Source organism: Homo sapiens, chromosome 5, assembly GCF_000001405.40.
Source record: "Homo sapiens chromosome 5, GRCh38.p14 Primary Assembly".
Classification (NCBI taxonomy): Eukaryota; Metazoa; Chordata; class Mammalia; order Primates; family Hominidae; genus Homo; species Homo sapiens.
The window spans coordinates 20,579,147-21,137,457 of record NC_000005.10 but is presented as its reverse complement, the minus strand read 5'-3'; the positions used below and the strand labels follow the sequence as shown (position 1 = coordinate 21,137,457).

The window sequence follows — 558,311 nt, the reverse complement described above, 5'->3', positions numbered from 1 at the left end:
AGGTATACAGCCTTTCCTGTCCAATGTTGCATAACCTGAACATATCTGTGCCTGCTCATTTCAAGTAGCTACCTCCAGGGCCTAAGCAAGGGCATCAGTCTTCACATTCCTGCCACTTTCTGAGCAGTAACTATTCATTATCCACATAACTTACTTTAATTCTTCCTTGAAATTTCCACTTGGAATTTTACAATTGTATTAACAATATAAGGATACCCTTGGAATCCAATCATCCAAGACAGGGCTGGCAAACTCTATAATAAATAATTATTTTATTTTGTAAGATTTTCTTGACGCATTAAAATCCAAGAGTATTAAAATACTTTTGATAACTCCATCAAGAAATGGTCTTCTTTTAAAGTACAGTGAAGACTGGAGTCATTTTTAGCCCCATATATAGCAGCTATGGATCATCTACTGACCTTGTAAAGGAGATGGTATCAGCATCTGTCCTTATGCCTTAATATAGAACAAAGCTATTGATGATGGTCCAAGAGTTCATGTATATCCAAATATTATCCATCTCTTTACCCAAATGAACTTCTTCAACTGATGTTTTATCATCTGCAGAAAGAATGGCTGCATTATTACATACTGCTTTCTTCCCTTAATTTGAGACGCTCATTCATGAATTGGGTTGTGTAGGGGAGGAAAAAATAATTTCCCCTTTATTTTTCTGAATTTATAGTTGAGACCCCTATAACAAAAGGCTGATTAACAAGAGAAAAAAAAATGACAGAAGTTAACATGTTATAACCCATGTATACATGGAACATACCCAGGCAAACATGAGTAAATATTAAAGAGGTGGCTTAAAATGCTGACTTATGTAGCATCATTAACAAAAAACAACATATTGTTATAGAAGCAGCAAGACACAGAAAAAGGACCTTGAATATCTAGTGAGAAGGCAAATAAATGGCAAACTGAAGGTACGTAAAAGCTAGTAAGTAAAGTTTGTGAAATAGATTCATCTGGTGGTGTCTCCAGGCTGATAAAAGTTGAAAGCTTTCTATGATGATCAACTTTTGTCCTTTCTCATTAAAAGGAGGAGTAAATTTGTATCCTGTGTAAATTTATGTCCTGCTTTTAGGCAAGTGGGTGAGGGCACAGAGCTTTTCTTCTATCTGTTTCTTATCAGTTGCCTTCAGCTCAAAAGAATTCTTACGCCAAAGTGGCATATTTTGGATGGCATTATGTGACCCTTTGGGCACCTGCTCTGCTTTAACTCTGAGGCTCAGACTATTCCTTATTAAAAGCTACTAGTTTTTCCAGAAGTTTTATCATTTTTCCCAGAAACAGGATGGCAAATTTTTCATGAGTACACTATAGTCTTCCAGAACTACAGCCTGTCGCCTGTTTTGGCATATGCCATTTCCACTTCATGAATGAATTCTGACCAGCTACTTAACATATCAAAATAAATATTTCTAATGTTACTACAATACTTAATAATACTTACTTAAGGTATACTAGGTACCTTAAGTCTAAAAATTATTTGATATTTCTCAATATTTGCAGCTGTCTCCTCTAAAACCTCATGAAAAGCCACTAAATTTTTTTGAGAAAAGTGTATCTTGCTCCAGTGTTAGGTAGCTTGTTCAAAATCCTAGTATTTGCTGCTACTTGGAGAGACTCAAGATTGCACATATCTATATGCCCGACCTTTCCCCTGTATTGTGTGCTTTAATATGCATTCATATGGCCCCAAACAGTACTACATGTGATATACTATGCTGTAAGATTCCAAAGATAGTTTTAATTCCATATTCTATTTAAATTCATTTCAGGGAATTGGGTTACAAGAGGGTTATCTTATGAATTGGGCCTAGCAGAAAGTACAGATATAGATATTATAGTAGAATTATAGTATATTATACATTTTTATTATTAGTTTGGTTTATTTCTGTATGTGATATGACTTTCATGGCCCCAAGATATATTATATTAGTGAATTATCCGGTGGATACCAATATTGTAGCCAATTTAATTAATCTAGGCTATGATATGTACTATTACACTTCTCCAACATTTCTTAGCCTTTCTCTCTCAAATGGAAATTTTCATAATCTCTTCATTATAATAAATTAATTCCTTTTTGTGGTGGAGAACTCAGGTATCTTTAGGAAAGGAAATATGATTATATCATCACCTACCATTCTATTTATCTAACTTTACTGTCATGAGCATTAGTTATGTTTAGACAGATTGCCTGTTAGGCTTCCTGAAGAGTATTCACCATCTTTGGCATGAACTGCTTTACAATAAACTTTCAGTTTCTACAGGCAAGTCACTGTTTTCACATCTAAGAGAAGAATGTTATAAAATTAGTGAGACTTCTGATTATATCAATTATAGTTAAATATAAACTTTCAAGTTTTTCTTTTTTATAAGATGAATACACGGGCAGGATTTGTCAATTACAAAGATTTCCATTTAGCATGAGTAATTAAGAAGCAAAAGGTAGACTTGCCTGACATTCAGCTATGTACTTACAATCTATTCACACATCAAATACATCTAATTAAGAAATCAGATACAAATTATGCCACCAGAGGGTTGTTCCTTCTTTCTTTCTCTTTCCTTCCTTCCTTTCTTTTCTTTTTCTTTCTTTTCTCTTTCTTTCTTTTTCTTTCTTTCTTTTCTTCTCCTTCCTTCCTTCCTCTCTTTCTCTCTTTTTTTGTCTTGCTTGCTTGCTTGCTTTCCAATCTAAATTATCACCTTAACTCTAATTATTTTTTATCAGGGCATCACTGGTCACTCCAGGTTTTACATTTAGTCTTCTAAAATTTTCTCTTGTTCGCAGACATATCACAGTATATGATCATCACATACAAACATTCCAAAATTTAAATTTGAATATGTATTTTGTAGTCTGTTCTCATGTGCTGATAAAGACGTACCCAATTTACACAAGAAAGAGGTATAATGGACTTACAATTACACATGGCTGGGGAGGCCTCACAATCATTTCAGAAGCAAGGAGGAGCAAGTCACGTCTTACATGGATGGCGGCAGGCAAAGAAAGATAACTTGTGCAGGGGAACTCCTTTTTTTTAAAACCATCAGATCTTGTGAGACTTATTCACTATCACTAGACCAGCATGGGAAAGACCTGCCCCCATGATTCAATTACGTCCCACCAGGTCTCTCCCACAACACTTGGGAATTCAAGATGAGATTTGGGTGGGGACACAGCCAAACCATATCATTCCACTCCAAATATCATGTCCTCACATTTCAAAACAAATCATGCCTTCCAACAGTCCCCCAAAGTCTTAACTCATTTCAGCATTAACTCTAAAGTCAACAGTCCAACATCTCATCTGAGACAAGGCAAGTCCCTTCAGCCTATCAGACTGTAAAATCAAAATCAAGTTAGTTACTTCCTAGATACAATGGGGGTATAGGCATTGGGTAAATAGAGCCATTCCAAATGGGAGAAATTGGCCAAAACAAAGGGACTACAAACCTCATGTAAGTCCAAAATCTAGAAGGACAGTCAAATCTTAAAGCTCCAAAATGATCTTCTTTGACTCCAATTCTCACATCTGGGTCATGCTGATGCAACAGTTGGGTTCCCATGGTCTTGGGCAGCTCTGCCCCTGTAGCTGTGCAGGGTACAGCCTCCCTTCTGGCTGCTTTCATGGGCTGGTGTTGAGTGTCTGTGTCTTTTCCAAGTGCATAGTGCAAGCTGTCAGTGGGTCTACCATTCTGGGGTCTGGAGAATGGTGGCCCTCTTCTCAAAGCTCCACTAGGCAGTGTCCCCAGTGGGGCTCTGTGTTGGGGCTCCAACCCACATTTCCCTTCTGTACTGCCCTAGTAGAGGGCCCTCTATGAGGGCCCCGCCCCTGCAGCAAACTTCTGCCAGGGCACCCAGGTGTTTCCATACATCATTTGAAACATAGGTGGAGGTTCCCAAACCTCAATTCTTGACTTCCTTGCACTCACAGGCTTAACACCTTGTGAAAGCTGCCGAGACTTGGGGCTTGCACCCTTTGAAGCCATGGCCTGAACTGTACCTTGGACCCTTTCAGCCACAGCTGGAGTGGCTGGGACACAGGATGCCAAGTCCCTAGACTGCACACAGTAGAGGGAACCTGGGCCAGCCCCACAAAACCATTTTTTCCTCCTAGGTCTCTGGGCCTTTCATGGGAGGGGGCTGCCACAAAGGTCTCTGATGTCCTGGAGATATTTTTCTCATGGTCTTGGTGATTAACATTCAGCTTCTCATTACTTATGCAAATATCTGCAGGCAGCTTGAATTTTTCCTCAGAAAATGGGTTTCTATTTCCTATTGCATTGTCAGGCTGCAAATTTTCTGAATTTTGATGCTGTTTCCCTTCTAAAACTGAATGCCTTTAACAGCACCCATCACTTCTTGAATGCTTTGCTGCTTAGAAATTTCTTCCTCCAGATACCCTAAATCGTCTCACTCAATTTCAAAGTTCCACGAATCTCTAGGGCAGGGGAAAATGCCACCAGTCTCTTTGCTAAAAACATAGCAAGAGTCACCTTTGCTCCAGTTCCCAACAAGTTCTTCATCTCCATCTGAGACTATCTCAGCCTGGATTTCATTGTCCATATCATTATCAGCATTTTTGTCAAAGCCATTCAGCAAGTCTCTAGGGAGTTCCAAAATTTTTCACACTTTCCTGTCTTCTTTTGAACCCTCCAAACTGTTCCAACCTCTGCCTGTTACCCCATTCCAAAGTTGCTACCACTTTTTCAGGTATCTTTTCAGTAGCACCCTACTCTACTGGTACCAGTTTACTGTATTAGTCCATTCTCATGCTGCTGATAAAGACATACCCGAGACTGGGCAATTTACAAAAGAAAGAGGTTTAATGGACTTACAGTTCCACGTGGCTGGGGAAGCCTCACAATCATCATGGAAGGAAAGGAGGAGCAAGTCACATTGTACGTTGATGGTGGTAGGCAAAGAGAGCTTGTGCTGGAGAACTCTTCTTTTTAAAAACATCAGATCTCATGAGACTTATTTACTATCATGAGAACAGCATGGGAAAACCTGACTCCATGATTCAGTTACCTCCCTCCAGGTCCCTCCCACAACACATGGGAATTCAAGATGAGATTTGAGTGGGGACACAGAAAAACGATATCATGTATGGTTTAAAAATTTAAAGGAAATTTAGTATAATTTAGGCAGTTATCAGGGAAAATACATCAAAAAGTATTGTTCAAAAAATAAAGTTAAGAAGATAAGCAGTTTTGTCATACACTAACTGAAATTCTCTTAATATATTTAAATGTCATTATTGTGAAAGAACATATGTATATTTTATGTTTCAAAGTTTAGGAAGCTGTAGTCAAACTGTTAGTTACTTTCATTTAGAATTACAATTTTTAAGTTGTTTCTCATTGAGTCTCATTGTCATCTAGATCTTCTGTTAAATACTTTATTTCCTAAATGCTGCACCATAACAAAGCATCAAAAGTCTTCTTATGCTGTTGGATTTCAATGGATCAGGAAAATTTTTGCTAAATAAATGCATTATTATATGGTTAAATTGTGTGGATTAACTTTATATACTTAAAAAGAGACATACAGACCATTTAAAACTTTTTTTAAATTTCCTTTCTCTCAGGCTTGAAGGTTATTTACAAAGAGTGAAATTGCATTAAATTGATTGACTTTACCTACTTTATGGCAGTACTCCACAGAATAATTAAGATATCTTTCTAAAAAATCATTACAAACAACGCTAGCCTCTGATCAATTCAGTCCAATTAAGACGAACAAGGATTTCTGATCACATGCTTTAGTGGGTAAAGTGTAATTTAGTTCAATTTTAACATCCCTTCCACGCTGTAATATTTTTTCAATTTTCATCACTTTAACTTTTTAACTTCTTAATCTATTGTCTAGCATGCATTTTCCTGTACGTAGATTTATCTATATCTAAAGTTGCTACTAAGATTTTAGAATTTCATATGTATTATTATTTATACACACCATAAACAAAAAAGAGTTGAAAATTAACATCTACGCCAAGGTTATTTAGGAAATTAGATTATATGTTCCATTTTATAATTAAATAAAAATTTTGAGGGAAATTAGAAAAATAAAACTATTTGTGATTAAATTTTCTTGTTATAAAATGTTCTTAATATTTAGATAAATGCAAATTTGGAATGTAGATTTCCATTTATTTATACACATATATATTAGATAGGTATAGATATAAACACATATATATATATACACACACACAAAACCATATAATGGCTTCTACATGTACACTGAAAGAATTGTTTCTATCAACTAATATGACAATTTCCCTAGGAGACTATAATATTAACATATCTACCATAGCTGTATCTGTATTTGTATTTATAGCTCCTTACTAATCGTTGGCATTGTTCATGGTTCTAATATTTGACTCTTTTTAATCTTCTTTCAGCTGAAGTTTGAGATAAATACCTAGGACATGTATTTTACCATGGGGAGTAGTAAGTAGAAATATTTCTTTGAACAGACTGTAAGGGAAACTGATGGAGAAAGGAGCACATTGACATGTTAGTATACTACACATATTGACAGAGATACTGACCCAGTTCAGGTAAATCTTTCAAGATTAAGAGAAAACCAAAGTTTTAAAGTTATTTAAATTTTCAAAAAACAAACCCCTCAGCAAGTCTAAGTAACCAGATACCCATAGGAATACTTGTGGGAACACCTGTAAATTCAGATTTATGACAAGAGTGCTATAAACCAGAAATAAAATTCTAAGCCCCCTGACAAACTGAATGGATCCCCTCTCAGCCAAGGGCATTCAAAAGTTAAACTCAAAAAAATAGTTCAGGCCATGCATGACAGGAAGGGAGTTGGGACATGCCTCATTATACTCTCTTCCGTTTGGAATTCAGGCACAAGGGACCAGCATAAACATTTAAAGAGACATCTTAAGAGTGAGGAAATAAACTCATCATAGCAATAAGATACTAAATTCCAACCTGACTCTAGTATAGTCTCACATGACAGATAGCAGGCCCTGAAAGAAATCAAAATAATTTACCTCAAAATATATATTTGAAATGGCCCCGAAAAGCCATTCCTTGTGGGGAAATCTACGTTCTATAGAAAATCCCCTTCCCTTTCCAGGTCTTTTCCTAATCCAGGAGAGATTAACTAACAGTCTGGCACCTTTTTGGTCTGATAATAGACAGTCTATGATTTCTGAAACTTGCTACCTGGAGGCTTTATCTGCATAATAAGAACCTTGGTTTCCACAACCACTTATCTTAGCTGATACTCCTTTCTATTGATTCCAGGTCTTTAGATAATAACAATTCTTTCAGCCAATTGCCAATCAGAAAATCTTTAAATCTTTTGGGAAGCCGAGGCAGGCAGATCACCTGTGGTCAGGAGTTCAAGACCAGCTTGGTCATCATGGTGAAACCCTGTCTCTACTAAAAATACAAAAATTAGCCGGGTGTGGTGGCACATGCCTGCAATCCTAGCTACTCAGAGGTTGAGACAGGAGAATCTGTTGTACCAGGGATGCGGAGGTTGTAGTGAGCCAAGATCACGCCACTGCACTCCAGCCTGGGCGACACAGCGAGACTCTTTGTCTCAACAACAACAACAAAAAAAAAAAAAAAAAAAAGGAAGAAAATCTTTAAATCTACCTATGACCTGGAAGCTCCTGCTTTCAGTTATCCTGCCTTTCCAGACAAAACCAATGTATACCTTACATATATGAATTGATATCTGCCTGTAACTTTTGTCCCCTAAAATGTATAAAATCAAGCTGTAACCACCTTGAGCACATGTTCTCAGGAACTCTTGAGACTGTGCCTTTCGCCTTGTTCACTCATATTTGGCTCATAATAAATTCCTTGAAATAGTTTACAGAATTTGACTCTTTTTCATCAACACTTCCAAGGTTATTCAATAGGGAAAGGGCACCCTTTTCAAAAAATAATGTTCAGAAACCTGTACATTCATATTCAAAGAATGAAGTTGGACCCTTACCTAACAACATACACAAAACTTACGTCAATTAGGGTCAAAACTTAAATGCAAGACCAAAAACTATAACACCTTTGGAAGAAAGCATAAGGCAAAACCTTTATGACATTTAATTTAGCTGTAATTTCTTAGATATGACACCCAAGACATAGATAACAAAAGAAAAAAATAGATAAACTGGACTTTATAAATATGGAAAAACTGTACATTAAAAGACACTGTCAAGAGAGTAAAAACACAACCCACAGAACAGAAAGAAAAACATTTGCAATTATATATCTGAAAATTAATAGATATTCAGAATATTTAGGGAACTTACAACATTCAACAATAAAAAAAAGACAACTGAATTCAAAATGATCAAAGGCTTTGAATAAACATTTCTTTAACAAAAACATACCATTTGCCAATAAGCACATAAAAGATTCCCTAATAAATCAAAACTACAGTGATATATTGTCTTACACCTATTTGGATGGCTACCTTCAAAAACACAGAAAATGCCAAGTGTTGACAAGAATGTGGAAAAATTGAAACCCTTATGGCCTGTTAGTGGGAATGTAAAATGATACCACTGATCTGAAAAACAGTATGGTTGTTCCTCAAAAATTAAAAATAGATTTTCCAAATGATCCAGCTTTAAACTTCTGGGTAATTACCCCCAAAATTTCTGGGGGCCAAAGCCCTTGACCCCTAAAGCTTTGCTGAAAAGTCACTTATATGAGGCAAATTAATAGCGGAAAAGTCAGGCAAACTTATTTAATGTGTATACATGGGAGCTTTTCAGAATATAGATTCTATCAACCCCTTAATAACGTACATAATTTTATATACCATCTTGAGATTACAGAAAGAATGCAGGCCCAAAGTATGGCCAAATACAGGTATTAGTGGCAACATGGGCTATGAGAGGGAGAAACGAAGAGGCTTGGCTAGCAAGCCTTGTTGCGTAGATGAAGCCTCACAAGTAGTTGCCTTCAGAGGGAATAGATGGTAAAAGTTTCTTTTCAGACTTTGAAAGATTTCAGACTTTCAGTTAATCTCTCCGATATCCGGGAAAGAGCTAGAAAAGGAAGACTTGACTGAATTAATGGAAATTCTCAAAAGTTGCAAATTTCCTCTGCCTCAGTATTCTGGCCTTGCAGCAGCCATTTCAAAATATGATAAAGAAATACATATGGGGGTAAAATGTTTTGATTTCCTTCTATTGAAAGCAGGTTTTTGAAGAAGTATTTGTACACTTATTATATTCATAGATGCATTATTCACAGTAGGTAAAATGTGAAAGCAACTCATGTCCACCAGCAGATAAATGAGTAAGTAAAATTTGATATATACATCCAATAGAAATGTATTCAGTGTTAAAAATGAATGAAATTCTGACATATGCTACAATATGCATAAACCCTGAGGACATTATTCTAAGTGACTACTACTCCTATGCGAGTAGTTAAAATCCTAAAGACAGAAAGTAGAACCATGGTTGTCAGGATTTCCTTTGGAAAGGGAAAATGGGGAGTTTGTTTTTTAATGGGTATAGTTTCAGTTTTATAAGATGAGAGAGAGAGATGGATGGTGGTGATGGTTGAACATTTTGACTGTATTTAATAACATTGAACCATACACATAAGATTGGCTAAGATAAATTTTGTTTGTTTATTTTTCCTCTATTAAAACAAATTCTAGCAGGAAAAAAAAGCCTAAAAGAAGTTGTATAAATAAACTTCTTTTTAGACTTAGAAATAGAGTAAGAAAATAGTGTATAGTTATTTCATTCTTGATTTTCTAAATTTTATTTAGTAAAACATCAACTTGATTTATTAGCATAGTAACATGGGAGTAACAACAAAATAATAATAAAACAGACAAAAAACACAATATTTAATTAATAGTAAATGTATAAAACATCTTCCATTCTTTTAATTTGCTTTGTATTAACCATTTTAGGGTATATATTTTTGAAAAAGCAGTGAGATGTTTAGATTTCAATATCCATATTTCAATCTTTTAAGTAGAAGGATAAATGGCACTGGTAAAATAAATCCCTGTTGCCCTAAAAATGTCCTGGCAGTTAATATAATTTAACACTTGTATACACTGTATGGTATATTTTTGCCACTTTAAGAACTATAACATTTTATTTTCATATGAATTTTGAAGTGTTAATTATATGAAACCAGTTTTAATAAGAGCTTGATTAGGTAACACTGCCTAAATGCCTCTTGGTTCAAAGGGGCCTGAAACAAATGATTTTTCATCCTGATGCTAGTTTTTTCTAATGATCCTCTAGGAAAATCTATGTCAAGTTTTTATTTTGAGAAATCATTTTTGAACAAAGAAAACCGTATTTACCCAAAAACTTCTGTGATTTTTAAAACTAGCATCTATTGTCACAAAAACAAAATGTACTTGGTACTTAAGTGACGTATTTTTACCATCAGAGTTAAATGAATTTTACATACATTTATGCATCTGAATTCACATAATATTTACTTGCCAGTAAAATATATATTTTATTTGAAGTAACATAAAAACAACAATTAGTTTATTATTGCTTATATTTTAAACTGCTAATGTTATGTTAAAGTTATTTAAATAATTTATAGTCTTTATAGTCAGCTTAATGGTCTCAGCATAGTTTTGCTGCATTTGTGTTAAATTTTCCCAAATATTATTTGAACTCTTGACCACTCTGATCATAAGGTTAACATTCAAATCAACTTAAAAAATTATGTTTTACATGAACTTCATTAAAATTTAATATTAATGAGAATGAATAATGTGCTTAACTTACTTTAAGGCAAATATCCATTGTTACCTTTACTTAATATAAGTGAAGCAAAATATGTAGATTTGCTTTCAAATATTATGTCTCTTCTATCTGGTTCCTTACTATTTTGAAAAGTTCACTCTTTTATTGGTGAGACACATAAGATTTTAAATGATTAAGATCTCTTTGTCATGCTTATTGTTTGCTTACATTTTATATCCTTATCTGTCATTATGGAGTCAAATGTATCAGCCCTGAAGGAGGAATGTAGCTTATCTTAAATATGTTTTCAAAGTTGCATAAGGGTAAGAAATATTTTTAGGTCATGGATCTTCTGCTGAAGAGTTGAACAGGTATTTAAAATCCTTCACATTTGAAAATTTTGTAAGATAAAAAAAGTTTCTTTAAAAAAAAATAAATAAAATTATCTTTGTCATAAAAAATTGTCTTAAATATGGAACTTTTTATGTGTTTAAGTATTTTTTAACATTTTTCTAGCTTTGTTTCATAAACAGACATTAGACTGCTACCATGAAAATTAAATTTACTTAGATCATAAAAATAGTAAAATTGTAACAATATTAATAATATTAATGATGATAAAAAATAAAAAATTCCATAGTAATAATTGCAATTTTAAAGCATTTTATGTCTTAAGCTCTCTGCTATGCACTGTATATGAATTAACTTAATAAATCATTCTACTAAAATTGTGGGTACATACTGCACTAAATATAATGCTTTTTGCCTGAAAAAAACCCACAGAATCTCAACTCTGTAAGGGAAGTTTATTATCTCATATTGCAAAGATCTAAGAGGTCAGGAACTCCCAGAGTTGTTTAATTCAGTGATTGAATGATGTCAAGAGCCCTCCTTCGTTCCTTATGACTTTCCCTGCTCAGCATGGTGGCTTTGTTCCCAAGCTCCCTCCCTTCATGAGAGTAAAATGGCTATGACTCTGTATGCAAACAGAAGAACATCTGGTGGAAAATGGAGATAATTCTACTTGTGTGATTTTTTTTAAATGAGGGAAATTTCCCCATTTTCTTTCCAGCAGCCTTCTCCAAATATAAATATGACTATAGATACAAATATAAACGTGAATAAAATATATTATTATCTTTTAGTGGTAGAATCATGTAGTAGGATTCTCTAGAGGGACAGAACTAATAGAATATGCATATAGAGAGAGAGAGAGAAAGAGAGGAGTTTTTTAAGTAGTATTAGCTCACAAAATCAAAAGGTTCCACAATAAACCATCTGCAAGCTGAGGAGCAATGAGGCCAGTCTGAGGCCCAAAGCTGAAGAACTCGGAGTCTGAACTTGGGCAGGAAGCATCCAGCACAGGAGAAAGATGCAGGCTGAGAGACTAAGCCAGTCAAGCCTTTTCATGTTTTTCTGCCTGCTTTATATCCTGGCCATGCTGGCAGCTGATTAGATGGTGCCCACCCAGATTAAGGGTGGGTCTGCCTTTCTCAGGTCACTGACTCAAATGTTAATCTCCTTTGGCAACACCCTCACAGACACACCCAGTATCAGTAATTTGCATCCTTCAATCTAATGAAATTGACACTCAGCATTAACCATCACAAGTCTACCCCTTGTCAACTTGAACCCATACAAATCTCCTGAGATCATACATAATCTTCAAGTAAAGACAATAATAAGGTCATTTTCTTGGCCTGATGTTAAAGAGAAGGACTTTGCTAATTTTTTAAATGTCTTTTTTTTCTGTCATTTTTTTTTCTATTTAAGGTTAGTGATTTTAGAGCATATTTGAATGTGAAAGTAATGATCTAATATGTATACTGGATGAGACTAATAAAGTAGAGAAAACACAGGTGGTCGGGTGCGGTGGCTCACGCCTGTAATCCCAGGACTTTGGGAGGCCAAGGCAGGCAGATCACAAGGTCAGGAGATCGAGACCATCTTTGCTAACATGGTGAAACACCATCTCTACTACAAATACAAAAAATTAGCCAGGTGTGGTGGTGGGCACCTGTAGTCCCAGCTACTCGGGAGGCAGAGGCAGGAGAATGGCGTGAACCCCGGAGGCAGAAGTTACAGTGAGCTGAGATCGCGCCACTGCACTCCAGCCTGGGCAACAGAGTGAAACTCTGTCTCAAAAAAAAAAAAAAAAGAAAAAGAAAGAGAAAAAAGAAAAAAAAAAAAAAAGAAAACACAGATAACCAAGGACCAAGGGAGCAGCTTTAATAAGTCACTAATGGAGGACAACAAGAACAATTAGATGGATATTTTTCTTTGACAGAAAAAAAAAATCCCTTAAAATGAAACGAATGCAAAAACATACTCAGTAAAGTTTGGAACATTATTCCTGGAAACTGATGCAGCTTTTTAATTCTTTCTCACAAGGGCTGATGGTTTAGGTTAATAGATTAACCTGTGAATTAGGTTAATAGGTTATTATTTGAAAGTGAGGAGGAAGAGAAAAAAATGAGTGGATAATTCAAAGATTAGTGAAATAGTATGTATGTATAATAAGTAGAAAAATGTGTTGTTCTCAGATATTAACAGGAGAGAATTCAGTATTGGTATCTGATATCCAATGTTATAAAAGCAATTATTATCCTAACTATGTAATGACAAGCTATTATTTTTCCTAGATTAGCACTTACATACATGAATCACAAAATACAACTTTGGAAAAGCTCCTATAGCCTTCTATACCAATTTTTTTCCAAACATATCATACCTAAATTAGATATATTCTGGCAAGCTTGCATATTTTCAAATATGTCTTAATCTGTAATGCTTTTGAATTACTTTTTCTTTTTAATAATAACTGCAAAGAATTTAGTATTAGCTTATTCTGGATCCAAGTATTTCTACCTTGGCCCTATTATGGATTAGATAATATTTTGTCGCTGTTGCAGAGTCTGTTCTGTTCATTTTTGGATGTTCAGGATTATACTCAGCCTAACTTGCTAGATATAATAGCACTCCTTACTTCTGACTCTGAAAACTGGAAAAAATAATCTTCTGCCATTGCCAGTGTCCTCTGGAGAGCCAAACTGGCCCACGTTGAGAGCCACAGTTGTGGTTTACAGAAACAACTACTTTTAAGAGACCCACATTCTATGCTTTTGATGCTTGTTTTTATTTGTAGTGACAATTATCCAGGCCCCAATGACATAAGGTTAACTGTTGTAGGCTACTGAGAAAATAACAATGATTGGATTAATAAGTAAATTATGTGTTGCTACCAATTTAGGGCCACGTGCCATGCTGTACTGAAATGTTTCTCAGTCTCTAAAATCAAAAACCAAATCACCTGTCCAGACAGACTTTGCCAAAAACAAAACAAAACACAATTTGTAGAACTGTCATAAAGCTCTTAATGGACTCACATTTTATCTTTAAAATGTTATAGTCTGCCCAATATATTAATCTGTTTGTAGTCGCATAGATGATTACTTAAGTTCTTGTTTCCCAACATTTTTGTTCACACCTTTATTATTATCCTCAATGTTAATTTTCCATTGTTTTATTCACCCTTTTATTTTTCACATGTTTCTTCTCACAGACTAATCATCTTCAAGTTGACTGTAATAATTAAAATATTGTTCTGTGGAAAATGTTACTATAAATCATCATACACTTACATACCTTGAATACACTTACATTACCTTGAAACATGAGTGTGTCATAATGAAAATGTGACTAAAACAAACATTTAGTGCTTAAGTGGCATCCAAATTTCAGTCTGTTTAGTGGCATAAGGAAATTACATGCTCCTATCAAAAAATATAAAAGTTTATATTAAGAAGCCAGAGTGCCATTGTGCTTTAATCAGGCTTTCATCTAAATGGAAATGAGCAGGACTAATTACTTAGAATTCAAATGCTGAGCTGAACCAGGCCTTTTATAAAATAACTGGTTATTTTTACAGTGCCAAGGTAAGGAACTATCCTGTAAAATAAATCCATCTACAACATAAGTAGATTTAGTAGTTACAAAGATGATAAGTTCGTTGCTGTTCTTAGATATACATTAAAATATTTATCCCAAAATGCTCAAAATAATACTTTTTAATATTTGTAACTATGACACATTAAGAAAACGTTAAAAGGGACCAATATTTTGGTACTATCATTCATAGTATTTGCTTCTACTTTATTTCTGTAATGTGAATGGAGGCATCAGACAAGGATATTGATCCTCTAAAAAAGCTTGTGTAATACACAGAAACACTGCACACAAATATTTGGAAAACATAAACATACAGATCTATTCATGTATAATTAATTTTCGGGAATGACACTTTCTACATTCAGACTTAATAAAAATATTTATACGGCCTTTCTTTTATTTAAAAAAATCTGAATTACAATTACAATCACAATCACATTGCTTAGCAAATTAGTTTAAAACACTTGATCCAGTGTTTGGAGGCTACTATGACAAAAATCAAATCTCCCCCAAATGCACATATATATGCATCAAACCAGATAGGGACACAAACAAGCATAACTTTCCACTCTTAGTTCTCACCAGGGGACTTTATGACTGTAAAGATCAGGCCTTCAGCAGCTCAAAATGACCATCTTAACACCATCTTGCAGGCACTCGGGATAAGAACTTGGCTTTTACTCCCGAAGACTCTGCCACATCAAAGGCCCTTCCTTGTAAGACCTATAGACCCTCCGGCCCAGACCATCACTCCTTTTATCTTCTTTGCTCCTCCAGAGCTGGTTTATTAATCTTTTCTCCTATCTCTTTTTCCCTTTGATATTAAATGTTACCTTGTTTGTAGTGGAATGTTTGCTTTATAACATGTATGTATTAAGTATACTATTATGTATGGTTTGCCATACGGACTGACTTGTGGCGTGGCTTGACCCTGTGTGAATGCAGCTCTGCCTACTGAGTGAATGGGAAGTACTAAGAAGAACTGCCTCCTTGGGAACCTCATGTGGCTCGTGGCTTTCGTGATTGAAATTGCATCAATCAAAGCCTGGCATTGTGGAAAGACACAAACACGCATGGACCCGGTGATCTCTGATTTTGCACAGCTCATGACAGCATTGTTTTTCCTCCAAAGAACCCACCAGTTCTTTATAGACCAGAATAATGGTGTCTTTTCCATCTATGGCTCTGTCATCATCCAGGACCTCACTGTCTAGAGATGGATAGTTGAAGTAAAAAGGCTTTGAAGAAAAACATGGGACGGTTTTACATGCCCAAAGTGGAAGTGAAAGAGGTGTTAGTTGCACACATTGTATTTGAGAGAACTTGGCCACAGGGCCACACTGAATGTCAAGGTGGCTGGCAAATATGGTCTAGCTACATGATAAAAATGAGAAGAAAGAATTTGGTGGTTTTGTGGTTTCTGCCCTAAACCTCTGAACAGATTTCCAGCAACTGGACTGTAAGGCTGAAGGAACTAGTCCTGCTTGAAAATTCCTGACAGAAAAATATCTGGTAAATTAGATTTATTTTCTATTAGTAGTACTTAGCTCTATTGTGGGGCAACATACCACTATTGAAAAAAGCTCCAACACACTCTAATGAATCTTGTTCTCTATTTAGATGATTCTTCCCATGAGCCACATACCTAGAGAGAAGCTCTAGAGTCTCATAATTGAACACACTTGTGTTCAGAGATTAGAACTCTTGTACACATCCACATTCAGCCACTATTCAGGAGTATTATCACTATGCCTGGGTAGCTGGTGCTGCAAGGACTCCAAAGCTTAACCATTTACTGATATTCTAGATAAAACTACAGACTGTAGAGATATTTCTGGATCTCACAAAAAGATGTTCCCTTTCTTCCTTTTGAGAACCTCTCTCAGGTCCTTGGAGCCTTTAATGCAAGTGGATATCGTTCTGAACAATCTACGTTCATTTGAGATATTTTAATAAAGTTTCCACTAAAAATAGAAGATGTGAGGGTCATGATTTATAAAAACACCAGCTCCCACCCCCTGACCCCAGCCTCTTTAACACTATGCAATACTATGCATTCTTGCCATTGCAACCACTTTATAAAGCAAAGGGTCTCTGAAGCAGCAGCCTTATCAGACTGCGAGTCTTTTGTATCTTTCCCTCAGGCAAAAAGACTCCTAATTGCATTGACACTGAGAAGAAACCGTGACGTAAAAGGAAGTCTGAAGAAGAAAAATTATTGAAGGACACTTTGCATTTTCCACTATGCACAAAAACTTTAGTGATTTTTCTAGCAATAAATAAAAGAACAAATTGCTTATCTTGCCAGGCATCCTATTATACTTGAATACATTAAATTCGCTGGTTCTTATCCTCAATTAGGTGCCCAAGACATAACTCTCTATACTTTCCATTCTATAATAACTGGCTTGGTATTTTTATGTCTATTTCCTTTTCATAATCTACAAGCTCCAAGAGGAAGCTGCACAATGCATTGTATTTATCACATTTTCATTGTCTAGCACAGTGCCTGGCATAATGTAGATACATAACGTAGAACTCTAACATAGCTGACTTCATCTTGCTTCTGATGTCACAAGATAACTGCCTTTGCTCCTTCCTGCATGGTGAACAAACTAAATTCCTATGGGAGGAGTTTAGTTTATAGTTTAACTATAGTTTTAGTTTATAGTCTAACTATAGTTTTACTTTATAGTTTAACTTTAAAACAAATGATAATAGTCCCTTCCCTAAACTAACTGCTGAGGAAATAAGGAGATGGTACACAAAAGTAACAATATAATGTTACAGATTTATAGAAGCATCGTGACCTGACCAAGGCCAAAGAAATTATGCGACCCCCCTCAGACACCTGCTGATGCACAAATATCTGGTCACCTGTTCCCTCTTCAACTCATCCTCCTCATTGTTCTCCCTTCCCAATATAAAAAGAAGCATGAGATTTAGGCCTTTTAAGATGACTCTTCAGGACACTAGTCTTCCATTTCTTGGCTTGCTCCTCTTCAACACAAAGTTGCTTTCCTTGGTCTAACACCTTATTGGCTATTGTGTGGCAAGTAGTACGAGCTTTGGACTCGGCTAGAGATACACAATCAATATGCCTTAACTAGATGAATGTATCAAAATCTCACCATTAGTGAACTGAGGCAATTCTTAAAGGTTTAGTGCTTTATCACTTCATACTGTCTTTTTTTCAAGGTGCATGAAGTAGAAATTAGCCCTTTCTGAACATTGTTATATGTTTGCATAATGAGAAAAAATAACAAATAATAAGAATGATAGATTGAATTTGTCTTCATATGAAACAGCTCTCAATGCATGAAACAAGAAATAAAAATACAGCTTGGTTCAGTGACTGCCTGAATCTCCCTTAGCTCATCTTTAAAAATGAAACTGTGAGTTTTATCTTATCACATTAATTTACTAGTAATTTTAGTTTGAGTAAATGGTCAAACACAGTTGGCATTTAACATAAAGCACAGAAGTAAAGATTGCAATCTTTTAAATACGTTTTAGACTTATCAGGCAAAGCATTTTTCTTGCATATTGCTGTCAGGAATATTTGTTAGGGGTAATTTTATATTGTTGTTGCTGGTAAAAATTGAAAAACTCCGTAAGTTAATTGGGAAGTAAATTAAGAATCTGCAAGTGAGAAATACAGAATCAAATGTTCACTTCACAAAAAAAACCTTTGCATTGTGATTAATGACATTGGTTTACAGTAATCATTATTTCTCACAAATTAGTTCTTCATTGATTACCATAAAAATGCATTTGATTGGTGTTTGCATGAGTTTACTCAGTTTTACCTCTCAATTTCCATCTCACACAAACAAAGCCATAAAAGATATTAAGAAGGAGAGAAGGAAGAGAAAGAACTGTAAAAGAGGAAGGAGGTAAGGGATGAACAGTTACATAAAGGGGGGAATGTACATTATTTGCGTGATGGTACACTGAAATCCCAGACTCCACCAAGACACAATATATTTGTGTAACAAAACTGCACTTGTACCCCTTAAATTTATGCAAATTTTTTAAAAAGAGGGAAGAGAAGAAAAAAACGGAGGGGAAAAAAGTTACATGAATTGTAAAAAATCTGTATGAAGAGCCATAGAAAGTTTGTCTTTGGGAATTCAGAGAAGCAGAGATTAAGCCAGGATTAGACCTGCAAGAGATTTATTGAGTAAAACAAGCACCGGGAATAATGCATAAGATGCAAAAGTAGACACAATATTCAGACCATTATGCAGGTGTGACTCCTGTGTAGGCAAGAGGGAAGTAATGACACTGGGGTGAAAGGTTCTTAACCTGCAAAGCAGTTCTGAGGGTGTTTTGGGCCAGTCCACTGGGAGTCCTCAAGCCAGTATTGCCATTTGAGGAGTGCCGCATGCTACATGAAGTTATCAGGCCTCTTAGCCCAAGCCTGCACATATACATCCTGATGGCCTGAGGCAACCGAAAAGTATAAAAGAAGTGGAAGTGCCAGCTCCTGTCTCAACTGATTGACCAACCTTAAGACATTCCATTATGACTTGTTCCTGCCCTGCCCCAACTGATCGATCGATTGACCTCGTGACATTCCTCTTTTGGACAATGAGTCTTATGATCTCCTCACCATTCACCTTGTGATCCCTCCTCAGCTGACAATAGATAACCACCTTTAACTGTAACTTTCCACTGCCTGCCCCAGTCCTATAAAACTGCCCCATCCCTATCTCCCTTTGCTGACTCCTGTCTCAGACTCAGCCCATTTGCACCCAAGTGAATAAACAGTCTTGTTGTTCACACAAAGCCTGTTGGTGGTCTCTTCACACGGACGCGCATGACAGAAGTACCTTGCCTTGATATCCTCTCTGTTTTCAGTCACTGAATGGAAGCAACCCACGAGCGTTGTGGACTAAGTGAATTCAGAGAGGTGGCAGCAGTTGATGTCAGACTATTCAGTAGGAAATCTGAGCAGTACATTTTATGGCCACCACAGGTCCATCCCTCATAGCTGAGAAATCTGCTTCTCCATGCAGGTTTGTGGATAAACTCCACATAATCCCTATTAAACTGTCTACTTGTGGGGAATCTTAGAAGAGAGGGAGTAGTAAGGAACCACACCCTGGATGCAGCAGTTCATTTTAAAGCTACAACTTGGCCTTCTCCTTTTTCACATTTACCAAACACTATTCTAATACCCTCCTCAACACTGGTCATCACTTTGTCGCAGTGCATTCTCTGGTGATGCAACTCCAAACTTCATTCCTGATATTTCTGAGCCCTTGGTAATGAGAAAGGAAAATGTCTTGGGTCCTTTCAAGCTGGGAACCACTCAGGCCAAATCTGCATCCCATTCTATTCAAGCCATCCCTTTGCTCACAGAGGTGGATGCATATTCTGATTGCCTTCTTTGGAAAGACTTATCAGAAACTCAAAAGAATACAACCATCTGTCTCTCACCTATATATGACCTGGAAGCCCCTGTGTCGGGACCTTGCTTTGAGCTGTCTCTGCCTTTCTGGACAGAGGTAATGTACTCCTTACATATTGATTGATGTTTCATACCTCCCTAAAATGTGTAAAACCAAGCATGTGGTCAGGACTTTCTGAGGCTGTGTCAAGGGTGTGTCCTCAACCTTGGCAAAATAAACTTTCTAAATTAACTGAGACCTGTCTCAAATTTTGGGGGTTCACGTTTTGGTAACCACGGGGGGGATTCTGAGCGGAGATGCCTCTGACCTTTGACAAATCTCTTTTCAGTGCTTGGTACCAGCATGAGCTAACTTCATGGCTCAAACAAATAGGACAATTTGCTGAGGAATGAGGGCATCCCCTCCAGAGAATGCCTGATCTCCCAAAATTTGGTCGAGATCTAAAGTTTATTTTGCTATAGAACTTTTTTTTGTTTTTGTTTTTGTTTTTGTTTTTGTTTTGGAGCTTTACTTGCTTCTGACGGGAAGGCAAGTTTTCCTGCTTCCATGATGATGGAAGGCAGGTAACTTTTTTTTTTTTTTTTGAGACGGAGTCTCGCTCTGTCGCCATCTGGGCTCACTGCAAGCTCCGCCCCCCGTTCACGCCATTTTCCTGCCTCAGCCTCCAGAGTAGCTGGGACTACAGGCGCCCGCCACCGCGCCCAGCTAATTTTTTGTATTTTTAGTAGAGACGGGATTTCACCGTGTTAGCCAGGATGGTCTCGACCTACTGACCTCGTAATCCGCCCGCCTCAGCATCCCAAAGTGCTGGGATTACAGGCATGAGCCACCGCTCCCGGCCCGGCAGGTAACTCGATGGAGTTTGAGCTCGCTTCCAACAGGGAAGATGAGTTTTCTGTTTTGTTTGTTTTTTCCTGCTTATAGGATGGTAGAGAGCAGTATACAGCCTGAGACCCATTACTAGGCAAGAAACTAGTTTGGGATTCTGTCTTGCAAATTATTTCTAAACGACTCAAGTTAGCATGAACAACCAGCTGGTGTAATTTCTGCTTACACTTAGAGTGTACAAAAATCGTATAATTTGTGTGATTATTGTTAGTTTAGCAGCATTTCGTCCTAGCTGAAATATGATAGCAAGTTTAAAAAACTAATTTTTTTTTGTTAAAGGAGCTCAATAGTTAAAAGTCAGCTTAATGAAAAGGCTAACATCCAAGATGTGTGTGTGCATGTGTGCATCTTTGTATTTTAAAAGCCTTCATGTTTTTGTTTTTTGTTTGTTTTTCTCTCCTAAGACCTTGTTTTTTGAGCCAAGGTTTTTTTTTCTCTCTCAGTTGACTGAATTCTGTTTCCACCTGATTTTTGACTAAAATAGTATTGCAATGGAGGCTATTCTTGGCTTTTTTTTTTTTTTTTTTTTTTTGAGACGGAGTCTTGCTCTGTCGCCCAGGCTGGAGTGTAGTGGCGCGATCTCAGCTCACTGCAAGCTCCGCCTCCCGGGTTCACGCCATTCTCCTGCCTCAGTCTCCCTAGTAGCTGGGACTACAGGCGCCCGCCACCATACCCGGGTAATTTTTAGTATATTTAGTAGAGATGGGGTTTCACCGTGTTAGCCAGGATGGTCTCGATCTCCTGACCTTGTGATCTGTCTGCCTCAGCCTCCCAAAGTGCTGGGATTACAGGTGTGAGCCACTGCACCTGGCCTATTCTTGGATTTTTAAGGAAGAATATAGTTTATACACTCAGAATCTATGTCCTTAAGAAAAAAAAAAGTCAGTGCACTGTAAAAATGTCTCCCTCTAGCACCACCAAACTTTTTCTCTCTATACCTTTATGACGTAAATTTTGCTATTTGATTTTCATCGGAGTGTTTCTTTTAATATGCAAATTTAAGGCTATTTAGCTGACAACTGCCTAGAGTTGTAAAACAGGCTATCAAGTATCTGAAAGTCTAAGATAGAAGAAAAAAAGTGGGAGGGGTTCTTTATGAATCTATAAAATGTACTTCCATTGGCAGGCCTAATAAATTTGTGTATGTATTTATGTGTTGTGTACAGAATGTTTCACTACTAAAAATATGTAAAAGAGTTCTAATTAATTGGCTTAAAGAAAAATAAAATCAGTAAATTAGATACTAAAAAAGACTAGTCAAAGGCATCGTCAAGTTTATGTAACTTAAGTAAAATCTTTAATAAGTAAGCTAGCTTTAAAATTATTGCTAAAGTAATATTACAAATGTTTTAAGAATTTCCAGCATACATTTCTGTTTGCATTTATTAATCAAGCAATTTCATACTCATCCCTGCCAAATACTATAAAGTCTCAAAATTTGGCACAGGGGTTAGAAAACTATGAACCCAGCCCAAATCAAAATGATCTTTGCTTATGTCATTTTTAATAAATAAAACATTGATATGGCTTTAATGAAAATAGCTGCATCTTGAATTTAGTAAGATTACCATAACTTCTAATCCATAACGTCTAATAGACTGCTTTAGGCAGTCTAGTCCACAGACAATAATGAAATTTGTTTTGGGAAAGGAATGTTGTCACCTTTTGTTCAAAGCTAAATAATAAACTAAGTTCCTCCCAAAGTTAGTTCCGTCTATGCCCAGGCGTGAACAAGGATGGCTTGGAGGTTATGAGCACGATGGAGCCAGTTATGTCAAATCTTTTTTTCATTGTCTTTGTTATAATTTTGCAATGGTGATTTCAGAACTTCAAATTATAACTATCACAGTTTTCATAAATAATCTAGGTAAATAATTAAAATAAAATAATTAGGCAAATATAATGGGATAAATACTTGTAGACAAACTGGTTATAATTTAGAATATAAAGTTACATTAAATTAAATAATAATATTCCATTATTTGGGTGTTTGGGTGTTTTCTAATAAATATATATTGTAGGAAAACATTCTTGCTAAATAAAAGAAAATGAAAATGTATGTTTTTTTTTCCAAAAAAAAAAAAAAAAAGGTGAACAAATTTTGTCTGATTAAAAGCTCATTTAAGGGTTATGTATAAAACAAGGTAAAAGGAACCAGGAAAAAAAATGCGAAGAAAGTTATAAAAATAAAGAGGTATTTTTTTGAGGTATAAAAGCTTAAAGAAAAAATAATTTTGTATAAGAAAGAATCTTGTATGGTAAATTTAGTCCTAAAATAAAATAATGGTTGTTTAAAAAGGATGGATATTCAGAACAAATCAGAAAGCCCCACCGTGTCATGAACAGTCAGTGTAAGTCACAATAAGAGGATTTATACATATGTGAAAAAAACTTTTATAATTGTCCTATTATTATTAAGTTTTGTTTTGCTTAGGAAAAAAAACTGAGATTTTTTTTAAAGTTAAGGTTATTACATTTATGCATCTTCCTGTATACGTTTTTAGAGTCTTTGTAACATTGAGTTCCAGGGCTTTTGATTCTTGGGTCTAAAAAGGACACCAAGTTCTGCTAAATCTTAAACACTGATAGCAATTAAATTCTCATCTTCAGGCCCCCTAGAAGATGCCAATCAAAATAAACTGCATTCTTGAGACACAGGGCAAGAAATTAAAGCTATCCACCTCCTCAAGGCCCAGGGACTACGTGGAAGAGGTAGGCATGTAAGATTTTAAGGGTGGATTTTAAAAGATAAAATAAGTTCAATTCCTCCATAAATTAATTATTAATGTCAAAGGCACACTGATGCAAAACCAGTATATGGACCCGTGTATCATACTAACAAGGTTTTCATGAAGCATTAACCAACTCCTTAATAAAGGTTATAAAGGTTATAAAAGGCTTATGGAAGTTATATTTTGTAATCAAGATTAATAGATTGTTTATAAAAGTTTGAAAAACAAATGTAATTGGCTTCATGCTGTTTTTGTTTTTGTTTTTGTTTTTGTTTTTTGTTTTTGTTTTTTTTTATTATACTTTAAGTTTTAGGGTACATGTGCACATTGTGCAGGTTAGTTACATATGTATACATGTGCCATGCTGGTGCGCTGCACCCACTAACTCGTCATCTAGCATTAGGTATATCTCCCAATGCTATCCCTCCCCCCTCCCCCCACCCCACCACAGTCCCCAGAGTGTGATATTCCCCTTCCTGTGTCCATGTGATCTCATTGTTCAATTCCCACCTATGAGTGAGAATATGTGGTGTTTGGTTTTTTGTTCTTGTGATAGTTTACTGAGAATGATGATTTCCAATTTCATCCATGTCCCTACAAAGGACACGAACTCATCATTTTTTATGGCTGCATAGTATTCCATGGTGTATCTGTGCCACATTTTCTTAATCCAGTCTATCATTGTTGGACATTTGGGTTGGTTCCAAGTCTTTGCTATTGTGAATAATGCTGCAATAAACATACATGTGCATGTGTCTTTATAGCAGCATGATTTATAGTCATTTGGGTATATACCCAGTAATGGGATGGCTGGGTCAAATGGTATTTCTAGTTCTAGATCCCTGAGGAATCGCCACACTGACTTCCACAATGGTTGAACTAGTTTACAGTCCCACCAACAGTGTAAAAGTGTTCCTATTTCTCCACATCCTCTCCAGCACCTGTTGTTTCCTGACTTTTTAATGATTGCCATTCTAACTGGTGTGAGATGGTATCTCATTGTGGTTTTGATTTTCATTTCTCTGATGGCCAGTGATGATGAGCATTTTTTCATGTGTTTCTTGGCTGCATAAATGTCTTCTTTTGAGAAGTGTCTGTTCATGTCCTTCACCCACTTTTTGATGGGGTTGTTTGTTTTTTTCTTGTAAATTTGTTTGAGTTCATTGTAGATTCTGGATATTAGCCCTTTGTCAGATGAGTAGGTTGCGAAAATTTTCTCCCATTTTGTAGGTTGCCTGTTCACTCTGATGGTAGTTTCTTTTGCTGTGCAGAAGCTCTTTAGTTTAATGAGATCCCATTTGTCAATTTTGGCTTTTGTTGCCATTGCTTTTGGTGTTTTGGACATGAAGTCCTTGCCCATGCCTATGTCCTGAATGGTAATGCCTAGGTTTTCTTCTAGGGTTTTTATGGTTTTAGGTCTAACGTTTAAATCTTTAATCCATCTTGAATTGATTTTTGTATAAGGTGTAAGGAAGGGATCCAGTTTCAGCTCTCTCCATATGGCTAGCCAGTTTTCCCAGCACCATTTATTAAATAGGGAATCCTTTCCCCATTGCTTGTTTTTGTCAGGTTTGTCAAAGATCAGATAGTTGTAGATATGCGGCGTTATTTCTGAGGGCTCTGTTCTGTTCCATTGATCTATATCTCTGTTTTGGTACCAGTACCATGCTGTTTTGGTTACTGTAGCCTTGTAGTATAGTTTGAAGTCAGGTAGCGTGATGCCTCCAGCTTTGTTCTTTTGGCTTAGGATTGACTTGGCGATGCAGGCTCTTTTTTGGTTCCATATGAACTTTAAAGTAGTTTTTTCCAATTCTGTGAGGAAAGTCATTGGTAGCTTTATGGGGATGGCATTGAATCTGTAAATTACCTTGGGCAGTATGGCCATTTTCACGATATTGATTCTTCCTACCCATGAGCATGGAATGTTCTTCCATTTGTTTGTATCCTCTTTTATTTCCTTGAGCAGTGGTTTGTAGTTCTCCTTGAAGAGGTCCTTCACATCCCTTGTAAGTTGGATTCCTAGGTATTTTATTCTCTTTGAAGCAATTGTGAATGGGAGTTCACTCATGATTTGGCTCTCTGTTTGTCTGTTGTTGGTGTATAAGAATGCTTGTGATTTTTGTACATTGATTTTGTATCCTGAGACTTTGCTGAAGTTGCTTATCAGCTTAAGGAGATTTTGGGCTGAAACAATGGGGTTTTCTAGATATACAATCATGTCGTCTGCAAACAGGGACAATTTGACTTCCTCTTTTCCTAATTGAATACCCTTTATTTCCTTCTCCTGCCTAATTGTCCTGGCCAGAACTTCCAACACTATGTTGAATAGGAGTGGTGAGAGAGGGCATCCCTGTCTTGTGCCAGTTTTCAAAGGGAATGCTTCCAGTTTTTGCCCATTTAGTATGATATTGGCTGTGGGTTTGTCATAGATAGCTCTTATTATTTTGAAATACGTCCCATCAATACCTAATTCATTGAGAGTTTTTAGCATGAAGGTTTGTTGAATTTTGTCAAAGGCTTTTTCTGCATCTATTGAGATAATCATGTGGTTTTTGTCTTTGGCTCTGTTTATATGCTGGATTACATTTATTGATTTGTGTATATTGAACCAGCCTTGCATCCCAGGGATGAAGCCCACTTGATCAAGGTGGATAAGCTTTTTGATGTGCTGCTGGATTCGTTTTGCCAGTATTTTATTGAGGATTTTTGCATCAATGTTCATCAAGGATATTGGTCTAAAATTCTCTTTTTTGGTTGTGTCTCTGCCCGGCTTTGGTATCAGAATGATGCTGGCCTCATAAAATGAGTTAGGGAGGATTCCCTCTTTTTCTATTGATTGGAATAGTTTCAGAAGGAATGGTACCAGTTCCTCCTTGTACCTCTGGTAGAATTCAGCTGTGAATCCATCTGGTCCTGGACTCTTTTTGGTTGGTAAACTATCAATTATTGCCACAATTTCAGCTCCTGTTATTGGTCTATTCAGAGATTCAACTTCTTCCTGGTTTAGTCTTGGGAGAGTGTATGTGTTGAGGAATTTATCCATTTCTTCTAGATTTTCTAGTTTATTTGCGTAGAGGTGTTTGTAGTATTCTCTGATGGTAGTTTGTATTTCTGTGGGATCAGTGGTGATATCCCCTTTATCATTTTTTATTGTGTCTATTTGATTCTTCTCTCTTTTTTTCTTTATTAGTCTTGCTAGTGGTCTATCAATTTTGTTGATCCTTTCAAAAAACCAGCTCCTGGATTCATTGATTTTTTGAAGGGTTTTTTGTGTCTCTATTTCCTTCAGTTCTGCTCTGATTTTAGTTATTTCTTGCCTTCTGCTAGCTTTTGAATGTGTTTGCTCTTGCTTTTCTAGTTCTTTTAATTGTGATGTTAGGGTGTCAATTTTGGATCTTTCCTGCTTTCTCTTGTGGGCATTTAGTGCTATAAATTTCCCTCTACACACTGCTTTGAATGCGTCCCAGAGATTCTGGTATGTTGTGTCTTTGTTCTCGTTGGTTTCAAAGAACATCTTTATTTCTGCCTTCATTTCGTTATGTACCCAGTAGTCATTCAGGAGCAGGTTGTTCAGTTTCCATGTAGTTGAGCGGCTTTGAGTGAGATTCTTAATCCTGAGTTCTAGTTTGATTGCATTGTGGTCTGAGAGATAGTTTGTTATAATTTCTGTTCTTTTACATTTGCTGAGGAGAGCTTTACTTCCAACTATGCGGTCAATTTTGGAATAGGTATGGTGTGGTGCTGAAAAAAATGTATATTCTGTTGATTTGGGGTGGAGAGTTCTGTAGATGTCTATTAGGTCCACTTGGTGCAGAGCTGAGTTCAATTCCTGGGTATCCTTGTTGACTTTCTGTCTCGTTGATCTGTCTAATGTTGACAGTGGGGTGTTAAAGTCTCCCATTATTAATGTGTGGGAGTCTAAGTCTCTTTGTAGGTCACTCAGGACTTGCTTTATGAATCTGGGTGCTCCTGTATTGGGTGCATATATATTTAGGATAGTTAGCTCTTCTTGTTGAATTGATCCCTTTACCATTATGTAATGGCCTTCTTTGTCTCTTTTGATCTTTGTTGGTTTAAAGTCTGTTTTATCAGAGACTAGGATTGCAACCCCTTCCTTTTTTTGTTTTCCATTTGCTTGGTAGATCTTCCTCCATCCTTTTATTTTGAGCCTATGTGTGTCTCTGCACGTGAGATGGGTTTCCTGGATACAGCACACTGATGGGTCTTGACTCTTTATCCAATTTGCCAGTCTGTGTCTTTTAATTGGAGCATTTAGTCCATTTACATTTAAAGTTAATATTGTTATGTGTGAATTTGATCCTGTCATTATGATGTTAGCTGGTGATTTTGCTCGTTAGTTGATGCAGTTTCTTCCTAGTCTCGATGGTCTTTACATTTTGGCATGATTTTGCAGTGGCTGGTACCGGTTGTTCCTTTCCATGTTTAGCACTTCCTTCAGGAGCTCTTTTAGGGCAGGCCTAGTGGTGACAAAATCTCTCAGCATTTGCTTGTCTGTGAAGTATTTTATTTCTCCTTCACTTATGAAGCTTAGTTTGGCTGGATATGAAATTCTGGGTTGAAAATTCTTTTCTTTAAGAATGTTGAATATTGGCCCCCACTCTCTTCTGGCTTGTAGGGTTTCTGCCGAGAGATCCGCTGTTAGTCTGATGGGCTTCCCTTTGAGGGTAACCCGACCTTTCTCTCTGGCTGCCCTTAACATTTTTTCCTTCATTTCAACTTTGGTGAATCTGACAATTATGTGTCTTGGAGTTGCTCTTCTTGAGGAGTATCTTTGTGGCGTTCTCTGTATTTCCTGAATCTGAACGTTGGCCTGCCTTGCTAGATTGGGGAAGTTCTCCTGGATAATATCCTGCAGAGTGTTTTCCAACTTGGTTCCATTCTCCCCATCACTTTCAGGTACACCAATCAGACGTAGATTTGTTCTTTTCACATAGTCCCATATTTCTTGGAGGCTTTGCTCATTTCTTTTTATTCTTTTTTCTCTAACCTTCCCTTCTCACTTCATTGCATTCATTTCATCTTCCATTGCTGATACCCTTTCTTCCAGTTGATCGCATCGGCTCCTGAGGCTTCTGCATTCTTCACGTAGTTCTCGAGCCTTGGTTTTCAGCTCCATCAGCTCCTTTAAGCACTTCTCTGTATTGGTTATTCTAGTTATACATTCTTCTAAATTTTTTTCAAAGTTTTCAACTTCTTTGCCTTTGGTTTGAATGTCCTCCCGTAGCTCAGAGTAATTTGATCGTCTGAAGCCTTCTTCTCTCAGCTCGTCAAAGTCATTCTCCATCCAGCTTTGATCCGTTGCTGGTGAGGAACTGCATTCCTTTGGAGGAGGAGAGGCGCTCTGCATTTTAGAGTTTCCAGTTTTTCTGTTCTGTTTTTTCCCCATCTTTGTGGTTTTATCTACTTTTGGTCTTTGATGATGGTGATGTACAGATGGGTTTTCGGTGTGGATGTCCTTTCTGTTTGTTAGTTTTCCTTCTAACAGACAGGACCCTCAGCTGCAGGTCTGTTGGAATACCCTGCAGTGTGAGGTGTCAGTGTGCCCCTGCTGGGGGGTGCCTCCCAGTTAGGCTGCTCGGGGGTCAGGGGTCAGGGACCCACTTGAGGAGGCAGTCTGCCCGTTCTCAGATCTCCAGCTGCGTGCTGGGAGAACCACTGCTCTCTTCAAAGCTGTCAGACAGGGACACTTAAGTCTGCAGAGGTTACTGCTGTCTTTTTGTTTGTCTGTGCCCTGCCCCCAGAGGTGGAGCCTACAGAGGCAGGCAGGCCTCCTTGAGCTGTTGTAGGCTCCACCCAGTTCAAGCTTCCTGGCTGCTTTGTTTACCTAAGCAAGCCTGGGCAATGGCGGACGCCCCTCCCCCAGCCTCGCTGCCACCTTGCAGTTTGATCTCAGACTGCTGTGCTAGCAATCAGCGAGATTCCGTGGGCGTAGGACCCTCCGAGACAGGTGTGGGATATAATCTCATGGTTCGCCACTTTTTAAGCCGGTCTGAAAAGCGCAATATTTGGGTGGGAGTGACCCGATTTTCCAGGTGCGTCGGTCACCCCTTTCTTTGACTCGGAAAGGGAACTCCCTGACCCCTCGCGCTTCCCAGGTGAGGCAATGCCTCGCCCTGCTTCGGCTCGCGCACGGTGCGCGCACCCACTGACCTGCGCCCACTGTCTGGCACTCCCTAGTGAGAGAAACCCAGTACCTCAGATGGAAATGCAGAAATCACCCGTCTTCTGCGTCGCTCACGCTGGGAGCTGTAGACCGGAGCTGTTCCTATTCGGCCATCTTGGCTCCTCCCCTCTCATGCTGTTTTTATTAGGGCTTCTTGTTTAGAAAATTTAAGTCTCCTCTCTCAAAGAATGAAAGTTTTCACTTTTTTTGAAATCCTTGAATTATCGTTTTGGATAAATAAATGACTTTACAATGACCTTTAATCGTATTTTGTAATATCAAGCATTTTAAAACTTTTATATTTGACAAACTTACCAAAATCAAATTATGAATTGTGTCTTTTTCCAACTTAATCTTTTAAGACACTAGGTTCCCTGAAATCCAAAAATCACAGAATTTTTCTTACTTGGTATAAAAGTTATACAGAAAGCATTGTCAAATATGAAATGGTGTTTGGTTTTCTCTGGGCTGTATTTGTATAAATATGTTATTGATATGTGTAGCAAGATTATGGGAAACACCTGTAATTCTGATATAACTTAGTGTACATTATCAGTAGTAATCATAATTGTTATGTTAAAATTATTGTGTGCCACAGAAGTAACAAATTTTCCTTGTCAATTGTGTCTTTTAACTATAGCTGCCTTAAAGTTTTTTCATCCATGGACAATTGTTGCCTTGTTTTGGTTCTCTTTAGAAAGTGATTTTATAATCAGCTATGAATCTCCAACAGGTGTTCCTGAATGCAGGTTTCTGATAGCTTTGGAGACTGTGACATCAAAATAGAGAACAAACTTTCAGGACTTGTAGAAAGTGAAAATGTTCATGAGTATCAAGCAGAACAGGAATTAACTGCATGGACTGAACCAATCTTTTTGACGTTTTGCTTAATATGTTTGCTGATCCTTTGCTTTGTTTTTCAGAGTCTTAAAACTTTTCTTCTGAGCTATTGACAGCTTTTAACAATTTAGTATATTTCTATGAACAAAATTTGGAGCACATTTGTTTCTCTCTACCTGATTTCTCCAGAATTGGAAACTGCTTGTTAGTATTCTTAACTTATGGCAATACAGTTATTTGCATAAGTGCAATAAGGATCTGTTTTCATTTGTAACAGGTCACAATTGGAGAAACTGGTTATTTTACCAAGACTTTTACTGGAATGCTGTGCTTTCCCTTAAGGAATCAAACTTGACTTATGGAGCCAATAAAGCCCTTGGATAAACTGGCCTCATATTTTGTGTACACAGTTCCTGTACAAGGTTTCTGACCTGTGGCAAGTAAATAATGTCACTTTCTAACAGGTGCAGAAGCCCCAGGTTTGTCTTGAAACCTAAAGAGGAGAGGAAATTTCACCCAACTCATGGGTATTTGAAGGCACAATCCATGGCTGGGCTGGGCTTTAAAATGTCTTATCTGAGATTTCTCTTATTGAACAAAGTTCCATCAGAGCCAATTTAAAAGCCTATGTAAAAAAAATAATTATTCTTGCTGCAATGTATACAAATATTTAGGCCAAGTATAATAAGCAAACCAGTTCTACCATTATTTGTCTTTAGTAAAATGGAAAATGGAGAGAGAAAAAAAATTTCAAAATGATTGTATACCTGCTGTTAGATTCTAGTCTTTCCTAATGTTTTTTTTACAATTTTTATTATTTTCTACAGTTTGGACTGAATTCTAATTTTTCTTGGCTACAAGCCTTAAAATAATGCTTTCAATTTTTTTCCTTCTCCTTTTCATTTTTCCTAATTTGGAGTCACCAAAAACTAAGTTGTGCTTTTTTAAAACCCTGCAAACTGAAGATAGACAACTTAAACTTCAGAAGAAAATAACAGTAACCTATTTATATACATAAGCCACTTTCATACCTGCCTACTAATGTACGGATGTCAGAGTAATAAATGCCTTTCTCAAGCCAGCATTGCTATACCTGACCATTTATAGTTAAAAGGTGCAAGGATGTACAACGAAATGTTTAAATAACATAGGCATGAGGCCATCTTAATGATTCTGGAAATGACACCACATCTGAAACATAGACTCTGATCAGATTACAATTTAGTTGAGCTTGTGGCATTCTATATGCATGCTACAGGAACGTGCCAGTTTTAAAGGGGCCAGATTGACCAATGAAATGAAAATATGAGAGGCACAAAAATTTCCAAATTATTTAGGCCTTTAATGGCACCACTAATCTTTGCTATATCCTCTGAGATGAAATAAAATTTTGATACTCTATCTTGGCTAGGTAAGGGAAGACTTTGAGAAGTTTCCATTTGGCATTCCCCACTATAATAGCTCTTAACCTACAGGTCAAGGATTCTATCCAAGAGTTACTTCAACTCACAATATATAAATTCCAATTATACACTGGAGAACTGGGGAATTGACCTCTGGGGATCCAAAGGCCCAATGTGCATATTGTAAGTAAGGCTTAAGCCAGGGTTCCATTTATTACCTGGCCCCATAAGCTATGAAAGCACATTGGGCTTCTGGGAATATCTGTTTCCAAAAATGATGAAAATGTTTGCTTATGCCTCTTTGTTCAATTTGCAGTTGCCTGAATAAATGACCATAGGTCCCATAGGAGAAGAACTGAAGGAAAATATACTTATTGTGGTCTTGTGAAAACCCTTCTTCCTAGCTATCTGGCTGTCACCAGTAAATAGGCTTTATTTCTGATAATTGACACAATTCTGGGAACTGAGCAAGGAATCATGAATTTTTATTGAAGTGACCACCTTCATCTTCCTGCTCCTCTATTTCTGCCATTTTCTTATCGTAGATAGTAATTGGTACTTTGTTGCCTATATCTTTTGCCCCTAGGAACAGCATACTCAATTAACCATTTCTACCACTATCTGTGACAGGGTCATGCACCTTAGCTATCTTTCTGACCTTGGCATTTGTTACATAGTTGTGCCCTCAGGACTTCTACTGTGTGATAATTTCCCCCTCACTTCTATTATTTTGGAGCCCAAAATCCCTACAGATATTAATAATTTCAGCATTGTTACTGCCTTTCCTACCGTTGACTCCAGTCATACATAGAAGAGTCACCACTGAACTTTTAGTGATGCTGGTGTCCTCCTTGATACCCTAGGTGAAGAGTGTATACACTCTGAGTTTTCCTTTGAAACATTATCTACACTCTCCTAATTCTCCCACACTCATGTAATTATTTCAACCCGCATTTCCTCTTCCTTCAGCCTCTGTATTCTGCCATGACAATTCGGCCACGTGCGTGTTGCTCAGCATGTAGCTTTATTTTCGTCACTCTTTTAGAGCAGTGAGCTTGTCCTATTCCCTGGAGTCCCTTCCTGAACATTAAATCCTCATGTCCTGAGACACGTTTTTACTTATTAAATATTACATTTTAAGCTATATAAATCAAGTACTCTTAAAATGCCATCCCTGGGCTTCTCTCCTTACTCTTGCCGGGACTGCTAGCTAATCATTATAGTTTCTTTACTGAGTGGTCTCTCTCCTTTCTAATCAGGCCTAGCACATTCCCACCTGGATTGTGTTGAAATCTAATGCTAGTTATCAAGGTCTTGAGGCAGGGAAGTGATCACATTTGCCCTGATGAGAGAGGCCTCTACACTAAGAGCCTGACAAAGCCCTAGCTCTCACTAGGGTTGGGTGGAAAATCATGATCCCCACAAACTCTTAAGGTTCAAGATATTCAGCAGAGACAGGTGCTTTCATCGCATCTATCTAGATATCCAGTCTAGATGTCCCTTCCCATATCCGAGGTTCTCAGAAGTTATAACAATGGCCCTACTTTCTCATTATCTCTCTGCAGAGCATCAATACATCTAACAAAAAATTCAGCTCATCATTCCTTGAAGGCATTGATCTCCCAAATCTTTAAAAATCCTGAATCATTGCAACCTCAATGGCAGACCCTTACTGGAGCATTTTCTCTGGTCACTACAGGTGAAAGCATAAGCAATTGGACCCCCCCATCTTGCTCTGGGGACAATCTATGTCCCACCTACCACACAAGATAGCATATACCTGCCAGGTGATAAGTAATCCAATCCCTAAGTCCTGTCCTATTGTCTTTTTCTTGAGCCTCTACTGGTACTTGAGCCAGCTGAGGTCCTCTGAAGGGGATTTGGTGTGAAAGGATTTTACTGAGGAAATGTATTAGTAAAGGTTCTCCAGAGAAACAGATACACACACACACACACACACACAGAGAGAGAGAGAGAGAGAGAAAGAGAAAGAGAAATGTATTACGAGGGATTGGCTCACATGATTATGGAGGCTGAGAAGTCTTACGATCTACCATTGTCAAGCCAGAAGCCCAGAAGGGCTGATGCTGTGGTTCCAGTAGAAACCCCAAAGCTTCAGAATCAGGGGAGCCAATGGAGAAAGTCCCAGTCCAAGTCTGAAGGCCTAAGAACCAAGAGAGGCAACGTCAAAGTTGCCTCTGTAGAGGGGAATATAGATGTCCAAGTTTAAGCACAGAGAACAAATTATTTGTCCTTCCTCAGCCTGTTAGTTCTACTTAGTCTTTCAATGGATTGGATGATTACTACCCACATTGGAGAGAGTCATTTTCTTAACTTAGTCCACCAATTCAAATGCTAATCTCTTCCAACAATGCCCTCATAGACATACCCAGAATACTGTTTTACCACTATCTGGGCATCTCTTAGACCAATTACGTTCACATATAAAATTCATCATCACAGGAAGATACCTGCAAAAGATTAAGGAGAAGTACACAAGGAGAGGCATCAGAGATTAATGAAGAGAAGAAACGTGCAAAATGAAGCATAGAAAGAAAAAAATTGGAAAGGAAGTATCTTAGACTGTAATTTAGATCTGAGGAAGTTTTATCGAAGTCCATGGGAAGTCCCAAGCTGTGCTTTTTAGAGTCAGGGGTGCATGTACCATGTCAGGCTCAACTGTACAATGACTACCACACTTAGTACCAAGACTACAGGCTCGGTCTGGAAATCATGTTCTTAATGCAAATATGGTGACAGTTCCAGAAGTGTGGCCTCACAGCAAGAGATATGAGTGGAGCATTTTCATGGGCCACCACGTTGTTGAATCACTAATATATATTCTTAAAGAAGGTGATTTAAAATACCTAGTGTGTGATTTTTTAAAATTTATACACTTCTTTCTTTCTTTACTTTCTTTTTTCTTCTTTTTCTCCTTTCTCTTTTTCTCTCATATATATATATATATAGAATTACATATATATTACATACATATATATTGTTACATACACATATATGTAATTCTTCCCATAAAATTGTGAGCAAGTTCAAAAACATTATTTTGAAGATTAAAATTTGGTTGCTTACAAATTAGTATTTTATTTTTAAATTTTCTGCTGAACTTAACAAAAATTGTTTAAAAGCCAATGTTTTCTAAGAAGAATAATTGTAGATCTTTTTTTATAAAACATAAGCCTTCCTATTAAAAATTAATTTCTAACTGTGTGATCTCTGACATTAATTTAATAATTGATCACAGAAGCATCATATAGACATTGTATCTATATAGAAATTTCTATATAGATACAATGTCTACCCCTTTGATATATTAGGTTAATAAGGTGGTACTAACAGCAGTATAGAGTTATTGTTTCTGGGTTTATATGAGAGGAAAACAAAGAATGGGAAAAAAAAGAAAGGAAAGACAAAAAGAAGTGAAGAAAGGAAAGAAAAAGAAAGAGAAAGAAAGAAAGAAAGAAAGAAGGAGTTGTCCAACTCCTCATATGACAATAGATCAATGTGTATAATCATGCTTCCCAAAAGGAAGAAGCAAATAATTGGGGAAAATAAATACAATCTGTAATAAGCGAAGAAGTTGAAAAACAAAGAGAAAGATTAATTAGTACTTATTTTAAAGAATAGGCACAGTCCTACAGTTGACCAGAAATATAACTTGTTGTTTTATAAACTGCATTTATTTAATTTAAGGAATATTTATATATGTCTCTAGCCTCTACCATTTCCCAGCAAAAAATAAACAAATAAAAATAAAATAAAAAGGAGATTTTTGTTAAGGTCTTGTATTATTATTTCAATGTTTTTATCTAGAGTATGTTGAGAAGTATACCATTCGAAGTGTTGCAGAATGTGCATTTTATAGCAGTGATTTTTTTAAATTAACATAGGTGACTGGTACACAAAAATTAAATGAAAAAAATTTATTTAACTTTTGTTTTATATCTTAAGGTTAGGAATGTTAGGATTCCACAGATTTCTTATGAAGACAGTTGATAACTCTCATCCCCAAATATTGACATTTGTAACTCATGTTTCATGTCTTTTTCTTCCAACATTTTGTCATGGATGATCAGCAAATGTACCAGCTTTTGGCTGTGCAAGAATTTATAAACATAACAGTGGGATATTTAATAGTAAATTCTTTCTTTCTTTCTTCCTCCCTCTCTCTTTTTCTTTCTTTCTTCCTTCTTTCTTATAAATATATAACTTCTTTCTTATAAATATATAAACTTTATCACCAGCCTTATATTTTTTATAATTAAATGAAGAAAATGACAATTGTATATAAGTCCATAATATTAATATTTTCTAGTATTCTAAGATTCACTTTTCCACAAACATGTCTTAATCTTATTTTGTTTTCATTCTTGATACATCTCCTGTGTTCATACCACACTAATATATTTAGTTTATGAATAACAAAATGCACTTCAATTCCATGAATAGAGGTTTTCATTTATAACTGAATTGAATTCAGGCAATAATTTGTATTGCTTATCTATTTAAAACCACAACTCTATATATTTTAATTATCTATATGTCTACTGAAAAAAGATGTATCTGGAATCAACTAAATTGAATAAAATAAGTTGGACATATATTTTAATATGTAAAACACTTAAATATTTGTTATGGAAAATCAATTGTTTAAACAAAAGTTGTCAATATTAGTTGAAATCATTTCCAGTTAATTTATGTGTTTATTCGTCTTCATTAAATGAGACCTTACATATATATTATACAGACACACTTCCTATGTTCTCCAAACATAAGGAAATATTTCCTAAATTTTTATTTTTCAGTTTCCACTTGGATAGCTATTATTAAAATGTCTCCAGTAGCATTCTTAAAAACATTTAAAGTAATTTTCTCTCTTATTCCAGCATTTTCCTTTATTACTTGTAAAAGTTTAAACTACTAATATATCTGCGTTAATAAAAAATAGAAAAAAAGCTATAAATCACCAAGATTTGTTTCTAAAATGTACATCTCGTACTTGACATTTAAGACAAATGTCTTCTACCTTTTTAATATTTCATAGAAGCTGTTACTGAAAGGTCTAGTTCTTAACCTAAATATCTGGCTTTTATTCAAAGCTAAGGTTATCATTTTCCTTGAAATATGATTCCATCTGGGAATACTTACCGTAAATCTAATTGATTGATTAAACAACTCCTTAACGGTATAGTCTTGATGATACAAACATAAATGACTTCAAATAAAATTATAAATAACTAATGTAAAAAACTATATTGTATTAAAAGATCATTTATATATATTTTAAATGTATCTATACCAACAATTTTGTTTGCTTTTTTTATTCAGCTTCCAGAAAATATGGGAAAATCTGCAAATATCTATAATACTTAGTAAAATTAGTAATATTTTTCCTTGGGAAGGGAAGAAGCACTTGCTGAAAATCACTGTTAGGCAGACAGCTAGATAAGCTCTCTAGTTTTTATCATTTTATCACAACAATTCTCTAAAATAATTAGAACTATTCAATTTTTCTTAAGATGTAAGAAAGGAAAAGGAAAACAAATTTTTGAGAGCCAACTTTTCCAGCAAATATCTCTTTGTAAGAAAGTGGCAAAGTGACAATTCAAAACAGCGCTTCCTGGACTCACTTTTTTTTTTTTTTTTAATTTTTGTTTTTTGAGACAGAGCCTCCCTCTGTTGCCCAGGCTGGAGTGCAGTGGCGCGATCTCGGCTCACTGCAAGCTCCGCCTCCTGGGTTCACGCCATTCTCCTGCCTCAGCCTTCTGAGTAGCTGGGACTACAGGCCCCCGCCACCACGCCAGGCTAATTTTTTTGTATTTTTAGTAGAGAGGGGGTTTCACCATGTTAGCCAAGAAGGTCTCGATCTCCTGACCTCGTGATCCGCCCATCTCGGCCTCCCAAAGTGCTGGGATTACAGGCGTGAGCCACCGCGCCCGGCGCTGGACTCACTTAAAAAGAAAAAGACAAATTATACTGGTTCTATCTTCACTACTTTAAACTACTTAAATACAGTAAACATTTTTAATATTTTTGTCCTTATTTATATTCCTGCAAGATCCTTATTACTCCATTCAACAAATATGGATTAAACTTTATATATAAATGAACACTGATTTTTGACTGACAAAGGTGGCAATTTTATATGGTTATCCTAATATTTACTGAGTGTTTCTTGTATGAAGAGGATATAATACTCTAATTTCTTTTCTGTGTAATGAATACTGCAAAATTTTGTGGATTAAGACAACATTTAGTACCTAAATGTTTTTGAGAGTGAAGAATCCCATCATGGATTAACTGGTTCCTTCCTTTCAGGGTCTTTCATAGGCTACAATCCAAATGTCAGTGAGAAAGCAGGAAAAATCTGAAATCAACACCCTAACATCGCAATTAAAAGAACTAGAGAAGCAAGAGCAGGGCTTTAGTCTCTTCTGAAGACTTAACTAAGGAAGGATCCACCTTTTATTTTATTTTTTTTGAGACAGAGTTTCTCTTTTGTTGCCCAGTCTGGAGTGCAATGGCACGATCTTGGCTCACTGCAACCTCTGCCTCCTGGGTTCAAGTAATTCTCCTGCCTCAGCCTCCCGAGTAGCTGGAATTACAGGAATGCACCACCACGCCCGGTTAATTTTGTATTTTTAGTGGAAACAGAGTTTCTCCATGTTGGTCAGGCTGGTCTCGAACTCCCAACCTCAGTCAATCCACCTGCCTTGGCCTCCCAAAGTGCTGAGATGACAGGCGTGAGCCACCGCACCCAGCCAGGAAGTATCCACTTCTAAGCTCATTCTTGTAATTCAGCATTCAGTTCCTCAAGACATTTGGACTAAGGGGCTCTGTTCCTTACTGTTAGCCAGAGTCCACCTTCACTTCCTGATCACATGGACCTCCCTAGCTTGTTTCATCAGAGCAAATACTCAAGGAGAGCCAGAGAGAGAATTCTCGCATGAGAGAGAGTGCCAGCAATATGGAAGTCACATTTTTAATAAACTAACCTTATAAATAATATCTCATCACTTTTGCCATATTCTAATCATTTGAAGATAGTCACTAGGTCTTGCCCATACTCAAGGAGAGAGGATTTCACAAGGGCATGAACATTCCTTTTGTGTTCCACTACTGACCACACTTCTGTAAGTAATCCATTAAAGGTTGATAATTTGAAACATATGGGGGTGAATTTTCTTTCTGGACAGCCCCATAGTCGATACAGGGAACCGTGCATCCTTCATTGGAACTATTGCCTGCCAGGTAGCTGGTATTCAAGGATCAAGAAGCCACCACCAATGTTGCATTCATTACTTGCCAGCAATGAAGTCAGCTTCAGCCTCAGGAAAGTGGTATTCAGCCACTGTCATCACCTCTCCATTGAATCGTTACACTCACTGAGCTAATGACATATATGAAACTCTGCTGTCAAAATCTGCAATTACTCTATGACTTTGCTTGCCTGGCAGCAACAGCTGAAACAGCAAGAAGACATCACTAGAGCTGTTTCCAAATCTCACAAGATGCAGCTAATTGGTAGGAGCTACCTGACTTAGTTCTGCAATTTATGCCAGAAGAAGATAAAACTTGATTCTAAGTGCTGGGCTACCAGTTTTACCCATTCACCTCAATAGTCTATATTGTTTCTATGATAATGATTTTGTGGAAAGGGAAATAATAAAGAGGCAGCAGAGAGAAAGGGCAAATACAGGAAAAAGCTCCTGGAAAGGGATGGGATATTAACAATTATATTACATATTAGCAATTTATACATTCAGTTGTTAAGCTCATTTATTAGGAGTCTGATATGTCACAAGCCTTGAGCCCAGGAATCAAACCCACATTATCCAGCCTCTAGGTACTGGCAGAGGAAACAAGTGAATACCAGTTACAATACAGTGAGATAGACATTATAATTTATATATACATATATGTATATATATGTGTGTGTGTATATGTGTGTGTAAATATGTATGTGTATATAAAATTAGAGTAGGCATTAAAATAGCCGTAGGAAAGAGAGCATTTAGAAACTACTTCCCAGAGGGGAGTTTTATTTTGGATAAGGATAAAGCAATGACAGAAAGTAGGTGTGCTATTTTCAGAGATTAAGAGGCATAAGAAAATATGGCACTAGGAGAACATTTATTAACTGCATTTCATGTGGTGGGAACACTTGATGAAATTATATAGTTGTGTAGAATTTTGAGACCGATTACCTAAATGAGAGAGGGAGCCTTCTAGAGTGAATCCAGGAAAATCAAACCTACCCTAGAAAATTGAATTTTCTTTAGGAAAGCATGTTAAACCCAGGAAGTTTTTGTGACCTAGAAAAACTAGTTTTTAGAATTTTGAAAATAGATTGGACATTCAAAAAAATTCAAGGCTATGTCAGGAATTTGTGGTCGTTCTTGTTTACAAAGTGAAAACTGCTTAGCCAGTTCACATCTGGAAGAAACGAAAAGTAACAGATTGATAAATACTAAGTTCACACAGGCATTGAAAGTGGAAAGAAGTTCATATTTACATGAAAAATGATGAGTTAACTTTTAGACATGCTGATATTTTTATGTACACAAGACATCCAAATTGAGATTAATTAGGCAATTGTATGTGGTCCTAGAATTCAGAAAAAACTAAAAGGAATTGGAAAGAAATGCAGTGCATTTTATCAACCTATAGGAAGTGGCAAAACAAAAATGATTTGGATAAGAACGCCTGGGATGACATACAACTTGAAAAGATATAGGGAAAAACGACCAAAATCTGAAGAACCCTAACATTTATGATGAATGTGGAGTCATTGGCCTGAGATGGGCATATTTATCTTCATTTAGTAACAAAATATGATTTTTTTAAAGCTGAAATTCATCCAAGTATACAGCGAGGAGAGCTAGGAATGTAATGTAAATTTTATCTGAAATGTTTAATAAGAAAAACGTTTCTTCTTACTGTAAGTAAGAAAGAAGGGGAAGTATGTGAATTATGTCTGGAAGTTAAGAAAATAGTTTGAAATGCTTATGCCTGGGTTTAAAAAAAAAAGAATGCTAAACATATAAACACCACGTGAATAAATTGAACATTGCAAATGATAGCTTATGTTATGTCAGAGAGTTGCAAAAAGTAAATATTTTTAAAATGACCTACTGAAGTTTCCAAGAGAAAAGATGACAAATATTATATGTCATCATCAATATTAAGGGAAGTTTAGAATAGAGAAGTAATAAACAAATAAATAATTGATTATATATATGGTGACAGAAAATTCAAAATTCAATAGGAAGTCTTTAAGTAGGGAAAACATTCTGTTAATGGAATATTTTGAAAGCCCACATCTAAATTAGATAAAAGTGAAGATGGGGCCAGGTGCAGTGGCTTATGCCTTTTTTCCCAGCACTTTGGGAGGCTGAGGTGGAAGGATCAATTGAGTCCAGGAGTTTAAGACCGTTCTGAGCCACGTCTGATCCTGTCTCTACAAAATATAGAATAAAATTAGCCAGTCTTGCTGGCATGCACCTATGGTCCCAGCTACTCTGGAGGCTAAGGTAGGACAATCTCTTGGGCCCAGGAGTTTGAGGAGGCGGTGAGCTGTGACCACAACAGTACTCCAGCCTGGGTGATACAACAAGACTTTGTCAATAAAAGAAGGAAGGAAGGAGGGAAGGAAGGAAGGAAGGAAGGAAGGAGGGAGGGAGGGAGGGAGGAAGGGAGGGAGGGAGGATGGATGAAAAAGAAAAAAGAAAAAAAGTAAAGATTCTCTGATTATAAAAGGGATGAGGGTACCTGAGTGTCTTCTTTATTCTGGAGGATCCCTGAGGAACTCATGTAAAAAGGTAGTTTTAAAAGTAGGGAAAATGGAAACAAAACTGATAATTATGTATGTTATTTGAAGTTTCTGAATAACATGTGATTTAAAAAATTAGATCTGAAAAATTCTCTGCAAAATATTTTCTGCTTTTATATATTAATTTATTAAGTTATTGATTCAAGCATTTATTCAACAAATGTGCAGATGGTATGCAGTTCTCTTCTCAGGGCAACACTGTTTCAGACTCACAATCCCTGGGCACCCAAACTCATCACAAAACATCTTACAGAGTCATATGTGAATAAATAGATAAGTTATTCACAGATTGCATACACATACATTTAGAAATTCTGATGCAAAAATTTTGTAAATAATTAACATCTTAGTGTCAACATTTACATATTCTGTAAAGATAAATAATTATTTCCATATATAACTTTGGCTCTAAAATTTTCAAAAGGAAATCTCAGTACCATGGGTTTTAATCTTTTTCAACATGTTTCTTGTAAGAATTTAAGCTTGATCACATTTACCAATGTGTCTATCTCTGCTGCTGCTGACAGGGTAGATCGTGTTGAGACTGTGATTTACAGGATTTTATTAAGCTGTTCAAGGTTCTCCTTATAATATATTTATTCCTGATGACCTGGTTTCTGCACTGTCAGCTAGATATATTATAATCTATCATTTTGGATCAGCAGTATTTCTAGGTTCATTATGATTTTGTGCAGTCGCTCTTTTGAGATGCCATAAATTAATATCAATTTTATTTCCTTAGAAAGACTTATGCACATTTCTATACTGATTGAACTCAAGTCACTCAACTTTCTGAGGTACTATGACAGAAAAATAGATGCATAACCAAAAAATGTTAATTTTAACCCATCAGAGATTTTAGTTTTAGCATTTATGTAATAACTCTGAATTATAGAATTATTTAAAATGAATATAAATGTTCTTGTGGATTTTGAAATTACATTAATTTACTTTTCTTTAAAGTTACTTTTTATCAAAGTTACATTACTTGTTTCTTACTTCTTTGGTATCATCTTATCTATAAGAAAGATACTTATACATTTTATCTATGTGAAATAAATAAACTTAGTAAGCTAAAGGTAGTTCTGTATGTGCTAAAGTTTATGTTGTAATGAATTTTTATGTTCATAATGTTATTAATTAGATAATATTTTTATACTTTGATGAATATAAAAATATAGAATATATATGTGATAGTCCTTTTTCACACTGCTATAAAGATACTACCTAAGACTTGGTAATTTACAAAGGAAAGAGGTTTAATTGACTCACAGATCCACATGGCTGTGGATGCCTCAGGAAACTTACAATCATGCCAGAAGTCGAGGGGGAAGCAAAGCATGTCTTCACAAGGCAGCAGGAGAGAGTGAGAGTGAAGGAGAAACTGCCAGAAACTTTTAAAACCATCAGCTCTCATGAGAACTCACTCACTATCACAAGAACAGCACGGGGGGAAGACCATCCCCATGATCCAATCGCCTCCCACCAAGGTCCCTCCCTTGAACCTGGGGATTACAATTTGAGATGAGATTTGGGTGGGGACACAGAGACAAACCGTATCTATCTATATCTGTATCTATATAGATATACACATACTACAGTACATTTTATTACTCAAAACGTCTTATAAGTATCAGTTCAAAATACAAATTAGGTGGCTTTATCTTTATTGATCCTATGTATGGATTTATATAGGCCCTTCTTTCCCCACTCTTTGTTATAAACTGCCAATATTGTCTAATGATTGTGAGTTTATGCTGCAGACATAGCATATTATTTGTGGTTGAGTTGAAGGCTAAGATCCATTCCATAAACCTATTAAAATTCATGGATTACATTTTAGTCAATTACATCTTTCCCAAAAAGACGTTTTTTAAGAAACCATTGAACTCACATGTCTGTTTTTTTTTTGTTTTTCATTTAAAAAATATGTATAAAAATGGTGTTTGGAAATAATCTACATTTTGAGGGCTAGGAATTAAGTTCTGCTCAGCATGAAGCCATAATTAAAGCATAATATTACTCCAGTGGATTGAAGAAACTAGAAAAAATTTTACCTACTATATATGGTGACATTATAATCAAAATTAAATGTCAACAATTCCTTTACTGATTGTAAAAATGTAAACATTTTCTTTACTAATTAGTGACTAAAAGCCAGAAAGAAATTAGTTGAGAGTATGTTAAGTATTCAAACATGTTCAACAAGCCTCAAACATAGAATTAGGTTTTAGTGATTCAAAACTTATAAAGTTAATTCAACTTGAACCTGTATATCAACATGGTGTTAAAGTTTATTTTAATTGAGACTTTAGGATTTTTGGGGGCAGTGCAAAATTACAAGAAAACTGTCTGTGCTGAGAATTAGTTGAGTTGTGATGATGTACATGATGTTGGGCTTTTTGGTAGCTCATTTCATGACCTTAAATGAGATAATTTTCAAATGTTAATTTTATTGCACATAGTTTGTTATAGAATATATTATGTATCCTCAAATCACCCAAATGTCCCTGGTTTATGACATGACAGAAGTGCATTTGTGATTGCCATCTAGTGACAAACCCAAAAACAAACAAACAAAAACCCCCAAAATATTACTTCTGAAAATTCCAAGAGGCCAAAAGATAGAGTGAGTAAGCTACGTAGGACTCCCTCATCAAGACTGATTAGCTAAGCCAGGAGTTCTCGGGAAAAGTTATATAAATAGAGCTGTTGAAGTATACATAAGTAACGATCTTTATGGCTTCAACCAATGCCCATCAGGAAGTATTCAGTGAGGAGTTCACACTCAACAAGCAGGAAGTACCAGCCAGCCAGCCTATACCTGTGCCTGTGCAATGAGCTGATGATAAAGTAGCTCTGCACCTATTGCTACTGCTCAGTGACCAACCAAACTGAAACTGAGACAAATATCGAGGCTTTAGTTTGGCACCTCTGTGAATATGATAGTATTTCTTCCTAACTGGAATCAATATACGGTATACTGATGTCTTACAAAATGCCTTACCTATCAACAGAATATGCCACAGCATTTTCTCAGAAAGAAAGAGACACTTTATGTCAAAGGAGAAGTAATAATAGACTCCTGATGGTAGAATTCATTTTCTATATATTATAATTTGGAAACATCTAGCCAGAGAGATGAAGCCTTAGGGAGGAAGAAGAGTTTGAGCTTTGTGCTGTCTTCTAGAATGAGATAGATGTATTGAACTTAAAACCACTATATTGCATTGTGTCTCCAATAGCTATTCTAGATGGCTCTATACACCAAAGAGAGTAGGTAGGAATTATTAGCTTAGCTCACTGTTGAACTCAGTTATCCATTTATAGAATTTTGACTTCCCATTTTTAAGAACTTGGGATCTGCAGGTTTATCGATACTGGTTCATGGCAGGGAAGGACAGCTACATAAGAGGACAGAGTAAGCGATTTATTGATCTTGAAGAAGTACAACACTTGGATACTTTGGCTTTTCATGATGGTGGACAAGCAGGCAAAGAAAAGAAAGTCATTTTCTAGTTAAAATAATCAATCCTCATTACCAAGAATAACTAAGGTTTTTACCACACAATGAAAACAAGAAGTATTCTGAAGTTGAGGACATTTACTTAGGTGTGTTTAGTGTTCCCTATCAAATAATTAATGTCACTGGGCACTTAGAAGAATTAAAATACCAAAAATGGAAGGAATATTAGGAGTTCAGACTATTTAGTCATTGAAGACTTTGGTCTCCCCACTAGGCAAAGTAAACCAGCCAAAGTATTGACAAAAGGTAAGGGACATTTGAATGGTTTTGGTGGATGAGAGAGATGAATATTTAATACAGCCTTGGAAAGGCTGAGGCAGCAGAGACTGTACTTTTGTTTTCCTATAATCTTAGGGTTTCCAGGGAATTGTGACTTAACAGCTACCTGGAAAGGCACTCTTTATTGATTGGATGTATATGTGTTCTCTTAGGAAAGAGTGGGTATATCCAGTAGTGACCCTATGTTGTTCCATGGAGGATGGTTATAATGTGAATAAACAATTGGATCTGTGTTGTGAATGTACATCTGATTGTATATTTTCACAATTTTGATGTGCCCCTTCAGATTCCCACAGTTCACTTAAACCCTCTGCTGCTTACCGTGTCTCAGCTTACAGGACAATGTGGTCCAAACAAGTAGCTTTCCATGGGTGCCGAACCCTGTTTATTAGCTGCAGGTAGGATGGTCAGCCAATGCCAGGAATCTTTGTTGCCTGAAGGGAAGGAATCCTAAAGGACATGGGAACTGACTTCCTGACTGGTGATCAAAGGGACCCACTAATACAACTTCAAATTGCAGAAGAGTTATCACTCCACAGGATGCATCTTGACCATGGAAATTAGAAGACAGGAAAGAGTTAAACTTATAAATTTCTTTCTTTTCTACCTCCCATGTACTGATTTCAGGCATAGCTTCTGAGTAGAAGTTACTTGAAGACATCCTACATGGCTGAAAAACCTAGTATGTGTGGCTCTTTCTGACTTTTCTCAGGAAGTCAATTCTAGTATTTTAATGATCATCTGAATTCTCTATCCTTCTTTTGTCTTAATCCTGAGTGCCCTGGGTTTCAAGTAACCAAATAAGAATTTGCTTCAGGAGCAAAATTACTAGGATTTTCTGAAAATTCCAGGCTAAGTCAGTAATTTTACATTACCTTTCTTTTACCTCTTCCATAGAAATCATACTATTTTATATTTTAAACAATTGGCTGTTTCTTCAGTCTCATCAAATTAGAAGAGTTTCAAACACAACTTTTTGCCAATCTGGAAGATGTGAATATGTATCTCCTTGTAATTTTGACTTACAGTTATAGTTTTATAAGAAATCTGGGCACATATTCACATATTTAAGAGGCAATTGCATATATTTGTATGTGAGCTATTGTGCATATATTGAGCCCATTTTGGGGGATGTTGGTCTTGTATTAATTTTAAATTTAGATTAGAATGTATAAAATAGTATCACATGAGTGAAATTTGATCTGCATTGTATATGGTAAAATTATAGTCTAAAAAATTGAGTTTCAAACTTTTTTTTTTTTTTTTTGAGACAGAGTCTTGCTCTGTCGCCCAAGCTGGAGTGCAGTGGCGTGATCTCGGCTCACTGCAAGCTCCATCTCCCGGGTTCATGCCATTCTCCTGCCTCAGCCTCCCGAGTTGCTGGGACTACAGGTGCCTGCCACCATGCCTGGCTAATTTTTTTGTATTTTTAGTAGAGACGGGGTTTCACCTTGTTAGCCAGGATGGTTTCAATCTCCTGACATCGTGATCCGCCTGTCTCGGCCTCCCAAAGTGCTGGGATTACAGGCATGAGCCACCGCACCTGGCCAATTGAGTTTCAACTTTTTAGGCACATTTTATTGAAGAGGTACAAATTCTATAGAGTACTACAATTTCTTAATTCCTTATTGTCACCAATAGTCCCTACTTCTGTATTCTAAATTTCTTGACTTGGTGATTTTTATTTTTTCAAATTTTTGATATCATGTAAGTTGATAGTGATAATATCTTGCACTTAAAAATGACATTTACTTTAGCATTTGTAAAAATATTGTTTGACATCAAAGCATCAAATTTTACTATTCATACACTGCTCCAACGACCAATGGAATTATCCTTTTCCAAATTTTTGCCATTTCAAAGCATTGTCACTTTTTATTATCTTGACCTTTAAAATTATTTTTCTAGGCCGGGTGCAGTGGCTCATGCCTGTAATCCCAGCACTTTGGGAGGCTGAGGCGGGTGGATCACCTGAGGTCCTGAGTTCAAGACCTGCCTGGCCAACATGGCAAAGCCCTGTCTCTAATTTAAAAAATTACAAAAATTATCTGGGTGTGGTGGTGGATGCCTGTAGTCCCAGCTACTCAGGAGGCTGAGGCAGGAAAATCACTTGAACCCAGGAGGCAGAGGTTGAAGTGAGCCTAGATGGCGCCACTGTGCTCCAGCCAGGGCAACAGAGCGAGACTGTCTCAAAAACAAAAAAAAAAAGAAAGAAAGACAAATAAAAAAAAATGTTTGGTCCAAATTTAGGACTTTATACTATGATATGGTTTGGTGCTGTGTCCCCACTCCAATTTCATCTTGAATTGTAACCCCCATTATCCTCACATGTTGAGGGCTGAATGTAGAGGGAGATGATTGGATCATAGGGGTGGTTACCCACATGCTGTTCTCATGATAATGAGTGAGTTCTCATGAGATCTGATGGTTTTCTAAGGGGCTCTTCCCGCTTTGTTCATTCACGCTCTGTTACCTGCCACCATGTAGGATGTGCCTTTGCTTCTGTCTCACCTTCTGCCATGATTATAAGTTTCCTGAGGCCTCCTCAGCCATGCATAACAGTGAGTCAATTAAACTTCTTTTCTTTATAAATTACCTGATCTTGGGTATGTCTTTATAGCAATGTGAAAACAGACTAATACATACTGTAAAGGAAAATTTAAAATCTCAGTGATCTCCAAAGTTCTTATGGAAAAGGGAAGGTTAAGCCTGAAAGTGAAGTCATTGCAACACCCTCTTCCAAAAGCAAATCTGTTGCTATCATTAGGCATCAGCCAGATCTCCATGGAAAGGTAAAAGGTCTCTGGTATCTGCCAAGCACTGCCTCCACAGATTATTTCTAAGCAAAGTATTTGCTGGCCTCCCATAAAAAAGGGCATACTAATTATAAATTTAGGTCTACCATCTAAGTCTAGCTCCTAAAAGTAATGTCTATTCGATTATCTTACCAGGTGCAAAACAAAGACAAGACTCATTCCTCTATCCACTCAGAGATATCTGTATAATTGACTCTTCCTTTACTCTCTTCTCTGCAGACATTCACTTAACTTATGTAAAATGTACATTTACTGGGTATTAACTAAAGTCTCACAGGAATGTAACTATTCACCTTATCACCTACCTGCCCCTTCTGCTACATACCTTTGGTCCCTGTAGGAAATTTATAAATACTAAACCTTTCCCAGATGTACCGTAAAGCTGACTTAATAAAACTCAGTGATTGAGATATATGCCTCAGTTACTCATTTTAGTTGTCAATACTAACTTTTCTAAGTGCTATCCATAAAGGCAAATCAATTTTTAACATATGTTTTTTGTATGATTTATTTAATTAAATTAATACTTCAGCTATGATAGCATCTGCACTGTGTCTAATTTTTAAGTCTCTCAAGTCAAAAGTCAATAATCTCTTCTGAAATATATATTATAGCATTTACTTTGGTTTACTACTTTGTAATTTTTTTTTTCTTTTCCAGAACCGGTAACTAGAAACTAGAAACAATTTATTTTATTCAATCAGTGCTTTCCTCCCTTAATATAAATATGTTTACATCTTGACAATTGTGTATGTTTGTATGTGAGGGTATATGGTATAATTTATTAAATATTTGTTTCTTAATGTCAATGAAAAAGAATTTTCATTGACATTAAATATAATGTCATTAAATTATATATATTTAATATAATGACATTAAATATAATTTAAATATAAATGATATATTTAAAGAGGTTTATTTTGAGCCAAATGTGAGTGATCAAGGTCCGAGGCACAGTCTCAAGTGCTCTTGATTTTGTACATTGTAGAAGTTACAGGCAGACACAGACAGACATTAGTCAATACATGTAAAATACATGTTGGCTCAGGCCAGAAATGTGGGATAACTCAAAACAGGAGCTTCCAGGTCATAGGGGTATTTAAAGATTTTCTGATTGGCAAATGGTTAAAAGAGTTAAATTATTATCGGGGCTGGGCGCAGTGGCTCACACCTGTAATCCCGGCACTTTGGGAGGCCGAGGAGGGTGGATCACGAGGCCAGGAGATCAAGACCATCCTGGCTAACACAGTGAAACCCCATCTCTACTAAAAATACAAAAGAAAAAAAAAATTAGCCGGGCGTGGTGGCGGGCATCCTGGCTAACACAGTGAAACCCCGTCTCTACTAAAAATACAAAAAAAAAAATTAGCCGGGCGTGGTGGTGGGCGCCTGTAGTCCCAGCTACTCAGGACACTGAGGCAGGAGAATGGTGTGAACCCGGGAGGCGGAGCTTGCTGTGAGCCGAGATCGCGCCACTGCACTTCAGCCTGGGCAACAGAGCGAGACTCCGTCTCAAAAAAAAAAAAAAAAAAAAAAAAAAAAGTTAAATTGTTATCTAAAGACCTGAAATCAATAGAAAGAAATTAAGTCTGGGTTAAGATAAAGGGTATGGACACCAATATTCTCATTATGTAGATAAAGTCTCACAGGTGGCCAGCCTTAGAGACAATAGATGGCAAATATTTCCAGTTCAGATCTTTAAAAGGTGCTAGACTGTCAGCTAAACTATTCAGGATCAGAAAAAGACCCAGAAAGGGAAGGGGATTCTCTCCAAAATATAAATTTCCCCTACAAAAGACAGCTTTGCAGGATCATTTCAAAATACGTCAAATAAATATACGTTGGGGTAAAATACTTTAATTTCTTTGAGGGCCTGCTATCTGTCATGTGATGCTACACTAGAGTCAGGCTGGAATTTGATATATTATTGTTTCAAAGCATATGTTTTGTTAGTCTTAAGACTAGTGTGTTAACGTTCGTGCTGGTCAGTTGTGCCTGAATTTCAGAAAGAAGGGTATAATGAGGAGTGTCTGACCCACTCCCTTCCCATTATGGGCTTAACTAGCTTTTCAGGTTTACTTGAGAATCCCCTTGGTTGTCCATTTAGTCAACTGGGGGGGCTTAGAATTTTATTTTTGGTTGACATTCATTTAAAATGTTTTATACACTAGCATGCATTAAATTAAAGTTCTGTGAACGCTGTTTTGGTATTGGAAATTTATTTTTTTGCTCTCTACATAGTTTATTCAGATAAACTTTATCTAATTTTGTATCACTATAATAAAATATTTTATGTTAAAGTTTTATTTTTCCTTTGTTCAAAGTTGCAAGGCAGTCACATCATTCCCATTAAAAATATATTAAAATTATATTACTAATTCCTATTTGAAAATATATTGCAATGAATTTTATTTCCATAAAATACAAAAATTTTAGAATAAAAATAGACATTACAAAATGGACAAAAATAGATATATTTATAATTTTGGAATGAACTTGTTTATGTAAATTTGCATTTCTATGTTTAGGAAAAATCTCCTTTATTATTTTATTTATATTAATAAATAACACATAAAATAATAACAGAAATTTGTGACCTGAGAAAAATAGTTTGGTACCTAAACCCAGTAGGCAATAAATACTTATGAGGTGTTTTTAGCACAGAATAATAAATTATTTGAGTGAAATACTATTAACTCAAGTTTACACATAGCAATTAAATATCACGAAGCTCCTTCTAGTGTTTCCCCTGTGTTGAAAAGCAATTGCTATTTCTTTACTTAGTCTCAGTTTAGTTCTGATTTTTAATTAACATGAACCCAAGAATCTTCCTTTAAAACACTCTATTCCCAGGAGTGTGCTCTTCTAATTTCTAATGAAAAGTAAACACTGGATCTACGAAGCCTGCTGCTAGGTTTAATTGGAACTTATTTAATTTTACTTTTCACAAACTCTTGAATCAAATATGTGGTTTTTACTGCTACCATAGATGGTTTTCTGTCTTATTTTTATGCACATATAAACTGAATATTATATTTCTTATAGCAATTCTTTCTGATTTTTTTCAAATTAATTCAAAATGTAAGTGAGGAAGGAAGACTAAAAAGAGGTTACAAATTAAAGAGATAAATCCACCAACAGATTAACTATATAATTTTGCATTCATGATTAAAAAAGAGAAAACATGTTAATCATATTCTCTGATGTGTAGAGTTAAAAAACAAAACAAACAAAAAACACGGGAAAAGAAGAGGTCTGCAAGTTTTTCATTTATGAGGTGAGGTAATATTAAAGGGTTTCAAAGTTGAATTATTTTGAGAAAACAAGAGGTCTCTTGACTAACAAAATGGGAGATAAATTTTTATTTAAAGGAAATTATTTGCAAAAATCACAGACATAAACTTTTTATTAAGTACATTAACATATATAAAATTAATGTGGCTGTTCATTACATGTAGGAATATGAGTGGGACATCTGACTTCAAAATTATTTAGACATCATACTGCCAGAGTTCTTAAGTATCTCAGTAAAGAATTTAAAGTTCTTTTGAATGAGATAAAGTCCCATTGATATGCCCTAATGAGAAATGACACAATGAGATTTTTGTTTTAATAACTTATTCTGGAAACACATCATAAGTAAACTAGAAAAGTAAATAGAGTCAAAGTTAAAGAGATTGCATATGAGTAAACAAGGGAAAATTAGTTAGCTAGTGAAGGAGCGTATTAGGGTTCTCCAGAGGAGAATATGTATATATGAAAGGAAGTTTATTAGGGAGAATTGGCTCACATGATCACTAGGCAAAGTCCCCAAATAGGTCGTCTGCAGGCAGGGAAAGAAAGAAGCCAGTAGTGGCTCAGTCTGAGTCCAAAAGCCTCCAAAGCAGGGAAGCCAACAGTGCAGCCTTCAGTCTATAGCCAAAGACCCGAGATCCCCTGACAAACCACTCGTGTAAGTCCAAGAGTCCAAAGGCAGAAAAACCTGGAGTCTGATGTCCAAGGACATGAGGAGCGGAAAGAGGCACCCAGCATGGGAGAAAGATGAAAACCAGAAGACTCAGAAAGCGAGGTTATCCCACCGTCCTCCATGCCTGTTTTATTCTAGCCACTCTGGCATCCGATTGGATGGTGCCTGCCCAGATTGAGGGTGAACCTTCCTCCCCCAGTCCACTTACTCAAATATCAATCTTCTCTGGCAACACCCTCATAGACAAACCCAGAAACAATACCAGCCATCTAGGCATCCTTCAAACCAATCAAGTTGACACCTAACATTAACCATCACAAGTGGCTAAGAAATTACTACCATATTAATTGATTATGGAGAAATGTAGAGAAATTCAAACATAAATTATGCATATGTCATTACGATAGAATAGAAACATCATTACCATAATGGCAAGTCATCGAAGAGTAGATTTTCTGTTTCAGTGCGTAAAGTGGAAGATGGATAATAACAATTATACTCTGTTGAAATAAGGCTATCTATGGTATACTTACATGAAAAATTCAATTAGGCAAAAAAAGTGTGGATCAGAGTGTTAAAAATTTGTAAGATTATGGAAGAATGTATTTCATGAGAAGAGGGGCTCAAGAATAAACCTTTGAAAACACAAATTTTAATTATCAAAGTAAAAAGACAAATGTGGAGGGAAATTAGGAATAGCAAATGGAAAGATGGGAGTCAAGGAAGTAGAGAACATAGAGAAGGAGACAATAGTCAACAATGTCCTATGTCATCAGGAGGTACGATGAGAAAACACAGAGCTGTTCATTGCATATTTCAATTAAGAGTTCTTTGAGGACTTAGTAAAAGCAGTTTTGTTAGAACTGGGAAAATAAAATACATCGTATTGCATGTTGAACACTTACTTGGGTAACTTGTTTGTAACACAAAATATGAACATAGTAATATAGGCTATAATTTGACAAGGACTTAAGGAGGCTTTTTGTTATTGTCTTTTTTTCTCTTTTTTTTAAAGACTTTTTTAAACTCGTTTGTCTAGAGTCAAATTACAAGAAAGGTACAAAGATACCCCATATACTCCCTACCCCTACACATGAATAGCCTCTCCTGTTATCATCTCCCAGTGTGTCCAGAGTTGGTTCCTTCCAGTGGGTTCTTGGTCTCACTGACTTCAAGAATGAAGCCGCAGACCTTCCCAGTGAGTGTTACAGCTCATAAAGGTGGCACAGACCCAAAGAGTGAACAGCAGCAAGATTTATTGTGAAGAGCAAAAGAACAAAGCTTCCACAGGGTGGAAGGAGACCCGAACATGTTGCTGCTGCTGGCTGGGGTGGCCAGCTTTTATTCCCTTATTTGTCCCTGCCTATGTCCTGCTGATTGGTCCATTTTACAGAGTGTTGATTGGTTCATTTTACAGAGTGCTGATTGGTGCATTTACAATCCTCTAGCTAGACACAGATTGCTGATTGGTGCTTTTTTACAGAGTGCTGATTGGTGCATTTACAATCCTTTAGCTAGATACAGAGTGCTGACTGGTGCGTTTACAATCCTCTAGCTACAGAGTGCTGATTTGTGCCTTTTACAATCCTCTTGTAAGACAGAAAAGTTCTCCAGGTCCCCACCTGACCCAGAAGTCCAGCTGGCTTCACCTCTCACCAACAGAGTTACAAATGATCATTTGTTACAAATGATGAACCTATATGGACACATTATCACCCAAAGTCCATAGTTTACATTGGGTTCACTTTTAGTGTTGTGTATTCTATGGGTTTGAACAAATGTGTAATGAAATGTATGTACCATTATAGTATAATACAAAGTAGTTTCATTGCCCTAAAAATCCTCTGTGCTTTGCTTATTTATCTTCTCCCCATCCCCTGGAAACCATTGATCTTTTTGCTGTCTCCATAGTTTTCTCTTTTCCAGAATGCATAGTTGTAATCATACAGTATGCAGCTTTTAGACAGGCTTCTTCACTCAGTAAGTTTCCTCTGTGTCTTTTCATGGCTTGATAACTCATGTTTTAAATTTTTAATAATATTCTATTGTCTGGATATACCACAGTGTATTTATCCATTCCCCTACTGAAGGACATCTTAGTTGCTTTTAAGTTTTGGCAATTATGAATAAAGCTGCTATAAACATCCACATGAAGATCTGAACTCATTGGCTAAATACCAAGGAGAGTAGTTGCTGAATTGCATGGAAAGAAAATGTTTAGTTGTGTAAGAAATTGCTAAACTGTCTTCCAGTGTAGTTGTATTATTTTGCACTCCTCTCAGGATTGAATGAGAGTTTCTGTTTCTCCATATCCTCACCAACATTTGGCATTGTAAGTGTCCTGGATGTTGGCCATTCTCAGGTTTATAGGTATATGATTAATTTAATTGAATTTCCTTAATGATATATGATGTGGAGCATCTTTTAATATGCTATGTGCCATTTATATATCTTTTTTGGTGAGGTGTCTGTAGATGTCTTTGGGCTATTTTTAAATCTGAATAAAATGGTATTTAAGGAATCATTTGATTTTGAAATCATTCAATTTACTGATTATTTGTAGTCTTATTACTGAGTTTTAAGATTTTTTACAGAGTGTTGATTGGTGCATTTACAATCCTTTAGCTAGACACAGAGTGCTGACTGGTGCGTTTACAATCCTCTAGCTACAGAGCGCTGATGTGTGCATTTTACAATCCTCTTGTAAGACGGAAAAGTCTTGCAAGACTTTTTGCAAAGAGTTCTTTGCCTACTTTGGATAACAGTTCTTTATCAGCTATGTCTTTATTTATTTATTTATTTTTGAGCTCAGAATAGTTACATTTTTGGACAATTAAGAATTGTATACATTTAAATTATGCAACTCAATTATTATCTGTATACACAGTGAAATATTCACCACAATCATGCAAATTAACATCTCCACCACTGGTTTTACAAGGGTATTTTCTAACTTTGGGACTTGTCTTCTCGTTCTCTTGGCAGCTTCTTTCACAGAGTAGGAATTTTTAGTTTTAATGAAGTCCAGCATATCAATTTAGATCATGCCTCTGTTGCTATATCTAAAAAGTCTTCACCAAACCCAGAGTCATCCAGATTTCCACCTATGTTATTTTCTAAGAGTTTTATAGTTTTATTTAAGTCTGTGATACAATTTAAGTTTTGTAAAGCGTATAAGGTGTGTGTCTAAGTTTATGTATTTTTTGCATGTGAAGGTTCAGCTGTTTCATCGCCATTTGTTGAAAGAAACATCTTTTCTCCTGTGTATTGTGCTTGCTCCTTTCCAAAGATCAGTTGACTATAATTATGTGGGTCTATTTCTGAACTCTCTATTCTGTTCTACTGATCTATTTATTTATTATTTCACTGATATCACACCATCAAGACAACTGTAGCTTTATAGTAAATCTTGAAGTCATGTATTATTAGCTCTTCAACTTCGTGCTTCTTCTTCAATATTGTATTGACAATTCTGGATCTTTTTCCTCTCTAATAAATTTTTGCCAATATCTACAAAATAACTTTCTGGAATTTTAACTGGGTTGTATAGAATCTATAGATCAATTTGTGAAGAAGCAACATCTTGTCACCTCTTCCTATTTATGAGGATGAAATATCTCTGCATTTTTAAGTCTTATTTGATTTTTTTCATCAGAATTTTTTAGTTTTTCTAGTATAGATTTTGTATGCATTTTGCTTAATTTATGCCTAATTATTTCATTTTGGGTGATGCTAAAGTAAATGTATTGTGTTCCTAATTCATTATTCCACTTGTTTAGTGATGCTATAAAGAAAAGTAAAATAAACTTGTATATTAACCTGTATCCTACAACCTAGCTATAGTCTCTTATTAGTTCCTGAAGCTATTTTTGTCAGTTCTTTCAGATTTTCTACTTAGACAATTATATCATCCGTGAACAAAGAAAATTTATTTATTTCCTCCCAACCAGGATATCTTTGTTTCCTTTATATCACTTATTGCATTAGCTAGGACTTCTGTTATGATGTTGAAAAGAAGTGATGAGATGTGGCATCTTTGCCTTGCTTCTAATATTAATGACAAAGCTTCTAGTTTCTTACAATTAAATGACATATTAGCTATAAGATTTTTATTAACGTTATCTATTAGGTTGAGGAAGAACTCTCTATTCCTTTCTTAGTGAGATTTTTTAAAACAAATCATAAATGAGTGTTAAAATTTATCAGATGCTTTTTCTGTATGTATTGATATGTTCAGTTAATTTTTATTTTACACCTTATCATGGGATGAATTGCATCAGTAGTATTTTGAATGTTGAATCAACTTTACACACCTGACATGAATCTCATTTTGTTATAGTGCAGAATTATTTTATACATTGTTATATTCAACTTGATAAAAATTTTGTTGAGGAGTGTCGTATCTACGTTCATGAGAGAGCATGCAGTTTTCTTTTCTTGTAATGTTTTCATCTGATTTTGACATTTAGGTGATGCTGGCCTCATAGAATAAGTTAGGAAGCATTCCCTCAGTTTCTACCTTCTGAAGGAGATTGTAGAGCATTGGTATAATTTCTTTGTGAAGTATTTGAGGGAATTAACCAGTGAACCTATCAAAGACTGGTGTTTTTTCTGTTTTGAAACTTTATTAAATGTGTCTTTCAGTAAATTTGTCTATTTCATCTAGGTTATTAAATTTATGGGCATAGAGTTGGTTATAGTATTATAGTATTATTCTTTTAAAGGCCATTGGATTTATAGTGATCTTCCCTCTTTAATTTTTTATATTAGCAATTTGTATCATCTCTTTTTTCCTTGTTAGCCTGGATAAAGGCTTATGATGTCTTTTAGCCTTTACAAAGCAGCAGCTACGGTTTCATTAATTTTTTTATTGTTTTCAATTTAATTGATATCTGCTCTAATTTTTATTATTTTTTTGCCTCTGCTTACTCGCATATAATTTGCTCTTCCTTTTCAAGTTTTGTAAGGTTAAAATTTAGATCATTGACTTTTTAAATCTTTCCTGTTTTATACTATATGCACTCAATTATATAAAATTTCCTCTTAACTCTGCTTTCACTGTATCCCCAAATTCTAATGAAATAAGCAAATTTCATTTAGTTCAAAATATATTTTATTTATCTTAAAATTTATCCCTTGTACATGTGTTATTGAGAAGTGTGTTGTTTAATCTCCACATATTTAGGAATTTTCAAGTTATCTTTGTGTTGCTGATGTCTTGCTTAATCCCATTGTATTATAGAAGCAGACATTGTATTGTTTTCATTTGTTCAAAAATTTTTAAGTTGTATTTTGTGGTTGATTTTGATAAATGTCCCATATGAGCTTAAGAAAATGTGTATTCCATTGTTGTTCGATGAAATACTTTATAGGTATAAAGTATAGTCATTAGTCTGGTCTTTTGTGTGGGTGGGTATATATGTATTTTTTCTTTTTTTTTTTTTGGTAAGCAAATCTTGACCATATTCATATAGTTAGAGGTTAATGATATGATATATGTATAATGTTCAGCTAAGGCATGGGGGCTTCATAGATCTTTCTGTAGAATCAACTCAGATCCATGAAAGTCAAATGTGTAACAGAAATTTGGAGAAATTTATGCTTTCAGAATGTTTTCAGTTTCCGTTTTGTACCTGGTGCCATACTCATAAAAACTCAGAATACAAATAATGACTTAGCCACTTGCCTGCAGTCAGTAGGATTTGGCAAATATTAAGCAAATTAAATTGGTTAAAAGAAGATATGCATTCATGCTGTGGAAAAGAATTTGCTTATTAAGTTTACACGTGATAGGCTCAATTTTCTCTGTGAGTTGGGAAAATAGAGTAATGTGCTAAAAGGAAAATAATTTTAGGAAGAGTCAGAATGAGTAAAGTAATTTGAGAGCAATGTAGGAGACACAGTTGATGTATAAAACTGCACTTCTGTATTCTAGAGGAACAAATTCACTCAGGTCCCCACTTTTTCACAGAAGAATTTGGAGATTAGGGAAACGAAAAAAGAATTTGGTTAGACTACTACTCTTTTCTTGGAAAAGGCACAAACAGAAGAGGACTTGATGCTGCTGCCCAGCATGACCCAGGTTACCCACATTGGGTTGAAAATGAAATTATGAAGCTGATGAGCAAAACAGTGACTTGCCATTCTTGAGTCAGTCAAAATACAAATTAGTAGCACTCCACTAAGTGTGGAAAGAAAGAGGAAGAGGGATATACTTGTTAGATAACATATAAAAAAATTTATTATGTAGAAGATGAAGAGGGTATATATTAAAACTGTAAGTATAGTGCATTCTTCAGTTGGTTGATTCATTCTAGCAAATTATCAAACATGTTGGGGTAGTGAGAACCACTGAATTTGCTGTTAATTTGTCAGATATGAGGATTTTGGGGGAATCCGTTTAAATCATAGCATCAATTAATTGAACACCATTTATTAAATACAATTTATATGAAATTATGTAAATAAATATATATATAGTTATATAAATTCAAGCTTAATAAATAGCATTGCTCGTATGGCAAAGATTTGGATGAATCTTTTTGGAAGCTTTCTCTTCTATTCCCTTGAACTCCTGATATATTCTTGCACCAGTATCACACTGCCTTTAATGCAGTAACCTAAAAATGTCTGGACGCCTATTAGGATATATTCTACTTTGATCTTTGAAGCTTTCTTGGACTTTCTTGCACTTTTGCTATTAAAGTTTAGATTCAAGGTATCATGTTCCCTGAAAAAAAATATTTTGAGATTTTCTTTTAAATTACATGTATTTTGTAAAAATAAATTAGAGCTTTATAATATTGCATCAAAATTGTTGAGCTATGTCTCCATTTTTATATGTTAATAATATCTTTCAATAAGGATTAATACTATGTTCCATAAAATCTTGCACATTTTAATATCAATTGACATATATCTTACATCTTATTTTAATTATAAATGGTACTACTAAATACATATATAATATTTCTGTTGGTGGTACATAAAGTTAATATTTGCTTTTGCTCCTTTATAACCTGTCCTTCCATATGATGCTTGAAGGAACAATAAATATTTAATGACTACCTGGAAGGCATATCTTACTGCAGACCTCAATGTTAAGCTCTGCAAAAATTTTATCCAAGACCTTGTCATTTTCTTGAAAGTTCAAGACTCTCCAATTTTAAGCTGCTTGCTAAACACAAAATGAAAACTATATCCAAAATGTTATTACATAACTTTTTGTATAAGAGAACAATAAAGAAGTAAGCAACAATATCAATTTGCCCTAAGGACATAAGATTTTCTATCTAGTTGCTTGAAAAGTGTAAAATAGAAAAGAAAGACAAAATAAAGCCTTTGGTCTTTTAACACAGAAAACTCCAGCTTTAATAAGTAAGATCCAATAAAGGAAAGGGAACTGGTCATATAGGTGGGCATTGAAAATAAGAATGGAGATATTTTGGGTGCTGCTGTACACTGAACCATAAAACACCACTCAACCTCCTTTGTCCAAAGAAGCAGCCTCTTCTTTGTGTCTTATTAGGTTGTCTTCAAAATATGGTGATGACATATCTTTAGGAAATATTTTTGTGAAAGTTTGTGGTTCTATTTATGCTCCACAATGCCACTTCTTCTCTCCTGACCCGTACACAGACTCATAAGTCAGCATACCACACCAGTGAAGTATAAAATCATATCTTGTAAATAAAGCTTAAGTATCATAATTTGCAAGGTTGTAAGGCTTTGACCAATTAATATCAGCTGAAACCCAGGGAATTTGAATAGGAGTAGATTCTCAGGATCCTCGTAAGAAAGGAAGCCACCACCTAATTTTACATTAGGTCAACAATATTAATTTTCATATATTTATCAATTTTAATTAAATCAGTTGATTATAATTGATAAATGTATAACATTTGATACATTTAATAATTAGCTCAAATAGATAAATTTAATTATAACTGTCCTTTATGTTGACTTACACTAACAAAAGTTGAATTTCTAGAACAGCCTTGATACAATGTAAATATAATACTTAAATTAGAGTAGATTGACCCTGTGTTAAGTCAAAGATAAAACTATTTGCCCTTAGTGGGCCCAGAGGATTCTCCCAAAAGAAAATGGAGAACATAAGATGTTCATGGATCAAATATCTCAATACTGTTTTGTAGTTTTTGTGTCAATTCTGCCCAATCAATCTACACATTTATTTTGGACTAATGTAAATGTTGATTGAAAAATTTACATCAAATGCAAAAGGGTCAAAAAAAAAAATGGTAATCTCAGGGGATAAACAGTTATGGCATATTTATCACATTAAATATCAAGCATTTTATAAAGTTATAGTAATAAAAACAGTCTGAAATTGGTGCAATGATGGACAATAAACCAATGGAACAGAATAGACAATACAGAAAAAGAATCTCACACATATGGTCATTTTTATAACAGATTTGCAAATAAGTACAGTTAGGGAGAAGCTGGCTTTTAAAAATAATTAGTGAGCATTCATATACAAAAAATATGTATATTCTTACCTCACGCTATAAACCAAAATGGACGAACGATACATGTAAGTCTGGACCTGGCACAGTGGCTCACGCCTGTAATCCCAGCACTTTGGGAGGCTGAGATGGGTGGATCACCTGAGGTCAAGAGTTCAAGACTAGTCCGGCCAACATGGCGAAACCCGGTCTCTACTAAAAATACAAAAATTAGCCGGGCTTGGTAGTGCCTGCCTGTAATCCCAGCTACATAGGAGGCCGATGAACGAGAATCGTTTGAACCCGGGAGGTGGAGATTGCACTGCGCAGAGATTGCATCACTGCACTCCAGCCTAGCAACAAAGCAAGGCTCTGTCAAAACAAACAAACAAAAAAAACCATGTAAGTCTGAATGCAAAATCTAAAACCATTAAATAAAAAAAAAAATCTTTTTTTCCCTTTTCTTTTATTTTTTTGAGACAGTCTTGCTCTGTTGCCCAGGCTGGAGTGCAGTGGTGCAATCTCTGCTCACTGCAAACTCCATCTCCTGGGTTCAAACGATTCTTGCTCCTCAGCTTCCCAAGTAGCTGGGATTACAGGCAGGTGCCACTATGCCTGGCTAATTTTTGTATTTTTAGTAGAGACCAGGTTTCGCCATGTTGGCCAGGCTAGTCTTGAACTCCTGACCTAATGTGATCCGCCCACCTCAGCCTCCCAAAGTGTTAGGATTACAGACGTGAGCCACAGGGCCCTTCTGAAAAAAAGATTTCTTAAACAGGACACTGAAATCACAGTATAAATTATTAATCCTCTAAGGCAAAAGTTTCCATTGAATCATTAGGTAAGTTGCCACAGGCTACTTACTATCACTGAGAAAAGCAAAACTAATGAAGTGAGCCCCATGACAGCCATGGCTTTTGATCTGTGACAACTTTCTGACTAATGAACTGGGACCTGGAGATCAAGTAGACCAAAGCAGCCCAACAGAAATGACACCTTTTTATTCTATTTTGTTCTAATCATTGGTTTTATATAAAATAATTGTTTTAGCTGTTGGAGAATTGTTTATTTGTTCTTTTATAACACTACTCACAATTATTAATCCCTCTGTGACAACGGATTTTAATTCTGGTCTATAAATTCCTTAAGATCAAGAACCATACTAGGGAGATGGGCATGCCAAGGGCTCCTTTTGAAATACCATGACTACTGAATAGTGCCTGCAGCAACTGATTTCATGCCATGGGAATGATCATATAGTCTTTCCCTGCAACATTAGTTTGTTCCAACCCCATAATCCCTCCATATTACAAAATAACTTGTCTAGGTCATCTAAATGATCTCTTTTGATGAGAGAGGGAAAAGGAAATTAAAATACGTAGGGCATGTTTTAATCGTTTTAATTGAGAAAGGTTAATGCATCTACTCTGGCTCAAAAAATGTTGCTTAAACAAAAAGTGTGAGACAATTCAAATTTTTTAATCAATCTTGGAATGACAACCAAAAATCCCTACAAAACCCTATTAAGAGTCTTTCTCTAAGTAGACAAACATTCATGGTTTCTCAATTGTTTTAAAAGACACATATACTAATACTTTAAAGAGATAAACCTAGTTTTTACACTTCTCAATGTTTAACATTTTTAAAATATATACAGTAAAATATTTAATTTATTTAAAGAATCAATTTTTATGAATCCCGAAGTGCTGAGATTGCAGGTGTAAGACATCTGTAATTGTTGCCTGATTCACAAAGAGTAGCACATGTTTTGAGTTTATTTATTCATGCTATAAATACTTATTTGAAACCATATCACATCAGCTTTCATCATGATTTTATATTCCAAAAATGATCAAACAATCTTCAACTTCTGGGAGATGTTAAGTATTCTCAAAAATCTGATTTAATTTATCCTGTATGTGTAGCTACAACTTAAATATTTTGAAGTTGTGTAAAGAGTACTAATAGGTAAAACCTACACCTGTAGGACATATTTTATCTGTTTTCCATATGGTTGAAATAGCTGGCATAAATATATATTCTGGTTTTGAAGAAATAATAAAATGAGCAATTCGTTCTAGAAATAATCCCAACTTACTATTGCTGAGCAAACACCACGAATTACCTAAGACTTGATTAATTTTTAAAAGTTCACCTTAAAAAATAAAGTTGGTTTGAGTACTTTCTCTATGGCAATTCTGGTGATTTTCACCTGTCCTCATTATTTCACCGCAAAGTCCAAGTCAGAAAATTAAGGACTGCACCACTGAAAATACCCAAGTCAGATACTTTTGAATAAGAAGATGAATGGAAAACTGTCAAGACTCAAAGGGCCATCACAGAGAGGTTGCTGGTTTCTCTTTTAAGTTTTGTGGGCATTTTACATAATAAGTGTACTAAGAATTTCTATGTGGTGCTTAAACATCAATTAGTTAATGATAAATTAGCTCATTTTTTTGTCCTTGCACTTAGTTTAATACAACTAAATTTAAACTTTTTTTTTCATTCTCAACTAAATGCCAGGCTATTAGCTACAGACAGATGGAAAGGGAAATGGGAATTATCCATGTCCAAAATAACTCAATCTCAAGGAAGGTTTTTGAGAAAAAAACATGCCACTGTGTGAGGCACTATCTGTATTTGGTTTCATTTTCCAGACGTTATGGACAGAATGTGCATCCCCTTCAGATTGATATGCTGAAGCCCTAACACTCAGTATCCCAGAACGCAATTCTATTTGCACACATGGCCTTCAAAGGGGGAATTTAGTTAAAATGAGGCTGGTAGAGAAAACCATAAACAAATCTGACTTCAGTCTAAAAGAAAAATAAAAAAAGAAGAAGAAGGAATTTGGCCCAGATGCAGTGACTTACAGTGGTAAACCCAGCTCTTTGTGAGGCTGAGGTGGGAGGATTGCTGGTGGCCAGGAGTTGAAGACTGGGCAACACAGTGAGACTACAGCTCTACAAAAAATTTTAAAAATTAGCGGGTATGGTCGCCTGTGCCTGTAGCCGTAGCTACTCTGGAGGTTGAGGCAGGTGAATCATTCAAGCCCAGGAGTTTAAGGTTGCAGAGAGCTGTGATAATGCCACTCAGCTACAGCCTGGGTGACACAGTGAGACCCTTTTTTTCTTTTTTTTTTGAGACAGAGTCCCGCTCTGTCGCCCAGGTTGCACTGCAGTGGCTCGATCTCAGCTCACTGCAAGCTCTTCCTCTCGGGTTCACACCATTCTCCTGCCTCAGCCTCCCGAGTAGCTGGGACTACAGGTGCCCTCCACCATGCCCGGCTAATTTTTTTGTATTTTTATTAGAGACGGGGTTTCACCGTGTTAGCCAGGATGGCCTCGATCTCCTGACCTCGTGATCCGCCCACCTCAGCCTCCCAAAGTGCTGGGATTACAGGCGTGAGCCACTGCGCCCGGCCATGAGACCCTTTCTTGAAGAGGAAGAAGAAAGAAGACGAAGGAAGAAGAGGAAGAAGAAGGAGAAGGAGAAATGTATACACAAAAAAAACACCTGTAGACATCACATGTAGACATCATATGATTTTACTCAATCATATGTGTACACTGAAGGAAAACCCATGTGAAGAAGCAGGCCAAGGGTGCTTATTTGCAAGCTCAGTAGAATGCCTTAAAAGAAACAAACCTGCTGGCATCTTGATCTTGAACTTCTAGCCCTCAGAACTCAGAAAATAAATTTCTCTTGTTTAAGTCCCCCAGTCTGTGGTATCTTACTATGGCAGACCTACCAAATAGGATTCCAATTGCAACTTATTTATCTAATAAAGAAATTTACTTAACATACATTTCAGAACTTACTTTTCACTGGGGTCTCTACTGCATAAGACCATGAACAAAAAAGACATTGTCTCTGAATGATAAATGCTAACATCTAACCAGAGTGGGAAAAATATTGAATAAATACAGCCATTAGAATGAGTGTGAAAACTTTTTGGTACAATGTATTTTGAGAACAGATTATCAGAAGCCTAAATCAATTTGATCATGGGAGTTTTCCCTTACAGAGTTATTTCAAATTTATTCAATACCTAAAGGTTGCATATCAGCTAGCTAAGCAAAGTGGCAGAGAAGGAGCAACATGTTCCTGGTGGAAGAAAACTAAGAGACGAGAAACCACTGAATCTTTATTAAGGTGGGAGAAGCTGATGCAGCAGACGGAGCAGGAAACTAACTCATGGGTGACACACTCAGAGGAGAGCAGGGGTCAAAACACGAAGGGCCGTGCCAGCCAAGTCACTCCAAAAGACATTCAAAAGTCAGAAAAATGCTTTTCAGCAGAGCAGAGTCCATTTTAGTTTAGTTTTGTTTTGTTTGCCAGTTTTGTAGAGGTAGAATTTACATACCAAGAAATCTCTCTTTAAGGTATTCAGATTGATAAGTTTTCGTGATTTTATTCAATCATGAAACTATCACCAGAATGGAGATACTGAACATAAACGATGCTCCAAGAAATTTCCTCCAGTCCCTTTGTGTTTGAATTTTTCCCCTGTTCCTGCCCGACACAACCACTGATTTTTTTTTTAATTGCTATAGGTTTTTTCCCCTAGAATTTAATATACAGTAATCCCCTCTTATCTGCAGTTTCCGTTTCTGGGGATTCAGTTATCATCAGCCAACTTTGGCCTTAAAATATTAAATGGGAAATGCTAGAAATAAATAATTTATGTATTTTAATTGTGCATTGTTCTGAGTAGACTCATGAAATCTCTCGCCATCCTGCCCTGTTTCTCTCAGGACATGAATTATCCCTTTGTCCAGCATATGTGGTTTATAGATGCTACCGGCCAGTTAGTCACAAAGGAGACTTCTTGGTTATCAGATTGACCATTGCAGTATTTTAGTGTCTGCTTTGAAGGTTCTTTTCAATTATATTTAATAAAGGCCCTAAAGCCCAAGAGGAGTGACGCTGACAATTTGAACCAATATTCTAAAGAGATGCAGTAAAATGTGTCCTTTAAGTGAAACAGTGGAAGTTCTCCATTTAAGGAAAGGAGAAACATCTTGTGCTGAGGTTGCTAAGATCAAAACTACAATGAGATATTTTGGGTGAGAGAGATCACATTCCCCTAACCTCTATTACAATATAATGTTTCAACTGTTCTATTATATTGTTAGTTATTATTGTTAATCTCTTACTATGCCAAATGTATAAATTAAACTTTATCATAGGTATGTATTGTCAACTGAAGAATTGTTCACAAATTTGGAAAGAAGAGTTTTATTTCTCTTAAACATTGCACCCTGCAGGGTAGCCATTCTGACAGACTGGGAAGCATAGCCTCCAGGCAGAAGCTGGAAAAAAGACACTATGAGGGAGGAGCAAAGGGGAAAGGAATTTATGCTGAGCAGGGTGGCTGAATATACATATTTAATAGGCTATAGGAGGAGTCATGAATATTTATGAAAGAGGAAACATGTGCAGGAGCAATGAAGCTTCATGCCTCTTCATAAGCCCCAGGTTCAAAAAATGATTTGAGGATGGAGTTTTTGGCCCTGTAACATTAAAAGGTGAAGCATTAAAAACCCTCACTGTAGCCGGACGCAGTGGCTCATGCCTGTAATTCCAGCACTTTGGGAGGCCCAGGTGGGTGGATCACGAGGTCAAGAGATCGAGACCATCCTGACCAACATGGTGAAACCCCGTCTCTACCAAAAATACAAAAATCATCTGGGTGTGGTGGTGCATACCTGTAGTCCCAGCTACTAGAGAGGCTGAGGCAGGAGAAACGCTTGAACCCGGAAGGCAGAGATTGCAGTGAGCCGAGATTGCACTACTGCACTCCAGCCTGGCAACAGAGCGAGACTCCGTCTCAAAAAAGCAAAACAAAAGAAAACCCTCACTGTGCATCCTCTGCAGACTGGCCAGAACCACTTGAAAGTCAGTGGTCTCTTATCAGAAAGGAATGCTTGTTGATTGTTGTGCAAAAACTACAAAAGGGAGAGACTGTGTCAGGCAGGCAGTTGATATCAATAGTGGATATAGCCTTTCCAAAGGGCTAGTTGGTTTAACTCTTGGGAAAGAAAGCAAAGGAGGAGGTAGAGTGAGGCTCGTCTAACCTCTCCTCCTGTCATGGCAGGGAACTCAGTTTTCAAGGTTTCTTGAGGTGGTCCTCTTGGACAAGAGGGGATCTGTTCACTTGGGGGGCTTAGGATTTCATTTTTAGGTCTCAGTATGTATTAAAAAACCCACAGAGTATATAGAGTTTAGTACTATCTGTGGTTTCAGGCATCCACTGAGAGTCTAGGAATGTATCCCCCTCAGATAAGGAGATACTACTGTAAATATAATCATATAATTTAAGTATATTCTGTTCAATTTCTTTCATATACCATAATGTTTTAAAATATTTAGTTGTTTTTTTGTTAGCCTTATATAGTATATGTATGCTACAATTTGTTCATTTACTAGTTGATAGTTCAAATGTTCTGTATTTTAGTATCAAGAATGATGCTGCTATGAACATTTATGTACAACTCTTTGGATGAATATATGCTATCTTTTCTCTTTGCAAGAGTAGCTCAGAGAACTCAAGAAAACTGTTTACTCACATTAACCCTGTACTGCAAAAGTTACAGATGAAGAGCCAGATGAAAGAGATCCATGAGGCAAGGTATGGAAAAAAGGAAGAAGAGCTTCTATGCCCTCTCTGGGTAGCTGTGCCACTCTCAAGGAACCTCCAATTATTTAGCTATGTAGAAGCTCTCAACTCAGTCCTTCTGGGTTTCTATGGAGGTATTATTATATGAGTTTGATTAATTACATTATGAACCATTGGTGATTAATTCAACCTTCAGCCCCTCTCCCCTCCAAGGAGGCGGGCAGTGGGACTGAAAGTTCCAAACCTCTAATCACAGGGATGGTACTCCCGACAACAAGCTCCTATCCTGAGGCCATGTAGGGACCCTCAGCTACCAGCCATCTCATTAGCATATAAAATACATTAATCTCCACCAAAATGGTTTACTTCAGTTCTATCAGCTCTGTGAAAAACCTAAATGGCTCATAGACACTAACTGTTAACTATTGTGGCTATAATAATTTCAGGCATTTTACCCTCCACATTGTTGGACATGATGAAAGTTGTAGAAAGTTCCAAAGCCTGAAGCGATTACTATTTCCCTGTAGACTTAGTTAATTCTTTCTATATTATTGACCTTGAAAGTAAAGAAAAAGAAAATAATCACTTTTACATAGACAGTGCTGTGATAATCATAACAACCCTCTTATTCAGGGTATCTATATTCTCAAATGTATTGAACTAATATTCTGTAACTAGATTTAAATTTGATTACTGTCAAAATAAAATGGATTAATTATAGTGATGACTTGATGTATTTTTTCTTAGAGAAATAAGCCAAAGAGGAGTTTAAAATGGGGCTGGGTGCAGTGGTAGCTCACGCCTGTAATCCCAGCACTTTGGGAGGCCAAGGTGGGCAGATCATTTGAGGCCAGAAGTTCAAGACCAGCCTGGCCAACATGGCGAAACCCTGTCTCTACTAAAATTATAAAAATTAGTTGGGTGTGGTGGCACGTGCCTGTAATCCCAGCTGGAAGCTGAGGCAGAATGCTTGAACCTGGGAGGTGGAAGCTGAGCCAAGATGGCGCCACTGCACTCCAGCCTGGGCAACAGAGCTAGACTCCATCTCAATAATAATAATCATCATCATAATCATAATCATAATCATATAATAGATAAATAAATAAAATGGGAAAGGCACATATTACTGGCTGAGCATGGTTAACTAATGGGGCTGAAAAAGAGGGCCCTGCCCAACAGTTAAATTTACCAACTGCCTGCTTCTGTATCAGATTCTGCTTTGTTCTCTTGATTAGATCAGATAGAAGTGTACATGAAAAATTATAGAAATTGCTATTCAATACATTAGAATAATGTCTAAAAGAACTAATATTAGTGTGATATAGTAGCTAAAGATCAGTGATTATTTGCCCCTAGAACTCCAGAAAGGACAATTATGGGAAACAATTTTTGCATGTTGAACAAAATGCATCTTGAAACCTCTGAACATGATCCTTTAACAATTGCCTTTGTGCCACATTACTTGAAGTTGCTTATAATTTACTTGAATTTCACCATTACAACAAGTACTCAGCACTTTTGATGACTCAACCAATGCTGGCCTCAATGCAGTAAGGTGTTCTTGTGACCATGGAAAGCAGATTTGATGTAAACTAGAAATGGAAAGGACTTTTCTGGCAACTCACTTTGGGTATAAGAGGGACACTAGAAGTAACTATTTCCAAGGAAACTGGACATACACAGTTGAAAGAGAAAGAAAATCTGATCAAATTAAAGGACAGTAATCAGGTGACCTGGAGGCTCACACTACAAGCACATACAGGCAGGGACATTCTAACTGTAACTGAGTACCCTATTTTAAAGTGTTTTCTTTTTTCCCCTTCCTCCTTTCATGCTTTGTGCTAAATGAGGCAGTAACCTTTACTTTCATTTCCACCAGATACTCTCTTATATTGCTACTTTATGTAATCATATGCTTGCTTAGAGTTCCAGAGCCCTAATCTTGAGATAATACAGGTGCCTATGGAAATCCCCCCCGCCCCAAGAGATTATTTCAAGGCTATGATGAATTTACAACCTGCTCAGGTCCAAGATGGCATTAGCCCATTCATCAGATGGGGCAATAATTCAAGATAAGTAATTGGAATAAGTCACATAGACCTAAACTGCCTTGTCTCTCCTACATGCCCTTCATTTCAAACTCTTTTTTTTTTTTTTGTTCTTGAGACAAGGTCTTGCTCTGTTCCCCAGGCTGCAGTGCAGTGGCAAAATCATAGCTGATTACAGCCTCAAACTCCTGGTGTCCAGTGATTCTCCCGCTCTGTCTCCCAAAGCACTAAGATTAGAGGCGTGAGCCACCATGCCTGGCCCAAACTTGCCTTTTTAAACCCTTGCATTCTGCCCCAAAATTTGAAATTGTTTCTTTAGACAGTAGCCTGGAACACTTCCCCACTGCTAAATTTCGTAAATAAAGTCACTTTTATTCCACCATACTTCATCCTTGTTAGTTATTTTTGCAAATGTTGAGTGGCCAAATCTGAGTTGACTTACATAGCCAGTCTAAAATATCTCCAATATGTGTGGACAAATACTCACCTTATTTACCATGACCGCATGTCAAATTATCAAGTTAGGACATTGGGATTTGCACTACAGAATCTCAAATATCCTGCTATACTATGGCTTTGAATGCTGCATCATTGCCTGTCTTAAATTATTTCTTAAAACTAAGTCAACTTAAAAAACCCTGTGTTATGAGTTTAATTGATCTGAACCCAAACCACTGCTGCAGGTTGAGCAGAGTAGACAGTGGAACTCCAAAGACAGAAACATATTCATCTTCAGTGGATTTAGTGGTACCATATGAAAGAAGATCACTTAGACCACAACTTATGTTTAAGACTTTTTTTTTAATTTAAGCAGAAGCTTTAGAGAAGAGTAATATGTAGACTGACATGTAAAGATCATAAAGATCCATGTGAATGGATTTTAATAAATTAAATTTTCCTGTGTAATCAGCATCCAAATCAATAAATGTAATATTTTCAGCAGATCAGCAGTTGCTTTTGTGCTTCCCAGTCATTACCACCCTTCAATACAACCCTTCTTCTGACAATGAACAAATTGTTTTGCCATAACTCAAACTTCAAAACACTAAATAATGTAAAGCACAACCTTTTGTGGTGGTATTCTTTTTTTTAAGATTATTTTCACCATATTCGGCTATGCTGTCATGTGGAGCAACAATTTTTTAAAGCTGATGGCTATATAATAGTCCATCATATGATGATACCATTATTTATGTTTTTGAAGTATTGTTTTAATGTCTCATCTTAGATTTTCTCAGGAAAAATAATTATTGTGTTTTCATCTCAGTTTTCTAAAGTCCAGAGAATAGAGGTTTTATTGTTGAAGACATTTTCCGAAAGGTTGATGTTTTTGCAACTCTCCTGTGTTAGTTTATTTGCGCATTGCTATAAAGAAATACGTGAGACTGCATAATTATAAAGAAAATTTGTTTAATTGGCACACAGTTCTGCATAGTGTATGGAAAGCACAGCAGCACCTGCTTCTGGGAAGGCCTCAGGAAGCTTCCAATCATGGCAAAAGACAAAATGGGAACAAAATGTCACATTGTAAAAGCAGGAGGAAGAGGGAGAAGCGAGAAGTGTCACACACTTGTAAACGACCAGACCTTCTGAGGACTCATCACCATTGTGAAGACAGTATCAAGAGGATGGTGCTAAATCATTCCTGAGAAATCTACCCCATGATCAGTCACTTCCCACCAGGCCCTACCTCCAATATTGAGCATTACAATACAGCATGAGATTTGCGCAGGAACACATATGCAAACTATATCATCTCCTTGTTATTAGGTTGTTCCTCATACAATGACCCAACTTTTATCTAGGTTATCTTGATTTTAATTGTTCACCTCACAGTGATTTAAAGCCTAACTCCCCATTCTTCACATAACTATAAACGTGTATCATGTGCCCAGTACTGGCATTTGGTCTTCTGGTTCCACCCATCTGTTTTTAGCTCATAGTTGTTTCTGTTGTTGTTTGTAAGCCTTTGGGGAACTCTCTTGCTTTCTGTGAGTTTGCCAAATATTTTAAAATAAAGAGGTTAATATTTTATATAATATCTACTAATTTTGCAACATGAAGATTTTTCATTCTATCTTGACAACAAATTAGAAGCAGAAATCACATCAGCTAGTTAGAGTTGACCATTTCACTTTTATTAACATAAAACTTTATGGAAAGATGCATGGCTATCCTATTTCAGGCATAGAGAATCATAAATAAGTTCTTTAAAAAAATACATCATACACACACACACACACACACACAAATATATACTTATACAGACTCCAGTAATTTATCTTTTTAAGATTTATTTTTATAATAACATAATTACTTTCATAATTATTTTAATAATACTCTCATTTTTATTAAAAAATCTGAAATCCAATCCACTGCCATAATCACTCTACATATTTTTCATGTGGATATCAATGTATATTTTCTTGTTCCGGAAATATTTTGAGAATCCTATGAGTTCTTGCTACATATGGCACATAATATGCAATCATATTACTTTATTCCCATTTCAAACTGAAAGCATAGATAAAACAAACACAATTTTCCAATACAATGAAAATGTTTAATATTCCTTAAGTAAAACCTATTTGCATTTCTTATATGTAAAAAGATACCCCCTTGTTGGGCAGGACAGTCCAACTAGGACCTCCAGACACACCTGCTGGTGTTCTCCTGCCAACAGAGATTTGAAACCCCCTTGAGATGGAGCTCCCAGAGAGATGGGCAGGCTGCCATCTTTGCTGCTTGGGCAACTTAGCTGTTTCAGCGTTCAGGCTTTGGAGGGTTTAAGCCAACCAGAGGTAGAAATGGTACCCCAGCACAGCACACTGCTCTACAAAAATGTGACCAAACTGCTTTTTAAAGTGGGTCTCCAATCTCATTTCTCATCATTGGGTGGGGCCTCACAACTAGGGTCTCCAGCTACCCCCACCAGTGTTCTCCAGCTGACAGAGGTTCAAATCTCCCTGAGATAGAGCTTCCAGAAGAAAGGGTGGGCCACTATCTTTGCTATTTCGGTGACTTCACCTTTCTAGCCTTTGGGGATTGGAGTGTCCAAGATGACTAAGGGCTGAACTGGACCCCCAGCACAGCATAGCTACACTGTGAAACCATGGCCAGTACATTAGTCTGTTTTTACACTGCTATAAAGATACCATCTGAGACTGGGCAATTTATAAACAAATGAGGTTTGATCAACTCACAGTTCCACCTGGCTGGGGAGGCCTCAGGAAACTTATAATCGTGACAGAAAGGGGAGCAGGTACCTTCTTCACAAGGTGGCAGGAGAGAATTCAGGAGGGCAGGGGCAACTGCCATTTATAAAATCATCAGATCTCATGAGAACTCACTCACTGTTATGAGAACAGCATGGGGGAACTGACCCCATGATCCAATTATTTCCCTCCCTCGACATATGGGGATTACCATTTAAGACGAGATTTGGGTGGGGACACAGAACCAAGCCATTTTATATCCCCTCGCCCCTCCCAAATTTCGTATACTTTATACATTTCAAAATCAATCATTCTTTCCCAACAGTACCCGAAAGTCTTAACTTATTCCAGCATTAACTCAAAAGTCCGAGTCCAAAGTCTCATCTGAGACAAGGCAAGTCCCTTCCACCTATGATCCTGTAAAATCAAAGCAAGCTAGTTACTTCCTAGATACAATGGGGGTAAAGGCATTGGGTAAATACACCCATTTCAAGTTGGAGAAGTTGGCCAAAATGAAGAGGCTACAGGCCCCATGCAATCTGAAATCCAATAGGGCAGTCATTAAACCTTAAAGTTTCAAAATGATCTTCTTTGACTCAATATCTCACATACAGGTCATGATGATGTAAGAGGTGGGCTCCCATGGCCTTGGGCAGCTCTATCCCTGTGGATGTGCAAGGTATATTTCCTCTCTGATCTGCTTACACAGGCTGGTGTTGAGTGTCTGTGGCTTTTCCAGGTACATGGTGCAAAGAGTCAGTGGATCTACCATTCTGGTGTCTAGAGGATGATGAAAATCTTCTCATGGCTCCACTAGGCCATGCCCCGGTAGGAATTATGTAGGGGCTCTGATCCCATGTTTCTCTTCCGCATCACCCTAGCAGAGGTTCTCCATGAGGGCTCTGCCCCTGTTGCAGATTTCTGTCTGGACATCCAGGCATTTCCATACATTCTCTGAAATCCAGGCAGAGTTTCCCAAACCTCAGTTTTTGACTCCTGCACAACTGGAGTCCCCACCCCAGGTGGAAGCCATCAAAGCCTGGGGCTTGTACCCTCTGAAGCAATGGCCTGAGCTGTACTTTGGTCCCTTTTAGCCATAGCCGGAGCTGGGGCAGCTGGGATGCAGAGCACCAAGTCCAGACACTGTACACAGCAGTGGGGCCTGAGCCCAGCCCGTTAAACCAGTTTTTCCTCCTAGGCCTCCAGGCCTGTGATAGGAGTGGCTGCGACCAAGGTCTCTGACATGCCATGGAGACATTTTCCTCATTGTCTTGGTGATTAACATTGTCTTGGTTACTTATGCAAATTTCTGTAGCTGGCTTAAATTTCTCCCCAGAAAATTGGTTTTTCTTCTCTACCACATGGTCAGGCTGCAAATTTTCCACTATTTTATGCTTGTCACCTCTTGAACACTTTACTGCTTAGAAATTTATTCTGCTAGATACCCTAAATTATCTCTCTCAAGTTCAAAGTTCCACAGATCTCTAGGGCAGGGGCAAAATGCTGCCAGTCTCTATGCCAAAGCATAGCAACAGTGACCTTTGCTCCAGTTCCTAATAAGTTTCTTATCTTCATCTGAAACCACCTCAACTTAGACATCATTGTCCATGTCACTATCAGCATTTTGGTCGAAACCATTGAGCAAGTCTCTAGGAAGTTTCAAACTTTCCCACATCTTCTTGTCTCCTTCTGAGCCCTCCAAACTTCTCCAACCTCTGCCTTTACCCAGTTCTAAAGTTGCTTCCACATTTTCAGGTTATCTTTATAGCAGTACCCTACTCTACTTGTTCCAATTTACTGTATTAGTCCATTTCACACTGCTATAAAGATACCATCTGAGACTGAGTAACTTATAAACAAAGGAGGTTTGATGGACTCACAGTTCCGCCTGGCTGGGGAGGACTCAGGGAACTTATAATCATGGCAAAAGGGGAAGCAGGCACCTTCTTCACAAGGTAGCAGGAGAGAATTGAGGAAGGCAGGGAAAACTGCCATTTATAAAACCATCAAATCTCGTGAGAACTCACTATGAAAATAACAGCAAAGGGGAAAGTGCCCCTATGCTCCAATCACTTTCCTTACTTAACATGTAGTGATTATAGGACCCTCCCTCAATATGTGGGGATTACAATTTAAAATGAGATTTGGGTGGGGACACAGAGTCAAACTATATCACTGCTTTTGTCAGTGGGTCTGATCCCGTTCCTTCTCACTGGGCAGGACCTCCCAGCTGGGTTCTCCAGCCACCTCCTACAGGTGGGGTTGGGCCAGCAACAATTCTCTATATCCCTTGGATGGAGCTCCCAGAGGGAGTGACGAGCTGCCATATTTGCTGTTTCTTAACCTTCACTGGTGATACCTCCAGGTACTAGAAAATCCGAGGTGACTAGGGACCGCAGTGGGCCGCCAGCAAACTACAGCAGCCCTATGGAAAAGTGGTTAGGCTGTTACATTGGTGCTCATTTCCCTATCTCCTCACTTGACAGGTCCTCTAGGCCTGGGCCTTCTGCCACCCTTCACCAGAGATATCAAACTAGTAGCAACTTGTCAACTCCTTGGGCAGAGCCTCCAAGGGCAACTGAAAGCCTCTTTGCTACTGTCTCTGCAGTGGAACTGCCCTGGTTACACTTGGACTAATAAGGGATCAGAGATCCTAAGTGCCTTATCCACACTTCCAACAACCTGCAGTCAACCTAGGGAGAGGAGGCCAGTCCATCTCACATGTTTCCAACACCCCCAACTGCTCATCATCAGACATGAAACTTCTGGCTTGTGTCCACAGTACAAATCCTCCATGCTTTGCTGATTGCATTGAACAATTGCTGACCTGCACCTCTCTGGGGTGGAGTTCTCAGGAGAAAAGCAAAAGACTCTGGGCCACAATCACTACTAAGTTCCTTTCCTCTGCTGCCTCCAAACTGGGGAAGAAACATAAACACTGAGATTACCCCAGAGCTGCAGTGGGCAGCCCAGAAATACCAGGCTGTGATCTACAGCCAGCACTCAAGGGGTAGAGAAACTCACACATTCAGAGCATTGGGAGGGAACATGGCTGCAACTGTGAGGAAAAATAGGGGAGCCACATAACTGAGTATGAGTCCACCAATTGACCACTAAACCTAAATGACACCTACTGGATCACACACCAGAGCTTCAACATCAAAATACTTTACCAATATGTTCCCCCTTTGAAACCATAGATAAGAAGTCAGTTTCAAATAAAGACCCTGCACAAAGCTTCAGGCCAGTGAAAATACGCAGAGGAAAAGTCCATAGACTGTACTCAATCTACAGTGCAGTTAATGGAAAACACACACACAGATACAAGAAAGAATCAATGCACAAACTCTGGTAACGCAAATGGCCAGAATATCGTATGTCCTTCAAATGACTGCACCAGTTCTCCAACAAGAGTTCTTCACCAGGTTGAGCTGGCTGAAATGACAGAAATAGATTTCAGAATATTAGTAGGAAAAAGATCATTGAGATTCAGGAGAAGAGCAAAACCCAACCCAAGGAAATGAGGATCACAATAAAGCAGTACAGGAGCTGAAGGAGGAAATAGCTGGTATAAAACAAAAACAAAAACCTAACAGGTCTGACAGAGCTGAATAACACAATACAAGAATTTCACAATGCAATCACAAATATTAACAACAGAATAAACCAAGCTGAGGAAAGAATCTCAGAACTTGAAATTGGCTTTCTGAAATAAGACAGTAAGAAAAAAATAAAGAAAAAGGAATGAACACAACCTCTGAGAAATATGGGATTATGTAAACAGGCCAAATCTGTGTATCATTGGCATCTGTGAAAGAGAAGGGGAGAAAGCAAACAAGTTGAAAAACATCTCAGGAGATCATCCATGAAAACTTCCCCATTCTTGCTAGAGAGGCTAACGTCAAATTCTAGAAATATAGAGAGCTCTTGCAAGATTCTACACAGCAAGAACATCCCCAAGACACACAATCATCTGAATTTCCAAGTTCAAAATGAAAAAAGAAATGTTAAAGGCAGCTAGAGAGAAAGGGCAGGTCACCTACAAAGGGAACAGCAGAACTTTCAGCTGAAATCCTAGAAGCCAGAAGAGATTTAGGGCCTATGTTAAACATTCTTAAAGAAAAAACATCCTCAATCACCAATTTCATAACCAGCTAATCTAAGTGAGAAGAAATATTTTTTTTTCAGGTAAGCAAATGTTGAGGGAATTTGTTAACCACCAGACCGGCCTTACGAGAGATCTTGAAAAGGGCGCTAAATGTAGAAAGACTGCTACCAGCTAATACAAAAACACAGTTAAAAATACAGACCAATGTCGCTACAAAGCAACCACACAAACAAGCCAACAAGATAACTAGCTAACAATACAATACAGGAACAAATCCACTCAAATAAACATTAACTTAATGTAATTGGGCTAAATGCCCCACTTAAAAGGCACAGAGTGGCAAGCTGAATAAAAAAGCAATACCCAATGATACGCTGTCTTTAAGAGATCCATCCCACATAGAGTGACACCCATGCACTCAAGATAAAGGGATGGAAGCAAATGGAAAACAGAAAAAAAGCAGGGACTGCAATCCTAATTTCAGACAAGACAGGCTTCAAACCAACAAAGATAAAAAAAAAAAAAGACAAATAAGGGGATTACATAATGGTAAAGGGTTCAAATAATCAGGAAGATCCAACTGTCCTAAATATATATGCACCCAACACAGAACACCCAGCTTCATAAAGCAAGTTCTTAGAGACTTACAAAGAGACTTAGACTCCCACACAATAATAGTGGGAGACTGCAACAGTCCACTAACAGTAGCAGACAGATAATCAAGGCAGAAAATTAGTAAAGATATTCAGGACCTGAATTCAACATTGAACCAAGTGGATCTGGTGGACCTCTATAAAACTTACCACCCCAAAACAAGAGAGTATACTTTTTTCTCATTGCCACATGGCATATACTCTAAAATTAACCACGTAATTTGACATAAAACAATTCTCAGCTAATGCAAAATAATCAAAATCATACCAAACACACTTTTGGAACATGGCACAATAAAAATGGAAGTCAAGACTATGAAAATTGCTCAAAATCATGCAATTACATGGACATTAAAAACCTGCTCCTGAGTGACATTTGGGTAAATAATGAAATTAAGGCAGAAATAAAGAAGTTCTTTGAAACTAATGAGAACAAACATACAACATACCAGAATTTCTGGGACACAGTTAAGCAGTGCTAAGAGGGAAATTCATAGCACTAAATGCACACAACAAAAAGTTAGAAAGATCTCAAATTAACAACCTAATATCACAACTGAAAGAATTAATGAAGCACGAACAAATCAACCCCAAAGCTAGCAGAAGTCAAGAAATAACCAAAATCAGAGCTGAACTTCAGGAAATTAAGACATGAAAAACCATTCAAATGATCAACAAATCCAGGAGTTGTTTTTTGAAAAAATTAATAAGATATATAGCCCCCTTGGTACATTAAAAAAAAGAAAAGAGAGAAGAACCAAATAAATAAAACCAGAAATGATGAAGGGAATGTTACCACTGATCACACAGAAATAAATTTAACCATCAGAGACTACTATGAACATGTCTATGCACTTAAACTAGAAAACCTAGAAAAGATGGATAAATCCCTGGACACATACGCCCTCCCAAAACTGAAGCAGGAAGAAACTGATTTCCTGAACAGACCAATAATGAACTCCAAAGCTGAATCAGTAATAAGTAGCCTACCAACCAAAAAAAGCCCGGGACTTGATGGATTCACAGCCAAATTCTACCAGATGTACAAATAGCTGGTTCCATTCCTACAGAAACTATTCCAAAGAATCGGCATCATCCTGATACCAAAATCTGGCAGAGACACAACAAATAGAACTTCAGGACAATATCCTTGCTGAACATAGATGCATATATCCTCAACAGAATACTTGCAAACTGAACCCTGTAGCATATCAAAAAGCTAGTCCACCACGATTAAGTAGGCTCCATCCTCAGGATGCAAGGTTGATTGAACACATGCAAATCAATACGTGTGATTCATCGCATAAGCAGAACTAAAGACAAAAACCACATAGATTGTCTCAATAGATGCAGAAAAAGTTTTGGATAAAATGCAACACCCTTTCATGTTAAAAACTCTCAATAAACTAGGTATTGAAGGAATATTCTTCAAAATAATAAGAGCATTATACGGAATGGGCAAAAGCTGGAAGCATTCCCCTTGAAAACCATCACAAATAAGAACGTCCTCTCTCACCCCTCCTATTCAACATAGTATCAGAAGTCTTGGCCAGAGCAATCAGGCAAGGGAAATAAATAAAAGACATCCAAATAGGAAAAGAGGAAGTCAAACTATCTTTGTTGGCAGACAATAACTATTGGGTACTTGGCTTAATTCCTGAGTAATAAAATAATATGGAAAACAAACCCTTGTGACATGAATTTACCTATATAACAAACCTTCACATATACCCTCAAACCTAAAATAAAAGTTAAAAAACTAAGCTGTAATTATGCTTTTTATTTCTAATTTAAGAGTTTCAGTACTCTAAATATAAAAATGTAAATAAAAATGACCCAAATTATGTACATTAAACTATTTACTGCTTCCAAATCTTATGCTTCTATTTCTCCAATATCTCTGATTATTCTATTATGATGTGAACACTGTTATTGAATCATTAACTGCATTTCAGAATGACTCTCATAGAGTAATCAATACTGTGTGAATGTGTCACAGGTACTATATTTATAATTATATGAGTAGAATTGCTAGTGACAGGAATAATTGGCTAACTACCACTTTTTGACCTCTGGCTGTAATCAATCAAAATCTTGATAAAGATAATAGTGCTATTTCTCAGGAAAGGCCATGTAAAATTTCCATCTGTTTTCCAGCTTCATAAAACACCAAATTCTAAAAGAATTTTTAAAAATTATTCACAAATGTGTACATTCTTTGCAGTTTCTAGTTTTGTCTTTATTTGAAGGAGACTACAGAATATAGAAAGGTATAAAATAAGAAACTCTGAATATATGATGACAAATTTCTCAAATACGTTTGAATAGATTATTTATAACACATCTTTGGTATTATAAGCAGCAAATGAAAATACCTTGCTAAGGCAATACATGATTCTTGAAAGAAATATTTTATCAAATTATTTGCTTGGTATTGGTACACTCAATGCAAATGTTGAATGAAAAACCACATAATATTTTTATGGATCTAGAGTTTTTTAACTGTTAAGACCAATACACATTAAAGAAACATTTTTTTTCTGTTTTGAAAAGTTAAAACTTCAACTTTTAATTCTAGTTAATGCAAATGGCAAACAGTTACTATACTATTATTTTGAATATAAGACAGATGGTGACTTGAATTTGTAACATCTCTGAACTTTTTTGGGTGAAAGGATTTGGAGAAATGATATAATTAAAGCAAATATTAATTACTTGAAGGAGACAAATAATTAAAATAGATATGCATGTGTGTTAGTGTATGGTCACAAATATTTAGGTAACATTAAGGCAATGAATGAAGCTATCTTTGATAAAATTTGAGGCAGATAGTTTTAGATAATAAATTTGTTTTAAGCTATCAGATACACACACTATGGAGGTACTGACAAATGAAAACATATTCACACAATCATCTAAATATACAAGCTACAAAACCTGGTTTAAGTGAACTTTTGTGTACTAATGAAATACCAGCTTCCTTGTTAGAGTAATATAAAGTGAAATATAAGTAACTAATTAAAATTATATTTATTGATATTTTATATATAATTTTTATATAAGTAAATAATTTATACATAATATACTAATGCAAATATACATTTAAATCTTGCATAATTACCCAGACTGATTTTATCATATATATAACATATATAAATGTCATGTATATATAAAATTTCTGAATTTATGTTTCTTAATTTGTATTTTACAAATTCTTACTGCCTTCACAAAGACATTAAACAAAGAAATATGTAAATATATATAAACTTTCACCTAAACTATAGGGCCCAGTTTTTTGTTTTCATAGCACTACCCTTTTAATAGGGAAATATAATGAAGTTAGTCCTGAAGATTCATTTAAACATGGCAGGAAAAAAAGAGTTAAATCTTATAGTTTTCTATTGTAAGAGAAGTGGGGATTGAACAAATATTAGAGCTGATGTAATTGATTTTGAATTTATGATATAAACAGAAAAGTAATTCCTTTGAGGATGTATGAATGTATATATGTCTGTAAAGTGTAGCTCTCAGTAAGTGCATTCCCGTGATTTTTTTTCAGGTGTAATGTTACATGGTTCACACATGTAGGATTAAAACATAAAAGAATATTAAATATAAAATCACTGAGCTGTTAGTAATGCAAAGTGGGTGTCTTTTAAGACTGAATTCCCAATGCTTTCAATTTAAAATGAAAATAGCATCTCAGAAGCCTTATTTCTGAACTGGAATAGAGATTAATGCAATTAAAATAAATTGGCTGGCATGGGTTAATTAATTTTTTTCTTACATTTCTGGATGAACCTTTTCTCAAGCACAGGTTATAATTTAAGCCAATATAACTCCTGATAAAAACATCCATATGCGAACCAAATTTTGACTACATAGTATTTACTCCTGTCATTTGCAGACCATTGGATCACTTTTCATATATCATTAATATAGTTCTCCATTACACTTTTCAAAATCCTTATTTAAATAATCCTATTTCTGTTTGGTAGACATCGAGTCATGAATATGGAATGACTTCACCTGACTTCACTTGAAATTCACTTAATTTTCAACTCTGTTGGCTATGAGGTGAGTAGGAAATAATTTTATACAAAATTGCTGTTCAGAGTATACTTCTGTACTGAGAGAAGCTCCCTAAATTATATCTTAAAAGATTTGTGATTTATTTTATAGTTTTATACAGAAGAGTGATTACTCCTTAAATTTCTCTTTTTTTGTATCTGTGTTATTGTGTATTAATTTTTTTTTTTTTTTTTTTTTTTGAGATGGAGTCTCACTCTTTCACCCAGGCTAGGGTGCAGTGGCGTGATCTCGGCTCACTGCAACCTCCACCTGCCAGGTTTAAACAATTCTCCTGCCTCAGCCTCCTGAGTAGCTGGGACTACAGGCACGCGCCACTACGCTTGATTAATTTTTGTATTTTTGTAGAGACAGGGTTTCACCTTGTTGGCCAGGCCGGTTTTGAGCTCCTGATCTTGTGGTCCACCAGCCTCAGTCTCCCAAAGGTTGTGTATTAATTTTACAGTTATCTGTGTGATCACCAATTGGTCAAGTTCCTTTATAAAAATATACATATGTATGTATCTATTTTATATATATATAATATGCCATTAATATAGCTATCAACATAACTGTAGTATATCCAAATTCATATAAACTCTCAAGTCATGTACCAATTAATACAGCTACCAACATAGCGGTAGTATATCCAGATGCATATAAACCCTCCAAAATATTGTTAAAATGAAAAACCTAATGAGTTTATATGCATCTGAATATCCTACTGCTATGTTGATAGTTATATTAATTGGTACATGATTTTCTTACATATAATTTAATTATGCAATACTACTATCAGAAATTTACCGTGTAGCAATGTCTATACATATGTGCCAAAATATACACATATATTATATATAACATACACATATAAATAATAAATTTAATTTTATTTATAATAGTAAAATTTGTATATCTCAGCAATAGGAAAATGTTTGATCACATTATTTAATATCCCTATTGTGGCTGATTTAAACAAGCTATAAATACAGATAGAAATATGGATATTAATTAATATATCTATAATCTCTTCTTTATTGAGTAAAGGCAATTTTCCAAAACTCTTTTGTAGTCAGATTTCAATAATATAAATACAACAAGAAAAAGGAAAAGTATGAGTTTTTGTATGAATATGATGTATGAATATCTTTTGTTTAAATTATACAGAATCTGAAATTGCCTTTTTAAATCACAAAAGAAATAACTCTTCCTCTCTGCTTATGTTCTATATTACATTCTTATGCTATCTATATTCTTAATCTAGATATGCAAAATCACGATAGGTGATTTTTCAAAGAGTGTTTTATGAAGCATATAGTATTTTTCCAAGATTGGTATTAAAATAATAGCTACCTCTCCCACTGACACACTTGCGTTATCTAAAACAAGATATTTCTTCTGCTCTCCAAGGGTTTAACTTTTAATACAAATTCATCCAAATATAAAATTGTCCTCGTTTCTCTTACCAATTTTCCCATTAGTATTTAAATATGCTAAGTATCTCCCAGTTCAAAAATAAAAATAAAATTAATTTTTTCCTTGATTTTCACAATCCTATATATCTCTCTTTTTCATTCTGCCTTTCAACACTCTTCTTACTGTCCTTCTTGGGTATAGCCTGTCCCCAGATATGAGGGTTCAGGGCCTTAGAATATCTTTCTCCTCTTCTCTGACTTCCTTTGGCATGCATTCCCATCCACTTCTTGACCTTCAGTCACTATCTCTTTGCAGATAGCTCCTCCATATTTGCCACCCAAATGTGTTCTTTATATTCTAAATACTGCATATAATTTCTTACTAGATATTATATCAACACCTCAACACTGATCATTACAAACCTAATTTAATATCATGAAACATTTGGCCTCAAATATCAGAATGAATGAACCTTCATAAAACAACACAGAATCCAAGCCAAAAATGTGAAAATAACTTAATCACACCTAATCTACACGAAGCCCTCTGAACATGTCAAACCTACCTTCTTAATATCTGTCTTACATGTTCAAGTCTCTGTCTCTGAAGAAACATCTACTTAATTCAGGTAACCATTGTTTTTTTTATCAGAGTTACCCAAAAAATTGTCTCCAAAATTCCCTCCCCCCAACTCATAGTTTACCTCAGTTCCCATCTCTGATTTATCCATTCTCCAAGCAGAAGCCTGAGGGATATTTGCATACCTTTGATAAAGCCACTTCTTTGCATGTGTCTGCTTCTAGGAGTCCTTGTTGACTCAGAGCTATGTCAAATCCTTTAATATGACAAGTTGTGCCTTCATGGTGTGCCACCATTTACTTTTCCAATCTCAGACAGATATTTACGTTCAACCAGGTTTCACTCTACTTTTGTCTTAACCAATGCTGAATCAAGTATGTATTATATTATTGCCTGCACTTATATTCTAATCCTCTCAGTCCTTTTAAATTAGAAAATTTAATTGAGCCAATCTCCACTGAAAAGGCTTTTCCAAACAAGCTAGGTTTGGTATCACTCCTGTGTACTTAAAATTCTGTTTCTCCCTATTATAATATCTGTCATACAGTATTGCAAGCACGTCTTCAGTTTTTAGTTTTCCTATTACAGGCCAGCAGACACCAAGTACAAAGTCTTGTTCATTTTAGAATAGATTTTATTGCCCAGCACAATTTCTGTTACAAAGTATGTGTTTATGAAATACTATTTCATTAAATGAATAAGTAAACGGAATAATGCATAAAAATAATGTTTGCCCTTTTCTGGATGTAAATCTAAAAGTTATAATGTCATAAAAACATTTTTCTGTAGGAAATATCACATCTTAATCTAATATGAGCATGTAAAGTAAACACTTAGCAGGATTTAGTTTAGCGAAAGTCATCCATATGATGTTATTTAAACATTTAATTTCATCTCATTTTAATTATGCATGTGGTGAGTGAAAAAAGCCCCTCACTGACACTTCTTTCATTCATTTATATAGTCCGTCTTCCCTTACCTTGAATCTGGGCTGGCCAGTGACTATCCTGACCAATAGAATATAAAAGAAGTGACATACTACCCATTCTAGTTGTAACATCCCCTGAATTAAGAAGAAAGCTTTAGGGCTGGTGCAATGGCTCACACTTGTAATCCCAGCACTTTGGGAGGCCTAGGCAGGTGGATGACTTGAGGTCAGGAGTTCGAGACCCGCCTAGCCAAAATACAAAAATTAGCCGGGTATGGTGGCGGGCAACTGTAATCCCAGCTACTAGGGAGGCTGAGGAAAGAGAATCGCTTGAACCTGGGAGGTGGAGGTTGCAGTGAGCCAAGATTGTGCCACTGCACTCTAGTCTGGGTGACAGAGCAAGACCCCTCTCAAAAAGAAAAGAAGAAGAAGAAAGCTTTAAAGCAGTTGGTATGTGATCCATATTTTCCCAGTGCTGGGGGCACAACTCAAAAGTTGAAATGAAAAGAAAGTATTTGATAAGATGGAGCCATACTACATTTAGAAAACTCTTATGTGGATAATGCTGGCTAAGGGTTATTTATAGCAAATAATGATCTTTGGGTTTATGAGACAGATCCCTAGAGAATGTCAAGTAAGACAAATAATCTCACCAAGTATGAACTGGAGATGTGTCATTACTCAAATGCTTGTTCTGTTGGTAGATATCCACAGTGAAGCAGTTGGAAACCAAATCTATTATTCTGACACAAGAGCACATGTCCGTTTGGGGAATATCAACCTGGGAAATAGTTCTTGATGTCCCAGACTTGTCTCTGCTTTGTCTGAGTGTCTTCGTTGCCTGAATTATTAATAACCATAATAATCTCAAGTTAAATTAACACCTAGAATTGTACAATTTTTTTTTTTTTTTTTTTTTTTTTTTTTTTTTTTTTTTTTTTTTTTTTTTTTTTTGAGACGGAGTCTCGCTCTGTCGCCCAGGCTGGAGTGCAGTGGCGCGATCTCCGCTCACTACAAGCTCCGCCTCCCGGGTTCACGCCATTCTCCTGCCTCAGCCTCCCGAGTAGCTGGGACTACAGGCGCCCGCTACCACGCCCGGCTAATTTTTTGTATTTTTAGTAGAGACGGGGTTTCACCGTGTTAGCCAGGATGGTCTCGGTCTCCTGACCTCGTGATCCACCCGCCTCGGCCTCCCAAAGTGCTGGGATTACAGGCGTGAGCCACCGCGCCCGGCCAGAATTGTACAATTTGACAATCGGATTTTTTGTTTGTTTGTTTGTTAGACATCATTGTATTAATCTGGTTTCTCCAGAGAAACAAAACCAGTTTACACACAGGCACGCACGCACACACACACACAGAGACAGAGAGAGAGAGAGACAGCAAAAGGGATTAACCATAAAAATTGGTTGATATGGCTGGGCACAGTGGCTCATGCCTGTAATTCCAGCACTTTGGGAGGCTGAGGCAGGAGGATCACTTGAGGTCAGGAGTTCGGAGACCAGCCTGGCCAACATGGTGAAACAATGTCTCTACTAAAAATACAAAAATTAGCTGAGCCGGGTGGCCATGCTTGTAGTCACACCCACCTAGGAGGCTGAGGCAGGAGAATTGCTTGAGTCCAGGAGGTCGAGGTTGTGGTGAATAGAGATCACGCCCCTGCACTCCAGCCTGGGCAACAGAGTGAGACTCTGTCTCAAAAAAAAAAGAAAAAGAAAAAGAAAAAGATAAAATAAATTTGCTGATACAATTATGGAGGCTGAGAAATCCAAGATCTACAGTTAGCAAGCTGTAGACCAAAACGAGCCTACGGAATAATTTCCATCTAAGTTTGAAGGCCTGAGAGCCAGGAGAGCCAATGGTGTAAGTTGTGATCTTAGTCTACGTTCAAAGGCAGGAGAAGACTAATGTCCTACTGTGAAGACCATCAGGCAGAAGGAAATAATTCTTTCTTAGGCAGCCTTTTATTTTATTCAGTCCTTCCATGGACCTTCCATGATTGAGGCACGTTCACATTAGGGAAGGCAATGACTTGACTCAGTCTACCATTCAAATGTTAATCTCATTCAGAAATACCCTCATACCCAGAAAAATGCTTAACCAAATATCTCATCATGCTGCAGCTCAGTCAAGTTGATACATAAAATTAACTGTCACAGTTACTGTTCCACAAAACTGTAGAATATTTTTTAAAATGGTTGTGATTTTAAGTATGTTTTGCATTGCATTTTTTTTAACATACTAATAGATAACCAGAAAAACAAAGAGAATAGTTTTCATTTTAATTGGGAAATACAGGAAGTAAAAGCAGCAGCCACTAGGTTAAGTATGAAAGTGGGGGATTCGGTGTTATGTAAGCAACGAAATCCCTTAACAAATGAAAATGATTTCATATTAAAACTTCAAATGTTTGAGTAATTTTTGAAAAACTGAGAACTGAGGCATGTATTCTGCTAAGTATATTTCCTGAAATAATGCAGTCAGCATTTATTAGGACATGCAGTTATTGATGGTAGCATTAAAAACAGGGCAAATTAAGGTGTATGGCCGGTTTTGTGCCACTGGTGTTTTCAAATAGAGGACAAATACAACATTTTAACAGAGTTCTACCAGCTGTGCTCACAAGATGAGTGCTCTGGCAATGTTCTCAGCACAGCACACACTCCAACGTGCTTATCTCCTCTCCTGCTGAAAGTAATGCTGCCTTTGCATACATACTTGAAATGTTACATAAGTGATATCTTATTTTTGAAAAAACAAATAGCAAACAATAGACTTCCTGCTATTTCCTGTGCAAATTAATATCTAGCTTAAAAAATCCACATCAAAAAGTCTATTTTTTTTTTTTGAGATGGACTCTTGCTCTGTCACCCAGGCTGGAGTGCAGTGGCACGATATCGGCTCACTGCAACCTCCGCCTCCTGGGTTCAAGTGATTCTCCTGCCTCAGCCTCTCAATTAGCTGGGATTACAGTCATGCACCACCACACCTGGGTGATTTTCGTATTTTTAGTAGAGACGAGGTTTCACCATGTTGGCCAGGCTGGTCTCGAACTCCTGACCTCAGGTGATCTGCTCGCCTTGGACTCCTAAAGTGCTAGAATTACAGACGTGAGCCACCGTGCCTGGCCAAAAAAATCTTATTTTAATAGGAAACTCTAATCTTTGGCCACAATCCAATATCTCATGAAAATTACCAATATATACTGATAAAGGAAAAGTTATTTTAGGAATACCTTCTACTATCTTATCAAAAACTCATGCAGGGTTGGATGCAGGGGACCATGAAGATTTTTCTTCAGGACTGAGCTCTTCATTGCCCCAGCTGCTGGGAGTATTGCCTGCTGACAGCTCACGATAGTGTCACTTTCCAGGAATTGGTTTTAGCTAAGGGAAATGTGAAGAAAAAAGCATGCTCCTTACCTCAGAGGTAGCCTATGTCCAATGGCTGGTCATGGTTGAAATAAAAGGCATGGTCCCTCTGCCTCGATTTGTAACATCTCCAAGAGGTAATTGGCCTTGGAATTCTCAGTAGGATTGGCTCAGGTCTTTGTGGCGACTTCATTGAAGCCTAACTTCTTTCTTTACCCAATCCTAACTCACTTTCCCCAAAAGCCACATGCAATCTTACTACCTGGTTTCCAGCTCCTCGGGAAACTTGAGCTACAGCAGCATTTATTTTAATTTCACAGGGAAAAACATCTGCATAGGGAAATCCTGGTGGAAGGCCACATATTTGTTCATTAACAGGCAGCATTTAACATGGTGAATTTTCTGTTTAGTACCATGTGATCCTTAACACTGAGGACTTAGAAATCTGATTTCTGTGTACACAGAGGAGATTCTTGTCTTTTTCTCTCAGAAGGAGATTCTTCTCAGATCATGGGGACCAAGGTCTTTGAGTTATTTTTTTCAGCAGAAGGTTTAATGATTATTCATTTGTTTGTCAATGGCCTTAGTCATATAACCTGTGGGAAGGGTTTATTTAAGAAAGGAATTAAATGATCTTAAGAGGATTATAAAATGCAGAAATATATCAAAAACGTATTCCAAAAACAATATATGTGAGGAAAGCACAAGTAATTTTGGTAGAGAAATGAAATAGAATCTGAAATAATACTGAAAATGTATATATCTTGGAAAAAACCTGTTCACTTATGTGCTTACAATGTATACGCATGCATTTAAATCAAAGTTTCCTTCCACTAATGAGAAATGGTAAGCAGTCTTTTACACTGTTTACACATGCGATAGTCTTCCTTTCTTCGATAACAAACAAATAGGACTAGGTGAAACATAGGTTAATAATATTTATCTCAATGAAGTATAGTGATAATGAAATAAGGAAACACATGCAAGGCACATAAAATGCAATAAAAATACTAGCTCTTGATACTTTTGCTGTTGTTATAGACATCATTATTACATTACTGTAGCATATTATATATATAGCATAGTAAAGCATTATTATTATAAAGCTGGTGCATTTTGTATTTTTAAAAAACAGATTTCAAGAAGACTGGATATTGGAGAGAATCATAATAAATGCAAGTATTGGACATTCAACTGTCTAGTTCCAACGTGCCACTATGGAATATGAAATAGCACCAAGATTCTCTTTAGAAAATTATTTTTAATTATTTATCAATCTTGAAAATAAACAATTTGGGCTTCAGAGTTCAATTTTTTTAATTTATTTATTTTTTTGCCTAGAACTTTCCCAAGTAGATGTAGCTAGGTATTATTTTTTGGTTTCTAACATTTTAAATAAAACAACTACACAATATCTAATGATGACCTCCTGAACCTTCCAAATACATATGAGACTTACTTATGTATTTCAACTTTTTTCTATGTCTTCTGACTTAGGAATACACACCCTAGGATCTTCAGTGTGTTCAGTTAGGTCACAGTCACGTCTTATTGATTTGGAAGTCAAACTGTTCATTTAATTTGACTGTGCAGCACCACATTTCTTTACACATCCAGACACAGCCTCCAAATATTTCTTACCTTGCTCTCTTTCCCAGACACTGACATATATGAACTATATTAACATTTTCTGTGCTCTATAGTCTCTGGTTAACCCATTCTGGCTTGCTCTACACAACACTCATTATTCTGGGTTCTGGTAACAGTTTCTTTCTTTCATCTTTTTGGGGCTATTTTTATGTTGGTAGTACCACATATGTTACAAGCTATAGATGTCTTTACATGTGGTGCTCTTATGCACAACTAACATTTTTAAAATAGACAATTAAAAAACTAATAACTCCAAACATTTTTTAAAGCACAAAACCTAGACATATCTTATTCAAACTGCTTAAAATTACAGTTGAAAAAAAAATCTGAAAAGCAGCCAGAGAAAAAATATGCATTACTAAAAGAGGAACATAAGAAAAAATTTTAGTAGACTGCTCATAGAAAATTAGTAAAGCCAGAAGACAAGTGAGTGTCATCTCTAAAATGCTAAAAGAACATAATAAGTAATGTTAGAATTGTATACCCCCGAAAAAATGTTTTTCAAAATCGAAGTCAAGATAAATACTTCTTTTCTTTTTTTTTTTTTAATTATACTTTAAGTTTTAGGGTACATGTGCACAATGTGCAGGTTTGTTACATATGTATACATGTGCCATGTTGGTGTGCTGCACCCATTAACTCCTCATTTACATTAGGCATATCTCCTAATGCTATCCCTCCCCGCTTCCCCCACCCCACAACAGGTCCCGGTGTGTGATGTTCCCCTTCCTGTGTCCATGTGTTCTCATTGTTCAATTCCCACCTATGAGTGAGAACATGCGGTGTTTGGCTTTTTGTCCTTGCAATAGTTTGCTGAGAATGATGGTTTCCAGCTTCATCCATGTCCCTACAAAGGACATTAACTCATCCTTTTTTATGGCTGCATAGTATTCCATGGTGTATTATGTGCCACATTTTCTTAATCCAGTCTATCATTGTTGGACATTTGGGTTGGTTCCAAGTCCTTGCTATTGTGAATAGTGCCACAATAAACATACTTGTGCATGTGTCTTTATAGCACCATGATTTATAATCCTTTGGGTATATACCCAGTAATGGGATGGCTGGGTTAAATGGTATTTCTAGTTCTAGATCCCTGAGGAATCACCACACTGACTTCCACAATGGTTGAACTAGTTTACAGTCCCACCAACAGTGTAAAAGTGTTGCTATTTCTCCACATCCTCTCCAGCACCTGTTGTTTCCTGACTTTTTAATGTTTGCCATTCTACCTTGTGTGAGATGGTATCTTATTGTGGTTTTGATTTGCATTTCTCTGATGGCCAGTGATGATGAGCATTTTTTCATGTGTCTTTTGGCTGCATAAATGTCTTCTTTTGAGAAGTGTCTGTTCATATCCTTCGCCCACTTGTTGATGGGGTTGTTTGCTTTTTTCTTGTAAATGTGTTTGAGTTCATTGTAGATTCTGGATATTAGCCCTTTGTCAGATGAGTAGATTGCAAAAATTTTCTCCCATTCTGTAGGTTGCCTGTTCACTCTGATGGTAGTTTCCTTTGCCATGCAGAAGCTCTTTAGTTTAATTAGATCCCATTTGTCAATTTTGGCTTTTGTTGCCATTGCTTTTGGTGTTTTAGACATGAAGTCCTTGCCCAAAATGTTTTTCAAAATGGAAGTCAAGATAAAGGCTTCTTAACACAAAACAAATCTGAGATAATTTATTATAGCACAAGTTATCTATAAAAAAGTTACAGAAAGTTTGATACACAACAGCAGACAGACACTTGGATCTACACACAAAAATATGGAGAGTTCCAGAAACGATAAATGAGGTAAAAATTAAATATGTATAATTTAAATTTTTAATTGCTCTGTAAATAATAACCATCCAGTTTAAAAAAATACAGCAATCCATGGTCGTTTAAGAGAATATGTAAAAGTAAAATGTATGCTGACTATAACAAAGATATTAAAACAGAATTTAGAAGTATATTGAAGAAATATTTTTACAAAGTATGCAAAGCAGTATAATATTATTTAAAATTTGATTGTAATGAATTAAAGTGGTACAATTTACACCCTAAGGCAATTATTAAAAAATTGCCAGGCTTAGAGTCTCATGCCTGTAATTCCAGCAGTTTGGGAGGCCACGGCAGGTGAATCACGAGGTCGGGAGTTCGAAACCAGCCTGGCCAAGATGGCGAAGCCCCATATCTACTAAAAATACAAAAAAATTAATTGAGCGTTGTGGTGGGCACCTGTATTCCCAGCTACTAGGGAGACTGAGGCAGGAGAATTGCTTGAATCTGGGAGGCAAAGCTTTCAGTGAGCCAAGATCACGCCACTGCACCCCAGCCCGGGTGACAAAGTGAGACTCCGTCTCCAAAAATAAATAAATAAATAAAAAGGAATATGAGTAGTGTTATTTTTAAAAAAATTTAGAAACTAGCATAAAAAGAGGAACAAAAAAAGGGGAGGTTCACCAAGTAGGAAAATAGCAAGTAGGAAAATAGGTTCACCAATTAGCAAAATAATAGATTTAAATTCAATGATACTGATATGGAAGGGAAGTGCTGAGAAGCAAAGGGCGTGGTCCCTTTAAATGATAAGGAAGGGGAAAAAGGCATGGTCCCTGGCTAGGGCTCCACCACCAGGCCTGTGCCCATAAGAGGTGAAGCCAGCTGGACTTCCTGGGTCAAGTGGGGACTTGGAGAACTTTTGTGTCCAGCTAAAGGTTTGTAAACACACCAATCAGCACTCTGTAAAAACGGACCAATCAGCACTCTATAAAATGGACCAATCAGCACTCTATAAAATGGACCAATCAGCAGTATGTGGGCGGGGTCAAATAAGGGAATAAAAGCAGTCCACCTGAGCCAGCAGCAGCAACCTGCTCAGCTCCCGTTCTACGATGTGGAAGCTTTGTTTTTTCGCTCTTCACAATAAATCTTGCCGCTGCTCACTCTTTGGGTCCACACTACTTTTAAGAGCTGTAACACTCACTGCGAGGGTCTGCAGCTTCACTCCTGAAGTCAGCAAGACCATGAACCCAGCAGGAGGAAGAAACTCTGGACACATCTGAGGGAACAAACTACGGACACACCATCTTTAAGAGCTGTAACACTCACTGTGAAGGTCCACGGCTTCATTCTTGAAGTCAGCAAGACCAAGAACCCACCGAAAGGAACCAGTTCCGGACACATCCATGGACCTAGGTGAGAAGAGGCATTTTTGTTTTTCTGCCCAAATGTTGCATTTCCCACGACCACCCTAGCCTGCCACGCCCCCATCCTGTGCCTGTAAAATCCCTGAGACCCTAGCAGGCAGACACATAGGCAGTTGGATATCTGAGAGAAGAACATTAGTGGAAGACTCTGGACACAAGTGGCTTGACATCTGGAGGAATGCACTGACAAGCACCAGCATGCAGGCCACTGCCTGGCAGAACCACGTGGAATTTGGCTGGGGCAGTCAAGAGGAGAACCCGGCCTGCTCAGCGCCTGACTCCAGGGAAAAACCTGCCCACTCCATCACTTTCTGGCTTCCCCCATCTGCTGAGAGCTACCCACACTCAATAAAACCTTGCAACTCATTCTCCAAGCCCACGTGTGATCAAATTCTTCTGGTACACCAAAGCAAGAACCCGGGATCCAGAAAGCCCTCTGTCTTTGAGACAAAGCAGAGGGTCTAATTGAGCTGGTTAACACAAGCCGCCTATGGACAGCAAAACTAAAAGAGCACAGGGTAGCACACGCCCACTGTGGCTTCAGAAGCTGTAAACATTCAGCCTTAGACACTGCCATGGGGTAGGAGCCCCACAACCTGTCCATCTGTATGCTCCCCTAGAGATTTGAGCAGGGAGGCACTGAAGAACCACTCTCTGTGTTGCAGGCTCCGCAAGGGGTACAAGGAAACTTTTCTCATTTCAGTACCAATAATTAAATTAACTATAAGTGATATAGACACCCCCACTTTGAAAAGTTTGTCAGATTAGATAACAAAGCAACACTTAACTAGTTTTCTTCTGTGAATATTAAATTCACTTACATATAAAGATGCAGATAAATTAATATCAAGCAGACAGAAATATATACCAAACAAATAATTAACAAACATATAGAAAACTGGGGTGACTATATTATTATCTAAAGTAGTTTTTAGATTATAATATATTAATAAGAATAAAAGTCATTACATAATAATAAAAGGATCAAGTCAAGAAGAAAACACAATATTTCTATTATTAGCTCTGAATCTCACAGAGCTTCAAAATGCATGAAATTTGACAGACTAACACTATTATGGTTGAAGCCTTCAATATACCTCTGTCAGTAATAAATCAAATAAGTAAACAGAATCTCATTGAGGATATATAAGATCTAAACTCTACAAAGAGAACTAAGTTACACTTATAGCGTGTTCTGCCCAACAAAAAGCAGAACACACATTTTTTTTTAATACACACTGGAACACCCATCATGATAGATCATTATTATTGTTATATATTTATGATAAGCCTAATTTCACATAAAATCACTGAAATTATATAAAAATATTCTCTGCCTATAATGAAAAGTAAACTAAAAATAAAAAACAAAATGCTACTTGGGAAATATCCACATATCTAAATTTAATGAAAAAACCCACACATCACAAATAACATAAGAGGTCAAAGAAGTCATAATGGAAATTATATTATATTTATAAGTGAATAAAAACAAAAGCATGAGATATTTTTAAAAATGTAGTTAGCATTTTACTTAATGATTTTAGACTTAATGGTTTTCCCATAGTATGAAAAACATTAGTGATGTCGATTCAATATCACACTGAATTAATATTATATTGTAGATCCTAGCCAATAAAATGAAGAATGTTAAATCAAAGGCATACTCATTGGACACACTAGGAAGAAAGGACAAAATTCAATTTGAAAATTGCGTGATTTTTTATGTAGACTCTAAAAGAATCTACAAAAACAACTGCCAGAACTAAGTAAATTTCACAAGGTTGTCAGACACATGATGAATATACAAAAGGTACGTTGGCCTATTACCTCTTTTTGTATGGCCTGAAAGCTGAGTGGTTTTCATTTCAAAAAATAGTTAAAAACAAAACCAAAAGAAGAATTATATTTTGACACCTGAAAATTGCATGAAAACCAATTTTTTTTCTTCATAAATGAAGTTTCAGAGGAACGCATCTATTCTCATATATTCATATATTGTTTATGGGTGCTTTCTTGCTACAATGGCACAATTGACTAATTGCAACAGAGACAACATGGCCTGCAACGTCCAAAATATTTATTATATGTTACTTTCCAGGAAAAATTGTCCAACCCCCTATTGTATACTATATATGAAAAATTGGAAATTGAAAGATTTGAAAACTGTATTTTTTGCAATAGATACAAAGATATAAGACCCAATCTTGCTGAGATGTCAAATCTCTCCAAATCGCCCTATAGATTCCATAACATTTCAATGAAATCCTTGGCAGAATATTTTTTAGAAACAGGCAGGCAGATCCAAAAATGTATAAAGGAGAACAAATAATTTAAACAATAAAATAAGTTGAAAAAGAGTGTAACTGGAGAGTTCACATTGCATGGATTAAAGCCTCAACTTAGAGCTGTAATAAGATTATGTAGATTCGTCCAAATGATAGAATCACAGATCAATAGAACAGAATAGAATCCTTTTCTATTATAAATAAATGAATAATTAAACTGGTACAAAGGTAAACAGAAAGTTTAATAGGGAAAGTACAGTAGTTTCAACAAATTTTTCTAGAACAATTTAAATTATAGATATAAAGAAAATCTAACCCAATACCTAAAAATTATATTACTCAAAATGAACAACAGACCTAAATCAGCTATAAAGTTTTAGAAGAAAACATAAGAGAAATGACTGTGAACTTGGATTAGATACAAATTTTTTAGAATTGACACAAAAATCACTGTTCATTAAAGAAAAAGCCATTATATAAGTTTCATCAATATGACAATATTCTACTCTTTTAAAGCAACCTATTTGTTTGTATCGTCTCTGATTTCTTAGAGCAATGTTTTTTAATTCTCATTGTAGAGATCTTTCACCTCCCTGGTTAGCTGTATTCCTAGGTATTTTATTCATTTGGTGGTAACTGCGAATGGGATTGCTTTCCTGATTTGGCTCTCCCCTTGGCTGTTGTTGGTGTATAAAATAATAGTGATTTTTGTATGTTGATTTTATATACTGAAACCTTGCTGAAAATGTTTATCAGCTGAAGGAGCTTTCGGGCCAACATTATGGGGTTTTCTAGATATTGAATCATGTCATCTGCAAACGGGGATAGTTCTGCTTCCTTTTTTCCTATTTAGATAACTTTTATTTCTTTCTCTTGATTGATTTTCTGTCCAGGACAACCAATATTATGTTGAGTAGGAGTGGTGAAAGAGGACATCCTTGATTTGCGCCAGTTTTCAAGGGGGATGCTTCCAGCTTTTGCCCATTCAGTGAACAGAAAAATAAACCACAGACTGGGAGAAAATATTTGAGAAACCCATGTCCGATTATCTGATGAAATATATTTTTAGATATAGTTCAAAAATTTAAACATTTAAAACTCAATAAAGATTATATAAACATCCCATAAAAAATGAGCAAAACTTTTAACCAATGCTTCACAAAAGAATGTATATGGATGCAAATAAACACATAGAAATATGCTCAACATTATTTGTCATTTGGAAAATATAAATTCAATTTACAATGAGATACTACTCTCTTTTTATTAGAACAACAATAAATTAATAAAAATAAACAAATAATGATATCAAGTGTTGGCAAGAAAAGAGAGTGACTGAACTCTCATACCTTGCTGCGTGAAATGTAAAATGGTAAAGCCCTTTTGGAGAACATTTTGACTAGTTCTTAAAAGGGTACACACTTACCAGATGATGCTCCTACAATTACATTCCAAAGTGTTTACCCAGGAGAACCGAATGCTTATCTTCACAAAAAATCTATAAGTAAATGGTTTTGGTGGCTTTACTTATAATCACAAAAAAACTTGAAATAACAGAAATATCTCAGAAAAATATTACATTATAAATTAGAAGTATGATAAATCAATTTCATTTAGGGTGACTTTATATTTTTGTCTGTGATCTAATATTGATTTGTAATTTCTGTGATTTATTGTACTTCAACACACCTCTCACTGGTTACATTAAAAGCTACTTTTCTAACGCAAATTTTTGCTTACTGAAGATCAGCAATGCCACCAATCTCTTCTAATTAATTTTATTTTCATTTTTAAATGTTTTGCTGTTTAAATATTTATAAAATTTCAAATGCATGTAATACTAGATGGCATATATAATAACTCAGTATACCTATCACCCAGTCGCAACAATTATCAGGGGATATCCAGTATGTATCACCTGTACTCCACCTACCTATCCCCAGACTATTTTGAAACAAATCTCAGTTATCACATTAATTCATTATAAATATTTCAGTGAGTCTCTGTAAAAGATCACGACTTTTATTAAAAAATCACTATAATACCATAATCACACCTAAAATATTAACAATAATACCTTAATATCATCATATATCAGTGTTGACATTTCCTTAATTGGCTTATAATTTATTTTCCAATTTGTTTGAATTGGGATTCAAATAAGATTCTTAAATTGTGATTGGCTCTCACTTATCTATAGATTTCTATAGCCTTTCACCCATCTGTCTTTTTGTTTTCTCTGTCATCTTTTGCTGAAGAAAATAAGTCATTCTTTCTCTAGTTCCCCAAAGACTGTATTTTAATTATGATATTCTTGAAGTGTCATTTAGTATATTTCTCTGTGCCTTGTATTTCCTGTATATTGGTTGTTTGATGTGGAGCCTTCTTTTTAATTGTAGTAAAATATAAATAACATAATATATACTATTCTATTTATTTTTAAATTTAAAATGCAGTGGCATTAAAAATATTTGCAACTTTGTGTAACCATCATGCTGTGTATTTCCAGAACTTTCCCATCATTCCAAACAGAAACTTATCAATCAATAGCCCCTCTTTTTCTAACTCTCTCCCTCCCCACAGGCATTGGTAGCCTCTGTTTTGCTTTTTGTCTCTATTATATTGTCTATTTTAGGTGCTTATAAATAAAATCATACCATGTTCATTCTCTTGTGTCTTTTTATTTCACTTAGCATAATGTTCTGATTACCTTTGATTGTCAAACTGGAGTCATCACCTGTCCCAGGTACTGTAGGAAGCCGTGGATCATTTCTCATGTGTCTGAGGTTTCCTGTGGGCTGGGTCATCTCATGCTTTGAATTTCCACTTTCTCTGTTTGATGTGTGCCCCTTATTTTGTATCCTGAAGTTCCTGTGTTTTCCCCATTTAGTTCAGACAAGAATATGACCCTTGCTGCTTTCCCTTAAGTCCACAAATCATCCCTAAGCTAAGGCTTACACAATTGACATACTTCAGTAAAGACTTAAAGATAATTGGAATGGTTCAAAGAACAGGAAGCAAAAATCTTTCAATACTAAGCCATGCTGTACTAAGTTTCCTTGGTTATTTCTGATTTTTCTTTCTCATATCTAGCTGTCTGCATTTTCTCTTATGCTAACTTTCAGGAGCTCCAAGAAAAGCGATATCTCTCTTATCATTGAGGAAAAGGCTAATTTTTCTGGGTTAAAATCAGTATAAAACTAACATAATTATCACTATTTATTTACAAAATCATTCCTAACATAGCAAAAATTGATGATAGTTATGAACAGTTCATTTAATTATAAGTTACATGTTCTTTTCTAGGTATTTACAAATTTAAGAAGTACTATTTTATGTGAAGTCACTCTTCAGTGAAAAAATACATAAAAATAAGTCAACTTCTGTCAAGGCACAGCAAATATTTGACGACTTTCTTAAGTTAGAGATTAAAGGACCCAATTATATTTGATGTCAGTCTTCAGTTGAATCCTAAAGCAATTTCATTTTCTGAGATGCTGCAATTGTAGCTCATTCTGAGTCTTGTGAAAGGATAACTTTCAAGTCCCACAACTATTTGAATAAATAGACGACTGGAAGACCATTCTTTATTTAAATGCATTTTAAATGATACAAAACTCCAACATATGACAAGCAATGTGACTCGTAATGTTTATATTCTTTGTTTCTCTTCCTCTTCTCTAAATTTCTTATTCATTTTCTTGTTACCCCTAATAAAATTCTGATATTTTAGTTTTTTAAATCATTTAATCATTAAAAAACTTAAATATCAGAATGCTGTTATATCATGTACCATGTATCAATACTGTATCATTATCAGAATACTATACAATAGTATAAACAATTGTATGTTAACATACTGTTGTGTTAATTTTCAGCCTAACAGATCAATATGTATCTTCTTTACATTGACTGTTTCAACTGTGATATAATTATGCATTTACACAAATGTGGGCAATATGTTTTCCTTAAAACACTTTATTGCAGTATGTATTAAACTATGCTAGTAAAAGTAATTTTTTGAAATAAAAGTAAGCTGTTTTTATGAATAATCAATGGCAATTTGAATTAATGATATGTTTTAATATTTTCTTTCAAAAGTTTGAATAACACACATATGTATTATTCATTAAATTTAGAAAAATAAATGAAAATTTATGTTTTACTATTAATAATTGAATTATTAATTGAATTTAGAAAAATAAATGAAAAACTAATAAGGATGTGCTAAATTTTCAACAATTATTATTTGAATTTTCCGTTGTTCATGAGGTTTATTTGTTATGCCTCAATACCAAAGATAACTTGTGAGGGAAATGTTATCTTCTGGGTGTTTTGCGTAACATCTGATCCCAGATGAGTTCCTCTTTATACTTTGCAAATCTAAGCAAACTTTCTTCCCTCCATCTCTTTTACCAATTTTCTGCATTTAAAAATTTAAAAAACTAATAAAACCTTATAAAGGCAAACATCATTAACTTTAATAAACTACTACAAATTTGTGGAGCCACATAACATACTGTGTAATGTCTGCCATGCTCTTGGGTTCTTTCTCTTCTCTTCTGTATTCCACCCCACATTCACTTAAGAATTCAATTTCTTGTTTGACTTTTGTTCTGTTTACTTATACCTGGAAAAATCTCCTGCCCAAATAAATCTAGGTTCTAAGAAGAATGAAATTCCTTAAATTTATGTGGTAGATACACTCATTTTAAGCTAGTTCTGGTTAGGTACTTTTTTTCCCATCATACCTTTGCCAGAGATTAAATATTGGACACTGCTGGAAAGTTCCTTCATTAGGTAAGGACAATAAAATGTATTTAATTATTCAACTGGAGACTCTTCTTGGGCATCTTTTGATTTATTGGGTAACTCTCTTCTCTAATTGTTTTCAGTTCCATTACCTTCAGGCCTAAATTGAGTCATTGATCCTTAATTCTCTCCTCTTGATTAGATATTGTATGAGTTTTTTGCACCAAATCTTGATTTCTTTTACATAAGGAGTCTATTTCATGCAAGGCTAGCCATGTCAGGACTAGCGTCTAGTTTTTCAGAAGTGGCTGGATGAGGTCACTTTTTAAAGAATTTTATAATTCTTTAAAAAGGAGCAGCATCAGCGTTCCTTCACGGCTTGTAAAGAAGAATAAATACCTACTGTATGTCTCTCCATGCATTTCCCGAATTCAGAATGAGGGTCTATCCTTATTGCTCTGATGCCCACATTCAGGGAACAAATAACTAAAGGCTTCATTCAATTAATCCATATTTCCAGGCTCTGCCTTCTCCCAGTGGAAATTTTTTTAAAATCAAGTTTATTTATTTATAAAGTCAGATGTTTTACACCTCTGGCACTATTACCATTTTCAACCTCTTGACTAGAGTTGAGTTTTTGTATTAGTTCATTCTCACAGTTAATAAACACATATCCGAGACTGTTTAATTTATAAAGGAAAGAGGTTCAATTGACTCACAGTTCAACATGGCTGGGGAAACCTCAGGAAACTTGAGGAATCATGACAGAAGAGGGCAGCAAGGAGAAGTGCCAAGCAAAAGGGAGAAAAGCCCCTTATAAAACCATCAGATCTCGTGAGATCTCATTCACTATCACAAGAACAGCACAGAAGTAACAGCCCCATGATTCAATTACCTCCCACTGGGTCCCCTCCCACAACACATGGGGATTATGGGAACTACAATTTAAGATGCGATTTGGGTGGGGACACAGCCAAACCATACCAGTTTTCTTCTATAGTTTGTCAAATACTTGGCATGTCTTCCGTTATAGAAATACAAATGTGAGTATAGTGCAATAGTCCTAATTCTTTTCTAATCTCGTGAGTACTGCTCTCAGCTGGATGATAATCATTGAGTTATTGGTTGGTCACATAAGACCTATGTGTCAAAATTGTCTCCAAACTAGTAGCAAATTAGTAGTTTTTTCTAATAAAGGCTATTAATCTCTTTTGAGAGAACTATACTATGAAATGGTGATCAAACCATGCCTTCACTATTCTGACCCTTTTTGGAAAAAGTTAATGTAGAAAATAAAATATTTGTTTTCTTTAATATTTGGTAGATTATGCGAGTGAATCTACCTGTGGCTGCAGTTTTACTTGTGGGAATTTTTGTAAGTACAAAATCATTTTTTAAAAAAGCATGTATAGGGCTATTCAGGTTATGTATTTCTTTCTTTCTTTTTTTTTTTTTTTTTTGAGACAGAGTCTTGCTCTGTTGCCCAGGCTGGAGTGCAGTGGCACTATCTCAGCTCACTGCAACCTTTGCCTCTCGGGTTCAAGCAATTCTCCTTCCTCAGCCTCCTGAGTAGCTGGGATTACAGGCACCCATCACCATGCCCAGCTAATTTTGTATTTTTAGTAGAGACTGGGTTTCACCATATTGGTCAGGCTGGTCTCGAAACCCTGACCTCGTGATCTACCTGCCTTGGCCTGCCTCCCAAAGTGCTGGGATTACAGGCGTGAGCCACCGCACCCGGCCAGGTTATGTATTTCTTATGGAAGGAGTTTTCCAGTTTGTGTCTTATAAGAAATTTGTTCCTTTTATCTAAGTTATTGAATTTAGTGACATAAATCATTCATAATATTTTATTATTCTTTTAATATTTGTAGAATTAGTCATATTGTAACTTCTCTGTTAAATTATCACTTTCTTTTTTCTAATTAATCTTCACAGAGGTTTATCCATTTTATTAACTTACTTTAAAGGTGAGCTTTTTGTTTTATTATTTTCTTTTTAATTTTTATTACTTTCTGATTCATTATTTCTTTTTTTTTTCTTTTTCTTATTTTTAGGTCAGTATCTTCCCCACTTCCTTGTCTCTAAGGGTTGAAGCTGAATTTATGACTTTAATTTTTTCTCTGTATTATTATGGACATGTAGTGCTACAAGTTTTCTTCTAAGTATTGTTTAGTTGCATCTAACGTAGTTGATAAACTGTATTTTCATTTTAATTAAGCAGGAAATACATTCTATTTGCTGCAACTTTAGGTCATTTTGAAATCTGAGCCATACCTGCTAGCTTGATCTTTTTCAAGAGTGTCTCTAATAGTCTCAACAATTTAAATTTCTATATATATTTTAGGTAGAAGTTTTCAAGTTCCACTTAAAAAATTATCTTAGTAACTTGATTGACATTGCATTATATCTTAACATCAAATTGGGAGATAAGTGAAACCTTTAAATATTTATGACTTCAATATGTATCCTTCATTGACTTGTTTCCTACATTTACAACCAAGATTGTTATTTTCTGCATACCATACTGAAATATCTTGACCTTTATAAGTGATATTTTTAATACATTCTTTCACTCTTTGTTCTGTAAAGTTCAGTGGATTTTTTAAAACACAGCATTATTTTCAGACAATTACAGAATCCTATAAGTAGTTTCATTGCCATAAAAACTCCCTATGCTTTACCTACTGAATTATACCTACCCTTCTCCAAAGTCTTGGCAACCACTCAACATTTTGCCTTTTTCAGAATATGATGTAATTGGAATCATACAGTATGTAACCCTTTTGGGATGGCTTTATTAACCTAGTAATGTGCATTTAAGGCTCATCCATGTCTCTTAGGCTTAATATTGCATTGTTTGTTTTGTGTACTATAGTGTGAGTATCCATTCACGTATTGAACATTTTGGTTACTTCAAGTTTGGGGCAATTATGAATAAAACTATTAAATATATTTATGTGCAATTTTTTGTTTGGATATACGTTTTCATATTAGTTGGATAAATAAAAGAAAAGAAATTGATGGATTGTATGCTAAGACTATATTTAATTTGTAAGAATGGTCTTTCAAACTGGTGGTACTATTTTGCATCTCCACAAGCTATGAATGAAGAGTTCCTATTTCTTGGCATCTTCAGTTTCTGGTATTGTCCTTTTCCTGTTTTATATTTGTTTGTTTTTTATTTTAAATATTCTAATATGTGTATTGTATTTTGCATTGTTGTTTAAACTTTCAATTATATGATGATAAATGATAGCATCTTTCCTATAGTAATTTGCTATTTGTGTATCTACTTTGGTAAGGGGTTGGTTTAGATATATTTCCATTTTTAGTTATTTGCTATTTTCTTCTTACTTCATTTTAAGAATTCTTTTTATATTTTGTATACAAGTCCTTTAACAGGTACATGTTTTGTAAATATTTTCTCCCTGACTGTGGTGTGTCTTTTAATTTTTTACCAGTGTGTTTTCAAGAGTTATAGTTTTTAATTTTATTAAAGCCATATTTAACATTTTACTTTCTTTTATGAACACATTTTTGGTGTTGTAGCTAAAAACTCATTGCCAAACCTGAAGTCATCTAGATTTTTGTCTTATACATTCTTATAGATGTTTTGCAATTTTTTAAGTCTATGACTTCTTTTTCTTTTCTTCCTTTTTATCTTTTTTGTGACAGGGTCTCACTCTATTTCCCAGGCCTGAGTGCAGTGGTACGATCATAGCTCGCTAGAGAGTCAAACTGCTGTACTCAAATCATCCTCCATTCTCAGCATCCTGAGTGGCTAGGACCACAGACATAGATTATCATGCCCCATTGTTTATTTTTTTTATTTTTTGTAGATACAGAGTCTCACTATGTTGCCCAGGCTGATCTCAAACTCCTAGCCTCAAGCAATCCTCTTACATCACTCTCCAAAGTACTGAGATTACAGGCATGCGCCACTTGTGCTTAGCTGATTTTTTTTTTTAGTTAATTTTTGTGAAAGGTGTTAGGATATCTTATTAGACTCATTGTCAAGCATATGGATTTAAATTGATCCAGTAACATTTGTTGAAAGAGCGTTCTTTCTCAATTGATTTGCCTTTACTCATTTGTTAAAGATTAGTATGTATATATCTTGGACTCTTTAATCTGCCTATTGATCTATGTGTCTGTTCTTTCTCCAATACCATGCTGACTTGAATGCTGTAGCATTAGTGTAAGCCTTCAAAATGGGTACTGTAAGGCCTAAAACTTTGTTCTTCTTTAGTATCGTTTTGGCTTTTTAAACACATATTTTGCTTTTTCATATAAACTCTACACTCAGTTTTTTGATGTCTACAAAATAGCTTGTTTGAGTTGATTTTACCAGGTCAAGTTGGAAAGAACTGACATCTCAACAGAATTGGATCTTTCATCCCATGAACACACAATATCTCTCCATTTATTACAATCTTTGATTTCTCTCATCATAGCTTTTCTGCTTTCTGAATAGAAACTATATATATTTATAAATCCTTTATTCAACTTTATACCTAAATATTTCAACTTTAGTCCCACAGATAGTTTTCTGGTGAATATAGAAATGGACACTTCTAGTCTTAAAGCTGGAAACTTAGCATCTGTTTTATCTGATTCCCTTCCTCAGAAAAGGACATCCAGGCCTCACACAAAAATGGATCAATGAATTGAAACTCACCAAATCACCACCACCAGACAACGGGATGCTGAGTCTCATTCATCATGATTGCTTCCTGAAGCCTTCTGAGTTCCTGTTTCCCTACACATTGTTACATTTCTTCCCTGCAACATAAACCCCCAATTTTAGTCCATCAAGGTTATAGATTTGAGACTGATCTCCCATTTCCTTGGCTGCAACACCCAATTATAGCCTTCTTGGCAATAATTGTTGTCTCAGTGATTGGCTTTCTTTGTGGCCAGCAGCAGGACCTAGACTGAACACCTGATTTTCTGGTAACAGTATAATTTTTCTTCTTTTGTCTATTGTGGTAGGTTACATTGTTTGATTTTTAAATTAAACTGGCACTGCATAGCTAGAGTAAATGTGACTTTGTTGTGTTAATTTTTATATGTTGTTGAATTTGATTTTCTTGTGTTATGTTGAGAATTTTACATATATCTTTATAAGAGATATTTGCTCGTAATTATCTTTTTGTAAAATATCTCTGTTTTTGCTATGAAGGTTATAAAAGTAATTTTGGGAGTGCTCCCTATTTTCTATTAGAGAATGAGGGAACTGGTACCAATACTACCTTAAATGTTCAATAGAATTCACATTCGAAATTATCTAGGACTGGTTATCTTTTGAGAAAAGTTGTTAAACATTATTCAGTGTCTTTAATAGATATAGGCCTGTTCAGTTTATCTATTTCTCCCCATGTGATCAATGGAAATTTGTGTCTTTCACGTGATTTTTCTATTTCTTCTAAGTCATCAACTTGTTGATATAAAGTTATTCACAATATTCTTATCCCTTCAATGTTCAAAGATTGTTATTAATATTCATGAAACTGGTAGTACTGATCTTGCTTTCTTTTTTGATATTGTATTGCACATCTTTTCTCTTTTCATGTTCATTAATTTGTGTGGAGGTTTATCAATTGTATTCATTTTATTAAAGGACAAGTTTCTGGTTTTATTAATTTTCTCTATTGTTTTTCTATTTTCAATTTCATTGGTTCTGCTCTAATCGTGTTGCTTTTTGGTTCTGCTCTAATTGTGTTGCTTTTCTCTTTCTTGCTTTTGGTTTTAATTGAACTTCTTTCTCTCATTTCCTAATGTGGAAGCCTAGATTATTAAATTTTAGATATTTTTTCTAACAGACACATGGGATACTATATATTTCCCTCTAGGTACTGTTTTCATCCCATTCCACACTTTTAGATAAATAGTGTTTTCAATTCTATTTAGTTCAATTTTATTTTTTTAGTTTCTCTTCATGTTTTTTCTTTGACACAGATGTTATTTGGAAGTATATTTATTGTTTAGTCTCCAAATATTTGAGTATTTTCAACTATCTTCCTGTTATTGATTTCCGTGAATTCTATTACAGTATGAGAATATATTTTGAATGATTTTACTTCTTATATTTCTCCTGCCCATGCTGGAATAAAGAACACATCTTTATCAGCTCTTTACTTGCAGATTCTGGTGGAGTGCCTGAGATAAGACCCATAAAAATATGAGGCACTCCCTAAGATTCAGACCCCTGGAAGTTACTCACTCTCAGCTAGTCTACCCTCAGCTTCCAGCAACTGCTCAAAGTAACCATTTAAGTGTTTCTATAAGTTTATAGCTCTTGTTCTTTTGCTCCAAGTAAGCTTTCCTTGGCAGAGATGCCCGGATTTACTTGTTTTTAGATATCATGGTGACTGCTTTCCTGGTGACCTCAATTTTCTGACGGATCCTAGAAAAGTTGCTGATTTTCATTGTTCAGCTTTCTTTTAAGTTTGTTCAGCCCGATTTTCATCAGAGTGATGGCTTCAAAGCTTTTAAAATATCAGAGCTGGAGGCCAGAAGTCTGTTCGATTTTTAAAATTCTGTCTGATACTCATTTTTAAAAACCTGTATATTTCAATATATTTCTGTGAACACATTTAATGATATTTTGTAATTTTCAAACTACTGACTTTTTTTGCTTTGCCTTGCCTGATATTTTTATTTTTTCTGCTTTCTTTTAAATTAACTATTTTTTTTAATTTTTGGAGTTTCCTCTTCTTCAGTTTTGTACTTACCACACATATTATTTCCGTTTTCCTAGGGCATGCATCATTAAGCCACCAAATTGAAAACTAATTGGTATCTTTACTTTCCTGCATAAGCTGGGGTTTTACAACTACAGACTCTGCTGTATGAGTCAAACTTTTATATTTATTTATATAAATACGATGCCATAGATTTAAGTTCTGTCATTTTAAAACCCAACAGATACTTTATTACTGTTTTTCATCGTCACTGTAATTTAGAATTTCCAAATATTTGGTCCTTTCTATCTTCTTCATTTTTGTTTGTGTCAGAGAAAATACCCCTCAATTCTTTTTTCTATTGCCTATATAAATCCTTTTAATTTTTCTTTTGTGTAATGTGCTATTATACTTCCAAGACTTCTGGTGGTTAGTTTCTTTGGGAAGAGGTTTTCAATTAAAAACATACAACTTATTTAGACACCCAGTTTTCATTTTTGTCTCTTTTTATCCCACAGGTCTCTCAAAACAGAATTTTGGCTTTTCCAGATTGGCAAATAGCTCTTAGTTAAATGTGGCTTTCAAGTATGTGTTTACTCCTTTATGTTTCAATTTTCCTTCAATTTTGGCCTGGTAAGTCTTTACCTTCTTTCAAATACCATATATTTCAAAAAGTAGTATTTATTCTATTAAGCATGGTGATTGTACGAATAACTTAACCTGCTCTTAGTGTGTTTGGGCCACTGCAACACAACATTATAAACTGGGCAGCTTACAGAAAACAGAAATTTATTCCTCACAGTTATGGAGGCTGGAAGGTTGAGATCAAGGTGCTGACAGATTCAATGTCTGCTGAGAGCCCGTGTTTCAGTTAAGACATTGCGCTTTTTAGTCGTGTCCTCACATAGTGCAAAGGACAAGGTAGCTCTCTGTGGCCTCTTTCATAAGAACACTAATCCCATCTTTAAAGCCTCCGCTCTTATGATCTAATTTCCCCAAGGATCCCACCCCCATGCTATCACATTGGTGATTAAGTTTCCAGATGTGAATTCTGAGAGGATACATTCAGATCATAGCACCCACCATTACTGAAAATACAAATTAACTTTTCTTATCTGTGTATAAGAAATCAAGAAACTATCAATACAGATGTGTTTATGTGTGTGTATGTATGCCAGTATGTATATGTATTTGTAGATTCAACATTACATAGGACACTTCCCTTAAATCATTAAAAATAAAGGAAATGGTAATGATGCTATCAGTTGTAGTATGAGTAGCAGTAGTGAAAAAGCAAAGCAGAGAAATAGTTTGGTGCATCACTCTTAGCACTTAGTAACTCCAAAAGCTTTAAACACATATAGAAGGAGTAAGTTTATGAAGACAATTTGATAGAAATAAAATAGCAAGTACTTTTACATTTTGATAAATACTTCATTGATGATAAACACAATTCATTTTATCCTCAGAAGAATACCGTTATGTAGGTACTAAAATTATCTCCATTACATACATGAGAGAAATAAATTTCAAAAATTAATGTGATTTGTTCAATATTACACAGCTAATTAATGGTGGAGCTGTTTTAAGAATCCAGAAAATAAATTACTATTGTATGTGGCTAATGTATCTTATAAAGGCAGAGCAAATAATTTTAATGAATCTATAAAATATGCAATTCAAAATTGCAACTCAATACTTAAACACTTTTCCAAAAACAAAACAAGTTTGTCCATGCTGTATCTTCTGGCCAAAGTTCAATAAAACTTAAGTTCATTATGACCATATTCCTAAAAACAAAATATATTATATAAAACGTGAAACAATTTGGGCCAATGGGAATATTAAACTTAGAATGAGAAAAGCACTTAAAATATTAGAATAATTAAAACACCTATGAGAAATAGTCAAAGCTAGTAGTAATAGAATGCATTTGCATAAATGTTGTTTTATTAAATCAATAAACAGAAAAAATCTGGTTATTTCATTGGAGATAATGTTATATATTCTTTAATAATATTAGACAAATTTCAAAAACATTTTACAATGTTTAAAGCATTATCCATTTTCTTTTGTGGCTTCCAAATCAAAATATAAACCTATCCTAATTTATTTCTATATTTTGAATAAAATTATCTATGTAGGCTTCAAATTTGAGGCATAATGACAGTTTCTTCCGGGACTAATAATGGCGACACCACTTCTCTCATTCAGCATTGGTGACAGAGCTTGACATTGTATTACTGCACACCATTATATGCCAAAAGACTTTAGGTGCACACAGCCAATTCATTTGTCATAAGCTTTTGGTCATCCAAGGGTTACTCTGAATTTTATAACCCTAGTAATTGTAATTTAATAGTATTGCCAAACAACTATTTGTAATTGTATAATTGTAGTGCTACAAAAGAATGAGTATATGTTTTAACACAGTTGTAAGCATTTTAAACTACAGAATATTAATAAAGAAATTTTTACTCTGAGCATCATTTTTAAGTTTTAAATGTTAACTAGAAAATAATCAATCAGAATAATGTCAATCATTAAAATATTATGACTTTCATGTCACATGCATGAAAATATTTTGACCATGAATTTTTCTGTAGATGGAAGCATTAGCTCTGTCCTGGAAAATAGTGAATGAAGCTGATCAGTGTGAGGGTAGGAGTATATTTTAAAATACAACAGAACTACTTTACTGAGTAATACAGAGTTTGAAATGGAAGTGATCATTGTTTCTGAGAACTAAAATTCAGATGATTTACAATATCCCATAAATGTATGATGCTGCTGGTTCTATTTATAAAATATACTGTTTGCCTCACTTTATGGTATTTATATCTCCTGTGGTCACACTATTATAAAGCAATTTTTATGAAAGCTATGAAAAAATCTTTAACTTTTTTTCTAACATAAACTTTTTAGAGCACACACAGCATTGAGACTTATAAAAGATTCCACAAAGAAAATTGCATTTTTCCCATTTGATATGTTATCATTAATTCCAAGGAAAGTAAGCACTCATTTATATTTTTGAAAACTGATTCCTTCTTACATTTAAGAACATTTAATGTTGCATATACACATTGAGTTTAGAAATGAAATAGTGACCAAAATGGTTTTTCATAGCAAGTGAATGTTATATTTTATATATATATATGTGTGTGTGTGTTTGTGTATATATAAATTGTGTATTTTCTTGATGCTCTTGAAATTCTGCACTGAATCTAAATGAGATTAAAGTCAAAAAATTATAATCAGTATTGTACAATTTTTCTACTCTCATATGTTTATAGACTGTGTAATTCTTTGTTTTCTTTGGATACAGAGGAGGAAATCCTTCCTTCAAGTCTTTTTACCAACATTTCAGTTATAATTAAAACTTCAGAAATAGAAATTATCTTTATAACAACTCCTTTGCCTTATATAAAACAACAATAACAACAGGTGACAAGTTTGGCTGAGTGCCTAAGAGAATTTAAGTGCCCTGCTTGTGTAGGACCCTTTTTTGTAATGAATGCCTACAATTGAAAGTCAATTTCCCTGAAGAAAGAAAGCCTGATCCCCCCCAAAAAAATTAACAGAAAAACAAAACAAAAACTGAAACAATCTGAAAAAAAATACATTGAAAGTTTTCTTCTAATGCATTCTCAGTGGATAGCATGTAGCACACCTCTTTGGGGAAAAGGAAGATCGAAGTTGAACTATGCAATTTTCTAATTATCCTCACTCTACAAGGAAAAACAAAGGAAGCATCATCCTATGAACAAATTAGGATTACACAAAGATTTTCAGAATAATAAAAACTATTTATCTTTAAATAGCAAAGAGCTTCATTGAAAATATTTTGTCATTTTCAAACTATTAACTGCAATTATTTTCACTCAAATAAGTATGGGCCATATGTAGCTATTGTCCTTAGACACCTTAAAGCTATAATGTCTATTTAAAGGATTTTTAAGTTATGAAGAGAAGAAAATTAAAATTATTGGAGAATATGATAATAGATTTTGGAAGAATGCAGCTATCAAAGCATTTTCCTAAGTTAAAATATCTGATACAGCAGTTACGAAGATAGTTATTAATCTGAGAAGTTTTTTTTACTTTTTAAATTAAGATGTTATTAGCTATTCAAAACTGCTTGTTATTTATTAATAAATAGCAACTATAGGACTTATATATAAAAGATCAAGAAAAAAGCCACGTTATTTTCTGAGAAGAGCAACAAAATCCAAAGATCTATTCTATGGTCCACTTTACAATAACTACGTATGATGCATAGCTTCTGCTGAGAATGGATATTTTCTTTCTAATTTTTACAGATACTAAGTGCTAAATAATTTGAGGTTTCTATTTTGGGTTCAAACAATGTAATCAGGATTTCAAAAAATATATACTCACAAGAAAACTGGCACATAAAAATTGATTTTTTTTTTTTTTTTTTTTTGAGATGGAGTCTCGCTCTGTCGCCTGGGCTGGAGTGCAGTGGTGCAATCTCGGCTCACTGCAAGCTCCGCCTCCTGGGTTCAGGCCATTCTCCCGCCTCAGCCTCCCAAGTAGCTGGGACTACAGGCGCCTGCCACCACACCTGGCTATTTTTTTTTTGTATTTTTAGTAGAGACGGGGTTTCACCATGTTAGCCAGGATGGTCTCCATCTCCTGACCTCGTGATCTGCCCGTCTCGGCCTCCAAAAGTGCTGGGATTACAGGCGTGAGCCACCTTGCCTGGCCTAAAATTGATAATATTTTTAAAACAATAAATCTGCAATATCAGACAAGACATGGTACCATATTGCCCAAGTTAGTTTTAATGTCTCATTTTTATAAGTTAAATGTATATGTCCTTATATGATGTTCTTAAATATGTGTTTCAGAAGATTTTTCAAATTGACTAGAGAAATCACTTAATAATCTCAGTGGGAAATGTAATTATTTGCATATAAGTTTCCGAATATTTCTTTGTTGTTTGCTACATGTTACATTTCTAATTAAAATCACTTGGAGCTTTAGTTAATGCTGCTCCTGTTTCAAACAAAACAAAAGAAACAAAAATTTTGGATAATTATAGAAAAGAGCAAGTTTCATTCAAACATGTTGCCAAAAAGAGGATTCTATAGGCCAATTATAAGAGTTCTTCTTCATCAGAATTATACAAAAGAGAAACTTTAGATAACTATTAGGTTGGAAACATGGGAATATGTGTTTGAATAAAATAATAAGATATGTGATTGACATAATATGGGTTTGTGGATCACCACTTCTCCAGAAGTGTTCTTTATCCTATTAAATTTATCAGAAAGTTTCTTATGCACTTTATCAGGAATGCAAACTTTTCCCAAAAAGGAGGCTGTGAATATTATTATGCAGCATGTTTCAGATCAGAATCAGAACAATTTTTGTTTGTTTTTTTGTTTGCAACTCTGTGAAATGAGATCTACAAAACAACAGAAATCATTTAAAAACCATAGACATCTAAACTCTGATTAAAATTGACTGTGAATAGTCCATCATCCCCTACTTTCTAATTAACGGCCCTGATACACTATAAATCTTGGCATTCTGGTTAGTAGCTACAAATACAAAATGTTCTACAGTAGAAGAACTGTATGTTTCCATTGCACAACAGTCTTCAAATATTTCTGATAAACTATAAGCAAGACATTTTCTTTGCAATTTTTTAGGAACTAGGCCTCTAGGAATGTTGAAATCAAATAATACAAACAAGTTTATTGTGGTTTGGGAATATGATTTATTGTGCCCTTTAAAAATAGTCCAATTGGAAGTTATAAGGAATAAGGGTTATTCTTGAAATGAGTACAGAAAAGGCTTCTATTTAATTATTTGCTTACATGTTAAAATATTTATTTAATTTAATAATTTAGACGTATTTGGTTGGTCTTCCAATCCAGAGGATTAATCAGAGTTACAGCATTCTACCTGATCACATTTAGAGGTCAATTTCCTCTTTTAGAATTGCACAAGAAAATTCCAGAAATGAGAACTATATTTTTTCTTCCACTGTGATGATGACTGAGATTTCCATGCTGACATTTGAGGGATATGCTGGAAGATGAGTGGCTGAGTCTATTCAATGCTAGGTATTTTTTTTTTCTTGGCCATAGCAAATAGTGCAGTCTAGCAGTATAACCAATCTCTTCTTTCTTTCTGTGCTTTGTGTGTTTACCATAATTTATTTGCATGAGGCTTGCATTGAACCCCTTAGAGTTATAACAATCTATTTTAAGCAGTTGATAACTTAACTTCAATTGCACATGAAAGCTCTATGTTTTTTACTCTCCCCCTTGTTACTCTTTGTGCTATTGATGTCAGAGTTTACTGCGTTTTATATTGTGTATCCATTAGCTAATTCTTGTGGTTATAGTAATTTATAATAATTTCATCTTTCAAATTTCATGCTAATGTTAAAAGTAATTTTTGTGGCATCATAACAGTATTGGAATACTCTGTTGGTTCATATAGTTACTGATGAGATTTGTATTTTTTTGTTTTTTGAGACGGAGTCTCGCTCTGTCACCCAGGCTGGAGTGCAGTGGCATGATCTCGGCTCACTGCAAGCTCCGCCTCCTGGGTTTACGCCATTCTCCTGCCTCAGCCTCCCGAGTAGCTGGGACTACAGGCACTCGCCACCACGCCCAGCTAATTTTTTGTATTTTTAATAGAGACGGGGTTTCACTGTGTTAGGCAGGATGGTCTCGATCTCCTGACCTCGTGATCCACCTACCTCAGCCTCCCAAAGTGCTGGGATTACAGGCGTGAGCCGCCGTGCCCGGCTGAGATTTGTATTTTTGTATGCTTTTATTTTGCTGTTTAACATCTATTCATTTTAACTTGAAGAATTCCCTGTAGCACTTCTTGTAGGGTAAGTCTAGTGGTAAGAAACTTCCTGTTTTTGTTCATCTGGCAGTCTTTATCTCTTTCAATGATAAAGGATTGTTGTGGTATATATAGTATTCTTGGGACCATTTTTTAATTTTAATATTTGAATATGTCATCTAAGTTTCTCCTGGATTACAAACATTCTGCAAAGAAATTCACTGATAGTTTTATACAGATCCTCTGTGAGTTAATGAGCCACTTTCCTTTTGCTGCTTTCAAAACTTTTCACAACTGAATTACGATGTGTCTGTGCAGACGTAACCTCTGGGCTCCTTGAATCTAGATGCCCATTTTCCTCCTCAGATTTGGAAAGTTTTCAATTATTGTTCAGTTAAGTATGCTTTCTTCCCATTTCTCATTCTCTTATCCTTCTGAGAATTTCATAATGCATATATCATTTCACTTAATGGTGTCCCATAAATATTTACTTTTTTCATTAGTTTTTAAATTTTTGTTCCTCTAACTGGAAAATTTCAGATGACTTCTCTTCAGGTTCACTAATTATTTATTTTGTCTGATTAACTCTGTTCTTAAAGCTCTCTATTAAATTTTTAATTCAGTCATTGTATTCTTTAGCTGTAATTTTTTATGGTTTTCAATATCTTTGTTGAAATTCTCATTTTCTTCATGTATTGCTTTCCTGATTTGGGTTTAGTTGTCTATCTGTGTTCTCTTCTAGTTCACTGAACTTCTTTAAGATGGTTTAAAAACTGCTTTTCAGACAATATGTAGATTTCCATTTCTTTAGGGTTAGTATTGGAGCTTTATTACTTTCCTTAGGTAGTGTCATATATTCTTGACGTTATAGTCCTTGTACTTTTTCATATGTGTCGGCATATTTGAGAAACTGTCCACTTTTTCCAGTTTTTACAGGCTGGCTCCAGCAGGGAAAAACCGTCATCACTTAGCCCTGTCTGGGATTCTGAGAGGGCCAGTTGGCAGAGTCCCTGAGTGGGCGAGGCTTGCTGCTGAAGTCAGCAGGATTGGTCAGGCAGGGTCCAATGCCAGTGCTTTGTAGGTTCCTGAGGCTTCTGGCTAAGGCTAAAGTTGGGAGAGACCGCTGTTGTGAGAGGTTTATGGTCTGGCAGGGTCACTTGGCTTGGTTCTGTGTAGGACATGACTTGCTGGTAGGGACATAGTCAGACGGCAGCTGGTGAGAGCTGTGGCTGGGCAAGGTTCCTGGTGGGGTCTGGAGTTACCATCAAGGTCCATGCATATTGACTGCTAAAAAACCCCACCCCTTTTTATGGACCTAGCTGTCCCACCCCCGCCCCCCAACAACTCTGCCCCAGTATAAGGAATGAGGCAAGACCAAAGCAGTCCTCTAGGACAAAGACCCAAATCACTGGGGAAGGTGGAGGTTTATGTCAGTCTTTCCCCCTGTGTTAGTCTGTTTTCACAACACTGATAAAGACATACCCGAGACTGGGAAGAAAAAGAGGTTTAATGGACTTGTAGTTCCACATGGCTTGGGAGGCCTCACAATCATGGTGGAAGACAAGGGGGAGCAAGTTATGTCTTAAATGGATGGTGGCAGGCAAAAAGAGAGCTTGTGCAGGGAAACTCCCATTTTTTAAATCATCAGATCACATGAGACTCATTCACTATCACAAGAACAGTGCAGGAAAGACCTGCCCCAATAATTCAATCACCTCTTACTGGGTTCCTCCCACAACACATGGGAATTGTGGGAGTTGCAATTCAAGATGAGATTTGGGTGGGGATACAGCCAAACCATATTCCCCCACTGGAGAAACTGCAGACTGAGGGTATTCTTCTCAACATTGCACTGTGCAGGCTTAGGAGAGAGGTGATGTGGACAAAGTGGAATTTTATTTTTGCTCTTTTTAATATTTGTGTGTGTTTATACTCTGTTAGGGTGCTGTAACTCCCCCTTAGAGTTCAGAATTATCACAAAGTCATTATTGTCTGTGAATAATTATTAAATTTGTATTTCTGTGGCACACCTAGAGCTGGGGACCCCTTATTCCACAGTCTTGCTGATGACTCTCTCCTTAAACTCTCAAAACAGATTGCAATCTCTTACTATTGTCCTTCCACCAAACCCTTCGTATTTTTAATTTACTCAACTTCAATGGTTCTTTCTTGGATTGTGCAACCGTATCTCCTCCAAACCCTTGAAAAATCTTTGCCTTGATTCAACATTAGGCAACAGTGCTTCTTCTTCAGGTTGTCACTAAAACCCAGCTACCTCTTAATCCTCATTTCAATACCTTCCCTTTACAGTAATCCTTATCTCAGAACTCAAAAGCTTGACCGCATTTTTGAGAGGGGAAGTTAATACATCTCACACTCTTTGTTCATAGTAAATAAACAGAGAACAAAAAAGGTTAATATTTTATGAAATTATCTCAACAAATTTTTTTGGCGTTATGGCATTAACTCTCTTTTCTAGGAACTGGAGAAAGTCATTACATACTTATGCCACACAAAATCTAATTTTCTAGTAAATCATAGTGCATGGATTTATTTTTGTACATATGCAAATATAAGTTTATCATACAAAAAGATTATCAACACAAATAAATCATCACATTACTTCAAAAACTCTATTCCTCTCTGTCTCTCTGTGGGCATATATATATATATATATATATATAATATATGTATGCCACAATAAAAGCAGAATAGCTATAGTCATATTTCATATTTTTATTATTTTCACCTCAATTTTGACTTAATGTGCTGTTTGAAATATATTCCTCTTAAGTACACAGACTTCTAATATAAATATGACCTTTAAAATGGTGGAATTTGAATCATGGTGTAAAACAATCATAGTATTATAGTTAACAGTGCCTTATGACTTTTATTAACTGATATTTTCCTAGCTTCCTCAATAAAATAAAAATCAGCAGTGGTATTGATGCCACTGATTACCTAATGTAAATCATTTCACATGTTATTTAATGATGACATTTCTTAAAAAGGAAAAAAATAAACCACTTAATTAAATACCAATTTGTATCACTTAAAGTTAAGCTTTAAGCTATTAGAATAAATCATAGTTAAAACACACATAAGTCTTTTATCATAGTTATCTGACTTCCAAATAATCTTTTCAACATTGTTCTTTTTCATTTAAACTAAGTAGAAAGTTAAAGATAGATCAGTACTTCAACATTTATAAAATGTTAAATATTAAAATATACCTGTTTTTTTCTGATTCTTTAGAAATAAAATGAGCAGGAGAGACAAAATAAATTTGGCAAAATTAATTGTAGTGTTACAGAGGTTTCCTGTTCTAGTTGAATGAAATATGAAAAGATCTCTCAGGCTTGGTCTATTTTCTTCATACTAAAAATGAGACAAAACAAAATGTATTTTTCCAAGTTTATTTGAATCTTATCCTTCGTTCACAATTTTAAGCAAATATCATTACATAAATATGCCATACAAAATTTAAGTTTCAAATTAAAATTTTAAACAAATTCTAAATTAAATTCTATATTAATGGCAATATCTATATACTGTTTCTTAAAAATTAATTTCTGGTACATCTAGAATGAAAAAGTATTCACCTCTAAGAAGTAGAGAATGGAGAAAATTTAAATGAATATTACTAAGTAAAAAATAGCCAATCAAAAAAGCTGCATACTGCATTCCAACTATGGGACATTGTGGAAAAGGCAGAACTAGGGAGAGAGTGAAAAGATCAGTAATTGCCAGGGCTTGGAGTAAGGGAGGTATGAATTGTCAGAGCACAGAGGATTTTGTACAGTAAAATCTCTCTATATGATACTATAACTGTGGATACATGTAGTTACATATTTCTCAAAACTCACAGAATATATACTGAGTGAACCCTAATGTAAATAAAGATCTAAAAATTGCTTTTGCCCAGCTTAGTTTCTAAGTTGGCCTAAGAAATACGGAATATAAATAAAATCAGCATATACAAATAAATAACATATTAGTAGTTCTGTTATTGACACACCTTATTATTGTTAAAATATAATTTATTATATCCACATCAATAATCATTTGTTGTATTACTAGACTGGATTAAGTATTGTATTTAAAGTCAATTGTTGAATTTCCCATAATAAATTTTTAGAAACTTATTAAATCACACAGAAGTTATACATTTATTTTATTAAAAATAGTTAAGCTCCTTCAGTGAACACTGCATTCGAGAAGTTCTGTGTAAGAGAAACATATCAGATGAGTTCTCAATGACTGCTTTAATAATAGGGGGAGTAGACAGATGTGCAAATGTTTAATAAGGCAAAGTCATACAAATAAGGGGATAAAATGATGAGTGGAAGGAGAAGAAGGAAAATTCAACAGAGTTGAAGTGATTGGGCAAAAACTCTTCTAAGAGAAATTGGCATTAATCTATGCTTTGAAGTGTTGCAGTATGTTTAGTCCCTTGTTCAGCTAAGTCCAAGTTCTTGTCCCATGACCAAGAAGAATAAGGCATGCAGCCACAAGAAAGTGAGTAGAGTAGGATTTATTAAGCAAAAGGAAAGCTCTCAACAAAGAGAGGGGACCTGGAAGCAGGTTGCCATAAATGGTGCTGAGTTCTGGGTCTTTTATATGGCAAGAGCAAGGAAGTCTTCTGTGGGTTCTGCACAATATGGGAGAGGTAAATTTCCCAACTAAGAGTGTTGCATCTGCGCATGTCTGGGGTTGGCCAGTGACTCCATCTTGGTTATCACCCATGAGTGCCTAACTGAAACCTGAAGGGGGCTAAAACCACAATGCCAATGTCATTTTAATGACATTATAATGAATTGCATCAAGTTAAGAACATTCAGGTTGATTTATTGTGTCTGCACCTAAGTTCAGACAGTCTTTTCTGAGCAACTTCCTGGCATAAGGGGAAGTTCTGGACCACACTTCTTTCCATTAGCTACAGGAGTGGTGCAGGTGTGGTCTCACACATATTTGTCACCTCCAGAGATGCTCCCTCTCTATCTGCCTAACAATCCTCTAACTGCTTCCTCTCTCAAGAGGAGTGTTTCTTGAATTGTTACAGCTATTCAATGCTTCTTAGATGTTCCCAGTAACTTTTCTTAATAGGTATGTGGCTTTATATTGGTCATTTGCTACTCTTCTAATCTACAAATGCAAACAGTCATATATATAAAACATATTTTTACGTTATCTCTCAAATGTAGTTGAAGATTAATTCAATAATTACAGGAATGTGGAATTAAAAGTAATGATTTGGCAATATAAAGTTCACGGGAATTAGTGGATAGTGTTCAATCAAGGGCCATCCTATAAACAGAAAATTCCAGAAGAATACCTTAAAAAGCATGTGCACTGATTTGTCTAATATAACCTTTGGACAAATAAGTAAAAATGTTTGTAAATAAAATTATTTAATTATATGGGTTAAAAGATATTTTTTAATCCTCTGATTGCCATTCTGCATTTTATTTTGTTACAAAGTCAATGAGAAAGCACTGAAGGGTTTGGACAAGAAAGTAGTATGTTAATCCTTGGCTTCAAGAATGTGGATCTTGGATGGGCATGTGGCTAATGCCCATAATCCCAGCACTTTGGGAGGCTGAGGCAGTGGACTACTTGAGTCTAGGAGTTCAAGACTAGCCTGGACAACATGCCAAAACCTTGTCTCTCCAAAAAAAAAAAAATACAAAAATAAAATCAGCTGAGAGTCGTGATAGGTACCTGTAGTCTCTGCTACTTGGGAGGCTGAGGTGGGAGGATCACTTGAGCCCAGGATGTGAAGGTTGCAGTGATACACAATTATGTCTCTGCACTTTAGCCTGGGTAACAGAGGGAGATCTTGTCTCAAAAAAAAAAGTATATGATCTTACAACAGTATTTTATCTGAAATGCATCAAATATTAGAATTTCATGATAGTACATTAACAAGAAGCTGCAGATTCATTTGAATGAGAGAATAGCCTTAAGCAATCTAGTGGTGTTAATGAACACTCAATTTTCTCTTTGTGCCCCTTCTTTGTCATTTATTGTCTAGATTTGCATGTCAGCACGAAGCTGAGTAGTATATTTTTATTTGGTCAGGAATCTTAAATAATTTTTCTTCCTTTTGTTTCTCAACCCACAATAATTTGACATTCAACCTTACTTCCCCATTGAAATCACCCTCTTAAGTCATCAATAATCTCTATTGTGCTGACTTCAGAAAACCCTTAGATGGTACATTGACTATTAAGCAGCATTTGAAATTATAGGCTACATTATCCTTCCTGAAGCATTTATTTTATTTTACTTTATTCTGATTTTCCTTTTACTTAGTGGATGCTCTTACTCAGAATTTTTTGTCATCTCTTTTTCATTTATGTGAACCACAAATACTGATATTCTTTCTTTTCTGAATTTGCTGTCTATTCACTTTTCATGTTATCATTGTGCTGTGTGGTCTTATTTGCTTTCAGGATTTCAATTATAATTAACATTTCATAATATGCAAATGTTCAATATAGACACTGTAGACACTACATTTGTATTTCCATGGCATTTTTGGATTACTCAGATTTCCCACAGACCTTACAATCTTAATGTTTTTCCCTTACAAACTAGCTTATCTTCCACCATTCCTTTTTTAAGTGAATTATAGCTGCACCACTTATTTACATAAGCTTTAAAGCTGTGTTGCCTGCATTAGCAAACTAACTTCCTTAGAGGGTATCCTACTTAATTGGTCTCCACTCGCATCCAGAAAGACCTTGTAAGAGAGGAGTCTAATATTGTTACCACTCTCATAATCATTTTTATAATTTTGCCAATTCTAGCCCAAGGCTTATAAGAACTACTTTTAATATTTTTTATATTCTATAATACTACATTAAATAGATTCAGAAACAAACAACAAAGACTAATTGGCAAACAAGGAAATGCTGGTTAAAGTAAGACAGGAATATAGTTCATTTGGCTCTGTTTCAGTCCCTTTCAAAGGGAACTTGCTTCCTTTCATCACTTTTCCTGAATGTTTTTCAAAGGATTTTCTGTATCTGCAGCATTTAAGCAAGTTTCAGAGATATGTTCCTATTCTAGACTGTAAAATGTGAAGAAAAGGAATGCTAGGTTCAACAACTTTGTGTTTAGGGAAATAATCGGGAAATTTCTCATCACATCCTCTCACATCCTGTTTTCTGACACTTGGTCTTGAATCTATAGTTAAATACTATAAAAACAAGGAAATAAAGTGTGTAAATGAACAGGCTAGCTAAAAATTGGGAAACTATATATTTGGGAAAAACAGGCAATGGATATTGCTGGATAGTTAGACATCACTCTGAGGTAGGAGGCCTGACCCAACTCAGGAAGGGAGACTCAACTCCAGAGGTGGGGGCATGAACACCCGACCAAATTCAGGACTAGTTAAAACAGGTCTGGGACAGAAGCAGCTTTCCCTCAGACATGCCCAACAGTGTGACATGTCAGTTTACTATTGCCATGGCAACATCCGGAAGTTATAGACCCTTTCCATGGCAGCAGCCCTATGACCTGGAGGTTCCCATCCTCATACTAGAAATTTCTGTGTACATTGCCCCTTAATTCGCATATAGTTAAAAGTGAGTGTAGGCTGGGCACGGTGGATCACACCTGTAATCCCAGCGGTTTGGGAGGCCGAGGCGGGTGCATCATCTGAGGTCAGGAGTTCAAGACCAGCCTGGCAACATGGCGAAACCCTGTTTCTATTAAAAATAAAAAATTAGCCGAGCGTAGTGGCAGGCACCTGTAATCCCAGCTACTCGGGAGGCCGAGGCAGGAGAATCACTTGAACCCGGGAGGCGAAGGTTGCAATGAGCCCAGATGTGCCACTGCACTCCAGCCTGGTCGACAGAGCTAGACTCTGTCTCAAAAAAAAAAAAGTGAGTGTAAATATGAGTGCAGAACTGCCTCTGGGCTGCTATTCTGGGCACACTGCCTATGGAGTAGCCCTGCTCTGCAAGGGGCAGTACCTCCATGGTTGCTGTAACCCTGCTGCTTCAATAAAAATTACTGTTTAACATCTGCTATGTATAGCCACCCTTTCTACCAATCTTATGTTATCCCCTACGATCTAGTTACATCACAGAAAGAAGAAATGGACTGCCTAAAACATCAAAACCTATGATCTTCACTTCTAGACAATTTCCTTCTATCTCTCTGCATTTTAATTCAATTCCTTTTTTGTGAGGAATAAACTTTCCTATGTACAATGTGCCACTGCTGATATCTACTCTCCTCTGTTCTCTAATCTACTCCTCCTAACACATGTGCACACACACAACCCAACACACACAGAAACACACACAGACATAATTCACCTGCACACAATCTCATATACATGCACATGCACTTACACATACATCACCTTTCACTGCGTGTCAGATACTCTCCTTGGATGTTTGAGAAAACATTCATACATTGCAATAAGTATTATTGTCTACTGTGTGCTAGGCACTCTTCAATATAATTTAAATACAGCAGTGAAGACAACAGTCCAAAAGCTTGTACCTACACCCGGTAGATGTCTCATGCAAATATACAAAGAAAATTATATAGTACAGTAAGTCTTCAGTAAATATCATGAATAGGTTCTTGGAGACCACAACTTTAACAGAAACAATGTATGATGAAAGCAATTGTACCCTAGTCTAATTTATGTAAATAAGATTTGATTTCCTATGGCATATTTTTGGTCACAAATACTTCACAAAGCATTGTAAATAAACACCAAAAAGCTTCTAAAATTAAACATTGAAATAAGTGTGAGCTATACATACACTTAAGAAAGATTAATAAAACAAATAGAATAATTATTTACCCACTTATTCTAGTTCAGAGTCGTGGGTGGCTGGAGTCTGTCTCAGCAGCTCAGGTTGCAAGGCGGGAACCAGCATTGGACAGGACACCGTCCCATTGCGGCAAGCAGTCTCCACATCCACACTCACAATGGGGATCACCCAGACAGCCAATCAACCTAAGATGGACGACATAGGTGGGAGGAAACTGGAGTACCCAGAGAAAACCCGTGCAAATGTGAAGAGAACAACAAACTCCTCACAGTGGCTCTGGCTGGGAATCAATTTTTTTTGTCATCAATCTTATAATAAAAGGATGTTTAACAAAACGACCTTCCTTATTTGAGGAACTGGCAGGTAATACATACTACAGAAACTGTAGAATGGGGAAAAGTGTATAAGAATTCTGAGTTTTAGTAATTATAGAGAGGCTTGTCTAGTGTATCTTGAGAAAGCCTAAATACAAACTGGAAGAAATTGACAGAGATACACATTCAGATATGGGGTGGGAAACTTTCCAGATAGAGGGGAAAGCTCGTGTAATGATATGGTGTTCATGGAAACAGAAAGGAGGTCAGTGAAGCGTTAGAGAACAGAAGCAAAGAATACAAGAGGTGAGGTCAGAAAGGGAAAGAAAGGTCTAGAGCCTTGCAGTTTACTTGGATTTTAGGTTTAAGCTTTGTGCAGGGAAGGGACATAATCTGACCTGTCGGTACCCAGGACTCCTCTAGCTACCTTACTGAGCATAGACAAGAAGGAGCGAGATCAGAGCAGTGGAATTATTTAGAAGTCTTCTGCAGTCACCTATGCCAGAGATGATAGATGCTCAAAGTTCACGCAAGGATGGAGAAAAATAAATGAGAAGTAGTTTGATTATTAATATATTCTGAAGGTAGAGAGAACATCATCTCTTCAAATGTTGGATGAGATGTCATGAGAGAAGGAGGAGCAGTTACGCATGTCTCTAAGATTTTCAAGTCAAATGACAGCAAGATTGAAGGACTGCTCTCAACTGAAATGGAAAATGTGTGGGCAGATACTGATTTGGGCAAAATATCAGGAACTCAAATTTGAATATCCTGAGCTTAAAATACTTAGAAGATGACCATTGTAAGTACATAGCTGCATATGGGAGTGAAGAGTTTGTGAGTAAGGAAGGGGGATCAGATTTTAATTTTTGGTAGCTAATCCTCCAACATACCCTCGTCAAATGAACCACAACTTCCTATATGGGCTTGGGTAATCTTTTCCTGTTGAAGCTATGCTGGTTTTGTGACTTACGTGTAATAAATAAAATGTGACCAAACTGATGTTGCATGACTTTAAAGCTTAAATGACAAGAAGGCTTGATTGGTTGTTCCACTTACCTTGGAGGAAGCCAGTTGTTATGTAAGAAGCATACATACTTTCAGTTTGCACATGTGAGTTTGGCTAACTTTAGTTTGTTATGTTGTGAAGAAACCCAAGGTAGCCACATGGAAAGGACACTTGGAGAGAAGAACATGTCTGCAAAGCCTCTGGTTGTAATAAAACTAGTCATACCAGTCCAGATTCCAAATAGATAAGTGTAAAAGACATTTTGGATGACCAGTCTAATTAAGTCTTCAGATGGCAGTAGCCAGTTCCGCTGACAGCTAACTGCAACTGTATGATAGGCTCCAAGTGACAACTGTTTAGCTGAGTTTATTCAGCCAGTCTGAACCCTACGAAATAATAATAAATTATTTTCTACTGCAATGTTTTGAAGTGATTTGTGGTATCCCAGAGTCATCAGCATATAGATGATACATAAATCCATGTGTTGAGATGCTATCTTCAAGACAGTGAATACAGGAAGAGACAAAAAGTAAATCAGGTACAGAGCCTCAAGCAATCCATCTTTAAGTTATCAGGAGAAGACAGCAAATGGCAATAAATTAGGAAGCCAGGTTAAAAAAAATGTTGAATCAAAACAGAGAATCATCAACTGCATTTTATTCTGCTAAAATAGACTTCGAATGAACTGTTGAAGTATTATTTGGGGATTGAAGAACTGATGTATTTAAAGAGAATGGCAAAAACCTAATTGGATAGGTTTAAGAGAACATGTTTTGGAGGCAAAAACTAAAGAAAAATTTTAAGAGTTTTATGGTAAGGGGACAAAAAGTCAAGAGACATTAATGAGGGTTCTACTAATAATGTTTTGATCATAGAGTAAGCAAACAAGGAAAGCTGAACTATTCAGATATTAGCAATCATGAGAAGTTATTAGTACCTTTATGGCTGATGGATTTTGAGGAAACTAGAATTAGGTGGAATCGTTGAGGAGGGATCAGAAAAACAGCTCCGACATGGAGAAAGGCAGAAGAGAAAGGCACTAGCTTTCTCTCCTTTATCCTGTAATATTTCCTTTTGCTATTGGATCCCACTAGCCTTACCAAATGAAAAATCAGAAAGACAAGTAGCCTGGGAGATGTAGGTGCTAGGGGCCAGCCTCAGGATACAGAGCATGCAAGGAAGGCTGGAGCATGGAGTGGTAAAAGATCCAGACAGCAAAAGCCAAGCACAATAATACACAAAGAAAAAACAGTTTATTTAAGGAGAATAAGGCCTGAGAATGACAAAAAACAAGATCAAGATTTGTATACTTTTCAAGAAGAGTAAATGATGTTTACTCTAAGTTACGTCTGACATATTGCCAAAACTCTGACTGTTTAATGTCTATTTAACAAGTGTAGTGAGATACTATTTTAAATACTACTTTTTGAAAGTCTTTTCTCTAATTTCTTACAATGAGCTTACATCAAATAGCAACATTTCTAAGAAGAGCAGAAAATTGTTCATTTGCTATCATATGTTAGATTCAGAATAGAAGGTAAAACAAAACAAAAAATCTAACCAGGAAATTGAGTATTTGGGTTGAGGCCCAAGCAGAGGGCAAGGTGGAGAAGAAATATAAACTGCTAAGTATTATCCAATTTCTTATGCATGTGATGAGGACATTCCCAACTGTTGCCTTTCTTATGGACAGAGCATTTAACTATATAGAAGATGCATGGTTACGAAGGATCTTTTCATTAAGAAATTCAAATCATATTTTGGACTACCAAAAGAACAATGCAAGATGCTCAAGAATTTAAAGAATTTAATTGATTAGCCCTACTAACACCAACTTCTTCAATGAGCCTGTCCATTTGTAAACACTCTTAGTGAAACAAAGAATTCGATTCTTAATAATTATAATGAATTCTATCACTGCTAGTTATCCTTGTGTTTAACTCATGTTTAAAGTGTTTTTCGTTTGTCTATTTGTTAACAAAGAAGCAGATTAACAATTTAAAATGATGTATATGTATTTACTTCACAGGAATATTTCCTTAATTGGAATTAGCTCATATGTGCATATTGATTGCTCCACCTCCACCAAAGAAAATAAAACGTTACGGAACTTTAACAAAGTAGGAAGTTCTGTGTGTGTGTATATGTATGTGTACATATGTGTGTGTGTGTGTGTATATATATATGTACACACACATACTTTTGTATAGTTTTAAAAATTTTAAGGAATTGGGTAAGTCTGAATAAAGAAAGATGAGATTAAAAATAAATGGAATTTTTGCATGGTATATTTATATATTATTTTAATTTTAGATTGATTTCCTCTCTTTCACAGTTCACATGAGGCAAAGATTTAAAGAAAATAGGAAAATGGGCTTATCTTAAAAAGATTATCATAAAAAGCTTTTCTGAAACTTTTGAATTCTACAGTGTAAGATGTGATGGTACACAACACCTCTTTCCCATGTGTCCCCCCATAATGGTTTCCTAAACTTCAAAGAGATAAGCTATTATAAACCTTAAGTCACCTTGCTTGAGCTCAGGCCTTTGAGAGTGAGGTATTTAAACATATTGGTATTAAGTATGAGAATAGCTGTTTTTATTTATACTTGAGAGTGAATATCTTATATTTTGTCAAAGCAAAATATTTCATATAAAAATGAAAGTACTGCAAACAGCAGAAAAACAATATGCAGCTCCTTCAGCTCCTTAATGTCACATTTGCTAACAAATCAAAATGCTTTTATTTCTCTTATATTAAAATGCAAAATAGGTTTCCAGAGGTCATTTATGCAAACTTTTAAAATTTGAAATATTCTTAGATATAGTTATATTTAGAATTGTTATATGCTAATAACTAACTTCAAAAATTGTTTCCAAAAGGCTTAGTAGTGAAAGCATGTATCTATTATATACAACAGTGAGAAAAATAGTAATAAAGTAAAAAAAATTTTCTTATCTAAAAATAACATTTTTATTGATAAAGAGTATATTACATTTAAAGGAAGCAGTTCTTAAACAAACTCCCAGTAAAGGTGAGGAAGATATTAAAATTATAATTTTGCCTTTTTATAAGTGAAAAAGGAAAATACCAGGGTATCGAGAAATGTTATTGTGCCAGACAGAATGATAAAGGTCGAGTTCATGACTAGGGGTTTGGGTGTACCAGTAATGACCCAGAAATGAATTATTCCAGCTGAAAAATATTTTAGCCAAAATCAAATATTATTTAATAGAAGTAAAATTTTCAACTACACATTTTTAGTTCAAAATTGATTTAATACCTAAACTAAACTTGGCAGTATTAACAAACAGAAAGGAAGAGAGAAAAAAAAATTGAGGCATAAGAAAAGTCACAGATAATCATTGTTTTCAAAAAAGGAAAGTTTCGTTAACATATTCAGACACTATTTATTTTTTCCTTTTCCCAAAGCTCGTTATTTCTGGTGTGTTAGCAATCTTCCAAAAGCCACTTAAACAAGTAAAATTGGTCAAAAACAATGCAATACATTTTATTTGACAGACCCAAATTTATTTGTAGGCCTTAAAAGAATCTCAACTATTTACCTTTATATTCCACACACAAGTGAGTTTGAACACAATATGGCCTAAAAGTATAGTATTCCAAAAGCTTAAGTGATTATATTGTTTGAGTGTCTAGAGATTTGGTACCAACTGTGATGAAAATATGCAAATAACCTAATTAAAATTTCCTAAGGGGTACACCTTATTTATGCCTGTTTGTTCTTACTATATTCTTGGAGGAAGTATCTGTTTTGTTTCGTATTGCACCTACTTTGAACACAGATTGTAGTTCTTTAACATAAGTGCATAAATTACAGTGGGTGAAATTATTTAGATCATTACCTTCTCCAATGTAAGGTTGATCATTTCTTGAAAATTGCTACATATCATATTTGACTTGATTTCATGTAATTGCTTAATCAGTAATACATTCTTTTAATTGTTCTCTCAATGTTGTTAATTCATGGTTTTTGCATTTCCCACTTCCTCGTTTTTAAAATTTTCTAACATGAATATCAACATAGTAATTCTCAGTTACAAGTATAACAAAAAGAATATCTTGATATACCTAGACCAAAAATATATATTCACTAGCTGAATTATTAATCTATTGAAAGTGATTTTAAACAAATATTTGGAATAGAAGGGGGAAAATTTAGAAAAGGAGAAAGTATCTATCTCAAAATTCATATAAACTAAAGTATATCAATGATACGTAATGTATAATAATGATGAAAATATCCAATAACTCAATGATGATGATGATGGTGATTATGATAATTCAAAAAGAGTATGCATTGCTTTAATTATCCTGTTCATTCTCTCTGAACACAAACTGGCAAATCTCATTCCTGTCCGTTGACACTGAGGGCTTCCTCCCTGGGCCAATCATTAAAATGTGTTTCTATGAACTGCAAAGATACAATACCATGCACTAGATTGAGCCTCAAGACATACTGTTCTGTTTTCCAAAATATTTAATGGAGAAGTTCCTGAAGTATAACTTCTGGGTTACCTACCATGAAATGTGCTGTAAATGATGCTGCTTTAGGCAATGCATGTCATAGCCCAGTATAGAAATATTTGCATGAAAGTGGAAATATGAAAAGTGGGCTCAATGCTCATGAGATTTCTATTTCAGCCTGAAATTTGTATGTGAACATAGAAATAATAGGATAATATAAATCAGTAAATAAATGCTGAATGCAAAGCATCTGCCTAATGCAGATTTCTTTTTTATTTATTTATTTATTTTATTTAATTTTATTATTATTATACAGGATTTCTTTACATAATAATCTTGCTATAAATATAGTCTTACATTAATTGTATTGCTATTCATTTTAAAATAATAAAATTTTTTTTTCTATAAATTTGGGGACATATTTTATAAGAAAATCCATTATGACATTCTTTAATATATCATTAATAAAAAAAGGAAATTATTAAAATAACTCGGTCCCCCCAGAGTATTTGGGGGAAAGGACCTTGAGTCAACTCATCACAATTTTCAGTGCTAGGAAGAAAAGGAATATATGTTACCAGTGTGATAGAAAGAGTCAACATCCACTGGGCCATGTGAGCCAGAGGGTAGAACCACTGAATTATCATGGGAAACTAGGCAGATCTATTATTTTTCTTGGATGCTTTTCTTTCTGTTGACACTCAGGTTTATGAATCAATCCCCAATTGCTTTGTGATAGTTGTTTCAATGACTTTTTCCTCAGTTGTCTCCCAATGTCTAGACTTAAGGCTGGAAAGCAAAGAAAATAGTTAATAATTTTTGTTTGACATTACGTAAATGAAAATAATTCTCCCCAAAATATTAAGAAATTGTTAAGTTAAAGACACTAAAAATGCAGGGAAACACTCTTCCTCAGCCTCTGTTTGCCTGGTGGTAAGCAATACATATTTTCTTACTGGAGACAACACTTTCTCATTGGCCCGGGGAAGGCACCCTCAGACACACCAGAGACATCTGGGAAGCGGTTTTACTATTCTCCCATATTTTCCCATCTTTTAAAAGATGAAAACTTCTCTCTCCTTTGTCTTTTCACTATATAGGATTTATGGTTCTTTATTAAAATACGATTTAAGTAAAGCCCCTAAGCCTCTGCTTTGTGAGAAATAATTTTGAACTAAAGCCTCTCCGATGTGATAAGAATGGGTTAATGAACTTTTGCTTGTGATGGGAATGGGTTAATGAACTTCTGCTTGCTTTAATTTTGTTAACTTGGCTGTTATTTTCAGGAGAGTGTCTCAACTAAGAAGCTAAAAAGGGAAAGAAAAGAAAAGCAGTTATGTTTTTTTCCCCTCCGGCCTATACAAACACATACACACCAAGGTGAGAAATGCCTTTCTTCATCAGTACCATCTGGGTCAATATGTAATGTTTTGTGTGGCTGAGACCTAGGGCAAACATGAGTAAGTTAGGAAAAATGCTATAGAAAGAAGAAGAAAATAAGAGAATGAAGTAAAAGAGAACAGGAGAGAAATAGCAAATTGAGTAAAAAGGGAACAGTAGAGCATCGTCAATTACAGTAGGATTTGTAATCCAGTATCAAATACCTAGTTTGCTTATCTCATGAAAAATACAATTCAGATTAAGTAGAATGTAGTTCACTTGATATATGATTATTTAAATAAATGTAATTTCAAGGAGCTATGACAAATAGTCATCCTTTTGAGAGATTCAGTTCTTTCTAACGTGTCTCATGAGACTATTTAAACATAAAGATATTTATGCCTGTTAAAAGAGATTCACTGGACCTATCTTCTAAAGCCACAGGGCTAAAGTATATAGCTGTATTTTGGATTTCCTTCCTTCTAGGAGTAGCCAGAGTCAAAAAAAATCTTTTTAAACTTTGTTAAAAAGTGTGAACGATACAACAAGTTTATTTTAGTATAATCCCTTTACTTCTTTTTCACTGAATCTAAAGTGTGTTTAATTTGCAACAATATTGAACATGTGAGGGAAAAGTTGAGAAAAGACCACTAGCATTATGTGTGAAATGCTCACCCTTAGTCGCCAGAGGAAAGAAGAAGTTAACATGGTCACAGAGGAACACATGGTATGGATGAATTTCTAAAAACTCAGTTTCTGGAAAAGAGCTATTATGGGGAGGTGGAGCAGGAGATTTTCTTCATTTAGAGGAAAAACTGACACTTGCCCCAGTAATTCAGTGTTGTGTCAATTTCCCTAAGATGATACAATTGTGTTATGAGTCTCTTCTGCCTTAGGATTGTGGGGCTAAATGAAAACAGAAGAAAAGGGAATTCTTTGTTGTTCCTTTGTTTGCTTTGTTTTGTTTACAGAATGGTCTTAGGCCAATTTTTACCTTAGGGGTCTTTCCATATTCAGGAAAATAGCCAAATTATAATAATTCTGCTGATTATTTTGACAAAGTTGGACTTGATTCAGTATTTTTAACAATAATTTAAGATATTCATCGGTGTCCTATCTGCAGCCACCTTTTTGTCAGTAATTGCTCAAATCATGACCATTAGCCAATTCACTAAATAAATCACCATTTACAATTCTATGAATAAATGGAATGTGTACATAAAAATGACCATTCGAGAGCTAAGGATTATTATCTGTCAATTAGGATTACTGACTTGATACACAAATAAATAAAACAACCTCAGCTATAAAAGAAACATAATAAATAAAAGGGAATAAAATAAACATGTAATAAATGTAAAAGGTAATAAATATATAATAAAATATTTACATAAAAGGAATAAATAGAAAAGGGCATCATGTACGTATATAATATGAATAATAAATATAAAAACAAAATAAATATGTATTAAATTCTTAATTATAAAAGGGAATAACATAGTCTCAGGTAGCTACAAAAGAGAAAATCTCTTTTCCAAAGACTTTTATATCCAATTAGAAAACTAGAGAGGAACAATCATATGTAGGGTTTTAAAAATCATATCAATATAATTATATGATTCTGATTTAATCACACAATAAATATTTTTTTCTAGGAAAACAATTACAAAAATGTTTATTTCTGAAATGCAATAGACAACTTTTCAATATGTAGGTATCCATTATCAAACACCCTTCACAACACACAGAAAATAGAATAATTAGCTGCCTTTCATATTAACATAGGAGATGATTGGCCAGATTTTCACTATCATCCCATCTCTGATGATACCATTAATCAAACATTGTCATCATCAGCTCCAAGTGGTGTTGCTTAAGGCTCACGTGCCAAGTGCCTGTAACACTAACTTGTGATAATTCAACTTTTGTAAATTGCTAATATAGCAATTTACAATTAGTTCAGAATAATTTTTAAAGTTCTGAATTAAATGAATCAAGTTTTACATTTCTATATAAGTTCACCTAATATAGGTGCCTTTCATTAACACACTATGTTAGATTGTATTATTACTAAAAACTATTCAGTGTTCCTCTCTGGGGAAGATTTATGCTTCCCCACTACGGTGATTTTAGGATTGCATATAACTTACTTTGGCCGATTACAAGTGAGCAGAAATGTGGCACTCCAGAGCAGAAACTTTTAAGAGCCAGGGAACAGTTTGCATGAACGCTTCTTCTTTCTATTTGATCTTGGTAAATGATCTAAATAGATGCTATCCCATCAGCATGGGTTTATGAGTGAAGACGACATGCAATTGAGTTGTAATAAACATGTAGTGTAGGTGAAAAATACATCCTACTTCTTGTAAACCCCTAAGATTTGGAAGTTGTTTGTTATGCAGTTATAACCTAGCCAAATCTGATTAGTACACCACATAAACTAATGGATTAGGATAACATGTATATCTTTGCCTGGGCACAGGCAGTACCACCAGCAGAAAATGAACATTTATATTACAGGCGAGCTCTGAGAGTGTTACAAGAAAATGAAATTGTTATTAGATGCGTTAGTTAAATCAATAAAACAAAAGATGCATACATTAAATATTTCTTCCTATTTCTCAATTTATCTTACTGTATTGCATTTTTGTTCTTGTTTAAATTTATTCAACATATGTTTAAATACCTTCTACTTATCCTATTTACAACAAATTCTACCATGTTCATTGTACTACCATATCGTATTCCAAACTTCAATTTATTTTATTGTTCACATATTGATGCTTATCTATTTGTTTCTAATTATTCACTATTATAATCAAAATTATAATAAGCTTTCTTGTACTTTCTCCCTATTCTTTATGCATGTGTAGAGAATATGAGCAGGTAATGAAATTGCCTATTAAAAGGAAATTTAAATTAAATATTACAAAATGCTTCCACTATTTTCCTCTAAAATGAATATAGAAATTTACACTTCTGAGAACAGAGAGGATCCTTTATTTACCATACACTTTTCCAAACATGCAGTACTTCCCAATCTTTATTTTACAAATATATGGGTAAGAATTAATACCTTATTGCTTTTATTTGCATTGCTGCAATTAGTAGTGATTTTGATAAATTCTTGAAGTATTTATTGGCACTGTGTTTTCCTTTATGTATCAACTGAGCATTTTGTAGTGGGTATTTGCCATTTCCTTCTGCTGTTTACAGTTTATTTTGTGGGAAATACGTAGTGATGATCATTGATCATTCATCTGATTCATGGCATATAATTACCACAAATCATTACCAAATTTCTTTCCTGTTTTTTTTTCTTTTTGCTTGTGCCCTTAGGCTTTCACACTACTATGTTTGACATATGCTTGCATATGTATGTGTCCTCATAAAATAATGTTGTCCATTTCATGTTGAGTGTTTATGTGTTCTAATAAACATAAAATACATGGTTCTATAGATTTTGTAGCTTTCACAGTTCATCAAACACTGTCTTTTTGTTACTGTACATCTTTCTGATTTATCGTTTCTAGCTACTGTGTCATTCCAGGATATAAATCCACATCTTATGTTTGCAAGTCAGTTTTATCTGCCGTTCCTGTGCATGACACATTTGGCCAGGGGTGTGTGTTTCTCTACAGCAAATACTCAACATCTAACTGCTGCATTGTAAGGTAGACACAGACTTAATATTATTAAATACTGTCACACTGTTTTCTAGATAGGCTATTACCATTTATGTGTCAACCAGCAGTACCTACTTGGATCTGTTTTCCCATATTCTTAATGATAATTTATATTATTTGACTGCTTTTTTGGCCAAAATTTAATATTTTATGAAATATACTTGTGTTATTAGTCAATGGTATTATACTATTAACTTGTCTCTTTATCATTTAGTTTGCATTTACGTGGTAGTTTTTTGCCTGTCTTTTATTTATATTCCTGATTTCCCTGAAAAAGAGATTTCTTCCTCATATACATTCAAGGTCTCCATCCTCCTCATTTGTTAACCTAAGAAAGTAGAGTAATAAATTTAGTTACTAAGTTTGGGAAAAATAGCAGGGAAAAGGGGCTACTCTACTTTTTTAAGACACTTGAACCCATGAGGGCCAAGCAGAAGGGGAGAAGAATGGTGAAGGAGAATTCTTGCCCTAATCCCACATTGGACTCTCAGTCTTCAATCTATATTTGTAATCTTATCTATCTCTCCACTGTTTGAGATCACAGATTGGGTAGGGAAGATGAGCATTAATAGCTCTAAGTCTTTAGATACTTTAATAATGGGGTTAAAAATATTAAGAAACAAAATTAAAAAGAGTGGAATTCAGGAGTGCACAGTATTTACACAGAGAAACTTCCATGGAGACTGGAGCATGATGCTGGGGCTTGGACTTTATTTTTTGATAGATGATTTAATTTCTTACATGGTTTGAGAAGGTTACATTGGGCTAAAGGGAGGAGGTTCTTATGTTTGTAAGACTTTTCAGTGCTAGAGTGAGATTTTAACCTAGCCATAGGGTATTTCGATCTTGGTGGCTTAATACAGATCAAAGAAGCTTCATCCATAAATGATTCTCTTTATAGTGAGGTAGAAATACAAGTTAAGGCATAATGACCATAGAAACCTAAACAAAATGAGGGTTCATAAAGGCAGGATTTCAGGAAGCCCACATACCACAGCTTATTTTTCAGGCACAGATTTTCCTACACATGCTTGGCTAAGGCAAAGCATTAGTGTACAAAGAAGAAAAGTGTTTACATGCCCTGTAAGCATCAGGGGGCACAATGATATTTGATTCCGTTAAATTTTGAAACACCTGAATTTCTTCTGTTGCAGAGCAAAACTGAGTTTTATTTTTAATACGTACATGACAGGCCAAGAAAATGAAAGGAGGAAAATGGGCCATGCAAACTGCTGTTAAAGAGAACATCAGATAAAGGGCAGATGATTTCATTATTATATGGAAAACACCCTTAAAGACAGCGAAAAGCTGTACCCTGTGGTTATAGAATATATGTATACATATGCAATTTTAAGATGGAAGATAGTATACAATAATTAAAGTAATATTAAGTGTGGTCAAGGTGTTAGAGTTACTGAAGATGTAGATACATATACCTTGTTTGGGCTCTGTGAGATGCTGGAAAAATTATAGAATTAAGCCTCTTAAGCAGATACAGATGAAAATTATGAATGGGATCTCAGGCAAGATAATTATCTATTAAGTGTATGCCTGGTTGGACAAATGGAAAAAAGTATTTCATTGGTGGTATTACCAACTGAGTGAGAAAAAGGTAGATAGAATTGATTTGAATAATAGATGATTCTAGGAGAAATATAAGGAATTGATTTCATATTACTTATAATGAGAGGCACCAACATATCAAACCTGGAAGAGAATGTTAGAAACACAAATGTCTGAATCAGATAGAAAAGAAAAGTAAAAGAAAGAAGTTATTCAATTCCAGCAACCAATTGGAATTCCTGGGACTCAAACTTCAGAAACATTTGACTAAACTTCAGCTCAATAATCTATTAAGGACAATCTTACAGTAGAAATAAATGTGAGGATAAGGAAGACACCGTCCTTGGTTTCACAGATACAGCAATTCTGTAGCAAAAAGGCAGAGAAAACATCATTGTGGACGCAGGACTCAAATGTGTTATCTCAAGAGATGATGGAGAAACATCACCAGATGGGGCCACCAGATGAGGCAGATCGAGTCCCAGAAACAAATAACATAAGAGGAAATGGATATGATGAGGTTCTGATACGAAACGACAGAAAATCCCCTCAACAAGGAACTGGTGATACTAATTTTTAAATTTTCCTTGATGTCAGCATGTCTCTAAACACAACTCTTTGGGAAAGAACATAATTTGTTTAGACAGATTTTTTTTCCCATACAGGTAGTAAATGCATAGTGAAAAAAAAAGGTCAGAGGGCCGGGCGCAGTGGCTCACGCCTGTAATCCCAGCGCTTTGGGAGGCCGAAGCGGGCAGATCACGAGGTCAGGAGATCGAGACCATCCCAGCTAACACGGTGAAACCCCCGTCTCCACTAAAAACACAAAAAATTAGCTGGGCGAGATGGCGGGCGCCTGTATTCCCAGCTACTGGGGAGGCTGAGGCAGGAGAATGGCGTAAACCCGGGAGGCGGAGCTTGCAGTGAGCCGGGATGCGGCCACTGCACTCCAGCCTGGGTGACAGAGCGAGACTCCGTCTCAAAAAAAAAAAAAAGAAAAATAAAAAAATGGTTAGAGATATCTTGTCAGAGGTTTTATTTCCTTTTCTATTTGGGCTTAATTTCACAGGTCATGAATAATGGACTATTGATCTACTATGATGCTCCCTTAACTCTAACCCACTGGGTTCTTTCTGCTGTCTTTGGCAACAACACTTTTGCCTAGGAGAGCTATTGTGGAGTTGGGGATTGGTTCTGTCTTTCTCATGACTGCCTTCATGCATTTAATCTTAATGGTGTCCTTCCTGGTATTCAGAACTTTTGATTTTTTAATTTGGCAATAGATGGCAAATGACATGGAATGAAAAGCAGAGACAGAACTTTCAGTCTTGAATTCAGTATAGTTTCTATATGGTTTCACTAATATGCTGTCAATTTCAGGCACTTCTGGTAGTAAAATAGAAATTGTCTTCCATGGTCACTGGGGTATTGTGGAAGACATAGCTGTTGGTATTTGAAGAGCAGTCGCAGGAAGGTGGAGTCCAAGTCAGGTTCTAACAGCCTGTCCTGGGGAAAATAGCCTAGTCTTTTAAAATTTAATGGTTAAGAGCAAGACTAAAAAAAAAGTAAGTGTAGATAAATAGCTTTTGCTCACTACTACTTCTAATTCAAATGGCTTTTTCCAGGAATCCATTCAACTCCCAGATCTGTTGTTTTTCACAATATATTAAGTTTGTCATTTCTACAGCCCCAAATAAAATAAATAACAATTACTCTTTTGTGTCAGGTTTTTCTGAGTCAGAATCCAGGGTTTGAAATCCATTTATATTTTTTTTCTGGTATTAGTAGATTTTCTTTTGAATTATGAGATCTCATCCCATAGTATGGATATACCTCCATTTATCTGTTCCTGCTGATATGTGTTTCCTGTTTCAGGCAGTAAAACACATAAATAAACAAACAAAATAAAATAAACTGCTTATAAACACTTCTGTGTAAGATATTTTGTGGACATTTGTTTTTATACCCTTTGGGTAAATTTCTAGGAGTAAAATTCCTGAGTCACAGCAGAGATGGATGTTTAATTTCATAAATGCTATAAATAATTGCAGTTGCTCTATAAATAATTGATACAGTGGTTGTAAGCTCTTGTAATATTTCTGGAAACATATGAGAGTTTCAATTGCTCCATATCCTTTGCAACATTTGGTATTATAATTTCTTTTATTTTTAGCTATTCTAGTGCATATGAAATAGTATCCCATTGTGATTTTAACTTGCATATTTCTGCTGACTAATAATGTAGCTCATCTTTTATGTACTTAATAGTCACACATATATACACATACCTGCACACCCATACATACATATTAATGAAAGATCTAATAAAATATTTTATCAATTTCTACATGGGTTGCATAAGTTTTTACATGTATAAAATACTTTGTAAATAGTATGTTAAAAATATATTTTCCTAGCCTTTGGCTAGAATACACACACACACACAACACACACATATATATGTAGACAAGTGGTAGTTTTTAATTTTGCAAAAGACTGACTTAGCCGTAATTTTCTCTATATTTTATTTTTACCTACCCAAATTTGCAAAGGCTTTTCTTTGTTTTTTTGTTTGTTTATTTCTTTAAGTTTATAGCTCTAGATTTTGTGTATGCTTCTATAATCTATTTTTAGGTAATTTTTGTGTATGATATGTATAAATCAAGATATATTGTTTTAAGGTGAATATTCAATTCGTAAAGCCCTATTTTTAGAAATACTTGCTTTTCTTCAATTCATTTACTCTGGCATTGTTTTCCATAAAGTTATTGTGGTGCTTTTGTCATAAAATATATTGTGGGATCTATTTCTGAATTCTCTATTACTTCATCATTATATATCATTGTATATATAGTGTATATTATATAATATTGTATATATAGTGTATATTATATATGTAGTGTATATATAATGTACAAAATTTTTACACTATGTATATAGTATATATTCTATATACAATATAATTATGTAATGAAGTTATATAATTATCATTATATAGTATAAAAATAGATACATTATGTGTATAATATATACTGTATATACAATATAATTACATAATGCAATTATATACTTATATCTTATATTATATATTACACAATATAATTATATAATATAACATATAACATAATATATAACATATAAATATATTTACAATAAAACCATACAATCTCCTTTATGGGCACGGTGGCTCATGCCTGTAATCCCAGCACTTTGGGAGGCTGAGGTGGGCGGATCACGAGGTCAGGAGATTGAGACCATCCTAGCTAACACAGTGAAACCCCGTCTCTACTAAAAAATAGAAAAAATTAGCTGGGCGTGGTGGCAGGCGCCTGTAGTCCCAGCTACTTGGGAGGCTGAGGCAGGAAAATGGCGTGACCCCGGGAGGTGGAGCTTTCAGTGAGCCGACATCGTGCCACTGCACTCCAGCCTGGGTGACAGAGCGAGACTCCATCTCAAAAAAGAAAAAGAAAAAAAGAATTAAAATCAGGCTGAGTAATTTTAATTTGTTAATATTTATCAAAAGTTTTTAGTTCTTTGAATTTCCAAATATATTTTAGATTTAGCTTGTCAATTTCTACCAAATTTATTGCTAATGTATAGATTAGGATGACATTTAATCTACATGTCAATGTGGAGAGAATTTGCCTTTGAAAAAATATGAGCCTTCTTACACACGAGCATAAGTTTTTTCTACTTATTTAGTTATTAAGTTGCTCTTTCTTTATGTTAAGATGTCCTTTTGTACCAGTTTAAAATGCATATAAATCAGTGATAATATGATTTTTTTAATGCTTTAGAGACTGAGCAATATCTTTTAATGAGAGAGGAGGACTACCTTTTTCAGTCTGTTACCTGGGTATGTTGCATGATGCTGAAGTTTGGTATATGAATGATCCCATAACCCAGGTACTGAGCACAAATCTTTATATGTTGAAAAGCATTTAATAACTTTAAACACATATGAATCATAAAATATGCCCATGGAGACAGCCTCAGCTGTGGCACCTAGGTCATTTTCTAGTGACAACAAAGCAAGTAGCCATATCTATGACAGCAGGTGCAGTGGCTGTGGCCCTGAGAGGACTCCATGGCTGTCCTGGGTATCTCTCCTGGCCCTGCCCTTCCCTTCTCAGGTCCTGAGCCAAGCAGTATCACTGAGACACAGCAGAAGTGGCCTGGAGCCATGCAGCTGCTCATCACATCTATCCTGAAGAGCAAGGAGGAACCTAGGACATTGTGGTGGCATCAGCCTGCCCTTCATGCATGTCAGTGAAGATCTGAGAATAAAACCCAGAAGTGGAGTGAAATGAGTACTGTGGCAACATAGAGCCCACAATGGCTATTGTTTAGTGAAAAGTGGTGAGTACAGTGTGATAGGTAATGAGGAAAATGCCTTGAGTGGCTCAGAAGCCACTGAAGCCATGACATGAAATATATTAGCTTACAAATTAGGTGCTGGTGAAGGCTGGAGGCCAAGTATAGAAGAGTTCAACAACAAGAAAGAATCACAGAGGAGGATAGTCATGTTGTACTTGAGGAACTGAAGTAGAAAAATTAAAAAATTGATTATCCTTTTAAAATAAAAAATAGTAATAATAAAAGGTTTAACTGTAATAGGCATTAGTAACCCACTTAAAGTAAAAGTTAAGAAGAAATACTAACTACCTTTCTGTAAAAACCGTAAAACATTAACCTTATCTCTTTCCCACATATTTTATAAAATCTGTAAATTTCTTTTTCTTCTTGCTATAAGACTGCAAAGTCATAAAATAAATAAGTATAATTTAAAAGACATGTTTTTCCCAAAATGTAAACTAAATCTCAAAAATGTCACATAATAATTAACTGCTTTTGTTCTCACTTCTATAAACTTGCTTCCTGCATCACATAATATCCGCCATCAACTGCTTAAAAGGCAACTGCTTTCTTTGTCTTGTGCTCAGACTTTTAGGATGCATGTCCACCGAGCCGGTGTATACCTTAAAATAAACTCTCCTGCACCCCATTCTGTCTCTCCAGCCTCTTGATTTCCCGCAACAGAACAAGAACAAAAGCAACAGTTTGATATGAAAAAGAAGCATCACAACAGTAAAGAAAATAATATTAAATTAGCTAGATAATAAATTTCAAAAGACTTACCTGATAATGAGAAAGGTGAATATGAAGAAATGTTAGAGGCTTCAGAGGAAGAAAGCATGAATAAGGAAGCACTAAATCAATGAACTGCTCTAAGTGCCCAAGTGCAATAGAGATGATGCAGTTCGCAGAAGAGATGTGTTCAACACTCCAGTTATTAGCATAAACACTCTTACTACAATACCATTTTTCTTATTCTTTACAATGACTTAAATGCTGAAATATAAACAAATTATAATTCACTGCCAAGAATTAAATGTAACCTTAGCGATTGATTAGACTGAAAATGTCTAAATGATACATAAGGTCTTGTGCCTTGTATTTCACAAAAAGTACAACACAGTGTCATCAGTCCAAAATTGCATTACTTTTATAAGGACACCAGCTAATTTGTAGAATATATTATGTAACTTCTTAGGCTTTAGAGAGTGAACGATAGCTTTTCAAGATAAAGAAGGACTATTTTTTTTTCAGTTTTTTTCTTTTCTACTTTTATTTTAGATTCAAGGGTACATGTGCAAGTTTGTTACCTGGGTATATTGCACGATGCTGAAATTTGGGGTATGAATGATCCCATCACCCAAGTATTGAGCACAGTACCCACTAGTTAGTTTTTCAACCCTGGCCCCATTCCCCCCAAGTAGTCCCAGGGTCTATTGTTACCCTTACCATCTTCATGCCCATGAGTACTCAATGTTTAGCTCCCAATTATAAGTGAGAACGTGTGGTATTTGGTTTTCTGTTCCTGTATTAATTTTCTTAGGTTAATGGCATGCAGCTGTATTCATATTGCTGCAAAGGACAAGATTTCATTCTTTTTGACGCCTTTGTAGCATTCCATAATATGTATGTATCACATTTTCTTTATCCAAACCACTGTTGATGGGCATATAAGTTGATTATGTCTTTGTTATTGTAAATAGTGCTGCAGTGAACATGTGTCTTTTTGATAGCACCATATGTTTTCTCTTGAATATATACCTAGTAATGGAATTTCTGGGTCAAAAAGTGGTTGTGTTTTAAGTTTTCTGACATTTTCTACATTGTCATCCACAGTTGATGAACTAATTTACATTCCCACCAACAGTGTACATGTGTTCCCTTTTCTCCACAGCCTACCCAACATCTGTGGGTTTTTTTTTAATTTTTTAATAATAGCCATTCTGACTAGTATGAGATGATGTCTTATTTGGTTTTGATTTGCATTTCTTGGATGATTAGTGATGCCGAGCATTTTTACACCTTTGTTGGACATTTCTTTGCCTTCTTTTGAGAAATTTCTGTTATGCTTTTTGTTCATTTCTTAGTGAAGTTGTTTTTTGCTTGTTTAATTAATGAAGTTCCTTATAGATTCTGAATATTAGACAATTGTCCAAGGCATAGTTATTGAATGTTTTTTATGTTTCTCTAGGTAATCTGTTTACTCTGTTGATAGTTTCTTTTGGTATGCAGAAGATCTTTAGTTTAATTAGGTACCACTTGTCAATTTTTGTTTTTGTTGCAATTGCTTTTGAGGACTTAATCATTAATTACTTCCCAAGGTCCATGTCCAGAATGGTGTTTCCAAGGTTTTCTTCTAGGTTTCCTATAGTTTGAAGTCTTACATTTAAATCTTAATTCACCTTGAGTTAATTTTTGTATATGGTGAAATGTAGGGGTCCAGTGTCATTCTTCTGCACATAGCTAGTCAGCTATTTCAGAACCATTTATTAATAGGCACTCCTTTCCTTGTTGCTCATTTTTGTCAACTATGTTGAAGATTAGATGACTGTAGTAGATATGTGACTCTATTTCTGGGTTTTCTATTCTGTTGCATTGGTCTAGGTGTCTGTTTTGTACCAACAAGTACCATGCTGTTTTTGCTATTGTAGCCTTAAAATATAGTCTGAAGTTGAGTAATTTGATGCCTCCAGCTTTGTTCTCTCTGCTAAGGATTGCTTTGGCTATTCAGGCTCTTTATGGTTCCATATACATTTTAGAAGTTTTAGTACTAATTCTGTGAATAATGGCATTGATAGTTTGATAGGAATAGTATTGAATCTGTAAATTGCTTTGGGCTTTGGGTAATATGGTCATTTTAACAATATTGATTCTTCCAATCCATGAGCATGAAATCTTTTTTTTCATTTTTTTGTATCATCTCTCTGCTTCCTTTAGCAATACTTTTTAGTTTTCCTTGTAGATATCCTTCACCTCCTGGGTTAGATGTATTCTTAGGTATTTGTGTGATTGTGTGTGTGTGTGGCAATTGTAAATGGGATTGAATTATTGATTTGTCTCTCAGCTTGAATATTGTTTGTGTATAGAAGTGCTACTGAATTTTGTACATATATTTTGTATCCAGAAACTTAGCTAAAGTCATTTATCAGTTCCAGGAATCTTTTGGCAATCTTTAGGGTTTCTAGGTATAGAATCCTATCATTAGTGAAGATAGTTTGACTTTCTCTTTTTATATTTGGATCCCTTTTCTCCTTATTTCTTTCTCTTGCCTGATTGCTTTGGCTAGGACTTTCAGGTTTATGTTGAATAGGAGTGTGGGAGTAGGTATCCTTGTCTTTTTCCAGTTCTCAAGGGGAATGCTTCCAATTTTTGCTTCTTCAGTGTGATCTTGGCTATGAGTTTTTCATATATGGCTCTTATTTCTTTGAGTTATGTTTCTATGATGCTGTATTAGTCCATTTTCATGATGCTAGTAAAGACACAACCAAGACTGGGCAATTTACCAAAGAAAGAGGTTTAATGGGCTTACAGTTCCACATGGCTGGAGAAGCCTCACAATCATGGTAGAAGTGAAAGGCACATCTCACATAGCAGCAGACAAGAGAAGAGGGCTTGTGCAGGAAACTCCCATTTTTAAAACCATCAGATCTTGTGAGAGCCACTCACTATCATGAGAACAACAGGGGAAAGACCCACCCCCATGATTAAATCACTTATACAAGGGAACTCCCACAACACATGGGAATTGTGGGACTTATAATGCAAGATAAGATTTAGGTTGGGACACAGCCAAACCACATCAGATGCCTAATTTTTGAGGGATTTCCATGTTGAAGGGATGTTGGATTTTATCTAAAGCTTTTTTCCATATCTATTGGGATGATCACATTGCTTTTGTTTTAAATTCTGTTTTAGTGGTGAATTATGGTTATTGATTTACATATGTTGAAACAATCTTACATCCTAGGAATGAAGTCTGCTTTATTACGGTAAATTAACTTTTGAATGTTCTGTTAAATTCTGTTTGCTAGTATTTTGTTGAGGATTTTTGTTGGCCTGAGTTTTCTTTTCTTTTTTTATTTTGTCTTTACCTGGTTTTGGTATCAGGGTGATTCTGGCTTTGTAGAATGAATTAGGGTAGAGTTCCTTCTTGATTTTTTAAAATAGTTTTGGTAGAGTTGATGCCAGCTCTTCTTTGTACATCTTGTAGTACTAGGCTGTGAATACATCTGGTCCAGGGCTTTTTGTCACTGGCAAGGATTTTTCAGTGATTTGATTTTGGAACTCGATATTTGTCTATTCAGTATTTTAATTTTTTTCTTATTCAATCTTGAGATATTTTTTCCAAGAATATATCTATTTCCTCTAGGTTTTTTTTTTTTTTTAATGTGCATGGAGGTGTTTACAATAGTCTTTGATAATCTTTGTATTTCTGGAGGATCCATTGTAAAGTCACCTTTGTCATTTCTGATTGTGCTTCTTTGCATTATCTTTCTTTTATTTTTTGTTAATCTAGTTAGTAGTTTATCTTTTCTTATTATTCTTTCAAATAACCAACTTTTGGTTTTGTTGATTCTTTTATGTATTTTTGGGACTTGATTTCATTCAGTTCCACTCTTATTTTAGTTTATTTCTTCCCTTCTGCCAGCTTTGGGGTTACCTGTACTTGGTTTTCTAGTTCTTCTAGGTGTGATTTAGATTACTAATTTGAAATCTTTAATTTTGAGGTAGGCATTTAGTGAAATAAACTTTCTCTTAACACTGCTTTTGGTGCATCTCAGAGATTTTGGGTTGTAGTGTCTCTGATTTTATTTATTGTAAAGAATTTATTTTATTTCTGCCTTGATTTTATTGTTTGCCCAAAACTCTTTGAGGAGTAAGTTGTTTAATTTCCATGTAATTGTGTGATTTTGAGAGATCTTCCTCCCATTTTTTTCTATTTTTATTTCACACTGGTCTATGAGTATGGTTGGTATAATTTACGTATATTGGAATGTATTGAGACTTGCTTTATGGCCAAGAATGTGGTCAATCTTGGTGTATGTTTCATGTACTGATGAGAAAAACGTGTATTCTGTAGTTAATGGGTCAAATAGTCTGTTGATGTCTATTAGGTCTAATTAGTCAAGTGTTAAATTTAAGTCCAAAAATTCTTTATTAATTTTCTGCATTGATGATCTGTATCTAATGCTGTCAGTGTGGTGTTGAAGTCTACCACTATTATAGGACTGTCTAAGTCTTTTCATAGCTCTAGAAGTACTTGTTTTATGAATCTAGATACTCTAATGTTGGGTGCATATATATTTCAAAAAGTTATGTCTTCTTGTTAAATTTAACACTTTATCATTATAAAATGCCCTCTTTTGTTAGTTTTTACTGTTGGTGGTTTAGTTTCTGTTATATGATATAAGAATAGTGACTCTTGCTCTTTTTTGATTTCTATTTGTGTAGTAGATCATTATCCGACCCTTTGCTGTGAACTTACGGTGTCATTATGTATGAGAAGAGTCTCCTAAAGACAGCAAACAGATGAATCTTGTTTTCTTTTTATCTAACTTGCCATCAGGGCTTTGTAATAGTGGTGCTTAGAACATTTACATTCAAGGTTAATGTTGACATGTGAGGTTTTGATCCTAATGTGAAGTTGTTATCTGGATGCTTTGCAGTTTCTATTGGGATTTTGCTTCACAGGGTCTGTGGGCTATGTACTTAACTGTGTTTTTGTAGTAGCAGGTATCATTCTTTTGTTTCCATATTTAGAACTCCCTTAAGTATTCTGTGTAAGGCTGGTAACAAATTCCCTTAGCACTTGCTCATCTGGAAAAGGTTTTATTTTTCCTTCACTTATAAAGCTTAGTTTGGAGTGATATAAAATTCTTGGTTGGAATTTCTTCCTTTCTTTTTTTTTTTTTTTTTAAGAATGATTAAAATAGGCCCCTAATCTCTTCTGATTTGTCAGGTTCCTGCTGAGAAGACCATTGTTAGCCTAATGGAACTCCTTTTGTATGCAATCTGCCCTTTTTTGCTATCTGCCTTTAAGATTTTTCCTTTAGTGTTGACCTTGGACAGTCTGGTGACTATATGCCCTGGTGATGTTCAGCTTATATGTTATTTTTCAGTTGTTCTCTGTATTCTTATATCTGGATTTCTACCTCTCTAGTGAGAATAGGAAAGTTTACTTGAATTATTTTCTTAAATATACTTTCCAGGTTTTTTTCTTTCTCTTGCTTTCTCAGGAATGCCAATAATTCATAGGATTAGTTGCTTAACATAATCCATCTTTCTTGAACACTTTGCTCATTTAAAAAAATATATTTTCTCTTTATTTTGTCAGACTGAGTTAGTTCAAAAGATCAGTCTTCAAGTTCTGAAACTTTTTCTTCTGCTTGTTACAGCCTATTTATAATGTTTTTAATTGTACTTTGAAATTCCTTAAGTGTGTTTTGCAATTTCAGAAGCTCTGATTAATTTTTTTAAGATATTTATCTCTTTTTTCATTTCCTAGGTTGCTTTAGAAGTTTCTTCATGTAGCTTTTCAACTTTATCTTGGATTTCATTGAGGTTCTTTGCAATCCATGCTTTTAATTATCTGATCTTTCTGAGTTTCCATTTTAGTTAGAGATGATAAGAAAATACAATCCTTTTGGTGGTGTCACTACAGTCAGATTTTTCATGGTGCCAAAATTCTTGCACTGGGTTTTTCCCATCTGGAGATGTTAGTACTTCTAAATTTTGATATTATTTTTATGAGGGTAGAATTTTTGTTCTTTTTGTTTCATTACCTATAATGTTATCTCTTAAAATAATTTTTCTTTCCCTTTCCCTTTTTTTTTCATCTTTCAAGAATGTTACAGCAGAGAATGCATGGTAGGGTCTTTTGGCTTTCCTTCTAAAGCCCTATACACTTCTTTTGGCAGTATGTGTATATATATGTACACATACTGTGGGATGTGTATTGGGATGGACTGGGATGGTCTGGGTATGTCCACCTGCATGTTCCCTGAAGGCAGGCACAAGCACCAATGCCAACAGAGAATCCAGTGCATGGCCACTAGGCACCCAGAGATGTTCCTAGGTGTAAATCTGGGAGAAATCCTTAGCTCCAAGTTCTCCTCATGGGGATAAAGGGGACCTAAGCTCCTAATCCATTAGTCTGGATGCTCCTGATTCCTGGAGATCTGCTGCCTGGGTGTGGAGCAGAGAGGGCCACCCTTCACCAAGATCTCTGTGCAGTAGGGTAAAGGCAACTCAGGCTGATGGACCAAGCAAGCAGGTTACGTGAATGCCTGGAGATATGCCTGGGCATGGAGCAGAGGGGGTCTCGCTGAACCACAGTCTATGTCCAGGAAAGGTGAGGCATGTCAGACTGCTGATCCAGGTGAGTGGATACTCCAAATGGCTGGGGATCTTCCAGGGAATGGAGTGGAGAGAGCTCTGCTGCAACATTATCTATAACCAAGAAGGGTGGGGAGGTTCAGGCTGCCAAACCAGGCAATTGAGTGCTCTGAACCAGGTGAATGGGTGCTCCAAAGGCCTGGAGAAGTGCCTGGGTATGGAGTACAGAGAGCCTCACGGCACCACAATCTATATCTAGGAAAAGTGGAGTGTCTCAGGTGGCCAAACCAGGCAATTGAGTGCTCTGAATGACTGGAGATCTCCCTGGGCAAGAAGCAAAGAGGCACACTGTGCCATGATCTATGTCCAGGAAGGGTGTGGTGGCTCGGCTCAGGCTGCCGAAGCAGGTGAATTGGTGCTCTGAATGACTGGAGGTCTTTCTGGGTGTAGAGCAGAGAGGGCCTTGCCACATCACGATCTATGTCAAGGTAGGGTGAGGTTGTTTGGGCTGTTGAACCAGCTGAATGGGTGTTCCAAATGCCTGGAGATCTGCCTGGGCATGGAGCAAAGAGATCCCTGCTGTACCAAGATCTATATCCAGGAAGGGTGGGACAGCTCAGGCTGCTAATCCAGGCAAGCATATGTTCTAAATGCCTGGATTTCTGCCTGGAGGTAGAGTAGGGAGGGCTCTGCTGTGCTGCCATCTCAGGGGAGCAGAATGGGGCAACTAGCAATGGCACACATAAATCAGTTCCAGGTTTTCAAGCCGACCCTGGCTGCAAGTCTCACCACCCAGGAGAAACTACAACTGTAGCAGCTCTCCTCCTGTCCCAGAAGTGTGATGGGGGAGAGCCCAATTCCAGTGCCTACTGCTGCAGTACTTTCCACAGTTCTGGCTGTGGAGAACTCTACCTCATTCCAGAGCAGGTGCTCCAATCTCTGGCCTGAGACTAAAATGCTTGTGCAGCTATGCTACTGAGTCATCGAGGGATGGCTGACTTTGTATGCAACCAGATTAAAAATGACCTGCTCTCAGTCCAGTGTCTGGAAAAATGTCTTCAGATTTTCCTGGTGTCTTTCCTTCAAAGCATCTCTAAGTCTTTCCTCCAGTTAACTCTAGGACTTGGATGAAACAAAGTGCCTCCCTCAGACTGGGTTTCTCAGAACCCCAGTGAAAAGGTGAATCACAGAGGGAGGTTTTCTGCCTTTCTCGTGTATTGATATTAAGCCTTCAATCAGTTTTATCAGTTGGATGCCATCAAGAGGCCTGTTTGCTAACATTCTCCTCTCTGAGATCTGGGGTGCCCTTCATAATTCTGTTGAATTATCATTTCCTTTCTTGCATTAAACTCAGAGTTGGTCTTTATTTACTCTCTTGCTATTTCCAAATGGCTGAGGCATGCTAAAAGTCTCTAATTTACTATATTTTGGAAATAAAAATATACTATTTTCCTCCCTTCAAGATGAAGTAAAGAAATTTCTTATGAAAAGTTTTATCAGCTTAAGGAGTTTTTGGACTGAGACTATGGGGTTTTGTAAATATACAATCATGTTATCTGCAAGCAGAGACAATCTGACTTCTTTTGTTCCTGTTTGAATGCCTTTATTTCTTTCTTTTGCCTAATTGTCCTGGCCAGAACTTCCAGTGCTATGCTGAATAGGAGTAGTGAGAGAGGGCAACCTTGTCTTGTGCCGGTTTTCAATGGGAATGGATTCAGTTTTGCCCATTCAATATGATATTGGCTATGGGTTTGTCATAAATAGCTCTTATTATTTTAAGATATGCTCCATTAATACCTAGTTTATTGTTTTTCACATGAAGGGGTGTTGAAGTTTATGGAAGGCCTTTTCTGCATCTACTGAGATAATTATGTGGTTTTTGTCATTGGTTCTGTTTCTGTGATGGATTACGTTTATTGATTTGCACATGTTGAACCAGCCTTGCATTCCATGGATGAAGCCAACTTGATGGTGGTGGATAAGCTTTTTGATGTGCTGCTGGATGCGGTTTGCTAGTATTTTATTGAGGATTTTTGCATCAATGTCCATCAGGGACATTGACTTGAAATTTTCTTTTTTGTTGGATCTCTGCCAGGTTGTGGTATCAGGTTGCTGCTGGCCTCATAAAATGAGTTAGGGAGGAGTCCCTTTATTTCTATTGTTTGGCATAGTTTCAGAAGGAATGGCACCAGCTCCTCTTTTTACTTCTGGTAGAATTCGGCTGCAAATCAATGTGGTCCTGGGCTTTTTTTGGTTGGTAGGCCATTAATTATTGCCTCAATTTCAGAACTTGTTATTAGTCTATTCAGAGACTAGACTTCTTCCCCATTTAGTCTTGGGAGGGTGTATATGTCCAGGAATTTATCCATTTCTTCTAGATTTTCTAGTTTATTTGCCTATAGGTGTTTATAGTATTCTCTGATGGTAGTTTGTATTTCTGTGGGATCAGTGGTTATATCCCCTTTATCATTTTTTATTGTGTCTATTTGATTCTTCTCTCTTTTCTTCTTAGTCTGGCTAGCAGTCTATCTATTTTGTTAATGTTTTCAAAAAACCAGCTCCTGGATTCATTGATTTGAAGGGTCTTTTTTGTCTCTATCTACTTCAGTTCTGCTCTAAACTTAGTTATTTCTTGTCTTCTGCTAGGTTTTGAATTTGTTTGATCTTGTTTCTCTAGTTCTTTTAATTTTGATGTTAGGGTGTCAATTTTAGAGCTTTCCTGCTTTCTGATGTGGACACTTAGTGCAATACATTTCCTTCTAAACACTGCTTTAGCTATGACTCAGAGATTCTGGTACGTTGTGTCTTTGTTCTAATTGGTGTCAAAGAACTTATTTATTTCTGCCTTAATTTCATTATTTACCCAATAGTAATTCAGGAGGAGTTTGTTCAGTTTTCATGTTGTTGTGCAGTTTTGAGTGAGTTTCTTAATCCTGAGTTCTAATTGGATTGCCCTGTGGTCTGACAGATGGTTTGTTATGATTTTCATTCTTTTGCATTTGATGAGGAGTGTTTTACTTCCAATTATGTGGTCAATTTTAGAATGGATACAAAATCAATGTGCAAAAATCACAAGCATTCCTATACACCAATAATAGACAAACAGCCAAATCATGAGTGAACTCCCATTCACAATTGCTACAAAGAAAATAAAATACCTAGGAGTACAACTTACAAGGGATGTGAAGGACCTCTTCAAGGAGAACTACAAACCATTGCTCAAGGAAATAAGAGAGGATACAAACAAATGGAAAAACATTCCAAGCTCACGGATAGAAAGAATCAATATTGTGAATGTGCCCAAAGTAATTTATAGATTTCATTGCTATCCCCATCAAGCTACCATTGACATTCTTCACAGAATTAGAAAAAAAAACTATTTTAGATTTCATATGGAACCAAAACAGATCCCATATAGCCAAGACAATCCTAAGCAAAAAGAACAAAGCTGAAGGCAGCATGCCAGCTGACTTCAAACTATACTACAAGGCTACAGTAACCAAAGCAGCATGGTACTGGTACCAAAACAGATATATAGACCAATGGAACACAACAGAGGCCTCAGAAAAGACACCACACGTCTACAACCATCTGATCTTTGACAAACCTGACAAAAAAAAGCAAAGGAGAAAGGATTCCCTATTTAATATATGGTGATGGGAAAACTGGCTAGCCCTATGCAGAAAACTGAAACTGGACCACTTCCTTACACCTTATAAAATAATTAACTCAAGATGGATTAAAAGACCTAAAACCATAAAAACCCTAGAAGAAAACCTAGGCAATACCATTCAGGACATAGGCGTGGGCAAAGACTTCATGACTAAAACACCAAAAGCAATTGCAACAAAAGCAAAAATTGACAAATGGGATGTTATTAAACTAAAGAGCTTCTGCACAGCAAAAGAAACTATCATCAGAATGAACAGGCAACCTACAGAATGGGAGAAAATTTTTTGCAATCTATTCCTCTGACAAAGGGCTAATATCCAGAATCTACAAGGAACTTAAACAAATTTACAAGAAAGAAAAAAAATCAAAAAGTGGGCAAAGGATATGAATAGACACCTCTTAAAAGAAGACATTTATGTGGCCAAAATCATATGAAAAAAAGCTCATCATCACTGGTCATTAGAGAAATGCAAGTCAAAACCACAATGAGATACCATCTCACTCCAGTTAGAATGGTGATCATTAAAAAGTCAGGAAACAATAGATGCTGGAGAGGATGTGGAGAAATAGGAACGCTTTTACACTGTTAGTGGAAGTGTAAATTAGTTCAACCATTGTGGAAGACAGTGTGATGATTCCTCAAGGATGTAGAACCAGAAATACCATTTGACGTAAGAATCCCCTTACTGGGTATATACCCAAAGTATTATAAATCATTCTGTTATAAAGACACATGCACACGTATGTTTATTGCAGCACTATTCACAATAGCAAAGACTTGGAACCCACCCAAATGCCCATCAAGGATAGATTGGATAAAGAAAATGTGGCACATATACACCATGGAATACTATGTGGCCATAAAAACAATGAGCTCATGTCCTTTGAAGGGACATGGATGAAGCTGGAAACCATCATTCTCAGCAAACTAATTCAGAAACAGAAAACCAAATGCTGCATGTTCTCACTCATAAGTGGGAGTTGAACAATGGGAACACATGGACACAGGGAGGGGAACATCACACACTGGGGTCTGTCAGGAGCTGGGGGACAAAAGGAGAGATAGCATTGGGAGAAACATCTCATGTATGCAGGACTTTAAATCTAGATAATGGGTTCATGGGTGCAGCAAACCTCCATGGCACATGTTTACCCATGTAACAAACCTGCAAGTTCTGCACATATATCCCAGAACTTAAAGTATAATTATAATAATAAAATAATAATAAGCAGATAGTAAATATTTTAGGCTTTGCAAGCCATGTAGCCTCTGTTGCAACTACTCAGCTCTGCCTTTGTAGCATGAAGCAACCAAAGACCATCTATAAAAAGTTTATTGTCCTCCAATAAAAGTTTATTAACAAAAACAGACAAAAGGCCAAATTTGGTCTTCAAACTGTGGCTTGCCAACCCCAGCTCTAGGACAAGCCCAAGAGGATGAAGCCTTTTCCAAGTGCCGTATTTTACAGGACAGGCACCTCCTCCAACCCAGCTTTCTATTACCAATGAGGATGAGAAAGGGAAATGTACTTAGCCTGTGGCAGAAGACAGTTGGGGCATTATCTTTAAAACTGATTATGAAATATGCGAAATATTGGTATGTGCTCCTGCTATGAACAGCAGGATTGTGCTCTCTGTTGGTATTTAAGAGTTAGGTTACCATCTTTCAGGTGGTTTTGAGAATGAAAAGTTGATGAGTACCTTAACCAATCTCTCAGTGTCCTTTCTAACATTCACCTTTTCTGAGATTTATCAGGGAAGAAAGGGTTACTCAGGCTCAAAAACTCATTCACCCAACAAGTATTTATTGAGCTCTTACTGTATGCAGGCACTATGCTAAATCTTGCATATTTAAAATGATGCATTCCAAGAGGTTTTCTTGGGCAAGTTGGCTTGGATACCTCTAGTATTGAGGAGCTCACTGTCTACACAGGGCATCCTACCTCATGGCTGCACAGTGCTTTGCTCCTCAGAAGTACCTCAACCTCACAAGTATAATTACACACCTCCCTCCAATCAGTGAGATATCAACAGGCACCCCTGCCAAACACAGGTACACAGATAACAGGTGAGAAAATGAGGAAATAGTGAGCAAACAAAGAAACACTGACTGCAGCTCTTTCTCACTCCTGGTATTTCTAAAAAGCAAATCAAAATCAATTTCACATCCAAGACATCTTGACATTCCCAAACTTGGGCAAAGTTGACAACAGAATTGTAAGGAGCTGCTTCCCATTAAGAAGAGGATATTAGGAAAGAAAATGATCAGAATTCTTGGGTTAAACCTTGGTCTCAGCCAGCATGGTGACTCAGGCCCATAATCGTAGTACTTTGGGGTGATGAAGTGGGCAGATCACTTGAGCCCAGGAGTTAAAGACCAACCTGAACGATGTAGCAATATCCCATCTCTACAAAAACTTAAAGACTTAGCTGGAGGCCAGGCGCAGTGGCTCATGCCTGTAATCCCAGCACTTTGGGAGGCCAAGGCGGGCGGATCACCTGAGGTCGAGAGTTCGAGACCAGCCTGACCAACATGGAGAAACCCCGTCTCTACTAAAAATACAAAATTAGCTAGGTGTGGTGGCACATGCCTGTAATTCCAGATACTTGGGAGGCTGAGGCAGGAGAATTAAAACAAAAAAAAAAAAAAAGAGGCTTGGCTGAGCATGATGGCGTGAACCTGTGGTTCCAGCAACTTGGGAGGCTAAGGAGGGAGGATCCCTTGAGCCCAAGAGGTCAAGCCTGCAGTGAGTCATGACTGCACTACTGCACACCAGCCTTGATGACACAAGAAAGTGAGACCCTGTCTCAAAAAACAAAAAACAAAAGACAATCAAATAACTTCGTCTCTAGAAAAGGCAAAAGAGAGTCTGGACAGCCCAGAGATGAAAAACGCAGGCCTTGGGGCCTGGCAGGTCTGGATTTGAAGGCTGCTCTTTCCCCCATTAGCCGGGGAACCTGGAGCACGTAATTTCTTAGAGGAGGCAGTTTCCTCAACTGTAAAACCAGGTTACGATAGTACCAATTTCATAGGATGGCTGTAGGATGGAATAAGACACACCATCTGTAGTGGCCACGTGGAGACACGAGCTAGTAGTAAATCAGTGGGCCTTCCCACCTGTCTACTCTCTTACAGCTAAAGGGAAGAAGGTACAGAAACCCACAGAAATGGCTCCTAAGTGCCATGTGGGGCTACGGGTTTGAATAAAAGAAAAAATAAATAAAGTCTGGAGGAATTGGAGGCAGGCAGAGGTCAGGGCCAGGAGGAAAGGGGAAGAAACACAACCGAGGCACCCAAATGCAGAAGCCACTAGAAGCGGCACCTCCACCCCACCCCTGCAAGAGCCTCCAATAAATACTTGGCTGCATCACAGGCTTCACTTCTTCCTGCCCACACGACTGCAAGATCCTGTTTTCAAGCTGCAGTATGCAGGGAGTTGCAACCCACGAATAAGTTACAAAAGCCATTCCAATGGCCACAGCCAACAATGGATAAAAATGAAACTAGAATAGAACAGGTCAGAGTGCATAGCACATCTAGGGGAAGTACTGTATTGTGTCAAATTTTGTCAGTAATACGCACATGTGTATACCTGCTTATGCCATCTACATCTGGATACAGGCACACTCACATAGACTAGAATCCACAATGTCAGCGTGCAGTGTGCAGAGTGTAAGGTAAGTGTAAGTACTGGTCGGGCGCAGTGGCTCATGACTGTAATCCAAGCACTTTGGGAGGCCAAGGTGGGAGGATTTCATGAGAACAGGAGTTCAAGACCAGCCTGGGAAATATAAGGAGACTCTGTCTCAAAAAAAAAAAAAGAAAAAGAAAAAAGGTTAAAAAAAGAGTAAGCAATATTCAGATATACCTTTCCTATTATTATATATGCATACACAATGCATATATCCATACATTCGCAAATACACACATATGTACGTATGTACGTATGTACATATTTTGTTAAATTGGTTTTTGGTTTTACACATATGTATATGCCCACAGGCAGTGGAACATGGGCTTCTTGCTGTTACAGTCAGGAAGATTGAAGCCGCTGTCTAACACACCCTTCAGAAGGGACTCTCAGGGCTCCTGGAGTCCCTGACGGGAAAGCTGGCAGTTCCACTGTGGCCCCACCATGCTGCCAGGGAGAGTGGACGGGGCAGGAGAAGCCAGTCAGCAAGGGCTTTCCCTATGGAGAGCAATGGGATATTCATTTATTTCCTGAAGAGGCAAGGGCATAAAATTAATTCTAAATGTAACAATTAAATCCCAATTAAAAAATCAATTTTAAAATGTGAAAAAATGTTTTAGATTTTTAATCAAAATTCAATTGGAACAACAGTTTACACAGGCTGATAAATATTCAGCCTAAAATATATTTTACCACTTTTCCTTAACTGAATTTGTCTGTCTAATTGAAGATGATTATATTATAGGCATATTTCACTTCAGTTCATTATGCTTCACAGATATTGTGCTTTTTACAAATTGAAGGGTTGTGGCAACTCTGAGTTGAGCAAGTCTATCAGTGCCATTTTTCCAACAGCATATGCTATCTTCATGTCTCTGGGTCACATTTTGGTAATTCTTGAAATATTTCAAATTTTTTCATTATTATGATATCTGTTATGGAGATCTGTGATCAGTGATATTTGATTAATCCTGTAATTGTTTTGGGGCATCACAACCTGTACCCATATAAGATGGCAATTTTAATTGATAAATATTGTGTGTTTTCTGACTGGTCATTCCCCAACCTCTCTCCCTCTCCTTGGGCCGCCATACTCCCTGAGATACAACAATAATAAAATTAGGCCAATTAATAACCATGCAATGGCCCCTAAGTGTTGAAATGAAGAGTTGCATATCTCTTACTTTAAATCAAAAACTAGAAATGATTAAGCTTAGTGAGGAAGGCATGTTGAGAATTGAGATAGGCGAAAAGTTAGGCCTCTTCACCATATCTAAACAGCTAGCCAAATCGTGAATGCAAAGAAAAATTTTTGAAGAAAATTTAAAGTGCCACTCTAGTGAACACATGAATGATAAGAAAACAAAATGCATTATTGCTGATATGGAGACAGCTTTAGTGTTCTGAATAAAAAAATAAAACCGTCACAACATTCCTTTAAACCAAAGCCTAATTCCAAGCAAGGCTCTAACTCTTTTCAGTTCTATGATGGCTCCAAGAGGCGAAGAGGCTGCAGAAAAAAAAGTGTGAGGGTAGCAAAGGTTGATTCATGAGTTCTATGGAAAGACACCATCTCCATAATATAAAAGTGCAAAGTATAGCAGCAAATACTATATAGAAAGTTATCCAGAAGATATAGCTAAGATAATTAATGAAGGTGGCTACACTAAGTAAGATATATTTAGTGTAGATTAAACAACTTTCTGTTGGAAGAAGGTGTCATCTAGGACTTTCATAGCTAGAGAGGAGAAGCCAATGGCTGGCTCAAAGCTCCAAAGATTAAGCTGACTTGCTTCTTAGGGGATAATGTAGCTGGTGAACTGAAATTGATGCCAAGGCTCATATAGTATTCTGAAAATCCTGAGGTCCTAAAAAATTTACTAAGTTTTTAGTAAATTTAATAGAGGTTAAATCTACTCTGCTTATGGTCTATAAATAAAACAATAAAGCCTGGTGATAGCAAATCTGTTTATAGCATGGTTCACTGAATATTTTAAGCTCACCATTGACCCTTCCTGCTCAAAAATAAAGATTTCTTTAAAAAATATTACTGCTCATTGACAATGCACCTGGTCACCCAAGAGCTTTGAAGATGTACAAGCACTTAAATATTGTATGCTTACTAACAAAACATCTGTCCTGAAGCTCATAGATCTAGGAGTATTTTTGATATTGAAGTCTTTTTGTTTAATACATACATTTGGTAAGGCTATATCTGCCATAGATAACTATTCCTCTGATAGATCTGGGTAAAGTTAATTGAAAACCTTCTGTGATATGGTTTGGCTGTGTCCCCACCCAAATCTCTATTGAATTGTAGTTTCCATAATCCTCACATGTCATGGGAGGGACCTGGTGGGAGGTAATTTAATCATGGGCGTGGTTACCTTCATCTTATTAATGTGATAGTTAGTGAGTTCTCCTGAGATCTGATGGTTTTATAAGGGGCTTTTCCCCCTTTTGCTTGGCACTTCTCCATCCTGCCACCCAGTAAAGGACGTTTTTGCATCCCCTTCCACCATGATTGTAAGTTACCTGAGGCTTCCTCAGTCCTGCAGAACTGTCAATTAAACCTCTTTCCTTTATAAATTACACAGTCTTGGGTATGTCTTTATTAGCAGTGTGATAATAGACTAATACATTCTGTAAGTAACTCACCATTGTATGTGTCATTAAGAATATTCATAATTCATGGAAGGAGATCAAAATATAACATTAATAAGAGTATGGAAAAGTTAATTCAAATCCTTGTGGATGAGTTTGAGGGCTTCAAGATGAGTGTAGGAAGTCACTGCAGAAGGGGTGTGTGATGGTTAATACTGAGTGTCAACTTGATTGCATTGAAGGATAAAAAAGCAATAACCCTGGGTGTTTCTGTGTGTGTGTCTTGCCAGAAGAGATTAACATTTGTGTCAGTGGACTGGGGAAGGCAGATCCACCCTTAATCTGGTGGGCACAATCTCGTCAGCTTCCAGCAAATATAAAGCAGGCAGAAAAACATGAAAAAACACGCCTATTCTCCCAGCCTACATCTTTCTCCCGAGCTGGATGCTTCCTGCCCTCGAACATCGGACTCCAAGTTCTTCAAGTTTTGGGACTCAGTCTGGCTCTCTTTGCTCCTCAGCTTGCAGACGCCTATTGTGGGACCTTGTGATTGTGTAAGTGAATATTAATAAACTCCCATATATAAATATGTATATATATGTGTATATATATATATAAAGGGGACAGAACTAATAGGATACTAGTTAGTATAGATAGATAGATAGAGATATCTATATATCTATCTAAATAGATAAGATATATCTAACTAATATAGATATTAGTTTATATATAGATAATATATAATTAGATTATATATGTAAAATATATATTATTATTTTTATATATGTGTGTGATAACCCTGACAAGTACAGGGTGGAAATAGAAAGAGAACTAGAATTAGAAGTGGATTCCCAAGATGTGACTGAATTACTGTAATCTCATAATAAAATTTTGATGGTTGAAGAAATACCTTTACGGATGAGCAAAGAAAAGTGGTTTCTTATGATACAATATACTCCTGGCAAAGATGCTGTGAACATTATTGACATGAGAAGAAAGGATTTAGAATATTATATAAAACTTAGTTGATAAAGCAGCAGTATGTTTTGAGAGAATTAACACCAATTTTGAAAGAATTTCTACTGTGAGTAAAGTATTAACTGATGCAGCAAACTTTATTGTTGTCTTATTTTAAGCAGTTGCCACAGCCGCTTCAACCTTCTGCAACCAGCAAGTCAATAGTCATCAACATGGTGGCCAGACCATCTACCAACAAAAAGATCACAATTTGCTGAAGGCTCCAGTAAGTGTTAGAATTGCTTGGCAATAACGTGTTTTTAAATTCAGTTTTGATCATTGCTTTTTAAGACACAATGCTATTGCACACAATAGATTACATTATTGTGTAAACACAACTTTTATATGCACTTGGACACCAACAAATTCATTTTATTGCAGTGGTCTGAAATCAAGCTCACAATGTATCCCAGGTATGCTTATACAAGATTTACTATTGCATTTTCTGGCCTATCACCCATACAATTCCTGTTGAGTTTCTTTGTGTTTATAAAGTATTGGACTTGTTCACATAAAAACTAGTTTTCTTTTTTACAAGTACATTATCTGTTCAAACTTGCAACAAAAATACTTATAGGGATACCAACCTTAAATTGAAAACAAAGACCTTTTTTTTATATTAATAAAACAACATAGCAACATTCTTATTAGAGAGAAATGAAGGAAATGCTTTTAATACTCATCACTAATTTTTAACAGTCATAACCATCTCAACACAAAATGAAACATATGTATGAGTTATAAAACTATAAAGGAGGCACATCATTTTTCTTTCTATACAATAAAATCATCTTTGATAATCCAGTATAGTTAATTGGAAAAATATATAGAAGAAATCATTTAGTAAAATGATCAAATCCAATCTTTGTTACTGAGCATATATTGCTAGATTTGCTATATCAAAATAGCACAAGTTGGGTGGCCTTATCATCTCATAGTTCTGTACCTTTTGATCAGCATCTCCCGAGCCCTCCTTCCAAACCTAGCCACCATTGGACTCTCCTCTGGTAGCAACCATTGGACTCTCCTCTGGTAGCAACCATTGGACTCACTACTTCTAAGGGATCAATATTTTTAGAGTCAACAAATGAGTGAGATCCTGCAATTGACTTTCTGTGCCTGATTTATTTCACCAGAAGTTATTAATTTTGATGAATGTGTGTTTTCACTTTCATCTTTAATGATTTTTATGTCCACACTTTGTCTTCTCACTTTCAAACCCCAAAGACTGTGAGTATGTTGTTTGCTACATGATTTTAGAAGCTTTATTGCTTTAATTTTCACTTTTAGTCTATGATTATTCTTTATGTTTTTGTGACATGAAATAGGAGAGGTTCATATTTTTCTATGTCTACTTGTTTCAAAACTGTTTGATTAGGAGGGTTTCCTGTCACCATTGAATGGCCTGGTTGCCTTTGCAAAAAATTCATTGACCATATAGGCATGTGGTTATTTCTGAAATTCCTGTTTTGCCAATTATCTTTTCTACACCAATACATAACTATCTAAATTAGTGTATATTTATAATGGACTTATAAATTAAGTAATATTGATTTTCCAATCATGTTTTTCAAAATTATTTTGGCTTCTCTACATATTTTGTTTTCCTATAAAACTTCTAGAATAAACTTACAAATTCCTACAAAAGAGACTTTTGTAATGTTGACCAATATTGTAGTGACCATTTTATTTCAAATTTTTCAGAATTTTATTATTAACATTATTGAGTATTACAATCTATATACATAGCATATTTCTATAATAATTTAGGTCTTTCTTAATTTCTATTAGCAATCTTTGTGAACTTAAATATTTCTCTTACACTCATTCTTATTTTATAGTAATTAAAATATTTTAACAGAACCATTTTATTGTATTTTTTTTCTAATGGTTTGCTACTTGCATATCAAAACACAATTGGCTTTTTTCTATGTTATCTGGTACCCTGCAAGCTTGGTCCACGTATATATATATTTTTTTCATACTAGTAGCTATTTTATATATTCTTTAGTATTATTTATGTAAACAGACATATTCTGAGTATAAGCAGTTTTGCTTCTTTTCTGATCTTTTTAAATTTATCTCTCTTTCTTATTTTATTATACTCTATGCTTTATACTTTTATTTCTTCTAATTAACTTAATGGTTAATATATCCTGGACAATAATGGAAAGAAGTAATGAGAATTGGGGAGTAGATATTATTGTTTTATTAGTTTTTTTGGTGGGGGAAATATTTCAATATTTCACCATTGAACACAAGGTTATTTTTAGGATTTTTATATTGTTGAACATTATTTATTTAAGGATACTCCCTTTAATTCCCAGTTTCCTGAGAGTTCCTGTAATTTTGCACTTTAAAAAAATTTTAAATATCTCATTTTAGGATCACCTCTTTATCATGTTAATATGAAAATTCATTTGATCTTTTCCAAAGATCAACTTAAACTTCTATTCCTGCAGTGAACTTGTCTTGATCATGATGAATTAAAATATTCGTGTATTCCATATATTCAGTTGTGAAAACTATTTATATTTATAAGGAATATGGATCAGTAATATATATATAGTAGAAACATGCACATATATGGTTGATATAGCATATCTGTATGTATATGATATACGTCATGTATACACATATACATACACTTTTTGTGAGTAAATGTTTTGAATATTAAATTTGGTAAATACTGAGTTATTAAAATTTTATATTTTTTCTTCAGTCGGTTTTGATAAGTGGTGTTTTAAAAAAAATTCATGTATTTTATCTAAGTCGTTTAAATAATTAGGAAACTATTGTACATGACATTCCTTTAGAATGTGTTTAATCTCTGAAGGATCCATAGTAATATATTCTTTTATTCCCGATAACAGTGATTTACGTATTTTTTATTTTTCTTTAATTATTTCTGCTAGGATTTACAAATTTTGTCATCTATTTCTGTTTAATATCAGGGTAATCTACAGTCTTAGAATGTAGTTATTATTCAAAAGACATTTCTTCTGGGGTTTTAATAGAAATCCTGGGTATTTACCAAGCCTTTATAACTTGGCATAATTCAACCTCCAAACTTTTGTTTCCATGGTGACAAACAGTAGCTGTGATGTCTGTTCACCTTTTTGCAGCCATTGTTTTCTACCTGGAGCGGTGAAGTCGTCCCTGAGAATGTTGATTTCTACCTGATTTCTTTCAATGCTACAACACACCTACTGGTTGTTCTTGAGAGCCAAAAACCTGTACAGATTTCACCCAATGATGTTTCCTTAGTTTGAGGATCAAATTTTTTCCAGTTTTTGCCTACTTTTGGAGCATTTAGTGCTTCTGATTTACTTTTTTGGTGATATTGTTTCTAACATATTGATATTTTTAAAACTACAGGCAAATGTGCTATTACCAGAACCAGAATTCATTGGATATAAACTTTCACACTGCCAGTTATCTGACCTGGGTGGAAACAAGAATATTAAATTTTTGAAGTTTCAGTAGCTTCTAATTTAATTTCTAGGGAGGATGTATTTTACTGGCAAAAATCAGCAGCAATAACCCTGGAAAATTGAAAAGTGACATTTTAATATTTAAGATGTAATATTTAAGATTTATTAGCTATAAGATTATAAGAGACATTCCTTCTAAAATGTTTGGAATTTGTTCAAATATTGAGATAACAAAAAAATAGTAAAAAACAATAACAACAACAAAAGCCCAGATATCTGGTCAGATATTAAATTGAATTAAAGCTGTAATGTGAAAACTCACATATTTAAACTTTCCATTTAGTTTTTCATCTGTTCCAGTCCAGTTGTAACAAAGAATAAATGTTTCTTTTCTACAGTCATAAAATGCCCCTCAGCTTCAGTCAATGCCTTGAGGAAGATACTTAGAAACTGCACCTTTCAGTTTTTGCAAGCAATTGAACACTACTAAAATTCCGTTACTCCATAGTCTTTAAATACTTTAATGTACAGTACAGTGATCAATAAGTGTGGTAATTCAATCTCTTCACTTTCAGTGTACTTTTGTTTATTAAGGTGATCACAAATTTCGATTTAATTATTATGTTTTTCATTTCAGCTAAGATGCCTAAGTACCACCCACTAAGAATAGAAGAATTTAAAACAATTTCAGGTTTAACATGGACAGACAATCAATAATGAATTGCTTCCATTTCCCTGAAAAATTACCTGCAACCTCTTCTGTGGACAATTACTTAAACAATTGGCATTGGAAAGAAACAGAAATGACTTGGTGATTTGAACACAAATGTTGTTTGGTAATACAGGAGTTATTCAGAAATAATTTTTTGTCAGATAGAGAGGGTAAAAGGAGTTCTTGTTTAGGCTTTTTTCTTTTAATAAAAACAACCCCCAAAACCATCTCTTTTCTAACAGAAAAGGCGGCTTGAAGGGCTGGGCTGGCAAGCTTTGATATGCAAATACAGGCCAATAGAAGCTAGGTTCACTCAATGTGGCGATTCCACCATCTTCTCCTTGTCACCACTTGTGCCAAGTGTAATGGCCACCTCCAGATAACACCATGTGTTCAAAACATCATGGTGATCTGCACTTGCTTATTAAAGGGCTAAGGTGGGAGGGCCAGGTTTTTTGTGGGCTACTTAAATAACACACCTGGTCAAAACAATCCCCTGGGCCCTATGCAAACCGGACATGTCCTCCTCCGGCATCCCAACAGAAGCAACCACTTTTCTGCCACGCACAGGGATCCTCTCTGTTTCAAGCCCCTCTCCCACTCTCTCTGTACAGGGGGAAGCCATTTTCTTCTTTCTTCTTTCTTGCCTGTTAAACTTTTTGCCCCTTAAAACCACTCCAAGTGTGTCTGTGTCATTAATCCTGTCGGTGCGAGACCAAGGACCCTGGTGCTCTTCCAGTCATCAGAGCCATATCTTTATTTCACAGAAATGTCTGGGATGCTAGAGCTAAAAGATACTGGAACTGCAGCCAAAACCATACCACAGAAACTGCAGAAACCCTGCATCTAGTTATTTATTTACAGGACAGCTTGCGCTATTGCTTCGTTGCCAGCATCAATCAACAGATACTTTTTCTCCTGGAGAATGCACATGACTAACCTAGCTGCCACTGATAACAGAACGTATTCTCTGCTTTGTATCTTTATCACTAGCTTCTAGCTCATAATATGGAATCAGTGCATCTGATGGGTTGAAGTCATGAAACATGTCCATGCCTTAGGTGGGACAGTAAGTGTATTAGATAGCTTCTTTCAGATTATGCTGCAGCAACTATAGCTCCTTCACTTTGAAAAATAATATATTCTTACATACTTTATATGTCAATTTTGTGTTAACTGAGGTTTCCTTTCTTATCTGTTCACAATTCAAGGCCTAGGGTGAAAGAATAGAATGATGTGTTATCTGTGAAATCTTTGGCTCTGGCCTTGCATGCAGTCACTTCTGCTCACATTTCATTGATGATATCAAGTTACAAAGCCAAGCATGATGTTAATGGGGCAGGAAATTAAACTCATTCAACAGAGAGACACTTAAAACAGCTTGACAATAGAAAGAGATGCAAATCTTTTCATAGTGAAGGCAGTGGATAATTGAAAACATTAATAAAATCTACTAAATTATCGTATTTTCTTCTGTGGTCTGAGATGAGCCACATCAATCCTTTTATGGTAGAAATTCAGCAATATAAAGGAGTGTTTCAGATGCTGGGCAGCTATGTTATGATAATTGTTCACAATACATTTTGAGACTCATTTCTTTTGAAAGATGTACAGTGTTTTAACTTGTTTGGCCTCCTTTGAGTACAAGAATTGTTAGTTGCAAAGTTTGCATCCATAGAGGACAACAGACTCAAACCGTCTCTAATTGCTCAAATAATGCATTAGTACCCATAAAAACGGTTACCTACTAAGGAACGTATTCTGTTCCCCTTCGAAATATTTCAGTTTTATGAAACTACCTTCATGGGTTTAGGAAGTAGATCTATAATACTAACAAATGTGTCCAGCTGGAAGTAAATGAGAAATGATCTGATTAAGAAATATAATCTAAATAAAGCCTTAAATTAGGCTAATACACCATTTGAAAAAATGCCACAATTTCTTAAAAAGACTTTCAAAATAACTGTGATCAGACTACTATTGTTCATTATTTTGAGAATAACTAAATATTTTGTTGAAATTTACCAATGCACTCCAAGAGGAAATGCCCAATAAACTAAAGAAGTGCCTTTTAGAGGAAACTCAGTAAGATTCCATTGTACTGAGCTCTACTGAGGAGAGGGTGTTATGCCTGTGTGGATGATGCAGACTAACTTTCACAATCCCCCCTTGAGGTGATAGAGAAAGAATAACTACAGACAAATCAGTAGCCAGAATATCTCTTTTCTGGAATGGGAAACTGGGAAATGAATAATATAGGCAATTTTTAAGAATAAAATGAAGATCTTCTAAAAAGTTTTGTTGATGCAGTACTGTTTTCCCAGTTTGTCTTTGCAATTCAATAATGAACATGAAAACATAAAATACTTAGTATACTGGAAAAATAGAGATTGAAAACATTTGTTTAACAAGAAGTTAAAAAGAATGGAATTACTTTATAAAAATTAAAAGACAGTGAAATAATTTCCCTGGAAAACTCAAGGTCAACTTTCTTCTAATGGAGGAAAAGGTATTACGCATTAATTTGCTTCAAAATGCATTGACATGTAAAGTTAAAAGAAGGTAATTGAAGCAGCATTGAAGTGAAACCAATTTAGCAGAATAAAAATCAAGTATTGAGATATTTAACTGAAAACAGTGTCCTTTCAAATCAATGAGAAAAGATTTGGCCACTCAATAATCGCTGCTGGATAAATGTTTTTCACTACTTTGAGGAAAAACATCTTCAAACCAGGGAAAAATATGAAGAAATAAGGAAAACAACACAATACAAAATGAAACTTAAACTAAAACAAAAACTAAATTTATCACCCGAGGTAATGCCAGGACACCAAAACCATGAGTAAACAGAAAATCTTTATTTTCAATAAATTGCATCTAGAGAAATGTTAACAAAGAGCTTAAAGGAGAAGAAAGATCTCTTTCAGAAGATAGCTGCTACTTCTAAGGCTGAAGGAGCATGAACAAGGATAGAATCAGAAATTCGAAGGAAGGGCACAAACTCTAAACGAAACTTCAAACCTCGGAGAAGAATGGTGGCCAAAGACACAAGCAGCCTGCTTGGGATGATGAAACATGCTGGCAAGTGCAAGCCACAGCTGGTCTGTAGGAAATGTCTCTACTGAGACAAGCCACAGCTGGTCTGTAGGAAACGTCCCCACTGAGACAAGCCACGCAGGTTTGCAGGAGCTGCCCACTGTTGACTGATGGAGAACCCTGTTAGTGCCATTCACAGTGCATCTGCCAGGGCAACTGCAGAGAATGCCACCAGTGCTCTCACCCCTCCCAGCTGAGCCGCTGGCCACTGGGCAGACAAATAGCCTACCGGAAGAAGGAAGGAAAAAAAGAAAATGCTTTTCTCTTGCTCTGGTTTGCAATGTCTTTCCAGCACCCTCTATTGGCAAAGGCTAACCTCAATTCATACAGCTAAGAAAAAAGTGTCTACTGTAGAGTTCGTTTTTAATGTTTCTGAACTATCCTTACAGGTTAGTGTATGTTTGAAATTATTTCGCATGTAAAAATTTGGAATTCTTTTTCAAAAGTTGGTGATGAGCAACAGTTAATAAAGCAATATGTAAATATAGAAGCAATCAAAGAAAAGTCATAGATTTTTATTCTTATACAACTAAAGTCCAGGGGCAGTGGCTCATGCCTGTAATCCAAGCACTTTGAGAAGCTGAGGCGGATAGATCACCTAAGGTCAGGAGTTCGAGACCAGCCCGGCCAACATGGCAAAACCCTGTCTCTACTGAAAATACAAAAATTAGCCGAGTGTGGTGGCGCACACCCGTAATCTCACCTATTCAGGAGACTCACTTGAACCTGGGAGGCGGAGGTTGCAGTGGGCCAAGATCGTGCCACTGCACTCCAGCCTGGGTGACAGAGTGAGACTCCATTTCAAAAAAAAAAGAAAAAAGAACTCTGTTTTCTAAAAGTCTTCATAAAAATAAATACAAAGGGAAAGACTGGGTCATAATAGTGTGCTGTGTGTGTGTGCGCATGTGTGTACATATTTCTGTGATAGGTGAATAGTTGTAACTTTAGGCAAAGAATCCTGAGTCCTTGGCCATAAGAAAAGAGAAAGCCTAGCTGGTTGATGAAGATATACAGATGTTCAATTACTTTGATAATAAGAGAAAAAAATCAACAACATTTTAAGATATCATTTTTGATGCTCAGTTTTTTATATATAATATAGAGTTTGCTGACAGCTTATGGAGAAATGAGATTGAACATATACCTATTTAGAATTAGAATAGTACAGAAATTTGAGAGCAAAATTTGAAGAATGACTATTATTTGATTCAGCCATTCTACTTTTTAAAATATTTTCCAAATAATCATTCACAAATGTGAACAAGAATATAGGCACAACATTCATGCTTTGAAATATCTAAAAATAAAAGAGAATCTAAAGATGTATCAAGCAGGTATTTGTTAAATCAAATTACATAACATGCTCTGAAATACTATGAATATAGTCATTTAGGCCAATGTATTAACAAACAAGGAAAGAAGTCAATGAAGAAGAGAATGAAAATGGCACATTGAGTAAGACAAAGTGTGTTGGTGTAATAAAAAGTATGCATATGTAAGTTTATTGAATAAGGTTTGAAATAATTCATATTGACCTATTAAAATGGTTGGCTATTTAAAGAGCAACTGAAATCATAACTTTTTACTATATAACTGCTTATTATTTTATTTTTAATTACAATTTATAATTTTTGAAACAGTATAAAACTATTACAGCAATAAAAAAATAAATACCAATATATGTATATAGATCTCCAAGATTCACATAGATTCAGTCTATATATCAAAAATCATAGTCACTGGTTTAATATTAAGCAAAACGTTTGACATTCAGTGTGACAGATTGTGTGTATAGATCTGATTATCACAAAATGTGTGGAAAAACACTAAGAAAATTAAATAAGTTGTTGAGATTATATATGTTTTCTTTCTTTGATTAGTTCATGCTATTTCACACTTTTCAAATATTTCCATGAGGAACATGTGTTTCTTTTATATTAAAACCCCAAACAAACCAAAGCCAAAGGCTCGTTGGCTATTAGATAGATTAAGTGTAAGAAGCAAAGTATTATAAAATTTACACTCAGAATTTTCGGTGATAATAAACCTGTATGTAGTGACATAAACTTGCCTTCCATTGATTGCAAAGTCCTGTCTCTAAGGCCTTGATCAATCCCTTTTGACCCTTTTATAATTAAGAAATTGTCCTGGTATGTACCTTACTGAGTCATAGTGTTGGTTAAATGCACCAAACATTCTACTTAGATCAAAATAACAATTTACAGATATTAGCTAACAGCTATATTGCAGTCTGTTTTATGTGACTTCATAATCAAATGGTTATTATTTATAAGTTTAGCTTTCCTATAATATTTTGTTTATCATTGGTACCCAACACATATTAATAGTAGATATAAATGTTTTAAAAGCACGATTGACCTGAGAAAAGTTCAGCTGATTTATAGTCATAATTTCAAAATGGGCATAAGGTCAAGTCACAAATTTCAGCTGGCATTTGACATTATTGGATCAATAGTATCTCTAAAGTTACTTTTACATTAATTATAACCATTTAAATCAGTTTCCCATTATAAATCATTTATTTGACTTATTGAATTTTAGATTTAATAAACATAATAGAAAAACAATGTTGCCAAAGCAAATTCCTGCATTTAGGATCTAGAAATCCTTTCTACCTAAGGAGACCATGAAGGGATATACGTTGGGTGATACATATCAGAGTTCAGTGGAAACATCATGATTGTGAGAATGAGCAAATATAACAATGTTCTTTTTAGTTGTCCCATAGTAACATTCCATGTCCAGTAATTTGTTAATGTGTAGGACAAACTGGAATCAAGTACTTAATTTGATCACATCTAAAACTAAATTGTACAGCAATAGATGAAATGACACCTGGAGCTATCAACTGTACCTAAATAAGAGGCTCTCGTAATTCAGGGGACAAGTGAAACCACTTCAGTTTTAAATAGATGAGAGGCTGTGAAGAGATAGGATTGGAATTTAGTGGTAGAAAAGGGCTAGGAAAATGTCATTATTGTAACTTTCTAGAACAATTTTTAAAATCTTTTTGTTTTCCTGCATGCTATGTGAGTAATGTAGTTTAAGCCCCCGTAAAAATAGCTTTAACTGTTCAAAAACCATTATTGAAAACTATTTTTATTATATGTTAAATGGAAATGTTTTTGTATATTTTGGGGAGTACAAAGAATGAACGCAGCCCTTGAAATACTGTATTTACCACTTTTCTTGTTTTTTATTGTTTGAAGAGAGAATAGCAGGTATAGGAGACAGCATCAGAGTTGAAAGAAGTAAACCGATTTGGAAGATTATATGATTTTCTTAAATGAATAAATTTCAGGAGAATTTAGCAACCCACACCTTCAAAGCCAGTCTCTATTGTTGACACCCATTGAAATTTTGGAAAATATGCCTATCTCTCCTGGTTCCAGCATAGTGTACTGCAATCTATGAAACAGGCTTTTTTTTTTTTTCTTTTTTTTTAATGGAGCTGGAATGCAGTGGCACCATCTTGGCTCACTGCAAACCTCTGCCTCCTGGGTTCAAGCGATTCTCATGCCTAAGCCTCCCGAGTAGCTGGGATTGGAGGCGCACTGCAACGCCCAGCTAATTTTTGTATTGTTTGTAGAGACGGGGTTTCACTATATTGGCCAGGATGGTCTCGATCTCTTAACCTCGTGATGCACCCGCCTCAGCCTCCCAAAGTGCTGAGATTACAGGTGTGAACCACCGCGCCCAGCCTAAACCAGATCTTTAAAAACAACTTTAAAATCTAAAGTGTGATCATCTCTTACATTATCACTCTTTGGTTTTTCAAAATAATAACTAATAATAACATACATTATTTGAACACTTCTAATACCTGGCATGTTACTAACTGCTTTCCCTGGATTTTACTCAAAATAATTATATAAAGTAACTACTACTATTATGGAGCTTTTGCTAGGTCATATGCAAATTTAACACTACCCCTAATACCACAGAGGCTTACAAAAGAGTAAGTTTTATATTTTGTTCATGCCATGTGCTGCCTGTGAATTGGCTGTGGCTGTATTTATCACAGCGTCTTAATTCTGGGATCTAGGCTTAAGGGTGAGCATTTCTCTGAGATAGGCTGTTCCTGGATAAGTGTGAGGTATGTGAAGGTGGGACCTCATGATATTTCATACGGCTTCTGCTGTAATAGAGTTGTGCGTAACACTTCCATTCACAGTTCATTGGCCAAAAGCAAGTTGCTTTGCCGGTTGTGGTGTCAATGGGGGCAGTGCTGTGTATTCCTTCCACACAAAGGGGCAATGCAGGTACTATGGTGCAGGAAGTATTGCATAGGCCTCTTGTGAAAAGGAGAAAACAACTGGAAACAAGAAAATTGACAGCAGGAATTTTTACCATTTTACTAAAAACAGGATAAATGACATGATTGATGTCACGGCTAATCAGGGACAGAGCTGAAGTTTACCCCAAGCAGTGCAGGTCCAAACCTACTTTATTCTGCCCTATATCATATTGTATTATGACACTTTTTATTCAAATATATATTATCTTATATCCCAGAGACAAGACCCTAATTATTCTCTTCATTTGCATATAACTAATGAGCAAGGAGAAAGGATCTTGCTTTCTGCTGGTATAAATTTACTAAGTGATTAATACTAAATGCTTCATTAGGATAATCAGCAGTTGGCCAGGCAGGTCTATGAGAGAGTAAGTATTTGCATTTCAAAATATAAGTATTTTATACTTTTGGAAGTATAATTCCAAAAATCAAATTGCAACAGTTTCACTCCCCAGGAACCAGTGATGGGGACAGATTGTTTCTTTGAAGAAACTTGTAGTATAATGAGGTGAAATACAAGGGACTAGCAATTCCTACAGCATAGTACATCTATAATTGCTACATTTTTTTTGTGTTGGTCTTTTGCTTCAAATCAGCAGGTTGTCTTGCAAGAAACTGCTACTTAATAGGGAATATTAAATATATGCATTAATGTTCTAACGGTAGATTTTGCCAGAAGGCAATGAAGTGCCATGTGTGTTAAAATATAAATAGAATGTTGTTCCATTTTGTAAGATAATAATCTAAGTTTTTAATGATAATAACATGATAAACCATTTACTGAATGTCTGAAAATAAAATGTTGTTCAATAGTTAGCCCAGCGAGAAAGCATCATTATTCTAAAGAAAGCCTACATGTTATGCACCAATAAAAAATCAGACTTAACAAAATAGTATGTGCTCTAATATCTTTAATTGATATTTAACTTGAGCATTCTGAAAAACTGATTATGCTTTAGTGAATTCAATGTTTTTAAAAAACCCTTACTTTAATAGAAAGGGTAGACTTTTAAAATCTGCAGGGTAATAGCAAAATGTTCATAAAATTAAGTACAATGAAACTAATTTTAAAAAAGCTAAGGTATGTAAATATGTGGAGTAGACTGAATAATGTTCATCAAATATTTCAGGTAATAATACCTGAAATTTATAAATGTCAGCTTATTCAGATAAATGTCTTTTTTGCACATATAAGGGACTTGAGTGGATGAGTCCTAAATACAATCATATTTATCATTATAAGAAGAAGGCAACTGAAGATTTTAAACACACAGGGAAGAAGGCAATGTGAAGTTGGAGGCAGAGAATGGAGTGGCGCAACACAAGCCAAAGATTGCTGGCAGCCACTAAAACCTGAAAGAGACAAGCAAATCTTCCCCTAGATCATCTGGAGGGAGTGTGGCCTCCCCACCGCTTTGATTTTGGCCTAGTAATACCGATTCTGGACTTCTAGTATCTAAAACTGTGACACAATAAATTTATGTTGAAGCTGCCATGTTCGTAGTGGTTGATTACACAAGCCATAGGAAATGAACACAAATATTGGTCCACGGACATTGGATGTTGCTATTATAAATACCTGAAAATGTGAAGGGGCTTTCGAGTTGGATAATGGGTGGAAGCTAAAAACATTTTGAGGCAAATGATAGAAAATACCTAAATCTGCATAAACAGACTGTTAGTAGAAATGCGGATGCTCAAAAGCACTTCTGGCAAGGACTTAGAAGAAATAAAGGAACCTATTATTGGAAACTGGTGGGAAGGCAATCTTTATTATGTAGTGACAAGTATATCACAATTTAGTTAGCTAAATTGTGTTCTACGGTTATTTCAGAAGCAGGAATTATAAGCAATGAATTTAGATGTTTACCTGAGGAGATTTCCAACCAAACTACTAAAGGTGTAGCCTGCTTATATCAAAATGTAAGAGGACAGTAGTTTATTAAGGAAAAAATAGTTATGCAAAAAGAAATTAACACGATGATTTGGGAAATTCTCAGCTTATCCACATTACAAAAAAAAAATGATAACATTAAAAGAGTTAACTGTGAGGAAACCACATTGAGGTGATGGACCATGGTGCAGCTGGGCACCTGTTACTAGCACCGAGGAGACTACATGCATGGGCTCATTGATTCACTCAACCATCTTATAGAAGGCAGGAATAGAGATTGGATTATTCAAGAAAGATCTGTGGAGGATGCTCTTGTCTAAAGGTGTGAATTCCTGTAAAATACATGGGAGACCCACAAGTTTTTTAGAATGTTGTATCAGCATAAATACTGCCGGCTTGAACTAAAATAGTCAGAGATTAAATAAGCAAAGGTAGTTTAACAACCAAAACTCTACAGGCAATAAACAGGCTGATGAAAGTACTGTGAAGTACGTATGTGTCATCCTTCAAGAAAAAGAAAGGACGACTCTCAGGGCAGACACTTGGGCCCAGGATCTACAGTATGAACAAAGAAGAGGCCCAATCTGCAGGCAAAGAGGCAGAATCCCGAGCCACGCTGCAGGAGGCAGAGTCCTGAGCTACAATGAATTACTTTCAGGCCACGAAACCTAGGTAAATTTTCCCTGCTTGATTTCAAAATTGTTTGGAAATTCTGACTCCTTTCTTTCGTTTTCTCCCTTTTGGAATGACAGTGTTTTAAAAAGTTAGACTATGCCTCACCCACCATTGCATTTTGGCAACAGATAAATTTTCTAGTTTTACAGGTATATAAATTGAGAAAAAATTTTCCTCAGGATGGATCATACCCAGAGTATCATATATATGTGATTTACATTATTCAGATGATCAACTTTGAATTTTTGGGACTGATGATATTTAGATGGCATTTAGAACTTGGGCTGATGCCTTAATATGTTGAGATTTGGAAAATGTTGGGATAGAGTGAATATATTTTAAATCTGGGATGGACATGAATCTATAAATGTCAGAGGAAAGACTATAATAGGCTGAAAAGTGTTTCCCCTAAATATAAGTCCTAATTTCTTGAACTTGTACATATTACAATGGGGAAAAAATGTGCCTCTGCAATTCAGATTAGGTAAGAATGTAAAGATGAGCGGATTATCCAGGATATTCTTAGTGGTCTTTAAATGCAATCGCAAGTATCCATATATGAGAAGGCAGAGAGAGACTTGACATACATACAGAGAAGAAAGCAATGTTATCACATAGGTAGAGATCTGAGAAATGTGGCACAAGGCAAGGAATGATGGCAGCCATCAGAGGCTGTAAGAGACAAGGAAGATTTTATTTTTATTTTTATTTTTGAGAGGAAGTTTCGCTCTTGTTGCCCAGGCTGGAGTGCAATGGCGCAATCTCCGCTCACTGCAACCTCCGCTCACTGCAACCTCCGCCTCCCCGGTTCAGGTTCAAGCAATTCTCTTGCCTCAGCCTCCCGAGTAGCTGGGATTACAGGTGCCTGCCACTACACCCAGCTAATTTTTGTATTTTTAGTAGAGACAGGGTTTCACCATGTTGAAGGCTGGTCTTGAACTCCTGACCTCAGATGATCTGCCCGTCTCGGCCTCCCAAAGTGCTGGGATTACAGGCATGCGCCACTGCGCCTGGCCAGAGTTTCTCTTTTCAGAGTCCCCCGATGGAGCTGGTCCTGTTAACACACCTTAATTTCAGCCCAGTGATACTGATATTTCACTTTTGTCCTTCTAAACTGTGAGAGAATGAATATCTGTTGTTTAAGTCACCAACTCTGTGTAGCTTGTTATACACTCATAAGGAAACTCATATGGTAGGTAAGACACTGTCTGCTCTCTGAATCATATCAATATTTTCTTAATAATTTTAAGACTTTCTATAAAATGTTCAAATTTAATACTAATGGTGTTAATATCTGTTTATTTTTATGACAGCTTGTACCTATTTTAATAGTAAAATCCAGTGTCACCTGAACACAATGCTTCATTTTACTGGGTAGACTTTAATATTAATTTTAAAGAAGCAATGAAAGAAGATAGAGTAGGTAAAGGATAGAAATGTCAGTTATTTTATAATTTATACATAACACATCTACTTACATGATCTCTGCATAATTTCAAGTCTATTTTTTTCCTGTCTACCTCAAGACAGTTGTGAGGATCAAATAACCTTTGAATTATTATTGAAGTGATTTCAGTTGTAAGAAGACCTGTTAATACAGTGGGAGCATTCTTTCTTTCTGCACTAGTGTTATCTCTTTAGGAGACTTTAATATGGGCTACGCTAGGGCCCAGGTAACTACATTTCTCACCATGTCTTCCTTAATTTTCTAGTCCTGGAGACTGCACTGAGAAGTGTCCACACTCTATTTTCACCAGTGTATCAAGTGGACAAATATTTACAGTATGAAAGTTATTTTTTTTTCTTATGGGGTAGATCAAGAGCCTTGCTGCCGGAACTTACCTTTAATTTCATCTCTGATAATTATATTTGATGACAATTAAGTGGCTGATAATGATCATGGTATACGTATGTGTGTGTGTGTATGTGTGGAGTGTAGCCTAGTGTAACTTACAGCCCTAGGATAGGATGATTTGAGACAAAGACTTGGAAATATCATACTCACATGTTAGCTGTAAGCTAATATCCAAACCAAGATATATCCATTCAATTTAGGCATTACACTGGTGTAACTTAAATAATGTAAAACATTTTGTTTGCCTTGCCCCCTATTTATTTAAAGCCCAGTCCATATGCAGTGATTTTACTCTTTGTATAAATAAGTAAATACCTCCCATTGTAAACCTCTTTAGCACGGCATCCAAATCTCGCAGCATCATATTGTCTTTCTTGATCCATTTGCCTCTCAAGTGACATAGAATATTGTGCCATTTCCTAAAGAAAGAGGTATTTCATAGCTCTGTGCTTTAGACCATTTGCTGCCTCTTCCTGAAATGAGCTTACTCCCTTATCTTTGTATGACCTTCACATACTTCAAGTTGGAAAATTAATATTCTGCATATCATAATTTCCTATTCCCACCAAGAAAATTTAGGTGAACTGAATGCTGTTTGTACACTGAAGTTTATATAGCTTCATTATTGGGTTATTCCCAATAACATGGTAGTGATAGATATTTCAGGGCCTGTTTCAGTAGACGGAAGTCGCTCGAGCAAAAATATCTTTGATAAAATAATTGTGTTGCTAAAGTTTTATAATCAAAAAATTTTTAGAATAAAAAATATGTTATGTATATATGCCAGAAAGACAATACAAGGTGAAAGATAGTATTTTGCACAGAAAAGAAAATTAGTCGAAACAAAGACACTAATAAACATAGACCTATAAACTATAAATTAAAATATGATTTTTAATTTTTTTGCCACTAGTTTTTTTAACTTAAAAACATCCAATAAGCACCAATCTATTATTTATCTATACAAATACTTTTAAGTTGAATAACACCAAGTAAAGTTTACAAATTCAATGGCAACACCAAATTTTGAAATACAATTAAACTATATTCTCTAGATAAGACACATTTTACCTACATTTACACAAAAAAATTAGAAAATGAAGTACCTTATTTTTATAGAGAGAAAAGCTGAGATATAGTGAAATTGTTGACAAATACATGACAGATCACTGCAGATAAAAAATAAGTATACCCTCTATAATCTACCTCAAGTGTGTTTTACCATTTAGTGTAATTTGTGTTGTTATTGAACTTTCTTTCCAAGCTGCTTGACAGGCTTTGCACACACTTGTAAAAATTTGGCTTAAACCATTTCTACTAGATTTTGGCTGAGAAGTGTTACATTATACAATATTGGCATGTGATATTCCTCTATCAATATAGCTTTATAATGATGACCTCCTAAAGATTATCAAAACAGTTGTGAGAAAGAATTATTAGGGTTAAATAATAAGTACATGTAAAGTCAATTTGGGTTTGTTGTGTGAAATATAAAAGTGATTGTCCATTTTTTTGACAGATGGCAAGATTTTAAATATTATTTTCAATACAAAATGAAGGACATATTTTGATACCAACATGACATCAGAACTATCACAGGAACCACAGAGTTCAGTGAGAAGAAAATGATTCTAGTTACTTCCAGTAATATAGAGCATTCTGCAACATGTTGGAAATCCTGCATGTTTCTTAATAGGTAAAGCAACTCTAGGCTTGGAAGTTCTAGTAAACTTTTTTTAACTACATCTCAAGGGAAATATCAGTAAGGTCACAGCAGAAGAAAACATTCCTCAATAGTCATTCCATTCGACACCCTGCTTGATCTAGAAATTGGAGAAGATATAGAGATAAGGGTCTCAGGACATGTACAGTATCATCCTCTAAATGCTAATCAAAAAGAAAAATATCAGGAAACTGAGAAGTCAAAAAGTGTGTTGGAGTATCAAAATAGGATATATTCACTTTGCTGTCATCTCTCAGAGTACTGACTCACATTTTAAATGAAAGCAAGCACAAAGATTGCACAACATATAGAATTCTACTTTGCAGGCAAATATAGCCTAAAAGCATTCACAGGAACAGATTACCTTTTCTTTGTCCAATTCACAATATAATGTATAGTAAAGTCATAGAAATGGTGTTAACAATCTGAACTGTGAATTCTTTCAAAGCATGGTGAGGTGGACCATGTTTCAAGTCCAATTCAAATATTTACTACATATGTGAGTTTTCTACCAGATGAAGGTTATTAAATTCTTACTTAACTAAATTTTGTTTATTTGAACTAAAACCCTGAACATAATTGGCAACAGAGAAACCTCTTCATCTCAATCAGCTTTCTAGAGGAATATTAGGTAAGAAATGTTTCACCTGATCTAATTTCAGGTCTAGGTGTAAATATCTTATATCTTAAGTTTACTATCTACACAACATCCAGCAAATTTTTATATGTAGACTCATTTTGACAGAATATTTACAATCGAATTATTTTTTGTTTATAATATGTACTTATAAGCTAGCAATAAATAGGACAGTATAAAGTTTACTATAAATGAAATATCAAAGCTAGAAAAGTTGTAATCCTAATAATATGATGGTTTTAAAGACTCAGAGCAAAGTACATTCTAAGTTTTAAAAAATATGCTTAGCAACAATAAGAATGCTTCACAATTCATTGATTATTGAAAATAAGCAGGCTTTAAAATTGTATGTACGCGATGTTCCCAAATTTGTTTTAGAAGACACAGGTATTTGTCTATATACTTTGTTGAATGAGCGTACAGATAAAATAATCGTTAACTAAGTCAATATATTTTGGATATCTTCTTAAGAGCTGGCGTAATGTTTTCACTACTTGCACCTTAATACTACCCACCATGTTTGTTTTCATTCTCATCCTTCTTTTTTTTTTATTTTTTAATCGCAGGAAATTTTCACATTGCTTTTGAGAAGCTTGACTCCTCTCATTAGATTGCTAGGGCCAGGTGTGGATTTTCTATTGTAGACACACTTCTGACCCTAAAAATCATTGTTCCATTAAAATTATTTCCTACACATTTTTCCAAGTTTTGCCTGCCGCTGTCCTCATTATAATGACAAACAGCTCTCAGCTTTCGACAACATTAATCCACAGATGTTTCTGCTGCCCTTAGTCCTGGCCCAGCTGCAAGGAAAATGTTGACTATAGAAAAAGTTAACATTGCTTTACAATGAGAGACAGCAATAAATAAGGTAAATGACAAAGAAAAGAGGTGAGAAAATATATATAACCAATATTAATAATATCACTAAAGAGTTATGATAAGCAACACTAGCAGATATAAACAGGAAATCTACAGGTAAAGAAATACCCAAAGTTTTGGAAAATAAAAATTAGTTTAACTTCAACCCCATTAATATGTAGGGAATTATACATTGAGAGAAAATCCCATGAAATACATTTTCTCATGGTCATGTGTATAGGAAATAATAATTTCATTAAGTTTGATGTTTTAGAGAATGAGGAAAGTGGTTTCTCCTTTCATGTGAGTAATAGGGGCAATTTAATTTGTTCTAAAATAAAAATGTTTATGTCTTGCCTGTATCAATCCTATATCAATATTGTATTAAGAAATTTGTAACAAGAGATTTTCTTACAAGGGTACAAAGACATACATAAATGTCTAATGTAGCATTAGTATTTATACAAGGAAAAGACTAGAAACAGCTTTGATTAGTGCAGGCATCATTACATACATTATAATGTTTGTAATGTGTAGCAGTATACTGACATTTCTGAGAAGGAGGCATATTTCCATATACTGAGAGATTTTAATAATTTTTGAGGTAGGTACCTGTGTTGTCTTTTCTCTGACATGATCACTATCTGAGAAAAAGAAGTATGTTTAATACTATGGTAATGCTAATATTTGGATAATTATGAGATCATAAAGACAAAGGAGTTGTACAAAGGAGATATATCAGAAAATATTTTGATGTACATCAAATTTGTGGATGTAGTCAGCCCTAGATCAAAAATTTGTTAAAACTATTGATACATTTTCTTGAGAGCTAGTGCAATGTACTGGCAACAAAAAACAATTATCAAATACTAAAAAGAGTTTTCAGTATTTTATTTGTTTATGTAATATTTATATTTATCTTGGAATATATTCCTTTCAAAGCATGTAATCTCTAACATTTTAAATAATGATAAGCTATTTACTTTTTTCTCTAGAATATAATTTATTCTTTGCACCATATTATTTAGTATACGGTTTTAAAATGTGTCCCATGCCAATTTACTACTTTATCCTTTCGTTTGTAAAAGTTGATAGGAAAAATTGGGTCATTCTTGTCATACTCACCTAAAACAGAGTTGAGAAGCCATGGTGAAAAAGCACTCAAGGCAAACAACCTTTCCCCAGGAATGTGATTCTCTACAAGTTTGGCTGCTGAAACTGCCTGTTCTAACCTGAAACCAGTTCTAACTATTAGCTGCTGAAACAACCTGCTGGACTCCAGGGGTGGTTTTATCTACCTCTGCTGTTAGGTAGTTAGACAGACATTAGCAGCTGGGAGGGGTCAAAAGAGGAGAGCAAAAAGGCTGTCACTAAAGTCACCTCTGGCCTGCCTGAGTTCATCTTCAAGACCACCCTAACTCCACCGTAAGGGATGGAGTTTGTGGTAAAGTTTGTGGCCAGAACACCCTGAAGAAAGAGAAACTGGGGCACAGGTGGAAATTCCCTAAAGTGGAGCATGCCCAGTAATATAAAACCGTGTCCTCAAGGTCACCCCAAGTTCATCATACCATCAATATAATAAAGTTTACCACCTGGTGTGGTGGCTCATGCCTGTAATCCCAAAACTTTGGGAGGCCGAGGCGGGTGGATCACGAGGTCAGGAGATCAAGACCATCCTGGCCAACATGGGGAAAGCCTGTCTCTACTAAACATACAAAAATTATCTGGGTGTGGTGGCGCACACCTGTAATCTCAGCTACTCCAGAGGCTGAGGCACGAGAATCGCTTGAACCCAGGGGCAGAGGTTACAGTGAGCCAAGATCGTGCCACTGCACTCCAGCCTGGCAACAGAACAAGACTCTGTCTCAAATAAATAAATAAATAAATAAAATTTACATGTGGTTTTACCCTCCACCCCACCAAGTGGGCTTTTCTGTATGAATTATGGGTAAGAAGAACATGCACAATTTAACTTCAGTTACAGGGCCAATCAAATGACATCATCCTGTCACTCAAACGCAGCCCAACCCCCAACTCCTTCCCACAAACACAGTAAAAGCACCTTAAGCTTTGTAAAGAAGTTCTGATTTCACTTTGCAGAAATCAGCCCACTCTCACTCAGAGCGTCTTATGGTGCTTCAGTAAACTTCGCTTGGAGCTTGCATTTTGGTGCTAGTTCGCAATTCTTTGCTTACTATCACAAGAACTGTGATTGCCGGTCCAGAGCTCTGGCTCTTTTGATCTCCTCAGTTAAAGGATTCATCCCAACACAGAATTTCTGGTAACACTGTCACTTACCAATCAGAACTTGCCAGTTCAAAACTTTACTAGTTATCAATCAACTTGCTTAAAGGGCCATATATAACACTTCTCTTCTCAGAACATTTCTTTTTTTATAATACTGCTAATTTTCACTTCATTCTTCACACATGCTGAAGTCCACCCAGTCTGTGAGTGTATGCTTTGAATTACAATTCTTGCTTCCCAAATTTAAACATTTTAAATGTAGAGATTCATCTCTGCATTTCTATTTTGACTTTGATACATTAATAGTATTTTTTTCATTTTTAATGGCATTGGTGTGTCTCCTTTGTCATGAAAAATTTGCCTTATTAATTAGCTTTCAAATGCTGTTTTCAATAAATATTGTACACTATATCTTAAGCTAGACAAGTTTTTCTTGTTTAAAATCTAATGAAATTTTTATCCATCATGAATACTAATAATAATTGTGATAGTATTGTTTGTATTATTATACCCTATAAAAATAAACCTTAACTTTTATTGCAAATATGAAAAAATAAACAAATCTATTAAAAAGCTTAAAGGTAAAAGTGGTCAATTAGTTAAAATCAGCATATACTTTCAATAATTATTGATAATTGACATAAGAAATTGCTTTTCCGAATATTATGTAGACATTTTAGGTAATATAAGCAACATTGTCTTTATAAAATCAGTACATTTATATTTAAATATACTGTCATAGAGCATAGCTATAATCAAAATTTTGTCATAAAGCATAGCTATAATTAAAATTTTGAACTTTTGGCATTCTTTTTTTTGAGACAGGGTTTTGCTCTTGTTGCTAGGCTGGAGTGCAATGGCGTGATCTCCACTCACTGCAACCTCCGCCTCCCAGGTTCAAGCGATTCTCCTGCCTCAGCCTCCTGAGTAGCAGGGATTCCAGGTGCCTGCCACCATGCCCAGCTAATTTTTATATTTTCAGTAGAGACGGGGTTTCACCATGTTGGCCAGGCTGGTCTCAAACTCCTGACCTAGTGATCCACCCGCCTCGGCCTCCCAAAGTGCTGGGTTTACAGGCCTGAGCCACTGTGCCTGGCCAAACTTCTGGCTTTCACTGATGACCGTCTGACTTGGAAAGACTATAACTTCCACATATTACCCCTATAAAATCTGGACTAATTAAAAACAAGGAAACATATACACAACAAAATAATATGAAGGTACTGCAGAGTAATTAAGCATACAGAGAACAGAGGGGATCCTACCCTGGAAAGACAAATGAGAATTGCCATTTGCCACGTATTGCCTGAGCTCACTACCCTATAATGTGTAAAACTGCAACCTTCAATAAATTGAGATGTCAGATCACATAGTATGAGACTGGCAAATCTGTAGGAATGTTGGGAAGGTTCTAGAAAGAAAGAAGACACAGAAGACTTTTGCATTGAATAGGCATTCAAATACTTATCTGATTATAATTTACCTGTTTGAAAGAGGAACCAGAGTTGTCATGAAACAGCAGCTGAAAACTTAAGAAACTGAGGGAAGATTTCAAGTGTTTCCTAACACAGAGGAGGAAGAGTTGTGTCCATCTAAGCTATTGGCCTGTTTAACAAAAATCCTTCTTGAAAAGAACACAAAAACTCCATATCTTTATAAAGTGTTATTTATAATGTCCAAACCTGATTACAAATCTTCAAATATGAGAAAAAAATGATAAAATGTATCAATAGCCAACAAAAATATTTATAAGTAGAAGCCAATTAACACAGATTAACCCAGATGTTGCAACTGACTGAAAAGAACTTTAGTGTAACTTACATAAATATGCTCATGACACTAAAAATATACACAATGAAAAAACATTTCAAATATCTAGGAAGAGATGTAGAAACTACAAAAACATTCAAATGAAAATCTGCAAGCTGAAAGTAACATAAATGGAATAAAATGAAAAATAATGAAATTAAAGCAGAGTGCCAAAAACAAATAAATCACCCATAAACTTAAGGATAGATTAGTAGATACACAATCCAAAAAACAAAAATACAATATTGAGTCTCAGGGGTCTTTGGAAAAAACATCAAATTGTCTATCATACACGCAGGGAGATCATCAGAAAGGAAGGAAAGAGACAATGTGGCCAAAACAAAATTTGAAGAAATAAAGGTCAAAACCTTCCAAAATTTGATGAATATTATTACACACAATTCTAAGAAATACAAAAAACTCTATGCAGAATAAATGCAAGTAAAACCACGCTGAGTGTATCATAATGAAACTGCTAAAATCAGAAGCAAAAGAGAAAATGATTAATGCATCAGATTGAAAACCTCTTTTTGTACAGAAAAAGAAGAAAAAGAATAGCTGCTAGTTTTCATCAGAATTGGAGGGGGAAGTTGATGGAACAACTCTTTAGAGGTTGGAATAAATCTAAGTTAGAGCATATATCTATAACATAATTTAAAAGAAAGACAAAATCTCTCTGAGGTAAGCAAAAACAGATAACTCATCACTGGCAAATTATCACTACAAGAAATACTAATAGAAGGTCTTTAGGTTAAATATGTGTGGCACTTGCAGATAAATTAGATCCATAGGAAGAAATAAAGCAGACCAAATGAGATATTAGACAATTTAAATGACCAACTATAATACTATAGATGTATTAAAGATTTAGGATCTCTTCATGTGTAATGCATATGACAGCAATAGCATCAAGCAGGTGGTAAATGTAACTAAAACATTGTTAGGTATATTTATTTTATTGGAGGTAGTAAAATATAGCCTCTAGTCAACTTGTGATAGGTTAAAATGTATAGAAATAATGCCTAGAGTACCCAATAAAATAATAATTACATAAATAAATACAGAAACACATACATTCAAAGCATCATAACAGGAAATATAGTAAAACAGTAAAAATGGAGTTCTAAGTATGTATTTTTTCGAGACAGAGTCTCACTCTAGCACCCAGGCTGAAGTAACACGGCATGATCTTGGCTCACTGCAACCTCTACCTTCTGGGATCAAACGATCTTCCTTCCTCAGCCTCTTGAGAAGCTGGGACTACAGGCATGTGTCACTATGCTTGCCTAATTTTTGTATATTCTGTAGAGCTGGGATCTCACTATGTTGCCCAGGCTGGTCTCAAACTCCTGAGCTCAAGCGATCTGCCTACCTCAGCCTCCCAAAGTGCTGGGATTACAGGATGAGTCATCCTGCGTCATCCTGCCTGGCCTTGAATTTTATAATTTTTAAATTAACAAGGCAGAAAATTAGAAGCAGAAAGATACAAGAAGAATGCAGACTTATGGAAAAAAATAGAAAAATTACAGACAGTAACCAAATACTTAAATAATCATGTGAAAATTAGTGATTGTCCAAATTTGCAAGATCAATTACCTGATGCTAACAGAAGGAAACAGTTTCAATCAATGCAACAAATAAGTTAAAAAGATAAAAAGGAAATATTGTAGAACAAAAACCAAAAAATCTTGTACGATTATGTCCTAGTTTAATAAAATTGGCTTCAAGAAAAGGATATAGCAATGCTTTAATGAAAGGGTAAATGTATTAGGAAAACATAACTCGTATATATGTATGCACTCAAATGGAGATTTTCAAAAATTTTAAAGGAAACTGAGAGAAAGAAAGGAAAAAAACATAAGTCTCAGATGGAGATTTAAATATTTCTCAAAATTTGATAAATCAACTAGACTGTAATAATGCAGATATGTTTGACAAAGACAAATATTGTTACCAGAACCCTAAGAGTTTGGCCTAGGTCCCACTGCTCAGCACACAGAAAGCCAATCACTGAAACAATAGGTATTGCCAGGGAAGTTGCTTTAATTAGGTGCTGCAGTTGAGATCAATCTGTCATCCATCTACCCGAATGACTAAAATTAGGGGTTTATAGAGCAGGGAATAAATGTAACCATGTATGGGAAAACAGGAATTGGGAAAGGATAAGGAAAATAAGTTGTTCAACAGGAAGCAGATGGTCAGTTAGGGAATCATGATGGGTGAAGGGTCTAGCATCTGATTATCCAGATGTGGGTGGTGATCTGGTAAGTTTCAGCTCCTTGATGCTATCTGGGAGGCCCGATGGTTGGTTTCCTGAGAAAGGAACTCAGGTAAGGCAAATGTAACTTTCTCAAGTTTTAATACTGGAAGGATCAATTTCTATGTTTATTTGAAGAAACCATAAACATCAGTACTATGGGACAATTGGGCCAGTTTCACCACAATAGGCTAATGACATTTAAAGAACATATAATATCAAACTGCTGAATATACATTTATTTCACACATGCAATACTGTAGTTGAGTAAATTTCAAATGGTTGAAATTTATATGGTATGTTCTTTGACTAAAATTAAGTATTAGGTTTTTTTTTTTGACAGAGTCTCACTCTGTTGCCCAGGCTGGAGTGCAGTGGCATGATCTCGGCTCACCACCTTACCACAACCTCCACCTCCCAGGTTCAAGTGATTCTCCTGCCTCAGCCTCCCGAGTAGCTGGGATTATAGGTGCACACCACGACGTCCAGCTAATTTTTGTATTTTTTTAGTAGAGACGGAGTTTCACTATGTTGGCCAGTCTGGTCTCAAACTCCTGACCTCATGATTTGCCCACCGCGGCCTCCCAAAGTGCTCGGATTACAGGCGTGAGTCACCGCACCCAGCCAAGTATTAGTTTTCTGAATAGATGAATAAAATTTATAGCCCTCTGGAAAGACTGGATACTTCATTTCATGAAATCATGCAAAAATTAGATAAGGTCACACTGAAGTAACCTTGGGTTTTCTCAAGACTAAGCATTGATTAAAAGTTCAGGATTAAATGTAGAACTGGAGTTAAAAATCTAGAATAATCAATTTCTATTATTTTTCTATTGGAATACAGTAGTCATCAATGCAATGAAAATGTAGATAATACATTATGGAATGATTATTTGATTAATGGCCATGAAATGACTTTAATACAAATGGTTCATCTTATTTTCTATGTATCTTTAGCTCCAATTCAACAACAAAAAGGCCAAAAAATTATTGGAAGCCAACTACTATAGCATAAGGACAAATAATTGAAATTCAATGAAGCCAAATATCTCTGCATATAAAGATATGCTTTACATGTAAATTAAACTAATTAGCCTGAAAGAGTTAATGCAACCTTCCCAAAGGCACTGTTCTTAATAGTGAAGAACAGTTTACGGACTGGGTGAATCTGGTTCATAAAGCCTGAGAGACTTAAGACTGTCTAGTTCACACTTTTTTTTTTCAATGTAGGATACTGAGACATGGAACATTTGTAAGAGTTTTCAAAGTTTACACTAGTAGTAGAATAATCTACTTAATTAAGTGTTCATTCTACTACAGTCAAACATATTAAAGGCAATTTAATAAAATTTACTTAATATATATCCAACATAAACTTTCCAAATATATAATTTAATGTGTGTGATTTTTAAGGTTAAAAATTGATTGTCCCACTTATCCAGGTTTGCTCATTACACAGTGTATCTTGTATCAAAATATCACGTGTACCCTATTTATATATAGTATTATGTATTCATAAAATTAAAAATAAATTTTTGAAAATTTATTGCCTTTTGCATAGTTACTTGTGTTCTACTTTTTTCTACCATGTTGATTTTTCATCTTGGATATCTGGGAGAAAATACATGTTTTCATTGGCATCTGTAATATTTACCTTTTTATGCAGAAATAGAAATAATATGGAAATCTGATTTTTTCCTAAACTCGATGTGAAAATTATAATTAAATAATATGATATTTTTTCTATCCTATGGGTATAATTTATTAATATGTTTTTAAAGAGAAGTTAATGGAATAGAATTATAATATAAACTCTGCTATTATGGAAGTATGACTAAATTTGAACCTTAAGTATAAATTAGATGACCGCCATAATATAGACCGTCTCTACTTATATTCACCATGTATTTCTGAAAGTTGTTTTCTGAATGTGAATTTGTATAAAGCAAAATTATGATTGTATAACTGCTGCTGCTGTATGTACTTGCTAGCCTTTCTTAATGCAGAAAACAAGGCCAATTGTCTCACTATTATTTCACTAATTTTATTATGTATTTATCATATGCCTATGTATGCTTGATAATATGGTAAGACCTAAGGGTATAACGAGGGCAAGTATAGCCTCATTCCTCAAATAACTTACATCTTATAGATTTTCAAAAATTTTTTGCATTTCTATGTAAACCATGTATTTGAATATCACTGAATATATCCTATTGCATTTGTTATACATTTACCAATATCTTGCGAGCTTTCTCAACAGAGTATTGCTATTGCCAAATTCTCATCACTTGGGAAAAAACCTAGAGCATTACTGTGAATAATATAGTTGGGATAGAAATAGTCAATACATATGTTTGGACAAGATCCTTGTTCTTAATTAATCCAATAAGAATATTTAAAGCTTTGGCATAAATAGTTCAAACATTTTATGCAAAAGGATGAGCCATATAAATATTTTAAAGCACACATACAAACTTTTATTGATTAAATGTACTACCAATGTTCTTCCTTAAGTTATAAGAACTTTACATTCTGCTATAATTCTATTAAAAACCTAATTTAACCAATCTTTTAGTGTATCCAAAGCATTTGTCTTATTGTATTTTTATTTTTAATGAAAATATTACACACCAGAAAATGAAAGTTTAAATTAAAAAACTATAATAATGCTTTGTTAAAGCAATAAATATCATACACACACATATACACAGTAATGTTTTGCTTAATGATGAGAATGCATTCTGAGAAATGCATCTTATAGGGTACTTATATAAACCTAGATGGTATAACCTACTACATACCTAGGTTATGTGGTACACCCTATTACTCCTAGGCTGTGCATCTGTACAGCATGTTACTGTACCATACCGTAGACAACTGTAACACAATAATATCTACTTATGTATCTAGACATGTCTAAACACAGGAAGTATATAGTAAAACCATGGTATTATAATCTTATGGGACTATTGTCATATATACAATCTGTTGTTGACTAAAACATCATCATGTGGTAGATGACTGTATATATAATATCTGTATCTTTGTAAAAGTTTGAACATTCACTGTAATTTGCCTTTTTTGACAACTGTATAAAAGAAGCTCATATATCTATGGCAAAAAAATATTGATTTTCTTTCTCTGTTGCAGAAAAAAATTAGGAATACCTGTTTCTAAAAGAGCAATTTGCTAAAAATACATTATATTTTATGGCTTAGACTTGATTATTAAAATCAGGCTGAAACCAAGATACACTGACTTTACTATATTATTACAAATTGATAATTTTTATTCATACATTACCATCATATATTATGAAAAATATATTTTGTAATATATCATGGAAAGTCTTGACATATTCCCCTGGAAATTTTTTTTTTATTAAAAGCCTAAAATTTCCTGGCGTGTTTGCTCATGCCTGAAATCCCAGCACTATGGAAGGCCGAGGTGAGAGGGTTGCTTGAGCCCAGGCATTTTGAGACCAGCGTGAGCAACATAGTGGAGCCCCTTCTCTACAAAATACAATTAAAAAATTAGGTGGGTGTGGTGGCATGTGCCTGTAGTTACAGCTCATTGGGAGGATGTTGCGGGAGAATGGCTTGAGCCCGAGAGGTATGGATTACATGAGACATGATTGCACCACTATGCTCCAGCCTAGGTGACAAAGTGAGACCCTGTCTCAATTTTTTTAAATTAAAAAAAAAAATTTTTAAGGTCAAAATGCTATTTTTCAAAAAAGTGTATAATACTTTCTATGTATGTACAATTTCAACTTATGTATGAATATTTTTGATATAAATAATAATGGATTATCTCAATTAAAAGCAAATGAAATGTATTAAAATGGTTGGAAATCTAAATGAATTATTCCCATATTATTTTTCACAAAAAATGGGATTTTTGGTACTGATGAAAGATGTACAGATCACCGCCAACCCAAAGTAAATTGCCTCCCCTCACAAATGATTTCTCTGGCATAGTTTCCATGATTTTCATAGGCAGCTTTCAGACCAGATGGCTTAATTCAGAATTACATAGTGTGTTCAAACTTATCATTCCACCTTCACTATTTTCAGTAGGTGACTTTGTTTACTAATTCATAAAGAAAGGGAAGTTTTCAATTTATTGAAAACTCATTTTTAAACACATACATGTATAAGAAACTATTTTATGTGTGTGTTTGTATACATACATATTACATACGAAGTATTCAATAAATGAGCTGTTGTTTTATATTACATATTTACTCATGGAATATAAAATAGTGAGCACATTTTATGTATATATATGTAATATATATACACATACATAAAATGGAATGCATTATATTTCTATCTAGAAAAACATTGGTTTATAAATACTTTTTGAGGACTTCTGGTTTCCTGTACAGCATATAAGAAGCTTGAAAGTTGTTATTCTATCCTAACAAATAAAAACATGAACAAACTGAAAAATCAATAACTCTTCTTAGATCCCTCAGAGAAATAAGGTCACAAGGCGAACCACTGCCTCCCAAATTAGGAAGATAAGCAGAAGAATATGAAGAATCACAGCTTACTAGAACAGAAACAGAAAGACAAAACTCAACGGGAACCAGGTGCCTGGGTAGGAAAACCTGAAGTGTAATTGACAAACTGTTGGAGGCTAAGCATGAACAAGTCTGAGAGATTAAAAACTCCAGACTCAGACATGGCAGGGAAGCACATTGCTGTGAGTTTAGTCTTCTGGAATTTGATCAGGCACTTACAGTGAATTTCAAAGGAAAAATCCCCTTGTGCATTCTTCAGGGGGAGAGGAAATAAACAATTTTGAAATACACCAAAGCTTTCCATTTTCTTAAGAAGGTCTGTAGTCAGAAAAAAACTATTTAACAACAGGTTAACCTGCTGGGATTTTATCAGAGCTAACTGACTTAAGAGCAGAGAAATCCCCAACTCCAGCCCCCTCTAGCTATGCTGTCTCAACTAAAAAGAAAAATGGGAATGCCCATAAAGTTCACAGTTGAGACGTACAAGCTAACTAAAAGATGGGGACCTAATGATAGGATTATTGAATGCTTCACATTCCCCAACTCCTTAACCACCACATTACTGCAGGCTTATCTACAGCAGTTCCTTTCATACAGTACATCCTGTCAAACTATGCAGAGAAAATTGCAAGACATACCAATAAGAAAAACAATAACAACAACAACAAAAACAGTTTGAAAAGACAGCAAACATCAGAACCAAACTTACATATAGCAGGGGTATTTAAATTAACATATCAGGATTTGTTTTTAAACTTTTAAGTTCAGGAGTACATGTAAAGGTTTGTTATAAAGGTAAGTTTGTGTCTTGGGGGTTTGTTGTACTCAGACCAGGAATTTAAAACAATTATGATTAATATGCTTAGGGTTGTAATGGATAAAGTAGACAATATGAAAAAATACATGGGCAATGTAAGCATAGAGATGGGGAATCTAAGATAGAACCAAAGAGAAATGGCAGTGATCAAAAACAGTCACAGAAAAGAAGAGTGACTTTGATGGGCATAATGGCAGACTGGATATAGTCAAGAAAAACCTTCTGAACTTTAGAATATCTCAATAGAAACTTCCTAAATTGAAAAGCAAAGTGAAAAATATACTAAAATAAAAAAGAATGGAATATCTAAGAACTACAGGATAACTAAAAATGGTGTGACATCATGTAATGGAAATACCGGAAGAAGAAGAAAGAGAAAAGGTAACAGAAAAATATTTGAGACAGTAATAAAGGAGGGTTTTCTTAAGTTAATATCATACACTATACCACAGGTTTAGAAAGTTTAGAAAGCACCAAGCAGGATAAAATTCAAAAACAAACAAACTACACCTAGTCATATCATTTTCAAACTACACAAAATCAATAAGAAAGAAAAAGTCCTAAAAGAAAAAAAACCGTTTACCTGTAGAGGAGCAAAGACCAAAATTACATCTGACTTACTTTTTTTCAGAAACCATGTAAGTAAAAAGGGAGTGGAGTGAAATACTTAAAGTATTGAAAGAAAATAATCATCAGACTAGAATTCTGTACCCTGCAAAACTATCTTTCAAAACTGAAGGAAAACTGAAGACCTTCTCAGATATAAACTGATGGAGTTTGTTGCTAGTAGGCAGGTCTTGCAACAAATGTTAAAGTTCTTTAGAGACAAGGAAAATGACACAGGTCAGAAACTTGGATCTACATAAAGAAAGGAAGATCAACAAAGAAAGAATAAGTGATTAATTTTTTGTTCTATTTTTAATTGATGCAGCAGATAACAAATTGTACAAATAATAAAAGCAATGATGCATTCAACTAGGTATATATGTATGTATATATGTGTACATAAATATACATGTGTATGCTTATGTATAAGTGAAATAAATGACACAAATGATGCAAATGACAGGAGGTGGGAGGAATAAGGATGATTTTGTAATTATTAAGTATTCACATTTCCTGTGAAGCAGGAGAGTGATACTCAAAGTGGACTTGAATTAATGTAAATGTTTATTGCAAACTATAGTGCAATCACTAAAAATCGTGAAAAAATACAACTGACATGCTAAAAAAAGGGAGAAATTAAAATTATATAAAATGCTCAAATCAAATCCAAAATGTAGAAAAAAAGAGGTAGAAGGTAAATGTGGGAGTTAAGAACATGGGCAACAAACATAAAATAGTAACAAATACAGTAGATACTAATCAAAATGTATAAATAATCACTTTAATTTTCAGTAGTCGAAATACATCAATTAATTATTAGACATTGCCAGAATGGATCAAAAACAATATACAGTTCTATGTTGTTTAGAAGAAGCTTACTTTATATATAAAGATACATATAGAATAAAAAGTATATGGGGAAGTAAAGATGTATGATGCTAAAACCAATAAAAATAAATTGAGCGTAGTTATATTAATTTCAGATAGAAGAAGAAAAGTTTTCAGGGATAAAAATGGTGTTACATATGACAAAATATTCAATTATCCAAAAAATAACAGTTTAACACGTATAAGCCTAGCAATAAAGCATCAAAATATGAGGCAAAATCCTATAGAACTATCTTCCACTGGGTCCCTCCACAACACGTGGGAAATAGATGAATCTACTAGTTTACTTGGAGATTTCAATACTCTCTGTCAATTACATTCTATATTTATGAATGTAAAGAATCACTAGTGTCAAGGTATCCAGATGTCAGGTCTTTCCATCTTAATCTATAGCTATAATAGAATGCAATACCCATTGCAACACCAGAAAGTTTTTTTTGTGGATATTGGCAAATTGATTCTGAAGTTTCTATGGAGAGACATAAGACCCAAGATATGCAACATAATAATAAAAGAGAAGAACAAAGTTGAAGACTGATGCTACCTGACTTCAAGACTTACTATAGAGATACAGTAGCAAGACAATGCGGTACTGGCAAAAACAGACAAATGGATCAATAGAACAGACTAGAAATCCTAGAATTACACCTACACGAATACAGTCAACTAATCTTTGACAAGTGTTGCAATCTCTGCATTGCTCTAAAGGAATTCCTGAGACTAACTTATCTTAAAAAAGAGATTTATTTGTGTATTAGTCTATTTTCATGCTGCTGATAAAAACATACCCAAGAATTGGCAATTTACTAAAGAAAGAGGTTTAATTGGACTTTCAGTTCCACGTGGCTCAGGAGGCCTCACAATCACAGTGGAAGGTGAAAGGCACATCTTACATGGCAGCGGGCAAGAGAGGGGATGAGAGCCAAGTGAAACGGGTTTCCCCTTATCAAACCATCAGATCTTGTGAGACTTATCCACTACCAGGAGAACAGTGTGAGAGAAACTGCCCCCGTGATTTAGTTATCTTCCACTGGGTCCCTCCACAACACGTGGGAATTATGGGAGTATAATTCAAGATAAGATTTGGGTGGGGATACAGGGCCAAACCATGTCAATGGAATTCACAGTTCTGCAGGCTGTACAAGAAGCATGGAACCAGCATCTGCTTCTGATGAGAGCTTCAGGAAGCTTCTGCTTGTGGTGGAAGCCGAAGGAGAGCAGGCATCATATGGCAAGGGGGTAATGAAGAGAGAGGGGAGGGAGATGCTAGGCTCTTTTTAAAAATCTGCTCTTGTGGGAACTAATAGTACAACAAGAAATTCATTATCACAATGATGGAACCAAGCCGTGTATGAGGGATCTGCTTCCATTGCCCAAACACTTCCCTTCAGTCACCACCTCTGAAATTGGTGATCAAATTTCAATGTGAGATTTGAAAGGAATAAAAATCTCAACTGTATCAACAATCAAACCAATGCATTTCAATGGAGAAAAGATAGTCTTTTCAACAAGTGGTGCTGAAACAACAGTAGATTCACATGCAAAAAATTAATAAATAAATAAATCTAGATGCAGTCCTTTTGCTGTTTAGAAAAGTAAACTTATGAATCACAGATACATGTAGAATATAAAGCTATAGAAATGTCTAGAAAATCACATAGAATAAAATCTAAATGACCTTCGGTTTGCTGATGACATTTTAGATATAATACCAAGGATATTATTCATAAAAAAACAAGAACTGGTAAGCTAGACTTGAATAAAATTAAAATCCTGCATTGCAAAAGATACTTTCAATATAATGAAAAGAAAAGTCACCGACTGGGAGAAAATATTTGCAAAAGACACATCTGATAAAGCACTGTTATCCAAGTAAGATGAGTAACACTTCAAAACTCAACCATAAAAAAAGCAAACAATTTGATGCAAAAGTGGGCCAAAGACCTTAACAGACACTTCACCAAAGAAGATATGCAGATGGAAAATAACATATGAAAAGATGTTTTATATCTTATGTCATCAGGGAAATGCAAATTAAAACAATGTGAGACTACTACACACATATTAGAACTGTCCAATTTCAGAACACTGACGATACCAAAAGCTGTTAAGGATGTGGAAATACCAAATGCTGTCAAGTATGTGGAAATACAGGAAACTATGTTCATTACTGGTGGGAATGAAAAATGGTACAGCAATTTAGGAAGACATTTTGTTTGGCAATTTCTTACAAAACTAAACATCCTTTGTCTTAGTCTGTTTTGTGTTGCTATAAAGAAATACCGAAGGCTAGGTAATTTACCAAGATCAAGTTTATTTGCATTATGTTTCTGATGTCTGAAAAAGTTCAAGATTAGGTATCTTGTAAGAGCCTCCAGCTGTTTCCACTCATGGTAGAAGGCAAAGAGGAACTGGAATGTGCAGAGATTACACGGTGAGAAAGGAAGCAAGAGAGAGAAAGAGGATAAGGTGCCAGTTTCTTGTTTAACAATCAGCTGTCCTGGGAACTAAGAGTAAGAACTCACGCCTGAAGGAGGGCATTAATCTATTCATGAGGAATCTGCCACTGTCACTCAAATGCCGCCCATTTAGCCGACCTCTAACATTGGAATCAAATTTTAGCATGAGATTTGGTGGGTACAAACAGTATATTCAAACTATAGCACTTACCATATGGTTCTGCAATCGTGCTACTTGGTATTTACCCAAAGGAGCTAAAAACTTATGTCCACATAAAAAGCTGCAGAAGGATGTTTATAGCAGTTTTATTCATAATGACCAAAACTTGGAAGCAACCAAGATGTTCTTCAGTAGGTGAACGGATACATAAACTGAGGAACATCCAAACAATGGAATATTATATAGATCTAAAAAGAAATGAGCTATAAAGACATGGCAGAAACTTAAATGCTTGTTACTAAGTGAACAGAAAATCCACTGTATGATTCCAACCATATGACATTCTCAAAAAGGCCATATGATGGGGCAGTAAAAAGATGAATGGTTGCCAAATGTTAGAGAGAGGGAGGGATAAATAGGCAGAGCACAGAGGATTTTTAGCGCAGTGAATCTACTCCGCATGAAACTAAAATGAGAGCTACATTTGTTTAAATGCAGTTTGGAAACGTGAAATTTGTCTGATAATGATGAGTAAATGCAAGTTCAAAAATTGTAACAAAATGTACCACTCTAGTGGGAGATAGAAAAGGCTATGTATTTGTCTAGGCAGGGTAATTTATGGGTATTTTACACAGCTTTGGGTAAATTTTGTTGTGAACTACAACCAGTCTAAAAAAAATCTATTAATAAAAAAAGCCAAGCCTGCACTATGTCATGAGGCAAAACACTGGATATTATGATGGTAAATAAAAATTATTACATATACATACAACGAATTACTATTGCAGATATTTTTATTGTCTCTATAACAAAATTATAATGTCTTGAATCATTTCTTATATTTAAGCCAGGGATATTAGAATTTAAATTACAATGAGTTTAAGAATGAATATCAACATATGGTTCTATCCAAAAAATTAGAGTGAGGAAAAGTTAAATGTTAAAATACACTGCCTTCTATTTAATTACAGAGTAAGCTTCATCAGCTGTCTTCAAGAAAAAATTAGTGATAGATTCCATTTCTCTAAAGTAGGTACATTTCTATGGTCAAGTCTCTTTATTCACAATAACACTGATAAAAGAGAATGTCTATTGAGCCTTTTCTCATCATTAAAGACATAAGTAAATTTGGAGACTATTTCTCAGCCAATATCATGTGATTGATAATAAGTTGTATGGCTGAAGTTTGAACATGGGTCTATCTAAATTTAATTAACACTCTGAAGCACTATATCACCCTAAACAAAGTGGAGTATTTTACATATGTCCTGACTGCATGACGAAATAATGCCCGGAAAACAAGAAATATGCATACACACACACCCACATTCAGAAGATAGCATTAATAAAATGTTAACTAGAATTTTTTTTCTCATTCCTTTGTTCATGCATTCAACTACTTATTCATTCATTTATGCTATTATGCATCTACTTTACAATAGTAGCTGCTATATAAATTCTGGGGATAGAAAGGCAAACAAAACAAGTTTCCTGCCTTTGTGGATTATTAATCTAATGATTAATAAAAAACAAATAATAAAATAGTGTATAATGTCTGATCTTAAAAATGTCATCAAGAAAAATAAACTCAGGTAAGTAGATAGAGAATAACAAGAGAATATTTTAAATAGGTGCAGTAAAGGCAGTAATTCAGGCCTACAATGAAGGGAAAGATGAGGCATGTGACTATGGCTGGGCTATTCCAGGAAAAGACTTATAAAGCCTTGAGTCAGGAGTAGTGCATTTGGCATGCGGCAGAATAGAAAAAACCAAGGTAAGGAAGGACAGGACACAGCTTCTCCTGACCATGCAGAGGAATTTGAATTATGTGATCCATAAATTCCCAATGGTTTAATTATTAAACAAAATATATAATTATATAAGTTGTGACTTGCATTTATTTACATGAAAACATCTCTATATTTTCTGTAAAATAATGCTTTATTTGGGGCAATGTATTTAAGATATATATTGATGATCTCAGTGAAAACACATCTATCACCATTAGCTAAATGTTTGAAAAACACATGTAAATATAACTTCATTCTTTAAAATTAATATTGTAACAGCAAATATGTGGAGGGACTTCACTAAATGAATACAGGTGGACCTTGTCCCAGAACTGAATGATTGTTTTAATACGTGAGTTTGTAGAGATGAACTGAGAATGTAGGAATCCTATTCTCTTTTGCTAAACCTGCTCGATTGCTGGAGTCACACTTTCTGTGCCTCAAAAGCTATTACAGTCTCTGCCTCAGGGAAGGTGGCCTGCTGTGGGGTTGGTAAGTGATGCCAATGGCTGTGGTTGGATTTATATTCAATATTGACGTGCTGTCATGGGAATCTCATTATTGCCGTATTACACACTATCTCCTTTATCAACATTAGAATGTTAATTTAATCTTCCTTTTGCTTAACTCCTGTTTTATTCTTGTGATGTTCTGAATCAGGCAGTGAAAGGCATGCTATTGATTGGATTCCAGCCTAGAAATAAAATATAATCAGTAGTAAAAACATCAGTAATTCCATAACAAATTCTAGCATATTCATTCTTTCAAAAATGAACATCCATTTGAATTATTTTGCACAATAATCAGTCAGGCATCTACACAGGTTAATGAATTCACACTGTATTTATTTATATTAATTTATTTGATCTTGTGCTTGAACACAAATGTTGGAATATGGAGCTTACTAACCACACATATATCAAACTTTCATGTGAACCAAGCAAAACATTTTTGGTTACTTGCAAAAATGTTAAAAATAATAAAATCTCACATTAGAAGCTCAGTCACTCAGTAGTGGTGTATTCAGTTTACTCCTCTGGTCTACAAATGTATTTAAGAAGTCTGCACTATTAGCCCTCCTTTCCCCATTAGTAGACATTTCTTCTATTCGCTTCATCCAAGTCTCATATTATACATATGTATGATAACACTAGGGGATCTTGTTTTAAACGTGTTCATCTTTTTATAATTTCATTGCACTCATTTTTTTTCTCCTTATTTACCTCCTTATTCATGACAATCTGCTGTTTTACTTAGACTTTTTCTTTCTGTAATAGTTTTATGGATATCTTCTATTTCTTCCTTGATGTTGCCATTTCACATTTTTAATGCCATTTTCACATCATTTTTTATTCTATGTTTAAAAAGCCAAAATGTTCCTTTATTTCTTTGATAGCTTGCAGAAATGTATGTTAATATTTATATAGTTTGTGGTATAATTAACCTCTTTTGAACACTTTCATCTTTGTTATCCAAATTTTTCTTCATATCATTTTCAAGCTATGAATTCACCTAGGTTCTCTGCAGATAATTTTCTAGTGATCACACTGAGAATTAATTATGGACCAAAGCTTCTCCACCAACACCCTACCTCAGCCTATATAATCTGGTTTTGCTCTGGATAAGAAGTCTTTTTTCTTCCAGCAAATACATATTTCAGCATTACTTTTGTGAATTAACAGTAAATTTAGTTCAGTTGACTAAGTTTAGTTGGTGCAGCACTGTTGACCATAATCTCTGTGTCCTCTCTTTATCATAGCTGTAGCTATAAAGAATGTTTGTTTGCCTGTTGCTCTCATTCAGTGCTGCTTATGTTAGCAAAAGTCTTTAATAGACATCTACCTGGCATAGGAAGGAAGAGACTTTTTAAATTTGACTCCTCATAATGCATAGCCTACCTTTGGAGAACACTTGCACTGCTGTAGGTCTGTACAAGTATGAGACCATGCTTTACTTCAACACTTAATTTTCACTGCACTAGTGAGTCTTTCTTCATAGTTTGTGGCTAGTGGTCATGGTTGACTTCTCATTTTATTGATGATTGAGATGTATTTGCTTGTTTGATTGTTTTTCTTCTTACTCAAAAAAGGAGGCTGATGCAAAATCTTTACTCTGGTATGTTTAGCTATGAGCATTGATAGAAGCACTCTAATTTGTGTTAGTGTTTTGAAGATTTTATGTTTATATATGAAGTTAAAATACTGACATTTGCAAAAATATTTGTAGTCATCATGCATATGAGAATCAAACCTAAGACATATTTTGTCATACCTGGCTGACAAGCCTGAGACACGCCTGTTTCACCCACAGAAACCCTTCCACTGCTGTCTCAAGCTTAGAGTTGGCCTGTGTCAGAATCAGTAAAAGCCACTGGGGGAAACCCTGCCTCTACTAAAAATACAAAAATTAGCTGGGCGTGGTGACGCATGCCTGTAATCCCAGGTACCTGGGAGGCTGAGGCAGGAGAATCACTTGGACCCAGGAGGCAGAGGTTTCAGGGTGCTGAGATAGCGCCATTGCACTCCAGCATGGACAAAAAGAGCGAAACTCCATCTCAGAAAAAAAAAGAAAAAAAAAAAAGAAGAATGCATAATGACTAAATGAGGTTCATTGAGGGATACAAGAATAATTAAAAATTAAAAAGTGAAAAACAGATATAATCAGAGGAGAATTATAGTCATATACAAACTTCAAATAACAGTGGTTTCACTATAAATATAAGGGGAAATTATAAATTATTCAATAAAGTATTTTTAGAGAAATAAAAAAATAGTTATTTTATACATTAACTTCATAGGGGCTAATGAATTTAAATACATAAAATGAGGTGATGCAAAAAGTAACATGTAGCAATGAAAGGAATACAGTACATGTATATATTTATCCTTATGGATTGATCTCAAGCATGCTGTGTATGGCCAGTGTGGTACTCTATTTTTATGTCCATACTTATTTATGTAAGCTTAAATTGTTAAGGCAAATAAATCAACATTTATTTTTTTCTGAATATTTCTTCTCACAATTTTCAACTCTTCCTCTAGAAAACTGAAGGTTTTTTTATCTGGCACACACATATTCGAGATAATTAGAGCATTATTTGAAATTACTATGAAAGTAACACTTTGGAATTGTTCAATTATTTATTGTGTCCTTGATAACTCATGCAAAGACTTAATTTGATTGAAATTGTGTTCTAATTAAATTCACTTTTTCTCTTTACCATCTATACCCAGACTAAATTCATTCTGAATTGTTCCATGTAGAATTAATATGGTTCAACTTTATTTTGACTAATTATGAAACTCTTCATTATATTGAGTGACTAGGTATATAGTTATGTATAATGGAACAGTCAGTGTCTCTAATTTTTCCCTTTGGACTAATTGTCCCTGTCCATGCTCACATTTCATGATCAGTGACTTTCTTTCAGGCTCAACATGAGAAAAATAAAAATTGCCAGGGATGTAAACACCCTAGAGCAGTTCCCAGCCAATGACAGAATAGAGATTCCCTTTATGTTCCATGGGACAAGTCTTGAGACATGGTTTCAAAAACTATCAGAATTTCCACCAGTATTGGGTGGCTGGGAAATCTAAACCTCAGAATATGGGTTTAACAAAGATCACACAGAGATATAGGCAGATAGAACATATGAAAGAGATTAAAGAGCTATTGATAGCAAAATAAAAATTCTAATCTTTAGAATAACATGAAAATATTTGTCTAGCATATCTTGGGTAAAAATGGAAACTAAAGGCAAATGTGTAGACCAGCATATTAACAATTTGATTACATTAAAATATGTATATTTATAAAATCATTACAAATCAAACCTTTGCTATTTACATAAGATGGTCTTAAAACAATGATCTATAATTTTAATCATAAAATATTTGAAAACTGGAAGAAGTAAATGATAAACATCAATACGGAAATTAATAAAATATCAAATATAATACCTAAACAAATTTAAACAGAAAAAATCTAGTGAATAAAAGCATAACTCACTATTTTAGAAAATGGATATATAAGAAGAAATATAAAGAAAATTAAAAGAATATTATGCGTACAGTCTATATAAATTATTTGAACATATACATTCACAGGGTAAATACATTGCTTTATTAGTCTTCTTTTGATGCAGTAAAAAACAGCCACAAAATATCAGTTGTTTTATAGATTTCATTGCATTATGTTCAGAAAAGTAGTTGGTATGATTGGTACTTATTTTATGACATTTAGGTATAAGAATTTCGGGGAGTTTATGCTTAATTTTTCAATGTGTTGTATGAACACTTGAAAATCATACATTCTCTTTTAATCATGTCACAATTCAAAATACGTATATTTGCTTACAGGCATTAAACATAGTACTTACCTCAGTTTTTCTCCAGTCATTATTTTATTTTAATTGTTCTGATTCTAGATAAAGATCACCTACTGAGTCTTGTTTTTATTCTGTGTTGCTTTCCTTTTTCTTACAGTTCTAATTTGCTTAATGTATTTTACTGTTACTTAGTGTGTCAACATTCATGGGAGTTATATCTGCACTTTAGAATTTATTATAGAACATTAGAAAGTGTAAGTTTTTAATATTCAGATATCAAATTACAAAATAAATAATGTGACTCTATTTTCTTACGTTAGCATTTGCCTGACTTATTTTATCTGTCTCTTTACTTTCATTGGTATATACATAAGGAATATCTGCACATTGAATTTATTTTTCTTCCTACCTATGTGAATGTATCTCATTAAAATTAGTCCTTTAACATATATATTTAGTATTACTATCATCTTATTTTCCTCAAGGTGTTTTCTTGGATTTTCATCTTTGATATTGTTCTTATTCTATCTGAGGGCATATGTTCCGGGCCCTGCTTCTCTTATCTCGCATCTGACTCATTATGGTCTATTCTGTTTCTTTCCCTCAGTCCTTCACATTTTTTTTTTTTTTTGAGACAGTCTCGCTCTGTCACCCAGGCTGGAGTGCAGTGGCACCATCTCGGCTCACTGCAACCTCTGCCTCCTGGGTTCAAGTGATTCTGCTGCCTCAGCCTCCTGAGTCCTTCACTTTTTAGGACAGTTACTGATGCCTGTTTTTCTGCTTTTCTGCTTTTCTGTTTTCCTATGGATTTAGGAAGTTGGACTCAGCTGGCTGTTGGTAATACAAATTGTTGAATTTGCTCTCTGCATTTTTTCAGTTATTGAGTTGAAAGTACTGTGCAAGGATTTATTTCCATTCTAAACAGGGTACTGGATAATCCCTCAATTTAGGATGGACTCTTAAGCCTTTGCCAGTGCTTAAGGCAATTTGATATTTATATGCTCCTGTTGCCAACATGTAACCATGAACTGCTCTTCTATTCTCACTCATCAAAGCAGGGACAACAGATGGGGGTGAAATACCACTTTGATTATAGTGACAGACAAGAACAATTACCTGGAGATTTTTGCATTTTTCTTTTAGTGACATATTCTCACTAAAACTTTCTGTCCTTTTGCTTTCTTTCTTTTTTCTTTTTATCGATATTCCAGATCATTAGTTTCTTAGAAAAGTTAAGCATAGACTATGTTATTATAATAAACATGCTTCCCAGTATCAGTTGATTAGCACAGCAAGTTTTATTTCCTCATCATATCACAGTCTGATTAAGGTTGGCTTCTTTCTCTGAAAACTTGCGAATCAGACCCATTCCATTTTGTAGATGTAGGTTGGGAAAACCTGGGTTCCAAATTTCCTGTTGAAAGGCAAAATAAGGCTGTGAGATGGTGTGTAATGAGTCAAGACTCAGAGGGCCAAACCTGGAAGTCTTTTTTATATTACGTAGGCTTATATTCTGCCAATCAGAATTCATTCCTTTGGTCTACAATCTGTGAGAAAGATTTAGAAGTTCAACTTTTGTTCCCAAGAAAATAGCCAGTGTTTTGAACATCTCATATTATCTTTAATAGAGCCTTTTGGTCACCAGACCATTTTATTCTATGTTCACACATTGAAAACTCTCACCCTTCCCTGACAGAGATAATATAAAGTCACACCTGGTCACTGATTGTCGCTCAGAGTCCAAGTTCTGTAGGTGCCATCAGATCCAGATGTGACCCTCTGTAGTTAGGAGACCTATCAATTTAAAAGGTAGATTATCTGCCTCTCTCTAGCACGAGGACTGAATATGCAATGATGGAGAAGGCATAGAATACACATAATGAATGCCCCCATTCATTATATTGTATAATTCTGGACAGCAATTTAAATCTCAATAGGAAGGAATTTTAATAAAGTTCCCAAGCACATGCTGGGAGTGCAGTAAGCACCTTCGCTGGATGAATTCTGCCCACTAGACAGAACCCTTTGTCCACGGTTCTTTAGGAACTCTGGCTTTTAACTCTGAGAAGTTTTTGTTGCATTACTCTCCTTGGCCATTTATAAACTGAGGGATGAAGACGACCCCATGCTCCTTGAGGGTTCCACAATGAGCCTCTGCTTTCCTGAAAGAAAGATAAGAACCAAGGCTTTTTTTTTTTTTTTTTTTTTTTTTTTTGGTCTTGAATATTTAAAGGCTTGTATAGATAAGCCTTGGACTTACCCAGTTCTCCCTGCTTATTTGATTATAGTTCTCAAGAATAACTGTAGAATGTTATCCTGAGATAGAAAGGGACTGGCTAGAACAGACCAGGCTCTGTTCCAGTGCCCCCCGGAAACAGGATGCACTTCAATGCTTTAGTCCAGCGAATCACGTTCCTCTGGAGTATAAAACCAAGGGCAGGCTGCTTTACCGGATCCTTCAACTGCAGGACCAGTGGGGCACACACAGAGAAGACTCCATCTACTTTAGGCAGCTTTCCGGAGCCTTGGGAAAAAGTTCACCATAGATCATCAGCTTCTGTTGGTCCTTGCTGCTTATCTGTAAGTATCAAACCCACTTCATGAAACTTGTGTGTGAGCGTTCAATCTTACTAGACTCAGACAAGTTGGTCACAGAACTTTCTCCACCAATGGTTTCTTTGGTAATCTTGCAAAAATATAAGCAGCTTCTGATCCATTTGCTTCTGCCTCCTAAAATTTCTTTCCGAACGTAGATGTCAAGTGTATTTTACTTCCCTGATTTCTGGCTCTGTGTCTCTTACTAGCTGTTCCTTTGATGCTATCTGAAAAAAAAAAAAAAAAAAAGATAGGAGGGCCATCATTAACTTGATCTTTCACTGGGGTTCACTTTACTAGACCAAGATTCTTTTACTGGCCTATTTTGTATAAAATCTTATGTCAGACATATTCTCTCTTACTCTTGGAAGGCCTTGAATTTCTTGAGTCTCTCTAATATTTCTTCTCATATATTTAAAAATTCACCAATGGCTACAAATACATACTATCATTTTTCTTAATTCTCTGTTTTGTAAGTATGTCATCTGCCTCCCAATTTACAGTAGGTTGTCTTTATATTTGTCAGTCTCTTATATGTCTTGACTTGCAGTCCCTTTTATAATTGCTGCCTTCCTATATGAGACATGAAAATAATGTTTTGCAATGTAAGTTAGATTTTTAATGATGTAGCACCTCACTCCTATATAAAGTTATTTCATGATCAGAATATTCTAAACTATCCTGTGGCAATAAACTGCTAAATCCCTGTGTCTTTGCTCATTAATGTTTTATTTGTTGATCACTTCACAGCTTTCCACAGCTTTCTCCATTAAATGATGATTCTGTGACTTCTTCCTTCTTGTAACTTTACCATCTAACTCAGTGCTTCCAAGGAAGCTTTGAAGGGGGAAAGGGAACGGAGGTAGCACACAGAATTTTCTAAAGGCCCAACTGGAAGTGACTTGCTTCACTTTTCTTTATATTCCATTGTCCAGAACTTGGTTGCATGGCCTGCAAACTGACTTCAAAGAAGTGTTGGGAATGTGGTTTTCCTGTGTTTCTAAGCACAAAAAGAGTGGAATGAATTTCCTGATATACAAGCTTATCATTAACAGTCAATTAGCATCAGGAGGTTATCATAATTTTTGTTTTCTTTTCTTCTGTATATCAAGCCAAGAAAAAAAAATCCTGCACATTTTAAAAAACTCATATGGTGGTCACTATACATCATGCATGGGAAAGTGAATTTTTTAATATTGAAATAAATTACATGTCTGTGTCCCTAGACCAAATACCCATATCCCTTTACTTAGTATTTTTCCTAAATGTGTTTGAGGTTTTATAATTTCCATACTTTTCACTTTCCATTTATTTTCCATCCACACTCCTGTTCTTTACCTCACAGTGCCTTTGGGTGAGTAGGCAAGATCAGGGCACAGGTTTCTTCTTAAGGAGAATTCATAAAGCTACCACTTTTCAAGTTCCGAATCATTGGATCATTTATCTCTGTTAGAAAAGACATATGAAATACAAATTAAAACAAAAAGTGAAGATGATAATTAAATCGTTTATTTCTGTATATATTCAACAATTTTACATTTGCCCTCTTGTAACAAATTCACATTATAACTGCATTATCCTGCTATCCCTCAGTAATAAAACCTACAAAATTTATGCAATTTTACTTTTACTAGATGCTTTGTTTAACTGTTGTAAAAAATATTCTTATGTGCCACAGGGTCCTAACTGAATGATATTTTTTCTGTAAAAGTTAACATAGCGGGTTGAAAAATATGCTTTCCATAACTAATTAAGCGTGGTCAGTTTAGAAGTGTGGTCACTTTGATTAGCTATCTGAGATAATGACTTCCTCTTCTCATTGTTAGTTTCAAGATATTCCACTACTTGCACAGCTTGTTAGCTAGTTAAAAAAATCTACTATATCTTCAATAATTGCTTCTTTTCTTCTTATCTTTGAGATTCTATATGAAGATACTCATACAATAGAAGACAGCCAGGAAAAGTCTTTGAAAGTCAATAACTGTTTTTCTTAAAACTTTACTCTGCCAGAAAATCTTATCACTGGTCAACAACCTTATCACATAAGAAAACACATTAAACTTTAAAACAAAATTGATTTCAATAGACTTAATGGAAACATCTTTATGCAGACTTTTACTGTCTATTTGGTACCAAGGTGAGAAGAAAAGATTGTCTTCCTCTGTAAATCTCGAATAGGTCTCTTACTTTGATTTTTCTTTATCTAGGACATGAGAAAATTGTATATGTGTTGGGTAAAATTCAAAAACAATATCAAGGTATCTTATTTCCTTACCTTGGCAATGAAGTCTTAGTATGCGAACAATACTCTATGTTACTATCTTAATTGAAGTGATATGAACCACATCTATTACTTTGATTTGATTGTTACAACTGGGATACTAATATAAGATTGCTTATTCATTTTATTACCAATTGTTGACAAAAACATAAATATATGAACAAATTTATATGAATAATATTCAAATAATCCTCTAGATTCCATGTATAACATTCTGCTAAAGCAATTGATGTATTTCAAGTTCTTTTTAGAAAGAGATTAATGAAATATAATGTAAAGTGGGGATTGCTGCTTGAAAGAATGGCAATTTTTAAAAGTACAGGTAAATATACCACTGCAATTTTATTACCTCTGTGTTTTCTAGGTAATTCTTACAAAAGTTCTATCCTAAGCCATTATATTATAATTTCATAGGAAAATCAATTCCCTTGGTTTTGCTGAAATATGGTTTCTCTGTTTGCTGAAATAAAGTTTTTGTTAATTAGAAATATATATTTCATATTTGGACTATATTAGTCAGGGTTTTCCAGAGAAACCAAACCAAAAATCTGTATTGTCACTGTCCATTAGAAAAACAGAACACACACACACACACACAAATAGTTTATCATATATAACATTATATATAATACCTATACATATACATTATTGATGTACAGTTGGCCCTTGAATAACACGAGTTTAACAGCATGGGTCCACCTATATGCAATTTTTTTTCTACCTCTGCCACCCCTAGTACAGCAAGAGAAATCCTTCCTCTTTATCCTCGTCCTCGGCCTACTCAATGTGAAAAATATGAGGATGAAGGCCTTTGTGATGATCCACTTCCACTTAATAAATAGTAAATATGTTTTCTCTTTTTCATACTTTTTAATAACATTTCCTTTTCTCTAGCTCACTTCATTGTAAGAATATGGTATATAATAGATATATAACATGCAAAATATGAGCTGGTTGTTTATGTTATCAGTAAGGCTCCTGGTAATCAGTAGGATATTAGTAGTTAAGTTTTGGGGGAGTCAAAATTATTATGCAGATTTTTTACTGTGCTGGGGGTCACTGCTCCTAACTCCTGAATGGCTCAAAGGTCAACTGTATTATGAAGAATTGACTCACATGATTGATTATGGTGCCTGAGAAGTCCCAAGATCTGCTGTCTGTAAGCTTCAAGACCTAGGAAAGCTGGTGGTATAATTCAGTATAAGCTCAAAGGCCTGAGAAACAAAGGAACAAATGATGTAAATCTTAGGTGAGATAACTCAGTTCAAGCAATTACGCAGGAGAAAAGTGCAAAGTTTTCCTTCCTCTGTCTTTTGTTATATTCAGATCCTTAAAAATAACCACTGACTGGGCATGGTGGCTCATGCCTGTAATCCCAGCACTTTGGGAGGTCGAGGCGGGAGGATCACTTGAGGTCAGGAGGTCAAGACAAGCCTGGCCAACATGGTGAAACCCTGTCTCTATTAAAAATACAAAAATTAGCCAGGCATGGTGGCGAGTGCCTGTAATCATGGCTACTTGGGAGGCTGAGGCAGGAGAATTGCTTGAACCTGGGAGGCGGAAGTTGCAGTGAGCCAAGACTGCGCCATTGCACTCCAGCCTGGGCAACAAAAGCTAAACTCCGTCTCAAAAAAAAAAAAAATACCCACCAACAACAGGGAGGCTACCTTTATTTAGTCCACTGATTCAAATGCTAATCTCACTGGGAAACTCCCTTATGGACACATCCGGAAATAATGTTTACTCTGAAGTTACTTGACTCAATCCAGTTGGCACATAAAATTAAAGATCAAAAAGACAAATATTTTTCTCATCTTTTGAAATACATATTCATGTGACACTAAGTTCATTATACAATTTGGAGGGACCAAAGCTAACTAAAAATTGAGATCTCTTTAAAAAGCCAGAAAAGCAGAAAAAGTACATTAAATATACTAAAATATAGAACCTTTAAATGTATATCCTGGTCTCTCTTTCTTAACCTTATAATGGTAATTTTTTTAGCTATTTAATATAATTGTAAGTAAAGAAAATTTAAATTAGAATTATTACCAAGGATTTTATCATTCATTTGTATCATGCAATATCAGATCCAATGAGCTAACTACAAGAACAGTGGGGATGCTGCAACTATCTCAACTGTTTTTATTTCATTTCTTGACATATGCACATTCTACCAGTATCTTCTACATTTGATTTACTGATGAACAAGGAAAGATTAAAATAAACAAAAACTTTTAATTCCCCATCTGCCTTTTTTTCTATGTCATCCTCTTCAGCATAAGTGGTTGGCTGTATCTGTATTTTGTAGAAGTTTATTATCTTCTTTCTCTGTCTGGAGTAGGTTGTAGTTCCAATGAAAAGCATGGCTTCTCAAAGATTTTATCACCCAACTTACTAAACTATAGACCACAGTTAGCTGGTACAGCCATACCTTGTTTTATTGTGCTTCATTTATTGCACCATGGAGTTATTTAATTTTTTCCAAAGTGAATGTTTATGGCAACCCCACATTGAGTGAGTTTATCATTGCCACTTTTCCAACTGTATGTGCTCACTTGGTTTCCCAGTGCCACAGTTTAGTAATTCTCACATTATTTCAAACTTCTGTATTATTATTATATATTTTGTGGGAATCTATGATTAGTGTCTTTGATGTTACTATTGTTATTGTTTGGGGGCAGTATGAATCATACTCATATAAGGTGGTGAACTTAATTGAAAAAAGAGTGTGTGTATTCTGACTGCTCCACTGACTAGCAATTCCCCTATATCTTCCTCTCTTCAAAACTTCCTATTCGCTGAGACACAAAAAAATTAAAATTATGCCGAATAATAACCCTGCGATGGCCTCTAAGTGTTCAAGTGAAACAAAGAACATCTCTCATTTTTAAATTAAAACATCTCTCATTTTAAAATCAAAAGGTAGAAATAATTAAGCTCAGTGAGGAAGGCATGTAGAAGGCTAAAACAGATTCTCTTGGATTCTCCGAATGCTGAGGGAGGTGATGAATCTGCAAACACAAAGTTGAAGCTAGCAAAGATTGGTAAATAAAATTCAAGGAAAAAAACATTTCATAATATAAAAGTTCAAGGTAAAGTAGCAGATGCTGATGTAGAAGCTACAACAAGTTATCCTGAAAGTCTATCTGGCTAAGATAAGTGATGAAAGTAGTTACACTAGCAACAGATTTTCAATGTAGACAAAACAGCCTTTTATTGGAAGAAGATGCCATCTAGAACTTTCATAGCTTGAGAAGTGAATACCTAACTTCAAACTTCAAAGGATAAGCTAACTCTCTTGTTAGGGGCTAATGCAGCTTTTGACTAATACGGATGAAAGACTTACAAATGGATTTAACTCAAAAAGTTCCTCTGTGAGGCACATTATAATCAATCTTTCAAAGTCAAAAAGAATTCTAAAGACAGCAAAGAACAAAGTATCAAATCACATATAAGGGAATCTCCATTGGACTAACTGCCTTTATCAGCAAAATCCTTGCAGGCCAGGCAAGAATGGCATAATGTATTTGTGGAAAAAAGAAAAAAAACCCCCCTCTGTCAACTAAAAATACTATACACAGCAAAGATTAACTTCAGAAATAAAGAAGAAATAAAGTTTTTCTCAGACTAACAAGAACAAATAATTCATCACCATTATCATGACCTACAAAACAGTGCTTATGGGAATCCTACATCTCAAAGCAAAAGGACAATATCTATCACTATGTAAACATGACAGTATAAAACTTAGAGCAGATACACAAATAAAAAACAGGAAGGAATCATATGTTATCACTACAAATACCACCAAATTACAACACTAAACAATAAGAGAGGAAGAAAAAATAAAGGATATAAAAGAAAATCAGAAACCAACTAACACAATGATGAAAGTAAGTCTTCACCTACAAATAACAATTAAAAATTTAAATGATTGACATTCCCAATTAAAATATATAGATCAGCTCAGTGGATGAAAAACACCTAACCAACTATAAGCTGCTTACAGGAAACTTATTTCTCTCTATGTCAGGACAGACAGAGCAACAGTAAAGAGTGGAAAAAGATACTCCACACAAACAGAAAACAGCAGCATAAAGTAGGAGCTCTACTTATATTGGACAAAATAGACTTTAAGGCAAAAACCACAATAAAGAGACAAAGAAGGTTATTATGCAATGATAAAGGGCATGACTCAGGAAGAAGATATAACAACTGTAATTTATGCACCCAAGACTGGAGCATCCAGATATATGAAGTAAATATTTTTAGAGCAAACGAGAGAGATAGACCAAACTACAAAATAGTAGGGAACTGCAACACCCCGTTTTCAGCATTGGACAGATCATGTTTACAGAAAATCAATGAAGAAACATTGGATTTCAACTGCACTACAGGCCAAATTAACCTAACAAGTACAGAACATTTCATCCAATAGCTGCAGAACACACATTCTTCTCATAAACACACATAGACCATATGTTAGACCACAAAAGAAATCTCAGTTACATTAAAAACTTAAATTAATAAAATGTATATTCTCAAACCACAATTTTAAAAAACTAGAAATTAATAATATAACAAGAACAACTCTGGAAACTGTATAAACACATGAAAGTTTCAATAATATGTCCCTAAATGTTCAGTGTTTCAATGATGAAATCAAAAAAGAATAAAAAAATTGATTGAAATCAATGAAAGTAGAAACAAAACATTTCAAAACTTATGGGATACAGCAAAAGCAGTGCTAAGGGGGAAATTTATAGCAATAATAATGTACATCAAAAAAGCAGAAATAATTCAAATAAATGAACAATGCACCTTAAGAAGCTAGAAAAGGAAGAATAAACCAAACTCAAAATTAGTACAAGGAAAGAAACAATAAAGATTAGAGCAGAACTAAACAAAATGTAGACTAACATATAATGTGAACAAATCAATGTAACAAAAAGTTGGTTTTTGAAATATATAAAAAAAATAGACCAACCGCTATTTTGCCTAAGTAAGAAAAAAGGAGAGAAGACCCAAATAAATAAAATCAGAAGTGAAAAAAGGGACATTACAATTGACACTTCAGAAATTCAAAGGATCATTAGACACTAGTGAGAACAACTATATGCCAAAAAATTAAAAACCCAAGGGAAAATTATTTTCTGTACACGTGAAACCTATCACGATTAAGTCAGAAAGAAATAGAAAACATGAACAGAACAATAACCAGTAACTAGATTGAATTCATAATAAAAAGTTTCCCCAAAAGGAAAATGCCAGGACCACAGGGGTTTACTGCTAAATTAAACCCAACTTTTAAAGTAGAACTTGCACCAATTCTTCTGAAACTATTTTAAAAAAATTATCCATATCTCATTTTATGAGGCTGCCATTGCTAAGATCAGACAAAGACAGAACAACAACAAAAACTGAAGGTTAATATCCCTGAAGAACATAACTGCAAAATCCTCAACAAAATATTAACAAACTAAGTCCAATAACACATCAAAAAGATAATACACCATGATCAAGTAGGATTTATTTCAAGAATGGAAGAATGGTTTAACATATAAATATCAGATGTAATTCATCACAATACAATAAAGGACACAAAGCATATGATCATCTCAATAGATGCAAAAAATCATTTGATTAAATTCAATACCACTTCATGATAAAAACTCTCAATATATTTGGTATAGAAGGAATATACCTCAACATAATAAAGGCTACATATAACCAACTTAAGCTAACATCATACTGAATGGGGAAAAACTGAAAGCCTTTTCTTCAAGAGCTGCAACAAAACAAAGATGTTCAATTTTACCACTGTTATTCAAAATAGTACTGGAAGTGCCAGCCAGAGCAACTAGGCAAAAGTAAGAAATAAAAAAGCATCCAAATTAGAAAAGAAGAATTCAAATTTTCCCTCTTCATACATCATAATCTTTTACATAGAAGAACCTAAAGACCACCAAAAAACTCTTAGAACTGATAAACAAATTCAGTAAATTTGCCTGAAACAGAATCACACACAAAATTTATTTGCATTTTTGTAAACCGATAATGAAAATCATCAAGAAAGCAATCACATTTACATATCTACAAAACAAAATAAAATACTGGAAATAAATTTAACCAAGGAGATGAAAGATCTCTACAACAGAAACTACAAAACACTGATGAAAAGGAACTGAAGCGAATACACACAAAAAATGGAAAAACATCCCATACTCATGCACTGGAAGAATTAATATTGATAAATTGAACACACTATCCAAAGCAGCTACAGATTACATGAAAGACCTATGAAATATCTATTTTTTTCCACAGAAATAAACAATACTAAATTCCTATGAGAATATAAAAGATTCTGAATAGTCAAAGCAATACTGAGCAAAAAGAAGAAAGATGGAGGCATCATACTACTTGACTTCAAAATATGCTACAAATTTATTTTTACCAAAGAAGCATGGTTTTTGTAGAAAAACAAACACACGGGCCAATAAAACGTAAGGAGCACCCAGAAATAAATCTATGCTTTTTAACCAACTGATTTTTGACAAAGGTACCAAGAACATGATTTGGGGAAGGAACATTGTTTTCAATAAATGGTGATACAGAAACTAAATATTCCTATGCTGAAGAGTGAAACTATTATAGATCTCCATCTTGACACAAAAATCAACTCAAAATGGATTAAAGAGTTAAGCATAAGACCTGAAATTATCTGCTATCAGAAAACAAAGAGGAAATGCTTCAGAAAATTGGTCTGAGCAAAGATTTTGTGGGTAAGACTTCAAAAGCTCAGGCAACAAAACTTAAAATAGATAAATGAGACCACATCAAACTAAAAAGCTCTGAACAGCAAAGAAAACAACAGAGTGAAGAGACAACCTGTAAAATGGGAGAAAATACAAGCAATCTATTCATTGACAAGGGACTAATATCCAGAATATACATGTAAGTCAAACAACTTAGCAGCCAAAAAGAGAGAGAAAAAAATAGATTTTTTTAATTGGCTAAGGATCTAATAAACATTTATCAAAAGAAGGCATATAGGCTGGGCGCGGTGGCTCACGCCTGTAATCCCAGCACTTTGGGAGGCCAAGGCGGGCAGATCACGAGGTCAGGAGATCGAGACCATACTGGCTAACACGGTGAAAGCCCGTCTCTACTAAAAATACAAAAAGTAGCCAGGCGTGGTGGTGGGTGCCTGCAGTCCCAGCTACTCGGGAGGCTGAGGAGGGAGAATAGTGTGAACCCGGGAGGCGGGGCTTGCAGTGAGCCGAGATCGCACCACTGCACTCCAGCCTAGGGGACAGAGCAAGACCTCGTTTCAAAAAAATAAAAGGTATATAAATGACCAAGAAGTAAATTAAAAAATGCTCAACATCACTAATCATCAGAGAAATGCAATAAAAACCACAATGAGAAATCATCACACCCCAGTTAAAAGGACTAATACACTGCATGTTTTCACTTGGATATGGGAGTTTTTTGTTGTTGTTGTTGTTGTTGTTGTTGTTTTTTTTTTTTTTTGTTTAAAGAGCTCATAGAAATAGAGAATAGAATTGTGGTCATTAGAAGTTGGGCAAGTTAGTGGGAGGGGATTATAAAACGAATTTGGTTAATGAACACAAAGTTACAGCTAGATGGAAGAAAAAACTTCCAGTGTTTTGTAGCAGTGTAAGGTAAACATTGTTAACAATCATTTAGTGTATATTTTCCAAAAGCTAGAAGAGAAGAATTTGAATGTTAACAACATGAAGAAATGATAAGTACTTGGGTTGACAGATATGCTAATTACCCTGATTTGATCATTACATATTGTATATTTGTTTCAAAATATCACTCTGTAACCCACAATTATGTACAATTATTGCATGTCAGCTCAATATAAAAAATAAATAAATTGTCACCAATTTTTTACATGGTGGTATGAGTGAATTTGCTTTTTCAATTCTAATTTTGAGCAACTCACAGTCTGCTCTCAGATCCCCACCTATCTAGGTTGTATTGTAAGGTACATCTAATTGATCCACCAATAGTAATGGTTCTAACCTCTTCCCTAGTACATTTTTTTTTCTATTTGTATCCAGACATGAGCAGAAATCAACTAAAATAACCATGATTCTTCTACATCTTTTACCTCAAGACAAAATTTAGAATTATAAAAACCACAAAGCCAGAATTATTTCTGTGGAATTTTATGTGTTATATCATACTTCTTCATTCCTAAGTCTATGAATTTGGTATATATTATATACATGCATTAGGAGGAAAAATGCAAAAATTAAAAGCACAGTGTATAGGGTGAGAGAAAACAACTATCTGAAAAAATTTACATACACAATAATTGCTTTGGGGAACAACTCTCTGAAATCAATAAAATGGAAAAAAATCCTTTTTTATTAAAAACCTTTTTTTTAAAGAATCAGATGGAAGAGGAATTCAGCCATGGCTGAAAAGCCAAATGCTTGTCTTTATTTTAAGAAAAATAATTTATAAATGATCTTCCAGAGACATTTTTCATTTCACTAAATTCAAAAAAAATGTAATGTAGTTCGTTATCTGATACAAATATTGAAGAACATAACAGACACATTTTCTAATACACAGATTTCAAGTTTGAATGTCTTTCATTATATCTCTGCTAGAAATAAAGACTTTATATTAAAGTATAACCATTCATAAATGGGAGGGTAGGTGGTGTGCAGGCTAATCTATTTGTAGTTTTATATCATAGTGTAGGGAATGAAGTTAAAATTCATTACTGTGTCATATAAGTAAACAATTCTGAATCTAACCTACCTTCCTTTAGAGCTTTCCACTATTTTCCCTCAGAGACATTCTTTAAATCTGACCTATGTAATGTTCCTCCTTATGCCCCATGGTTGGTTTCGATTTTCCATTACACATATCTAAAGTCAAAACACAGTTCAGATGCCACTCCCAATAAATTCTTCCTTTTTCCCCAATCCTAAATATTCCTGACCACCCCCAAACTCCAGTTCTTTATTCCATTATCTGCAGACCTTTGTGATTCTCTTAATACTTCAAATAAAATTTTAATATATGTGAACTAATTGTCATAGAACCCACTTCCAAAATTGCACTAACATTCTATATTGCTTATCATATTTATAATATCAATACCCTAACACTCACCTAACTAGAGTTGTATTTTTAAAATTCATTTATTCATTAGAAGTAGTCAACGTAATGCAAACTTTCCAATAAAAAGTTACCTTTAAGGCCGGGCGAGGTGGCTCATGCCTGTAATCCTGGCACTTTGGGAGGCCGAGGCAGATCACGAGCACAGGAGTTCGAGACCAGCCTGGGCAACATGGTGAAACCCCATCTCTACTAAAATACAAAAAATTAGCCGGACGTGGTGGCATGTGCCTGTAGTCCCAGCTACTTGGGAGGCTGAGGCAGGCGAAATGTTGAACCTAGGAGGCAGAGCTTGCAGTCAGCAGAGATTGCGCCACTGCACTCCAGCCTGGGTGACAGCGTGAGACTCTGTCTCAAAAAAAAAAAAAAAAAGTGACCTATAATAACTTTTGCATTAATACACACATATTTTGTGCTCATGCTCCCATGTCTTTCTGTTTCTTTTACTCTCCCTAGTAGCTTCTCTGGCTACCACTGTGCATTAGATAAAGTAAGACCCTCCATCAGAGACTCAGATTTAAACTGTGAAAGGAATTAAGGGATATCATCCATCTCAGCAACAAACCATTGTAGTTATTTTAACTGTTTCCAGGTCGTCATTCTATATTTTCTCCCATTTACTTCTTTAAACATGTTGGGCTAAATTAGAATCAATTTATTCTTTAATTCACAAAAAGTTCTTAGAGTGGTTTCTTCTCTTCATGTTATTGAGCTACAGACGTCAAATTTAACTGCTGTCTTTGCTGTTCTTTTCTCTCTTCAATCTGTTTCTATTGATGTAACCACTGAGCTATCTTCTTTGACCTGCTTATTTCTCAAGATTTCTCACACAACTGTGGAAACTCCCTGTTTCTTACTGAATGAACTTCATAGAACAATGAACCTCATACCACAGAACTACTCAGGAAGACTTGATATTGAGCCCGTAAAAATGTTAGGGTTTATTTATTAGTTGTTTCATCACAGTAATCTCAAGAGGAATAGGAAAAACATGAAAGAAAAAAGGAATAAGCCACTGACACAGTGGGCTTAAGCTTTGATGTGCAATGTGGAATGCTCACTATGATATTTATTCTCTGTCCCAATGAACTGGGAAATGGGGATGGAGTCCATAAATCTACGTGGTTTTAAACCACCTCAAAGGTGAGAGATCATTTAAGGTGAGATTACTGGATTGCCTTGTGGTTACTTTTGTGCTGCCTCATGTAAGCAAAATACTAAAGAGAGCTATGGGCAAATGTGGAAAGTTATTCCAGAGAAGTATTTGAAGCTGTTATAACATAAATTTACTTGGGAAAAAAATTGTGTGGAAGAGTTAAGCAAAGCATATTTGAAGGAATTAATGTCATCTTGTTACCGGTGTAGGAGATCTGAGTTACCCTGAGTTACTGACTCCAAATTCCTATGGGTCTGCAGCAATTTCAGTTCTCGTCTCCTCAGAAGAAAGAATTCGACTGAGGGGCATAAAGCAGAGAGACCAAAGCAAGTTTCAGAGCAGAAGTGGAAGGTTATGTAAAAAGCTTTAGAATAGGAAAGAAAGGAAGATTTACTTGGAAGAGATCCAAGAGGGCACCTGAAGGTCAAAGAAAGAAAAGGGGCATTTAACCTTGATCCTAGGGCTTTTATAGGCTTGCCTCTTTACCATGATTCTTCCCTTAAGGTGGGCTTCCCTCATGCGCAGTGTCCTTCCTACCTTTGGGAATTGAACACACACAGTATGTTTAGAAATTTGTATGCATGCCTATCTGAGGCTTTCTTCATTTTTTTTTTCTAGTGGAGTGTCCCTGGAAGGTCATATGTCACCATCTTCTCTCCTAGTGCACATACCCAGGAAGTTTCTTCTCCCTGGAATCTGCATTCAATCAATAATTTAGTGTTAACAGCTGTGGAGCATCAGGAGATTGTCTCTCCCTGGCTTTGAAAAAGTAGTGTACCTAGTGGGTGGGGTCAGAGCCCTTTCCTGCCATGCTCATGCCATCTAACTACCTGTAATAATCTGTGTCCACTCTACAACTTGATTGGAAACATTACTTTTCTATCAAATGAAGGCTCCCAATATTCTCTTTCTACCTTTCTAGCATAATTTTTTTATTTGGATGTACAAAATCATTTAGTTGTATAAGAAATATATTATTCCTTTGGAAGATTAAGTGTAATTGGTTTATAATATAAATAGGTTCCACCTATAACTTACCATGCTATCCCCACTGTTAACTTTATTCAATTGTAAATACAACCAAAGTATTATTTTTACCTAGAGTATCGTAAGTGCCAGCTACTTAGCTGAATCCTAGAATTTTCTGAAGGTTCATCTTATTTTCATGTAGTTTACCTAATTTTAAACTACACATTCTACCCTGTGTCGTCTTGATTTCACCGAAGAAGGCCTATAACTTCCCACGGTTTATCACTTGCGTTTTCAAAATGATACTATTTCAGCCTTCTCTAGAAATGTCTTATGTCCTTTTAAGGATAAAATAACATATTTTTTTCCCAGGTTAAAACGCTTTTGATTTCTGATAAATTTTGGCTCTGCAAATCTCATCTCGAATTGTAATTCCAACGTGTTCCTATTGTGGGAGGGACTTGTAATCTTCACGTGTCAAGGGAGAGAGGTGATTAGATCATGGGGCTGCTTATCCCCGAGCTGTTCTTGTGATAGTGAATGAGTTATCACTAGATCCGGTGCTTTTATAACCCTGTGGAAATTCCTCTTTTGTCCTTCTCTCTCTCCTGCTACCTTGTGAAGAAGGTGCCTGCTTCCCCTTCCACCATGATTGTAAGTTTCCTGAGGCCTCCCCAGCCATGCAGAACTGTGAGTCAATTAAACTTGTTTCCTTTATAAATTACCCAGTCTCAACGAAGTTCTTTATAGCAGTGTGAAAACAACTAATACAATCTCCTTGTTATTTCATCCCCAACTCTCTTCCTTCTTTTTCACTATAAATACTTCAACAGTACCATAAATTTTCAATGTCAAAAAAAAAAATGAGATAACCCTACAATTAGGTGACTAATCTTAATTATTTTTCACCCAAGTGATTTTCACCTCCATTCCCTTTTAGTTATTTTTACAATGTTTCTCACTATAAATCTTATAACCACCCAAGGGTTTTCTACTTCAGTATGTTAAATTTAAAACCCTCTCTCTCTGTCATCTCAGCTATTATCTTTCAAAGTGTCTCACATTTTCTATAACAACATTTCCTGCCCCTTTAGGTTCAGAACCACAGGTTCTAATTTGAACTTCTCTGTCACCAGTTTTTGTCTAATCTCTTATACTCTAATCTACCCTCACAGAAAGCCTCTTCAGATTGATATTTAAATTCAGAATCCCTGTTTATATACCTAGAAACTGGAAGAATTGGATAGAAAAGGCCACTCCAGGTCTATAACATGGGAAACTACAAAGTCATGATCTCCAAAATAACTTGAACCATTGACATTCCCCTTTTAGACTTTGCTTACCATTTTGTTCAAATGTCTGAAGAAAAACAAATGCAAAATGTCACCCCTGACTTCAAGATTCCTCTATATCTCTACAACTTCACCCTCAATAAGTGCTCCTGATTCCAACCTGATCAAGAAAATTAAACAGGCATCTCTTCCCTAAATTCTCATAGGACTCCATAGGCACAAAATGTTATCTTGAAGAAGTTTTCCCTAATTTTCTTCTAAAGCTTGACTTAAATATGGATTGTTCTGGGATATAAAACCTGGACAAACTACATCTCAATCCACATTATCCAAAAAATTAAAAAGCTATATCTTTGTCAAATGTTTATGAATGTTTGAGATTATTAATTTAACTTCAAGGGTATTCTTATATAAGGACATAATAATCACAGAAAAGTTTTAGGAAGTTATCTTGAACTAATTTGATGACTGAATTTATTGGTAACTTTAAGAATAAATCACCTAGAAGTTTCCTTGATTTAGCAAGTGTAATAATTTTATGTAATAATCTGAAAATGAAAGTTTTCTTGTAGATTATAAAATGATTTATATAAAATAATGAAGTTTATGCAGATCATCATGGCTTCTGATGTTACATTATCTGAATACATCATCCAAAGAGTGTTGTTTTCCTGTTTCTAAACTGAAAAAATAAAATAAGCAGTAAAAAGTGAATAAATACAAATAGTAAAATACATAACTGAATCAATGGACACTGAGAAAAAATGATTATCTTATCTGCTTTATATATATTCTTATTAAAATTATTTCAATTATAAAAATGGGAAGATAAAGTTAAAACCTGTAAAATTGTCTAAATACCACCCAAAAATATGTAAACAGGTTATCTGGACAAATAAGTGGCAGAGGGACATTTTTTTTACCATAGACACTTTTCTACATGATATGGGATTTTAGCTAAGGTTCATGGATTTAGCACAAAAAAGAGCATTTGGTCTTTGCATTTATCTGCTTTTCTAAGATTATAATTTAGGTTAACTATTCATTAAAAGTATAGCCAAGCAAAAAGATGAAATTAGCGAAGATTGGATTGGCAGAATTATTTTCCTCTTCCACATTTAAATCATAGGCATCAATTATGCAGCACTCTGCCCAGGTTTACTAAATAATAAGCAGCATTTTTTTGGTCATCATTGTTTTCCTTCTAATTTCTCATTCCCATGCTGTCAAAAGCTATAAAGAATCTTTTCTTGCCAATTTTTCCTATGACTATGAATTCCATCTATTCTATGTCCCGGAATTCCTCCTCTAAAGAAAATATTATTAAAATGTTTGCAACATTAAAACAAATTTTTTTCTATTCACAAAGCAACAGCAAGAGAAAGCGGAACAGTGCAGAAGGCAATAAATATTCTGAGTCTTTCCTGAAAATAGCTCTTTGTGCTTTCAGCCTTCAGTTGGTGCACCTATGTTAAAGTTATGTTCTAATTAATTACTGAAATTTAAAAGTGAGAATATGAGACAAGAGATCAAGTATTTGGAAAGGTGTTGTATTTATGGACCTGCCTTCATGATGTCCTCTAGGTTTCATTGTATGCATCTGTGAAGTAAGGGGTCCTGTGTACCACAAAACCTTCAAATACCATTGTTGCAAAAACCTGATTAATAACTAGACCAAAAAGCTTCTCCAAAATTTGTGAATTTCTGTCTCTGTAAAATTGACTGAATCATCTTTTACTTTCTCAGATTTTGCTTTACAAAAGTTTGACTTACCTGATGATCTACGTGGTTTGTTTGTTTGTTTGAGATGGAGTCTCACTCTGTCGCCCAGGCTGGAGTACAGTGGCGTGACCTCGGCTCACTGCAACCTCTGCCTCCTGGGTTCACGCCATTCTCCCGCCTCAGCCTCCCAAGTAGCTGGGACTACAGGTGCCCACCACCACACCCGGCTAATTTTGTTTTTGTATTTTTAGTAGAGACGGGGTTTCACCGTGTTACCCAGGATGGTCTCGATCTCCTGACCTCATGAGCCGCCCACCTCCGCCTCCCAAAGTGCTGGGATTACAGGTGTGAGCCACCACCCGGCCAATCTATGTCTTTTTAAAAATTATCATCAGTAAAACAGTACATTTAAACTCTGTACAACATGAGTTTGAACTGCAAGTGTCCACTTAAATGCAAATTTTCTTCTGCCTCTGCCATCCCTGAGTCAGCAAAACCAATCCTTCCTCTTCTTCCTCCTCAGCCTACTCATTATGAAAGCTGAAGGATAAAGACCTTTATGATGATCCACTTCTATTTAATGAATACTACATGTATTTTCTCTTCCTTATTATTTTTTCATAACATTTTCTTTTCTCTGGCCTACTTTATTGTGAGAATACAGTAGAATTTTTATATATCATACAAAATATATGCTAATTAACTATGTATGTCATTGATAAGGCTTATGATTAACTGTAAGCTATTAGTAATTTAATCTTTGGGGAGTCAAATGTTATACATGGATTTTTGACTGTGCTGGGGTCAGTGTTCCCAACCCCTACACTGTTCAAAGGTAAAATGTATTTTAAAAGATTTTGTAAATACGGTTGTTGGAAAAGTTTTCCACTATTTGTAATTTCTTTAAAAAGAACACATGTAAAAAATGATCTGCAGCTTGTTTTTATTTTATTTTATAACTTTTCATTTTGAAATAGAGACTATCAAACATTTTCAGAAATAACAGAACACGTTTTTATATACCTTCATTCACCTTCCCCAATTGTTTTAACATCCTGCATAAGCATAGAATTATTAGCCAATAAAAAAAATAATATTGTATCAAGTTAAAGTAATTGATTAGTAACAGATATTATTAACTATTAACTAATCAACACATTTCAGCCATACTGTACTAGTTGTTTGCTAGTCTACTTTTCTTACTTTTACTAACATTTACATGCAAGATTTCACATTGCATTCAATCGTTATGTGTTCTTAATCTGCTCCCATGGGGAACAATTTTTTGTCATGTGAAAAAATGTTCAGTTTCTCTTTATCTTTCATGATGACACTTGAGAAGTACTGGTCAGCAATTTCTCCCCCGTCTTAAAACTGGCTTATAGTCATTGAGAGTAAAAAGATTGAAAAAAATAAGAAACATTATGAAAATCTGTCACATTAAGATTAAGAATCTTCTTCAGGTAAAATGTGCATTATCTTGTTCTTATGCTGACTATGGGTTACCTGTGAACTCCTCTTTTATTCTCCCATTTATGTTATGTGAGTAAAGCAAATTTGACAGATAGAGACTTTTCCCTTAGTTTTTTGTTTTGTTTTTACTTTTAAAAATATCTACTTGTTCTCATGCTCTTTTTCTAAACAAAAGAAAAAGTAATGAAAGTTGTAGCAAAAGATGGAGAATTGTATATCCCTAAAGAATTGTATATATCTACATTATTTCATTTTGTTATTGCAAACATAATATTTTGATAGTTTAGTTGTTAATATATATAAACATGAAATTTGATTGTCGGGTTGCTTCATTTAATATTTGTTAACTTTGAAATACAGGGTTTGGGTTTCATGAACACTAAAGACACTTTCCTTTCTAACTCTACTAAGCCTTTGTCTACTTAGAAATAATTCCTATGATGTTAGAGTTAATCCTCTATCCCAAAATGGAAAGTCATCAATATACTATCCAAATATATAACCAACAAATTTAATGATAACATTGATTATCCTATTCCTTCACTTTAGCATTTTAATATTTTTCTTCTGAACAATAAAAATAGTCAATAAATTGGACACTTTAGAAAATAGAAATGGTGTCAACCAAAATAAAGTCAGAATAGGTAAGACAGATAAGTGTTTTGATAAATAGGAAATTAGAAAGAACTTTACACAGTCTCCATATAACTGAGAATTTATTTTGGGCTCAGAAACCTGTGACTGGCATAGGCACTTTATGAAGCAATATTACATCTGCAACTCATTAAAATAACTTGTGTTTGTGGCTGGGCACAGTGGCTCACGCCTGTAATCTCAATACTTTGGGAGGTCGAGGCAGATGGATCACAAGGTCAGGAGGTTGAGACCATCCTGGCCAACATGGTGAAACCTGTCTCTACTGAAAATACAAAAATAAGCCAAACGTGGTAGCACACGCCTGTAGTCCCAGCTACTCAGGAGGCTGAGGAAGGAGAATCACTTGAACCTGGGAGACAGAGGCTGCAGTGAGCCGAGATCACACCACTGCACTCCAGGCTGGGCAACAGAGCAAGACTCCATCTCAAAATAAATAAATAAATAAATATCTTGTGTTTGAATCTAGAAGCAGCATAGGGCAAATGGTGTTTAGATCTCATAATGCTGTTTAATCTTAGTATAAAAGACAAGTTACAATAAATTATAGGCAAAATAATATTAATATTATAATAGAGATTATTCAATTCTACACTGCAAACCATTCTTTTTAAGTGTCTTAATTTTTTTCTTAAATACTTCTGTTCAAAGTTTTAAGCAACTATGTTAATTAAAATTCTACTTCAATGATTGTACTTTACCACATTTTCCCAAAACTATCCTTTTGTCTGGAACATATGAAGCAAGTTTTATATAAATCACATTTATTTGTTTATATTTTATATGCAAGAAGCTGTATCAGTTTAAAGAATGATGGGTTAGTTTTGACTGTTTATATGCCTATGAACACATTGCCACAATAAAGATACAAAATTTTGCTATCACCCACAAAGTTCTCTTTGTCCCCCATGCAGTTTATATTCTCCCCTGTCCCCAAGGTCAAGGAGTCACCAAAATGTTATTTCATTATAAAGTGTGTTTGCTATAGTCTGCATGTTTATGTATTTCTAAAATGTATATATTGAAACCCATTCCCCATTGTGAGGTTATTTGGAGGTAGAGCCTCTGGGAGGTAATTAGGTCATTGGAGTGAAATGCTCACAAATGAGATTAGGGCCTTTAAAAAAGAGCTCCCAGAGAGCTGCTGTGACAGTTAATATTAAGTGTCAACTTACTTGGATTGAAGGGTGCAAAATATTCTTTCTGGATATATCTGGGTGTTTCTGGGTGTTGCCAGAAGAGATTAACTTTTGAGTCAGTGGACTGTGAGAGGAAGAATCTTTAGGAAGACTTATTCACAATGTGTGAGGCATCATAAAATTGGCTACCAGCACAGCTAGAAAAAACAGGCAGAAGAAGGTGGAAAGAGCTGTTGACTTGCTGAGTATTCCAGCCTTCATTTTTCTCCCTTTCTCCCATGCTGGATACTTCCTGCCCTTGAACATCAGACTCCATGTTCTCCAGCTTTTGGACCCTTGGAGTTACACCCATGGTATGCCAGGGGCTCTTGGGCCTTTGGCCACAGACTGAAGGCTGCACTGTGAGCTTCCCTGCCTTTGAGGTTTTGGGACTCAGACTGGCTTGCTTGCTACTCGGCTTGAAGATGGCTTACCGTGGGACCTCACTTTGTGAGTCAATTCTCCTAATAAACTCCCCTTCTATGTACATCTATCCTATTAGTTCTGTCCTTCTAGAGGCTCATGACTAATACAGCTGCCTTGCCCTTTCCTCTAGGTAATGACACAGTGAAAAGGCACCATTAAGGAACCAGAAAGCAGGCCTTCACCAGACCTACAGTCTGTCAGCACCTTGATTTTGGACTTCCCAGCCTCCAAAACTATGAGAAATAAATTTATGTTGTTTATAATCTACCTAGTTTATGATATTTTGTTACAGAGCCAAAGCAGGCTAAGATTGCAGTTTCTAGAATTTTATAAAAATGGAATATTATAGTATATATTCCTTTGTGTCTGATTTTTCTAACTTAGCATAATAATTTTTAAAATCTTTCATGCTTTTTTATGTGTCATTGGTGTATTACTTGTATTACTGAGTACACTTCTATTCACCCGTTGGTTGGATTTAATTCAAATTCCCGTCTACTGTAAATCAAGTTCTGATGAATAACTGGCTCCAAATCTATGTGGGAATATATGATTTCCTCTGTCTTGGTGGAATACTTAGGCATGGAATGTCAAAGTTAGAGTGTATATTTATATTTGAATCTTTAATGAACTGCTGCATACTTTTCCAGAGTGGTGTAGTTCCATTTTACAATCTCTCCTCAGCTGTGTAGGAATTACTATTGTTCTTCATTGTTGTTAACATTTGATATTGTCATGTTTTTGTTGTTCTTTCTGGCACTTTTGAAGGGCATAAAAATGGCATCCTATTGTTTTCTCTTAAATTTTAATAATTAATGATGTTTTCACATAGGCTTAGTTATCCATTAGTCTTATTTTATAAAATACTATTTTGTGAATTTGTTGGGGTAGTAGAGTATTATATATAAGATTTTTAAACGTATTCTGAATACAATAACTTATTCAGATGTAAGTGGTGCTACATGTTTGCTAATTCTGTGGTTTGCCTTATTTTCTTAACTATGTATTTTTTAGAGTTTTAATTAGAAAAAGCATATTTTTTTAATTTTTATTTTATTGTTTATTTTTTGTTTTCATGAAATTGTCTGATAATGAAAACTGTGAAAAAAAAATTTGTTTTTTAAGCTATCCAGTGAGTGGTATTTTACGATGGCAGCTTCTAGTAAGAGTAATTCAATATATTTTAAAGTTATTTGTGTATATCTTGTATTTTTAATTGATCAAAATAATCAGTGCTTCTTTAGTACTGTTTGTTTTGTTTTGTTAATCATAGAGTTTACTATTAGTGTCAATGAATGTTAGCAGGAAAAGAAATTAGGATTATTATTTTATGTTTAAATTAAAATTAATATGTTTAATATGTTTAAATGCCTAACATTTAAGAAATAGATACTAATCAATTTAAAATTTAACAAGGCACATTAATTTCCCTTGACTGGTGAAAGGCTCATTTAATGTGTTAGGGGACAATCATAATGAGTCATAAGTTATCTTCAGTAATTAAGATCATAGGTAACAACAAAGATAATAACCTTATAATATTTAATAGAAAGTATGCAAGCATTGGCTTATTATTCTCTATCATGTCATTCATTAACAGGAACCACTTACTTATTTTTTCTTAGTGGTATATCCTAGATGTTTGCATTTTGTATTGCATATTCAAGTAAATGATATTATTTATAGTGTAGACTTTTGTTTATGATTGCCCCATTTGAGAACACACATTTTTAGTAAAATATGAAACAAATTTGTTTAAACCACTTGAAGCCTGGGAATTTCTTCAGCTCTGGAATCAGAAAACCAAATGTAACATTCTAGAGAGACTTTAGTGTATTTATTTATAAGTTATATAGCCAATTGATATGGTTTAGCTCTATGTCCCCACCCAAATCTTATCTCAAATTGTAATCCCCATGATCCCCACATGTGAAGGGAGGGACTAGGTGAGAAGTGGTTGGATCATGGGGGCAGATTCCCCCATGTTGTTCTTATGATAGTGAGTTCTTATAAGATTTGATGGTTATTTAAGGCAGTTTTCCCTGCTCTTGCTTGCTGTCTTTCGTCTGCCACCATGTAAGATGTGCCTCTTTAGCCTTCGGCCATGATTGTAAGTTTCCTGAGGTCTCCTCAGCCATGCGGAACTATAAGATAATTAAACCTCCTTTGTTTATAATCTTTATAGCAGTGTGAGAATGGACTAATACATCAATTAAACGATATTACAAACAATAGTCCAAGTTATATAATATTGTGTTGTTTGTGACAAAACAGTTTTTGGGGATCGATATTTCATGTCCTTTATAAAATGATTTTATAAGTTATCATTCTTTTTCTATGCCTGGAAATAGTTAATAGCACTGGGATTATCATATTTTAAAAGATTTAATAGAATTTCCATGTGAGACAACCTTGATGAAAGTAATATTTGTGGGAGATTTTTCATTGTGTTCTCTATTTAATGTATTATGTATAGTTGGCTTAAGTTATTTCTCTTCTAAAGTTAGCTTAGTGTTTTGAAATTTTAAAATTTGTTAAAACATACAATTCTCTTACTTGAGCTTTACAAATGTATTTACAAAGAGGTGTGTAAAATTCATTCCTATTTTGTGCAATTTTGTGTTCTTTGTTCTGGATTAATTATCTAGTATATGTCACTATGTTTGATTTTTCAAATAACTAGTTTTTTACAAGTATTTCCTAGTTATGCTCTTTTTTATTCCCTGAATTCACTAGTGGGCACTGGTATAAGTCCCAAAGTCCAAACACCTGAGACCCAGGAGCTCCTATGTCTTTGTGTAGGAGAAGGTGGATTTCCCAGCTCAAGAAGAGTGAGAGAACTTGCCTTTCCTTCACCTTTTTGTTCTATTAGAGGCCCCAAAAGTCTAGATGATGACCACCCATATTGGTGACAACAGATCTCCTTTACTCGTTCTATTGATACACATGCTAATCTCTTCTGGAAACACCCTGATGGACACACCTAAAAATAATGCTTTACCAGGCATCTGAGCATCCCTTAACCCACTCAGATTGATGCATAAAATTAACTATTGCAAGTATGCTCAAGAATCAAAAGATTAAACAAAATAAGGTATAAACATCTAATGAAAGATTGCCAATAAAAAAGAATGAACTACTCATGCATATGGCAACATGAATGAATCTCAAAATTATTACACTTAATGAAATAGTCAGAAAAATAAAGTACTTTCTGTTTCAAAAAATATAAAGTAATATAAGTGGAAGCCAATTTATTGTGACATCAGTGGTTCCTAGGTCAAGAATTGGAGAGAGGGAGGGATGCGCTACAGAGGACATCAGGAATTTTGGGAGGTGTTGAAAATGTTCTGTATCTTGACTGGATAACTAGCTACAACATGTGAATCTCAATTCTCTACTGCATACCTAATTTAATGTGACTTTTGAAATTATAATGAGCCATTACTATTAGGAAGGATCCTTGTTTCTGTTGAATAGGTATTGCACGTGCTTTACATGCCACACATGCAAGAGTCCGAGTAAGCTGTTCTCATTGCCCTGAAATGGAGGCATACTGCTCCTTTCTTCCTATAATTTTGCTAAACAGGTGACACTTTTATGTATACACATTCACTTCAGAAATATTCCTAGCATTCTGGTATAATAGATTTCAACTTAATTTTATCAGATCCTATTGGAATCAGCTCTAGATGATGAGATAATATGAGTGATAATTGGAATCTTTCTAGTTTTACTACTTCCAAGAGTTAACACGAACATATTAATTTTATAGTTACAGAAAAATAATATATAATGGCTGATCACAGTTAGGAATGTGAACTACTTTTGGATCCTTTCAATGTGAGCAGCGGAGGAGGTTTCTTTTTAGGCACAGATTACTCTTAATGTGTCATTGATGAGACTCTGGTTTCTGAGTCTAAGGTGATGGCATCATAATAAGGTCTCTGGTTATTTCATGATGTAGTATACATAATGTTCATATTGATTTGGTAGCTCAGTGAGTATGAGTTTTCAGGTGGATTGATTAGTGATCTCAGTTACAGAGAACTTGAGAAAGTTGAGTCACATATAATAAAGCAGGGTTCTAGAGGGAAAATCCCAGGATAGCCATAGCAATATTTGGTATTAGATGAAGGTGAATGTATCATGTGTGTTTCTGCCTTATTCCACCATCTCAGACTCAAATACCTACTGGTACCTACAGGGATCAAGCAGTAAAAATAAATATATGAATGAACTAGCTGTAACATAATAGAGAGCTGTATGGCCTGTGGTGAACCAGAGAAATGATACTTTTTAAATGACATTCAAATTTATTGTTTCTATCAAGACTGTGTAGATAGAATTTAATCCACGGTATGTCAATTTGCAAGCCCCTGTTACACTGCCATAAAAAGGAGTCAAACAATGTAATTCTGTCACACATGTACAATTCATTGACTACTCAGTGCCTTCTCCTACATGCCCATAAGTACTTATAGTAAAGAACTGTCTCTCTTTGAGCTCATTGTGTCCTCATTATAAAAGTTAGCATAATTATTTATTATTATTAGTTTTAATTTTCATCAATCAACTTTATCTATATAGTTATTTACTTATTACAAAATAACTGATCTGATAGGAGATCAAAGGAAGAAAAATTGAGAGTAGATTTTATGCCTAGCAGTCATTTCCTCAACTCCTATTTTATAACCAATTGCAATACATGTAGCTCTGAGCTCTCTGTTCCATTGAAACTGCTCTTTCTAAAAGAATGTATCACTTTTGAATGGAAACATAATGTCTCCATGAATACACTGATCTTCTAGACTTCTCTGATGCAAGTGAAAATAATGATCACTTTCACTTTTGAATTCCCAACTTCTTGTCATTTGGATTTTGGTTCAGCCTCCAACATCTAAGCATTACGTATCCCAGGTTCCCTACTGAGACACTTCTGGTTCTCCATATTTAAAATTTGGAGGTTTGATTTCTTCTGAGATCCCAACTACTATTAATACCCACACTCATGACTCTTAGACACTTGCATCTTAATATGTCAAAAATGTAATGGCTTCACTTCTGCACATCTGTTTACATTTATATCACCTGTCTCTATGCAAAGTGGTAAAACCCCATATAATTTAACTGAAGTCATAAGTAACAGGGTAAACTATGATCTCACCTGCTTGAACTGATTTCACATTTTAATTTCATGTATATTTTTGTTGGTTAGCTATTCATATAAGTATATATTTCGCATCTTATCTTGAAAAACTACATCTATAGAACTATATTTGATATCTCTGATTTTAAAAATAGTCAATATTTTTTATTATCCCATATGCATTTTAAAATCTCACATATTTGTTTATTACTAGCCTTAATGCAATACTTTCAAAATATTCAGGGCTTTGCATATCCAACATATTTTTAAAACCTTATTTGTTTTTTTCATTTTATAGATTATATTACATCTTTTAACGAGAATAGTTATAATAATTTAAAACCTACTGATGAACTACATCACCTTTAATTCTCTAAACTTTTAAGCTAAAGTGTAAGAGTTTTAATATCAGTTAAATTCTTTTTCCTGACTTTGGAATAACTAGCTTTCATAGGTATGGAAAAAGCAAAGAAAACTAGGTTAATGAAAATACTACAGGACTGTTTCTATCTTAAACCACTTGTGATATTCATCATCCTTTTGTCCTAAGAAATGGAGTAACCGCTCAAACTTCAAAGTACATGTGTCAATAAAGAAGACATTTCCAAGTAAAATAGAAACTGCTCCTTACCTACGTTTGATCTCACCCACTCACACACAGGTCTTAGAAGCCAGATGTGAATGTTAAAAATCACCCATCACAGATTTATGCATGAAAATGAATTTGAAATCAGACAGCCTTGCCCACTGCTTATATGTGGATGTCTGACTTTGATATACAATACACTCCTTACAATATTTCCATACATTTTCTATTGTAAACCAATTCTATACAGCAGAAAAATAACTTTTAAAGCTCCACAGCTTATGGGGCATTTCTAAAATAGAAAATGAAGATCTAGAAATGTTTCAAAACACTACACTGAAAACAATGAACCCTAGGTATCAAATTTACATAGTTGATGTCAAGGTGTATAGACCTTGGAAGATATTTTTGCATGAGGTCAGAGATAAGATCAATCAGGGAATGTAGAGTTAAGCAAAAATGTGCTTCTGAGAAAAGAACCATAAAGCTAGTTAAGAAGCCTGAGTAGAAAATTATTCCTACAGTTATTTGAACCATGTTATGACACCAGTGCAACTAAAGACTACAAGGAGATCTGCTCTTTTGGGCACCTCGAAGTTTTTAATGCTTGGAAACATGATGAAACAACAGCCCACTTCAGATGTGTTCTGGGTGTGATCTGAATGAGCAGAGACGGCTGGTGGAAAACATTAGAAAACCAATGGTCATGTCGCTGTGGAAATGTCTTGTGGGTAAACATGGAAAGAATGAGTAATCACCAGTCCTTGTAAATTATGGACTTATTAGCAAGAACACAAAATAATATGCTAATATCTGTCAAAAATAAGTGGATACAAAGTCTTTGAAATAAAGGGAATAGATTAAGTATGTTTTTCAGAGATATTCATTGCTTTCTTGGTAACAGCAAAATCTTGGAAACCAAAATCTTCATTAAAAGAAGAGTGGTTAGGTTAATCATGAGTTAATAAAGAGGCTATTCTCCACTGCCAGTTTAAAAAAAATGTACCCTGGTATGAAACACTCTTTAATATATGTTTTAAGTAAAAAATTAATTTATAAAGCTTTACAAAAATCACATTTATATATATGTGGGTGTGTGTATGTGTGTGTATCTATCTCTCTATCTATCTATCTATCTATCTATCTATCTGGCATATGTATTGATATAGATTGGATATTTGTCCCTTACCAAATCTCATGTTGAATTGTAATCCCCAGTCCTGGAGGTGGGGTCTGGTGGGAGGTGTTTGGGTAACAGGGTGTGTGTATTAGTTTGTTTTCTTTTTTTTTTTTTTTTTTTGAGACGGAGTCTTGCTTTGTCGCCCAGGCTGGAGAGCAGTGGTGTGATCTTGGCTCACTGCAAGCTCCACCTCCCAGGTTCACGCCATTCTCCTGCCTCAGCCTCCCAAGCAGCTGGGACTACAGGCGCCCGCCACCACGCCAGGCTAATTTTTTGTATTTTTAGTAGAGACAGGGTTTCACTGTGGTCTCGATCTCCTGATCTTGTGATCCGCTCACCTCAGCCTCCCAAAGTGCTGGGATTACAGGCGCGAGCCACCACACCACCGGGTCTAGTTTGTTTTCATACTGCTGATAAAGACAAACCCCAGACTGGGCAATTTACCAAAGAAAGAGGTTTAATGGACTTACGGTTCCACATGGCTGGGGAGGCCTCACAATCAAGACAGAAGGCAAGGAGGAGAAAGTCACATCTTACATGGATGTCAGGCAAAGAGAAAGCTTGTGAGGGGGAATTCCTCTTTTTAAAAACATCAGCTCTCATGAGGTTTATTCACTACCATGAAAACAGCATAGGAAAGACCCGCCCCCATGATTCAATTATCTCCCCCTGGATCCTTCCCACAACACTTGGGAATTATGGGAGCTACAAGATGAGATTTGTGGAGAGAAACAGAGCCAAACTACATCATTCCACCCCTAGCCCCTTCTAAATCTCAGGTCTTCACACATCAAAACCAATCGTGCCTTCCCAACAGTTCCCCAAAGTCTTAAGTCATTTCAGCATTAACTCAAAAGTCCGCAATCCAATGTCTCATCTGAGACAAGGCAAGTTTCTTACACCTGTGAGCCTGTAAAATCAAAAGCAAGTTAGTTACTTCCTAGATACAATGGAGGCATAAGCATTGGGTAAATACAGCCATTCCAAATGGGAGAAATTGGCCAAAACAAAGGGGCTACAGGCTCCATAAAAATCCAATACCCAGAGGTACAGTAAAATCTTAAAGCTCCAAAATGATCTCCTTTGACTCCATGTGTGGCATCCAGGTTACACTGATGCAAGAGGTGGGTTCCATGGTCTTGAGCATCTTTGCCCCTGTGGCTTTGCAAAATACAGCCTTCCCCCACACTGGCTGCTTTCACAAGCTAGGGTTGAGTATCTGCAGCTTTTCCAGGTGCACGGTGCAAGCTGTCAGTGGATCTACCATTCTGGTGTCTGAAGGACCATGGCCCTCTTCTCACAGCTCCACTAGGCAGTGCCCCAGTGGGGACTCTGTGTGGGGGCTCCAACCTCACATTTCCCTTCTGCATTGCCCTAGCAGAGGTTCCTCATGAGTGCCTGACTCCTGCAGCAAACTTCTGCCTGGACATCCAGGCATTTCCATACATGCTCTGAAGCCTAGGTGGAGATTCCCAAACCTCAATTCTGCCCACAAAACCACTTTTACCTCCTAGGCCCTGGGCCTATGGTTCTGGGTAGGGGCTGCTGTGAAGTCCTCTGACATTCCCTGGAGATATTTTCCCCATTGTCTTGGGAATCAAAATTCAGCTCCTCCTTACTTATGCAAATTTCTGCAGTTGACTTGAATTTCTCCTCAGAAAATGGGAATTTTTTTTTCTACCATATTGTCAGGCTGCAAATTTTCCAAACTTTTACACTCTGCTTCCCTTATAAAACTCAATGCCTTTAACAGCACCCAAGTCACCGTTTGAATGCTTTGCTGCTTAGAAATTCCTTTCACCAAATACCCTACATCATCTCTCTCAAGTTCAAAGTTCCACAGATCTCTAGGGCAGGGGCAAAATGCCATCAGTCTTTTTGCTAAAACATAACAAGAGTCACCTTTGCTCCAGTTTCCAACAAGTCCCTTATCTCCATCTGAGACCACCTCAGCCTGGATTTCATTGTTCATATCATTGTCAACATTTTGGCCAAAACCCTTCAACAGCAGTTTCTCAATTGTTCCAAAATTGGAACTCTAGGGAGTTCCAAACTTTCCCACATTTTCCTGTCTTCTTCTGAGCCCTCCGAACTGTTCAAACCTCTGCCTGTTATCCAATTCCAAAGTTGCTTCCACATTTTTGGGTATCTTTTCAGCAATGCTCCATTCTACTGGTACCAATTTCCTGTATTAGTTTGTTTTCACACTGCTAATAAAGACATACCTGAGACTGGGTAATTTATACAGGAAAAAAGGTTTAATGGGCTATCATTCCATACGGCTGGGGTGGTCTCAAAATCATGGCAGAAGACGAGTAGAAAGTCACATGTTACATCAATGGCAGCAGGCAAAGAGAGAGCTTGTGCAGCAGAACTCCTCTTTTTAAAACTATCAGATCTTGTGAGACTCACTCACTATCATGAGAAAGCCCAGGAAAGACCAGCTCCCACAATTCAATTATCTCTCACTGGGTCCCTCCCACAGCACATGAGAATTACTGGAGCTACAAGATTTGATTTGAGTGGCGACACAGAGCCAAACCACATCAGGGTGGATCTCTAATGGCTCAGTGCTGTCTTTGCAATAGAGTGTTCTTGTGAAATCTGGTCGTTTAACAGTGTGTGGCACCCCCTCCCATTCTCTCTCTCACTTGTCCCTGTTTTCACCATATGGCATGCCTGCACCCTCTTCACCTTTTGCCATGATTATAAGCTTCCCGAGGCCTCTCTAGAGGAGGAGCAGATGCCAGCACTATGCTTTCTGTAAAGTCTGTGGAACTGTCAACCAGTTAAAACTTTTTTTCTTTTTAAATTGCCCAATCTTGGATATTTCTTTATAGCAATGCAGGAATGTCCTAATACAGAAAATCTTATCAAGGATTGGGGCATTGCAATAATGGTATTTGACAATGTGGAAGCAACTTTGGAACGGGTTGAAAGAGTTTTGAGAACTCAGAAGAAGATAGGAAGATGAGGGAAAGTTAAATGGTTGTAACCAAAATGTTAATTATGATATGGACAGTAAAGTCCCAGTTGATGAGGTCTCACATGGAAATGAGGAACTTTTTGGGAACTGGAGCCAACATCACACGTATTATGCCTTAGTAAAAAATGTGGCTGTATTGTGTCAATGCCCTAGAGATCTGTGACAGTTTGAACTTGGGAGTGCTGGCCTAGGGTATCTGGTGAAATAAATTTCTTTTATTATTTTAAATTTAAATTTTAATTTTTTTTTTGAGATGGAGTCTCGCTCTGTTGCCCAGGCTAGAGTGCAATGGTGTGATCTCGGCTCACTGCAAGCTCCGCCTCCCGAGTTCATGCCATTCTCCTGCCTCAGCCTCCCAAGTAAGTGGGACTACAGGGCCTGCCACCATGCCCAGCTAATTTTTTTGTATTTTTAGTAGAGACAGGGTTTCACTGTGTTAGCCAGGATGGTCTCAATCTCCTGATCTCGTGATCCGCCCATCTCAGCCTCCCAAAGTACTGGGATTACAGGCATGAGCCACTGCACCTGGCCAGAAACTTCTAAGCAGCAAAGTGTTAGTGTTCAAGATGTGTCATGGCTGCTTCTAACAACCTAAATCCAGATGCTGGAGCAAAGAAACAACTTAAAATTAAAATTTATACTTAACATATAAAGAGTATAAAAGTTTGGAATATTCATAGCCTAGCCATGTAGCAGAAGAAAAAAAAAATCTTTTTTGCAAGAAGAATTCAAGCAGGCTATGGAGCAACCACTTGCTAGAGACTATTTGTACAACTAAAAGAGAGCCAAGTGCTAATATACAAGACAATGGGGAAAAGGCCTCAAAAGCATTGCAGAGACCTTCACAGCAGCCCTTCCTATCACAAGCTCAGAAGCCAAGGTGGAAAGAATGGGTTTGTAAGTCAGGTTCAGTGCTATGCTGCCCTGGCAACCTTGCAACACTGCTCCCCCATCCCAGCTGCTGTAGCTCCAACTCCAGCCAGGCTTCAAAGGGGCCCAGGTACAAGTCAAGCTGCCACTTTGGAGAATGCAAGCCTTATGCCTTGGTGGCTTCAACGTGGCATTAAGCCTGCAGGTGCACAGAGTGCAAGAGTGGTGGATTCTGGGCAGCCTTCACCTAGATTTCAGAGGATATATATAAGAAGACCTGGGTGTCCATGCACAAGCTAGCTACAAGGACAGAGACCCCAGAGAGAAGCTCTACTAGGGTAGTGACAAGGGGAAATGTGGGGTTGAAGCTCCCACACACGATCCCTATCAGGGCACTTCCTAGTGGAGCTGTGAGAAGGGGGCCACTGTCATCTGGATCTGAAAAATATAGAGCCACTGGCAGCCAGCATCTTGCATCTGGAAAAGCTGAAGGCACTCAGCCACCTGTGAGAGAAGCTACAGGGGCTATACCCTGTGAAGTCACAAGGATAGAATTGCCCAAGGCCTTGGGAGCCCACCCCTAGCACCAGAGTGCCCTGAATATGAACATGGAGTCAAAAGAGATTATTTTGGAGCTTTAAGATTTAATGACTGCCCTTCTGGGTTTTGAACTTGCATGGAACCCATAGCCCCTTTCTTTTGGATGATTTTTCCATTTTATAATGGGAATGTTTACCCAATACCTGTACCCCCATTGTATCTTGGAAATAAATAACGTATTTTTGATGTTACAGGCTCATAGGTAGAAGGGACTTGCCTTGTCTCAGATGAGACTTTGGAATTTTGAGTTAATGCTGGAATGAGTAGAGATCTTGAGAGACTGTTGGGAAAGCATGATGGTGTTTTGCAGTTTGACAAGGGCAGGAGATCTGGGAGATATCATTGGCCAGAATGATAGAGTTTGAATGTTTGTCTTTGCCCAAATCTCATGTTGAATTGTAATCCCCATTACTGCAGGTGGGACCTGGTGGGAGGTGTTTGGGTCATGGGAGCAGATCCCTCATTGCTTGATGGTGTCTTTGTGATAGTGAGTTCTCAAAGATCTGGTCATTTAAAAGTGTGTGGCTCCTCCCCCGCCCTTCTCTCTCTCACTTGTTTTTGCTTTTACCAAGTGATGTGCCTGTTCCCCCTTTGCCTTCTGCCATGATTATAAGCAAACTGAGGCCTCCCTATAACCTGAACAGACGTCAGCACCATGCTTTCTATAAAGGCTGCAGAACCATGAACCCATTAAACCTCTTTCCTTATAAATTGCCAAGTCTCTGGTATTTATTTACAGCAATGCAAGAATGGCCTAATACATGCATATAACATTTTGTAAGGTTGAAAATGAATATTGTATGCACACACACAGACACACAAACACCCATATATACACACACATACTTGCCTGTGTGTGTGCATGCATGTATAATTTTTAAAGATAAACCACCCAATTAAAAATGGACAAAAACTTGAAAGATATTTTTCAAAAGAATCTATACATATTGCCAACAAGTATATAAAAGATAATAACATAATTATCACAGTAAATGTGTATTAAAGCCACAATAGAGCAAGATTACTTACCCAATGACATGGCAAAAATGCAAAAGTAAGACAATCCTAAATGTTAGCAAGAATGTGGAGGAAATCTGTACTATAATATAGACTATGGGAGTGTAAAATTGTTTAGTAACTTTGCACAATAGTTAGCTATTAATTAGAAAGTTAAAATTATACCTGCTGCCATAATTTGGATGTTTGTTCCCTTCAAACCTCATGTTGAAATTTTATCCCCAATGTTGGAGATAGGACCTAATGAGAAGTCTTAGAAGTGGATCCCTGAAGGACAGATTAATGTCCTCCCTTGAGGGGAGGGTGTCGGGTGAGTTCTTGTTCTATTAGTTCCTACAAGAACTGGTTGTTAAAAATAAACTGGCATGTAACCTCTCACTCTTTGTAGCTTCTTTCATCTTGGGATCTCTGCATACACCAGGTTCTTTTCACTTTCTTTATAAGTGAAAGCAGTGTGAGGCCCTCACCAAAAGCATATGCTAGCAACATATGTTTCTTGTACACCTTATATAACTATGCACCAAATAAACCCATTTTCTTTATAAATTACACAGCTTCATGTATTTGTATAGCAGCACAAATGAACTAATACGCCTACTTTATTATTTATGATAATTTCACTCTTATTTACATAAAAATATGAAAAACTATGCCATACATACACAAAAATTTATATAAGAATGTTCAAATAATTCTTACTAAAAATTCAAATATCTGAAATATTCCAGATGTCCATCAAATACCCCATAACGATGGTGATATTTCCATAAAAGGGAATGTTATTCAGCAACAAAACAAAACAAATTTCTGGTACATGCACAAATGTGAGTAGATCTCAAAAAATATGTAATGAAAGGCATTGTACACAAAAATGTATGTATTCTATTTATATGAAGTTTTATTATAGGTGAAACTTTTTTTTGGAAAAAAGAGAAAACTAGTTTACTGGTCTGGGGGAGGACATTCAAGGGATTGAGTGAAAAAGAAAAATAATTTTCTGGGGTGATGGAAATGGTGAATTGTCTAATAGTTGTTTTGGATTATAATGGTTATTCATTTGTCAAAATGATCAAGTCATACACTTAAGATAGTATGTTTTATATAGTAAATCATACCTCAGATACATTTGTGTCTATATCTGTGTTTGTGTATATGTTAAAAAGGGGTAAACAGACATGGCAGGTTCCTCTCAAAATATTCAAATGACTACCAAACAGCAAATGGTATACCTACCATTTTCACATTTCATTCTATGTTCAGATTAAACAATTACTAAAAAAAAAGTTGAATCCTAATTAGTACTATGTATGCTGAATTATTGGAGAGAAGTGTATTCATGTCTCTAACTGCCTTACAAAAATATAAGATGGATAGATAGAGTGATACATGATAAGTTGTATGTTATTGGTAGAATCTAAGTGGTGAGTGTACTGGTGTTCACTGTACAAATATTGCAACTTTTCTGCTTGCTTCAGTAACTTCATAATAATACACTTGGGTAATCAAAGCTTACCATGAGCAGAACTTGGAGGGTTTGTTTCAGTGGTCCTCCCTGGCCCTTTGTCTTCCCTCCCTCCCTCAGAGTAGACTGCCACTTCTTAGGCCTACGGTGCCTAAAGACTGTCTTTCAGTGTTTCCTCCCTCTTCAGAAGGAAGCAGGACCTACCCACCACCTTTCCTTCATAGAGTGTCACTCTGAGCTCCCCTTGCTTCCCCAGCCAATAGTTGCCACTGACTTGTACTTAATGAGAAAATAGTGTTCCTGGAGGATTTCTTTTAGTGCTCACCAACAGAAAAGTAGAAATGAAAAGCATTGTAAATGTAAGCATTTATATTGTGCATCAAGCATCATCAAGGTGAACACGTGGGTAAGAGAGTAGCACATAATATGCTATTTTGAGGCCAGAAGGAAATAACTGATGGTGTTTGTTAGGTATATCTTTTGTCTGTTCATTTTTTTCCTTTGTGTAACCTATTAAATATTTCTCTTTTGTCCTCCTTTTTCAGACATATGATGTTTGCACATAGAGAGTACTTGAACAAGGAAAGCTTGCTGGGTTTGGAACAGATTCTAGATTGTGAATGTGAGACCAAAACCTACTCTGAAATACCAACATAGTGAATTTCACTTCATGTTTTTCTCTCTAAACATATAATCTAAAGATATGTTGTTTATGTTAGTTTTTGATAGTTCAGGTGTAGATAAAAGGGCTGGTCACAGTCTAGAATATAATACATTTAATCTCTATAAAATGCTGTGGTTTTTTTTCTTTGCAAATATATGATACATTTGAAAACAGGAAATTTGAATTATAATTAATCACCAGACTCCATTTATATTCAACTCCTACCATCTAAAAACAACTAAACTTTCCTTCAGGACCAATATATCTCTACTTCTCAGAAGTATGGGGTTATCTCATTCTTAGCTGTGATAAAATGGCTTTGTTTAATTGCCTCGAGCTTTATAAATTTCAAGAAAAATATTGTCATTCATGCTGTGCTCTTTCTCTTAAAATAATTCAAAATTGACAGAGTATTTTGGCAATCTATTCATTATATTGGACAATAAAGCACAAATTTAACATTTTAAAATGTCAAACGCTTTTGCTTAATTGAACTGGTTTTTTCTAAGATGTTAGTATGCAATATCAATAAATGAAAAATACAATTTTGACCTTCCAAATGGTCAAATTAACATTTAAAATAAATCTATACATATTGAGACATGACTTATTTTTCTTTGAAATATTATATTACTTTTCAATTCATGGAGGATTAAATAATGATATTGAAAGGACAAAATGAAAATAAAAGAGATAATTCTATTTGTACCTCGATATTGAAATTGCAATTCCTGGTTTACTTTTCAACATACAATCATATTCCTCGGACGCAAAAAAAAAGTTTGACAATATGTCATTAAAAAGTCACTGATTTGTTGATACTACGCAGTCCCATGACTTTTTATTTTGCCAGTGAGTAGCACGTTAGAAATATGAATTATTTTTGTCCTCACAACTCTGTGAGTGAGTTCTTCCAGAAATTGAGGCACACAAAGTTTAAGAAACTCTTTCAAGATTCACAGCTAGAGAGTGGTAGGATGGAGTCTTACTCTTAAGTATTGTCAATATAGAATTTTCACATATGTATATGTTTTAAAATAATTTTAAGGCTTTCTGCTCTTTAACAGCTCTACACATACACACACAGCATACATAGAATTGAATAAGTATATACGTAAGTGTATGGCACACATATTTTGTGATTCCACAGCTCTTTGGTTGATGCAATTACTCAATACAAGCAATTTTCCCTTTTGCTACCCTTGATCCTCCTAACTCCTAAGGAGAATTAATGCATCTTATGAGTATTTATTTATTGTCCGCAACTACATATGGAATATATGTTAACTACATAACTGCTCACTGTGTTGCCTTCTGAGCCTCTCTCTCCTCTCTCCTCCCCTCCCCGAAAAAAATCTCAGATTCTGAAGTGAGAAATTAAGAATACTGCGGTTGTCATTCTGTTTGGGTCAATATATTGGGCCTTCTTTGAAGCCAAAACTACTTCTGGACTTCTCAACCATGTAAAGATATAGATTTATTTTTTAACACGGTTATAACATAATTTTATATTATTTGTAGCATACATTTGCTAACTGAAGCATTGTTTATTTTCTTTATTAATGTGAGGTATCTATTATACTGAATCATATTATTATGTTTCTGTCACCATTGCTTATGATAATTCCTGACCATTGTAGTCTTTAGATACTTAAAATACTTGAAAAACAGGATTAGATATAATTTATCAATAAGGTTTTAAAAATCTCACTTTATAAAATATACATTGATAACCCACAGTAATTAACAATCTAAGAAGAGCGCAATCTCAGTGCCCAAACCTCTGAAATTAAGCTCACTGATCTCAGTCAATATAACATACTTTGTAACTTGACATCAATAAACTAATGCTGAATAGAAATAAGGTATACATGTATACATGTTTCTTTTGCTTTTTTTAAATTTATTTTATTTTATTTTATTTTATTTATTTATTTTTTGAGACGGAGTCTTCCTCTGACGCCAGGCTGGAGTGCAGTGGCACGATCTTGACTCACTGCAACCTCCGCCTCCTGGGTTCAAGCGATTCCACTGCCTCAGCCTCTCGAGTAGCTGGGACTACAGGCACCCGCCACCACTCCTGTCTAATTTTTTTGTATTTTAGTAGAGACAGGATTTCACCATGTTGGCCAGGATGATCTTGATCTGCTGACCTCGTGATCCCCTCGCCTTGGCCTCCCAAAGTGCTGTAATTACAGGCGTGAGCCACCTGCGCGAACCAAACTAAAGTCAACATAGTTTTAGTTTCCAAAATGACAAACTTATTTCTGATCCTGGGGACTTGAATGTAGCTTTTGGGATGGGGACAGTATAGAGAAATGTTAGAATGTTCACTGTTGGATCACAGAGGCCAAATGAATATATCCCCACTGTCCAAACGTTCCCTATAGTCCCAAGAGACAGGCTTCCTCCTTTTTCCTTTGAGATGCAGTCTTCATTTGCAGAAAGTGTATTACTTCCCTACCCTTTTTTCAATGCACATTTGTCTCAAGCAGATGTGCACATATTGGATCCAAGCATAGGAGTTTCCAAAGAGCTACAAATAGCTTAGATGTCTCAGTGATCTAAACAGCACACAATCACGGCCTTGAGTAATACAGATTTATTGCAATTAAGGAAAGAAAAAAAAAAAACCCAGAAAACAACTTATATGTATCAGCCTGATGGTGAGCTTTCTGGTATCAGAAACCTCGTATCTTTTTTTTTTCTCTGCCTCCCGTGTTGAAGTGATTCTCCTGCCTCAGCCTCCCGAGTTGCTGGGAGTACAGGTGCCCATCACTTTGCCCGGCTAATTTTTGTATTTTTAGTAGAGACAGGGTTTCACCATATTGGCCAGGCTGGTCTCCAACTCCTGACCTTAAATGATCTGCCCGACTCGGGCTCCCAAAGTGCTGGGATTACAGGCGTGAGCCACCGTGTCCAGCCAGAAATATTGAATCTTATTATTCTATAATATTTCAAGTGTCCAGTTCTGCCCTTTTTGGGGAAAAAAATGCATTGACTCTTATGGGACCAGCATTTGCTTTTTTCCTTTGGAATCAAATTATCCTTTACTACATGCAGACATGTTAGGACAATTAATTCAATTTCTGCACTTCTTAGGCCAAGTGAGGTAGAAAAGGATTTATTTTTAAGTTTTTGTTGTGATAGAATGTACATAATATGAAAAGTATCATCTTAACCATTTTAAGTTGCAGTTCAGTAACATTAGTACGTTCACATTATTTTGTGTAATCCTCACTAACTGTGTGTCTTCAGAACATTTTTTGTCATCCCAAGCTGGAACTCTGTAGCCAGAGTTCTGTAAACAATAACTTCCCATTTCTGCTTCCTGCCACCCCGGTAACCAATATTCTACTTTCTTTCTCTATGAATTAAACTATTCTAGGTACTACACATAAGTGGAATCCTACAATATTTGAGCTTTTGTGTCTGGTAATTTCACTTAACATAATGTCTTCATGGTTCATCCATGTTGTAGCATGTGTGTGAATTTCACTCCTTTTTAAGGCTGAATGATTTTCAATTGTACGCATATATCACATTTTGTTTATTCATCCATTCAAGGACATTTGGGTTCTTTCTGCCTTTTGCCTATTGCGATGAATGGTGCTGTGAACATGGATGTACAATGTTCTATGAACATTATTGTAGAACTATCTATACTGTTTTAAAATAAATATTTCTGTTTTAAATTCACTTGGGTATATTCCTCAAATTCATTTTATAGTAAATTATCTTTTTTTTACTTCTATCATCTTCACTCTAAGCCACAAAATGAAATAAATAGATAATGACAACTAATTTATCTTGAGTTATCTTTTGCTTTTCTTCGCTGTTATTGTTATATGTGTGTTTTAGAAATGCTAATCATATAACAGTATTTCTGAAGCATGTGTTACTATTAGGTACAAAACACTTTCAAAAAAAAGATTGCTATTATATATTTTTTCTCTTTAAAATGTATGGAAAATTCAGATGGACAGATTTAATTACTAAAGCTCTTAGTTTTTTTCAAGACATTTTTTTCAAGTCTTTTATTTACACAAATAACATACTTTATGAAAGAGAATGGACTCTAATTGTGGGTGTAAATTAACATTATAAAAAAATTAAAAAACTAGTTAGGCGTAAAATTTCAGCTTTGCATTTGTCTATGTAATGTGTCTACTGTATATAAAACATTGTATTGGCCATTGTGCAGGAAATTATAATGACCCTAAAAATAAATTGTAACCAAGCTCTTGAGAGGAACAGTTAGAAAAACAAAGTGTTCCTGTCAAGTTATTTTTATCAAAATTATTTTATTTTCTTTGCCCTATCAATGATTAAATGTAGTCAAATAACATTTTAAGAAATCTTATGAAGAATACGTAAGACATTTATGTCTAGAAATGGTGGATCAAGTAACAGAGGCCAACTCTCCTATTGAAGGTAATAATGGAGCTTTTAAAATCTGCTCCTAGGTATCAAAGGGCTCATAAAATTGCCAAGAATTTCTGGGCCACCTTTTCAGGGAAGAAGGTAAAACACATTCTGAGATCTGAAGCTAGTATCTGGAACTACTTTTCCTCAGTATGTATTTGTCTCTAATGAAAGATGTAGCAGAAAGCCTGAGATGAGTTTTGAGAGCCCAGTGGGGTTATGTAGACAAAATTTGGAGACCAGACTTGGCCTGCAAGGCAGCCCTGCTAACCTACCCTCACCAAATTTTATTTTGTCACCCTGAGTCAGGTGTAATATTCTGGCACTTAACCAAAAACTAGCTTGAATCATTTTAATCCTCAAATTAAAATATCATGACTTTAGTTTGTTAATGGCCTAAGATGTCTGAAACAAGTAATCAAGTTATAGCATAAGGAAAAACATCCTCTTAGTATACACTATTTTAAAATATTGTTTAAATGCACTTTTTACACTCAATCAAAAATGACCAGACCTACGAGGAGGAAAGACAATGTTAAATGACATGTAGCAAGATCAACCGACACTAGAAACAGACCCATGGGAGTTTCAAATACTGCAGCTACTAAGGAGATAAAATATGAGGTGAAGATTTTGTTAGATCAATAAAACATACATAAAACAACATAACAATATTTTAAAAGAAGTATTCTTTTATTTTACTAATAAAATAAAAATGCTTATCTTGAAATAAAAATATTTTATAGAAAGAAAACATGAGAGAAAGATTGAAAGCAAACCAGCATCAACGGAAATACTAAAGGCAGAAATAATATAAGCAAAGTTAAGTCATAGACACGGGGATGGCAGGGACCAGAGAGAAATAATGAGCCATGGAGATGCTAACTATGCCAGTAAACTAAAAATTATGACTATTTAATATATTCTTTGGAAATTAAATCAAATATTTACTATTGAAATACAGAATGACAATCACATTAAGTTGAATAGTACGGACTACACATAAATATTTTGAAGGTTCTTGCATTGACCGAGAAAAAAGTGAATACACTAACATTAGACTTGACAAACTTGAAATGCATGTTTAATAAATATAATCATAAAAATAAGATAATTATAAAAAGGTATGCAACTTCCAAGCCAAATGAAGGAATGGGATATAAAAAGACTTATAAGTTATAAAACTCATAACTTATGAAATATAGTCAGCATGAACTACATAAGCATGAGAAATGTTCATTCTATTAATTTGTACATAAGCTTATGCATTACATGATTCAAATAAATACAAATTTAGAGCTGTATCTGCTTTTCTACAGCAAGCTAATCAAATAACCAGACAATACAAAAAAGATTTTTTTTAATCCATTTTAAACTGTTTAAGGAATAACGGAGTTCCCCTCTTAATTAGTTAAGTATTACATAATCAAAATCAGGTGATTATATTCTATACTTTTTAACATATTGCATTAGTCTGTTCTCATGCTCCTGATAAAGTCATACCCAAGACAGGGTAATTTATAAAGAAAAGAAGGTTTAATAGACTCACAGTTTCACATGGCTGGGGAGGCCTCACAGTCACGGTGGAAGGCGGAAGAGTAAAAGCATATCTTACATGGTGGCAGGCAAGAGAACTGTGGAGCACAAGGGGGAAAAGGGTTATAAGATCCTGTGAGAACTCACTGACTATGACAAGAACAGCATGAGGGTAACTGCCCCCATGATTAAATTACCTCCCACCATTCCCTCCCTTGACATGTGGTGATTATGGGATCTACAATTTAAGATGAGATTTTGGTGGGGACACAGACAAACCATATCATTCCACACCTGGCCGCTCCAAAATCTCATGTCCTCACATTTGAAAACACAACCATGCCCTTCCAACAGTCCCTCAAAGTCTTAACTCATTCCAGCATTAACTCAAAAGTCCAAGTCCAAAGTCTTATCTGAGACAAGACAAGTTTCTTCTGCCTATGTGCCTGCAAAACCAAAAGTAAGTTAGTTACTTCCTAGATACAATGAGGGTACAGGCATTGTGTAAATACATCCATTCCAAATGTGAGAAATTGGTCAAACCAAAGTGGCTACAGGCCCCATGAACGTCTGAAATCCAATAGGGCACTCATTAAAACTTAAAGTTCCAAAATGATCTCCTTTGACTCCATGTCTCACATCCAGGTCACTCTGATGCAAGAGCTGGACTGCCACGACCTTGGGCAGGCTGGCCCCTGTGACTTTGTAGGGTACAACTGCCTCTCTCCTGGCTTCTTTCACAGGCTGGCGTTGAGTGTTTGTGGTTTTTCCAGGCACACTGCAGGCTGTCAGTGGATCTAACATTTTTGGGTCTGGTGGACAGTGGCCCTCTTCTCACAGCTTCACAAGGCAGAGGCCCATTAGGGACTCAGTGTGGGGGTCCCAACCCCACATTTTCCTTCCTAACTGCCCTAGCAGAGGTTCTCCATGAGGGCCTCTCCCCTGCAGCATACCTCTGCCTAGACATCTAAGCATTTTCATACATACTCTGAAATCTAGGCAGAGATTCCTAAACCTCAACTCTTGATTTCTGTGAACCTGCAGGCTCAACACCACATGGAAGCTTCCAAGGCTTGGGGCTTGCACCCTCTGGAGCCACGGCATGAGTTATACCTTGCCCTCTTTTAGTCATGGCTGAAACAGCTTGGACACAGGGCACCATGTCCCTAGGCTGCACACAGCAGAGGGGCCCTGAGCCCAGCCCACAATACCATTTTTTCCTCCTCAGCCTCTGTGCCTGTGATAGGAGGGACTGCCATGAAGGTCTCTGACATACCCTGGAGATATTTTCCCCATTGTCTTAGTGATTAACATTTGGCTCCTCGTTCCTTATGCAGATTTCTGCAGCTGGCTTGAATTTCACCCCAGAAGATGGGTTTTTCTTTTCTATTGCATCATCTGGCTGGAAATTTTCCAAACTTTTATGCTCTGCTTCCTCTTGAACACTTTGCCACTTAGAAATTTCTTCTGCCAGATATCCAAATCATCTCTCTCTAGTTCAAAGTTCCAAAGATCTCTAGGGCAGGGGCAAAATGCCACTAGTCTCTTTGCTAAAGCATAGTAAGAGTCACCTTTTCTCTAGTTCCCAACAAGTTTCTCATCTCCATCTAAGGGCACCTCATCCTGGACTTCATTGTCCATATCACTATCACAGTTTTGGGCAAAGCCATTCAACAAGTCTCTAGGAAGTTCCAAACTTTCCCACATTTTCCTATCTTCTGAGCTTTGCAAACTGTTCCAACCTCCGCCTGTTACCCAGTTCCAAAGTCGCTTCCACACTTTCAGATATCCTTATAGAAGCACCCTACTCCTGATATCAAGGTACTGTATTAGTCTGTTCTCACACTGCTAATAAAGACATATATGAGACTGGGTAATTTATATAGAAAAATAGGATTAATGGACTCATAGCTTCACCTGGCTGAGGAGGCCTCACAATCATGGTGGAAAGCTGAGGAGAAGCAAAGACACCTCTTACATGGCAGCAGGTAAGAGAAGTGCCTAGCAAGCGGGGGAAAAGCACCTTAAAAAAACATCAGCTCTCATGAGAACTCACTCACTATCACAAGAACAGCATGAGGGTGACTACCGTATGATTAAATTACCTCTCACTGGGTCCCTCCCTCGACACATGGGGATTATGGGAACTACAATGCAACATGAAATTTGAGTGGGGACATAGCCAAATCATATCACATATGTATGCATATAGTTTACAAAATAGCTAATATATTAGGCACATGTTCATATAAAATAAAGTTTGTTTACATGTCATATAGTATATGTTTACATGTCATATAGTAATATAATTTGCGTAATCAATATATAATATTGATTTTACCTATAAAAATCAATTCATTATATTCTCTACTTTTTGAGAAAATACGGCTCAACAAAACAACTCCAGAACCCACAGAAATCCAATATAAATTTCTATTTCTTTTACTGTTCCCAGGAAAAGTAATAGAAAATACTAAGGAACTGATATGATGTTTGATATAATAAAGCTTGCATTTGCTCTATCTCTACAAAATAAATGGTGGCTAATTTAGTAATATCATAAACTCTTTCATCAATTATTATGAAGAGGAGATGAAACTGAAGCACTAGAGTAATAAAGCAATTGCTAAAAAGCATTTTCAGAGTGTACTAAAGAATTTTCTATTTCAGAATACTTTGTCTCAAACTGGGCCAGTGCCATTTTAATCTACATTTTAGTGAACAGCATCTTTGATCTTTAAACTGTGCATATGGTTGTATTATTTTGCTTAATTTTCACACCAAAATTAAATATTCCATATATCCAAATATACTTAACAAGAAGTTGAAGGAGACAATAGTACACCATCACCATGTCTCACTGCATGCCTTCTACCTCTGCTCCTTGCCTAAATAAATATTCTAATTTTCAGTGGTGTGATTTACCAGAACAAACTATGAGTTACAGCAGTCAGTATGAAACCCTTGCAAATTGGAAAATCAGAATCTAGCCTCTACTTCCATCTCTTTATGTATATTGCTCTGGCCAAAGCCAATAGTGACCTGTGTGCAGCTAAGTTCAAGGGTATTTTTGAGTTTCTAAATTGTCTGTGAATAAACAATATTGACAACTCTTTCCATTTCAAAAAATTATCTTTCCTGTTTCTTTGGCAATCTCAATATTATTTTTTCTATCTGGAAAGCAAGAATGTTTCTCTCTGGATTAATTCTTTCTCTAACACTTAGGACAGTTTCCAACAAACTATGCTATTAAAAAAGTAGTTTCTGAATGCGTGAATGAATATAAGTAACTCTTGTACATCTACATTTGGATAAGTAGTAAATATCCTCAATGTCAGCCCCAAAGTATCCTCTGATTATCCTTTGTAAACCATGACTTCTAGGATCACACCACTTGCCACAGTGCAGCCAGCTTCCTAACAAAGGAATCAAGGAGGCATCTTTTATTTTTGTCTGTTCTATATGTCCCCACACTTTCTTATCATACAAATAAAGTGTAATGCATACTATTTTTTTGGAATTTTTATATTATCATATTTCCATAAATATTATTACTTAAGGTGTTTTTAACATTTACATGTTTTCTGTGTGTTTTAACTACATATGTACTTAACTGTATTATTTAGATAAAACATTTTGGCTTCTGTTTTACGTTAGAAGGAGAAAACCTGTCTGGACAATTCCATAATGAGTAAAAGCTACATCAGAACAGATCTATAGAGAGTAGTGCTTTTAATATGTTCTTTGTTTAATAACTAATTGTCTATATCTCAAATAAATACCTGCTTCATTATTTATACGGACATACCAACTACATTTTTTTTGAATAGAGAATGCTGTATTAACTTAGTGATTCCGTCAACAATAGTTATCACGTATCAGATACTCTTGCTAAACGCTAGGAACACCACAGTAAACAAAAGAGATAACGGTCTTTGCCATCAAAGTCCTTGTATTCTAGATATGTTGAGTGATCAAGATATATAATGGATGCTACTATCCAATTTTCATCAAAAACTCCCCTTGGATAATCTTCGCTGTCATGTTAGCCTTAAAAAATACTTGAAATGATGTGGTGCGATAGTGACAGCTCAGATATGGTTCCAATTCACAAATTTATTGTGTGAAATGGAACTATTATTGCTGCCAAAGGGCTTTATATAGAACAACAGAAGTTGCTCTGTGAAGGACTAAATTATCTCTGCATGATGTGGTCCCAAATAATTAATATTCCCTCTAACCAAAGATTGTTGATCATGTCCCATGACAAAAATTAGATGTTTTTGGCAAGGAATGCTGCCTGCAGTGGGCTTTATATTTTATTTTGTTGATGGCTAACTTCCATATTAAAGGCTAAATACCTAGCCAATATTTTCAAGTGAAAAATTCCCTAATAGACTTCATGTAGTGAAGCCAAAAATTTCCATAACTTTGCTGGCATTAAAATGCGTTTGCTCCACAAAAACAACCCCATCTAGCTAAACTCTGACTGCTGATGATACGTGGCTAGCTTAACTACATTAGGCAGGTTCTCTTCTGACCTTAGCCCCAAATGTCCAGTTTGAGACCAAGTGCTCAGCCTTATTATCTTTTTTTTTTTTTTTTTTTTTTTTTGAAACGAGTCTCGCTCTGTCGCCCAGGCTGCAGTGAAGTGGCGCTATCTCGGCTCACTGCAAGCTCCCCCTTCCGGGTTCACGCCATTCTCCTGCCTCAGCCTCCTGAGTAGCTGGGACTACAGACGCCCGCCACCACGCCCAGCTATTTTTTTTGTATTTTTAGTAGAGACGGGGTTTCACCGTGTTAGCCAGAATGGTCTCGATCTCCTGACATCGTGATCCACCCACCTCGGCCTCCCAAAGTGCTGGGATTACAGGCGTGAGCCACCGCGCCGGGCCAGCCCTACTATCTTTACATAGTCATGGAGTTTTAAGATTCTGAACAACAGATCAGATAATCTTTGAATTAACATTGTTAGTATATTAGTACTAGTATAAAATTTCATAAACCTTTTCACAAAAAAGCCAACACTGTCACAAACCATAAGAAAATGTATTATTCCCTTCACACAAAGTCTGGAAGTTGGTGACATTTTTGGTTTCAATGGCAAGGGACAATCACATCTCTGTAATTTTTTGACCCGTTACTCAAAATGCATAGGTTATAAACCCTCACTTTAGTGCCTGTGGTAGTAAGGAAGGGCAGGGCATAAAGACGGGCACCTCGGAAGTGCTGCTGTGCAAAGTATTTTTTCAGTAGGTGTAATATTATGATAAAGAAATATTTGTTTCATCCACAGTTCCTGGCTCATAACTCCCGTAGCCTCTATTATTTCCTAAGTGACTAAAACAATAAGAAGATCTTTTGCTAAACTATTTGGCCTTTTGTTTTTCAGTCCTGAAGCAGCTTTGGGACAGCTTCAGAACAATAAAGGTGAAAGATGATCTTTGCTTATAACCTTAGGATGCGTTAGGCCCCGGAAGCAATCTCAGAAAACAGAACCTCTCTCTGACCTCCTCCTGCTCCTCTTTTACCTGTTCCTTTTTCTCCTCAAGGCAGGCCATAGAATCTAAAAATACACCCTAATCTCCTGAATTTGTGTCTTAGAGCTGCTCATAAAGAAATTCTTCTAGTGTGATGGTTAATATTAGTTGTCAACTTGATTGGATTGAAGGATGCCTAGATAGCTGGTAAAGTATTGTGTCTGTGAGGGTGTTGCCAGAGGAGATTAACATTTGAGTCAGTGGACTGTGAGGGGAAGACCCACTCTTAATGTGGGTGGGCAGCATCCAGTTGGCTACCAGCACGGCTAGAACAAAGCAGGCAGAAGGTGAGATAAGTTGGCTTGCTGAGTCTTCTGGCTTTCACCTTTCTCCCATGCTGTATGCGTTTTTCGTTTGTTTGTTTGTTTGTCACCCAGGCTGGAGTGCAGTGGTGCAATCGTGGCTCACTGCAACCTCTGCCTCCCAGGTTGAAGTGATCCTCCTGCTTCAGCCTCCCTAGTAGCTGGGACAATAGACATGCACCACCACACCGGGCTAATTTTTGTATTTTATTAGTAATGGGGTTTCACCATGTTGGCCAGGTTGGTCTCAAACTCCTGATCTCAGGTGATCCGCTCGCCTCAGCCTCCCAAAGCGCTGGGATTGCAGGCATGAGCCACCACACCACGCCCTGTGCTGTATGCTTCTGTCCATTCTTCCTGCCCTTGGATGTCAGACGGTTATTTGACCTTGGAATCTTGGACTCACACCAGCAGTTTTCTGCGGGCTCTCAGGCCCGCAGCCACAGACTGAAGGCTGCACTATCCGCCTCCCTACTTCTGAAGTTTTGGGACTTGTGCTGGCTTCTTAGCTCTTTAGCTTGCAGACAGCCTACCGTGGGACTTCACCTTGTGATTGAGTAAATTCTCCTTTATAAACTCCCTTTCATATATAGGATATATATAGGATATATAGATACATATCTCACTAATAGGATACATACATATATCCTATTAGTTCTGTCCCTCTGGAGAACCCTAATACACTGAACTACTTTGTCCTATTTTGGGTCATAAGATCCCCATTTCAGGAGGGGTCCTGCTCCAAGTCCTATAGAAAAGAATGCTGCACAGAAGGGCCAAGAAGAATCTGGGCAGACAGGCCTTGCTGGGTTTTCCACTCAGTATTAGATCACACTCATTTCATCCAATCACATTTTGACATGGTGGTCCATAATTTAGTCATACCTCTCCCTGGAAGTCTTCTTAAAAGGCCCAAGAGAATGGGGGATGGAGAGCTTCTGGACAGCTGAACTTGTGAAGGCTTACAGAAAGGTGAACAAGAGCTCACATATGTGCCAGGAGGGTGGCACGCCCCCAATCCGTGAGAAAGAAGCTCCTGTGCGCAGGACCCTTCCAGACCTCTCCCTATATATTTATCCATATGGCTGTTTATTTGTATCCTTTAAAATGTTATTGATAATAAAAGGGTAAATGTAAACAGATGTTTTTCTGGGTTTTCTGAGACACTTTAACAAATTAATAGAGCCTAAAGAGAAGGTCATGGGAACTCCAACTTGAAGCAATAGATCAGAAGTTCCAAGGGTCTGGACTTGTGACTGGTGAAGGAACTGGGGGCAGTCTTGTGGGACTGAGCTCTCAAGCTGCGGAGATCTGACATAATCTTCAGGTAGGCAGCATCAGAATTGAACTGGATCAGGAGCTGCCAGCTGATAACTGCTGTAAAATTGCTTGCTTGCTTGTGAATAGGGAGAAATCTCCACACATTTAGTCACAGAAACTTCTTGTGTTGATAACTGTGGCATGAGAACAGAAGAAAAACCTATGTTTTGTCTACATAGTAGGTGATAAAAGTCTAATATGGTTTGGATTTGTGTCCCAGCCCAAATTTCATGTTGAATTGTAATTCCCACTGTTGGAGGTTGGTCCTGGTGGGAGGTGATTGGATCATGGAGTCGAGTTCTCATGAATAGTTTAGCCCCATTCCCCCTTGGTGCTGTTCTCATAATAGTGAGTGAGTTCTTATGAGATCTGGTTGCTTAAAACTGTATGGCACCTCCCCCAGCCCTTGCTGCTCCAGCCCTGTGAAGTGCCAGCTCTGCCTTTGCCTTCTGCCATGATTGTAAGTTTCCTGAGGCCTCCCCAGAAGCTAAGCAGATGCCAGCATCATGCTTCCTGGACAGCCTGCAGAGCCAATTAAACCTCTTTTATTTATAAGTAACCCAGTCTCACGTATTTCTTTATAGCAGTGGGAGAATGGACTGATACTAGATTCTTCAGCTGATTTTTTCTCATGACTAGCACTGAATTATAAGAACATCCTTAGACTAAGCACCGATGAAATTGAGTCGGATTATTACTGCTTTGACAAAGTATGATTCATCACCTGGGACCCTGGTGGGGTTTTACCTTCTCTGAGATCGAGGTCTCTCCAGCATTTCTTGAATGCAATGGAATTGCATTGCCTGGTACTAAAGCAGGGCGAGTGAGGACACTAGACATTCAACAGTAATTTCCACAAGCATAAGATACAAGGCCCACTACAACTTTGTGCATTTCTCTTCCAGATTTAGGAAAAGTAAAGGTGATCATATTAAAAACAAACAGACAACAACAACAACAACAAAATAAACTAAACTCCAAGACTGCTTAGATAGCCTGGAACTGCATACAACTTTTGTACTATAAAGTAATCTGGAATTAATATAATTGTTAAAGTTAAAACAAAGATAGCTGGGGACTTATTCTAATTCTTAATATTAGTGAATGAGACCATTTTTCAATTCTGTGAAGTTTTGTTTTATAGACTGTACAGTATTAAAGGAGTAAACTACTGTCTTCTGTCAATATGCATTTGTACCTCAGAAAGGATACAATAACATATGGCAAGTTATTCCTTGTAAAGATACAGTCGTATGTTTATTTTTATCTACTTATGGTTTTTGTGCCTTATTTTCTCTACCTGTCCAACAGTGGTCAATTTGAAATATTACTGAGCTTTATTTTTTTTTCTATTTTTTGTTACATAAACTGTAAATTTCCATAATCTCAAAAAATGTACAAAAGGTGAGAATGCTTACAATCTCTATGACCTGCGTATTGATGAGACTGATACCGCCCTCAAATATTTTCACCTAATAGATAATAAACATGAGTCTACTTTGAAGCAGTGCTAAGTGAGAAATTAGTTATTCTTTGAAATCTTGATATAATTGCTTGTTTCAAAATAAGTATGCATTCTTTTTATTTGAATCTGTACCACTTCCCTGTGACTTAGCCTACTTCATCTAATATTTTAAGGCACACAAGTATATGGGGAGATTGTTAGAAATGCAATATCTTAGCCTGTACTACCAGACATTATAATTCAGTAGAACAAGACTGGGGCTGTGGAATTTTGCCTCTTTCGTGTACTCTAGATTGTTCTGATGCATGCCCTCTATGAATCTTTGAATCCTTCTAGGGAAAACAATTGCAGTACATTTGATGTTTTTGTAATATTTATTTTAAGTTCAGGGGTACATATGCAAACTCTTCAGGTTTGTTACATAGGTAAATGTGTGTCATGAGGGTTTGTTGTACACATTATTTCATCACCCAGATATTAAGCCTGGTATCCATTAGTTATTTTTCTTGATCCTCTCCTTCCTCCCATCCTTCACCCTCTTATAGACCCCAGTGTGTGTTGTCCCCTCTATGTGTCCGTGTGTTCTCATCATTTAGCTCCCACTTATAAGTGAGAACATGCAGTACTTGCTTTTCTGTTCTTGTGTTAGTTTGCTCAAGATAATGGCATGCAGCTCCATCCCTGTCCCTGCAAAGAACATGGTTCCCTCCTTTTTTATGGCTGCATAGTATTCCATGGTGTATATGTGCCACATTTTCTTTATACAGTCTATCACTGATGGGCATTTGGTTTGGTTCCATGTCTTTGTTATTGTGAATAGTACTACAATGAACATATGCGTGCATATGTCTTTATAGTATGAATAGAATAAATAATTTATATCCCCTGGGTATACACTTAGTAATGGGATTGCTGAGAAAAATGGTATTTCTGTCTTTAGGTCTTTGAGGAACCACCTCACTGTCTTCCACAATGACTGAGCTAATTTATAGTCCCATCAACAGTGTATGGCCAGGTGCAGTGGCTCATGCCTGTAATCCCAGCAGTTTGGGAGGCCAAGGCAGGCAGATCACATGAGGTCAGGAGTTTGAGACCAGCCTGGCCAACATGGTGAAACCCCATTTTTACTAAAAATACACACACACACACACACACACACACACACACACACACATTAGCCAGGCATGGTGGCATGGGCCTATAGTCCCAGCTGCTTGGGAGGCTGAGGCAGGATAATTGCTTGATCCCAAGAGACGGAACTTGCAGGGATCCGAGATCGTGCCACTGCACTCCAGCTTGGGTAACAGAGTGAGGTTTCATCTCGGAAAACAAAACAAAACAAAAAACAAACAACAACAACAACAAAAACAAAAACAAAACAGTGTATAAGCGTTCATTTTTCTCCACAACCTTGCCAGCATCTGTTATTTTTTGATATTTTAATAATAGTCATTTCAACTGGTGTGAGATGGTGTCTCATTGTGGTTTTGATTTGCATTTCTTTAATGATCAGTGATACTATGCTTTTTTTTTCAAATGCTTGTTGGCTGCATGTAGGTACAAACCACTGCTCAAAGAAATCAGAGATGACACAAACAAGTGAAAAAACATTCCATGCTCATGGATAGAAAAAGTCAATATAATTAAAATGATCATACTGCTCAAAGCAATTTATAGATTCAATGCTATTCCCATTAAACTACCATTGATATTTTTCACAGAACTAGAAAAAACGATTTAAAAATTCATATGGAACAAAAAAAGAGTCCAAATTGCCAACACAATCCTAAGCGAAAAGAACAAAGCTGGAGGCATCACGCTATCCAACTTCAAACTATACTACAGGGTTACAGTAACCAAAATAGCATGGTGCTGGTACAAGAATAGATGCATAGACCAATGAAACAGAATAGAGAATGCAGTAATACGACGACACGCCTGCAATTATCTGATCTTCAACAAACCTGACAAAAAAAAAAAAGAAATGCAAATTCTTCATTGCCAATCAAATCTACTAGAAATAAAAACAAAACAAACAAACTAGCAAAGAAAACTCTCTGTGGATGGGGCCTCAAGCTTCAGAAGTGGTGACTTCTTTGTGAACTACATTAGGGAATTATATTGCACACAATAAAAAAAAATCTGGATTCTGAATCAACACTAGTAGGAAAACTGTGAACCAGGAACAACCACATTAAATGGTTATTTTAGAAACAAATTTGTTTTTGTGTTTATTCACAGATAGTTTTAATTAATACCTGGAGTATCAATCAGAGTTCCTCACAAAAACAGAACCAATAGGAGGGGTGTTTGTGTATGTGTGATTTGTTTTAAGGAATTGTCTCAGATAATCATGGGAACTGGCAAGTTCAAAATCTGTACAGCAGGCAGGCAGGCTGGAAACTTGGGAAAGATTTTACAATGCAGTCATGAGGCTAATTTCTTCCTTTCTAGGAAACCTCAGCTGTTGCTTTTAAGACCTTCAAATAATTGGATGAGGTCCAACACATTAATGAGAGTAATCTCCTCTACTTAAAGTTAACTAATTGTAGCTGTTAACCACATCTATGTAATACCATTTCAACAACACACAACTTTGTTTTTGTTGTTGTTGTTGCTTATTTGTTTGTTTGAGACAAAGTCTTGCTCTCATTGCACAGGCTGGAGCACAACAGCATGATCTTGGCTCACTGCAACTGCCACCTCCCTGGTTCAAGTGATTCTCCTGCCTCAGCCTCCCAAGTAGCTGGGACTACAGGCGCCTGCCACCATGCCTGAATAATTTTTGTATTATTAGTAGATACGGGGTTTCACCAAGTTGGCCGGTCTGGTCTCAAACTCCTGACCTCAGGTGATCCGCACCGCCTTGGCCTCCCAAAGTGCTGGGATTATAGGTGTGAGCGACCGCACACAGCTGTAAATTTGTTTTTTATTAAATAACTGGATACTATATGGCCTAGCCAAGTTGGCATGCAAAATAGTCATTACAACCAGCTAGCATTATCTTAACTAATAGAATCGTTTTACTGTCTTCCTTAACAAATTCCATTTTCCCACATGATAGCCAGAGTGATATGTGGCCTACACTTTCTTCCCTCAGCTTAAAAATCCTCAGTGGCTTTTCTTGCATTATTTAATTATTAAAACTCCATTATTCAAACTGAATCTCAGGGTCCAGCAATATTTGGCCCTTGTCTACTTCTCCAACATCATCCCAAAGTATTCTTCTCTCTTTCTTTGCTAGCTTCCATATATATACATGCATACAAATATAACAGTTTCTAGAATGTGATAAAGTGTTTTCTGTAATAAGATCTTCCTTTATGTGGCTCACTTTACTAATAATGTTTTCCTTCTTAACTCTTTACCTAATTCCCATTCAACTCCTATTTCATCTTAAGTGTTATTGACTGAGTGTTCCCTAACTCTCCATTTAATTAGGCACTTCATTTTATTTTTATTAAGAACACTTTGTGTAGTTATATATATGTTTATGTGTTTAATGTTTAATTTTACAATTACTCAGAAGGCTGAATGAGAGCAGGAAACATGTCCTTATGTGGCCTATATTCATTATCATTTTATACTATTATTAGCAGGGAGACATCACTTATTTTTCTGAGAGAACTGAGAAATAGCTTATCTAGCATTACGTTATACAATCAGCTGAGGGGTTTGCTGAGGGGAAAAGGAATACAGAATGGAAGAAGGAATACAGTAGTGGAAGAATGTATTTAGAAATATCAGCTACACCAAGTAACCAGTTACAATTGTTTGTGTACGTATATTAAGCAAACATTGCTTTACTTCCGCTATTCTTCCCTTATTATGTAACACAATGTGTATTGATTTAAATCATAGTATTTAGGTATTGCTAGTGCATTTTCAGTTGTATGCAGGCCGGTTGTCTCATGTTAAGTGGAAGTATGACCTTGTTATTGTCCTTTTTTAGAGATTAAATATGGTTTAAGGAGATGCATATGGATGCCAGAAGGACAAGGGGTGGACTTGTGATGGTTAATTTTATGTGTCAGTGCATTGGGACCACAATGCTCAAATATTTGGACAAACATTCTGTAGGCTTCTGTAAGGGCATTTTTAAGTGAGATTAACATTTAAATCAGTAGATTTAAGTGAAGCAGATTGCGCTCCATAATGTGGGTAAGCCTCATGCAATCATCTGAAAGCCTGAATAGAACAAAAAGACTGACGTCCCATGAGCAAGAAGGAATTCTGCAAGCAGATGGACTTCAGACTTCTACTGCAACATCATTTCTACTGGGGTGGCCTGACAGTGTCTGCCCACCTTGCAGATTTTGGACTTGCCAGCCTCTATAATCACGTAAACCAATTACTTAAAATAAATCAATGTCTATGTATATCAATGTCTACATCTATGCACATCCTATTCGTTCTGTTACTCCTGGAGAACTCTGGCTATTAAATGCAGAGTTTGTAAAACACCTGAGCTTATATATATGCTCAGATGTGTAAATGAATGCTGTTTATTGGGAAGAAGTCTCAATGGCCTGTTTAGATACTCAAAGTAGTCTGATCTGAATTATGTCTAAGAATCTTGCCTAAATTGTCTCTCTATTTAGCAACATATTAATTATATCAATAAACCTGGAAGGCAAATTTTTACGTTCTGAATTGATCTAGAAAGTACGATCCCCAGTGTATCACTTATTTAACTGAAGCAGCGGCAATGCCTCGGTAGTACTTTTCCAAGATAAATGTATAGCATTTCTTCAGTGTGATTTCAAAAGAGCATGAGACCTGTACATCCTTCAGCCTCAGTCCACTCTTTAGTCTCGATTTCCTGACAGGAAATGCTTATGGAAGAACTATTTACCTACTCATACAGTTCAATTTACTTCTGAAGTATGAAAAATAAATTTTCATGCATAGGGTGTGTGAAAGCTAGGATTATGAAAAACAGTCTCTAAAACTTTTTAATTAGTGTGTGGGTGAACAGAATACACCTTACAGACAAATTACAGTATTTATCCATGAAAGTTAAGCATGCTGGTGAATCACCAATTTCTTTTAATTCCAAAAATTTAAAATACAAACTCCATATGCCTTTCATTACAGGTATGAAGAAAGAGAGAAATAAGAAAAACAAATTTTACTGCCGTATAACTATTTTACATATCTAGTATCTAAAATACCTACAAAAATGTAACTGCAGAATCCAGAAAGTCTTAACCTCTATCAAGCTGAGAGCGTGAAACTGGTTCTCCTATCAAGTTCACACAACTCTTTCAGAGTACTTCCCATGACACTGTCTCAAGTGTGCTGCAGACTAAGCCTCCTCGGTTAGGTTCTTTCAGCCCGACATCATCGTGCTCCCTCTTATATTAAACCACTTCATCCCCATCATATGCTGACAAAAATTGTAATCCGTGATCTAGTAGAAACAAGTGTGTGTGATTTCATCATTCCTTTGAGATACTTTAGATTTGTCAGAAAAAAATGCTATTACCATAGCTCACAATGAGATTTCCCTAAGTTTTGCCCTCAAATTTTATTTCCTTACAGGATTTCTAAATTGCAAGTGTGTTCTTGTTCTTTTCCTACTGGAAATAGTGCACAAATGCAGGCAATAATGGGCTCTACTTGTTTATATAAAGTGTAAATTATAGAATTTTCACTTCATGTGTTAAAAATAAACCATTTGTAAGAAATTCATCTTTCGTTTTTATATACATAATTCAAATAAAAGCACAACTTTACAAGTATCTTCATTTCCCATGTTCATTTTGACAAGGTTATTATTCACCTCCCCTAGTAATTTATTTTCCTTTATCTTTATCTTTCTGTCACAAAGAATCCAGAAAAAAAAAAAAAACGACTATAGTATTACATTTCTCAGTGTTTCCTTGAATATAGTGTTTCAAATTATCAATCAAACTAAGGTTAATATTTCTTCCAAAGTCAAAATTTGTATTGAATTAAAAGAATAGAAGAGAAAGAAGCCAACTATGGAATTACAAAATGAAGCTGATAATTTATTGAACAGTTTTAGGTTTTCGCATTCATAGACTTTCCTCTTGCCCAATATAAAGGCCATTTCAAACAAATTATTCTGTGAATAAATGCATTAGTCGTGGTTCAATTCAAAGCGTCTATTACGCATTTCTTCAATGAGTCATTTTTTGTTATATATTTATTTAAGTTGCCTATAGCCCCAATAAATTTGTTCTCTTACAGTTCATGAAATATATGGCAATGAGGTTGAAAGTATGTCTTTTACCTTATTTTTATTTCTAACCATTTCTCAAAGATTCAAAATATGAATCATATCTATTGGAACCAATTTGACAATTCTTCTTTAAAGGCAATCTTTATGACTCTTAATTTATTTGAATGACAAAGTGATCACTATGTAAATGATAATTATAGAAAGCATTCAAAAGGGAAGGCTTTTAAAATAATTTATATTTAATGTTCTCTAATGTAACATTAACAAAAATAAATTTTTATAGGACCTATTGGTTGCATAGAAAAAATTATAAATTAATAGATGTATCTAAAACTAATGAAAGGAAATGAATATGAATTGTTAGCTTTCAATCAAAGCAAGTGAACACCAGAAAATATAGAAAAAAGCTTAATTACTTCCTGATTCAACAGAGTTCCTCTAAAATGGTAGTAATATTTTTGATAAAATCTATAATACACTTATGATACATTTCTATTTTATAGTAAATTTTTACATTTGTCATATTTTAATCTGACTACCTCATAAATAAAAAATCAGATACTTAAATATATCTGTTTTCAGAACATATTCTATATAAATATAATCTTATCAATTTTGAATGTTAGGTTCAGGGATGAAAGTTTTTAAAAGGCTTTCTATTTCCTTTCTTACTTTATCCTTTTTGGGGGAAAGTGTTAAGTTGGATAAAAGGTCTATTTTCTCATACAGAGTAATTTTCTTAAACCTATACATAGTCTTTTAACACATAGTTTTTTTACTTGTTTTGTTATTGTTATTGAATAAGACATATTCTTGAGCTTGATGATATATTACAATTCTATACACCAAGGAAATTACTATGTTTCTCAAGACACCTAGCATTGCCCTGACCCAAGATACTTTCATGCTCTTTTTCAGTTACTGACTTCCAGATCTATCACCATAGATTCATTTGCTTGTCTTTGAATTTCATATAAATTGTATCATGCAGTATGTACTTTTCTGTATCTCATTTCTTTAACTCAATATATTTTAAAATGTTGTCTGCAGTTTGCCTATTTTTTTTGAGTAGTATTCCTTCCTATTAATATATAGCATAATTTGTTTATCTATTCATTTGTTGAACATTTGATGCAATTCAGGTCTGTTATGAATAAAGTTGTTATAATCATGCCTGTCTGTGCATGTCTTCTGGTGCACACAGGCATTCATCTCTTAAGTATACACTTCTCGTTGGAGCATCTGGGCCATAATTATCTAATGCTCAATTTTATAAGGCACTAAAATAGGGTTTTCCAAAATAAATGTACAAAGTTTTATTGTCACCAGAAAGGTATGAGTGTTTCTGTTGGTCTACATCTTTCATAACACCCAGATTGCCTGCAAAAAAAAAAAAAATTTAGGCATTTTGATGGGAGGGGAATACAGTAGAATAATATTTTGGTTGTAATTTGACTATCTCTGATCACAGATAATGTCAAGTATATTTCACTGACAGAACATTTGTAAATTCTTTTTTAACAAATGCCCCCTAAAATATTTATTAGACTGACTGTTTTTTTCTTATTGATTTGTATGAATGATTTACCTATTATGGATACAATGTTGATTTCATATATGGCTATTGAGAAACCTACCAGTCTGTGACTTGTCTTACATACTCACTTTATTAATGTTGTCTTTTACTTAATTCTTAAATTTTGTGTAGTTCAACATATCCTTTTTAAAATCTAGTGATTTTAACATATTTATTTGGACAAAATTTACATAAAATTAAATCACTTAAAATTTACATCTTAAGTCTTGGTCAGTTAATAAAATCATGTAATCAAAATCACACTTAAGGTATATCAATTGTATCACCCCGTCGAGTTTCCTCATTCTCCATTGCAGTCAGCTCAATCCAAATATCTACAGTCCAGGCAAACACTAATCTGCTTTCTATCACTGTAGGTTTATTTTGTTTGGAAATTTATATTCACAGAGTCAAGAGGTATGTCATCTTTTGTATTTTTTTTCAATTACCATGACATTTTTGAGGTTCATCCATGTTTCTGTGTGTATTAGTAGTTTTCCCTTGCTGTGGCTGAATAGTAATCCACTGTACAGATATACTGCATTTTAATTGCCCATTCACCTGTTAATTTTTGGATTGTTTCTAGTTTTAGACTATATGAATAATGCTATTAAAATACATTAATCAAAAGTCATTTTGTGGTCAGATGCCTTCATTTATAATGAAGAGATGTCAAAAAGCGTGATGGTTTGTAACCGTATTGTAAGTGTATATTAGCTTTATAAGAAACTCCCCAACTCATCTGCAGTGTGGTTATCCCATTTTGCATTCTCAGTAACAATGCCTGAGTCATTAATATTTTCAGCTGTTTTAATTTTTATCACTCCTATACTGTGAAGTTGTAGTTTGTTGAAGTTCTAACTTCTATTTCTTGAAGACTAGTGACATCGAGCAGTGTTTTACAAGCTTTTGAATATTAACATATTGTCTCTGTGAAGAGTTTTATTAAGCATCTGATATTTTTAATTGTTTTTTTCTTTTATAATCAAATTAAAAGCATTGTTACATTACTTTTTAAATATTTTTGGATTTGTTATTTCCAACTGGTAACCAGCCTTTCATTTCTGGGATAAAATTCAATTAGCTATGATGCATAATTCTTTTTACATACTGCTAGACTTGATGTGTCTATATAATGGTAAGAATTGCTTTTTCCTTTCCAACATTTATTATAGAATCGAGGTACATGGCAGCTTTGATACATGGGTAAACTGCATGTTAACAGGGGTTTGATGTACAGATTATTTCATCACACAGTTAACAAGTGTAGTACACATTAGATCGTTTTTCAAACTTCACTCTTCTCCCACCCTCCAACCTCAAGTAGGCCTTTGTGTTTATGTTTCCCTTCTTCATGTCCATGTGTACTCACTGTTTAGCTCCCACTTAAAAGTAAGAACATGCGGTGTTTGGTTTTCTGTTCCTGCATTAGTTCACATAGGAGAGTAGCCTTCAGCTCTATCCATGTTGCTGCAAAGGACATGATCTTGCTCTTTTTATGGCTGCATAGTATTCCATGGTGCATATGTACCACATTTTCTTTATTCAGTCTACAATTAATGGGCATTTAGGTAGATTCCTTGTCTTTGCTAGTGTGAATAGTGCTGCAATGAACATGTGCATGTATGTGTCTTTACGGTAAAATGATTCATATTCCCTTGGGTATATAGCCAGTAATGGAATTTCTGGGTCGAATGGTAGTTCTGTGTTAAGTTCTTTGAGAAATCTCCAAACTGCTTTCCCACACACTGTGGCTGAACTAACTTAGAATCCCACTAGCAGTGTAAAAGCATTTCCCTTTCTCCACAACCTCACCAGTATCTGTTACTGTTTTTTTTTGTTTTGTTTTGTTTTTTTAATAATAGCCATTCTGTTTGGTGTGAGATGGTAGCTCATTGTGATTTTGATTTGTGTTTCTCTAATAATCAGTGATGTTGAGCACTTTTTTGTATGCTTCTTGGCCACATGCATGTCTTCTTTTGAGAATTTTCTGCTCATATACTCAGCTCACTTTTTAATGGGGTTATTTGCTTTTTGCTTGTTCAATCATTTAAATTCCTTTATAGTCTCTGGATATTAGGCCTTTGTCAGATCCATAGTTTGCAAATATTTTCAACCATTCTGTAGGCTTTCTATGTATTTTGTTGATAGTTTCTTTTGCTGTGCAGAGCTCTTTAGTTTATTTAGATCACATTTGTCACTTTTTGATTTTGTTGCAATTGCTTTTGGGGTCTTTGTTATGAAATCCTTATCAGAGCCTATGTCCAGAATGGTATCTCCTAGGTTTCCTTCTGGGGTTTTTATGGTTTTACGTAAACTATAAAACTATATAAACTCTATACCTATAGTTTGAGGTTTTACATGTCAGATTTTTTTTTAATCCATCATGAATTGGTATTTATATATGTTGAAAGGTAGGGATCCGGTTTCAGTCTTCTGCATATGGCTAGCCAGAACCGTTTATTGAATAGGGAGTCCTTTCTCCATTACTTGTTTTTCTCAACTTTGTCAAAGTTCAGATGGTTGTAGATGTGAGGCTCTATCTCTGTGTTCTCTATCCTATTCCATTGATCTGCATGGCTGTTTTTATACCACTACCATGATTTTTTTTTTTTTTCTGTAACCTTGCAGTATAATTTGAAGTCAGACAGTGTGCTACCTCTGGCTTTGTTCTTTTTGCTTAGGACTGCTTGGGCTATTCAAGTTTTTTTTTTTGGTTCCTTGCGAACTTTAGAGTAGTTTTTTCTAATTCTGTGAAAAATGACATTGGTAGTTTTACAGGAATAGCACTGAATTGCAAATTTCTTTGGGCAATATGACCATTGTAACAATGTTGATTCTTCTTGTCCACGATCATGGACTGCTTTCTCATTTGATTGTGTCATGTCTGAGTTCTTTCAGCAATATTTTGTAAGTCTTATAGAGATCTTTAACTTCCCTGACTAGCTGCATTCCCAGGTATTTAATTTTTTTCTATGGCTATTGTAAATGGGATTGTATTGTTGATTAGGCTTTCAGCTTGGATGTTGTTGGTATATTGTAATAATACTGTTTTTTGAGTAATTATTTTGTATCCTGAAATTTTTCTGAAGTTGTTTATCAGATCTAAGAGCTTTTGGGCAGAGACTATGGGGTTTTCTAGGCATAACATCATATCATCTGTGAAGAGAGATAGTTTGAATTCCTTTCTTCCTATTTGGATATCTTCTATTTCTTTCTCTTGTCTGATTGGTCTGCCTAGAACTTCCAGTACTATGTTGCATAGGAGTGGTTACAGTGGGCATTCTTGTCATGTTTTAGTTCTCAAGGGGAGTGGTTTCAGTTCATTTTATTGGATTCCTTATTCAGTATGATATTGGTTGTGGATTTGTCACAGGTGGTTCTTATTTTTTAGAGGTATGTCCCTTCAATGTCTTGTTTGCTGAGGGTTTTAACATGAAGAAATGTTTGAATTTCTCTAAAATCTTTTTCTCATCTATTAAGATATATTATGGTTTTTGCTTTTAGTTCTCTTTATGTGATATATTACATTTATTGATTTGCATATATTAAACAAAACTTGCATCCCAGGAATAAAGCCTATTTGATCATGATAGATTAGTTTTTAGTAGTGCTGCTGCATTTGGTTTGCAAGTATTTTGTTCAGGCTTTTTGCATCTGTGTTCATCAGAGATATTGGCCTGAAGTTTTCCTTTTTTGTTGTGTCTCTGCCAGATTTTGGTACAAGAATAATGCTGGCCTCAGAATAAGTTAGGAAGAAGTCCCTATTCCTCTTCATTTGTTTTTGGAATTGTTTCAGTAGGATTGTTCCAGCCCTTCTTTATACAATGGGTAGAATTTAGCTGTGAATCGTCTAGTCCAGGAATTTTTTTCAGGTTGGTAGGCTTTTTATTACTGATTCAATTTTCATACTCATTACTGATGAGCATGGGGTTTCAATTTCTTCCTGGCTCACACTTGGGATATCGTATGTTTGAAGGAATTTATCCCCTTCTAAGTTTTCTAGTTTGTGTGTATAGAAGTGTTCATAATAGTCTCTGAGGGTTGTTTTATATTACTGTGGGGTTGGTGGTAATGTCTCCTTTGTCATTTCTGATTGTGATTATTTGGATCTTTCCTCTTTTTTCTTCTTCTTATTATTCTAGCTAGCAGTCTATCAGTCTTATTTATTCTTTCAAATAACAAATTTTCGTTTCACTGAATTTCATTCAGTTCAGCTATGTTTTGGGTTATTTTCTTCTGTTTTGCTAGCTTTGGAGTTGGCTTGCTCCTGTATTTCTAGTTTCTCTAGGTGTGATGTGAGGTTGTTGTATGTATGTATGTATACACATGTTAGAAATATATATATATATTTAATATATATTATAGAAATATATAAAAAGAAATGTATAGTTAGAAAATGTGTGTGTTTAGCACTATAAGCTTTTCTCTTAACTTTCACAAAACAGAAATCATACCAGCCACAATCTTGGACTACAGAGCAATATAAATAGAAAGTATTACTAACATGGCCTCTCAAAACTATGCAATTACATGGAAATTAAAAAACCTTCACCTAAATGAGTTTTGGGTAAACAATGAAATTGTATCTGCTTTAGCTATGTCCCAGAGATTCTGGTATGTTGTATCTTTATTTTCATTAGTTTCAAAAATTTCATTATTTTTGCCTTAATTGCATTGTTTACCCAAAACTCATTTAGAAGAAGGTTGTTTAATTTCTATGTAATTGCATAGTTTTGAGAGATCATGTTAGCAATGCTTTCTATTTATATCGCTCTTTAATCCAAGATTGTGGCTGGTATGATTTTGCTTCTTTGAAAGTTGTTGAGAATTGTTTTATGGTCAACTTGTGGTCAATTTTAGAGTATGTGCCATGTGCAGATGAGAAAAATGTATATTTTGTTGTTTGGTGCATTCTCTAGATGTCTTTTAGGTCCACTGGGTCAAGTGTTGAGTTTAGGTCCCAAATATATCTGCTAGTTTTCTGCCTCAATGATCTATCTAATATTATCAGTGGCATGTTGAAGTCTCCCACTCTTACTGTGTGATTATCTAAGTGTTTTTGTAGGTCTCTAAGACCTCGTTTTATGAATCTGGGTGCTCCAGTATTGGGTGCATATATATTTAAGATAGTTAAGTCCTTCCTTTGAATTGAACACTTTAACATTATGTAATGCCCTTCTTTGTCTTTTTTAATCATTGTTGGTTTAAAGTCTATTTTGTCTTAAATTAGAATAGTAACCTCTGCTCTTTTCCATTTTCTGTTTGCTTGATAGATTTTTTTCCATCACTTTACTTTGAGCCTATCAGTGTCATTGAATGGGAGATCGTTCTCTTGAAGACAGCATACAATTGGGTCTTGCTTATTTATTCAATTTTCTACTCTGTGCCTTTTAGGTGGGGTAAGTAGCCTGTTTACATTCAAACTTAATATTGATATGCATGGATTTAATCCTGCCAGCATGTTTTTAGCTGGTTGTTGTGCAACCTTGATTGTGTAGTTGCTTTAAGTGTCTATGTACTTAAGTGTGTTCTTGTGGTGGCCAGTAATGCTCTTTTGTTTCCAGTTTAGCACTCACTTAAGGGTTTCTTGTAAGGCAGGTCTGGTGGTAACAAATTCCCTTAGAATTTGCTTGTCTGAAAAGAATTGTATTCCTCCTTCACTTATGAAGCTTACTTTGGCTGGATATGAAATTCCTTGTTGGAAATTCTCTCTTTAAGAGTGCTCAATATTGGCACCCAATGTCTTATGGCATGTAAGATTTCTTCTGATAGGTTCACTGTAGCCTTATGGGTTTCCTCTGTGCATGATCTGCCCCTTCTCTCAAGCTGCCTTTAGTATTTTTTGTTTCAAAATGATCAAGAAAAATCTGATGACTACATCTTGGGGATGGTTGTCTTGTACAGTATTTCACAAGAGTTTTCTGAATTTGAATGATGAACACTCTAGCAAGGTTGGGGAAATTTTCATGAACAGTATCTGCAAGCAAGTTTTCCTATTTGCTTGCTCTCCCTCTCAGAGACACCAGTGATTCATAGGTTTGGTCTCTTTACACAATCCCATGTTTTTCAGAGTTTCTGTTCATTGTTTTTTATTCTTTTCTCCTTATTCTTGTCTGACTTAGTAGATTTGAAGAATCAGCCTTGAGCTCAGAGATACTTTCCCCAGCTTGATCTATTGTGCTGTTAATATTTTTGATTGCATTATAAAATAGTTGCAGTGAGTTTTTCAGCTCTATTGGATCAATTGGTTCTTTCTTAAAATGGTTACTTCGTTTTTGAGCTCTTCTATCATTGTATTGGATTCCTTAGATTTCTTGGATTAGTTTTTTACTTTCTCCTGAATCTCAATGATCTTTATTGCTATCTAGATTCTGAATTCCATGTCCATCATTTCAGCCATTTCAGCCTGGCTGAAAACCATGGCTGGGGATCTAGTGTAGTCATTTGGAGTTAAGAATGCACTCTGGCTTTTTGAGTTGCCATAGTTCTTGCACTGGTTCTTTCTCATCTGTGTGGGCTGATGTTTCCTTAATCTTGAAATTTCTGGGCTTTCGATTGAGTTTTAATATTTTTATTCTTTGATGTCCTCGAGGGTTTCACTGTAATGTAACACAGCTGAGTCAAAAGAGTTGACAGTTCAGTCAACCCCCTTTATTTCTGGATGATTTCAGAAGGCCAAGTTTCAGCTCAGCGCTCCCGAGCTGCATGCTCAATCCCTGGGGGGCTAGTACCGGGCCTACAACTTTGTTCTCTGACCATTTCAGGTTAAGCACCTGGTTTGCTGGAGGGGCTGAGGTGTTCCAAGTGTGTTGGCAACAACACTCCAATGTGGACATTCTAACACAAGTGTTTAATCAGGGAAGGGGCAACATGGTTCATGCTGTGTACATGCTCTGGTGGCAGTGGGGGGACAATGTGGAGGGGTGCATGAGCACTGAAATGGGGCAAGGCAGGTATTTGTTACATATGTTTATAAGTGGTATTACATAGCAGTCTTCATTTCCTGTAATATATTTGTCTAGTCTTGCTACTAAAATAATAATTCCTTTATAATAATAATTCCTTTAGCGAGTACTTCTCTTTTCTCTACTGGCTTATATAGTTTGTACGGATGTGGTATCATTTCTATCTTAATGTTTGATAAAATTCACCAGTGAAGACCTCTGGACTCAGATATTTTATCATATAAGGACATCTAAGTATGAACTCAATTTATTTAATTAATCTAGGTTAATTCAAATTTTCTATTCCTTTTTAAATCCTTGTTGACACATTGTCACTGTCATTGCTTTTTGTGACTTTATGTAAGGTTGCATCCAGTATAGCCACTTGCTTCATCCACAGCATGAGATTTAAGAGGAGAGAGAGAAAGACAGACATGTCAAAACTACAGTCTTTTATAATTATACACTAGTTGAATAACATTTGGCAGCTTGCTTCACTCAGAGGAAGATTTAAGAGGAGAGGGAAAGACACAGATGTCAAAACTACAGTCTTTCATAATTATACACTAGTTGAATAACATTTGGGTTGATTCCAGTTTGAAGTAACATACTATCATTTGTACATATGCTACTTGTCAGACAGACAAATTCTAGTAAAATAGTTAAAGTGATTAAAAGAGGTTTCAAATACAAGGAGGCAGAGGTCATTGGGCATAATCATGTAGGATGGCTAATAAAACATCTTTACTGATTTTGTTTCAAACTTCTCTCATTTTTTCCTGATGGAAGTGAATAAAGCTCTCCAAATAAAAATTAAAAACTTCTATTTCTATATTCAATTCTGTCAAGTTTTTCTGCATATATTTCAAGCTCTCTTTTAAGGCTATACAATCTTTCACATATTTTCCCTGTGTTTTTCATTTTTAATATAATATACCCCTACTTATTTTTTATTAATAATACTTTGGCTTAAAGTGCAGTTTATTTGATATTAATATAATCATTCTGACTTTTGTTTTTGTTCACTATTTTCATAATATATCTTCCCCCCCATTGATATCTTGCCTGAGATCATTTTGTATAGCTATTTATTTTTGGTTTATTGATGTATTATTTACAAACAGTAAAGTTCATTGTTTTATCTGCAATCCTAGAAATTTTGATAAATGTATACATTTATAAAGCCTCCAACATAATCATGCTATATAGTTCTTTCGTCAAACTCAAACCTTTAGGCAATTTTATATATCTCGCCCAGTGATTGCCAATGAACATTCTATTTACTGCAGTGATAAATTTGCCTTTTCTAGAATATCATATTAATTGATCATACATTATGTAGTCTTTACATCTACTCTCTTCTTATTTTATAAGATTCATCCATGCTGTTGTGTGAATCAATTCTTTCTTTCCAAAATACTATATTATTGCAGAAGAGTGAACTATTTTGTTGTAGATACTATACTGTCTGTTTATTCAAACACCCATTAAAGCAATTTTCATTGATTCCAGTTTTGAGTGTTTATAAATAAAGTCATCACAAACAATCATATGCAAGTTTTTTTGAACAAAGCTTTTTGTTTCTGTGTGTATATATGTCATGTGGATTATTGGATTATATGGTAAGATTTTATTTATATAGGAAGCTGCTAAACTGTATTTTTTTCAAACTAGTTGTACCATTTTCACTTCCATTAATAATATATGAGATTTTCAGTTGCTCCACATACACCAGCACACGATGCTATATTTTTAAAGTAACTCTAATAGGTGTTTAATGCTATCTCATTGTGGTTTTAATTTCCACTAATGTCTAATTATCTTGCATATGACAAAGTGCCTATTCAAATGTTTGGCATTTTTATAGTGTTTTAAAAATGTTAATGAGTTTGAGAGTTCTCGATACATTATAGATACAAATCCTTTTATATCTATTTATTTTTGAATATTATCTCCCTATCTGTGGATTAAAATTTATATTTTCTGTGAATTATACTTTATATTTTTAGCCCTATATTTTGAAGAGAAGTTTTTCATTTTTAAAGGCACAATACATCATCGTGTGCAGGTTTTCTATGTTTATTTCCTAGAATTTTAAAGTTTAACATTTAACAGATAGATCTATTTTGATTCATTTTCCTTTACATTTTTGATGTATTATTAATGGTATATGTCAAGGTTTTTTTGCAGATATGCATAACTATTTGTTTCAGTATGATTTGTTAAAAGTAATTATCCTCATTTTATGAATTGCTTTTGCACCTTGTAAAAATTCTTTTGACTACATATGTTTGGAGCTATTTCTGAATTCTCTATTCTGTTCAAGTCATATATTGAAACAACTTTTGCCAACATCACACTCTTATGACTACTGTCACTTTATGATAAGGCTTAAAATTAGGTGAAGTGTGTAATCCAACTTTGTTCTTTTTCAAAATTGTTTCAACAAGTCTAGTTGCTCTCCTTTTGCATACGCATTTTGGAATTAGCTGGCATATTTGAACAAAAACTCCGAACAGAAATCTGATAAAAATAAATTGAATCTATGTCAAATTTGGAAATAATTCACATCTTTAGAATTATAAACACAGTATAACTCTTGATTTCAAGTGTACCTTAATTTGTTTCATCAATATTTTTTACTCTTTAATATGTATATTTGCAGAAATGTTTAAGATTTATACTGAAATACTTCATGTGTTTTGATTATAAAAACCAAAAATAATAGCTTCCTAAGATTTAAAAAATAAAAACTTGGCCGTAATCAAAAGTATTTTTACATTTGCCAGATTCCATTTGATATTTTGTGAAACAGTTAATATTTAATATTTATCATTAATATTTAATAACATTTAATAATTTTAATAGTTAATTTTATTAATTTAAATTTATTTAAATTAATAAGTGTATTTAATATTTAATTTATTAATTTAAATTTATTAATATTAATTTTAATATTAATAATATTTAATAATTAATATTTAAATAAGGAGAAATAATGATCTTCAGTTTTCATTTGTCTTTCTGATTTTGTATCAGGTGGTCAAAGTATATTCTCTTACCATTAATACATGTAACTAGTTCTTAATATCAGAAAAATTCATGAAAATTTCTCAAGTAAATAAAAATCAGACAACTTACTTATAAGTCTCAGTCATCAAAAAGAATGTTAAATGGAAAACTAGAATGTATCACGAACTGAATGGCAATTAAAACACAGTGTACATAATCTTGTTGCTAAACCAGCTAATTTAATATCACTCAATGCTTGCATTAAAAAAAAAACTGTCTCAAAAATGTAAGTTAACACCATAGAAAAGGTAAAAAAAAAAAAGAATAAGCCCCAAACAAAGAAAATGATAGAAACAATAAAGTTAAGAGACTAAATTAATTTAAAAAATTAAAGAGAACAAGAAAAAAAATCAGTGCAACCAATGCTGCTTCTTTGAAAATATCAATAAAAATGACAAATTTCTATCATGCTGCCCCCAAAAGGATGTGTAATAAAGGGACACATTACTACATATCCTACAGACCTTGAAGGAGAGAAAAATAGAATGTCACGAAGAATGTCATTTATGCCCATAAGTATAATATAGAAACTATTTGAAAGGGATACCTTAAGTTAAAGACATAAATGACCAAAATTCATTCAATATACAGTATATAACGTGACTAATCCTTTGTTAACTAAAGAAAGAAATCAATACTTAAAAGCTTTCAGCAAAGGACAAGGTAACAAGCTCCTTTAAAAAAATTTGCCTGTAAGTCATTTATATTTAATGTCATTATTTATATGATTTGATTAAGTAGTCCATCTTGATAGTTATTTTCTTTTTGTTATTCTCACTTTGTTTCTTGTACTTTTTTTTGTTTTCTTTCTTCAGTTGGGTCAACTGAGTAATTTTTCTGATTTATCTTCTCTGCATTCTTTTAACTTATTTAAAAAAATTATTAGCATATACTTTTGGGATTACAATATATGTATTTTTGGCTAATAAATCTAGCTTCCATTTTTATTATACTACTTCACTCATACTGTCAGAATCTTAGGAAATTATATATTCAATTACTGCTATACATCTTTTATTCTATCTGTGCCACACATTGTTACGTATGTTGTAAAACTATCCTGCATTACGATTGTTGCTTTACACAGGTGTAAATAAACTATGCAATCTATCATCAATGGGACAAATTCAACAGTATCTAATTTTCTTTGTATGCTCAATGTGCTAAGTACATTTTTTACATATCTAAAGAATTGAAAAAAGAGGATGAAGAAGAATAGAAAAAAGAAGGAGCCACCCCGGAAAAGGAAGAAGAGAAAGAGGAACGAGAAGGGGAGAAATGAATATAAATATATGTGAGGCATATACGAGGCACATACATACACATATATATTTCTCCGTATGTGGACACTAAAACCTAACATATTTATCTCATCCTTTAATAAAAAGGTTTGCAAAGCCTCACCTTAGATGTAATTTATTTTTAGTGATTAACATTAAAAAAATAAAGATATTTGCTATGGTCTGTATGATTCTGTTCCTCCAAAATTCATATGTTGAATCCTAAGCACTAAAGTAATAGTGCTACAAAAGGGGTACTTTGAAAAGCTATTAGGTAATGACGGCTAAGCCATCATAAATGGAATTAATGTTTTTATAAAAGGGGCTCCTGAGAGATACCCTGCCCCCTTCAACCTTGTGATGAAACAGCAAGAAGTACCACAGTCTACAACTTGGAATGTGACTCTCATCAGAACCAGAAAATGCTGGCATCTTAATCTTGGACCACCCAGGCTCCAGAACTGTGTGAATTAAATTTCTGTTGCTTATAAGCTACCCAGATAATTGCATTTTATTATAGCAGCCACAAAAGACTAAGATAGTTGTTTAACATTTATAATTATTCTAACAATTTTGAGACATTCATTATTTATATAGATTCAAATTTTGTTCAATAGCATATTGCTCCAGCTTAAATAATGACTAAATACTTTTTGTATCACATTTTTACTCATCATTAATTCATTAAAATTGTTGCTTGTCTGAGTATTTTTTTGTCCTTTATCATATGTATTTTTAGTGAGTATAGAATATGGGACTGACAGGACTGACATTTTTTTCTTGTATTGCTTTAAATATGTCACTCTATTGTCTTCCGACGTATATATTGCTTCGGATTTGCAAAAACAGAAAATTTACTGGAGCTTATCTTTTTTTCTCATTATGACATTTTTCTTTTCCTTCAAGAAATTGTGTTCATCTCTGATTTTAGAGGGTCCTTGTATTTATTATATTTATGGCTCTCTAAGCTGCTTGGATCTGTGGTTTGACATATTTCATTATTTGCAGAAAATTCTCACCATTAGATATTTCTCTTTCCCTTCTGGATTTCCAATTACATGTATGTTTTGCCATTTGATAGTTTGCCATATCCCTGGATGCTTTCTTCTTGTTCATTTGCTTATCCTGCCTGTATTTCACTTGGGTAAATTATAATAATCTGTCTTCAGGTACACTGAATCACTTGTTGGCTGTCTTCAGCCCATTGAATACATTATTCACCTCTCTTAGTGTATTTTTGATTTCTACTGTCTATATTTAGTTCTTTTTCAATTTCCATCTCTCTGTTGAAATTCTCCTTTTTTATTCCTGCTGTCAATTTTTCACTTGAGTTTTAAACATACTATTCACTTTATTTTTATTTTTAAATTACTGTCTAATATTTCCAACATCCAACCAACTTTGTAATGTTGATTTTTGTCTTTTGACATTGTTTTTTATTGTTTCTCTTAATTCTTGTTAGATACTGGACATTGTGTACAGGATGATAATAACAGTAGTAAATAATATATGTACTTTGAAATACGCATGCTTTTTCTTCTGCTATGCTGTTACTGTGGGAGACACAGTTAGTTGAGTCAGCAGTTGATCTAGGTCCTCAGCTTGTTGTTGCTATTGTCAATTAAGGAATGACAAGGTTCATAAATTTAGAAAAAAGAGTTTTATTTCTCATAAATGGCTGCAGCCTGCCACATGGCCCTTCTAACAGACTGGGAAGCATAGCTTCCAGCCAGAAACCAAAAACAGATGATTCAACGGTGGGAGGAGTAAGACAGGAACATATATTCAATCAGCTATAAGAGGAGTCGCGAATATTTGAAAGGAGAAGCATGTGCATATGCAATTGAGCTTCATGCCTCCCCCATGGGACCCATGTGAAAAAAAAATGATGGTGTTAGCATAATCCAAGGGTGTGGATTTTGCCCTGTGACATCAAAAGGTGAAACAGGGATATGAAAACCATCTCTGCATCTCTGCATCTCCATAGACTGGCCAGAACTACTCTGTGGTCAGTGATCTCTTGTCAAGAAGAAATGCTGATCAGTTGTTTTGTTGAAACCCTAAAAGTCAGGGGCAGCTGCCAGTCAGTTGGTTGATATTATCAGTAAAGTCTTTTGAAAGGGCTAGTTTCTGTTAGAAAGCCTAGTGGCTATCAGTGTGGAAGGGGTTATAAGGAGGTATGTTTTACCTCCCATCCAGTTATGTCTGAGAAATCAGTTTTCAAGGTTTCTCTGGGGTTCCTTTGCCCAAAAGGGAGTCTGTTCAGTGAGTTGTGAGGCTTAGAATTTTATTTTTATTTCTCACTATTATTAATTTCAGTACAAAACTACCCTCAAATTCTTCTAACATTACCTTGTACATAGAGTGAGGACTAGTTTGTCCGTGGGTGTTTCCTCAATATTCTTGCTCTACTATTACCTTTATACCTTCCCTGTATTCCCGTATCTTAGAGTCTCTCTCTAAATTTTTGTGTTTCCTCTGTCATATAATGCAATTTCTTATTACTTAAGGTTTGCTAATCTGGTAATGATAGGAATTACATATGTTCTCTGTTGTGCTGGTCAGCCTCTCTTAGTTTCTCTTTGCTCTGTGTTTCAAAGGAGGAATTTCTTGGTGATTTTTGCCTATCCTCAAATAATAAGAGATCTCTAAATGATCTGGGCTCAAATTATTTTTCTTCCTTCCTTTAGGAAATAGTTGGATTCCCACCCCACCTCCCCCCATCTCTGTAGTAGCAAATCTTCATCGCTACCCTGGGAGAAATAGTATTCGCTGTTTTTGTCTTTAGATTATTATTATTTTTTAAATGGCCATTTCTCTCTCATGTACCCTGTAACAGATGGGTATATTCTTGTGTCCCACCTCTCTTACAAAGTTTTTGGTGTATCCTGGGACTCTGGGCTTGATCTTTTCCCTTTAAACTCAATTCTAATAGTCTAAAGGAAAACCATTATCTTGCAAATCACTTCCAAATGTTATGGGTGGCAAGATGAGTGTGAGCCTCTTTCCAGCTTCCTACCTCATAGAGGGAAGCTAGAGGATCCATGTCTTTATATTTTAAGTGCATATCCTGATAGGGTATACAGAAGAATCTTGATTTTTGCTGTTTTATATTTGTTTCACCTCATACTTTTATTTCTTCATTTCTCCTTCTCTGCCTTATTTTTATTTTGCCAACATTTTAGTATACCATTTAGATTACATTGACATTTAACATTTAGCATTATTATTTGTATTAATTTTTAGTTATTGATCTAGTATTGATTGCAACATGCATCTTTATATTATCAGAATACAGTTGTATTTAATGTAGAATTACACCTAGTAAAAATTACTTAGCAGTCATATATTGCAATTACCACCATTTCTTTAAGCTATTTATATCACGTATTTCATCAATGCATGTTACAACAAGATGGTGTTATAATTTTAGCCTTATATTATCCTATACTTTACACAATTTAATATATGTATGTAACAGGGTTACATATCTATAATATAGAAGCTCTTTATATAACATATAACTAATAAATTATTTTTTGAAATGCGATATTTAAAAATAAATAGAAATGTTATTTGGATTATCTAGTTAATTGGAATATTAAAGACACAATATAATAAAATATTTTAAGAATGACAAATATTAAATGTATTTTATGCACAACAGAAACTTTTTTGTTTTTGAGACAGGCTTTTGCTTTGTCACCCAGGCTGGAGTGCAGTGGCACAATCATAGCTCACTATAACCTCAAAATCCTGGACTAAAGATATCTTCCCACCTCAGCTTCCCTAGTAGCTGGGACCACAGACATATACTTTCACGCCCAGCTAATTTTTTAAAAGTTTTTGTTCAGAATGGGTCTTGCTATATTGCTCAGGGTAGTCTCGAACTCTTGGCTTCAAGCAATCTACCAGTCTCAGCCTCTTGAATTGCTGGGATTACAGACCTGAGCCACTGTGCCCAGCAGGAACTTGTAATTTACAGGACAGAAGGTATGTTGACAGAAAGTTTATTTTCACTAGTATTAGCTAATGCTAATTAACTTTTGATAAGATATTAGTAAATTACAGTAAACCCTTGAAAACTGAAATATCTAGTGTCATGAGATAATTTATTTTAAAATGATTGAAGTCAAGTCTCAAATTCAAATGTTTCTTCTAAGTTTGTTGATACTATATTAGATTATTAAATACATTTCAGTGCAGCAAATTTTATTCATTAAAAATTTATAATATTTGACATAATAAATGTCACTAATTGAACTACAATGATTTAGAATGAATATAGTGGTAAACTACCAATTTTAATGCTCTATAAGATATATATTCAATTTATACAAATTAAAACCATTATATATTAGGTATATTGCTTGGCAAAATAGTGAATAGTATATTTAAGAATTAATTAAATGAATATATATGTGCTCACACACACACACTCACACATCTATCATGCCATGCCAAGATCACTAGAAATGACTTATCTCTTCTAACACAAATAATTGATTCATTTTGAACAATGGAATTGGAGCTCTCAAAAATAAGTTTAATAATGTTATGTTTTTCAAGAATCTCAATATTTTACACTCAATGTTAATCATGTATCACTATGTATTACTTTTCTGCTGCTGAAGTTAGTTGATCTAAGTGTCTATGGAGGTTAAATCACTTGATCTTCAGCAATTCTTCCATGGTTCTGGTCAGTCTACTTAACCTAGAAATTACTTCAAGGGAAGAGATTGTGAATCCTATCCTTTATGCCATTATTGGAATAGAGAAAATTGACAGCGATTTTATACAGTCATGATTCTGACACCTTTAAAGGTTAATTGAATGCAACCAACAAGAAATGGTAAATTAGCCAGAACTAGTAACGGTGAAGTTGTGGAGAGGAAACCCTTACAATATCAATTCTAAAGGGATGGGGAAAGAGCTGTTAATGCAGCTGGAAAAATAAAGGCAGCCGAGGGAGGGGGCTTCTGAAAGGAGTTGGGGAAATTCTCCCGCTACCAGACCTTCACTCCTCAGGTGAGAGCAAGAAGAACATGGACCTGAACTACCTTTCTCCACTGAAAGCCAGAAGGCAAGGGATTTGGATAATGCTGTGCATTGATGACAGACTTCAGGCACAACTGCAGGGCAGAGAGAAGAAATCGAGTGGTACATAGAAAATTACCAGAGCAGATTTTCTGGACAGTCATTTAGAAATGTAAGATTTAGCAAGGCATTTTATGATACAATTTAAGTAGCTTGTTGCAAATATATAATTTATCTCTTGCAATGCAAACAGCAAAATGTTTCAGTAGCACGCTAGCAAATCATTAAAGTTCACTAATTCTACTTTTTGAAGATGAAAAGGAAAGGAAAATTGCTAATATGGCCAAGTTCCAAAATATGCTTAACCTGTAAGCAAAGCTATAAAATAGATTTTTGTAATAAAAATAATTACTATTCCAGAAACGTTCTGAGACTCTAGAAAGCAAAAACTCATATAATTATATTATTTCTAATTTCAAAATATTTTATGACTGTGTATGTTTAATTTGGGCGCTATAGTAAATAACATATATATACTCTCCCACAGTTGCATAGTTCTTTTTCATGGATATATGGCAAAGGAATAAAATATTAATCACAAACCAGAATACAGTTTCAGAGTCGGTGACTTTCCCTCTGGAACATAAAAAATGATATTATTGAGAGACAATTATAATATAAAGGATGAGAACATTTCAAGGTAGACCCACGGGATATAGCAAAGAAAGGTCTCATTTGCATAAACAGAGTTGTATTAGGGAACGGATATAACAGGAAGAGTTGCAATAAACACAATTCATAAGCACTACGACAAAATGACTAATCAAACAAGTATACTAAAATACAGCAATAAAAGAGATTGCATATAGTCTAGTAAGAGAAAAGATAGATATTCAAAATTTATGGCTCTCATATTCCTTTATTCAAACTTTTTTGACTTCCAAAATGGTTTGAAAGATTCTAAAACCAAAAGTATATATAAAATTAAAATCCCTTTCTCCCTTTTTCTCTCACTCTTGCTGTGTATATGTATATGGTTATAAATAGAGATATAGATATATTTGTGTGCTGCATATGTATATAAATATATGTGTATCAGATTCTTTTTACCTGCCTATAATTGACTGATTAATTTTTAAAAGTTAGTTAGCAAAAGTGATAGTGTCAGCCAGGCACGGTGGATTACGCCTGTAATCCCAGCACTTTGGGAGGCCGAGGTGGGCGGATCACGAGGTCAGGAGTTCGAGGCCAGCTTGACCAACATGGTGAAACCCCATGTCTATTAAAAATACAAAAATTAGCCGGGTGTGGTGGCACACGCCTGCAATCCCAGCTACCGAGGAGGCTGAGGCAGGAGAATCGCTTGAACCCGGGAATCGGAGTTTGCGGTGAGCCGAGATCACGCCACTGCACTCTAGTCTGGGTGACAGAGTGAGATTGTCTCAAAAAAAAAAAAAAAGAAAAAAAAAGAAAAGAAAAAAATGGCAGTGTCGTTAGACAAATTGCCCAAGAAATTAGTTTAAATTAACTATAGAAACATGATGGTTTATTAGCTAATGAAGGAAGCATCCTTCAAGGAGAAATTGAGTATATTTCAGAAATATACCTATGAGCAACAACATTTAAGTAATAAGCTCTTTTAAGTTTAAATAAGATTGTGAAAGCTTAAAAAAACAGACAGTTGAAAATAAAGCCAATCAGAAAGCAATAAAGCGGCCGGGCGCAGGGGCTCACGCCTGTAATCCCAGCACTTTGGGAGGCCGAGGCGGGCAGATCATGAGGTCAGGAGATCAAGACCATCCTGGCTAACACAGTGAAACCCCGTCTCTACTAAAAATACAAAAAAATTAGCTTGGCGTGGTGGCGGGCGCCTATAGTCCCAGCTACTCGGAAAGCTGAGGCAGGAGAATGGCGTGAACCCGAGAGGCGGAGCTTGCAGTGAGCTGAGATTGCGCCACTGCACTCCAGCCTGGGAGACAGAGCAAGACTCCGTCTCAAAAAAAAAAAAAAAAAAAAAAAAAAAAAGCAATAAAGCAGGGGAAGTAAAAATCTAAAAATCGGCATCTTTAACATTAAGTATTACGTGAGTATTTTCAAAGGCAAATTAAACATTTTAAAGTACACGTCTGCATCTACCAAGTCACAAATCGAATATGAAGGTACAATAAAGTAATTTTCATATACCCACAATTAAAAAATATGCATCTAGGACTTTGCCTTTTGCAAGTTAATTGATATGGCTAGCAGCAAAATGTAATTAGTAAACCACGAAGCATTGAGACCCAGGTAGAAAACATTCGAACTAGCCTAAGAATTTTATGCCGGGGAGTCTAAATCATCAATATATTTAGGGAAGGGTTAATGCACAGCCTTGAATGCCTGATTAGAAAGCTTTGATTTGTCATTTGGTATGCAGAGAGACACTCAGAGAGAGAGAGAGAGTACACCAGACAGATAGAGGCTATGGTGCCAATCTTGGTACTACCATAGGCTACCTGAGTGAACTTTTTAAGTTATACTTATCCTTAAGTGTCTCGTGGGGAGGCTGGGATATATTTTCTGCAAACTTTTCATCATGCAGAAAGTCACAATGGACAGTAATGTTCTAGCCAAAGATTACAGATAATAAGCTAGTAAAAATATTAATATACCACATATTGCATTGTGCACAACCATGGGGAAAATTAAAAAGCACGATAGAGTTACAGGAGATGTGGGAGTGGTGCATAAATCATTTTATAATAATATTTAGTTAGAGTTTTGCTTCAAATATGATATTTGTGTATAGAGTTAAAGAAGAGAGATCAAGGTACACAGATATAACAGAGAAGAGTATTCCAGGCACAGAGATTGGCAGGTGCAAAGGTTCTAAGGTCAGAGCATGTTCAGTATATACCAAGAAAAGCATGAAGACCTTCCTGTCTGAAGAAGATCAAGTGTAGGAGAAATAAGAAGGGGATTTTGTAGTGTAGCAACAGTGAGAATTGATCAAATATACAATATATTCTGAAGAGACAAGAACACAGGCTGATGAAATAGATGTGATGTGTAATAGAAAAAGGAAGAGCAACTAAGGATTTCCAGATCATGGCTTGAAGAACAAGAAGGGTGGATAACTCATTAGCTTAAGGGAGAAAGTAAGATTAGCAGGTTCTTATTAGATGACTCCAATGAAACAATAGGTATGGGTCATGTTAATTCCAAGAATCCTATTTGATACCCAAGTAGAGAAGTTAAATCATGTTAAAGATCTATTTTAGGAGTTCAGAATTGAGATAAAAATGTAGGGCTTGCTAGCCTATAGAAATTACATCAATCATTTTAACAGCAAATATTACACAGGAAATCAGCAAAATTTAGATGATCAAGAAATGAGCCTTGGACTTCACCATCTTTTTGTCAAGAAATCAGTAAAGGCTTTTAATATATTGGACAAAATCAGGAGTGTGTGTCTTTCTAAAGACAGACAGAGAAACGATTTCAAGAGGGGACTGATCACTTGTACCAAACTCTGCTAACAGGTCAAGCAAAGTGGAGTTGAGGACCTGATCATTGGATTCAATAATGTGGAGATTATTGATGAGCTTCATAAGAACGGGTTTGTTGAAGTGAGGGTGAGGATGAAATCCTAACTGCAGTTACTGACCAAATCTGTGAAGAAAAAAAATAACCTATTCTCTCAGTAGATTGTTTCTTCATCTACATTCAGACACTAAAGATTATGTACTTTTCTGTATAAATAAAAGGGGCACAAATGCCATTTTTTACATGGATATATTGAGTAGGGGTGAAGTCTGGACTTTTAGTGTAACTAACTGTCATTCAAATAATGTAAATTTCCTCTATTAAGTAATTACCTTTTGCTTTACCATAAGCCTCTCCATTTTTTAGGTAAAATTATTTACTAGTTGCAATATATTCTCTCTTTTTTTCCAAAAATTATCACACCAGTTTCCTTATTTTCCTGTTTCCACTCTCTGCCATCAATGCACATGCATTCCAAAATTATCACATATACATGATTGCATCAGCCTGTGCATTTGTTCTTGATTTTTTCACTAACGGTTTAGCCCGTCACATTTTTCTACTGCTGTATTAATTTACAAAATGAAATTTTCTAGTTTGTCTTTTTTTTGTCAAAAAATAGCTTATGTTATGTCACCATCTGAAAATAATCTCACTTCTTTTTAACTGTATTTTTCCATTGAATATATTCAAAATTCTAATTTTAAAAATCCTCCATTGCAATTACATGTTTCTGCAATTGTAGTCCTGTCTCCTACCTATTCAAACCACATCTCAGAATAGTTTCCTAAAAATGCTGGCTTCATTTCCTCACCTATCTCTCTCTCCTTAACCCCGGACAATCTGTTTTGTATCCTATCACTTCTCTTAAATAGCACTTCTAAGATCTTCATTGATTTCTCCATCTCAAAAGCCAGTGGTCAATATCCTCTTACTTGACGTCTCAGCATTTATTGACCTTGTTGACTCTTCCTTGAAACGTTTGTGTGACATCACACTCTTGGCTTTCTCTTAACTTTCCGATTTATTCTTTCTTGAATTCCTCTTGACCTTATCTATACTACGTAGTCAAAATTTTGGTGATCCCTTTTCTTTTGTATTGCTTCCTAGCAAAGCTCATTGACTGCTCCAACTCCCATGACTATTGGTGAACAGATTGTGCATACCTTTCTATATATTCAGTCCAGGCTTACTGTTTTAACTTTGAAAATCCACATATTTCTTGAATGTCTATTTCAAAGGAACATCAGAGGTACATTAAGCTGAGTTTATGGTCCTCTTGCCTTAAAGGATTTTATTTTCTGGTCTTGTCCAGATTCCCTATCACAATGAAAAGAACCATCATGCCCCCAAATATCACAACTAGGGAACAAAGGAACCCTGGAATACTCTGTCTCTCTAATTTCTAGTTATCCAATATGTACTTTCAATTTTTAATTTTAAGTACTTCTTAAATTACTACATAGCTATCTATCTCCAAAGCACTTATTTGAAGCAACCATTAGTTCTCAACTAGTCTAGTGGTAAAGCATTTTAATTTGCTGACCTCCAATTCTCTTGTCCAAACCAACTCTTTACTGGAGAGTGAGTGCTTTATAATTAAAATGAACCTCTGATAATAATACATTTTCTCCTATTATTCATTTAAGTAATACCTCATTATATTTAGAATAAAAAACAAAGTTAAAAGCTCCTATAATATCTGAGACTGGCTTATTTTCCCTGTCTCCCGTGCAACAGGACAACACTTTCACCTAATTCTAATATTCTTGTGTCCTACTCTCACTTCTATCCATCTCAAATCTTTTTTCTTTAGGAAGTTCTTTGATCCTACTGATGAAGTTAGAATTCCTATTACACGTTCTCTAGCACTGTGCCTTCGGAGAATCATCTAACTGTAGTTTTAGCTATATTTGTGGGATTATATCATGCATTTCTACCTTCTTTCTAGATTATATATTCCCCAAAGATGGTGTTTCTTGTAATGTGAAGTATGTGTTACTAGTATTTGATATGGTATCTGGAATTCTAGTTTATAATAAATTATTGGCTTAATTAGTTAACCTCTAGCAATTAAATTATTTTACAATATGATGCTAAACTGCTTTTCTTCCTTTGTATACTATTATTCCTCTACATTTGCTCACTGAATAATAGAGATTATTTATTTTTCTGAACATGTTTCTTACTTTTCCACATTTTCCCATATATTTTATGCCGACTACAGAGCTGTCCAATTCCACTCTCTTTTTTCATCCTTTGACTTTTTCCTCAATCAAATTTCAAGGTCCACATCAAATACTACGTCATTATTATAATATTCATTCCTTTTAGTTTCTTATTTTTAAAAAATCTTTACAAAGGCATATATTAGTTCTCTAATTTTTAAAAATCTCTTCAGAGCCACAGTCTATCTTATGTTATAACAACTTCTATGCTTTTCTTATTTTCTTGTTTACCCCAAGGGAATTGTAAACTCCTTGAATGCAAAGACTGTTTCTTCTTTTGCTTTGTATTTCTGCAATATAAGTTTCAGTTTTTTGATGGTATAAATTAATCATTTTTTGTTATTGTTGAGTTTATACGTTCAAGGTCACAGAAGAAAGACAAGTATCAGAGTCCAGGTCACCTCACATCATTATACAAAGTAGTAAAATATTTCATGAAAATGTGTTACCAATATAATAAGAAGGCCATTATTTTAAAAAAACAGCCTCAAATAAAATGAAAATTAGGGGTATATTCTGAGTATGAATGTTTGTGTCCTTCCAAAATCTCTATGTTGAATCCTAACCCCTAAGGTGATGGTAGCTGGACGTGGGGCCTTTGGTAAGACAGCCCTCATGATTGGAATTAGTACTCTTATAAAAGATACCGCATCAGATCTCATGAGACTTATTCACTATCACAAGAAAAGCACGGGAAAGACCCAGCCCCATGATTCAATTACCTCCCACCAGGTACCCCCCACAACACATGGGAATTGTGGGAAGTAGCTTTCTTTCACTATGTGAGGACACAGGAAGAACTATGAAGCAGAAAGCGTGTCCTCACCAAATGCCACATCTGAAGCATATGATCTAGACTTTCCAGGCTGCAGAATTGTGAGAAATATTTTGTTGTTGTTTATAAGCTACCCAGTTTATGGTATCTTGTTAGAGCAGCCTGAATGGACTAAGACAATGTGCATGACAATTGTAATTTGTTTGTTATTAAATGATATGTATTAGTTCACTCTCATGCTGCTAATAAAGACATACCTGAGACTGGATAATTTATAAAGAAAAGAGGTTTAATTGATCAACAGTTCTGAATGGCTGGGGAGGCCTCAAGATCATTGTGGAAGGTGAAAGGGAAGTAAGACACATCTTATGTGGCAGCAGGCAAAAGAGAGCTTGCGCAGGGGAACTCCCCTTATAAAACCATCAGATCTCGTGAGACTTATTCACTATCATGAGAACAGCACGGGAAAGACCCAGCTGCACGATTAAATTACCTCCCACCAGATCCCTCCCATGACACATGTGAACTGTGGGAGCTACAATTCAAGATGAGATTTGGATGGGGACACAGCCAAAACATATCATTCCACCCCAGTTCCTCCCAAATCTCATGTCCTCACATTTCAAAACAAATCATGCCTTCCCAACAGTCCCCAAAAGTCTTAACTAATTTCAGTATTAACTCAAAAGTTCACAGTCCAAAGTCTCATTCGAGACTGGGCAAGTACCTTCCACCTATGAGCCCATGAAATCAAAAGCAAGTTAGTTACTTCCTAGATACAATGGGGTTACAGACATTGGATAAATACAGCCATTCCAAATAGGAGAAATTGATGAAAACAAAGGGGCTATAGGCCCCATGCAAGTCCAAAATCCAGCGGGGCAGTCAAATCTTAAAGCTCCAAATTGACCTCCTTTGACTCCATGTCTCACATCCAGGTCATGCTCATGCAAGAGGTGGGTTCCCATGGTCTTGGGTAGCTTTGCCTTTGTGACTTTGCAGGGTACAGCCTCCTTTCTGGTTCCCTTCATGGGCTGGCATTGAGTGTCTGCAGCATTTTCAGGTACATGGTGCAAGCTGTTGGTGGATCTACTATTCTGGGTTCTGGAGGATGATGGCTTTCTTGTCACACCTCCACTAGGCAGTGCCCCAATGGGGACCCTTTGTGGGGGCTTCAATCCCATATTTCCCTCCTGCACTGCCCTAATAGAAGCTCTCCATGAGGGCCCTGCCCCTGCAGCAAATTTCTGCCTGGAGATCCAGGTGTTTCCATACATCCTCTGAAATCTAGGAGGAAGTTCCCAAACCCCAGTTCTTGACTACTGTGCACCAGCAGACTCAACACGACATAGAAGCTGCCAAGGCTTGGGGCTTGCACCCTCTGAAATAACAGCCTAAGCTGAATGTTGGCCCCTTTTAGTCATGACTAGAGTGGCTGGGATGCAGGGCAAGTTCCTAGGCTGCACACAGCAGGGGGTCCCAGGGCCCCGCCCACAAAACAATTTTTGTATTCTAGGTCTCAGGTCCTATGATGGGATGGGCTGCAGCAAAGATCTCTGACAAGCCCTGGGGATATTTTCCCCATTTTCTTGGTGATTAACATTTGGTTCCTCATTACTTATGCAAATTCTTATAGCTGGCTTGAATTTCTCCTCAGAAAACGGGCTCTTCTTTTCTATTGCATCACCAGGCTGCCAATTTTCCAAACATTTATGCTCTGTTTCCTTTTTTAAAACGCAATGCTGTTAATAGAACCTAAGTCACATCTTGAATGCTTTCCTGTTTAAAAATTTATTCAGCCAAATACCCTACATCATCTCTCTCAAGTTCAAAGTTCCAGTTCCACAAATCTCTAGGGCAAGGGCAAAATGCCTCTAGTCTGTTTGCTAAAATACAGCAAGAGTCACTTTTTTTTCCAGTACCCAACAAGTTCCTCATCTTCGTCTGAGACCACCTCAGCCTGGATTTCATTTTCCATATCATTATCAGCATTTTGGTCAAAGCCAGTCAACAAGTCTTTAGGAAGTTCCAAACTTTCCCACATTTTCCTTTCTTCTTCTGAGCCCTACAAACTGCTCCATCCTCTGCTTGTTACCCAGTTCCAAAGTCACTTCCACATTTTCCAGTATCTTTACAGCAGCACCCCACCCAACTGGTACCAGTTTACTGTATTAGTTCATTTTCACGCTGCTAATAAAGACATACCCAAGGCTGGGTAATTTATAAAGTAAAGAGGTTTAATTAATTCACAGTTCCACATGGCTGGTGAGGCCTCACAAACATGGCGGAAGGTGAAGGGGAAGCAAGACATGTCTTACATGGCAGCAGGCGAGAGAGAGTTTGTGCAGAGAACACCCCTTTTTAAAACCATCAGATCTCATGAGGATTATTCACCATCATGAGAACAGCACAGGAAAGACCCACCCCCATGATTCAATTACCTCCTGCTGGGTCCATCCCATGACACATGGGAATTGTGAGAGCTACAATTCAAGATGAGATTTGGGTGGGGACACAATCCAATCATATCATGATACTTTTCAGTTAAGTGAAGATTGGGCTTTGGTTTGTCCCATTGCCTACTACTGTTTATTATGACTGTAATATGAGAGATTGCATAATGCATACATAGGCCAAATAACTTTAAGTGGTGCTACTCTTTACAATCAAAGACTCAAAGCAAAGCCTTGAAACATCAAGGCAATTTATAAAATGGCAGTATTAATGCTTCTTGCATTTTAATGCTTAGAGTTCCTAGCAATACACAATCGTGCATTTATTGATTTTAATTTTCTATGAGTATCAGGGTTAATTATTTCTCAAGATGCCTAGATAAAGATATACACTGTAGTCAATAATTTTTGATATTCATTTTGAAAAGTCAATATCTACTTATAAATTATGTAATTGTCAAGATATTTATAAAGAAGAAAGTAATTCCTTTCTTCAAATGAAGTATACTTTTAACTATTTTCTTAGAAAAAGACAGCTTGGAGAAGATACCTGTAAATTACTAAAATAAACTGCTTTTAATTAACATTATTGACTCTTTGATGCTAAAACTTTTTTTGAGTCAGTTAAATTTTTACTATTGGAGAAATATCTGCGTATGGATAGAAGCGATTCAGTTTTTATACAGAATAACCAAATCATGTATCTAGCATTTATATATATATATATAAGGCAACATATCATCCTCCCATTGAAAGAGTAAAGAAGAAGCTGCAAAGTGACAATGCAAAATACACAAAAAATGTGTTCTCCTTGTAACATTTTACTCTTCAGTAGGTGGAGAAATACCCTCATTCATTCATACAGATATATTTCTAGAGAGAGAAGGAAGATTCTCTGAGGCAAAATAAGTAAATAAATAAAAAGGAAGTGTATGAAATGTGAACCTAAAATAATAGAAACTCTACTGCTTTGGACTAAATTGAATCCTCCCAAATTCATATGGAGATATCCTAGTCCCAAATGTTATGGCATTTAGAGATAGAGTGTTTGAGAGATAATTAGGTTTACATAAGGTCATGATAGTGGGACCCTGATGATGGGATTATTGACTTCCTAAGAGACAGAAGAGAGCTTCCTCACTCTTTCTGCCTGGAGGGCACAGAGAGAAAGCAGCTATCTGTAAGCCAGGAAGAGAGTCTTCACAGGAAACTGATCCTGCTGTCACCTTGACCTTGAACTTCTAGTATGCAGAATTGTAAGAAAACAAATTTCTGTTAACTCACTCAGTCTGGCATCCTGTTATGGAAGCCTGAGTGGACTTATATAATTACCAAGAGTCACACACAAAAAGTAGATATGATTTTATTTTTATACTACCAAAATAGTTTCAGAGCCTGGGTACTACTAGAATTTGATATGAAGGGCATTTATCCATAGATAAATAATTAAAACTGCATAATTAATATTATCAGTTAATTTATTGTCTTAAAAATAATAAGAATGAGTAACATGCGAACTAGTATTCACAATGCAAACAAAAAGTCTTAAGAAGATTGGGAAGAACTTCAGAGGAATAACAAAAACAATGGTAACAGTGACATTAATGGTGGTTATGCTGATGAAGATTGTGATGATGAACTATGAATCAGTTATTTTAAAAGAACCATCAGTAGTTTTAGAATGAAAATACATGATTTTGAAAAATTTTTAAAAAATGACTGAAGAGCTGACCAGCTGATTAAACATACCTTTACAGTGAATTATTGAGCTGGAAGTCCATACCACCAGGTTTTTCTAAGAACATAGCACAATAAAACAAAGATTTTTAGAGTATAAAATAACAGTTTAAAATCATTTAATGGAGTTTAGCTTCTCCAGAAGAAGTTTAATTAATATCAATAAAATATTATTTCACATTTATTTTTTATCACATTAAAGACATATTTTTGGACACAGAATGCTTTGTTTATTGATTTTTAAAATATTATTAAATTAATGTGTAAATCAGTAGTGAGGTAAAGAATAATTTGGAAAACTTGGAAAGTAGCCCAAAACACATTTGATATATTTTCTTACACAGAATTTTTAAAAATAAAAATGCTATAGAATAGTTTGAAATATTCTATATTTAAAATATGCAGTATTCAAAGCTAACCAGGAAACTTAAAAAAGTAAACACACGCAAAACTACACATACACAAACAAACACACGTTTCTTTTTCCTTTCAGGTGGAAAGGCATCTGGAAACAGAGGAAAACATTCCATTTAGAAGAAAATCTCAATGTTGTCCTTGGGTTTGTGAGTTTTCAGATCTCTCTTGTTTGAAAATGAGAAGACCAAATCTGGATTTTTCTATGTTCTCCTGGCTCCAGAGAAATAGCCATTGTTTTCCCGGAAATGATGAGGCAATAGAAATCTATAGGCCCATTCCTATAAGTGCCACCTCAGCCATTGCTAATCCACCTGGTAGGCCCTGGGTTCTTCAGGACATTGAGAAATATGAAACTTTTCTAAAACAGAGGGAGCCTTCTTGGATTACATCTCATCCATCAGGGAGCAAGGCTCATGCTCTAAGCTCCAGTACACTGCTAAGAATTCTAGGTAAATCTCTACTGATAAACCCTTCATATCTCTCTGTCTACCTACTGACTCCTTCTCTGGGGTCCTGAATATATCTATTATAAAACTTTCTTGAGAAACTTCACCTATATCTTATCCTGTATCCTATTTACTTAAAAAAAGTATTTACTTTTTACAAATGTCAACAGCTTTAGGGTAAAAGTGGGTTTTGATTAACATGGATGAATTGTACGGTGGTTAAGTCTATATTTTTAGTGTACCCATCACCCGAATAACACACATTGTACCTAATAGGTAATTTTTCCTCCTTCATCCCTTTCCCAACCTCCTCGCTTCTGAGTCTCTAGTTTCATTATACCATCCTGTATGACCCTGCATACTCATGGCTTAGCTCTTTGCAATTGTGACTTGTGCTGCAATAAATATCTCATGAGGAAAACACATTTTCTAATAATACTTTAGCTACTATTATTACATCAGCCTTCTTGCATAGGAAAACTTTCACACATCCAGAAAACATGTATTGCAAATGACAATTGAATCAAATCCTCCTATAAGTGTTTAAGTGGTCCATCAAATAGCAGATACATACCAGAAATTTTTATTGTCTTTATTCTCTTCCCAGGATTATGGGTTTGACAAACCAAACCTTGGTCATAAACCATTTTAACAATTTAGAACAGTCACCACATATATGTATATATCTAAATGTATTTGATTTTTTCCTCACAAAAGCCCTTTTGGAATTAATAAAAAGATAAAACATTATTCTTATATGAAGCTCCACTTAAAACTCTCTATGTATCTTCTAGTGTCTTCAAATATCCCACCTCCTACCCATAACATACTAAGAAAGTTTAAGGCAATAAAAATCTTAAAAATTACTCTTATAACATATTCTCACCCTCCCTAGAGCCAGAGATCTCCTAAAAAAACTTAAATTCAAAACAAAATTAATTTTCTTTAACCTTAGTAGTCAAACCTCTTTTACTCTAATGCTATTATTTTTTTGTGAGTTTCTTAAAAGGCTGTACAACAAAGGTTAAATTGTGTAATGTCATTTTAATCATGACAGTATTTATATTCTTTGGAGCAATGAGATTCATCTTAATGACCTACTGTACTGGTATAATTTTTTTTATAGTAAAAATGACCAAACAAGGAAGGCGAAATACATTGAATATATTTCAAAATGTCAAGTTCTTAGATTGGAGCTCATATGGTTGTCTAGTTGGGGGAGATAACTCCATTCTCTTCTTTAATATTTTATAAATGAGAGAAGAGTTCAAAATTATTTAGAAATTGATTTGTAAATCCAAGACAAATAACCAAGTATTCTGACATCTCATTAAATGTCCCTGTAATATGTATTCAGTGTATTATTTATACCCTTTTTAAAACTAAATCACTGCTACCTGAAAATTAAGTCCGGATATCAAACAGCTATATAGTCTTTTTCATATAAAAACAAAAGTTTATTCTATTCATATAAACATTAAAATGTGGGCTTGTTTTTAAACAAACAAAAGTAAGAGTGCTAGTATAGTTTTACCAATATTCTGTCATTTGAACTAGGCACTGTGCTGATTATAGGACTGGAAATTGACTAAATATTTTAATCCAATATAATAATATTCACAAATTCAATCAAAGCTATGTAAATATAATCTACAACTATTAACTTCCCAATTAATAGAATTATATATAGTACAATGTATAGTAGGGCATTTAATAATACAATCACCACTACTGAAAAGCTTTACTCATAACATTTTAGTGCCTGGAATATAAAAGGGATTGCATGTGTCTTGAATAAGTAAATAAAATATTAAAATATATTCTTCTTTGTTAAAATCATTTTGTGTTCAGGTATAAAATTATATATTAATAAAAGAGATTTTTACTATTTAAATGTAAGTATATATTATCCATTTGAAGTTTATTAATGATGAATGTAAGTATACAAAATACTGTATATTATTTGATACCAACATTTATTCACTAGTGTCTTTACTTTTCCATAAACAATACATAATGAATGCAGCTCTTTACAAGTAAATTTTGGTAGAAACAAAATCTTATAGAATAATTATGAGAGAAAAAATGTAAGAAAATCTAAGGCCATAGAAATTTAAATTAAAATTGAAAACATTGGATGCTTAAGTCAATACTTATAACTATTTCCTATTCAGACAGCTTGTTCAGATATACCATTTCTTGAATTTTTAATTCACAAAAATATTATTTTTATATGTATCATACTTGACAAAAAGGACCAAAAAACCCTATTCTTGAATTTAAGTTTAATATTCTGCAGTTATTACATAAACGTAAGGTTTAGCAAACAGTTCTAGCAAATAAATACAATTCCCCAAATTTTTCAGCACTTACACAGTCATAAAAATTCTCTGTTTGAAAATAAAATATGTTTATTTTCCCACAACCTGGTATATGAGAGGACCTCCCCTCTCTCTGCATCCTTGACAGCATTTTTTTTTCTTTTTTTCTTTTTTTTTTTACTTTTTGATAATAGCCATTCTAACTGGGGTAAGGTGATATCCCATCCCAGCTTTAATTTTCATTTGCCTGATACTTAGCAATGTTGACTGAGCATTTTAAAAATATACATCTGTTGACTATTTGTATGTCTTCTTTTGAGAAATGTCTATTCAGGTCTTTTGCCCATTTTTAATAAGATTATTTGTGTGTTTTGCTACTGAGTTAAATTCCTTATATATTCTGGATATTAAGAAGTTGTCAGATACATAGTTTAAATTATTTTTTAAGTTTTTATTTATTATTATTTTTATTTTTTGAGATGGAGTCTTGCTCTGTCAACCCAGGCTGGAGTGCAGTGGCACTAGCTTTGCTCACTCCAACCTCAACCTCCTGGGTTCAATAGATTCTCCTGTCTCAGCCTCCCAAGTTGCTTGGACTACAGGCACGTGCCACCACAGCAGGTTAATTTTGTGTATTTTTAGTAGGAACGGGGTTTCGCCATGTTGGCCAGCCTGGTCTTGACCTTCTGATATCAGGTGATCCACCTGCCTTGGACTCCCAAAGTTCTGGGATTACAGACACATAGCTTAAATTAATAGAGTCATTATGGAAAACAGTACAGAGGGTTCCTCAAAAAATTAAAAATAGAACTACCATTTGATTCAGCAATCCTAGTACTAGGTATATATCCAAAAGAAATGAAACCAGTATATCAGAGAGATATCTGCACTCCAATGATTATGCAGCATTATTCACATGGCCAAACCATGGAATCAAACTAAATGCCTTTCTACAGATGAATGGGTACAGAAAATATGGTGTGTGTGTGTGTGTGTGTGTGTGTGTGTGTGTGTGTGTGTGTGTGTGTATGTATGTATTTTAAAAAGTTGATCTCACAGAAATGAGAATAGAATAGTGGTTACCAGAAGCTGGGTCAGTACAAGGGAGGATGGATGAAGAGTGGTTGGACAAGGACTAAAAAGTTATGGTTAGACAAGAAGAATAAGTTCTGGTGTTTTAATACACAGTAGGATCACCATAACTAATAAAATGTTCATTTCTTTTTTTAATTTTTTTTTGAAATGGAGTCTTGCCCTGTCACCCAGGTGGGAGTGCAGTGGTGCAGTCTTGGCTCACTGCAACCTCCACCTCCCAGGTTCAAGTGATTCTCCTGCCTCAGCCTCCCGAGTAGCTGGGACTACCGCACCCACCATACCCAGCTAATTTTTGTATTTTCAGTAGAGACAGGGTTTCACCATATTGACCAGGCTAGTCTCAATCTCCTGACCTCAAGTGATCCACCTGCCTCAGCCTCCCAAAATGCTGGGATTACAGGCATGAGCCACCATGCCCAGCCTAAAATGTTCATTTCAAGATAGTCAGAAGAGAGGATTTTGAATGTTATCACCACAAAGAAATGACAAATGCTTAAGGCAATGAATATAATAATCACCCTGATTTAATCATTACACATTGTATATATGCATTGAAACATCACACTGTATCCCACAAATATGTACAGTAATCATGTGTCAACTATAAATTTTTAAAACTTTTAAATTAAAAAACTAAATGGTAGATATTTAATTGCCACTGATAAGTGCAGAGATTTAAAGAGACAATAAGGAAAGATGCATAGAATCATGAATTTTGGAAAATAATTTCCTGGGTTTAAATCCTAGATCAACTATTAATTAGCTTTTTAACACTAAGGCACTTACTAATTATTTCCATTTCTTATTATACTCATTTCAAAATTAGGGATAAATTAAATGCATAGTATTAGCCAAGATTGAATGATGGATATAAAACTGCAATGAATCGTGGAAAAGATAATTTATTGTGGGAATTAGACCTTGTAAAATTGTGAAATGAGAGGGAGACATGAATATAAGACAGGGAACAGGAGAGATTTAATTGAGTCACCACTCTATCAAAGTGAGAAGCCAAACACATATTAAGGAGTTGAAGAGGAAATACAAAGAGGAAGACACTAACAGAGGGAATGTGAACATGTTTCCTCTGTGGGTCTATATCACCTGTGGTGAACGAACCATGACACATAGTTAGAGAGAAAAGCCCACAGTTCAGAAGGAGACCTGGATGACTGGCACGGGGGCTCACGCCTGTAATCTCAGCATTTTGGGAAGCCGAGGCAGGCGCATCACCTAAGGTTGGAAGTTCGAGACCAGCCTGACCAACATGGAGAAACCCTGTCTCTACTAAAAATACAAAAATTTAGCTGGGCGTGGTGGTGCATGCCTATAATCCCAGCTACACGGGAGGCAGAGGCAAGAGAATCGCTTGAACCAGCGAGGTGGAGGTTGTGGTGAGCCGAGATCACCCCATTGCACTCCAGCCTGGGTAACAAGAGCGAAACTCCCTCTCAAAAAAAAAAAAAAGGAGACCTGGACGATGTATGGGGGAGCAGGAGGACAAGCTGGAAATTTCTGAGTGTCTCTGTGTCTGTCATCACCTCTAACCACAGCAACCTTCAAAGAGTGGTGGCCAATTCCACACTTCTCCATCCCACATCTTGTGAAAGGTTCTGTTCTTTGTTTGTTTGTTTTTTTTCCAACCCAGAAATATACAGGGAGGTAGAATCTGGAGAAGTTAATTCACAGTTTAGTCAAGTTAAAAATAGGATGATCTGCCACAACTTCGTTATTGGAAGTCTGTGAGAATTACATGGGTTAATGCATGTAAACAAGTCGTACAAACTCCCACTTGTAGAAACAGTAACCACAGCCCCCCTCCACAACTATCACATACAACTGGGATTTTGACACCAACGTAAGAGATGCTATCAGACATAAGAGCAGCAAAGTGATGTGACAATTGAGGTAAATAAAACAAGTGGAATCCGATGATCTTGCTTATTCTCCAAAGGCATTTTCCAGGACTCAAGGAAGGAAGATGAAAATCAAAGAGACTCAGCATCTTTGCTGATTTAAAGATACAAAGATCAGATTTTGAGGATGTTGAAATGGCTAGAATTTTCAGGGCATAATATAAGATAAAAGGGAGCTGTATAGAGAAAAAGCTTTTCAGATTTCCTTGAATCTTTGAATGCTGATCTGTGCATTCACAGAAGGAATTGCTAAGAGGTGCAGGAAAACAGTAAACTGAGGTTTTTGGACTTGACAGAGAACTAGGAGTTGTGTGTGTTCTCAGCAGCCAGATTAGAAAGACCTCATAACGTCCAGGCCATCTGAGAGAATCCTCAGAAGTGTATCACCATATTAATGGGATTACATTAGTGTTAGGCAAGAGATAGTCTAGAGTCATTTTCATAGGGGTAACAAACCTTAAATTGATTAAATGGTTTCTAAGCAAATTTATACCAAGAAAAAAGTTCAGCTTTCTTTAAAGATATAATTCAGAATCCAAGAACTTAATTGACAACTGGCATTCAATTAAAAAAAGTAAGAGATACAGAAATGACAGTTACTGGAATTAGAAGATAAGGGCATTTAAATGGCTATTATAAACATATTCAATATGCTTAACGTTATAGAAGAAAATATGTCCATAGTGAGAACAGAAATAGAAGATATAAAAGTGACCTAACTGCAACCACCAGAGATGAAAATTACAACATGAGAAATAAAAAAAAATACTGTCTGAGATTATCAACAAATGAGACACAGCAGAATGAAATGCCATTGAACATGAAAGCATAGCAATATACACTATTCAAAGGCAGGCAGAGAGGGAGGAAATAGAGAAAGAATAAATACACCATCAATGAATTAGAGGACAATAATAAGTGACCTAAATATATGCTAAAATTCTTATAATTAAATAGTTGTAGTAATGGCTAAAAGATTTCAAAATTTGAATAAACCCATATACCCATAGGTGCAAGAAATTAAATCAACCACAATAACAATAAATATAAACCCACAAAAAGGCACATTGTAATCAAACTACAAACATCTAGTGGCAAAGATACAATCTTAAGAACACCTAGAGCAAAATACAGAAGACTAATAGAAGAAGAAAATTAGGTTAAACAATAAGTTTATCATCACAAATCCATACATGCCAGAAAAAATGAAATAATAAATTAGTATGCTTTAAGAAAAATAAAGTGAACCAAGGGTTTTAAATACTGAGAAAATGTATTTCTAAAATAAAGAGAAATAAAGAGTTTTTCAGGAAACAAAATAAAAATTTATCATTCATGAACCTGCCTAAAAAAAGTAAAAGTAACTTCCGATGGTGGAATGAAATGATACCTGATGAAAATGAATAAAAAGGCATCAGAAAAATAAATGTATGTGTAGGCATAAAAATAATACTTTTAACCTTGTTTCAGTTATTTTCAAAAGATACTTGATTTTATGAAAAATAATAGCAACAATACCCTTTGAGATTTATGTACAAGTAAAATATTTGACAACAATAATACAAATGGGGAAATTAAAGTGCACTATTGTGCTGCTCATCGATTATAAGTGAAGTAGTATAATAGCATATGAAGGTAGACTGTGATAAATCAAAGATGTATATTTTAAACTACAGGACAATCACTTAAAAGAAGAGTTGAATGAAAATATGTAGATAATAGACCAGGCGTGGTGGCTCACTCCTGTAATCCCAGCACTTTTTGGATCTCCTGAGGTCAGGAGTTTGAGACCAGCATGGTCAACATAATGAAACCCCATCTCTACTAAAAATACAAAAATTAGCCTAGCATGGTGGCGCATGCCTGTAATTCCAGCTACTTGGGAGGCTGAGGCAGGAGAATTGCTTGAACCCGGGAGGCGGAGGTTGCAGTGAGCTTAGATCACACCACTGCACTCCAGCCTGGGCAACAGAGGGAGACTCCATCTCAAGAAAAAAAATATATATATATACAGATACACACACACACACACACACACACACACACACACACACACACACGTACGTAGATAATGAGACAATAGAATACAAAATGGAAAGATACTTTTTTAAATATAGAAGGCATGAAATAAAAAAGAATAAATAAGAAAAGAGAAAACAAACAGCAAGATGGGTAGATTTAAAACCTTATCAAAATTACAAGAAAATGGGAATGATCTAATCACACTAATTAAGATGCATAGAGTATAACATTGGATTATAGAGGAAGACCAAAAATATTAACTTTAGAAAAATTTACATTAAATACAAGACACATAAATTAAAAGTTAAAGGATGTTAAAAAAAAAAAAAGACATACCATGAAAACACTTCTTAAAAAGAAGCCAGAGTGACTATATCAATATCAGAAAAAGGGCAAAAATGTCAACTTTCTTTCATTTTTATTCATCATTTTACATGAGATGCTAGATAGTGCAAGAAAGCTACAGAATTAAAAACAGAGACATTTTAACATCTTTGTTTTGCAAAATTGTGTACCAATAAATAATGAAGAACTATGCAAAAATGCACTACAGTTCATGTCTTTTCCTAGTGTGGTTGTAGGCTAAATGGGAAACATATTTCTATATACCAGTCATAAAGAATTGGAAAATGGAATTTTATAACAGCAAAACAGATGGTAAAAGAACTCAGAATAGTAAAAAAAAATTATAAAAGATGCACATAGTTTGAAGGCCTCAATGAACTGCCTTTAAAAACAATTATAAAGCCATAGTAAACAGTATGGGTTATTGTGAGCATAAGAACAAATATAGTTTCATTGAGCCAGAGGGAAGAGAAGTAGATGCACACATATGAGATCAACTGGGTTTGGACAAAATACACAGCATTTCAAAGGGGGAAAAGAGAATCTCTTTAGCAAATGTCCCTGATATACCTGGAAATCCATTACAATAGAAATCTCTATGCCTTTTGTTCAATTTTGCTGTGAATATAGAAGTTTTCTAAAAAATAAAGTATTGAAAGGGAAAAAAGAGAGAATGTACATTACATGACAGATGATAGATCTAAATATAAAATTAAATACCTAAATTTGCTTTTAAGTTTAATTTGATATTTAGATAGAAATATCAAATTAAACCTAAAAGTAAACTTCTAGAAATAAGCGTTAGTAAAAAATATTTGTGATCATTAGTTAAGCAATAATTTACTGGATAAGGTATACAAGCACAATTCATAAAATAATTTAGAAAGATGGCTGTACATCAAAAATATCATAAAACAATTCAAACATTTTATAAACAAAATGTTTAACATGGAAATAAATATTTGCAAAACTTATACTTTAATAAAGTAATTTAATCCAGACTATATTGTTTGTACAGATCAAAAATAAGCCCACAATCCGATAAACTTAATGTACAACAGTTGTAAACAAGCATTCCACTGAAGAAGACATACACATTGCAAAGAAACACATGAAATGATAGCCAACATAATTTTCATCAGGGAAATGAAAATCAAAAGTATAATGAAAAATTACTACAAATTCTGCCTAATGATTACCATTAAAAAGACTGACAGTACCAAGATTTGGAGAATAAATAGAATAGCTGGAAGTCCCATTGTTGCTAATGGGAATATGACATGATGCAGCTATTTTTGAAAACCAGTTGGAAGTTTCTTACATAGTTGAAAATCCACTTACTATGTTATTCACCAATTCCACTCCTAGGTATTTACTCAAGAGAAATAAAAACATGGGTCTACACCAAGACTTATTGACAGAGTGATTCATAATATTTTCTGTTTCCAAACATGATACAATCCATATCTTCATCAATAGGAGAATGCATAAGACCAATTGTGTTGTAACCTTAAAATCAAAGATTATTTAGCAATAAAAAATAAAGTAATGATGGATGCAATAAATCATGACTCTCAAAATCACCTCAAAATCATCATGAAAAGGGAAAAGACCAGGAACCAAAGGCTATATGACATATTACAATTCTTATGTCAAATTTTAGAAGTGGAAAATAATGGAGACAGAAATCACACCAGTGGTTGCCATGGGAAGGCACTGGGGAGAAAAATGACACAAAGTGGCCATTGTGACTTTGAAGTTTGGTGGAAACACTCTGCACCATGAATTTGGTGCTAGTTACATGAATGTGTACATTCGTCAAAACTTGTCATAATGTGCAACTAAAATTGGTAAAGTTTATTGTTATGTTAACTATACTATAATAAAGCTATTTTTAAATATTTTAACTTTTCTTTAGGTGCAGGGATACATGTGCAGGTTTCTTATGTAAATAAACTCATGACTTGGGGCTTTGCTGCACAGATTATTTTATCCCTCAGGTACTAAACACAGTATCAAGTTGTTTTTTTCCTGAACCTGTAGCTCCTCCCAACCTCCTCCTGCAACTAGGCCCGAGCGTCTGTTGTTTCCTACTTTCTGATCATGGGGTTTCATTATTTAGCTCCCACTTATAAGTGAGAACATGCAGTATTTATTTTTCTGTTCCTGCATTAGTTTGCTAAGGATAATAGCCTACAGTTCCATCCATGTTCCTGCAACAGATATGATCTCATTCTTTTTCATAACTGCATAGTATATAATGGTGTATATCTATCACATTTTCTTTATCCGGTCAACTGTTGATGGGCATTTTGGTTGATTCTATGTTTTTGCTTTTGTGAATACTGCTGCAGTGAACGTATGTGTACATATGACTTTATGGTAGAATGATTTAAATTTCTTTAAGCATATACTTAGTAGTGGGACTACCGGGTCAAAAGGTGTATAGAAACTGCACACAATATATGTTAGCTACTGTAAAATACTCTATGCTTGCATTGTCACACTATTTTTAATTCCAGAGGGGAAAAATATTCTAGGTTTTAATGGAGTAAAATATTATTATTAACTATTGGCAAAATATTTAGAAATAACTATCCATTTTACATGAGTATCCATTGTACATAACTATCCATTGTACATGAGTAGAGTATGAATTAATGAATGCATTTTAAAAACCTGCACATTTGAAGAGGAAATGGGAAGAGTTATTTTTCGAACCAAAGCAATAATACACAAGTCACCCTAAATTCAAGTTAAAAAATCAAATATTTACAAATATGAGATAAAAAAGTACTAAATTATACTATGCAAAATAAATTATGAATCTAAAATAGAAAAATATGAAATTTCATCTAGTTGCAGATATTATAGAACTTTAAGAAATTTAGAGAAAAATTTTCTGAGATTGAAAAGAATTATAAATATGTAATAGAAAATAAAATGACTAAGGAATTATACGAAAAAAAGGAAAAAGAAAAGAAAAACCTGTGAAAGACATGTTAGGAGTTCAAGATATTAAAGTGAGTCCAGTGAGGTGGGTGAGACTTGGGAGCAAGATAGTAGACTTATAAATAAAAGCCTTTGGTATTTGGTGTAAGATAAAAATATATACATAAAATGTGTGTGTGTGTGTGTGTGTGTGTGTGTGTGTGTGTCTGTGTGAGAGAGAGAGGGAGAAAGAGAGAGAGATGGATTTTTAACCTAAAGTGTTTTTCAATAAACTAAGTATTTCTTATTTTATAATACATTTGGTAGATAATTACAACACATGTAATTATATTTTTATTTTCTTTCTCATATCCATCAGAGTGACCAGCATAGCTTGAATGAATGAAAATTTATATCTTGTCTCATTCACTGTAATCATTTAGTCCAATGCTAACTTCTGCCTGTTTCTACATACATATGTATCCTCAAAGCTGAATTCTTAAAATTATATTCTTATATAGACACCAGGTCCCACTACTAAACCAAGGAAATTTACTTCAATTTACAGCAAATCATCTTATTCCCATGAAGTTTTAATGTATGTGCATATTTTTGCTATGTTTTTTTATTGTGTTTTAACTGGAAGTCTCTAAATGAGTTGATAATTGCTTTCCGAACATTTATAAAGCTCATTTGAAATATGTATACTACACTGAAGAGATACACTAAGTAAGGTGCTACAGGCCCCATGCAAGTCCAAAACCCAGCAGGGCAGTTGTTAAATCTTAAAGCTCTGAAATTATCTTCTTTGACTCCATCTCTCACATTCAGGTCCCACTGATGGAAGGAGTGGGCTCCCAAGGCCTTAGGCAGCTCTGCCTCGGTGGCTCTGCAGGGCTTAGCCCCCACGGCTGCTCTCAAGGGCTGGTGTTGATGGCCTGCAGCTTTTACAGGCACATTGTGTAAACTGTTCGTGTATCTACCATTCTGGGGTCAGGAGGACAGTAGCCCTCTTCTCACAGTGCCCCAGTGTGGACTCTGTGTGGGGGCTCCAACCCCACATTTCCCCTCCACACTGACAATTTATTATTGCATTGGCTTAAAAATCAATTTGTTAGAAATAACAATATAAAGTTATTTCAAGATATATCTTCTCAAGAAACTAACATAACTTTGAAATGTTAACTGAGTTCTATATCTAAAAAAGGATGTTACACATTGTTGTGAATTAAATTTTCTCTTCAAAATTATAAATTTAAGTCCTACCCCTGAAATTTGAATAAACATCTATCTTTTATTAGAGCTGAGTTTTTAAAATGAAACAAAACCATTGCATGTTCCACAGTAGAGAATGCAAAAGAAATCATAAAGAAATGACTCCAAAATTTTCTTAAATCCTCTGGGGTCTTATTAAGACTTATATTGGGTACACATCTTTGGAACACTAGCACAGCAGTGTAGTATAATCCCATGGGCATTTGAACAGAAATTTTCTGGATATCAATACATCCTATGAACGTAACCTTATTTGGAAATAATATTTTTTAGATGTAATTGAGTTCAGATGAGGTCATACTGAATTTATGTGGGCCATATCCAATGGCTACTGTCCTCAAAAATGGTAATTTGGACACAGACTCACACAGGAAGAAGGACATGAGATGAGGGAGACAGAGTTCAAGTGACGCAGCTGCAAGCCAAAGAATGCCAATGATTATAGATGACTATCAGAGGCTAGGAGAGACACATGGGACAGATTCTCTTACAGAGCCTCCAGAAGGAAAGAGTCCTACCTTAATTTTGGCTTTTAGCCTCCAGAACTGTAAAAGAATAATTTTTTTGTGTTAAACCACCCAGTTTCTGGTAATTTTTAAAGGTATCTCTAGGAAACTATTACATACACTTATTACAATACTGTTGCCATTATTCAAAACACTTTCGGAGCTTCCCATGGAAACTGCCTCAGGCAGCATTAGGTTCCCAGTCATGTTATGTTAGCAAAGCCTTTATATTTTCATAGTGGAATTGATTTAGTAAATAGCCAAAACTGATATAGTAACTGTATTAGTCTGTTTTCATGCTGCTGATAAAGACATCCTGAAACTGGGAAGAAAAACAGGTTTATTTGGACTTACAGTTCCACATGGCTGAGGAGGCCTCAGAATCATGGCAGGAGGTGAAAGGCACTTCTTACATGGTGGTGGCAAGAGAAAATGAGGAAGAAGCAAAAGTGGAAACCTTGATAAACCAATCAGATCTCATGATATTCATTCACTATCACAAGAACAGCCCAGGAAAGACCCACCCACATAATTCAATCACCTCCCACCGGTTTCCTCACACAACACTTGGGAATTGTGGGAGTTACAATTCAAGGTGAGATTTGGGTGGGGACACAGCTGAACCATATCAGTAACATATACTACTTAAGATACTTCTTTTTTTTCTTTTTCTTTTCTTTTTTTTTTTTTTTTTTTTTGAGACAAAGTTTTGCTCTTGTCGTCCAGGCTGGAGTGCAATGGTGCAATTTTGGCTCACTGCAACCTCTGACTCCTGGGTTCAAGTGATTCTCCTGCCTCAGCCTCCCGAGTTGTTGGGATTACAGGCACCTGCCCCCACGCCCACCTAATTTTTATTATTTTTAGTAGAGATGGGGTTTCACCATGTTTGCCAGGCTGGTCTCAAACTCCCCACCTCAGGTGATCCAGCCACCTCAGTCTCCCAAATTGCTAGGATTACAGGTGTGAACCACTGCACCCAGCCAAGATTCTTCTTTTAAAAAACGTACTGAAAAAAATTTTAATAAGAAAATAAGGAAAGCTAAGACTTATTAGTAGTTTATAATGTGTTCAGCACTTTATATTGCTTTATGTTTGATATTTTATTTAATCTTAATAACCCAGTGCAGTATATACTTCTTTATTGACATTTTACAGACAAGGGCCAGGGAATTGAGAGGTTGAGTATTGTGATGAATAATATACAGCTATACAGAGAGGACATGCTAGTCTCTTTAAAGCAATATTTTTTAAGCATCTACTTTATTCTAGGTAATCTTTTTGGAACCAAAATAGTAGATAACATGAACAAAAATGGGATATAAAAATAAATATGATGTGTATAGTGTTCTTTGCAATGAAAACGAGTGACTTAAAATAGACTCTGATTCACATGAAAAACTTCATTAGAGAAAAAAAAAATCTTAAAATAGTCTTAGCTGAAATTTGGTATAAAAAGCTTTTCCTTGGACAAAAAAATAACTATCTTTTCTTTAGATTTGAATTTTTTTGATGAAACCATTACATGTTCCACTGTAGATAATTCAAGAGAAATTGGACATAAATGACTCCAAGATTTTCTTAAATCTTCTGAGGTCTTATCATGACTTATATTTAATACAAACCTTCAAGGCTCCGACAAAAATGTAGTATAATCACATGGGAATTTTAAAATATTATTTTTCTGCATAAAAATATTGAAATAAATTCCCTGTTGCCATTCTATGTTTTACCCTAAGATAACTCAAATAATTTCAGGAAAATGTACAAATATGTATTATTTCTGAAGTAATAAGACATATATTAGAGCACAGACAATGATTGAATGAAGAATACAATATTTTGAGATTAGACATTATAATACTTTAATCACTCTCTATTCAAGCTTTCAAAAGCCTTGCAAGTAAGAATGTAAAACTAACAAGTTGTAATTACGGAAAAATAAGTGTAAACATTTACAGAGATGAGGGTGCTTACTTATTTAACAAAATGTAACTATAGACCAAGTCTTTAAATACAATTTTTCTTTGCTACCATAAATATTGTATGTAATTGGATGCCATGTTCTAACTATACCAAATGATTAAGGAGTAGTTAAGTCCCAGTCAGATTTTGTACGGCTTTCTCTGCATATAAAGACTTTACTATTGAAGAAGTTTAAGTTGATTGCTCACATGAAGCGATACTCCTTTTTAAGAGCTTTATCTGTTAGTCTTGTATGGTATGATTTGGAGAAAGGGAGACAGACTAAAGTCACGTGGATCAGTTAACAGACAACTAAAATCGAACGGGTGTGAGGTGATGGATGAAGTAGAAAAAAGAAAGGTAAAAGAAGAAATGGTTAGTATATAAATGGAGACTATATCAGAGGTAGAATTTGATATATATGGGTGGTGGCGGGGAGAGGGAGGTGTTCAGAATATATGAAGAACTTTCACAAAGTGATAAATCGCCAACAGAAAAATTTGCAAATGATTCAAATAAGCTCTTCATAAAATATCCAATGGTCACCAAATATATGAAAAGGTGCCTTTATGTCATTTGTCATAAAGTAGAAAATGCAAATTAAAACAGAAATGTGATCTCACCAGAAGAGTAAGTGCAAGTGACAGAGAATTGCATGTGTGTGGAGAACATGGAGCAACTGAAATTCTCATATACTGTTACAGAAAATGCAAACTGGTAAAGTCACCTTAAAAAGATAGTAGTATCTATTAAAGCCAACCTACTTACACCTGTAACCAAGTAGCTTTTCTTCTGTGTATATACTTACCATATATGTTCAACAAAATACAAGAAAAGACCATTCATAGCAATGAACTAATAATAGCTAAAATCTGGAAAGAAGACAAATGTCCATCCACAGTAGCACCAATTAATAAATTGTGATATCTTTATGCAATTGAGCCCTGGGCATCATTGAGAATGAAGAAACTACAACCACATGCAACACTGTAGATATATGCCACATGCAAAATATTGAGCAAATTAAGCGAGACATAAATAGTACCTATTGATGATCTTTTTAACATCAAGTGTAAAAACAGACAAAAATGACTATGATCTTAGATGTGAGGATTGTGATTACTCTTTTATTGGGAGTGGTGGGGGCACCATTGTTATTACCAACAACAAAAGTATATGAGGGAGGCTTTGTGACATCAGGTTGTGTTCTGTTTCTTCTTGTGTGTGCCAGTCACAGGTGTGTTTATATAAGTGTATCACTGGTGTGATTATGAATATGCACTGTTCTGGATTTAGGTTATAAATTTAATAAAAAGTTTGGTATGAAAAATAACCTGATAAATATGTCGAGGAGCTCTGAGAAGCTATAAAGCATATAGTGGGGTGTCTAGAATTGCTAAGCATGGCTTGAAAATATGCATGTCACATTAAAATCCATGAGTAACTTACTGTTACTTCAGCATGTCTAAGAAATAAAAATATAATTATTAGTTTTCCTTGAAAAAGCATTTACAGATTACTATTATTTGAAATAAGCCTCTAGCTGAAAAGATTGTCATTTTTATTATTACAGATAGAACGACTACTTTAGAGATTTGCAAAAGTATTATCAATATTCAAAGTCATCTGTTTATAATTCATTTAGTTAAGCTTTACCTCTGAAAAGTCAATAAAAGGACTTTCTCTTCTTTAGTGTCTTAGTACTCTTTCTTTCTTAATACCTATTTATTGTCCTTTAGTTTGAATGCAAAGTTTAATGATCCATACATTTTAGGCATTTAATTTAATAAAAAAAGAAACGCAGGATCTTAAAAAATGACTAATGACATCTTAAAAATACTCTTAATAAACTAGATTGCCTCATGATGCCATATAACAAATATTAGTGACTCAACAGACACTTCATCCACCAATTCACTTGAAAAAAAATTCATATTAACTGGCTACTCCAGGAGAGAAATGCATGTATCCAAAAGTGTCTTTTTGTGAAGAGGTGATGGTACTAAAGGTGGAGAAGTGAAGAATCTAGGGAGAATATTGTCTTTCACGGTTTTTCAAGTGTACTATGATGATATTTGGATTATCCTGATGCATATGTAACATGAAACACTGTCTCATTTGTAGATTGATTTATTTCACTAATAGTAGTAGTAGTCGTAAAAATTTTCATAGTTTGAAAGGCCTTTGCATGAAAATGAGAAGTATCATAAGTACAATTTTCAACTATCAACCTTGAAAAACTCCATGGTTCTTCAAATTCATGCATTTGAAGAACCCACTTAGAAGATAAGGGGGAAGAAAAGGAATAGAACCCTTTATACATGGTTTTAAGTTGGTCTCATAACATAGACTTTCTTAACAAGCAAAACATGAGTCAAAATATTACACGAATTTGTCAAAGTTATAAATTAAAATCTTTATATTTTCATGGTATACCCATTTCCATCATGTTTTCAAGATGCAACCTCATCTGTGATGGAAGAAACTTTACATTTTTACAACTACACTTTAATAATTGTATTTTTAATTAGCTGTCTGGTTCTTCACATCATTTCATTGATATTAATAACTAAATTACCCATACAAGTATCATAGATGCCCAATAAATAGATATAATAGATATAGGCATACTTGTATGACTATTTGTACAGTATAAAAATGCTTTATCAGAATTATTATAAATAATTCAGTTCTTTCTCTCTACTTTGTAGCTTTTTGGAAATACGTAAGCTGATAAACTTAATTAAAAGTCACATAACTAAGTAAAGGGGTTCCTAACTTACCAAATTCTAAGCTTTTTAGCATGGAACTAAGTCAAACATCCAAATTTTCATGCTTATGAGAGGTAGAATGAGAAAAAATGTGGCTAGAGAAAATATTCATTAGTAAAGTTGCAAAGCAGGAAAATTTTATACATTAACACCTTATATCTTTCGTTCATTAAATTTTAAAAATTTAAAGTGAGATTTCTTTTTTTTGCATTAAATAAAGTAACAAGAAAACTTTGTTACTACCTTAAAAAAATAAGAACAAGCCTAATTATCAACAAAAGAGTAAGATCATAAGAATACATGGTGAAAAAAAAAATCCAACAGATGACAAGTATTTCCAAGAAGAGATGCAATTCATAAAGCATTTTACCTAAGACATAATAATGGGAAATAGATTTTGATAATATAAAATTAATTTGGGCAAAACAGGCTAAATTTTAATGGGCTACTGATCTATTGTGGGAGTAGCATGAGAGTTTAGGATCTCTGAAAGCTCCAGACAAAAGAGAAGATTTCTATCCGGTTGTTATCCCTTTTCCCAGATCAAGTGTTTATGAGTAGGATTGAAAACAGGATAGAAATATCAACTGTAAGGATGCATGACTTGCCAGTATTTGAGGGTGAAGAAGGAAAATCTAACACAGCTTGCCTGTTTACCAAAACCAACATTACTACAAGGCAATAGTTGGCTTCCCATAGTGGTGGGCCTGAAAACTGGCCCCATACTCTTGTCCTGGATGCGATGAGAGGCAGAAGTTCTCTGCTACTGGAGGGGAAAATGGAACCTCATCTGCTCCAGATGCTTCATTTCCATAAGAAAGAATTTATACGTCACTGGGGGAGAGACAAAAATGATCAGTATCCTCAACTGTGCAAACTAATGAAAGGCCAAGGTTGGCTACCACTGGGAAAGAGACAGAAAACCTGCCTGCCCGAGACTCTGCATTGACCCAAGGTGAAAGCTCTCTGCTGCTATGGAAAGTACAGAAAATATACCCATTATAGATTCTTTGAATCTATGGTATTCAGTTGTCTGTTATTAAAGACTGAAAGGAAATCACACTCATTTCTGACATTGCACTGAAATGAGGCAAAGACCTGCCACCCTGGGGCAGTGGTAGGAACACTCTTTGTTCTCAGGACCTTGAACTGAATGGGAAGAAGAAGTTGTTTGCCATGAAAGAGTAGGAGTGCTGAGAGAGGCTAAGGCTTGGCTCAAAGAAACAGGATCTGCACCTGGCTGACTTGGAAGCAGGGAAACTGAAAACCTTTCTTCTCAATGTTAGTCTTACGTTGAGGAAGCAGAAATGCCCTACTGCTGAGAGAGGAGCAAAAGCTCAGAAAGAACTCCTTTTTAGCAAAGTCTTCCTAGGCCTGCTAAAAACTGAAGGCCAGACAGGAAAACACAGAAAGAAATCCTCCAGCATTCCACACCCCATACTAAGCTAAGACAGCTGCAGTCGATCACGAGAGGATTATCAAATCTATGGTGTACTGAATATATAAATAGGATTGAAAACAGAGTAGAAATAGCAATAGCAAGGATGCATGACTTGCCAATATTTGAGGATAAAGAAGGAAAACCTAACACAACTTGCCTATTTACCAAACCCAACATTACTACAAGGCAGTAGTAGTTGGCTGACCATAGTGGAGGGCAGGAAAACCAGCCCCATACTCTAGTCCTGGATGTGATGAGAGACAGAAGTAATTGCAAAGCCTAAACCACGTTCAACCACAAATTAGAATGACTCAACACCTCCACAGTAACAGAAGCAATGTACCTATATCTGGGCATAAATTGTATTTACCTCAGGTTTTCTCTACCTTTACACACAAAGTATATACGACACATTAAAAAACAAGGATACATGACCCATCATCATGAAGGGATAAACAATAGAACCAAGCTAGAAGTTAGAATTATCAGGAACCCAAAAAATAATCAGAGATGAAATTACATACGCTATATCAAAAAGAGTAGAAAGGTGAGCAACATACATGAATTGTTAGGGGATTTTAGAAAATATAAAAATAAACACTGTGAGAGGAGCCCAATAAAGAGAACATAAATTGAGAGAGAGGGAGAGTGAAAAATAGATGAGGAATCACTAAGATTGGCTTACAGCCAGAATAGATACAGCAGTGGAAAGAATTAGTAAACCTGAAGAATCAGTGAACTATATCTATGGCCAAAATAGTTACAGCAGTGGAAATAATTAGTGAACTTGAACTAGTTAACTTGAAGAATTAGTCAACTTGTACTATTAAGTATCTTACCTGGAGCACAAGAGTGGAAATAAAGGAAATGGATTATTTTAAATTCATGGAACTATATTAAAACATTCAAATATACAAGTATTGGAGACCCAGGAAGAGAGGAAAGAAACAGAAAATGGGTCACAATAAATATTTGAAGAGATAAGGGTCAAAAAGTTTACAAATATTTGAAAATGAACAAGCAAATAGATATAAATTCAAAAAAATTTGGAGTACTTGAAGTGTGATAAAAAAAAAAAAAAAGAAAAACACAGCCAGGTATAGCGTAATCAAACCAATGAAAACTAAAAAATAGAAAAATTTGAAGCCAGCTAGAGAAAATTAAGATATGGTATAGATTGATGGTAAGAATAATTGCTGAATTCTCACAGAAACAATGGAAACCAGAAGAAAATAAAATTGTCTTTAGAAACCTAAAGAAAAAGTAAAACTAGAAATATATTTTCTGTGTAAATATATTTCAAAAATAAGAATAAAAATTTTATATCGATCTATATAAAAAGATACAAAATATAGATATGACAGAAAAAATCTGAAATCATCTCTAACAAAATTGTATTATACTACAGTCTTGTAGTAAATGCTAAAGTAAAGCAAATGCTAAAGAAAGTTTTATATTTTTAAACAGAAAAATAAAAATAGAATATATTATTTACTAAATACAAAGAACTTCTAAAAATTCCTGTGTTTAATGCAAACATATCACTACATGTTCTAAATTGAAAACAAAGGGGCTGGTTTCAGGACAGTAGTGCTCCATGTCTAAGGGATCCTGTGAATTGGCCTTGGATCAATGCCAAGCCCATTGAAAGCTGTGGCAGGGCTCCACGGCCCCTGAAGAAATTAATGAGACCATGATATCCAGCGTGAGGCAAACAAGAATGAAAGAAGTAGATGCTTTTGAAAGAATCAAAAAAGAATGGGCTTGGAAAACAGGATCTGACAGCCAACCTATAAGTGATAATCAAAAAATGAGTTGTGAATATTTTATAAATGGCCTTTAGAGGAAGCTCAGAAGATGGGTGCTAGCTGCTTGTCACTCACATAACATGATTGGTAAATGTCAGTATAAAATTATAAGAAGATGAATTATCAATCACTAATGACTTCAGACATTATTCTGATGTTGCAAGTTAGAAATTTCTGAAATCTATTATAATAGAGATTTACTTTTTAAAACTACGGGAGAATTTTTGATAAAGAGAATGTGGATGCTAAAGTTGAAGATAAAAAAATAATGAAGTGTGTTTGTCTATGAAGCCTGTATTCCAGTCCTTCTTAGGAAGAAATCACAGACTGGGAAGTGCCACGTGGAAAATATCTTTAAAGCAAAGAGTAGTGAAGATGAGAATAAAAATGATCTGTCTGTTGTCCCACTAAGCAATCTGGAACCCATCACTGCATTACAGATCTGGCTAGCCAACTGGAAAGGGATCATCCAGAAAGCAAATACTTCTCATAGGCACTTATAGGTATACATTTCTCTAAGCCTTGCTTGGGCTGCATCCCACAAGTTTTGGGTAAAGAACATCAAAAACTTCATTGGAAATTGCCAAGGGTCTCAAAAAACTCTTCCTTTTCCCTGGCACCAGGTCTTATTTTACTTGAATTGCAAGAGGAAACATTCACCCTGGAAGAAGCAGGTTTACACAATACTGTGATCAGAGACTCTAAAGACACAAATATTTTATGTAACTCCCATAGCATTCATTTTAACAAAAGAAGTGAAAAAATTTTAGAGTAAAATGCTTATAAGTAGGTATGCACATCAAAATAGAGTAATAAAATCTCAATTTCACTAGATATTGGTTCAAGTCTTGTTTTACTTTCTCCTTATTGGAGAATTTTAAAAAATTAATACAAATTACAAAAGTAAAATATAACTGGAGATGTATTTCTGAAACTCAATTTACTTATTTCCAAAAGGCTGCTCAGTGAGAAAAAATATATATTTTCAAATACGAATTAGTCAATACAAGTCATGTTATAAAAACTCTATAACTATGCTTTTTGTTCCTTTGCATTTGCTGAGGAGTGTTTTAATTCCAATTATGTGGTCAATTTTAGAATAATGTGATGTGGTGCTGAGAAGAATGTATATTCTGTTGATTTGGGGTGGAGAGTTCTGTAGATGTCTGTTAGGTCCGCTTGGTCCAGAGCTGAGTTCAAGTCCTGGATATCCTTGTTAATTTTCTGTCTTGTTGATCTGTCTAATATCAATTTAGATATGGTGCAAATTAGCATCGTTCATTGAAAAAAGTATCCATTGCCTTTCCAGACACTAGTGGTTTATTAAAAAGTCAGCTGTCTCATGTTTAAAAGATGGCAATAAATTTTAAAAATTCGACATTGCAAGTTAGGCTAAAACATAATTATGTTTTTACCTGAGATACAAGTAAAAGTCTGCAATGGAATCTTTTCCCCATATCGATGTCTTAATGTCACAATGTACTCAATTTTGTTCTGCAATGTCAAGATATACTCAAATATTTATCTGACAGCTGCATCTAAGAGGTATTTTTATTTAAGAATAACATTTTGTAGCTTATTAGAAGGCTAAGATCAAGATGTTGGCAGATTTAACTTCTGAGGATTTTCTCCTTGGCCTGCAAGATGGTTGTCTTCTGAGTGCCCTCACGTGGTCATTTCTCTGGAAGTGACCATTCTAGGTGTTTCTTCACCTTCTTATAAGGACACAATCACATTGAATTAAGGACCAATTCTTATAGCTTCATTTAACCTAATTATCTCTTTAATGGCCTTATCATTTGCAAATACAGTCACATTTAGGCTAGCGTTTCAGCATATAAATTGTGTGTTTGGGGGCAGTTCATAATAAGAGGTTTTATAGCACATGTGGAAGTAAAAATATTCCAAAGGAAAAAAAAAAAAGAAATTGGAAGGTATTTCTCTGAAAGCAAATAATAACAGAACACTTAAATTTTTGTGGAACAGCACACTATTTTAAACACAGAATATTCAAAGGTAAACAACAATATTACCTAACTTAAAGGAAACACAAAGCACAAATACACAAATACACGTGCATGAAATACAAATACAAAGACATGAGGAGATAAAATAAAATAAAAATTTTTGGATCCATCTAAATTAATAAGGGGGAGAACAGTAGATGTACAAACATGACACAAGTCAAAATTAAATAGCAATATATTAGACTTGAAGTCATGCATATCAATAATTTGTATTACATGTAGCTAAACTAAACACTCATTAAAAAGCAGACATTTTCAGTCTGGATAGAAAAGCAATATGTAATCATATGTCATTTACATGAAACACTGTAAATATAAAGATACAAAGAGGTTGAAAGTAATATGATGAACATGTATTTATCATGCCAACACTAACCTGTTGTTAAGGAAAGCTGTTGTTGCTATCCTTAAATAGAAAAAGTTTTATTCAAGAATATAAGAAGGGGCATTTCATAAAGTTAAAGGGGTTGGTTAATCAATAATCCATAGTACTAAATGTGGATTCATCTTAGAGCAAAGCTCCTAAGTACATGATGGAAAAAAAAAAAAGCTAGAAAAAGAATAGGTCAACTGGCAATAAGAGGAACACAGAAAATAAAAATACAATATAAATCAATTAAATAAAAGACAGAAAGAAAATAAGAGAATCAATAAAGTGAAAAGTTTTTTTCAAAAATATTAAAATTTTATGAACTGCTAATTGAATGCTGAAGAAAACAGAAGAAAATACAAATTAGCGATATCAGAAATGAAGAGGGGTCTCCACTACACGTCTCACAAATGTTAACATGATAACTAGTGGATATTTTTAGAACTCAATACCAATAAATTTGAAAAACAAAATGGAATGCAAGAATGACTTAAAAGATGCATAAAACCAATATCCTTCCAATAAGAATGAACAATCTAAATATTCCTATATCTACTTCAAATTTAATTCATAAAGAACTTTTCACAAAATAATCAGTTCTAGAATGCTTTAGTAATGACTGTAGTCAAATACTTAAGAGAGAAAGAATATCAACATTAAATAAGCTTTTTCAGAAAATAGAGGGGCAAGGGCTTCTCAATTCATCGTATGAGACAAATACAAGCCTAATAGCAAAATCAGACGCTGATATTACCCGTCCTAAAAATGAAAATTATGAAATAGTATTTCTTGTGAAAACAGATGCAAAAGTCATTAAAATATTAGCAAATCAAATCTATCAATATGGGAAAATAAAAACACATTAACATACGATGGTTTTACCAGGGACATAAGAATAATGTATCATTCAAAAATGACTGTTTTTATAACATTGATATATTGAGATCTTATTTGATAATTTCAACAGAGTCAGGAGATGCATTTGTCAAAGTATAATATCCATTTACTATTAAATATATTAGCAAAGTATAAATAGAAGGAGACTTCCTCAACCTGATAAAGCACATCTATGAAAAGTCCACAGATCACATCATACTTAAAAATAAAATACTTAATGCTTCTTCCACTTGGATCAAAACAAGATGAGAATACTATTCACATCACTTTTATTCAATTTTATACTGGTGCATTAGTCAGTCCAATAAGATAAGAAAATTAAAGGAATAGTGATTAAAAAGAAAGAAGTAAAACTCCTTCAATTCTGAGAAGGGAAGATTGCATGCATGAAAAAATGAAGGAACTTAACAAGAGTGGTATAACATACAATAAACAAATTTAGAATATTTCAAGATAAAGCCAAATTCAAAAGTAAAAATTAAAAACTGAAATTTAAAATTACTAATTAAAATAGTATCAAAAATCATTATGTATGGAAGTATAAAATTAATTTAAAAGTTAAATACTTTTTACAGTCCAAGCTATAAATTATTGATGACAAAAACCGCAGATTTGCTGTAGACAATGGTTTTGGCTCCCCATATTTCTTATATTGAAATTTTGACATCCAATGTGATAATATTAGGAGGCTGGGTCTTTGGTGCTTAATCAGGTCATGAGGATGGAGCCCTTTGCTACTTCTGCTGTGTGAAGACACAGCAAGAAGTCAGCAGTCTGCAACCTGGAAGAGGGACCTCACCAGAATGCGACCATGCTGGCTTCCTGGTCTCAGACTTATAGCTTCCAGAGCTGTGAAAAATAAATGTCTGTTGTACATAAGCCCCTCAGTCTACGGCACTTCATTATAGCAACCACGATAGAATAAGCCAAGATTTAAATAAATGTAGAACTATACCATATCTATGGATTAAAAGATTTAATGTTACTAATATATCAATTCTGAAATTGATCTATGAATTCAGTGAAATCTCAATTAAAATTTTAGCAAACTTTTGTGTATTAATTGACAAAATTAATTTTAAAATTTATCTGTAAAGGTAGAGATCAATAAAATCAAAATAATCTTGAAAAAATCCACTTGAAAAATGTTACTTTATGATAAAATTACAATCATCATGAAAGTACGGTATTGTCTTAGTAAAGCATAACAGAGAATTGAGTAACAGACGTAATTGAACAAGTTTTAAGAAAGCCTGCAAGGAAATTTGATAAAGAAATAAAAACATCTTCATTAAATTGTGCTGGAAAAAGTAGATATTTGTGTTGAGAAGATGAGAAGAGTGAACAAAAGAAACATAATGACTATCTCACAAAATACACAAACATTAATTTGAAATGAATCAGAGACCTAAATTTAAAACTAAAATAATAAATGTGTCACACAAAAAGATATGGTAATGTATTTCAATCTGTAATAGGCAAAGACTTCTTTGTGCATATGCAGAAAGCATGAATCATAAATAAAAAACTGATACATTGGAATGCTAAAAATGGAAAATGTTTACCTAAAAAGGAAAAGAAACAGGAAAAAAAATATGCAATCCAAAGTCTGGAGAATATTTTCAACACAAACATCTGACAAAGGACTCTATTCGGAGTATATATATATATATATTCTTAAATTCAGTAATATAAGATCAACATTTATATAAAAGAAAAAATATTATAAGGCATGGACATAGAATTCATTAAAGAAGATAATCAAATATATAATAAAGTACATGGAACAATGGTCAACAGTGCTACTTACAAGAGAAATATGAATTAAAACTACAATAAAATATTATCCCACATCCATTAGAATCAGTAAATAAAAATAAGTGTATCAAATTTTGGACAGCAGGTGAAACAGCTTGAATTTTATACATTGCTGGTTTAAAATGGCACAGCCACTTTTGATAATGACAGTAATTTCAGAGAGTTAAACATATGTTATCTTCTGAAATGGTGATACTATGAGTATATATTCAAAATAGAGAAAATATATGTCCACAAAAGACCTGTATAACCCTTGTTCATAGCTTATCAATAATAGCCCTAAAATAGAAACAACTCACCAAGTTGGTATCCACAAAAGAAGCTGTGATGGTTAATATTGAGTGTCAACTTGATTGGATTGAGGGATACAAAGTATTAATCTTGGGTATGTCTGTGTGGGTGCCGTCAAAAGAGATTAACATTTGAGTCAATTAACTGGAGAAGGCAGATCCACCTTTAACCCAGTGGGCACAATCTAATCAGCTGGCAGCAAATATAAAGCAGGCAGGGAAACGCAAAGAGATGAGATGAACCTAGCCTCTCAGCCTACATCTTTCTCCTGTGCTGAATGCTTCCTGCTCTTGAACATTGGATCCAAGTTCTTCAGTTTTGGGACTCAAACTGGCTCTCCTTGCTCCTCAGCTTGCAGATAGCCTATTGTGGGATGTTGTGATCATGTAAGTTAATAGTTAATAAACTCCCATTTATATACATTTATACACACACACACACACACACACACACACACACACACACACACACACAATTAGTCTGTCCCTCTAAGAGAACCCTGACTAATACAGATTTTGGTACTCTTTTGATACTGGGAGTGGTTCTAGAGGAACAGAATATTAAGGATCTACTTTCTTTGCTGGTTTTGAGGTTTCTGGAGTTGGCTGCTTAATATGATTAGTCCCCAAAATGCTAAGGACTCTACCTCTAATAGTATGCAAAACACTGATAGTCCTTGGCAGAAACTGTTTAGAGAGTTATGCAAAATAAATGCATTTGACACTCCTGATTCACTGCTTGTGAGAGGCAAGGAGTTTAGTGACTTTATACATTAATATCTTTGACCATATGTGGAGAACCAAGGAACATAATGAAGGTGGTTGGTTGCTACTACAGTGGACAAAGTGATGAAAGAAAATGGTGAACTCACGGATTCTATCTCCTGGCTTCAGAAGCAGATACTGAGCCCCAAATCTGCTAAGATTGTCCTGAATGAGAGTCTTATCCCCTGTAGAGAAAGAGCTGAAATTGTGAATAAACAGACACAAGCTCTTATCGTGTGAGTAGCTGACCTGCAACGAAAGATTCAGGCACAACTTTGCCAGGTGTCTACTGTTAAAGTGAGGGCATTGATTGGAAAAGAAGGCGACCTTGAAACTTGGAATGGGGACATGTGGGAGGAACATGATGAAACTGGGGACACTGAGTTTGTAAACTCTGTTGAAACTTTTTTGCCAGAAGGAACAGAACAGCTTCCCCATCCCCAGTAGTGGCAACATCTCCTCCCTGACCCATGCTGCCATCAGCATTTTTCACCTTTGTCTGAAGAGATAAACCCTGCACTCCTGAGGCAACAGTGATGGTCTCTCCTGATGGAGTTGCTAGGCAAGATAATGTTGATTCTCCTCAGAAACCACCCACAACACCTCTGTTTGCTTTTAGACCTATAACTAGACTAAAGTCCTGGTGGGCCCCTAGAAGTGAGGTTGAGAGTGTGACCCATGAGGAGGTGTGCTACACTCAGAAAGAACTGTTTGAGTTATCTGTATAAATAGCAATCTGAAGAACAGGCATGGGAATGGATATTGAGGGTATGGGATAGTGATGGAAGAAACATAGAGCTGGATCAGGCTGAGTTTATTGATTTGGGCCGGCTGAGTAGTGACTCTGCATTTAATGTTGCAGCTCAGGGAGTTAAAAAAGGTTCTAATAGTTCATTTGCTTGGTTAGCTGAAATATAAAGATGGCCTACTGTGAGCAAGCTGGAAATGCCTGATCTCCCTTGGTTTAATACAGAGGAAGGGATCCAAAGGCTTAGGGAGACTGGGATGATGGAGTGGATTAGTCAATTTAGACCTACTTATCCCAGCTGGGAGGGTCCAGAAGATATATCCTTGAGCAATGACTTGCAAAATACATTTGTGAGAGCAGCACCTGCATCTTTGAAGCACCCTGTAATTGCTCTTCTCTTATGTCAGAGCTAACATTGGAAACCACCATCACTCAACTACAAAATTTAAATAAAATGGGAATAATTCGATCCCGAGGTGGGGGGGGCCAAGTGGCAGCACTCAACCATCAAAGGCAAGATGGGCATAGCTACGGTAATATACAGCAGAAGCAAAGCAGCTATCAGAATAGTTTGACCCATGTAGAGCTCTGGCATTGGCTACTTAATCATGGTGTTCGTAGAAGTGAAACTGACAAGAAGCCTACTGCATTCCTACTTAATTTATATAAGAAGAAAACTTCTAGGTTGAATGGACAAAAGACTAATCTGAATTATAAAAACAGAGAGTCATGGCCCCTCAATCAATTTCCAGACTGGAGCTAGTTTACAGACCCAGTACCCCTTGAATGAAGGAGAGGCCAAGTTTCCCTTAAGAAGGATCCCACCACACTCCAGACAATTTTTGCAGTGAATCTTTCCCCCATCCTTCCCCAAGGAGACATCCAGCCTTTTACCAGGGTAACTGTGCTTTGGAGAAGGGGAAGTGATCAGACATTTCAGTGACTACTGGACACTGGCTCTGAGCTGACACTGATTCCAGGGCAACCAAAACATCACTGTGGTCTTCCAGTTTAAGTATGGACATATGGAGGTCAGGTAATTAACGGAGTTTTAGCTCAGGTCTGACTTACAGAGGGTCCCTGGATTCATCCTATGGTCATTTCCTTAGTGTCAGAATGCATAATTGGCGTAAGTATACTTAGCAGCTTGCAGAACCCACACATTGGCTCCCTGACTGATAGGATGAGGGCTATTATGGTGGGAAAGGCAAAATGGAAGCCATTATAGCTGCCTCTACCTGGAAAAATAGTAAATCAAAACAATATCATATCCCTCGAGGGATTGCAGAGATTAGTGCCACTTGTCTTGAAAGACACAGGGGTGGTGATTCACACCATAACACAGTTCAACTCTCCTATTTGGCCTGTGCAGAAGACAGAAGGATCTTGGAGAATGACAGTGGATTATCATAAGCTTAAACAAGTGGTAACTCAAATTGCAGCTGCTGTACCAGATGTGGTTTAATTGCTTGAGCAAATTAACATATTTGGTACCTGGTATGCAGCCATTGACTTGGCAAATGCCTTTTTCTCCATTCCTTTTCATAAGGCCTACCAGAAGCAATTTGCCTTCAGCTGGCAAGGCCAGCAATATACCTTTACTGTCCTACCACAGGGATATATCAACTCTCCGGCTTTGTGTCATAATCTTATTCAGAGGAAATCTTGATCACTTTTCGCTTCTGTAAGATATCACACTGGTCCATTACATTTATGACATTATGCTGATTGGATCCAGTGAGCAAGAAGTAGCAAACACACTGGACTTATTGATGAGACATTTGCATGCCAGAGGATGGGAAATAAATCTGGCTTAAATTCAGGGATCTTCTACCTCAGTAGAATTTCTAGGGGTCCAGTGGTGTGGGGCCTGTTGAGATATTCCTTCAAAGATAAAGGATAAGTTACCACATTTGGTCGCTCCTACAACCAAGAAAGAGGCACAATGCCTAGTGGGCCTATTTGGATTTTGGAGGAAACACATTCCTCATTTGGGTGTGTTACTCTGGCCCATTTATCAAGTGACATGAAAAGCTGCCAGTTTTGGGTGGGTTCCAGGACAGGAGAAGGCTTTGCTAAGGTCCAGGCTGCTGTTTAAGCTGCTGTGCCACTTGGGCCATATGACCCAGCAGATCCAATGGTGTTTCAGGTGTCAGCAGCAGATAAGGATGCTGTTTGGAACCTTTGGCAGGTTCGCATAGGTGAATCACAGCGGAGGCCTCTAGGATTTTGGAGCAAGTCCCTGCCATCTTTTGCAAATAACTACTCTCTTTTTGAGAGACAGGTCTTGGCCTATTACTGGGCTTTGGTGGAAACTGAACATTTAACTGTGGGTCATCAAGTCATCATGTGGCCTGAACTGCCTATCATGAACTGGGTGCTTTCTGACCCATCTAGTCATAAAGTGGGTTGTGCATAGCAGCATTCCATCATCAAATGACAGTGGTATACATGTGATGGATCTTGACCAGGTCCTGAAGGCACAAGTAAGTTATATGAGGAAGTGCCTCAAATTCTCATGGTCTCCACTACTGCCACCCTGCCTTCTCTCCTCCAGCCTGCACTGATGGCCTCATGGGGAGTTGACAATATAATAGTTGACAGAGGAAGAGAAAAATAGGGCCTGGTTCACAGATGGTTCTACATGATATGCAGACACTACTTGAACGTGGACAGCAGCAGCACTACAGCCTCTTTCTAGGACATTCTTGAAGGACAGCGGTGAAAGGAAATCTTCCCAGTGGGCAGAACTTCGAGGAGTGTACCTGGTTGTGCACTTTGCATGGAAGGAGAAATGGCCAGATGTGCGATTACATACTGATTCATGGACTGTAGCCAATGGTTTGGCTGGATGGTCAGGGACTTGGAAGAAGCATGATTGGAATATTGTTGACAAAGAAATTTGGGGAAGAGGTATGTGGCTGGACCTCTCTGAGTGGTCAAAAACTGTGAAGATATTTGTATCCCATGGGAGTGCTCATCAATGTGTGACCTCAGAAGAAGAGGAGTTTAATAATCAAGTGGGTACAGTACCTAGAGGATTCAGAGATTTTTATAAAGTTATTTTTAAGATACAAGACAATACCTAGAGAATTCAGAGATTATTATAAAGTTATTTTTTAAAGCCCCTACAAAAATACTATTGATTCACAGTTCATTGTGATTCAGATCTCCAGACATAAATAACAGAAAACATTTTCATCCCAAATGAGGTAAAGTAAGGAAAAAATAAAAAAGCTTTAACGTTTTTTGTGCTCCTCAACTCACAATGGGGTTAAGCCTTGATAAATCCATCATAGGTTGAAAATATTGTCAGTCAAATGTATTTACTACACCTAACCTACCAAATGTCATACCTTAACCTGGCCTACCTTAAACAGGCTCAGAACATTTACATTTGCCTATAGTTGTACAAAATCATCTAATATAAAATCTATTTTATAATTAAGTGTTGAATAATTCATGGCTGTTAACCTTTGTGATTATTTGGCTAACTGGGAGCTGTGGCACACTGCCCAGTATTACACGAGAGTATTGTACCATATATCTACAGCCAGCAAAAGTAAAAAATCAAAATTTGCATTTCTGTTTCTACTGAATTTGTATTGCTTTCATAACATCATAAAGTCAAAACACCATGTCAAATGACAGTAAGTTGGGAACTGTCTGTTATTTAAATAAAGTACTTAATATATTAGAAAACCTTTGTACCATAATTGGCAATAAAATTAAGAATTTTAAGAGGTTTTGGTCCATCTATTTCCAAATTCTACTTATCTTGAGGAAGGTTTACATTTAAGTGATATATTTCATTTCAAAGACTTTCTTAACATTGATCTATTCAACAGATTTTTCAGCATCAACTAAATATCTGACACCACTGCTACGTGTTGGGGATGTCAATTCAAAATATAGATGGCTTCTGGATTAATCTTGATAGAAATCTGTTTTCAAAAAGTCAATGTATTTTGGGAAGAGTTATAATAATGTATCATAGCTCTAAGCTACAATAATACAATATATAAATTCATGTCAATCTTGCTCAGAAATTCTATTCAGATGCCTAAAATCTAATCAATATATCATAATCAATTAAAACAGTTTACTCTGGTAGTTCTCTGTGATACATTTAACATATTTTCACTGTATTAGACATAAATAATGTTTATTAATAAATCCCACTGCAAAACAGTTCAGGTGGCTTTGGGTCTACCCAGTTCTCCCCCAACTCTTGCTTGTATTTTTCAAGAATAACCATAGAATGTGCTAGGAAGGCAACATTCTGAGAAGAGGAGAAATTGTCCTGAACAGCATTCTATGTTCTAGTCTCCCTGCTAGAAACAGGATGTCCTTCATGCCTTATCCCAGAGTCTCCTGGGACCCTGGCATATAAGACCCAGGATTGCTGCTTTCTAGAATCCTCCAGGGTCAGTGCAAGTGGGACACATGCAGATAAAATTCCGTCTAACCCAAGCAGCTTTTCTGAGCCTCAGGGAACCAGCTCACAGTGAATCCCAAGTTTCTGTTACTCCTTGCCGCCCATCTATAAACTGACTTCATGGATGTTTGGATGTGTGTGCGGATGTTCTGACTCATTGGACTCGGAGAAGTTGGTAACTCTGAACTTTCTTCATATCCATCTAATCATGGCACTCAAAATGAATTAACATACTTGAGAATTTGAAAAGATCAAAAATATTTTCTCTGATATGGACTTACTACTACTGCTGTATATACACAGACAAATGATAGTGGCTATGTTCCAACAAAACTCTATTTACAGAAACAGGCAAAAATTGGCCAGTAGGCTGTCATTTGCTAATCATCGATTCAGATAATATTACATCTGATTTTCATTACTCAATTCTTGAAAGATTGATACTGTATACAACACAATTAACGTGGAATACTGGGAAAATGGAATCCAAAATACTCATTTTAAAACATTAATTTGTTAACACAATTCATTTTAATGATTCCATAAAGCCAAAAGACAAAGTCGGTATAAGGCAGAGGTGGTATTTTTTTGAAAATCTACAAGTGTGTCCTGCTGACTATCGAGTTACATAGAGCACTTATCAAGAAAATAAAAATAAATCCTAGAAATGTCAGTTTTGCTTTAATTCAATTCAAATTTAAAGCAAATTAAAAACAAAAAATGCAAACTCATTTTTACAAGCAATGAACAACATTTACAGGTTCCTAGTAATATGAAAAAATTCAAGGTTTCTTACATGTTTCAAACTTTTAAACAAAGCAATGCATATTGTTCAAGATATGTGTTACATTTTAATTAAAATTAACCAGTTGAACAGTTCTTTTTTTTTCTTTTTTTTTATTATATTTAAGTTCTGGGATGCATGTGCAGAAGGTGCAGGTTTGTTACATAGGTATACACAGGCCATTGCGGTTGGTTGCACCCATCAACCTGTCATCTACATTAGGTATTTCTCCTGATGCTATCCCTCCCTTAGTCCCTTACCACCTGACGGGCCTGGGTGTGTGATGTTACCCTCCCTGTGTCCATGTGTTCTACAATACGTATTTCTCCTTTTTAATGTGCTGCTGGATTCGATTTGCCAGTATTTTATTGAGGATTTTCACATCAATGTTCATCAGGGATATTGGCCTGAAATTTTCTTTTTTTTGTTGTGTCTCTGCCAGGTTTTGGTATCAGGATGATACTGGCCTCAAAATGAGTTAGGGAGGAGTCCCTCTTTTTGTATTGCTTGGAATAGCTTTAGGAGGAATGGTACCAGCTCCTCTTTGTACCTGTAGTAGAATTCGGCTGTGAATCCATCTGGTCCTGGGCTTTTTTTGCTTGGTAGGCTATTAATTGCTACCTCAATTTCAGAACTTGTTATTGGTCTATTCAGGGCTTCACTTTCTTCCTGGTTTAGACTTGGGAGGTGTATGTGTCCAGAAATTTATCAATTTCTTCTAGATTTTCTAGTTTATTTGTATAGAGGTATTTATAGTATTTTCTGATGGTAGTTTGTATTTCTGTGGAATCAGTGGTGATATCCCCTTTATCATTTTTTATTCTGTCTATTTGATTCTTCTCTCTTTTCTTCTTTATTAGTCTAGCTAGCAGTCTATCTATTTTGTTAATCTTTTCAAAAACCCAGTTCCTGGATTCATTGATTTTTTTGAAGGGTTTTTTGTGTCTCTATCTCCTTCAGTTGTACTGTCATCTTAGTTATTTCTTGTCTTCTGCTAGCATTTGAATTTGTTTGCTCTCGCTTCTCTAGTTCTTTTAATTGTGGTGTTAGGGGGTCAATTTTACATCTTTCCAGCTTTCTCCTGTGGGCATTTAGTGCTATAAATTTCCCTCTAAACACTGCTTTAGCTGTGTCCCAGAGATTCTGATACATTATGTCTTTGTTCTCATTTGTTTCAAAGGATATATTTATTTCTGCCTTAATTTCGTTATTTACCCAGTAGTCATTCAGGAGCAGGTTGTTCAGTTTCCATGCAGTTGTGTGGTTTTGAGTGAGTTTCTTAATCCTGAGTTCTAATTTGATTGCACTGGTGTCTGAGAGACTGTGTGTTATGATTTTCATTCTTTTGCATTTGCTGAGGAGTCTTTTACTTCCAATTATGTGGTTGATTTTAGAATAAGTGCTATGTGGTACTGAGAAGAATGTATATTCTGTTGATTTGGGGTGGAGAGTTCTGTAGATGTCTATTAGGTCTGCTTGGACCAGAGCTGAGTTCAAGTCCTCAATATCCTTGTTAATTTTCTGTCTCATTGATCTGTCTCATATTGACAGTGGGGTGTTAAAGTCTCCCACTATTATTATGTGGGAGTCTAAGACTCTTTGTAGGTCACTAAGAACTTGCTTTATGAACGTGGGTGCTCCTGTATTGGGTGCATATATATTTAGGATAGTTAGCTCTTCTTGTGTAATGTAATGCTCTTTGTCTTTTTTGATATTTGTTGGTTTAAAGACTGTTTTATCAGAGACTAGGACTGCAACCCCTGCTTTTTAATTTTTTTTTTTATTTTTTGCTTTCCATTTGCTTAGTAAATCTTCCTCCATACCTTTATTCTGACCCTATGTGTATCTTTGCATGTGAGATGGGCCTCCTGAATACAGCACACCGATGAATCTTGACTCTTTATCCAATGTGCCAGTCTGTGTCTTTTAATTGGGACATTTAGTCCATTTAAATTTAAGATTAATATTGTTATGTGTGAATTTGATCCTGTCATTATGATGCTAGCTGGTTTTTTTTTCCCACTAGTTGATGCAGTTTCTTCATAGTGACGATGGTCTTTACATTTCGGATTGTTTTTGCTGTGGCTGGTGCCAGTTTTTCCTTTCTATATTTAGTGCTTCCTTCAGGAGCTCTTGTAAGGTAGGCCTGGTGGTGACAAAATCTCTCAGCATTTGCTTGTCTGTAATGGATCTTATTTCTCCTTCACTTATGAAGCTTTTTTCGCTGGATATGAAATTCTGTGTTGAAAATTCTTTTATTTAAGAACGTTGAGTATTGGCCCCCACTCTCTTCTGGCTTGTAGGGTTCTGCAGAGAGATCTGCTGTTAGTCTCATGGGCTTCCCTTTGTTGGTAAGCTGACCTTTTTGGCTGCCCTGAACATATTTTCCTTCATTTCAACCTTGGTGAATCTGATGAATATGTGTCTTGGGGTTGCTCTTCTTAAGGAGTATCTTTGTGGTGTTCTCTGTATTTTCTGAATTTGAATGTTGGCCTGTCTTCCTAGGTTGGGGAAGATCTCCTGGATAATATTCTAAAGTGTGTTTTCCAATTCGATGCATTCTCCCCATCACTTTCAGGTACACCAATCAAACGTAGGTGCGGTCTCTTCACATAGTTCCATATTCCTTGGAGGCTTTGTTCGTTCCTTTTCATTCTTTTTTTTATCTAATCTTGTCTTCATACTTTATTTCATTAAGTTGATCTTCAGTCTCTGATATCCTTTCTTCTGCTTGATCAATTCAGCTATTGATACTTGTATATGCTTCACGAAGTTCTCGTGCTGTTTGTCACCTCCATCAGGCCATTTATGTTCTTCTCAAAACTGGTTATTCTAGTTAGCAGTTCCTGTAACCTTCTATCAAAGTTCTTAGCTTCCTTGACTTGTATTGGTTTAGAACATTCCTCTTTAGCTAGGAGGAGTTTGTTATTACCCACCTTCTGAAGCCTACTTCTATCAATTCATCAAACTCAATCCAGTTTTGTTCCCTTCCTGGCAAGGAGTTGTGATCCTTTGGAGGAGAAGAGGCATTCTGGTTTTCGGAATTTTCAGCCTTTTTGTGCTGGCTTTTCCTCATCTTCATGGATTTGTCTACTTTTGGTCTTTGATGTTGGTGACCTTTAGATGGGGTTTTCGAGTGGTCATCCTTTTTGTTGATGTCGATGCTATTGCTTTTGTTTGCAGGACCCTGTTCTGCAGGTCTGCTGGAGTTTGCAGGAGGTCCACTCCAGACCCTGTTTGCCTGGATATCACCAGTGGAGGTAGCATAACAGCAAAGATTGCTGCCTGCTTCTTCCTCTGGAAGCTTCGTCCCAGAAGGACACCTGCCAGATGTCAGCTGGAGCTCTCCTGTATGAGGTGTTTGTCGAACTTTGCTGGGAGGTGTCTCCCTGTCAGGAGGCATGGGGGTCAGGGACCCATTTAAGGAGGCAGTCTGTCCCTTACTAGAGCACGAGCGCTGTGCTGGGAGACCCACTGCTCTCTTCAGAGCCGGCAGGCAGGAACATTGAAGTCTGCTGAAGTTGTGCCCACAGCAGCCCCTTCCCCCAGGTGTTCTGTCCCAGGGAGATGGGAGTTTTATCTACAAGCCACTGACTGGGGCTGCTGTCTTTCCTTCAGAGATGTCCTGCCCATAGAGGAGGAATCTAGAGAGGCAGTCTGGCTACAGCACATTTGTGGACTGCGGTGGGCTCCGCCCAGTCCAAACTTCCCAGTGGTTTTGTTTACACTGAGGGGAAAACCGCCTGCTCAAGCCTCAGTAATGGCAGATGTCCCTTCCCCCACCAAGCTCCAGTGTCCCAGGTCGACTTCAGATTAGTGTGCTGGCAGCAAGCATTTCAAGTGAGTGGATCTTAGCTTGCTGGGTTCTGTGGAGATAGGATCTGCTGAGCAAGAACCCTTAGCTCCCTGGCTTCAGCCCCATTTCCAGGCGAATAAACAGTTCTGTATTGCTGGCATTCCAGGCACCACTGGCGTACAGAAAAAAAATCTCCTGCAGCCTACTTGGTGTCTGCCCAAAGGACGTCCAGTTTTGTGCTTGAAACCCAGGGTGCTGGTGGCATAGGCACCCGAGGGAATCTACTGGTTTGCAGGTTGCGAAGACTGGGAAAAGCGTGGTATTTGGGCTGGAATGCAGGCTTCCTCATGGCACAGTCCCTCACGGCTTCCCTTGGCTAGGGCAGGGAGTTCACCAACCCCTTGCACTTCCTGGGTGAGATGACATCCCACCCTGCTTTGGCTCTCCCTCCGTGGGCTGCACCCACTGCCTAACCAGACCCAATGAGATGAGCTGGGTACCTCACTTGGAAATGCAGAAATCACCCACCTTCTATGTTGGTCTCACTGGGAGCTTCAGACTGGAGCTGTTCCTATTCAGTCATATTGCCCATGAATCCCTGAATCCAAAATATTAAACACAAATATGGATTGGTATTTTGAAGGTCAGTGGAAAATAGATTACCTTCTACAGGTAATTTCTTTTTGTCACTGTTGGTCTCCATGTTGTGAAAGCATAGAGCAATGAGAGTTTTTGACCAGCAGTGGTCTGCAGATCACACCTTGTGAAACTTTGCTTAGAGCAAAATACAGTACCTTATATTTTTCTTGCCAAAGTTCAATGTCTCTGGACAACATTGGATGAGTATTCATCACATCTAGATTGTTAGGCTTTTGTTTTTCCAAATTTTTAAATGGAATATGCTTACAAACTTAGTATAGTAAGAACATTTTAAGATATTGAGTGTTCCCTGATGCTTTGATATACATGGTTATTAAAAACAGCTTTGCTCAGAAATTGCAGTCTATCCCTATCATTCATATATTAGCCACAAGCTATTGTTAGTTGTTTGATTTTTTTTAAGCTTAGATTGATATCATTATTTATCTTGGCTCCATCTGAAAATGTTTTGTTTACTTTGTGCCCATGCTTTGGCATGTTCTACAGCTCAGGGTAGAAACACACACACAATAGACTTACATACACAACTATGATACACAATTGTTAAGCAACTGACTATTACATCCATTTTTCCATAAAAGATACACTAATCTTATAGTAAATATATATTTTTAAATCTAAGTATAAAGGATCAAATATTTTAAAAATCTATTTAGTATTCCTTCCTACCAATTTATAATTATATTTGACTTTTATTGTTACCATTATTGAACTGACTGATTGGCTAACTTCTCTTCTATTATTTTCTTCCTTTTGACCTTCAAAAACTAGACATGTTGACTAGAGATAGCTGCAAAAACACATTCTTTGCAATTTTTTTTGTTAATCAAATCTTGAGCAACACTGCATTTCTTTCTATGTTAATATCTGGTTCTTTATTGAAATTGAGTAATTGTGTTATGAAATATGTTATTTCTTAGGCAGAATTTATGCAAACGATTTGCATTGTGATGCAATAAGAATGAGAAAAGCTACATGAAAAGTAAACTCACGAAATCAAATTATGTGAAAAAATTTAGATTAACTGTATTTAACTTTAACATCATTTTCTGATTTTTAATGTAAATCTTTATTTAGTTTCATTATTTCAAATAAGAAATCACAATACTTCATGAATTGTTTCAAACAATGATGAAAGAGAAGCAATAGTTTTGGTGAAAACCTTCAAGGTCAATGAAATTGCCATAGCATGGTAGTCAGTAAGTTGTATGAGAGTTATTAGAAAGAAGAGACTGAGGGTATAAGAGTTTTAGTAAACATATTATAAAGAATAAATATTTAGCAATTTATATCAGACTAAAATTAAAGCAAAATATTTTACAAAATTAAATTTAAAAAGGAAAGACTGATGTGAGCACATTTGATTAACAAGAATATATTTCGGCTTTGTTAGTAACCCCAGTGGCCTAGAGGTTAGTAACTCCAAGCTACCAAGTACCAGTATTGTGGAATAATATTAAATGCCCACATTTTGATCAACAATACTATTTTTATTTAAAGTCTCCAGACCTACTTTGAGAATGCTGCTTTAATGAATGAATACATAAAAATAAAGATATATCTTAAACCTTGCTCTACAGATAGAATATTATATTTAATCTAATCTAATATTATATTATAATATTATAAACACATAGTATTCCCACTGACAAAGTGTGATAATGTTACTATCAAAAGAAAATACTTATAGCAAGCTTTAAAATTGAGTCTAAGCAGCAAACCACCATGGCACGTGTATACCTATGTAACAAACCTGCACGTTCTGCACATGTACCCCAGAACTTAAAGTATAATAATAAAAAAAATAAAACTGAGTCTGTAAGAAGCCTTGATAATATAAACATTCACAAGAAAACTAATATCAATATATAATTTATAAAGTCAGAAGAGGTAACTTCAGCAGTGAAGAAGATTGCCAAAATGAAAACAGTTTTCATTTTTATTAAGTGTAATACATTGGGAAGTGTTCAGATATGTGGGTTTTCAATTTCATCTGCTACCTAAATGTTAATGAAAGAAGGGATGTGATTTTCACTATCTATCATAGTATAGACAGATGGACTCAGTGAACTTAAAGCCAGTCAAGCAATTAATATGTTGCATTGGGTATTTATCTTCTAGAAAGAATTAAATTGTTTATCCAAAATGATCATAAAAGAGAATTAATTTGCTGTATAGATTCTAACTTCTTATAAAACTACACAGTTCTAACATTTGTTTTCTGTTGAACTGAAGGTTGCTGGCTGGGGCCAGGCTTACCCAGTATGTAACTCAGCCTCTCTTTAGTACAGCTCTAGGAGTTTCTGAAATCTAGTTTGAAAAGAGCAATTCTAGAATATTAGCAAACTTGTCCTGCAGCCCTGTGATATTTGGCAGGGCAAATATCATCATTACCAATACTTACTTTTATCCTCTAAAATTATAATTGACCTTTATAATTTATATATTATAAAAATGATCTGTTATTGTCCATGGCCCTTGGATAGTTTCTTAAGATCTTGGATCATTAGCACTCAAATACATCTTTGATATTACTTCAGTCAATGTGCTTTTTAACAATTCTGCTCTAAATAGAAAAATCAGCAGTGAACCAGTGGGATAGTAATTCTCTGAGCAGTAATCTTGAAACAGCAATATTAGTTCAAAGAGCGTATAGCCATGTAAAATGAAGTTCAGATACAGTTATAGGCCATGGACTTCTTTAGCTCTGACCACAACTCTCAATAACAAGAACAAAGATGCCTTATAAGGTCTAGTGGCAGCTCTTTGGTCACAAACAGACACAGGGATTTAGAAGACCAGTATTACCATTCAAGTGCCACACAGAGTTAGAAAGTTTCTAATAAACAATTTTAGTTAATATTTAAATATTTATAGTTCTTTTCTACCTCCTTTTTAGTTTTCAATGATATTTGTAACCACTTTTTATTATGACCAGATTTCCTTTCTTTAATTTAACATTTTTCTGTATTACCCCAAAATCTATTGTGTTGAAACTAATTTGTTTACATTGTCTCTGGATAAAATATGGATCCTGTGTTTTTTCAAGCCAGGCATTTATATAACTTTCCTTGGCATTGATAAAGGGAATATTATTCAAGAATAATGCATTTCTTCTTATGTCCCTTGATTATATAATCCATAATAATCCAATTATGTATTCAAGGGATACAAGAAGAAATCAAATCAAATGAAAAGTACCTCATAATGTAAATAAAACTATATGTATATTCTGAAATTGTACTCTTGAAATTACATCTAATATTAAATATTCCGTGAGTTTTTAAACTTGCTGTGTGTGAACGTGTATGCAGTTAAGCATACAGCCAAATATAGCCAATTGAAGTCACTGACTCAGATAGTACAATTCCTTGAGTTGTAGAAAATTACAATATTAAGATATTTTGAATGAGGTATGCTGTTTTATAATTATGAAAGCGAACAATAATAGATGAAGAAAATTCTGTAATTAATCAAGATTTGAGAAATTAGCTTTGAATACAAGTCACAGAAACATTCTTCATTAATAATTCAATAAGATTTTCCTTAATAGGTTACTAAAATTTTATATGTATATTCATACCTCTTATGCAGATGACATTCTACTAGGAGATATGGAGAATTTTAACACATAAAATACTATTTTGTGGTGACAAGAGATTGACAATTTAACATAGAAGAGAATATGTTCATAATGTCCATTTTTTTTTCTAAGAGGATTTTTCCTTCTGCAAAGAAAGGCACTCAAACTGATCCTTAAAGAATTAGAAAAATTTAGAGAAGAGAAATTGAATCAGAAAGGAAGGAGAAAAGAGGGAATAGTAGGGGCAAGGGTATCCTGGTTAGAAAGGTGTCAATGAAACCAACACAGCTTTCCATGGCAGAGGGATGTAAGGGAAATTGGAACACTGGGCATCAAGGGAAAGTCATAGAACATTCTTGGGAGCCCCAAATTGTTAGATCATTTGTCTGAATATAGGATTCTAGATTAACACTTATTTTTCTCAGGACATTAAAATAATATGTTGTCTGACAATCAACTCCTTTCTCATGCTAGTACGTCCTCCTTTTCCTATCATTCCTTTCTTTTCCATCCATATGTCCATCAGTCAATGAATGGATAAAATACAGTATGTCCAATATATGAAATATTATTTATGAATTATAATTATTATTTTGCTCTTTCCTTATTTTTTCTTTAACTCTTTCTTTTATAATTGATATCTCTGTTAAGTATTTAAATCAGTTGTTGCAGATTATTGATAATTGCAAAATCAGCACACATGAAGGGCTGGACCAGCACAATTTAAGTGATCCTTGGTGATAACTTGAGGATATTTGTTACTAATTGATATATTATTAAGAGACAATTACACCATAATGTGATGTCACATCACACTTACTTGGTTATAATTAAAAAGATATAAAAGTAGTGTTGGTGAGGATGTGAGAGGCTGGAAGCTTTGTACTGTGCTGGTAGGAATGTAAAATGGTACTGCTACTTTGTAAAAGTCTGGCAGTTTCTCAAAAAGTGAAACATAGAATTACTATATGATCCCACAATTCCACTCCCAGACAAGTACTTGAGAAGTAAAAATATATATACACCAAGTTCATAGCAGCACTATTTATAATAAACAGGGAAGAAACATATAAATGTCCATCAACTGATGAATGAATAAATGTGTTATGTGCAGTGAAATATTATTTGTCAATAATAAAAAATAAAGTACTGATGCATACTAAATTAAAAATGAATTTTTAAAAATATTATGTCAACAAAAGGAATTAGTCACAGAAGACCATGTGTTGTATGATTTCATTCATATGAATTGTCAAAATTGGCAAATCTCTAAAGACAGAAAGCAGATTGGTGGTTGCCTAAGACTGAGGGTGATGGTGGGGAAAAATGAGGGTGACTGTTAAGTAAGTGGTATAGAATTTTTGCTTTGGGGTAATAGAAGTTTTCTAAAGTTTTTGTGGTGATGGTTGCCCCACTCTGTGAATATACCATCATGAGCTGCGTAACTACGTTTTGGTCAACAATGGACTGCATATATGGTCCCAGTAATTACAATAGAACTAAAAATGTTTCTATCATATCATATGTTTTCTATGTTTAGATATGTTTACACAGGCAAATACCATTGAGTTACAATTGCTTACCGTATTCACTACCGTAACTTGCTGTACAGGTTTGTAGCTTATGAGCAGTAAGATATACGGGGTAGCCTAGGTGTGTAGTAGCCTATACTATCCAGGTTTGTGGAAGTACATTTTATAATGTTCTCACAAGGATGAAATTGCTTAATGATGCATTTCTTAGAACATATCTGCATTAAGCAATGCATTATTATAACAAAATCTATTGAATTTTAAAATTTAAATTAATATATTGTATGGTATGTTAGTTTATTTCAAATATATACATATGTGTGTATATATATGTGCATATACATACACATATGTATACAAATACATATATATATATATATGTATATACACACACATTACTAGAAGGCCACTAGCATTTTTATAAACTATTGTATAAATTGCTGTATGATGGGTCATATGAGTTTCTTTAATCGTCGACAGTGTTCACAGTATAAGGATATAGTGACGGGTCATTTCTAGGTAGAATAAAGATGAGGGGTATGATCCAATTACTGCAAGGAATTTCAGTGATGATTATTTTCATAACAATTGGGATATGGCTTAATTCCTGAAATATACCTAAAATGTATATTTATTTGAAGTATACCTAAACAAATATCAGCTTCATATTATCTTGTGTCACTTTTTCTGAATTTAATGAACTACCTTACCTTGAATAAAAATCAGTAAGTGTATCAGAAATGAACCATTTGTTATATTTGTGTATAATAAGCCAAATTAATAAGCTCACTTTTATTCTCAAACATACAGAAGGCCTGGCCTTTCTTTCTGAGTTGCCAATTTAAGCCAAAAAATTATTTTATTGCTGGAATTTCTTGCAGTAATTGGACTACACTTTTCATCTTGATTCTACCTAGAAATGATCTGTCACTGTATCTACGTACTGTGAACACTGTAATAAAAAGAATTTATGTGAACCACCGTACAGCAATTTTTACATTTAGATAATTTATAAAAATGCCAGTGGCTCTTATTTCACAGTGTAGTTTGCAGCACTACAGAATAATTGCAACTCACAGAAAGATAATGAGCAATGGGAGCATTTAAGATACTTTTACATTAGCATAATTAACACAATTTTATTCAAAGTCTAGTTAGAATTTTAGAACATTCCTTAACTAACTTTACAGTAGTGTTCTCATCATTCAGTGTAGATTAACATAATCCTGATATTTTACCTTAGTAAGTGTAAGACACAGTTGTTCAGGAATTACAAAAGCACTCACTTCCTTATTGTTCCTACAAAGAAAAGAAAATAGTTAATTTGAAACAAGTAAAACACATTCATTTTTGTAACCTTAGAAACTAGCTTTATTTGTAATAGTGAAAGTATGTATTGAGATCATTAAGGTCATGCAAAAATTTGCAATGGACCCCAAATATTCTATAACGTAAAAAGATTTCCTCAATTTTGAGTTTCTTTAATGTGGTGTGTAAATAATTGAGCCTAGATATTTTGCACATTTGGTTAAAACACACACACAGAGAGACAGGGGAGAGAGAGAGACAGAGAGAGAGAGAGAGAGAGAGAGAGAGAGAGAGATAGAGAGAGAGAGATACTTCGGAGATATTGCAGGTTTGTTTCCAGAACACTGCAATAAAGTGAGTATTTCTTTTTTTTATTTTTATTTTTATTTTTTTGAGATGGAGTCTCACTCTGTCACCCAGGCTGGAGTGCAGTGGCACAATCTCGGCTCACTGCAAACTCCGCCTCCCGGGTTCACGCCATTCTCCTGCCTCAGCCTCCCAAGTAGCTGGGACTACAGGCACTCGCCACCACACCCGGCTAATTTTTTGTATTTTTAGTAGAGATGGGGTTTCACCTTGTTAGCCAGGATGGTCTCGATCTCCTGACCTTGTGATCCGCCCACCTCGGCCTCCCAAAGTGCTGGGATTACAGGCGTGAGCCACAGTGCCCGGCAATAAAGTGAATATTTCAATGAAACAAGTGCTATAGTTTAGATGTTTGACTTCTTGAAAATCTCACGTTGAAACCTGTACTCCATTGTTGGAGGTGGGGCTTAGTAGGAGGTGTTTGGATCACAGGGGTGGATCCCTCATGAATGGCTTGATGCCATTCTTACAGTAGTGAGTGAATTCTTGCTCTAATAGTTCCCTGAGGGATGCTGTTTCAAAGAGCCTGCAACCTCCTACCCTGCTCTCTTGCTTCCTCTTTTTCCATGTGTTTCGGCACCACATAGTAATGCTGCTCCCCTTTGCCTTCCACCACGAGTGGAAGTTTGACCTTCTCACATCCTCACAAGAAGTCAAGCAGAAGGATGCCAGGGCTATGCTTCTTGTACAGCCTGCAGAACCATGAGCGAAATACACCTCCTTTCTATACAAATTACCCAGACTCAGGTATTCCTTTATAGCAACATAGAGTAAGACAATGAGTCACACAATGTTTTTTTGGTGTCCCAGTACATACAAAAGTTATATTTATATTATACTATAGTTTATTAAGTGTGCAATAGTATATCTAAAAAACAATGTGCATATGTTAATTTTAAAATACTTTATTTTAAAAAGTGCTAATAATTATCTGTCCTTTAAATGAGTCCTAGTCTTTTTGCTGGTGGAGGGTCTCACCTCACTGTTAATGGCCGCTAACTTAAGAGTAAAGTTTACTGAAGATTGGGGTGGCTGTGGCAATTTCTTAAAATAAGACAAATTTTACCCATAGTAGAAATTCTTTTGAAATTGGAGTCAATACTTTCCAAAACTGCCACTGCTTTATAATTTAAGTTTACGTAATATTCTAAATCCTTTATTGTCATTTCAACAATGTTCACAGACTCTTCACCAGCAGTAGATTTCATGTCCAGAAACCACTTTCTTTCCTGATCCTTAAGAAGCAAGTCTTTCTTCATTTGAGTTTTATCATGATATTGCAGCAATTATTTATTGAAAATAAACTTCTTCCAAACTCCTGTTAATGTTGATGTTTTGATTTCCTCTCATGAATCAAAAATATTCTTAATATCGTCTAGAATGGTGAATCCATTACAGAGGTTTTCAATTTATTTTGCCCAGATTCATCAGAGGAATAACCATCGCTATACCTTTAGAAAATGTGTTTCTTAAATAGAAAGCCTTGAATATCAAATGACCTCTTGACACATGGGCGACGGAATAGATTTTGCGTTAGCAGGTATAAAAACAATATTAATCTCAGCCAGGAGCGGTGGCTCACACCTGTAATCCTACCATTTTGGGATGCCAAGGTGGGTGGATTGCCTGAGCTCAGGAGTTTGAGACCAGCCTGGGTAACATGGTGAAACCCCGTCTCTACTAAAATCCAAAAAAATTAGCCATGCGTGGCAGTGTGTGCCTGTAATCACAGCTACTTGGGAGGCTGAGGCAGGAGAATCGCTTGAACCCAGGAGGCAGAGGTTGCAGTGAGCTGAGATCACGCCATTGCACTCCAGCCTGGTTGACAGAGTGAGACTCCATCTCAAAATAATTATAATACTAAGAAGAATAAGAATAATATTAATCTCTTTGTATATCTCCTTCAGAGCTCTTGGGTGACCATATGTATAGTCAATGAGCAGTAATATTTTGAAAGCAATTTTAATCTAAGTAGTAGGTCTCAACAGTGGGCTTGACAATTTTGTAAGCCATGCTGTAAACATGGGCATGGTTATCTAGTCTTAGTTTCCATTTATAGAGCATAGGTAGAGTATAATTCTTAAGGGCCCTAGACTTTTCTAAATGGTAAATGAGCATTGACTTCTACTTAAAGTTAATGGCTGCATTAGCCTCTAACAAGAGAGTCATCCTGTCCTTTGAAGCTTTAAAGTCAGGCTTTGACTTCTCTTCTCTAGCTATGAAAATTCTAGATGGCATCTTCTTCCAATGTAAGGCTGTGTCATGTACATTAAAATCTATTTAGTGTAGTCATCTTCATCAGTGATCTTTGCTAGATCTTCTGGATAACTTGCTGCAGCTTCTACATCAGCACTTGCTGCTTCACCTTGCACTTTCATGCTATGGAGGCTTATCTTCTTAAACTTCATGAACCAACCTCTGCTAGCTTCAAATTTTTCTTCCGCAGCTTCCTCACCCCTCTCAGTCTTCATAAAATCGAAGGCAGTTAGGGCCTTTTAATGAATTAGGCTTTGGCTTAAGGGAATTCTGTGGCTGATTGATCTTCTATCCAAACCACTCTTAACTTTCTTCATATCAGCAATAAGGCCATTTGCTTTCTTATCATTTATGTGTTCACTGAAGTAGCACTTTTAATTACTTTCCAAAACTCTTCCTTTCTGTTCAAATCTTGGCTAACTTTACAACAAGAGGCCTAATTTCAGCCTCTATCTCAGCCTTCCACATACCTTCCTCACTAAGCTGAATAATGTCTAGCTTTTGATTTAAAGTGACAGATATGTGATTATTCCTTTCACTTGAAAATGTAGCAGTCATTGTAGGGTTATTAATTAGCCCTATTTTAATATTGTTGTCAATAGGGAGGCCTGAAGAGAGGGAGAGAGATGTGGGATTGTTGGGGCAGTTAGAACACACATATTTTTCTACTGAGTTTGCCGACTTGCATGGGAAAAGTTCATGGGGCCCCAAAACAATTACAATAGGAACATCAAAGATCCCTGATTGCAGATCACCATAACAAATATAATGATGATAAAAATATTTGAAATATTGTGAAAATTACCAAACTGTGACACAGAGACACAAAATGAGTACATGCTGTTGAAAAAAAAAGGCACAAATTATTTTGCTCATTGCAAAGTTGTTAGAAATATTTTATTTGTAAAAGGTACAATATTTGCAAAGTACAATAAATTAAATCATAATAAAATGAGGTACGCCTACATACATGCACGCACACACACACACACACGTATAAGGTTAAAGTTTTAGGGTAAAATTTATCAATAAATTACATGAGAATGACCTTTCATGTAACTTCATAATGACTATGGAAATTTACATGGTCCACATGGCATCTGCTTGTGAAATTAAATAAAAAACTATGGGAGGGGAGTGTTAGTGGATGAATCATGTCCCTCTAAAACTCATATTGAAGCTGAATTTCCTAGCACCTCAGAATGTGAAAATATTTGGAGACAGGGCCTACAGAGAGATTAATCTAACATGAGACTATTAAGTGGGCCCTATTATAATCTGACCAGTGTCTTTATAATAAGAGGAAATTCAGAAACACACAATCACACCAGAAATGCTTTTTCAGAGAAAAAAACCCATGTGAGAACACAAAGAGAAGACAGCCATCCACAAGCCAAGGAATGAAGCGTCAAAAGAATCTACACTTGTCAACATCATGATCTTGGGCACTCAGCCTCTGAACTATGAGAAAATAAATCTCTGCTGTTTAAGACACCTAGTTTGTGGTATTCTGTTCTGGCAGCCCTAGGAAACATACAGGAGATCTTTGCCGAAAAGTCACAAGATAATTTTGTTAACTTTAAATACTTAATGATTACTACATTTACCTATGCAGGAAAGGGGAGAGAATGTTTGAGTTTCTCATTTAAAATGTCATTTTTGTTGCAACATTTTACAAATACTCAATACAAACTTTATTTAAGCTGCTGTCAGTTGATAATACTCATCATCTATTTCCACTCCATTTTAAGATCACTCATGTGTTACTAAGAAGGCAACACTAAAACTCATATTTTAAGGATGTGCATGTAGCCAGGTAACTAGAAACAATTCAGACTCTACTTTCTTGAAGTAGTGGCATAAAATTCAAATGCAGAAGAGAAGAGGTGACATTTCAGTATCAGTGATAACTCACAGGTGATCTTTAGCAAATATAGAGTAGCAGCAGGCATAGTCTATGCTTCCTTACCTAGTCACAAACTTCATGAGTGTGGGTGGCTCTGTGATGACATCAGTGACAACAGTAGTTTTCTGGCCAGGGTCATGGCAGCAATGGTATGTCATTGTAGACAATGACAGTGACTTCCATCCCTCCAACTCCACCAGTGGTTTGACAAGCATGTAATTTCCTATGTTAAATGTATTTCTGCATTTAGTATGATTTTGGTTGTAGATTTGTTGCATATAGCTTTAACTATATTGAGTTCTGTTCTTCCAATACCTACTTTGTTGAGGGTTTTCATCATGAAGCCATGCTGAATTTTATTAAATGCTTTTTCTGCATCTACTGAGATGATCATTTGGTTTTATTTTTAATTTTGTTCATATGGTGAATCATGCTTATTGATTTGCATATGTTGTATATCCTTGCATCTCTGAAATAAAAGCCACTTGATCATGGTATATTATCTTTTTGATGTACTGTTGGATTCAGTTTGCTAGTATTTTGTTGAAAATGTTTGTATTTATGTTCATCAGAAATATTGGCCTGTAGTTTTTTTCATTGTTGTTGTGTCCTTGCCTGGCCTTGTTATCAGGGCAATAGTGGCTCCATAGAGTGAGTTAGGGAAGATTTCCTCCTTTTCGATGTTTGTGTGTGTGTGTGTGTGTGTGTGTGTGTGTGTGTGTATATGTGTGTGTGTGTTTAACAGTTTTTAGAGGACTGGTGCTAGTTCTTGTTTGACACCTGGTATAATTTGGCTGTGAATCTGTAAGGTCCTCGTTTTTTTGTTGTTGTTGATGTTGGAAAATTTTTTATTACTGATTCAATCTCACAGTTGATTGTTGGCCTGTTCAAAATTTCCTTTTCTTCCAGGTTCAATCTTGGGAGTTTGTATGTTTCCAGGAATGCATATATTTCTTCTAGTTTATCTAATTTGTGAGCACACAGAGGTTCACAGTAGTCTCTCATGATCTGTTGTATTTCTGTGGCATCAGTTTTAATTCTCCTTTTTCATTTCTGATCATGCCTATTTGAACCTCTTTTTTTTTTTGGTTAGTCTAGCTGGTGGTCTATTAATTTTGTTTACCTTTTCAAAGAATCAACTTTTAATTTCATTGATTCTTTGTATTTTTATCTCAATTGCATTAAGTTCTTCTCTGATTTTTTATTTCTTTTCTTCTAATAGCTTTGAGTTTGGTTTGCTACTTTCTTTTCTTTTCTAGTTTCTTGAGGTACCATAGTAAGTTGTTAATTTGTGATCTTTCTATCTTTTTAATGTAGGCATTTAATGCTATAAACTTTCTCCTTATCACTGCTTTTGCTGTATCCCAGAGGCTCTGATATGTTGTGCCTCTATTATCACTTGTTTCAAACAATTGAAATATCTGGAATGACTTCTGTTTCTTACACTGAACCATGAATTTGTTATATAATGTTGTGCTTAACACATGAAAAATTTTTACCAGCAAAGGATTAAAAAAATCATAACAAACAGTTTTGATAGTATCAAGCTAGACAAGGAAAAGGCAAAATATTTCAGCTTATCCTACCAGATACCCCGAGTCTTCCCTGAGCAGACTACAGATTCCCACCTGGTTTCCACATTAAACAGGCAAAATGCTTTCTGAATAAAACATTGCTAAAGACAGAGAGCAAAAATTAATAAACTAGGTTAAAGTTGAAAAATATATAGAAATAGATAGTGAACAATGTATTCCTTGATAATAAACAAAATAACACTAATAATGATTACAACAAGCAAATTTGCTTTATTGTTTACCTTGCTGGGGTCAGTTTATAAAAAGTTAACATGTGTGTTCTAATAGTCCATATTCACACTACTGATAAAGGTATACCCAAGACTAGGAAGAAAAAGAGGTTTAATTGGACTTACAGTTCCACATGGCTGGGGAGGCCTCAGAATCATGGCAGGAGGTGAAAGGCACTTCTTACATGGCAGCAGCAAGAAAAAATGAGGAAGAAGCAAAAGTGGAAATCCCTGATAAACCCATCAGATCTTGTGAGACTTACTTACTATCACGAGAATAGCATGGGAAAGACCAGCCCCTAAGATTTAATTCCTCCCCCTGGATCCCTCCCACAACAGGTGGGAATTCTAGGAGATACAATTCAAGTTGAGATTTGGGTGGGGACACAGCCAAACTATAGTATTCCAACCCTGGCCCCTCCTAATCTGTCTTCACATTTCAAAACCAACCATGCCTTTCCAGCAGTCCCTTAAAGTCTTAACTCACTTCAGCATAAACCCAAAAGTCCACAGTCCAAATTCTCATCCGAGACAAGGCAAGTAGCTTCAGCCTATGAGCCTGTAAACTCAAAAGCAATCTAGTTATTTCCTAGATACAATGGGGGTACAAGTATTGGGTAAATACAGCCATTCCAAGTGGGAGAAATTGGCCAAAACAAAGGGGTCACAGGGCCCATGCAAGACCAAAATCCAGTGGGGCAAATTTTAAATCTCCAAAATGATCTCTTTTGACTCCATGTGTCACACCCAGGTCATGCTGATGCAAAAGGTCAGTTTCCATGGTCTTAGGCAGCTCAGCCCCTGTGGCTTTGCAGGGTACAGCCTCTCTCCTGGCTGCCTTCATGGGCTGGTGTTGGGTGTTTGCAGCTTTTCCAACTGCACGGTGCTAGATCCATCATTCTGGGGTCTGGAGGATGGTGTCCCTCTTCTCACAGCTCAACTAGGCAGTGTCAATGTAGGGATTCTCTGTGGGGGCTCCAACCCCACATTTCCCTTCTGCATTGCCTAGAAGAAGTTCTATATGAGGGCCCCACCCCTGCAGTAAATATGTGCCTGGACATCCAGGCGTTTCCATTTATCTTCTGAAATCTAGGCAGAGGTTCTCAAACCTCAATTCTTGACTTCTGTGCACCTGCAGGCTCAACACCATGTGAAAGCTGCCAAGCCTTGGGGCTTCCATCCTCTGAAGCAAGCCCCTCTGAAGCCACAGCCCAAGCTCTATGTTGACCCCTTTCTGTCATGGCTAGAGCAGCTTGGGCACAGGGCATCAAGTCCCTAGGCCACAAACAGTACAGGGACCCTGGACTAGGCCCACAGAACCACTTTTGCCTCCTGGGTCTCGGGGCCTGTGATGGGAGGGGCTGCTGTGAAGGTCTCTGACACAGCCTGGAGACCTATTTCTCACGATATTGGGGATTAACATTAGGATCCTTGCTACTTACATAAATTTCTGCAGCCATCTTGATTTTCTTCTCAAAAAATGAGTTTTTCTTTTTCTACTGCATTGTCAGGCTGCAAGTTTTCTAAACTTTAATGCTCTGTTTCCCATTTAAAAGCAAATGCCTTTAACAGCACCCAAGTCACCTCTTGAATGCTTTGCAGCTTAGAAATTTCTTCTGCCCAATACCCTAAATCATCTCTCTCAAGTTCAGAGTTCCACAAATCTTTAAGGCAGGGGCAAAATGCTGCCAGTCTCTTTGCTAAAACCTAACAAGAGTCACCTTTGCTCCACTTCCCAAAAAGCTCCTCATCTCCATCCGAGACCACCTTTCATTGTCCATATCATTATCAGCATTTTGGTCAACGCCATTTAACAAGGCTCTAGGTTGTTCCATACTTTCCCACATTTTCCTGTCTTCTTCTGAGTACTCCAAACTGTCCCAACCTCTGTGTGTTACCCACTTCCAAAGTCACTTCCGCATTTTTGGGTATCATTTCAGCAACATCCCACTCTCAGTACCAATTTATTGTATTAGTCTGTTTTCACCTTGCTAATAAATATGCAGTGCATATTCCAGTATTTAAGAAAATGGGAATTATAGCTACAGCTGAGAGTTGAACACTGTTCAAAAAAGGCTCTTGGTACACTACTGGACTTTACTAAAAAACTGAGTCCTGAGAATGGAACATTGAGAGGCCAGGTAGGCAACATTCCAGTCATGAAGTAGTTATTATCCCACCACCAGAATTGGAAAGTTGCTATACTATGGGAACTGAATAATAGCCCTGAAAAGCAGCAGTGAGGAAAAAAAAATTTATATATATATATTTATATTTATATAATATATAATATATATAATTTATATATTACATATATTTTGTATTTTTATATATATATACACACATGTCTCACACATATGTTACCCACACACACACATAAATAATGTATACATATTACTTAATACACACATATATATGCAATTTACTTGAAAAAGAAAAAAACCACTGGGCCTATTTATTTAAGTTATCAAAATTAGCCAATTTGTACTGATATTCTTTCTTCATTTAATTAACTCAGTGAAGTTTAAGGATTAATTTTTATTTGTGATTTAAATATTCAAAATCTCCTCAGGAGTTTATAGAAAAAACTCAATGTAAGAGCAAAATTATTTTAGTAAGCCTTATTAATCATGAAATAATCTTATCCTTTTAAGGTGTTCAATTCCAGGATGAACTGATTAATGAAACACAGTAATAATGCCAGATATATTAATCAGTAAATTATAGTAATAAATTTAAGCATTTACAATAATATATCTTTCAATTAAAATAAGCAGGGTTTGTTGTTGTTTTTTAGCTTCATACAATTTAGAATAAACCAGTTTGAAATACATAGCCCCGAAGGTGTTTATTTTTCAGCATATTAAAATATTGTATTATTATAGTATTTTGTCAATGTTAGACATAGGAATGTAAATGATGCATAACAATATTAATGAAATAATTTTATGCCATCTCACCACACATCGAACCTAGACATCCCCAGTACACTTGAAACACACCTTCAAAAAGAAACAATGACAACCCAGTAGAAATGATAAAGTAATCAAATGATTGATTAGGCAACTTTAGTTTAGATAGTTTAGATGAGCCCTTGATAATCAATGCCAAAAAAAAGATGGAACTAGAAAATCACTAATTTATGTATTCAAAAGAAATAATGAAGTCAATTGATATGGTTTGGCTCTGTGTCCCCTCCCAAATCTTATCTCAAATTGTAATCCACACATGTTGGAGGAGGGGCCTGATGGGAGATAATTAGATCATGGTGGTGGATTTCTCCCTTCTTATTCTCATGATAGTGAATGAATTGTCATGAGATCTGATGGCCTTAAAGTGTGGCACTCCCCCTTGCTCTCTCTCTATCCTGCAGCTATGTAAGACATGCTACGTTTCCCTTTTAACTTCTGCCATCATTGTAAGTTTCCTGAGGCCTCCCCAGCCATATGGAACTGTAAGTCGATGAAACCTTTTTTTCTTTATAAATTACCCAGTCTCGGGTAACTGTGAAAACAGGCTAATATAGAAAATTGGTACCAAATTAGTGGGACATTTCTATAAAGATAACTGAGAATGTGGAAATGACATTGGAACTAGGTAACCAGTAGAGTTTGAAACAGCTTGGAGGGTTCAGAAGAAGACAGTAAGATGAGAAAAAGTTTGGAACTTCCTAGAGACTAGTTGAATGGTTTTGACCAAAATGCTGATAGTGATATTGACAATGAAGTCCAGGCTGAGGTAGCCTCAGATGGAGATGAGGAACTTGGTGGAAACTGGAGCAAAGGTGACTCTTGCTATGCTTTAGCAAAGAGACTGGTTAAGTTTGCCCCTGCCCTAGAGATGCGTGGAACTTTCAACTTGAGACAAATGATTTAGGATATCTGGCAGAAGAAATTTCTAAGCAGTAAAGCATTCAAGAGGTGGCCTGGCTTTTTCTAAAAGCACATCATCATGCACATTCACAAAAAGATGGTTTGAAATTTGAACTTATGTTTAAAAGGGGAGCAGAGCATATAAGTTTGGAAAATTTGCAGCCTGACCATGTGATAGAAGAGAAAAACCCAGATTTTTGGAAGAAATTCAAGCCAGCTGCAGAAATTTGCATAAGTGACAGGGAGCCAAAAGTTAATAGCCAAGACAATGGGGATAATATCTCCAGGGCATTTCAGAGATCTTTGAGGCAACCCCTCTCATCACAGATCTTGAGGCCTAGGAGGGAAATATGGTTTCTTGGGCTGAGGTGAAGGCCCTACTGCTCTGTGCAGTTTTGGGACAAGATATACTGCGTCCCAGCCACGCCAGCTCCAGCCATGGCTAAAAAGCGCCAAAGTACATCTAAGATCATTGCTTCAGAGGGTGCAAGCCCCAAGCCTTGGCAGGTTCCACATGGTGTTGGGCCTGCAGAAGTGCAGATAACAAGAATTGAGTTTTGTGAACCTCTGCATAGACTTCAGAGAATGTATGGAAATGCCTAGATGTCCAGGCAGAAGTCTGCTGCAAGGGCCCATGAAGAACCTCTATTAGGGCAGTGGAGATGGGAAATGTGGGGTTGGAGCCCCCACACAGAGTCCCCACTGGGGCGCTGCCTAGTGGAGCTGTGAGAAGAGGGCCACTGTGCTCCAGATTCCAGAATGGTAGATCCACTGACAACTTGCATCATGCACTTGGAAAAGCTGCAAGCACAAAACACCAACCCATGCAAGCAGCCATGGGCCTATTCCCTGCAGAGCCATAGGGGTGGAGTTGCCCAAAGCTTTGTGAGCCGGCCCCATGCCTCAGCATGCCCTGGAGGTAAGACGTGAAGTCAAATGGGATTATTTTGGAGTTTAAAGGTTTAATGACTACCCTGTTGGGTTTGAACTTGCATAGTGCATGTGGCCCCTTTGTTTTGTCCCAATTTCTCCCATTTGGAATGGGAACATTTACCTACCACTCTCTCAAGCCTCCTGTACAGGAGGTCCATTAGTGCCTCAGTTCTATTCAGCGTGGACCTGAAGGTGCTTCCCACCCCCAAGCCACCTGTCAGGGTGAGCTGAGAGATCAGCTGGGAAGAGCAGAGCCACTTATGGCCAAGAGGAATTGTTCTGGGGGTTGATTAGTAAGTAGGAGAGCGAAAGGGAAGAAGAAAACAATGTACCGGGATTGAACGTCTCCAGCTGAAGAAGAGGAGGCTTAGAGGTTTTTTACCGCTGGGGAACATATCCGAGTCACAGCACCAAAGTATGTTACCAGCAGTGAATCCACATGTGTCTGCAGCAACTTCAATTCTTGCCTCCTTAGAAGAAAGAATTTGACTGAGGAGCATAAGGCAAAAGGAGAGACAGAGGCAAGTTTTAGAGCAAAAGTGAGTTTTTTTTAAAAAGCTTTAGAGAAGTAAAGCACACTTGGAAGAGGGCCAAGCAGATGACTTGGGAGATCAAGTGCCCTGTTTGACCTTTGACTTGGGGTTTTATACACAGGCATACTACTATGATCTTGCATTCCTTCTCCCCTGATTCTTCCCTTTGGGGTGGGCTGTCCACATGTGCAGCGGCCTGCTAGCACTTGGGAGTTGAGCATGTGCAGTGTGTTTACTGGAGTTGTATGTATGCTCTTTTCAGGTGTTATTCCCTTACCAGCTGAATTTTCCTAGAAAGTCATATACCAGTTAAACTCTATCATTTTGCTTTTTAACATGCATGCTTGAGCACACTTGTCCAACTCCTGTGATCTTATCCGGAAGCTGCTGATTACCTGTTTCAGGTTTTGTCTCTCTGATGGGAGATTGCCTTTCGCTGGTGCCAGCTGCAACCAATTATTATTTTAGAGAGACACTTTAACAACCACCTGACCATGACCTGATGGTCACTTGACATTCCTGGTTGGGGGAGGGAGCCCTCCCTTACCCTGCTCATGCCTGACAAGCTACCTACTGTAACAAAATGATCTGTTTTTTCGAAAAGACAAATAATGAATTCATAACAAAATAAACATAGATAAACGAAGTTGTTATAGATTATAAAAGACTTACAAGACAACAATCAATTGCAATGTGTGACTTATGGATCATGATTTAAACCAATGGATTGTAAAAAATGAATTTTGAAATAAATTGGCACGTTTATTTTGGGTTACAGATGGCAGTAAGAAAATGTTGCAAATTTCCTTCTGTGTGATAATGACGGCAAAATTTAAAATAAATAATAAAACTGCAATATTTGAAAATGTAAAATATAAAATATTTAAACCATAGTAAATATTGAAACTATTTTCTCCTAGGCCCCTGGACCTGTGATGGGAGGTTCTGCCATGAAGACCTCTGGCATGCCCTGGAGACACTTTTCCCATATTCTTGGGAATTAAAATTTGGCTCCTCCTTACTTATGCAAATCTCTGCAGCTGGCTTTAATTTCTCCTCAGAAAATGAGTTTTTCTTTTTTATCACATTTCCAGGCTGCACATTTTCTGAACTTGTATGTCCTTCTTCCCTTATAAAACTGAATGCTTTTAACAGCACTCAAGTCACCTCTTGAACACTTTGCTGCTTAGAAATTTCTTTCACCAAATACCCTAAATCATCTCTCTCAAGTTCAAAGTTCCACAGATCTCTAGGGCAGGGGCAAAATGCCATCAGTCTCTTTGCTAAAACATAACAAGAGTCATCTTTGCTCCAGTTCCCAACAAGTTTCTCATCTCCATCTGATATCACCTCAGCCTGGATTCATTGTCCATATCATTGTAAGCAGGTTGGGGCAAAGCCATTCAACAAGTCTCTAGGGAGTTTCAAACTTTCCCAGATTTCCTTGTCTTCTTCTGAGCCCTCCCAACTGTTTCACCCTCTATCTGTTACCCAGGTCCAAAATTGCTTCCACATTTCCAAGTATCTTTTAAGCAACACCCCACTCTACTAGTACCAATTTGCTGTATTAATCTGTTCTCACACTGCTGATAAAGACATACCTGAGACTGGGCAATTTCCAAAAGAAAGAAAGTTAATTGGACTTACAGTTCCACATGGCTGGGAAGCCTCACTATCATGGCAGAAGGCAAGGAGGAGCAAGTCACATCTTACATTAATGGCGGCAGGCGAAGAGAGGAAACTTGTGCAGGGGAACTCATCTTTATAAAACCATCAGATCTCATGAGACTTATTCAGTGTCATGAGAACAGCATGGGAAAGACTTGCCCCCATGATTCAAGTACCCCCCACTGGGTCCCTCCCACAACATGTGGGAATTCAAGATGAGATTTGGATAGGGACACATTAAAACCATATCAGCATGACATCTAGGATTTTCTTTAAACATCTAGTCCAAGATGAAAAAAATGGAGAAGAATATGAAACAAATTTGGAGAATATGTTGATTATTCTTGAAGCTGGGAGCTAAATACATTAAACTGTTTGCTGTTTTATTTTTGTGTACATTTTTAAATGTTCATAATAATAATATTTTAATATATGCATGCAGTTGAACTATTGTAATGACTGAATGAACTAAAATCGTTCCTTATCTTATAAAATCTAAATATCTTCCTCAGTCACAACTTCACAGTCTTAACCATTCTCTATTTTTTCCTTTTTTTAATGAACGATTTACTTTTTTACTACATTCTTAAGAAAATTAGTGTCAATAGTATATTAACAAGACGATTTAGTTTATTCTGACAAACATATGCAGAAGTTTACTTTGTGCTATGAACTGCCAGATGCTGGAAATAACCTGTGTAAAAGATAAACTCTTCTTAGATTTTATTTCTTCTGGTACGTCTACTTGTGAATGTCAGAAATAGCCAACAAAATTGAATTCCTAGTGGTTTTTGCTTTATTCATGGCTCTTTTCAATTCACTTCACATTCATTTTAAGACATTTCTTACATCTAATATCTTGCCTTTTTAGGTTTTGTCTGATGATTTTATATTCTACAGCCTGAAAAACTAGAGCTTTATACTGTTTCTCCAACATTAATCTTGAATTTCTCCAACTGATAAAATGGATTTAACATAAAATCAATTGATCCTCATGCTAGCTGGTACTTCTCACCAGGTTAACTTAATTCTCATAAACAGAAATCAGAGAGCCCTCAAATATATATAGGTATATATATATATATATATATATATATATATATATAGAGAGAGAGAGAGAGAGAGAGAGAGAGAGAGAGAGAGAGAATTCAACATAATATTTGTATCTTTGTCTTTATGCAGAGATATTAAACAAATGCAAATTTCCATAAGCTTAGTTACATTATTTGTCATACATATCGTAAGTAGTAGTATGACCATGTTGTATTTGTTAAATGAGCTCAATAGTCTTTTTATGATATAATGCTGTATAATATAAGAAATGAGCTACTAATAATTACAAAAATACTGTTATCAAACTTGTGGTTTATAGAGTGTAATATTATATGTGAAAAGGCAGAACTCTTGGAAACATAGGTATGTCCTAGTTTATCTATGTCACAAATAACAATGAAATTCTTAATTATTTGATTAGTTAAAGATATCCATGCACAGTATCCCTTGCCGAACATGTAAGTTAAGTCATAGGTTAAATTTAATCCCCTGCAAATGTACTTGCCTCAAGTTAAGAAACACAGTAAACATCACCTGTGTGTACATCAACAAACTCCATTAACCTTTTCATTAGTTAGATTCACCCCTTGTTGCAAATCTGCTTCCTATAATTCATCCAGTCTGTAATTTATCACAAAACTCAGCCAAGCTCCATAACTGCCTACTTTCCACTGGAGAAAGCTTCAATTAAATACTAGTAAAATGCTAGTAGTTCCCATCGATCAATATTTCATTCAGGTTTCTGCTCAAATGACAAACTTAAAGGATTTCAGTGATGACTGTATCTAAAGTTGTGTATTTTTAGTAGAGATATTGAATTCTTACTTTTCTTCATTTACTTTTTCAACAGATCCCTTGCATGATATTAAATTATACATCTAGCATTTATTTATTTATTATCTGTATTTTCTACTAGTATAGATGGTCATTGAAGGCAGATATTTCTACTTTTTGTGCTATACTATCCCCTCTGTCACAAAAATGAATGTTGCATAATAGGGGCTACATAAACATTTGTTGAATGAACAAATTAATGAATGGCTATAGAGAGAAAGAAAATCTGTCCACTGACCTCAGATAACTATGACATGACATTTCTCTCATATTTTGTTAAGTCATAGTTTAAAATACTAAGATTATTAAATAAGAAACATTCTCAAATAAAGGGAATGGATACATTACGATGAGAACGAAGCAAAATCAAATCTTTTTTATTGTTTTTGTTTTTGTTTTTTTTTTTTTGGCTCTGTTTATTCCTTCCAAATCTTTAACTTAAATAATTTGAAATGTGTGAGGTTATATCATTGGTAGATATTCATACAGACATAGGTTAAGCAAAATTGAATAGGTAGCATATTCACAATCAGAAATAGAAACTCTTATATTCATGCACCATTGCATTGCTGTTTTTCCAAATAATAATGCAAAAATTCAAATAACAATAATGTTACTGAAGAATATTAGAGTCACATAGAACAGAGGTATCGCATGGCAGAAAGACCCAGGCTTCAGCTCCATCTGTGTATAAGGTGATCAAGTAATATAATTTCTCTATCTTTAAATTTATTTCTTAATATATCAGAAATATAGTAGGTTTGTCAAAGGATGAAATGAGATAATTAACAGAAAGTACTTGTGAAAGAGACTGGTGGCTACTATCCAAAATGTATGATCTCCCGTTCTTATTGGATACACAGCTAGCCTACATTCCAGCCACAGTCATCCCAAATGATGAACTCCACTTCAAGACCTGGTTCATAACCTCTCACTTGCACTCATTTCTTCTTCTATCTTGTTGGAGTAAAAAAGACATGAGCACGAGACTAATTTTCCGGCCACTTCTGTCAGTATGAATCCCTGAATAACCACGTGGAGAAGGGCAGTCCTGCCAATCTATTCCACTCAACCAGTCATAATTTGAGCCATAAATAAACTTAAAATAATTTCAGCTTTGCTTTATGTTACAAAAAATGGTTTTTTGGGGGCAGAGAGTAAATTCTCTTAACATAAAACTTATAAAACTATGACATATTTAATATAGTAAATACCTCAACATACTATGCAGTTTTTATTAAATTGTCTGAATAACTAGTAAGCAATTACTTATTTCATGGGTAGAGTTTATGCCATAAAAAGATTTGCAAATAGCAGTATTGAATTGATTTTTAGAAACCTCAAAAAATTCTATATTATTAAATGTACCATTATGTACTACATAGAGTTTATATTGAAAGTGAAAACTCATTGATAAGTGAATTTTTGGTGATTAACCAAAATTAGGTGATTAGGTTTACTTGTTAAGTGATGATTTCAGGAGGAAATGGGGATCAGGCAGCATGGTAGCATTGACTTATTAACTAAATTTAGGTTTTCTGGAAATAACCTCAGTTCTTCATGCCTAAAGAAACTGAAACACTGTAAGCAATTTATTTTAGGCTAAAATGCGGTATTCATTCCAGTAAAGTCGCCCTCAATCTTTTGCAAGACTGTCAGATGGTGTTGTGCCCTTCAAATAACTTCAGAGGCTCAAAGTCATGGGCTGTTAACAAATTTATCAATAAGCATTAGCTATCGTAAATACATTTAGAGCAAAATGAAATTGTGGATATTCAATTATATAGCAATCAACTTTGTTGATTTGTTTTAATTCTTGAAAGACAGCCCCAACTTTAACAGATTAACAACATACCATCTGTATCTAAGCTTGACACTAATTGCCGGTAAACCAAACTTTAAAGCTTATTTTCCAAACCTGCATATTATGCAGCTTGTAATCAAATTTAAGGTGGTCATTTTCTTGAAACTTTCAACCCTATAAGTGAGATAAACCTTATCATTTTCTCCTTAGATTTTATCCCTTTGGGATTTTGAACTGCAATTGATAATCAACTTATTATTTTGTGTGTTTAAGCTATCTAAACTTTTTTGATTATGTATACGTATATACTAGAACTATTTCATCAAAAAGAATTAATATATCAAACAAATTAATAGATTTTTTCCCACTATTAGTATTTCTTTAATGACTCATTATTTCCATAAATAACCTTGGATTTCCTCATAAAAACTAAGATGGCATAATGAATTATTTCCGTATTATATTGCTGTTGAGAGGAGGCTATATTCCACCAGAAACTGAAAAAAAAATTCTGTACAATGTACAGCCATTGAGGAAGATTAGGCATATCGTTTTTAAAATAAACTTTAAATAATAGATTAAAGGAGCTTAGGATGATAGAACAAGTTTTACCATCCTCTGGGATGGCAGATGTCACCTTCAGCCAGGGGTGCTCTAATCTATAATAGCATCAGTGATCATCTACTGAGTGCTGAATTAGGGAAAAGCAAGATTCAAACCTTAAAAGAAGAAAGAAATATTGCTGAGAAAAGAAGATGTGGGAATGCTGAAGTTCTAGGCCATTGGAATAGAACTGTTCCAAGCTGAAGTTCCAGGCCATTGGAATAGAATTAGAAATTACCGGGAAAGAAACGGAGTTCACAAGAAGGGATGCAAAGCTATTGTGATATTACTTTGTAGATTCTCTACTTTCCATTGCTGGGGATGACCAACGTGTCTTCAATCTTGATTTGGAAGAATTCCTGGCCAGAAACTAGTTTACAGCATTTCCTCTAAACTTTTGATAAGAAAGATTGATTATAATTAAAGATTTATATCAGTTACTCAGTTTCCATTTTTAACAAGTAAATGGAGAATGATAGTTACAATTCACTTGTTGTGAATTATTATTATTTTGCTGGGGGAATGGGGTCTCCCTTTGTTGCCCAAGCTGGTTTTGAACTCCTGAACTCTAGTGATTCTCCTGCCTAGGCCTTCCAAAGACCTGGAATTAAAAGCATGAGCCACCACACACAGCTGTGAACTAATTTTATCTGTTTACATCTGTAAGAGTTCCTTGCAAAAAAATAAAACAGTACCTAGCAGAAAATTAAAAAAGAAAGAGAAAGAAAGAAAGAAAGAAAGAAAGAAAGAAAGAAAGAAAGAAAGAAAGAAAGAAAGAAAAAGAAAACAGAAATGTACCCAGCAAAATGTGAATGTGAGGCTCAGCAAATGATGGATCATTTGTAGAATATAGAGGTTTCCAGTGGAGGAAAAGCGGAACAGGTAAGGCAGAAATGTCAGTAGAAATTCTACAGTAATTCACCAGACATATGCTGAGAAGAAGCACTTCATGGAGGTTACTGGGTTTCAGATCGCAAGGAAAGGTGAGGAGCTAGAAACTAAATATTATATGAAAATCATGAGACTTAATTTCGGGTAAAGTAAAAGGACAATATTAATCTTGAAGGTATTCTTTTTTCAATATCAAATGTACAAGTCCTGGTTGTTGCAAATTTTTTTCTGTGCATGTGGAGTCGAAAAATTCAAATTTTGTAATTATTACACTAACATCTTTATTACGTTTCTCAACCTCTCTGTCTTGTTTATTTTTCATGTCATAAAGCAAGTTATGAATATTCATTATAACGTTTTATTATTTAGACATTTGTTACTGAGAATACTAAAAAACATTGAAATCTATTCTAAGACTTGGATTACATTTTTTTCTGTAATGTATTAATTAGATTCCAGTTGGTGATGGCTTTCCCAGATTAAAAATGGTTTTACTGAATTACTTATGCCAGAGAAATACCATAAAAATGTAATTGTGGCCAGGCGCGGTGACTCACGCCTGTAATCCCAGCACTTTGGGAGGCCGTGGCGGGTGGATCACGAAGTCAGGAGACCGAGACCATCCTGGCTAACACGGTGAAACCCCGTCTCTACTAAAAATTCAAAACATTAGCCAGGTGTGGTGGTGGGCGCCTGTAGTCCCAGCTACTAGGGAAGCTGAGGCAGGAGAATGGCGTGAACCTGGGAGGTGGAGCTTGCAGTAAGCCAAGATGGCGCCACTGCACTCAAGCCTGGGCGACAGAGCGAGACTCCGTCTCAAAAAAAAAAAAAAAAAAAGTAATTGTATGTGTGTTAATGAAACATGATACATATTTTCAATTGTCCATGAATAATGCATTTATAAATTTTGGGTTAAACAGCCTCATTGTCTAAAGACAATAACAACATAGTAATTAAGCAGGTGAGTGAAGATTATGCGTTTAAATGTCTAGATATTTTATATAAAACGGACAAAGAAAGATTCAATTTTATATAAAAAGAACAAATCACCTTCAACACACATTCTCCAGACTACACAGAATTTCTCAGACAAGAGCAAAATTTATGAACACAAGAAATTATTCTTTTGTATAATATTGTTGGCAATTGCAGCCTGATTAACTAAACTCAATTATTCCTTCACAATGTATTTTATTCTCTAGCTCCCCAAATAAAATTGTAACGACATGCATGTTTCTAAGCAAAGCTCAGAAAGTAGTGCATATTTTTGACTCTCATTTGAATCTATTATATTTTTCACAGAACGTGCCCCTTTCACCTAAAACGTGTCCTGATTTTCCAAAAGTATATTTGAGAAAATTATGGATTTTCCTTGAAACAAGTGAAATCGTATGCTTCAAAAATCAGATCATCAGTTGATTCCTATAACCAGGACTTACCTTATTTCTCTCATTCAATCATTTTTTTGATTTATTAGTTCGATAAATTGGCACACTATGAGAAACAATAGTGATTGTCAAACATCCAATATTATGTAGTAAGTAGCATTTATTGAATTCTTACTATGCCCTAGTTGCAATGCTAATTTTGTGATATTTCCTAATCAATTTAATACTCAAAACAAACCATCAGATATTATTACTGTACTGGTGAGAAAACAGAGGTGCAGAAATCAATAAATCATGTCTTTAAATTGAATTCACGTGTCTACAAGAAAGATAAGAGCAGCCCCTGTTAGCCTGGAGCAGGAACCCAGTTAGGTCTTGTCGTTATGCTGAATGCAAACAATTTGAGAAAGAATCAACATCAGACAAGGCCATTGCGGGACTGTAGTAAATAAGACAAAAACAAGGCCACTTCATATTCATGTCTAAACACAGACAAAACTTGACAATTGTCTAAGCCACAAAATAGCAAACATTTCTCTACATCGGCTAATATAAGTGTCTGCTGTTTCCTTCCCAAATAAACCTGGAGCTTCAACCTTGTCATCTCTCCTTCTTGGTAAGATTTATTTAAAAATGCAATCATATAACTACTCTCACACTCAGTTTCTCCCACTCTAAGTCCAAAGCAAAGCCCCACTTTGTTAACCCCAAAATCACGTAAAGCAAATGCTCTTAGTTTGCTAACACCCTCTTACAGAGCTGTTTCAGGGTTCCGCATGCTGGACATTCTTTCTTACTGCACTGATTAATAAAACAACTATTTCAACTGTAAGTGTGTTCCTGGTTGTCCCTGGCTGGAAGGCACTAAGAATATGATACCAGGAGCCAGGAATCACTTTTCTAATCCATTTGAGATATTGAAAAAGAGAAAGAGAGAGAAAAAAAATAAAATAAAATATGATGGCAAAGCATAAATTATACAAGAAAAAAAGGTGTCTTGAGACTGTTGGAAAGCTGGAGGAATTGTAGGCTATTTGAAAGTGTATATTTGGATTTCTAAAATAGACTTATTATTCATGTAATTGTTTGTCTGCATTCAATTTAAACCTGTACATACATTAAAAGGTTTCAAATTTCAAAATATGTGTAATTTTAAAATTAGAAAAAAAGAATCAGAAAACTAGTTAGCATGCAAGAATACAGTGGATCCATTATCTTAAGTTTCCATAACTGTGTCATTATATTAGCCTTTTAAACAAAAAATACCTTCTCCATATTTTGTTAGATATGGATATGCATGGATGAAAAAATACTCATGTTTGGTATTCTAAGGAACTATAGCTGACCCTGTTTAGTTCTCTGGAATAATTAGAATTATATCTAGTCTACCATCAAAACTAGTGTCTAGGAAATAAAGAGGCAAATATAATTCACAAGAGTTAAAAATAAAGATCCTACCGGTAAATACTGCAATTTATATTTTCTGGTCATTCATGAGCTTAATGATGTATTATATTTGAGTCTAGCAGAACTGAGTATTAACAGAGTTGAAGTACATGGAAAGAAAAAGAATAGAGATGATATATTAAGCATTATTTAACCCAATGTGAATTATGAGTCTTCAATTTGATAGCATAAGAGGAAGAATTACATTAAATCATACACCTACTATAATAAATAGGAAATGACAAATGTTAGAGAGGATGCAGAGGGATGGGAAACTCTACTGTTGGTAGGAAATTAAAAGGGTGCAGCCACTGTGAAAAAATGGAATGGAAATATCTAAAAAAATGAACACTAGAATTACTCTATGAACCACAAATTTCACTTCTGGGGATATATTTTAAAAAAATGAAATGCAGAGTCTCAAAGAGAGAATTGTGCACCCATGTTCATAACAGCATTGTTTACGACAGCCAAAAGATGGAAGGATCCCCAGGTGTCACACAGTCAATGAATGGATAAACAATTACGGGGTGTGTGTGTGTGTGTGTGTGTGTGTGTGTGTATACACACACACACACACAGTGGAATATTCATCAGCCTTAAAAAGGACAAGAATTTTGACACAAGTTGGAATATGAGTGAAACCTAAAGACATTGTACTAAATGAAATAAATCAGTCACAAAAAGACAAATACTGAATGATTACACATGTATGAGGTAGCTAGAGTCATCAGAATCATATAGACAGAAAGTAGAAAGTTGGCTGTCAGTGACCGTATGCAGTAGAGAATTGTATGGGGTTGCTGTTTAATAGGTATAGTGTTTCATTTTGCAAGAAGAGCCCTAGAGATTAATGACGGTGATGCTCACACAACAATGTGAATGTACTTAATACTACCAAACTGTACATTTAAAAATGATGAAATGGTAAGTTTTATTTTAGGTGTATTTTACCACAATTAATTTTTTTTAATTTTAATGATCATTTAGAAAATACCTAGTGCTTAATGAGCCAAGCTATATGAAACTATTAAACATAAAAGCAAAAAGTCCTTTAAACCTTTCTTTTCTTAAAGTCATCTTATTATTTTGCAGAATGATCCAGTAATATGTGTATATAAATGTTTTTGCTGTACAGATTACATACGCATCTAGTATCAGAGTGCAGACAGTAACATCTCAGTTATATGGAAAACTTGGCTCTCCAATAAAATTTGGGTCACAGAATTTCAGAGTGGCAGAGGCTTGACTCAATTATTTAAATTTCAGTGGCATCTAGGAGCTACAGATTTCAAGGACATGTATGTTCAGAAAAACATCACTTTTAACAAAACACAAACTCATCATTTCAGGATCAGCTACTCTGACATTTGTCTTGGTAATAAAAACAACTAACTTCTGTAGTGACATTTTCTTAAAGTTGCTATCAACTATGATGGTCCGCTTTCACTATGACACATCCCAATCATATTGGGCATTCCCGTGTTGACCTTGGCATAGTTGGTCCTGAGAACTACTTAGCACTCTCAGGTTACGAGCTAGTCAGTGAGATCACACAGGGTTATGAGAGCCAAACATGATTTATGGCAAGATTCACATACTGTGATGCCTTAACAGGCAGGATAGGTAACTTAAACGAGGGAAGGTGGCTGGCAATGGGGTCATGCAATGTCTTATTTTAACAAGCTGGTATAACGCCACACAGGAATATTCTTTTTTTTTTTTTTTTGAGACGGAGTCTCGCTCTGTGGCCCAGATGGGAGTGCAATGGCGCGATCTCGGCTCACTGCAAGCTCCGCCTCCCGGGTTCACGCCATTCTCCTGCCTCAGCCTCCCGAGTAGCTGGGACTACAGGCGCCCGCCATCACGCCCGGCTAATTTTTTTTTGTATTTTTAGTAGAGACGGGGTTTCACCGTGTTAGTCAGGATGGTCTCGATCTCCTGACCTCGTGATCCGCCCGCCTCGGCCTCCCAAAGTGCTGGGATTACAGGCGTGAGCCACCGCGCCCGGCCAGGAATATTCTTCAGTTAAACTAAGAAATATACTTTTTTGTTGTTGTTTTTCTCTCAAAATGCATGGCTCTTTGGGTTCCCTATTACTATTGTAACAGTGGCTAACAATAGAGAAGAAATATTTTTCTTTCCTTTTAATGTTACACAGCCGCAGCTGTTTTGCAATGATTAATTTAAAATCAGACTTTAAGAAGTAGAACATCTGGCTTCCTATGTAAGATCTTCAGGTTGTTAAATGTTGCTAATAATTATTTTTTTAACCCTGAGTAATTCTGTAAGCCAAATGACAACTTTGTGACCCTTAATCTATGCCCTTTTTACTAAATTGTTGATTTTCAAAATGAAACACATTAAACAACAACAACAAAACACTGTTGAGTCCCATCAGTTCTACAAAACAGTTCTATAATCTATGCATTATTTTGTACACTATTTATTTGTGACAAATGTCTATAAGTTTTGCTGACCCATTTGTTCATGAAAGGCAAAACCTGGAATTAAAAAAATCTTAAGTTTTCTTAAAAATATATAACATTTTCTTTACATTTTTGAAAATAATTCTTTAAAAGTTTAAGTATATAAACAATAGAAAAATAATGTAATGACTATTATGACTAATAGTAAGAGATACTAACTCTGTAGTATCTCTTCCATTTTAAATAACTCTGAAGTAAGGAGAAACTGGGAGAGGCTGACTTGAAAATAAGTGTCTAAAGACTGTCCCCTGACAGTGAAACTTTTAGATAAGCCCATCATGGAGCTGATAATAGCTAAGCAGCCACCTCAAGAGCAGAGGGCTCCCAGGCCAGCAGGACGTGACGTTAACCTGGTTGCAACTATTAACACCTCTAAAAAAAAGAATGTGTTACTCAGAAGGGGGATTATCCAAATACAAAAGTGCAAAATAGAGAGGACTGCAGCATTAAATATTACATAAGTGCCTTTAACCTCTTTCCAAGAGAGCAGGTGCTCAGATACTGACCATGGACTTATTTTTTTTATTTAGTCGGAATGTTAAAGCTATACCTAATGTAAAGATAAATGCTTTATGTGACAGAATTGGTTGCCTGCTTACCCAATGTGCCCTGGTTGATGTCTGTGATGTGAATTGGTGGGACCCTATCCCCTGCCATTGTATTGGGCGTGCTGCTAATGCATGAGCTGCTATAACATGAATTTTGTTTTTATTTGGTTTGACCAAGGCCCAGTCGTTCCCCTGTTCATTTGCCTCCACCGGATACCCAGCAGTGATAATCCACTTGTGTTAGTAAATTTTCCCACTGCTGTAAAGACACTGAGACTGGGTCATTTGAAAACAAAGGAGGTTTAATTGATTCACAGTTCCACATGTCTTGGGAGGCCTCAGGAAACTTACAATCGTGGCGGAAGGGGAAGCAGGCACCTCCTTCACAAGGCAGGAGGAGAGAAGGAGAACAGGAGAAACTGCCACTTATAAAACCATCAGATCTTGTGGGAACTCACTCACTATCATGAAAAATAGCATGGGAGAAACCGCCTCCATGATCCAATCACCTCCCACCAGGTTTCTCCCCTGACACTTGGGGATTACAATTTTGATTACGATTTGAGATAAGATTTGGGTGGGGACACAGACGCACCATATCACCACCTATCTCCAAACTGGGTCAGTTATCCTATAGATTTCAGCTATAGAACTGTAGGCACTCCCCTCTGTTTGTCCCACCTTGTAAACCTTCTTGTGGGCTTGCCTTCCACCACCAGCTATAGCCACATTTCCCCAAAATGCAGGACGAGTCCTAGATTCTTTATATCACCCATGTGCTGAGAATGGCTGGGAAGTGCTAACTTCCTCCCTTTCTGCCTTCCCAGATTGTTGCTGAACACCCTGTGAGATCATCATCTCCTTCTGCCCCAAATAGAAACGGAAACAAATGGCCCTTTTCCATCTGCGTTCATCTATTATTTTTTCACACTCTAACAACACTTGGTTTTGTGGCCTTCCCTACATTTGCATATCATTTTCTTCCAAAAATTCCTCAGCCTTGGAGAAGTTGGTATTCCACTATATTTAGAACATAAAAAAATAAAAACACATAAACTAATGAAAAACACTGTGATCTAAGCCACCAAGCTTGACTTTTGATATACAAACTAGGAGCTAATGGGGTCTAAAAAATTATTACATCTCTGAAAAAATCCTCAATTCTAAATCCTAGAAACTACAAGACATGGAATTCTATCTTTTTATTTCTCAGAAAACAGTCCTCACCTACTATCTTCCAATCACTAAGGAGATGATTATGTACATAAAAGTGAATTGGGGGGACTGCTGGATCATATGGTCATTCTATTTTCAATTTTTTGAGAAACTCATATTTTTTTCATAGTGGTTTCACCCATTCGCATTCCTACCAACAGTGTCCCAGGGTTCTCTTTTTCCACATCTTCCTAATATTTGTTATCTTTGTTTTTTTTATTAATAGCCATTCTAGCTGGAGTGAGTTGACAGCAAATTAAATGTTTATCAAATGAATGGATTAAAAAACATGGTATATGCATACAATAAAATATTCTTCAGCGTTAAAAAATAAGTAAATCCTGCCATTTGGGATAACACGGATGAACTTGGAGGACATTATGCTGGTGAAATAAGCCAGACACAGACAGACAAAATCTACACAATATCAATTATATGATAAGTCTGAGTCAAAATCATAGAAGCAGATAGTAAAAGGCACTTGCCAGGGACTCAGGGAGAAGGAAATGGGGAGGTGCCAGTCAAAGGGTACAAAGTTATAAACAAGATGAATAAGTCCTAGAGTTCTACTGTTTAGCATATTGCTTGTAGTTAACAATACTTTTTACATACTTAAAAATTTGCTAAAAGTGTAGATCCTATGTTGTGTTCTTATTACAAAAATAATAAATAAACAAGAAAATAAGAAACTTTTAGAGGAGATGAGTAAGTGCATGGCATAGATTGTGGCGATGGTTTCACAATTGTGTACGTAGCTCCAAATTCATCACGTTGTATACATTTAACTATGTGCAGTTTTTTGTATGCCAATCAAGCCTCGATAAAGCAGTTCTTTTTTTTAAAGTGTAGAAGAAAAAATACATCACATATTTTAAAATGCTACTTTCATTAATAATTTTGAATGCTATGTAATTTATATATATATTCAACTTTACAATAAGTAACACTATAAACCATTTAGCATGCACAATTATCTGTGCAAAGTGATGCACATAATAACTCAGTTAATCTTCATTATTAGGATCTCAGGATTAGAGATGAAAAGACAATGTTTCAGACAAGTGAATTGTTTTGCCCAAGATCGAAGAGCTACTAAGTGTAAAACTGGTATTTAATGCCAACGAGTTTAGCTCCAGAGCCTGTGCTGTTAAACATTTTTTAATATGTAGCATTTATATTCACACTGATCCAATATGTACCTGTTAAATCTTTCCCATGGAAAAACACTTTGCTAGATGCATGTGCTACTATACCTCTAAAGTTAATTTAACAGGCAGTCAAGGAGCAGTTAAAGAGTAGTGATGAGACATAAATAAATACATTTTACAGGCAGCCTATGAATAGTCCCCAGAGAGCTATAGATATATCAAAAAATGCATTTCTTTCTTCTTTTGATTTATGTTTTCTTCCTTCTTTCATTTTAGAATATACTTTCATATATTTGACCTGTGAAAAATTCACGATTCTTGTCCTCTTTCGTTAACAGCAGAGGGAGAGACAGAATGTGCTGACATCAACATGTCCACACACTTGGAGCTATCAAAATGTTCTGCTTCACTGTGTGGACAATTGACACCATCAGTCCCTCCTCAACACACGTCTCAAGAAAATGAACATTCCCCATTTTCTAGTCTTCTTTTCCCTTTGTTGACACCCAAACTGGAGATCAAATGGTCAATACGCTGAGTGAATGAAACCTTTCTGTAGATCAGTCAGCTACAGTTATTAAAAGCACAGTTTCCCTGGGGTCAAATCCTCAACCTGCCTCTTTCCTTTTGTGATTGTGGGGAAGCTGCCTAAACTCTCTATGCTACAGTCTTCGAATCTTTGAACGAGGTTGGTAAAAACGCTCTGTGATTGGTTATAAAGATGAGGAAGATTTACTTATATACAGTAGGCACAGTGCCTAAAACAGAATAGGTATGTTATTATTATCCTTTTATGACTATAAAAAAATGAACTTCCAATAATGAAATTATTGACAAAACTTACCGTATACCCAGGAAATACACTAGTGTGATTCTATTATAATAATAATGCATTTGCAAAGAAATAAACTGAACATCTATTTATATTCAAGTAAAGAAACATTTCTTAAAGAAGCAAAGTTCCAATTTTGAATCCAAAATTCTGAATGACATTTTTCCTTTTATATATCATCATCTTACTCAACACTGATCTGTCAGTGCAATCTGTTTCTCCATGAAATGTTTCTAACTTACTGACATGATTAATTATTTATATTTTGGCAACAAAAATTTGAATCAACAGAGAATAAAAAATGTAGGTGATCGCCCCAAAATAAGCTATCAAGTAGATTAAATTTCAATTAATAAATGCCAATGGTAAATGTTTACAGAGGTTTGAATTAAAGTAGAAAGAAAAAAAAACAGAGGGGAATTTAACTGCAAGATGTTTTATGAGCCTAACTTTCTCTAGTGAAGCATTTTTTCTGGATTTAATTGTTTATTTATAATGATAAGTCATGCATTTAGTTCCTAGGATGCTAGCTTTAATGAAGCAATATAATAATAAAATATTTTCAAAATTATTCAGGAAGTACACCTAAGTATTGAAACATATCATAGTATTTTTGATATCCTAAATAATTTTCAATTAGTGATAAAAAGCATAAGTAGAATAAAATATTAAGGGTTAATAATTCAGAAATAATTAATTTTAGTTGAGCAAAATAAATTGTCATACGGCTTTTGCTATGTCCCAAAATTGATTTTTTCCCCCAAGTAGAAATTTGAGCAACCTTGACCTTTTATAAGGGACACATTTTTACAGACATACAACTCCTCCATCTGTTTCCACATTCAATATTAATTTTTGTCTTTGCAATCATTACATTGCAATGCAAGGAAATAGCAGATATAAATGAGATGTTGCTTTGCTCTGGCCCACTAAATCATGATTCAAGGTAACATTCAGGTGACATTACAAGTTGTCAGAACAGCAATGTGCCATACTGTAGAAAGGGAAAAAATGTGTGAAGGATGTTTATTTCCCCATCCAATATAAGTGACAAGGTTGAAATGAGAATGTTGTGTGTCCCTGAAAATATATCACCATTTAAATAATTCTATTATTAGGCACAGTGGAAGCTCTATCTTGGAGAAGCCTCCCATACTGTGAGTAATTATCACAATCTAGCATGCTAATTGCTTTTCGATCTACAGGCTGTGCTTTCAATGAGTCTTGTTGAGCATTATTGGGCTGTACCTACACTACCATTTAATGAGAGCAGACTTTATCAAAGGACAGCATCGTCTCTGACTATTGAATCGATGCGAAGGCATTATCCCAGGGTTTAAAGTTTGGAAACATTCTGGTCAACAGACTTCTGTTCAAGTACTGTAGATTTCAGGATCATGCCTAGAAAACATCGCATTTCCCAAGTCTATTAATAACCTGCGTCTGAAACACCTGAGGAAGCAACAGACAAGGGTCAGCCAGTGTCTTCTTTCTGTTCAAAGTAGATGTAAACATAATTATACAGCAAATGAGCTTCAATGTGCAATGAGACATTTTAGATAACTGAGTTAGAATGTTAAGTTTCATGAAATTATTCACTTATGTGTATATGAATACATATGTACATATGTTTCATAGTGTGCAAACCTTTGGGCTTTGTGTGCTGTACAGTGTGTGAATATAATACTATTGTACAAATGTGGAATTATTTCATATTTTTATAGTAAACTAGCAGATATTGAAACAAAATAAAAGATAACCAAATTTGCTAAGGTGATCTAGTAAGTGACAAAGACAAGGTTCAAATTCATGCCTGTATGGCTTCAGCATACATACCTAATATACACATTTTTTAAATGACTATAGAAATGTATATTTACATTAAAATATCCAACCAATAGGGAATTATATAAAAGAGTGGATCTCCAATATAGCAGACCCAATGGCTCATTTTATAATGAATATTTAAAGTGTTTCCTTTAACATGCCACAATTCAGTTTAGACAGAATAATCTGCCTTGACACTTAATTAGTAAAGGCGATTTAATCCTGCCGTTTACATAGAAGAATAAATTAAAAACTACAATACAACACCTATTTTAATATGTAAATCTTCAAGTACAGTAAGACAGGAGCTATGGTAAAGTAAACACATGCCACGTAGAATCAGCACTAGCACAGCAGCTTAAATCAAAAGCAAAATTGGATACAGTTTGTAATCTTACCTTGATTTATCAGGTAATGCATTTGTAAGAAAAAAAAATCCAGTGTATATGAAAACTAGATGATTTCAGGAAACAGACCATATTTATATTGTTTAAAAAGCAGATTTATGTATAAATAGATTTTTCAACTACATGAATGTACAAAAAGACATTCTGCTAATTTTGCAGTGCTCAAGAACATTCTTTTATGTTGGGAACTGCTTGGTCTCCAATGGAGACTAAATGCCGGTAGTAATTCCCATTCATTAGGACAACAAACCTCTTCCATTTCCAAAACATTTTATAAAGTATTGTGCATTATTTCATTTACAATCATACATACATGTTTATGTATGTGTATATTTGTACATGTGTACATGTTACAATACAGATGAAGTCATTATATTCAAATTGTTCCATCACAATATTTTCACTAAATATATTTCAAAGAAGTTTCCAATTCTCTAATACTTGTAAATTGGTTTCACTATTTTAAACCTCTGGGCAGTGTTGCATGGAACGTATTGCCATAGTTATCTAGCCATTCCGCTATTGCTACATACACTATTTTTATCTTTCTAAAAGTCAGGGTCTTACCCTCACTTTAAGACTGTTTATTACAGTCCCTGTAATGTACTCTGGTTATTTTCCAATTCATGCAATACCTGACTTTATATTCTAGGCATCTGTAAGTGCACCAATAGTGGCAGTTAGGGATTGAAAACAGTGTCTAATGGTGACGTTCAGACAAAATATTTATTTGTGAAGGTGGCCATTTTAGTGGGAATGTTGTGACAATTCTCCCCGGATCTCTATATGTCTGAAATCGAGTTTTTCTGAGCAAAGATAATTACAGACAAATTAGGAAAGTTTGTATATTGAGACATTCGCTGAGAGTAAAGTTTAGAAATATCTCACTGTTTTGAGCTGTTCTAGAGCAATAAAGATAAACTTATCTCTATCCTCTTCCTGGAGAAAATATGCTTACATTCCAGAGTAAAGATATAGTCTCCCTGTCTTTTTTCTCCCTAGAAAGAGGTGTGTGACTGGGTCACCAGCAGCCCTACATAAGGGCGAAGCTTCTTAATTGCATTGCGCCCCTCTGCATATTTGGGTACTACATGAGCCTCACCACATCACCTTGTGGAGACTGAAACTCAGGGAACAGAATGGGCTCTGGCTGCTGCTTTTACTGAGGATAATAAACTGTATTTTTTTCTTGTAAAATTGCTTAAGTTCCTAGTAGATTCTGGACATTAGCCCTTTGTCAGATGGATAGATTGCAAAAATTTTCTCCCATTCTGTAGGTTGCCTGGTTTTTCTGGTTTTTTTTTTTTTTTTTTTTTTTTTTTTTTTTTTTTTTTTACTGTGCAGAAGCCCTTTAGTTTAATTAGATCCCATTTGTCAATTTTGGCTTTTGTTGCCATTGCTTTTGGTGTTTTAGTCATTAAGTATTTGCCCATGCCTATGTCCTGAATAGTACTGCCTAGGTTTTCTTCCAGGGTTTTTACAGCTTTAGGTCTTACGTTTAAGTCTTTTTTTTTTTTTTTTTTTTTTTTTTTGTGACAGAGTCTCACTCTGTCGCCCAGGCTGGAGTACAGTGGTGCAATCTCGGCTCACTGCAAGCTCCGCCTCCCGGGTTCACGCCATTCTCCTGCCTCAGCCTCCCGAGTAGCTGGGACTACAGGCACCTGCCACTACACCCGGCTAATTTTTTGTGTTTTTTTTTAGTAGAGACGGGGTTTCACCGTGTTAGCCAGGATGGTCTCGATCTCCTGATCTCATGATCCACCCACCTCAGCCTCCCAACGTGCTGGGATTACAGGCATGAGCCACCATGCCCGGCCACATTTAAGTCTTTAAACCATCTTGGGTTAATTTTTCTATAAGGTATAAGAAGGAGTCCAGTTTCAGTTTTGTGCATATTGTTATCCAGTTTTCCCAATACTATTTATTAAATAGGGAATCCTTTTCCCATTGCTTGTTATTGACAGGCTTGCCAAAGACCAGAAGATTGTAGATGTGTGGTGTTATTTCCTAGGCCTCTGTTTTGTTCCATTGGTCTATATATCTGTTTCGGTACCAGTACCATGCTGTTTTGGTTACTGTAGCCTTGTAGTATAGTTTGAAGTCAGGTAGCTTGATGTCTCCAGTTTTAACCCCATCAAAAAGTAGGCAAAGGATATGAGCAGACACATCTCCAAAGAAGACATTTATGTGGCAAACAAACATGAAAAAAAGCTCATCATCACTGGTCGTTAGAGAAATGCAAATCAAAACCACAATGAGATACCATCTCACGCCAGTTAGAATGGCTATCCTTAAAAATTCAGGAAACAACAGATGCTGGAGAGGATGTGGAAAAACAGGAACATTTTTACACTGTTAGTGGGACTGTAAATTTGTTCAATCATTGTGGAAGATAGTGTGGCAATTCCTCAAGGATCTAGAACTAGAACTACCATTTGACCCAGCAATCCCATTACTGGGTACATACCCAAAGGATTATAAATCATTCTACTATAAAGATACATGCACATGTATGTTTATTGCAGCACTGTTCACAGTAGCAAAGACTTGGAACCAACCTAAATGTCCATCAATGATAGACTGAATAAAGAAAATGTGGCACATATACACCATGGAATACTATGCAGCCATAAAAAAGATTGAGTTCATATCCTTTGCAGGGACATGGATGAAGCTGGAAACCATCATTCTCAGCAAACTAATACAGGAACAGAAAATCAAACACTGCATGTTCCCACTAATAAGTGGGAGTTGAAGAATGAGAACACATGGGCACAGGGAGGGGAACATCACACACCAGGGCCTGTCAGGGGTTAGGGGGCTAAGGGAGGGATAGCATTAGGAGAAATACCTAATATAGATGACAGGTTGATGGGTGCAGCAAACCACCATGGCCCATGTATACGTCTGTAACAAACCTGCACATTCTGCAAATGTATCCCAGAACTCAGAGTATAATAAAAAAATTAAAAATAAAAATAAATAAACTGGCTTTTTCTCTGACCCAGAAGTTTTGTGTGTTGTGTAAGAGTGTGTGCTCTGTGTAGGCACACATACACAGAGCATACACAGTATCAGCACACGCACCTACTCTCTGTTGTCTTGTAGGTAGAATAAAATACCAGATTCTTCAATGTTTCTGACCTAACAGAGGATAAGTTGGGTTATGTTGCAATAACACCACAACAGCAAAATCAAAAACTTGGTGGCTTATGATAAAATGTGATACAGCATTTGTAAGAAATAAGCCATTGGTGGCATAAGCCAGTAATGTGTGTCTGTATTTGTGTTGGAGTAACGTAATCTAGCCCCTTTGGTGAGGGAAGCAAACAAATAAATGCAGAATTTTGCTTTTAACATGAAAAATATAGATTTTCCTGTGCCCTTGGGTGCATCAAAAAATTAGCCATGCTTCAGTTTTTGCATTTGTAAAACAAGAAAAACTCACCATATAGCCTTTAACACCCCATAGCCAATAAATATTTGAAGGTTTTATGAAGATATTTTAATGCAATAAAATATTTCTTTCAAAATTAAGTATGCACTGGCTACTCTGAAACAGCTGGGTGTCTACTTCATGTTGTTTGCTACAAGGGCAGGAGATAAACAGTAAATTAAAATATGCACTGGCCCTTATAGATTCTGTCCATCATTTTGTTGGTCAGTTTTAGTCATTTCACTCTGCCTATCTTCAAGGGGAAAGTAACTGCCAGCTTATCTTATGCCTGGAAGTAGGAGAACGAACATTATGAAACCACATACTATATCTCCAAGCTGCGATTTTGCTACAATTCCATGAAGTAAGATTATGTAACTCAAAAAAAAATCATCTTGGCATTTAGATACAATAAATTCATAAATGAAAAAGTTCATGGACAAAGTTTCGGATTAACACCTGTTTACTATTAAGCTAAAGAGGAGCAGAATATTTTATGTCAAAAAGAAAATGACTTCATCTAAGATTGTATGCTCACTCAACAAGCCTGGGCTCTTTTAAAAAAACACTTAAGAGAAATGTTGTAATTTAATTGTATAAGATATCTGAGAAGTATAAGCAAGCAATGGCTAAGCATTTCAGTAAGAACGCTTTTGTCTTTTTTTTTTTTTTTTTGAGACAGTCTCTGTCACCCAGGCTGGAGTACACTGGCACCATCATGGCTCAATCTGCCTTGACCTCTCCAGGCTCAAATGATCTTCACACCTCAGCCTCCTGAGGTAGCTGGGAATACAAGTACTACATGCGCATGACACCATTTCTGTCTAATTTATGTATTTCTTTAGAGATGGGTGTTTTATCATTTTGCCCAAGTTGGTTTCAAACTGCTGAGCTCAAGCGATCTCTCTGCCTTGGACTCCCAAAGTGCTGGGATTACGGGCATGAGCCACTGCATCTCGCCCTTTTATTTTTTTATTACTGAAAAAGTAATTGGCCCTCTAGATTCCTGTAATATGAAACCAATTAAATTATCCGCATATATTTGCAGGGTAGTTTACTCTTTGCCCATCCGGCCTTATCTCACTGAAAGCAAAGCTTTATGAGTAAACTCCTAAAAATTTAAGCAAATTATGATGATAACTGTTGCCTTAAAGCTAAATAGTTTGTTTTAAATATGGTGCTCAATAAGCAAGAGTTACTTTAATAAATCTCTAGATTTGCTTCATTAAGATAATCAAGTAGCAGATGGGTTAGGCCTTCTCTTGTTTTTCATCCTTTTGCCCTTTCCAGAATCTTACCTACATAATGTCCCAATTCCTGAGCAATTCTGAACTAAGAAACTCATCCACATTCTTGAATTCATTTTCCATAAGCTAACTTGGTCGTTTTCATCTCTATGTCATATTAATGTAATGTAGTTGTGTTAATGTAGCCACAAATGTACTGTTTATTAAATTCTCTCCAAATATTTGTGAGCAATCAGAATGATATTATAAACATCCTTTAATGTTTTAGTATATCATTAACCTCAAGCTTATAATAGTATCTATATTTTATTTTCTATATATTTTTATATTTGTAAGTGAAATTGTGTGAGTAAAATACTTAATAAAATGTGTCAACATATATAATTGGACCAATGTGAAAATTAAAATGGTTCTCTGACATTTGGTATTAAAGCTTATGTTTAAATTTTGTCTCCCTCTGTTGGAAAAATCATATTGCTCTACAACTGGGTGCTTTTTTGCTTTTTTTGTTTGTTTGTTTATGAAACTGGGTCTCACTGTGTTGCCAAGGCTGGTCTGGAACTCCCGGGCTCAAGCAATCCTCCCGTCTTGGCCTCCTACAGTGCTGAGATGACTTTCGTGAGCCACCTGTGTTCTGCCCTATAACTGAGTCTTTACCTTTTCTTCATATACTAAATGTAGCACACCTAGGCATTATTTACATGGGGAGAATTGTCTCAGAGTTATACGCCAATCAAAGATTAACAGATTGTTTTTATGCCTGTATTTTTTTTTGATAACCTCCTTGTTCATTCTGGAACACTTTTATAGGTTTGATCTCCTGAGACACAAACTCTGAGACAGAGACAGATTAATTTCCAAGGAGTTTATTAGGAAATGCTCTTGGGATCAACACTTGCTGGGGAGAGATGGAAGCGGAAGTGAAGAGAGAGAAGCTGGGCTGTGAAGCAGTTTCAAGAAAATCTCTCCTGATTCTGTGGGATGGTCTGAAGCTGGTATCGCTCTAACAGGGTTGAATTTGCAAACTCATTAATAGAAATAAAATGTTGGCAATCTAGATGCAAATGTTAAATAATCAAATCTACTTCTGTGATTTCAATTTTCTTTTCTAGGACCTTGTTATGATCAAAATGTTTGTGTCCTCCCAAATGTATATGCTGACATTCTGATTCCCAAGGTATCAGGTATGGGGTCATATAGTATCAGGATGTGAGGCCTTTGAGAAGTGATTAGGTCATGGGGGCATAAATGGTATGAATGGAATTGGTGCTCTTATAAAAGAAGTCCCGGAGAGCTACCCTGCCCCTTGTATCATGGGTTGTGAAGACACAGCTAGACGCAACCATTAGTCTACAAGGAAAAAGCCCCTCAGCAGACACTGAATCTGCTGATGACTTGATCTTTGATTTCTCAGCCTCCAAAACTGTGAGAAAGAAATTTCTGTTTATAAGTTACCTAGTGTATGGTATTTTGCTATAGCGTTCTGCACAGACTAAAACAGACTTACATAAAATAATATGATGAAAGCAGTTAACTGCTTAGCTAAGTGTCAAGCCATTACAGATTCTCAAAAAATACTAGCATGCATTATTTTTCAGAAGTGATATTATGGCTGGGAACTTCCGTTGAATAATTATTATTAATTTTCTGTATTATCATGCCATCACTACTTCTATATTATAAATAATGTCAACTGTATCTTTTATGAAAATTGAAGGACTTCACATTCATTGTATAAAAGACATACTTCCAGACAAAGGAGTGAGTTATGACGGAGCTGCATATGTCTGGGGTTACCCTTGCATAGAACATAGTTGTTAATCATAATCATAGCTCTATTTCCTTATGTGGTAGCATTAAAAATGGATGTTCACTTAAATTAGGTTGCTCATCACTGAAAATCATTTCATGCTACAACACTGAAATGGGAAAACAAAAAATGACTGTACTTGTAAAAATTGCTTATGACACACCAGGTACTGCAATTAAAGGAAGTAGAAATTGCCAAATCTGTATGGACGATCATAAAAATTATGTTAGTTACCTCTTAAAAATACTCCTCCCTTCATTCTGTCTTAATTAAATTCTGAAATTCTTCTTAGATACCAGAAAGAACTTCTAGATCTCTACTGGTTTTCTCATACACTTTATATCTCTTTATGCTACCATAAAACTTAAAAAATCCTTATGTTCAGTCTTTGGGCTCACTGTTTTTCTCCTAAGTTGCAACTGTTTTGTTATTCAGCCTATCTACCAGTTTTCCTAATGGCAATGATAAAATTTTTACATTTTTAATACCAAGATCTCTAGAAGATTTTTCATAGAGCAGATACTCACCCCCAAAAGCCTTTGTTTTAACAATAAAACAATTAACTTATTCATTTACAATATTATGATTGCTCTTCTATTTTTTGTTTATTTAGGCCAAGCATGTTTGTATCCCCCAAAATTTATCTGTTGAAACCTTATCGCCAGTGATGATATTTGGAGGTGGGGTCTTTGGTAGGTGGTTAGGTTATAAGCGTGGAGCCCTAATTAATGCAATTAGTGCCCTTATAAAAGAGACTTCAGGGAGCCCCTTCTTTCCTTCTGCCACGTAATGACACATTGAAAAGACAGCCATCTGCGAAGCAGGTTGTGGACCCTCAATAGACACCAAATCTGCTAATGCCTTGATCTTGGATTTTCCAGCCTCCAGAACTGTGTAATAAACTTGTTTATAAAGCACCCAATTTATGGTATTTTATTATTACAACCTGAATAGACTAAGACAAGCTCCATTTCCTCTATTTAGTGGTGGTTAATTTTCTGTTCATTTATGTATCTCTTAAATGTAAGAATACCAGACCCTTGGTATTTGTAGGGGAAGGGCAGAAAATAAGCATTGTGCTGGATGCGTGTATTGAAGGTGTTGGGCTCTCCTGTCCCAAAGGGGTCGATGGGTTTTAGGAGAGCTGCCCCACTGCGCAGCCTGGAAACGAGCTACCCCGCTTTGACAGGCGAGCACATTGAGCGTTACAAGCAGTGTTACAAGAGCGGACATGCTGACCTGTTGCAGACCCATGGTTAAATACCCTGAGTCTGTAGAGCGGCCCCACCTACTTTGTATAACCTTTGTCATCAGCTTCGAGCTCTTCTAGATAAATGTGACCTACGCAACATTCTTCGCCTCTTTATGTGGGAATGTGCTTTCCTTTATTTTTCATTGTTTTGTTTATTTTGTTTCCTCTTTGCCTGGACCACCACCACTACTAGTTCTTCTTCTTCCTCTCCTTCTTTCTCTTCTTTCATTTTGTTTGTTTTTTACTATTTATAACCTCTTCAAACTCTCAAAAAAACTAATGTTGTCTTTATTTTTAATTAAATAATGAATTTTGAGTTTTAAAATGTCTGCTATTTCATGACATTTGTATGAAAGTGTTATATCCTCTATCCTTACATGGCAACTTAGTCTTCATTTCTGGCATTTAACTGCAACACCAGATGCTAGTGTATAAACTGACTTAAAACCTTATCTTTTCTTTAAGATCACAGTAAGCCTTATAATATTTTCTAGCATGATGTCTCGTTTTATAAGCATAGTATTATTTATTAATTTAAATTAATAGTATAATGTAAATGAATAACACTAGTTTAACTGGCAAATATTTAAATAGGATTCTATTTTGTAATTATTTTTTATATGTCAATGAAATTTGCATGATGAGATCATCATTCAATATTTAGTGACAATTCATCTCTCAGGCCAAAAGCATTGTGCTTTAAAAAAAAAGTTTATTCAATTGTTAACGTTGACTACAAGATGATTAAAAAAGATGAGGCACATAGGTGATCGATAGCCTAATAATCTAAGACAAATAGATATTGAGCTCCTTAAAGACAGGAACAAATTATTTATAGTCCCATGGAAACTGAATTTTTCTGTAAATCATAATCGTTACTCAATAATTGCTTTGATTTCTAAGACACTATATTTGCATCTGTCTTATAGATATATTATTGTTCAAATTATTCAACAGAAAATCTAGAAACAAAACTAATCTATCTATTTGAGAAGAATATTTGATGTAATGAGAGCAATTTTCCAAATAGTTGCATTGGGGAAAAGAAAAATTAAATAATATACTCATGGCATCATGGAAGACATGGGAAAAAATGGATGCTACTCAAATTTTACATTTATAAGTGTATTCATCTGCTTATTTAAACACAGTCTTTGACATTTAATTTATAACATATTTAACATTTTATAAAGGATTTGTTCCAATATATTTAACCTCTCTTTAGCTGAAAATTAATCTCCAAATTATACTTATTAAACACTTTATCCCATATCCTGTGATTTTCAGAATCTTCAGCTTATGAAACCATATAATTTTAAAAGTAATCTTATTAAATGTGTGAATTGCATTAGTTCTCATTGATCTGAAGGGCTGTATTTTTGTGAAATTAACTACTTTGTTCTGTTATGATGACTACTGGGTTTTTCAATGAAGTTTGTATATTTCAGGTATGAAAGCAGGATTCCAGCAAGTAACTTATTAGATTTATCAGTTTACTCTTGTTTCCAGAGTATTTCCCCAGAGGTATGGCAGCAGTAACTCTATTAAAGACACCAGGTCCCATTTACTTTCATGTCACACTTTTCTCTCTTGATTTTCTCAGAACTAGACTTGTTGGTTTTCACTGAGCCTCAGACATAAATAAAAACAATATACCTATTCACCAATCTCGCTGTTAAATTTTATTTTAGAGAAAAACGATGTAGACTATGATATGTTCAAATTTAGCAATTCTTATTTGTAAATTATCTCTGATATACTGGCATTATTAACTTGATTTCTGTCCTATAACAAGTTTTAATACATAGTTACATAAGCATTTATTTTTAAGGGATATAATTTCAGACATTAGCTGACTGCATTTAGTTTTTACCTTTTTGCACTATTTTTTCTTCCAATTATTTTGGAAATTGCTACTGCAGCCAACAATAGCTACAGTATATGTTTTGAAATAATATTTTTACTATTTCAACCACCAAAAGTATCTCATTTATTATCTAGGTGTAGCAGCCCTCATTGCTTCTAGCTTGCTTACAAATCCAACCACTAAAACCTATTCTTTGTTTTTTTTAAAAAATTACTATAATTAGAGTCTTGCTTCCTTATTATACTTAGCTATAGATTTTTTCATCTATATTTTTTCTGTTTAATTATTCTTCTCTCACTTCTAAAATATGCTTTGTAAAAACATCACCAGTGACGTCCTTATTACTAAATTCAGTGAACAAATTTAGTCATTCTCTGCCTTGACCTTTATGAAATATTTACCACTGTTAATCAAGGAGGTAGCAATCTACCAACCAGTGATAGAGGCAGGAGGCAAAGGCCTAGGCAGATAGGGGCGGTTCCTGGTGAAATCCAACCTTCAAGCTGGAAACAGTCCTGGGTAAAACCTCGAACAAGATTGAGAACCTGCCTTCCCATTTGGCACACTTTCCTCTGATTGATCCCCATCCTTTACCTAGTTTATATATACCTACCCTAGCCTAATTGGTTTTCTACACTATCTTCTACACCTTAGAGTGATGTCTTCACTTTAAACTTTTTTGCATACTCACAAACCAATCATCACACACTCTGTATTCTGAGCCCATGAAACACGGGGGGGTTAGCCATATTGGGAACTCTCCAACCTTCGGGTAGGGATACCACACCCATGTCTCCTTTCTGCTAACAGCTGCTTCATCACTCAATAAAACTTCCTACCTGGCTCACTCTTCAAGTGTCCATGTGCCTACTTCTTCCTGGTCGTGAGAAAACAGCCCAGACCTAGCTGAGCTAAGGAGCAATCCTGCATCACCAGGATGCCCGGAAAACACCCTTGTAGAAGACTGTGGTTTGAGAGGGCCCACTAAGGCCCTTAAATATAATTGAAGGTTCAAACTCTCCTATTTTCCATCTTTGCTTAGCATCAATTTTGCTGCAATAGAATGGGGTCACCCAACAATAAACTCTATCTTTCAACATGCTAGTTCATGTTATAGGAGCTTCTCTAAACGTTGTGAATTCTGTCTGCTAGCAAAAACAACATAAGAGTGATTTCTGATTTCAAAAAATGGCCAAATCTGTTATTGGCAAAGTTTCTGGTAATACAGCTGTGAGCTCCAGGCTTCATGTGAATTATTTAGCACCTGGGATCCTTTTGTGTTTTGTGAAAGATAAACTGAATAGAATGTCTTTGTACCCAGGTGGAGAGTAGCAAAACACTAAGGAAAATAATTAAAATAGAGCAAGTCCTATGAATGTTTTTTGGAAGACAATACGAAGAGTAATATAAATGTTAATTTTCTACTTGCATTTGGGATTTCCATTTTCCACTTTTTTTTTCAAATACTTATTTTCTGTAATTTTTACAAGATGATTCAACAGGCTACATAGACCGTGTATTAATACATATTAGATATTGTATCTTATGACATAGAGATAGTACAGTATACATTTCTTTTTTATTTTTCTTTCTGGAACTTTATAAGGTAGGTTGGTCAAAAAATACAAAGTATTGTGCTTACAGATGGTTCCAGAGCAAATTCAGTAGTTTATCATAACACTCATTGATTAAATATGCATAATATTCTATTCCCCAGAATTATCTTTAACTGACATGGAGTAAAAACTATTTAGAGTTTTTGTGAGTTTTCCTTCATGTCAAAACTTAGTAAATTAAAAGGGATTCAGAGAAGTTCTTCAGAAATGAGTAGTCAATAGAAAATGGGTCGTTTTTGTATTTGTTTTTATTAGTAAAAATTAATAGAGTACATGTGAAATTTTGTCACATGTATATAATGCACATGTGTATAATGCACACTGATCAAGTCAGGGTATTTAGAGTGTTCATAAATTTAATGTTTGATAGTAGAATAGGGTGACTATAGTTAACAAATTGTATTATACCTGCATATAATGCATTTTTGTGAACTATAGTCACTCTACTCTACTATCAAACATTAAATTTATTATTTCTATCTGACTGTGTATTTGTACCCTTTAACCAACTTCTCTTCATCTCCTCTTCTCGAAAATTCCTAATGTAAAATAAATCTCTTACATTAGGATCTCTTACATTATTAATCAAGGATAGTCTAAGATAAAAAATGAAAGAAAGGTAATTTAAAGGTTATATCAAAGAGTCATATGGTGAGATTGAATTGAGAGGGAATAAAGAAAAAGGGAGATTCATGTTAAGATATTTGTTGAATGTATATATGTATTGTGGATGGTTTTCTATTACATGTAAATTCTTCCAAGAATCCTCATGGTCTATCTTACACAAATTTTTATCAATACTATTTTTCCTCATTTACTTCCCATTATCTGAAACTATATTATTTATTCATCAATATCTCCCCATTCTAAAGCACACTCCAAGACATTAAGAACTTTGACTCTTCTATTTTTGTGTCTCCAGCACCCATAGCAATTTGTGGTACATAGAACATAATCGATACTTCTTGAATGACTGAATAAACTGAAGTATTCACAGACTGGGATAGAACTTGCAAGTTCTCAGTGGTCTTGGGAGTTGCAGAATAATTCAAGTTACCTCTTGGCTTTTAAGATATATATGAATAAACACAGAGAACAAAGAAAATTAGCTTTTCAAAGCGAAAATGGAAGGTTAATTGTGCCTGTCCAAGAAGATCAAGAGAATACCACAGAGAACAACTTTCCTAAAAGGGTCCTTTGCCATAAAAACCAGGAATAATTTCAAAACAACCTGAGTGGATACATCTCAAGCACAGAAGAAAAAGAGCCACAAAGTCCAGCTTAAAAGGATGTCAATTGCTGACCCAATGACCCTAAAGTTTTAGCATTTCTTAAGTATTCTCTGGCTTCTACACAACTTTGTTTATGCATGTTCTGAATATTCATACCTTAGTTTATAGATGTCAAAGTTGACCGTACGCTTGGCTAAATTGTAGAGTAAGAGGGGTTAGTGGGAAGGCTGAGAAAACAAGGCTACAGATGCAAGAAATTTCCAAATGCTAAGCATTTTAATAGTTGTCTCAGTCCATTCAGGTTGCTATAACACAATGCTTTAGACTGAGTGGCTTGCAAACAACAGAAAATGACTTGTCATAGTTCTAGAGGCTGGGAAGATAGCTGATGCTACAAAAGGATATCACTAATTTGGAGTTGCTAAGAGACATGCACCTTTTTTTCCAGATGATGCACACATGCCCTCCACATCACTGAATTCAATGATCTTATATTATATGTGAAATGCTTTATAAGAAGACAGATTATGATTAAAGAAATATATTGTAAATTCTAGAGCAACCACAGCACAACTATAATAACCGCCATAATTACAATAATAATAAATAATAATTACAATAATAACAAATTACAATTGCTGACACACCAATAGTGGAAATAAAATGGAGTCCAAACCATGGCAGGAAGGCTTAATTAATCTAAACAGAGGCAGGGAAGAAACAAAAGATAGATGGGAAAAATTAAAATAGCTAAATAAGTAGAGATAGGAACAAGCAAGTTAGACGTGATTATCAAAAATCTAATGGGTACATATAAACCTGGGTTAATGGAGGCATATGATATATTTCCTCCAAAAGGAAAGCTGTGAAGTTTATGAACAAATACCACTCTTTGTTATCAGCTTATTTCAGAATTTTAGCTACTGTCTTTGGATGCAAATCTTGAAAACAAAAAGGGATGATGAAGGATGATAGAAAGGTAAGAAGGACTCTGATATTCAGTAAATTTCTGAGTTTTATCTCCAACACAAAACAATAAAAAACCCATTGAAAGAATGAAGTATGAACAAGTAAATTAACAAATTTTAGCCAAATTCACACTGCAAAGATTTTTATCTTTCTGTTTGGAAAATTAACTTGGCAATGTGCGAGTCAATCTCATCTCCCAAAAATGTTTTCAATAGTCCATGAAGTTTTGATCATCTGGTTTAAAATTCTGAATATAAACTATGTAAAACCCACATTTTAGTAGGCACAAAAAAAAACCGAAACATTTTGCAAATATCTGGTGTTCATATTCACTTGATGTTTTACTTGTTTGGAGAACATTCACCATCCTCTTCGTCTTCATCATCATCATTGTATCTGACATTTATATAGTGCTAACAATGTGTCAGGCATATATAGAAACTGCATTTTTTCAAGTTGACTATACCAGTGAGAAGAAATTGTGCATTTTTAACATTAAATTTTTCTCATGAGAATTTCAATAGTTAGATACTATTATTATACATACATTACAAATGAAGAGATTGAGGAACAGCAAGGTTAAGAAAATTATTGAATAAATGATGGAGCTTGACCTGAATCCAATCAATCTGGCTCCAAGGACTATGCTTCAACTACTCTCCTATGCTCTGTATACATAGATCACACTGTATGGACTAATCTCTAATCTATAATTTGTCATTTATTTGATTTTAGAAAGTCCTACTTCTCTCTGACCTGTTGCTAACTTCCCCAAAATAGCTCCTGGATGTATTCAAATATTTGCCATTATGCGTATCTTTAAACAAGCCCATTATGCATCAAGAGGTCTGCTCATTTATTAGCTTCACACTTTGATGATATCAAAAGTCAACGCCTCCAGAAGCATCCAGCTGCACCCTGCTATTAATTTACTGAAAAAGGACAAAGGCACTTTGCAAGACAAATAAATTTTAAGGTTATATGTATCATAATCAACAATGCTTCTGAATCTAAGGATTTCCCCTGGAGAGTTATTTACATATATCTTGGCCCTGGTGCCAATGCAATGATAAGCAGTTTGGAAATTTAAGAAAGGAAATGGAAAATTACTAGTTGTTGGTGAGGGTTAAAATAAATTTGAGATTTTAATTTGAAGAGTTTCATATATATCTTACAAATTTATGGTGTAAGCAGTTAAGGAACAACATATATTCAATGGTGTAAATATAATACAATGTTTTTAACACAGAAACCATGAATAACTTATTTCTAACATTTTTTATTAAAGCAGATAGGAGAGAGAAGTTTCATTTCATAGATCATTTCCCTGTATTTTACTGAACTTAAAATTGAATTACAGCAGTTCACTTTGTTCCAGACTCACCTTGAACACCATTCAAAGCTTTGCAAGTTAAGCAAGTTAAGTGTGAGGACATGTTCATATGATTTGGGGAACAGCCAGTCATTCACACTGTTCACTGTCATTCAACTTGGTTAGTCCACAATAATTTTCATCGTTGACACTAAGGAATGATAGACAGAACTAAAGGCTGGGCCTGCGGAGGAAAGAGGCTTTTATGTCACCAGGTTCTAAAGTGGATTCTCAGAAATGCGCTGAGTTATTTGTTTGTATCACCACTGTTACTTTTGTCTGAGAAGGAGGTAGGTACAAAGCCAGAGTCTTCAGAATAATCAGGCACGAAGTGGGGAGGATACAAAACTCTCACAATCAGAGGAGGAGAGCTTTTCCTCTCTAGTGGATCCTCACTGAGGGTGGCTGAGTCTATCCACATCTGACAGTTCCAACAGTTCCAATAAGGAACTAGGGAAATCTGAGGAGTATATGTTTCACTATTACTTGGTTTATGTAATATTCTCACTAAATTTGCATAACATTTTCTACTAAAGATAACGTGTCTGCTGGTTTTGTTTGTATTGCTTCATTGTCCCACTGTAAAAATACGCATTGTGAAAAACATTTAATTGTTACTGTAAGACAGCATACATGCTATGTTCTGTTATCGGAAATCAGAATTCAGTATGTGTTAGTTCTTTTCTATATGTGGCAAATGTACATGTTAACTGGAACTGTGTTAGACAGAATATTTACTCAAGAAAATTAAGAAATCCTGTCCATGTTTTCCAGATATGAATATTGGTGGCAGAAAGAAACCTGTAAATTAAATGGCACTGAGAGACTTTAAAGTTTAATGCTCTAAAATTAAGATTGGATGCATGTGACTTGTTAAGTATTTGTATGAAATTACTGTTTTGAAATGAAAGTAAATTAGACTGTTATTAACATTTAAAAATAACAGATGGATCATCATTTTTTAAACAGCATGTTAAATTATAAAACTATACTTTAATGTTCTTTAATGCTCATCAACATATTTACTTAGTTAATGTGAAATATATATCACTAAAGACGTTTTAACTATTCTGAGATGATGGAATGACTTTATAAGTTAAAAGAAAAAATATAGCTACATTTAATTGCTTATTTAATTGTTGCTAAATTTAAAAAATCATACCATATGAAAAACAGTGTTAAAATGTCAACTTAAAGGCAAAAGCTGAGGCAAAATTAATATAGAGACTTTATTTGGGCCAAGATTAAGGACAACAACCTGGGACACTTTCAGCAGCCTGGAGTCCAGGTTGCCTTGAGCAGGGCTCTGGAGTACAAAGGAGAGGCTCAAGTTTGTAAAGAACAAAGAATGAATCAGGAGAGGGGGTGATTACAAAATTGCTAATCAGGAATTCTCACTGGTTTACAGAAGTAATATTGATTAGTGATTGTCTATACATTGCTGAACCATAGGCGTACGGCATTTTATGGCTACTTAGCATTAGTCTAGATCCCACATAGGAAGAGGCTTCAAGAGGTAATTGTTTATCTCAAGGGGGAGTGAGATATGACTGCTTTCACATTCGTAACACCTCTCTGATAATTTAAAGAGGTTTTCATTCCTCAGATAAAGGTTTGGGTCTTTTTTTTTCCTTTTTCGATATGATAACTAAAAGCACAGAAATTGAGATTGGACTCTTGTCACAAGCTAGTGGCTGTCTTAGCCCCTTTGTGCCAGTGTAAAAAAGTACAACAGGATGGGTAATTTATAAACAACAGAAATTTGTTTCTCACAGTTCTGGAGGCTGGGAAGTCCAATGTCCAACCACCGACAGGTTCAGTGTCTGGTGAGGGCCCTGTCTCTCTGCTTCCAAGATAGCATTTTGTTCATGTGTCCTCCAGAGGGGCAAACAAACATTGTATCTTCATGTGGTAGAAGAGACAGAAAAGGTAAAAGGCCAAATGCTCTATGAAGCCTTTATCATGAAGGACTTAACTCATTCAAAGGAGAGAAGTTCTAACGACCCAATCACCTCTTAAAGTTCCTCTCTTGAAACTATTGCATTGGAGATTAAGTTTAAATACATGAAATTTTGGGGACACATTCAGACTACAGCAGTGAATTTGTTAACTTTAGCAAATGGCTTAAAATACTTGCGGTTCAATTTTTGCATCAACAAAATGGGCTTATTAACATATATTAAAACAGTGTTAATAAAGATTGAGTCATTATATGGAAAATAATTAACACAGTACCTAAAATATATTATGTAATAACATAATTTATTAATATCATTATTATTATAAAAATATCAAACATATTTACATACTGTTTTATGTTAAAGTAATTATTCTTAATGTTAATCTATTATGTTACTATTAGCTCTATTTTCTTTACATAATTTCCTGAAATTCAATGGTATATGAAGAGTTTTAAAAATTACCTAAATACAAGAATGAAAGTTTCAGAAACATCATAAAAATAACAGGCAATACATAATTTTTCTAATTATGTGAAAGCACAGTTATACAAGCACACTGAGTTACAAAAAATTTTAAAGTATTGCATTTTATTATTCTAAAAATAAACTAACCCAAATAGTATTCATTTTGAGCCTAACAAGTCCATTTTTTCCAGTAATCATTCATATTTATTATTTCCCAACACTTTAAAAGATATAGGCTTATGGGTGGTGCTGCATATTTGTTTCCCAAAGCCATAAAACTTAGATGAGGTCACTTTCAATTTTCATAAAATATGCCATCTAGACATTGGTTTGTATAAATATTATATTTTCCCAGAAGTTTGACAATTCTCTTTTTTAAAAAAATCAAAATAGCTTTCTTTTTGTAATAAATATAATTTCCATTATTTTAGAAACTGAAAAAATAGAAAATTAAAATAAAATTATAATTAGTCAATATATCAACCCACCACCCAGAATGCTTGCTGTCATCTTGGTGGAAGTATTTTCTTTGGTCCTTTTTAGGTGAAGGGGGAAGATTCTGGAGTCAGATTGCTTGGGTTAAAAACCTGGGTCCTCCATTTATTAATGTGTGAATTTGGACAAGTTATCTATAAGCCTTAGTCTCATCATCTGTAAAATGGGCATAATCTTTTCATAAGCCTCATAAGGTTGATGTGAGAACAAGCAAAATAATTTACATAAAAGTGCTTGGCGCATTTCTTGGCATGGAATTAATGCTCAATAAATGTTTTCTATTATTTTTTATTACTATTGTCAACAACCTCAATAGAATTAGACTTTTCTTTCTCTGCTTTATATCATATTGCAGGCATAGTTCCCTAATAGTGACACTTTTTCAAATTTATATTAATTGATGCATACAATTTCCTTCTAAACAGACCAGCTCTGCTTTCTGTGAGGAAACCTTGCAATTCCTGCTGCCCTAACCCTCTCCTCTCTCCAGAAGGCCACAGAATGGCCTCATATGGTCCCTGTAAAATTCCCACCTTTGGTCAGTTTTATAGATTAGGTCAGCCTCTTTGATCATTTCAGATCCTTTTGAATTCAGGCTAAACCTCTGTTCATGTGCCCATTTTCCTCTTTTCCTCATGAATCTTCAGGCTCAGTGATATTTGTTTAAAGTAACTCAATATTTACTTTATTTCTTTCAGCCTGAAAGAGACTGAAACATATTCCAAATGAGGATATACTAATTGCCTTTCATCTTTTTGTTATTGTCAGACAGTATATTGGGAAATTTTCCATTTTTCTTTAATATAATTGGTCTGTCATGAACATGGTCAATGAGGTCTATTTCAAAGGAGATTCCTAGATGTGAAATAAATAGAAAGCCCTTGCTATACAGTAAAATTGATTTCTAAAAATCTAATGTAACAATGTTTACTCACACAAAAACAACCTATCAGAAAATCTCAGTGTTTCCTCAAAGATAACGAATATTACCTTTTTAAATACGCCATTGTAACGGGAAGCATGACATCTCATTTCGTCTGATTTTAGCTTATTTTTCTCTTCATTATTTATACATTGTTTACACACATAAGTTTTTTCTTTATTCTAATAATAACACAGAATACTAATATTATTAAATAATTTGAATTTTATTTTCACTTAGCAAATTTGATTTGTTTTCCAAGCCAATAACTATACTTTCATTAGGTTATTTTAGCAAAAAAATAGTATTTCATTTTAATTTTATTCCATAAGTTTTATAAAAAATTTTTATGATCCCTATTAAGGATTTAAGGTTTTTTCAACTTGTGGCTATTTAAACATCATCATCAGGGTCATTCTTGATGCAAATTTTTTTTTTGCCAAAATGAACTGTAAGAAAAAATGTAAAATATAATAAAAAAGTAAAAAAGATATGTAAGTTTATAAAGAAACATTGAATTACCCTTAGAAAAAAATGCCCCAACAAATGATGAGTTCATGTCCTTTGTAGGGACATGGATGAAGCTGGAAACCATCATTCTCAGCAAACTATCGCAAGGACAAAAAACCAAACACTGCATGTTCTCACTCATAGGTGGGAATTGAACAATGAGAACACTTAGAAACATCACACACCGGGGCCTGTTGTGGGGTGGGGGCTGGGGGAGGGATAGCATTAGGAGATACACCTAATGTAAATGACGGGTTAATGGGTGCAGCACACCAACATGGCACATGTATACATATGTAACAAACCTGCACGTGTGCACATGTACCCTAGAACTTAAAGTATAATTAAAAAAAAAAATAAAATGCCTCAACATACTCTCTCAATGTTCTCTGGACAATCAGTTTTTATCTCGACAATCACAGTGGCATATGATTTCCATTTTATTTTTGAAATATGTTAAATGCTGGTTGAATTGAATATTTCTGCATTTAGTGGCATGAAACTCTAAAAAACATATAGGGACAATTAAAATTTTTTCAGTTGACTTTCTATTCCTGCGTTTTGCTGGGTTTTGCTGTTGTTATCTTTCCAGAATCCCACCTTTGTTAGAATAATGAACTTTTAATTTTTAAATTATTTGTGTTTTTTTTTTTTTTTATTTTTATGTTTTCTACTTTTTAGAGAGAAAGTCTTGCTCTGTCTCCCAGGCTGGAGCGGAGTGTAGTGGTGCAATCACAGCTCACTGCAGCCTCAAACTCCTGGCCTCTAGTGTGTCCTCATGTGTGTTCTTTAGATGTTAAAAACATTAATGTTTCTTCTATCATTTTTGTTACATATATTCACAGCTTATAATTTGCCTTTCAACGATGTCTTATCTTTGGTATAAAGTTAAAAAACAGGTAGTCTGGACGCGGTGGCTCACGTCTATAATTCCAGCACTTTGGGAGGCCGAGGTGGGAGGTCACCTGAGGTCAGGTGTTTGTGACCAGCCTGGCCAACATGGTGAAACCTCGTCTCTATTAAAAATACAAAACTAAACTAGCCGGGTATGGCAGCAGGCACCTGTAATCCCAACTACTCAGGAGGCTGAGGCAAGAGAATTGCTTAAACCTGGGAGGCGGAGGTTGTAGTGAGCTGAGATCGCACCACTGCATTCCAGCCTGGGTGACAAGAGCAAAATTCTGTCTCTAAAAAAAAAAAGGTAGTCAAATCACGTTTTATATATGTATATTTATTTATTTAAACTTGAGTTACTTCATGCATAGAGATTACGTTATTTGTTAAATATTAGCCTAGATATTTTTCTATTAAAAGCTTATTGACTTGATGTAATTTAACACTACTAGTGAAAAATTATGTTGCCATCACTTACTCCCAATATGATATGTGGAGAAGGGCACTCCATCCACTATTGTGATATTCTTCCCGGAAGACCAAACATTTGGTATAACCACGAGGAAACATCAAACTCAAATTAAAGGACATTCTACAAAATACCTAAGCATTTTTCTTCAAAACTGTTCATGTCATAAGAAACTATTAATAGGAAAGACTGTCATAGATCATAGGAGATCAAGAAGATATAACGACTGAATAAGACATGGCATTGTGAATAGGATCTCAAAACAGAAAAGGGAAATTTGTGAAAAGCTGGAGAAATTAAAGTATAAGCTATAATTTACCTAAGAGTACTGTATCAATTTTAATTTCTCAGTTTTCATGAATGTGCCTTTATTAGGTAAGATCCTATTGTTAGGAAAAGCTAGGTGAAGAGTATACAAGAACTCTTTGTAGTGCATTTGCATATTTTCTGTAAATCTATAATTATTAGAAAATTATTTAAAAATTATGATCATATATTTATACCATGACATATCTTAACTTTGCTTTGTTTTATTTTATTTTATGTATTTTTTTGAGATGGAGTTTCGCTCTTGTTGCCCAGGCTGGAGTGCAATGGCATGATGTCAGCTCACTGCAACCTCTGCCTCCCAGGTTCAAGTGATTCTCCTGCCTCAGCCTCCTGTGTAGCTGGGATTACCAGTGCCCACTACCAGGTCTGGCTAATTTTTTTGTATTTTTAGAAGAGACTGGATTTCACCACGTTGCCAGGCTGGTCTCAAACTCCTGACCTCACGTGATCTGCCAGCCTCTGCCTCCCAAAGTGCTGGGATTACAGGCGCAAGCCACCACACCCTGCCTGTTTTATTTTAATGTAAATATAATAGATAACTTTTTTTTTTAAGGCTAAGATCCACAATGGCAGGTATATTCCTATAGGCTTCTGTGAGAGGATTTTTAAAAGTTTTATTTACATTTTTATCAAATATTCTAATTTATTTCAGCAAGAGTTTTTTTTTTTTTTTACTTGTCAGAATTACATCTCTATCTTTTTCCTAATTACACTTTCTGTCTCTTGTGTTTTAGATTCCATGCTACCTTTCATCCTCTTGAGTTCTTCCTTATAAGTTTTCCTCTCTGACCAAAGTCAGTTTCAGAAGTATGATGACATGCACATTCAGTTTAATTCTTATTCTTAAGGTGTCATACTTGCTTCATTTAACTTTGATTTCAGTATGTGTTGTTTGTTTATTCATCTTTGAATTGTAAGCATGACAAGACTCAAGCTGTAACATTCTCTCCTGTGTCATATATGAGGATAGAGCAATGCTATTTCCCCCTATGTGAATTTGGAGCTCCGAATATTTAACTTTCTATAGTGATGGGCTATTCTTCTGATGTCGAGCCCTTTTTTCTCACTGGAGGCTTTCTTGACTAATACCTTGAATTTCACATACGTCTTTTGCGCCTGGCCATTTTGACCCTCTCCTTGTGCTAGAACTAATCTGTATGTATTTCTTCTGCATATGGAAACAGATTAATTTCCACAAGAAAGTAAATGTCTTATGAGAGACTCCTTTATATTGTAGGTTCCAAGTTATAGGCGATCCAGAATGAGATTACTTTATGGGAGAGACAGATGTAAATTGAGCTTTGGGTGACTGAAAGTAATTTTCTTTCCATTTCATGGGTATTACTCTATTTTTTCGTCAATACTACCAAGAAGTCTAGAATTTAAGGATAGATAATGTGGGTAAATCAAAGTAGCCTTAACTTTAAAAAATGTGTATTTTATTAAGTTCCATTGAAGTTGCTTTAGTGCAGAGTACATAACAAATGAAATGTAATACAAGAATGTACTTTCTAGTCTTTTCAGCTAATATTGGATTACATTAAATCCCTTACTTTTTTCAATACTCAGTTGCTAGATCTTGGCATTGTGTCCTCTCTCATGCATAATTTAAAGACATAGGCCACATCTAACTTTTGTTGTTATCTTTACAACCTTTTAAAAAATTAGCAGATTTTTTAGGCACTGATAGTTGGATATCCAAAGTTACAAATTACTTTTCTTATTTTGGTAGAATTTGCTTTCATAGTTTATTTGCTCATTTTAATAGATGATATTAGCTATTTTTATTTATAATGCAATACAAATAGTTTATACTATATCATATTTTTAAAACTCAAATGGAATTGTGATACAAATAAATTTTAGCAAATATTTGCTAGCCAAAAATAGTAATTAAAATAGTGACATTTAAAAAAAAAACTTGAGAGAAATTGCACTTTCATAAATTGTCGATGAGATTATATTTTACTTAATTTTCCCTCTAATATGTTAACATTTTATTTAAGTAATTCAAAGAATATAATAAGAATTCGTTGTCAGAGGCAACTGGCTATTAAAGGTTATTAGGAAAAATATATATATTTCATAATAAAACCCTACTGTAATTAGGGAATAACCTGTTCCATAAATGATGATAATTTGATTAGTGAAAACTGAATTTAACTTGGAGAATTTGATGAACTATAAAGAGCAGAGATAAACTTACAAACCACTTCCCAACTCCTTAGCAGCCTCAAAATTTATTAAAATGTAAACATGTATGATGGTATGATATATACACAATATTTTGTTTTAAAAATAGTTAATGCTCTTAGAATTTCTTTCCTTTACAGTATGTTTGTTTTTCCCCAATATTCACAATAACTATTTTCTTAAAAACATTAAGATTATTGTTGATTTTCATCTTAGACCCACACATAAGCATGATTAACATTTTGTGAAATATGTACCTTTGTATCCTATTACAGATAAATTAAAGTTAAAGATAGCCCTGTTATAGCCTTATACAGACCAAGGTAACAGAACTTGACAGTTTCAGGTTAATCACTGCAAGAAAAATATCCCTGCTAGAAAATAGAGAAGTTTTATATTATTCTTTGTGTTTATTGTTTGATTTTACACTAAACCTAATTTGTTTTATTATAAATAGTTTAATCTTTTTACATATTTTGAACGCTGGAAACCCCTTTATATAATGATCATGTTGTAAAGGTTTTAATGTGTAAGCACATTCATTTTCACAGGAGTTGTTGCTAAGTATAGTAAGTGTCTAGATGGGCATTTTAGACTTCAATGGCGCTTTAAAAGGAGATATGCTGAATATACTTGTAAAGAAAAATACAGGTATAAACACTATCATATGAGTTCAACAAATGTAAAGAACAGTATTCCTACCCCATAATGTTTTTCATTAAGACAAGCATATTACAATATAAATATACTGCTGCACTTTTGGAAAAGCCTTCCTACCCCACTTGAAATATATTATAAATAGAGACAATTTGACTTCTACCTCTTATGATATAGCATGTTATACTGTCTATACGGGACAGACACATGACTCATTGTCTCAATCATAAGCCCCCATGATAACTATCTTTGTTTTTAATTGATCCATTAATAATAATATTAATGATAATGACAATAACTGTCATCAACAACTAACATTTTTATAATTCTAAATCTAAAATATGATTTTGGATGCAAACAAGATATAATTAAGAAAATTAATTATTAATTAAGAAAATTAAGAATTAAGAAAATTAGCAACAACAGGTTACAATCATAAACTAAGAAAAAACTAGACCTAATAAAACAGCAGGACCTAATAAAACAGCATAAAAAGAGAGAATGAGGAAAGGACCTGTATAAATAATGCCAAAGAAACAGATGACTGACAGTCTGTTCTTTAGGTCAACTTCCTCTGCTGGTTTATTGCCAAAATTCAGTCAATTTCCTCCCAATAAATGTTACCACCGACCAATTCTTCACCTTGTTTCTTTATTCTTGAATGTTCCATTTCCCACCAGCACAAAATACTAAAGACTTGAGCTCAGTTTTATTTTTCCAGTTACCTTTGAATTACTACCACAAGATACTAGTAAAACTAGCTGGTCTACACTCCTACTAAGATTTATCATTTGCTTCTGCTGTTCTTCTTTCCCTTATTAGAGGCCAATGCGAACCTACATTAATTAAACAGAGGAAAGAGGAAAAGAAACAAAGAAAGAGAGAGGAGTTTTATGAGCGCCCCCTCTCCTGCCCCATGGCAACTAGAAATCTATTTCACTACCAGTTTTAAATGTCAGAAGATTTTTCCTGGATCTTGACAATACAACATGTTTTTTTGTTATCGCTATATTATATCATATCACTTCTTCACCTATGCCCAAGTTCTCTCTTTATAATTATTATTGATTTTATTATTGACTCTCTTGGAGTTCCACATACAAGTGAAGTTCTTTGGAGTCAAGAGTATTCTTCTATACACATAGACTATGAAACGGCTTTGTTTCCAATATGTGTTTCCAGTAAAAAGCAAGATTAAGTACACTTATTTATTGTGCTCTCCCCGTGCTGAAAATCCAAGTCTACCTTAGGTGTTCTTTTGCCAGAATAGCATGGTTCTTAAACAACCTTCTATCTTCAGAAAATTGGTAAAAGGAGACACTTATATTTTGCAGTATCACAATATTTTTTAAAAGTACACGGACAACAGAATTTTATTTAAGAGCTATCTAGTATTTTCTCGTCATAAAGTGCTATATTTCAGTATTTTAAGTCTTAAGGAAGACAAAGTACTAATATGTGTAGTAAATAAAGGTATTCATAAAGGAGAAAATACAGAATAGAAAACTACTTTGGCTACCTCAAATTTGTATCTTACAAGACACAAGCAAAAAATCACTTACTGAGTCTTTTTAATGAAGAGTATAGACTAAAAGAACAATAATAAAAAAGTCAGGCCAAATCTGAAATACATTTTCTAAGTCATCAATTCACAATAAGATGCTTTCAATATTCCTACAGAAAATGCATGTTTGTGTGCACTGCATGAGACTGAATAGTGGCTTCCTAAAGATGTTTCTGTTACAATCCCAGGAACCTGTGAATACATTACCTTGCATGGTAAAAGGGAATTTGCAGATTTTATTGTGTTAAGGATCTTGACATGATGAGATTTTCCTGAATTATCCAGGTGAGTGTGATGTAATCACAATTACAAAGGTCCTTATAAGAGGGAAACTAGAGGTTGAGACGGCAGGTTGGGAGGAGGCCGGACAAAGTTTCAATAGAACCAGAGGTTGGTGTGAGGCACTGTGAGTCAAGGAATTCAAGCAGTCCCTAGAAGCTGGAAAAGGCAAGGAAATGGATTACTCCACAAGCCTCCAAGAGTAACTCAATCCAACCAACACTTTGATTTTTAAACTCCAACCTCCAGAACTCTAATTTTTTTCCTAAGAGAATTAATGTGTGCTGTTTTAAGCCACAAAGTTTGTGGCATTTTGTTACAGCAGCAATAGGAAAGTAATACAAGGACAAAGATCATGCATAGCTTCTTCCTTATCCTTTTCACAGCAGCAAGAACCAGACTCTGCTATATGGTAGGAAGTCAAAGCATATTTTCTAAGTGAATATATTTCTAATAAAAATTGCTAATTAATTAAATAATAATTACGAGGCATTGGGGTATAAAGTAAGATATGGGCAAAGTTCTGTTTCTCAGAACTCTGACAGCAGGAATCAGGCTATAAAAGCTTTAATCTTATTTCTTACCACTATTTTAGAGATCCCCAAATTCAGTTGTTTTCATAAGGTAGACACTTACTTCTCACTCCTAAAGTTCAAGAAGAGGGAAAACAGCCCAAAGTGATAGGGAACTCTGCTCCAGAGACATCCAGGTTCAAATTTCTGCCTTCCTTATTCCAGCGTTGCCTTGTGAAACACTTGAGCTATACAGTAGCTTGTTTATTTACATATCCTAACAATTGATACAGACTGTTTTCTGAGAACTTAGCAAGGGCTGTTGAATGGAGCAGCTATACATGGTGGCTCCATGTGGTCTGCACTTCCTCATGGTATAGTGGCTAGGTTCCAAAGGTGAACATCCTGACTCAGAAAGAAAGCCAAATTGAAGAGAATTATGTTTTACGAGTTGCCTTAGAGTTTATATTCCATCACTTCTACCATACTCTACCAGTCGGTTTAGTTACAAGTCTCAATTCAGTTTAATAAAGAGAGAGCTTGGAATCCAGGAAATATTTGGAGGATTGCCAATAAAATTGCAAGAAGAGCATGAGAAATGAGACATTATCATGTGACAATACGTGAAAAATACAGTCCAGTAGATCCGACAAAAGAGGGAAAAGATAGAGCAAAGGGCAAGCAGCGTTCCTTTGAAAAGATGCGATGTGAGGTTGTTTGCCTCATTTCTGTGCACATCTCTTTGGCTGAAGTGTAGTGAAATCTCTAAACCTAGTTGACACAGACCAGAAAAAACCCTGGAGGAAGGCTAGTTATTATTAATAGAAAGACAGACAGCAGTATCTTTTATAATCTGCACACCCTTCTTCCTAAAGTTAGAACATGTCTACCCACTTCCCAAGAAAGACAAGCCATAGTTACACTCAGGCATGGTATACAGTTCAGATGTCAGGATATTTGGGTACAGTCCTCTCTATCACAAAAGTTTCCTACGTATCATTAATAGCAACTATATATTACTTAAAATTACAATAAAATGTCTCATTTGAGAAAAAAAAGAATGACCACGCAGTCACTGCTCAGAGCAATAAAATTTTGCAGGACAAAAATTGCAGAGAATCTCTGCTCTACCAGTGGAGAAAGTTTCTTGCTTAAAACTGATCGCTGCTTATTGAAAAGAATTTCCTGTCCTCTATCCTCTGCGGTCCTGGCTTTCTCTCTGAAAAAATTTGTTCTTGTAATACATTCTCCCTCACCACATCTGCATGAATATTAAAGAGATTTCTTTTGTCAGAAGCACTGCAGTTTTCATAGCCTGCTTCTGCACCCACATATTTGGGAACTTGGGACTTTTTGAAGGCTAAATATTTGACTTCTTTAGTAAAAAAAAAAATTCTTAGAAGATTCAATGAGTTTATGGTCTAACTGCATACAGCTATTTTCTTGTGCTGGAAACCTATATCCAAGGCTCTTTTCTGGAAATAATTATGAAACCTATTCTTACGGTCTCACTTCTTTGTTAAGCCAGTGTCAATTGTTACCATTTTGATGATGGCTCTTGAAAGTATAAAACCATATAAAATAATAGACTTATTTGGAAAGCAACATACTTAATCTGATCTTTTGCACAGATGATCTATAGATTCACTTGTTGAGCTGAGAATTCTTAATGGACATTTTTTATTAAATCTTTTGAGCAGCAGGGTTATCTCCTACTGTGTAGGGTGATAAACGAAGGTGGCTTTTCCAGCCCCATCAGATCCCACATTTCTGGACTCTTTATTCTCTTCAAACTCTACTTGAAATTGTCTTGTTCTTCCTTGAGCTCATTAATTCCTGAAATAAGCTAGCTAAATGCAGCAATAAACAGCTAACACATGGTAACATTCTGGCCCTTTCCATCAGCCTCTCCTCCAGCTGAAGGCTCTTTAGGCAAGGGGTTTGCTCTTCCAGTTACCAGAAGTGACACTTTAAATAAATGTACTGCCTTCACTCTCACTTACGTGTCTATTCCACATTTTTTTTAGGTTTTTGTGGCAGGCAGAAAGCCTTCCAATGTACCAATTATTTATTAGCTACAGTAAAACCTACATTGCTAGAGCTAATAAGCCCCACAATATAGATTTCTTATTAAAACTGAAGAGTGTTTTCTGCTTACATTATGAGCCCAGGAACTCTATGCTCCATGAATCAGTCCAGAACCCAACAAATTGGGTATGGCTTTGTCATCCATGATACACAGCTATTAGTGTTGCCCTGGTCATCACCATTTTCATTTGGGATGAAAGTAAAAAACAAGGGAATTATGGGCAATTACATTTAATAAGGGGTATTGCTGTCCTGCATTTCACATTTACTTACATCTCAATCATGAGCACTCAGTCACATGGCACACCTAGCCACAAGGGAGGCTGAGAAGTACAGTCTCTCGGCAGAAGAGTATACCTGAGTTGGAGGAGAGCCAGAAGTCTGTTACTTGTGTAAATGCAACATATTATATCTGATCTTTGCCATAGAGATGTGTCACATTGTCTAAGGACTCTCAATAGGAGACCCTTGACAAGGGCTCTAGATGATCATTGTTTCCCTTATTTGGAGTATAAAAGTAGTTGATTTTTACAACATTGCAAGATATCAAATTACTAGAAATTTATGCAATTTATATTATAGGCCATGGACAGACAGAGATTTTATTACCAAGATGTATTCTCTTCCATTTCCATTGTTGTTTGCACACTGATTATTTCCAACCAATTAATTACAACCCCTTTATATCCCATACTGAAGGATCTGAGGAGCTGCCAACACACACCAACATGCTGGTCTTTTTCAACAACTTTCCTGGCAGGGTGCAGTGGCTCATACCTATAATCCCACCACATTGGAAGGCTGAGGCTGGAGGATCACTTGACCTCAGGAGTTCTAGACCAGCCTAGGCAACATAAGGATACTCCATCTCTACCAAAAAAAAAAAAAAAAAAAAAAGTTAGCCAAGCCTGGTGGTATGTACATGACTGTAGGCCTAGCTACTTGGGAAGCTGAGGTGGAAGGATCTCTTGAATCCAAGAGTTCAAGGCTACAGTGAGGTATGATCGTGCCACTGCACTCTAGCCTGAGCAGCAAATCGAGACCCTGTCTCAAAACAAACAGACAAAAAACCACATCACCATCCCTAAAGCAGTAGGTTTTGCATACAAAAGATCCTTTCCGCTGAGCTTAGCAGGGGTTGTAGCCATTAATTTTTAATAATAACTAGGAAATCACAATAAATAATCAAATTCAAGTCATTAAATTTGAGTTAACTGGTTATTCAGCAGTCCATGAAGTTTGGTCTTTTGGCCCTTTTCTTTCAGTAATGCTGGCATAACACATGGTGACAGAGGAGCAGCTTGGTAACAATGAGACAGCATGAATGAGGACGAAAGTCAACTGCTGGAAATTAGAGAGGGAAAGACAAAGATAATCTAATTCCATGAGGTTATCATGGAGACCCTCCCTCAGTTTCATGCTTTCCTCCCCTAGACTTCTGTTATATAAGAGATAATCCTTCATGTTTAAGCCATTTTCAGTTGATTTTTCAGGATATCCCATATTTTCCCAATAAAAAGTACCTATAAAATATTTAAAGTTTCTGCTATTGGTAACCATTAAGTGATGCCTTGCTTTTGCTTGTGAATATAACCTGCAAGACCTATTTCAAAAGCAAGAATTCTAGAAGCAGGATAATAAAACAGCAATTACATCATTCAGTGGATGAGTCTTTGTTTTGAAACATTAGCCAGATACCATGTGGTCACCAGGCAGATTCGGTGAACAAGCATATCAAAATGACACATTCAGGCCTATAAAGGGCTAGTAGAAGATTTTGATACTAACCACTCCTTTCTGTACATGAAGATCAAGTCAGAATATGTTTTGTTTTTCTCTTTGTCTCATTTTTAACCTTCTATTGTCACTCTACTGCAAATAGCAACAATATATATATCAGAGAATTATCAGTTAATGAACCAGTACCAAAAGCATTCTAACTAAATATTTATTAAAAATGTATGACCTTATTATTAATACATTGAAAAAAACTAAAAAATATATTTAATTTTTAAAATCTGGAAAATTTCTACATTACATCTTTACTCTCTCTCTATATATATGTATATGTATTTTAAAACATATATCCATATAGAAAACATATATTTCACTTCATAAATCTAGGAATTTGGAACATAACCCAAAAAGCACTGGCTTATTATACAAATAATTTGGGTCAAGATATCTCATTTCATGTTTCTTAGTTATAAAATATTTTGGTTGTGAGTAGATTTGAAAGAGCATGCGAATGCAAAAACTACTTATTAAAATCAGAGCATCCAAATCATGGTGGCAGTGAACGTTCAGCAGCATCTGAGGAAAATGCCATATCCATCATAGTCACATTCATAAATTTCTTTTGATTAGGCTTTGCAATCTTCAATGGAAATTTTCAGGGCCATTGAAAAAATCTCACACGTATTTTTTCTGTCTCAATCTTAATTCTTCAGAGAATAAATAAGGAAAGTGAATAGCTCTGTTAGGCATTTCTCAATCATCTTTAAATGGGTCATGGTTTTAAATAGGATGTGTCAAATTGAAATTATATGAACTAAATTATACCTAAGTTACACTGTACCGTCTGCTTAATGACTTCTTTACAGGGGGTCAGTGAGTCATCAACTATTAATTGCAATTCGTCTTTGAAACAGTCAAAATCAATGTATATTTTTCACTAAAGTGAAAGTCAAATAACTAGCCTCAAGAAACACTGAAAAAGAGGTAACTAAATAACAGTCATAAATATTCAGTATCTATAAGCAAACAAAAAAAATCCAGTTTTAATGTCAGATATATAATTTATTGCTAAATTCAGTCTCTTATATTTTGTTTCATGAATATGTACTTATATCAAAGATATATAATTCAAACTATCAAATCACTGAGATATCTATGTCCTTTAAATTTTTCTGGGACTTATATTTTCCTGTGTAAAGCCTATATTTCATATAGTTATTTTATATCCACAGAGATGAACTCACATTCTATCTTATTTTGACAGATCATTTTACTTTTTTTTTGTTTTATCATTTTCCTTTTCCTTTTTGCTCAATTGCACACTTTATTTCAAATGCTCAGTTTTATACTTAAAGTTTTAGTATGTACACTTGACTAAACAAATTCTATAGTAATAAATTTCTGCACTCTTTGTGGGCAACGTAAAATATTATTTCATGACTTCTCAGCCATCTCTCTTCTAACATGTCATTGTGCCCTGTGTCTTAATTTCACCACTTTTCCCAACAAAATATCCAGTATAGAATATTTATAGATCATCAATATTTGTTTAGATTCACCACTATTTGTGCAGTTTCTGATCTCATTAATCATTCTAACACATCATAGGAGGATCTGTGTCTACTTTCTGAAAGGTAATAAAAATAAAAAAAATTTATTGAATAATGTTCTCCTAGCCTTCGGCACTTTGTTCAACATTTTTTTTATTTGGCCATCAAAAATAGTATCATTAATATTTTCAAAATTATAAATAATAATTTGAAATTATCATTATTTGGATATATAATTCTAGGTGGAGAATTATTTTCTGCCAGCATTCCTTCTAAGAAATTATCCAGCTCTGTGTTTGTTGGAAATTTTGTTTCACCTTGTTGCTGTTTCTTAGTAAGCAATCTAAATGAGTATTAGATTTAAAAATTAATCTTCATATCTAATGCTGGATAGTTTCACCATAATGTATCTAAGATTCATTTAACAAATGTCTGCTAAGTATATGCTTGGTGAGAGACACAATTTTGGAATACACAGGTACAGTAGTTTTGAAAACTGTGCTGCCTGAGGTGAGGACGGACATCTTCCACCAATTCTGGAAAAACTTCAGCTGGTGGCCGGATACGGTGGCTCATGCCTGTAATCTCAGCACTTTGGGAGGCCTAGGAGGGAGGATCACAAGGTCAGGAGATCGAGACCATCCTGGCTAACACGGTGAAACCCCATCTCTACTAAAAAATACAAAAAATTAGCCGGGCTTGGTGGCGAGCACCTGTAGTCCCAGCTATTCGGGAGGCTGAGGCAGGAGAATGGCGTGAACCCGGGAGGCGGAGCTTGCAGTGAGCTGAGATGGCGCCACTGCACTCCAGCCTGGGTGACAGAGCGAGACTCTGTGTCAAAAAAAAAAAACAAAAACAAAAACAAAAAACTTCAGCTGGTATGTCTTGATTAGTATGGCCTTTTTCACACTATAATTCTTTAAACCTTTTGTTAGATATATCTTAGATGTTCTTATTATATATCTGCACATTTCTAACTCTCATATTCTCTGAATTCTAAACTCTCTGCAGTAAATCTTTGATCATGTTTTTAATTTATTTCTATAAATTTTCTCTTGGAACAAACTTAAAGTAACTTTTAGGTTATTTATTTTGGATACTGTTATTTTTTACTGTAAATGTTCATAGCTATGTGTTTCACTCTGAAAACTGCTTTAGTTTTTTGTATACTTTTTACCATTTTATATGTACATTATATTCATCTCAAAGCATTTTCAAACCTTTCTTGTAATTTCTTCGACCCACTGCTTATTTAAGAATCTGTTGTTTGATATCTGCATATTTGTAAATTTCTCAAATTTCCTTTTGAGGATTTTTAAAATTTCATTGAGGTTGAAGAATATAATTTGTATTATTGCAATTTTAAAAAATTTTATTGAGGCTTTTAAAAATGTTCCACGTGCACTTTAAAAAAGTATGCTTTCTGCTTTTGCTAAATGGAGTGTCCTATAGATAGATGTGTGTTACAGTTAGTTGTGTGTTAAAATCTTTGCCTTTATTGCTCTGTCTCCTTGTTCTATCCTCATTGAAAGAGGTATTAAAATCAACTACTACTGTTGAATTGTCTATTCTTTCCTTCAATTCTGTCAATATTTATCTAAAGTATCTTTGGATTCTGTTGTTAAATGCTTAGATAAATTTTATATATTCCCAAATCTATTGACTCTTAGCATTATGCACTGTCCCTCCTTCTATCTAGCAACATTTTTTAAAATTTTATTTTTGTTATTTGAGATGGAGTCTTGCTTTGTCACCTAGGCTGGAGTGCAGAGATGCTATCTCGGCTCACTGCAACCTCCGTCTCCCAGGTTGAAGCGATTCTCCTGCTTTAGCCTCCTGAGTAGCTGGGATTACAAGCGCCTGACACCACGCCCAGCTAATTTTTTGTGTTTTTAGTACAGATGAGGTTTCACCATGTTGGCCAGGCTGGTTTGAACTCCTGACTTCAAATGATCTGCCTGCCTTCACTTCCCAAAGTGCTGGGATTACAGGCATGAACCACTGTGCCCAGCCTTTCTAGCAACATTTTTAAAGTTTCACTCCAGGTCTCACGATTGCTTTTTGCACAGTATATCCTTTCATCCTTTTATTGTAAATACATTTTTATTTCTGATTCTGAAGTACCTCCCTTGTAAACATATAGCTGGATATTGATTTTATTCATTGAAACTCATAATCTTTGACTTTTAATTATATTGTTTAATCTATTCACATTTAATGTTGTAACTGATATGTGGGAGTGATATCTAATATATCATCCATATTTCTATCTCTTTCTATATCCTTCATGTGTCTTTGCACTTCTGTTTCCTTTTAACTGTTTCATATTAAGTGGATATATTCTAGTATAATACTTAATTCTTTTAGTGATTTTTAATAATATTGCTTAGATATTTTCTTAGTGATGGTTTCAGGTGTTAAATATGAATATTAACTTCCATACAATTTAGATTATACTGACTTAGCTCCAGTGTAACACAGCAGTTTTATTTCTGTTTTATTTCTGTAGAGCTTAATTCCTCCCCTCCTTTTTGTATGTTATCATCTCATACATAGTGGGCCCATAGGTGTTACAACCCCAACAAACATTATTAGTTACCATTTCTATTTCTCTTCATTTCTCTCTGGAGATCTGATACAAGGGCCAGGCATGGTGTCTCACGCCTATAATCCCAGCAATTCAAGAGGCCGAGGTGGGCGGATCACTTGAGGTCAGGAGTTGGAGACCAGCCTGACCATCATGTTGAAACCCTGTCTCTACTAAAAATACAAAAATTAGCTGGGCATGGTGGCAGGTGCCTGTAATCCGAGCTACTCAGGAGGCTAAGGCAGGAGGCTGCAGTGAGCCTAGATCATGCCACTGCACTCCAGCCTAGGCGACAGAGTGAGACTCCATCTCAAAATAAAAATTAAAAAAAAAAAAGGATCTGATACAAGTTCTTCACTCCAATGTAGTATGCTTTGTTTCCATCCACATTCTTTGTGCTGTTATTGTCAAATACATTGTATTTTTATGTTAATGGCTCAATAAATATAAATATGTAAATGTTATTTCATACAATTGCTTTGAAAATCAACTGAAAAAAGAGTAGAAGAAATATCAATTATACTGCATCTTGTATTTTTTATAGTGATCTGTGTAACTATATAATTATATTTTATAGTGATCTGCATAATTATCTTTACCAGTATTCTGCTTTTTATCATGTGATTCTTTTTTCTTTAGACAGAGTCTCACTCTTGCCCAGGCTGGAGTGCAGGGGCATGGTTTTGGCTCACTGCAACCTCCGCCTCCTGGGTTCAAGTGCTTCTCTTGCCTCAGCCGCTCGAGTAGCTGGAATTACGGGTGCACACCACCACCCCTGTTAATTTTTGTATTTTTGGTAGAGAAAGAGTTTCTGCATGTTGGTCAGGCTACTTTAGAACTCCTGACCTCAAACGATCCACCCGCCTCAGCCTCCCAAAGTGCTGGGATTACAGGTGTGAGCCACCATGTCCGGCCTATCATGTGAATTTGAATTGCTGTCTACCTATCACTAGCTCTCAGCCTGAAAACCTGCTTGCCTATTTTGTGTTAGCTGGGATTGACAACAACACATTCACTCAGCTTTTGTTTATCTGGGAATGTCTCTCTTTTGTCTTCAGTTTTGAAAATCATTTTGTTGTACTTAAGATCTTTGCTGACAGATTTTTTTTTGGCTGGTTTTAATTTTAACATTTAACATATTATTCCATTGCCTTCTGACATGTATTTTTTTCTAGTTGGAAATTCACTGTTAACTTGGGCTTTCATTACAAATGATAAATAGTTTTCTTCTTGCTATTTTCAAGATTTTCTCTCTCTCTTTGGCTTTCAACATTTTACTTGATGTGTCTGATTTGGATCTCTTTGTTTTCATCCTATTGTACTGTGTTGAGCTTCTGGGTTTGTAATTCCTGTTTTTCATCACATTGAAAAGGTTACAATCGCTTTATCATTAAATATTGCTTCTTTTCCTTTCTTAGTCTTCACTATCTCTCTATCTAAACTTATATGTGTGTATACATATATATATTTACATATATGTGTATGTGTGTGTGTTTGTATATACATTACAAATACATATTTGTATGCAGACAATGAACCTCACTGACTCATATGTGTCCAAAATTCAGAGCAACAAAAAACAAAACAAAGCAGAAAAAGTGTGTTTTTATTGCTATTATTGTCTCTTATTTTAAAAATTGAAATAATGTCAGCTCTTAATCTTCTGCATTAAATGCCATCGAAATGGTATAACTCAGAATATTCTTTTAAAAAAACAACAATTCAAGCTCTTAGAATCTGATCAATATCTCTGAGTGTTACTAGCCTAAGGGAGAAATCTTAATCTACATCATAGTGCTAAAATGTCATAGCTCTTTGACATTAAAAGCTTCCCCAGTTTTCTAAAGAGAATTATCCCAGTGATAGGGCAAGGTTCTCTTATTTGTCAGATCCTGTACAACTTTAAAGATTAGATGTCAGGGACATAGTGCCATAGAGATTCCTCCATGCCTCTCTGCCACCCCTCACAAGCAACTGTCTCTCTATTATACTCTGCTTAGGGAATCTCCCTTTTATAAACAACTGTATTGTTTTCTATTGCAGCTATAAGCACTTACAACAAACTTTCTGGCATAAAACAACACAAACTTATGACCTTACAGATCTGGAAGCCAAAGGTCCAAAATATGTCTCACTGTGCTAAAATCAAGGTGTCCACAGGGATGCATTCATTTTTGGAAACTCTAGGGAAGAATCTGTTTTCTTGCCTTTTCCAACTTTGAGAGGCTGCCCAGATTCTTTGGGTCATGATCCCATTTTATCCTGAAAACCAGCTATGGACAATTGAGTCTTTCTCACATTGCATCACTGTGATACTAACTCCCCTAACTCCCTCTTCCATATTTTAGGGATCCTTGTGATACATCATGCCTACCCAGATAATCCAGTATAATCTTCATTTTTAAAGGCCAAATTCCCTCTGAACCCTTAATTCCCTTAAGCGATGTAACACAATAACATATTCACAAACTCCAGAGATTAAGAGCTGGATATCTTTGGGGGCCTCTTATTTTGCTTACTGCAGTACTTTTGACTTTCTCCCACACATTTTTCTAAACAGAAACATTGGTATTTGATTAAACTTGAGGAATGGATTGTTCAATACTACCTCAAGTGAAAGTCCTGTTTAAGTCACCTAATGCTTTTACAATAAATAACATTTGGTCTAATGGTCCAGATTTAGAAATTCAGTAGATTTCTAAATCAGACCTAGAAATTCACTTTGGCATTCATGCATGTTTCAGAACTATGATATTCAGAAACTCAAATATTTCTACCCTTGATTTGTATTTCCTGAGTTGATGTTTTTATTTTAGATCATATCAGTTTCAGTTTTTTATATTCTTACTTTAAGTATAGCCATCTATAGTCTTGTGAAATTTTCATAAATCACATTTTTTTTTTCAGAGTGGGAAAGCAAACTGTATGTTTGAAAAGAGGATTTGAAAAAAAGGCAAATGGAAATTTGACAGTAAATGCATTTAATGGGAAAAGAAAAATATGCCATATTTACTTACTTAATACCTGGTATGATTTGGTTGTGTCTCCACTCAAATCTCATCTTGAACTATAGCTCCCACAGTTCCCACATGTTGTGGGAGGGAACTGTTAGGAGGTAATTGAATCATAGGGGTGGGTCTTTCCCATGCTGTTCTCATGATAGTGAATAAGTCTCATAAGATCTGATAAAGAGGTGTTTCCCTAAACAAGTTCTCTTCTTTTGTCTAACGCCATGTGAGACATGCCTTTCACCTTCCACCATCATTGTGAGGCCTCCCCAGCCACGTGGAACCGTGAGTCCATGAAACCTCTTTCTTTTGTAAATTGCCCAGTTTCAGGCATGTCTTTATCAGCAGCAGCATGAAAACAGACTAATACAATACCCATCCCCCTTTATTTAGGTTATGTGATATAGTAATAGGAATGAATGAGCATGTGATTCCTCATTTACTTCCTGCATTGAGAAATTTTATTAACCATTAAATCCTTGTCTCCCCTCAATTTTTACTAAAACCAATAATTTTACAAATGTTTAAAAATATCTCAGGCAGAGATCATTAAGAAGATCTTCCATATTTTCTTTAATGATTACTTTTATTCTGATAAATGTCACTGCTTTAGGAAGGCTTTGAAAATTCCCATAGTGTGTGTAGGTATATTCACATATTTTTTAAAGGAGGCAAATTCATGAGATTAATTAAACATTTCACTTCATTTTATGTTTCAATATTAACATGTCTTGTCAAAGGAGCTAAAAGTTGGGCAACTGTTATAATAACAAAGTCCTATTTGTTTTTGTTGTTGTTGTTGTTAACAAATAACTCGTCATATTAGTCCATTTTCATGCTGTTTATAAAGACATACCTGAGACTCGGAAGAAAAGGAGGTTTAATTGGACGTACAGTTCCACATGGCTAGGGAGGCCTCAGAATCATGGCAGGATATGAAAGGCACTTCTTACATGGCGGCGGCAAGAGAAAATGAGGATGCAAAAGCAGAAACCCCTGATAAAACCATCAGATCTCAGAAGACTTATTCACTATCATGAGAACACTATGAAGAAAACCATCCCCATGATTCAAATTATCTCCCACCAGCTCCCTCCCACAACACTTGGGAATTATGGGAGTACAATTCAGGATAAGATTTGGGTGGGAACTCAGAGCCAAACCATGTCATTTGGCATTTGTAAATATTTGCATAGGGAGAATTAGAAAAATGATAATTTACCTGTTATGGTCTGAACATTTGTACCTTTCCAAAATTCACATGTTGAAACCCTAATCCCCAAAATGATGGTATTAGGAGGTGGGGCTTTCGGGAAATGATTAGGTCATTGGAGTAAAGCCCTCATGAATGAAATAAGTGACTTTATAAAATAAGTCTGAGAGAGACCTCCCCCCAAGCTGTTCCGCCATTTGAATTTATAGTAAATAAACAGATGTCTATGGACCAGCAAGTAGGCTGGCCCTCACCAGATACCTAATCTGCTGGTGCCTTGAAACTTCCCTGCCTCTAAAACTATGAAAAATAAATGTCTGTCATTTATAAGCTACATAGTATGTATCAATTTATTACAGCAATTCAAACAGACTAAGAGAAAATTAGTACTAAAGAGTGGGGGTGCTCTATGCTATAACATATACCTAAACATATGGAAGTGGGGATGTTTTGGGATTGGGTAGTGGGTAGAGGCTAAAAGAGTTTCAAAGTGCATGGTAGAAAAAGTCAACACAGCTCTGAAAGGATCTTTAGAATGTGAGTCTGGTGTGAGCTCTGAAGGAGAGGAGAAAAGCTGTAGAGAAAGCTGGAATTTTCTTAGAGACTAAATAGTTAAGAATATAATGCTGGCAGAAATAAGCTTGGTAAAGGTCACACTGATGAAGTTTCAGGTTGAAATGAGGAACATGTTATTGGAAAATGGAGGAAAGGTCACTCTTGTAATAAAGGAGTAAAGAATTTGGCTGAATTTTCCTCATGTTTTCAGGAAAGTAGAAATTGTAAGCATTGAAGTAGAATATTTGGCTGAGGAAATTTCTGAGCAAAGTATTGGAAGAGTGGCCTAGTTCCTCTTGCCTGCTGATAGTAAAATGTGCGAAGAGAAAAATGATTTAAAATTGATTGTAATCAAAAGGGAAGCAGAACTTCAAAATCTTGAAAAAAATTCAGCCTATCTACATTGGAAAACATGAGGAAACCTGTTTGGGAGAGAACAAGTGTGGGCCAACCAACTGTTGGATAAGTAGATTAGTATGGATAGGCCACCTCAATGGAAGGTAGGTGCTATTCATCAAAAATAATGAAAGGGTTATGCTGCCATCTAAACAGAAGCCAGGGCTTATTGTAAAAGGCAATGGAAGAATGACCCTGAAGGCATTTTAGAGATTGTCTATGCTGCCATTCCCATCACGAGCCCAGAATTCCAGGGTCTGGGGGGCAGAAGTTTATCAAAAGAGAGACCACCACTGATTATAACAGCCTCCTCACATTGCAGTCTCCACTCCCCGCACTCTGCAGTTCTCCTCCTCAGTCACCCCACCAGTGAAATCAGCAGCCTTAGCGAAGTGTGTATTTCACCCAGGAAAGCAGAGGGGATGTGACTAGATTTCAAAGGATGCCCTGAGAGAGCTAGAAGAAGGTCCAGGCAGAGAACTGCCATAGGGATGGGCCCACTTCAGAGAACTGCCATGGGGACAGGCTATCACAGAGAGCACCAACTAAGGTAATGCCAGCAGAGCCATGGGGGCAAGGCTGCCTCCATGAACCCAGATTTCAGCACTGGAGAGCTGCAGCCCTTACAATTTGATATATATTGCCCTGTTGGTGTTGGACTTGATCTGGGCCTGTGTGTATATGGATGCACATACATACATGCATGCATCCATATCTATATCTACATAAACATATATACATATAAATAATATCAGATTTTCAGCAAACATGAGGTGTGTGTATTTTAGTTCCTTGCATGTCATCTCAGAAATTGAGGTCACAGGAATAGATTAAAACAGGCTCTTTTTTGTCTTCAATATTTTATTCTCAGAAAAATCTTACTTAACTACTCTACACCCTGATCTATATTCTCTTCATGTTGTCAATGATTATGTTGTACTCCCAATTTCCAGGACAGCAGAACAGATATGCTTTTTTTTTTCTTTGTGCTTTAAATGCTACAAATGAAAATTACTGGTTTAAGACACAGTTTAATTTGTAATCACATTTGGCTTTGCCAAATTAATGAGTATATTCTAATTGATAAATGCTGCAATTTTTTTCATACTAAACACTTGTCTCTTTCTATCCACAATTTTATTTCTAAAATGTTATGTTTTAAAGCAAAGCTTCAAAAAATAGGTGTTTCTGTATGAGTGGTATATGTATGCAAGTCTATGTGTTTAATTTTTTTCCAAAGGAAAAATTAAGTGTTCCTAATTTTGTGCTTGAAATACAGAAATACATTTTTTTTTGCATACAGATGTCTACTTCTAAAACTGATAAGCCCATGTGTCCTTTTTTTAACCTAAATCAGCTTATAATATCGTTGATCATACCACATTGCTAAAGGTCAAAGCACTTTTTAACAGATGTATAGGTACTTTAATGTCAAGTCAGAAAGAAACATGCTCCCTTATTATAAAATATTTACTAACAGATAAAATATAACACCCACACAGATACTGAAATGTTGTTCTAATGATTAGCCATCCTTTTATTAATTAGTTTATTTTTGAAGCCCTTTGTATAAAGATGGCTAGATCCCCGGAAAGCTGGTAAACTTTTTAGATTTATTTTTATCTATAATCACATCCAAAAACATTGCCAGATGTATTAGGCTGTTGTTGCACTGCTATAAAGAAATACCTGAGACTAGGTAACTTATAAGAAGAGATGTTTAATTGGCTCACGGTTCTGCAGGCTGTGTAGGAAGCATAGTGATATCTGCTTCTGGAGAGGCCTCAGGGAGCTCTTAGTCGTGGCATAAAGTGAGGCAGGACCAGGCCCGTCACGATGAGACCAGGAGCAAGAGAGAGATGGGCGGAGGCACTACGCACCTGTAAACAATGAGATCTTGTGAGAATTCACTCACTATCACAAGAACAGCACCAAGGGGATGGTATTCATGAGGGATCCACCCCCATGATCCAATCACCTCCCACCACACTCCACCTCCAACATTGGGGATTACAGTTCAACATGAGATTTGGGTGAGGTCACATATCCAAATTATATCACCAGATTAGGATTTTTGTTTTGTTTTAAGCAGTCTTTATATTCAAGGACAAGTGAGGAAGACTTCCTCAAATAGTTTTTGTTTTAAGTAATCTGACCTAATTTGGGGAAAGAAATGAGAAGTTCTTCTACAAAAGTGATTGATTCTCCACTAAATTGTTATAGTTTCATGAATCCTAAAAATGGGTTTATGCTATAGAGATTTGATATCTCCTGTACACCACTCTCAGGTTGGCCCTCTCCATTACAAGGCAAGGAAGGGGAGGAAATGGACTCAAATCTCTCAGCCTCACCTCTATCCTTTCTGACTCCAAGAGGTGATGGAGAGAGGAAGGAAAGGAAAGAGAAGGCAAGCATGACAAAACTTCTCTACCTTTGAGTCATTTTTAAAGCCACAAAAGGTGGAATTCAGCTATCTTCATCAGCAAAATGAGATGGGTGATGAGTGGGTTGGCCAGATGACAAATTGCTAAGCATCTCTCTCACTAAATGTTGTATACGTAACCTCCACAGCTCCAGCAAGCTCTCAGGAATATAACCCAAGGGTCCATGCATATAAGCTAAGGAAATTTTATAATATTTCTCCATTTACTTCTCATATCTTCAACAATAAGTTATATGAGGTACCTGCCAAAAGCAGAGGTAACTTCTATTTTTTAGTATTTTAAAATAATTAACAAAGTATACATTTTATAAAACTAAGAGATCAAACATTGAATTATTACAATGCTTATCTATTTCCTATTCAAAAAAAATTGCATCATATTATATCTTAACACACTGAGTTTCACATTTTTCTGGGGAAATTTTCTTATGTAGAGTTGTGAGGAGTTTCAGAACCTCACTGTTGGAGGGCAAGTGACCACTGGTTTTGCATGTGACCTACTGTGTTCTGCAAAAGTACAGCACATTGTCTGCACATTTCTAAACATTCATGAATCAAAACGAAGGAACAGTGATTACATCCTTTTATATATTTTTAAAAGGTTTCACTTCTATTAATGACATGAAATATTCAACAGAAAAATTTAAAAATTATTTCACACGAGAGATATATGCATTTCATATTTCTTATATTGTAATAAATAAAATAGGTTTTGTGGAGAATGGTAAACACAATATTTGTTGTGACTTTCTTGACTTTAATAGTCAATACTAAATTTACTTAGCTTTTATTATAGGCTTTTTCCACAAAAAGAAGAAAGAATTATTATGTGACTATTTGAGTGTCAAGGGGCTTGCTTCAGGTGTATAAGAGGGAATTGTCTAAGCTTAATTTCTCTTTAATTTTTCTGAAAATATTTTACACAGGATCAAGAACATCTTGATAAAGAAAAGAGAGTGTTCTTGTGCAAATGCAAATAACGACATAAAAATCATCTCCCTTGTCAGCGAGAAATGTTCTACTCAGACAGAAAGTAAATGTTTGCCTACAATATCTCATACTTAGAAATGGATTGGATATAAATACATCAAATTTCCATTCTATAAATTATCCACATGAAGTCCTAATATTTACCTCCATTATGCATTGCTGGAGTAATAGGAAGTACACACAGCCAAAGTTATGTTTATTGAAACCTCTTTTGTTACTTCTGCAATCTACCTTATCAAGAAGAGTCTTGCATAAGAACCTTGGTGGCAATAGCTCTGAAGTGATCATCTGATCCAAATATATATTTACTGCATTAAATACATTTTATTTAACTCAGAAAATTAAAAATATACAAAATGCAGATTACAAGTATTAGGGAGGATGTGGAGAAAAGGGAAAGCTTGTATTTTGTGTGTGAAACTGTAAATAGTACAACCACTACAGAAAACTGCATGGAGGTTCCTCAAGAAGCTAAAAATTAAATTACCATATGATCCAGCAATCTGATTTCTGAGTGTATGTCTAAAATACATGAAATCAGCATGATGAAGAGATATCTGCACTTCAGATATTGAAGTATCATTCATAACAGCCAAGTTACGGAATCAACCAAGTGTCCATCAGAGATGAATGAATAAAGAAAAGGTGGTATATATATACAATGGAATATTATTCAGCATTAAGAGAGGGAAATTCTGTCATCTGCAACAAAATGAATAAACCTGGAAGACCAATATGCTTTGGCCCTGTGTCCCCACTCAAATCTCATCTAGAATTGTAATCCCCACATGTCAGGGGTGGAGCCTGATGGGACGTGATTGAATCAGGGGGGCGGACATCCCCCTGGCTGTTAGCATGATAGCGATAGAGTTCTCACGAGATCTAATTATTTGAATGTGTGTGGCACTTCCCGTTTTGTGCTCTCTCCTGTCACTATGTACCTTGCTTTCTCTTTGCCTTCCGCCATGATTGTAACCTTCCTGAGTCCTCTCCAGCCATGAACTATGAGTCAATTAAAACTTCTTTTTTTTATAAGTTACCCAGTCTCAGGTAGTTCTTCATAGCAATGTGAAAATGGACTAATACAGAAAACTGGTACCGGGAAAGTGTGGCACTGCTACAAAGATACCTGAAAATGTGGAAGTGACTTTGGAACTGGGTAACGGGCAGAGGTTGGGAGAGTTTGGAGGGCTCAGAAGAAGACAGGAAGATATGGGAAAGTTTGGAACTTCCTAGAGACTTGTTGAATAGTTTTGATCAAAATGTTGATAGTGATATGGACAATAAAGTCCCGGCTGAGGTAGTCTCAGATAGAGATGAGGAACTTATTGTGAACTGTAGTAAAGGTCACTCTTTCTATGCTTTAGCAAAGAGACTGGTGACATTTTGCCCCTCTCCTAGAGATCTGTTAAACTTTGAACTTGAGAGAGATAAGTTAGGGCATCTGGCAGAAGAAATTTGTAAGCAGAAAGGCATTCAAGATTTGACCTGGTGGTTTCTTTTTCTTTTCCTTTTTTTTTTTTTTTTTTGAGATGGAGTCTCACTCTGTCACCCAGACTGGAGTGCAGTGGTGTGATTTTGGCTCACTGCAACCTCTACCTCCCAGGTTCAAGCGATTCTCCTGCCTCAGCCTCTCAAGTAGCTGGGATTACAGGCATGCACCACCACGCCCTGACCTGGCAGTTTCTAAAAGTGTACAGTCACATGCATTCACAAAGAGATGGTTTGAAATTGGAATTTATGTTTAAAAGGAAAGAAGACATTAAAAGTTTGGAAAATTTGCAACTTGACCATGTGGTTAAAAAAATAAAAACCCATTTTCTGGGGAGAAATTCAGGCTGGCTGCATAAATTTGCATAAATCAAGAGGATCCTGATGTTAATCTCCAAGAAAATGAGGAAAAAGTCCTCAGGGCATTTCAGAGATCTTCACGGCAGCACCTCCCATCACAGTCCTAAAGGCCTAGAAGGGAAAAATTGTTTCTTGGGTTGGGCCCAGGTCCTCACAGCCTTGGGACGTGAAGACCTGTGTCCCAGCAGCTCCAGCTCCAGCCATGGCTCAGACCACTGCTTCAGAGGGTGCGAGCCCCAAGCCTTGGCAACTTCCACATACTGCTGGGCCTGCAGGTGTGCAGAAGACAAGAATTGAGGTTTAGGAACCTCCACCTAGATTTCAGATAATATAGGGAAGTGCCTGGATATCCAGGCAGAAGTGTGCTGCAGGAATGGAGCTGTCATGGAAACCTCTATGAGGGCAGTGCACAGGAGAAATGTGGGTTGGAGCCCTCACACAGAGTTCCTACTGGGGCACTGCCTAGGGGAGCTGTGAGAAGAGGGCCACAGTCCTATAGAACCCAGAATGATAAATTCACCGATAGCTCGCCCTGGCTGCCTGGAAAAGCTGTCGGCACTCAATGCCAATCCATGAAAGCAATCAAAGGGGCTGTATCTTGCAGAGACACAAGAGTAGAATTGCCTAAGGCCTTGAGAGCCCACTTGTTGCATCAGCATTCCCTGGATGTGAGACATGGAGTCAAAGGAGATTATTTCAGAGCTTTGAGACTTAATGACTGTCCTGCTGGGTTTTGGATTTGGATGGGGCCCATAGCCCCTTTGTTTTGACCAATTTCTCCCTTTTGGAACAGGAGTATTTACCCAACGCCTGTAACCCCATTGTAACTAATCTGTTTTTAATTTTACAGGCTCATAGGTGGAAGGGACTTGTTTGTCTCAGAAATATTTTGGACTGGACTTTTGGTTTAATGCTGGAATGAGTTAAGACTTTGGGGAACTCTTGGGAAGGCATGATTGGCTTTGAAAAGTGAGAAGAACATGATATTTTAAAGGGGTCAGGGGCAGAACAATATGGTTTGGCTCTGCGTCCCTGCCCAAATCTTATCACAAATTGTAATTCTAACATGTTGGGGGAGGGGCCTGGTGAGAGGTAATTGAATCATGGGGGCACACTTCCCCTTTTCTGTTCTTGTGATAGTGAGTGAGTTCTCATAAGATCTGGTGGCACTTCCCCCTTCATACTCTTTCTCTCCTGCCACCATATAAGATGTGTCTTGCTTCCCCTTTGTCTTTTGCCATGATTGTACATTTCCTGAGGCCTCTCCAGCCTCAGGAACTGTGTGTCAATTAAACCTCTTTTCTTTACAAATTACCCAGTCTCAGGTAGTTCTTTATAGCAGTGTGTAAAAGGACTAATACAAAGACATTATGCTAAGTGAAATAAGCCAGGCACAGAAAGACAAATACCATATGTTCTCACTTTTATGTGGACTCTATAATAGTTGAATTCTAGACGTAGAGAACAGAATAGTTACCAGAGATTTAGGAGTGAGAGGAATGAAGAGATATTGTTGAAAGAGTGCAATGTTTCTGTGAGACAGGAGAAATAAATGGTAATTATTAGAGGCGATGGGTATGAACTTGATTTAGTCATTCCAAATTGGATGCATATATTAAAGCATAACTCTATACCCTATAAATGTAAGTGATTATAATCTGTCAATATTCAATATAATATATATACACATATATGTAATTATATACAGATACCTATAATATATAGAAAATGCATCTACTGAGACTGAATGAACCTTTATTTAAACTGGAAGCTGTAAAATTGATCAATATAATTATATATAATGATATATAAAGGTTATAGTGGGCCTATTGGGTCTTCTAATAACAACCTCTATATTTCTCCCCACTAAATAATGAGTATTAATCAGAGTGCCTAATGGAATAATTTTAGTCCAATCAATTATTTTCTTCAGCATCTAATTTTCTCATATTCCATAATGTCTTGTTTTCATGCATATTTTTTTCCTTCATGACCATTATACTAAATTTTAGTTATTTTATGTGCACTTGTTCCAAGCACATTTTCTTAAATATCTGTTCCTTATCTATTGATTTCTATTGAAATTTTTATTTTCCTCCAAAATGGCATCTGGGAGTTCATATGTTTGGACTATTTTTATCCTCATTGCTGTTTGTCTTCATTTGTCTTTTTCTCTGATCACTATTATATATATATACACACACACACATACATACATACATATATAAATATATATGTGCATATATATTTCCCAGCATTTAATACATTTAATATCCCTTAGTGGATAGGGATGACAACTTACAAATTTAAATACTTTTTTTTATAAAGGAGTCATTTTTTTCTATTGAATTTAAGCTAAAACGTGATCCCTCAGTTCTGTAGGCCATTGCACTTTCAATATAGCATTATTAAATCCAAATCATTACATAGCAATAAGCAAATAACTACACCCATAAGAAGAATGCCCATATAATTGAGCAAAAGAACACTTTGCCCTGGAGCCTGTGCTTTCAAGGGCTCCACTATGGTCCTCTCTCTGGCCACATTCCTCCCCAAAGTACAAGGAGTTTACCAGGTCCAAGGGGATGAGGTTAGTTGGAGGTGATGCTGCTCACCCCCACCTACCACCTTTGAGATCATGCTGTAGAACATAAAGACTTAGAATTCTGTCTTCAAAGGGTTTTGAGACTGCTTCCAGCATCCATGTTCCTCTCCACCAGTTCTGTCTTTCATGGTGAACCACGTATACAGAGTGCACAACTAGAGGCCCTGTGGGCCAATGGGAAGCTTTTTGCTAGAGCTACAGTGGTAGACTGAGTTTCAACATATCAACAGAGGTACCCAAAACGTATAAACACAAGGCCTCTCACGGTGTGAGACCAGGTCAGGGCACCGGCTCTCTCTATGTCCTCATATTCTGTGCTGGATGTTGACGGCCCAAGAATTCTAGTTCCAAACCTGAATTTCATTGAGAAGGTATATGTGTCAAAGTGAGAGAACACAGCATACTTTATTTTAACAGTTTGTTAACTTGATTTATAACTTTTAAATATGCAAACATACACTATATAGGTTTTGATTATTATCCTTGCCCTAGGCCTTAAGAATGTTAAGTTTAAGACAACTGAATATTTTATTAGATATAAGAATGCAACCACATATACTCAAAAACATAAATGTCAAACTAGTAGTCCCTACTTCTAAAATATAATGAAATATTCCATTTAACATTATATTTAGAGTGGCTCCCTTATGGAATCATGACATCTTTGCTGATTTAGTTACAGTTGAACTAAGTATTTTGCCTGAAATCAACACTTTATTTTTCAAAACTCCCAAGATATAGTGTGTGACAGATATGTCTTCCACTTATTTTTTTAACCTAGGCTTTATTAATAAGACAAATTATTAGTCACAAATAAAACCTTAAAAACAGTTCAGCCTCATTTACAACTATTTAGTTGTTTACCTAAAATATCCTACATTATACACACACAGGCGCACACACACATATTTCTAATAGAAACTATAAGAAGCAGCTTCGACAAATCAAGAGGACATTATGTTACGTAAAATAAGCTAAGAACAGAAAGTTAAACACTGCATGTTCTCACTCATATGTGGAAACTAAAAAAAAGTTGATCTCAGAGGAGGAAAAAGTAGAATGGAATATACTAGAGACAGGGAAGGGTGGGATGAGAGAAGGATAAAGAGAGATTTGTCAAGGGATACAAAATTACAGCTAGAGACAAATAAGTTCTAGTGTTCTATAGCATTGTGGGATGACTGTAGTTGACAATAATATAGTTTCAAATTGCTAGAAGGGGTATACTGAATGTTCCCATCACAAAGAAATGATAAATTTTGACATGATGGATACGAGAATTACACGAATCTGTTAATTATTCATTGTATGTATCGAAATATCACTACATACCCCATAAATATGTACAATTATCACGTCAATTTAAAAAATATAATAATTAAGAAAAAATACAAAACATTAAATATCGGTGATAGTAGATTTGCCCTCTCAAATATTAAAACATTTGATAAATTTACATAGTTAAAATAGAGGGTAAATATAGAAAAATAATAAAAATTGTGATGAAATCTTGGTGATAACTTGACAGTGCTACTTTGAATGTTAAGAATAGTGTAGCTGGCTGGGTGCAGTGGCTCATGCCTGTAATCCCAGCACTTTGGGAGGCTGAGGTGGGTGGATCACCTGAGGTCGGGAGTTTAAGACCAGCCTGACCAACATGGAGAAACCTGTCTCTACTAAAAATACAAAATTAGCCGGGCGTGTTGACAGATGCCTGTAATCCAAGCTACTTGAGAGGCTGAGGCAGGAGAATCACTTGAACCCAGGAGGCGGAGGTTACGGTGAGCTGAGATTGTGCCACTGCACTCCAGCCTGGGCAACAGAGGGAGACTCCATTTCAAAAAAAAAAAAAAAAAAAAAAAATATATATATATATATATATATATATATATGGTGTAGCAGAACCAAAATTTAACAGGTGCAAACCTTTAAATAAGTGTATCCTCTCTAAATGATTTAAACTTGTTATGGATAATCAAGGTCATAATGTTTGGGACATAAATGCCTGTATACTTATACCAAAATATATCAGCAGTTACAATTAAAATGATCTTACATATTATTTGTCATATCAGGACTATTACTATTACTATAGTTACTATTTTTATTATGCTGAAGGTATATGATAAATTTTGAGATGTGATTGATGGATGCTTAGGTTTGAAGAAGCAAAATTAGAGAAAGAGCTAAAGGTGTCTCTGATATCTTCCTTTCTCCCTGGATATGGGCTCTGTAACTACTACATTCAAATATAATCTGGAATATCTAAGGTCCTTTCTTCACAATCTTCCACAAGGGACTGAGAATCATAATGAGACACATTAATGAAGCCTAGTTATCATCTGATAATACTGTCATTAACATTTATTATCACATAATTAGATTGTGCATTAGCCATTTCTCAGAGCCACTTTAAAAGGAAAAAAAAATATGAGGACATATATGAGAACAAACACTGTAAGGAGTGCCTGTATAGTGATAATGTTTCGGAGTGAATGAGACATTTTATCACCTGGCATATTAACAGTGTGAAAGGACAGGGATCATATCAACCTCTCCCCTTCTTCTCTCTATCCTTTACATATTAGTTACTTGTTAAATCTTCTACCTTCTCAAACTGGAGCAATTATCTTAGCAATGACAGTTTTAGTGATGGGAGGAAATCATAATAGCTGTGGGTAATTGTTAGAAAGAATCATCACAGCTCTGAACTTTATAGGTCATGATATCTCTGTAGCTTGTGGGTTTAGCTGCATTTTGAAAAAGATAACTGTGTCTCCCTTAGCATCTTTCTTCTTCCTATTTTTTCTTTTAAGTTTACAAAGGTCAGATGCCAGTATGATCTAGAATAAGAGGTTTTGTGGCTGACTTTGAAAGGTTACTTTAGAGAAAAATCTCATGAAGCAGCAGTACCCCACAGTGCTGCGGGGAATGTGGCTAAAATCTTGTTACATCCTAATGGAGCTTCTAACACATTAGACATATAGAGCATCAGATTCCAGAATGTGTCTGAGGGATTTAGTCTCTAGTTACTAAAAGGAAACAAAGAGGCATCTCAAGGTTAGAGTTACACTGACAAGGTCATATTCATGGGACATCAAAGCAATGTGGAAATCAATTCTACCATCATAGCAAAGCCTGAAGTGCCTGTGTAATGATTAATTAGAATAATAATTGAAATGCAACATAATTATGATAAAGAATGAAATGCCAGGGGCTTCTTTTCTCTATGGACTACAATACCATAGTGAATTGGGCCTTTCAAAATCCAGAAACTTTTTATTGGCTGTTTGTTTCACGAAAGCAGAAATACTCCAGGATGTGTTTTCAATAATTAAGGTAATCTTTATAATACATATTTTTCTTTAGCCCAGCTGACTATCCAAATGAGTGAGTGTTTGGTGACTAATGTAAATAGCTGTATGAACCAATTCCAGATATTTTAGCTGTGAATGACTTGATGATAATTATAATAGAAGCAAAATGAGTGTTCCTCATTTTAATGTGACCTAATAACACCATATCATTTAAGACAATATTTATTTTTTAGTATAATATGAACTGGTCCTAATTCTGAGGTATGCTCATACCTTAGAGTATCAACACTAGAGAGTTATTACAATTAATGACTGGCTTTCTATTGTGTTAGAGCCAATTAAATTTTTTTTTCAAAATTCTCTTCTGCAAGTCATTTCTGAGGTCTCCTTGCAAACCATTTGCACAGTCATAACATCTATACAAGTATTTGCTTATCACCTTGGCCAGAAAAATCTCTTTTCAAGGCTGCTTCACAGGGTTTCTTGAGTATGCATGAGTCAACACACATGTTCATAGAGGAGAAGATTGTGCTGATTTGCTCTACACCAACGTTCTGTTAAAGGTGGACCCAAGTCGCTTCTGTCACTGATCAGAATACCGCTTATAATCAAATAAAATAAAAACAAAAAATTTAAAATACTTAGCCTAGACCTGGCTGCAATATCTAACAAAACTTTCCTGGAGGCTTAAGTATTAAGCGAAGTACAATACAGAAAGTGGCTTCCTTGAAGAGATCCTTCACATCCCTTGTAAGTTGGATTCCTAGGTATTTTACTCTCTTCGTAGCAATTGTGAATGGGAGTTTACTCATGATTTGGCTCTCTGTTTGTCTGTTATTGGTGTATAGGAATGCCTGTGATTTTTGCATATTGATTTTGTATCCTGAGACTTTGCTGAAGTTGCTTATCAACTTAAGGAGATTGTGGGCTGAGACGATGAAGTTTTCTAAATATACAACCATGTCATCTGCAAACAGGGACAATTTGCTTCCTCTTTTCCTAATTGAATACCCTTTATTTCTTTCTCTTGCCTGATTGCCCTGGCCAGCACTTCCAACACTATGTTAAATAGGAGTGGTGAGAGAGGGCATCCTTGTCTTGTGCCGGTTTTCAAAGGGAATGCTTCCAGTTTTTGCCCATTCAGTGTGATATTGGCTGTGGGTTTGTCACAAATAGCTCTTACTATTTTTAGTTACGTTCTATCAATAACCTAGTTTATTGAAAGTTTTTAGCATGAAGGGCTATTGAATTTTGTTGAAGGCCTTTTCTGCATCTATTGAGATAATCGTGGTTTTTGTCATTGGTTCTGTTTATGTGATGGATTATGTTTATTGATTTGTGTATGTTGAACCAGCCTTGCATCCCAGGGATGAAGCCGACCTTATTGTGGTGGATAAGCTTTTTGATGTGCTGCTGGATTCAGTTTGCCAGTATTTTATTGAGGATTTTTGCATTGATGTTCATCAGGGATATTGGTCTAAAATTCTCTTTTTTTTTTGTTTCGTCTCTGCCAGGCTTTGGTGTCAGGATGAGGTTGGCCTCATAAAATGAGCTAGGGAGGATTCCCTCTTTTTCTATTGATTGGAATAGTTTCAGAAGGAATGGTAACAGCTCCTCTTTGTACCTCTGGTAGAATTCAGCTGTGAATCTGTCTGGTCCTGGACTTTTTTTGGTTGGTAGGCTCAAAATACCAATGACTTTCTTCACAGGATTGGAAAAAACTACTTTAAAGTTCATATGAAACCAAAAAGGAACCTGCATTGCCAAGACAATCCTAAGCAAAAACAAAACAAAACAAACAAACAAAAAACAAAGTTGGAGGCATCATGCTACCCAACTTTAAACTATACTACAAGGCTGCGGTAAACAAAACAGCATGGTACTGGTTCCAAAACAGAGATATAGATCAATGGAACAGAACAGAGCCCTCAGAAATCATACCACACATCTACAACCATCTGATCTTTGACAAACCTGACAAAAACAAGAAATAGGGAAAGGATTCCCTATTTAATAAATGGTGCTGGGAAAACTAGCAACCCATGTGTAGAAAGCTGAAACTGGATCCCTTCCTTACACCTTATACAAAAATTAATTCAAGATGGATTAAAGACTTAAATGTTAGACCTAAAACCATAAAAACCCTAGAAGAAAACCTAGGCAATAACATTCAGGACATAGGCATGGGCAAGGACTTCATGACTAAAACACCAAAAGCAATGGCAACAAAAGCCAAAATTGACAAATGGGATCTAATTAAACTAAAGAGCTTCTGCATGGCAAAAGAAACCACCATCAGAGTGTTAACAGGTAACCTACAGAATGGGAGAACATTTTTGCAATCTACCCATGTGACAGAATCTACAATGAACACAAACCAATTTACAAGAAAAAAACAAACAACCCCATCCAAAAGTGGGCAAAGGAAATGAACAGACACTTCTCAAAAGAAGACATTTATGCAGCCAACAGACACATGAAAAAATGCTCATTGTCACTAGTCATCAGAGAAATGCAAATCAAAACCACAATGAGATACCATCTCACGCCAGTTAGAATGGCAATCATTAATAAGTCAGGAAACAACAGATGCTGGATGTGGAGAAATAGGAACAATTTTACACTGTTGGTGGGAGTGTAAATTAGTTCAACCATGTGGAAGAGAGTGTGGTGATGCCTCAAGAATCTAGAACTAGAAATACCATTTGACTCAGCAATCACATTACTGGGTATATACTCAAAAGATTATAAATCATGCTACTATAAAGACACGTGCACACGTTTATTGCAACACTATTCACAATAGCAAAGACTTGGAACCAACCCAGATGTCCATCAATGATAGACTGGATTAAGAAAATGTGGCACATAGACACCATGGAATACTATGCAGCCATAAAAAAGGATGAGTTCATGTCCTTTGCAGGGACATGGATGAAGCTGGAAGCCATGATTCTCAGCAAAGTATCACAAGGACAGAAAACCAAACACTGCATGTTCTCTCATAGGTGAGAATTGAACAAGGAAATCACTTGGACACAGGGTGGGGAACATCATACACCAGATCCTGTTGGGGGGTGGGGGCCTGGGGGAGGGATAGCATTAGGAGAAATACCCAATGTAAATGACGAGTTGATGGGTGCAGCAAACCAACACGGCACAGGTATACCTATTTATCAAACTTCCACGTTGTGCACATGTACCCTAGAACTTAAAGTATAATTAAAAAAAAAAAAGTGACTTCCCCTAGTAACAAAGGTGATTACTTTCAGGGCCCAAAGGTCCAAGACAAATATCAGGATCCCTGAAAGTTTTCATATGTTCAAGGTCTACTTAATCACAATCTATCAAAATTTTCTGTTTTTATTTTAACTTTAATGCCTTAGTTCACCAGATTCTTCATTTCTTCGTCCTGATTACAAAAGCTTCAATAGTCATGAAAATGTCGTCTTCCTTCAAATTCAAGGATTGTTACCACTCAAAAGTTAGACACAGCACACGTATCCATTTATTTATGTGTGAAGTCCTCTCTCCTATCTGCTGTGGATCATTCAATCTCCAGGTCTCCCAGAGAATATCACAGTATCTTTTCAAAGTCTGAAATAATTCATCACAAAATACAAAACACTATATGTGGGCAACCAGCAGTCTAGTCTAACTCCATTTGAAAACTTAAAATGATTTTCTAAGTCTTTGAAAGCCAATCCTCTTAAAAGTATACTAAAATTCATGTGTTCAGATATACAGTGACTTTATGACTTTTGTTTTCACATGCACACACATATGAGTGCTCTCATACAGGAATAAGTAAATTAATTTACATTTGTATAAACATGGTACTGTTCTGCTGGTTTTCTATTAAGTAAAGGAAGACTCCTAATAGAATGGATGCTTTCTTTGCTAGAAAAAGAATTCATGTGATATTGGCTGATTTGTGTTCCCCCCAATTCATATATTGAATCCCTAAATCTGAGTACCACAGAATGCAACCCATTTGGAGACAAGATATTTAAAGAAGCAATTAAGTAAAAATTAGGTCAATAAGATGAGTTCTAATCCAATATATCTGGTGTCCTTTTAAAAAGAGATTAAGACAGACAGAGACACCAGACAAATGCACACACTAAGAGACAATCATGTGAACACACAGCAAGAAGGCAGCCATCTGCAAGCCAAGGAGAGGCCTCAGCAAAAACCAAACCCGCTGACACCTTGATGTCAGATTTCCCAACTCCAGAACTGTGGGAAAATACATTGCTGATGTTTAAGCCATCCAGTCTCTTGTATTTTGTTGTGGCAGCCCTGGTAAAATAATATGTGGTGCTTAATAGATTTTGAATTAAAATTATCTTAACAAGCATAGTAATACTAACACGAACACTATTTTTTTTCCACCTGGTACCTATTACCTTATATACAGATAATAATATATACAACATATAAAATAATTACTCCATAAATTACAGAAAAATATCACTATCATTGACTCATGTACTTTAACATATGAGTAACTATATTGTAACTTTTTCTTATAGCTTAGATAGAAACTTGAAACCTAGAAAGGTTTGAGTATTTGTTTTTTTTTTAATTTAAATTTAATTAACTTTCTGAAGTTCAAAGTGATGCTTTATATATGACATAATTAATCTCTCACTTGAATTCTATGATGTTGGCAGGGACAATTTTACTTTTCCCGTCATGAATTTTTTTGGTGTGAATTTAAAATAAATAAAATCACCAAAAGAAAAACTGAGAAATAATTACCCACACAGCTGAATCTTTGAGGTACATTGATCAATTCGATTTTATTTTATAGAGTGCCTTTTGTATTGAATAGTCACATTACATAATTTTTGAAAAAAATACTTTTTTGAGCACTTCCTGTGTATAAAGTCTTATGCTAGTTACAACACAAGCATCATTGTTTTCAGCATCACAACACATGCATCATACCTGTGTCTTCCTAATTTACAGACAAAAGGTCCAGAAAATTAAATAATTTGCCTAAGATTGCAAAACTAGTAATCAACAAAACCAATGTTAGGGATTATTCAAATTCTAAACCATGGCTTCTAAGTGTCACACAATATTTTTAAGAAGGGTTAGCCTGAAGGAGGATTCCCAAATGATGAAGCTTAGACATATTGTATGTATCTAAGTACGTTTGTATATACATATTGTACACATTTCTATATATGAAGGTATTCATAATATATAAGCATATGTATACATATATTTGAATGTAAATATGTGTGTATATATACACATATGCATACATATATGTGTGTTTATATATACTTACACATACACACATGGACTTATTTTTCTATGTAATCATGATACATTTTGGAGAAGTGTGGTAAGTTAAAAGTAAAATATTATAGAATATTAAAAAATAATTAAAAGTAAATTTAAGTATTTTACCCAATTTCTTTAAGCACATTAAAGTATACTTCATAAAAAACATAGCAAAATTTCATCACCCTATCCTCCCCTCTCAAAATTAGTAGAATCCCTAAATTACCCTTGAGATCTTCATAGATAGAGTAGGAAATAATGAACTTAACCACTTTAACCAATTAAAAGGAAAAATACAATCAATTCAACTATCATAGAAAATATCCTTTGATAAAGTTCTATACAGATCTTGGTATAAAATGTTTGGATTACTAGAAACAATTTTTTTTTTTTTTACTTGACAAACTGCATCAACTAAAACTTAACATTGCTTCAGAAATAAAATGATAGAACTAATCTCATTAAGTTAAAGAGTAAAATAAACTGACCTAGAATCACTATTTCTCTCTGCATCATCTAGGAGATCCTAGGCACCCAAAATTAAAAGAAATTAGCAAGATCTGATTATCCAGTGATGTATTAGAGTCTGTTGAAATGGGTTAACATTATGTTTATCTGAAGTACCGTCTTATTTCTGGTCAGAAAATGAGCAAATCACGTAGGTGCTTACACTTGCTAAACTGGACACCACAGACCAAAGCTGGGACATAAATCTAGTAGAACAAAATGTCAATATTCATTATTGGTTATAGCTTAATATAGAAGTACAGACACCCACTGATTTTACTCTCTGCACCAGCACATCCTCAACAAAGAATTCAGGGCACACTGTCACAATGGAGGCTACAGCCATTGAAGTTGTGAGCAATACCTATGACTCAGCGGAGAGTTGAAGATTTGAGGAGCTTTCTTTTGGGAGAACCAGAGCTATATGAAATGAAAGGAGAAATAAAAATGTCACTGCAGAAGGAAGAATTAGAATCTTTATTCTAGGATTGGCAGACTGTATCAGTAATTCATGAATATTGTTTGGGAGATGCGTGTGCTTCCAGTCTGAGCCAGCTGGGAAATCATCTGGGTTTTTCTAAAGAATACTGTCCCATTGTCCTCAGAGTGAACCATGAGGACTCTGAGTTCTTAGAGAGGAAAGGAGATTAAACAGCATTAGGATGACATAAATTTTGTTTGAGAATATAGAAATATTATTAATTCCAAAGTTATTAACACTGTCCAATACATTAAGAATAAAACTTGTTCAAGATGATAAATTATTGATAAATATTCGTATGAGAAATAAGTCAGACAACTAGAGATAATATATGTAGGTGGTTGTTTGTTGGTCAAAATTGTGAACACTTGTTAGGATGGATAACTTTATTTGGTGTTCTCAGGACATCCCTATGGGGATTAGAAAGTCTGCATTTTGAAGAGGTGGTAAAATTAAAAAAATTCTTCTTTCATGATAGATTTCTCACCCGCAGGGTATTAGCAAACGTGCTTTAGATTGGAAAGATGATACACACATGCATACACACACATGCTTTCAACTTCACAGACTCAAATGATTTCACAAACTGAAAATTTGTAGCACTCTAATAATGTTTTAGGAAAACTGTATTCTAAAGAAAACAAAACAAATCAATAGTTGCTTGGGTCATAATTACAATGCTTGTCAATTATAAATTCCTGACCTCCATAAATGTCCATTTTTGGTTAATGGACGTAGACTCATAAAGGAATTATGTCACTTGTGTGCTGACTTGCTAGGACTGGCATGACAAAGTATCACAAAGTGAGTGGATTTAATAACAGAAATTTATTGTCTTTTAGTTCTAGAGGATAGAAGTCTAAGATGAATGTGTTGGCAGGGTTGGCTCCTTCTTCGTTTTTTTTTTTTGTTGTTGTTGTTGTTTTAATTGAGTCTCACTCTGTCGCCCAGGCTGGAGTGCAGTGGCGCGATCTTGGCTCACTGCCACCTTTGCCTCCCAGGTTTAAGCGATTCTCCTGCCTCAGCCTCCCAAGTAGCTGGGACTTCAGGCACCTGCCACCAGGCCTGGCTAATTTTTTGTGTTTTTAATAAAGATGGGGTTTCACCGTGTTAGCCTGGATAGTCTCGATCTCCTGACCTCATGATCTGTCTGCCTCAGCCTCCCAAAGTGCCAGGATTACAGGAGTGAGCCACCGCGCCGGGCCCGGGGTTGGCTCCTTCTAAGGGCTGTGAGGAAGAATCTGTTTCATGCTTTTCCCATTGTTTCTAGTGGTTTTCTGGCAATCTTTGCTGTTTCTCCACATCTTTGCCAACACTTGTGTTATCTCTTATCTTTTTTGATAGTAGCCATCATCTCAGGTATGAAGTGTTATCTCATTGTGGTTTTGATTTGCATTACCCTGATGATGAGTCAGACAAAAAAAAGACTAATATTGCAGAATCTCATTTATATGTGGAATCTTAAAAAGTTAAACTTATAGAAGTAGACAGCGGAATGGTGGTTACTAGGGGCATGGACATATAACAAAGAGGGTGGTGTCAGTCAAATGGTATAAATTGCAGTTATAACACCAAAAGCTCAGAGTGTCTGGGTGCTTTCTTGCATTTGAGTACTTTCCTGGTGGCCTGAGAGCATTTCAGATCTCCTGGTGCACCCAGAAGCCAACCCAAGGATCTGGAGAATGGAGCCACAAGCCAGTCTTGTTGTCCCAGGAATTCAGCATGCAGCTTGGGAGTGCCGAGCCAAGATCTGTGGCCATTACTCAAGCAGGGGAGGAGCCAACACTCAGAATAGGTGGGGATTGATGGGGTGGCACAGGAACTGGTTATGTCCCCCTTGACAGGGCCAGTTCAAAAAGTGTGTGGCTTATCCCCATAATACCCCATCTGCCCAAAGAAGCCCCATGGTCCAGAACATCTAATAAAAGAAACAGAGGCGGTTGGGCGCACTGGCTCATGCCTGTAATCCCAGCACTTTGGGAGGCCGAGTTGGGCAGATCACCTGAGGTCAGGAGTTCGATACCAGCCTAGCCAACATGTGAAACCTTGTCTCTACTAAAACCACAAAAAATTAGCTGAGCATAGTGGTGCGCGCCTGTAGTCCCAGCTACGTGGGAGGCTGAGGCAGGAGAATAGCTTGAACCCGGGAGGCAGAGGTTGCAGTGAGCCGAGATTGTGCCACTGCACTCCAGCCTGGGTGACAGAGTGAGACTCCATCTCAAAAAAAAAGGAAAGAAAAGACACAGAGGCATAGTGCCAATGATGAGAGGAGCTCCCCCAAGGACCAGAAGTTGACCTGCTGAGGGGGTCACTTCTCTCCCTCTCACACTGCGGAGCATGGCTGCAAATGCAAGAAAAGACAAAGGAGCTGTGTGACTGAGTAAAGAGCCTATCTACTGTCATTATTCTTATGTGTCATTTAGTGGATCACAGCCCAAACTAAAACATCAAATATCTTTTGCTAATATACTTCCCCGTGAAACCAAGAACAAGAACTCAGCCACAAATAAAGACCTTGTACTGAGGTCTGGCCCTCGGAAAACACCCAAAAAGAAAAGCCAACTGACCGTACTCAACTTAGTCACCTTTAAAAGAACACCAGCCCTCTCAGAGGAGAAAGAATCAGCACAAGTACTCTGGCAATTTAAAAAGCCAGAGTGTGTACTTACTTCCAAAGGAGTCCACTAGCTCTCCGGTAATGGTTCTTAACCAGTCTGAAATGACTGAGATGATGGATGTAGAATTCAGAATTTGTATAGCAAGAAAGCACATCAAGACTTAGGATAAAATTAAAACCCAATCCAAGGAATGCAAGGAATATAGTAAAATGATGGAAGGACTGAAAGATTAGTAACTTTTAAAAGAAAGAACCACACTGAACTTCTAGAGCTCAAAAATTCACTACAAGATATATAATCGGAAGTATTAACAGCAAAATGGACCAAGGTGAGGAAAGAATCTCAGAGCTCAGTAACTGGTCCTTTAAACCAGGCTTAATTAGACAAAAAATGAATACAAAATAAGTTTAAAATGAACAAAACCTTAGAGAAATATGGGATTCTATAAAGAGATCAAATATATGACTCATTGCAATTCCTGCGAGAAAAGGAGAAAGAATGAAAGACTTGTAAAATACACTTGAGGACATAGGCCATGAAAATTTTCTTAATCTTGCTAGCGAAATTGACTTGCAAATTCAAGAAATAGAGAGCATTCTGGCCAGATGCTGTAAAAGTCAACCATCCCCAAGGCTCAAAATTAGATTCACCAAGGTCAGCACAAAAGGAAAAATCTTAAAGGCTGCCAGAAAGAAGAGTCAGGTCATATATATTATACACAGACAGAACCCCATCAGGCTGGCAATGGACCTCTCAGTAGAAGTTTTACAAACCAGAAGAGATTGGGCTTAGTTTCAGCAACATAAAAAAGGAAATGCCAGTGAAGACTTTCATATCCCACCAAACTAAACTTCATCAATGAAGAAATAAAATTCTTCTCAGAAAAGCAAATACTGAGGACATTTGTTTCCATTAGATCAGCCTTACAAGAGGTCCTTAAGGAAATGCTGAACGTGAAATTGAAAAATGACACCTGCTACTGCAAAAACACACTTAAGCACATAGCCCGCAGACACTGTAAAGCAACTACATGTTCAAGTCTATATCACACTCAGCTAACAACCTGATGAAAGGATCAAAATCTCACATATCAATACTCACCTTGAGTTTAAATGGATTAAACACCCCACTTAAAAGACACAGAGTGTCAGGCGGGATAAAAAGACAAGAATTAACTGCCTTTTGTCTTCAAGAGACCTATGATGAAATCCACAAGCTCAAAGCAAAATGATAGAGAATGATCTACCAAGCAAAAGGACAACAACAAAAAAGAGCAAGAATCACTATTCTTGTATCAGATAAAACAGACTTAAAACCAATAATAATTAAGAAAGGCATTACGTAATGATAAAGGATATAATACAACAAGAAGACATAACTAACTGTCTTAAATATATATGCACCCAACATTGGAGCACCCAGATTGATAAAACAAGTTCCTCTTTATCTACCAAAAGACTTATTTAGCCACACATTAATAGTGGAAGACGTCAACACCCCAGTGACAGCATTAGACAGATTATCAAAGCAGAACTCTAACAAAGAAACTTAACTTTGACACTTGACTTAAACTTGACACTAGACCAAATGTATCTAATAGACATCCAAAGAACACTCCACCCAGCAACCACAGAATATACATTCTTCTGACCTTCACACAGAACATGTTCTAATATTGACCACATGGTCAGTCATAAAGCAAGTCTCAATAAATTCAAAGAATTAGATATCATACCAAGCACATTTTCAGAAGAGTGCAATAAAAAAAGAAGTAAATATCAATAAAATCTCTCAAAATTACACAAATACATTAAAATTAAACAATTTACTCCTGAATAACTAACTCTTCAGAGAACATCAAAATTAAGGCAGAAATAAAAAATTCATTGGAATTAATGAAAATAAGGACAAAACTTATCAAAAGCTCTGGGATGTAGCTAAAGCAGTGGTAAGAGAAAAGCTTATAGCCCTAAACACCTTCATCAAGAAGTTAGAAAGATCTCAAATTATCAGTAAAAATAACTAGGCTCATGCCTGTAACCCCAGCACTTTGGGAGGCTGAGACAGGTGGATCACGAGGTCAGGAGTTTGAAACTAGCCTGGCCAACATGGTGTAACCCTGTCTCTACTAAAAACACAAAAAATTAGCCAGGCGTGGTGGTGCGTGCCTGTAATCCCAGCTACACAGGAGGCTGAGGCAGGAAAATTGCTTGAACCCGGGAGGCAGAAGTTGCAGTGAGCCAAGATTGTGCCACTGCACTCCAGCCTGGGCGACAGGGTGAAACTCCATCTCAAAAAATAAAATAAAAAAAAATAAAAATAAACTAGAGAAGAACTATATGTAATTGAGGTGCAAAAATCCATACAAAAGATACATGAAACCAAGAGTTGGTTATTCAAACAAATAAGATTGATAGAGCACTATCTGAATTAACAACAACAGCACAAGAAGAAAATCCCATCAGAAATTAGAAAGAAAATATTACAAATGATTTTTCAGAAATACAAAACATCTCAGACTACTATGAACAACTCTATGCACAAAAATTACAAAATCTGGAGGCAATATATATATATTTCTGGAAACAGATAATACCTCAGAATTGAACTAGGAAAAAAATAAAATCCTGAATAGACCAATATCAAGTTCTGAAATTGTATCAGTAACAAAAAACCTACCAACCAAAAAAAGCCCTGGACCAGATGGATTTACAGTTAAATTCTCTCATATGTATAAAAAAGAACTGATATCAATCCTACTGAAACTATTCCAAAAAATTGAGGGAGACTCCTTCCTAACTAATTTTATGAAACCAGCATCAACCTGATACCACAATCTGGCAGAGACACAGTGAAAAAAAAAATCAAAAACAAAACTTCCTGCCAGTATCCCTGATGAACATAGCCATAAAAATACTCAACAAAATACTAGCATACTGGATCCAGCAGCACATCAAAAAATTAATTCACCATGATCAAGAAGGTTTTATTCCTGTGATGCAAAGTTGTTTCAACCCATACAAATCTATAAATATGATTCACCACATAAACAGAATTAGACAGTAAAACCATATGATTATTTCAACAGATATAAAAAAAGACTTTTGATAAAATCCAACAGCCCTCCATGATAAAAAAAACTCTCAACAGAGTTGGCATCACAAAACATAGGTCAAAATAATAAAAGCCATCTATGGTAAACTCACAGCCAACATCATACCAAATAGGCCAAAGCTGGAACCATTCCCCTTAAGAACTGCAAGACAAAGGTGCCCACTCTCACCACTCCTATTCAATGTATACTAGAAGTTCTAGTCAGAGTAATAAAGTGAAAGAAAAAAATGAAAGGCATCCATATAGAAAAAGAAGATGACACTAATAAATGGAAAAGCTTACATGCTCATGTATAGGAAGACTCAATATCATAAAAATAGCCATAATGCCCAAAGCAATTTAAAGATTTGACACTATTCCTAGCAAACTACCAATGTCATATGGAACCTAAAAAGATCCTAAATAACCAATGCAATTCTAAGTAAATAGAACAAATCCAGAGACATTGTACTACCAAAGTTCAAACTATACTGTAAGGCCACAGTCACAAAAATAGCATGATACTTGTACAAAAACACACATGTAGATCAATGGTACAGAACAAAAAACCTGCAAATAAAGACTCACACTTACAATCACCTGATCATCAACAAGGTGGACAATAATAAGCAATTGGGATAGGACTACCTATTTAATAAGTAGTGCTGGGATAGTTGGCTAGTCACATACAGAAGAATGAATCTGGACCCCTAACTTTCACTGTATACAAAGCTAACTCAAGATCGATTAAAGCTTTTAAAATAAGTCCTCAAACTAAAATCCTAGAAGAAAACCTAGAAAATACCTTTCTTGATGTTGGCCATGGCCAATAATTTTTGGCTAAGTCCCCAAAAGCAATTTCAACAAAAACAGAAATTGACAGGTGTGATGTAATTAAACTAAATTGCTTCTGCACAGAAAAATAAACTTTACAAAGTAGACAACCTATAGAGTGGGAGAAAATATTCGCAAATATATACAAATCACCTTGTATCTGACAAAAGTCTGATATCCAGAATCTATAATGAACTTAAACAAATCAAGAAACAAAAAACAATCTCATTAATAAACAGGCAATAGACGTTAACAGACACTTCTGAATAGAAGACATACAAGTGGCCAAAAAGTTCAACATCACTAATCATCAAAGAAATGCAAATCTATACCACAATGAGATACTATCTCATGCCACTCACAGTGGCTATTACTAAAAAGTGAAAAAAAATAATAATAATAACAGATGCCGGCAAGGCTGTGGAGAATAGGGAATGTGTATACACTGTTGCTGGGTATATGAATTAGTTCAGCCACTGTGGAAAGTAGTTTGGAGATTTCTCAAAGAACTTATCATAGAGCTACAATTTGTCCCAGCAATCCTATCATTGCATATATGCCCAAAGGAAACATAGATCATTCTACCAAATGGACACATGTACCTAAATGTTCATCATCATGCTGTTCACAACAGCAAAGACATAGAATCAACTGAGGTGCTCATTAGCGGTGGTGGATTGGGTAAAGAAAATGTGGTATAAATACATTATGGAGTACTACAGAGCCATAGAAAAAAGAACGAAATCAGGTCCTTTGCAGAAACATGGTTGCAGCTGGTGGTCATAATACTAAGCAAATTAGTGCAGGAACACAAAACCAAATATGGCATGTCCTCACTTATAAGTGGGAAATAAATACTGAGCACACATGGGCATAAACATGGGAAAAAGAGACACTGTGGACTACTAGATGGGGTAGAAAAAAAGAGTGGTGTGAATTGAAAAACTACCTATCATGTACTATGCTTACTACCTGGGTGATGTGATGCATACCCCAAACCTCAGCATCACACAACAGACTCGTGTAACAAACTTGTATATGTACCCTCATATCTAAACTAAAAGTTGAAATTAAAAACAAAATCAAAAGCAAAACAAAGCAAACTAACTAGGTGAGATTATAGATGTGTTAACTGACTTGATCATTATCATTTCACATAATATATACATACCAAATAATTAGATAGTATACATTAATCACACAATTTTTGAATTATACTTTATTAAACCTGCAAAATAAAAAAAAGAAAATGTCATTTGGTATAAATAATGCAAGGTCTGTCTATCTATCTAATACCAATGAGAGTTGTTTCCTGTTAAGTACAGAGTTTTTGTGAATTATTATGGAATTTTTCCTGAATTTATTGTGAAGTAGTAGTAATCATCGGAAATTGAAATTTGTTAATATTTTTACTTTTGAATATATTTTGGAAATGGAAAGTATAATGATTTTTTTTCTTTTTATAATTCATCACAATGTACTGAATCTGGGATGTATAAAATCAAATGTGTATTTATTTATTCAATCACTCAAATATGTTTGTAAAGCTTTCAAAATAGGCATTAGTCCTTTTTTAATGACGATCACAATCTAGTGGGTAATACCCATTTATTTCCTGCTGTTAATTAGATTGATTAAATGTTACCCTGTGTCCTTGTCTCAAAATGCAAACTCTGTCTACGTCTTTAGTGGAAAATCTGTTAAAATGCTGAGAACTAGTTTTCAGTCAAGTCAGTCAGCCAACGGCTTACATCTTTAGAGGAAAATATGTTAAAATGCTGAGAACTAGTTTTCAGTCAAATCAATTGAATAAATAAATACACATTTGAAATGACTTTGTGGGCATTAATAATTCACTTAATCTTTCTGCTTGGTACATTCTCACCTAGATCAGCGTTTCTCAGCCTTAGCTGCAAATTTGTATCATCTGGAAGTAGGACATGATAAAGAGAGAGAGAGCTAGAGATACACTTAGAGAAAGTGAACTATCTCTGGGCATGAACAATCTCTGGGCATCAGGTAGAGATAGAGACATAGAAAATGAGAACCATCTCTGGGCATGAACCTGAGTAAACTATTAACAATCTTGCCAGCTTACTCTGATGGACAGTTGAGAACCACTGGTGTATGCATGAAGCAATGCTAATCAATTTAAATAAAAATCCCGTAAATATGTGTCTCCTAACACATTGCTATGGTCACATACTTCTTAGTTATCATTTATGGCTGTTAGTGACTATTTTCACCTACTTACCACAGATATCATGAGAATAATTAAAATGGCTTGTGGAAGTACATTTAGGGGATTTCTTTAAAATTACAAAATAGAGCTTGGCTACAATCATCAAGATTATGACTAAAAAGGAGAAAAGAAATGCAAATTATGTTTTGGTCCTATAATTGGCTGTGTAATAACAATGGATTGACTCTGCATGTACACAGCATAAAGGGACAGAAAATGAAAATCTTAAGCTTGTGTTATTTGACCGAGGCAGTTTCTAAGGAATAATGCACTTTATACACAGACATTACAATACTTCTCAAGGATAAATAACCTACAAGTAATCCCAATTCCAAACGATGTTGCCAAGTACCTTTTGACCTTCATATCAGCTCTGAAGTGACTAGTAAATTGGATGATCCCACTGGGCATATTTATAGCAGTATTTAATTTTAACTACACAGAATGTACCTGTTTACTCAGACCTGATTTTAATATCAGAGTATCTGTGGAAGGCTTAATACAAATCCTTTTAAGAACTCTTATTGACAGATAGAATTTTCCAGCAGAAAAGTTAGTTTAAAAAAGTCAGCAGAGCAGGAACTACATCAGTTTGCCTTGATTGGAAGAGACAAAGAGATCTTGAATTATTCTTAGGAAGAATAATTTAGCCGTATAAATATATAATTTTTATGACTATTGGAGTAATTTTGATTTATAACAGATAATTACTTAATCGCTGGGAATAGGACTTTTGGCAAATTTCATATGAATGTCTTCTGTTTTCAATTACTGAAACATATTTGTAGAATTTACTCAGATTACTCACGGCCAAGACATGCACGCTCCCAATGACTGCTGCTGAGCTTCCTATTTCACAGTAGCCACAACTGTATAAAATATGGCTACTGTGTTATATACCAAACTTTCCTAATCATGATTAAATAATCAAGTTTTATGACTCTCCTCTTTTAGAAGATGCAGTATGAACAAAATCATTATTGAGAAAGACCCTACTATGAATCTGTAGCTCTGTTACTGACATCACACATTGTAGTAAGCTGAATGATGGCCCCCAAAGATGTTTGCATTGTTGTCCCCAACATATGTGAATATGCTACCTGCCATGTTGAATGAGATTTTGTAGATGTGATTAAGTACCTTGAGATGAAATTATCCTGGTTATTCTGTTTGGCATATAGTCGCATGGGTTCTTAAAAGCAGAGAATCATTCCTGGCTGTGGTCAGAAAAAGAGATGTGACTATAGAAGAATGATCAGAGAGATAAAACTTTGTTGGCTTTGATGCAGGATGGGGACCAAGAGTTAAGGAATGTCGATAGCCTCTAGAAGCTGAAAAAGTCAAGGAAATAAATTATTTCTTCTAGCCTCTAAAGAGGAACACTGCAGCCCTTTCAACATTGGGATTTTAGTTCAGTGAGACCCATATTGGACTCCTAACTTATAGATCTGTAAGATGATGAACTTTTCTCGTTGTAAGCTGCCAAGTTTGTGGTAATTCAATACTTCAGCAATACAAAAATAATACACAGCTCAAAAGCCTCAGCTATTCAAAAATCTACATTTCAATGTATTATTACCTTTCAGGATCCAGATTGTCAATGGACCTTACCACCAATATCCTCTCCATCTACTCATATATTGTTCAGATAAAACAAAGTATGGGAACTAATCAATCTAAGAGCATACTAAATCTGGGCAAAGGCTGCTTTTCTTTTTTTTTTTTTTTTTTTGAGACGGAGTCTCCCTCTGTCGCACAGGCTGGAGTACAGTGGTGTGATCTCAGCTCACTGCATCCTCCCCCTCCCAGGTTCAAGCAATTCTCCTGCCTCAGCCTCCCGAGTAGCTGGGATTACAGGTGCATGCCACCATGCCCGGCTAATTTTTGTTTTTTTAGTAGAGTCGGGGATTCACCATGTTGGCCGGGCTGGTCTTCAGCTCCTGACCTCAAGTGATCCACCCGCCTCGGCCTCCCAAAGTGCTGGGATTACAGGTCTGAGCCATCGTGCCCAGCCAAGCCTGCTCTTTTTCAGGTGGCCAAGGCAATTTTCAAACGTGATGTGATTTCTCTTATTTTTTACAAACATACAAACCTTCCCTATGTGGAATTAGTGTCTATATTTCAGAAAAATTAAGTTTCTTGTAAAGTGACTTTATTTACCAGGTGGTCATTTATGCATAAATTTACATCTTTTCATATAATAATTATGTAGTTTCCTAGAGCCAATTTAATTTCTCTTAAAATAATTTATTTTGAGATGACCATTATCTGATTTCATATGTGGAAATTCATAGAATGCAGAAATTCCAAACCTGAATTTCCTAAATATTTTTCATAAGACCTTCTATATAAATAATTCTGACCCATTTAGGGAATAATCTAATTTATTTGAATATTTTTTCTGTTAATCTACTATAAAACTAAGAAATAATATATGGATTAATTACAATCAGAGATTTTGGTTACAACCATGGATATATTATGAATGTTCATCTCTTGACACTAGATTATAGAAGAAATAAGACTGAAGTGAGGGATTTAGGAGAAATATACTTACATACACAAACAATCATATATATATATTTATAAACATACATATGTGTGCAACACATACATAGTGTATAAATAATAATTTTATCAATCGCATTTTCACATTTGTTCTTAAAAACACCAAATAAGTCAGTGCCTTCTGTATCTCTTTAGAATTTTTATAGGTTTGATTTTAAATTAAATAACTATATATTTCAGTTTAAAGTTATCAAATCAATGTCTACTATCTGATCATATTTATTTCAGAAAAAAACTCTGTGTATTTGAAATTAATAAACAACCTATAATGTTGTTTACTATGTATTAATCATGATTTAAAACACATACAACAATAGCAAACAAACTTGAACAAAGACATTCAACTCATTCCAGAGGAATGAGAGATGTTTTTTCCAAGAAACTAGTTTTCATCTCCTCATTATTTATTTTAATGTCTCCTTTTTACCAAATTATACAAATAATATGCAAATAAGTGATTAAAATAACATGACAAAATCATAATGACCTCTAGAAATTATGACGAGCTGCAAAAAGAATACTCATTAACAAGGTTGTACAATTAATTTTGTAAAAATGTTCCAAATGCAATTTGGCAGAAGAAAGATGCACAGGTTCCAGAAACAATTTATAGTGTTTATTGAAACATGCATATTTCCCAATTAAAATCCACTGATGAAATTTTTAAAATTTAACTTTTGAATGTCTTTATTCTATTTTATTAGATAGTTCTTTATCTTCAAATATAATACTGATAAATCTGAGGACTTGCCAAGTAATATGCTGTGATAAGTAAGAATATTGGAATTTGTCCCTGTACTATTCCAGGTAAACATTGATGAGAATAAAAGATATATACAAAAGTAAATAATTCAGATACTAAAAATTTAGATAATTAAAGAATTAAAAAAAAAAACCAGAAGTATAAACATAGAAACATGCCAAAGTTCTGTGAGAAAGATTCCAAGTAACACATTTGAGAATACATTAAGGAGCAATATTATAAGTACATAAATAATTCTAAACAAAAGATCATTAACGCAAGTGAAAATAAATATTAGGAAGTTTAAGTTCCTACCTTTAGACCAAAGAAGCTAACATAAATTAAGAAAAAATATACAAATGCAGATATAGGGTATAGGGTTCATTAGGTAGCCCCTACCATCAGACTTGTGTATATTATTCAGTACTGAGGGCATTAGAATCCACAATGGATGAGAGAAAAACATAAACAAAGGATCAGGGCAGTGTAGTCCTAAAGAAAACCTACTATAGATTTGCAAAGTTGCATTAAGTTAGTAGGTAGGCGAAGGACAGAATACCTGTCTAACAGAACTCCTACCATCCCGTTTTTCTTTTGCTTTCTGTTTGAAATCATTAGTTTATTTCCACAATGCCTCACAAGGATATTGCCCCAAATGAACATACCTGAATGAATTTCATTAAATTATATGGACGTGTAAAGCATATTCATATACATTCTCTCTACATATATAATTATAATTTGCCCAATTCTCTGTGCCTGAATATTTGAAAAGGATGTTTGATCAGCATCTAATTGGACTATGAGGGAGCTGGTGATAGGTCCTACCGTTCACCAACACTGGGCTCCCTAAATTATAAGGGGACGCAGTGCGGCGTAGCACTTAAGAGTTCCGTTACTCTAGAGTCAGACAGAACAGATTGCAATCTCAACTCCACCACTTACTAAATGTGTGACCTTGGCCAATATTTATATTATCCAATTTACAGCTACTCCAACTGTTGTCAAAACAAAACCAGTTATGATAATGCTCCCTATCTGCTAAAACCACTGTGAAGGTTAAATCAAATAATCCCTGACCAATGACAGACTGATAATAATCCCTGACCGCTGACAGACAGACTAAGAGAGAGGGAGTGAGAGAGAGAAAGAATGCTATGTGAAACAAAATCTGCAATACTAGCAAAAGAAAAAAAAACCTTTTATATTGGGGAAAAAAAAGAAAGAATAAGAATTTCAGAAAAATACTGCTTATTTTTCTTAATAACAGTCTCATAGTTTGGATTTTCTAGAAGTAGAGTTTAAGACAGTGATTCATATGCATACATTTTATTGGGCATACTTCTGTCAGACAAGGCCAATTCTCTGGAGTGAGCTGACATCACTTGGCAGCTGGAGATCGCTCACTGACCCAGTAAAGAATATCTCGGTAGGGCACTGTCCAACCCTTGCAAGCCTCAGATGAATATGGCTCTCGCATTAAGTTCACCATATCCATGGTTACAAAACGCTGCCCATTCATAGCTCAATGTGGGCAACTGTGCAATTGGCATTATGCTTCAGAGCCGAACTTTATGAAATACATTTTATGTAGCCAAACCCTCCACTAGGAGCTTTAAAAAAACATAAAAATAAAAAGGTTTAAGAGGAAATTTTAATACACTAACAGGCCACTTAGAGAATATTTCAGTGTTCAAATGCAAATTCTTAGCATGGTATGGTTTTTCAATTGTTAAAAAAAATTGAATTCAAAAACTGTATATATAAAATGTTACATTTTTCTCTAAATTAAGAGTCTCAAACTCCAGTGAAATTAATTTTAAAATTCTTAATATCAAATACATATATTAGCAGTTTTTTAAGATTAAACATAGTCTATTTATTTATGAAGCTGTTTGGACATTTTACTATTTTTCAGGTGAACTATCTGGATTCTGCTTACCTAGACAATGTCCATTGGACTTTTGACACGAATTATTACACTCTTTATCTTCCACGGTGAAATAGTTCTTATTACATTAGACTACTGGTTTAAATTTTAAAAATATTGTAAATGTATGAAACAACAACATATATGGAGAGTTCTATAAATTATATACAATGACAAAGCTTGGGAGATAATTATTGACAATGTTACTGATGCTATACATTAGTTGAATTGCTAATTAAAAATAAATGTCATGGTCAGTGAGGTTTCCCACTTAAACCATGCATTGTGTCTCCTTTGGGTACAACCATTTAATTTTTTTACCGATTTTTTTTTCTAATCCATGCATCCATTTTCGTTAATTTGATTTCTTCCTTTTATCCTTCATTACATAAAGTTAGTTTTACCCTGGACTGATTTTCTCTACACTGGAGAGTGAAAGGTAGTCTGAGAGATTAATCTTGTATTCATTTTTTTCATATTGCACATTAGGGACTTAGTTCATTTTATACTCATAACAGACTCTCACGGACTGGTTAATTTATAATGAACCATGGTTCATGGTTCTGGAGACTGGAAATTCAAATGCATAGCAACGGCATCTGGTGAGTGCCTACATTCTCTGTCATCCCATGGCAGAAAGCAGAAGGTCAAGAGTAGGCAAAAGCAAGCGAGCAAGAATGGGCCAAACTTGTCTTTATAACAAACCCATTCTCATAATAACTAACCCACTCCAAGGAAAATGATATTAGTCCATTCATGAGGGCAGAACTCTCATAATTTAATCACCTCTTATTAGGCCCTAACTCCCAACACCATTACATTGAGAATTAGGTTTCCAACACATAAACTTTGGGGGACACATTCAAACCATAGCAGGTATATAATTAAATAAATGGTTTTGTCTAGCTCTGAATTACTAGATATGGCAGAAAATCATTTCTACAGTTGAGATTTTAAATGTATAGCATCTTGAATTCCTCTATTGTTTTTATATGCAAGTTCTCTTTATGTATCAGTGAAGAAGGGCTAAAATATTGCAGAAAATTGTTTTAGATTGATGATTAGTAAATTGCAAAGCTTGTAATGGTTTATCTGAGCAGGGTAAGCTATTCTAAGCTCACTACCTCGTATTAAATAATGTGGAGAGTTCAACAAAACAGAATTTTAATCAAATTACAAATACTTATTGGTAGTTGGCTCTCTTTCTCCCCTTAGTATTCATTTGGATTTTAAAATTGTTTTAATTGAGAAAAATTGACATTGCCCTGACTTGCCTACCCTTTTCTTTGCAGCTGAAATTTCAATGCTACAGAGAAGAGAGAACAAGATAAACATGTTTCTTCATCTTAATGTACCTCTGTATAAGTTCTTGCATTCAATTACACATAATCAATGTATAGAATGTTCCTCATACAATGGGCATTCCACCTTGTATGTGCACACACGGATTAGAAATATAACTTCTGTACAAATTATATTGGCAGCTTCTGTGTCTTACCTCTAAAGACATGTACATGCTTGCATTTCCGTTTTTGGAGGATGGACATTTAATTACAATTTTAGATTTATGGTCCAACATAAGGGAAATAATATAGCTAAAAATGAAAGAAAAAGATTCTGAGCTTAATTTCTGGGTGATGTAATGTTATGTACAACAACCCCCCCATGACATGTGTTTATCTATATAACAAACCTTCGCATGTACCCGTAAACCTAAAATATAAACTTTTTAAAAAGATTGATTCCAGCATTAGGAAGTCAATGTTTCTTCTTTAAATTGCAATCTAGAGAAAGATGCTACTATAGTTTTGCCTTATTATTATATTTGTATTTTAATATTTTACTATAAAATGTATTTTATTATGATTATGATAATTTTATTTTAATTAAAAATCTCAATAACAAAGTCCTCACAATTTCATATATGTCTGTGATATACTAAAGTTTCTGCAAGTATTGAAAAGTGCTTAAAATGAGAAGCAACATATATGTTGTTGATTATCATCCAAAGGCTATGGGTAAAAAAGCAAGGAGTGCTCTAGAAGGGCAAAAAACCAGACTGGACATAGAAAGACTCTCACCACATTGATAAAAGGTCCCTATTATATTTTTAAATTAAAAATAACAATAATTATTATATGCATTCATTCTTAAATACTACCTAGTAAACACACATTTTTAATCAGTGATTGGATTCCATCATTTTCAACCCTTCTGTAACCTTTAAAAACTTCAGACATGTTTATCTTGCCTATCCAAACAACGAGATGGTATCAATGGAGCATACAGAATACTTTGGTTTGTGTTGATACGTTAAAAACAAGAAAACAAACAAAAAACCAATTGATTTTTATTTTAGGACAGACAGTGGAACAAAGATATAAAATAATACTGCCATAAACCTTTGCACAGCAGTGCTGACGTGATCTTAACATCTGCCTATATTACAAAAGGGAAGTTAAGCTTGAATATGAAATGTGAAAAAAATAGCCTATTCAATTAAAAAGACTGATTTGGGAGGCGAACATTAAACACTAAGCAAATGCCCTTAGTGAGTTGGCAGGTGGTTAAAGAAATTACAGCAAAACGGTGGACTCCAGAGTCCTGAAGGGGTAATCAGCACAGTGCCTAAGATGAAATGTTAGGAAGTAGACTGTGATGTCTATTGCCAGAAAGATGACCAATGGTACAAGATATTTTGCACTCGAATTAGACAATAATGTGGCTCTTCCTACTAAAGCAGTAGAATAAAACATCATCTTTCACCTCAGCTCCTGGAGAAGATGATAATGTTTTTAGCAGAGTTCAAAAGGAATAGTGACTCAGGTTTTAGAAAGAGCTGCCAGGTGAAGCAAACAAGCAAAACAATTGCATGTTTAACAAATTAAACAAGTAGCCAACATTTGGAAAATTATATTATGGAAAAGAAAAACCTTTCCAAATTTGAAGGATAAAGTCTCTGAAAGTGTCGAAAGGGACATAAAATGAGAAGCTACAAATATGTTCATTATTGAAAAATGGCCATGGGTAAAAAAGCAAGGAGTGCTCAAGAAGGGAAGAAAAACAAAATGGAAGAGACAGACTAACACCACATGGATAAAGAGACTTTATTATATTTTAAAATTATATACAGTAATTATTATATACATTCATTCATAAATTCTATATAAGTAAACATACATTCTAATCACAGTGTTTGAACTCCATTTTTCTCAAAACACACACACACACACACACACACACACACACACGAAAAGCCTGTAACCTTTGAAAGCCTAAAATGTAGGAGTTCCTCCAGGTACTCACTTCATAGTTCAGATGGATCTTACCAGATTATTAGCAACAAGAATTCAGTGCCTATATCACAGTTAAAATTAAAGTTAAAATATTTAATAGAGGGACACCCACCCTCAATGCAGGTGGGCACCATCCAATTGGTCAGGGGTATGGATAAAACAAAAATGCATAGGAAAGCTCGCTCTCTCCTGGACCTAAGACACCCTCCTTCTGGTGCTTTTGGACATCCAAACTCCAGGCTCTCTGGCCTTGGGATTCCAGGAGTTGCAAAGTGGCTGTCTGAGTTCTCAGGCCTTTGGCCTCTGACTGAGAGTTATACCATCAGTTCCCTAGTTCTGAAGCTTCAGGACTTGGAGAAAGCTACTCTACTCTCTTCCCTGGTTCTCCAGCTTGCAGACAACCTATCCTGGAACTTCTCAGCCCCCATAATCGCATGATCCAATTCCTCTAATAAATGTAGAGATCTCTCTCTCTCTCTCTTTCTCTCTCTCTCTGTATGTGTATGTATATGCATGTGTGTATATATATATGTATACGTGTAGGTTCTGTCTGAGAGAACCCAGCCTAATACATCATGCAGCATATTATCAGAATAAAATTTGATAATGTATGTACAATGCTGAACACAGCATCTTGTATTTAAAAACATATTCAGCATTGAGTTACTGTAACTGCTGTCATTGATGCCTCTTCTTCTAAAATGAGATGCCATCACTTGTAAAATTATTTTTAAAAGATATATTTTTAAATGAAGAAGTCTTTTTATATGTCAAATAATTTACTTTAGATGTTTAAAATAGTATAGCTCACAAAAAATGTTGGCTCATAACAACTTCTACTGAGTATGTAAGAAAATGGTTTTGAAGTTCAATCTTTTTTTTAAAAAAAAGATGTATGAATGTATTCAAAATTTACATGAACACTCAGCTATGTATACTATAAATATTTTCCAAACTCCATGAGCTGATTAATTAAAACAGATCCTCTAGCCAGGAAGACAAGCATATGAATACAACAGTCTTTCTTTTATCAATTCTCCTGAAATATCTAGTATAGCACATAATAATTTTTATATATGAGTGAAGGTGGTTTCTATGTCCAATTAGCAATAATTGTGCCTCAGGTCATCTTCATTGACTATGATACTGCCACTCTGAAAAGCTGTCTACATCCAAATATTGATTTAATTTGGCAAAAAAACAGGCAGGCTTAGAAAGTGTTTTAGAACAGGACAATTAAATAATATAATATTTTCTATAATATTTCATTTTCTTATTTCTTCTCAAGATCTCACAACAATGGATATAGTTGCCTTTTTATCTCAAGAAGTATAAATTTTACAAACATAAAAGGTATGTCTCCCTTCAATATTTCCTCTTAATGCTGAGTGCAAAATTGGTTCAGAAAGAAAATTGCTGACATTAAGCTAGGATGTGACTTGGCAACTGATTGCAACATATTTCTATAGGATGCTGTGGGATGTACTGAAAAAAGGATGTTTTAGACCCAGAGAGACTGTTGCTCTGTTCCCAGGGAAATGGAAAAAAAAAAAACAAAAAAAAAAACCTTAATCTTGAGCTCTAGTTCTTGACTTATATAGAACATGGAATAAAGAAAAAGTTTTCTGTTCATCTCTGTACTTCAGTAAGTGGAGCAATATTATTGGCTTTGCATCATTTCATCAATTAAGGAAGGTCTTATAATAGCATACTTCAACTCTTTTAAATATTAGACAATGGGTTTATTCACAAAGTATTTTTTATAAACATATGTTTTAGGCATAAAGTTTATTCATCCAAAATAAAGATTCCCATATTTCCATCTACTATGATTTTTCAATCATACTTAGTATTAACCAATAATAATTTATACTCCACTACTGATACTTGCTAATTGAATTACACTTCTGATGATCATTTTTTTTTCAAATGACATAGTGAGAGTTATGATCGGTTATTTGGGTTGTAAGGATTGAAAACATAACTAGATCATATAAATTTGTGAAGGTTTTGCCATCACAAGCATTATAGGGAATAATGAACATCAACTATCCTACAGCTAAACCTAATGAAGACCAAATTGCCTCCAAGGTCAAAACAATAGTTCTTTGTGCTCAAAAGTGGTTCACATAATTGATGCTGCATTGATGCTGTCTATAGAGATTCTAGTTTTCTCCACATTTTCTCTATTTTTCAATTTCCTTTCTTTTCACTGGGGTCTATTGTTCTTTAACAGAAGTAATGGCCTTTTGTAAATATATAATTTTCACGTTGTAAGCATTGTTTCCAAGCTAGCTGCCCATCATCACGTTTTGGCTAGTCCCAGTCTCTGCTCATAGAACACTTGTCCACACTCTAAATTCTCTCTGTTCTCCATAGCCCCCACTCATCTAATTCCTATAGTCTTTTAACTCAAAGCCTTCAACTTATGTACAGCTTTCTCTGCCTCATGTTTCAAGCTTAATGCATCATCTTAATTCATCTTTCGACATCTATTTCTACTACATGCTGCTCTTTCTCTATCTTATATCTCCCAGAATATGTTTTATTTCAACAAATTGGTAATCTGTGCCAGGCATTGTTATTAGCAAAATGATAAGCCCTGCATGTAGCAAAGTTCCTGCCTTCACTGCATATGCATTAATAGCTCTGATTAGTCCACTTAAAAACCATTGTTCCTGTCATGCAGAACTTCATTGCCAAGCCACACAACACCCAGCCAGTAGGTTAGCAGCTCCGTGGAGCAAGGTAAACATGTTGATTCAATTGACTTTGGGCAGAAGGGTAAGATTTTGTCTTCAGCTTTTCTCATGAGGAGCATATACAACCCAAATGGAAAAACCCTGTATCCTCCTGCCCAAGCAAATAATTCGATAATAAATAATAGCTTCCACTAAAATATAATGAAGTGGTTACTTTGATAGGTAATAAAGTATGTGTTGTTTTCCTTTAGTTTTCTTTTAAAAATGTATGTTAACCTGCTTCAGTTTGGTTTTCCAGAGTATCCTGCATAAATGGACACAAACCACATTCACTTTGCTATGTGGATGGGGGAGATGCAAAAGGTGTCTTCAGTGCATGCCCAGATATTCCCACATGTTCAACCTTCCACTTAGCTCCCAATAAAACATGTTTCTTTTTTCACAACTAGGAGAGCTCTCCTTTTCATACCTCTGCAGTGACATGATGGCATACTAAATAGAGAAGTAAAAGGTTCATATGAAACTGTAATGTAAATATTATTCACATATTGAAATTCTGTAAACAGTATTAATATTTTTCCTGTGATGCTTTTAAATTTTAATATTCTGTAAAGTATATTTTAAGCATTCACAATTTGGATTTATTTGTGATAAGAGTATATTTTACCTATAATAGATTGGGAAATATATACATATGTGTGTGTGTGTGCATGCGTGTGTGTGTGTATGTGTGTGTGTGTGTGTGTGTATTAATATATTTTCCTTGAGACTAGTAGTGAAGGCAAAGTTCTGAAACTGAATTTGCCAAAATGGGATTAGATGTGTGAGGGATTTATTTGGATAAACACTTTTGCAAGGTGAGGTGGAGGAAGCAGGAATAGACACAGCCTTCAGCCACAATACTTGTAAACCTTATGAAGGAGGAAAGAAAATAAAAAAGGTTAGGTAAAATGAGTTTCAGATAGTAGCACAATACTTAACATATTTTGGCAGGCCAATGGAGAGTTATCAAGCCAAAGTTTTCCTCCATATTGAGCAGGAACAGCACCTCACTATGCTTTGTCATTGGCTGACAACAGCTGTGAGATGGGGATTTTGGAGTATATGTAGTGATGGATACAAAGATGAACCCCAGGAGCTGTCAGTCAACCGTGATAGTCACTAGGGGAGATATACATGAAGCAGTCTCATGACAGTTACAAGCCTTGACCTTTTATTTTATACTAAAGTAAAATATAATTTTATTATGAAGATCATCAGGCCACCTAGTTACTATATACCAGTTGCTATGGTTTGAATGCGTCCCTCAAAATTCATGTGTTGGAAAATAAATCCCCAGTGCAACAGTGGAAGGAGGTGAAATCCTTTGGGAAATGAGTATGTCATGATGGTGGCATCCTCATAAATGAATTAATGTCACTACAAAAAGGCTTGAAAGAGGGAGTTTGGTCCCTATTCCCACCTTCGGTTCCTTCCTTCATGAGAAGATACAGTATTTCTTCCCTCTGGCGGGTGCAGCAACAAAGTGCTCTCTTAGACACAGACACTGAACTACAGGTGACTTCATCTTGGATTTCCAGCCTGCAGAACTGTGGAAAATCAATTTCTGTTCTTTATAAATGACCAGGTAGTAAATATTTTGTAATAGTAGCACAAACGAATTAACACAATTGTGAGGAAATTATTTCTGTAACATTTTACATAACAAAATTCAGCATTTTATAGGTTAGTCTGTGAAGTAGAGTTATTTATTTATGTACTTGAAAGTTCTACTAATCTCCATGTCCCTGATAATTAAAGATGTTGAGCATATTTTTTAATGTACCAGTTGGCCATCTGCATATCTTCTTTGAAGAAATGTCTGTTCAAATCCTTTGCTCATTTTTTAATCAGATTATGCATGTTTTGCTATTAAATTGTAGGAATTTCTTATATATTTTGAAAATTAATCCATTATCAGATATATGGATTGCAAATATTTTCTCTCATTTTATAGATTGCCTTTTCATTCTGTTGACTGTATCCTTAGCTGTGTAGAAGTTTGCTTGGTTTTTGTTTTTCTTGTTTGTTTTTAGTTTGATATAGTCCAACTTGCCTATTTTTTGCTTCTGTTTCCTGTGCTTTTGATGTCATATTCAAAAAGTCATTGCAAATAGTAATATCAAAATGATATTACCTCACTCTTGTTAGGATGTTGATTTTCAAAAAACCAAAAGATAAATGGTGAGGATGTAGGGAATTTGGAACCCCTGTACACTGTACATTGAGAATGTACAATGATACAGCAACTATGAAAACAGTATGGAGGTTCCTCCAAAAGCTAAAAATAATAGAATTACCATGCGATCCAGCACTCTTATTTCTAGATACATATCCAAAACAATTAAAATCAGGATCTTGTAGAGATATCAGCACTCCCACATTTATAGCATCATTTTTCACAATAGCCAAGATATGGAAATGACCCATGTCTATGCCCATTGGCAGATGAATGGATAAAGAAATTGAGGTATATACATACAATATAATATTTTTCAGTCTTAAGAAGAAAATCCTGCCATTGGTGACAATATTGATGAACCTAAGGGATCTTATGCTAAGTGAAATAAGCCAGTCACAAGAGGACAAATACTGCAGAATTCCACTTACACGAGGTATCTGTAATAGTCAAACTCACAGAGGCAGAGAAGACCACAGTAGTTTCCAAAGGCTCTGTTGTGGGGTAATGGGAAGTTTTTCAAGGAATATGAACTTTGTTGTGCAAGATAAATACATTTTAGAGAGCGGCTGTTCAATATGGTGCCGATAGTTTATACTATAATATTGTGCATGTCAAAATTTGTTGAGGCTGGGTCTCAAATTCAGTCTTCTCACCACACACATACACACATAAGGGGTTTAAAATAAATTTTGGGGCATCTTGGGTATGTTTATGTGAATCATATCCAAGTGAGTGTGGTGACAGTATTGGGGGTGTTTGCATATGTTTAAACTCATTAAAGTATACAAGTTAAATATGTGCAGTTCTCTGTATATAAATTACCCTTCAAATAGCTGTTAATAAAGTGCTCTTTAATATCATTAAAAGTGCATTAACTGAAAATTCAAACTTCAGAAAATATATTAATGGCATGCAGCCATTAGTTGGTATAATTTCCTATGGTGATAACATCTCTCTCCTTAAATTCAGTACATAAGAACTGATACCAACTGCAGTTAAATAGTGTCCACCTTATTTTGTTATATTTTACATATCAATGTGTTCAAAAACCCAGAATTAAAATTTAAAGAATCTTAGAATATTTTCTCACTTATTGACAGAATTACAGATTCAATTTTTCTGATAGTTTATGTTCAGCCATTGCTCCAACTATCCCAGAGATCGAGGGAGGTCTCAATAACTTATGAAGCATCATTATGTATTAGACATATGATGGTTAAAATGCCAGCTCTTCAACTTTTCCTTTATTTAAAATGGGTTCCAGGCACACACTGCTGTGACAGCCCTTCCTTTGTAAAGAATATAATCTGCCAACCTTATTCTCAAATTTTAAACCTAGAGCTGTATCCAAAAGCTACCTATAAAGTCATTTATTATGGGTTTTGCTTGACTCATTCTGAATACCACAGGGTAGTTTTAGAGTTTAGGGTTTCCACCAAGATATTTTCATTAAGCATATACTAAAATAGAGTTTTCTTACTGAATTTTTTTCAGCAAGTTTATAAATCTCAAGTGCAGAGCTTTCTGTAAGTTATTAATCAAAAATTAACTTTGTGAATATATCTACAGTATAATATATATATACATAAATATATTATATACTATAAATTCTGAATTCCTGAAGTTAAATACCAGTTTTATTATTAAGTCAATTGTCTAATTTCCCTGGTAGGGACATTTGTATATTTCTAAACCAAACATTCCATTTTGTTATGTGTATCAGTTAAGATGACCTATACTATACTGCAGTAATAAATAACTTTCACATCTAAAAACAATCCAGTCTCTATAATAAGTTTGCCAGGAGACTTAGTCATTTAGGAAGACAGCTGATAAAAACTCTGTCACAACTCATGCTAATACAGCTCATAAGGGACCACGGGAAGGCCTTGTAAAAATTCTTTCTATCCAAATGACATTGGTCTAAACAAGTAGAGTGGTTTCATTTACCTTCGAGCAGAGTGAAATACTGCCATCTTATTATTTGTATAGTATGAGAAAAACTAAAGTATTTGTGAGCAGTCTAATAGTTACATGATTGATAACATTTGTATTCACAATAGTGCCAGTAATAGAACCCAGAAGTATATTATGTTTCCTTTCAAACTACCCATAAACATACCCATTGATTAATCATTGGGTATATTTATTCAACCAAGGATATAGCATGTAATACTTCCATCTGGTTTGATATTTTCTATGTGTGCATCAGAATTTCATGAGATGTTGTCAAATGTTATAATAAAATTAATAAGCTCAAAGCCCATGCATGACATTTAATCTATTCCAAAAGAATGCCATTATGAAACTTAGGAAATATAGTAATCCCTCTTATCCACAGAGGATACATTCCAAGACCCCCAGTGGTTGCCTGAAACTGTAGGTAGTTCAAATCCCATATATACTGTACTATGTATTTTTTTCTATACATACATAGCTATGGTAAAGTTTAATTTATAAATTAGGCACAGTAAGAAACTAACAACAATAAAAATGATAAAACAGAACATTTATAATGTACCGTAATAAAAGTAGATGAATGTGGTCTCTTACTCTCTCTCAAAATATCTTGTTGTTATACACTCACCTATTTTTAGACCTCAGTTGAATGCTGGTTAACTGAAACCAGGGAAAACAGCCATGTACCCCAGGTCGGGGGGTGGGCGGGGGCAACTAAACATGCTTTCTTTATTCTGAAGTTCTCAAAATCCTAATAATTGAGTAATTTTATTCTTTCCCTGTGTAACTCCAGGCAATTTATTGAACCTCTATGCACCTAAGATTCAGGGATGCAATGAGAATGATAAAACTGCTCTATCAGCTGATTTATGTGAGAATTAAATCAGCCAATGCATGTAAATTCCTTAACTTGGTCCCACACAGAAAATTCTTTAATGTGCTAACCAATACTCTGTATGAAGTGAATGATATCATGTATATTATTTTGCAAACTCCTATTTTGCATATAGGTGCAGACATAGCTTCAGGTAAATACATGCAAACTAACTTATCTTTTAATATCTTAACATTTTTCCACTATAAGATACAAAAACTATTCTACCAATTCCCTGTTGAAGACACTCATGTTTAATTCTGATTTACTTTGCCATCATAAACAATGCTGTGAAAACATTCTTGTATATCCAGGATCACATATATGTCTTTACTTCTGTAGGACAGGTTCTTTTTAAAAATATTTTAACTTTTAGTTTAGGTTCAAGGGTGGATTTTTAATCTAGATGCTGAGACTAGCACATATGTATACTTTTGCACTATGAAAATATCAAGAATTTTTTCTCCAAGTGTAGTAACTTACAGTTGCACTAAAGTATATAAGATTTTCTAGGTTCATTGAAATTCCCTAAGAAATACTATACACTCTTATGATAAAAAATATATGTATAAAATTTATATTAGATTTCCACATGTATGAATTTAATAAAGCAACTTTATAATTTTTCCAGAAGCCCAGCACAGTGCCTAGAATGTATAATTTCACAGTATATTTTAGTTAAAATATTATAATGATGCCAATTGAGGGATGTATAATATTAGTAATAAACACTGAAATTACAAATATACTACTTCTGATATTATCAGGCCTAACAAAAACAAACTTAGTTGAATGTTATAAAATCAGTTACACATAAAAACATTATTATTAGCTATTACCCACTACATATTTTTCAAAATTCTGTTGTTGATTTAACCCATTTGCTAGATTAATATAATAGTCTCATTCAAGACCATAAAATCAATTTCCCATTTATTTTATCTATATTTATGACTAACACTTTAAACCAAAATTTGAAGTGAATGTATTATAAAATAATTAGTATAAAATAAAAGCTATTCAAAAGACATATACTTCTATTGTACATTCAGCATATTTTAGAAGGGTAATTATTTTTCAATCAAGGTTCTATCATAGAGAAATATAGACCCAGATATCTATCAAATACATGCAGTATTTCTTAAAGTAAATACAGTTATTAATGTCCTAATTCCATAGAAATATTACTCTTAAAAATTCTCAACACTAGTGATTTCTGAAGGAAAATACTGAACATTTTAAAGAGGGAAATTTATATGTCTGAAAATGAATGATACATTTATTTTAGTTCACCCATATGGCATGTAACAAAATTTTCTGGAAAAAGGAAACACATAAATTTCACAATTATGTATAACAGAATAAACAGTTAGATGCTAAAATTTTATATTTATAGAATGTACTTATTGTCTTCATGCTATTTTACATACATATAAGCAGTCAAAATATACAAGATTAGCTCTACAGAGAAAAAGTAAAATTGTCAGAATCTTCTTTTTGATCTCTGCATTTCTTTTTCAATAAATACTTCCAGCTGTTCTGATGATTATTAGAACATTGAGAAAAGTACTCAAATATTATCACTAAGTACTCAACTCCAAACACTAGTCTTTTTTCACTAGCAAGTAGTAATAGTTCCCTTTCCAAAAATCAGGGACAATATCAGAAGAGAGCTCATCCAAGCAACTTATTTATGAGAACATCATAAATTGATTAATCATACTGAGTCAATACTTGACATTCATTTCTAAGATTAGATGTTATGGAACTCTCATCAGCCTCTACAACAGATATTTAGGGATGTCTTCTGGCATAAAGTGATGTGTTGGGGAAAATATTTCAAATAAGAAAACCAGAACAATAGAAGAAAAATTACAAAGGAGTCTGCAGAAGAGGAAGTAGTGAAAGTATTCTGTGGTCAGAGATGTGAGTCAATGTTTTAGCACTTTTTGTTCTGCCGTAACAAAATATTTGAGACTGTGTAATTTATAAAGAACAGAGACTTATTTTTTATAGTTCTAGGGGCTGGGAAGTCCAAGATCAAATCACTGGAATATGTGGTATCTGGCAAGTCCCTGGTCTCCACTTCCAAGATTGTGTCTTGCTGCATCTTCCAGAGAGGAGGAACGCTGTTTCTCAAATGACAGTAGAGGGGAAGTACCAAGAAAGATAAGTCACTTCTAAATGTCCTCTTTCATAAAGGCATTAAACTCACTCTTGAGGTAGAAACCCTTACGGCCTAATCACCTCAAAAGTCCCACCTCTCGGCTGGGCGCTGTGGCTCACGTCTGTAATCCCAGCACTTTGGGAAGCCGAGGCGGGTGGATCACGAGGTTAGGAGATTGAGACCATCCTGGCCAACACGGTGAAACCCCGTCTCTACTAAAAATACAAAAATTAGCCGGGCATAGTCATGGGTGCCTGTAATCTCAGCTCCTCAGGAGGCTGAGGCAGGAGAATCGCTTGACCCAGGGAGTTGGAGGTTGCAGTTAGCCGGTGGGTACTTGAAAATATTGTAGGAATAATAATCCTGAGTGTTTCAAGGTCTGAGATGTGGCTCGGCTATTAAGGTCTGAGATGTGGTTCTACTACTTGTGCAATTTTAGAAACAAAATTGAATTTTTTGTAGCAGTGTTCTGTTGTATAATACAGGTGTGTCAGAGTCTGAGATCTTTAAAGACAGTTTGAATTAGTGGTAAAGGTCATTGTCTTTAAAATCAAACTGACACTCTTTTGAATCTTTAGTGACTCATAGTTAATTACAAATGGTGATAAAAGTGGAGACAAGATGTTGATGCTGTGAAGAAAGATAATTATTCATATTACAGATTCTTTGTGTCAAAATGATAGTTTAAACTACTATGTAGTTGGATTGATGGAGTGACAAAAGCTAAAGAGAATCAAGACTCTTTATGACTTTGTTTTATGGCATCATACTAAATCTGCAAATTTGATTATTGATCACTGAACTCTAATAATAATGTTTCCTACTACTAACAAAGGGCATCAAAATCATAATAATTGCATTTAGGTGCCATGGAACGATGAACCTAAAGGGCTAACATTATAAGGACAGGGATAACTCAAAGCCTGTGAAGAGACTTTAACTTGGGTTTTTCCATCTTGAAATGAACAGAGCACAGCTTTAGGATAACACAGAATGTAAAGCAGAAATTCCCTTGGGAAATCAGCTAAGTCAAACCCATTAGTTTGTTCAATTGGCCCTATTTTCCTAGATAAATCACTTGTAATATCACCAGACACATTCTGCATAAGAGAATCTTGACTAGAAATAAAAGTGCTACAGCAGCTCTTAGTATGTCTAAAGTTAAAATTGTCTGAAAATGTACATTATGGACATCCTCTTATGATGAAAACGGACTTTTTAACACAACTATTTTGAATCACATTCTGTGCCAAAAAAAAAAAAACTTACCGCTTTTTCCTTCTCATTGGTTATGTGTGTACAATGGCATTTTCTTAATGATAGAATAAATGATGAAATTGATCTGATGAAAACACCTAGTCCTTGCTTCTATAGAAATTTATTCCACTAAATCCCCAAGCCAAAAAAGAATGGGTCTACAGGATTTAAGAAGGCATTCCATTTAAGAGCAAATATAATTCTTCCAATGGATTATTTTTCAGTGCAAGGTATCTTTGAAAGCACTATCAGTTCACCTTTCTATGAGCTGTTAGATGTAACATTAAAGAAATGTCTGAAAATAAAGCTGTTAAACTGCACAGACGTAAAGTTCAAAATTTCTTAAAGCACAGTATAGGTTGAATCCTAAAAATATAGATAATGTCATCTCAAAACCTTTTTAAGAAAATATGGGCATCTTTCATAATTTAGGCATAGCAGTTCTCAGCTACTAGACATAAATTAAATCATTGCATTGGATTTCCTAAAGGAGTTCAATACTTGAGATAGAACCATCAATTAGCCATTGGACCAGGTTTTCTGTACCTAAGGAAAATTAGACAGCAAAACACTGAAAAATCTAGCTGTTTATAAACTAAAAAAAACAAAAAACAAAAAACTCTACTTTGCCTTAAAAATAAAATGTAATAAACTATCCCTGAAATATAGGAAGATAAATTAGATGCATAATATTGCTCCATCACAAGTAACTGCATTTCATTGATTCTTGGCAAGGAGAAGAGTAGACTGGATATATTTGCGAAAGATATTACTTGAGAAAAGACATTCTAAATCTCTAGACTTTGCTAATCCTATACAATCGTAACATCATTTACTAATTACTTTCATAAGAGGTGTTTCCTGCATGAATTCTGGTAACAAAATTCAATCCACTTCATAGTCAATTTATATTAAAGAGCAAGAAAAAGTATTAGAATAACGTCATTGCATCCTATACGTGAAGAGAACAAGGCCTGAAGGTATCACATTTTAATGTGATGGGTTTTTTTGACAAACAGAATTATTTGCAGCTTTTTGACTCTAGATATGGATAGCAAAGACATTATGCTTCTAAAATCATGTTGGAAATTCTGTTTTAAGTCAGAAACCAGTTAAACAGAATGAAGCTTTATTATAGCATTAATATTTTGGGTGCATCATAGATTGGTCTTGAAACTTTAATGCTTTTACTTTAGATTAACTTAACATTAGGTTTTTATTTTCTATATTATCTATTTATCTACATGTTTATTTTCATGTGTGTGTATATATACATATATATATATATATAATATGCATACATAGATGGACTTATTACAAGGTTTACACAATTGTGGCAGCTTATTAAGCAAGGCAGATGTCCACAGGGCAGGCAGTAAGAAAAGGAAGATCAGGATTAAAACTCCATAGGCATGAGCCGAAACCTGTTTCTCACAGGCAGCAATCAAGAAGGAAGATCCAGGGGAGAGAGAGAACAATTGTATACTTATTAGCTCTTACGATGTTTGCTTCCAGGAAATGACTAAAACTTCTTTAAAAGGCTTTATGATGTATTAATTCAGGCCAACCCATAAACAATTCCCTTTTATTTAACTCCAGTAAACTGATTATAGACTTTAATCATATCTGCACAGCCATTTCACAGCAGCACTAGAATTTGTGCTTGATTGAATTGAGTTGTCGAGATGGTGTTTTTGGTCTACATAGTGTTGACAGGGTTCTGGACTAAAAAACAAATGAATATATTTGGAGCTTTAACACAACATATTAGTGTAGGTTTCTTGATTTACCTCTCCATGGAATATCTACATCTGGTGTCTTATCCTCTAGATACTCTAAGTGGTCTTCACTTCAGTTGGATAGCTTGGGCCTCCATACAACATGGGAACTGAGCTGGGTGTCTAGAAAGGAAAGTGGAAAGTACTGGTCCTCTTAAGTCCTTGGCTTGCAGTATTACCTCTTATCACATTCTTTTAATCAACGTGATACTCAAGGTAAGTCCAGATTCAAGGTGAAGAAAATAGACTCTGCTTCTTTGAAGGAAGAGCATGAATGTAAAAGGATTGAGGGAAACACTGGAATCCATATTTGTAGGAAACCACATTATAGCTTCCGTCTTAAACAAGTCGCAATATCCCCACATGCAAAATACACATGTCCTCCTTCTCAAGAACCCAGTACTCCATCCAATTGCAATATAATGATGGGCACCATATCTGGATACAGATGAGTCTCTTTGGAATGTTTATTCTTTTTCTGGAAACCGGTAAAGTCAAGTCCTTGTTAGCTTCTCCATATACAAGCAATGTATAATGGTGACATAGGGTCAGGAAAACTGCGATAGACACCCTTTTTCACAACAAGCTGAAACTGCAGGCTCATTGCAATCAGTGGCCAGTAGTAATTCCGAAATCCAGCCTGGATTTCCAGGAAACCCTACTCAAAAAACAAGGAATGTTCCTTGATTAGGGTATATATCTGCCATCTTAGACTAGTTTCCTAAACAAATCCTTGTCTTGGCTTTTTTGCTAAAATCTCTGGCATTTTTATTTCATTGTCTCAAGTAACCTCCATTTAAAAAAGAAATATACCATGTTTGTAACTGAGCAGTTTGCTCAACCAGTTTGCTTTGTTTCCACAGATAGTTGGGGGCCCAGAAGCCTTTTTGCATTTTGAACTCCTCCACTTATTTTAGTAGAAGCTGATGGTGCTTTTGACAATAGGGTTTCCTAAAATCTTTATGGAACTGCTATATAACAGACTGTCATTCTCTCCATTAGAAAAAGTTCTTCTGAGAAGAATTTAAATATTTCTGAAGTTTTAACAAAGGGTTGTATACCAACACTATTGATTTTATTTTGACTCCATCAGCATCCTGGATGTTATCTTTCCTTTGGGGCTATTTCTTACTTTTAGGAACTTTTGCCAGCTTAACCTGCTAGGAATGAGAAATAGTTTCCAACCTATAAAATTTTTGGTTAGAAATATTTTCTGTAATTTTGCTTAAAAATGAAATGATTTCTTATTTAACTCCTTCTTTTTCATGTATTACTTTTTTTTTTTCTTTTTTTTTTTGAGACGGAGTCTCGCTCTGTTGCCCAGGCTGGAGTGCAGTAGCATGATCTCAGCTCACTGCAATCTCCGCCTCCAAGGTTCAAGCTATCCTCCTGCCTCAGCCCTGCTAGTGGCTGGGATTACAGGCATGAGCCATCATGCCTGCCTAATTTTCATATTTTTAGTAGAGATGAGGTTTCACCATGTTGACCAATCTGGTCTCAAACTCCTGACCTCAGGTGATCCACCCGCCTCGGCCTCCCAAAGTGCATGTATTACTTTTTAAAGTTCCAATTGTCTTTTTTGTATTGCTTTGCCATAAGCAATAAAAAATTCTATCTGGAAATCTTCTTGGACTGATCTACAAATTCATCAGGTACATTTTAAAAAAATATCCATGTTCCCACTGTTGACAGGGTTGTCAAAATTCTGCCACTACGGTATATGCCTTGGGATTTCTTCAGCCTTTAATAACAATTTTCTCACTAATCTTCCAGACTTCCCTAACATTCTCATAACTGGCCTTCCAGCCTCCCCTTTCTAATGCCGAGCTCATATGTTTTTGATTTTGTTATATAGAACCTTAATTTATAAGTATCAACTACTGTTTCATGTAGTTATTTCTGTGAAACAAACCAACACCAAATTTCATGACTTAGAAGAACAATCGACAGTTCTTCTGCCACATGTACTACCAGCTGGATTTTTTCTTATGACTGTTTTTGACTGGTGGCCGAGCTGAAGAGGAAGGACCACAAATGCTTTGTCCACAGGACTGACACTGAGATCTCTTGACTATCCCCCATGTACACTTTCTTTCCACACATTGTTTTATCTTCTAGGGCTTCCTCAAATATTCTCAAGGCCAGTGAATATCCTGGACTTCATTACAGTATAGTAACTAGGCTCCTAAGGATGAAAACTAAAGCTGGCAGTCCTCTTAAAGCCTGAGCTCAGAAGTCTAAGAAGGTCACTTCTGCTGTGTTGCCCATGTCAATACAAATTAGAGAGTCAGTCTACATTTATTCAGTGTGAGTGAAAATACTCTACCTCTTGATGAGAAAATTAGAATGCATTAATAGTAATGGGAAAAATTTTAAAGTCATAGATACCTTTATTTTTCTGAGTATGTATAGTATACAGACCATTTCTCAACATCTCCAACAATTGAAGTATTTTATTCATTTTGTTTGTCTATATGTGTTTATGTATGTGTTATTATTATTTTCTTTATCCACTCATATAACCAACCATTTAATTATCAAGTGGTAAGTAAATTATTTTGTTTTAAATTTTTCAAATGTGTTCCTCCATTTTGGCATTCTTTTAATTCATTTAAAAAAATCATTTGCTTGTGCTCTTACTCAAGCAATGTAACATTTTTTATTTTTCCAGTATCATCCCTATGATACAATTTTCCCCATTGCTTTCAGAATTGTTCCCCCATTGTTCCAGAAATAATCAAATAAAAATTTGATCAGTTATCACTTTAATGGGTTTTACTAGGTTTCTTAACCTAAATTCAAACTTCTTTGTGTTTCAAAGAAAGGGTCATTATAAAAATACTTCCAAATGCTTTTTCACTTTTATTTCCCACCTAGAAATCCATTAACACTACCATGCCAGCCCCCAAAAAACTACTTTTCATTTTGTATGTATCAAAATCCCCATGACTCCTTGACAGCTTATCAACCATAGAATTTTCTGGAAAAATCCTTCTCTAAACATTTTGACCCGTTAATTCATAGCTTAATTTTGCTAAGTCAGAGATGGTTATTTCTTAATCTCAATCCCCTGGCAGACACAGACAAATGTCTTCTAAGCTTACATGTCTAATTGGATATGTCACTAACAAAGCATTTATCATGCTGCACAGTGACTTTTAATTTACCTTTATTCCTCTCTCTCCTTAAATATTTAAGTTTCATAGGATCACACATGAACCAGCATCTGAGAAACCACGATACACATAGGAGGCATTCCATAAATTTTGCCTAATAAATTTCTTACCAGCTTCATTAAAATGTCCATAACACATTAAAAACATATTTTATATAAAATAAGCATGTATTATATTAGTTATAATTCTTTGGGTATATTTTAATAAAAATATATTAGTAATATTTAAAGACTATGCAATATATGAAAGAAATTCTGGTAAAATCATACCGACTGAGAAAATATCAGCATAAAGCTTTTTGTAAAAGTTTAACTTCCTTTGCAAAGAAGCTAAATATGACTATCTTCTAATGAAAAATTTAACTTCACCAGCTAGTAACAATACTATAGGAATATTCCTGTTATATAAATTCCACATTTCAATTGAAGAAATAGAGTCACTTTGTTTTCAAAACTTTGTTTTTGGTTTTTAAGCAGCTGCTGTTGAGCTCACTGTACTGTAAAATGCAGTAAATGGCTTCATTTCACTGCCAACCTATTCATCTGTGCAGGAAGAAAAGTGGTGTGCTAATTTCTTGATAGCCCAACTGCTTTGTGAAAAAGTAGAAAGCACTGCAAAATTTACATTACAAAACAAAACATGTTTAACACTGTTCTTCTGCTAGAGAAACAAATTTGTTTTCGCAAATATTTATATTTTAACAGGTCTCAAAAGGAAAAGTAGCTTATTTCCAAAGGGCTGGGGGAAGTTCAAAGTTTATAATATCCTCTTTCCACTTGTCTTTTGTCATATCTTTAAAGTAAATCTTGATTACAGGCCATTAATGCTCTGGGATTTGATCTTATACTGGGCTGTGCGAGGCTGAAATTAACCCATGACCCTTACAGTGAAGGAATAATAAGAAATACAGTGCATTTTAGAAAATAAAACATTACAAAATTGAAAACCAGGCACACCATTACATGGGAAGTCAACAAAAAGAAATACCGAAAGAGGGAGGAAAAACTAGGGTAAAAGGAAACAGGAAAGAAACCAGGGAATGCAATCGAATATAGAGAATTGAAATTGGGATAGAAGTCAAAGCTGGGAGTAATTTTCTGAACTGTTTTAAAATTGCACAGGTGCCACTGCAGAGTAGGTACAGCTTTTAACATAGGCTGGGAGAAAATTACAAAAGGAAAAAGACTAGCCTGGCACAATCAATAAAGTACTAAATATGCACAAATCTTGAATTTAAAAGAAGAAAGGCAATCTAACACTTTTGAGGGCGAAATGACTTAGATAAATCGATCTTTTTGTTTGAAATTAAAATAAACGTTACTAGTGCATTTTCCAAGGTGTGGGCATTTTCTGGAAATTGTTCTATTATTGAAAATTTATTTTTTATTTAGTTGAATGAAAGGATGAAACTTATCTAAAATGTATTTTGTTTAAAAAGTTCTAACATCGTTTCTAAATCTATACAATTTTTCAGCCAGTGTTAATAAGATATTCAATGTATTATTTGTTCCTAAGCCTAATGAGATCATGCTATGACTGTCTTAAAGAGAGCAACATCTACAAATCCTTTTCAAAAAGAAAATGTGAAGAAAAACAAATAGGACTTTGTATATTTGTGTCATATAAACCAAGTTTTGTGGTTGTCAATATTATATAACAATATAAAAAATATAGAGACAATATTTGTTACTTAAAAATATCAGATAAATGCTTTAAGAACTTTTTTAAACTTTCAAGTTCAGGGGTACAAGTGCAAGTTTGTGGCATAGATAGAGTTTTGTCAGGGGGGTTGGTTATACATATTATTTCATTGCCCAGGTATTAAGTGTATTACCCATTAGATTTTCTTCCTGATCCTCTCCCTCCTTGCACCCTTCACTCTCTGAAAGGGCCCAGTATGTGTTGTTTCCCTCTATGTGTTCATGTGTCATTTCATTACAGCACTAATCACAATAGCAAAGCCAAAGAATCAACCTAAATGCCCATTAGTGATAGTCTGGATAAAGAAAATGTGGTACATATACACCCTGAAATACTATGCAGCCATAAAAAAAGAATGAGATCATGTCCTGTGCAGGGACATGGATGAAGCTGGAGACCATTATCCTCAGCAAACTAACACAGAAACAAAACACTGAATACCATGTGTTCTCACTTATAGGCTTTAAGAACTGTTCCACTCCTGCTGAGACCTACTAACATGGTATAGCCATTAATACTGTCAATTTGCAAGCTCAGCCCTGTGAATTTCTCATGGCCACAAATGACTTAGATTCACTAACCAGCCAGATCTTACAATAGTACTGTGGTTAGGACTTCAGAACCTAGCAGGAGTGCTGCAAGTTGATGGATATAGTCACACTGGAAGCTACAGTATTCTTGTAACCTAGTAATATTCAGACTAAAGAGTATACAAGAAACATCTGAAAAGATTATTATAAATGCATATTCCCAAGCATCTCCTCTGGTTTCCCTGATTCTACAGGTGTTGAGTGGGACCCAGGAATCTGCTATATAAAAGCACCTCAGTTGATTTCCAGGGAGTCACCTAGGAATCGTACTAGAAAAAATGCTAACAGTTCTTTGCCTTCTATTTATTTTTAATTGTAACTTTTAATGTTCCTAAAAGGTTTGCAACCTGTCATTTCCATAGATATGTCCTCTCTGCCAGACAGTAGATGTCTCTGTGTGCCCAAACCTGTTCTCTGAATTGAATAAACCATCTGATACCAAGACCTGACAATTTGTTTCATCTTGAACAGGGCCAATGAATTGCATAATAATACATTTTTGCATCATAGTTTTGTTTCTGAAGAAAAGTTCATATGCATAACTAGGAAATCAAAGAAAAGTTTCTTTAAACAAATAATGATGAGATTCCAGGCTGTTGTTTACATTCTCAAATATCATTATCATTTTATATTCAGTGCCTTTATGATAATGCAGCTATGTGTCCCTTAATGATAGGTATATTGTTTGAGAAATGCATTGTTAGATAATTTTGTCATTGAATAAAGATGATAGAATGTTGTATTACTCAGTTCTCATACTGCTATCAAGAAATACCTGAGACTGGGTAGTTTGTAAAGAAAAGAGGTTTAATTGGCTCATGGTTCTGCAGGCTGTAGAGGAAGCATGGTGGTTTCTGCTTCTTGGGAGGCCTCAGGAAACTTACATTCATGGTAGAAGGCAAAAGAAAAGCAGGGACATCTTACATGGCCAGAGCAGGAGCAAGAGGGGCAGGAGGAGGTGCTATACACCAGATCTCATGAGAAAACTATCACTATACAGTACCAAGGGGTGATGGTGTTAAACCATGAGAAACCACCCCCGTGATTCAATTACCTCCCACCAGGCCCCATCTGCAACATGGAGGATTACAATTAGACATGAGATTTCACTGAGGACACAGATCCAGACCATATCAAGTCTACACACTTAGGCTATATCATATAGTCTTTTGCTCCTAGGATACAAACCTGTGCAGCATGTTACTATACTGAACACTGTCAGAAATTATAACACAATAGTAAGTATTTGTGTATCTAAACATATCTAAAAATAGAAAGGTACAGTAAAAATACATTATGAAAGATTTACAAAATGGTAAACCTGTCTAGAGCACTTACCATGTGCTCTACCAAGATCTTGCAGGACTTGCTCTGGGTGAATCAGTGAGTGAGACGTGAGTGAATGTGAAGGCCTAGAATATTACTGTCCACTACTGTAGGCTTTATAAACACTATACACTTTGACTACATTACATTTATTTTAAAAAGTATTTATTTAGTATCAAATTAACTTTCACTTATTGTAGCTTTGTACTTTATAAACTTTTAATTTTTTGACCCTTTGTCTCTTTTGTAATAACACAGCTTAAAACACACATTGTACATACAACTGTACAAAAATGTTTTCTTTCTTTATATCCTTATTCTATAAGCATTTTTCTATTTTTAAATTTGTTTGTACTATTTAAACTTTTTTGTTAAAAGCTAAGACACAAACACACACATTATCATAGGCCAACACAGGGTCAGGATCATCAATATCACCTCTTTCACTTTTGCATCTTGTCCCAGTGAAAAGTCTTCAGAGGCAGTAAGATTCATGGAGCTGTTATCTCCCATGATAAAAATGCCTTTTTGTGAAATACCTTCTGAGTGACTGCCTGAGGCTGTTTTACAGTTAACTTTTAAAAAAATATTTAAGTAGAAAGACTACACTCTAAAGTAGTGATAAAAAGTACCATAGAATAAATATATAAATAGGTAACATAGTCATTTATTAGCATATCAAGTATTATATACTATACGAAATTGTGTGTGCTATACTTTTATACAACTGAAAACACGGTAGGTTTGTGTACACCAGCATCACCACAGACATGAGTAATATGTTGCACTATAACATTACAATGACCACGATGTCACCAGGCGATAGAAATTTTGCAGCCCCATTATAATTTTATGAAACCGCTATAGTAAATGTGTGTCATTGTTGACTGAAACATCATGTGGTGCATAACTGTAAATGTAATGCAACTGTAAGCAACCAAAAAAAAAAAAAGGACAATCTTTTACAGGGTGTGTTTACTTCCAAAGTTATTCAGGGCCTGCTGGGTGGAGTTGTGGATTAAGAAGAGAGAGTGAAGGGGAACAGGAAAAATTGCTTATGAAAGAAAAGTGATTAAAAAATAGTCACAGAACAATAGCAGAAGGGAACACAGAGTAAGTTCTGTAGTCAGAGAGTTAGCAACTGTGCTCAATGAGAGTGATACTGAATCTTAACTTTGGTTTTTATTTTATTTTTTAAATTGAGAGATAATGATGACCTTTATAGCTTATGTGTTGCTTTGTCCAGTAGACATGAATATAACGGCTTTAATTATGAAAGACTATTCATGTTTTATGATTTCATGGGCTTGGCTTGTCTAACAACATCATCGTTTTCTAAATTTCACTGTGTTATATGAATTTCTAATGTAGAGGTCGTATTTATCACAGTCAATGGACGTGTCTGTGAAATACTACTTTGTCAGTCACTCTTCATGACCCATGCTATGATAAATTTGCATGAAGGCATCACCTAAGCCACTGTGTTAAATTATGGAATATGTTGAGAATAATGGTAGGACAAAAGACCCATATTTTTTATTAATGCACTTTACTGTATCTTTTCGGCTTGGTCACAATTGTGCTTACTGAAAGTTCAGCAATGACTAAGATACATCTGATTTTATCTCTGTTATTTATGTCATTTTATCATGTCAGATTTCTTATTAAGAGGCATAATACATCTGAAGTTTTCAAAGAAGTGGTGGGAAACCCAATCTCAAATAAAGACAATCCCAAAAGAATGCTGAAATATTGTGAAGTATAAATAAGTGAAATATATGTGAGTCTGTGAAAAAAAAATGGAGAAACATTAGATTAGATTAATTCTAGATATAAAGTATACATTGTAATCATACCCTGATGGAAATCAGATACCTTATACTACCATGTAGTACCAGACCGGTTCATATCTGCTGAGTTTATCATCAAGATCTTCCAAAACAGTGTTTGCATATACAAAAGTCAAGTTATAAATAGAAAACCCTAATGTCTTAACCTTTTAATGGGAGATGTATGTAAAGATAAAAAATAAAAATCCTTTACAAAAAAAAACAGCAGTACTTTATTTTCCAAAGCCATATAGATGGGTTAGCGTCCATAAAACTCATCTTTCTCCTTCTTTCCATCCACTGCTGATGTTACAGATTGCCTGACAATCTAGACAAGTGTTTCTCAGTCCCAATCTGTGCTCAGGTTCTGGGTTTGGAATATACTTTCACATGACTAAAGTAAAATAAGAAAAATATAATGAGTTTGTCATAAAGATAAATTTATTCAATTTATAAAACCACTCATTGTTGTGACATTATGACCTTCCAATCTTTTTCTTTCAAGATTGAGGCTAATTTTAAGATAGCTTTTTGTTGTTACTGTTGTTCATGTGTTTCTTTTGAGATTTGACATGACTTTTCAAGATAAAAGTGAAAAATAGTTATTGCATGTCACATTCCAAAAATTTTAAAAAATATATATACTGATCTAATACATCAGGAAATTCTAGCAGAATTAGTCTGCTCCATTCTTCTTAAGGAAATGAAAGACAGTGACTGGCAATCTGTTACACATAATTATTTATTTATTCTTCTTTATTAAACAATTTGTTGTGACTTTGGAGAAAAAAGTGGATTCTTTTGTCTCACTTTGTGACATTTTGTGAACTAATTTAAATTAACTTATATTTAACTTGATGTCAAAACACTCTGGGTCTTTTAAAATGTCAAATTTTAAAATGCTGACATTTTCTTGGAAAGAGCAAGGACCTGAATAAGTTAATTAGGAAAAAACTGGTCACACAGAGATTCCAGTGTAAAACACAGTTCATTTTTGCAGATAAGAATGTTGCCCTTGAAAGCAAGAGTCTTTTTTCAATTCAAGGCTAGAATTACCTTCAGTATGAAGCCTGATTCCACACTTCTTTCCTCTCATGCTGGGGAATATCGACTATTCTATTGATTTGTTTTGAATGAAACTCTTCATGGAGTTTCTCTATCAACTTAGCTGATAGCTACTGTTCTTAGCAGTTTCAGAGGCCCTGAGAAAACACTAGTAGCAGATCCACCTGCAGGGGTGCCTTCAGGCAGCCAGCCTACTGGTGGGATTGCTGGCAAGGTTTCAGCAAGAGCCACACTGTGAAAGTTTAAGAGTTTTTAGTTCTTACAGAACGTGGGGTATATACTGCAAGCCTGGAGGCCACACACAGGTCAGGGAACACACGGCAGGCAGGAAGAAAGGGAGGTAAAAAAGTTCTGGCAATTAACAGCGTATATGAGAAAAAGGCGTGAGTCACCTTAAATTCACAGGCAAATGCCAGAATGGTCATTTTAAGGAAAGCAGAGAGAAGGTGGGGAGCCCAGGCTTCTAGGCAGGAGAGATTCCTTTAACTTCTTATCTGTGGCCACAGGCTTGAACCATTGGTGCTGGGTGTAGAGCTGAAAACTGTGTAGAACTGAAACTGTACTGCTCTTGGTCTGAGAAAGTTAAACCTGTATTCGAAATGGATGCTAAGGCAACATAAATTCATAAGCATTCACTGTATTAGTCTGATCTGAATCTTTATTACTAATCATACAATCTCATTATTCTCATCTGTGAGGTTCTTGAGAATAGGAGCTTGTCACGGTCATCTCCACCCAACACTTTTAACTGTGCTTGCTACATGGTAGGCCCTGAATAGGTATTTCTTAAATTAATGTTGAATGAGAAAATGACAAGAAAATACTAAGAATGCAGATTTTAATCCAGAGTAAAGGTGAGAAAGAAATTGAGATTTTTACAGAAAACATTGACTCTTAAAAAAAGACTCGTACTTCATATAATTGAAACCAGTTGAAAAGTTGCTATAAAAAATTTTGAAAAGGAATCTGTGTAAAAATTATGTAAGCATTTGGAGATTATGAAAGGATGGACACATAGGCAGAGAAAGACCTGAGAAAGAGGCTAAAGCTGTTTGTTGTTATAAGAGGGATAGAAAAATAGATTGAATATTACCTTTATTTTAATTAGATAATTTGACTTTTTTAGGTATAAAAGAACGTTTTCTTAACTGTTTTATATAGTTCGTGTGGTAGAATATATTATAAAATGGATGAAAAATACTTGGTTTAGTTTTTTTTCTAATGGATATTTATAAATTTAGAATAACAATGGTGAATAAGAAGTGATGGCTCTAGCTTTCTTTACCCTGCCTTAATTTTCAATGCTTTAGGGAAATCTAAACCTAGTTAGCAAAAAATGCCTGTTAGAAGATCCATAAAATTAACATGTGTTTACAGCTAATTCCCAAAATAAAGGAGAGATAGGTCAAATTAAATCAATTTTAGCTATAAGTAATCCTGTAAATATAATGGAAATGTAATAGTGTATAGAAATGAGTATTGATTATGTGTATATTTATCTTAAATATGTATTTAATCACGTCACCCTAATTTTTTTTTTTTTTTTTCTGAGATGGAGTCTCACTCTGTCACCCAGGATAGAGTGCAGTGGCGTGATCTCGGCTTACTGTAACCTATGCCTCCCAGGTTCAACAGATTCTCCTGCCTCATTCTCCCGAGTAGCTGGGATTGGAGGCATCCACCACCATGAACAGGTAATTTTTTGTATTTTTAGTAGAGACAGGGTTTCGCTACGTTGGCCAGGCTGGTCTTGAACTCCTGTTCTCAAGTGATCCACCCGCCTCAGCCTCCCAAAGTACTGGGATAACAGGGGTGAGTAACCCTAATTTTTCTATGATCTGAAAAGCAGGAGACAAAAACGGGAGGAAGAGAAAAGGACATTTGTTTCAATGATCACAAGTCATAATCTTGTAAACAATTAAAATAATTGAAATATCCTCGCTACTACACTTCATTAAGCTTAGGATATAGACATCAAATGCTGTGACATAAATTGCATCCCCCACTTATCCACAGGGCTTACCTTTCTAGAACCCCAGTGGATGCCTGAAACTGTGGATAGTACCAAACCCTATACAAACCATACTATGTCATTTTGATAACCAAGTCTGCTACTAAGTGACTCACAAGGAGGTAGTGTGAGTGTGTACAGCCTGGATACACTGGACAAAGGGATGAGTCACATCTCAGACAAGATGAAGCAGGGTGGTGCAAGATTTCATCACCCAACTCAGAACAACTCACAATTTAAAACATGAATTGCTAATTTCTGGAATTTTTCATGTAGTATTTTCAGAATGCAACTGACCTCTGAGTAACTGAAATTGTGCAAAGTGAAACCCATTGATAAGAGGATCCTACAGAATACTGAGGGTGAATTTTTTAGGAGACGTGATGGATAATGTGTTATACTCTTACAGTTGTGTGGTCATGACTTAGGCATGAGGTGTGCAGAGTTCCACCCTGTGCCCTCATCTCTGTCTGGTGAGACTGATGGCACCTGACACTGGCAAGCCAGCCCTAGAGCAATAAGTTTGAGATAGCTCAAGGGTTATAGTCAGATCATTACAATTGGGTACAACTTGTGACCTTTACTGTGAATTCTAATTTAAATGTAATCAGAGGTGTGTAAAGCCTTGATTTCCAAAGCTGCCAATATGTAAATCTTACCTGATTTTCAGTCATTGCATTTCAAACCAGCTGGGCTTCAGTGAAATTATATTATGCCCCTGCTGGGCCATAATGATATGATTTTTCACCTGGTTTGAAACTCATACAGATCTACATGAAATTGAAACTGAAGTGAAATGTGTAAGGAGTCAACCACAGGAACCTATGGTTATACATATGTATGTGTGTGTGTCTATATATATCCAGCACAAATTATATATTTATATATATACATATATACATATATAATTATTGTTTTTTTCTCAAGTCATTGCTAACTGAAACAGCAGGCTACACACTTGTATAATCTCAGCAGGCTTGCCACAGTAGTTAATCTCACAGTCTTATCTGAGGACAACTGGGCATCATAATAAAAGAAAAGGGTCATTACTAATTGTGTTCAAGGAGGAAATATTCACTGTCAATTTATTAGGTTACAGTTATTGCTGATGGAGAATACGGCTAAAATTATCATGAGTCATGTTATTAGAGTCCATTTTATTTTCTTTTATTTCCTGTTATAAATGATAGATGGTTCTTAAACTCAGAAATTAAGATCTTTAACAAATTAAAGTTATTAGCAATTTTATATTTGAATTTTAGTGTGAAAGAGACATGGTCTCAGAGAGGATTTCCTTTTACATTTTGAAAAAAATATAAGCAGCTCAAACTAGAATATTCCTCTGGACATGATAATCACCAAGAAAATTATTTTAGATTAATGAAATAAATATTTTTAAGGAAAAAATAAATAAATAAAATGGGTCTTTAAAAAATTATGACTTTAATTTGTTGAAATATTCATTTTTGCATATAATTCTCTTTATGATTAAAAAAGATGCAATTTATGTATTTTAACATTCTTCTTCACTATGATAGCGGAATAAAAAGTATGAAGCACGTGTTGTCTAATAATTAAGTGTGCTAGACATCTTCATTTCAGCCTCTATGGACAATATAGCTTTGAAATGTGCTCCTGGTTTCAGCAGTTGAGATCTTTTTGGCTTTACCCTAGCAGGAGAAGAAAACTAGAATTGGTTTGCACACAGAATATTCCTCCTCCCAGCAATGCTGTTGGTTTTGTGCAAGAATTTTAACATTCTCTTTCCCATCCTTTATTATGATCAATATACTCAGTTCTGCTGTAACGCTTGTAAAAACTGATCCAGGCTGCTGAGCAAGCTGCTCTGCCACTTGGACCATACGATCCATTAGTTCCAATGGAGCCTGAAGCATCAGTTGTAGATAAGAATACTGTTTTTATCCTGTGACAAGTGCCCATAGGTGAATCATAACACAGTTCTTTAGGATTTTTATCAACAGTATGCTATCTTTTGCAGATAACTACTCACCTTGTGAGAGACAGAACTTGGCCTGCTACTGGGCCTTAATAGAAACTGTGCACTCGACCATGGCCCCCCAAATTATCATGACACTTAAGCTGCTCATTATAAAGTAGGTGTTATCTGACCCACTAATCTATTAAGTTGGACATGCACTGCAACAGTCTATTCTGAAATGGAAGTGGTATATACATATGATCAGGCTCAAGCAGGCCTTGAAGGCCCAAGTAAGTTACAAGAACAATTGGCCCAAATGCCTGTGGTGTTCACACCTGCTACACTAGCTTCCCCACATCTGTGGATTCAACCAGCCATAGATCAAAATTATGTAAAAAAAAAATGAATTTCACCTGTAATGAATGTGTACAGATTTTTTATCTTTTTTAAACAATACAGTACAACAACTATTTACATAGTATTTACATTGCATAAAGTATCATAAGTAATCCAGAGATGACTTAAAGTATACGGGACAATGTGCACAGGTTATATGCAAATACTACATTATTTTATATCTGAAACTAGGTTATCCATGGATTTTGGTATCTGCAGGAGGTCCTGGAACCAATCCTCCACGGTTATCAAGAGATGATTGTACTGATTCGTGGACTGTAGCTAATGGTTTGGCCAGATGGTGAAAGACTTAGAACAACCATGAGTGAAAAATTAATAACAAAAAAAAATAGTGGAATAGGTATGAGGATTGACCTCTCTAAATGGACAAAATATATAAAGATATTTGTGTTTCATGTAAATGCTCACCAAAGACTGATCTCAGAAAAAGGAGGATTTTAATAATCAAGTGAATAGCATGACCCTTTGGGGGATTCCATTCTGCTTTTTTCCATACTCAATCCTATCATTCCCCAATGGGCTCATGAACAAAGTAGCCATGGTGTCAGGGATTAAGGTTACGGCTCAGCAACATGGACTTCCACTCACCAAGACTGACCTGCCTATGGCCACTGCTGAGTGCCCAGTCTGTAGCAGAGTCCAACACTGAATGCTCAATATATCACTATCCCTTGGGGGTGATCAGCCATCTACCTGGCAGCAGATTGATTACATTGGAATGCTTCCATCATGTAAGGGACAGTGTTTTGTCCATAATGGAATTGATACTTACTCTGGTTGGATTTATCTTCCGTGCATGCTATGGTTCTGCCAGAACTATCGTCTGTGGACTTATGACCAGAATGCCTGCTCTACTCCTGTAGTATTACATGCAGCATTCTGACCAAATAACTCATTTAATAGCCAGAGAATTATGGCAATGGGCCTATGCTTGTGAAATTCACTGGTCTTATCACATTCCCCATCATCCTTAAGCAATTAGCTTGATAGAACAGTTAGATGTCTATTTTGTTTGTTTTGTTTTTGTTTGTTTTGTTTTGGGACAAGGTCTGGCTCTATTGCCCAGGCTGGAGTGCAGTGGCACCATCTCAGCTCACTGAAACCTCTGCCTCCTGGACTCAAGCCTTCCTCCCACCTCAGCTTCCTGAGTATGTGGGACTACATGTGCGTGCCACCACACCTGGCTACTTTTTTGTACTTTTTGTAGAGACAGAGTTTCGCCACATTGCCCAGGCTGGTCTCAAACTTCTGAGCTCCAATTATCTGCCTGCTTCGGCCTCCCGAAGTGCTGGGATTACAGGTGCGAGCCACCACACCTGGCTAAGATGTTTTTGAAGACCCAGTTTCAGCACCAGCTAGGTGGCAGTGCCTTGCAGGGCCAGGACTAGCTTCTCCAGAAAGTTGTATATGCTTTCAATCATATCCAATATATAGTACTTTTTCTCTGATACTCAGGATTTATGGGTTCAGGAATCATGGGGTGGAAATAAGAGTGGTACCACTTGACATTCCCATAGTGACTCAGTAGCAAAATTGTTGCTTCCTGTTTTGTAACTTTATGCTCTGCTGGCATGTAGGTAATCAAGTTCATAGAGAGGAATGCTTGTACCAGGAGACACAGCAATAATTCCATTGAACTGAAAGTTAAGCCTGTCAACCTGGCCACTTTGGGCTACTAATTCTGAATCAACAGGCGAAGAAAGGAGTTATGGGGTTGGCTGGGGCAACTGATGAGGGCTACCAAGGGGAAACTGGGCTATTCCATCAGAGAGGTAAGGAAGAGTAGGTCTAGAATATGAGTGATCTCTCACAGTATCTCTTAGTTTTATTATATTCTGTGATTGAAATCAATAGAAAATTACAACTCAATCTGGGGAGAACTACTTATGGCATAGATCCTTCAGGATTAAAATTTTGGTCACTCCACCAGGTAAAGAACAATAAACAGCTAAAGTTCTTGATGAAGGCAAAGGGAATACAGAATGGGTAGTAGAATAAGTTAGCTATAAATATCATTTATGACCTCGTGACCCTTGGGGATTGTAATTACCATGAATATTTTCTTCTTATTTTGTTATGAATACAGTTGAGAGTATATATATATATATATATATATATATATATATAGAGAGAGAGAGAGAGAGAGAGAGAGAGAGAGAGAGAGAGAGAGAGAGAGAGAGAGAGAGAGAGAGAGCAAATAGTTTTTTTTTAAATTATTCCCTTATTATGTAGTTTCTTGAGGAGCATGGCATCCAGCCATGGATACTTTAAGAAAAGTATCCAAAGGAAGGAGAGGTGATTGGGTGAGCATACTAACCAGTTCTTCCGAGAGTATATTTGTCTTGGTAAATCAACCTTAAACTATGTTAAACCCTCAGCTACTCACTCAGAAGATCAATCGTGGTAGAGTCAGACTTTCTTACACATGGGATTCTAATATGCTAATACATCTTACAAGGACACTCCTTTCGAGAATTCCAATTTAATCACTTGCCAGAACCAAAATATACTGTAGAGTAGTGCCAGCTCAAGCCACTATTTTTTTACATAGACATACTACACAGGTCATCTAATTAAATGTAAATTGAATATTAAGTAGGGATTCAGGTTAATAGGGTTTAACGTATTCCTCTTTTATTGGCAATATTTCTGATATTTTTCTAACTTCAGCTTAGCAAAAGACATAAACATACCAAGTATAGAGGGCATCACTCTATTCTTGGTAGAAGTTGTGTTGACACTGCTAAAATTGGCCTTTATAAATTTCTGTCTTTGTTCTAATTGTTATGTAGCCACTTTTTTGACTTAACATATTTTTCTCTTTTTGCATGTAAATGCCTTCAATACAGATGAGGTTCAACTGTTTCTTTACAATATAACTCCTGGGAATACTATCTTTAATATTTTTGTTTAATATTCAAAGTTATCTCTTTTCTCATATTTTCAGTATTATTTTACTATCTCTCCAATAATACTGTCTATAATTACTGCTGAAGTTTTACATTTTAAATATGTTAATTCGGCATTTGTTTTAGATCTCTGGGTTCATAAAATTTGCTGATTTTTCTGTTGGGAGATATAATGTTTTACTTTCAGATATATAGATGAGAATGTAGCCTACACATTTTTCTTAACTTGTAATTTTGCTTTGATTTTGGTTATGATTCCTTTGATATAAAATATATTTTCATTAGTTCTCAAATCATTGTTTATTTCCTTTTATTACCTTGTGCTTAGAAACCCCCTTCTATGCAGATAGTATATAAGTACTGTGTGAATTTGCTTTAATATTTACATTATCATTTAATTTTAAAAACTTATTTTGGAAAGTGAGTAAAGTATGAGAATTTCAACTGATTTTTCTACAAATATTTTAACTGAGGTCATACTATTATTATCTTATTGCTTCTTTCTCCATTACCTAATGTCTTAATAACATTTTTAGGAAAAAAATACTTCATGTCATTTGATTCATCATCATATATTTTATCATATGCATGAAACAATTTCATTATTTTGAATATAACTCACTTTTATATTATATTTTACTGTGTCACTATGACACCTTTATTTGGTCTGCAGTATTTTACTACACTAGCCTTCAGAGTCTTAATCTCAATGATTAATCTGGGATACCCAGAAGTAACAAGAAGTTAACATTATAAAATAGAAATCAAAATAGAAAAGTGTAAAGAGAATGAAAAAAGGGTGACCCTATAAAGCTGTGTAAGCTACTTCCAATTGCCCTTTTGACATTTTACTTATCATTTTAAACCCATCGGCTTCTGAAAAGCATTTAAGTTATTACTTCTGTGAATGACAGTAATTTAATTTTTGAAATGATTCTGAATGAATTTGTTGTTGCAAAAATTTCTGTCCTTGTAACCATTTTGCCATTATTTCTCAAGGTAAGTAAAAGGCAGATATCACTAGGGGAAATGAAGGGTATGATGTAGCGTTCTTTCCCATCAGGATAGAAGGAAAAATGGAATGTCTTTCCTTGGTGGAGTTGGTGGAGAAGAGAAAGCTGCAAGGACAAGGCAAAAGTCCTTTCCCAAAGATCCAACATTTCTACTCACCAGGGTAGAAACAGTGTGGTTGAGGATACACAGATGTCGGGGTACAAACAAATACATCTACTTGTTTCTTTTCTTGAGGAGGGAGGTAGAAGCAAAGGAAATTTTGCTCTACTTTGTATTTGGAGAATATTATAGATAGAGTGCCTTAAATCAATGTGGGTTAGCTTTAGGAGAAGGTATGTAATAATTTTATTTGTTTCCCTTATTTTATCTCAAAGAAATGGAGTATATCTCTCTGTGCTGAGCTGCCTGGAACTGTGGGGGAGGCGTCATAAGCACCCCTGTGGCTGCCACCACTGGGACTGCACTGGGTGAGACCAGAAGACTGCATAGCAATGGGTCTCACACAAGGCCCACTGTAACTACTACCTTGCTATCACCTGGCTATATTCATTTGGGGGTCTAGGGCCCTACAATCAACAGCTGGTGAAGTCAGCCAAGCTTGTGCCTTTCCCTTCTGGGTGGAGAGTTCACCATGGCCCCGGGCAGGTTCAGAGATACCATCTTGAAGCCAGAGCCTAAAGTTGAAAACCTTACAAATATACCTATTACTTTATTCTACTATAGCTGAACAGGCACCCTAGCCACAAGCCAAATTCCTTCCAACTCTTCTCTTCCCTTTACACAAGCACAGTAGTTTTTCTCCACGGCCACCGCCACAGGCCCATTAAGCGTATTGCCAGATACTGCTGATTTTCACTCAAGGTCCAAGCGTTCTTCAGTCAGCTTGTGATAAATGCTTCCAGTCCTGGTACTCACCCTTCAGGGCATTGGACTCCCCTCTAGCCCAGGACAGATCCATAAACACTGTCCAAGTGTCAGTGCCTGGAATTGGGGATGTCAAGAACTCACTTAGTGTTCTACCCCTCTGTGCCTGAGCTGGTATGTACGCTGCAATATAAAGCCTACTTTACTCTTCCCTCTGCTTTTCGCAAACAGGAGTCACTCCTTGTATCCACCACAGCTACAAATGTACTGGATGACACCTGAAACCAGTACATCTCAGAGTCTCACCCAAGGCCCATGGTGTGTACTACCTGGCCACCGGTGCTAATTATTCAGGGCCCAAGGCCTCTTTAGTCAGAAGCTGAAAAATTCTGCCAGGACTGGGCCCTTCCTTTCAAGCCAGTGGATTCCATTCTAGCCCAGGGCACTTCTAGAAATGTCATCTGGGAGTTGGTGTCTGAAATAGATGCCTAAGGACACTTCCTGATTCCCGATTCTATGGTGGTTCAGCTGGTATCCAAGTTGCAAGACAAAGTCATCTTCACTCTTCCCTCTCCTCTCCTCAAGTGAAATGAAGCAATCTTTTTCGGTACTGCATGCTGCACAGCCTGGGGCTGAAGAAGAGGTGGCACAAGCACCCCTACGGATGGCATAGCTGGTGTTTCCTTAGGTTGTGAGCCCCCTAAGTTTACTGGCTCTAAGCCTATCACAGCACTGAGACTTGTGACCTAGACTGCCTTTCAGGTTTGTTCAGAACTTCAGAGCACTTTGGCCCATGGTGTCAAGCCTTGCTGAAACTCTTATTCTGACCACTGGAATTGACAATTCTCTTTTGTCTGGGGCTGGTCTATATGCTGCCTCCATGGGCATCAATTGAGTTTTGCCTGCTGTTGCTTTCCACTGGGGTCAGGGCAGCTCTGGGTTCCAATACAGAGTCCCACAGTCACTTCACTCTCCCTCCACGAAACACACAGATTCTGTTTGTACCACATGGCTGCTGGGGAATGGGAATGGAATGGCATTGGCTTGTAAAGACTGTCTTTTTTTTATCTTCTTCATTGCCTCTTTCTGTGATATAATATTAAAACCACACACTCTGATAGCTCACCTGAGTTTTAGTTATTAGGAAGGTGGTTTTTGTATAGATAGTTGTTAAATGTATTGTTCTTATGGGAAGGACAATCTGTGGAGAGTTTTATATGGCCATCTTGCTCTGCTTTCCTTCTAATTCCTCTATCGGAATTTTATTGATCAGAGACTGGGAGGTTAGCTGTGCAGGGTCTCTTGGTCACTGGATATCCAACTGCAATCAACTGAGTATTAGTAATTAAGAATCCTTATTAATGGCCTCCTGATGGTAAGTCTATTTTTATTCAGCACCTTGGTTCTTAGGATGGAAGGCAACCGAATGCCACTTATGTACTTCTAGTCATCCCATTTCTTTCTTTATGGTAGTAGTTATGTCTTGACATTCTCTTCCCTCTTCCCCAAATCTACTTCATATAATTGCTTAGAATAGTAAGAGTTCATCATTCTTGTATGCATTTTTCTGTATAGTATTTTGAGAAAAATATTTTAAAATAATACTCACATATTGCCTTGATTTCATAGAAGGCTGAGATGATACTATTTTCTCCTAGAGATTTGAAGACATTTCTCGTTTTAGTATTGAGTGTTGCATAAAATGTGAAGCAAATTTAATTATGGTATATATTGTATAATTTTATAATTCTTTTAAAGGTTTTCAGAATTTTAATTCAACACTAAAATAACAGTAGAAATCGTTTTGAAAGATATTTTGTCATTCCTACTAAGCCCATTTGGTGGATTTAATTTGAGGATAGTGTTTCTCTTCAAGTTTTCACATATTTTATTTTAATTTTGGCTTCCGTTTTGTTCTCTATTAAGCTCCTGCTGGAATGCGTTCTGAAATGTACGCTAGTCACAGATTAGTCTTATTTGTTTTCCATAGATACTACTTTTTCCATAATGTGGTTCGGGTTTTTCAAATTTCATGTTTCGTTTTGTCAGACATCTGGGCTTGATTCTGTGGTTCACTACATCAATTGTTAGCCTTGTTTTGTACACATAAGTAAATTTATCAAGGCACAAGAATACAGGCCAATATATAAATATCAATTGTATTTCTAGACACTAGAAAGATCAAGTTGAAAATCAAATTATAAAATAATGTTGCATACAATAGCATAAAAATGTAAAACGCATAGAATAAATATAACAAAAGTTTGTAGGACCTCTCGATTGAAGATTGCAAATTTTAATGAAAAAAAGTCCTAAACAGAGTGATATACATTTACATGTGTAGGAAATCTCAACACTGGTAAAATTTTAATTCTTTCCAAATTAATCTATAGATCGAATGCAGAACTCACCAAATCGAGGCAAATCTATAGCTTGTGACCCATCAATCACACTCCTGAGCATATGCTCAAAAGAAACTAGTGCATATGTTCACCAAAATTGCATAAATTTTCATATAAATATTTTTCTTAATAGCCAAAGTTTAAACCAGATCAAATGTCCATAAGAAACCTTAGAATGGGAAAATTCATTGCCACAGTGTGGATGAATCTCCTATTCTTAATATTAATCAAAAGAATCAGATACAAAAGAAGGAAAACCATATGATTTTATTTATATGGATTTCAAAACAAGTAAAATTAATCAAAGATTACAAAAGACAGAATGGTCGCTAACCTTATGCCGAGAGAGGGAGCAGTAATACTAACTAATTGGAGGGATAAGGAACTTTCTAGTGTTGAGTACATTTCTATATTTTTGTTCAGTATTGGTTACAGAAGGATATGCACATTTAAACATGTATTAATGTATCAACTTAAGACTTTTATAATTTATGAAAATTGAAACAAAATCCCTCATCAATCTAACATGCTACTGTATAAGGTAAATCTCTAAGAGAAAGTTTTACAATGAGTCCTTTCTCAAGCTTATTAGGTAATGATTTGTGTGAACTGGTTTTCAGATAGTATGATAAGAGACAAGCAAGTGAATTGGTTCAGATATCTAATTTAGGAAAAGATTAGCAGATAATAACCAGGCTTAGGAGGAAGTTGAAAATACCTTGTTGAACTAGGATCTTTGGTATGAAAAAAAGGTATGAAAAAAATTATTAGCAAAACTTCAGGAGAATTTTTATAAGAATATTTCCACTTAAGATCATAAAATTTGGCAGCCAAAGTAATTATTTCATTGTACATGCAAATTTTATCTTTCATTTGCCCTTCATCAGAATTGAATCATTAATCTGTGTATAATAAAATGACCCATCCACTTGAGCAACAGAAATTACCTAAGATATTTTTAATTATTCTATTGGAATACAAATATCAAAATATTGAAGCAGCTGAGAAATCATGGGAAATACTTTAATACTTTATATAGTAGGTACACCCATGAATTCATTACATCCAATGCTGAATCCCCTCCCAGTCAATAGAGTAACTTAATCAATTCACATTTACTCTCTTTTACTTGAAAACTCAAATATTGTTGACTCAAATATATGTTGAAACATATAAATATAATTGCAAATTTCTCTGTTTCTTCCTAGGCCAATTGTTCATATTTTATTGTGTCTTGCTACTGTCTTGCCAGAAACATAGAGCAGTCATTAAATAGATGGTCTTTTCTCCAGTTTTCCAAGCCTCCAGGCCTTCTCTTACACTCCCACTAAGATAATACATCTAAGGTGCAAATCTAATCACACTGATATTCTCTGCTGATAATTCCCCACATGTGTAACAATCATATAAATGTACTTTATTTTATTTAAAGTATATGAATATGTCAAAAATCACTAAAGACGAAATTATTTTATAAATGGCACATTGCCCTAAGTTATCATCTGTATATATTCTGGCATTTACATATTTTCCTTTGCATGTATTTATGTAAATATTGACATATTACTAAATTGAAGATAAGAACTGCTACAATTTAGCATCTATTGGTCCTTGAGCTATGTTCAGCAGCCAAACAGATAAAAATGAAAATCTTTAGTCTTCCAGTTGCATGGCATACATATTGAACTTCAATAAAATAATTTCACTATCAACTACAATAGTAATTTGTATATTATGATAGTCACCTAATATCCTTTGGTAAAATTACAAAGTTTAAATAATGTGTAATATACCTATAATGCTGATCCCAAAATATATAAGCTGTTTTGTTAGTATGTTTCCTGCATTTATTGGCTAATAGCTTACCAAAGGTATGAAGCTATTATATTTTCTAAGAAATAGCAGTATAGATAGTCCATTATTCCATAAACCAGGAGTCCCCAACCCTTGGGCCGTGAACCATAAAGCCAACAAAGCTTCATCTGTGTTTACAGCCAATCCTTATCACTTGCATTACTACCTGAGCTCTATGTCCTGTCAAATCAGCAGCAACATTAGATTCTCATAAGAGCATGAACCCTATTGTGAACTGGACATGCCATGTCAGTGTCTCCCATCACCCCCAGATAGGACTGTACAGTTGCAGGAAAACAATCTCAGAGCTCTTACTGATTCTACATTATGGTAAGTTGTATATTCATTTCATTGTGTATTACAATGTAATAATAGAAATAAAGTGCACAATAAATGTATTTGAATCATCCCATAACAATTCCCCCACCCCTGGTCCATGAAAAAATTTTCTTCCATGAAACTGCTCTCTGGTACCAAAAAGGTTGGGGACCGTTGCTACAAACAATACATATTTAGATATAAAAACTAAATAATACTGATTTGAATAAAAATTATGAAAATAATCTCTTTGATTTACAAACAGAAACTATATCATTGTTTTTATCAATTAGGTCTAATGAGTAACATAATATAAAATAAAAATCAATGATCTCTTAAAGTTCAAACAATTCGCTACTGCAAATTAGCTCTGAAATACATAAATTATCCTAAGAAAAGTAGTCAATAAAAACAATATTTTTTTCCAAGTAATATACTGACCAATTATAAGAGTAGGAGTCCTGTTCCAAAATTATAGATTCAAGGTTTTTCAACTATTTCTACCTTAACTCAAAGATTTGAAAATCCCATCAACTAAAGTAGAAGGGGTTTACCTAATTTTTAGGTTTAATATTTTAATAAATTAGATATAAAGTTTATTCACTAGTTACTAATTAAATTATTGTCAATTAGTTTTGATAAGCCACTCAAATAGCTTTAAAGGGAAAAGAAACTTATTCAACAGATTTTGTTTTGAAACAAACATTGGGAATTGCAACCCAATCAATATTAGAGTTCAGTTTTAACAATGGATTCCATTTATTTAGAATGTAATTAAAAGTATACATTTTAAGTAGAAACTTTATCAACTAAAATATTTTTTTCTAATTCTCACATTACTGTTTAATATCTAGTTATTAAACAGTAATCACTAAGAGTTGTCCAACACTAATTAGACACAAGTTTAAATCTGATCATTTCCTTTCAATCACTCTGGTAAGTACTCCTCTTTTTTCCTATACATTAAGATTAACTAGATATATTTTTTTGCTTCATTGAGTTAGCTATTTTTAGCCATTATAGTATTAATGTATTAGGCACATATTGATGCTTTACAAAGGCTTTTGAACTTCAGAATTTTCCATCGAGATAAAATCATAAGTGATCATTAACATGTATACTTACAAATCATCAGAGAAATGCAAATTAAAACTACAATGTGGTATCACCTCATGCCTGTTAGGATGGCTATTACAAAAAAGACAAAAGATAACAAGTGTTCTTGAGGATGTCAAGAAAAAGAAACTCTTGTACTTTGTTGGTGGAAATGCAAATTAGAAAACAATATTCATGTTCCATAAAAAACTGAAAATAGAATTAATAGAGGCTCCAGGAATCCCACTTCTGTGTATTTATCCAAAGTATTTGAAATCAGTATGTCAAAGACATGTGTGTATTTCAACGTTCATTGCAGCATTATTCATAATAGCTAAAATGTGGAATCAACCTAGGTGTCCATCAACAAATAAAAATATAAAGAAAATGTGGTATATATACACAATAGAATGGTATACAGCCTTTAAAAAGAAGAAAATTCTGACATTTATGACAACATGAATGAACATGGGGAACACTTACTGGAACAGTAAAATATTCCAGTCAAAGAAGCACAAATACTTCATGATCTCACTTATATGTGTAATCTAAAGAATTCAAATTCAGAAGTACTGAGTAGAATAATGGTTGCCAGAGACTGTGGGGGAGAGGGTGAGGAGAAAAGGAAATACTGGTTAAAGGGTACAGAGTTTAAATTAAACAAGAGGAATTAGAAGATCTATTGATATCATAGAGACTATAGTTAATAATAATGTAATTTATATTTCAAATTTGCTTAAAAAAATTTAAATGTTATCACCATAAAAAAATAAGTATATGAAGTAATAGATATGTTAGCTTCATTTATTCACTCCACAATGCATATCTATATCAAAACATCTCCTTTTACTCCATACATGTATACAATTATTACCTGTCAATTAAAGTTTTAAAAATTAAAAAATAATAAACTATTTTATCAGTTAACCAGAAAATACCCAAGATATTTTACATTAATTACCTGTACAAACTAAGTTTCATAAACCTTAATAAGAAAACATCACAGATCCAAGAATTAACATTTTCTGGAAGAAACTTTACATGCTATAGGAAGCCATGGAATCTTCCACTCTAAAGAATATAATTGGCCTAGAGATTATCAAATTGGGCTTAATTATCTTTAAAACATCTATTTTTATCAAGTACATTATTTGTATTTTTACACTGAATTTTTGAGCAATATACTTTTGAAGAAAATATGTTATTTCATGTTTTTAAAATGTTCAAAATTAACTTCAGATATTAAACATCATAATAGAAATTGATTCTGGGAAAATGGCAACATGGACAGGATTTTGTAAGATACTCGCTAGAAGAGATCAGTGTGCTTAAGTAAATGAGTATATTGGCCCTGTATTAAGATGCCCAATCTCCTATATCTCAAAAATACCAAAACGAAACAACAAACAACAGCAGAAGCACTGAAAGGGTGTTCTTATTCCTCCTGGGCTCTGAAGACTGGGATATAGAAAGGTTTCCTCCAGGCCCAGTGGAGCAGTGATAACCTGCTTTCTTGATGGTGCTTGTTTTTTGAGAGAGAGACTATTTGCCCTAAATTGCTTATAGGATTGTGATGACACAGAGAATGGAATTTAAAATTTTTCTGCATAGTGGAGGACTCAGGGTAGTTCAAAACCAACAAACAAAAAATACAATCACAACAACAACAAAATGATGTTTATTTCTATTGGACCTCACCTCTCCATTCCAGCCAATGGAGATTCTGGTTTAAGCGTATCCAGTAGAGCCTAGATACTGAGATTTTGAAATGTCTTACCAGTTGATTCCAACATGGAGCAAATTAAAAATCACTGGGAAAAGGGAGCATATGCCAAAAGCTATAACTAAGGCCATTTGAACTGCAATAGTGGAAAAAAATAATAAAAACCTCCAAGGCTTGCACATCATTCTAAGAGGGGATGATTAATAGGTCAGAACAAATAACACACATGTTCAAAGAAAAATAGTTCCCAAAAAAGGAAATTACAAATTGAATGGAAAAAAAAATGAATAAAAGGTTAATGCTTTAATTGCTCAAAAACTTTTTCTAAACATTTTCCAATTAAATTATTCAGTAGACCCTAATGTCTATCACATTGTGAAGGTGATATGAGTGATCATCATAAGCAAATCATTTTTGTCATCTCTGTAGTTCACTTTTCTCTTAAACTACATCAAATAGGTTTTGGTTACTTGAAGGCAAATCATTTCTTTGATCACTTCATGAGATGGTCAGGGAGTGAGAATATTTGTTGCCGAAGCACCTGCTGTGTGAACATTTCTGCACACCAAGTGATGACAGGAGTTGAGGTGGAGAGGAAAGTGAACAGAAATGTAGGAGTTTTGAGTGTTTGAAATAACTAAATTGAAGTTTGAGTAAATAAATTTAAATAATTTTTTGTTTAATTCAGGAGTTAAAAGTAAAAAATAATGAAAATAGTGAAAATGAGGTTATTATTTTACCAGGGTTGTACGATTCACCTTAAGCTAGTTTTGAAGTTGCCCATTCCTTTCTGTAGTAAATCTGTATTCTAAGCTGGAAATTAAAGAGATAGGGGAAGAAATGGAACTGAGTGGTTATTTATCCTTGTGTCTTTGGACAAGTAATTTGGATTATGAATGGCAGCGACAAAGTTGATTTGTAATTTGTATTCCGAACTGCTTTCAGGTGGTAAGAGCCTTTTGGTGTGTGTCCATGAACCATTTAGATAAAAGTAATTTTTAGCATTAGATATACTGAATTAATGCACAAATATGCTGACAATTTTATGTATCATAGAATGCATTTTCTACTTACGTTCATTATGGATAAAGAAAAGGTAGTAGATTTTAAATTCCTTTAACACGTATTTGACTTCAGCACTCAGAAACACTAACTATTTTTATTAAGTGTACATACTGGCTGCTTATTAAACGGTACGTGAAAAAACATTTTGTTTTTCACAAACTACAATTGGCCCTTTCCTTAGGGTATTATAATGCAACTAATTCAATTGTTTTCCTATACTGTTAACTCTATTTTCCAACACTAATATAATTGTAATAAGAAATAAAACAAGTTGTTCAAAAGATTTCTTATTCTACAAAAATGGCCCATATGTTCTTCAGAAGAAAATCATGTAAACTTCTAGTGACTACTTTTCAGAATCATACTGTTTTCTACCTTCTCCTAAAAAGTATTCTAAAATTAACTCCCCTTGAAATAATAGGATAAAGATTATGCCAATGATTTCAAGATTTTGAAAAATAAACATTTTAGACTCAGGCTATAATCAACTTAATCATATATGTAAGATTTTTTTCAGTGATTTTTTTTTACTTAGGAAACAGTAATGAAAAGTGTCTTCCTTATACACTGGTACAAAATAGTTGTGTTTTTATTCTTTTTAAAATTTTTATTTTAAGTTCAAAGGTACATCTGCAGGTTTGTTACATAGATAAGCTTGTGTCATGGGAGTTCATAATAAAGACATGGAATCAAAATAAATATTTCTAAATGAGTCATGCTGTTTACTTTTGGAGGTGCCTATAATGAGAAATTAATAATATGGCCAGGCATCGTGGCTCACACCTGTAATACCAATGCTTTGGGAGGCCGAGGCCGGTGGATCACCTGAGGTCAGGAGTTCAAGACCAGCCTGGCCAAGATGGTGAAACCCCATTTCTACTAAAAATAGAAAAAATAGCCAGGTGTGGTGGCAGGTGCCTGTGATCCCAGCTACTCGGGAGGCTGAGACAGGAGAATTGCTTGAACATGGGAGGCGGAGGTTGCAGGGAGCCGAGATCGTGCCATTGCACTCCAGCCTGGGCAACAAGAGTGAAACTCCATATCAAAAAACAAAACAAACAAAACAAACAAATAAAAAAAAACCAAGAAATCACTAATATGATTAAATGGTATTACGTGCCCCCACGCCTTCTAATGCATGGCCAGTGAGTTCTGGACTTTTCCTCTCTTTTCCTGGCAAGAAAGATGTAGTGCATCTTTGTAGGTAAGTAAAAGTGTGTGTTTTGTTTTTCTTTAAAAAAGTTCTTAGAAACTGGATAGATATTTTTTGGAAACTGGAGAAACCTAGGTCAAAAGCGCATAGGAGAATGATGAAGAATAAATAAAAACCTGAAGAGACAATGGTAACTGGAAGCCTAACATAAAGTTTAATAACAGATCCTGCAGGTACATTGCCCAGAGTATGAAACCTGACTCTACCACTTACTAGTCTGTGATGTTAGCACAGTTAGCTACAATTTCAGTACTCAATATACTGATCTGTAAAACGACCATAATATTGGCCCACTGCATAATGGCCACTATGAATATTAAGTGGATAATATTTCTAAAGTATTTAGAATGGTGCACAGTCCATAGTGTTTATTCTGTAAGCATATGCTCAATATATAATGAAAGGCAATCATTCTTTCAAGTTTTCTTATTCTTTCTCACATACACTTCTCCGTTTTTTCTATTTTTCTACATTTGTAAATAAAATGGCTTTCTCTGATTTTGTAATGTGTTATTGAGCACATACGTTCATGCCGACATTAAAGACAGATCAATGTTTTTGAGAATACTGACTAGTTTAAAATTTAAGGTAATGATAATTTATTGGCTAAATGCATATCAAGAATCTAGTGGTAATCCCATTAGCTATAAGACAGTTTACATGCTGTACTATGCATTTATTCCTTTTTTCTCAAATTATGCTGAAGCAAACTAGGGACTGTCATAAATTAGAAAGAAACAAAGTCGCATGCAATAAGCAAATTGCTTGTAACAAATAAACGGTTGACTATGTGAATTTAATTGTATACTTTGAAATAATGTTCTACATCTCATGAATTTTATATAATTGCATTGATAAGTAACTTGCTAGTTCTTAAAATAGCATACTTCCAGAAAGCACATAACTAATAAATTGTTACTACATACAAAAATGGGATTATTCATTTTTAAATCATAATAAATAAATGTCTTAAAGCCCAGTAACTGGCAAATTACAGTAAAAACATTCTTTACTAACACATCACTGTAATAAAGTGGTTTGCCAAATCATTCACAACAAATTGGGTCTCCAAAGATACAATTAATTTAACTGACATTCACAAATCAACAGCAAGAATGACAAAATACAAAATAATAAATAACTGAAGACAATTCTGATGATGCCTTGATATTGACAATGAAAACGTTTCTCTAAAAATTGTAGAAACTTAACCCCTAAGCGGGTGTTCAGGCATAATAGGAACTCGGCAATGTTACCAAGTTAAATGTCTCAGCCCATATTTATTTTATATATGGCCAAGCTTCATTGTTTGTGGATTCCATATTTGCCACTTTGCTACTCACTAAAGTTTATTTCTAACCCCAAGATCAATATCACACTACTAATGACTAAAAGTCATCTGAGGACATGTGCAGAGTGGCAAAAAATGTGAGTGCTCTAAGTACACTTTCCCAACTGAGTTCACACAAGGTAACAGCGCGCTTTCTCGTCTCAGCTCTCATAGGATAAACAAGTGTCCTTTTCACGGTATATTTAATGTCATGTTTTTCCATTTTTGTGCTTTTTGTTAGTGATTTTGCTGTTTAAAATTACTCCCAAGCATAAGGGTGAAGTGCTGCCCAGGATAGGAAGCACAAGACTGTGATGTGTCTTATGGAGAAAATGCATGTGTTAGATTAGCTCCATTCAGTCACTAGTTAATGGTGCTGTTGGCCATGAATTCAACGTTGATGAATCGATACCAGTGATACACCCAAAAAAAGCAACAGGAAACTCACTGACCTGCACATGACGCTGCTCCAGAATGTCTTAAAGTAACATCTGCAGTGAGTGATGAGTCTATTGGAAAGATAGAAAGAGGTTAAATTTGTGGGTTCATAAGATAATGACCAATAAGTAAGCTCAGTGGACAGCATTGTTGTAAGGCTGAAAGCCAAAGAAGTTGTAGGTCATGTGACCCAGGGTCAGGGAAATGTTAGAAAAAAAGGCTGGTGATTTACCATTATACAGGAACACTGCATATAATTGATTAGTTGTGAAAAATGGACATGAAATAAGGTCTATTTTAAAAGAAACACACATAAAACAAAGTTATTTGTTGATCAGTAAATGAAAACGTCACCAGCAGCTCACAGGAAAATTAACCCTGTATTTCTCCCAGAAGCAGTGGCACAATATTTTCTAATTATATATACATACACACACGCACACACACACACACACACAGAATATATATGTGTATATATACATATGACTGTATACATATGCATATACATACATATATAAAATCTCTGTTAGGCTACTAGCTATCATTAAACTTTTAGAATGATATATAATTCATATATATGTACAATTTATATGTACATATTCCTAGTGAAATAGAGAGGAACTATTCTAACTTATACTCTTATTGTTCAATATCTGGAATGAATATATTTTCCTGTTTTTTTATGGCCTTCAGCTACTTCCTCTTTCAACCAATCTGCTAATCACAAAATATCTGCTCATTTATTTTTAAAAACTCCATTTGATATGGAAAAATATTATACTATGTTAGATTTTTACTTAAAAACAAAACAGTTTAAAACGATCAACTCATGACCGGGTGCGGTGGCTCACGCCTGTAATCCCAGCTCTTTGGGAGGCCGTGGCAGGCGGATCACGAGGTCAGGAGATGGAGACCATCTGGCTAACACAGTGAAACCCCATCTCTACTAAAAATACAAACAAATTAGCCAGCCATGGTGTCACATGCCTGTAATCCCAGCCACTCAGGAGGCTGAGGCAGGAGAATTGCCTGAACCTGGGATGCCAAGGTTGCAGTAAGCCGAGATTTCACCACTGCATTCCAGCCTGGGTAACAGAGCAAGACTCCATCTCAAAAAATAGATAAATAAATAATAAATAATAATCAAAAATAATAAATTATCAACTCATAGGATATGTTTTGGCTACTTAAAATTGTGTTTAATATTTTCTCTCTGTTCTATTGTATCTTATTTCTTACTACACTTAAATATGCATTCTCTATTAAAGTATTGTGGCTTCTTGTGTTTTGATAAACTTTATTCCTTTTCTTATCTTCAATTTGCTGATGGTCAAAGCATGGGTAAAACTCAACAACAAGCATCAGGGTAGAGAAACAAAAATGCCAGGAGGTAAAATTTTTCCAGGTTCTGTGCTGGTTTTTGTAGCTTGAAGTCGAGAAGTCTAATGCACAGTGTCAAAATGAACATTGTAAACTCCACTTTGGTTTTCCTGAGATTCTGTTATTGATGTGGGTAAAACATGTGAGTAGAAATTATGAATTCTTTATGGAGTTATGTCAGTAGTGATGTTTCTGAGAATTCACTCCAAACCCAATAGCCTGTTGCTGGGAATATAAGAAATAGCAATCAGTAACCTAAGGGAAGGGAGAGACACAAACTTGCTGGAATTTCAATACTCTTGTCACATAGTCTGAAATTCAGAGACATGATTGATTTACTGGAGTGTTTGGATCTATAGATGCTTCTCAACATATAGTGAGGTTTGACTGGTAAACCCACTGTAAATTGAAAATATCGTAAGTAAAAACTTCATTATATACACCTAACCTATGGAACATAATAACTCAGCCTAACATAACTCAGACATGCTCAGAACACTTACATTATCCTACAGTTAGGCAAAATCATTGAATATAAAGTATAATTTATAATAAAAAGTGTTTAATATAATTTACTGAAAGCTATACTTAAAGTGAAAAACAGAATGATTGCCTGGGTACACACATAGAATATATATGTGTATATATACATATGATTGTATATGTATGTATATACATATATATATATATTCTTTCTGTTAGGCTATTAGCTATCATTAAACTTTTAGAATGATATATAATTCCTATATATGTACATTTATATCTACATATTCCTACATTCAGTAGAAGTACGGTTTCTACTGAATGCATATTGCTTTCACACCATAGTAAAGTCAAAAATTTTATGTCAAACCATGGCAAATTGGGGACTGTCTATAATCTGGAAGAACAGCCCAGGAATATAAAGGAGTTCAAGCCTGAACTTAAAGGGAAATAATGTAATTCAGGGTCAAGGTGTCAGTGAAGGCTGAGTACAGGACCAGGATAACACAGATCTGAGCAATAAGAAGGCTAGTGTTTTTATATAATATTCTCTGGCCAAAATTTTGTCAGGGAAGAAGTAATCTTGGGGCAATAGGTGGAAGAAAATAGCAACTACAGCTATTGAGTATAAGAGAGACACGTTGACCTTTTTGCCTATAATACTTTTTCTACATACCTCCCATATACTTCAGCACCCACTCACAAATAACGAAATAATAGAGTTGATATATAGTCATATTATGTGTTTATCCTATGGTTGATCCAATGAAAATTGAGGACAGATAATTTATATAAACTAATTGTTCATTTATTTCTTTCCAGTTTATGTTAGTTGCTTTCCATTTTATGCTTCATTTATTTGTGTTAATTTCCATTTATAAATATCAGCAAAGAGTAAGAAATCAATTGTACTTAAATAATAAAAGGAATACATATGTTTTGTCTCAATCTGGCCTTAGAGTCAGTAGATCAAACATATTAATCAAAGATATTAAAGCTTTTACATTTTTCAAAAACATTTTATTTTGAATTCTGACACACTTTGGAAAATAATATTTATGTTTTATACTTATAAAATTTGCAAAACTGCAAGCTCTTTATATCCATACTTTATTTTTAACTCCTTTAAGCCCACTCATAATTAAAACCAGACCTTTTCCTATACCCGCACAAAAGAAAACTATAAATTTCAGAACTGTGTAATGTACTAGAGAGGATAACACAGTATTTGAGTGTAATGGTGATCATCCCTCTCCCTTTCAGAATTTTGTGACAATAAACAGAGAGTTTTGCATTACTTTAAATGTGAAAGATTACCTGTCTTCTCATATTTTATTCATTAATTCATTCAGCAAATATTTATTAAGTTATACTATGTGCTAAGCATTGTCCTAGGTTTGGAAGATCTATCACTGAACAAAACAGACAAGCACCTCTGCCCTCAGGAAGCTTTAATTATATAAATGCCACCAGAGAGATGAAAGATCAAAACTACATTTTTATTTGTAAATCCAGGACAATAAAAATGTCTGGTTTACAATATGTGCTAGAGATCCTGAATAAATCTTTTCTACACAGAATTATACTTATCCTCCTACATATTAGGTGTTATTGGCAGCTCCATAATTTATATATGAATGAATATGGACTTTTTTTCTGCATCACTTTCATTGTGTTACATATTTAGAAAAGTTTCTAACAAATGTTGTCCATAGATTATGTCAAATTCATAAATAAATAATGACTAAATATTGCCATATCTGAAACAAAATACATGAAAATGTACAAATATGTATTTTTTATACATGTGCATATGTAATAAGTGCATTATGGAAAATATTTAACACTTTTAAAATAAGAATTATTTCTAAGAACTAATTATAGAATATTATTCCATGCAACATTCATTACAAATAAAAAAATTCATGACCTTCAATACATTTCTAGTTGGTCACAGAACTTCTCCAACAGGACAGCTTTTAAAATCTGCTCATTTTTACTCATTTCATTTATTCAAGAAATACAATTTAAATTTTATTCTGTTTAACAAAAAAAAATTCTAAAAGCTTATTTTCTGTGTTAATGTTTAAAAGCCTTTTTCTGCATTGGAAACCATACTTGATAATTAATATGTTAAGAACACTATTCTTCACCCTCCAGGGGTATAAACCTTTTTTCTTGAATAATTATTCACATATAACTCACTAAAGTGGGTGGCATGGAAAGAAAAGCAGGAAAAAACAAGTGAGGATACAGGGAGGCAAAATGATTTTTAAGTATGACAAAAAAAAAGAAATGGGTCTATTTGGGCTTTATCTGGCACTTAGCAGGTTTTTAATAAATGTATCTTTGAGGTGTAATCCATCAAACTGCAAGTAGTATATCTATGAGGGGTTTCACAAACAGGATTTTAGAATAGGATCACACCAGAAACACTGTGCTCCCAGTGTGTGTGAGCAACTGGTTATATTACTCAAATATGATAAATTTAGATGAGTCATTATGGCTTAATTTCTTAAAACAAGATAGGCTTTGTGCAATTATTTAAGGTTTTGAGTATAGTACTTAATAAATCTCTATTAGGAAAAGTAAAGAAAATTGTAGAAAGGTTAAAATCATTTAATCCACTGGACCATGTGATTGAATGGGTTCAATGTTATCTAAGATTTGCCCCAGAGTAAGGCTTATTCATGAAATTATCACTACATTAACATTTCACATATAGTTTCTTTCCCATCTCTTCAATTATTAATGGTAAAAAAAACTTTTGATAAATGTAGACAATTCATATCAAAGATGACTCCTGTTATATGAATAACTAAAGATAAATTGCTTGCAGACTATTTGAGAGCCAAATTGTCCATAAAACTTTATTATTTCCAAACCATAATGAATTTACTTTACATTAAAATAAAACATTTATTTACAATGTTGAATATAAGACAATTGTTTTTATTAGCTTATATCATGTCTTGTTATTGTTTTTACCAAATACTCATAGGCTATTTAATTATTATATATATGTATTATCTTTGAAAGTTGAAGTCAGTGATCTTAAGGAAAATTTCCTTTAGATCTGCTCATTATAGTGATGCTAGTATTTTACAGGCAGTATATACAGAATAATACTTATTAATTAAATGGCCTCTCTCTCTTCTAAAGGAAGCTGTGCAACAGAAAACTGGATTCCTTTCATCTGTATATGGAATAAATCTCTTCTTTGGTCAAAAAAACATTGTTCACACACAGTTCAAGTGACTTAAGGGAAATTAAACATAAATAAGATAGCCTAGGGAATAGCACATGCCAAATTAATGAATTTATTGTGATTTTATTCTGTTACAGCAACTTTGTTGTGTGATTTGAGTAAATTATCTAATCGAATCCTCAAAATATTTAGGTAGTTATTTTGATGATGCCCAGTACTGAGAAGAAGCAAATTCAAGCAATGCAGCAAGGATCGTTCCGTAAGTGGTGAAGCTGTGTTTCAAGACACACGATCCAATGTTTCAGAAACTGGAATCTCATACACTAAGCTCTGTTGTCTGTCATTAACTAGTGCTCCAATCTTAGGAATGAGTCAGTTCTATTTGATGTAAGTATTTGTGATATTTCATTAGGTTGTCAGGTTGATCAGATGTGGGAATTTATTTTTTAATATTATTTCTCTAGTGTTTTAATAATAAAAGACAATCCAATGAACAAAACATTTGTAATTCCAAATAAAGTTCCTGATATATTTAATTTCAACCTAGTTTTTCTTTGAACAATTTATATATCTTAAAAGATATTTGTGATACGAAGGAAAATGCTGACCTAAAGTGTAATAGAAACTAAATTAATTTTAATCTGAGTAGTGAGAGAGAAGTTGAGAATATCTGAAAATCTGGGCTTCTTGCTTTATGAATAGAGTTGTCTCCTTTAGGCTCTAAACTCAGGCTCCATTGAGAGTAGCATTTATTGACCATGTGACGTGCATCATGAACTGCTAACATTGTTTTTCTCATGCCCTTTAAATTCTCTCAACAATCCTATATTGTATGTCTTAATATATCCACTTTATAGATAAGGATATAAACATTCACAGATGCTGAAGTAATCAGAATTCTTTATCTAGAAACAGATTCAAGCAGCTTTAAATTCTAAGCTCTTTTGTTATACACAATAACTCCTTTACAGAACACATTATTAAAAATTAAATTTTTAGCTAATCTATTATTTATTTCAGTAATGATATATTAATATTCTCATTTTTCAGATAATTACTGATTATTATTTTAATAGATTTCAATCACAGAAAATGTGTTGGATTGAATGATTTTGCCTTATAGAAACAGTTCTTCTTTAGGTGATGATTTGGCAATCAATACAAAGTAATATTTAGCTGTTATAACATTGTTTGATAGTGTGTAGAAAAGGTCATTTTTATCATGGGATATACATAACTTAGATATTGTGATGTATGACAAATCAAATACTTTAATTCAAATAATTAATATTTCATATTTTAATTGATTAGTGAACTTTATGCATTTCTTTTTTTAAACTTATTTTACATTCGGAGGTACATGTGTAGGTTTGTTATATAGGTAAATTCATGTCACAGGGATTTGGTGTACAGATTATTTTGTCACCCTGGTACTAAACTTAGTACCCAATATTTATTTTCTTTTTTTGTATTTTTTTATTTTATTTTGTTTTATTTTATTTTATTTTTTAATTTATTTTTTTGAGACAGGGTGTCACTCTGTCATCCAGGCTGGAGAGCAGTGGCACAATCTTGGCTCACTGCAACCTCCACTTCCTGGGTTCGATTGATCCTCCCACCTCAGCCTCCTGAGTAGCTGAGACTGCAGGCATAAACCACCACACCCAGCTAATTACTGTATTTTTTGTAGAGATAGGGTTTCGCCATGTTGTCTAGTCTGGTCTTCAACTTCTGAGCTTGAGCGATCTGCCCACCTTGGTCTCCCAAATTGCTGGGATTTAGGGCGTGAGTCACTGATGCCTGGCCCCAGTAGCTATTTTTTCTTATCCTCTCTCCTCCCACTGTCCACCCTCAAGTAAACTCCTGTGTCTGTTGTTCCCCTCTTTATGTCCACGTGTTTTCATCACTTAGCTCCAATTTATAAGTGAGAATATGCAGTGTTTGGTTTTCTGTTCCTGCATTAGCTTGCTTAGAATAATAGCTTCCAGCTCCATCCGTGTTCCTGCCAAGAACCTGATCTCATTATTTTTTTATGGCTGCACAGTATTCCATGTTGTATATGTACCACATTTTCTTTATCCATCGATGGGAATTTAGGTGGTTTTCATGTCTTTCTATAATGAACAGTGCTACAATGAACATATGCATGCATGAGAATTCATGGTAGAATGATTTATATTCCTTTGGGTATACATCCAGTATTTGATTTATAGTAAAATGATTATATTCCTTTGGGTATATACCCTGGATAGCTTGGTTGAATGGTAATTCTGTTTTTAGCTCTTTGAGGAATCACCATACTTCTTTCCCCAATGACTGAACTAATTTACACTACCATCAACAGTGTATAATCATTCCCTTTTCTACACAACCTCGCCAGCATCTGTTTGTTTTTTTTTTTTTTACTTTTTTGGTAGCCATTTTAGATGGTGTGAGATGATATCTCAGTATGGTTTTGATTTGCATTTCTCTAATAATTAGTGATACTGAACTTTTTTCATATGCTTGTTGGCAGCATGTATACCTCTTTTGAAAAGTGCCTGTCTATGCCCTCTGGCTACTTTTTAATGAAGTTGTTTGCCTTCTTCTTGTAAATTTGTTTAAATTCCTTATAGATGCTGGATATTATACCTTTGTCAGATGCATGGTTTGCAAAAATGTTTCCTTTTTGTGTAAGGAAGGCGTCCAGTTTCAATCTTCTGCATATGCAAGTTATCTCAGCACCACTTATTGAATAGGGAGTTCTTTCACCATTGCTCATTTTTGTGTGCTTTCTCAAAGATCAGATGGTTGTAGGTGTGTGGCATTATGTCCAGGCTCTCCATTCTGTTCCACTGATCTATGTGTCTGTTTTTGTACCAGTACCATGCTGTTTTGGTAATTGTATCCCTGCAGTATAGCTTGAAGTTGGGTAGCATGATACCTCCAGCTTTGTTCTTCTTGCTTAGGATTGCCTTGGCTATTCAAGCTCTTTTTTGGGTCCATGTGAATGTTAAAATACTTTTTTTTCTACTTCTGTAAAGAATGTCACCGATATTTTGATAGAAACAGCATTGAATCTGTAAATTGCTTTGGTCACTATGGCCATTTTAACACTATGTGTTCTTGGTACTTATGAGCACAAAATTTTTATTCATTTGTTTGTATCATTTTTCATTTCTTTGAGCAATGTTTTCTAATTATCATTGTAGAGATCCCTGGTTCCTTTAGCATTTTCTTCTTTTTGTGGCAATTGTGAATGGGATTTCATTCCTGATTTGGCTCTTGACTTGGCTGTTGCTGGTGTATAGGAATACTACTGATTGTACATCAATTTTGTATCCTGAAACTTTGCTGAAGTTGTTTATCAAATCTAGGAGCTTTTGGGCCAAGATTATGGGTTTTTCAAGCTATAGAATCATGTTGTCTGCAAAAAGAGATAATTTGACTTCCTCTCTTCCTATTTGGATGCTCTTTATTTCTTTCTCTTTCTCGATTGCCCTGGTCAGGACTTCCAATACTATGTTGAGTAGGAGTGGTGAGAGAGGGCATCCTTGTATTTGTGTGGGTTTTCAAGAGGACTGCTTCTAGCTTTTGCCCATTCAGTACGATATTGGCTGTGGGTCTGTCATACATTCCCCCTATTATTTTGAGGTATGCTCATTCAATATCTAGTTTATGGAGAATTTTTAACATGAAAGGATGTTTAATTTTATCAAAAGCATTTTCTGCATTTATTGAGATAATCACGTGGTTTTTGCCTTTAATTTTGTTTGTGTGATGAATCATATTTATTGATTTACGTGTGTTGAACCAACAACATTGCATCTCTAGGATAAAGCTTACTTGATTACAGTGGATTAGCTTTTTGATATGCTGCTGGATTCAGTTTACTAGCATCTTGTTGAAGACTTTTGCATCTATGTTCATCAAGGATATTGGCCTGAAGTTGTTGTTGTTGTGTCTCTGTCAGGTTTTGATAAAAAGATGATGCTGGCCTCATAGAATAAGTTGGGAAGCAGAACTTCATACTCAATTTTTTGGAATAGTCTCAGTAGGCATTATACCAGCTTTTCTTTGTACCTCTGGTAGAATTTAACTCTGAATCCGTCTAGTCCTATACTTTTTGGGTGGATAGGCTATTTATTGATTAATTTTTGGAGCTTGTTATTGGTGTGTTCAGGGATTCAATTTCTCCATGATTCAGTTGGAAGGATGTAGGTATCCAGGAATTAATCAATTTCTACTAGATATTCTAGTTTGTGTGCATAGAAATGTTCATGGTATTTGCTGATGGTTATTTGTATTTCTGTGAGGTACGTGATATGATCCACTTTGTTGATTCTAATTGTGTTTATTTGGATCTTCTCTCTTTTTTTCATTAGTCTAGCTAGGGATCTTACTAATTTTTTCAAAAACTGAATTCCTAGATTTGTTGATCTTTTGAATGTTTTTCCATGTCTCAGTCTTCTTCAGTTCAACTCTGATTTTGGTTAATTCTTGTCTTCTGCTAGTGTTGGGTCTGGTTTGCTCTTCTTTTTCTACTTCTTTTAGTTTTGATGTTAGGTTGTTAATTTGAGGTCCTTCTAAATTCTTGATGTGGTCATTTAGTGCTATAAATTGTCCTCTTTACACTCCCTTAGCTGTGTCCCAGATATTCTGGTGTATTATCTTTGTCTGCACTAATTTCGAAGAATTTCTTGTCACTGCCTTAATTTTATTATTTACCTAAAAGTTATTCAGAAGCAGATTGTTCAATTTCTATGTAATTGTATTAGTTGAGTGATTTTCTTAGTCTTGAATTTTATTTTTATTGTACGGTGTTCGAAGGGCATGGGTGGTATGATTTTGTTGTTTTTGCATTTGCTGAGGACTATTTTATGTCTAAGTGTGTGGTTGATTTTAGAGTATGTGCCATGTAACGATGAGAAGACTGTAAATATTGTTAGTTTTGGGTGAAGAGTTCCGAAGATGTCTATTAGGTCCATTTGGTCTAGTGTTAAGTCCAGATCCTGAATATCTTTGTTAATTTTCAGCCTCAATAATCTCTCTAATATACTCAGTGGGGTGTTGTAGTCTTCAAATATTATTGTGTGGGAGTCTAAGTCTCTTTGAAGATCTCTAAGAACTGGTTTTATGAATACGGGTGCTTCTGTGTTGGATGCATATATATTTAGGATAATTGTGTCTCATTGAATTGAGACCTTTACCATTGTTTAATGTCTTTCTTTTTCTTTTTTGGTCTTTGTTGGTTTAAAGTCTGTTTGTCTGAAATTAGGATTGCAATCACTGACTTTTTCTTTAAGAATGCTGAATATAGACCCCCAATCTCTTCTGGCAGGTCCATTGTTAGACTGATATGATTCCCTTCGTAGGTGACCTGCCCTTTCTCCCTAGCTGCCTTTAACATTTTTTCTTTCATTTTGATCTTGGGAAATCTGATGACTATGTGTCTTGGGGATGATCTTCTTTGTAGTATCTTGCCAGGGTTCTCTGTATTTCCTGAATTTTAATGTTTAGCTTTCTGTTGAGGTTGGGGAAGTTTTCATGGACAACATCCAAAAACACATTTTCCAATTTGTTTATTTTTTTCCCATCCCTTTCCAGAACACCAATGATTCATAGATTTGACCTCTTTACATAATCCCATATTTCTTGGAGCTTTTGTTTGTTTATTTTTATTCTTCTTTCTTTATTTTGTTCTGTCTTATGTCAGAGAGCTTGTCTTTAAGCTTTGAGATTCTTTCCTCAGCTTGGTCTATTCTGCTCTTAATACTTCTGATTCCATTATAAAATTCTTGTAGTGTGTTTTACAACTGTATTAGGTCAGTTAGGTTCTTTTACTATTTACATTGGCTATTTTCTCTGTCAGTTCCTATATCATTTTATTGTTATTCTTAGTTTACTTGGATTGGGTTTTGCCATTCTCCTGAATCTCAATGATTTTTGTTTTTATCCACATTTTCAATTCTATTTCTGTCACTTCAGCCATCTCAGCTCTGTTAAGAACCCTTGCTGGAGAACTAATGCAGTCATTTGGAGGTTATGAAGATACTCTGGCCATTTGAGTTGCTGGAGTTCTTGATTTTGTTCTTTCTCATCTCTGTGTGTGAGTGTTCCTTTAGCTGCAGTATCTTTTCTGGGTGTTTTCACAGAGCCAAAGCTTTGCACAGGGTCTTTATTCGTAGTTGACTTTTTTGTCTTTTGTATCTCAGGGGTATGTTAGCAAAGTATTCTTGGTATTGAAGTTTTAGGATATGATCCAGTAGGTGACACTTAGGTGTAATGATTAGTAATAGGCTCTTGTTCAGTCATGTGGCTCCCCTATATTTCTCCACAATTGCAGCTATGCTCCCTCTCAATGCTCTGAAGGTGTGGGCTCCCCTCCTACTTGAGTACTGGCTGTAGACAACAGCTTGGCACTTCCAGGCTGCTCATCACAGGTCTGGGGTGATTTCAATGTTTATGTTCCCTTCTCAACTTAGAGGCAGCAGAGGAAAAGACCTTAGCAGTGGTTGTGGCCAAGGGTCTTGCACTTGTCTGGGCTCTATCCCAGATAGTTTCAGAGCATCAATCACTCAGTGCAATCAGCCTGGGATGGGATTCTCTGTTGTCTGTCCAAGCCAGGGAGGCCCTGCCTATTGATGAGCAAGGGGGAGCAGGGCTGCAGCCCATGGGAGACAGACTGGCCTCCTCTCTTTGTGTTGACTGCAGCTTGCTGGGGCTAAGATACAGCATTTAGGATCTTTGCTCTTTCAAGAGAATAGTAGGGGCAGTACCACTGCAGAGGCAGTGGCAGAGGGGTTTTCAGTGGCCCCTCGAGTGACTCCACCTCCAACATGGAGTTGCTGTTACTGGCGGTGTTGAGTCGGGGGACTGGGGCAGTTGCACTGCTGGTGTGAACTAGAGCCTCTGCTTGTTGGGTGGCAGGGGTTCCAGGGCTCACAGGGAAGAGAGACTGAGCTCCTTTTCATATGGTATCTGTGGCATGCTGTAAGCTTGAGTGCAGCCTTCAGGCTTTTTGTTTCTTCCCCAGGCTGAGGGCAGCAGGGGAAGGACCACTGCTATGGCAGTGGCAGAGGGATAGTCAGTTGGCTCTAGGAGCCTTACCATAGAAAATCTCAGAGCCACTTCTGCTGGGCATGTTCAGCCACTGGTAGAGGTGGCTGTTCTGTGGTTTTGCACCAGGGGTCCTGTCTTAAGAGTGAGGGTGCAGGTTCCCAGGGTAGAGGGGCTGGACTCCTCTCCATATGGTGCCTGCTTTGTGCTGGCAGAGCCAGCTTAGAGACTAGGCCCTTTGTTCTTTCCTCAGCTCAAGGGCTGTTAGGGCTGTACTGCCAGAGGGTTTGTGGCTTGATTTTGGAATTTTCTCCTCAGAAATTCTGAGCTGACACTCACTGAAGTAATCAGACAGAGACAGGGTATTTGTGCTCCAGTCCCAGGTCAGGTGACCCTGTTCAGTGAGGTGAAGTGAGGACCAGGACCTGTGTGGAGGACAGTCCAGGTCAGGTGACCCTGTTCAGTGAGGTGAAGTGAGGACCAGGACCTGTGTGGAGGACAGTCCATTAACTTTTCTGTGAGGCGGCTGCCCTGTGCTGAGGGCCCAGAACAGCCCCTTGTCCCCCCAGACTCTCCCAAGCTTGGAGATGGCAAAGGCAAGGGCTGCTAGACAGCAAGGATGGCAGCTTGTCCCTCCCACTTGGAGTTCTGTCCTAGATAAGTGCAGAGCTGCTACTGGCTTGATAGCCTCAGCAGGGGGTGGTTTGAGACCCAGGCGAGTGGTCCTGCCCAGTGAGGAGAAATAAGATAGGTGACCCACAGTTGTTTTTTTATGTTGTTGTTGTTGTTTTTTTGCAGTCTGACTGCATTTTCAAAGGGCAGCAGTGCTGTGCTGGGGGTCTGCTCCAGTCCCTAGTCACCTCGTACTCCCTAAATGCTGAAGGCAAACAACAGCTAAGGCTGCAAAACAGCAAAGATGATGACCTGCCCCTCCCTCTGGGAGCTCCAACCCACGGGGGGATGGGGCTGCTGAAAACACCAGCAAAGGGTGACTGGAGACCCTGGTCCTGCCCAGTGAGGAGAAATTTCATCAGGGACTCGCATAAAGAAGCAGGCTGACTCCTTTTTCGTAGGGCAGCTGCGCTGAAGACTACAACAGCCAAGGCTGTGAAACAGCAAAGATAGCAGCCCATCTTTCCCTCTGGGAGCTCTGTCTCAGGGAGCTCAGGGCTGCTACTGGAGTCTGGCTGAAGTCCCAGGACAGTGGGTCTTATCCTGTGAGCTGCCCTGGAAGCCAGACCTGCAGACCATCACTGCTCAGCCCCCTGGATTCAGCCTCTTTCCTGTGGGCATGTATAGGACTTTAACCACCCCCTCTGCCAGAGCGGCAGCTGCTACTGCTAGGATGTGTGGTGACTCCAAATGTACCATAGAGGTGTCTCTGCTAAGACTCTAGGTAGCTGTGCATGTCAGACTGAAGGTCCTGGTGGAGTAAGTCAAGTGAGGGGATCTCCTGACCCCCGGGTTGCAAAGATCAGTGGAAGAAGCATAAGTCCCCGCGGTCTCTCATTCACTCTCTGTTTCCCTGGGCAGGAGAGCCTCCCCTAGCTCCATGTCACTCCAGGGTGGACAGTCATTTTGCCTTGCTCCTCTGCTTTATCTGTGGCTCGAGTTGTTTTCTTGATTATTCCCAGTCCATGCACCTATATGCTTTAGTTGAAAATGTAGTGAATGGGAGTTCACCCATGATTTGGCTCTCTGTTTGTCTGTTGTTGGTGTATAAGAATGCTTGTGATTTTTGTACATTGATTTTGTATCCTGAGACTTTGCTGAAGTTGCTTATCAGCTTAAGGAGATTTTGGGCTGAGACGATGGGGTTTTCTAGATAAACAATCATGTCGTCTGCAAACAGGGACAATTTGACTTCCTCTTTTCCTAATTGAATACCCTTTATTTCCTTCTCCTGCCTGATTGCCCTGGCCAGAACTTCCAACACTATGTTGAATAGGAGCGGTGAGAGAGGGCATCCCTGTCTTGTGCCAGTTTTCAAAGGGAATGCTTCCAGTTTTTGCCCATTCAGTATGATATTGGCTGTGGGTTTGTCATAGATAGCTCTTATTATTTTGAAATACGTCCCATCAATACCTAATTTATTGAGAATTTTTAGCATGAAGGGTTGTTGAATTTTGTCAAAGGCTTTTTCTGCATCTATTGAGATAATCATGTGGTTTTTGTCTTTGGCTCTGTTTATATGCTGGATTACATTTATTGATTTGCGTATATTGAACCAGCCTTGCATCCCAGGGATGAAGCCCACTTGATCATGGTGGATAAGCTTTTTGATGTGCTGCTGGATTCGGTTTGCCAGTATTTTATTGAGGATTTTTGTCTCAATGTTCATCAAGGATATTGGTTTAAAATTCTCTTTTTTGGTTGTGTCTCTGCCCGGCTTTGGTATCAGAATGATGCTGGCCTCATAAAATGAGTTAGGGAGGATTCCCTCTTTTTCTATTGATTGGAATAGTTTCAGAAGGAATGGTACCAGTTCCTCCTTGTACCTCTGGTAGAATTCGGCTGTGAATCCATCTGGTCCTGGACTCTTTTTGGTTGGTAAACTATTGATTATTGCCACAATTTCAGAGCCTGTTATTGGTCTATTCAGAGATTCAACTTCTTCCTGGTTTAGTCTTGGGAGAGTGTATGTGTCGAGGAATGTATCCATTTCTTACAACGGATGTGAAGGACCTCTTCAAGGAGAACTACAAACCACTGCTCAAGGAAATAAAAGAGGACACAAACAAATGGAAGAACATTCCATGCTCATGGGTAGGAAGAATCAATATCGTGAAAATGGCCATACTGCCCAAGGTAATTTACAGATTCAATGCCATCCCCATCAAGCTACCAATGACTTTCTTCACAGAATTGGAAAAAACTACTTTAAAGTTCATATGGAACCAAAAAAGAGCCCGCATTGCCAAGTCAATCCTAAGCCAAAAGAACAAAGCTGGAGGCATCACACTACCTGACTTCAAACTATACTACAAGGCTACAGTAACCAAAACAGCATGGTACTGGTACCAAAACAGAGATATAGATCAATGGAACAGAACAGAGCCCTCAGAAATAATGCCGCATATCTACAACTATCTGATCTTTGACAAACCTGAGAAAAACAAGCAATGGGGAAAGGATTCCCTATTTAATAAATGGTGCTGGGAAAACTGGCTAGCCATATGTAGAAAGCTGAAACTGGATCCCTTCCTTACACCTTATACAAAAATCAATTCAAGATGGATTAAAGATTTAAACATTAGACCTAAAACCATAAAAACCCTAGAAGAAAACCTAGGCATTACCATTCAGGACATAGGCGTGGGCAAGGACTTCATGTCCAAAACACCAAAAGCAATGGCAACAAAAGCCAAAATTGACAAATGGGATCTAATTAAACTAAAGAGCTTCTGCACAGCAAAAGAAACTACCATCAGAGTGAACAGGCAACCTACAACATGGGAGAAAATTTTCGCAACCTACTCATCTGACAAAGGGCTAATATCCAGAATCTACAATGAACTCAAACAAATTTACAGGAAAAAAACAAACAACCCCATCAAAAAGTGGGCGAAGGACATGAACAGACACTTCTCAAAAGAAGACATTTATGCAGCCAAAAAACACATGAAGAAATGCTCATCATCACTGGCCATCAGAGAAATGCAAATCAAAACCACTATGAGATATCATTTCACACCAGTTAGAATGGCAATCATTAAAAAGTCAGGAAACAACAGGTGCTGGAGAGGATGTGGAGAAATAGGAACACTTTTACACTGTTGGTGGGACTGTAAACTAGTTCAACCATTGTGGAAGTCAGTGTGGCGATTCCTCAGGGATCTAGAACTAGAAATACCATTTGACCCAGCCATCCCATTACTGGGTATATACCCAAAGGACTATAAATCATGCTGCTATAAAGACACATGCACACGTATGTTTATTGCGGCACTATTCACAATAGCAAAGACTTGGAACCAACCCAAATGTCCAACAATGATAGACTGGATTAAGAAAATGTGGCACATATACACCATGGAATACTATGCAGCCATAAAAAATGATGAGTTCATATCCTTTGTAGGGACATGGATGAAATTGGAAACCATCATTCTCAGTAAACTATCGCAAGAACAAAAAACCAAACACCGCATATTCTCACTCATAGGTGGGAATTGAACAATGAGATCACATGGACACAGGAAGGGGAATATCACACTCTGGGGACTGTGGTGGGGTCGGGGGAGGGGGGAGGGATAGCACTGGGAGATATACCTAATGCTAGATGACACATTAGTGGGTGCAGCACACCAGCATGGCACATGTATACATATGTAACTAACCTGCACAATGTGCACATGTACCCTAAAACTTAGAGTATAATAAAAAAAAAAAAAAAAAAAAAGAAAATGTAGTATTTACATACCCCTTTTATTTCTCTCCATGAGCACCGTGGCATACTAGTGGCTTCTAGTCCGCCATCTTGGACCCCCATGTGTTTTTATTTAACAAATAAGAAATATAATTATAATAACGAATATAATTTGAAACACATCTGCATTCGCCAGATTCTAGCAACTATCAGATTCTAACCTTGGGGGAGTTGTTTAACTTCTCTGGGTCTCAGTTTTCCCATCTGTAAAATAGGTCATCAAAACTATGTACATGTAGGGTTATGAGTATTAAATGAGTTTGTACATATATAAGAAATAACAAGTCAAGTCATGCACACAGAGCCTGATTAATGTTAGCTGAAGAGTTATCACCTATCTTTTTTCATAGTAATCCTGTTGGCTATTATTATTATTATTGAATATGTACGTGTTTTCTTCCTTGTCATTATTTCTGTTTTTTAGCTTTTTTTTTTTTTTGAGGAGTCTCGCTCTGTCGCCCAGGCTGGAGTGCAGTGGTGTGATCTCGGCTCACTGCAAGCTCCACCTCCCAGGTTCACGCCATTCTCCTGCCTCAGCCTCCTGAGTAGCTGGGACTACAGGTGCCTACCACCACGCCTGGCTGATTTTTTGCATTTTTAGTAGAGATGGGGTTTCACCGTGTTAGCCAGGATGGCCTCGATCTCCTGACCTTGTGGTCCACCCGCCTTGGCCTCCCAAAGTGCTGGGATTACAGGCGTGAGCCACTGCACCCGGGCCTGTTTTTTAGCTTTTAAGTTCAGGGGTATATTTGCAGGATGTGCAGGTTTGTTGCCTAGGTAAACCAGTGTCATGAAGGTTTGTTGAGCAGATTGTTACATCACTCAGGTATCAAGCCTAGTATTCATTAGTTATTTTTCCTGATCCTCTCCCTCATCACACCTTCCACCCTCAGTTAGGCCCCAGTGTGTGTTGTTCATGTCCTTTGCAGGGACATGGATGGAGCTGGAGACCATTATCCTTAGCAAACTAACACGGGACAGAAAACCAAATACGGCATGTTCTCACATGTAAGTGGGAGCTAAATGATAAGAACACATAAACGCATAGAGGGGAACAACACACACTGGGGCTTATCACCTATTTTGATACAACAATGCAAAAGGAACAGTTAACATTCTGTGTAAACAGTCTATTTTTTTCAATAACTGCATGCGCTTTACTTTCTAAAGTAAATTGTAGGCATTTGTTTTGTCATAAGCTTTATGTTGGGTATTATTTCAATTGCATTACAGGTTTTAAATTAGAATCGGGTCATATGTACCTAATAAGTTCCATACTGCATACAGATTTCGTTTATGCTTTTGTTTTGTTTTTCCCACTAAGCTTGTAAATTTATTAACTAAAAGATTAGTATACCAACTGTAATATAAAGTCATAAATATTACTATTTTTATTAAATAATAACAATGAAATTTAATTTTGTTGGTTGCTTGAAAGATGGAAAAAATTGCTTTTATGTTGCTTCATGTAACTGCTTATTGGCTTCTGGAAGAAATATGTGCAAATTTTTGTTGCATAAATGTGTTACTTCCATCATCATTAGCCATGGCTTGATTACTGGAAATTATTATTTAACCGATGCAAGAGAAATATCAGCAAGCTTCTTTGCAATTTACTATTGAAAGATTATCATTTAAGACCAGAGAACCAATTAATATACTATCTTCATTAGGCTTTTGAGATGAAGAATCATCACTTGTCAAAGAATAATTCACATAATTCAGATAGATATAATTTAACCATGTGTAAACAAATAATCATAATGTCAAAACATTTTTAATGTATTTTAAATATTTCACTTAAAAAAGATCAGAAAATTATTTATGTTTAAAAACTAGATTTAAAAAAAAAGCCATGAAGATACAAAAGCATAGTACATAACAAACTCTGACACATAAAGCAAACACATGGATCTTAAGTTAAATATTCTATAGCCACATAAAAAGTCTTTTAAAATATTTTCTAAATTTTCTCATCAAGTATCTTACACATTTTAGTGCAGGGCAACAAACATTTATTTAACAATTGTGACTTCAGCAATCTGCTATGTACTGGGAGTAAAAGTTTTAATAAAATGCATTTGCTATCCTCCAAGCACTTACTGATTACCAGTAGAAAGACATAAAGTATATTATATTAGGTCTTAAAGAGGGATATTTCCACCAGTGGTAAGTGAGCACATAAGGGACAATTAGCCTACCTTGAATTTCAGGGAAGTCTTAACAGAAGAATTCTCCCTGTCTGCCAGGCGCAGTGGCTCACACCTGTAATCCCAGCACTTTGGGAGGCCAAGGTGGGCAGATATGAGGTCAGGAGTTCGAGACCAGCCTGACCAATATGGTAAAACCCTGTCACCACTAAAAATTCAAAAATTAGCTGGGTGTGGTGGCACACACCTGTAGTCCAAGCTACTCTTGAGGCTGGGGCAGGAGAATTGCTTGAACCCAGGAGGCAGAGGTTGCAGCGAACCAAGATCACACCACTGCACTCCAGCCTGGATGACAGAGCGAGATTCCTTCCAAAAAAAAAAAAAAAGAAGAAGAAGAAAGAAAAGAAGAATTCTCCCTATCAACCACATTTCCCCAAATGGAAATGGAAATATAAAAAATGTAATAGCTATCATATGTGCCTTATAAATGTCAGCCACTTCAATTTCAGTCTTCATACCCACAGCAATACTGCAAGGGAGACAATGGTATCCCCAGCTTATGGATGAGAAAACTGACATTTAAACATACTTTATGATTTACCAAGATTGCACATGAGAAGGTAAACGTCCACAAATCACATATAGAAACAAAGAAATCATGGTCTTTCCAAGTTATTAGTAAGATTTTATATACTGATGACATTCCACACATTGATCTTAGTTTAAGAAAATTCTGGCAATCATAGCTAAGGAATGAATATTTACTATCTTGACTGGATAATATTTACATTGTCACAAAAAGTATATTCTTACTGGTGATTTCCCTATAAGGTCAAGTGAGCGAGAGAAAGATAAAATACCATCATGTAGTAAGATGATCTACGGTAACAAGAAAGGGTTCTCCCACAATAACTGAAAACCTTTGTTGATAAGAGCCTTTGGCTGAAAAACAGCACAAATTCATGTTTTTTATTTTGTATATTCAATACTTGGAAGTTTCTGAAGTACACTGTGATGATTTTACATGTTTTGACATAGCACCCTTTGCTATGCACACTTTAGAAAATGAATTCCCTCTAGATATAATTTTATTCAATTATATTCACACATTTTGTTTGAGGTATCAATGTAATCATATGTAGTGAATAATACAGGTACGTAAATATTTTAAAATAAACACCATATCCCATTATCTTCTATATACACTAAGCATGTATTTCTTATTTCTCTCATCTTTTATAATGGGATTACTCACGAGCTTTCTCTACATTTAATCCATGCAATTGATAAAAGATAGAATAATCATATATTTATTTTTCATGTAGCTCAATATTATCATTTCAAATGTATTACCAAAAGCAACACTGAAAATAATATACATGTTGAAAATAATTAGAAATTTGAATCCAGATGGCCTTATATCACTAAATGTAGCAATAGTACAATAGGAAAATGGCAAACAAAGAACAGTAATAGATATTGCTAAAATCTAATTCTAACACTAGAATTAGGATAATTCTATACTAGAATCAGGATAATACTCCTGAAAATTATAAAATTAAACTTGGTCATCTGTTTACTGAACACCTTCACTAAACTACATGGTAGTCAAAATAATAACACACACAGCTAGCATCTTGGTGCAGCCAAAACTTCTTGTGTTTGTTTTTTGTTTTTTGGGTTTTTTTTAGATAGAGTCTCTCTCTGTTGCCAAGACTGGAGTGCAGTGGCGCGATCTCGGCTCATTGCAATCTCTGCCTCCCAGGTTCAAGTGATTCTCCAGCCTCAGCCTCCCGAGTAGCTGAGGCCACAGGCAGGAGCCACTGCGTCCGGTTAATTTTTGTAATTTTAGTAGAGAAGGGGTTTCATCATGTTGGCCAGGCTGGTCTCGAACTCCTGACCTCAAATAATCTGCCTGCCTCAGCCTCTCAAAGTGCTGGGATTACAGGCACAAGCCACCGCGCCCGGCCAAGATTTTTTAATTAGGGAAGGTTTGATGCAGACTGATTAGGTGCAGCCCACCATCCTGGCTAACACGGTGAAACCCTGTCTCTACTAATACAAAAACAAAATCAGCCTGGCGTGGTGGCGGGCGCCTATAGTCCCAGCTACTCAGGAGGCTGAGGAGGGAGAACGGCTTGAACCCAGGAGGTGGAGCTTGCAGTGAGCCCAGATGGCGCCACTGCACTCCAGCCTGGGAGACAGAGCGAGACTCCATTAAAAAAAAAAAAAAGAAAGAAAGAAAAGAAAAGAAAAGAAAATTCACTGGGAATATTTCAGATATTCTCTTTCAGCTATTTTAAAATATACAATATAATATGTTAACTAGAGTTATCTTACTGTACTATTGAACACCAGCACTTATTTCTTCTGCATGTCTGTACCAATTAAACAACTCTTCATTCTCACCCTCCCCAGCCTCTGGTAACCAACATTTTACACTCTGTTCCCATGAGATCAAATGTTTCGGCTTTCACCTATTAGTGAGAACATGCAACATTTGTCTTTCTGTGCCTGGTTTATTTCAGTTAGCATAATAACCTCTAGTTCCATACATATTGCTTCCAATGATAGTATTTTACCATATTTTATTGCTGGATTAAAAAATACATTGTATATATAAAATACATTGTATATATTTGTGGGTATAGGCATACAGACACATATGTATACATATAACATTTTCTTTATGCATTCATTCATTGATGGACACATGTTTATTCTACACTTCAGCTACAGTGCTGTAATAAACATGAGGGTGCATGTACCCCTTTTATGTGCTGATTTCCTTTCCTTTGAATAAATACCCAGTCGTGGTATTGCCAGATCGTGTAGTCATTCTATTTTCAGTTATTTGAGAAACATCCATACTGTTTTCCATAAAGGCTGTAATAATTTATATTAATTTATATTCCCAATAACAATGTATAAGAGTTCCCTTTTCTCTGCATCCTTTCTGGGATTCTTTTTTTGTTTTGTTTTGTTTTGTTTTTTTGTTTTGTTTTTGATAATAGCCGTTCTAGCTGGGGTAAGATGATAACTTTTTGTGGTCCTGAATTGCATTTTCTGATGGTTAGTGATGTTCACTGTTTTTTTCATATACCTGTTGGCCATTTGCATGTCTACTCAGACCTTTTAGCCACTATTTAATGGAATTATTATTATTATATTATTTATTGTCATGATATTGCTGTTTAGTTGAGTTAATTATTTTGGTTATTCATTTCTTGTCATATAGTTTGCAAATATTTTCTCCCATTCTACAGGTTGTCACTTCACTCTGTTGATTTCCTTTTCTTCGCAGAAGACTTTTAGTTTTATAAAGTTACATTTGTCTATTTTTTTTTTTTGCCTATGATTTTGAAATCTTAGCCATAAAATCTTTGCCTAGATCTATGCCCTGAAAGTTTCTCCCTGTGTTTACTTCTAGTAGTTTTATAGTTTCAGATGTTACATGTAAGTCTTTAATCTCTTTTGAGTTGATTTTTGTATATGATGAGAGATAGGTGAATAGTTCCATGGTTCTGCATATGGACATCACGTATTCCCAGTACGATTTATTAAAGAGGGCATCCTTTCCTCAGTGCATGTTCTTGGTGCCTTTTCTGAGAATCAATTGGCTGTAAATATATAAATTTATTTCTGGATTCTCTATTCTGTTTCATTGGTCTATATGGTCTATATGTCTGTTTTTATACTAATATTATGCTGATTTGGTTATTACAGCTTTGTAGAATAGTTTGAAGTCAGGTGTTGTGGTGCCTCCAGCTTTATTCTTCTAACTCAGGATTGTTTTGGCTATTTAGGGTCTTTTGTGGTTTCATACAAATTTTGGGACTGCTTTCCTGTTTCTGTGAAAAAAAATAATTATTGGTATTTTGATAGGGATTGCATTGAATCTGTAGATTGCTTTCGGTATTACAGTCATTTTAACAATGCTAATTCTTTCAACCCATGAGTATTAGATATCTTTCAGTTTGTGTCCTCTTTAATTTCTTTCATTCATGTTTCATCATTATCCTTGCATAAAAATTTCACTAACTCGGTTAAATGTACTTCTAGATATTTTATTTTCTGTAGCTACTGTAAACAGATCTGTCTTCTTTATTTTTCAGTTAGTTTATTATTGATGTACAGAAACACTATTCATTTTTGGGCTGGGCACCGTGGCTCATGCCTGTAATCCCAGCACTTTGGGAGGCCGAGGCAGGCGGATCACCTGAGGTCAGGAGTTTTGAGAACAGCCTGGCCAACATGGTGAAAACCCATCCCTACTAAAAATATAAAAATTAGCCATGCGTGGTGGTGGCGCCTGTAATCCCAGCTACTCAAGAGGCTGAGGCAGGAGAATTGCTTGAACCAAGGAGACAGAGGTTGCAGTGTATTTTTGTTGGTGTTTAGTCTCCATTTTGTATAGTTTTGCTCTGATATGTGTTATTACTTTCATTCTACTAATGTTGGATTTGGTTTTCTTTTTTTTTTTTTTGAGACGGAGTCTCGCTCTGTCGCCCAGGCTGGAGTGCAGTGGCGCAATCTCAGCTCACTGCAAGCTCCGCCTCCCGGGTTCACGCCATTCTCCTGCCTCAGCCTCCCGAGTAGCTGGGACTACAGACGCCCGCCACCACGCCCAGCTAATTTTTTGTATTTTTAGTAGAGACAGGGTTTCACAGTTTTAGCCAGGATGGTCTGGATCTCCTGACCTCGTGATCCGCCCGCCTCGGCCTCCCAAAGTGCTGGGATTACAGGCGTGAGCCACCGCGCCCGGCCGGATTTGGTTTTCTAATTCCTTGCTTTCTTAATTCCTTGAGGTGCATTGTTAGATTGTCTATTTGACATATTTGTATTTTTTATGTAGGCATTCATTATTATAAACTTCCCTCTTAGCACTAGTTTTGTTGGATCCCAGAGGTATATATGTTGTGTTTTTTCTCTATTTGTTTCTGGAATTATTTTCTTTTTAATTTCATCATTGACCCAGTGGTCATTCAGGATCCTGTTGGTTAATTTCTATGTATTTGTATTGCTTTCAAAGTTCCTCTTACTATTGATATCTAGTTTTGTTGCACCGTAGTCTGAGAAAATATTTGAAAAAAATTTGATTTTTTAAAATTTGTTGAGACTTGTTTTGTAGCCTAACATATGAGTTACCCTGCTAGAATGCTGCATATGCTCCTGAGAAGAATGTGTATTCTGTGACTGTTGGATAAAATATTCTGTAAATGTTAGGTTCACTTAGTCTAAAATTCAGTTCAAACTCCAACACTCCACCCACAGCATTTGACACATTATGTGAGTGGAGTGTTGAAGTCCTCAACTATTATTGTATTGGAGTCTATCTCTGCCTTTAGATTTAATAATATTTGTTGTATCTATCTGGATGTTGTAGTGTTGGGTGCCTACACATTTACAATTGTTATAGTCTTGCTGAATTGATACCTCTATTATTATATAATGACCTTTTTCATCTCTTTTAACTCTTTCTGACCTAAAGTCATTTTTATTGGTATAAATATAGCTACTCCTGCTAAATTTTGGTTTTCATTTGCATGGAATATCTTTTTCCGTCCTTTCACTTTCATTTTATTTGTCTTCATAGATGAGATGAGTTTCTTCTGGACAGCATATGGTTGGGTCATGTTTTTCTTAATCCATTCAGACAATCTATATCTTTTTAGGGGGTAACTGAATCCATTTACATTCCAGCTTATTATTGATATGTAAAAAGTTATTCCTGTCAATTTGTTAATTATTCTCTGATTATTTTGTGTATCTTTTGTTCCTTTCTTTCACTTTGTTTTTTATTGCAATTTGATGGTTTTCTGTAATAGTAATATTTAAGCCCATTTTTTTCTTAAATTTCTGTATCTGTGTGTGTGCTCTGTAAGTGAGTATTATACTTCATGTGATTTCATGATGGCAAATACTGGCCCTCACATCTAGATGTAGAATTCACTTACGAAGGACCAAGACTCCCTTCTTGTAGGATCAGTCTTGTGACAAATTCTCTCAGTTTGTGCTTGTCTGGAAAGGAGTTTTTCTTCATTTTTAAAGAATAGCTTTCTAATATAGTGTTCTTTGCTTCTTGGCTGATTTTTTTTTCCTTTCAGGACTTTGAGTGTATCATCCCATTCTTTGCTGGCTTGTAAGGTTTCTGTTAGAAAAACCCTGTAAGTCTGATGGGGGTTCACTTAAATGTGACTTAGTGCTTTTCTGTTCCTGTTTTTAAAATTCTGTTTTGACTTTTGATGGTTTGACTATAATGTGTATTGGAGAAGACATTTTTGGGTTGATTCTATTTGGGAATTATTTGAAATTTCTGCATTTGGATGCTTTTATTTCTTGCAAGACTTGGGAAGTTTTTGGCTATTATTTCATTAAGTAGGTTTCTATGACTTTGTTTCTTCTTTCTCTGGAATGCCCAAACTCAAACACTTGTTCTCTCTGTGGAGTCTCATATGTCCTGTAGGCTTTCTTCATTATTTTTTATTCTTTTTTTTTTTTGATCTGACTAGATTATTTCAAAATACCTGTTTTCAAGTTCAACAATTTTTCTTCTGCTTGATTTAGTCTTATTGAAGCTCTTTTTGTATTTTTATTTATGTAATTGTTCAAGTTCAGAATATCTGTTTGCTTTTATATGATATACATCTATTTGTTTAATTTCCTATTCAGATTATGAATTTTTTCTGATTTCTTTGTATTTTTTATCTGTGTGCTCTTGTATCTCACTGAGTTATTTTAATGTTATTATTCTGAATTATTATTTAAGGATTTCATAGACTTCCTTTTTGTTGAAATCTGTTGCTGAATAGATAGATACTCTTTTTTTCCTTTGGAGGTGTCATGTCTCCTTGCTTTTTCTTATTTCTTGTGTCCTTACATTGAAATCTGCATCGATGTAACAGTTGCTTGTTCCAATTTATGGAATGGCTTTCATAGGGAAAGACTTTCTACAGATGTATCTATTACGTTGATTGAATACGATGCTTTGGCTTTGATTTTCAGTGCATGCAGTAGTGCAGTCTCTGTATGATTTCTTTAACTGTAATCACTATCAGTGGTTCCTGTGAGTTATTCAGTGGCTTCAGCTGCAGTTGTTAGTGGAGACTGTGGTGGAACATTGCTAAGGATGGCAACACAAGCTGGGCCAGTCCTCAGGCCCCAGTGGTGGCAGCAGTGGGCTGAGCATGTTAGCCCTTGTGTATGCAGTATACATGGGTACTGGTGGTAGCAGCTAGAGATAGACCATTTTGAGGGCCTCCAGGTGGCTTTCTTAAGCGTTTGCATTGGCACCAGTAGGCTGGAGAGATCCTCTAGGCACCAGTAGACTGGACAAGCTCTAGGCAGCTTATACAGCATCTGTGATCAAAATAACAGTGGTGTGCCAATCCTCAGGCTTCCAGGTAGTGCTTGTTGGGAAACATGCCAGCAGCAGTGGTGGCAGCAAGCTTGGCGGGTCCATCCCCAGGCTCTCGTTAGGGGTGCACAGATGACAGTGGTGGTGGACAGGTCGACCTCTAGGACCATAGAAGACACATGCCGGTACTGGCAGGGGTGGCACCAGGTGAGCTGGGCCTGTCCTCAGGCCCCTTACCGTGCACACAGACTGTGGAAGATGTTTTTGTCAATCCCCAGCCCCGTGGCTCGTGTGTGTAGGCATGAGCAGACTGGGTGGAGCAATCCACTGGCCTCCAGAAGGCATGCATGGGAACTAATGGAAGTCGGGGGAGTCAGATCAACCCCAAGCTCCCAGATAATGCACACAGGCACTGGCAAGAAAGGTATCAAAAGGAGTGGTCTTTTTCTGCATCCCCATGATAGTTTATCAGGATGCAAGTGGTGGTAGGCAGGACATGTAAATTCTCTTGTCCCTTACCAGTGTTCTCAGGTGCTGACAGCGGGCAGGCTGGATCTGTTTCCAGGTCTCCTGATGGTGCACCTTTGTGCATCAGCAGTGATAGGCAGGGAAGGCTGATATCTAGGCCTCACATCCGCAGTGGTGAAAAGGCCTGGGCCTTAGGCCACCAATGGTATATGTTGGTACAGTCTGTGGTACGTGGGGTAAGTCAATCTCCTGGCTCCTAGACGACACTTGTGGGCACTGGTAGGGACAGCACTGGTCAGAGGGGGCCTGTCCTCAGGCTCACTGATGATGCAGGCAAGCACCAGCTGTGGCTGGCAAGAGGTATTGATTTCCAGGCCCCCAGATGGTGAGATTCAGTGGGAGCAATGGTGGGTGGGACAGGTCTGCTCTTAGGTCCACGGAAAGTACCTGAGCTTCAGGTCCCTAGGCCCCCTGAAAGCTTGTACAGATATGTGGCAGCCCTACTGCTGGGAGGGGGCAGGGTTGCTGTCAGGGGCAGTATTCCTGTGCACACTGCCCTCAGGCTCTGGGAGGCATGTGCTTCAGCTCCCTTTGTCCCAGGGACAGTCTTCTTACTGAGTTTCACCACAAATTCCCTTGGCTATACGAAACTGCATGGGCTAGACTGCTGGAGATTCATCTGCACCGCTGGTCCACCCAGTGCAGTGATGCTACAGTTTTCTGGGTAGACATACGGAGATGTCAATGAGGATCCAGGGATGTGGAGACACAGGGGCCCTTTGGGTCCCAGGGCAGGATGTAGTCTGGTTGGGGCTGGGCTCTCTAAATGGCACCAGGCTGCAGTCGTTTGTGTCTCAGGGAAGTGTGCGGGGCCCAGTACAAATTCATTCTCTCGAACCATGTTATTGTGTGGACTCTCCCTAGGGAGTGTGGCAGTTCCCTAACCTGGTCCCAGAGACCATGATGGCTGAGGCTATCTCTGTGGCTAGTACCACAGTAGTCTGCAGTGGGAATGTGAACTACTGGGATCTGTCACTTACATATTTTCTGCACTGGAAGGTTTCTCCTGGTTCACAGCTGGTCCCAGCCTGGGAGGATGCTTCACTTCCTTTTACTTCTCTGCCTAAGAGGTTCCCTGACACTTCCCTGCTGAATTTTACTGTTCTGTGTTATACTCTCTATTTGACTTGTTATTATCTACTATTTGACTTATTATTATCTACTCACTGTTTTGGTCCTTTTTTCCAGAGGAGGCGAGTGCTAGGTGCCTTTAGTCAGCCATCTTGAAGCCCTTCCCTATGTATTTTAACTATAGCTTAAAAAATCAACAGGAAAGTAAGAAATTAGTGTAGTAAGAGTTATACAGGAAATAAACGTCTTAGAGAGGTCCAATTTATATTTTATGAATACTTCAATAAAGTTATATTTCCTATGAACATTATTTAATGCTATTATTTATAAAGTTACTTTCTTTTCTCCTCAAAGTTTAAATGAAATCTGAATCCATAATATACTGGCCACCTAGTTAATGAATAATGCTCAGAATATTAATTATATTGTGAGTATGCATATATGAACAGAATAAAATTCTAATGGGATTCATTTTTTCCTTTTTGCTTTCATTTGAAATGTATTAAAATTGAGCACTATGAAATTGTGTAATATCTTTCGAACTTAAATTGTTAAATAAACTTATAAAAATGCAATAAGACTTAACCATGGTATGTAATTGAGACAAAAAGGAGGTGCAGTGTAGTGTCCCTGGGTCCCCGGCATATTTTATTAATGCAAACCATGGCCTGATAGACTATTAAATACAGTATCACAAACCGTAATTTTTCAAGAGACTTGTAAGAACTAGTACAGGTTTACAATATATTGTTTTGAAAAGTAAGGACAGCAAAATAATAAAATATCAATGATACACAGCTATTTTAATATTGTAAAACTGCAAATGTATATGAGCAGATAAAGATCACTCCTTTTAACATTAGCTTCATTGAAAACTCCCTATTTTGTTCTCATTTTTCTCCTTTCATAACTGACTGGTAAAATTTTATTTATGGTCTACCTACAATGCTTATAGAGCAGTTAGTAACCACCAGAAGAGTTCATTAGCACTGAATCGCTGCCTTGTGGATTTAGTGACACACATGCAAAGCTGGGATTCAGCAAGAAACAGATGAATTTGAGCCATTTTTGGACCACAGTGCAAAATGCTCAAAAGGTAATATTCCTTGAGGAAAACAATATGCATCTTAATAGGTAACATCCATCTCTCCCATCTTATTAAACATTACCAGTCATTTTCAGCAAACTAACACAAGAACAGAAAACCAAACACCGCATGTTCTCACTCATAAATGGGAGCTGAACAATGAGAACACATGGACACGGGGAGGCAGGCATCAGACACCGGGGCCTGTTGGGGGGTGGGGGACTGGGGGAGTGATAGCATTAGGAGAAATACCTAATGTAGATGACGGGTTGATGGGTGCAGCAAACCACCATGGTACGTGTTTACCTATGTAACAAGCCCGCACGTTCTACACATGTACCAGATAAAGTATAATTTAAAAAAATTAATGATACTATTGTTTCCCATTTCTCATTAGATTATTTCCCTCCCTCCCTCCTTCCTTCTTCTCTTTCCTTCCTTCGTTCTTTCCTCCCTCCCTCCCTTCCTTCCTTCCTCCCTTCCTTGTTTCCTTCTTCCCTCCCTTCCTATCTTTTGTCTCTCTATCTTCCTTCCTTTTTTTTCAGATACAAGTCATGAGTTACATTCTATAGCAAATTAGAAATGTATCAAGTTATTGTAATTACTCAAATGGCCTTAATTTGTTTCCTGCAAAGTCCATTAATAAAAAAAGAGATAATTGTTCATCTGTCAAATTCAGGACATATTGCAATGAAATACTGATAGAAATGTAAAGACATAATTATAATTCTTTTCACTGTTAAAAAAGTAAGGTTCTAATGTGAAAAAAAGTTTTAACTATTATAACAGTTACTGTGCTGTAGCTAAAATTGTAAAATAAAAAACGAATTTTACATTTATAAATTACTTAAAATATGTTTCATCAGTTTATTATTAGAAATCAAAGATGATATAAGTGGAGTATAAATGAGACCCCAAAATAGCTCTCTTCTCCTTCTCTTTTCATTCATTTATTTACCATGTATCATGCCCTTGTTCAGTGCAGCACAATAATCTTGTGATATGTCTGTCATCTCTCTCACAAGAGTTTCTGAGTTAGAAAGAGTTAATGATAAATCCATTGAGATTCAGGCATTTGGATCAGATAATAAAACAAATTAGAACAATTGAAAGAGCAGACATTATCTAATGTGACTCATAAATTTGAGAAATCTCAGAATTGGCAAATAGACTAGTCCAGAAGTAGTAGCAAAGCTGAGCTTTATTATTAAAAAAAAATTCAACAGTGTTTTTTTTAATAATTCAAAAACTAAAACACTAAGATGACTATTTTACAAAATTGAGAAGCTCTTAATTTTTATCTAAAATAACATGTATTTAAAGAGCTTTATTAGTCAACAAATTTATTAATTCTATCAATATGAATGATTGACCTTCATTCATATGGATATAGCTTGAAGAGTTTTATCTACTGTGTGCCTGATATGTCTTTAAATTTTGACATACTACAGTCAACAAAACATCCATGTGCATATGTGTAAATGCAGTTGATCCAGAGAAAGACTGGCATGATATATACCAGCATATGGACTAATAATTCTTTGTGATGGGGCTGTCCTGAGGACTGAATGATTGAGCATTATCTCTGGCTAATACACACTAGAGGTTTTCTTCACTCCCTCTATTTAGATAAGGCAATCAAAAATGTCTCTATACATTGCCAAATATTATTCTGGGGTAAAAATTGTCCACATTTGAGATCCATGTAGGTATACCAACAACTTACAATATAATTTATTTAGGGATAAGAGAGTGTTACAGACGAAAAAAAGAAGGTGAACTGGCCTTTGAAAACACACATTTCTATGTCAACCAATTTGAATCTTTTTTATAAACTGGAGATGATTTTTGTGGATTACTTATGTAATTTTAAGAAACTGGTAAAAAAAATCAAAGATAAGCACCTAAATGCAAAAGATAAACAGAAAATATTCATATTGCCTATGTAAACACACAAAAGTATGATAACTAGTATATTATCTCTTTGTATTCAATTCCTTGATAAGGTTTGACTGTGACCCTACCCAAATCTCATCTTGAATTGTAGCTATCCATAATCCCCATGTGTCATGGGAGAGATCTGATGGGAGGTAATTGAATCATGGGTGGGATTTTTCCATGCTTTTCTCATGATAGTGAATAAATCTCATGAGAACTGATGGGTTTTATAAAGGGCAGTTTCCCTGCACACGCTCTCTTGCCTTCTGCTACGTAAGACATGTCTTTGCTCTTCCTTCACCTTCCACCATGATTGTGAGGCCTCTCTAGCTATGTGGAACTGTGAGTCCATTAAACCTTTTTTTTTTTCCAATAAATCACCCAGTCTCAGGTATGTCTTTATTAGAAGCATGAGAATAGACTAATATAGTCAATTGGTTGCACAGAGAATGCAGCACTGCTGTAAAGATACTCAAGAATATGGAAGTGACTTTGGAACTGGGTAACAGGTGGAGGCTGGAACCATTTGGAGGGCTCCAAAGAAGGTAGAAAAATGTGGGAAAGTTTGGAACTTCCTAGAGACTCGTTTAATGGCTTTGACCAAAAGGCTGATAGTGATATGGACAATAAAGTCCAGGCTGAAGTGGTCTCAGATGGAGATGAGGAACTTGTTGGAAACTGGAGTAAAGGTCACTTTTGCTATGCAAAGAGACTGGTGGCATTTTGCCCCTGCCCTAGAGATCTGTGGAACTTTGAACTTGAGAGAGATGATTTAGTATCTGCTGGAAGAAATTTCTAATTGGCAAAGCATTCAACAAGAAGCAGAGCATAAAACTTTGAAAACTCTATGGCCTGATGATATGAGAGAAAAGAAAACCACATTTTTTGAGGAGAAATTCAAGCTGGCTGCAGAAATTTGCATAATGAATGAGGAGCCAAATGTTAATCACCAAGACCATGGAGAAAATGTCTCCAGAGCATGTCAGAGACATTTGAGGCAGCCCCTTCCATCACAGGTCCAGAGGTCTAAGAGGGAAAAATAGTTTCCTGGGCCAGGTTCAGGGGTTCCCTGATGTATGCAGTCTTGGGACTTGGTGTCCTGTGACCTACATGCTCCAGCCATGACAAAAAGTGGGCAACATACAGCTCAGGCCATTGTTTCAGAGGGTGCAAGCCCCATGCCTTGGCAGCTTCCACGTGGTGTTGAGCCTGTAGATGGACAGAAGTCAAGAATTGAGGTTTGAGAACCTCTGCCTAGATTTCAGAAGATGTATGGGAACACCTGGATGCCCAGGCAGAAGTCTGCTACAGGGGCAGAGCCCTCATGGAGAACCTCTGCTAGGGCAGTGTGGAAGGGAAATGTGAGGTTGGATCCCCGCTGGGGCACTGCCTGGTGGAGCAGTAAGAAGAAGGCCACCATATTCCAGACCCCAGAATGGTAGATCCAACAGCAGCTTGCACCATGTGCCAGGAAGTGCTGCAGACACAACGCCAGCCCGTGAAGGCAACCAGGAGGGGTCCTGTACCATGCAAAGCCACAAAGGCAGAGCTGCTCAAGACTATAGGAAACTACCTCTTGCATCAGCATGACCTGAATGTGAGACATGGAGTCAAAGGGGATCGTTTTGGAAGTTTAAGGTTTAGTGACTGCCCTATTGGATTTCAGACTTGCATTGGGCCTATAGCCCCTTTGGTTTTGACTGATTTCTCCAATTTGAAATGTGTATATTTACCCAGTGCTTGTACCCCCATTGTATCTAGGAAGTAACTAACTTGCTTTTGATTTTACAGGCAGAAGGGACTTGCCTTGTCTCAGATGAGATTTTGGACTGGGAATTTTGAGTTAATGCTGGAATGAGTTGAGACTTTCGGGGACTGTTGAGAAGGCATGATTGTGTTTTGAAATGTAAGGACAATGGTATGGTTTGGCTGTGACATCACCCAAATGTCATCTTGATTGTAGCTGCCATAATCCCCTTGTATCATAGAAGGGACCTGGTGGGATGTAATTGAATCATGGGGGCAGGTTTTCCCATGCTGTTCTCATAAAAATGAGTAAGTCTCATGAGATCTGATGGTTTTATAAAGGGCAGTTTCCCCCGCCAACACTCTCTTGCCTGCAGCCATGTAAGACATGCCTCTGCTCCTCCTTCACCTTCTGCCATAATTGTAAGGCCTTCCCAGCCATGGGGAACTATAAGTCCATTACATCTTTTTTTTTAATAAATTACTCAGTCTCAGGTATGTCTTTATTAGCAGCATGAGAACGGACTAATACATTCCTCTTCAAATTTGTTTACAGAATGAGAGAAGAATTCTTGAAATAGTGTTCTGTGTTTAAAATTTATGTTAAATCACAACGTTGAGACAAAAACCATCTAGCACACAATGGAGCTTAGTTTTATATTATGAGAAAATCTTGTTAATTTTATCCTGTCACAGTTTCATCATTGCTTCTGTAAGCCATTAAGAAGCAATGGATGATTTATAAATGTTTTGTAAATACAGGTAGAAAACCAAATGGAAGGAATTATTATAAAGGAAGAGGACAAAGAAGTTTCCTCCTTTCTGATGCTGCTCACAAATTATCTTGAGTTGAAAAAGTAGACATTTTTAAATGACTGATAAATCATAATACATATTAAAATTTATGTATAAGATAGCTAGGGTCCCTAAATTAATTAATTATCCAATAGTCTCAACAATTTCTAATATCTAAATTTGTGATCTGTCTCCATCACAAAACATTGCTACTTTTATTAGACTGGTTTAGATATGTCTAAACAAAAGTAAACTTTTGCTATAGATGCTTGCATTATATACAATTGGTTTTGATAGATCTTCAGTAATGAAGGGAAGGTTATGTTTTCACTGTTTTTTTTTTTTCTTTTTTCTTTTTTTTTAGACAGAATCTTGCTCTATTGCCGGGCTAGAGTATAGTGGTGCGATCTCAGCTCAATGCAACCTCCACCTCCTGGGTTCAAGCAATTCTTCTGCCTCAGCCTCCTGAGTAGCTGGGACTACAAGCACACGCCTCCATGCCCAGCTAAGTTTTGTAATTTTAGTAGAGACGGCGTTTCACCATGTTGGCCAGGATGGTCTCGACTTCTTGACCTCATGATCTGCCTGCCTCAGCCTCCCAAAGTGCTGGGATTACAGGCATAAACCACCATACCTGGCCATGTTTTCACTGTTATAAATAGTGCCTCTGTTACTGTTGTTTTGCTTTAGCTCTACTTTAAGTTAATAATGATGCACCATGTATAGATGACATAACTGGAATCTATACCATCTAGCCTTTGGTAATATAAAATTGGAATATAAATCCAAAATATTTCTCATTATCATTTAAGCTATAGAATATTCTTTACTATGAGTGGCATTTTATGCAAGCAAAGACTTACAAATTATTGTAAGTTTGTTAACATTATACAGGAAATAAGACATTGACCTTAAATATAAGAATCTAACTGCTAATATGTACTAATTTGGTCATCGTTAATTTGATGATACCAACTAAGCAGTTTAAAGCCCACAGGAGAGTTTTACCCAGACATAGGAATACTAATGTGCTAAATTATATAAATGTGCATAAAAATTTAATCACCTTTGGAAATTCCTCACCTATGTTGTGTTGATTTATGAGCTGCACAGTTCCCATTTTTTAAAGGAATTTTTAACCGTTTGGAAGACTAAGTCAGATGATCACATACCATAAAACTGTGTTTCTTAAGTCATTTTAATTCAGACATCCAATGTGTTCTCAACAGATGTTTGGGAATGAATTTGTGATCTAAATTCTAATATGGTGAAATAGGCTTATGGCAATTTTATCGTTGAACAATAACTGTTACAGAAGCAACAAAAAGGCTAAGCAAAAAAGGTTGCAACCACAAAGAAATATCCAAACTGCAATGTGTGCTTGGGATACAAGTGTAAACTAATGTTAAACACTCCTGATGTAAATGCTGTCTCTGTCACTTACTATTTTTGTTACTTCACGTAAGTTATCTTTACCTCTATCTTATTATAGTTAAAGATAATAATATAACTGCCATATGACTACCATAACAAAATGCCACAGATCTGTGACTTGATAGAAATATTTTTCTCATATTTATGGAGATTAGAAATCCAAGATCAAGGTGCAGGCAGGGCTGGTTTCCCATAAGATCTTTCTTGTTGGTTTTCAGATGGCTGCCTTCTTACTGTGTCCACACGTGGCTTTTCCTCTGTGTGTGTCATCCCTGGTGTCTCCTCCTGTTTTTATAAGGACACCAGTCATATGGGTTAAGACCCTACCCTAACAGACTCATTTTGACATAATCATTTCTTGAAAGACCTTATCTCTAAATACCATTATATTCTGAGGTTCTGAATTTTGGGGTGACACAATTCAGCCCAAAACACCTCACTAAACCTTAGTTTGGCTTTATTTTCTGAAAAAATTGAGATAATATTACTTATATGACAAGATTGCTATGAGAATAAATGGGATACAACATGCAAATCACTTAGTATAGTGACAGGCACATTTTAAATATTTAATAAATATAATTTTGCTGGTATTATAATTGTTATTATCAATATCAGCATATTATAATCTCATCGGGATTTATTTTGTGTTACATTTAATAATAACAGTATCCTATTTCATGTAATCCTTATTTTTTTATTTTTTATGTTTTGAGACAGGGCCTCACTCTGACACCTAGGCTGGAGTGCAGTGTCAGGAATACGGCTCACTGCATCCTAAACCTCCTGGGCCTGGATTCTCCCACTTCAGCCTTCCACATAGCTGGGACTTACAGGTGCAGACCACCACACCCAGATTATTATAACTTTTATTATTGTATTTTTTTGTAGAGCAGGGGTTTTGCCATGTTTCCCAGGCTAGTCTCAAACTCCTGAGCTCTATTGATCCACCCGTCACAGTTTCCCAAAGTGCTGGGATTATAGGTGTGAGCCATTGCGCCTGGCCCCCTTATGTTTCTTCAACATATTTCCTGAACTAATTACAGACTCGGTGAATTCTTTCTTGCTTTGTATTTTGAGAAATATAGTGATAAAAATCATTATCCTCACTGACAATAAAAAAGCAAGTTATATTTAGTTGGGCAAAGGCATACTGTTATTTCAAGTATCAGATTAAAACTTGAACTATAATTTTCATAGAAAATAACCATGTTAATGATCTGTATTCTTACATGCATATGAAAAAGGTGAATTGTGTTATGTAAATCAGGATAACAGAGATTATTCTATAATATTCTCCAAATAAAATAACAATGTCTTGATACAATAAAAGTTTATTACTTGCTCAAGGAACATGTCAGTTGTAAGTTTGTATATGGGAGGTGGCTCCTGTGCTCACTGTAGTCATTTAGGTATCTGGGCTTGTTTACTAACTATATCACAAATTCTGCCAGATATTGTGGCGTAAGTAAAGAATGTTCTTGAAGCTCTTCTTATTAAGTAAATGTCTTTCCTATAAGTGAGATGTTTTATGCACTTATAATTTTTCAGAACTAATCCTATGACTGCAGTCACCTACATCAGAATCAGGAAGGATAATTCTATTATATTTTCAGAATTCAGTGAGGTGACCATATTTGAATACATAGTGAACAAAATTAATTGCTACTACAATTGCAGTCTCTCCATGTCTTAAATTCAACTCATGCATTTTGACATTAATGTTTTTACAACCATAGGACAAGTATCCATGGGAATGAATACACACACACAAACACACAAGACAACATATATTACTGAATAAAAATCAATGACTAGCAAAGTTATTATAATAATCTCTATAAAAGCCTCATCCCTAATAGTTATAACATTATATAAAATAAATGTAATCTATTATAACACATTGTTTTTATCAAAACACAAATTGTTCTTGAAAGAAGAAAGCCTCTATCTTTTTTGATGATAGTTAACAAAAAATTATCTGTTGCCAAAAGGAGCCCTCATAATAAAAATTCATAAATTTGCAACACTCCAACAGACTGTTAAACAATGATGGATGCTGTTAGAAATAAACCAATATTAGCAAATGAAATCATTGACTTAAAATGTTCTAACATTAATAACATAAAAAGAGCTGGCTTAAAGAAATGACATGTAAGCTTTGTAACAAAACATTATTAGAATTGAAGGAGTGCTATTAAATTAATCATAGCCACTGATTCCTTAAAATAAAAGTATATTTAAAAATGAAAATCATTATTTTTATTTTGAGCCCAAGGCTTTGATGATTATAATAATCATAACTCCTAAAAATTAATTAAATTGCATAACCAATGTATATTCTGTAAGTTCTTTATCCTGTGCTATAGCAATAGCAAAACAAAGGAAGAAAACTAAAAAGAAAGGAAATAAAGTAAGGTTTTATTATACATAAAACCTGAACAATGAAAAGTATCAAGAGTAACTAAAGAAAAAGTTGTACGTATTTTTCATACTTAGGTCCACTCTTGTTCTTAAATTTCCAAACACTATCTCTATATATGTTAAAATAGAAAAAGCCTGTGAAAAGTTACATATTTCTCCAGGGCAAACAAAAGTTCATTGTCTTGTGAAATGTAGAATTCCAGATTTCCCACAGTGATGGATTCAGAAATAAAAGAAAATATTTGAATAAATGGTTTATCTTTTATTAAGTAATGGTTCTTCCTAAATATTATTTATTTTATTTTATTTTATTTTATTTTATTATTTTTATACTTTAAGTTTTCGGGTACATGTGCACAATGTGCAGGGTATTTACATATGTATACATGTGCCATGCTGGTGTGCTGCACCCATTAACTCGTCATTTAGCATTAGGTATATCTCCTAAAGCTATCCCTCCCCCCTCCCCCCACCCCACAACAGTCCCCAGAGTGTGATGTTCCCCTTCCTGTGTCCATGTGTTCTCATTGTTCAATTCCCACCTATGAGTGAGAATATGCGGTGTTTGGTTTTTTGTTCTTGCGATAGTTTACTGAGAATGATGATTTCCAATTTCATCCATGTGCCTACAAAGGACATGAACTCATCATTTTTTAAGGCTGCCTAGTATTCCATGGTGTATATGTGCCACATTTTCTTAATCCAGTCTATCATTGTTGGACATTTGACTTGGTTCCAAGTCTGCTATTGTGAATAGTGCTGCAATAAACATACGTGTGCATGTGTCTTTATAGCAGCATGATTTATAGTCCTTTGGGTATATACTCAGTAATGGGATGGCTGGTTCAAATGGTATTTCTAGTTCTAGATCCCTGAGGAATCTATACTTTTTCCTTACTTCTCCTTCTGCCGAAATCTAGTACTTCCCCATGTGGACCTGTAATAGGATTCTTCAGAAAAACAGAACCAACAGATTCCAATTGTGTGTGTGTGTGTGTGTAAAATTTAACAACAAATCTTATGTATACACATAAGAGAGATGCAGACAGAGAAGTCCCAAGATGGGCAGTCAGCAAGCTGGAGACCCAGAAGAGCTGATGCAAAAAGCTCTAATCTAAAGACTAGAAAGCTCTACCCCAAAAGAGCCAACGTTTCAATTCAAGTCTGCAGGCTGGAGAATTCCTATATTGCAGTTCAAGGCAGTCCAGCCAGAGGAATTCCTTCTTACTCTGCTTTTTTGTTATACTCAGACCTCCAATTGGCTGGAAGAGGCCCACCTCAACCAGCTCCCTTATCAGGCTCTCACATGCTCAGTCACAAACACTTCCCTGAATTTCCCCAGAGCCAGATACCAAACCTCACTCATCTCTCCCCACTTGCTATACATTACCTATCTCTTACAGCTCCATCCTGAGGTTACTCTGTCTCTGGGTGGGCCACCTTGTGTACCCTGCCAGGCAGTCTTCTCTCCTTTGGGGTTGAAAGTAACATAGAATTTGCTTTTCGTCTATGCAAGTGCCCATGTGTTGGGTCCCATCATCCAAACAAGGAGGTATGCACATCTGTACATATAAGTGCATACATATCTATCTTCTCCCCACAATTTCTACCCTAGTTCAATTTGCAATTATTCCTACGTTGAACTGTTAAAATACTTTTCTAATATAAACTATCCATTCTGCAATTTGAGATCCCAAATATTCTTTATAAAATAAATCACACTGTGAATGCCTCTGCTTAAAATTATTTGTTCAGGCTTACAAACAGTTTCAAATTTGAATCCACGATAGTTTTTCTGTTCTTGTACAGACACATTACTGGAACACAGAAACTTTGCATTGTAAAGCTCTCTGACAATAGTATTTCTATTCCCTGTATTGTCCTTATCAAATTCAGCTGGAAATTCCCCAGTTGTTCTTCAAAAACTAGCACTAACAGTATCTTCAACCCCTAGGATAAAATTAATGGCTGCTAATTCCACAACTGCAGCACCTGGCAAACACCACCAAAATGTATCCTATCAATATGTAACATGTTTATGTGGCTACATTTTTACTTCCCAATTAAAATGGACTTCCTGAGATAGTAAGTATAGTTTATTTTTTCTTGTATTCACTCTCAATTATATTATCGAATACCTGGCAGATAGGGCACATTCAATCATTTGATTCGTTGAGTTCAATTGACTATAACTTTTATATATATATATATATATATATACACACACACACATAGACTAACTAAAGGTGTGTGTGTATATATATAGATGTATATATATACATGAATATATATAGGTGTATACATATACACATACACACACACACAAAACCCTTTAGTTAGAATACATTTACTAATCTGGGAAGGAGACTACTTTTATTAAAAGTATTTCTTAAACTAAAATTTTGGGGCAATTATAAGAAAATGGTGAGATTTGTTTTTCTCCCACAACACAGCAAATATATCAAAAGTACCTGTCCTCATGCTTTATGTGGCCCAGAGATAGTTAAATATTGAAACGTGGAGATGTTACAATAAAACTTAAGCCCAGAAGTCATAAATTCAAGGATTCTCTCAGGTAATTTTTAACTTAACCTTATTTTTGCCATGTGAAATCAGAGAGATTTATACATAATATCCATCAGGAAAAAATTCTAAAGAAAATATCACTTTCACCATCTTTAGAAAAATTGAATCATATTTTTTAAATCCTGCATGTTTATAAGTTTATTCAGTGCCATAGAAAAAGAAACTGCTAGATCAAGATAAATAGACACGAATCCTTCATGCTTTGTAGACAGAACATTCTAGAAATTGTAGGTAGTGTGAAAACTCTGCACAATTAAAAAAAAAGCTCTGGGATAAAGATTGAATGAATGCAATAATTACTTAAGTACAGGATGAGCACACGTTCTGGGCCAGGTGGGAATGCAAAGGAGGGTTGGACATTAAAAAAAGGCAGGGAGACCTTATGAGAGAGCCATATGCTGACCAAAGAGTTCCTCAAATGTATAAGGGGAAAACAATTGGAATATAGCTCCAAATTTTGCTGTAATATCGTATGTATGTATGTAGGTATATATTACATAGTTTTATGTATATTATATACATCCCCACCTGTGCATTGCATATTTCAACTAATTTATTATATGCAGTTTATTGCAACATATGACTCAGCATACCGATTTACTAAATCCCATGCTTTTATGACCCTCCTTCATGTATGGTTAAATAGAGACAACTGTACCCAGTAGCTGTGTGGAACACTTTTGAACGTGAGGCTGAGGCCTACAAAGAGTAGTTCAAGTAAATGGCAGCCTGGATCAGCTTGCTTTCTTCACATCAAAACTAGATAATCCAAATCCTATCTTTCACTTTAAGTCTAAATTTTGGTTTCCAGGTACCTAAATACAGTTTTATTTCTGAAAATGGTCACTCAAAGTTTTAACTTTACTCATGCTTCCATGTTACTTTAAAAAAGTTATATATAAGAACTAAGATAAACACTATTATTTTATTAATAAATAAAAGCAATTGTGATACATGTCCTTCTTATACTCCTCAATATTCTTCAAAATACTAAATTCAGTATTTAGTACTTTAGTATTTCAGTGCAAATTTGACTTAGCATAAATTAATAAGAAAATAACACTTCAGAACACAAAATAACATCTGCAAATAATGTTGTTGCTCCATTGCGGCTGCTCCCTACACACCAAGCAACATATGACCAGAGGCAGCATTTAGCACAACTCTCTGGAGGATATTTTGTTATTTGCTGTGAGAAAAGGGAAAAATGAAGCCCATTTGACAGTGGTAGAGATGAGACTCTAACCATTTTTGGTTTCTTTCCACCATTTATTTTGTAAAACATAAGCATCGAGTTCATAGAGACCTGATGTTAGAAAGCTGTACCTATGAGTAACAGATGGCAGCTTGTGGGGGGTTGGAATATGCAGCAATAGGAGCTCGATATTCTGTATTTATGTATTCTTGGAGCTGATAAGCATTTGAGAGGCTTTCCTATTTACAAATTTGCAAACAGAAATAAATCATATTAGTCAACAGCTTTTATTTTCAATTTTATTCTATGAGTCATGAGACTTGGAGTATCGGAAAATATTGAAAAAGAATACATATTTATATAACTGTATATGCATATGCAATGTCTTCAAAATAAATACTGGATTCTTTCATTATTTTTAAGATGAATAAACTACCAAAATATGTATTATTGTGTATATTTAAGAAGAGGAAACAATATTTCCAAGCCTGTTAATAGTACATAAAAGAAAATAAGAATATAAAAATATTTTATTTTAAAATGTTTACCTCACAGTATTTAGTTATTTAGTTGCCTCAAACATTGATTTAGGTTTTTTATGCCTAAAAAATTAGTTGTTTATGTCTTTTAAATCACTAAATTAGTCTGCAATCTGCCTATTGACAATAAGGAAAATAAAGTGTCTTATCTCACATCCTGTCACACCATAATTATATGAACATTTTCACACAGTTAATTTTGTTTGTATTCAGTTAGAAATACCTGCTGGGTGGGGATTATCATTACATTCAGGATATGCCTGATTTGCCAAAAGGCCAGAACTATCACTCAGCATACTAAAATTCTCTCAGCAACTGAAGTACATTTAGAAAGAATGAAAATGAGGCATCTTCATCATATTAAAGAAAATATTAGCTAATTTTCAAGCACTTGATATACATGAATCTATGCAACCAGTTTAAATACAAAAGACATTCTTTTGAGTTCACCTGATATTTGAGGGATTTTACCTAACAAACTCTATTGACAGAGGAAGAGAAAAATGCAATTGGTGCTCAAACTCATCTTCTGTTTATCTAATTGCAAAGTGAACAAATCTCCCAATTCACAATATAAAACTACCAGTATCCAAAGCCCTAATTAAATACTTTTAGAAAAAACTACCTAATTTTAGCCTCTATCAAAAGTCAGAAAATATTATATCAGAACCATTGTCTAAAGAAAGTACAATTTCAACACATCTTGAGACAATTTACTTCTAGAAGCAACTACACTACCCTTGTCTGGGTAAAACATTTTATTATTATGAAACAAGATTGCTTGGGAATTTACAACTGCCAAAGGAAATGAAGTATGCCTAAATAATTTCAGAGGTATTAAGGACATTATTGCTTAATATTATTACATTTATTATTATGACCCAACTTAAGTCATATTCGAAAAGGCTGTGCTTGTGTGTTTGGCAATATTTTGGTACTAGGAAAGCTTGACATTCCAAGTTTCTCCCCATGGAAGGCAGAATTTCCCCTTAAAGATATCTACTCCCTAATTCCTGGAACCTTTGAATACATAATATTTCTTGAACAGAGGAATTTTGCAGATGTAATTAAGGTTGAAGATCTTAAAATTAAAAGATTAATTTGAAATTTATGAGGGGGTCCAATCTAGTCACAGGAACCTTTAAAAGCTGAGAGCTATCTTCAGCTGGAGAAGAAGAAATCTGGCAAAAGAGATGTTAGAGAGACTTAAAGCTTAAGAACTTAACATACATTGCTTATTTGAAGAATGAAAGGATGAAGCGATCAGGAATGCAGGTGGTCTAAAGCAGCTAGGTCTCCCAGCCAATAGCCTGCCAGGATAGCACAGGAATTTTGCCAGAAACACGAATGATTTTGGAAGAAGATTCTCTCTCAAAGCTTTGAAATAAGAGCCCAGGCTAACCGATGCTTTGATTGTAGTCCTGTGAGATTTGGAAAAGGGGAAGCAGTTGAGCCTACCAAGACTTTTGGCCTACAGAATTTTAAGAAAATATGTTTGTGTTGTTCCAAACAATGAAATTTGTGACTATTTGCTACAGCAGTGATAGAAAACTAAGACACTGATCCACAGAAAGAATGGGCTTCCTACTTTGGATAACAGGAGCAACATATCCAATTGCAATCTCTTTTTTGTTGTCCACTAGTATACTCACAACTAATTTTAAGTAGGATCTTTATCCCTCATATAGGTGCCTTTTTCATTCCATGTATTTTAATTTTTTTCTGAATTTTTTAAACAATTTAATGATGTTTGTGTTTGCATCTTTAAAAAATAATATTAAGTTGCAATATCCTATTTAGAAATAAATGGAATATAAATATGAAAAATAAAATTAATTTTGTTTTTATTCATAGCTTCTGTCATTATGAAATATTTAAATAGTCTACTGGAATACACAAAAGGCAAGGTAAAATAAATTAGGATTATATGTGATGAACATCAATTGTATTTCATAGACAATATATATTTTCTGCACCTTTGATGGCAGTAGACTGGGTTTTGGGGAAGATTTACCTCTCCTGTTTTATCTGAAATCTTGATGGTAGTGGCATGACATATATCTCACCACTTTAGTGAAGGGAATCTCTCCTAAGTTCTCTGCGGGGACATAGTTAAATCGTGGATTATCTGTTCTTACATAATCCATTTTAGCATTTTTTTTTTCTTTTTTTTTTTAAGACGGAGTCTCGCTCTGTCACCCAGGCTGGAGTGCAGTGGTGCAATCCTGGCTCACTGCAAGCTCCGCCTCCCGGGTTCACGCCATTCTCCTGCCTCAGCCTCTCCGAGTAGCTGGGACTACAGGCGCCCACCACCACGCCAGGCTAATTTTTTGTATTTTTAGTAGAGACTGGGTTTCACTGTGGTCTCGATCTCCTGACCTCGTGATCCGCCCGCCTCGGCCTCCCAAAGTGCTGGGATTACAAGCGTGAGCCACCGCGCCCGGCCAGCATATTTTTATGTAGCCTTTAAAACCCATTCTCAATATTTTGCCTCAGATGTTCTAGCATCTCCACCTAATTTACTGTAAACTATTAATTTTTCTAAGGTTCAGCAAAACAAAAACGGCACTGGAAAAAGTTAAAAGTAAGACTTTATTTAAGGGTATTGTGAAAGGAATAGACACAATAATGGCGTATCAATTCAATGCTATTAAAGCAACAGAAAGAGAGCTTTCAAAAGGTAGAGAGAGTAGGCAGATAGAAGATATCAGGTCATCTGTATTTTTTCACTTGCCTTATGCAAAGAAATAGTTAGCATTATCCTATCTTTGTATCTTCAGAACCAGAGGTAGTTTTATAACTGGAATAAGATGCTCACTGAGAAAGTTAGTGTATTAGTCCATTCTCACGCCGCTAATAAAGACGTATCTGAAACTGGGTAATTTATAAAGAAAAAGAGGTTTACTGGACTCACAGTTCCACATGGCTGGGGAGGCCTCACAATCACGGCAGAAGACGAAGCAGGAGCAAAGAACGTTTACATGGCGGCAGGCGAGAGCTTGTACAGGGAAAACTACGCTTTATAAAACCGTCAGATCTCGTGATACTTACTCACTATCACGAGAACAGCACAGGAAAAAGCCGCCCGTATGATTCAATTACCTTCCACCAGGTGCCTCCCACTGTAACACTTGCTGTCTAGGGCTTTGGAGGTCATTGGTACTCCCCGCTAGATGCTTCCGTGGGGCTCACAGAGTTTTGTTCCAGCTGACACCCAAAAGCGCTCACCTGCGTGCCCCTTCCCGGGAAGGGTTGAGCGCCCACAGGTTCCAGTGAGTGGAGTTTGCCCCTGCCAATGCTGAAGCAGCTGGCTAGCTCCAGTGCCTGCACTGCAGTTCCCACCCACCAAGGGGTCAGGGGAATTTCCTGCTTCAGTATATTCCTCAAGTCTGAGATTTACTTACTTTTATAAGTGCCTAATTTGTAAGACAAAGCTCTCTTTCAACAAAGCATCAGCATTCTCCGAGTTGATAGATGGCTTACCTAAGTCTGTCTTTTTTTTTTAATTTTTATTTTACTGCTTTGAACTTGAGTGTTCATATTACCTCCTCAACACTCATAATTATTTATAATTGCCATTTTTACAGTACTGCTCAAGTACTACACTATTTTTATAGCCCAGTATGGACCCTTAGATCTTTACTCCAACCAAATTCACAACATGTGGGGGGTCTTAGAACTTCGGATGTTTTATTACGCTAAGAGTTCTCACTCCTTCACTTATCACCATAAATAGCCAGAGGACAATTCTGTACTGGAAACCCATTATGAGAATCTGCCTTCTAGGAATCCACTTCTAATACCACTTGTCTTTGTTTTGATTTACCCAAAATCAACCTTGAGATGGGAATTCAAGTATCAGTGGTTTATTGGAAGGTAATTTAGGGAATCATAATAGTTGTGTGGAGAAGTTAGACCCCCCAGAAATATAAATACTCCATTAGATCATTTGAATTTTGATTCTTGATTTGACCCTTCTTTTCTTTTATATCAGGGGTCAGAAAACTTTTTTTTTTTTTTGAGACAGAGTCTTGCTCTGTCGCCCAGGCTGGAGTGCAGTGGCGCGATCTCGGCTCACTGCAACCTCCACCTCCCGGGTTCATGCCATTCTCCTGCCTGAGCCTCTTGAGCAGCTGGGACTACAGGCGCCCACCACCACGCCCAACTAATTTTTTGTATTTTTAGTAGAGACGGGGTTTCACCGTGTTAGCCAGGATGGTCTGGGTCCCCTGACCTCGTGATCCACCCGCCTCGGCCACCCAAAGTGCTGGGATTACAGGCGTGAGCCACCGCGCCCGGCCAGAAAACTTTTTCTGTAAAGGGTCAGTTAGTAAATGTTTTAGGCTTTGCAGTCCATGTGATCTCTGTCCTAGCCACTGAACTTGTCATGGTAGCATAAAAACAGCCATGGATAATGTGTCACTGATTGAACATGGATGTGTTCCAATAACGTTATTTATAAAAACAAGCACTGGGCTGGATTTGGCCCAGAGGCCCTACTTTATTAATTCATACTCTATTTTATGTCTCAAGGACAAGAATCATGACTTTTTGTCAATATAATGTAACTATTTGGCCAATTGTCTACACATAGATAATACTTATAGAGAAATAATAAAAGTTTTAACATATTTGTAGGTGATATGGATGGTGACATTGCAATGATCTTTCCTCTTGCTTACTTCAATGAACTTGAAAATATGGTTGCATTTTAAAAGGTAAGCTGAAAATTAAAACCCAAGATTGAATCATGAATAGTTATCTTCAAAGCAGAATAGAAATGCACCACCCAAACAAGCTTGGCAGTCACCTAATTACTTTATTGCCCTTGATAAAGAAATAATATTTCCCCCAGTTGGTCAATTGTAAATAAATGGAAAGCAGATGAAGCAGAGAGAGAGGCAAACTTTGACTGAATAGCACCACTCTATCCAAAATAGAAAGGTGGAGCTTCAAGGATCTGACCTCATTGCCCCCAAGACAGGCAGAATGCTACCGTGGAAAGGATCCTTAGTCATAAATTTGCTAAATATTTTACCTAATTCCCGCTTGCTTTTGTTCCTTGTTATTTTACCAACTTTGATGGAAAATTTTTGTATAAAATGTATTATTATCCCGTTCATATTAAGTTCAAGCATATGCTTAAGTAAGCATGATACTACATAAGGACACAGCCTTAGATAGCAAATTTATTTTTTGTAAAAAAGCAGCACAGGCTGGGTGTGGTGGCTCATGCATTTAATCACAGAACTTTGGGAGGCCAAGGCAGGAAGTTCACTTGAGGCCAGGAGTTCCACAGCAGCCTGGCCAAATGGCAAAACCCCATCTCTACTAAAAATACAAAAATCAGCCAGGTGTGGTGGCGGGCCCCTGTAGTCCCAGCTACTCGGGAGGCTGACGCACAAGAATCACTTGAACCTGGAGGTGTAGGTTGTAGTGAGCTGAGATCACACCACACACTCCAGCCTGAGTAACAAGCGGGAAAACATCTCAAAAACAAACAAAAAAAAAGCAGCACAGATTTTACACATAGTGAGTAAGAGGATGGCTAGAAGCGTGCTTTGAGGAATGGCATATTTATTAAACAAAAAGTGTGTACAAACGTATTTGGTATGTTGTATTAGCACTTTACACTTCTGTTACAAATGTTGCTTTGCATGAAATTTTTACAGAATGAAAAAAGTACTTGCCTGAGTATTGTTATATCTTTCCTTTTTGGAAATCTTTCTGAGGAATGGGGAACCCCTTTCATAAGTTATTCAAACAATGCTCATAATTTCAGAATGAAGTATTTTCATGCATGTATTAGCATCACTCTTAGTTATTAGATAAAACAGCAAATTGAATGAAATGTTTTTTTCTCAAAATATGTAGACTAGTTCTAAATCGATATTTTAGCTCTTTCTTCAGCTGGACTATGCTCATCCTCCTTTCTAGTTGAGGTTATAAATTTAACAATGTTATTGAGAGGCGAAGCCAGCTGGGCTTCTGGGTCACGTGGGGACTTGGAGAACTTTTCTGTCTGGCTAAAGGATTGTAAATGCACCAATCAGTGCTCTGTGTCTAGCTAAAGCTTTGTAAATGCACCAATCAGCACTCTGTAAAAACTCACCAGTCAGCGCTCTGTGTCTAGCTAAAGGTTTGTAAACACACCAGTCAGCACTCTGTAAAAACGGACCAATCAGCGGTCTGTAAAATGGACCAATCAGCAGGACGTGGGTGGGGCCAAATAAGGGAATAATAGCTGGCCAGGGGAGCCAGCCGCGGCAACCTGTTTGGGGCTCCTTCCAGCTTTGGAAGGTTCATTCTTTTGCTTTTCACAGTAAATCTTGCTGCTGCTCACTCTTCAGGCCTGTGCTACCTTTATGAGCTGTAGCACTCACTGCAGAGGTCTGCGGCTTCACTCCTGAAGTCAAGTCGGGGAGACCATGAAACCACCGGAAGGAAGAAACCCCGGACACATCTGAACATGTGAAGGAACAAACTCCTGACACAACATCTTTACGAACTGTAACGCTCACCGTGAGGGTCTGCGGCTTCATTCTTGAAGTCAGCGAGACCGAGAACCCACTGGAAGGAACCAATTCCAGACACATTATCACTAATTAAACCTATGTCTGTACCTTCTAGCATTATATATAAAAAGTGCAACATAGAAAACAAAATTTAAATCCACAACTATTTAATATTCACAACTTCTGGATTTATCTCATGTTGCAAACTATTTTTGTTACCCTATTCTTTGAGAAATATAAAACATCAGTATTTCATTGGTGAAATGTTCTTTATAGTAGTTTAAATAATAATTGCATACAATCACGTGCTATATGTATACTCTCCTGCAATAAAGAATGGCATGAGCATAATTACAAGAATTAATGACCTTGCATTAGTGTAGCTGTAAATCAAGCAAAATCTGCAAATTATTTTAATTGCAGCATCCAGTTAAAATATTTTGGTCAATGAGCCTTTACAAATTGTATTAAAATGCGTAAAAATAATTTTGCTGTGCTATATATTATGCTAACACACATTTATGATGGGAGACTTTCAAATACAATCTTTCCTTTTTTTCTAATAGAATTATGCATTTATTTATCAACTTACCTGAGAAGATATCTAGTCTTAAACTGTCACTGAATAGATAAAAACATTGTGAAAAATTTTTTTTCCATATAAACCTATGTTTTCCAGTTACTAGGTAAGATGTACTAGTTTTATACTGTTGAGTAACAGATTATCACACCTTGCAGCTATAAAAAGCATACATTTATTATCTCACACTTTCTATCCATCAGACGTCTAGCACATTTTAGCTCCTCCTTCATTCACGGTCCCACAAGGTTAAAGTTCAGCTGTCAACTGGGCTATCTTTTCTTCTAGAGCTTGGGGTTTTCGTTAAGACTTACATCGTTGTTGACAGGATTCAATTCCTTCTAGCTATAGGGCTGAGGTCACCATTTTCATTTTCTTTTTCCATGTTGTCCAGAGGATGCTCTCAACCCCTGGAGGTCCCCAACCAGGCCCTTGCCACGTGGCCTAGTACATGGCAGCTCACTTCCTCAAAACCAGCTGGAAAATATCTCTCTGTGGTTGCCGGGGCTAATGTCTTAGGTAACAATGATGAGAATGACTATCACATCATAATCGCAGTCCCCGTTTACACTCAAAGGTAGTGTATATGCCAGGGACAGGATGCTGAGGTTTATCTTAAAATTCTGTTTGCCATGCTGCCCCAATTGCATGTTTCAGCCCCACAAGCAGAAAATGGTCTCTCCCTGGTCCCAAGAACATAATTGCTTGTCATAGTCCACAACCACCAAACTGGAAACTGATTAGCATTTACACTTGAATGGAATTAAGACTATCACTGCTAGAATGGTTCTTTATGGCTTATAAACAGAGGAGTTGAATAATTTCTGAAAATGGCTAGTTATGAAATAATTTTTTTGATTTATTATTTAAATATTCAGCCTGGACATCTCCTGATACTGATACCATGTTTTCTCATGAAGATGTGTGCATAACCCCCTCTTATGAATTAATGAACATACAGCCATGACCCAAAATAGTTTTTCACCGTTAAAACTGTAAAAGTAAAATGAACAACTATTTACATCAAATTTTCACCTCATCATTTTGTTCCCAAACCTCCCTCACATATTCGCCTCAAGGTTGATAATTTTTTGATGATTATGAAAAATTTTGAGAAATGTATTGAAAATTTCACGAGGCAACATTTTTTATCTGAAATAAAGAAGAGAGTACAGTAATCCCACCAAATGATATTTAAGTCAGCAGAGAGTCAAGGTCAAAAGCAGAGAAATAGCTCCTTCAATCTGTTTTTACTGCAATATGTAATTCATTTGATAATGTTACAAATACAACCAGATCTAGCCAAGGGCATTTGTATCGGGTGTGATGAATTGTGTTTGACCTACTGGTACCACCCACTGAATACTTAACTTCTTGTATTTCAATAACTTCTCTGATAATCAACCACCTGGGCAACATTTGCAGTCTTTCAAGTTGTCACTTTGGGACATGAATTAGTGTTAACATACACATAAATCATTGCAGCAAGTCAAGAGGAACTGAAGCAGAGTGCTGTTGGCGTCGATACAGTCACAGCCGGAAACTGAAGTGGATACATTCATGCAGTTAAAATAAATAGGTTCTACCTCTAACATATTTAATTCTTGTGATTTTCTGTTTTGTTAGATTCTACCAAAATTACTGTTCCTAAAATTAAAACCATTGTTGTTAAAAGTGAAGGATTATCATCATAAACAAACCAAGCTTTGTGATATTTTTCTTTTTAAAAGAAAACCTAAAGAACACTCAATAATGGAGGCCTCTCATTTTGGTATATCAAATTATTGAAAATTAAGAGTGATATAATTATCGTCTGATGCTGCTACACCATTCTTTCTGTAAGCCTTCGAACCAACAGCTTCAGAGGAATTAATAGCATACTGAAAAGGAATAACATCTTACTTATTTCATGTCATTACAAAAACTTGTCAAAGTCATTTTGAAACTTTGTGTCCTTTGGGGAGATCATTTAAAAAATAATAATTAGTCCATCTAGTACCTCTAAATAACAACTTTTCCTAACTTCCTCAAGCAAATTTATTTATATTTTAAACATCATCATTAGACTATATTCATAGTCGTAGTTTTGTTTGATTCTATACCTTCTTTGAAAACAATCTATATCCCAATTTCAGTTTTTATCTAGTGAAAATCAAGAATATCTATTAGTACAACAGAAAAAATAAGTCTGTCACTTCTCAGTTACTTTTTAATTTTATTTAAAAGATATAATTGGATCTAAAAGTTTTCTGTGTTTGCTAATTTTTTAAACCAGGCACATTTAATTTCAGGTGACTTTTAATGAAAATCTGTTTTTAATATTTTTATTAGTATTTCTTCAAAGCATTATACTAAGTTTAAAAACATGGATAATCAAATATGTCATTTAATGTGAGTTTTGATGATGTTGGAAGTAATCCTTTGTAAATAAAAGATACTATGGAATTTCATACAGTTAAAATGTCATAAATCAGAAAAAAGATAATAAATAGCTTTCAGATACACTAGATGACTTAGAGATAAAAAAGATAATTACTGAAAATATAGTAATAGCCAGATTCAAATTAGACAAGTGAATTTAATTCACAGGTATATTTTTTCTTCCCACTAATACTTTACCAATGAAAGTAAATATGAGTAAAAGTAAAGATTCATGCAGACAAAAACAAGAGAGCGGTCTAAAGGTGAAAAGGCAAATAGGTGAGTGTTAACTAATGTGTGTGCCCAGATCAAACCAGAAAATAAAGGCGGTGATTGTCACCTGCATCTCGAGAGGTTGATGCTCAAGAGCCAGGTAGGGTCACGTGCAGGAGTGAAATGTTGAGAATGTCAATGGAGGATCTGTATCCTGAACACCAGGGATCCCCTTCTGGACAAAGACCTCTAAAATAAGGACTGGCAAGCTGAACAGTTACCAGGAAGAGGCTGATTGATATTAAGCAACCAACTGGACATTTACACATAGCCACATTGCATCCCCAGCTTTTGTCATGAGATTACTTCTCTTTTCTCAGGCCTAATGGGAAGTCTGAGGAGCCTTGTCTGAAAAACCTAAAAGACCATGGGGAGAAGTTTCCATCTATTGACATTTGAGTCTCCCCTTGCACAGTCAGCACTGCATAAAGTCATCAAGGTACAAGCCTCACCTATATATATGGATATTCCATTAAGTATTGTTAGTGGTTCACATCTAACTCATGCATTTAGTAATTCATTAGTTAAATGAATACCTATTGTGCATATATCATGGTCCAGTGACTGCTCTTAGTGATTGGGATAAGTGAGTAATGGAGAAAGATCACATCTCTTAAGGTATTTATATCCTAGTTATGGGATGACCAACAGTAAACATTAGACATACAGATGCAAAAATTACCTAGTAGCAAGTGCTATGAACAAAGAGAAAAAGTGGAACTGCTTAAGAAGGTTCAAGAGTTCTGGGGACAGGAAGAAGTTATTATTAGAATGGTCAAAGGAGGTCTCATTTTAATGAGGTGAGGGAATTAGCCCTGTGGGTATCTCAGGAAAGAGAATTCCAGACAGAATAAATAGGCAGTTCAAAGGATGCAAGGATTAGCATGCTTACTATGTTTGAAAAGAAACAAGTAGCTCCCTGCAGCTAGAGAAAAGTAAGAGGGAAGTTGTTGGTTGTAGAGAAAATGGGAGAAAGATCTTTCATAAAGAATTTAAAATATAAATAGACTACTAGGAGCAGGTTACACAAGGAAACAGAAAGTACTCAGCATGAAAAAGAAAAAAACATTAAATAAAAACTATAAACACAAGCAAAAGGAATTAGAGATAATGAAAACAGCAGGAGAAATCTACACAAACCAAAATAACAATATCACCATGTTTTCAGAAACATGAAAATCAATTCCATCCATAAAACAGAAAGGGTATGACACTTGATTTTTTAAAATATCTACATCCAGACTCATTTTCATGTTTCAGTCTACTAAAGAGAATCCTAATAGTGTGTGGGGCGGGGAGGAGGGAGAAGCAATTTAAACAAGAGGCATGAGCATAAAATTGAAATTCAACTTTTCAACAACATTGCTGAATGACAGAAAATTGAACAGAATTGTCACAACTTTCACAGAAAATGCTGTTTAAGATAGAATTCTGTTTGCAGCAAAATAATCAAAGGTGAAAAGCTATAGATAATTTGGTGAAAAAATGACTGAAATAAATTATTTCCAAGAACTTTCTTAAGAAGATATCCTCCAGCAAAAGGAAAACTTAACTAAGAAGGAGGACATACTATCCAAATATAGTGACCCCTATCCAGCACAAGTCCCCAAAATATACGTGTACAAATGTCCTACAAAACAGTTTAGCTTGGGACAAGACAGTAGAAGACACAAAGTGAAGGGACAATGGGGAATAAAATACTCAATACTATAGAGTAATGATAGCATAAGAAAGAAAGTGATATTTGCATGGTAAAGTGTACAAAGAATAAACAAGACAATTATTAGCTCAAGAAAAATATGTATAAGAAATATTTTTTATATATTTGGCCTTTCATGAAGTATTTCCATTGGCATAATCATGTAAATACTGAATATTAGTTTAAATGACATACACTTTTGACTATAGAGGGTAGGAGAGGAATAGTGAAGTATAAAATAATTCCATCTGTGCATGTTGTCTTGATTTTTCTTATTGTTGCCATAACAATTTACTACAAACAGTGACAAAAAAATAATAATATATTATTTCACAGTTTGGTAGGTCAGAAGTCCCAGTGTGCTCAGCTGGCCCTCTCCTTCAGGTTCAAGACTAAACCAAACTATTGGCTGTGCTTCATACCTTTCTGGAGGCCCTGAGGAGGAATGTGCTTCCAAGCCTATTCAAGTTTGTGTCCACTTGAATTTATTTGTGGTTCTAAGACTGAGGTGTCTGTTTTCTTGCTGGCTGTCAGTTAGCGTGGAGGTGGGGGTACCCCTAAGTCCTAGAGGTATCTGTCTAGTGACATGTGGTGGTGCTTCCACTGTTCTTTCTCTCAGCCTGTATAACTGCTTGCATTTTTTCCCATTGTTGCTGCAACAAACATCACAAATGTAATGGTTTAAAAAATATACATATTATTTTACAGTTGTCTTGGTTAAGAGTCCAACATGGATATTACTGGCCTAAAGTCAACATGTTGGCCTGGCTGCCATTTCCTCTAGCAGCTCCCAAAGAGCATCCATTTCCCTGTCTTTTCCATCTTTTTGAACCCACCTGCAATCCTTGGCTCATGCTCTCCTTCCTCCATCTTTGAAAGCCAACAGTGAGTGTCAGGAGGAGTCCTGCCCACATCACATTACTCCTACCTTCTCTCCTGCCTCCCTCTTTCACTTTTAAGGATCCTGTGATGGCACTGGTCCCACTGAGATAATCCAGGATAAACCTATTTTGAAGTCAGCTGATTAGCAACCTAATATGATCTGTAATCTTATTCCCCTAAAGTAACCTAACATTCACAAATTCTAGGAGATTAGGATTATGGGCGATTTGGGGAGACCATTATTCAGCCCACCACAGTCTCTATTCAGTCCATTCTTTTATTATTTGTATGTAATGAATAAATGACAACCTAGCATAATGGAATGAAGTACTTGTTGAGCACTGCAGATGTTATTCTGGACCTGAATTCACCATCCTTCTGCTGTCCTTAGCTCACAGCCTTGCCCCACTTACTTTACTGTATCAGGTCCATACCAATTCCACTTTTAAAGCCATCCTACTCCCATCTCGTGAAGAACGCTCTAAACTCTCTATAACCTCCCAGCATTTCTCATTATATTGTAAACATAAGTTAGAATTATTGCAGTAAAAAGAATCCCAAGATTCCAATGCTTTAACACAGCAAAAGCTTATTCCTTTCTTGTTAAAATTCCTGAAGCTCACAGCAACATTCCAGATCCCAAGTAATGTATGTGATGACAGTTTTCCAGGTTGATGAAGTTCCATTATTCTGCAGCTACACATTTTGGAGCACATGGCTTCCTCAGTTATAACACAACAGGAAGTTTGAGCAGGAGGATCTCACAGTGTTCATTAAATGCTTCAGCTCAGATATGACATAAGTCACTTGTTCTCACAATCCATTTGCGAGAATTAAGCAATCCTTAACTGTTGGCAGTGGGAGCAGGAAGGGATAATCCTCCAAGATTCATGAAAAGAGAGGAGAGGCAGTAGAGAATACGCATTAAAATTTTCCACGGTACTCATTTTCATAGACATGCATGACCTTTCTTAGGTGGGTTCAGTTAGCATCAATAACCTCTCAGATCTGATTTTGGGTTGCAACATTTATTCTTAAACATTTCTCTCTCACAGTGAGTCCAGTATTATTATCCAAATCATCTTCATGCTGTCTGTCTCCCACAGATCAGGTGGTCCTATCATCACAGCTGCAAGTGATTTATCAACTTCATTTCTGTAGCCTCATTCTATTAAATATTTAGATGACAGGGTAAAAAATTATCTATGGTCTAAGTCAAACACCTCTAGGTAGTTTAGCCAAAAAAGTTGCTCTGTTTAAAAATACACTACAGTTTCCATCCCTCAATACAGCTCCAGTAGCTCCCTATAAAATACTGAAATGCTTACATAAATATTAACATCAATATGATTTTTTTTCATTTTCTTGTAGCTGCACGTTTATGTTGACATACCCAGTGCTATTCTGATTCATGATTGTATTAGTTTTTAAGTCAAATTTTTAACTTGACTTAAAACAAAGTACATTTATGGCTGGGCGCAGTGGCTCATACCTATAATCCCAGCACTTTGGGGGGCTGAGGTGGGTGGATCACGAGATCAGGAGATCGAGACCATCCTGGCTAACACGGTGAAACCCCGTGTCTACTAAAAATACAAAAATTAGCTGGGCATGGTGGCGGGCGCCTGTAGTCCCAGCTACTCAGGAGGCTGAGGCAGGAGAATGGCGCGAACCCTGGAGGCAGAGCTTGCACTTAGCCGAGATCACGTCACTGCACTGCAGCCTGGGTGACAGAGCGAGACTCCTTCTCAAAAAAAAAAAAAAAAAAGTAAATTTACTACTTCAGTTTCCCAGGGTCAGAAGCCCAAGCATAGTCCATCTGGTTCTTTACTTAGGATCTCCCAGGGATGTAATCAAGGAGCCAATTTGGCTGCATTCTCACTGGGAGATGTGAAGCAGAATGCAGCTGCAAACACACGCAGGCTGTTGGAAGACTCCATTTCCTCGTGGCTGTAGGACTCATGGCAGCTTGCTGTTCTAGGCCAGCAGTAAAGGGTGTGAATTCAGGGAAGGCCCTCCAAACTTGCGGGTGATTCCAACTGATAAAGACAGGCAACTTCTGATAATCTCCCTTTTGATTAACTGAAAATGGATTGATTTAGGGTATGAGTTACATCTGGAAAATCCTTTAACATTGCTGTTATAACATAACCTAATCAAAGGAGTGACACTCATCTCTTTCCCACATAATGTAATTTAATCATGAATGTGGCACCAGGAATTGGAGACCATGGGAGCCATCTTAGAATTTTGGTTACGGCTAGGATCCTGTCTTCATCTTTCAAACATGGAAGATTTGTGGAACGTCTCCTCTTTAAAACACCTGTAACATTTCAGGAGGCTGTGTGAGTGCATTGTCACTGATTGTGTAATGCTTGCGGTGAGGCTTTTCAATCTAAAAAATCATTTCTTCATTTCTGAAACATGCTTATATGGATTTCTATGATAATTTCTCCCTCTCCATTTTTGATCTTGGGGGGTATTTTTCTTAGTTTCTCCTAGTTACTGTTTTGTTTATTTTAAAATATAATTTATTCATTTGTTAATATGTAGTAAAATCTTTTCAATTTCCAAGAACTTTTATTTTTATATGAATATTTTTATTTTCTTCAGTTTATTTGTGAGATGAAATTCCATGTCATAAAATTGTAGAGACTTTTTTTGTAGTTCTTTCCCTGTTCTGTTTAAAACTTCTCTGGTACCTGTGAGTTGTTCATTTTAGATTTGCTAGTTTTATTATCTGACTTTTATTTAGAATATTCATTCAAATGGTTCATTTTTTTGGCTTCCCATTAACAATCAAGAGAGCAACATAAAATAATTGATTTAAAGCACTGTATGTCGATCAAACTTGTTGCATAGCCTGCCTCACTGTAAGATCATACTTCTGTTTCCTGGCTTTCATTGGATCACTTCCAATAACATGGTTCAATTTAAATTAAATTTTTATAAATATTCTGATTTTATTTTATGTGTTACCTCTTTTGGTCCTGCCAGAGAACATTCTCTGCTTTTAAGGACTCATATGATTTGATTGGGTCCATTGATATGATCCAAAATAATCTCCCATTTTAAGGTTCATAACCTTAACGTCATCTGCAGAGTTCCTTATTTACAGGTTCTAGGGATAAGGGCCAGGGCATCATTGGAAGTCCTTTCTTCTACATAGGTTGTTTAGCTTCCCCAGAAAGTGAACTTCATGACTTCTACCTGTATAAGTCTGGCTGCCAACATTTTGGTGGTTTAGTAATGAAAGAACTTCAGAATTTTAACGAATCTCTTTACTTTTAGTTTATTCTATAAACCATATCCAGTTTTGCCTGTTATCTCTTTTATTTTATTTTATTTTTGAGATGGAGTCTCGCTCTGTGGCCCAGGCTGGAGTGCAGATGCCTAAACACAGCAGAAACTTGGTAGGTGAATTCTTATCCATTTTGCCATTCTGCATCTTTTAAGTGGAGCATTCAGGACAGTTACATTCAGTGTTAGTATTGAGATGTGAGATACTAGTCTATTTATTGTGCTATTTGTTACCTGAATACGTTTTTTTTTTCGTTGTGTTATTGTTTTATAGGTCCTGTGAGACTTGTGCTTTAAGGGGGTTCTAATTTTGGTGTATTTTGAAAATTTGTTTCAAGATTTAGAGCTCCTTTTAGCAGTTCTTGCAGTGCTGGCTTGGTAGTGATGAATTCTCTCAGCATTTGTTTGTCTGGGAAAGGCTGTATCTTTCCTTCATTTATGAAGCTTAGTTTTGTTGGATACAAAATTCTTGGCTGATAATTGTTTTGTTTAAGGAGGCTAAAAAGAGGACCCCAATGTCTTGTAGCTTGAAGGGTTTCTGTTGAGAAGAATGTTGTTAATCTGATAGGGCTTCCTTTATAGGTTACCTGATGCTTTTGTCTCACAGTTCTTAAGATTCTTTCCTTTGTCTTGACTTTAGATGACCTGATGAATTTGTGTCCAGATGATGATATTTTTGCCATGAATTTCCCAGGTGTTCTTTCAGCTTCTTGTATTTTTATGTGTAGATCTCTAGTAAGGCTGAAAAAGTTTTCCTTGATTAATCTCTCAAATATATTTTCCAAACTTTTAGATTTATCTTCTTCCTTGGAAATACCAATTATTCTTAGGTTTAGACATTGAACATATTCCCAAACATCTTGGAGGATTCATTCAGTTTTAAAATTCTTTTTTCTTTGTCTTTGATGGACTGGGTTAATTTGAAAGCCTTCTCTTCATAGTCAGAAATTCTTTCTTCTGCTTGTTTTATTCTATTTCTGAGACTTTCCAGTGCATTTTGCATTTCCCTAAGTGTGTCCTTCATTTTCGGAAGTTGTGATTGTTTTTTATTTATGCTATCTATTTCACTGAAGAATTTTCCTTTCATATTTTGTATCATGTTTTTGATTTTTTTAAGTTGGACTTCACTTTTCTCCTGTGTCTCCTAGATTAGCTTAATAATTGACCTTCTGAATTCTTTTTCTGGCAATTCAGAGATTTCTTCTTGGTTTGAATCCATTGCTGGTGAGCTGGTATGTTCTATGGGGGGTATTAAAGATGCTTGTTTTGTAATATTACCAGAATTGTTTTTCTGGTTCCTTCTCATTTGGATACATTATGTCAGAGGGAAGATCTGGGATTCAAGCACTGCTGTTCAGATTCTTTTGTCCCAGGGATGCTCCCTTGATGTGGTTTCCTCCTTCTTCCTCTGGGAATAGGGCTTCCTGAGAGCTGAAGTGTAGTGATTGTTTTTGCTCACCTGGGTCTAGCCACCCAGAAAAGCTACGGGTCTCTGGGCTGGTATTGGGGAGTGTCTGCAAAGAGTCCTCTGATGTGATCCATCTTCAGCTGTTGCAGCTATGTATACCAGTACCTGCTCTGGTGGAGGTAGTAAGAGAATGAAATAAACTCTGTAAGAGTCCTTGGTTGTGTTTTTGCATAGTGTACTGGTTTTGTGTTAGTTGGCCTTCAGCCAGGAGGTGGCGTTTTCCAGAGCACATCAGCTGTGGTTCTATAGGAAGGATGCAAACTTGCCCTAGGGACATCTTGTTAAGTATCCAGGTTTCTCAGGGAGTGGGCAGGGCCATAGAGCTCCCAAGAGCTTATAACCTTTGTTTTCAGCTACCAGGTCAGTTAGAGAAAGACCACCAGGTGGAGGCAGGGATAAGCTTGTTGGAGCTTAGCCTCTCCTTGGGCGTGGCTTGCTGTGGCTTGCTTTGGCTGCTGTGGGGAATAGCAGTGTGGTTCTCAGTCCAGTGGAGTGGAATTCCCTGGAGGATTATGGCTGTCTCTGCTGAGTCATACGTGTAATCAGGGAAGCAGGGGAAAGCCGGCAGTCACAGGGCTCACCCTACTCCCATGGACTCTACAGTTTAAAAGGCCAGTCTCACTTCCACCATGCCCCTACAACAGCACTGAGTCTATTACCAGGCAGCTGGTGAGTGGGGCTGAGAATTTGCCCCTGACCCTGAGCCTCCCCATTGAGAACGCAAGCCAACTCACGTTTTTTGGCATCTCGGGGACCCTCAGCGGTGCTCTAGCTCCTTGAAAGGGTCTGGATTCTCTCAGCTTTCCTGGGATGTTCCTGTGGTAATTCTTGGAGCAAAAGTTCACACTGTGAGTCTCCACACGCTGGTCTGTCCATCTGAGTGGGAGGTGCAAGCTAGTTCAGCCTCCAGTTCACCATCTTAATCCTATTCAATTGTATTTCTTCCCAATGGATGGTAAGTTCCACGAGGACAGGGTTTTTGTTTGTTTATTTGTTTTGTCATTGCGTTATCACCAGTCCCTATATTGGTGCTTAGGAAACAGTAGGCACTCAAAAATGTGTGCTATTTTAATTATCGAATAAACAAATTTACTATATATAAACAAATTAACTATACAATGCTATGGGTAGCATTATAATGCAGTTCAATCTAATGAAGTTTGATGTAATGATATATATTGCATAATATTTAAGACTTTTCAACGCCAAGACTTTGACATTGCTAAAAAATTGACTTTTAATTTTTTTTTTTTTTTTTTTTTAATGAAAGCGAATCTGTGAATTACATCCATGGGCATAAATTTTTACCTGACAAAAGCAATATATGGGAATACGTGTTTCAAAGTCATATATTCAACTAAAAATTAATCTTTCAAATACCACACATGCTTTTTTGTCAGAACAAATTTCTTTCTTATCTTTGGCAAATTACATTTCAATTAGAGAATAAGTCTATATTCCTATTTAATTCCTCCCTCACCCAAACATTCCCCTATATTCCTAAGGACTTTCCCCTGGAATCCTTGCATTTTTTTAATTGTGTGGCAAGAATTTCATCACATACTGAGGTGAAGCAGAGAAACACTGAAATGGACATTACGGTTGCTTGGGAATAAATGCTCACCAAAGATTAAATGGCTTAAAATTGTGGATTGCATATTTTGCAAGCATTTTCTGATATATTTAATTCATCTGAGGAAGTCACTGAAAATTAATAAAACTGGCTCATATGTGATTAACATATATTTGAAGTTTTGGATGTCATTCAAGACCTCTTGGACTTACATTATTTGGATTTTCTTATTAAATAGAAATATCCCAACATACTAAAATATGTGTTTATAGAATGATATAAAAGACACCCTCCACCATAGTTAAACAAATGTTAAAAAATATTTTAGTTAAACTTTATTTCTTTATTTTTAGCAATGAACCATAGAGAGAGTAAAGTTCTGTTCATACCACTTTACTAGTTCTCTCTCAGAGATAAGCATTATATTGAAGTCAGTACAATTTCTACATGTCCAGTGTTTTTAAAATGTAATTTGTTTATTAAAGATTTCTGTGTTTCAGAAATTGCGTACATAGCATTATAATATATGTGTTGTTCTGGGAAAAAAATTGTATATAAGATAAGATTTGTTAACCAGTTTTAGTAAACTTCAATGGGACTTTCTCTATATTTGTAATCCTCTTAGTGATGCAACAAGATTATTCACAGTTGATCTGCAGAGTTCTTTCTGTGATGTTAAAAGACAAACAAGATGAGAATATAGAGGGGGTGAGCGTGGGGAGGGGGGACGAGGCTTTTCTCCTCTGCAGGAAGGGCTGCACCCAAACTCAGATTCCCAGGGATCCGTGGGTGTTTTCCCCTGGCAGAAAGGCTTGTGACCTCCCATTGGCCCCAGGGCTCTAGATAGAAGGAATTCATAAGCAATTTATGTAAATAATTGGACTTAAACCTAGATCATCTTGCCTAGAAGCAGTTTATTTGTTCCTGCATTAAAATGTTCCTTCAGTGATTTAAAAAAAAAAAGGGTGAAAAGGGGGAGAGTCACCCTTCAGAACAGAGCTCTCTGGCCTCCATCAGCCTCTCAGTAGGATAAAGGGAGGATGAGGAAACCATGATTTCTCTTGATTTGCTGCTCTTGAACTTGGGTTTATTTCCTCAGTGAAGCCTGTCCCTGAACACATGCCATAGTGATGATGTGAAGTTCATTTCTAGTTCTGCTACACATTATGCTTTTTTTCAAAACAGTGATTTTCATAACATGACAGCTCACAATCAGATGGGAATTAATTCCTTGTACGATCTTTAAGGAAATGGCAGAAGGGGCCAATAAGGGTACCCAATACATGGAAGACATTCCTTATGGAAGCAAAGAGCACTTCCTAGAGGACTGATGGGGTCAGCTGTGGGTAAAGTGGAAGCAGCTCTCAGGATGTGGGCAGATGATTGGAAGAGCAAGTGATTGGGAAGCCCTGGTGACAGACACAAGAGTAATCCTGAGAGGGAAGTTTGTTCAGCTCTAGGAGAAGCTGCTGAAGCAGTGGTTGAACATAGAAACGCCATAGAAACATGAGCCACTGCTGACCCTGAATGGCTGGTCGTGGTGATGCTGTCTTGCCGACAACGGAAAATACCAAACTCTTTCTGCTTACGGGCTATTGACTTTGCTCTTCTCTCAGGCCTTTGAATGGCATACTCAAACTCAAACTATATCTTATCCCAAATGTTACATGTTAAGAGAAACCTTCGCTGACCATGTCTAAAGTGGCCTCTCTCAGCTTCTGACTAGCTGATCTTGTTAATTTATTCCAAAGCATTCATCACGATCTGTGATTATCTTTGATTGATTGATAGCTTATTTATTTATTTGTGTTCCCATTGGACCATCATTCTTTGTTCACTGTAACTATTATTGTGATCGCTGCTATGTCCAGGGACTATTCATTGGATTTTCAACCTCATTCCACCTAACACCCCTTTTTTTGTTTGTTTCTGTAGAAAAATTTAGAAAGGCCTGGATTAGTCTGTTCTTGCATTGCCGTAAATAAATACCTGAGACTGGGTAACTTAAAAAGAAAAGAGGTTGAATTGGCTTATGATTCTGCAGTCTGTACACAAAGCATAGCAGCTTCTGCTTCTGGGGAGGCCTCAGGAAGCTTCCAATTATGCCAAAAGGCAAATGGGGAGCAAGGCATCTCACCTGGCTGGAGCAGGAGCAAGAGAGAGAGGAGCAGGAGCAAGAGAGAGAGGAGCAGGGAGTGGCTACACTCTTCTAAACAACCAGATATCATAAGAACTCACTCACTATCACAATGACAGCACCAAGTGGATCATGCTAAACCCCTCATGAGAAATTTGCTCCCACAATTCAATTACCTCCCATTAGGCCCACCTCCAACTTTGGGAATTACAATTTGACATGTGATTTGGTGAAGACACAGATCCAAACCATAACAGCCCCTTATCTATCTTACTACAAAATATATGTCTATGCTCAATTTCAGAAAGTCAACAGGATGCTCAAATTATGAAAGAGAAATAAAAGGAATGTATTATTATAAAGGCACATATTTTAATATGTAAATACATTCCACTTCACAGTAGACTTACAATAAACATATAAAATAATGCAATGCATATAGTGCAATATAATATATAATGAAGGAGTTAGATTCCTGCACTTAATGAAAAAATCAAGACTGCAATAGCCAAACACTGGCCCAACTGTTTTGTATTGGAAGCTCTGATATTTTGGTAGTATTTTGGTAGATAACACGTGGCAAAGCTTTGAACAAACCAGAGGACAATCATTCTTCAATTTATTTACTAACTTCACTTCTAAGGAAACTTCTACAAAACGGTATGTTTTTTTTTAATTTGTTACATTTTTAATTAAGACATGTTACAAAAAGTAAAGGGCACAAACCTTGAGTCTACACCTCGATGGAATTTTACCTGTGGGTACACATGTATATTCATCCCTCAGGAGGAGATAAAAATCAATTCAAGGACCTCAGCTTCCTCATGACCTTCTCAGATATCTACCACTCCAAATATAACCACTATTCTAATTGCTAATAGCATATATTAGTTGTACCTGTAATCTTTTGTTTATTGGTTATCTCTTCAACATTATGTCTATTTGAATTATTCACGTTGTGGTGAATAGTTCTGGCTTGTCATTTTCATTGCTACCTTGTATTCCACTGCGTGAACTTATCAGAACATACTGACCTCTTGATGAATAATCTGATTTGTTGCCAGTTTGGGCTCTTAAACATAATGTAGCTATCAATATTTTCTTAATATGTCTTTTGATAGACATAAACTTACTCATCTATTTTGCCTGTTTCATAGGACATAAGCGTACTTAACTTTAGAAGATATTGCCAAAATAGTTTCCAAAATGCCAGTGCCAAGTCACACTTTCAAGAGTTTGTGAGAAATTCTGTTTATTCAATATTTCAATGAACATTTGGTATTGTCATATTTTTATTAATTGCTGCCATTCTGGTGGAATGTATTAGTATCTGTTTTGTACTTATTTTGAAATATTGTTACCAGCCTTGGCTTTCATTTTCATTTTCTTAATATTATCACTTGATGAACAGAAGTTCTTAAATTTAAGGAAGTCTAATTTATCACTTCAAAAATAGTGTTTTTGTTGCAGGATTATGTAATTCTTTGACTATCCCCAAATCATGAAGATATTCACATGTGTTTTGATATAGAAGCATTATTATTTTATCTTTATGTTTATATTTATGATTTATTATGATATAGTCTGCGCTGTGTAATATAGGCATCAAGTTGAATGATTTTTATGGCCTAGTAATATATATATATTTTTGAGATGGAGTCTCGCTCTGTCGCCTAAGCTGGAGTGCAATGGCATGATCGTGGCTCACTGCAACCTCCACCTCCCGGGTTCAAGCGATTCTCCTGCCTCAGCCTCCTGAGTAGCTGGGACTACAGGCATGTGGTATTTTTAGTAAAGACGGGGTTTCACTGTGTTAGCCAGGATCGTCTCAATCTCCTGACCTCATGATCTGCCTGCCTCGGCTTCCCAAAGTGCTAGGATTACAGGTATGAGCCACCACGCCTGGCTGGCCTAGTAATATTTTTATGATAAGGACTATTCTTCCTTTTCAGAATGGACTCTCCATTCTCTTGTAGGTCTATCTTTGAACCAATACCACTCTATCAACATGTGTACCTTTAGAAATATAGAACAAAAGACATAACTAATAAGCCAATAATCCAGAAAAACGTAACTCTAAAAAATATATTCAATTAACCAAAAGAAGACAGGAGAAGAGTAAAAGGACCAAATTACAGACACCACAAATAGTAGAAAATGTGAGACGGCAGGTTTAAACTCAACCATAATATTACACTTAAAGGGAGACATTGTCAGATTGGATAAAAAATGAAAGATCCACCCGTAGATTTTCTACAGGCAACACATTTTAAATATTAAAGACACAAGTTAAAAGATAAAATTAGATACACTGTGCAAATGCTAGTCAAAGGACAGCTGGAATGTTTCAATTTATATAAAATGCAGTATAGGACAAGGAAGACATTCCATAATGAAAAGCAGACAAATTCATCAATAGAAACAAAATTTGTTCCAGCAAGAGGACAGCAAACAACAGAGCTTCAAAAATATCCCCAAATGAAGAGTGGCTTGGAAAGCGAATTCACATAAATTTTCATTGACAGAATATTCACAAAAACTAGACAGTGCATTACCTTGTTACAGTTTTTAGGTATTTATACACTACAGATAGTATGTCTTATGTTTGGAAAGCATTTGTGTCAGTGATAGTACCAACAGTATACAGAAAGCATGGTTACATTAGAAACATTTGTTTTCAAAAAGTACTAACTACAAGGGTTAAATGCTACGTAAGAAAATGAGATATTGCTCCTCACACTTGAGAGCATTAGCTGCGGGGGGCTGCCCATAGACCCCGACCTAAATGATGGATGAATAAAACGTACACTGACACACAGATATTCTGCTTTGCCAGTCCAGCTGAGTGTCCGACTGCCTGCACACCAAGAGAGGTTTGTCACTGTGGCTGGTCCTGAGCAGCTCACACTCCAGGCATTTATTTGGTATACAATTAACAACAGAAGCTTTGAGTCAACACATTTGTGGATAATTAACATGGTTAAGAGAGTAGTTCTAGGAATGAATAAAGCTCAGGTACGGAGGTCTAAGGTAAATATCATTAGGGGACAATATCCCTGGTCGACCTCTCCCCGAGAGGGCTATCTGACTTAAAGGTTAGTTAATGGAGGTAGGGTAAACAGACTTAACTGGGGAAGCCTCTATTGTCCCTAATATTTACTCTATAATATTTCTGCCACTATCCTTAGTGAACCCCAAAAAGAAAACAAAGAGAGATAGAGCAGGTACCTAAACATGGATGATGTGACTGCACTTTGCTGGAAGAGATGAGTAAATGGTTACTGAGAACCCAAAGTCACGATAAGATTTTCAAAGAGCGGAAGTAACATATGATTGATGGTTGCAACTAGCTCAAGATGACAACTCAAAAAGGCAGCCAGAAGTAGACATACCCATGCCTCAATTTCCATTCTCCCCTCACTTTCCACCCACTCCCAATTTCTTTGCACGTTTCCCCATTCATCAAAACCTACTGGATACTAGATTGCATAGGAGCCTAGTCAATGTCCTAGTCAGAGAGCAGAGCAAAGAACAAAACTTGCATTTATTGAGGTAAGTAGAAAACTTACAGCATGGTGCTCATAAAGAGATAGAAAATACTGTTTTTTACAAGAAAGAAAAACAAACAACACATATTCTCGCTTAAAGTGGGAGCTGAACAATGAAAACACATGGACGCAGGTAGGAGAACAACACACCCTGGGACCTGTGGTGGGGGTTGGGAGTAGGGAGAGCATCAGGATAAATAACTAATGCATTCTCAGCTTAATACCTAGGTGATGGATTGATAAGTGCAGCAAACCACCATGCACACGTTTACCTATGTAACAAACCTGCACATTCCGCACAGGTATCCTGGAACTTAAAATAAAATTAAATTTAAAAGAAAAGTAAAGAAAATGCTGTTTGTTTGTTTTTTTTTTTAACAAATGGAATCCAAATCGTGTGTCACAGGTTAAAATGTCCCTCAAAACTTTATATGTCTTGGTACCTCAGAATATGACCTTTTTAAATAATGGAGCCATTGCAAACATAATTAGTTAAGATAAAGGTCATATAGGTGTAGGGTGGGCCCATAAATTCAGTATGACTGATGTCCTTATAAAAAGGGGAAATTTGGACACAAACATACAGATAGCGATAATAGCATGTAAAGACTGGGTTATGCCGCCACAAGCCAAGGAACTATGAGAATCTAGAAGAGAGGCCTGGAACGGATTCTTCCTGGCATCTAAAAAGGAGCAAGGCCCGTATGCACCCTGATCTTGGACTACAATTTAAATTTCAACGTATTTTCCTCTATCAACAGAATTTCTAATACAGCACATATGTATGGGAATATGTAATAATTGGGACACATAGAATTGTGCCATTAAATATTAGAGGATTCATTAACAGATTCTGTACTGGTGGAATCTTTAAACATGAGGCTGCTTGAATATTGTAATGCTTAGTGGTAGGTGTCCATGTGACTAGGCCTTAGTACTCAGATAGTTAAGGAAACACTAATCCACATGTTACTGATCAGTTGACTTTAATTAAAGAAACTGCACTAAGTAATGCAGCTGGGCCTCATCAAATCATTTAAAAAGCCTTAAGAGTAAAAAAAAAAATCCAAAAAACCACACACACACACACACACACACACACACACACACACACACACACACAGAAAATGCGATTTCCTGGTGAGGAAAACCCCTGCCTCAAAACTGCAGCATCATTGAGCCCTTCCTAAGTTTCCAGCCTACTGGCCTGCCTTATGGATTCAGATTTGCAATCCACCACAATCATGTGAGCCAATTCCTTTGTGTGTGTGTGTGTGTGTGTGTGTGTGTGTGTGTGTGTGTAATATATAATATATATAATGCATATTATATATAAAATAAGTAGAATGACAGAAATTGAGAAATACAGAATTGAGTGTATATGTACTGTGTGTGTGTACATATATATGTATGTATGTATGTGTGTGTGTGTATATATATATGTGTGTATATATATATGTGTGTATATATATATATGTGTGTGTGTGTGTATATATATATATATATATATATATATATATATATAATGTTTCTCTGGAGAACCCTAACTGGTACAGACATTTCCCATTCTGTTATCTGGTGACACCTAATTGATACCGATGTTTCCCACTGCTTTTGAGCACAGGCTCATCTTTATTCTCCCTAGTTTCTGAAAGTTAATTTATTATTGTGTTATAAATGAACAACTATGACAATATTTCATTTCGCTTTGAATTTCTTATAATATCAGTCTCCTTATATATGTCTATTTCTCTTTTATAATTTTAGAAGCCTCTCTCTCTCTCTCAGAACCAGCTCAGTCTCCTTGATTTGCCCTGGAGTTCTCAGTGTCAGCTCCTCCCAGTGGGTGTGTGGCAAGTGGATCCAGATGACTCCTGCTCTTTTCTGTAACACTTTGTATCAAGGAAATATAGGGCAAAGACTCATGAATTAAGAAAATTTCTCATTTATAGAAAGAGCATAGAACTGGGTCACAGGAGTTTTCTTAGCTTGTCCTGAAAGTAATTTTATATAAAATTCAAGATTATCCTCACAATATGAGAATGTCTAATGATGGAATCAGAAACTAACTTTCTGCTGATAGATAGGTAATCATAAAAAGGGCACTTTATGGACTGATCCCATTTTAATTGAAGTAGGAAAGTTGTCATATGAGAATAACTTACACACTTACAAAGATGACTAAATTGTTACAATGTGCCAGAGATAACACTGGAAATAGACATGAAGTAACCCAGGATCCGTTCCTTACCAGGGGCACAGATTTTGGAATTCTGGTGGCAGAAACTGTTTTTGGACACAATCCTGGACTGTTTTTTTATTATCTAAATCATGTTTATTTTCAATAAATATTTTGATATTAATATTGTAATCACTTAATAAATGTCTTAACTAAATTGAGCATAAAAATCTTACTATATTCCAAACCCAAGCATAAGTATCTCCTTGTATCTGTTGTTATTAATTATTCCAACTTCTTAGAAGTAAAATAATTGAAGAATAGAGAGAGCAATGTGAAAGTGTCTTTAATTTACTGTATTTTTCATCAACTGTAAGTCTTCTCTCCCTTTTCTAATCAGAATTATAAAAGTAACTTTTTTTTGACTAATCTGACTCTAATTTTTGGCGGGCAATTTCATATATGTTACAATTTCCATAACTCCTCTTATTTAAAAAATAACCCTTAACCCTAAGCATTCCTAACCTTCAAGCAGACAAAACTTTCTGTGTACCATCGTCCAACTGGCAAACACATCTCCATGTACTGATGCCGTTTGTTTTGTCTATTTGTTGGTTGGTTTGTTGGTTGGCTGATTTCATTCCTCAGACTCAGCTCAATTTTATTTCTCTATTTTCTTAATTTTAAAGTTGTTGTAATTGTTTGACAATTATCCAGAGTCTCTGATAGAAAAAGCATCCATCATCATTCAAAATTTTTAGCTCGTGAACTTTAAATCCAAAGTAAAGTGACAGTAAGTCTTTACCTCTTCTATAGATCAGTTCACAAACTAGTCACTTTTTCTCCCTAAAGTTATCTTCATGATATAAGTGTTGGTTTCAGGCTGGCATATAATCCACCATTCTCTCCTTCTACCATTCATAGGTTTTAACAGCAGCTTCTGTAGCTTTAAAACTGTTAACAGTGATAATTTCTATTTGTAATTGTATTCTCATTTCCCCCTTTGAATAAAGTACTAACAACATCTTGATTCACACTATTTTGTGTCTGTGTGTTCACACGTGTACGTGTGTATATGTATATATACAAACCTATGTGCAGTCATACATGTGTGTATACATATGTATATATGTATATATACAAATATACACACATATATGTATATATACAAATATACACACATATATGTATATATACAAATATACACACATATATGTATATATGTATATATACAAATATACACACATATATGTATATATACACACATGCACATCTATATACACATGCATGTGTGTATGTATAATAGAATAAATCATAGCAATTCCACATTTTATGTGATTTTCTTGATCTGTTTTCTAGGTGTGAGGCTACAGGAGACTGGCTTGCCTCCATATTTTCTAAGCACATCTTTCTCCTTGGGTCCTTTCTCTGGTAATTCAAAAATATTTCATCCCTAAATCCACATTGATTTCTCATTTTCTTTCTAGTTTGATAGAAATTGTTTTCATATAATTGATACTTGCCAGTGATACTATTGAATTTTCTTTTTTCTTCTTTCTTTTCAATCCCAAGTCCCAAATACCACTTTAAGTTTATAGTCTCACTTTTTCTTTTTTTTGTAATCTTGAAAGCTTGTGGTTTTTCCACTCCATACATACAATTCGAGAGAAAATGTCATTATAGAGTGAACTCTCAAAATGTGTCCAAAAAGATTCTTAATCAAATCAATGTGATAGTAAAGGTGCCATCAGCTCTAAGTTTTATAAAACGTCATAACTGTTGATTAGATATGATAGCAAGTTATCATCATTTAATTCAGTGCAGGACATTTCCTGTGGCAGAGAAAGCTTCTCAGTGCAGAATTACTGTAATCTTCTCCAGAAAGCAAACTAAAGTAAAACATCTGAGTAAAATACATCTTTTGGAGGAAAGATTACCCACTTTTCTGTAAGAAAACATGATACTCTCCTTTTCATAGAGTGACACAGTCAATAAGCATCCCATGGATAGTTAACAGTGTCACTGAAGCCTGTGATATTTCTATTACTTGTGTAGGATGCTTAGAAATCAATTCTTTTCAACATCAAGATATTTTGTTTTTTTCAGGAAAGAAAAAGGTCAGAGCAGGAAGGTAAGTATGTGTTGAAGTAATTCAAGGAAAATACAGACGGCAGAAGAAGAAATGCATTTGAAGAAGAGTAGTGCACAGAACTTACAACAAAACATATGCAAAACAACACCAGATGCTTCACTGCACTGAGAGCTCATTCTAGCTGCAGCATTTATATAATGTTCCTCTCTGGAGTAATCTCGTCTGACTGCACTATGTTTCTTAGCACCATAAGAATTCTCAATTGTTTGTACTTTTTCTATTAGTCTTCATTCACATCCATCTGATAACTGGATTCCAGCTATGAAGAGAGAAGGTCTGAGCAGAGGCCAGGCCATAACATGGAAGGAACACTTGGCTCATATTCTTCTGCAAAGCAGAGGACTCATTGTCTGATTCCATGGTCAATTCCAGGTCTCCATTTACACCTAGAATGGCCAGGAGCTCACATGGGCCTAGTAAAAGGGGCTGTATGGCCAACTTTTCTTGTTCCTATAACCAAAGCTTAAAAATTATATTTTGGGAAAATGGGTTTCCATAGACTTAAACATTTAACAAACCTTTTTGTATTCATGCTATTTATTTTACTTTTTCAGCTGCTTTCTATAGAAAGAAAGCCTTGGGAACCAAAAAATCACTTTTGTTTTTCATTTTAATTTTGATGTAGTAAAAAATTTCAGAAACTGTGCTATAAATGCTGTAGCCTTTTACAGAGGCTTTGGGTGTTTTTCTTATTAACTTATGTCAGGCGGCCTTTGACTTTGTCTCTGTTTAGTGGGGGAAGTAACTCAGGGAGTGTGTAGTACATTTATTAAATGACATTTTAAAATTATACCAGGATTCTTGGCATTCAGAGCACAATATTTATTTGTTATCTCAAAATATCCCACAAGCCAATTATACAGTGGTTTATCATTATACATTTTCATTAATATTTATTCCTTCAGGATTCTTACTTGTAGATAGTAGAACCCACTCATTTCTAGAAGCTGGGGATTTACTACGGATATTAATTTTGTTACACACTCACCAGGAGAGGAGAGAACTAGGCAGGGATTCTGCATATTTGGGAACTATACACAAACAAAAGAAATCAGAAACATTTATGAACAATTATATGCAGACATTATTGTAGTGGAAATGCTTCTCTACTCTCACTGTCACCTAAAGTAATAGGGAATAAACCCAAAAACCCTGCTTCTGCTTTCCCCCAAAACCAGTTATGTTCACTGACAGGCTTGCTAGCAGATAGGGTCTCCTGTGGTCAATTACTGTCTTATTTCCACTTTTGAGCATCATAAAGACACATTTGATTGGCAGACACAAAAACACAAAACAATTTAGCTGAAAGCAAGCTTGAGAAATGCATGGTTTAGGTTTCCAGATTCTGTAATATAGGAAGACATGTAGAAGTAGTTTGAAAACACATGAGTGTGACTTCGACAGGAATCTATATGTCAGTTGTTGTCACCTATACTTGAAATTTTAAATACATGTGGCTTGAATCTCATACACTCTAACTTACAGAAGTTCAATGGCTTCTCCACATTTTGTGAATTCCTGGGGGTTTAAATTCTCTTGGACACACATTAGTTTGATGATATACTGTTTCCATTAGGTAACTGCTCTTCATTTCAACCTATATCCTGAGAATTCGGCATCTCTGAGTTGATCCAGAGTTGAATCAATGTCTCAATCACTATGCATGCCTGCATTTATGTATTTTAAATATTCTTTTAGTATTTTGGTATATTTGAGAGGGGTTATGTAATTAAATTATGTTTTGCTTCAGCTACTACTGCCATCACCAATTCCTTCAACCCAGCTAGTTGTGGAAGACATGTTACTCCACCAACACACCCACAAATTCCCACTCATTTCTTATTTATCAGTGTTTATCTACCTCTTCAGATAACCCTACCTCATTCGAGATACACTCAGAAGCCTCACGTTTAAAACAAAATATATTCCCAAACTGGACAGCCCTCTTGGAAATAATTCTGTATCCACCTCTTAAAATATTGATATCTCCCCAATAAAGACATAAAGCCTCAAAAGTAAAAGTGAACTGATAGCAATAACTTAAAAATAAATTATGTAGGCTGGGGGCGGTGGCTCACGCCTGTAATCCCAGCACTTTGGGAGGGCAAGGTGGGTGGATCACCTGCGGTCAGGAGTTCCAGACCAGTCTGCCCAAAATGGTGAAACCCTGTCTCTATTAAAAATACAAAAATTAGCCAGGTGTGGTAGCGGGTGCCTGTAATCCCAGCTACTCAGGAGGCTGAGGCAGGGAGAATCACTTGAACCCGCGAGGTGGAGGTTGCAGTGAGCCAAGACTGAGCCATTGCACTCCAGCCTGGGCAACACAGCAAGACTCTGTCTCAAAAAAAAAAACACAAATAAATAAATAAATAATGTTATAATAACAATGCTCATTACAGAAGATTTTAAAAAGTGTTTATAAATTATAAAAATATAATTCTTGCTCAAACATTTTAATAGTCTCTCCAAAGAACTAAAATACATGTGAGGACAAATAAACTTATAATAATAGGTAACATGCAACATAATAAGAGTAGCACAGGTACTATATAGTACTAGAGTTTGAAAAAATGGAGGTATAAATATGAAGGTGAAAATGATGATTGGTCATTGCCAAAGGAATACATATACTTATTAACTTGCTCTTCCATCCTGTAGACACGCTCCAATAAAGCATCAAGTGAAGCAAATCTTTCTTTATAAAATTAAGGCTTGATATGCACAAATCATAATATTCCCCAGTTAATTTCAAAAGTGAGAGATACTGTTTTCAAAAATAAAAGTTGTATCTGATAATGTTTTGATGTTTGTATTTAAACACATTATAAACACCTGCAATAAATTCCACTTAAATGTATCTTTAATTTGCATATTATTTAATAAGACAAAGGCTAGTCAGTATTCTGATGATGAAGACTATTAACATGAACTGTCAACAACTAAAATTCAAGGGTTTTAATTCATATTTCTCTTTACTTGTATATTAATTATTAAAAAGTTATTGGAATCAATAAGTAATACAGACTGTGAATCCTTTTAACATTCTAATTGCTTAAATAGTTTATCAATTTATACAGAATTCTGTCAATCTCATGTAAGAAATGCTTATCTGAACTTCACGTTGTAGTGTTTGTTCTTTCAACTCTAGGATATTGTTCAGTTCACCTTTATTCCCCATTGTGTCTTTATTGAGATTTGCATATGGAGTTACTCAAAACAAAAGTATCAAAGAGTAATAAATACATGGGAGAAAATAACCAGTTGTTGAGAAAGGAAGAAGAGCATGTAGTTGATTCACTTGTGTCTTTTTATTCACTGATTGTCACTATTATTATAATTGATCCTAATGGGCCACAATAGAAAACATAAAACTTCTCCCTTTAAAGCACCAGCGAATGCCTGATACATTTTCCACTGTAGCTTTGTAGGGTTCTGTCTTCTGGATTTCTCATTCTGTTAGTCTCATTCATTGTCTTATCTTTGTGGATCAGCTTTAAAATGTCAGTGTCTTCTGCGTTTCTGCTTTTGGTCCTTTTGATTTTTTTTTTTATTATTCTTGTTCTTTTTGGGTTCTTTTGACTATCATAAATTATTTCCTAAATTCATATCTTCAGTATAAACAACTGTCATAAGTACCAGAAAACCACTTAGTGAACAATTATGAGAATCTACATCTATATGTCCATCAGAAATGCAACATAATCATTTCCCAAACCACAATATACCTTTTTGTCTCCATCATTACTCAGCATCAAGATAAACTCATAATTAATCTCTGTCTTCACATTCACTCAACATTCATTCATCAAATCTTGTACATTTTATCTAAAAACTGCTCAAACATTTACTCTCATCTCCATTCCCACAGCTAATGCCTTTGCAAAAATATCCCACTATCTCCTGTTGCCACAGATTATTCTTTCTAAAGCATTACTATTATTATTATTCTCAATGATATTATTTCTTTTTTTTCTTTTTTAATTTATTTTTTTTTTAATTTTACGTTGAGTTCTGGGATACATCTGCAGAATGTGCAGGTTTGTTACATAGGTATACATGTGCCGTGGTGGTTTGCTGCACATGTCAACCTGTCATCTAGGTTTTAAGCCCCGTGTGCAGTAGGTATTTGTCCTAATGCTCTCCTTCCCCTTGCCCCGCCAGCCTCCGACAGGCCTTGGTGTGTGATATCTCCTCCTTGTGTCCATGTGTTCTCACTGTTCAACTCTCACTTAGGAGTAAGAATATTTGGTGTTTGGTTTTCTGTCCCTGTGTTAGTTTGCTGAGAGTGATGGTTTCTAGCTTCATCCATGACCCTGCAAAGGACATGAACTCATCCTTTTTTTATGGCTGCACAATAATATTATTTCTAAAGCATTATTCTTTCCACAAATATTCTTTCTAAAGTATAATTATATCATTATCATGATTTTATTTCTTTGATTTTTTTTCACAAAATTTTAGGGAAAATGTATATGCTATTAGAAACAAAAACAGACACTGATTTCATTGTTTCCTCACATTCTGATCGGTTCTTAATGTGAAGTGCAAAATCACCTACTATGCCTACTTCAGTGCCCTGTTCTATCTTAAATAGCCTGTGAACCCAAAGCTAAGCTCAAATATTCTCTTCCTTTTTATTTTATTTTACTTTATTTTTTCCTCTATTTTGAAATCTTCTTAAATTTTCACTGTGTTCATCACACCTGTATGCTCATCTTCCAATATGTTTCTGACTTTTCCATTTCCATGATTCTTAGTGCTCTAATCTTATTGCAGAGCTTACTCATATTAATACTTATATTTATGTACATTACATGTAATTAAAAATATATAATTTTTCTATTAGATTTGACAACTTGAACATAGAAAAATAATCCTACTTACATATTTAAATTGCCAGCTCCTAGTAGATTACTTGGAATATTAAGTATTAATAATATTTTTGGAATACATTAATTAATTTACAAGAATAATGTTTTCTATAAAACTTAACTCTTCTGGCTTTCAAATAAATAAACTCTTCCTCTTTGTAAGTACTAAATTCCCCATGAAAGCTTTTGGTCCCACCTTCTTATTTTCTTTGTGACCTTAATATATTAAGCATGTCTCTCTTATTTGCTTTCTCAAGTTGTCTTTTTCAACTAGTTCTTTCCCTTATCTACAGAAATATACTCTTTAACACCATTTATTAAAACAAAGGGTTGAAATCTCTGATGCTCAGAGTATGCAGAATATTAATTTCTCTCTCTCTCTCTCTTTTTCCTTTTCTGCCAAATTTCTTATAGAAAATAATCATCGCTTTCTATGAATCTTTTCATTGCTGAGGGTTCCAAGCTGGTGAGCACAACAAGCCCGGGAAATCCATGCAATCTTACATATTGGTGCCACTGGAAATTTATGATCTGCAGGCACAGCTGGGGCCTCAGGGAAGCTCTGCCAACCTTCTCCTTCTCCTTGGTCAACTTACCCTGTAATGGAACTCAGTACCTATTCCTATTCTGCATAGCTCTCCAATAGCCCCCCTCCTAATACTTCCTACCATTCACCTTCACTCTCAACACATGGCTCCAGTGGTTGTGAAACTCCCTATTTCTCCCTCCCACTAGCCACTATAACACCATTCTACTTTCAGTCTCAATGATTTTGTCTACTTTAAGGACCTCATATAAGTGGAATCATATATTATTTGTCTTTTGGGTACTGGCTTATTTCACTTAACACAACACCCTCAAGATTCATTTATGTTGTAGCCCAATGCAGAATTTTCAGCCCTTTTTAAACACTGAATACCAATCCATTGTCTGTACCTACCAACTTTTAAAATTCCATTTATCTGTCAATGGAAATGGGTTGCTTCCATGTTTTAGCTGTTTTGAATAACGTTGCTATGAACATAGGTGTAAAAATATCTCTTCAAGACCCTCCTTTCAATTCTTTTGCATATATATGCAGAAGTGGAATTGCTGGAGCATATGGCAATTCTATTTTTATTTTTCTGAGAGACTGCCACACTGTTTTCCACAGCAGCTCTTCCATTTTTCATTCCCACTAATAGTGCAAGAGTTCTAATTTCTCTTCTTCCTACATCCTCACCAACGGTTATAATCTTCTGTTTGTTTGTTTTTCATAGTAACTATCCTAATGTTTTTGAGGTGGTCTCTCACTATAGTTTTGATTTGAATTTCCCTAATGGCTTAGTGATATTAAGCATCTTTTCATGTGCTTATTAGCAATTTACTTATCTTCTTTGGAGGGAAGTTTATTCAAATGTATTGCCCATTTTTGAATTAGGTTGTTTGTTTTGTAGTTGTTGAATTTTTAGGAGTTGTCTATTTATTTTGGATCCTAATCTCTTATCAGATATATGATTTGCAAACATTTTCTCTCATTTTGTGGGTTGCTTTTGTGCTCAATTGATAAAACTTTTTGATGCACAATTTAAAAATTATGAATTTTAATTTTAACTATTTTTTCTTTGTTTCCAATGGTTTTGATGCCATATCCAAGAAATAATTAACAAATCCTATGTCATGAAGCTTTTGCCATAGTTTTTGTCTAAGACCTCTGTGGTTTTAGAACATACAGTTAGGCAACATTTTTATTTACTGGATCAACGGATCATAGATTGAGTTAATTTTTGCATATGCTATTAGATAAGAGACCAATTTTTGTTTGTTTGTTTGTTAGCATGTGGATATCTAGCTTTTCTTCACCTTTTGTTGAAAAGACCATTTTTTTTTCCCCGTAAGTGATCTTGGCATTTTTGTCAAAAATCACTTGCTAATATATGCAAGGGTTTATTTCTGTAGTCTATTCATTACATTACTGTGTGTGTGTGTATATATATATATATATATATATATAAAGATATATATATCTGGCATAAAGATATATATATATACACACACACACACACACACACACACATATATATCTTTATGCCAACAGTACAGTGTTTTAATTACTGTGGATTTGTAGTAATTTTTGAAATCAGGAGTTGTGAGTCCTCCAACTTTGTTCTTTCTTTTTAGAATTGTTTTGGATACTCAGGATACCTAAAGATTCCATATAAACTTTAGAATAATTTTTTTATATTTCTGCAGAAAGATAAGCAATCGGGATTTTAACAGAGGTTGCAATAAATCTAAAGATTACTTTGGATAATATTGATATTTTAACAATAGTAAGTTTTCCAATCCATGAACTTTTTTTTTTCATTTATTCATGTCTTCTTTAAGTTCTTTCCACAATGTTTTGTATTTTCATTGTATAAGACCTTAACCTCCTTAGTTACATTAATTCTTAAATATTTTATTATTTTTGATGTTAGTATAAATGAAATTGTTTTCTTAATTTCCTCCTGGTTTGTTTATGTTACTATTACAAAAAGCAACTGATTTTTTCTTGTTGACTTAGCACCTTGCTACTTTTCTGGATTTGTTTGTTAGTTCTAACAGGTTTTATTTTGTGGAACTTATAGTTTTTTTTTTTTAGGTAAGTTCATATCATGTGCAAAGATAATTTTACTTCTTCATGTTATTTGGATGTCTTTTTTTAAATTGCCTGATTGCTCTGGCTAATACTTCCAATACTATAGTGAATAGAAGAGAAGAGAGTAGTTACACTTGTCTTACTCCCCATCTTAAAGGAAAAGCTTTTAGTTGTTCATCATTAAATATAATGTTCACTGTGAGTTTTTCACATGTAGGTTTTTTTAATCATGAAAAGATAATAAATTTTGTTTATGTTTTTCCTCTTCATTATTTTAATATGGTATATTAAATTGCATTTTTTTATGATAAACCATTCTTGCATTTCAGAAATAAATCTCACTTGGTCATGTTGTAAAAGCATTTTAACATGCTGCTAACTTGAGTTTGCTACTATTGTAGTGTCACTTACTGGCTTTAGTATTAGAGGAATATTGGTCTCATATAACAAGTTACAGAATGTTTTCTTCTCTTAAATTTTCTGGAAAAGTTTGAGAAATATTGGTAGTTAGTTCATGAAATGTTTTGTAGATTTTACCAATAAGGCCATCAAGCATTTTGTTCTTGAGAGATTTTTGATTACTGACTCAATCTCCCTACTAGTTATATTTCTGTTTAGAATTTTTATTTTTTGTGGTTTATTCTTGGTCAGTTTAATGTTTCTAGGAATGTGTCTATTTCATCTATATTATCAATTTTCTTCATAATTTTGTTCAGTTGCTCATGACACTGTTATTCTCCATTTTATTTCTCTAAAGTCTGTAGTAAAGTCTACCCTTTCATTTCTCATTTTATTAATTTTAGTATTTTCTATTTTTTCTTAGTATATCTAGTATGTTAATTTTGTCAATTATTTTAAAGAACCAATTTTTGGTTTCATACATTTTAAACATATTTTTCTCTTACTTATTTTGTTTATATCTGCTCTATTTTTTCATATTCTTTATTCAGCTAGCCTTGGGTTTAGTTTGTTCTTCTGTTTCTAGTTTCTTTTCTTTTTTTTGAGACAGAGTCTCACTCTGTCGCCCAGTCTGGAGTGCAGTGGCGCCATCTTGGCTCACTACAAGCTCTGCCTCCCAGGTTCAAGCCATTCTCCTGCCTCAGCCTCCCGAGTAGCTGGGACTACAGGCGCTCGCCACCATGCCCGGCTAATTTTTTGTGTGTTTTTAGTAGAGACGGGGTTTCACCGTGTTAGCCAGGATTGTCTCTGTCTCCTGACCTCCTGATCCGCCCGCCTTGGCCTCCCAAAGTGGTGGGATTACAGGCGTGAGCCATGGCGCCTGGCCTCTAGTTTCTTAAGTCATAAGTTTAATGTGTTAAATTGATGACACTTTTTAAAAAGCTGTAAGCATTTATAGCTATACCTTCTTCTCTACCACTGCATTCTCTATGTCCTGTAAGTTTTGGTATGCTGTTTTTTTATTTTTAGTTGTCTCTAAGTATTTTCCATTTTGGGGGGGATTTACCGCCTAATGTGATCTATCCTAGAATATGTCCCAGGTGCACTTAAGAAGCATGTGTATTATATTGTTGGCTAGAGTGTTCTTGTATGCCTGTTAGATCTAGTTCATTCATTGTCATTCAATAATTCTATTTTTTTAACTTATCTTTTGCCTAATTCTTGTACCCATTGTGGATAACAGGTTATTAAAATCTTCAACTATTATTTTAGAACTATTTCTCCCTTCAATTTTATTAATTTTTGCTTCATATATTTTATGGCCTGCTATTTGAAAAAGGTATATTTTTATAATTATTAAATATTGTTCATTTACTAAAACTTTATTAATATGTAACAGTCTTCTCTGTCTCTTGTAAACTTTCTTGACTTAAAGTCTATTTTGTCTGGTATTAGTATGGCCATACCTGCTCTCTTTGGTAATTATTTGCATAAAATATACTTTTCCATTCTTTAGCGTCCCATCTATTTATGTCTTTGATTCTAAAGTGAGTCTCTTATAGATAGCATATAGGTGGATCATGTTTTTATCCATTCTGCCACTCTCTGTCTTTCAATAGTGAGTTTAATTTATTTACATTTAAATTACCAAGAAGGGACTTTACTCTGTAATTTTTCTGCTTATATTCTATCTGCTTTATGACTTTTTGTTACTTATTTCCTGTATTCTTCCTTCTTTTGCTCTTAGTTGATTTTTTGTAATAAAACATTTAAACACCATTTTCATTTTCTTTTGAACAATTCTATAGCTGCAATCTTTGTGGTTACCATAGGGATTATAACATCCTAAAGATACAAGAGTAACTTGAACTTACATAAGCTTAACTTCAATAGCATACAGTAACTGTTCTTGTAACAGGTCTATCCCACCCCCTTGGGTTTTTGATGTTGCAAAATTGCTTCTTTATACATTGTGTACCCCAAAACATAAACTAACAACTTTTTAATGCATTAGTCTCTTCAATTATATAGAAAACAAAACTTGGAGTTATAAACCAAAGTTACAATAATCATTTAGAAAAGAACAGGTAGAGTTTTACACCCTTGTACAATAAATAATACACGTGTTATAATTGTCCGTATGTTTACCTGAAACATAGATCTTTCTATGTTTCTATGAAAAAAGATTTTTCTTTTTTCATATGGCATTGAATAACTGTCTGTTGTTCTTTTATTTCAGACTGCATGACTCCCTCTAGCATTTCTTGCGGGAAGGTCAAGTGTTTAAAAATGATAATAAAAGCAAAACTCCCTAAGCTTTTGTTTAACTGAAAATGTCTTAATTTATTTCTCACTTTGAAGAACAGTTTTTCCAGATATAGGATTCTTGGTTGACAGGTTTTTAATTTTTTTCTCTTAGTGCTTTGCAAATATCAACCCACTGCCTTCTTGCCTTCTAAGCTTCTTATGGGAAATCTGCTAATAATCTTATGGAGAATTCATTGTATTTGCCTCTAAGCTTTTCTCCTGATGCTTTCAAAATTCCGTTTTTGTTTTTAGCTTTTAAAAGTTTGACTATAGTGTCTTGTTGTGAGTTATTTTGATACCATCCTACTCAGAATTCATTGAGCTTCCTGTGTACTTATATTCATGTTTTTCATAAAATGTGTGAACTTTTCAGTCATTATTTATTTAAATATTCTCTGTCTCTTTCTCTCTGTCTTCTCCTCAGCATTTTCACAGTGCATATGTTGGTCTTCTTGGTTGTGTCTCATAGGTCCCTTATGCTCTGTTAACTTTTCTTCAATCTCTCTGTTTTTTCAGACTCAATAAATTTTATTGTCCTAAGTTCCAGTTCACTGATTCTTTATTCTGGTTGTTCAAATCGGCCTTTGAATCCCTCTTGTAAAGTTTTCATTTCCGTTATTACACTTTTGACTCCAATATTTCTTTTTGGTTTTATTTTTAGGTTTTCTATCTCATTATTCTTATTTTTACCAAATATTGCATTATCTTCTTTACTTTGTGCATACCTTCTTTTAGTTCCTTGAACATCTTTAAAATAGTTGTTTTTGTGCTGGGCATATATTAGTTGTTCAATAAATAGGTGTTCAGTGGAAAACAAAATAATCCCCATGTTTGGAATAATAGAATAATCACTACATCACGAGTCCTCAGCTCAGAATTCTCCAAAAATTATTTCATTTAACATGCAAAACTCTATAAAATAAATATTATCCCATTTCACACATAAAGACAGTTAGCTTAAAGAGGGTAATTACATTAGACAAAAATGACACACAATCAGTCAATAAGCGTCTATTGAATTCTGAAGCCCATGTTCTTTATAATGTTGCCTAGTAGATCTGCCTTCAATTCTTTCTCAGGGACAGTTTTTATTTTTGTTTTGTTTTGTTTTGTTTTCATTTGAATAGACCATATTTTCCTATCCCTTTGTATGCCTTGCGATTTCTTGTTTAAAGCTAAACATTTGAATCTAATAATGTAGTAAGTCAGGAAATCAGACTATCCCCTTCCACCATAGTTGGCTGTTTTCTGTTTTGTTTTTGGTTTTCATTTTGTTGGTTTGGATTTGTTTGGTCATCCTGTTGTGTAAACATAAGGCCTTCTC

General features: G+C 35.5%; 4 long non-coding RNA genes and 2 pseudogenes across 6 annotated transcripts, besides 3 other annotated features; 4 read left to right on the top strand and 2 right to left on the bottom strand.

The window, feature by feature from the left end:
* The first annotated feature begins 20,747 nt into the window (after nucleotides 1-20,747).
* LOC105374678 (uncharacterized) lies at nucleotides 20,748-129,532 on the top strand. 3 transcript variants are annotated; one of them, XR_001742406.2, is made up of 6 exons: nucleotides 20,838-20,960; nucleotides 23,612-23,713; nucleotides 81,708-81,786; nucleotides 104,576-104,901; nucleotides 107,150-107,264; nucleotides 129,371-129,532. It is a non-coding gene; the product is annotated as an uncharacterized LOC105374678 (long non-coding RNA). The 3 variants fall into 3 exon arrangements; XR_925838.3 differs by lacking the exons at nucleotides 20,838-20,960; nucleotides 23,612-23,713 and adding an exon at nucleotides 66,879-67,697; XR_925839.3 differs by lacking the exons at nucleotides 107,150-107,264; nucleotides 129,371-129,532 and having other exon boundaries at nucleotides 20,748-20,960; nucleotides 104,576-105,590.
* On the bottom strand, nucleotides 138,710-140,294 carry PPP1R2P8 (protein phosphatase 1 regulatory inhibitor subunit 2 pseudogene 8; annotated as a pseudogene).
* On the bottom strand, nucleotides 199,765-525,618 carry LINC02241 (long intergenic non-protein coding RNA 2241). The gene is made up of 12 exons (NR_149120.1): nucleotides 525,473-525,618; nucleotides 476,690-476,746; nucleotides 466,847-466,891; nucleotides 400,357-400,503; nucleotides 329,545-329,605; nucleotides 241,891-241,975; nucleotides 204,478-204,575; nucleotides 202,419-202,526; nucleotides 200,746-201,307; nucleotides 200,474-200,639; nucleotides 200,201-200,279; nucleotides 199,765-199,899 (listed from the first exon to the last, which is right to left on the bottom strand). It is a non-coding gene; the product is annotated as a long intergenic non-protein coding RNA 2241 (long non-coding RNA).
* LOC105374673 (uncharacterized) lies at nucleotides 261,649-287,744 on the top strand. Its single transcript, XR_925822.2, has 3 exons — nucleotides 261,649-261,684; nucleotides 263,565-263,690; nucleotides 285,836-287,744. It is a non-coding gene; the product is annotated as an uncharacterized LOC105374673 (long non-coding RNA).
* LOC100419319 (UBX domain protein 2A pseudogene) lies at nucleotides 306,511-307,292 on the top strand (annotated as a pseudogene).
* Nucleotides 457,302-458,501: an enhancer, noted in NCBI's record as "MED14-independent group 3 enhancer chr5:20679066-20680265 (GRCh37/hg19 assembly coordinates)". NCBI's record gives its function as "activates an origin of replication core promoter dependent on BRD2, BRD4, P300/CBP and CDK7 cofactors, and independent of MED14, by STARR-seq in HCT116 cells {active_cell/tissue: HCT116}" and the evidence as "EXISTENCE:reporter gene assay evidence [ECO:0000049][PMID:35650434]".
* Nucleotides 520,944-521,238: an enhancer, noted in NCBI's record as "tiled region #13238; HepG2 Activating non-DNase unmatched - State 24:Quies, and K562 Activating DNase matched - State 9:DNaseU". NCBI's record gives its function as "activates a minimal TATA promoter and a strong SV40 promoter by Sharpr-MPRA in HepG2 and K562 cells {active_cell/tissue: HepG2 | K562}" and the evidence as "EXISTENCE:reporter gene assay evidence [ECO:0000049][PMID:27701403]".
* On the top strand, nucleotides 521,923-524,833 carry LINC02146 (long intergenic non-protein coding RNA 2146). The gene is made up of 3 exons (NR_147185.1): nucleotides 521,923-521,939; nucleotides 522,702-522,781; nucleotides 524,414-524,833. It is a non-coding gene; the product is annotated as a long intergenic non-protein coding RNA 2146 (long non-coding RNA).
* Nucleotides 535,205-535,706: an enhancer, noted in NCBI's record as "NANOG hESC enhancer chr5:20601861-20602362 (GRCh37/hg19 assembly coordinates)". NCBI's record gives its function as "activates a minimal SCP1, AML or CMV promoter by ChIP-STARR-seq in naive H9 embryonic stem cells {active_cell/tissue: H9 hESC(naive)}" and the evidence as "EXISTENCE:reporter gene assay evidence [ECO:0000049][PMID:30033119]".